At 44.7% G+C, this 576,716-nt stretch overlaps 1 protein-coding gene across 2 annotated transcripts; it reads left to right on the top strand.

Annotated features, from left to right (window-relative positions):
• Nucleotides 1-202,154: 202,154 nt before the first annotated feature.
• On the top strand, nt 202,155-480,981 carry VIPR2 (vasoactive intestinal peptide receptor 2). 2 transcript variants are annotated; one of them, XM_044295225.1, is made up of 14 exons: nt 202,155-202,611; nt 228,483-228,530; nt 270,038-270,140; nt 294,978-295,085; nt 297,003-297,103; nt 413,838-413,935; nt 423,426-423,552; nt 426,151-426,301; nt 467,382-467,442; nt 467,694-467,763; nt 474,066-474,157; nt 475,396-475,525; nt 475,618-475,659; nt 479,825-480,981. In XM_044295225.1, the coding sequence occupies exons 1-14, from the start codon at nt 202,564-202,566 to the stop codon at nt 479,996-479,998; spliced, it is 1,353 nt and encodes a 450-aa protein (XP_044151160.1). In that variant the 5' UTR covers nt 202,155-202,563; the 3' UTR covers nt 479,999-480,981. The 2 variants fall into 2 exon arrangements, with proteins under 2 accessions (XP_044151160.1, XP_044151161.1); XM_044295226.1 differs by lacking the exon at nt 228,483-228,530.
• Nucleotides 480,982-576,716: the final 95,735 nt, after the last annotated feature.

Raw genomic sequence — 576,716 nt, 5'->3', positions numbered from 1 at the left:
TCAGGAACCAGCAGGGTAGTCAGACGAAGCCAGGATCAGGAACCAGCAGGGTAGTCAGACGAAGCCAGGATCAGGAACCAGAAGCAGCAGCAGTCTTAGAAGCATGTGAACACAGGAGGACCAAGCAAGGAACTGAAGCCACAGACCTCCTATATATATGAGCTAGGCATCCAGCTCCTCCCAGTGGGAAGGAGAAGCCGCAGGGTGGGAGGCTACAAGAAACCCAGAAACCAAGATGGCCGCCAGCACATGTCAAACGAAGGAGAACAGCAAGAAGGTAAGACCATGACAGTACCTCCCCCTCAAGGGCCCCTCCTCCGCGGAGTAAAGAACGGTTTCTGAGGGAAGCGTGCGTGGAAGGCTCGCAGCAAGGCAGGAGCATGGACATCTGCGGAGGGAACCCAGGAACGCTCCTCTGGACCATAACCACGCCAATGGACCAAAAACTGCACCCGACCGCGGACCAGGCGTGAGTCCAGGATATTGCTCACCTCATACTCCTCACGATTGCCCACTTGGACCGGACGAGGCCGAGGAACCGAGGAAGTGAAACGATTACACACCAGTGGCTTCAACAGGGAGACATGAAACACGTTGGAGATCCGCATGCCAGGAGGAAGCGCAAGGGCATAGGCTACCGGGTTTACCCTGCGAAGCACTCGGAAGGGACCAACAAAGCGAGGCGCCAGCTTGGGAGTGGGCACTCGAAGGTTGAGGTTGCGGGTGGACAACCATACGCGGTCTCCGACCTGGTAGGAAGGAGCGGGCGCTCGTCTGCGATCAGCCTGGAGTCTCTGGCGCTGCGCAGAGACCTCCAGGGACCTCTGGATCTGTACCCAAGAAGCTCGTAGGACGGAAAGGTGATCCTCCACAGCCGGAATATCCTGGGGAGAGAATACCTCCGGTAACACGGCAGGTTGGAACCCATAATTGGCCATGAAGGGAGACGTCCCAGAGGAAGAGTTCACCGCCGTGTTCCTGGCAAACTCAGCCCAAGGCAGGAGGTCAACCCAATTGTCTTGGTGATCGGAGACATAGCAACGAAGGTATTGCTCCAAGGCCTGATTGGATCGTTCTGCGGCCCCATTGGACTGAGGGTGGTAGGCCGAGGAGAAAGAGAGATGAATCCCCAACTGGGAGCAAAAGGCGCGCCAGAACCTGGACACAAACTGACTCCCCCGATCCGACACAATCTCCTTGGGCAAACCGTGCATCCGGAAGACCTCCCTGGCAAAAATCGAGGCCAACTCTTGTGCAGAGGGTAACTTCTTGAGAGGAACACAGTGGCACATTTTGGAAAACCGATCCACAATCATGAGAATGACCGTATGGCCTCGGGATGCAGGGAGGTCCACAATGAAATCCATCCCCAGGTGTGACCATGGACGCTCCCCGGTGGCTATGGGTTGCAAAAGGCCCAACGGAAGGTGCCGAGGGGACTTACTCTGGGCACAAACGGAGCATGCCGCTACATATGCGGCGATGTCGGAACGTAGAGAAGGCCACCAGAACAGACGTGAAACAGCCCAGGACAGCTGATTCTTTCCAGGATGCCCCGCGGCCTTGGAGTTATGGTAGGTTCGCAACAACCGAGTGCGCAACTCCTCAGGCACAAAACATCTGCCGTTGGGTCTCCCAGAGGGAGCACCAGATTGAGCCGCCAAAATCTGCTCACCCAGGGGAGAGGTCAGGCTGGTGCGAATGGCGGCCAGGATCTGATTTGGAGGTATGACCGAAGTCGGAATCGACTCCTCCCCGGACAGCTCGGAGTACTGCCGTGATAAGGCATCCGCTCTGATGTTCTTGGAACCGGGTAGGTAGGAGACCACGTAATTAAAACGTGACAAGAACAGAGCCCATCTGGCCTGACGTGGTGTCAATCTCTTGGCCTCAGAGAGGTAGGTCAGATTCTTGTGGTCCGTCAGGATGAGAACCGGAACCACCGAGCCCTCGAGCAAGTGCCTCCATTCTTTAAGGGCCTGCACGATGGCCAATAACTCCCTGTCACCAATCTGATAGTTGCACTCCGTGGAAGACAGTTTCCGGGAGTAAAACCCACAAGGAAGCAGAGGGCCCTCTGGTGTTCTACGCTGAGACAGAAGGGCGCCTACTCCCGTCTCAGACGCGTCCACCTCGAGGACAAAAGGCAACCCAGGGTTGGGATGCGACAGAATCGGAGCCGACACAAAGGCGGACTTTAGAGCCTCAAAAGCTCGGATGGCCTCGACCGGCCAGACCTGGGGATTACTGCCCTTCCTGGTCAGATCCGTGAGAGGCCTGGCTAGCATGGAAAAGTCCCTGATGAACTTCCGATAATAATTGGTGTGATGAATACCACCCCTCGTGTCCGCTGACGTCAACCACGTCGAGCTCACGAGACCTGGTATGATCACGGGGTTTACCAAAAACGTGAAGTTACGCCCTCCAGAGGAGCACGTAAGGTCAGGCTGGTATAGTTTACACACACACCTCCTGTCCACGCGGGCACAGAGAGGCAACAAGCTGGAAGGGCCTTTTCACTGCCGCAGTGAAAACAGCCCACACTCAGCCCGGGTAACTGCCACCAGTTTCTCGTTTGATATAAGCCCGGTCCGCTAACGGGATTATATAGGGTCAGAAACCAACCCGCGGTAGCTTATAACTAGGCCAAAACACGGACGTGGGGATTCGTGATCGAGATACAAGATAGCACAAGATTAAATTATAGATTTAATCGCTATAAGAGCACACTAGATATAACACACTATACACAGACAATATATATACAGTGGTCTGAGGTTACAGATTACAGGGTATATGGTTACAATAGGATTAAGCAGTGTGAAAGTAAGTTACCAAGTATGATGAGAGTTCCTTGGCGATGTCCTGAGCCGGAGGCCACCCGAGGGGCTGTGATCTCCTGCTATTTCCTGGGTCCCTCTAAACACATGTGTAGCATGTGACCCCTCTTCAAAAAAAGACGCCCCCTACTTGCTGGCACCAGGCTTTTAACCTGTAGCTGGTCCATCCCCTCCCTGCCTCAGGGAGGGGTCAACTCCCCCTCTTCTGGGCTGACGGTGAATGACCCACAAAACACTTTAGGGGTCATAGCTCCAGACCAGAGGGTCACAGGGAGATGGTTCTGGGACTAATGGACCTGCCTGGGTTCAGGCTACAATTAGAGCCCAAACCTGGTACCGGTAGGTGGCTTCTATGGGGAGATATGGGTATCTCCCTACCCCGACTGGGTACGAGTAAACAAAGACCATGGGACCGTACCTCGTGGCCACCGGGACACAAATATGTATCCGGTTTGCGTCTGCGGTGGCCAGGTGATTCATAATTCCTCATGAGAGGTAGGTGCCAATATGTCTAGGAAATCTCATTGAACCAGGCAAAAGCAGATACCCCCTGCTGGGGGGAGTTTCCTGCAAGATTCAGCTGGCTCCAAACTGGTGCATGGAGGTGTGAACTTTTCCTTGAAGCAGGGCCCTCCTGTGGAGTTCCTTACCTCTGCAATCTGTCAGCACATGGGGGGTGTAAACTTATTTTGCATGTACCCTGAGTCATGCCAAGAGATGCATAAAATTACAATCAGGGCTGGGGGGCTTTGAAGCAGGGAAATCCCTACCTCTGCTGTCTGTCAGCAAATGGGGGGTGTGAGGACATGGCTGACAGTAAATTTTAATCCATATTCCTCACAATTGGCGAAGCCCAAAAAGCGCTGCAGGGCACGAAGACCACTGGGCTGGGGCCACTGTAAGACAGCCGAAACCTTCTCAGGATCCATGGAGAACCCCTCAGCGGAAATGATGTAACCTAAGAAGGTTACCTGGGATCGGTGAAATTCGCATTTCTCAAGCTTACCGAACAGCTTGTTCTCTCGTAACCGTTGCAACACTCGTCTGACATCCAGAATGTGGGCCTCCATGGATTCAGAATATACCAAGATGTCATCCAAATAGACCACCACACATTGCTGCAACAGGTCACAGAAAACATCGTTGATGAATTCCTGGAAGACTGCGGGCGCATTGCACAACCCAAAGGGCATAACCAAGGATTCATAATGACCGGTCCTGGTGTTAAACGCGGTCTTCCACTCATCGCCCGCCTTGATCCTTACCAGGTTATATGCCGCCCTCAGGTCGAGTTTGGTAAAGACCGTGGCCCCTTTGAGGCGATCGAACAGCTCGGAAATCAAGGGTATCGGGTAAGCGTTCTTGATCGTGATGCGATTGAGACCCCTGTAATCGATGCAAGGCCTCAACTCACCGCCCTTCTTTTTCACAAAGAAAAATCCAGCCCCTGCCGGGGACGAGGATTTGCGAATGTGTCCGCGTGAAAGCGCCTCCCTCACGTACTCCTCCATGGCCTCATTCTCCGCTACCGACAGTGGATAGACTTTGCCACGAGGAGGAACGGCACCAGATTGTAACTCTATGGCACAATCGTATGGGCGGTGCGGAGGTAGGGCAACCGCACGCACCTTATCGAATACATCCCGGTACTCCTCGTATTCAGGAGGCAACAGAGAGTCCGAGGAAGTACACAGCAACTTGACAGGCCCATGGATGCAACTAGCCCCACACTGCGGTGACCACGAGAGGATCTCGGCCGATCTCCAATCGAAAGTCGGATTATGCTTCTGGAGCCAGGGGTACCCCAAGACCACCGAGTAGTGTGGAGACGAAATAACCTGGAGACAGACCGACTCTCTGTGAACGGCACCAATGGCCATCCCCACTGGAAGGGTCTCCTGAGTCACGTGTGGCGGCAGAAGGGGTCTGCCGTCTATCGCCTCAAGAGCCAGTGGGGAACCTCGAGGCTGCAGAGGAATGGAATTGGCGGCAGCGAACACACTATCAATGAACAAACCACCAGCACCAGAGTCCACCAACGCCTGGGTCGTCACCGAGCCCCCGACCCAGGAGAGGACAACAGTAATCAGTGGTTTGTCAACACGGGAAACCGGGGACGAGGAGACTCCACCCAAGATCTGCCCCCGACAGGATCTCAGGTGCGAGCGTTTCCCGGACGGTTCGGGCATGCCAACCGAAAATGCCCACCTGGTTAAGGAAACCTCGGCACTGAGTTGGCTCTCCCCCAAAGCGCTGTGGAAGGGGGGCAGAACCGGTCATACCCCGAAACACCGCAGGCGCAGCAACAGGTGTCGGGGTAGACTCTGGCGCAACAACCGGAGCGGCAGTAGGAGCGGGCCCAGGAGCGACAACCGACCCATCGGCAACGGAAGCTAAATGAGCCGTGCGTTCAAGCAGGGTTTGCAACGCCACAGCGAACCGACCCAACAGGTGATCCTGCTGATCAAGTCTGGCAACCAGCGTAGGTAGCGAGGATGGCCCTGTACCGTCAGAATTCATGGCTTGGTCCTAATGTCATGGAACCATGAACCAGACATACAACAAGAGATAAGTGGAAATAAGAAGGCTTTATTGAAAATCAAGCTGTAAGGCAAAAGTCCAAATGGATGGCTAAACCGAGGCAGGGTCTTGCGAAGCCAGAGGTCAGGAACCAGAAGGGTAGTCAGACGTAGCCTGGATCAGGAACCAGCAGGGTAGTCAGACGAAGCCTGGATCAGGAACCAGCAGGGTAGTCAGACGAAGCCAGGATCAGGAACCAGCAGGGTAGTCAGACGAAGCCAGGATCAGGAACCAGAAGCAGCAGCAGTCTTAGAAGCATGTGAACACAGGAGGACCAAGCAAGGAACTGAAGCCACAGACCTCCTATATATATGAGCTAGGCATCCAGCTCCTCCCAGTGGGAAGGAGAAGCCGCAGGGTGGGAGGCTACAAGAAACCCAGAAACCAAGATGGCCGCCAGCACATGTCAAACGAAGGAGAACAGCAAGAAGGTAAGACCATGACAGAATAGGAAAGAATCTTTAATCTGAAGTGCTTGTTAACTCAGTGATCTACCTAGATTTTGTTTTGTGGGTGCAGTGCACAATCTTTTTACCCTGCCCTGAGCCCAGTGACCCAGAAAAATAACTTTTATCTATCTGTTAGTTAGGTGGGCGGCGGCGGACATTTTATGCAAGTTCTGTGCACCAGCACAGTATATGTGCTTGTGTGACAATCAAATCCAAGCTTGAACTACTGCAATAATAATAATCTGGGTTTAAAAAAACACCCATTGTTGCCAATATCCTACATCTGGTGCCTTTGCAGCATTTGTCAGTGTGCAATTTAAGCTATAAATACAGCAATAATTTTCTGGGTTTTGAAAAACACCCTTTTTGGGCAAAAAACAGCACTTGCTGCATCTGTACGTGTGAAATTCAAGCGCTATATACTGCTGTCATATTCTGTTATTCAAAAAACACCAATTTTGGGCAAAATACTTAATATTGCACTATTTGCTGCATCTGTTATTGTTAAAACAAGCTTGAAATACTTCAATAATTTTCTGGGTTTTAAAAAACGCCCATTTTTGGCAATGCCTTCCATCTGGGGCCTCTGCCGCATTAGTCAGTGTGCAATTTAAGCTAGAAATACAGCTATAATTTTCTGGGTTTTAAAAAACACCCATTTGCGGCCTTGTCTGCATCTGTAAATGTGAGATACACGCTTTAGATACTGCTGTGCTGTTCTGGTATTTAAAAAAACACCCATTTAAGGCACAAATCTTGATTTTGCAGCCTTTGCTGCATCTGTTATTGTGAGATACACCCTTTACATACTGCTGTGCTATTCTGGTATTAAAAAAACAACAATTTTGGGCAAAAATCTTAATTTTGCAGCCTTTGCTGCATCTGTCATTGTGAGATACACGCTTTAGATACTGCTGTGCTATTTTGGTATTAAAAAAACACCCATTTAGGGCAAAAATCTTAATTTTGCAGCCTTTGCTGCATCTGTCATTGTGAGATACATGCGTTTTTCTATTCTGCTATTAAAAAACAACCATTTTGAGCAAGATCCTAAATTTGAGAATTATGAGGAGAGCGTCAAATAAGGGACATGGCCCAGGTCGTGGTGGTGCTGCTGGTGGAGCTCCTGTTGCAGGGAGAGGACGTGGTCGATCTGTGCCAGCTACACGCACAAGTGAAACACCTTCCTCAGGTGCGTGTAGACGACAGAACCTTCAGCGGTATTTGGTCTGGCCTAATGCGGCTCTATGAATGGTGAGGCCAGAACAACTACAGGCGATAGTAGATTGGGTTGCAGACAGTGCTTCCAGTTCCTTTACATTGTCTCCCACCTAGTCTCCTGCTGAAAAATCAGAGTTTGCACCTGCAGCCGATGTCCATCAGTCTTTCACCTCACTCCCTTGCAAATCATCCAAGCAGTCTGAGCCCCAAGTCATGCAGCAGTCTCTTCTGCTTTTTGATGACTCTGCTAGCAGGGTTTCCAAGGGCCATCCACCTAGCCCTGCCCAGAAGTGGAAGATGCCCAACCACTTATGTTTCAAGATGAGTACATGGGAGGACCACCGCAGTACGTCTCGGATGATGACTAAACACAGGGGCCAACTGCTGTTGCTTTCAAAAGTGTGCAGACCGACAAGGAGGGCAGGGGTGAAGACTGGGTGGAAGATGATGTGGAGGACGAGAGCCACCAGCACAGCAGAAGAGGGAGCAGGGTGCAAAAGTGGAGCGGCCGTCCCCTAGACAGTACACCTGCTACTGCCCACCACAGCAAGGGACCGAGCACACCAAAGCCAGCTCCAAAGAGTTCCCTGGCATGGCAGTTCTTCAGACAATGTGCTGACGACAAGACACGAGTGGTTTGCACGCTATGCAATCAGAGCCTGAAGCGAGGCATAAACTTTCTCAACCTGAGCACAACCTGCATGACCAGGCATCTAAGTGCAAAGCACGGGCTGCAGTGGAGTAGACACCTCAAAAACCAAGAAAGGTCTCTGGCTCCTCCTGCTTCCTCTTCTGCTGCAGTCTCGGCCTCTTCATCCACCTCTGGAGTGACAGTGGCACCTGCCACCCCGCAAACAGAGGATCTTCCAGCAACACCACCACCTGGGTCATCAAGCATCTCCACAATGTCCCACCGAAGCGTTCAGCTCTCCATCTCCCAAACACTGGAGTGAAAGAGGAAGTACCCCCCTACCCACCCGCGATCCCTGGCCCTGAATTCCAGCATTTCAAAATGACTGTCCTTTGAAATGCTGTCATTCCGTCTAGTGGAGACAGAGAGTTTTAAAAGCCTTAAGGCGGTGGCTGTCCCACAGTACATTGTGCCCAACCACCACTACTTTTTCAGGCGAGTCATCCCTTCCCTGCACAACCAAGTGTGGGACAAAATCAGGTGTACACAGCACAACGCCATCTGTGGCAAGGTCCACCTTACTACGGATACGTGGACCAGTAAGCACGGTCAGGGACATTATATTTCCATAACAGCACACTGGGTAAATGCAGTGGCGACTGGGCCTGAGGCGGATAGCAGTTTGGCGCATGTCCTTCCACCACCGAGGATTGCAGGGAGCTTCAAGTTTGGCTCCTGTTGCTTCCTCCGCCTTCTAAGCTTCCTCATCCTCTACCGGCTTCTCATCCGGTTAGCGTAACACCTTCACCACCAACTTCAGCACAGCCAGGCAGTTTTAAAACGTATCTGTTTGGGGGACAAACCCCACACCGTGCAGGAGCTGTGGACGGGCCTTGAACAACTGACCGATGAGTGGTTGGTGCCAGTGAGCCTCAAGCCCGGCCTGTGCGAATATGGGCGAAATCTCGTAGCAGCTCTGGGACTAGCTGGTTTGACGCGCATCCCTTGCCTGGCACATGTGCTGAATTTGGTGGTGCAGAGGTTCCTTAAAAATAACCCCGATATGTCAGAGCTGCTGCATAAAGTGCGGGCCCTCTGTGCGCTCTTTCAGCGTTCTCACCCTGCTGCTGCTGTCAGCGATGCAGAGTAACTTCAGCCTTCCCGCTCGCCGCCTCATATGCGACGTGATTACAAGGTGGAACAGACTTTGCGAGCAGCAGCAGGCGATAATGGAGTTTCAGCTTCAGCACGCGCAGGGGAGTCGCTCTGCAGAACAGCACCACTTCACCACCAATGACTTGGCCTCCATGCGAGACCTGTGTTCCTTGTTGAGCTGTTTTGAGTACTCCACCAACATGGCCGTTCTCAGCCTTACTATCCCAGTTCTATGCCTCTTTGAAAAAACGTGGATGTGGATGTGGCAAAAGAGGAGGAGGAGGAAGAGGGATCATTTCATAGGGTTTCCGGCCAGTCATTCACAAGTGGCTCCCAGGGTGGGTTCCTGCACCCACAAACTCCAGGTACATAATTGTCCAGCCAGGGCACAGTTCTGAAGGATGACGAGGTGGAAAATGAGGAGATGGAAGAGGAGGAACTGTGTTCACAGCAGGGTGGCACCCAAACCAGTTCATGGCCATCACTGGTGCGTGGCTGGGGGGATACAGAGGACAGAGGCGATACACCTCCCACAGAGGACAGCTTTTCGTTGCCTTTGGGCAGCCTGGCACACATGAACGATTACATGCTGCAGTGTCTCCGCAACGACCGCCGAGTTGCCCACTTTCTAGCTTGTGCAGATTATTGGTCGGCCACGCTGGATCCCCGTTATAAGGACAACATACCGTCCTTAATTCCGTCACTGGAGCGTGATCGTAAGATGCGCGAGTACAAGCGCACACTGGTAGACGCGCTGCTGGTGGCAATTACCACCTGACAGTGGAAGCACAAGGCAAAGGCAGAGGACGAGGAAGAGGTCGCCAACGCAGCTGGGGCACCATCAGCATCAGGGTTAGCATGGCCGAAATGTGGAAAAAGCTTTGTCAGCACGCCACAGCAACCAGCACCAGTTGATATGGAACGTCTTAGAAGGAGGCAGCCTTTAACCAACATGGTGGGGCAGTATGTGTGCACACGCCTACACGTACTGAATGACGGGTCTTTCCCCTTTATACTTCTGGGTCTCTAAATTAGGCACATGGCCTGAGCTTGCCCTTTACGCCTTGGAGGTGCTGGCCTGCTCTGCAGACAGTGTATTGTCTGAACATGTGTTTTGCACGGCAGGGGGCGTTATCACAGACAAGCGCAGCCGCCTGTCCACAGACAATGTGGACAAGCTCACGTTCATTAAAATTAACCAGGCATGGATCCTACAGGACTTGTCCGTACCTTGTGCAGAATAGACATGTATACCGGCCTTAACCAGCTATTGTTATACTACAGCGCAATTGCTCATTGTTGTATTTTAGATATTTCACACTCTTTTGTAGTGTACCCTAATAAAATAAAAAATTAAAACCAAAAAATAGTGTTGGCTACCTCGTCCTCCTCTACCGCCGCTTCCACCTACACCGCTACATCCACCGCCAATTTTTGGGTGTGACATACCACTGCTATACCTAGTAGACAGGTAAAAAAAAAAATTAAATTTTTCTGTTACATTCTTGGGTGACATTTTACAATTTGCCTTGAATAAACCCCTGCTCTGCATAGGTGACAGGGAATGAAATTTTTAAAAATGTATCTGTTCCATTGATGGGTGACATTAACCTATTTCTGGCGATGAAAAACCCCTGCTCCGCATAGGTGACAGGGAATTAAATTTGTAAAATTCGTCTTTAATTGGCCCTTTCATTCGATCCTTCTGCTTTAATAATTTGGTCACACATTTCAGCTCGATCACATTGCAGCCATTGACCTCCCTTGGATGTGCTCTCTCTTTCTCACGCTCCCTCTCCGGCGTGGAACCCTGATTCGCCAATAACATGGTAGGCGCAGAAAAGAACATCGAAAGTTGATAGAGCAGATATCCAATTGGATCGTGAACATCATGCGACATGGTGGGGCAGTATGTTTGCACACGTCTACACAAACTGACTGATGAGTCTGCCCCCTGCAACTTCTGGGTCTCCAAATTGGGCACATGGCCTGAGCTTGCCCTTTACGCCTTCAAGGTGCTGGCCTGCCCTGCAGCCAATGTATTGTCTGAACGTGTGTTTAGCACGACTGGAGGGGGTTATCACAGGTTATATTTCCCAATGTTTTGGGGTGTAACCTAATTTAAAAAAATAAAAAATAAATGTAAAACCAAAAAGCAGTGAAGGCTATCTCCTCCTCCTCCACCGCCACTTCCACCTACACCGCCACATCCACCACCTCCTCAACCTCCTACTCCATATGGACCTCGTTCTCCTAGATCAAGATTATAATTTTGGGGCCTCGTGCTGCATATGGGCCTGGTCAAGAAACCCAGTGTTAGGCTGTACTGGAGTGGGGACCTCCTATACCAGACCCCACTTTACAGTATTGCCATGACTCGCTCCCGGTTTGAGGCCATCCGGAAATGTCTGCATTATTCCGATAATGCAGCATGTCCCCCCGAGGTGATCCTGCCCATGACCATCTGTATATGATACGGCCTGTCATCAATCACTTTGGGGCCAAATTCATGGAGGCCTATGTACCTGGAAGGGAGGTCGCTGTTGATGAGTCTCTCATTGCGTTCAAGTTCATTTTCCGCCAGTATGTGCCCTCCAAGCGGGCGAAGTATGGCGTGAAGCTATACAAAATTTGTGAGAGTACCTCAGGGTACACTTACAAATTTCGCATATACGAGGGGCGAGATTCCCGGATTCAACCCCCAGAATGTCCCCCCACTCTGGGTGTTACCGGGAAACTTGTGTGGGACCTTATGTACCCACTGCTGGATAAGGGTTACCACCTGTACGTGGATAACTTTTATACCAGTATCCCCTTGTTCCAGTCCCTTGCCGCCAGATCCACGTTCGCTTGTGGGACCGTGCGGAAAAATCGATATATAATCGGTATATGGGAGGAGTTGATCTCTCTGATCAAGTCCTCAAGCCATATAACGCCATGCGCAAAACCCGGGCATGGTACAAAAAAGTTGCGGTCTACTTGGTGCAGGTTGCCATGTACAACTCTTTTGTACTATCCCGAAGCGCTGGCAGCACAGGGAAATTCCTCCAGTTCTATGAGGCAGTCCTCAAGGCCCTGATCTTTTCGGACCGGGAAAGAGCAGGCCGGAGTACCTCGGGAACTGTAGGCGCCCGGATCGTCCCTGGCCAACACTTTCCAGGTGTGGTCCCCCATACTGGAAAGAAGGGACGAACCCAAAAAAGGTGCAGAGTGTGTCACAGGAGGGGGATACGGAAGGACACCACTACTCAATGTGACACGTGCCCCGATCATCCGGGCCTCTGCATTATTGGTTGCTTCAGGGAGTATCACACTTCCATGGAGTACTAAATTTATATCCCAATTTAGCACTGACATCGGATAAAAAAACTGGTTCTCAGACTTGAGACACCCAAAAAAACTAAAATAATTTATTAAAAGTAGACTTATTAGGTATCGCCGCGTCCGTAAGACTCTCCTCTATAAAAATACCCCATGACCCAACCCCCCAGATTAACACAGTCCAAAAAAATAAAAAAGATTTTGTTTGTCACCAAACATAACAAAAAATTTTATAGCAAGCAATCAAAAAGTCATATTGCTCCCAAAATAGTGCCAATAAAACCGTCCGCTCGTCCCGCAAAAAAAGAGCCCCCACATAAGATAATCGGATAAAAAATAAATAAAAAAAATGACACTTAGACTTTAGAGATACAAAAAATTTATTTTTGTATCAAAAAGGATAATATAGGCAAAAACCTAAATAATTGTAAAAAAAAAAAGTAGACTTATTAGGTATCGCCGCGTCCGTAAGAATCTCCTCTATAAAAATATCCCATGACCTAACTCCCCAGATTAACACGGTTAAAAAAAACGGTGCCAAAAACGAAATTTTGGGCACTTTTCCATTTCAATCCGTTTTTTCCAGTAACAAAACAAGGGTTAACAACCAAACAAAAGTTTATATTTATTACCCTGATACTGTAGTTTGCAGAAATGCCACATTTGTGGTCATAAACTGCTGTATCAGTAAAAGGGAGGCTGCAAAAGGAAAGGACCGACATGGTTTCTGGAAGGCCGATTTTGATGGCCTTTTTTATGGACACCATGTCCCTTTTGAAGCCCCCCTGATGCCCCCCTAGAGTAAAAACTCCCTAAAAGTGACCCCATCTAAGAAACTACACCCCTCAAGGTATTCAAAACTGATTATACAAACTTTATTAACCCTGTAGGTGTTCCTCAACAGTTAATGGCAAATGGAGATGAAATTTCAGAATTTCAATTTTTGGTAACCTTGCCTCACAAAAATTTAATATAGAGCAACCAAAAATCATATGTACCCTAAAAATAGTCCCCCAAAAAATGCCACCTTATCCCGTAGTTTCCAAAATGGGGTCACATTTAAGGAGTTTCTACTCCAGGGGTGCATCAAGGGGGTTGAAACAGGACACGGTGTAAATAAACCGGTCCATAAAAATCAGCCCTCCAAAAACCAAACGGCGCACCTTTCACTCTACGCCCCGCTGTGTGGCCGTACAGTAGTTTAAGGCCACATATTGGGTGTTTCTGTAAACGGCAGAGTCAGGGCAATAAAGATACAGTCTTGTTTGGCTGTTAACCCTTGCTTTGTTAGTGGAAAAAATGGGTTAAAATGGAAAATAAGGAAAAAAAATGAAATTTAAAAATGTCATCCCCATTTGCCAATAACTCTTGAGCAACACCTAAAGGGTTAACGACGCATGTAAAATCAGTTTTGAATACCTTGAGGGGTGTACTTTCTTAGATGGGGTCACTTTTAGGGAGTTTCTCCTCCAGGGGTGCATCAGGGGGGTTAAAACAGGACACGGTGTAAATAAACCGGTCCATAAAAATCAGCCCTCCAAAAACCAAACGGCGCACATTTCACTCTATGCCCCGCTGTATGGCCGTACAGTAGTTTACGGCCACATATTGGGTGTTTCTGTAAGCGGCAGAGTCAGGGCAATAAAGATACAGTCTTGTTTGGCTGTTAACCCTTGCTTTGTTAGTGGAAAAAAATGGGTTAAAATGGAAAATTAGGCAAAAAAATTAAATTTTCTAATTTCATCCCCATTTGCCAATAACTCTTGAGCAACACCTAAAGGGTTAACGACGTATGTAAAATCAGTTTTGAATACCTTGAGGGGTGTACTTTCTTAGATGGGGTCACTTTTAAGGATTTTCTACTCCAGGGGTGCATCAGGGGGGTTGAAACAGGACACGGTGTAAATAAACCGGTCCATACAAATCAGCCCTCCAAAAACCAAACGGCGCACCTTTCACTCTACGCCCCGCTGTGTGGCCGTACAGTAGTTTACGTTCACATATTGGGTGTTTATGTAAACGGCAGAGTCAGGGCAATAAAGATACAGTCTTGTTTGGCTGTTAACCCTTGCTTTGTTTGTGGAAAAAATGGGTTAAAATGGAAAATTGGACAAAAAAATTAAATTCACAAATTTCATCCCCATTTGCCAATAACTCTTGTGCAACACCTAAGGGGTTAACAACGTATGTAAAATCAGTTTTGAATACCTTGAGGGGTGTAGTTTCTTATATGGGGTCATTTTTGGGTGGTTTCTATTATGTAAGCCTCGCAAAGTGACTTCAGACCTGAACTGGTCACTAAAAATAGGGTTTTTGTAAATTTCAGAAAAATTTCAAGATTTGCTTCTAAACTTCTAAGCCTTGTAACATCCCCAAAAAATAAAATATCATTCCCAAAATAATTCAAACATGAAGTAGACATATAAGGAATGTAAAGTGATCACAATTTTTGGGGGTATTACTATGTATTACAGAAGTAGAGAAACTGAAACTTTGAAATTTGCTAATTTTTCCAATATTTTGGTAAATTAGGTATTATTTTGTGCAAAAAAAATAATGTTTTTGACTTCATTTTACCAGTGTCATTAAGTACAATATGTGACGAAAAAACAATCTCAGAACGGCCTGGATAAGTCAAAGCGTTTAAAAGTTATCAGCACTTAAAGTGACAGTGGTCAGATTTGCAAAAAATGGCCTGGTCCTTAAGGTGAAATAAGGCTGTGTCCCTATGGGGTTAAAGTCATTTCCCTATCCACATTTGTTTGCAGAGCACTTGCCATGCTCTTAACCGAATTTTTATGCCATTTGCAACCCTTTAGCCCTTTCCATGACATTTTTACAGCCATTTTAGTGCTCAAAAGTTTGGGTCCCTATGGACTGTAATGGGGTTCGGGTCCTGAACTTTTTTGTGAAGTTCGGCCGAACCCGTCGAACCCGAACATCCAAGTGTCCGCTGAACTTTAACCGCAGATAATGTCAATGCTGTCATCAGCGGCTAATGAAAAATTACAGGGAATGTCACAGATATTTTAGATGTGGAAACGTCACAAAATACCACAGATAATGTCGCTGATGTCAGCAGCGGCTAATACAAAATTACAGGAAATGTCATAGGTATTTGGGATGTGGAAACGTTACACAGGAGATGTACCCCAGGTAATGTCACTGTCCGCTGCAGACACTGTCTACAGAAAAAGTACACTAGATGTCACTGATATTTTTTTAATGTGCACACGTTACACAGAAGATGTGGCGCATGCTAATGTCACTGTCCGCAGCAGACACCGTCTATGGCAAAATTACACTGGATGTATTTTTTGGATGGGCATACGTTACACAGGAGATGTAGCGCAGATAATGTTGCTGTCTGCAGCGGCCTAACTATTGCACGCTATTTAGTGCAGGATGCGCTAAAAATAGATATTGCTGCCACACAAAATAGTCCTTAAATGTACTTTTGGGTCTGTAAAGTTTTAGCAATTTAGCTCAGGTTGTGCTAAAAATATATATTGCTGCCGTCACACACAACAATAGTCCTTAAAAGGACTTTTGGATCTCTGACAAGTTTTTCAACTTAAAAAAAAAAAATCACTCCCTACACTACCTTTCCTTTCTTCAGCACAGCTCTCCCTGACTAACACTGAGCCGAACACGTGTCATCGGGTACTATATAGCACTTACCTGCACGTTTATTGGCTGCGTAGTAGCCAACAAACGTGCGGGGAGGAGACTCGAGCATTGTTCGGCTGAGCATGCTCGATCAACACTAACGTTGTCCCATTTTTGGCTAAAATAGGATTTTAGCTGCTTAAAAGTCTTCTTTGCCAGATTTTCCATTTAATGATGGGCAGACCAGTTCAGTACCCGAATTCTTCTTTTGCAAAGCACTGCTGATGTGATGGATACAGTATGTGGTTTAGCATATTCTTGCAGAAATATGCAAGGCCTTCCCTGAAAGAGACTGATGACTTCACCATGCACATCTAGTGCAATTACATGATGATGGCTCGCTGCAGGTGTTTTGGGGGGGGGGGGGGTTCTTCCTCTCTGCAAGCAAGTGAATGAGGTGTGTATATTTTTTTTATTTTAAGCCACCATTTTAGGAAAAATGTATTTGTTACTACGAAGTGCAAAGAAATTCAAATTTTTCCTGAAATTCATATTGAAGTCCACTCATTACCTACAGGTTTCTGTGGATGATATTCCACCCAGAGACTGAATTCTGTGAGCTGTGATATCTATATCCCTTATTTTTTTATCTGTAATCTACTGTCACTGTAATGTCTTTATTTTGGAGTTTTTGTATTCTCTGTGCTGCTGTAACACTGTGAATTTCCCCGTGGTGGGACTATTAAAGGATTATCTTATCTAATACTTACATCAGATTTATCACAGCGGCTCAAGCTGGATGATAGATCTAGTGCAGGGATAGACTCTTTTGTCTAGCTCTACGCCAACTCTTGGTTGGCTTACTAAGGCCGAATGCACACGGCCGTGTTCGCAGCCGTGAGCGGTCCGTGGTATGCCGGCCTGGATTCCTGCTAGGAGCGCACGGTGTCATTGGTTGCTATGACGCCATGCGCTTCATGACACCTCGGCACTACAGTAATACACTCGTATAGATCATACGAGTGTATTACTGTAGTGCAGCGGCAGCATGAAGCGCACGGCGTCATAGCAACTAATGACGCCGTGCGCTCGTGCTGTCAGCAGGAATCCAGGCCGGCATACCACGGACCGCTCACGTCTGCAGAACACGGCCGTGTGCATTCGGCCTAAGGCTGAGTTCACACTTCAGTCATTTGGTCAGTTACAGTATTTCGATCAGTTATTGTGAGCCAAACCCAGATGTGGGTCAAAAACATAGAACGGGTGCAGATGTTTAAATTCTACCTTATCTCTGTGTAGGCTTCACTACTGGTTTTGGCTCATAATACAGTAACTGATGCAAATAACTAACTAAATAACTGAAGTGTGTGCTAGGCCTAAGAGACAGAACCAATTTTGTCCCACAATGGTGTGTTATAGGCCATGCCCCTTGTAACTGCGGCTGCTGTGCACAGCTATTCTCCTGCTCAGCGGTGATCTGCTGCCTGTGCTTCCCCATTCAGAGCTGCAGTCCTGGGGTCTGTACTTGCAGGTACTTTTTGTTCTGGGATCCGCCCCACAGTTTCCTTTGAGCTATGGCCACATTATGCTTGCTGCTTCTTCCCTGCAGCACTTCCTTAAGGACCGACGCGTGTCACTTCCTGTGCTTTATGGGTTAGACCATGTGATCTCGCTGACCAATCCTAGCCCTCTAGCCACTAGGTTATTATTAAGAACTTTCAAGTTTGAAACATGTTAACCTGTGGTGGAGGGTGGTGAAGATTGAAGCATGTACTGTTATGCCGATCTACAATAAAGACGACCAATACTGACGGATGCTGGAGAATATTCCTTTATTTTTCCAATCCTAGCCCTCCTGCATGTATATAAGTGGCTCAGACCCCTTCCCAGATGCCTGAGAGTCAAGGTCCTTGTGTCTTGCAAAGGTTGCTTATATCTCTACTTATGTTCCTGTGTATCTGACCCATGCTTGTGTTTCTGGACTCCACTACCTGTTTGATCCCTGCCTGCTTGCCTGACCTGTACCTATTACTTGTTTGACTTCGCCTCTGCCTTATCCTTCGGTCCTGCACTGTTGCTCCTGATTACAACTCGGCCTGCTGACTACGTCTGCACCTCTGGTACCTTGCTCTGAACCAGCTGCCTTGTGTGCCAATCCTTCTCAAGAGGTAGCAACCTGGTGTTCCTCTTGGGAAAACATATCCCCACCATCAGTGGTACTGTGAAGAATGAGGGGTTTACTTAGACAACGCCCATAGATGAGGTAGGACGTGTGGCACAGTGGGTTCACACCCGCTTGTTTGTGATACCCCTTTCCCATAAGCCCCACAACATTTCGAGAAAATCTGAAAAAAATGTAGTTACGCAAAAGGAAATGTGAAAAAATGTAGATTCGCCAATTTGCTCAGCTATTTAGAAAGATTCTAGGCACAGACACGTTAGTAAAACTTGGCCAGTGATTACTAAATGTGGGCCATTTATTTCTTCTCCTTCATTTGTATTATTCACTATTAAATGAAGACTCACAAGTACTGTTTCCTTTTCCTGAGTCTGTTCTGGGTGGTCATAAATCAGATTACGTGTGTGAGCTGTCTTTGTTTCAGTAAAACAATTTGAAGTGTAATAAATATCTGGGGATTTCTATATACAGATTTCAAGCTGGTTTAGCTCTGTTTAGTTCTTTAGGGCGCACATTTTGGACTATGCTACTATTCAGATTGGGTAAATATTTACAGGTCTCCCTAGTTTAAAAGTGATGTGATGATAAATAAAGTAGGTCACTGGAAACAAAACTTTTATACACAGGGATGAAGGTTCTGGTGGCTCTTAAGAATTGTGTGATCTCTGGGTTATCGGCAGAAATGAGATTGATATAGTGGGGCAGTAAATTACATATTTTCATGAAATCATGCAAAGTGATACATTTGGCTACTGTTCTGTAATTACTAATTTTTAGGGCTCATTCAGGCGGCCGTATGCTGTCCGCAAAAATGCGGATCTGTTTTTTTTGTGGATTAAATGCAGACCCATTCACTTTTATTGCGTCCTTTTCATCCATTCTATGGCTCCGCAAAACAAATAAAACATCCTATACTTGTCAGTGAAAATCAGGACATGGTCCTATTGAAGTCTATGGGTCTGCAAGAATACGGAATGCAATCAGTTTTTTTTGGGGGGGGATATGCTGAACTGTCCGCAAAAAAACAGATCCGCATTTTTGCGGACAGCATATGGCCATCTGAATGAGCTCTTACCATGAGAATGTCACACAGCCCTTAGATCTTCCAGAGGCTACTTATATACAGTTTACACACTCTGGAAAGTTTCAGGAATATCAGGTCTGGAGATTTACTGCAGTTGCCCTTTCACACATGTAGCTATCAGCCTGGAGATGTTCCATGTCCAGTGTGTTCTCAATACAGAGGAAATGTTTCAGGTGCCTAGGCATGGGATGGGTACTTTAGGCATAGCTCACTGTGATTTAGAGGAACATTCACTGCTGTGTTCGCAAATGCGCTGACTTGGTTAAAACCCGGATTTAGTATCAGGGCACTAGCAAGAAAAAGCCTGGGTAAAAGTCTGAGACACATTTGGAGATGTTTGCCTTCACAAATACAGCTCTTCTTTGTAAAGTCCAGAACATACTGTAACTGGATTACCCTGCAGCCACAGATTGCTACCAGTTTCTGTTCACATTTACATTCAGAGCCTGTGATAGTGCTTCCATTGCCCTTTCCAGTATTTTTGACTGCAAGAATAGCACAGTCTGCATCACTATTCTTACTGTAAAATATTGGAACCCTGACAGAGCCCTGACAGATCCTATTAAAGTCAAAATGATTTATATGTATCCACTGGAAGATGAATCCAATAAAATTGTTATGAGTTTCTGATAAATGAAATCCATGACTGTGCACAGTGCACTCTTAGTTTTTACCCAGAGGAACTTACAGTGCCAATATGTTAGGGTAAAGGATGTGGTGGTTGGTGATAAAGGAAGCCACCTCCTCAACAGGGCCAAACACCACAATACAGCAAAAAGTATCTCCTCAGCAGCTCCAAAAACAATAGTGCAGCAAGAAATGTCATTCCAGCAGCCCAAAGTATCACAGTGCAGCACAAGATACTGCCCAAGAAGTACAAAATACCCAGTACAAAGTACCCCAAAACTGCCCCTCTATCATGGTTGCCATGTTCTGTCCTCCTTCCTCTCCTCCAGTTGCCATTCATGAGTATATGAAGGAGGGGGCTGAGGAGGTAAGGTGCGGGCCACAGCACCAAGCCAGCTCTACCTTAAGCATGTAGTCTGGTCTTTCATGGCTGTGCCAGCACTATCAGACCACACTTTATTAATTTGTGGTCTCCTCTGATTGTAAAAATTCTCATTCCTCATTTTCTCTATTTGGCCCAGATCATGATTGAATACTTCTTCCAGTCAAGTCTCATCTCTGCAGTCTTTGCCACACAAATATCTTAGGTTCCTCACTTTTCCATCATGCTTTCTAGTTTCTTAGCCCAAACTCCCCACCCTGGTGCCCCAACAGTGTCCTCTTTCTGCCACCAGAATACCGTGTATCTAAAATGCACCCCTATGGTGCCAAAATAATAAAAATGCCACCCATAGTGCCCCAGTAGATATTACATCCCTATAGTGTGCCCAGCATTAATAATGTCCCAATTGTGCCCTTAGTATTATTAATAATGCCCCCTATAATGTCCTATTAATATCTCTTGTAGTGCACCCATTATTATGCTCCAAGTCACTTAAGGAAAAAAAATCTAATAAACTCCTGCATTGTAGCACGGGCAATTGTAATGACGTCATTACCCCATCTTACCCCCATCTGTCGTCTGCTATGCTTCAGGCCTAGTTGAATTCAGGAGGGCAATCCAAGCCTTTCAGTCGGCACCCCTCAGTTTGAGAAGAACTGTTCTAAATAATACAGCCATGCATTTACCATGTTATAGCACTATACAGGGGTCCAATAATGCATCTACGTAGTATCCAAATAATACCACCATACTGTTGCCAGATATTACTCCCACACCACGACTTCTACATGGTGACTGAGTAATACCACCGTACTGAATAAAAACCACAATAAAAATTATTTTTTTTTACCACCATAGAGTGACTTTACAGTAGTAGATATAAGTTCTACACAAGAGTTCTGCCATATAATTAAATACAGTACAGTTAAATCCAGATGACCTCTTCTCTGAACAGAGTTACTTCCTTTTTCTTCTCTTTCTGGCCCAGACCTCCATGGCAAATTATCCTGGCCACAGCTCATCTCTGAAGAATTTTCTGCCCAGATATTTTTGGATTCTTGCTTTCCAGCTACCTCCTAAACTATTCTACACACTCCATAAAGACTTCCCATCCTTCTGGTCTTTTAACAGCACCTTACTACTGCTTCCAATATTTTGCCTGCTGTCCTAGGTGCTCCCATACTTTAACTATAGTTCCCCATCGAGTAATAGGGCCAAATGTCCCAAACAGTAATAGTGCCCCACACAATAAGTGTCCCCACTGTGCTCAAACATAGTAATTTTGCACAATTATTGGCGTCAATAGCATCAACCACTGTAATTGTGCCCCCTACACAGAAATTGTGGACCCTTTTCTCATAGTTATAATGCCCCCGTAGTTCTCCCAAACATTAAGCAATATGTCCTTCTTACTTGCCCTTGGTGACCTACTCACAAAAATAGTATCCTCTTAGTGTACCTACACACTGAAATGTCCTTGTTATTGCCCCTACACAGTAATATTGCCTCCTTAGTGCCCCTTGCACAATACAAATGGCCCCTTTAGTAGTCCCCACACAGTAATAGTGTCATCTTAGTGCCCTACTTGTTATAGTAGTGACCCTTTTTTTATACTAAACAGTGTCTCCTTAGAGCACCCACACTGAAAAAAGTTCCCTTAGTGCCCCAAAATCATTAAAATACCCACTTTTTTCCTCCACACTATAATAAATTTCATCTGTATCCACGTCTTGAGGATGTGAATACAGTTGAAATGGGTGCTCTCCTGAATTTTCTCCTGACTCAACATAACCTTCTAATTAAAATAATACTTTATTTAACTATGCTACTCTGTATTCTCTTCAAATTTTCTAATTCTATATTCAAAGTAAACCACCAAATTTCAAAAAATTTTGTCCAAAATGTGGAGCATTAAACCAAAGCATTGTGCAGTATATCGTTATGTGCCTATGTATTCTTTTGATACTGTTGTAACCAAAAGCTTAAATAAAAATAAAAAATTTAATAAATAATCCGAGGAATACTATGGTATATCTCCTCATAGAGAGCACCTAAGCAGAGTGAAGAGTCTTATAGGCCAGGCAACGTTGCTCTGAAATTCTGGGACAGTATGCAAATGAGCTCTAAACAAACTCTGATGCCACCAGATGTAAAGTAGTCGAAAAATGGTCCTGTTCTTAAAACATTACTTTTATTATTGTCTGTTAAAATAAATCTCACTATACAGTATATGATGAACAGTATCTCATAAAAAAATATATGTATCAAGACAAATGCTATACAAGTCGAAGGGACATTTTAGGATGCAATTCAAATATCACAGCTGCCACAATGTAGTTTGTAGTTCTGACTGCCCAGTATTATTGGTCACTACAGAGTCACACAGAGACATAATTTCAATCTTGGAGAGGAGGTCTTTAGAGGGAAATGGTGAACGAAAGTGTCTCATTTAGGCTCTGCGGATAAACTTTTTTGAGTCTAAAAATTCACTCAGTTTCCCTCTGGAGTATAATATTTAAGATTCAAATTATGGGGGTCATTGATTATTAGATATGCGGTAATTATTGACTTATATTTGTCTCAATATCTGTGACTTTTCCCTGCTCATGCCAGGTCTAAAAAAGGAGGTGTGGTGTGGCCGGGAAAGGGGGTGGGCCAGCCAGCCCATTTCATTTATCATTTTCTACACATGTTTTAGGTGTTAAAAATTATCGAAATCTACGCCAGCAAGGGAGCTGGAATAGATCTCGGCCGATGCCTCCACATAACTTAGGCAAGGAGCATTATTAACACTGGCATCTAAAATGGTCTTAATAATAGGTAAATGCATTGGGACACTGCTTGGGACATTAAAGGGTTTTTTCGGAAATAGAAAAAATTTTAATACTTAAATATTAATTTACTATAAATACATTCTGAAATACTTGCATTATTTATAATGGCTTGTTTTGTCTGGGGAGAGATCATCAAGGGAAACAAAATGGCCGCTGTCCCATTAGTTCACACAAAACCTGTCCTGACCATACAGCAGGACGAGTTACTTTACAACACTGAGGTAAAGAGCTGCATCATCCTCCTTTCTGCTCTACTTGTCAGAGATTATGATCCTGAATACAGATGATAAGAACTTTAGCTGAATCTCTGGGGAAATTAGTTCATGAGGAGACAAAGTACAAAGAGGACGGACAGGACAGGCTGTGGTAATGTGTTGCTGTGGTAATGGAGACTGTAAACAAGTGCTGCTGCTCATTAGCCACACCTCACCCTCCTCTCATGTCTCCTCATCATCTCCATTCCCACAGAGATTCACCTGTATTCAGGATCATGATTCCTGACAAGCAGAGAGGAGGATGAGGCAGCACTATGGCTCATTGTGGTAAAGTAACTTGTCCTCCTGTGTGATTAGGACAGGTTTTGTGTGTACTGATAGGATGGTGGCCATTTTATTTTTTTCCAATGATTGCTCCCTAGACAAAACAAGTCATTCTAAGTAATGAAAGGTATTTGTAAATATATTTATTATAAAATAATATTTAAGCACTTTCATTTTTTGTATTCCTTGAGAACCCCTTTAATTGCTAGGAAAGGACACTTATTGCAGAGTTAAGTGGGCCTGTGCCTTTTAGGCAGGGACTGTTAAAACGCCAGGGCGTTTTGAAAGGAGTCCCCTACAAAATTATGCCATTAGTGGATTCATTTCTAGCGTGCCACCACTGAAGATATCATACCTGAGAATCAACTGATCTCATTGCCCTTGAAATGAGAACCAGCATTACATGCGATGAGTGACCAATACTACTGGGCAGTCAGAACTACAACTCTCAACTTGCATAGCATTTGGCTTGATATATATATGTATATATATATATATATATATATATATATATATATATATACCTGTATATTTTGTGAGATATTGTTTGTCATATATAGTGGGATTTATTTTAATAGAATAATAAAAGTTATGGTTTAAGAGTAGGACCATTTTTGTGATATTCACTACTACTAGATTACATTTGGGATATTCAGTGATTTAGCAGATGTAAGGTAGCTATCCTTTAACCCCTTCCCGCATTTTCACGTACATGTACGTGGGGGAATGTGGTGCCTTACCGCATTCACATGTGCATCTACGTGATGTGATCTGGCGGGTGCAGGAGCTCCCGGGCCCCTGCTGCATCCACTATCATCATTGTATGGATAATATAAATGTGGCGCACAGGATCCCACACTGACCAAACAAAGGTGCACTCAGTAAAGTGGACTCACCCTGTCCACTCAAAATGAAACTGAGAAATGAAATAGATAAACTGGGCACTCTCAAGATATTGGAACCATACAGAAGTTTATGAATCTTTGAAACAACCTTAAAAACAACAATAAAAAGGATATAACCCACGTATTAAAATCACTATAAATATTCAACAGTAGGTAGCATAGAATATGGATGAATGGTGGTCTATAGGCTGGATAGTATACCAGTACTTAAAACTAGATGGCATATATAACAAATAAAATACAAATGCAAAGTACTTTAGATTGATGAATAAATAAATATTTGCATAAATGTTTGCATAAATATTCAAATCCGAAATAAATACTATTAGATCTTCGCTGGGAACGTATTAGCTATGATTTTCGTATAGCTCTCTGTCATGAATGACTCCCAGAATGAAATAATGCCGACAGTGTTCATAATGTCCTGAAAAATCCAGTACAAAAATGATTAAAGGCAACGTTGATTATTTCCTGTCCCACATCGGCAAGATGTAGCGACGTCCCGCTATATATTCAAACCAGCGGCGTCCCACTGGGATAATAACACTGCAGTTTTGATAAATATCCTACCGGTAAATGTTCGAAAGTGGTTCGAAGATAATCTTAACGTATATCTTTCCTCACCAAATCGCTACAAAATTGCTCTGCTGGTTCTTTCTTTATATATAGCAGCCAGTTGTATTCGAGCGATCGTAGTGTTCACTTCTCACGTTGGTAAATGTTTGAAACGTGCAGTCCGATCTTTGCTGTAGACTGTGGTCTTTCAAGGTTTCTTTCTCATTTACCCTTTCCGCTGTACTGAACAAAAATGCTGTGAGGATTCGGCAATATCTTTCAGTCTCCAATCTTTAGAGGTTCGGTGTCCTGTATAGGCTAGACGGGGTTCCTATGTTTTATGCATTTTCAATATTTTCCAGAGGTGTAGATGAAGAGGAGTTAGACAGAGTGGGAGCCCACTGCCAAGGACCAACCCACCTGATATAAAAACTAGGTTGGGTTGACCTTCAGCAGGGGACACCCACCCCTACTTTATAGAAAACCAAACAACTCAAATTCTGCATTTAATCCTCCTGGGAGTAGAGTGTTCAGTTCAAAAAGACGTTGTGTCTCCAACCTTGACATTTTGTTGATATGGTTGCCCCCCCTCGAATCCCTATTCACCTTGTCAATGGCCACAAATTTCAGACCTATTGGGTTTTTACTGTGTACTACTTTAAAGTGATTAGATAAAGATTGTGTATCCAATCCTTTTCTGATATTGGCCATATGTTCAGAAATCAGTTTTTTCAGTATTCTTTTCGTCCTCCGCACATACTGCTTTCCACACGGACATTCTATGATGTAAATTACGTCAGTGAAATTACGTGATAAAAACTCTTTTATTGGGTGTTTATGTTTATTAGTGGTGGAAATGATTTCATTGGTTCTACGTGGAAAATCTGTAACTTTACAGTTTCCACACTGCCCACATTTGAAGAAACCGTTGATATTAGCCCACCCTTGGACTGAACATACCTGATTGGTTTCTTGCTTGACCGTTGGAGCTACTTTATTACTAAGACAAGGGGCTTTTGTAAATGTGATTAGGGATTCGTAGGGTTAATGGGGTCTAGGGTTTTGTCCTTTTGTATTAGGTGCCACTATTTCCGTATTATTTTTTGTACCTTTTTGTAATCGCTATTGAAAGGTAAAACCATGCGTATTTCTCCTTCCTTCTGTTCTTTATCTCTTTTTTATTTTTCCTTAAAGAAGTCTTCCCTCTCCATATCCCTAACCTTACTAAGGGCTCCTTCCAAAAGTCCCACAGGGTAATTTTTCTCTAGGAACGCTTCTTTCATTCCTTTCGCTTCTATTTCAAAACGTTCATTTAGAGTACAGTTGCGTTTAACCTCTGGAATTGGCCCTGGGGTATATTGATGAGCCAACTTGGAAGGTGACAGCTACTGTATAAAATATAGCTGTTTCTAAAGGAAGGTTTTATATACGTACAACACCTCACCCTATTTTCTTTCACATAGATATTTAGATCCAAAAATTCCAATTTTTTAGGTGCATATGGCTCTAGAGAATTTAAGGTTAAAAGCATTAAAATTGATTTCTGCTAAAAAACTGTCCAACTTTTCCCTTCCAGATTTCCATATAAAAAATATGTCATCGATATATCTTTGCCAGAGGACCAGGTCCGTCCCCAGTCGGGTGCAATGACCTGTTTCAATTGGCCATAAACAAATTGGCATAACTGGGGGCAAACGTGGTGCCCATGGCAGTACCCTGTGTCTGTAAATAAAAGTCCCCATTAAAGTTAAAATAATTATGGGACAATATAAAATCAATGCCATTAATTAAAAATTCTATTTGATCTTGAGCCAGTCTACCTTCTTGTGCCAGTTGAGCTCTGACAGCTTCTTTCCCCTTTATATGGTTGATGACCGTATATAGAGATTGCACATCTAGAGTACCCATCAACCAATGTTCCTCAAAATACATATTCTCTATAGTTTTAATCATTTGAGTCGTGTCTTTCGTGTAGGAGGGCATTTTTTTCACTCTGGGTTGTAGCAGTACATCAATGTATTGGGACAGACTACAAGTCAAAGAGTCTATCCCTGATACAATGGGGCGCCCTGGTGGATTATTTTTATCCTTATGTATTTTAGGTATAGTATAAAATACTGGTATCCGTGGGAATCTGTTAAGTATAAAATTTAATTCTTGTTTTAAAATACCACTTGCCATCCCTTCTTCACTAAAATCCACCAATTCTTTGTAAAACTGTTGAGTCGGATCGCCTGGTAATTTTCTATAGGTCCCTACATCTGACAGTTGTCTTAAACACTCACTATTATACTTGTCTATGTCCTGTCTTATAATCGATCCACCCTTATTTGCAGGGCGGATCACCACATTGTTAACTTTTTGTAAATTTTTCAATGCTATGGTTTCTTTTCTGGTTAGATTTTGACGTGAATACCTTGTTTTATCCTTTATTTTGCGCAGATCGTTTTCTACACATTTTTTAAAAGTGATCATTTCTTCACTCATTTCATTTAAGGGTATTTCTTTGATGTTTTTTTTAAATTTGTATGAATGTACTGTTCCGGTTGTAGCGTAGGGTTGTTTTCTCTACTCATAGGGTTTTTTTTAAATATTTTTTTAAACATAAGAGTCGCATGAATTTTTCCACACCAATAAATGTTTCAAACTTATTAAGCTTAACTGTTGGGGAACATTTCAAACCTTTATTCAACAGTTTATGTTCAGTATCTGATAAAAGTGAAGGAACTCAAATTTATGATGGAGTCGTTTTTAACCTGAGATTCTATCTCCTCTGATAATATCTGTCTTTTCTTTCTTCCCCTCCTTGTCTTCCCCTTTCTTCTTCGTGATGTCTCCCCCTGGGTGAATACTTCTGAGTGTGTTTGTCGTGATATTGACTGTTCTGTCTCCCTATTGGTTGTGTCCTGTGTTCTTGCCTGGATATCTGTGGTCTGTTCCTTAGGTTGTAAGAGTGATCTATAGTTGTGTTCGACAGTATTAGTGGTGGTCTTCTCAATGGTGACCTGTGATGTGGTGGTGTCTGGTCTAAAAAATGTTCCCTTTCTTTCAAAACTTCAAATCTATTGTGAATCGGTACATTGGCATTGTGATAACTATGAGTATCTATTTCCTCAATGTGATTATCCCTTAAATCATTTGTACCCTGATTATGTGTAATTTCTCCTTTTCCCTCTGTTAGCCTTCCTTCTAAATTGTGGTCCCTCCTTTCGTTGTTATTCCCTCTATTAAATTTGAGTTTCTTCACCATTTTATCAATTATTTCCCTCTCCGCTTTATCCAAATTATTACACAATTGGGTGTGGTAATTCTTCAGTTCCTCATTTTTGGGGAATCTATCCACCACTATTTTCATATCCGCTATTTTCTTTGTAATCTCCTCCAGGATCTCCATACGTCTTTTGATAACTCATATAGCAGTCAATTCCATTCTTTTTCTAAATCTACGTTACAGAGATCCTGGGCTGGAGTTTTATTCAAAGTTAAACCCTTTGGGATCTACTTGACTTCAATACATCTTTTCAGAGTTTTCACTTCCCATCTCTGTCTCAATTGACAGATTAGGAGTGTTTCCAAATCTCTGAATGTGTGCCCCACTTAATAATCTTCATTAATCATATCACTATCATCTTCCTTAAAATAAAAATTTTCTACTTTTTGTCTTTTAGATTCTATGTGGTCCCATATATCCATGGTCATAGTGGATCCGTGCCGTCACAAGGGTGATTTAAATAATACAATGGATAGTGTAAATGTGGCGCACAGGATCCCACACTGACCAAACAGAGGTGCACTCAGTAAAGTGGACTCACCCTGTCCACTCAAAATGAAACCGAGATATTTATTTATTCATCGATCTAAAGTACTTTGCATTTGTATTTTATTTGTTATATATGCCATCTAGTTTTAAGTACTGGTATACTATCCAGCCTATAGACCACCATTCATCTATATTCTATGCTACGTACTGTTGAATATTTATAGTGATTTTAATGCGTGGGTTATATCCTTTTTATTGTTGTTTTTAAGGTTGTTTCAAAGATTAATAAACTTCTGTATGGTTCCAATATCTTGAGAGTCCCCAGTTTATCTATTTCATCATCATTGTATGTCAAGCGCTGATCGCGGCATTTGCAGGGTTTACAGAGGGAGGGGCTCCCTCTGATTCCATCGGCCCCCTGCGTTTCGCCCCAAAAATGCAAAAAAACTATGGCTATCAGAATATGGAGACACAAAAAATCTTATCCTGTAGTTTTCAAAATGAGGTCATTTTTGGGGAGTTTTAATTCTAGGGGTGCATCATGGCGTCTTCAAATGTGACATGGCAACTTAAAATGATCCCAGTGAAATCTGCCCTCCAAAAACCATATGGTGTTCCTTTCCTTCTGCACCCTGCCGTGTGCCCGTACAGCAGTTTATGACCACATATGGGGTGTTTCTGTAAACTACAGAATCAGGGCAATACAAATTGAGTTTAGTTTGGCTGTTAATCCTTGCTTTGTTACTGGAAAAAATGGATTAAAATGGAAAATCTGCCAAAAAGTGAAATTCTGAAATTTTATCTACATTTTCTTTTAATTCTTGTGGAACACCTAAAGGGTTACCAAAGTTTGTAAAATCAGTTTTGAATATCTTGAGGGGTATATTTTCCAAAATAGGGTTACTTTATTGGAGTCCTCAAATGTGACATTTCAACTTAAAATTATCCCAGTGAAATTTTGAAATTTCATTCCCATTTTCCATTAATTCTCGTGGGGCACCTAAAGGATTAACAATGTTTCTAAAATCAGTTTTGAATAGCTTGATGGGTGTAGTTTCTAAAATGGGGTGATTTATGGGTGGTTTCTAATATGTAAGCCCCAGAAATAGACTTCATAACTGAACTGGTCCTAAAAAAAAATTGGGTTTTGGAAATTTTCTTACAATTTTTAAGATTTGCTTATAAACTTCTACGCCTTCTAATGTCCCCCCAAAAAAAAAAAAAAATCATTTTCAAAATGTTCCAAACATGAAGTTAACATATGGGGAATGTAAAGTACTAACTATTTTTGAAGACATTACTATCTGTTATAAAAATAGAAAAATAGAAATTTGTAAATTTGCTATTTTTCCAAAATTTGGGGTAAATTTGGTATTTTTTTTATAAATAAAAATGAAATATTTTGACTCACTTTTACCACTTTTATGAACTGCATTATGTGACAAGAAAGCAATCTCAGAATGGCCTGGATAAGTGAAAGCCTTTTAAAGTTATTACCACATAAAGTGACACATGTCAGATTTGCAAAATTAGGCTGTGTCCTGAAGGGGTTAAGTAAATGTTCAACTTTTTGGACAAGCCTGTCTCAAAGGTCACACATTGACTTGTAGGATAGCTACCTTACCTCCGGTGGCATCAGAGGCAGAGCTTGTTAAGAGTTTATTTGCAGACCATCTTTACAGAATTCTAGAGGAGCGTTGCTTGGGCTATAAGTCTTTACTCTGCTAAGGCACTCTCCATAAGGAGATATAGTATTCCCTGAATCCTGACCTGTGCCTTTCACCCAGTTAGGCCAGTACTGTTCTGCACTGATGAGGGACAGTCACCCCAAAACAGCTGTTTTTAGATGAGATGCTAGTTTAATTATTATCAAAGTAATGTCTAAAAGGTCTGTCTTATAGGATAGCTACCTTTTTATCTGGTGGCATCAGAGGCAGAGCTTGATAAGAGCTCACTTGCAGACCCTCTAAGCAGAATTCCAGAGGAGCGTTGCCTGGCCTATTAGACTCCTCACTCCGCTTAAGCACTCTCCATAAGGAGATATAGTATTCCCCAAATCATGACCTGGGCCTCTCACCTAGTTAAGCCAATACTCTCTGCTCTGTACTTATGGGGGGGGGGCAATAACCCCAAAACAGCTGGCTAAATTATTATCCAAATCATGTCTTAAGGCCTGTCTAAAAGGTTGAACACTGAGTTATAGGATAGCTACCTTACATCTGGTGGCATCAGAGGTAGAGTTTGCGAAGAGTGCATTTGCATACCCTCTTCCCAGAATTCCAGAGGAGTGATGCCTGACTCTTCACACTGCTTAGAAGCTCTCCATAAAGAGATACAGTATTCCCAGAATCCTGACCTAGGCCTCTCACCCAGTTAAGCCAAAACTCTCTACTCTGCACTGATGAGTGGCAATCACCCAGAAACAGCTGTCTGCAGATGAGATACTAACTTACTTATTATCCAAGTCGCGTCTCAAGACCTGTCTTAAAAAAGTGGAAATACGGATGTAGCAGGGTTAGCACTCAAACTCTTTACAAGATTTAAGAAATTTGAGTTATCTTTAAACAAAAGCCATTGAAAAGCAATTGATGTTGTTTGCTTAGTTTAGATAACATATCTCAGAAAGCATGAGTGTTAACTACTGCATCGGTAGATACTTTGAGTAAGGGCAATAGTCCAATATACTGTTGAACTTCGAAGTATCTGAAGTGGACTTCAATCTGAATTTGAGGAAATATTTGATTCGCCACAAAGCCGAATTCCCTCTTGCTTCGTGGTAACAAATCAATTTTTCCTAAAATGGTGGCTGAAAAAAATAAAATAAAATTATACTCACCTCATCCACTTGCTCGCAGACAGGCCATCTGCTCCCATCTTGTTGACGAAAACCCGCCAAAGGACCTGCGGTGAGTGTGATGACCTCACCACATGCTCATGCCCAGCGTGGTCACGTGAGGATGTCATCACACTCACCACAGGTCCTTTGTTTTTATTCAACCAAGATGGCCTCTCCCTAAGCAAGTGGAGGCAATGGTTGGCAATGACTGGCTGTAACAGGGTTTACCACTCTGTCACACCTTTCCTGGTTGATGAGGCTGGTCCAACTTCCTGCCAGGAGGGGGAAGACTAGAGTAGTGTTTTCAGTCTAAGGGAGTATTAGGAGGAGAGGGGATGTGAGAGGCCCTATCCTGATAGTGGGAGAGCTGGGAAGTAGCTCGTAGAGCATCAGGTTCAGGATCCAAATTATTATCCCTCTCCTGCCAGAATGACAGCTGACTATGTCCTCAAGTAAAGTCTTGAGATTCCAGAATGGAGAGTGATCAGCGAGATACAGCTCTAAAGACACTGCTGCAAGGTGAGGGAATACAGCTAAGCCATACAACCATTAGGCCAGCATCACCTAAGTGCAGAACTGCAGCCCCTCACCCTGCCACAATGCCTTCTCAGCTGGTGCCAGAGAACAATTGCACTAAAGCCTGCTGCTGCTGTATGTATTTCAAGTTGTACTTTGCACTTAGTAAACAAGACTTTGTTATTTTCAAGTCTGGCCTCATACTTCAGTTTTAGGCTACACAATGACATGTCACGCGACGTCTTGTCGCGCAACATTTCTTATAATGATAGTCAATGTTGTCGTACTGCGACATGCTGCAACTGCGACAAGGCATTCACAAAAAATCCATCCAATTTGGATTTTTGTGCTACTTGTCACATGTCACATGTTGCAGTGGGAAACCATTGACTGCCATTACAAATAATGTTGCATGACATTGGTGTGACATAAATGTCGCGCGACAAGTAGCACTGTAGTTGTTCTCTTTTTGTCACACAACTTATTGTCGTGTGTCACGTGTCGGCGTGTAGCCCTAGCCTTACAACTTTCACTGCAATGGACCCATAGAGTGACAGCATGAGGTATGACACTGTAACACAACAGCATCACATCAGATCCACTACCACTCCCATACTCTACACTGGAAGGCTGTCAATCATTGAATAGGACCATTTACATGACTACTAAGCCCAGCAGTAGTCATGTGGCCTTAGTAGAGATTTAAATGAATAAAATGCAAGTTAGCCTACATTCACATGAACATAAGCTGTCCGTGCTCATGCTGCAGACCGCAAATAGGAGTCTGCAATGTATAGGCACTGACCGTGTGAAGTTTATATTGCGGTGTGGACATATTGACTTGAATGGGTCAACAATCTGCAAGATATGGCAAAAGATAGGAAATGTCCTATCTTTTGCGGTGCAAAGGCATGGACCCAAAAGCCCATGGAAGCACTTCCGAGTCGTGGTTGCGGTCTGCAATACGGTCATGGAGCCTTAGCCTACTTTCACACTAGCGTTTTTAATTCCGCTATTGAGATCCATCATAGGATCTCAATAGCGGATGAAAATGCTTCAGTTTTGTCCCCATTCATTGTCAATGGGGACAAAACTGAACTGAACGAAACGGAGCGCTCCAAAATGCATTCCGTTCTGTTCCGTCTGGTTGCGTCCCCATCCGTCATGGCTATATAAGACATAATACAACCGGATACGTTCATGAAGGATGCATGCGGTTGTATTAGGCCCCTTGCAGACGAGCGTGTCCGGATTAGGTCCAGATGCGTTGTAGATGAGTTCAGTGAAAACTGCGTGATTTTGCAAGCAAGTCCATTCAGTTGAATGCATTTTGCACGCGCGTGATAAAAAACTGAATGTTTACAAATAACATCTCATAGCAACCATGCATGAAAAAAGCATCACATCTGCACTTGTTTGCGGATGCGATGCGATTTTTATGCAGCCCCGTCCACTTCTATGAGGCCAGCATTGTGTGAAAATCACAGAATATAGAACATGCTGCGATTTTCACGCAACGCTCATGTACACAGACCCATTGAAATAAATGGGTCCAGATTCCATGCGGGCGCAATGTGCTTGCATCGCGCATTGCACCCACGCGGAATACTCGCTCGTGTGACAGAGGCCTTATTGTAACGGGAGCATTTTTGCAGATCCATGACTGATCTACAAAAAAACACTAGTGTGAAAGTAGCCTCACAGTCGTGTGAATGTAGCTTTTTCCCACAAAACTACAGGTATATAGCAATCTGCTCAGCCTCCTCTGCTCTATAATATGCTACCTGTAGATTAAACTCCATTTTCTTTGTGATAGCTCCTCTTTAGGTTGTAAATAGCTCATAGCAACTATTCGCTGAATTATCTTGCAAAACAGGGGTGCACAACGTTTCCTGGTTGGGGGCCACATTGCCAGACTGAACCAATGACGAGGGCCGAAATTAAAATTTAAAGGTAGTTATGGCATAATGAACATTATATACCATTAATGTCTAGTTACACTTCCAGGACTCCGATCTAATGGGAGAAATACATGAAAAATACATGTGAGCAGCCACAAGACATAGACATACTGTACATGTCTGTTACCAGATGGTTGTGGGCCAAACAGAATGGTATCAAGGGTGCGCATGTGGACCCCGGGCCGCAGGTTGTGCACCCCTGTTGTAAAACATCGAGAATCACATTTGTTTTATTATAGCAAAACTGCTCAGCATTAGTTTTAAGTTTAAATGCAAATTCCCAACATAAGTCACTTATATTATAATGTACTTATATACTTATATTATTTTCTGTTCAGTATTATGCTGTTAAGTAGTATACTCTAGTGTGATCTGGTCTAGAATCAAGTCCTTCTCGAAGTTAGCCAGATTTCAGAAGTGGTCCCTGAGGCAGACGAAAAGGATCCTGGAGAAGGTTTCGAAGGGGATTATCTGTATGTTTCAGTTTGATGTATCATAAGTGTTCATTGGAACTTGCCATCTGTGAAAGTTTTAGGAAAGCTCTTTATTATCAAAAACAATGGTTGTGTAATATTTGTGTTGCTGCGTTGTTTGTTTTATAGTTGTTTTCTTAGTTCTCTCTCGCTTATCATGAAGGCACTTAGACTCACATGTGCGGATGTAATGAGGCAGATGAGATGAATCAAATATTTAGATTTTCCCAGAAATGTTGTATTTCTCAACTGAAGAATCTGAAGCCAGGAACTAAACTTTGTGAATGGGAAGCATCAAAAAAATGTAGTGCCAACCCCTGATCTGGCTTTAATGCATACCGTACATCCAAGTGACAATGATAGGAATAAAATTACTCACAGTAATAAGTAACATACTGTAGAAACTGGTAAAATGACCCAAAAGGACAAGATAGATTGCCGAATGTTATACACATAAGTATCACAAGGTACCTCTCATAGAATGTATACGTAACATGGACAAATGTATGGCATATTAGTACTGTAACAGATAGTGGATGTGGACGCACTGTGCCACCTATCCAGTTTAACTTTGGGCTATATCTAACAGCATTGTTTTAGCGATCCCCTGATTTTCACCCAGCTGACCCATAGAGGTCAGGGGCCCTGGCCTCAAGCACCAAGGGATTAGGCAAAACTCAAAGTCAGAAACAGGTTACGGTCAGGGCAGACAGATTTTGTATGTATATGTGAAACAGGTCCAAGGTCAGGACAGGCAGCTGGGGTCAAAATGGTAAGCAGGTTTAAGTCAGGACAGTGTCACGGAATGTGTACAGGTAACAAGGCAAAGCAACATGTATAAACGACTCGCTGGATCCAAAAACTAAGGAACCAAGGGAGACCCCTGCAGAAGACCTGGCACTTTCCCTGGCTGCTCAGCCTATGCAAAGATCCGAATGGTGGAGGTTTGCATATCCACGAACCTTGACTATAAAGCCCTGAGCACCCTACAATAGTGAGGGGACACGACCACCGGCTCCCTACACAAGACACGGAGGGAGTCAGGGTCACCTGGGATCCAGCAAACAGATATTAACAGATAAAGGTACACTTAGCTTTGAAGCAAACAGGAGGACAGATCAGCGTGCACACACACTCCAGGAAGTAATATAAGCCGCCCAGAAAAGCATTCTGGGGAGGCATTTAAAGGGAAGCAATTAACACATGACAGCTGAGAGAGGCTGACGAGAGGAGGAGCTGAATACCACAACACAGAAATTCAAGGAGGAGGTTCTGAAAGGCCTCTGTCAGAGCTTCTCAGCTGTCTGGTTGTGACAGTACCCCTCCCTCTACGAGTGGACTCCGGACACTCAGAACCCACCTTCTCAGGATGGGACCTATGGAAAGCCCTGATGAGACGAGAGGCCTTAATGTCCGTCACTGGGACCCACATCCTCTCCTCAGGACCATACCCCTCCCACTGAACAAGGTACTGAAGAGAACCGCGGACAAGACGAGAATCCACAATCCTAGATACCTGAAATTCAAGATTCCCATCAACCATAATCGGAGGAGGAGGCAAAGGCGAGGGTACAATGGGTTGAACATAAGGTTTCAATAAGGACTTATGAAAAACATTATGGATCTTCCAAGTCTGAGGAAGATCAAGACGGTATGCAACAGGATTGATGACAGACAGGATTTTGTAAGGCCCAATAAACCTAGGACTAGGGATGAGCGAACTCGAACTGTATAGTTCGGGTTCGTACCGAATTTTGGGGTGTCCGTGACACGGACCCGAACCCGGACATTTTCGTAAAAGTCCGGGTTCGGGTTCGGTGTTCGTCGCTTTCTTCGCGCTTTTGTGACGCTTTCTTGGCGCTTTTTGAAAGGCTGCAAAGCAGTCAATCAACAAGCGTCATACTACTTGCCCCAAGAGGCCATCACAGCCATGCCTACTATTGGCATGGCTGTGATTGGCCAGAGCACCATGTGACCCAGCCTCTATTTAAGCTGGAGTCACATAGCGCCGCCCGTCACTCTGCTCTGATTAGCGTAGGGAGAGGTTGCGGCTGCGACAGTAGGGCGAGATTAGGCAGATTAACTCCTCCAAAGGACTTGATTAACTGATCGATCTGCAGCTGTGGATCATTGAGCTGCTGATCCTCAATTGCTCACTGTTTTTAGGCTGCACAGACCGTTTGTCAGTCACATTTTTCTGGGGTGATCGGCGGCCATTTTGTGTCTTGTGGTGCGCCAGCACAAGCTGCGACCAAGTGCATTTAACCCTCAATGGTGTGGTTGTTTTTTGGCTAAAGCCTACATCAGGGTGAAGCTGTCACACCAAGTGCATTTAACCAGCAATAGTCTGTTCATTTTTTGGCCATATACAAAATCAGGGGCAAGCTGCGCCTGTCACCAAGTGCATTTAACCCTCAATGGTGTGGTTGTTTTTTGGCTAAAGCCTACATCAGGGTGAAGCTGTCACACCAAGTGCATTTAACCAGCAATAGTCTGTTCATTTTTTGGCCATATACTAAATCAGGGGCAAGCTGCGCCTGTCACCAAGTGCATTTAACCCTCAATGGTGTGGTTGTTTTTTGGCTAAAGCCTACATCAGGGTGAAGCTGTCACACCAAGTGCATTTAACCAGCAATAGTCTGTTCATTTTTTGGCCATATACTAAATCAGGGGCAAGCTGCGCCTGTCACCAAGTGCATTTAACCCTCAATGGTGTGGTTGTTTTTTGGCTAAAGCCTACATCAGGGTGAAGCTGTCACACCAAGTGCATTTAACCAGCAATAGTCTGTTTATTTTTTGGCCATATCCCAGTCTAATTCTGTCACTAAATCCATACCGGTCACCCAGCGCCTAAATACTAGGCCTCAAATTTATATCCAGCTAAATCTGTCCCTAGTGCTGTAGCTGGGCGAGTTATTTAGTGTCCGTTCAAGCACATTTCTTGTTCTGGGTTGAAATACAATTCCCAATTTAGCAATTTCATAATTTAGTGGTTTCTGCTATATCAGAGCTATTTGAAATCTATCCCTAAAAGGGTATATAATATTCAAGGTGCACATTGGGTCATTCAGAATAACTTCACACACACCCGCTACTGTGTATTTCCAAGTCTAATTCTGTCACTAAACCCATACCTGTCACCCAGCGCCTAAATACTAGGCCTCAAATTTATATCCCGCTAAATCTGTCCCTAGTGCTGTAGCTGGGCGAGTTATTTAGTGTCCGTTCAAGCACATTTCTTGTTCTGGGTTGAAATACAATTCCCAATTTAGCAATTTCATAATTTAGTGGTTTCTGCTATATCAGAGCTATTTGAAATCTATCCCTAAAAGGGTATATAATATTCAAGGTGCACATTGGGTCATTCAGAATAACTTCACACACACCCGCTACTGTGTATTTCCAAGTCTAATTCTGGCACTAAACCCATACCTGTCACCCAGCGCCTAAATACTAGGCCTCAAATTTATATCCCGCTAAATCTGTCCCTAGTGCTGTAGCTGGGCGAGTTATTTAGTGTCCGTTCAAGCACATTTCTTGTTCTGGGTTGAAATACAATTCCCAATTTAGCAATTTCATAATTTAGTGGTTTCTGCTATATCAGAGCTATTTGAAATCTATCCCTAAAAGGGTATATAATATTCAAGGTGCACATTGGGTCATTCAGAATAACTTCACACACACCCGCTACTGTGTATTTCCAAGTCTAATTCTGTCACTAAACCCATACCTGTCACCCAGCGCCTAAATACTAGGCCTCAAATTTATATCCCGCTAAATCTGTCCCTAGTGCTGTAGCTGGGCGAGTTATTTAGTGTCCGTTCAAGCACATTTCTTGTTCTGGGTTGAAATACAATTCCCAATTTAGCAATTTCATAATTTAGTGGTTTCTGCTATATCAGAGCTATTTGAAATCTATCCCTAAAAGGGTATATAATATTCAAGGTGCACATTGGGTCATTCAGAATAACTTCACACACACCCGCTACTGTGTATTTCCAAGTCTAATTCTGTCACTAAACCCATACCTGTCACCCAGCGCCTAAATACTAGGCCTCAAATTTATATCCCGCTAAATCTGTCCCTAGTGCTGTAGCTGGGCGAGTTATTTAGTGTCCGTTCAAGCACATTTCTTGTTCTGGGTTGAAATACAATTCCCAATTTAGCAATTTCATAATTTAGTGGTTTCTGCTATATCAGAGCTATTTGAAATCTATCCCTAAAAGGGTATATAATATTCAAGGTGCACATTGGGTCATTCAGAATAACTTCACACACACCCGCTACTGTGTATTTCCAAGTCTAATTCTGGCACTAAACCCATACCTGTCACCCAGCGCCTAAATACTAGGCCTCAAATTTATATCCCGCTAAATCTGTCCCTAGTGCTGTAGCTGGGCGAGTTATTTAGTGTCCGTTCAAGCACATTTCTTGTTCTGGGTTGAAATACAATTCCCAATTTAGCAATTTCATAATTTAGTGGTTTCTGCTATATCAGAGCTATTTGAAATCTATCCCTAAAAGGGTATATAATATTCAAGGTGCACATTGGGTCATTCAGAATAACTTCACACACACCCGCTACTGTGTATTTCCAAGTCTAATTCTGGCACTAAACCCATACCTGTCACCCAGCGCCTAAATACTAGGCCTCAAATTTATATCCCGCTAAATCTGTCCCTAGTGCTGTAGCTGGGCGAGTTATTTAGTGTCCGTTCAAGCACATTTCTTGTTCTGGGTTGAAATACAATTCCCAATTTAGCAATTTCATAATTTAGTGGTTTCTGCTATATCAGAGCTATTTGAAATCTATCCCTAAAAGGGTATATAATATTCAAGGTGCACATAGGGTCATTCAGAATAACTTCACACACCCGCTACTGTGCATTTCCAAATCTAATTCTGTCACTAAACCCATACCTGTCACCCAGCGCCTAAATACTAGGCCTCAAATTTATATCCCGCTAAATCTCTCGTTACCGCTGTCCTGTTGTGGCTGGGAAAGTTATTTAGTGTCCGTCAAAGCACATTTTTTGTTCTGGGTTGAAATACAATTCCCAATTTAGCAATTTCATAATTTAGTCGTTTCTGCTATATCAGAGCTATTTGAAATCTATCCCTAAAAGGGTAGATCATATTGAAGGTGCACATAGGGTCATTCAGAATAACTTCACACACACGCTTCTGTGCATTTCCAAGTCTAATTCTGTCACTAAATCCATACCGGTCACCCAGCGCCTAAATACTAGGCCTCAAATTTATATCCCGCTGAATTTGAATACAATACATTGGGCCAAATAATATATTTGTTGTTGTGGTGAACCATAACAATGAGAAAAACATCTAGTAAGGGACGCGGACGTGGACATGGTCGTGGTGGTGTTAGTGGACCCTCTGGTGCTGGGAGAGGACGTGGCCGTTCTGCCACATCCACACGTCCTAGTGTACCAACTACCTCAGGTCCCAGTAGCCGCCAGAATTTACAGCGATATATGGTGGGGCCCAATGCCGTTCTAAGGATGGTAAGGCCTGAGCAGGTACAGGCATTAGTCAATTGGGTGGCCGACAGTGGATCCAGCACGTTCACATTATCTCCCACCCAGTCTTTTGCAGAAAGCGCACAGATGGCGCCTGAAAACCAACCCCATCAGTCTGTCACATCACCCCCATGCATACCAGGGAAACTGTCTCAGCCTCAAGTTATGCAGCAGTCTCTTATGCTGTTTGAAGACTCCGCTGGCAGGGTTTCCCAAGGGCATCCACCTAGCCCTTCCCCAGCGGTGAAAGACATAGAATGCACTGACGCACAACCACTTATGTTTCCTGATGATGAGGACATGGGAATACCACCTCAGCATGTCTCTGATGATGACGAAACACAGGTGCCAACTGCTGCGTCTTTCTGCAGTGTGCAGACTGAACAGGAGGTCAGGGATCAAGACTGGGTGGAAGACGATGCAGGGGACGATGAGGTCCTAGACCCCACATGGAATGAAGGTCGTGCCACTGACTTTCACAGTTCGGAGGAAGAGGCAGTGGTGAGACCGAGCCAACAGCGTAGCAAAAGAGGGAGCAGTGGGCAAAAGCAGAACACCCGCCGCCAAGAGACTCCGCCTGCTACTGACCGCCGCCATCTGGGACCGAGCACCCCAAAGGCAGCTTCAAGGAGTTCCCTGGCATGGCACTTCTTCAAACAATGTGCTGACGACAAGACCCGAGTGGTTTGCACGCTGTGCCATCAGAGCCTGAAGCGAGGCATTAACGTTCTGAACCTGAGCACAACCTGCATGACCAGGCACCTGCATGCAAAGCATGAACTGCAGTGGAGTAAACACCTTAAAACCAAGGAAGTCACTCAGGCTCCCCCTGCTACCTCTTCTGCTGCTGCCGCCTCGGCCTATTCTGCTGCTGCCGCCTCGGCCTCTTCCTCCGCCTCTGGAGGAACGTTGGCACCTGCCGCCCAGCAAACAGGGGATGTACCACCAACACCACCACCACCACCTCCGTCACCAAGCGTCTCAACCATGTCACACGCCAGCGTTCAGCTCTCCATCTCACAAACATTTGATAGAAAGCGTAAATTCCCACCTAGCCACCCTCGATCCCTGGCCCTGAATGCCAGCATTTCTAAACTACTGGCCTATGAAATGCTGTCATTTAGGCTGGTGGACACAGACAGCTTCAAACAGCTCATGTCGCTTGCTGTCCCACAGTATGTTGTTCCCAGCCGGCACTACTTCTCCAAGAGAGCCGTGCCTTCCCTGCACAACCAAGTATCCGATAAAATCAAGTGTGCACTGCGCAACGCCATCTGTGGCAAGGTCCACCTAACCACAGATACGTGGACCAGTAAGCACGGCCAGGGACGCTATATCTCCCTAACTGCACACTGGGTAAATGTAGTGGCAGCTGGGCCCCAGGCGGAGAGCTGTTTGGCGCACGTCCTTCCGCCGCCAAGGATCGCAGGGCAACATTCTTTGCCTCCTGTTGCCACCTCCTCCTTCTCGGCTTCCTCCTCCTCTTCTTCCACCTGCTCATCCAGTCAGCCACACACCTTCACCACCAACTTCAGCACAGCCCGGGGTAAACGTCAGCAGGCCATTCTGAAACTCATATGTTTGGGGGACAGGCCCCACACCGCACAGGAGTTGTGGCGGGGTATAGAACAACAGACCGATGAGTGGTTGCTGCCGGTGAGCCTCAAGCCCGGCCTGGTGGTGTGTGATAATGGGCGAAATCTCGTTGCAGCTCTGGGACTAGCCAATTTGACGCACATCCCTTGCTTGGCGCATGTGCTGAATTTGGTGGTGCAGAAGTTCATTCACAACTACCCCGACATGTCAGAGCTGCTGCATAAAGTGCGGGCCGTCTGTTCGCGCTTCCGGCGTTCACATCCTGCTGCTGCTCGCCTGTCTGCGCTACAGCGTAACTTCGGCCTTCCCGCTCACCGCCTCATATGCGACGTGCCCACCAGGTGGAACTCCACCTTGCACATGCTGGACAGACTGTGCGAGCAGCAGCAGGCCATAGTGGAGTTTCAGCTGCAGCACGCACGGGTCAGTCGCACTACAGAACAGCACCACTTCACCACCAATGACTGGGCCTCCATGCGAGACCTGTGTGCCCTGTTGCGCTGTTTCGAGTACTCCACCAACATGGCCAGTGGCGATGACACCGTTATCAGCGTTACAATACCACTTCTATGTCTCCTTGAGAAAACACTTAGGGCGATGATGGAAGAGGAGGTGGCCCAGGAGGAGGAGGAGGAGGAGGAGGAAGAGGGGTCATTTTTAGCACTTTCAGGCCAGTCTCTTCGAAGTGACTCAGAGGGAGGTTTTTGGCAACAGCAGAGGCCAGGTACAAATGTGGCCAGCCAGGGCCCACTACTGGAGGACGAGGAGGACGAGGATGAGGAGGAGGTGGAGGAGGATGAGGATGAAGCATGGTCACAGCGGGGTGGCACCCAACGCAGCTCGGGTCCATCACTGGTGCGTGGCTGGGGGGAAAGGCAGGACGATGACGATACGCCTCCCACAGAGGACAGCTTGTCCTTATCCCTGGGCAGCCTGGCACACATGAGCGACTACATGCTGCAGTGCCTGCGCAACGACAGCAGAGTTGCCCACATTTTAACCTGTGCGGACTACTGGGTTGCCACCCTGCTGGATCCACGCTACAAAGACAATGTGCCCACCTTACTTCCTGCACTGGAGCGTGATAGGAAGATGCGCGAGTACAAGCGCACGTTGGTAGACGCGCTACTGAGAGCATTCCCAAATGTCACAGGGGAACAAGTGGAAGCCCAAGGCCAAGGCAGAGGAGGAGCAAGAGGTCGCCAAGGCAGCTGTGTCACGGCCAGCTCCTCTGAGGGCAGGGTTAGCATGGCAGAGATGTGGAAAACTTTTGTCAACACGCCACAGCTAACTGCACCACCACCTGATACGCAACGTGTTAGCAGGAGGCAACATTTCACTAACATGGTGGAACAGTACGTGTGCACACCCCTCCACGTACTGACTGATGGTTCGGCCCCATTCAACTTCTGGGTCTCTAAATTGTCCACGTGGCCAGAGCTAGCCTTTTATGCCTTGGAGGTGCTGGCCTGCCCGGCAGCCAGCGTTTTGTCTGAACGTGTATTCAGCACGGCAGGGGGCGTCATTACAGACAAACGCAGCCGCCTGTCTACAGCCAATGTGGACAAGCTGACGTTCATAAAAATGAACCAGGCATGGATCCCACAGGACCTGTCCGTCCCTTGTCCAGATTAGACATTAACTACCTCCCCATAACCATATATTATTGGACTCCAGGGCACTTCCTCATTCAATCCTATTTTTATTTTCATTTTACCATTATATTGCGATGCTACCCAAAGTTGAATGAACCTCTCCTCTGCCTGTGTGCTAGGCCTAAATATATGCCAATGGACTGTTGCAGTGGTGGCTGACATGAAGCCTGATTCTCTGCTATGACATGCAGACTAATTCTCTGCTGACATGAAGCCAGATTGTCTGTTACGGGACCTCTCTCCTCTGCCTGGGTGCTGGGCCTAAATTTATGACAATGGACTGTTGCAGTGGTGGCTGACGTGAAGCCTGATTCTCTGCTATGACATGCAGACTGATTCTCTGCTGTCATGAAGCCAGATTGTCTGTTACGGGACCTCTCTGCTCTGCCTGTGTGCTAGGCCTAAATATATGCCAATGGACTGTTGCAGTGGTGGGTGACGTGAAGCCTGATTCTCTGCTATGATATGAAGACTGATTCTCTGCTGACATGAAGCCAGATTGTCTGTTACGGGACCTTTCTCCTCTGCCTGGGTTCTGGGCCTAAATTTATGAAAATTGACTCTTACAGTGGTGGGTGACGTGAAGCCTGATTCTCTGCTATGATATGAAGACTGATTCTCTGCTGACATGAAGCCAGATTGTCTGTTACGGGACCTTTCTCCTCTGCCTGGGTTCTGGGCCTAAATTTATGAAAATTGACTCTTACAGTGGTGGGTGACGTGAAGCCTGATTCTCTGCTATGATATGAAGACTGATTCTCTGCTGACATGAAGCCAGATTGTCTGTTACGGGACCTTTCTCCTCTGCCTGGGTTCTGGGCCTAAATTTATGAAAATTGACTCTTACAGTGGTGGGTGACGTGAAGCCTGATTCTCTGCTATGATATGAAGACTGATTCTCTGCTGACATGAAGCCAGATTGTCTGTTACGGGACCTTTCTCCTCTGCCTGGGTTCTGGGCCTAAATTTATGAAAATTGACTCTTACAGTGGTGGGTGACGTGAAGCCTGATTCTCTGCTATGATATGAAGACTGATTCTCTGCTGACATGAAGCCAGATTCTCTGTTACGGGACCTCTCTCCTCTGCCTGGGTGCTGGGCCTAAATTTATGACAATGGACTGTTGCAGTGGTGGCTGACGTGAAGCCTGATTCTCTGCTATGACATGCAGACTGATTCTCTGCTGACATGAAGCCAGATCCTCTGTTACGGGACCTCTCTCCTCTGCCTGTGTGTGTGCTGGGCCTAAATATATGCCAATGGACTGTTGCAGTGGTGGCTGACGTGAAGCCTCATTCTCTGCTATGACATGCAGACTAATTCTCTGCTGACATGAAGACAGATTCTCTGTTACGGGACCTCCCTCCTCTGCCTGGGTGCTGGGCCTAAATATATGCCAATGGACTGTTGCAGTGGTGGCTGACGTGAAGCCTCATTCTCTGCTATGACATGCAGACTGATTCTCTGCTGACATGAAGCCAGATCGTCTGTTACGGGACCTCTCTGCTCTGCCTGTGTGCTAGGCCTAAATATATGCCAATGGACTGTTGCAGTGGTGGGTGACGTGAAGCCTCATTCTCTGCTATGACATGCAGACTGATTCTCTGCTGTCATGAAGCCAGATTGTCTGTTACGGGACCTCTCTGCTCTGCCTGTGTGCTAGGCCTAAATATATGCCAATGGACTGTTGCAGTGGTGGGTGACGTGAAGCCTCATTCTCTGCTATGACATGCAGACTGATTCTCTGCTGACATGAAGCCAGATTGTCTGTTACGGGACCTCTCTCCTCTGCCTGTGTGCTAGGCCTAAATATATGCCAATGGACTGTTGCAGTGGTGGCTGACGTGAAGCCTGATTCTCTGCTATGACATGCAGACTGATTCTCTGCTGACATGAAGCCAGATCCTCTGTTACGGGACCTCTCTCCTCTGCCTGTGTGTGTGCTGGGCCTAAATATATGCCAATGGACTGTTGCAGTGGTGGCTGACGTGAAGCCTCATTCTCTGCTATGACATGCAGACTGATTCTCTGCTGACATGAAGCCAGATTCTCTGTTACGGGACCTCTCTCCTCTGCCTGTGTGTGTGCTGGGCCTAAATATATGCCAATGGACTGTTGCAGTGGTGGCTGACGTGAAGCCTCATTCTCTGCTATGACATGCAGACTAATTCTCTGCTGACATGAAGACAGATTCTCTGTTACGGGACCTCTCTCCTCTGCCTGTGTGTGTGCTGGGCCTAAATATATGCCAATGGACTGTTGCAGTGGTGGCTGACGTGAAGCCTAATTCTCTGCTATGACATGCAGACTAATTCTCTGCTGACATGAAGACAGATTCTCTGTTACGGGACCTCCCTCCTCTGCCTGGGTGCTGGGCCTAAATATATGCCAATGGACTGTTGCAGTGGTGGCTGACGTGAAGCCTCATTCTCTGCTATGACATGCAGACTAATTCTCTGCTGACATGAAGACAGATTCTCTGTTACGGGACCTCTCTCCTCTGCCTGGGTGCCGGGGCCTAAATATCTGAGAATGGACTGTTCCAGTGGTGGGTGACGGGAAGCCAGATTCTCTGCTATGGAACCTCTCTCCAATTGATTTTGGTTAATTTTTATTTATTTAATTTTTATTTTAATTCATTTCCCTATCCACATTTGTTTGCAGGGGATTTACCTACATGTTGCTGCCTTTTGCAGCCCTCTAGCTCTTTCCTGGGCTGTTTTACAGCCTTTTTAGTGCCGAAAAGTTCGGGTCCCCATTGACTTCAATGGGGTTCGGGTTCGGGACGAAGTTCGGATCGGGTTCGGATCCCGAACCCGAACATTTCCGGGATGTTCGGCCGAACTTCTCGAACCCGAACATCCAGGTGTTCGCTCAACTCTACCTAGGACCCAACTTCCAGGAGGGAACCTTCAATTTGATATTCTTGGTAGACAACCACACCAGATCACAAACATTCAGGTCCGGACCAAGCACACGTCTCTTATCAGCCACACGCTTATATCTCTCACTCATGCTCTTTAGATTATCTTGAATCTTTTGCCAAATAGATGACAAAGACGAGGAGAATCTGTCCTCATCAGGTAAACCAGAAGACCCCTCTCCCGAGAAAGTCCCAAACTGTGGATGAAACCCATATGCACCAAAAAATGGTGACTTATCAGAGGACTCCTGACGACGGTTATTTAAAGCAAACTCAGCAAGGGACAAAAAAGAACACCAATCCTCTTGATTCTCCGCCACAAAACAACGCAGATATGTCTCCAGATTCTGATTGACGCGCTCTGTCTGGCCATTCGACTGCGGGTGGAAAGCAGAAGAGAATGACAACCGAACCCCCAAGCGAGAACAGAAAGCCTTCCAGAATCTGGAAACAAACTGCGTGCCCCTATCAGAGACTATGTCTGAAGGAATACCGTGCAATTTGACAATATGATCAACAAATGCCTGCGCCAGCGTCTTAGCATTGGGCAAACCAGGAAAAGGGATGAAATGCACCATTTTGCTAAAACGGTCCACCACCACCAGAATCACAGTCTTCCCCGAGGAACGAGGCAGGTCCGTGATAAAGTCCATGGATAGATGTGTCCAAGGACGGGAAGGAATGGGTAAGGGAAGGAGAGGACCTGATGGCCGTGAATGAGGGACTTTGGCACGAGCGCAAGTCTCGCAGGCTGCCACAAAACCCTCAACCGACTTACGAAGCGCAGGCCACCAGAATCTCCGAGCGATGAGATCCAGTGTGGCTCTTACCCCCGGGTGCCCAGCAAGGACCGTATCGTGGTGTTCTTTAAAAATCTTGTGTCTTAAAGCGAGAGGCACAAACAACCTCCCAGGAGGACAAAGATCAGGAGCCTCTGACTGGGCTGCCTGCACCTCTGCCTCCAATTCAGGAAAAAGAGCAGAGACCACCACACCTTCAGCCAAAATGGGACCCGGGTCTTCAAAATTCCCGCCTCCCGGAAAACAACGTGACAGGGCATCTGCCTTCACATTCTTAACTCCAGGGCGGAACGTGACAACAAAATTAAACCTAGAAAAGAACAACGACCATCTGGCCTGTCTCGGGTTCAGACGCTTGGCTGACTCCAAGTAGGCCAGATTTTTATGGTCAGTAAATACGGTAATAGGGTGTCTGGCTCCCTCTAGCCAATGGCGCCATTCCTCAAAAGCCAACTTGATGGCCAACAATTCCCTATCTCCCACATCGTAATTTCTCTCTGCGGAGGAGAGTTTTTTCGAGAAAAAGGCACACGGTCGCCAATTGGCAGGAGAGGAACCCTGAGACAAGACCGCCCCCACACCCACCTCAGAAGCATCAACCTCAACTATGAAGGGTAACGAAACATCAGGTTGCACCAAGATGGGAGCGGAAGCAAAACTCTCCTTGATATCAGAAAAAGCCTTACGTGCCTCTACTGACCAAGAAGAAAAATCTACCCCCTTTCTGGTCATATCAGTGAGTGGTTTAACAATAGAAGAATAATTCAAAATGAACTTCCTGTAATAATTGGCAAAGCCCAAAAAACGCATCAGCGCCTTTTGATTCTCAGGAAGCTCCCACTCAAGCACAGCGCGGACCTTCTCGGGGTCCATGCGAAAACCAGAAGCGGAGAGAAGAAACCCCAGAAATTGAATTTCTGGAACCGCAAACACACATTTTTCCAGTTTCGCATATAATTTATTCTCCCGCAGAATGAGCAAGACCTGACGTAAATGTTCCTTATGAGTTTTGAAATCGGGAGAAAAAATCAAAATGTCATCCAAATACACCAATACAAATTTTCCCATCAAATGATAAAAAATGCTGTTCACGAAATGCTGAAAAACGGCTGGGGCATTCATCAAACCAAAAGGCATAACCAAATTCTCAAAATGGCCCTCAGGGGTATTGAAGGCCGTCTTCCATTCGTCCCCTTCTCTGACCCTGACCAGGTTGTATGCCCCTCTTAAATCTAATTTGGAAAAGACTTTAGCCCCAACAACCTGGTTAAATAGGTCCGGGATCAGCGGAAGCGGATAAGGGTCACGAATTGTGATATTGTTCAGCTCCCTGAAATCCAGACAAGGTCTTAAAGAACCATCTTTTTTCTTAACAAAGAAAAAACCAGCGGCAACAGGTGACTTTGAGGGTCGTATGTGTCCCTTTCTCAGACTCTCAGAGATATAAGTACGCATAGCGATCCTCTCAGGTTGGGAAAGATTGTATAAACGAGATTTAGGCAGCTTGGCGTCTGGGATGAGATTAATAGGGCAATCGTACTCCCTGTGCGGGGGCAAATCCTGAACTCCACTCTCAGAGAAGACATCCGAAAATTCAGAGAGAAAAGATGGTACAGTCTTAGTAGCAACCTCAGAAACAGATGTCGTGAGGCAATTCTCTCTGCAAAAGTCACTCCAACCATTTATTTGCCTTGCTTGCCAATCAATGGTGGGGTTATGTTTAGTGAGCCAGGGTAGTCCCAACACTAGAGGAGTCGGCAAACCGCTAAGGACGAAACATGACACATCCTCAACATGAGCATCACTCACAATTAAACGGATATTGTGAACTATGCCCTTTAATGACTTCTGAGAAAGTGGAGCGGAATCGATAGCAAACACAGGAATATCCTTTCTCAAAGCGCACACCTGGAAACCATGAGTTATCGCAAAGTGATTATCAATGAGATTGACCGCTGATCCACTATCCACAAAAATCTCACAAAAAATGTTCTTGCTCTCTAGCGCCACCCTAGCCGGCAGGACAAAACGGGAACTACAAGCAAACGGAAAATCTTCAATCTCCGCCTCAATCCTGCCAATAGTAACAGACGGAACATTTTTCAAAGATTTTTTCCTCTTTGTTTCTTTATTATACCCAGAGAACTGCCTGAATCTCCTAGAGGGACAAATATTTGCCAAATGATTAATACCTCCACAACAAAAACAAACCCTCCCATGCGGGCTGAATCTTCTATTGTCAGAAGCAATCAACCCCAGCTGCATGGACTCCTGCTCAGAAGGGGCTGACAGCGACTGAGACCCCTGCGCAGAGAATGGGACCGCTGCACAGTCCTGGGACCGAGTATGACAGGAAGGAGAGATCTCTCCTCTCTCTCTAAGACGCCTGTCAATACGAACGGCCTGAGACATAGCAGAGTCCAAAGAAATAGGCCTTTCATGAAAGGCAAATGCATCTTTCAATCCCTCTGAAAGACCATGGCAAAATTGACTTCGGAGTGCAGCATCATTCCAACCAGTATCAGCTGCCCAACTCCGAAATTCTGAGCAGTATATTTCTGCGGATTGTTTACCCTGGCATAGGAGACGTAGTCTAGACTCCGCCAGAGCAATACGATCCGGATCATCATATATCTGACCCAGGGCTAAAAAGAATTCATCCACTGAACGGAGGGGCCGTGCCCCCTCCGGCAGCGAAAAGGCCCAGGACTGAGAGTTACCCCTGAGCAGCGATATAATGATCCCCACCCTCCGTTCCTCATCACCAGAAGAATGGGGAAGAAGGCGAAAATGGAGTTTGCAAGCCTCTCTAAAACGCACAAAATTCTCACTACCCCCGGAGAACGTATCCGGGAGCGAGATCTTAGGCTCAGAACAAGCTCCATGAACGCAAGCTGAACCGGTCACTTGAAGCTGAGAAAAAGTCTTACGGAGGTCAGCTACCTCCAATGAAAGACCCTGGAAGCGTTCAGCCAAAAGTGAAACCGGATCCATGCTTAAGACGGTTTTGGCGGCTTATAATGTCACGGAATGTGTACAGGTAACAAGGCAAAGCAACATGTATAAACGACTCGCTGGATCCAAAAACTAAGGAACCAAGGGAGACCCCTGCAGAAGACCTGGCACTTTCCCTGGCTGCTCAGCCTATGCAAAGATCCGAATGGTGGAGGTTTGCATATCCACGAACCTTGACTATAAAGCCCTGAGCACCCTACAATAGTGAGGGGACACGACCACCGACTCCCTACACAAGACACGGAGGGAGTCAGGGTCACCTGGGATCCAGCAAACAGATATTAACAGATAAAGGTACACTTAGCTTTGAAGCAAACAGGAGGACAGATCAGCGTGCACACACACTCCAGGAAGTAATATAAGCCGCCCAGAAAAGCATTCTGGGGAGGCATTTAAAGGGAAGCAATTAACACATGACAGCTGAGAGAGGCTGACGAGAGGAGGAGCTGAATACCACAACACAGAAATTCAAGGAGGAGGTTCTGAAAGGCCTCTGTCAGAGCTTCTCAGCTGTCTGGTTGTGACAGACAGGCAGTGGATTATCAGATTAGTTTAACAGGCAAAGGTTCGGTACATGGGCAGACAGTCAGAATAGGACACCCTTACTGGTTAGACTACCAAGCTAGGAACCTAAAGCTCAGGCACCGTCTACATGCGGAAGGTGTCTTGAATACACATAAGTAGGCAGTCATTGGCTGAAGGCAACTAGGGTGCACATGCTGGCCTTTTAAGAGCCAAGAAGCTCTTGCACTTTAGTGGCAGATGAAGTGGCTGGCCCCGGCCTACAGGAAGCACAAGGGATGTTGGCAGCCTGGCCCGATGCCAGTGAATAGAAAAGTGTAATCCTGAGTCCTGGCTGCTGGGGCAAGTGGAGCAGGATAAGTAACATGCCATCCATGCCCACCTGGAGGATTTGGGAAGCGGCGGGCTCAGGCCACCGTTGTAACAACTACAATGGTAGAGCAAATTGATTCTAATGAATACATTTTGTCTCATCAGCAAAAGTTCTTCACTAGAGTTGAGCGAACACCTGGATGTTCGGGTTCTAGAAGTTCGGCCGAACATCCCGGAAATGTTCGGGTTCGGGATCCGAACCCGATCCGAACTTCGTCCCGAACCCGAACCCCATTGAAGTCAATGGGGACCCGAACTTTTCGGCACTAAAAAGGCTGTAAAACAGCCCAGGAAAGAGCTAGAGGGCTGCAAAAGGCAGCAACATGTAGGTAAATCCCCTGCAAACAAATGTGGATAGGGAAATGAATTAAAATAAAAATTAAATAAATAAAAATTAACCAAAATCAATTGGAGAGAGGTCCCATAGCAGAGAATCTGGCTTCACGTCACCCACCACTGTAAGAGTCCATTTTCATAAATTTAGGCCCAGCACCCAGGCAGAGGAGAGAGGTCCCGTATCAGAGAATCTGGCTTCATGTCAGCAGAGAATTAGTCTGCATGTCATAGCAGAGAATGAGGCTTCACGTCAGCCACCACTGCAACAGTCCATTGGCATATATTTAGGCCCAGCACCCAGGCAGAGGAGGGAGGTCCCGTAACAGAGAATCTGGCTTCATGTCAGCAGAGAATCAGTCTGCATGTCATAGCAGAGAATGAGGCTTCACGTCAGCCACCACTGCAACAGTCCATTGGCATATATTTAGGCTCAGCACCCAGGCAGAGGAGGGAGGTCCCGTAACAGAGAATCTGGCTTCATGTCAGCAGAGAATCAGTCTGCATGTCATAGCAGAGAATGAGGCTTCACGTCAGCCACCACTGCAACAGTCCATTGGCATATATTTAGGCCCAGCACCCAGGCAGAGGAGGGAGGTCCCGTAACAGAGAATCTGGCTTCATGTCAGCAGAGAATCAGTCTGCATGTCATAGCAGAGAATGAGGCTTCACGTCAGCCACCACTGCAACAGTCCATTGGCATATATTTAGGCCCAGCACCCAGGCAGAGGAGAGAGGTCCCGTAACAGAGAATCTGTCTTCATGTCAGCAGAGAATTAGTCTGCATGTCATAGCAGAGAATGAGGCTTCACGTCAGCCACCACTGCAACAGTCCATTGGCATATATTTAGGCCCAGCACACACACAGGCAGAGGAGAGAGGTCCCGTAACAGAGAATCTGGCTTCATGTCAGCAGAGAATCAGTCTGCATGTCATAGCAGAGAATGAGGCTTCACGTCAGCCACCACTGCAACAGTCCATTGGCATATATTTAGGCCCAGCACCCAGGCAGAGAGAGGAGGTCCCGTAACAGAGAATCTGTCTTCATGTCAGCAGAGAATTAGTCTGCATGTCATAGCAGAGAATGAGGCTTCACGTCAGCCACCACTGCAACAGTCCATTGGCATATATTTAGGCCCAGCACCCAGGCAGAGGAGAGAGGTCCCGTAACAGAGAATCTGGCTTCATGTCAGCAGAGAATCAGTCTGCATGTCATAGCAGAGAATGAGGCTTCACGTCAGCCACCACTGCAACAGTCCATTGGCATATATTTAGGCCCAGCACCCAGGCAGAGGAGGGAGGTCCCGTAACAGAGAATCTGGCTTCATGTCAGCAGAGAATCAGTCTGCATGTCATAGCAGAGAATGAGGCTTCACGTCAGCCACCACTGCAACAGTCCATTGGCATATATTTAGGCCCAGCACCCAGGCAGAGGAGGGAGGTCCCGTAACAGAGAATCTGGCTTCATGTCAGCAGAGAATTAGTCTGCATGTCATAGCAGAGAATGAGGCTTCACGTCAGCCACCACTGCAACAGTCCATTGGCATATATTTAGGCCCAGCACCCAGGCAGAGGAGGGAGGTCCCGTAACAGAGAATCTGTCTTCATGTCAGCAGAGAATTAGTCTGCATGTCATAGCAGAGAATGAGGCTTCACGTCAGCCACCACTGCAACAGTCCATTGGCATATATTTAGGCCCAGCACACACACAGGCACCCAGACACAGGAGAGGTTCATTCAACTTTGGGTAGCCTCGCAATATAATGGTAAAATGAAAATAAAAATAGGATTGAATGAGGAAGTGCCCTGGAGTCCAATAATATATGGTTAAGGGGAGGTAGTTAATGTCTAATCTGGACAAGGGACGGACAGATCCTGTGGGATCCATGCCTGGTTCATTTTTATGAACGTCAGCTTGTCCACATTGGCTGTAGACAGGCGGCTGCGTTTGTCTGTAATGACGCCCCCTGCCGTGCTGAATACACGTTCAGACAAAACGCTGGCCGCCGGGCAGGCCAGCACCTCCAAGGCATAAAAGGCTAGCTCTGGCCACGTGGACAATTTAGAGACCCAGAAGTTGAATGGGGCCGAACCATCAGTCAGTACGTGGAGGGGTGTGCACACGTACTGTTCCACCATGTTAGTGAAATGTTGCCTCCTGCTAACACGTTGCGTATCAGGTGGTGGTGCAGTTAGCTGTGGCGTGTTGACAAAAGTTTTCCACATCTCTGCCATGCTAACCCTGCCCTCAGAGGAGCTGGCATTGACACAGCTGCCTTGGCGACCTCTTGCTCCTCCTCTGCCTTGGCCTTGGGCTTCCACTTGTTCCCCTGTGACATTTGGGAATGCTCTCAGTAGCGCGTCTACCAACGTGCGCTTGTACTCGCGCATCTTCCTATCACGCTCCAGTGCAGGAAGTAAGGTGGGCACATTGTCTTTGTAGCGTGGATCCAGCAGGGTGGCAACCCAGTAGTCCGCACAGGTTAAAATGTGGGCAACTCTGCTGTCGTTGCGCAGGCACTGCAGCATGTAGTCGCTCATGTGTGCCAGGCTGCCCAGGGGTAAGGACAAGCTGTCCTCTGTGGGAGGCGTATCGTCATCGTCCTGCCTTTCCCCCCAGCCACGCACCAGTGATGGACCCGAGCTGCGTTGGGTGCCACCCCGCTGTGACCATGCTTCATCCTCATCCTCCTCCACCTCCTCCTCATCCTCGTCCTCCTCGTCCTCCAGTAGTGGGCCCTGTCTGGCCACATTTGTACCTGGCCTCTGCTGTTGCCAAAAACCTCCCTCTGAGTCACTTCGAAGAGACTGGCCTGAAAGTGCTAAAAATGACCCCTCTTCCTCCTCCTCCTCCTCCTCCTGGGCCACCTCCTCTTGCATCATCGCCCTAAGTGTTTTCTCAAGGAGACATAGAAGTGGTATTGTAACGCTGATAACGGCGTCATCGCCACTGGCCATGTTGGTGGAGTACTCGAAACAGCGCAACAGGGCACACAGGTCTCGCATGGAGGCCCAGTCATTGGTGGTGAAGTGGTGCTGTTCTGTAGTGCGACTGACCCGTGCGTGCTGCAGCTGAAACTCCACTATGGCCTGCTGCTGCTCGCACAGTCTGTCCAGCATGTGCAAGGTGGAGTTCCACCTGGTGGGCACGTCGCATATGAGGCGGTGAGCGGGAAGGCCGAAGTTACGCTGTAGCGCAGACAGGCGAGCAGCAGCAGGATGTGAACGCCGGAAGCGCGAACAGACGGCCCGCACTTTATGCAGCAGCTCTGACATGTCGGGGTAGTTGTGAATGAACTTCTGCACCACCAAATTCAGCACATGCGCCAAGCAAGGGATGTGCGTCAAATTGGCTAGTCCCAGAGCTGCAACGAGATTTCGCCCATTATCGCACACCACCAGGCCGGGCTTGAGGCTCACCGGCAGCAACCACTCGTCGGTCTGTTGTTCTATACCCCGCCACAACTCCTGTGCGGTGTGGGGCCTGTCCCCCAAACATATGAGTTTCAGAATGGCCTGCTGACGTTTACCCCGGGCTGTGCTGAAGTTGGTGGTGAAGGTGTGTGGCTGACTGGATGAGCAGGTGGAAGAAGAGGAGGAGGAAGCCGAGAAGGAGGAGGTGGCAACAGGAGGCAAAGAATGTTGCCCTGCGATCCTTGGCGGCGGAAGGACGTGCGCCAAACAGCTCTCCGCCTGGGGCCCAGCTGCCACTACATTTACCCAGTGTGCAGTTAGGGAGATATAGCGTCCCTGGCCGTGCTTACTGGTCCACGTATCTGTGGTTAGGTGGACCTTGCCACAGATGGCGTTGCGCAGTGCACACTTGATTTTATCGGATACTTGGTTGTGCAGGGAAGGCACGGCTCTCTTGGAGAAGTAGTGGCGGCTGGGAACAACATACTGTGGGACAGCAAGCGACATGAGCTGTTTGAAGCTGTCTGTGTCCACCAGCCTAAATGACAGCATTTCATAGGCCAGTAGTTTAGAAATGCTGGCATTCAGGGCCAGGGATCGAGGGTGGCTAGGTGGGAATTTACGCTTTCTCTCAAATGTTTGTGAGATGGAGAGCTGAACGCTGCGTGTGACATGGTTGAGACGCTTGGTGACGGAGGTGGTGGTGGTGGTGTTGGTGGTACATCCCCTGTTTGCTGGGCGGCAGGTGCCAACGTTCCTCCAGAGGCGGAGGAAGAGGCCGAGGCGGCAGCAGCAGAAGAGGCCGAGGCGGCAGCAGCAGAAGAGGTAGCAGGGGGAGCCTGAGTGACTTCCTTGGTTTTAAGGTGTTTACTCCACTGCAGTTCATGCTTTGCATGCAGGTGCCTGGTCATGCAGGTTGTGCTCAGGTTCAGAACGTTAATGCCTCGCTTAAGGCTCTGATGGCACAGCGTGCAAACCACTCGGGTCTTGTCGTCAGCACATTGTTTGAAGAAGTGCCATGCCAGGGAACTCCTTGAAGCTGCCTTTGGGGTGCTCGGTCCCAGATGGCGGCGGGCAGTAGCAGGCGGAGTCTCTTGGCGGCGGGTGTTCTGCTTTTGCCCACTGCTCCCTCTTTTGCTACGCTGTTGGCTCGGTCTCACCACTGCCTCTTCCTCCGAACTGTGAAAGTCAGTGGCACGACCTTCATTCCATGTGGGGTCTAGGACCTCATCATCCCCTGCATCGTCTTCCACCCAGTCTTGATCCCTGACCTCCTGTTCAGTCTGCACACTGCAGAAAGACGCAGCAGTTGGCACCTGTGTTTCGTCATCATCAGAGACATGCTGAGGTGGTATTCCCATGTCCTCATCATCAGGAAACATAAGTGGTTGTGCGTCAGTGCATTCTATATCTTTCACCGCTGGGGAAGGGCTAGGTGGATGCCCTTGGGAAACCCTGCCAGCGGAGTCTTCAAACAGCATAAGAGACTGCTGCATAACTTGAGGCTGAGACAGTTTCCCTGGTATGCATGGGGGTGATGTGACAGACTGATGGGGTTGGTTTTCAGGCGCCATCTGTGCGCTTTCTGCAGAAGACTGGGTGGGAGATAATGTGAACGTGCTGGATCCACTGTCGGCCACCCAATTGACTAATGCCTGTACCTGCTCAGGCCTTACCATCCTTAGAACGGCATTGGGCCCCACCATATATCGCTGTAAATTCTGGCGGCTACTGGGACCTGAGGTAGTTGGTACACTAGGACGTGTGGATGTGGCAGAACGGCCACGTCCTCTCCCAGCACCAGAGGGTCCACTAACACCACCACGACCATGTCCACGTCCGCGTCCCTTACTAGATGTTTTTCTCATTGTTATGGTTCACCACAACAACAAAAATATTATTTGGCCCAATGTATTGTATTCAAATTCAGCGGGATATAAATTTGAGGCCTAGTATTTAGGCGCTGGGTGACCGGTATGGATTTACTAACAGAATTAGACTTGGAAATGCACAGTAGCGTGTGTGTGAAGTTATTCTGAATGACCCTATGTGCACCTTGAATATTATATACCCTTTTAGGGATAGATTTCAAATAGCTCTGATATAGCAGAAACCACTAAATTATGAAATTGCTAAATTGGGAATTGTATTTCAACCCAGAACAAAAAATGTGCTTTGACGGACACTAAATAACTTTCCCAGCCACAACAGGACAGCGGTAACGAGAGATTTAGCGGGATATAAATTTGAGGCCTAGTATTTAGGCGCTGGGTGACCGGTATGGATTTAGCGACAGAATTAGACTTGGAAATGCACAGTAGCGTGTGTGTGAAGTTATTCTGAATGACCCTATGTGCACCTTGAATATTATATACCCTTTTAGGGATAGATTTCAAATAGCTCTGATATAGCAGGAACCACTAAATTATGAAATTGCTAAATTGGGAATTGTACTTCAACCCAGAATCAAAAAATGTGCTTTGACGGACACTAAATAACTTTCCCAGCCACAACAGGACAGCGGTAACGAGAGATTTAGCGGGATATAAATTTGAGGCCTAGTATTTAGGCGCTGGGTGACCGGTATGGATTTAGTGACAGAATTAGACTGGGATATGGCCAAAAAATAACCACACTATTGCTGGTTAAATGCACTTGGTGACGGGCGCAGCTTGCCCCTGATGTAGTATATGGCCAAAAAATGAACAGACTATTGCTGGTTAAATGCACTTGGTGTCACAGCTTGACGAACCACACTACTGAGGGTTAAATGCACTTGGTGACGGGCGCAGCTTGCCCCTGATGTAGTATATGGCCAAAAAATGAACAGACTATTGCTGGTTAAATGCACTTGGTGACGGGCGCAGCTTGCCCCTGATTTAGTATATGGCCAAAAAATGAACAGACTATTGCTGGTTAAATGCACTTGGTGTGATAGCTTGACCAACCACACTACTGAGGGTTAAATGCACTTGGTGACGGGCGCAGCTTGCCCCTGATGTAGTATATGGCCAAAAAATGAACAGACTATTGCTGGTTAAATGCACTTGATGACGGGCGCAGCTTGCCCCTGATTTAGTATATGGCCAAAAAATGAACAGACTATTGCTGGTTAAATGCACTTGGTGTGATAGCTTGACCAACCACACTACTGAGGGTTAAATGCACTTGGTGACGGGCGCAGCTTGCCCCTGATGTAGTATATGGCCAAAAAATGAACAGACTATTGCTGGTTAAATGCACTTGGTGTCACAGCTTGACGAACCACACTACTGAGGGTTAAATGCACTTGGTGACGGGCGCAGCTTGCCCCTGATGTAGTATATGGCCAAAAAATAAACAGACTATTGCTGGTTAAATGCACTTGGTGTGACAGCTTCACCCTGATGTAGGCTTTAGCCAAAAAACAACCACACCATTGAGGGTTAAATGCACTTGGTGACGGGCGCAGCTTGCCCCTGATTTAGTATATGGCCAAAAAATGAACAGACTATTGCTGGTTAAATGCACTTGGTGTGACAGCTTCACCCTGATGTAGGCTTTAGCCAAAAAACAACCACACCATTGAGGGTTAAATGCACTTGGTCGCAGCTTGGATGCACTTGGTCGCAGCACCGCACAAGACACAAAATGGCCGCCGATCACCCCAGAAAAAAGTGACTGACAAACGGTCTGGGCAGCCTAAAAACAGTGAGTGAGCATTTGAATTTCAGCAGCTCAATGATGCACAGCTGCAGATCGATCGATTAATCAAGTGAAGTCCTTTGGAGGAGTTAATCTGCCTAATCTCGCCCTACTGTCGCATCCGCAACCTCTCCCTACGCTAATCAGAGCAGAGTGACGGGCGGCGCTATGTGACTCCAGCTTAAATAGAGGCTGGGTCACATGGTGCTCTGGCCAATCACAGCCATGCCAATAGTAGTCATGGCTGTGACGGCCTCTTGGGGCAAGTAGTATGACGCTTGTTGATTGGCTGCTTTGCAGCCTTTCAAAAAGCGCCAAGAAAGCGTCACAAAAGCGCCAAGAAAGCGACAAACACCGAACCCGAACCCGGACTTTTACGAAAATGTCCGGGTTCGGGTCCGTGTCACGGACACCCCAAAATTCGGTACGAACCCGAACTATACAGTTCGAGTTCGCTCATCCCTATTCTTCACCTGTGAGGGATTGTTCCAGCAGGTGAAGAAACATCCACCTGCTTCATTGTTGATGGCACTGGACATCTCACCTGGTCCCAAGTAGTGGTGAAAGCACAGAAGCTCTGCTTCTGTTACTAGAGCAGCGAGTGCTCACACGTCGCTTCACTTCGGGGTTGTGGCTCATTAACAGTCGCTGCTCCAATAGCATATGCAGTGACACAGTCACAAAATTGGCATGGCTGGTCAAGATGTCTTGTCATTTCAAACAAGAGCCAGGTGGATGCTTCTCACTGGTGAAGAACTCGATTAGTTAGAATTAGGGATGAGCGAACCCGAACTGTATAGTTCGGGTTCGTACCGAATTTTGGGGTGTCCGTGACACGGACCCGAACCCGGACATTTTCGTAAAAGTCTGGGTTCGGGTTCGGTGTTCGTCGCTTTCTTGGCGCTTTTTGAAAGGCTGCAAAGCAGCCAATCAACAAGCGTCATGCTACTTGCCCCAAGAGGCCGTCACAGCCATGCCTACTATTGGCATGGCTGTGATTGGCCAGAGCACCATGTGACCCAGCCTCTATTTAAGCTGGAGTCACATAGCGCCGCCTGTCACTCTGCTCTGATCAGCATAGGGAGAGGTTGCAGCTGCGACGTTAGGGCGAGATTAGGCAGTGATTAACTCCTCCAAAAGACTTCATTCAGAGATCGATCTGCAGCTGTGGATAATTGAACTGCTGCTATTGAATTGCTCACTGTTTTTAGGCTGCCCAGTGCGTTTTTCAGTCACTTTTTTCTGGGGTGATCGGCGGCCATTTTGTGTCTTGTGGTGCGCCAGCACAAGCTGCCACCAAGTGCATTTAACCCTCAATGGTGTGGTTGTTTTTTGGCTAAATCCTACACCAGGGTCAAGCTGTCACACCAAGTGCATTTAACCAGCAATAGTGTGGTTATTTTTTGGCCATATACTACATCAGGGGCAAGCTGAGCCTGTCACCAAGTGCATTTAACCCTCAATGGTGTGGTTGTTTTTTGGCTAAATCCTACATCAGGGTCAAGCTGTCACACCAAGTGCATTTAACCAGCAATAGTGTGGTTATTTTTTGGCCATATACTAAATCAGGGGCAAGCTGAGCCTGTCACCAAGTGCATTTAACCCTCAATAGTGTGGTTGGTCAAGCTGTCACACCAAGTGCATTTAACCATCAATAGTGTGGTTATTTTTTGGCCATATCCCAGTCTAATTCTGTCAGTAAACGTATACCTGTCACCCAGCGCCTAAATAATAGGCCTCAAATTTATATCCAGCTAAATCTGTCGTTACTGCTGTGGCTGGTCAAGTTATTTAGTGTCCGTCAAAGCACAGTTTTTGTTCTGGGTTGAAATACAATTCCCAATTTAGCAATTTCCTAATTTAGTGGTTTCTGCTGTATCAGAGCTATTTTAAATCTATCCCTAAAAGGGTATATAAGATTCAAGGTGCACATAGGGTCATTCTGAACAACTTCACACACACGCTAGTGTGCATTTCCAAGTCTAATTCTGTCAGTAAACCTATACCTGTCACCCAGCGCCTAAATACTAGGCCTCAAATTTATATCCAGCTAAATCTGTCGTTACTGCTGTGGCTGGTCAAGTTATTTAGTGTCCGTCAAAGCACATTTTTTGTTCTGGGTTGAAATACAATTCCCAATTTAGCAATTTCCTAATTTAGTGGTTTCTGCTGTATCAGAGCTATTTTAAATCTATCCCTAAAAGGGTATATAAGATTCAAGGTGCACATAGGGTCATTCTGAATAACTTCACACACATGCTACTGTGTATTTCCAAGTCTAATTCTGTCAGTAAACCTATACCTGTCACCCAGCGCCTAAATACTAGGCCTCAAATTTATATCCAGCTAAATCTGTAGTTACTGCTGTACTGCTGTGGCTGGTCAAGTTATTTAGTGTCCGTCAAAGCACATTTTTTGTTCTGGGTTGAAATACAATTCCCAATTTAGCAATTTCCTAATTTAGTGGTTTCTGCTGTATCAGAGCTATTTTAAATCTATCCCTAAAAGGGTATATAAGATTCAAGCTGCACATTCAAGCTGCACATTCTGAATAACTTCACACACACGCTACTGTGCATTTCCAAGTCTAATTCTGTCAGTAAACCTATACCTGTCACCCAGCGCCTAAATAATAGGCCTCAAATTTATATCCAGCTAAATCTGTCGTTACTGCTGTGCCTGTATTAGTGTAATACGGTACCTAAATATATAGCCAGATAGTGTTAGGTGTCTGTAAAAAAAGGCCTGAATTTGAATTCAATACATTGGGCCAAATAATATTTTTCTTATTGTGGTGAATGGTAACAATGAGGAAAACATCTAGTAAGGGACGCGGACACGGACATGGTCGTGGTGGTGTTAGTGGACCCTCTGGTGCTGGGAGAGGACGTGGCCGTTCTGCCACAGCCACACGTCCTAGTGTACCAACTACCTCAGGTCCCAGTAGCCGCCATAATTTACAGCGATATTTGGTGGGGCCCAATGCCGTTCTAAGGATGGTAAGGCCTGAGCAGGTACAGGCATTAGTCAATTGGGTGGCCGACAGTGGATCCAGCACGTTCACATTATCTCCCACCCAGTCTTCTGCAGAAAGCGCACAGATGGCGCCTGAAAACCAAGCCCATCCGTCTGTCACATCACCCCCATGCATACCAGGGAAACTGTCTGAGCCGCAAGTTATGCAGCAGTCTCTTATGCTGTTTGAAGACTCCGCTGGCAGGGTTTCCCAAGGGCATCCACCTAGCCCTTCCCCAGCGGTGGAAGAATGCACTGACGCACAACCACTTATGTTTCCTGATGATGAGGACATGGGAATACCACCTCAGCATGTCTCTGATGATGACGAAACACAGGTGCCAACTGCTGCGTCTTTCTGCAGTGTGCAGACTGAAAAGGAGGTCAGGGATCAAGACTGGGTTGAAGACGATGCAGGGGGCGGTGAGGTCCTAGACCCCACATGGAATGAAGGTCGTGCCACTGACTTTCACAGTTCGGAGGAAGAGGCAGTGGTGAGACCGAGCCAACAGCGTAGCAAAAGAGGGAGCAGTGGGCAAAAGCAGAACACCCGCCGCCAAGAGACTCCGCCTGCTACTGCCCATCTGGGACCGAGCACCCCAAAGGCAGCTTCAAGGAGTTCCCTGGCATGGCACTTCTTCAAACAATGTGCTGACGACAAGACCCGAGTGGTTTGCACGCTGTGCCATTAGAGCCTAAAGCGAGGCATTAACGTTCTGAACCTTAGCACAACCTGCATGACCAGGCACCTGCATGCAAAGCATGAACTGCAGTGGAGTAAACACCTTAAAAACAAGGAAGTCACTCAGGCTCCCCCTGCTACCTCTTCTGCTGCTGCCGCCTCGGCCTCTTCTGCTGCTGCCGCCTCGGCCTCTTCTGCTGCTGCCGCCTCGGCCTCTTCCTCCGCCTCTGGAGGAACGTTGGCACCTGCCGCCCAGCAAACAGGGGATGTACCACCAACACCACCACCTCCGTCACCAAGCATCTCAACCATGTCACACGGCAGCGTTCAGCTCTCCATCTCACAAACATTTGAGAGAAAGCATAAATTCCCACCTAGCCACCCTCGATCCCTGGCCCTGAATGCCAGCATTTCTAAACTACTGGCCTATGAAATGCTGTCATTTAGGCTGGTGGACACAGACAGCTTCAAACAGCTCATGTCGCTTGCTGTCCCACAGTATGTTGTTCTTAGCCGGCACTACTTCTCCAAGAGAGCCGTGCCTTCCCTGCACAACCAAGTATCCGATAAAATCAAGTGTGCACTGCGCAACGCCATCTGTGGCAAGGTCCACCTAACCACAGATACGTGGACCAGTAAGCACGGCCAGGGACGCTATATCTCCCTAACTGCACACTGGGTAAATGTAGTGGCAGCTGGGCCCCAGGCGGAGAGCTGTTTGGCGCACGTCCTTCCGCCGCCAAGGATCGCAGGGCAACATTCTTTGCCTCCTGTTGCCACCTCCTCCTACTCAGCTTCCTCCTCCTCTTCTTTCACCTGCTCATCCAGTCAGCCACACACCTTCACCACCAACTTCAGCACAGCCCGGGGTAAACGTCAGCAGGCCATTCTGAAACTCATATGTTTGGGGGACAGGCCCCACACTGCACAGGAGTTGTGGCGGGGTATAGAACAACAGACCGACGAGTGGTTGCTGCCGGTGAGCCTCAAGCCCGGCCTGGTGGTGTGTGATAATGGGCGAAATCTCATTGCAGCTCTGGGACTAGCCGGTTTGACGCACATCCCTTGCTTGGCGCATGTGCTGAATTTGGTGGTGCAGAAGTTCATTCACAACTACCCCGACATGTCAGAGCTGCTGCATAAAGTGCGGGCCGTCTGTTCGCGCTTCCGGCGTTCACATCCTGCCGCTGCTCGCCTGTCTGCGCTACAGCGTAACTTCGGCCTTCCCGCTCACCGCCTCATATGCGACGTGCCCACCAGGTGGAACTCCACCTTGCACATGCTGGACAGACTGTGCGAGCATCAGCAGGCCATAGTGGAGTTTCAGCTGCAGCACGCACGGGTCAGTCGCACTACGGAACAGCACAACTTCACCACCAATGACTGGGCCTCCATGCGAGACCTGTGTGCCCTGTTGCGCTGTTTCGAGTACTCCACCATGGCCAGTGGCAATGACGCCGTTATCAGCGTTACAATACCACTTCTATGTCTCCTTGAGAAAACACTTAGGGCGATGAAGGAAGAGGAGGTGGCCCAGGAGGAGGAGGAGGAGGAAGAGGGGTCATTTTTAGCACTTTCAGGCCAGTCTCTTCGAAGTGACTCAGAGGGAGGTTTTTTGCAACAGCAGAGGCCAGGTACAAATGTGGCCAGCCAGGGCCCACTACTGGAGGACGAGGAGGACGAGGATGAGGAGGAGGTGGAGGAGGATGCGGATGAAGCATGGTCACAGCGGGGTGGCACCCAACGCAGCTCGGGCCCATCACTGGTGCGTGGCTGGGGGGAAAGGCAGGACAATGACGATACGCCTCCCACAGAGGACAGCTTGTCCTTACCCCTGGGCAGCCTGGCACACATGAGCGACTACAGCAGAGTTGCCCACATTTTAACGTGTGCGGACTACTGGGTTGCCACCCTGCTGGATCCACGGTACAAAGACAATGTGCCCACCTTACTTCCTGCACTGGAGCGTGATAGGAAGATGCGCGAGTACAAGCGCACGTTGGTAGACGCGCTACTGAGAGCATTCCCAAATGTCACAGGGGAACAAGTGGAAGCCCAAGGCCAAGGCAGAGAAGGAGCAAGAGGTTGCCAAGGCAGCTGTGTCACGGCCAGCTCCTCTGAGGGCAGGGTTAGCATGGCAGAGATGTGGAAAACTTTTGTCAACACGCCACAGCTAACTGCACCACCACCTGATACGCAACGTGTTAGCAGGAGGCAACATTTCACTAACATGGTGGAACAGTACGTGTGCACACCCCTCCACGTACTGACTGATGGTTCGGCCCCATTCAACTTCTGGGTCTCTAAATTGTCCACGTGGCCAGAGCTAGCCTTTTATGCCTTGGAGGTGCTGGCCTGCCCGACGGCCAGCGTTTTGTCTGAACGTGTATTCAGCACGGCAGGGGGCGTCATTACAGACAAACGCAGCCGCCTGTCTACAGCCAATGTGGACAAGCTGACGTTCATAAAAATGAACCAGGCATGGATCCCACAGGACCTGTTCATCCCTTGTGCAGATTAGACATTAACTACCTCCCCTTAACCATATATTATTGGACTCCAGGGCACTTCCTCATTCAATCCTATTTTTATTTTCATTTTACCATCATATTGCGAGGCTACCCAAAGTTGAATGAACCTCTCCTCTGTCTGGGTGCCGGGGCCTAAATATATGACAATGGACTGTTGCAGTGGTGGCTGACGTGAAGCCTGATTCTCTGCTATGACATGCAGACTGATTCTCTGCTGACATGAAGCCAGATTCTCTGTTACGGGACCTCTCTCCTCTGCCTGGGTGCTGGGCCTAAATATATGCCAATGGACTGTTGCAGTGGTGGCTGACGTGAAGCCTGATTCTCTGCTATGGGACCTCTCTCCAATTGATATTGGTTTGCAGGGGATTTACCTACATGTTGCTGCCTTTTGCAGCCCTCTAGCTCTTTCCTGGGCTGTTTTACAGCCTTTTTAGTGCCGAAACGTTCGGGTCCCCATTGACTTCAATGGGGTTCGGGTTCGGGACGAAGTTCGGATCGGGTTCGGATCCCAAACCCGAACATTTCCGGGAAGTTCGGCCGAACTTCTCGAACCCGAACATCCAGGTGTCCGCTCAACTCTAGTTAGAATCAATTCATCCCTAATTACTACTTGATGCATGCTTTAGTGAAGCTACATTATACTGAAAAAAGCTGTATTCAAGTTCTCTGACGGTAGTATCGATGGTCTATTTTCCAGCAAGTACCCTGCCCCCTTCATGATTTACCAGTCACAGCACCATACAGTACATCTCTTTGTGACTAAGCCTGGTACTGCTGCTCAGTCTTAATTAAATGGTAAACAATGAAGAGGGTGTGATGCTTGCTGGAGTGCCACAGCCCCATCATTTAACTGGACAGTAATGGGTGCCAGGAGTCAGATCCTACTGATTAGATATTGATGGTCACAAACTCCTTTTAATATCCCTTCATGCAGTAAAATGCAAGTCTCTCTCTCCTTTGACAGTATCCTGATCCTAATAAAAAGACAGACAAGTATGTTTCTGTTTAAACAAACTAATGGCTGTAATGCGTCTGCAATATCCCCCCCCCCCCCCCAACCACACACGGTTCTAATAAACCACTATGATGGTGATCTAAGTTTGGTTTGGTAGAATGAGGGTAGGCATGTGTATTGAGGTCGTAAGACATGATTTGTGGCCAAATTACAACATCTGGAAACAAATGTAAATATATTTTGGGGTTCTAGAAGATGGTCATGTGAGCAAGGGCTGTTTCACACTTGTGTTTGGCAGTTCCGTTTTGTCCCCATTCATTGTCAATGGGGACAAAACGATACAGATTGCAGTCTGTTCTGTAGCGTTTTTTGACTGGACACAAAACCGCTGCAAGCTGCAGTTTTGTGTCCGGTTTGCGAAACGAAACTACCCGGATCCTATTGACTGGAAATCCTATTGATCACCTATTGACGTACCATGATTTTAGTGCCGGATCTGGTTTGTTCCATTTCGATATAATACAACCACATCCTAATTTAATGGATGCATCCAAATGTGCTAACATCAAATGGAACCGTTTTGATCCGGTTTTGGGATGCTCTTCTAGATCTCAAAGCCAGAAACCAAAACACAAGTGTGAAACAGGCTTTAGGAGAAGGCAGTATTTTTGGTCCCCAATAATGGCTACTAGAGATGAGTGAATTTTTCAAAAATTTGGTTCGATCCGAATATATATTCACGGCGAATTACGTTAAAATATGGCTATTTTCTGCCTGCCGAGAGCCTTTGTAGAACACTGTGCCTTGTAGTAACACGCATAGGGAGTCTGCTGTGTTAATGAAATAATACTGTGAGTCCGTATGACATGCAGATGACAGGCGTCGTACTTAGAATCACTGCACACTTCACTTATTAGGGCAGTCACAGGGCCAAAACTGACCAAAAAACTCAAGTACGAACTCATACTTGTCAAGTAGAAGTGCACTCCTTTTACATAGTCACCAGCTGATTCCACCTAGATGTCTACAGAACCTGTTCTATTAAAACGCGTATACAAGTAGAGCCCCCGACAGAGTGGAGAGGGTGTCAGCAGTAAGTTTGTATTGACCTCATTGATTAATTTGCCCTTTCTCTGATCTGTCAGAACAATAACCCACAAAAAACGGATCCTGTCTGTGGAGCATCCGCCTTCACTCGGTCAGCATTTGCTCAATAATCCATCAGTATTGCTAATGCCAAAAAAACAGGAGTGGATGTAAAGCAGAGATGACATGTGAATTGAATATTTGCATGTCTTCTGTGTTTTGTACCCACTCCTGCTTTTGGCTACTAAATCATAAGCCAATTCTGATGGGACCATACAGGCCTTACAGCTGCTACACAAACAGGATCCGTTGGGCATCTCATTTTTCCTTCCTTCTGACAGATCAGAAGAAAGGTCAAATAAATCATGATGTCAGCCAGGCCAAAAGGCAAAATAGTGGCCCAGTCATGAAGTGGGGAGGGTGATAACAGCATGAGAAGTCCACAGAGTGGACCTAGGCAATATTGATGATGTGGAAGTAGCATCAGGATACCACAGAGTGGCAAGGTGACATAGTGTGGATATGGCAACAGCAGCAGGAGGATACCACAGAGTGGCAAGGTGACATATTGTGGAGATGGCACTAGCAGCAGCATTAGGATACCACAGAGTGGTAAGGTGACATAGTGTGCAGATGGCAGCAGCAGGAGGATACAACAGAGTGGCAAGGTGACATAGTGTGGAGATGAAAGCAGCAGCATCAGGATACCATAGGGTGGCAAGGTGACATAGTGTGGATATGGCAGCAGCATCAGGAGACCACAGAGTGGCAAGGTGACATAGTGTGGAGATGGCAGCAGCACCATGAGGATACCACAGAGTGGCAAGGTGACATAGTGTGGAGATGGCAGCAGCAGGAGGATACCACAGAGTGGCAATGTGACATAGTGTGGATATGGCAGCATCAGGATACCACAGAGTGGCAAGGTGACATAGTGTGGATATGGCAGCAGCAGGAGGATACCACAGAGTGGCAAGGTGACATAGTGTGGAGATGGCAGCAGCAGGAGGATACCACAGAGTGGCAAGATGACATTGTGTGGAGATGGCAGCAGCATCAGGATATCACAGAGTGGCAAGGTGACATAGTGTGGAGATGGCAGAAGCAGCAGGAGGATACCACAGAGTGGCAAGGTGTCATAGTGTGGAGATGGCAGTAGCAGCAGCAGCATCAGGATACCACAGAGTGGCAAGGTGACATAGCGTGAAGATGGTGGCAGCATCAGCATCAGGATACCACAGAGTGGTAAGATGACATAATTTAAAGATGGCATCAGCATCAGGATACCACAGAGTGGCAAGGTGACATAGTGTGGTTATGGCAGCAGCAGGAAGATACCAAAGAGTGGCAAGCTGACATTGTCTGGAGATGGCAGCAGCAACAGGATACCACAGAGTGGTAAGGTGACATAGTGTGGAGATAGCAGCAGGAGGATACCACAGAGTGGCAAGGTGATATAGTGTGGAGATGGCAGTAGCAGCAGCAGCAGCAGGATACCACAGAGTGGAAAGGTGACATAGTGTGGATATGGTGGCAGCAGCATCAGGATACCACAGAGTGGCAAGGTGACATAGTGTGCATATGGCAGCAGCTGGAGGATACCACAGAGTGGCAAGGTGACATAGTGTGGAGATGGCAGCAGGAGGATGAAATAGAGTGGCAAGGTGACATAGTGTGGAGATGGCAGCAGCAGCAGGAGGATACCACAGAGTGGCAAGGTGACATAGTGTGGAGATGGTAGCAGCAGCTGCATCAGGAGACCATAAAGTGACCCGGTGACCAAGTGGGGTGGTGGGTGGCAATACCAGTACCCGTTGATGAAGATGGATCAAAGAAGGAGTTCTTGGCAACAGATGTGTGGCATCAGGTGTGTTGCAGCAACAGAGTAGTAGCTGAGGCAGGTAGTCAGAAGAAACCGGTCTCTTTTAGTATCAAAGTGCTGGTGTGGCACCATGGATGATCTAGTCTGATGCATAAGGAATTGGTGTTTGGAAATCCTGGCTGATCCACGCCTGATTCATCTTGACAAAGGTCAGTCTCTCCACATTTTGGGGTAACTATGGCCCCTGCCGCACTAAACACCTGCTCTGATGCCATACTACTGGCTGGGCAGGACAGCTTTTCCAGGGCAAACTCTGCTAGTTGCGGCCACAAATGCAGTTTGGCTGCCCAGTAAGTCTAGTGGATCTTTAATGTGGGTTGGTAGGGTCCTGTCCAAATATGCCACCACCTGCTGGTTCAGGTCCTGTTCCAGGTCTGCCTGCTGCTGCTGGTGAGTAGTTTCTTCACTATGCAGGTGAAGAAAGCTACTCATCAGCAACTGTAGACTCAGGCTGCTGCTGATGGAGCTGGTACTGCTCCTGCCACCCCACCCCTCAGTAACAGCCATGGCAGTGGAAGCTCAGAGGCCCCCTCCAGTCAGAACTGCGAGAGGATGGACGATGGCGCAGATAGGCAGCGGCCAACTGACTACATAGAATGTCTATGTAGTAGTTCAGTTTGTCCTCCTCCTCAGTGGGTGTAAAAAAAAAGTCTTCATTCTGGACCGGTAGCGAGGGTCCAACAAGGTGGAGAGCCATCCCTCTGCCGACTGGTGACAATTCGACTGACACTACGAAAGCAAGTGAGCATGTATCAGGCCATTTGCGCAAGTGACTCAGAGGGACTTCCTGTCTCCATCTCTACTGCATACTGCCATGGTGTGTATGGGTCCTCTGTCTCGTCTTCCTTATCGCCCTGGAGCTCCTCTGGCTGCTTCTGCTCTTCCTCTCCTGTCACCTGAGTAGAAAAACCACCCATTTAGTTACACATTGCCTGTGCTCCAATGTCCTCTTCCCCCTCCTCTTCCAGTTCAGCCCCCACAGGGCTCATGTGGCTGTGAGATCTAGGCGCAACGTCTCCAGTCCCCTGACCAGCCATTGTTACCAGCATCTGTTACAGGACATAAAGCAGTGGAATTACGTTGTTCAGCCCGTAGTCCTGGCAACTGACAAATAAAATGGCGTCCTCAAAGGGACTGAGCAAACGACAGGTGTCACGCATGAGCTGCCACTGGCTGACATTGAAGTTAAACAGAGGAGTATTCCTATCCACTTGCATCATCAAGAAATCGTTGATGGCCTTTCTCTGTTCGTATAGTAGGTCCAACATACCGTATGTAGAGTGGAATTCCAACGGGTGGAAACGTCAAATATCAGCCTATGTTGGAGGATGCCGTTCTGCCGCTGCAGTTCAAGGAGGGTGTGCTTTTCGGTGTACGAGTGGCTGAAGTGCATGCAAAGTTTCCTGACCATTTTTAGGTTGTCTTGCAGATGGGTGGAAGACTTCAGGAATCGCTTGACAACCAGATTAGCACAAGTGCCATTCAAGTTCCACCTTCTGTTCTACATATTTGTGCAGGGCTTGTACTGCCTTTTTGGCAAAGAAATGACGGCTTGGGATTCTCCACCTCGGCTTGGCACAAGCCATCAGTTCTCTGTAAGGTGCAGAGTCCACCACTTGGAAAGAGAGGGACTGCAGCACCAGCAACTTGGACAGGAGCACATTCAGCTTCTGCGCCGTTGGATGAGTGCACCATATTGCTGTCTCTTGGCAATCGCTTCGGTGTTCGATTGCTGACAGAATGACTGACGAGGAGTAGGAGCAGGAGCATCTGGACCAGCAGAAGATGAGAATGACAGACAGTTCCCTTCGGCTGAGGCTGTGGAGCCTTGACTGGCTGAAACCGGGTGCGTGCCTCTGGGTGGACCACAACATCAGAGCCACGATTCTCCCAGGCAACTGCATGGTGATGCTGCACATGTTGACGCTGGGCTGTAGTGCCAACATTGTCACCCTGGCCACGCTTCACCTTCTGTCCACATTTTCTACATATGGCCATGTTAACCTCCTCCAGCAGTTTAATTTAAAAAAATGCCACACCTCCGAGTAGGTGATTTTCCCCCCAACAGTCCGCACTGACTGACTGCTACCGCCGCTGCCTCTGTGAACCCCTGCACCACTACTTCCCGGGCAGGTAGGCTGCTGCGAAGCAGGTGGTCTACAGCGGGCACATTTGGCTCCCGACCTTTTACTGCTGCCACCCTGCTGACTCCCAGCCACGCTACCACCTTGTTGGCTCGGCCGATGCCTCACGGGCAAGCTGTCACCCTCTTCTCCTGATGATTATGAAGCCCCTTCTGCACCCGGCTCCCAAGTGCGATCAGTTTCATCATCATCGAGTAGTGTCTGCACGTCACTGATGTCCTCCTCAACGGTCTCTCGGTCAGGATCCTGACCGCTCACAACTCGACCTCCCACGCCACTCTCCTCATCACTACTTGCCCGCCTAGCAGAGGAAGAGGCTGATGTCTCCTCCAGATCTTGGCTCGGCAGTAGCCGCTGACTGTCCTCTAGTAGCTTGTCCTAGCTATATAATGGAGCTGAGCCCACATCATACATAACTTCTCTGGCTGAGGGAACAGAAAAGGACAGAGGCAGGTTTAGGACAGGTGAGGGCACAGAGCCTCCTCCCGGGACATGCCAACTAAAGGTTGTGGCTGACGAACCCACCGACTGTTGGCTGGGGGTGTCTAATGTCACTTGGGATAAAATGGATGACCAAGTTAACCAATTAAGAATGGCTGGGTTGCTGGTCAAGATACGCTCGCTAGATGACACTGAGAGCTCAGGCCTCTCACTGCGATTCCTGCTGCCACGCCCCCTTACTCTTCTGCGACCTCTGCCTATGCCAGAAACATTTAGGCCTCTTCCCCTCCTCTGTGCATGGCCTGGCACTTCTCTGTCTGACATACTTTTAGCTAAACTAAATAAATTAAAAGCAAATTAAAACACCCCTAAAAGCGACAAATATATTTCTCTTTCTGTACTGAAATAGGCCACTAAACGCTTTCACCACAAATAACTGCAACAGTGAAGTGCGTATATATTTTTCTTTCTGTACTGAAATAGGTCAGTAAACACTTTCACCACATATAACTGCAGAAGTGAAATGCGTATATATTTTTCCTTTCTGTACTGAAATAGGACACTGAACCCTTTCACCAGATAAAACTACAGAAGTGAAATGCATGTATATTTTTCCTTTTTGTACTGAAATAGGCCACTAAACTCTTTCATAAATAAATGGAAAAGTGAAGTGCGTATATATTTTTCTTTTTCCACAGATATAAGCCCTTAAAGGCTTTTCAACATAGCACTTGCACGCCAATAGTAAGAACAAATTGCTAGAATGCCAGAGCTGTATAATGGCTATTTGAATCCCCAAATAATGCTTCCCTTTGTGATTCGTTACCACAAAGCGCGAGGAAATTCGCATTCATTGCAAAACAAAGTTTTCCTGAAATTCGGATTCGCTCATCTTTAATGGCTACCTCAACAGTTATGTAAATTGGGTTGTCTAAGCAGATAAGCTGGGGAATGTCACATTCAGATCTTTCTCCACTAATATCTATGCAAAAATCTATGTACAGAAGGAACCATAATGAATTCCTGCCATATATCAACTAAACAACATAAAAGCAAAACTGCCCTGCAATATAGCTTGTTCTGTTCTAGTTCCCTTCTGCACCATAAATTTACCAAGCAGAATCCCGTGCACCATGGCGTCACTAAATGTTTAACTGAACACTGTGCGCTTGGGTCTACTGCTTGTTTACTTTCATTAGGAAATTTGCTCCATGGTTATAATCTCCAATGACGATGTGCTTTAAACTGTTGTACTTATCTTAGTAAAAAAAAATATATATTGCAATGTATGATTTAGGCTACTTTCACATCTGTGTTTTGAATTCCGTTTGTGAGATCCGTTTCAGGGCTCTCACAAATGGTTCAAAATGGATCAGTTCAGCCCCAATGCATTCTGAATGAATAAGGATCCGTTCAGAATGCATCAGTTTGGCTGCGTTTGGTCTGACGATGCGGAGCCAAACTGATCCATCCAGACTCACAATGGAAGTCAACGGTGACGGATCCGTTTGTCCTGGCTCCGCTTTGACACGGATCCGTTTGAAAACGTTCACATCTCTGCGCATGCCCAGTAATTTCCTGTCCCTCCCCTCATCGTCGGCCATCTTGGATTATCGATTTGTTGAACACTGGTAAGTATATGAAGTTTTGTCTGTTTGTCTATCTTTTTTTTCTATCTATCTATCTATCTATCTATCTATCTATCTATCTATCTATCTATCTCTGGGGGGGGTCTGCTGGCACTTGGGAAGGGGTGTGTGTGTCTGGAACAGTGGGGGCTGCTGGCAATGGGGGTGGGGGTTGCCTTTATGGGGGCTACGGGCTCTGGGGGTGTCTGCTGGCACTGGGGTGGGGAGGCTGCTGGCACTGGTGGGGGGTGGCTGGAACTGTGGGGTCTGCTGGCACTGCAGTTTTTTTTTTTGGCTGGAACTGTGGGTGCTGCTGGCACTGCGGGTATGTGTGTGGCTGGAATTGGGGGGGCTGCTGGCACTGCGGGGGTGTTTGTGGCTGGAACTGTGGGGTCTTCTGGCACTGCGGGGGTGTGTGGCTGGAACTGGGGGGTCTGCTGGCACTGCAAGGGTATGTGTGGCTGGAACTGTGGGGGCTGCTGGCATTGGGGGGGCTGAGGGTAATGTGGGAATTAGTTGTTTGGAACTGGTGGCTGATGGCACCGTGGGGGGCTGATGGCACTATGGGGGGGCTGCAGGCACTATGCGGGGCTGCTGTCTCTGGGGGTGATTATGGCACTTGGGGGGATAATGGCTCCTGTCGGATTATTTTTTTAAATAATTTTATTATTAGGGTCGTACAAAAAAAATAAAAAGTTCTGAGGTGGGCAAGCACCAATATATCTTTTAAAAAGTAAGTATTAAAAAAAATATATATTTTGTTGATATATGTGGAAATAGTGCTGTAAACAAGTTCCTTTAAAGTTATCTTCATTTTGTCTGGTATTATGTTGCGTACAGATGTCAAAGAAACAAACCATAGATGGGAAAAAACCCACCAAAAGGCGCCGTCGTATTCAGTGGCCGGTAAGTATAAAATCAACGCTTGGAGTTGATTCGTTGCATTAATCAGTATGTGCTCTTATTATAGATTTCATCATCGGAGGGCTCTCCTGATGCTGTCGGCTCACCTGCCGGGGCCCGCTCACCTGTGGTGGAATCGCCAGCGTCCAGGGAAGGTGGACAAAGCCCGGATCGGGGCTGTCAAGAAGTATATATATATATATTTATATATATATGAGCGTTGCAGTCGTAGACGTGTAAGTCTTGATTAAGTAGTTTTAATTTGCATTTTGTATTAGGATTTACAGTTAATTTTGTATTTCCTTTTTTTCAGGGTTCCAGAGGCTCCACCAGGGAAGATGAGGAGTTCGGGGTCCCTACCATCGATAACCTACTCCTCATCCAACTGATGGAGGCACGTCCATCATTATAGGACCACTCCGACCGCCACCATGCTGATCATCATCTGACCCAGCGGCTCTGGAGGGACATCTGAGAACTGGGGGGATCTAAATGCGGCGGCTCAGGAGAAATATGGTAAGTACAACCATATGTATTTTAATACATTAATATTGTTCTTTTCCTTACATCATGCTAAATTTAATTTTTATGTTTTTTTTCTATTGTCAAACTGGTTACCACGCGTTGGCGATCTATCCGGGACCGCTTCAGGAGGGATTTTAACAAGGAGGTTCAGGCCCTGAGTGGCTTCGGAGGAACCTCAGGGACCACATACATCCATACGGCGGCCTTGGGGTTCCTACGATATGGCACCAAGAAGGTAAATATTTTTAAAAACTGTAAAAATATATATTTTTAAAGGGGCTGTCTGAGACAGCGGAGCGTTTGGCTTCCCTGTTTTGGCCAGCCCCCTACAGTCAGAGGAACAGTTATCTCCGTCTGAGTGTATGGGGCTGTCTGAGACAGCGGAGCATTTGGATCCCCTGTTTTGGCCAGCCCCCTATGGTATAAGGTAGACATAGCATAGAACATGGATGTTTTATTTAAAGTACAATTCTTTGCTTTCCTTTTTTTTTTCCCTACAGAAGTGCCTACAGCACACGGGAGCCTTAACAACCCCCTGAGGTGGAATTGGAACAGATCGCCAGCGCCAGCCCTCCTGTCCCTCATGCATCGACTCAGGACAATCCAGGTCCCCTACTGGATCCTACCGCTCAACAGAGGCTCTTTGGTTTTCGCCAAAATTTGAGAGCCCTGGTGAGCAGGCAGAGATCCGGTAGGCCAAATCAAACTGATTATGCGAACCTTGTAGAGGTCGCTTCCGACGCTCTAGAAGGTTTTGCCGAACATCAGAAGGAGTTTAGTGCTGACTTGATTTACCGCTGGGAGGGGATCATGCTAGAGAACGGGTCATGGCAAATTATGCACCGCCCCCTAACCCCCCTATCCCACACTTATCCCCCATCCCACACCTACCTCCTATCCCACACCAACCTCCTATCCCACACCAGTGGCCAGTACCGCCAACCTTTTCCTTCCCACCCTCCCGAGCATGTGTTCCCTTCTGTCTCTTATTCTTCTCCTCCCCAATATTTTCCTTCAACTTCTTTCCAAACTCCCTCCACCTCTACACATGCTCGGGTCCCCTACTCCTCAGACCCTTCCTTTCTCCACACCCCACAGTTACGCCCTGCTTCCTTTCCTGTGGCCCGTAGTTTAATCTCAGATAATCGACAGGACAGGGGGGCTACCATTTTCAGCCGCAGACCACCAACCCCACGACAGTCCACCTCCCCTCACCATTGTGAGCAGTTATAAAAGTTTTATATGTTTATATATTTTTTTTTTATTGTTTTAATTATTAAAAAAATTAAACAATTATAGTTTACTTCACTATGTCTGTGTTTTTATTGTCCTGTACAGGGTAACCTTGGCCACTACAGCTGCGTTGAAATTAAAACTACCCTAGTCTCACTACTGTGCGTTTCTTGTAACACCATTGGTAGTTTTTATTTCAAAACAGCATTAGTGTCAATTAGGGCTGTCGAATATAATCGATGCAGCGATGCATCGCGATTCGACCCCCGGCGATTCTGCATCGATGCGGTTGCTTTAAATAATCGATGCATGTTGATGACGTCAGCGTCGCGTCCGCCGTGCAGCCGAGTCGGAAAAAAGTTTTTGGGCGCCTTCTTTCCCGCCTCCCGCTGACGTGTCAGAGGGGGTGGCCACAACATTGAGTGAGCCGGGTCTGACTGAGTGAGGAGGAGCCGGAGGCGTGGTTTCCGCGCATCTCCGGCTCCCAGTCAGACACTCAGAAGCAGGCGGCAGTGCGGACGTGCGGTGGCTGGCGGCGAGGTGAGTTTTGTCACCTATGTAATATCTACCTCCAAAGCGCCTGCCACCTACACAGCATATACACCTACCGCCTGCCACCTACTCAGCTCATATTGCCGCTTCTCATACCTTTGCCGCCCGCGCCATGTTTCTTCTTTATTTTTCCGGTTGTGTATCTTCTTATTCTTCCCCTCCGTCTACAGTGGACGGAACTTTAGGTTCCGGGTCTATGAAAGGCGGTCAAACAGCGGCCCCTAGTGGCCAGTCTGGGAATGTCTACATTTATCTCACACTATTCAGGAGATTGCTCCCAGCAGGAGGTGATCCACACTGACAACTCTCAGCTAAGGGCAGGGATCTGAAACTGCTGGGGTGTCAGATTTACTGACAGTTACTGATCCTGCACCATCAGAGCCCCTTCACACGTGTATCAGTCCCTACTGAGAGGATGGTTATTGTGGATACAATGTGAATGTAGCATACACAGGATCTATCAACCTGAAACCTCCAGGACTAAGGCTACTTTCACACTAGCGCTTGATCGGATCCGTTCTGAACGGATCCGATCATATTAATGCAGACGGAGGCTCCGTTCAGTACGGATCCGTCTGCATTAATAACTTAGGAAATTTTCTAAGTGCGCAAGATGCCTGAGCGGATCCGTCCAGACTTTCAATGTAAAGTCAATGGGGGACGGATCCGCTTGAAGATTGAGCCATATGGTGACCTCTTCAAGCGGATCCGTTCCCATTGACTTACATTGTAAGTCTGGACGGATCCGCACGCCTCCGCACGGCCAGGCGGACAGCTGAACGCTGCAAGCAGCGTTCAGCTGTCCGCCTGTCCGTGCGGAGGCGAGCGGAGCGGAGGCTGAACGCCGCCAGACTGATGCAGTCTGAGCGGATCCGCTCCATTCAGACTGCATCAGGGCTGGACGGAGGTGTTCGGGTCCGCTCATGAGCCCCTTCAAACGGAGCTCACGAACGGACCGACGAACGCTAGTGTGAAACTAGCCTAATACTGATGGTCTCTCAGGTTCTTTCACACTTGCGTTTTTCTTTTCCGGCATAGAGTTCCGTCCTAGGAGCTCAATACCGGAAAAGAACTGACCAGTTTTATCCTAATGCATTCTGAATGGAGAGCAATCCGTTCAGGAGGCATCAGTTCAGTCCCTCTTACGTTTTTTGACCGGAGAGAATACCGCAGCATGCAGCAGTTTTCTCTCCGGCCAAAAATCCTGAACACTTGCCGGATCCAGCTTTAAACTTATATTGAAATGTATTAGTGCCAGATCCGGCATTAAAATTGCTGCATTGACGGATCCGTTCTTCCGATCTGCGCAGACCTTTAAATCTGTGAAAAAAATAAACACCGGATCCGTTTTTCCAGATGACACCGGAGAGACAGATCCGGTATTTCAATGCATTTGTCAGACGGATCCGCCTGACAATAGATACAAATAAATATTTTTGTGCAATTTCTGACTGATTGAATTAATTTTTTGATGTAAAATTGAAAAACAAGGGGACTTGGGTAATAATCTTGATGCATCGTGATGCATCGCCGAATCGAATCGAATCGAATCGTGGACTTGATAATCGTAATCGCATCGAATCGTGAGACGAGTGAAGATGCGCAGCCCTAGTGTCAATGTTGGAAGAACCATTAACATGACCATCAATAATCAGCTATCTTTTGGCTCTTTATTGATCGTAGACCCTATGATTGGACACATAAACAAGCAAATGCTTGTTCATTGTTCAATCTTGTGCCCTTTCATATGCGCCCTTGTGGGAGTCACGGTCCATCAGCATCATCAGGAATTCATGTGCCCAGAAAAACACACCTCCAGTCGGCGGACGTCACGAGCGGCACCAGAGGACGGCGGGCTGGGAACTGGCCCGCACCTACGCACTGCTCTGCCCATTATGGGCAGAGGAACATCCTTTCATATTGCGCATGCGCCGGCCGGCTGGAGGTGTGTTTTTCTGGGCACCTTCAGAAGATCATTTGCATAAGTTTAAAAAGTGTTATTTTCATTATCTGGACGAGGGACACAGAAGAGAAAGGTACGATTGTAATGAGGGTCAAAGAGTCTATAACCTGATCTGAGCGGTCTAAAACGCTCAGATTAGGTGAAAGACTCCCTTTAATAAATTGCAATTTTACAGTTTAATGATTTCTCGATGACGCTCTAACATAACTAGTGTGATTACCACAAGGGACACACAGTTGTTAAAGGGGTATTCACATTAGACAATGGGGGGATTTTGCTTGAATATGCCCCCATTGTCTGATAGGTGCGGGTTCCATTGGTGGGACCCGCACCTATATCGAGAACGGAACGGGGAGCACTGTTGCTGGAGGACCACAAATTTCCCATGGTACGTCCACCACCAAGCGCTAATCCCCGCCTCTCCCATAGAAATGAATGGAGGGCGGCTGCGCAGTGCGCCCTCATCCACTTTCTTAGCTCCGTTCTCAATATATGTGAGGGTACCAGCGGTGGGACCCGCACCTATAAGACAATGTGGGCATATCCTAGCATTGATCGTGCACATGAGAGTACACAGCATCATAGTGTACAATGATTCTGTGTAAGTCGAGCTGCCCGCTGGGATATTGTCTTGCACTAATAGATCATATGAGGGCGGGATAATAGCCCAGTGTGGGGTACAACATGGTCAGCATCATGATGCTCTGTACTCCCGTACGCACGATCAATGACGATCAGGGACAAATGGCCCGCTAACGAACACTATACATCTTTAAGTGCATGTAGTCGTGTACAAGAGTCCGAAAGGTGGGGTCCATGATCAAAGCTAAAACCGGACCAACTTTGAATTTCAACAAGATGGCCCTGGAGAAATTAGGAGCATGACAACCCTGGGGATCTGAATACATGAAGAGGGGGGAACCTTTGAGATGCTACTCATCCCAAAACGGATACGCTAAACGGATGCAAAAACGTAAACGAACGTGACAAATGGATCCGCAATACAGACGGATCCGTTTGTCTCCGTTTAGACATTTTATTGACGGATCCGTTTCAAATGCGTTTCAAACGGATCCGTGAAACGCCAGTGTGAAAGTAGCCTAACAAGTAATATAAAATAAAACTGAACATCACACAGGAAAAATATAGAGAATCCTTAATTAAAAAGCTATAAAAAGATGATAAAGTCTCACCAAAAGTGTATAATAATGACATTCCAGGTGGAGAAATCACAGTGGGGAATTCAGTCAATTATTCTCTTTACTGTCACCAGCTAAATTGCCTCTCCTGCACTGACTCTAGAATGGGATAAGATCTTTAATTAGCATTTTGTAGACAGCACCTGATCTCTGTAAGGAGCTTAGGCAGAAGAGACTTCCATATTGAGACTTAATCTAGAACAGTTTTAAAAAATAAACACAACAAATTTTTCAAACCGTTTCAGGTTAATTATTCAAGGTCTAAACATCAGAGAAAATGTTTCTATATCTGTTTATTTCTATGAACTATTTCAATTACATTTGGGTTACACGTGAGCTTAAAGGGGTTCTCCAATTTAGAATGTTTCCTATTCCCCATAAAATTAAATATATACCATAATTAATGAAGTTATTTTTTAAGTTTGTTTTTTATATTTTATTTCAATAAGTTTGAACAACCTGAATGATTTTTTTGATCAAAAACAATGCTACAAACTGATGATAGATTTCTAGAAGGTCACAAGACTCACAACTAAGTATAACCACCATAAGGCCACTTTCACATAGTCAGTGCTTGGTTGGTGTTTGATCAGTGATTTCCATCAGTCACTGTGAGACAAACTCAGGAGTGGAGGCTACACAGACATAAACTATAATGGACTGATATGCACCTGTTCTGTGTTTTTGGCATGTACCTGGTTTTGTCTCACAATCACTAATAGAAATCTATGATCATACACTGACCAAACACACTTTGTCATTCAAATGTCAGTGAATCACGGACGTATGCTGTTTTTGTTCTCCACAGACAGCACTTGGATCTATTGATTTTAATGTGCTCGTTCACACATCCGTCATCAGCGGGTCTCCACTAACTTTGGTTCAGATGAAAAATCATGGATGACATCATTGTTCAGTCTGTGGTTTTCACTGAACACTGGTAGGAAATGCCCTGGAAATCCCTTTTTCAGCCTAGCAATGAACGTGGAATACAGATGACACACAGTGGGCAAAAAACAGACACACAGACCAAACATGGACCAATTACAAACATCTTCAACACTGGCTATCACAAACCGGTCACAAACTTGAAACACTGGCTATCTTCTCACAGACCTCATCATGGGCACAGACATCTGAATAAGGCCTAAAGTTTAAAATGCCCCCTTTGCCACAAAGACTCACCTTGTTGCCATTCAACTAAACTGCAGTATTTTAGCCATATACGGTAATTAGGAACCAATGGACACACTGTAGTAATGCTATATAGCAAACCTTCTGAACTAGCATAGTATAACAGAAAGGCATCCCCATCTCAGCATCTGGTCATTCCCTCAGTCTGGCAGGGTCACCCATACTAAGCAGTGATCCCTATCTGCAGACACCTAAGGGCTCTGACTGCTCTCCTTATATACAAGTTACTAGCTAAAACTGCAACCTTCTAGTGGGAGGGATGGAGTGGAGAAGCACTGCCTAAATAGAAATAATGTTACAATTTTAGTCTGTCATGCACGTTTATAGGAACAACTAAGCAGTTTTTCCAGACATAAACAACAGAGCTAAACCTGTGAAAAGGTCACTGTGTCTGTTATTTTACCCTCCAAAACCTTGCAAAAGTGGAAAGTTATAAATATAAGAGTATTAGCTGGCTGTGTGCTAACCCTTTCCATAGTGAAGTGCAGCTATAGTATAATAGTGCAAATGAACAGGATATATTGAAATAAACATATAACATGAAGTTCAACAATAGAAAACAGTATAAGTGCACACAACAGCACAAATCACAGTGCAAGTTAACACTTTAAAGTGCAGTAAAGTAGGGAGTTGATGACTTTGCATAGTAGCAATAGGGAAAATGTCCACAAATGTCCATAATCCAAAGTAACCTTGCTCCAGGGCACTATACAATGAGTGCTAATTCTCCCATGAGATGGTCCATAGGAAATTACCTAATATTAACACCCCAAGATGTTAGTCTAACATGTTTCCTATTTTTCCGTCCTAAATACAATGGAATATGTGACTTTAAATAAAATGTAATAATTGATCTGGCTACATCCCAATGGATAAACAAAGGTGCAGTGAAAACACAGCTTTCTCTTAGTTACCCTGTTCTATATCGACGAAATAGGATTATCGCATGATATGCATTTGTTGAAAGGGCCTGCTAATCATTAATGTTTGAATCTCTGATTGTTGGCTGGCTGATGTTTGCAGAAGAAATTATTGTGTTGCCATGTGTTGCTTGTAAGTTTGATATTGCAGTTGCCACAATTGAAATGTTCCCCCTGTCTTTATGCTTTATTAGGGCATATCAACTTCATGGAGGGGTTAACTGCTCAGGACGCCTCTCTATGAGCCATAGTAAAGTGCTTTATAACAGCAGCTCTTACTATGGTGAAAATGAGGTGGGTAATTGAACCTACATGTATGTATAAAATTTTATCAACAGAAATCCCCATTTTCCTACAATTTTCCAATGGCATAAGTAGATTTTGCAGGTTTGTATGTAGATTGTGATAAAGAGCCTTCAGTCTCAGTTATTTCAGATTTGCATACATGTAAATTAGGACCAATATCATAGGAGGCCAAGGAGAAATTGCATAGTAGAGCCAATGTCTTAACGATCGCAGTTGCGGGTGGTGAGTCCAGGGGGGAAAGGAAACCACTGGTGGTCAGTACCACTTTCAACTGAATCGGTGTCTAAAGGACCCAGATCCAGCTGACTGCTATGGCAGAGAAGTGACATTGCCTCCCTTCACCGCTACTTACTTTTATAAGCCTCAGTAAGGCCTAAGCTATAGTCTGAAACGTTTTGACATGGTGATCAATGGGAAATGTTGTATGCACCATTATGTTTTAACTGGTCTTTAACTAATAAATTAGATCTTGTCTTTTATATGATTCGGATTGTGCTAGACCTCTTCCTACATGAATTTCTGCTGGGCATTAATACTTTGTGATGGCACAAAAGGTGGACATTAATGCTGTGAGGGGGCACAAAGTGGGGTAATACTGTTGGGTGGGGAAAAATAGTATTGCTGAGGAGGCGTAGTGGTCGGCATTACTATTGTGTGTGGACTCAGAGGGACATTACTGCTATCTGGTGTTACAAAGGGGAACATATCTGCTTTGTGAAACACAGACAGGCATTCTCCCTTTTAATTGGGAGCAGCAGGAGTACAGTGTGGATATGGAAGGAGTAGGGTAATAGTAATATTTGTCCGCAAAAGTGGCAGCATCAGTAGTGCAGCGGGCAGGTCCCGTGCTATTGTGCTCTCCTATGGTGTTATGAGAGTTTTTAGAGTTTTTTAGAGTTTGTTGTGACGCCAGTTGCATTTCAACGAGGGACTAGGTCCCACTATGTAGAAGGTAGTGGTGGACCCCAGGTGTAGGAATGCCAGAGTGGTGTAAGGGTTGCCTATAGTGTCCCTTTAGGTGCGACTTTTGCACTTGTCACAGTGGTCCTACCTGGATATCCAGGAACCCCAGGCGTGGATGTCTGCAGCAGTGATAATAGGGTTAACAGTTGAGGGATTTGAAGAAATGATTGGAGTCCAGACTTTATTGAAGTAGTTAACAGCTTTACTTGGCATAAACTTTCATCAGGGAACAATCTTCCAACTTTGTCTTGGTTATCAGCAGATTTTGGCATTAATTCCAGCAGGCAAACACATGCAGCCCTGCTACATCTGTACTCTTTCAGCTCTGCTATGCTGGCTGGATTATATAGGAACTTTTCCTTTCTGCTGTAGACTGCAGCTTAGCTTTCTGTAGTCTGACTCAGTCTTTATCTTTATCTGTATCTTTCTCTTTATCTCTGTCTATATTCAGGGAATATTTCTTCCTGACTTTGGAGGCACTCAGTTTAGGCCCAATAGAGCAGACAGGCTCCGCTAGCTGGAAGACAGCCTTTCCCCTTAGAGGGGGCGCACTGAGACTAACTTCTGCAGGCTCGTGCAGCAGGGACAAGGACCTGCTCCTCCCCCATACAGGGTCCACTCTAGACTTTCACTAGCATTGAACTCCTCCTTCTCTAGAGAGGGCTAGAATGGAAAGACAAGTTTCAGTCTATGTAAACTAGCTCTGCCAAGATTGCTGGTAAACCAGGCACATTAAATCAACATTACATTTGCAAACATAGGAAATACACAATATTGCAGGACATGGAAATTGGTGTATAAGATGACACAGGATCAACCATATGAGACAGTGGCTGGGCAAAAAAAAGTGGCAATGCCCCCTAGAGGGGCATTACATTTTCCCTTACTTAGGAGGCAAGCCATCCTTGGCTTGTGCTTTGGATACAAATATGCTCCAAGGGTACCAAATAAAAGTTTAGGTGCTGCATTAGAATACTGACATACTAACATTTAAGACGGCTACCTCTAGGTTCCTGCCAATATGAGTGGGGTGTCTATTCACAGTTTTTCCTTCTCAGTATTAACCAGTGAACCAAATAAGACTGCACAAAGCGCTCAAATACGCCTATGTGGATACCGAGCCATAGTACCACCGGAAGCGTGGGGGTGTCATGTACTGTAATCCCTCCACGATGCTATGAAACGCCCACAAATAGAAGGGTGGATTTATCCTGTAATCCCTTCCAACACAAAGGCCTTATAATGCTTTGCGCTTCGTCACCTTGATAACTGAACAGGTAGATACACACAAATTTTCCTTAAGGCTGCATGCTAGGCCTTAGAACATAGACAATTAGGAGAGGGAGGAACTGGACTTCTCCCAAAACTCCCAAGAGGGCCATACCCTCTAAACACACATATTAGCAACGGGTTACCCTTGGCGGTCTTAGATCTGCTTGTGATGTAACCACTTGGTTCCCCCTGTGTCGCACTAGACCTAGGGTTGCTAGCTAACACAAAGTAACATAAGAACCATTAGTTTTAAATGTCCTCAGAGGCAGTCCATAATTAGCAAGGCAATGTTAGAGCTGCTTGGAACGTTCCAGACGTCCTCAGAGGCAGTCCATAATACTAAGCAGTACAGTGCTAACTATCTGGTGACCTGAATAAAGTGCAAAAATCACAATCCATACAAAAAGTGCATATAATATCATATTGTGGCGCCTACAAGAGAATACACAATGGGCAATAGACTTGACCGTTACTGAACCTGTAAAAATTTTGTGCAAATCAATAAGACACATTTTTAATGCAATCAATGAGTGCAATAATGTCAAAAATCACATTAGAGTCCATATCTTCTTCTGTGCTTGAAGGTAAAGTGCACTGAACTGTAACTTTAAGTGCAACAACAGTAGTTTGTAATCCACGGGAATAGTAATATCATTAGTTGTAATCCAAATGAGGTAGCAAAGTAATTTGTAATCCACATAAGGAACAAAGTAATTTGTAATCCTCATGAGTATAAAAGTAGCAGCACAAGTCATGAGAACCATTAGCAAAGGGGCTCCCAAATAACCTGAAAAGGGAGGTGGGGAAGATTTTGGCACTGTCCAGTGCAACTGGAAGATAAATGATGCTGCTGGGGCAGCATGACCATCCAGGTGAGGGCAGAACCAGGGCAACAGAAAACATGCAAAACATGCGAACAGGCCCTCACCCTTCAGATATAGTCCATGGGTGGCTCCAGTAGTCCAAAGGATGGTTTTCTCACAGCATGGGGTCTCTCACAAGAGGGTCTGAAAGTCTTCCTCCTGGGTCTCATAGTTGAGGTCGCAAAAGTCCTTCTATAAGCTGTGTGATATCCTCATCGCTGTCACTGCTAACCCTGTTGCTCTCTGCAAATGTAACTCCAGCAGAAACTTCATCTGTGGTCTCCTGGTGGCATTCTGTGGCAGAACTTGGAATTGAAGGATTACCTTCTTTTGGAGGATCCTCTGTAAACCTTGGCTTTTTCCTTGTAGGTGACAGATTCTTCGGACAGCAATAAAGGATAGACCCTTGGTCTTTTATAGCAAGAATTTCCACATTCGGTGGTGGTTCCAGAGTGCATGGAGCAGTATCAGTGGACTCCTCACTGGTGGATAGGTCACTTTCAGTGATTGGAGGATCTGCTAGTGTCATACCCGGTGTGCTGTCTTAAGCAGGAGGTTGAGAGGAAGTCTTGGTGTTTTCGTAGACTTCATGCAATTACCTTTCTCTGAGCTTTTTTTCCTCCACTATTTCTTTATATGTTTTTATTAGTGATGATCGAGCACCAAAGTGCTTGAGTAGAACACCTCGGGATGCTCGGGTGCTCTACAGAGCACCCAAGCACAATGTAAGTCAATGGGAGAACCCGAGCATTAAACCAGGCACCCCCTGGTCTGAAGAGGGGAGGGTGTCCGGTTCACATGAAAAGGTCAGAAATTGATGGAAACACCACTGAAATGGTTCAGGAACAACATTGGGAGGATGTCTGGATGCATCTTGGACTCCCAGGTCGCTGCTGGTAACATTGTTGTCCGAGTAGTACGCCAATTTTACAGACTGACAATAATACGCAGAAAATCTAAGATAAAATGGATTGTAGAGGAAAAATTGTTAGGAAACATTCTTTCCTGTATATTTACTTGGATATAAAGTGAAAATGCTGCCAAACATTACATTCACATAAAGGAGGGCCTCATTCTCATTGTGGTACAATTGTTCAGGTAGTGGGACTCCTACAATCAAAGCCTATGCACTAAATGAAAGGGCTGCCAAAAATTACAATTAACTGGTACTCCAATACACCCTTTATTACACATAAAGGAGGGCATCATACACACCCTTGAAAAATTATGATTGATGGCCTGCTGGTGACCCTCAAAAACATTAGGGGTGAGGGCCTGCTGCTGATCTGACCATCTAAAAAATTAGGGGTGAGGGTCTGCTGCTGAACTGACCATCTAAAAAATTAGGGGTGAGGGCCTGCTGCTGAGCTGACCATTGAAAAAATTATGGTTGAGGGTCTGCTGGTGAGCTGACTCACTAAAACATTAGGGGCGAGGGCCTGCTGCTGATCTGACCATGGAAAAAATTATGGGCGAGGGCCTGCTGCTGAGCTGACCATCTAAAACATTATGGGCGAGGGCCTGCTGCTGAGCTGACCATCTAAAACATTATGGGCGAGGGCCTGCTGCCGAGCTGGCCATCGAAAACATTAGGGGTGAGAGTCTGCTGCTGAGCTGACCATCTAAAACATTATGGGTGAGGGCCTGCTGCTGATCTGACCATCTAAAACATTAAGGGTGACGGCCTGCTGCTGAGCTGACTCTCTAAAATATTAGGGGCGAGTGCCTGCTGCGGAGTTCACATTGATAAAATTATGGTTGAGGTCCTGCTGCTGAGCTGATCATTGAAAGAATTATGGTTGAGGGCCTGCTGCTGAGCTGACCATCGAAAAAATTATGGTTAATGGCCTGCTGCTGAGCTGACCCTCTAAAACATTAGGAGCGAGGGCAGCCAAATAAGCATGTTGATATGATGGAGGATGAGGACGAGAAAAGGAAGATTGAACCATATACCCTTTTTTGTGGTGGAAGGGGAGCATGGAAATACAGTGTATTCAACACACCATAAAAGCCACATTTAAAATGCCTTTATGTTCAGCCGCTTTCCTCTGGTGGAGTAGACAAGTCAGGGGCAATCCAGGCCTTGTTCATTTTGTTAAGAGTCAACCTGTCAGCATTTTCAGTTGACAGGTGGATATGCCCCCAGTTATTATGCCCCCAGCAGCACTAAATACCCGCCATGACAAAACGCTGGTGGCAGGGCAGGCCAGCACCTTCAAGGCGTAGAGTGCCAGTTCATGCCACGTGTCCAGCTTGAACACCCAATAGTTGTAAGGCACAAAGGGATCATTGAGGATGTCGACACGGTCTGCTACGTACTCCTTAACCATCTTCCAAAACTTTTCTCTCCTTGTGACACTACGCCATGCATCAGAGTGAGGTTGCTGGCGGGGTGTCATGAAACAGTCCCAGGCCTTGGAGAGTGTTGCCTTGCCTCTGTTGGAACTGCTGTGTGTTCCCCTTGTCTCCCCTCCTCGGTTGCTCAAGGAACTATGTACTCTGCTGCCAGCGTTGTCAGATGGAAATTTTTGGAGCAATTTTTCCACAAGGACCTTCTGGCATTGCACCATTTTGCTAGTCCTCTCCACCACAGGAATGAGAGAGGAGTTCTCTTTGTAGCGGGGGTCAAGAAGGGTGAACAACCAGTAATCGGTGTTGGCCAAAATGTGTATAACGCGAGGGTCACGGGAAAGTCAGCAATGTGTGCCAGAGTCCCAACAGACAAGACTTTGCTGTCCTCATCAGGAGGATGATTCTCAATCTCCTCATCCTATTCCTTCTCTTTGGCCCATCCACATTGAACAGATGGAATAAACCTGCTGTTGGTACTACCCTCTGTAGCGGAGGCAACTGTCTCCTGCTCCTCATCATCATCTTCCAATTTGAGCTGAGAATACGAGCGGAGGGTGGTCTGGCTATCACCTTGTGTACTGTCTTCCCCCATTTCCACCTCTTCCACATGCAAAGCGTCCGCCTTCATTGTAAGCAGCGAGCATTTCAGTAGACACAGAAGTGGGATGGTTATGTTGATAATAGCGGCATCGAAGCTCACCATCTGTGTTGATTTATCATAGTTGCGTAAAACCTCACAGAGGTCAGACATCCATGCCCACTCGTCGCTTGTGAATAGCGGAAGCTGACTGAAAAGGCAACGACCAAGTTGCAGCTGGTATTCCACTACTGCCCTCTGCTGCTCACAAAGCCTGGCCAACATGTGTAACGTGGAGTTCCAGCGCGTGCTCACGTCGCATAACAGTCGGTGAGCTGGCAATTGCAAGCGCTGCTGCAGCGTTGCCAGACCGGCGGCAGCTGTAGATAACTTTCAGGAATGGGCAAACACACGGCACACCTTCACCAGTAGCTCAAGCAAATTGGGGTAGGTTTTGAGAAACCGCTGAACCACTAGGTTGAACACGTGGGCTAGGCATGGTATGTGTGTGAGCTTGCCGAGCTCCAAAGCTGCCACCAAGTTACGGCCATTATCAGACACAACCGTGTCTGGTTCTAGGTTGAGTGGCGAGAACCACAGCTCAGTCTGATCCCTTATACCCTGCCACAGCTCTGTGGCGGTGTGCTATTTTTCACCTAAACATATTAGTTTAAGCAGGCTTATTGCCGCTTCCCCACCACAGTGCTACACTGCTTTTAGCTACTGACTGATGGCTGACTGGTGCTGCAAGATGGTAATTCAGAGGTGGAAGAGGAGGAGGAGAAGGGGGGGTTGCAGCCACTAATGTAGGTGGTGGCGGAAATACTGATGGAACTAGGGCCCGCAATCCTTGGCGTCGGTAGCACCTGTGCCATCCCAGGTACGACTCGCTCCCAGCCTCCACAAAGTTTACCCAGTGTGCCGTCAGGGAAATGTAGCGTCCCTGGCCACAAGCACTTATCCATGTGTCAGCTGTTAAGTGGACCTCCCCAATAACTGCGTTGGTCAGGGCACGGGTGATGTTACGGTACACATGCTGGTGTAAGGCAGGGACAGAACACCGTGAAAAATAGTGGCGGCTGGGGACTGAGTAACGAGGGACCGCCGCCGCCATCAGGCTGCGGAAAACCTCAGTGTCCACAAGCCTAAATGGCAACATTTCCAGGGCCAGCAATTTGGAAAGGTGCGCATTTAGTGCTATGGTCTGTGGGTGGCTGGGTATTTGTGCTTTTGTTCAAAGGCCTGGGGTATGGACATCTGTATGATGCGCTGGGACACAGAAGTGGATGTGCTAGCTGATGGTGCTTGCGAAGGTCCAGGTGCAGGGCGGGAGGCATTCGGACCTGCGTCTTGGACAGGGGATTGGCCAGCATATAACACAGGGGAAGTGGAGGCAGTGGTGTGACCCGCAGACACTGATTATGAGCCCAGGCGTTCGGCCCACCTATTACGGTGCTTTGATGCCATATGGCGGATCATGCTGGTGGTGGTGAGGTTGCTAGTGTTCACGCCCCTGCTCATTTTGATACGGCACAGGTTGCAAATGACAATTCTTTTATCGTCTGCACTTTCCTCAAAAAAGCGCCAGACTGCGGAACACCTAGCTCTTGGCAAGGGAGATTGCTGCAAGGGGGTGCTCTGAGGAACAGTTTTGGGCCTGTTTGGTGTGGCCCGACTTCTCCCTTTTCCCATCCCACTGCCTCCTTCAGCCTGTTGCGGTGCTGCAGATCCCTCCCCCTCTGTACTGCTGTCCTCGCTCGGCTTGCCATCTTCCCAGGTTGGGTCAGTGATTTCATCGTCCACCACCTCCTCTTCCACTTCCTAACTCTGGTCATTCTTCTGATTAATTGACCTAACAACAACCTCACTAATTGACAAATGGGTCTCATCCTCATCATCAACCTCTTAAGACTAATTGCGGTTGACTTATTGGCAACTGTGTATCATCATCATCATCATCCATCTCGTGAAACACTAATTGCCATTCCCCACCGTCATCTTCTTGTGACTGTGGATGCTCAAGAGTTTGGGCATCAGTGCACACGACCTTATGTCCCTCTTCAAGTGGGCTTGGCGAGAGGCCCAAATGAAGGAATGTAATGAAAAAATCTCCTTGGAATATCCGAGTGTGGGATCACTTGTTTGCCAAGACTCTCCATGGTGGGAGGAAGGAGGATCAGGGTGAGGATTCTGTTGACCAGACTCTTGGCTACTGAGACTGGACTTTGTGGAAGTGGTGGTGGTGGTGGTGCTTAACCGACTGGAAGCACTATCTGCTACAATCGAACGACTACCTGGTTGCACTGGTGTGACTTTAAAAGTGGTGTCCTGCGCCGCCATGCAAACTGAGAAATGAAGCTAGGTATCGTGGGTGACTGTGTTTCTTGTGCTCTGGCAGCAGGCATAGTTTCACCACGCCAACGGCCACTTCCCTGTCCCTTACTGCTCGCCTTCTGCATATTAAATGGTGTATATGCTTGCAAGTATGTCACACGTACAGTAGCACAGGTTTTGTAAGTGTATGCGCAAACAAATTAAAATGAATGTCAGATATTTAGGATGTGCAAACGTTATACAGGAGATGTAGCGCAGGTAATGTTGCTGCCACCAGCAGCGAAAAAATTTGAGTGAATGTCAATAATATTTAGGATGCGCAAATGTTATACAGGAGATGTAGCGCAGGTAATGTCGCTGTCACCAGCGGCGAAAAAATTCAACTGAATGTCACTGATATTTATGATGCGCAAACGTTTTACAGGAGATGTAGCGCAGGTAATGTTGCTGTCACCAGCAGCAAAATATTAAACTTAATGTCACTGATATTTAGGAATGCGCAAACGTTATACAGGAGATGTAGCGCAGGTAATGTTGCTGCCAACAGCAGCGTAAAAATTAGACTGAATGTCACTGATATTTAGGATGCGCAAACATTATACAGGAGATGTAGCGCAGGTAATGTCGCTGTCACCAGCGGCGAAAAAATTAAGCTGAATGTCACTGATATTTATGATGTGCAAACGTTATACAGGAGATGTAGCTCAGGTAATGTCACTGTCTGCAGCATCTACGGAAAAAGTACACTGCATGTTACAGATATTTTTAGAACGCGCAAACATTATACAGGAGATGTAGCGCAGGTAATGTCGCTGTCCACAGCTGCCAAACAATTGCAAGCTATTTAGCGCCGGTTGCACTAAAAATATATATTGCTTAAAAGGAATAAAATTCAATTCCCTATACTATCTGTCCCTTCTACAGCACAGATCTCCCTGGCCAAACTACGTGTCATCAGGTGCTTTATAGCACCCGATGACGCTTTCCTGCCAGCCAATCACTGTAATGCCAGTAACCAACATTGCTACAGCATTACAGTGAGTGGCAGTACTTAACTGTACATTTTTTGACAAATGTGCAGGGAGGAGACTCGAGCATGGCGCTCGAGCACACACGGTATTTGGCCGAACACCGCAATGTGCCGAGCATGCTCGATCATCACTAGTTTTTATCCTTTCTTCTTTCTGATAAGTCACTAAGCATCCTCCCTATCTTTTTCCTTTCTTCCTCTTTCTTTATCAAGTCCTGTAATACACTCCTGCATCGGGCAAGGTCATTCTGCCATTTGTCATCCTCCTCGCTATTGCTACCGCTGAACTCCATTAGAGTTTTTTCCTGCCTGTTGTAGTCCACTCTTTCAGCTGTGGTGGAGCACCACTGCCCTCCGGAGGTAAAAACTGGAAATGACCGGGTGGTCACTGGGCTACAATCTTTTGCTTCATAGGAGCGGTTGCTCCTGTCATCATACAAGGGTCTAGTACCTCTGGCTGTATGGGGGCTGGAAGGTCATTTACTTCACTGGGTGGCCTTATACACAGCTCTGGGTTGACTTCCTTCAGTAGGGCTGAATACAGGTGAGGTACTTGACGTACATCCCAGATGTTGGGTGGATGTTGGGAGTGCAGGTAGTCCGGGGACATGCTACTTGGGCGGCGGAGTGGGAACTCTGTCCGCCTCTGCCGCACCAGCTGGCACGGGGAACACTCGCGGTACATCTGGAGGGGGTCTCTGGACTTGCGAGAGGTATATCTCCTGTGGCATTGCCTTTGTTTCGGGATCCTCACTACCTCACTCCATTCCACCCCAGTCCGGTTGTCGCTGATGCGCCATCTTGCTGTCTTCAGTACTGGTTGGCACTGGAGGTGAAGGAGAAGCTTCCTGGGAGGGGTTTCCACTTCCTCTTTGCACACTGTAGCATCACTTCCTGTAGGCTGGGCTAGAGTTTCCCGCTTTAGAAAGGGGCACTCCTGCATTTTCCCACTCTAGCTGGGCAAGAAGCCATGCCATAGTCTGTAAAAATGGCGAATTAACTCTTCGGGCGCCGGCGCGCAGAATTTTGTGACAGTTGCTCTGCAGGAAACACGTCAAAGGCATTTTTAAAGATATATTTGTAAATCCAATAGGCTAGAAAGTTCATAGGCACACAGATTGGTACTGTCCAAATCCTGTTCGTGACACCAAAATAATGCAGTGGGCAGGTCCCGCGCTAGGGGTCTCTCCTACGGTGTTATGAGAGTTTTTAGAGTTTTTGTCATGACGCCAGTTGCATTTCAGCAACGAGGGACTAGGTCCCCCTATGTAGAATGTCAAAGTGGACCACAGGTGCAGGAATGCCAGAGTGGTGTAAGGGCTACCTATAGTGTCACTTTAGGTGCGGTTTTTGCACTTGTCACAGTGCTCCTACCTGGATTTCCGGGAACCCCAAGCATGTTCATCCGCAGCAGTGATAATAGGGTTAACAGTTGAGGGATTTGTAGAAATGATTGGAGTCCAGACTTTTATTGAGGTACTGTAGTAAACAGTTTTACTTGGCATAAACTTTCATCAGGGAACAATCTTCCAACTTTGTCTTGGTTATCAGCAGATTTTGGCATTAATTCCGGCAGGTAAACACATTCAGCACTGCTACATCTGTACTCTTTCAGCTCTGATGGCTGGATTAAATAAGAAACATAGAAACATAGAATGTGTCAGCAGATAAGAACCATTTGGCCCATCTAGTCTGCCCAATATACTGAATACTATGAATAGCCCCTGGCCCTATCTTATAAGGATGGCCTTATGCCTATCCCATGCATGCTTAAACTCCTTCACTGTATTTGCAGCTACCACTTCTGCAGGAAGGCTATTCCATGCATCCACTACTCTCTCAGTAAAGTAATACTTCCTTATATTACTTTTAAACCTTTGCCCCTCTAATTGAAAACTATGTCCTCTTGTAGCAGTTTTTCTTCTTTTAAATATTCTCTCCTCTTTTACCTTGTTGATTCCCTTTATGCATTTAAAAGTTTCTATCATATCCCCTCTGTCTCGTCTTTCTTCCTTTCTGCTGTAGACTGCAACTTAGCTTTCTGTAGTATGACTCAGTCTTTATCTTTATCTGTATCTTTCTTTTTATCTGTCTTTATTCAGGGAATCTTTGTTCCTGACTTTGGAGGCACTCAGTTTAGGCCTCTGGGCCCAACAGAGCAGACAGGCTCTGCTAGCTGGAAGACAGCCTTTCCCTCTAAAGGGGGTGCTCTGAGACTAACTTCTGCAGGTTCGTCCAGCAGGGACGAGGACCTGCTCCTTCCCCATACAGGGGCCACTCAAGACTGACTTTCAGTAACATTGAACTCCTCCCTCTCTAGAGAGGGCTAGAATGGAAAGACAAGTTCCACTCTATGTAAACTAGTTCTGCCTGGATTGCCGCCATCTGCTTGTAAACCAGGCACAATACATGAACATTACATTTGCAAACATAGGAAATACACATTATTACAGGACATAGAAATTGGTGTATAAGATGACACAGGATCAACCATATGAGATAGTGACGGGGCAAATAAAAGTAGTAATGCCCCCTAGCAGTGAGTCACAGTAGCACCATAGCTTGGAACAGACAATGCAATAGATCAGGTGTTTTGGGGTAGTAGTAGTAGTAGTATATAAAATAAATGGCGGTACCAGCTCTGGAATAAAGAAAGGGTATACAGCAAAGCTATTAGAAAGTACCTGTTCCGGTGAAATGATAGCTCGATGCTGGTGTGTTATATAGCGAATGTTCAATCCATCGATGTTGCAGGATAAATTGCAGTACTTCTTGCTCAACTTCAAAGCGCAAGCGCCGCCCCCAGCCAGTAGCTGGCGTGCGCGAAGGAGCCAGTTGGTATGGTACGGGCTTCTTCGTCAGGGATGGCTGCCATACCTGGTCCCCTGGAATAAATAGGCACCCGGTTTCCATGGCTACTGCTATAACCTTCATTGTCAGTATTTCCGCATACATTCCTAAATGGATTAGTGATAAAGTACGATAGTCTACAGGTTGAACAATCAGTTCAATCAGTCTTCAGATGCTTGATATTAAAAAGCAAACAGTTCCATTTCTTGATTTAAACCATTTGGTGCTAGGCTATTCAGTCTAAAAATCCATTTGTTTCGCACCGAGACATCTGTTGGATAAAGTCTCCACCTCTTGCATTTAATTTATCTTTTTCGATACCCCCAAAAACGGAACCAGAAAAAATGCCTCCATGTTGTTGGGCATAATGACTGGACAAAGGATGACCGTCATGTTTTTTCTTTATGTTATTTAAGTGTTCCCCCATTCTAATCTTCAGTTCCCATTTAGTTTGACCGACATATTTTGAGGCAGGGACATCTAATGAAGTATATTACTCCTCGAGTGTTACATGAGATATAGTGATTAATTTTATACAAATGATGGCTATCTTTTCTGTAATAGGGTATTTTATTATGCCATACTTAATTTTATTGCAATTCTTGCATAATTTGCATGGAAAAAAACTGAAGAGGCTTCTGATTACTGAAATGAGAGATTTATGGGAAATGGCATCATTGGAAAAATATCTAGAACATGATGATAGAATACCAAAAGGACTACAAATTCACAAAGCATTAACTAGTGACCTAGGTGCCCCGGAAATTGTAGAAGAATGGAATTCATTATTCCACGAATTCTCCAAAAAAAACAGTATTGTTTATCATAGAAAAGAGAAGAGAGGGACTAATTAAAATAAATCAAGAAATAATGGAACTTTTTGAAAATCTCAAACCCTACAAAAATTATGATGAAATAATTAAAATCTCTAGATCAATTAAAACACGGATAAGAACAAAGGAAAATGAAATTATAAATACAAAAACAAAGAAATTTGATAGGGATCTAATAGTACCAACAAGAACGATAGATAACATCATAGGAGATACGGAAATCAGTGGTACCGCCAATTACAACACAATAGACAATACCATATGTGAAGAACAGGATACGTGCTACAGTGATTTCTCAGTCCATGACAAGAGCTTTAATGATAATTTAAAAGATATTATGACAAAAAAGCCCACAAAAAAACCCGAACTGCAGCCCCTAGTACCAAGGGTGGTGATACAGACCTAGAACCAATGGATCAATACAGACCAACAATCGGTACGCAGTATTGGAATCACTAAGTGAAGATTCCAATTATAATAAACCTACTCATACTGAATATGTAACAGAAAGCATAGATAATCATGCTCAAATACATCATGAAGGCACAGTGAATTCCGGAATACACCACCAGATCCACAATAATACCACACCAATTATAATTGTAATAATTGTAACTAATAATAACAGGCGATTAAAAGAAAAACTTCCAAAAATGGATAGAATAACAAAAAGAAAGACAGTGAAAAGGTTTTTTTTTTCAGGCAAGACCTTCCCGAAAAAACTAAAAGAGGAAAAAGAGGGAAAGGACTAACCAAGAAGCTATTAACTAAACAGAAAAAAGGACAAGGCATATATAATCTTAGTAGCTATACTCTGAAAGACAATGAGTTAGCTTTACTAGAGAGGGGCTTGAAATTTGCCCCTACTTCCAAATTGTGCTCTTTCTATGCGTTTGTAGGTATAGAAAAGTTTCTAAGGAATCTGGCTTTAAAGAAATATTTTCTGAAAATGAAAGATACCCCATGTCCAAATTTTAATCAAAAAAACTAAATAAAAACTTTTATGGACTCAAGATAACCTACACCCAAATACCAAATTAACAGAAAATAAGAGATATGGCAAAAATTACATCGATTACAGATGACATTGCCCAATACAATGTCAATCATCTTTGCACTGTAACAGAAGCTCCCATACATACAGCACTGAAACCCAAGTCCCACTTCAACCCCTTGGGTGAATACCCAGACGCCTTTACAGGGTTTCAAACTTTGGTGTTGCGAGACCTACGCAGAATCAATCCCAATAATAAACAAATAGGTCCCCAGAATCTATCTCCTTGGGAAAAAAAGGCCATCTGGACATTACAAATTAATAACAAAATGTGATAAGGCCCGCAGATAAAGGCGGAGGAATAGTGATCCTAGATGAGGACTCTTACCACAGGGAGTCAACACGACTCCTTAGTGACAGGAAAACATATAAATAATTGGGTTTTGACCCGACGAATACATACAAACATCAACTAGATTCACTTATTAAAAATGGCAAAATGAAGGGCATACTAACTTCTGATGAATCATTATACATAAATAACCAATGTCCAAAGATTTCTATCTTTTATTACTTGCCCAAAATTCACAAAAGCCAAACCAACCCCCCCGGCCGCCCGATCATTTCGGGAATTGATAGTTTGACAGCCAATCTATCGAAATATGTTGATACCTTACTACAATGTCATGTACAGAAACTTCCAGCGTACCTTAAGGACACCAAACACATCCTACAAATCCTGGAAGATGTTAAATGGGAGGATGGCTGCATTTTGGGGACCCTGGATGTGACCTCCCTGTATACCGTCATTGAAAACACAAAAGGGAGGTCTGCAACGGAATATTTTCTGGAAAAGGATGGGAAAATGCCCAAAGAACAAATTGAGTTCATTGGAGATTGTATCATGTTCATTCTCACACACAATTATTTTAAATTTAATCATGAGTTTTACTTACAGACATGGGGTACAGCGATGGGGACCAGATTCGCACCGAGTTTCGCAAATCTATACATGGGCCGATGGGAGGATGCCACCATTTTTCCACATGGCATGCTCGGTGCGAATCTGGTTCTCTGGAAATGCTTTATCGATGATATTGTTTTTATCTGGAAGGGAGGAGAATCTGAATTAAACTATTTTTTAGATGATTTAAATAAAAATGAATTTTATTTACAGTTCACACCACATTATAGTAGACAGCAGGTGAATTTCCTGGACCTCACAATATTCATTGAGAAAGGGCAGATTCAGACCAAAACATATTGCAAGCCCACTGATTGTAATAGCTTTATCCCCTTTATCAGTTGCCATCTATCCACATGGCTGATAAATATTCCCGCAGCCAATATATTAGGATACGTAGGAACTGTACAGATATTACTCACTTTGAAGAAGAAATCATAGATCTAAATAATAAATTTACTGAAAAAGGATACAAAATAGAGGATTTAGAATCAACTATAAGACAGATTAGAGAGGTAGACCGTAACTCACTACTGCAAGACAAACCACAGAACTTGCTAAGAACTAATGAGAGTAAGTCAATCAGTGCCCCCATTAAAATTCCGATAATCACTACATATAGTGAAGGGGTATCCACCTTTAAAAGAATTGTCAGAAGACATTGGGAAATGCGACAACAGGATAAAATGATAGGAGATAGGATTCCTACATATCCTACCTTTATATTTAGGAAGGCTTCAAATTTGGCCACTATGGTAGCACCCACCCTGAAACCAGTTCAAAGAAATATGTCTAACCATATAGGACAGAAAGTTTTTTTTCCATGCAAATTATGCAAGAATTGCAATAAAATTAAGTATGGCATAATAAAATACCATATTACAGAAATAGGAGATAAAAAAGCAAAAACACAAATGCAATCGCACTCTGCAAACCACCACTCTGCCCTGCCTTTATGCTGGATGTTAAATAAGGCATTGGTGTACATTTTGGCCAAAGTGTAATAAGCCACTCACCGCGTCAAGGTCGCCTTCATGAGTGGTCCCTAACACTAGTTCCTACCTGTTATGGGCCATGACAGCCACGCAAAGTCCAGGGAGCGCAGGTACAGCATGCACGCCAAGTACACTCTGCTTTTAACCCCGTCCGGTGCCATTACAGCTTTCATCGGATCCAGGGATGCAAGTACCAACATGCATGCTGAGCCCACTATATACTTCTCCTGGAGCCAAATGGCTACTGGTAGGTGCTATATAAGCAGACTCAGTTTTATACTGACTTTAAACCCAGCCTCCAGGGCATACTAACTGGTCAGGTGTGCATGGCTGCTTGGAGATCGCCACGCCTCCAATATATACTACAAAGAAAAAATTATGGGGATTCAGCCCGCACAACCCTATGCAGGTGCACATTGCTATGGCAAAATACAGATACAAAATCAAAAACACAAATGCAATCGCACTCTGCAAACCAGCACTCCACCTCTGCAAACCAGGGCAGAGTGCTGGTTTGCAGAGTGCGATTGCATTTGTGTTTTTGCTTTTGTATCTGTATTTCGCCATAGCAATGTGCACCTGCAAAGGGTTGTGTAGGCTGAATCCCCCATAATTTTTTCTTAGAAATAGGAGATAGCCATCATTTGTATAAAATTAATCACTATATCTTATGTAACACTCAAGGAGTAATATACTTCATTAGATGTCCCTGCCTTAAAATATATGTGGGTCGAATTAAACGGGAACTGAAGATTAGAATTGGTGAACACTTAAATAACATAAAGAAAAAATATGACGGTCATCCTTTGTCCCGTCATTATGCCCAACAACATGGAGGCATTTTTTCTGGTTCCGTTTTTTGGGGGTATCGAAAAAGTTAAATTAAATGCAAGAGGTGGAGACTTTATCCAACAGATGTCACGGTGCGAAAGCAAATGGATTTTTAGACTGAATAGCCTAGCATCAAATGGTTTAAATCAAGAAATGGAACTGTTTGCTTTTTAATATCAAGCATCTGAAGACTGATTGGACTTAAAACCCTTTTGTTCAACCTATAGACTATCGTACTTCATCACTAATCCATTTAGGAATGTATGCGGAAATACTGACAATGAAGGTTATAGCAGTAGCCATGGGAACCGGGTACCTATTTATTCCAGGGGACCAAGTACGGCAGCTATCCCTGACGATGAAGCCCGTAGACTTCGAAACGCGTAGGATTGTTTTTGGTCTTGTCAAGGAACCATGAACCAGACGTACAACAAGAGATACGTGGAAATAAGAAGGCTTTATTGCAAATCAAGCTGTAAGCAAAAGTCCAAACGGATGGCTAAACCGGAGCAGGGTCTTGCGAAGCCAGAGGTCAGGAACCAGAAGGGTAGTCAGACGAAGCCAGGATCAGGAACCAGAAGGGTAGTCAGACGAAGCCAGGATCAGGAACCAGCGGGGTAGTCAGACGAGGCCAGGATCAGGAACCAGAAGCAGCAGCAGTCTTAGAAGCATGTGCACACAGGAGGACCAAGCAAGGAACTGAAGCCACAGACCTCCTATATATATGAGCTAGGCATCCAGCTCCTCCCAGTGGGAAGGAGAAGCCGCAGGGTGGGAGGCTACAAGAAACCCAGAAACCAAGATGGCCGCCAGCACATGTCAAACGAAGGAGACAGCAAGAAGGTAAGACCATGACAGGACCTCCCCCTCAAGGGCCCCTCCTCCGCGGAGTAAGGAACGGTTTCTGAGGGAAGCGTGCGTGGAAGGCTCGGAGCAAGGCAGGAGCATGGACATCTGCGGAGGGAACCCAGGAACGCTCCTCTGGACCATAACCACGCCAATGGACCAAAAACTGCAACCGACCGCGGACCAGGCGTGAGTCCAGGATATTGCTCACCTCATACTCCTCACGATTGCCCACTTGGACCGGACGAGGCCGAGGAACCGAGGAAGTGAAACGATTACACACCAATGGCTTCAACAGGGAGACATGAAACACATTGGAGATCCGCATGCCAGGAGGAAGCGCAAGGGCATAGGCTACCGGGTTTACCCTGCGAAGCACTCGGAAGGGACCAACAAAGCGAGGCGCCAGCTTGGGAGTGGGCACTCGAAGGTTGAGGTTGCGGGTGGACAACCATACACGGTCTCCGACCTGGTAGGAAGGAGCGGGCGCTCGTCTGCGATCAGCCTGGAGTCTCTGGCGCTGCGCAGAGACTTCAAGGGACCTCTGGATCTGTACCCAAGAAGCACGTAGGACGGAAAGGTGATCCTCCACAGCCGGAATATCCTGGGGAGAGAATACCTCCGGTAACACGGCAGGTTGGAACCCATAATTGGCCATGAAGGGAGACGTCCCAGAGGAAGAGTTCACCGCCGTGTTCCTGGCAAACTCAGCCCAAGGCAGGAGGTCAACCCAATTGTCTTGGTGATCGGAGACATAGCAACGAAGGAATTGCTCCAAGGCCTGATTGGATCGTTCTGCGGCCCCATTGGACTGAGGGTGGTAGGCCGAGGAGAAAGAGAGATGAATCCCCAACTGGGAGCAAAAGGCGCGCCAGAACCTGGACACAAACTGACTCCCCCGATCCGACACAATCTCCTTGGGCAAACCGTGCAACCGGAAGACCTCCCTGGCGAAAATCGTGGCCAACTCTTGTGCAGAGGGTAACTTCTTGAGAGGAACACAGTGGCACATTTTGGAAAACCGATCCACAATCATGAGAATGACCGTATGGCCTCGGGATGCAGGGAGGTCCACAATGAAATCCATCCCCAGGTGTGACCATGGGCGCTCCCCGGTGGCTATGGGTTGCAAAAGGCCCAACGGAAGGTGCCGAGGGGACTTACTCTGGGCACAAACGGAGCATGCCGCTACATATGCGGCGATGTCGGAACGTAGAGAAGGCCACCAGAACAGACGTGAAACAGCCCAGGACAGCTGATTCTTTCCAGGATGCCCCGCGGCCTTGGAGTTATGGTAGGTTCGCAACAACCGAGTGCGCAACTCCTCAGGCACAAAACATCTGCCGTTGGGTCTCCCAGAGGGAGCACCAGATTGAGCCGCCAAAATCTGCTCACCCAGGGGAGAGGTCAGGCTGGTGCGAATGGCGGCCAGGATCTGATTCGGAGGTATGACCGAAGTCGGAATCGACTCCTCCCCGGACAGCTCGGAGTACTGCCGTGATAAGGCATCCGCTCTGATGTTCTTGGAACCGGGTAGGTAGGAGACCACGTAATTAAAACGTGACAAGAACAGAGCCCATCTGGCCTGACGTGGTGTCAATCTCCTTGGCCTCAGAAAGGTAGGTCAGATTCTTGTGGTCCGTCAGGATGAGAACCGGAACCACCGAACCCTCGAGCAAGTGCCTCCATTCTTTAAGGGCCTGCACGATGGCCAATAACTCCCTGTCACCAATCTGATAGTTGCACTCCGCGGAAGACAGTTTCCGGGAGTAAAACCCACAAGGAAGCAGAGGACCCTCTGGTGTTCTACGCTGAGACAGAAGGGCGCCTACTCCCGTCTCAGACGCGTCCACCTCGAGGACAAAGGGCAACCCAGGGTTGGGATGCGACAGAATCGGAGCCGACACAAAGGCGGACTTTAGAGCCTCAAAAGCTCGGATGGCCTCGAGCGGCCAGACCTGGAAATTACTGCCCTTCCTGGTCAGATCCGTGAGAGGCTTGGCTAGCATAGAAAAGTCCCTGATGAACTTCCGATAATAATTGGCGAAGCCCAAAAAGCGCTGCAGGGCACGAAGACCACTGGGCTGGGGCCACTGTAAGACAGCCGAAACCTTCTCAGGATCCATGGAGAACCCCTCAGCGGAAATGATGTAACCTAAGAAGGTTACCTGGGATCGGTGAAATTCGCATTTCTCAAGCTTACCGAAAAGCCTGTTCTCTCGTAACCGTTGCAACACTCGTCTGACATCCATAATGTGGGCCTCCATGGATTCAGAATATACCAAGATGTCATCCAAATAGACCACCACACACTGCTGCAACAGGTCACGGAAAACATCGTTGATGAATTCCTGGAAGACTGCGGGCGCATTGCACAACCCAAAGGGCATAACCAAGGATTCATAATGACCGGTCCTGGTGTTAAACGCGGTCTTCCACTCATCGCCCGCCTTGATCCTTACCAGGTTATATGCCGCCCTCAGGTCGAGTTTGGTAAAGACCGTGGCCCCTTTGAGGCGATCGAACAGCTCGGAAATCAAGGGTATCGGGTAAGCGTTCTTGATCGTGATGCGATTGAGACCCCTGTAATCGATGCAAGGCCTCAACTCAGCCGCCCTTCTTTTTCACAAAGAAAAATCCAGCCCCTGCCGGGGACGAGGATTTGCGGATGTGTCCGCGTGAAAGCGCCTCCCTCACGTACTCCTCCATGGCCTCATTCTCCGCTACCGACAGTGGATAGACCTTGCCACGAGGAGGAACGGCACCAGATTGTAACTCTATGGCACAATCGTATGGGCGGTGCGGAGGTAGGGCAACCGCGCGCACCTTATCGAATACATCCCGGTACTCTTCGTATTCAGGAGGCAACAGAGAGTCCGAGGAAGTACACAGCAACTTGACAGGCCCATGGATGCAACTAGCCCCACACTGCGGTGACCACGAGAGGATCTCGGCCGATCTCCAATCGAAAGTCGGATTATGCTTCTGGAGCCAGGGGTACCCCAAGACCACCGAGTAGTGTGGAGACGAAATAACCTGGAGACAGACCGACTCTCTGTGAACGGCACCAATGGCTATCCCCACTGGAAGGGTCTCATGAGTCACGTGTGGCGGCAGAAGGGGTCTGCCGTCTATCGCCTCAAGAGCCAGTGGGGAACCTCGAGGCTGCAGAGGAATGGAATTGGCGGCAGCGAACACACTATCAATGAACAAACCACCAGCACCAGAGTCCACCAACGCCTGGGTCGTCACCGAGCCCCCGACCCAGGAGAGGACAACAGTGATCAGTGGTTTGTCAACACGGGAAACCGGGGACGAGGAGACTCCACCCAAGATCTGCCCCCGACAGGATCTCAGGTGCGAGCGTTTCCCGGACGGTTCGGACATGCCAACCGAAAATGCCCACCGAGACCACAGTACATGCATCGGCCCTCGCGTCTCCGGAGTACCCTCTCCCCCTCGGACAGGCGAGCAAACCCCAGCTGCATGGGTTCACCCCCAGACAAGTCATCCCCAGGAGGCGTGGGAGGAGAGGGAGGCACGGGTGGGACAGCAAACGTAGGCGCCAATCTGTTAGAAGACCTCCGCAGGCTCTCCTTAAAGGAAGGTCTCTCCCTGAGTCTGGTGTCAATCAAAATCAGGAAAGAAATAAGAGACTCGAGCTCCACTGGTAGGTCCTTAGCTGCAACCTCATCCTTCAAGGCATCCGAGAGACCATGAGAGAAAGCAGCGACCAGAGCCTCATTATTCCAGCCCACCTCTGCTGCCAGGGTACGAAACTCAATGGCGTATTCAGCTACGGATCGTGAACCCTGTCTGATGGACATAAGGAGCTTCGCAGCAGAGGCAGCACGAGCCGGCACATCGAATACCTTCCGAAGAGAAGCAACAAAACCGGAAAACTCGGCAACCACCGGATTGTTGTTCTCCCATAAAGGGCTGGCCCAGGCCAAGGCCTTGTCCGAGAGCAGCGAGATCAAGAAGCCCACCTTTGATCTCTCAGTAGGAAAGGCATGTGGCAGCAACTCGAAATAAATGCCCACCTGGTTAAGGAAACCTCGGCACTGAGTTGGCTCTCCCCCAAAGCGCTGTGGAAGGGGGGCAGAACCGGTCATACCCCGAGACACCGCAGGCGCAGCAACAGGTGTCGGGGTAGACTCTGGCGCAACAACCGGAGCGGCAGTAGGAGCGGGCCCAGGAGCGACAACCGACCCATCGGCAACGGAAGCGAAATGAGCCGTGCGTTCAAGCAGGGTTTGCAACGCCACAGCGAACCGACCCAACAGGTGATCCTGCTGATCAAGTCTGGCAACCAGCGTAGGTAGCGAGGATGGCCCTGTACCGTCAGAATTCATGGCTTGGTCCTAATGTCAAGGAACCATGAACCAGACGTACAACAAGAGATACGTGGAAATAAGAAGGCTTTATTGCAAATCAAGCTGTAAGCAAAAGTCCAAACGGATGGCTAAACCGGAGCAGGGTCTTGCGAAGCCAGAGGTCAGGAACCAGAAGGGTAGTCAGACGAAGCCAGGATCAGGAACCAGAAGGGTAGTCAGACGAAGCCAGGATCAGGAACCAGCGGGGTAGTCAGACGAGGCCAGGATCAGGAACCAGAAGCAGCAGCAGTCTTAGAAGCATGTGCACACAGGAGGACCAAGCAAGGAACTGAAGCCACAGACCTCCTATATATATGAGCTAGGCATCCAGCTCCTCCCAGTGGGAAGGAGAAGCCGCAGGGTGGGAGGCTACAAGAAACCCAGAAACCAAGATGGCCGCCAGCACATGTCAAACGAAGGAGACAGCAAGAAGGTAAGACCATGACAGGTCTCTAGAATTTACTGTAGGACCGCTGTGACGTCACACTCCACGCTCCGGAATCCCATACGAACTGGCTCCTTTGCGCGCGTGCACGCCAGCTACTGGCCGGGGCGGCGCTTGCGCTTTGTAGTTGAGCAAGAAGTGCTGCGATTTATCCTGCAACATCGATGGATTGAACATTCGCTATATAACACACCAGCATCGAGCTATCATTTCACCGGAACAGGTACTTTCTAATAGCTTTGCTGTATACCCTTTCTTTATTCCAGCGCTGGTACTGCCATTTATTTTATACATTTTTTGCATGTTTAATTGGATCGGGGCAGCCGACATCCTTTTAGGTACCCAGCAGCGGCTCTGTTGACTATTGGTTTATAGAGTTAACCACCCACTGACAGCGCAGGTACAACTATACTATACTTGGTGGCTGCTGTGTAGTGGCTGCTGTGTTGTGTCAATAGTGGTGGCAGTAGGATTAGCAGCAAAGAGTAGCAGCTGTAGCAGTGGCGGCGACAGCCATATGTTACAGAACATGTTGGCAGGCAGACAGCATCAGTGGCATGATGGCAGCAGTATGGTATGGAACATGATGGTAAGCAGATAGGCAGCAAAGCCAGATCTATTAATTGACCTCAGCCAGAGGAGTGTGAAAATCCTCCCTGATCCATGACTCCTTAATTTTGCCAAAAGTGATGTTTTGGACACTGGTGTTGGACAACTTGATCTGTTTCAGTGTCACCATGCCTGGTACAAAAAACACTCTCTGAGATTATACTAGAGGATGGGGAAGAAGGAACAGTGAAAGAGCATACTGGGCTGCTCCAGTCTGCCCATCCAGAAGTCCATGGGGTCAGAGGACACTGTATGCGCCAGTGAAAGGCCACAATCATTTAGAGAACAATAAAATAAAATAAAAAAAATTTTGATAAATAAAATGGACAGCTGGCCAGACTTAAATTTTAGTGAAGGCGAGGAAGTGTACGACATTTTCACATTGACGAGGCAAGTTTTAGAAAGTGGTCTGACAGTGGAACAAAACTGTTCCATCGTGTAAAAACCAGCAAATTCAAATGGCTGATGCGGCTTCTGCAACTAGTTGTAGCAGACACAGTTGGAAAGAGGTGACTACAATTGCCAAGAGTCCCACCACATTGCCCAGGCTAGAGCCCAGAAAAATTAAATATAGGCAAAGGTGTAGAAGTATATCATACTTGCGACCTGATGAGAGTCAAATTTTTTTGAATGCGGTGGTACTCTTGCTTGACCAAAAGTCCCACTACACCGCCCAGACCAGGAGGCCACAGAGTGGCAGAATGACAGAGTGTGGAGGTGGCAGCAGCATCAGGAGGCCGCAGAGTGGCAGAATGACAGAGTGTGGAGGTGGCAGCAGCATCAGGAGGCCACAGAGTGGCAAAGTGACATAGCTTGGAGGTGGGTGGCAATACCAGTGACATAGTGGTGAGGTGAAAGCAAGTAGAAATGAGGGGCAGTAACGTATTATAAAAAACTAAGGTTTATTAGAATTAATTAAGATCCCAAATGGGGAAGACAAGCCCCTACCAGACAAAACAAAACAGACAACAATGTGGGGCCCACGTGGGTGAGTCCCCGCAAGGTAGGTCACTCAGACAGAGCTGACCACCAGTTAAACACAAAAATGGGGTCTTTGGCGGGTGCCGTAGACCTAAAATAATGCCATAAGGCAAAGTAAGGGTAGATCTTACCAGGGATGCCAGTCAGGACAGATATACTCCAATGCACAGGAGGTGGAGGAGCTTCTTGTGTTCTAAGACACGTCCTCTTGTCCGTGGTACCAGGGTTCCAAGGGGCTACAGGGAAGAATCTATCCCTGTTAATGCCCTACTTGGCCTGTGAGTCCCTATGGTATTCTCCTAACACGGGGTCCTGTCCCCGCAAGGGGTGGCCACGTCCGGAACCTAGCCCTATTAAGTCGCCCTAGGTAGCCCTAAGGGGACAACGAAATGGTCCTGATGATGCTAAGGGCTGCCAGAGTGAGATAGGGGAAAAGGGTATGATATATATGTATAGAGTCCCGTTCCTCCCTACGCGTTTCGTTATTTCGGGAATATATCAAAGTATAAAGGGTACCTCCACTTTACTAAAAAAAGACACCTTAACTCTTCAGGGGACAGGGGTCAAAAAGTGGAGGAAAATATCCCCACTCCTGCCACCGTGCGATAGTATATCTAGATCAGAAAGAAAAAGAGGGCCTGTTGGTTAAAAAACCTGACTCGACCGGTGTGGTCCAAATCAGCCCAGGTACAGTTCTGATCATGAAGCATAAGGCATAAGAGACAGCGCTCTCAGCCCAAAGTGGTAAATATCTAGGTTGGAAGGAGGGGTAAACAGGGGTAGCCCTGTGAGTTGCGCAGACCTGATTGGACTGGTATACTCCATTGGACAGACACCAATACAGAAGCGGTCAGTCTACCTGCACTACCGCTTCACATGGCATTCGCCAAACGCGCTCCATGCTGAAAATCATATCTGGACTGTTCTGGACTATACCAGACCAATCAGGTCTGCGCAACTCACAGGGCTACCCCTGTTTACCCCTCCTTCCAACCTAGATATTTACCACTTTGGGCTGAGAGCGCTGTCTCTTATGCCTTATGCTTCATGATCAGAACTGTATCTGGGCTAATTTGGACGACACCGGTCGAGTCAGGTTTTTGAACCAACAGGCCCTCTTTTTCCTTCTGATCTAGATATACTATCGTACGGGTGGCAGGAGTGGGGATATTATCCTCCACTCTTTGACCCCTGTCCCCTGAAGAGTTAAGGTGTCTATTTTTAGTAAAGTGGAGGTACCCTTTATACTTTGATATATTCCCGAAATAGCGAAACGCGTAGGGAGGAACGGGACTCTATACATATATATCATACCCTTTTCCCCTATCTCACTCTGGCAGCCCTTAGCATCATCAGGACCATTTCGTTGTCCCCTTAGGGCTACCTAGGGCGACTTAATAGGGCTAGGTTCCGGACGTGGCCACCCCTTGCGGGGACAGGACCCCGTGTTAGGAGAATACCATAGGGACTCACAGGCCAAGTAGGGCATTAACAGGGATAGATTCTTCCCTGTAGCCCCTTGGAACCCTGGTACCACGGACAAGAGGACGTGTCTTAGAACACAAGAAGCTCCTCCACCTCCTGTGCATTGGAGTATATCTGTCCTGACTGGCATCCCTGGTAAGATCTACCCTTACTTTGCCTTATGGCATTATTTTAGGTCTACGGCACCCGCCAAAGACCCCATTTTTGTGTTTAACTGGTGGTCAGCTCTGTCTGAGTGACCTACCTTGCGGGGACTCACCCACGTGGGCCCCACATTGTTGTCTGTTTTGTTTTGTCTGGTAGGGGCTTGTCTTCCCCATTTGGGATCTTAATTAATTCTAATAAACCTTAGTTTTTTATAATACGTTACTGCCCCTCATTTCTACTCACTATCTCTGTTACAGAGCACTACATCCCGGGAGAGTGTTTCCGCACTATCTCCCCTTAGGGACCACCCTCAATTTTTCGTGAGGTGAAAGCAGCATGAAGAGACCACAGAGTGGCCCAATCACAGAGTCTGTAGGTGGCGGCAGCATCAGGAGACCACAGAATGGCACAATGACAGAATGTGGAGGTGACGACACCATCAGGAGGCCACAGAGTGGCAGAATGACAGAGTGTGGAGGTGGCGGCAGCATCAGGAGGCCGCAGAGTGGCCCAATCACAGAGTGTGGAGGTGGCGGCAGCATCAGGAGGCCACAAAGTGGCAAGGTGACATAGTTTGGAGGTGGGTGGCAATACCAGTACCCGCTGAAGATGGTGGGTGAAAGAAGGAGCACTTGGCAACAGATGAGTGGCATCAGGCGGGTGGCAGCATCAGAATAGTAGCTGAAGCAGGTAGTCAGAAGAAACTAGTCTCTTTTGTAAAAGTGTTGGTGTGGCACCATGGATGATCTAGTCTGATGCATCAGGAATTGGTGGGCAGAAATCCTGGCTGATCCACTCCTGATTCATCTTGACAAAGTTCAGCCTCTCAGGCGAGTTCTTCTTTCGTTGACTATGGCCCCCGCCGTACTAAACACCTGCTCTGATGCCACATTACTGGCCGGGCAGGACAGCTTTTCCAGGGCAAACTCGGCCAGTTGCGGCCACAAATTCAGTTTGGCTGCCCAGTAGTCCAGTGGCTGGCAGGGTGCACTCCAAGTATGCCAACACCTGCTGGTTCAGGTTCTGCTCTACGTCTAGCTGCTGTTGAGTCGTTTCTTCACTATGCGGGTAAAGAAAGCTGCTCATCAGTGACTGTAGACTCAGACTGCTACTGATGGACCTGGTACTGCTCCTGCCACCCCACCCCTCCCCAGCAGCCATGGCAGTGTAAAGTGAGCACAGAGGGCCCTCCCGGTCATACCTGCGAGAGGATGGACGATGGCGCAGATAGGCTGCGGCCAACTGACTACATAGGATGTCTCTATAGTAGTTCAGTTTGTCCTCCCTCTCAGTGGGTGTAAAAAAGGCCCCCATTTTGGACCAGTAGTGAGGGTCCAACAAGGTGGAGAGCCACAAGTCATCCATCTGGCGAATGGTGCTAATTCAGCTGTCACTATCCAAGCAAGTGAGCATGCAATGGGCCATTTGCGCAAGTGACTCGGAGGGACTCCCTGCAGCTCCTCTGTCTGATCGTGCTCCTCCTCTCCTGTCACCTGTGTAGCAAAACCCCCAATTTCGCTAGACATTGCTTGTGCTCCAATGTCCTCCTCCTCCAGTTCAGCCCCCACAGGGCTCATGTGGCCATAAGATCTAGACGCCACATCTCCAGTCCCCTGACCAGCCATATTTAGCAGCATCTGTTCCAGGACATGAAGCAGTGGAATGACATCGTTCATCCCGTAGTCCTGATGACTGACAAATAAAGTGGCCTCCTCAAAGGGCCTGAGCAAATGACAGGTGTCACGCATGAGATGCCACTGTCTGACATCGAAGTTACACAGGGGAGTACTCCTGTCCACTTGGATAATCAAGAAATCGTTTTTGGCCTTTCTCTGTTCGTACAGTCGGTCCAACATATGGAGGGTGGAATTCCAACGGGTGGAAACCTTGCATATCAGCCTATGTTAGGGGGATGCCGTTCTGCCGCTGCAGCTCAAGGAGGGTGTGCTTTGCGGTGTATGAGTGGCTGAAGTGCATGCAAAGTTTTCTGGCCATTTTTAGGATGTCTTGCAGATGGGTGGAAGACTTCAGGAAACGCTTGACAACCAGATTGAACACGTGTGCCATGCAGGGTGCATGGCTTAGCCCTCCTTGACGCAGTGCCGACATAATGTTCTTCCTGTTGTCGGTCACCATGGTTCCAATTTTCAGTTGTCACAGAGAAAGCCAGGATTCGATTTCTTGAAGGACATGGGGCAGTTCCTCCCCTGTGTGACTCCATTCACCCAGGCAAACAAGGTGTAGAACAGCGTGACTCTGCCGTGCCCTGCACATGTGGTATTCTGGAGGGGCACTGTGCATTGTCCTTGTAGTGGAGGCTGAGGACATGGTGGAGGCAGAGGCGGACATTGTCGCTGGACCAACGGCGTGGCAACGTGGAGGCGGAAGCAGCGTTACCTGGCCAAGTTGCTGGTGTGGCTGTGCAGGAACTACATTCACCCAATGGGCCGTAAAAGACATGTATTGTCCCTGACCATAGTTACAGCTCCACACGTCGGCGCTGCCGTGCACTTTGGCAGACACCGACAGGCTCAAGGACAGGCCCACCTTCTGTTATCCATGTGTGTGCAGGGCTGGTACTGCCTTTTTGGCAAAGAAATTACTGCTTGGGACTCTCCACCTCGGCTTGGCACAAGCCACCAGTTCTCTGAAAGGTGCAGAGTCCACCACTTGGAAAGACTTTAGTGGTAAATATATCATCTGTTGTGTTATCTAGTGATGAAATTTCATTGTTGGAAAAAGGGTTATCATTTTGTCCGGCAACAGCTTCAACAGCGTCACTGGGCATGCGCCGATCCCAGTGACGTGTTCGCTGTTTCCTCAGTCGTCTTATCATCGCGCAGACGCAGGCAATCGCCGGCACTGCGCCTGCGCGGGATTTCGGATGCGGGCGAGAGGAGGATCGGGGGTTTTTGCTGCAGAGCGCGGCGCTGGGGGGGGAAGCACTTAGCCTCGCCTCTGTGAGGCGACTTAGGCGATCTTGGAGGAGTTCTTAGTTTTCAAATTTAGGCGGGCACGGCACTTCAGAGGGGCATTCCTGGGCACCGTGGACAAAGAATAATGCCCCTCTGGGCTCCTTACAGCTTCGTTTGAATATCATAAAAAGCATTTTTTTTAAAGAAATTACAAGACACAGAATAAAAAGAACAAGACATATGGAAATAAGGTACTTTATTACACATGGATTCATGAAAAAAAATTTTTTGCTAATATGCTAGTGACAGATTACCTTTAAACATAACATCTCACAATTACGCTTCCGAGTTATAGATGGGGTTCAACCCCAAAGAAGAGGGGGTGACAGAGAAAAATTATTAAAAAGGAAGGCGTTGAGGTGGATCTACGAGTTACAAACACTCGAACCCATGGGCCTCAACAGGGAGTTTAAGATTGGTCCACTATACTGAGTTGTACGAAACCAAGTCTTCACCTCACTTGTTAATTCAATACTGTACTCTATTTAGGTATTGTGTTTTTTAATTAAGTTTGTACCCAACCTGACAGGCTGAGATTATATATATATAAGAATTTTTTTTAAAGGTTTTTTTCCTCACACTTTTTTCTCTCTTTCTCTGCAGAATACTGCGTATGCCGATGAGACCTGGGGATATGGATTGAGAAAAGACCGAACATAAGCAATAGAATGGTAGCCACCTTGATAAATTAATGGTTTGGGCCTTTTTTGTCCATTCGTCCCACAGGAGGAACAAATTTCTGGTCTGTTTATGTAATATTAGACTATTTAATATGGTTTCCATTGCTCGTCCTACAACAGGGTATTAGGAGTTGTATAGCTGTTACTGAGCATCCATATGGTCTAAATATACAGTACAAAGGGGGTTGTTTTGAATGAGGTGACCTGAGAATGTTGGGTTTAAGGAGGTACACCCGGGGACGGGTCTGCTTACCACCCAACAGACCAGGAATGAAGTGATTGGAAAAAGAAGGGCTTTACTCTTGATTGGAGGTTTAGCCTTTCTAGAGTTGAATGGGGTGATCCAGGGATGTGATTGTCGACCCCATAATATTATGGAAGGGGATGTGACCACTGTGACCACCATTGCTGCTTGGTAGGGGAGGGCACTGATCCATTCTGGAGCTGAGGTGGTTTCCACATCTTGGCTGGGCAGTAGCTGCTTACTGTCCTCTAGTAGCTCTTCCTCGCTGAAAAGTGGAGCAGAGACTACAGTATATAATACTTCTCGCGGTGAGAGAACAGAAAAGTACAGATGCAGGTTAAGGACAGATGAGGGCACAGGGCCTGCTCCCGGGCCATGCCAACTAAGGGTTGTGTCTGACAAACCCACTGACTTTTGGCTGGGAGTATCTGATGTAAGTTGCGACGAAGTTGGAGATCGAGTCAACCATTCAAAAACTGCTATCGAGTCAACCATTCAAAAAGTCCCTAGTGTTCTACACAATTATTTATATTATTTCCTTACACTGTCCCTGTTACACTAGAAGAGACAATTACTTGTACCTCTTTATACTGTATAAAATAGTCTTCTGTCAGACACTGCATAGACTCATCTACCCTCATTACCAGCGCAATACAGAATGATGCTCTGCACAGGCATCTCCCTGCCTGCTGCCACCCTAAAAGCCTATCAGGGCAAGTTCCACCCCCTACCCCAATTTGATTTGGAGTCCCGATGACACTAGCTACACCTTTGTGTAGAGAAAAGCAGAGCAGAAGTGACTAGTTGAACTGTAAATCTATCAATAGCATCCTGTAGTCTGTTTTAATTCACCATGATTTTGAAGCTTTATTATGCTAACCTATCAACTATGTCTGCTATAAGAAATACCTATATCATATAGATACAATTGCACAATATATTGAAAGTACAAGTATATTGCAAATGTAACTTTCTAACATTCCATAATTTGATGAACAGAATTTGGAGAAGGAAATACAAAACATTCACAAATGAGTATATCCTTGGCGCGGGTAGGTGGGCACAGATGTGTTTTGATCAAAATATATTGGCTAAGAGTCTCAGATTTTATTATACCAGAATGAGGTCCATATATAATGTTTGCATCTATTGTGTTAGTGCATTGATTTTTTTTCCTTATAAATGTTGCTATGTACATCCACACAAGAAGTTTTGTATCTTTTTTTGTGATTTTTGATAAATTTATGTTCTTGAAGGAGTAGCACCTTCAAATATGAATGCACTCCTATCACCTGGGGAGTAGCATTCTTGTGCACTTTTGCCCCACCTATATAATAGGTGACCTTGATTAGGTGGTACATATAGGTGTGCGTGCTTCTCCTCTAATTTGTTGCTTGATGCAGACAGAGGTAACTAGGAGAAGCACATTATACGTGTAGGGCCAGCTCTCCTGAAAGTAAATGTCCATACGGCATATGTAGGTTTAGCGTAGGACCTGCCAGACATGAGACCACCTTGGTGTGGGTAGGCGGGCACAGATGTGTTTAGATCAAAATATATTGGCTGAGAGTCTCATATTTTATCATATCAATGAGGGCTTACTCCTCTATTGTGTTATTTTGCATTATTTTCCGTGATTTTTTCCTTATACTTGGCTGGAGCACCAGGTTCTAGGAGGTTGACATTAAACCAGGGAAGCCAAACAAAGGGAAAGGATAATTATATGATCTTCAAAAGTTAAGATAAATCTGAAAACTTCTGCATCTCCGTTATGCTATAGAATCATATGTTTCAATGTTCATGGGTAATCAAAAGGACCACTAGCGCCAAGGTAAACGAAAAAGGATTGGCAGCTGTTTTCACATTTATGCAAATATTGGAGATTGAGAGCAGACATCTATCTGATGCCTAAAAAAGGTTTCTTAGACAGCTGCTATTATGAATACTCATCATCACAAGATTCAAAGGCAAAATGTATTTTACAAATAAAGACCACAGCAATGGAAGCTTGTTTTACTCCAAGCTAAGCCACATTACTCCTGGGGAATTCAAACTTCCTTTTTATCTGAAATTAACGAATACCCAGAATTATGTGTGTGGGTGTGCACAGAAGATTCTCAGTTATCCAGTTTGCTCAAGATAACCAGGACTCTCACTGTCTCTCCAGAGACACCATATGAGGCTTTTCTCTGCCTTTTAAGCAGAAATCCTGCTCTCAATCACATGAATCTATATATCACAGAGATCAGCTTTTCTCCCGATATCATACAAGTTTGCTATGAGTTTGTTGATACTAATAGCTATTTGAGATGCTGGAGTTTAAACTGTAAAATCATAAAAATATCCTATTCAGCAAATACATGAGTTCCACAAACTGAACTGACTATATTTAACAGGCTGAATTTTTGAAGGTGAGGTGTACAGTGATACAATATATAGGAAATAAAAAACACCCTTTGAGAACAAACATTTATAAAACACCAGTAAGTTTACCCCTGACACACAATAGATTGGCCAACTTTAAAGACAGGTTGTCCTTTTGCATCTTCAAATTACATTGTCTAAATCCAGATGGACTCAATGAATTAATCCTATTTAATAGATTGTTTATCTCTACAGCAATCTACCGCTACAGCTGTAAAAAATCCAGTTTCCTTGCAATTATACCAGCAAGACTCATAAAGTGCATTCATATTTCTTACAGTCCAAATAACACCATATTTTAATTGCTATTGCTATCTCCACGTGGCTCTTTCAGTGATCACAGCCAGGTACTGTAGTCCCCACCACACTGTGCACACTTTATCCCATCTTTTCAATTAATGTTTTCTGCTTTGTCTGTGTCTTAGTTTTTATAGTTTTTCCCACCTACATTCCCAGCAGCCTCTTTACCTGCTTAACCCTTTAACAATGCATTTTAGTCTGGGCCCTAAGGACACAGCAATTATTTATTTATTTTTATCACTGCATTCTGAAAGCCATAATTTTTTTTTCATAACATATCCTCATAAGGTCCTGTTTTTTGTGGGATGAGTTATATTTTTTAACAACAACATAAGGTACATACACTCTTCAACAATGAAATTGCAACATGAAGAAGAACAAGCCGTAAGGTTACCCAAATTGAGGAAGTAACAGGTGTCGCTAAGATCTGCAAGTGATCCAAATTTCAAGCAACTAGCTCCAATCTGTAGCATGTCGGAGGAGCATAAAAGCCAGATTGAAAGCTAAGTTTTTTAGCCACATCAAAACCTCAGAAATTGGATGAAGTCATATGGGGTGATTGTGTAATTCCTCCTGTTTGTCAACATGCCAGTTATCTTTTTTAAACTGATAGACCTTGGTTTATCATTCTGGCAGATCACTATGTGCCTAGGCCAAGATGTCAGCACTATTCAATGTTGTGTTTCCCTGTGGTTGGGAGAACAATGACAAACTGGAATGACAACAAGAAGTGCGCAGAGGCGAACCTCCGAACGTACGGATCTTCTGATTAGAAGAATAGTTTATAGAGATCCCTTCCTTACTGCAAGTGAAATTGGACACATGCCAAGCCTAGGGTGGCAAACAGTGTGTACACAAACCATCAGGAGGCGTTTGCATGACGAGCCAGATGTCCAGCTACAGGTTTTCTATTGACCTCATGCCATGAGACTATCATGGTGCACAGTAAGGGTCCATTCACATGTCAGTAAGTCTTTTGCAGTCCCCAAAATACGGACACCAGCCATGTGTGTTCCGCATTTTGCGAACCGCACATGGCCGGCACTTTAATACAAATGACTTTTTTTGTCCGTGTCTGTGGACAATAATAGGACATGTTCTATTTTTTTGCGGAGCGGAAGTGTGGGCGCAGAACGAAAGTGCAGATGTGGACAGCACACTGTGTGCTGTCCGCATCTTTTCGGGCCCCATTGAAAATGAATAGGTCCAGATCCATTCCGCAACGTTGCGGAACGGATCTGGATCCATTTTGAGGACGTGTGAATGGACCCTTAGACAGTAGTGGAGGGTAGAATGGAGGTCTATCCTCTTTAGTGATGAGTCACCTTTTTGTCTCGGACGTAAAAAAATAGGAAATTGTTCTGGAAACTGCATGGGCAATGTCATGAAGAGGCCTTCACAAGGGAAGGTCACATCTGTCCTACTCCTGGGATTATGGTGTGGGGTGGCATAACATTCAGTAGCCTGACCCCTCTAGTCTTCATTTCAGGTACACTAACAGCTTGGTGTTAAATTGAAATCATCCTAGAACCAGTGCTATGGAACAGGATAAAGCCAGGCTGCATATTGCCTGTGTGACCTAAACTTGATACCGCCGACTGCAGCCTAACCAGACACGTCTCCCATTGAGCACATCTGGGACAGCATTGGTTTGCAATTGCAAAGGGAACTGCCATCAGAGGATTTTGAGGTACATTCAGGGTGATAGAATATTCATCAGACAACTATTAATAACCTCATTGATAGCATGTCAAAGTGTGTATTTCTTATTCTCGATCCCGAATAAATTGAGTTGTTTTGAATATGTTGTTTCCTTTTTTATCAGATGCATATCATTAACATGTCCATCGATCCTGTGACTATGACTTTTCCTTCTTTGTATTGCAATTTCAATGTTGTGTAGTGTATAGTGTATTACAAAGTATTATATCAACTTTATTATAATAAAGTTATAAAATTTGTTTAGAAGGGGTAAAAATACAGATTTCTTTTTACAGCATATACTATCTGGTCTAAAAAATACATTTTTGGTTGCTACATTATGATGATATAAAATGTATACAGGTGTAGCTCAATAAATTAGCATATTAGAATTAAAATATCACCAAAAAGTTAATTCATTTCAGTAATTGAATTCAAAAAGTGAAACTCATATATTCTATAGATTCATTACACACAGAGTGATATATTTTAAGGGTTTCTTTCTTTTAATGTTGATAACTATGGCTAACGACTCATTGCAGCGGAACGGATTGCAGGGCCAGTATGTGAGTGCATGGTGGGCTGATGGGCGTAGTAGTTTTTTCAGCTCCCTGGGTCGTCGTGCAGTGATGAGGAAGACAGCATTAAATCCTCCGGGGCGCTGTCTATTGCAGGGAATACCAGCCAGATGTAAGTTGAGGTGGCCTTGATGGTACTGGGTATGCTTAGGGTTAGAGATAGCCTTTTGGTTCGCCAGGTGGTCGTTTCGAGGAGAACTTTGCTAGTTCGTGGTTCTCCGAACAGGCGAACATTTGGTGATGTCTGCCGGAGCCATATTCTTAGCATTGTGAAGAACTTTGACCCATGACACATCCATAAGGTGGGACAGGACAGCCAATTGAGACGTTTCAGCACATGGACACACCCCCTACCTTTTAAATAAACCTGATCTGGCCGCCACTTTACATTCTGTTTTTTGCCAGTGTAGGGAGAGGTTGCTGTGTGGAGCAGGGACAGACTGTTAGGGACACCAAATGCTAGCTAATAGGGCCACAAAAAGTCCTTTTAAGGACTGGTATAGGTGTGCTATCGATAGGTGTGACATACTGAGGGGTGTGATATACTTATAATATACTTTCTAACATAGAAAGTATATTATAGTGCATTTGTATTGTGCAGCAGTTGTGTGCATTTCTGCTGCGATACTGCAGCTTGATAGAGGGACAAACGCTATTGGAATAACTAATTGCGAATAGTGGGATATACCTGTTGCCCCCTTCCCCCCCCCCCCAAAAAAAATAAAACTGATTGAGGGGTGTGATATACCTATAATATACCTTCTAACATAGAAAGTATATTATAGTGCATTTGTATTGTGCAGCAGTTGTATGTGGTTCTGCAGAAATACCGCAGCTATATAGACGGACAAACGCCATTCGAATAACTAATTGCAACTGGTGTGATATACCTGTTGCCCCCCAAAAAACTGATTAAGGGGTGTGATATACCTGCTTCCACAAAATATTGATTGAGGGGTGTTATACACCGGCGTTCACCAAATATAAATTGAGGCCTGAGATACACCAGCTTCCACCAAATATTGATCAAGGGGTTTGATATACCAGCTTCCAGCAAATACTTGGGTTATATATACCTGTTTCTACAAAATACTGATACAGGGTATTGATACACTGGCTTTCACCAAATATTGATTGAGGCCTGCGATACACCAGCTTCCACCAAATATCGAATAAGGGGTTTGATTTGCCGGCTTCCAGCAAATACTCATTATTGGGTTCTATATACCTGTTTCCACAAAATACTGATACAGGGTATTGATACACCGGCTTCCACCAAATATTGATTGAGGCCTGCAATACACCAGCTTTAACCAAATATCGATTAAGGGGTTTGATTTGCCAGCTTTCACTAAATAATCATTATTGGGTTCTATATACCTGTTTCCACAAAATACTGATACAGGGTATTGATATACCGGCTTCCACCAAATATTGATTGAGGCCTGTGATACACCAGCTTCCACCAAATATTGATTAAGGGGTTTGATTTACCGGTTTCCAGCAAATACTCAATATTGGGTTCTACATACCTGTTTCCACAAAATACTCATAGAGTGGATTGATATATACCAGCTTCCACAAAATATTGATTGAGGCCTGCGATATACCTGCTTCCACAAATACTGCTCTTCTATAGGGACTTTGTCACAGGTTCATTTTGAAAATGACAGGCAGAGGAAGAGGCAGGCATTTCTGCAGAGGTGGTAGGGGTCAGGCAGGTGCACCAGGCCGGAGCCTAAGTGGGAAGTAGGAGAAGGTGCGTGCAATTACGTCAAAGGACGCACCAGATTTGGTTGAGTGGCTCACTCAGCCTTCTGCTTCTGCACCATCTTCATTCTCTGTATCAGCACCCTCCTCACTCTCTGCTATGTGCACCCCCCACCACCATAGCCCCTCCACTCGAGTCCGAGGAATTATTTCCCCATCCATTCCCAGACCTTAGCGTAGCCATTCTTGGCATTGGATCAGGAGGAGGCGGTAGCAATGGCAGCCACCCAGCGGTCTGACTACAGCACCCATATCAGCCCAAGGAGGGTGGTCCCTGCTGTTGCTGCCTACTCCGAGATCTCTAATGTCAGTGGTGGTGACAATGATGACGTACTGATGGACGTCACGTGGGTGCCCTCAAGAGAGGAAGAGGAGGGGAGTTCAGAGGAAGAGACAGAGCAGCAGATAGGGAGGAGAAGCAGGCAGAACTCGCAGTGCACAGGAGGCAAAAAGCAGACTGCAAATGTATCTGGAGCGAGTCATCCACCATGCACGGTCACATCTGGCGCTCCCAGGACGCCGGCACATGGCATGCAGTAAAATTGATATCCAATGACCGTCTAATATACCTCCAGCCACATAATCACTTGAAGTACGTTGAATGCATAATTTTTAGGGCCTGTAATCTAACTGGTCAACAGTAAAGTTGTTATACGGTGACCGCCTAATGTACCTCCATCCACATTATCTATTGTTCTTTTCTGTCCAGTGAATGCCTAATGTTTAGGGAATGTTTAAATTGTTATTTTCTGTACAGTGAATTAATCATTTTTAGGGATTGTAGTCCACTGGCCTGCAGTAAAATTGATATCCATCGACCGTCTAATATACCTCCAGCCACATAATCACTTGAAGATTTCTGTCCGGTGAATGCCTAATGTTTGGTGCCTGTACTCCCGTGGTCTGAAATAAAAAATTTCTAGGTTTCTAGCAGGGCACATTTTTGACAGTTTCCGCATAAAAATGGCCCCTGATTAAAATACATATTTTTGGGGGGAATTTTTGCCATTGATCCCCCTCTGGTATGTCACTGTCCACGTTGTGGGACGATTTGTGCACTTCTAGTAAGTATTTGGTGGCTGCAAATATGATCTAAAGGTTTTTCAGGTTCGCCTGCCATTAAAGTGAATGGGGCCCGCCTCGAACTTGCGGTTCGCGAACATTTTATCGCGTTCCCGAATTGCCCAGCCGATGTTCGTCCATCACTACTTAGGGTGCTTTGGTGGCTGGGCCCCTGTGTTCATGACGCCAGCACTGTAAGGTGCTATTAGCAGATAGAATAGAATGATGAGAGAGGCAGTAGTTGAAACAAACAGGAACTTTTCTTGTCTTGCAATAAGTATAGCAGCACTTTGTCATAAATACAGATGGTAAAGCTGTAAATCCCAATAACAGGCTCAGTGAAGTGGTTTATGTAGGTTCCAGCTCAACTGTATAGGAATGATGATCTTACTTGTACTTGGTCCCTGATCTTGCTCTGGTTACTCAGCCTTTCAATAATAGTTTGGATCCACTGTAAGTTCTATTCTTCACTTAGCAATTCATCAATATTCAGTGCTTCAGTAATTCAGCAACCCAAGGGCGGTCTCCCTCATGGCAGGCAAACTCTCTGCTCCATTCTTTGAAAAGGTTGCACAAGATACAGCAATTATTCTCTTAAACCCCAGAAGGGTCCTTGGAAGGGGTATTACAGTAAATGAGCAATAAGTCCTAATTTTGGACTACAAAAGGTTGAAGTAGCTTCACTCCCTGGGCTAGACCCAGGAGGACAGAGCCAAGTCTGGCTCCTCTCCTCATTCCTAATCTCTCTCTTTCTGTGCTGACCTATATAACTGGTGTTAAAGTGACAACTAGAGGTGGATATGTGTAGTGCATTGAACCAGCCTGAAATGGGAATTTAACAGCATTGACAAAGGAAAATACAATAAATAGTCCAAAATGACATAGGATGGCACAAACAATTTTGGAGTGTTCCCATCCACCTGGAGTGGGACGCTACATCATAAAAACCCAAAAGTCAGTATCACTGAAAATTTGAATATTATATAAGACAAATTAAAAAATGATTTTTAATACAGGAATGTTGGCCTACTGAAAAGTGTGTACAATATATGCACTCAATACTTGTTCGGGGCTCCTTTTGCATGAATTACTGCATCAATGTGGTGTGGTATGGAGAAAATCAGCCTGTGACACTGTTGAGGTGTTATGGAAGCCCAGGTTGCTTTGATAGTGGCCTTCAATTTGTCTGCATTGTTGGGTCTGGTGTTTATCATCTTCCTCATGATGATAGACACTAGATTCTCTATGGGGTTTAGGTCAGGTAAGTTTGATGGCCAATCAAGCACAGTAATACTGTGGTTATTAAACCAGGTATTGGTACTTTTGTGTGAGCAGGTGCCAAGTCCTGATGGAAAATGAAATCAGTATCTCTATAAAGCTTGTCAGTAGAAGGAAGCATGAAGTGCTCTAAAATTTCTTGGTAGACCGCTGTGCTGACTTTGGAATTAATATAACACAATAAACTAACACCAGCAGATGACATGGCTCCTTAAACCATCACTGACTGTGGAAACCTCACACTGGACCTCAAGCAATTTGGATTGTGTGCTTTATCACTCATCTTCCAGACCTTGGAACCTGGATTTCCAAATGAAATGCATAATTTACTTTCATCTGAAAACAGAACTTTGGACCACTGAGTAACAGTCCAGTCCTTTTTCTCCTTAGGAAAGACGTTTCTAACGTAGTTTATGGGTCATTACATGCTTGACACAAGGAATGCGACACTTGTAGCCTATGTCCTGGATACATCTGTGTGTAGTGGCTCTTGAAGCATTTTTTTTTTGTTGATTAGTTTATTAGAGTGTGACACCAGGAGTCTACAATATCGAACTTTTTCTGTAATACTGACTTTTCATTAGCTGTAAACCATAATTATCAGCATTAAATCTTTTGCTACTAGCACTGTACATGTATGGTGCTGGAGCGATATGTAAACACGGCACTCGCGTGTGCGTGCAGCTGGCGCCATGGCCGGCGGGTCTATGCTGTTTCAAACGGTCATTACAGACTTTACATGCTGTGATCAAGTGTGATCAAAGCATCAAAAGAGTAAAAAACCCAGATGCGCGCTTCCAGGTTAATATTCGCCACACGGGGAAGCCGGCAATTCATTCTAATAGGCTGGTTCTCTCTGAAGAAGGTAGCAGGCCAGCATAAGAAATCAGCAATTCACATATTATTATGCTGCTGTATGCAGTATGGTAATACTAAATAAAATAAAAAATTGTGAACGTGGTAGCCTCCTAGTCCAAAAAGTTTTAAAAAATGTAAAAAATATATACAAAAAATGTAGAAAATATATGCAAATTTAAATCAAAATAAAAAATAAATACATAAAAAATATAAACATCACGGGCATCACTGCGTCCAAAAACACCCGTACTATTAAAATATATATTTTTTTCCAATAATGGCAAATGGCGTAATGGAAAAAAGTATCAAAATGACAATTTGCCATTTTTTACATTGCATACAAATTTAATAAAATGTCATAAAAAAGTCACACACACTCCAAAATGGTATCAATAAAACTACAGATCATCTCGCAAAACATAGCTCAGTATACATAACTATAAAAAAGTTATGGGGGGCAGAATATGGTGATATAAAATGAAAAGTTTTTAATTTATTTTTACAGTATTTAGAAATATGAAACCTATACATATGTGGTATCATTGTAATTAGGGATGAGCGAATTGATTTCAGATGAAACATCTGAAGTCGATTCACATAAAAATTTGTTCTAATACTATACGTAATTCTGAGACAACATAGTTATGACTAGAGCTGTTCTTGGGATCAGAGTTATCACACAATGTAGACTTTTGACAGAGGATTCAGATGTGTCCTTCCGTAGCTATACTTTTGGCTGGACATGTTCTCATACTATGTTTGTTACGAGACAGACATAAAAAAAAAAAAATACATCACTTTCGGATTTTGTGTCACAAGTGTCAATCTGCGGCCACCCAGAGGTTTTGTGTTGTGAATTAGAGTCTGTCAGGAGTTTTGCTAGCATGTCACAATATTGTATTGAATTGGTTTTATGAGAAATGGAGCTCTGAACCAAATTAGAGCTAAGAATCTGGTGTAAATTGTAGCTCAAATCTGGTGCTGTCCGAAGTTGCGGAAAATGTATTAAAAGGAGTGAGCCAAATAAATTTGGTGCATCTTATTCCAAGATATTTTATACTGGATTACTAAGCCACTTGACAGTGATACAATTATTATACAAAGCCGCTTTATGTAAGACATAAAGCAATTACATCCAGACCTGTTTTTTGTCTATTTGTCACTCTGCCTCTGTGCCTATGCCATTTTTATTTATAGTACATCATTTTATCAGACCTTCACTCCTCTGATCATTATTGCAGCTGGCTACCAAGCTTAATGAACTTCGCTCCAGGCTTGAAATTGCAGAGCTCTAGTTGGTCCATGTAAAGTTCACACAGAATTGTCTGTCCGTGTTAGTGGCATGCAGATTACCTACTGTGCACAACAGATATAGCTTCCCAAAAGTGCTAATGATGCTTACGTTCAGTGAGCAGAGAGCACAGAACAACTATGGGTGGCCAATTTAATCTGCTCTGCATTACAGTAGACAAACTGGAGTCTGTGCACTTATGTGATGTCACCCATAACAGTTATTCAGAAGAAATTAGCGACACCACAGTTTAATTAATCAGCAATAAATAATTGCAGAATTCCAGTCATGTCCCTTCTTTGATATTCCAAAAAATAATGTACATGTTACTGTAACAGTAAAAGCAATGTACTCAACATTATATAACCCTGAAATAACCACTTTCTGATACAAGCTAAGGCAGTAACACAGGCAGGTTTCAGAGTATAATCCCATTGTAGACTATGTAAGAGAATACAGTTCTGATCAGATGGAGTCACAAATATAGAGTGTGGCAAGTTAATAAAACAAAAGTCACCTGGTGGCAGTTCTGCCTCAGAAAGTTCAAATACAGGCTTTAGGCGGACTGTTCCCCTGTCACACGGGTCTCTGCTCTCCAGCCCAGCACAGGCCTCAGATCCCTGCACACAGACCTCCTGAGCTCCACTGTCAGACGGAGGTAATCCTCTCCACCTGGCAGGGCTGGCTGGATTTTATGCCTGCCAAAGACAGGCCTGGAACGTGGGGAATAGTCACCCACCCAGCACTTTGACTACTCCCAGTAAGAGCCGTCAGCTATTACAGCCATGCTAAGTGCCAATTTGTCAAACAGCAACTGCTGCTGACACATAAAAAATGGCTCTTACTCCACTGAGGCCAGGAAACTCGGTGACACGTACCTATCATCCACGATGATTCCTTGTACCTTCTTACATGCCTTCCCCCTTTGTTCAACCCTGAGGGGGTGAACACATGCCATACAGTATACTCGGGACAGGGCATCCGCGTTTCCCTGCAACCGGCCTGCCCTGTGCTCTACGGAGAACTTACCTGGTGACTCGGGCATTTCTCTCTTTGGCCTGGCTCATACACTTGAGAGGGGAGTTGTCAGTCACCAGGCAGAATGTTCTTTCTAACAAATAGCAGAGAGACTCGGGTGCCCATTTAATAGCCAGGCACTCTCTCTCCAGTATACTATAACTGGTCTCGGCTGGGGTGAGCTTACGGCTGAGGAAGACAATGGGATGCTCCTCCCTGTTGACTTCCTGAGACAGTACAGCACCGAGGCCTACTTTGGAGGCATTAGTCTGTACTATAAACTCCCTTTTGAAGTTGGTCGTCACAAAAACCGGGGACCAGCACAAGGCCAACTTCAAGGCCCGATCATTCCATCAACATTCTAAGGTCTCCTAGGACTCATATTTTTTTCTCTCAAATAAAAGAACCATATAAGTCTTAAAAGATGACAGAGACCCATCTGTAATACTTCTCTAAATGAGGTGTTCAAGCCAGTTCTCCTTCCGAAAGGAGAACAGTACTTAATATCCCACTTTTCCACTTTTCTAAGTGAGATATGCAAGCCAGTTCTTCTTCCAAAAGGACAAGAAAATTGTCCTGGTTAGCTGAGTGTGCTCTTTCTCATTAGGGAGACCATCTAGTACACATGATGAGTATTGTAGTCCAGCCAGTGCTGCTTTGCGTTTTTTTAAGTACTGTTCTCAGACCTCAATATTATTCAGACCCAAAACCCTTAAAAGGACACTTCTATCAGAAAGGAGTATTTTTTTTGTAACTCAATATTCATAGAAAATAATAAATAATAAATTGGTTGTTTTTCTTCTTGATTTCGGCAGTAGCCCATTATTATGTTAATGCTGCTATGAGGGAAAGATGTTATCTTCTAGTATAATAGTAGATTAGTAGAATTGGTATAACAGTAGCAGTAGCAGTTCTAAAGTTCTCTTGATAGGCCTAGATAAAGATGAAGTGCAATGTGTGATGCTCTAATTGAGTCACTTTTTCCCCCTTCTTTTCTGGCTGCAGTGAATGGTCAGACTGAAAAAGTTGAGTGAAGCTGTTTACTATATTAAAAGTCCAAACAAAAGAGGATGTTAAAGGGAACCTGTCACCTCCAAAAGTGATATAAAACTGCCAGCATTACCTTATAGCAGCCCCCAGTCTGTAATTGATCATGTGTCACGATCCAAAGGAATGGCAAATATGTAAATCATAGTCAGGAGAGGACGGGTAAGAGGCGGGCATTGCTTCACTTGAAGTAAGGACGCCGCTGCCCCCTTGACTTCAAGCTCACTGCAAACAGAGCGCTCAGGGAGAATAAAAAAGGCTTTTTTACAAGTATGGATTGACGAATTTCTGGCTCACACACATGATCAATTACAGACTGGGGGCTGCTATAAGGTAATGCTGGCAGTTTTATATCACTTTTGGAGGTGACAGGTTCCCTTTAAAGAGCCAGGCCAAGAAGTAGAATACATGGATTGACTTAAAAAAATGTAACTCAGAAAACCATCCATCCATTTTTTTTTTAATTACATAAAATATTCTCATGTAGGCTACTAATATGTGATAAAAAAAAAAATGTCATGGCAGTTGTCCAGCTTTTTTGACTTTTTTAATTGTCAACTGCAGCCTGCTGTGCCTGTAGAAAAAAATCAAAGTCACCTGTTCCCCGCTATCCTGTTCAAACTCCCAGGCTCCCTTTATCAATCTTTTGGTCCAGCTCCTTTTAGTGGTCTGTAAACCTTCAAATGGGCGAGGTCATGTGCTGCTAATAACTGAGCCTGAGTGATGATGCATCCCCAAGCACATCACTGCTGGATCACGAGCCACTGCTGAGGCCAGGCATCTGATTGGTTGCTGTAAGCGACTACTCTTTATGCAGTGTTTTTTTTTTTTTGTATGAGCCTAAAGCAGGAATCAGCAACCTTCGGCATTCCAGCTGTGCTGAAACTACAATTCCCAGCATGCTCCATTCATTTCTATGTGAGTTCTTAGAAGAGGAGAGTAAGTATGCATGCTGGGAGTTGTAGTTTCACAACATCTGGAGTGCCGGAGGTTGCCTACCCCTGGCCGAAAGTGTTGAGAGTTGGGCTGGCAAATAGATTAAACTTTAGTTCAGGAAATACTGTATCCTCGGCAGATTTCACAGTTCTTCATTTTAGGAATGCTGACTGATTGCCATTGCAGTTGAATGTACTGAATAAATAAGGGTTTGTTTGTTTTTAAATTTTTACACAAATCCATCAATATTTATCTCGTTATAGTTTGCATTTCCATTTCTTCTCAACAATAAACAAGAATTTTCAATAATAACAGTAATATTTGGTGATTCTTTGACAACCTGACGGCTTTCTGGGTATATTTATAAACCTTTCAGTTACATTCTGGGCATGTTTATATGCAATCCCAATAAACTTATATACTACAGTATTTATAATAATAAAGTGTGAATTTATCTGTTTACTTTCAATCAAATTAATTGAATTTTGGCTTATGCAGAAAAAGGACAAAGAATTCAACCTCATACAGTATTCTGTTATGTATTATTACAATGTATGACTGTATCAAGTATGAAAGGTCCAAAGAAACAAGTTGTATGGTATAAACCAAGTACATCTTATCAAATCATACGGTGTCATTCTTTACTTGTCTGAAGCATTTATGGATGGCAAAATACTGTAGCATGAAAACATAGTAATCAGTTCATTAGTGTTTTGTTTTTCTCTCCCTGCCCTTCTGGGGCCATAACTTTTTTAGTTTTCGTTCGCCGTATGAGGACTTGCTTTTTGCGGGACAAGTTGTACTTTCTAATGGCACTATTTAATATTGCATACAATGTAGTGGGAATCTCGAAAAAAATTCCAAATGGGGTGGAATTGGAAAAAACGCAATTCTGCCACAGTTTTATGGGTATTGTTTTTACAGAGTTCCCTATGTGGTGAAACTGACTTGTTTCACCTTTATTCTACAGGTCAGTACAATTCTGGCTATACCATATTTGTATAGTTTTTCTTGCTGAAAAAATATAAATATTAAAAAAACAAACAAAAACAAACAAATTTTTTTTTTTTTCTTTTCATTGCCATATTATGATCTCTTTTTGTAATTACGTATATGGAGCTGTGTGGGGGCTTATTTTTGAGGGGAGATCTGTACTTTTTATTGATACCATTTTGGAGTGTGTATGACCTTTTTGATAACTTTTTATTACATTTTTTGTACAAAGTTAAGTGAGCAAAAAACGGTGATTCAGTCATTTTTATATTTTTTTTTTCCATTTCCCATATGGGATACATATTTCTATATTTTAATAGTACAGGTGTTTTCACACTTGAGGTCCATGTTGTTGATTATTATGTTTTTACTGTTTATTTATGTTTATTTTGTTTTTGGTGAAAGGGGCGGCAGCCTTGAATCATACAGGAGGACCAAGGCTGAAACACACAATCCCCACTGGGGGTGCGCATTCTCAGATACCATGGTCACATTTCACCGAGGCATCTGAGGGGTTAAATGTCTGCGTTCAACCTTATCGTCACTCACACACATTAGCTCTGGGTGTCTGCTGCTTAAAGGGAACCTGTCCCCTCCAAAACACATTTTAAACCGACATCATTACCTTACAGTAGCCTCCAGTGTGTTCCTAATCATGTTTTTCATTCCTCCACTGGTTGTTGTATACTTTATAAAAACGCTGTTTTGATCTGTGTTTTCGCTATCTTCAGAGTCAGCTTGATGTCAAGCTAAGCCTGCCCCTTACCCGTCCTCCCTTCACTGTGAATGTCATCCTGCTGTGAGGCTGGGATCGTGCAAGTCTCGCGCATTCACGGTGCGCTCCTTGTCACTGCGCGATCCCGTCTCCGGCTCCCGCACTGAGCCGCCCGCTCTCGTTTCTCTGTGCATGCGCCAGATGCGCGCCCACGATGGAAGAGCCCGGCGCATGCGCAGAGAGATGAAAGCAGCCGGCTGAGTGCGGGAGCTGGAGATGGGATCTCGCTGTGACAAGGAGCGCACCACGCATGCGCGAGACTTGCACGATCCCAGCTTCACAGCAGGATGTCAATTACAGTGAAGGGAGGATGGGTAAGGGACGGGCTTAGCGTGACTTAAAGCAAGGAGGCTGCTGCTTCTTTGACTTCAAGCTGACTCTGAGAATAGCGAAAACACAGATTAAAACAGCGTTTTTATAAAGTATACAACAACCAGTGGAGGAATGAACAACATGATTAGGAACACACTGGGGGCTACTGTAAGGTAATGATGTCGGTTTAAAATGTGTTTTGGAGGTGACAGGTTCCCTATAAAACAGCAGGCACCGGTGGCAGGCATCGGTGTTTATGGCACCCTCTATGTTCACAAATTAGCGCCACCTTCTCTTTTGATGTAGAGTTTATCATACATATGATCATCTTGTTCACGCAAACTTTTACTGCTAATAAAGAAGTGGTTTATCTCCAGTTTCTGGCAATATGTTTTGCCATCAGCAAAAACTGGAGTAGTTTGTAGAATGCATTGGTAACATCAGTGGATTTGTCCCATAAAAGCAATGTCCTGGGAAAAGCGCTATCTTTATCCCCAATACAACCCCTGCTAAATTAATTACACTTCACTGGTTGCCCATCCACCACAGAAGGGAATTTAAACTTCTCACCCTCATTGACAAAACTCTCCACAATGCTGCACCTCCGTACATCTCCTCCCCCATTTCCATCTACCACCCTACTCGTGCTCTCCGTTCTGGTATGGATCTAAGATTAAAATCCTCCATAATTCAGACCTCTCACTCCCGTCTTCAAGACTTTTCTCGAGCTGCACATACTCTCTGGAATCATCTGCCCCGGAATATTAGGTCAATTCCCAACTTCTCTAACTTCAAACGTGCCTCTTCCCCTAGTAACCCCCCCAATTCTTCAGTCCTGAAATCGATCTTCAGACAGTCCTACACCCAAAGCACTAGCACACGCAGATCAGCCTATGCCACTCCTTTCACTACCTCATATAACATCTACCTTTTGTGTCACCCTCACAGATTGTAAGCTCTTGCAAGAGGGCCCTCACTTAGTGTTCCAGTTGTAAATTAGCCAGTAACTTTGTGTCTGTGATGTCTTTTGTTTTGTACATGAACCTTCTGATTTGTAAAGTGCTGTGGAATATGGTGGCGCTGTATAAATAAAGATTATTATTATTATTATTACCAATTCAAGCCTTGGTCCTGACATCCTATTAATTCCAAAAAGTATTTTGAGGGACGTTTCAACCAGGGTGACGGCCCATACTGGTGGCATAATATATTTTTCCCATTTATCTGTTTCGAGCTCAAAACAAAAATCAGATTGTGCTAAAATCTATCTTCATGCAGAAAGAAAGTCCAATAAACGTGTCAGTAGCAAGGGATTACCTTGTAAATCCAAATGTAACCCTCCTCCACAACACAAGACAAAAATAAGTAAAAGGGCATATGTTTCTCATATTGACAGAGTTTTAAATATTGTGGTCGAAATCAAATATGGCCATTAGTGACTGCCAAAAACATTCTCAATATTGAGGACAGGGCATAAGTAGGGTATTAGCTGGGCAGGCAAAGCTGGTGATGTTTAAAAAAAAAGTGACATTGTCTAACTGTCTTAAATCCAACCTGGTCTTCATTGACCAGATTGGATGTGTTGCAACCTGGTCTAATCTGCAGAGAGTGCATATGATGGATAGTTAGTTTTTGCCTAAGTCTACAGGCCCATAGCTTGACTGGTTTATTAGCTAGTTAAAGGGCTTCTACCACCAGAAATACTGTTATGTAGCTCACTGATGCGCTAATGTCAGCACTACATAACAGTATGTTTCTAACATTAGTCCCTGCAGCCGTTTTTGTAAAAAAAGCATTTTATTATATGCTAATGAGCCTCTAGGTGCTATGTAGGGGTAAAATCAGAACCTAGAGGCTCCGTCCACTCACACTTTATCCCGCACAGGTCCCCTGTTCTGCCCGCCCAGCTCCTCTTGATTGATGCCACAGTCCACCGCATCGTTGACGAAATCCTGCGCCAGCGCCGTTCACTTCTGTCTTTGGCGCAGGCGCAGGGTGCAGAACTTTCTGTAGAGGAAGATGTTGAATCCTGGGTTGGATAGTATTCAAAGTAAAAATTTCTACACCAGATAGGTTTAGAATAACTCGACATTATAAATTGTTCACAAATAGAAAGGAAAAAAATTATCGAATTTACTATACAAAAGGTTATACTACTAATGGAACCCAGTAGAGTAAAAAATTGACCTCATGCATCAACAATACTTCTATAGATGGAGAAACTTCTTGTTGCAATGCATTTGGAGTTGAAGGCTCTTTGTTATTGAGTGTAAAATCCTCAGCAATATAAGATGTAGGGGGTGATTTGTAATTTATTGTAAATTGTTACACAATTGTATAAATATTACAACTAGAGATGAGACAAGATTAAAAAAAATTGATTTGGCAGCTTTGCTGAAGTTCGACAAGAAATTCAAATCTTTGCGAATTCATTTGTCACAAATCGCTATAAATCAGGTATAGCCAGGCCAATCTGCCTAAAAGTAACAGTGCGCTGTAATACTGATGCACTGTAATTCTACAGCTACGGCTGTAGTAGAGTTAACACTCATGCTTTATGAGACGTGTTATCTAAACTAAATGCGTTAAGCAAACACCTTCAATTGCTTTTCAATGGCTTTTGTCTCAAGAGAACGCGATGAGTTAAGAAATTTGAGTTAAGAGCTTGAGTGCTAACCCTGCTACTTCTGTAACTGAACAGATTAACTATAAATATTGGTGCACTCCAGACTAATGTACACGGCGATAAATTAGACCTGTCTGTAATACTGATGGCACAGTAACTCTATAGCCAACAGAATGGATTAACTATGACTCTTGGTGCACTGCACCGTTATGTACATGTCGATAAATTGTAGCAACAGTCTCCTATGCTCTCCCTACATTCTCCCTGGACTCTCCCTGCACTCTCCCTCTCCAATATTGTCCTACACTCTCTGTTAACAGTTTGCAGCAACGATGTCCCTAGTGCATGAGCGTCTTTTCATGTCTCTCCCTATGCTCAGCTCACAGGACAATGGCGGAGACTGCACTGGATCACGGTTTTGTAGAGCTCTGTCTAGCTGTCACATCACAGAGGGATGGCTATCTGCAGATTGGCTGGCTACATAGCATTATCGGTGATCTCGCATTGCCGGGCTTCTCTCCTCTACACTTACTTTCACTTTCTAACACATGCAGCCGCTGATTTAGGAAAACTGATTAGTTACCACAAAGCACAAGGAATTTCGGATTCGTTTAGAATTGACGTGGTTCCTAAATTTCAGACTAAATTCCACTTCGGGTGCTTTGTTTTGCTCAACACTAACATTTTGAAAACTGTGAAACGTTTCAAAGTGTGAAACTGATGGAAAAAACTTCCAGTGAACAGACATTTTACTGGGTGAATCAGATAAAAAAACAACAATGTTGCTCCCCTACTATACATACACACTTCTATAAACATGACCTCTTCAATCCCAAGCATGTCTTTCATCTGGTCACATTAATTCCATATGTTGCAAGAGAAAGACATCATCCAGCATGCTTTTCCTCTAACTGAAGTGTAGTCATACAATGTGTACATTCGAACCTCAAATATGTTTTTTTTTTTACCAGTTCTATTCCATATTCATTAAAAATTACAACATATGATTTTACTCACCTTAATTTTTCAATCATAATAAGAAAATGTCTTAAATGGAACATTAACCCCTTTAAGACCAAGCCTATTTTCACCATAAAGACCAAGCCACATTTTGCAAATCTGACATGTTTTACTTTATGTGGCAATAATGTTTTACTTTATGTGGAACGCTTTTACTTATATAAGCGATTCTAAAACTGTTTTCTCATGACATATTGTACTTAATGTTAGTGGTAAATTTGAGTCAATATGTTTCACCTTTATTTAGAAAAAATTCCAAAATTTACAGAAAATTTGGAAAAATTCACCAGAATGTCTCTGCTTTTAAAGCTACTTTTGAAAGACCAGTTCAGTTATGAAGTCACTTTGTGGGGCTTACATAGTAGAAACCACCCATAAATGACCCCATTTTAGAAACAACACCCTTCAAGTTATTCAAAACGGATTTTAAAAACTTTGTTAACTCTTTAGGTGTTCCACAAGAATGAAAGGAAAATTGAGGTGAAATTTAAAAATTTTCAATTTGAATCTATTTTAACCTGTAACACAGCAAGGTTTAACAGCCAAAGAAAACTTAATATTTATTACCCTGATTCTGCAGTTTACAGAAACACCCCACATGTGGTGGTAAACTATTGTAAGGGCACACAGCAGGAAGCAGAGGCAAAGGAGTGCCATATGGATGGAGGGCAGATTTCACTGGGATAATTTTAAGTTGCCATGTCACATTTGAAGACCCCCTTAGGCAACCCTAGCTGTACAAACTCCCAAAAAGTGACCCCGTTTTGTAAACCACGGGTTGAGGTGACAGTTTCATTGGTACTATTTTGGGGTACATTGATTGCACGATATTACACTTTTTGTAAGGCAAGGTAACCAAAAAATGGCTGTTGAGGTACAGTTTTTATTTATTGTTTTTTACAGCATTCTCCTGACAGGATAGATCATGTGTTGCTTTTATAGTGCAGGTTGATACGGACGCAACAATACCAAATATGTGTATTTTGTTTGTTTCAGTTTTACATAATAAAGCATTTTTTAAAACAAAATTATGTTTTTGAGTCTTCATTTTCTGAAAGCTACATTTCTTTTATTTTTCTGCCGATCGTCTTGTGCAGAGGCTCTTTTTTTGCAGGAAGAGCTGACATTTTTATTAGTACCATTTTTTGATCATTCAATATGACACTTTATTGAGGCAAGGTGACAAATAAAGATCATGTAATATTTTTGTAGAGCAGGTTTTTATTTTTTTATATTTTGGGCGATAATCTTATGTAGGGGCTCATTTTTTGCAAGAAGAGATTACGGTTTGATTGGTACTATTTTGGGTTGCATATGACTTTTTAATTGCTTGGTATTACACTTTTTGTGATGAAAGGTGTCAAAAAATTAATATTTGTTATAGAGCAAGTCATTACGGATGTGGAGATACCTAATATGTCTACTTTTTATTTATTTATTTCAGTTTTACACTATTAAAGCTTTTTTGAAGAAAAAAAAATCATGTTTTAGTGTCTCCATTTTCTGAAAGCCATATTCTTTTATCGTGGGCGATTGTCCTATGTAGGGGCTCATTTTTTGCAGGAAGAGATGATGATTTGATTGGTACTATATTGGGGTACATATGTCTTTTTGATTGCTTGGAATTACACTTTTTGTGATGTATGGTGACAAAAAATAGAATTTTTTGTAGTTTTTATTTAAACTTTTTTACAGTGTTCATCTGAGGGGTTAGGCTATGTGATATTTTTATAGAGATGGTTGTTACGGACATGGCAATACCTAATATGTCTACTTTTTAAAAATGTATTTCAGTTTTGCACTATAAAAGCATTTTTGAAGTAAAAAAAATCATGAATGAATTTTCTGAAAGCCATATTTTCTTATATTTTGGACAATTGCCTTAGTTAGCGTCTCATTTTTTGTGGGAAGAGATGACTGTTTGAATGGTACCATTTTGGGGTGTGTATGACTTTTTGATCACTTGGAATTACACTTTTTGTGGTGAAGGTGACAAAAAAATTGCATTTTTGGCACCATTTTTTTTTTATGGCGTTCACTTGAGGGGATAGATCATGTGATATTTTTATACAACAGATGATTACAGACGTGGTGATACCTAATATGTCTACTTTTTTTACATTTATTTCAGTTTTACACAATAAATAAAAATCTGAAAGCCAAATTTTTAATTTTTTGGGTGATTGTCTTAGTTAGAGTCTCATTTTTGCAGGAAGAGATTTTTTATTGGCACTACTTTGGGGTACATATGTCTTTTTGATCGCTTGGAATTCCACTTTTTGTGATGTAAGGTGACAAAATATGAAATTTTTTGGTCAGTCGTTACGAACGCGGCGATACATAATATTTCAGTTTTTTATTTATTTATTTTTTAAACACAAATTTATGGCAAGGGGGCTTTTTTTTCCCTTGAAATAATTTTTTTTTTATTATAAAAAAAACATTTTTTTCATTTCTTTTTTTTACTTTTTATATTTGTCCCACTGTGGAACTTCACCTTTTCAGGGTTTGATCCCTGTTTCAATTCAGTACAATACATTATACACAGTAAGATGCTGACAGTTGCCTAGGAGACCCAGCTTGCAGGCTGTATCTCCTGGGCTTCTGTAGTTGGCAGGCTCCGATGCCTGTGTAAGTCATCGGGCCTGCCAAGGCAACCATCGGTCCCCTGTCAGCGCAGCGCGGGGGGCCGATGGAGTCAGAGGGAGCCCTCTCCCTCTGCAAACCCCGCTGACCGCGGCATGTGAAAGGGTTAATCCGCCTGCATCACCGCATACAGTGATTCCGGCGGATGCTGCAGGGGCCCGGCTATCAGTAACAGACTGGCCTGTGATGCTGGTAGGGTGGGTGCAGCATCACAGGCCCGTCTGTTACTGATAGCCGGGCCCTAGAGGGGGATCAATGACAAAAATTAGCCGGGCCCTAGAGGGGGATCAATGACAAAAATTCCAACAAAAAATATTTGTCTTAATCAGGGGACATTTTTATGCGTCTTAAAGGGAAATTCTCTGAAATGTGCCCTGTCGGAGCCTAGAAAATTTTAGGCACGGGATTATGGGCCTTTAAAAATTAGGCATTCACCTAACATAAAAAAAATTCTGATTATGTGGCTTGAGTTACATTATGCGGTCAATGGATACAAATTTTACTGTAGGTCACTGGACTACAGGCCCCAAACATTAGGCATTCACCGGACAGAAAAGATCAAGTGATTATGTGGCCGGAGGTATATTACACGGTCAATGGATATCAATTTTACTGCAGGCCAGTACAAATACAGGTCAAATACATATGTTTAAAAAAACAAAAAATATAAAATTGGATAAAAAAAAAAAAAACTTAATGATAATAGTTGAATTCCTCCGAGGTCCCAACAATTATTCATTTACCGTACAGAAAAGAACAAGTTAGTATGTGGCTGGAGGTAGATTACATGGTCATTGGATATTAATTTTACAGCAGGCCAGTGGACTACAGGCCCCAAAAATTATGCATTCAGCATACATAAAAGAACAAGTAAGTATGTGGCTGGAGATAGATTACACGGTCATTGGATATCAATTTTACAGCAGGCCAGTGGACTTAAGGCCCCAAAAATTAAGCATTCAGCGTACATAAAAGAACAAGTAAGTATTTGGCTGGAGGTAGATTACACGGTCATTGGATATCAATTTTATTGCAGGCCAGTGTATTACAGGCCCCAAAAATTATGAATTCACCGTACAGAAAAGATCAAGTGATTATGTGGCTGGAGGTCTATTAGACGGTCAACAGATATCAATTTTACCGAAGGCCAGTACAAATACAGGTCATATGTTTAAAAGAACTAAAAATATAAAATTGGATTAAAAACATGGCTAACGAAATCCCTAATGATAATAGTTGAAACACGTGGTCGTCACAGATGTTGAATTCTTCTGAGGCCCAAAACATTAGGCATTCACCGGACAAAAAAAGGCCTTTTATGCTGCTGTATTTACCTAAAACAGGGACCATTATTTTCTCTGGGTGGTGACGGATATTTGCGGGCTGTCATGAGGAAATTCAATTAAACGTGGTCGACTCGTCACATGTGTTGAATTCCTCCGAGATCCATGCCTCATTCATTTTTAGTGAGCTAGGCGAGTGCGCTTATCGGTCACGATCACCCCTGCTGCGCTGAACGTCCTTTTGGAGAGGACACTGTACGAGCGGCTAGCCAAGAGTTCTATGGAAAATTGTGCCAGCTCTGGCCACAGGTCAAGCCTCCACACACAGTAGACCAGGGTTTCCTCGCTTCTCAGAGGGTCCACATCGGCCGTTAAACCGATGTAGTCAGATACCTGTCAGTCTAGGCGTTCCCTGAGGCTGGATCCGGAGGGTGGCTGTCGATGGGTTGGCTGCAAGAATGATCTCATAACCGAAGTGACCAACATATCTTCAAACTTCCCTCTTCTTGCATGCGCTGTTGGATTGGTACCCGCAACTGTTTCTCTGTGAGCACCCGCAAAAGCAGAAAGCAGCATTTATCGAAGCAAGGCCTGGAAGTGCTGCATTCTGACAGCCCTCTGTGATGCTGGTAACATGTCCGCCACTTTGTTTTTTGTACCAGGGGTCTAAGTACGTTGCCACCCAGTATTGGTCCTTGCCCTTTATGCTTTTTATACGGGGGTCTCTCTTCAAATACTGCAGCATGAAGGCCCCCATTTGCACTAAGCTGGAAGCAGTGGAGTGGCCTGGCTCCTGCCCATCGTCCCGGATAATGTCATCCTCGGTCTTCTCCCCCCAGCCATGGACAACACCAGGGATCCCAGAAAATTTTAAAGCATGCTCTTGTTGCTCCTCCTCTGCCCCGGCACCATCCTCCTCTGACTCCTCTTCAGACTCCTGTTGACTTGTCTCAGATAGAGTATCCCCCCTGGGAATTCATCCAGCATTGCGACTTCCCCATCTTCCTGCTCTTGCTCCTCGACAGCTTGATAAATGACACAACGCAATGCACGCTTCAGAAAGAAGGCGTAAGGTATGATGTCACTGATGGCGCCCTGGCTGTGACTGATTTGGTGATCTCATCAGATGGTCGCAGAAGTCTGCATGTGTCGTGCATGAGCAGCCACTGGCGCGGTGAAAAAAAAACAACCTGTCCTGCCGCAGAGTTCGTACAGGTAGTCGTTAACTGCACGTTTCTGCTGGAGCAGCGTATCAAGCATATACAAGGTGAAGTTCCAGCGCGTTGGGCAGTCACGAATCAGATGTCTGACGGGCAGGTGGTGTCGCCGCTGAACGTCAGCAAGGTGTGCCATGGCCATGCAAGATCTTCTAAAATGGCCAGAGATTTTCCTGGTCTGCCATAAGATGTCCTGGACCCCAGGGTATTTGGCAACAAATCGCTGCACGACTAAGTTCAGGATGTGTGCCATGCACGACACATGTCTCATTTTGCCCTGTTTCAACATGCTCAGCAGATTGGCCCCGTTGTCTCTCACCACTTTACTAACTGTCAAATAGAGAGGGGTTAGCGACTGATTGGCCTGTGACCAAAAAGCTGAAAGCAGTGCAGGACTGGTGTGGCTCTTGGCTTCCAGGCACAACAGCCGCAGCACAGCATGGCAACGTCTCACCTGGCACATCAATAGGTTCTGGGGAGCTTGGGGGGCACAGCGGAAGAGGTGGTAGCAGTGGAAAAGGAGGAGTCAGCCAAGGAGGAAACGGAGGATGGAGTAGGAGGAGGAATAGAAGAGGCAGGCCTGCATGCAATCCATGGCGGTAACGCCAAATCCACATGAGTGCCACGGGTTGCATGCTTGACGGCCATCAGAAGTTTCACCCAGTGGGCAGTAAAAGTTACGTACCTTTCCTGCCCATGTTTGCTAGACCACGTGTCTGTGGTCAGATGTATCTTGGCACCGACACTGTGTGCCAGAGATACATTCACTTACCACTGAACTTGGCCATATAGCTCCGTGTTGCCCTTCTGAGAGAAATATTTCCATCTGGGGACCTTCCATTGCGGTGTGCCAATGGCCACAAATTTTCTAAAGGCCTTCGAGTCCACCAGTTTATATGGCAGTAGTTGGCAGGCTAGCAGTTCCGACAAGCCAGCGGTCAGCCGTTGGGCAAGAGGGTTATCCGGCGTCATCATCTTTTTACGCTTGAACATTTGGGCCACGGAAGCCTGCCTTTTGCCAGATGAATGCGACGACGGCATGGTGGAAGGAGGAGTGGAGGACAAATTGGAGGAGAGAGGAGAAGGAGAAGAGGCAGGATGTGGAGTGCCGGTAGTGTGGCTTTGTGGGTTCTGACGGTGTTGCTCCCACTGGGCTCGGTGATGGGAAGCCAGGTGCCTTCTTAAGGCGGTCGTCCCTATTTGAGTGTTGGGCTTACTGCGACTTATGCGTTGACAGCACAGGTTGCAGATGATAACACTATTGTCAGCAATGGACACGTTAAAAAAAGCCCACACTGCGGAGCCATGTGCAGGCGTCTTGGGTGCGCCAGATGTGACCGTGTATGGTGGATGTCTAGTTTCAGATACATTAGCAGTCTGATTTTTGCCTCCTGTGCACTGTAAGTTTTGTCTGCTTCTCCTCCTTCTACTCCCAATCTGCTGCTCCGTCTCTCCATCTGAACTCCCCTCCTCTTCCTCTCTTGTGGGCACCCATAGACACGTCGATATCGTCCCCTTCACGGCCACTGACATTAGAGATCTCGGAGTAGGCAGCAACAGCGGGGACCACCCTCCTTGGGCTGATCTGGGTACTGTCGTCAGACTGCTGGGTGGCGACCGTTGATACCTCCTTTCCTGATCCGATGCCAAGAATGGCTGCGCATCGGAAAGGTCCTGTAATGGATGGGAAAATAATTCCTCAAGCGGAGTGGATATGGTGGTGGTGTCTTTGGGGGTGCACACAGCAGAGAGTGAAGAGGGTGCAGATAGAATGGATGAGGAGGGTGCAGAAACAGAAGGCTGAGTGAGCCACTCAACCAAGTCTGGTGCGTCCTTTGATCGCACGCAACTTCTGCAAATTCCCACTTAGGCCTGGTGCGTCTGCCTGACCCCTACCACCACTGCGGAATGGCCTTCCTCTGCCTGTCATTTTCAAAATGACCCTGTGACAAAAGTCCCTATAGAAGAGCAGTATTTGTGGAAGAAGGTATATTACACCCCTGCCTCAATCTGTTTTTTTGGGGGGCAACTGGTATATGACACCAGTAGAAATTATTTGTTCCTATGTCGTTTGTCACTCTCTGTAGCTGAGGTAACGCAGCTAAACTGCAAACCAATGCTGCACTACCTAAATGCACTATATAGCAAGTATATAATTGGTATATAACACCCCTGATTCAATCATTTTTTGGGGGGAGGCAACTGGTATATCACACTAGTAGAAATTATTTGTTCCAATAACGTTTGTCACTCTGTGTAGCTGCGGTAACGCAGCAAAACCGCATACAAATGCTGCATTACTTAAATGCACTATATAGAAAGTATATTATTTGTATATAACACCCCTGCTTCAATCACTTTTTTTTGGGGGGGGGCAACTGGTGTAGAAATTATTTGTTCCAATAGCGTTTGGCACTCGGTGTAGCTGCAGAACCGCACACAACTGCTGCACAATACAAATGTACTATAATATACTTTCTATGTTAGAAAGTATATTATAAGTCTATCACACCCCTCAGTAAGTCACACCTATCTATAGCACACCTATACCAGTCCTTAATAGGACTTTTGTGGCCCTATTATCTAGCATTTGTTGTCCCTAACAGTCTGTCCCTGCTCCACACAGCAACCTCTCCCTACACTGGCAAAAGACTGAATATAAAATGGCTGCCAGATCGGGTTTATTTATAAGGTAGGGGATATGTCCATGTGCTGAAACGTCTCAATTGGCTGTCCTGTCCCACCTGATGGATGTTTTATGGGTCAAAGTTCTTCACAATGAAAAAGAATATGGCGCCGGCGGACATCGCCATATGTTCGCCCGTTCGGCAAACAAGCAAAGTTCGCCGCAAAACAACCGCAAGGCGAACTGCAAGGTCATCTCTAATGATAAGACCTTTAGCTGAATCTCTGGGGAATTTAGTTCATGAGGAGACATGAAGTACAGAGAGGATGCACAGGACAGACTGTGGTAATGTGTTGCTGTGGTAATGGAAACAAGTGCTGCTGCTCATTAGCCACACCTCACCCTCCTCTCATGTCTCCTCATCATCTCCATTCCCACAGAGATTCACCTGTATTCAGGATCATGATTCCTGACAAGCAGAGCAGAGAGGAGGATGAGGCAGCAGTATGGCTCATTGTGGTAAAGTAACTTGTCCTCCTGTGTGATTAGGACAGGTTTTTTGTGTACTGATAGGATGGCAGCCATTTTATTTCTCCTAATGATTGCTCCCTAGACAAACAAGTGATTCTAAGTAATGAAAGGTATTTGTGAATATATTTATTATAAAATAATATTTAAGTATTTTCATATTTTTTATTCCTGGAGAACCCCTTTAAAGGGGTTCCCTGAGCTTTTAATATTGATGACCTATCCTCAGGATGAGCTGTATGAGGAAAAGGGGAGGAATATGCACGTGCCGTCTCCAGTCTCTCTTCCTGCTGCTGCTATGTCTATGTCAGAGCAGCAGCAAGAAGAGAGACGGGGGATGTCACGTACATGCTGTGTGCCCCCTCTCCTCATACAGCTGATCGGCTGGGGTGCTGGCCGTCGGACTGCTGCCGATCTGATATTGATGACCTATCCTTTAAAATGCAATTTTCTAACATGCTCTTCCTTACATTCAATTGGCACATAATACTGGTGGTAATAAATGCATAGGCCGATTACTGTGTTTTTATCCTGGTTTGTACCTGCCTGACAATGCCGCAATAAAGTGAAACTTCTGCTTTTAAGAAGGGAGTGTTGTAAATTTTTCTATGTATTGGATAATACTAGCATCAGAATATGACTGCAATGTAGCACGTACACACAGGAATAGTGTAGCCCTAAAACTCCCAACATCCACTATCCCTGCGTACTTGCACAGTCACCCTTACACGGTGACCCCACAACTGGTTGACGGCCCCTATTCTATGTGAGGGAGTGACACACATACAGTGAATAAATAAACAGGCACAATAAAAGTAGCGGTACAGTACCAGGGTCAAAAGCCAGTCAGTCACTGAAGTGCCAAGAACACCAGAGGCAAACGAGAGCCAGACATGCCAGAAGTAAAAAAACAGCAGAACAATACAAGACCAAATGGTCAGACGCCAGAAAACATAGTCACAATACCAGATCCAGAAGTCACAGCCAAAGTAGACGCAATACCACCAAGGAACAGCAGGGACAGCCAGAGGAACAGAAATTCACTTGCACCTGCATCCACAAAATTGCAAATTGCAGATCTGCAAAACACGGATACCGTGAAATGCACAAGGCCAGTGCCATATAGAAATGCCTATTCTTGTTAGTGGTTGCGGATGAAAATGGGACATGTTCTATATTATTTGTGGGGCCACGGAATGGAACTACGGATGCAGACACCAAACGGTGTGCTGCCCGCATTTGGGGCCCCATTGAAATGAATGGGTCCGCACCCGTTCCACAAAATTGCAGAATGGATGCGGATCTGTACATAGGGCTGTCTGAATCAGCCCTTATATAGAGAGCTGGGAATGATCTCCAGCTGGCTTCCCTACACGTCGGGCAAAGCTGTGAGCTGAATGAGCTGACGCTATAATGCTCTGACATGCTCCTTCATTGGCAACCAGATGCCGCTGCTGCAACAAGGCAGCGCCAGCCGGGGAGCCCTGACAACTAGAGATGAGAAGTTATTAAACCTTCAATTCAGCTGCTTTGCCGAATTTCACAAAGAAATTTGCATTGTGACTTTCTCCCAAGCACATTTTTTTGTAAGTAGCGGGTGCAATGACAGGGAACAGCAATTGCGCTGCCCTCCATAATTAAACCTCTTAGATGCTGCGTTCATCGCTGATCGCGGCATCTGATATAAAAATTAAGGCTTTCTAGGGGTTAAAAAATATATATTAATACTCACCTCAACCGTTTGAGTGAAAAGAGACTACGGCGACCATCTTGATAGAAGATCCCGCACCAAACACTAGTGACAACTAGTAATACTAGAATTTCTCTTCAGCTGATTCTTCATGCTTTCTAGTCAAAATGCAAGGAAAAGAGATGGCAGAGAGAGATCAGTGTGTTCAGAAAGATGTGCAGAGTGCTTCCAGGTGGGCAGGCAAAGCAGGAAATCCGTGTGGTGCAGCTTCAACCAAGAGCTGCAGAGCAGGAAATGATGTCATCAAAGGGGTGTCATCTATTTTTCCTGTACACCTCAGTTACATGCAACCATTTTGTTAACAACCTAAGCTTGTAGAGATTTCCTGTAAAAGAATAATATACAAGTTATAATGAACCTTTTCTGCAAAACTATATATCAGTCTACTCAGCTCCTCCTGCTCTATAACGTGCTGTGAAGTGCTGGGGCATTTCATACAATTGAAGTTTAAAGGGGTTGGACACTTTCTGGCTGCTGTTGATAAATGTGTTTGTAAAATGACTATATAAGCACTTACTAATATTGGTAAAGTTTTTTGTGCTGTCCACATAGAAGTTCTGTCCATAAAATGGACGCTGATGGAGGGTCATGTGACCAGGCAAATCACTCAGTATCCTCCACCAAAACACACAACACATGCACTAAACTCTCAACATTGCAAGGTGCAGATGGGAGATGTAGTGTATTTAAGTGTAGAAGGCTGAGCGACGTGTCTGGAGTTATTTTTGCCTTGTCACCTGACCCTCCATCAACGGCCATCTTATGGACAGGTCTTCTATGTGGACTGCACAGAAGATCTGCCCAGCAAGGAGACATAATTTATGAAATATAGCAAACGACACAGAAAATCAACAAAGGCTATATTAGTAAGTGTCATATAGTCATCTTATCGATACATTGGTCAAAAGTAGCCATAAAGTGGCCAACCCCTTTAAGGTAGAAATCCACAAGCTGTGAGCAGAGCACATTACACTTACCAATTCTGGAAGCAGACAGTACATCAGTGGAAGGTGTGAATCAGTGTGGGAGATTCCCTGTAAGGTTTCTTGCGAATTAGTTATTTTTAGGGAGGTACATTGCACTATTAATACACACAGTTGTGGTAGGTATGTCTGATGAGATGCAGTTTATGAGTCACAGAAGTACAACTCTTGAAAGGAAATGCTACTACGCCAAGTAAGCCAATATATACCACAGATAAAAATGTGGTTGAGCAAAATAAAAATTAGAAACCAAACTTTGCTAAACTAAGATGCTGCTTAGTTTTGCTTAAATTTGTCTTTTAGAGCAGATGTAATAGCAAATTACCTATTTTAAAAGGAGTCAGTCAGTAATTTAGCCCTTCAAAACTGCTGACAGCGCTAATATAGATTGTGCCAGTAGAGTATAGATATCCACGACATTAAACAGGCTCAGTAGCTTCTGTTTTATGAATATGAAGACAATGTCAAAGCTCACGTCCACTGCTGCTTTACTCAGTGGTCCTGGGTTTCTGTATCCAGGCTTGCTCTGTCCCTCCACATGGGCTACAGCCTGCTTGCCAGCAAGGCCCCACTTCCCCTGCCCATAGGGTGCCCATGCTCCATCTGTCTTAAAGAGCCAGCACGTGAACCCTAATTTTCACCAGACAATGGCGGGGGGAGCAATAGGTTTTCTAGTATGCTAGTGTCCTGCAAAGCTGTCTGTTCTGTTCTCTGCCCGTGTACTGACTTCTTGCCAATTTACTCAATTCTGATGCTTTGCTGACCAACCTGACCTGAGCCTGACCTCGACCATTTACCATATAGAAAGTATTGTGTCTGTTCCTGACTGCTATATTGCCTGACCACTCACTGCTCGGCACCAATGTCCCTGACACCCGTGGTTCAGCTGTCAATCATACAGAGACAACTACAGGACGTAGAAGCATGGTAGTTCCCCTGCAGCAAAGTCCAGATCCCTGCTAGGCCTCTTTCGCACGGCCGTAGTGCTTGCATACGGCGGTTCCACAATACACGGATCACCAGCCGTGTGCATTTCGCATCACAGATGTGGACCTATTCACTAAAATGGGTCCGCAAATCCGGAGATGCCGTGCGGAATGGAACGGAAGAACAGAACGGAACCCCACGGAAGCAGTACGGAGTGCTTCCGTGGTGTTCCGTTCCGTGCTTACGTTGCACAAAAATATAGAACTTGTTCTATCTTTTTGCGGAATGGACGGATCGCGGACCCCATTCAAGTGAATGGGTCCACAATCCGCATGCGGCTGCCCCATGGTCGGTGTCCGTGCATTGCAGACCGCAATTTGCGGTCCACAGCATGGGCCCAGCCAGCACACGGCCAGGTGAAAGAGGCCTTAAAGGGTAAAAACTAGGGGACTGCCATGATACTAACCTTAGGATTTGCTCAAAGCCAAATATGCTGGTTGACATAGTGGTTTCACACCCAGTATATGCAGATCTAGTCCAAATTACTTAGGCATAGAATAATGTTAGTACAGCCACCTAGAAAAAAAACAACCATTTCAGTCTCATCTGGACCTTTCTTAACAGTGTAGCCGTGGCTCTGTTGAATGGGTGTGAAGCTTGTCTGGATCCTTGACATAGAAAGCGGTGAAATCCATTGCAGATTTCCATAGCAGAAATTATACTGGTTGTCTCATTTAGCGATTATTAATGCTAGATGGGACTAAGTGCCCACCACCAGGTGGCCAGGAAACAATGTAGTGGCTAGCATTTCACTTTTCTAGTAACTCCAATTACAGTGCTTGTTTCTGAGTTAGGTAAACAGCATAATCTGCTGTTCTATGGTGTTTCCGTAGCTCCAATGCACTGCAGTAGGAGCTACTTAAAGAGGAGAGCGCCAGCCTGCTCCGCTGTTTCCCATTCACCTGCTGGTTAGTGCTTAATCCCATCTCACCTTAGTAAAGTCGAGATGGGACAACCCTGTAAACATGCTGGCCAATTTCTGTGTGGAAGTTTTTTATAGCATATGGACAGGCTCGGACTGGCCCACAGGGGTACAGGTGAATTCCCAGGTGGGTCTCTGAGCAAGGTGGGCCCCTAGTCTCCCTCCCCCTGCACAAGTGGCACAGTAGACTTACTGCAATACATACATATATTCAATGTACAGCACCTCAACCAGCCTGTGTTCATATAAAAAAAATTGATAGATTATTAATCCCTTGAGGACCTACACCGTACATGTACAGCAGAAGTCCGGTCTCTAAACATGGTGCTCACTTGCCATAGCCGCCAGGTTACTACTATTTTAAATAGCAGAGACCCACGGCACATGTATGTGCTCCGGTTCAGCGCTCGCCGGCTGAGATCGGGGAACCTGTTACACTGCTCTAATAGAACGAAGCCTCAAGCAGGCTTCAGAGTCTATTAGATGAATATACCAATACAGGACACTGTATTGTTATATTGAAAATTAAGTGTTCAATGATGGCTATATAAATAAACATCATGGGCATCGCCACGTGCGAAATTGCTCATACAATTTAAATATAACAATACTAATGGCATATGGAAAATGGCTTAACAGGAAAAAAATTAAAACAGCCGATTTGCCATTTTTGGTCACTTCAATTCCCCAATAACGTTTTTATAACAAGTGATCAAAAAGTCACATACACTTCAAATTGGTATCACTGAAGAGTACAGATCGCCCCACAAAAAAAGAAAAGAGCCCTTACATAGCCCCATACACATAACTACAAAAAAGTTATAGGGGTCAGAATATGGTGATACATTTTTTTCTCAAAGGTAAAAAAAAAAAAATCTGTATTAACACAAGGAAAATTATACAAGTGTGGTATCATTGTAACTGTACTGACCTGAAGAATGAAGATACCAGATCAATTTTACCGCATAGTGTAGTGTAAAATTTGTGTTTTTTCCCAATTCCCGCTACATGGTATGCAACCATAAATGGCGCCATTAGAAAATACAACTTGTCCCACAAAAAATAAGTCCTCATAAGGCTATGTTAACAGAAAAATAAAACAGGTCTACAGGAAGGCGGGGAGTGAAAAACGAAAAACGCAAAAATGAAAATCTCAGGGTCCTCTAAGGGTGAAAGAAAGTTCCCAGTTTATTATTATAGACACAATTAGAGCTGAGATGACTTCTAAGTATAGAAGAAAGCTAGCCAGTAGCCTCTTCTCCCCAGGTCCTAACTTCTCAAAGTTGCCCCCATATTCAATCATCTGGTAGCATCTTGCTGCTGTGTGAGCAGGTAATATTTGAATGTATTTGTAATAAATTTTACTTGTGGGCTCTAGGCACCCCAGTCTGACACTGCATATGGATGAGATTTGATGATATTATCCACTTTGCTGCTACTGTATTCCATCAAGGATTTTCTGTGTGCAAAGCCTGGCAGAAAATCCACTGCATTTTCCACTATGTGTGGATGTACTTTTAATCAAATGTAGACTTATCAAACTGGTATAAATTAGAACTGGCTTAGTTGCCCATAGCAACCAATAAGATTCCGCCTTTTATTTTTTGCAGCTCCTTTGGAAAATGAAAGTAGGATTCTGATTGGTTGCTATGGGCAACTAAGCCAGTTCTACTTTACATCAGTTTGATAAATGACCCCAAAATCTCTTGTGACTTCTTTCCAGCTTCCCACTACATTGTAGGGAATATTAAATGGTGCCATTAGAAAGTACAACTTTTTTTCCCCATACAACCTCCTAGGGTGGGTTCACATCAAATTTTATGCCTCCTTTGGATGTATACATTAGGGTACTTTCACACTAGAGTTTTTCTTTTCCGGCATAGGGTTCCGTCCTAGAGCCTTTATACCGGAAAAGAACTGATCAGTTTTATCCCCATGCATTGTGAATGGAGAGCAATCCGTTAAGGATGTCTTCAGTTCAGTTTTTTTCACTGATCAGGATGGAGATAATACTGCAGCATGCTACGGTTTTATCTCCGGCCAAAAAACTGAACAATTGCCTCAATGCCGGATCCGGCATTTTTTTCCATAGGAATGTATTAGTGATGGATCCGGAATTAAAAATACGTCCTTCCGGTCTGCACTGTGGCACTCCCTCAAAAGGAGGGAACTACCCCCCAGCCACCGTGTTTTCAGCAAGCATACGTACTTAGGGTGGGAAATTTGTGTGCTGCTGTTAGGACTAAGGGAAAACAAATTATCGTTAGAAATTAACGATTCCCTTACGTCCTACCAGCAGCACAGACGGGGAGATAACATGAAGAAACTCCTAGGGAGGGCCTTCCTGCCTGGCAGAATTAAGAATAGTCTGCCCAAAGGCCGAAAACTCCGCAAACTTAGCACCAACTCTGTAGTGTGAGATAAAGGTCGATTCGGAGCTCCAGGAAGCCGATTTACAAATTAACTCTAAGGGAAGATGATTTCTTTCTGCCACAGAGGTTGAAACGGCCCTAGTAGAATGGGACCTAACAAACTCCGGAGGGTCCAGAGATTGAGACAGAAAGGACTCTTTAATGGCTTCTCTGATCCAGCGATTAATGGAAACTTTAGACGCTTTGCGGCCTTTAGATTTACCGGCAAACAGGATGAAGAGATTCTCATCAATCATGAACTCCTTGGATCTATCCACATAGGTCTGGAGGCATCTCGATATGTCCAGAGGATGTCTGACAGGAACATCGGAGGAGGCGGAAGAAAATAAAACCGGTAAAGAAATTACCTGGTTAACATTCTGAAAGGATAAAACCTTAGGTCTGAAGTAAGGTAGGAATCTTAAGAGGACTCGGTCCTGCAAAAAGGTGATATATGGATGTAGAGCCGAGAAGGCTTGTAACTCCGAAACCCTCTTAGCTGAGGTCACAGCTAGCAAAAAGACAGTCTTTAAGGTGACAAACTTGAAACCGACCTCATCTGGCTCAAAGGGAGGAGATGCTAACCCATTGAGCACTACTGAAAGGTCCCACTGAGATATGGGTCTCAGTTGTGTAGGCTTCAATCTATCGGCTCCTTTAAGGAAGCGTTTGATGAGTGGATCCCGAGAATATGGCTTGTTTAGACAGGCCGAGATGGCAAAAACCTGAACCTTCAAAGGGGCCAGAGCAAGGCCCTTGTCTAGTCCATCCTGAAGGAAGTGTAGCATGGCGGAAAGGGGCGGAACTGCAGACGCCACCTGGTTGGAATCACACCAAGAGGTGAAGATTCTCATTACTCTGGAGTAGGCCTTCTTAGTGGACCCCGCTCTTGAATGTGATAACGTTCTCAGGAGGTTGAATCTGTGCAGATCTGGGCAGAGATATGTGTCCCACGACACCAGGGTCTGCTCCGGGGGGAGTCTCCAGTATTGTCCCCGACTCATCTGAATGAGCTGGGTAAACCAGGATCTCTTGGGCCAGAACGGAATGATGGCTATTACCGAGGCCCGATCCTGATGGATCTTTATCAATACCCTTGGTATCATGGAAAAGGGAGGGAAGATGTAAGCCAGCCCGAACCTCCACGGTATTGATTGCCAGGGGGTTGTCCTCCCTGTATAGAGAGCAGAACTTCTGCACCTTGGCGTTGAACCTGGTTGCCATGAGATCCACCTCCGGTAATCCCCTTCTGAGGACTATCTGCTTGAAGATCTCCGGATGCAGAGACCACTCCATCCGCGACTTAGACGATTTGCAATCATGTTGAGGGACCCTCGAATGTGGGTGGCAGATAGATGGGATAGGTTCAACTCTGCCCACCGTAGAATTACCCCGATCTCTGAAAGAAGGGGTAGGGATCTCGTACCCCCCTGTTTGTTTATGTAAAGAACTGCAGTCATATTGTCTGACTGTACTTTCACAGCTTTGCCCTGGATCTGAGGGGCAAAGTGAAGGAGGGCTAGCCGGATAGCTCGCATCTCGCGGAGATTGGAGGAGAGACGCCGCTCCATGAGAGACCAAGTTACCCGAACTGTGGAACCGTCTAGATGAGCGCCCCAGCCTACTAGGGACGCATCTGTAGTCAATATGAGCCAAGATGGTTGGGTCATAGACTTCCCTGCAGGGAGATGGAGCCACCATCTCAGGGAATTCCGAGTTTGGGAGGATAGAGAGTATAGGGAATCTAGCCCCGTAGGGCTGCCGTCCCACCTGTTCAAAACTTCTATTTGAAGAGGGCGGAGGTGCCATAATGCTCAAGGGACTGCGTCCGCAGCCGCTGACATAAGCCCCAGCATCTTCATGAGAGTCCGAATGGATACTCGTCATGGTACCGATAAGAACCTTGCTAGGTCTTGTAAGAAAAAAGGGCAATCGCAAAGCCCTAAGATAAGTAAATACAAGGGGAAAGATCTATTCCCCAAATCTATGCTCCCCGCTACGCGCCAGTCCACCTGTCCAAAGGACAGAAAAAAACACAGTGACTGGGGGGTAGTTCCCTCCTTTTGAGGGAGTGGGAACTTTATTATTGGTTCTTGGTCTCATTAAAAATTCCGCCGGTCCTACCAGACTACAGGGGGCAGTTAACCCCATCTGTGCTGCTGGTAGGACGTAAGGGAATTATGTGTTACTGTTACAGCAAACGTGTGTTAATCTTCTCAAAATACTTTTTGATTCAGTTACTCAAAGTTTTCAAAATCTCTGCTTGTAGCTACAGGGAGTGCAGAATTATTAGGCAAATGAGTATTTTGACCACATCATCCTCTTTATGCATGTTGTCTTACTCCAAGCTGTATAGGCTCGAAAGCCTACTACCAATTAAGCATATTAGGTGATGTGCATCTCTGTAATGAGAAGGGGTGTGGTCTAATGACATCAACACCCTATATCAGGTGTGCATAATTATTAGGCAACTTCCTTTCCTTTGGCAAAATGGGTCAAAAGAAGGACTTGACAGGCTCAGAAAAGTCAAAAATAGTGAGATATCTTGAAGAGGGATGCAGCACTCTTAAAATTGCAAAGCTTCTGAAGCGTGATCATCGAACAATCAAGCGTTTCATTCACAATAGTCAACAGGGTCGCAAGAAGCGTGTGGAAAAACCAAGGCGCAAAATAACTGCCCATGAACTGAGAAAAGTCAAGCGTGCAGCTGCCAAGATGCCACTTGCCACCAGTTTGGCCATATTTCAGAGCTGCAACATCACTGGAGTGCCCAAAAGCACAAGGTGTGCAATACTCAGAGACATGGCCAAGGTAAGAAAGGCTGAAAGACGACCACCACTGAACAAGACACACAAGCTGAAACGTCAAGACTGGGCCAAGAAATAGCTCAAGACTGATTTTTCTAAGGTTTTATGGACTGATGAAATGAGAGTGAGTCTTGATGGGCCAGATGGATGGGCCCATGGCTGGATTGGTAAAGGGCAGAGAGCTCCAGTCCGACTCAGATGCCAGCAAGGTGGAGGTGGAGTACTGGTTTGGGCTGGTATCATCAAAGATGAGCTTGTGGGGCCTTTTCGGATTGAGGATGGAGTCAAGCTCAACTCCCAGTCCTACTGCCAGTTTCTGGAAGACACCTTCTTCAAGCAGTGGTACAGGAAGAAGTCTGCATCCTTCAAGAAAAACATGATTTTCATGCAGGACAATGCTCCATTACATGCGTCCAAGTACTCCACAGCGTGGCTGGCAAGAAAGGGTATAAAAGAAGAAAATCTAATGACATGGTTCACCTGATCTGAACCCCATTGAGAACCTGTGGTCCATCATCAAATGTGAGATTTACAAGGAGGGAAAACAGTACACCTCTCTGAACAGTGTCTGGGAGGCTGTGGTTGCTGCTGCACGCATTGTTGATGGTGAACAGATCAAAACACTGACAGAATCCATGGATGGCAGGCTTTTGAGTGTCCTTGCAAAGAAAGGTGGCTATATTGGTCACTGATTTGTTTTTGTTTTTGAATGTCAGAAATGTATATTTGTGAATGTTGAGATGTTATATTGGTTTCACTGGTAAAAATAAATAATTGAAATGGGTATATATTTGTTTTTTGTTAAGTTGCCTAATAATTATGCACAGTAATAGTCACCTGCACACACAGATATCCCCCTAAAATAGCTAAAACTAAAAATAAACTAAAAACTACTTCCAAAAATATTTAGCTTTGATATTAATGACTTTTTTGGGTTCATTGAGAACATGGTTGTTGTTCAATAATAAAATTAATCCTCAAAAATACAACTTGCCTAATAATTTTGCACTCCCTGTATTTAGATGAAACCATCATTGTTTATTTCCAATGGGAAGGGCATTCCATTTTGCATTCCATCATAATAGAAGTATGTGGCCAAGCATAACGGATCAGTCTGGTTTCTGTTATGCAAAACTGAAAAAAAAGTCATGTCGACAGGACTTTGTTTTCCGTCTTGCACAACGGAAGCCAGGCGGATCTGTTATGATTGCCCATAGACTTCTATTATGACTGATCAAAACGGAATGCCTCTTAACCGCCTCCGGACAGCCTAACGCAGGATCGCGGTTTCGGAGGCGGTCGATTCATTCCTCGTAGACGCAGCAGTGCGTCATCTCGCGAGATGCGAGATTACGCACACAGCCGGCCCGCGCATACGCATTGCGGGCCAGCAAAAGTTAGAGGAGTATTTCGTCACCAGCCTGCCAGCCAATGATCATCGCTGGCAGGCTGTCAATTTTCAAAAAAAACGAATCAGAAGCCATTTAACACTTTATATTTATAAATATAAGGTGTTAAATGGCTGCTGTGCTCCTCTGCTGGTCCTTTTCGTCGGTTGGTCCCAGCAGAGGAGCACAGTTCACAGTGAGTACACACCAAACACTACACGTAGCCCCAGATCACCCCCATCACACCAATTAAACCCCTGAACACCCCTTGATCACCCCTGTCAATCACTAGTGAAAGGGAAAAAAGTGATCAGTGTAAACTGTCACTTTTTTTCACTAGTATTGACGGTTAGGTTTTAGGATAGTTTAGGCCCCTTTGTTAGGTAGTTAGCGTCGGTTAGCGCCCAGCCCATCAATGATTCGCGGATTAGCGTATCGCTAATCAGCATTGGTACTTTTATAGTATCTGTAAGTGATCAGAACTGATCACAGTCAGATCTATAATAGTATTAGTGTCACCTTAGTTCGCCCTCCACCCAAAACGCAGTGTTTGCCCGATCAGGCCTGATCGGTCACCCACACGTGCGTTCACCCACGCCCGCCCCGCCGCCGTGACAAGATTTTTTATTTTTTTTATCACTGCACAATCACTTTACAAGCGCTGCGGCGATAAAAAAAATCAGTTTTGATATTTTTTATCAATCGTAATTTTTTTTGGGGGGGGGGGGAAGTCTCAGGAAATACCCCCTAAATTTAATTGACCAAATGGCAAATAAGGGGTATTCTTCTGAAGAGGCCTACAGATTTCTGACCCAGTCGGATGAGGAATGGGAACCCTCATCTGAAGAATCCAGTGGCTCAGAATACGAACCTGTAGAAAGCAGTGGCAGTCTGACCCAAAGTTCGGACGATGAGGTTGAGGTCCCTGATACCACCAGGCGTACCCGGCCCCGTGTTGCTAGACCGTGTTGTGCAGGATCCGCTTCAAGGGCAGCACAGTGGGGCTGGGGCTGTCTACGTGGTGAGGCATACACCAGCAGCGCAGCCCATCCTGGACCTAGTACCAGCACTGCTGTACAACATGGTGAAGTGGCGAGCACCAGAAGGGCAGTTGAAGCTGGTATGGTGGCACGTGCAGTAGTTCCCCCGTCGCAGCCACTGCACAGACAGGCCCATAGAGCCCCTAGAGTCCCTGAGGTGCTGGCAAACCCTGATTGGCAGCCCCCAACTTCAGCCGCACCATTAGTTCCCCCTTTCACCGCCCAGTCTGGAGTTCGGGTTGAGACAGCTCAGATCGGATCGGCACTGGGGATTTTTGAGCTGTTCTTGACTGCGGAGCTCTTAGACTTAGTCATGGCAGAAACAAATCGGTATGCCACTCAATTTATAGCCGCCAACCTGAGAAGCTTTTATGCCCAGTCTTTCCGGTGGAAACCCGTCCAAGTTTCCGAAATTAAAACTTTTCTGGGCCTTCTCCTCAACATGGGCCTAACAAAAAAGCATGAATTGCGGTCATATTGGTCCATGAACCCAATTTATCACATGCCCATGTTCTCTGCTGCCATGTCCAGGACACGATTTGAGACCATCCTGCGTTTCCTGCACTTTAGTGACAACAGCACCTCTCGTCCCAGAGGCCACCCAGCTTTTGACCGGCTCCACAAAATTCGACCCCTCATAGACCACTTTAACACCAAATTTGCAGATTTGTATACCCCTGAGCAAAACATCTGCATAGACGAGTCCCTTATACATTTTACCGGGCACCTTGGCTTCAAACAATACATCCCAAGCAAGCGCACCCGGTATGGGGTCAAATTGTATAAGCTCTGTGAAAGGGCCACAGGCTAAACTGACAAATTTCGTGTCTATGAGGGTAAATATCAGACCCTGGAGCCGGTCGGTTGCCCTGACTACCTGGGGAGCAGTGGGAAGACAGTCTGAGATTTGATGTCACCCTTATTTGGCAAGGGGTGCCATCTTTATGTGGACAATTTTTACACAAGTGTGCCCCTCTTCAGGCATTTGTTTTTAGAACAGATTGGCTGCTGTGGCACCGCGCGACCTAGTCGCCGGGGCTTCCCCCAATGGCTCGTTACCACCCGTCTTGCAAGGGGGGAGAGGGCTGCCTTGTGTAACGAAGAACTGCTCGCGGTGAAATGGAGAGACAAGCGTGACATTTACATGCACTCCTCCATTCACGCAGACACGACAATACAAATTGAATGAGCAACCAGTGTCATTGAAAAGCCCCTCTGTGTCCACGACTATAATTTGCTCATGGGAGGGGTGGACTTCAATGACCAGATGTTGGCTCCCTATTTACTTTCCTGCAGAACCAGACGCTGGTTTAAGAAGGTGTCTGTACATTTGATTCAATTGGCTGTATATAATAGTTTTGTTCTCTACAGTTAGGCTGGGAGAACAAGATCCTTCCTCAAATTTCAGGAAGAGATCATCGAGAACCTCCTGTATACAGAAGGTTCCGTGGCCCCAACCACCAGTGTAGTGAGCCGTCTACACGAGCGACATTTCCCCAGTGTCGTTGCCCGTACCTCAAACCAACCGCCACCCCGAAAAAGATGTAGTGTCTGTAGCAGGAGTGGAATAAGGCGTGACACCCGCTATTTCTGTCCTGACTGCCCTGACCACCCTGCCCTATGCTTTGGGGAGTGTTTCCGGAAGTACCACACACAGGTACACTTTGCATAGGGATTGCATCTGACAGGACAGGCACACAGGGCTATTAGGGCCCATTCACACAGAGCTGCTGCAAACCTCTCCTTTCACCTGGGACAAAGTGCATAATGTAGTTCGCCACATCTCTGGGCGATTTGCGCTTTGCAACTTATCCCATGGGGAAGGAGAGGTTTGTCCTATAAAAAGGTAAAAAAAAAGCAAAACAAAAAAAAATCACCGGTAAGCAAAAAAGTTAATGTTTCTGTTTCAAAAGTTCAAAAAAGTTGTTAAAAGTTAATGTTCTGATCAAATGTTATTATAAAGTTCATGTTAATAAATGTATTGCGTTGCGGCCTTTTTTTTTTTTTTTTTCTTTTTACCTTCTAGGTGGACCAACCAATGAACCAGCTGCAGCACTGATGTGCATTCTGACAGAGGCATTGCGCTGCTGTCAGAGTACACAAAAGTTGGTGTATTCGGCGCTGCAAGACGAGATTTCTCCTCTGCAGTAAAAAAGATATGTTTGCCGAGGCTTATGAGCTGAGGGGCGGTGTTCATATGCTTTGGCAAACACTTTGTATATAAAAAAAAAAATACGGCAATGATTTATTCATCCACATCGATTGATGTTAATGGAGAAATCGGGTTTGCCAGGGCATACGAGCTGAGCGGGTATGGATGTTGGGCGGAGCTCCTATGTCCTGGCAGACGGCTTTCCCTTCCTTTTTTTTGTTTTTGGCAGAGATTTTTTTCATCCACATTGATTGATGCGAATGAAGAAATCTGTGCCGTTCATTTTTTCTTTCTGCCCAGAGGCTGAACGGAAAAAAAATATCTCATTGCCTGTATGCTCAATATAAGGAGTATAGCAGAAACTCCTCATGCTGGCCATACATGTAATGATTGCGGAGACCCTCAAATGCCAGGGCAGTACAAACACCCCACAAATTACCCCATTTTGGAAAGAAGACACCCTAAGGTATTCGCTGATGGGCATAGTGAGTTCATAGCAGTTTTTATTTTTTGTCACAAGTTAGCGGAAAATTATGTTTTTTTTTTGTTTGTTTGTTTTTCTTACAAAGTCTCATATTCCAACTTGTGACAAAAAATAAAAACTTCCATGAACTCACTATGCCCATCACGAAATACCTTAGGGTGTCTTCTTTCCAAAATGGGGTCACATGTGGGGTATTTCTACTGCCCTGGCATTTTAGGGGCCCTAAAGCGTGAGAAGAAGTCTGGAATCCAAATGTCTAAAAATGCCCTCCTAAAAGGAATTTTTTGCCCCTTTGTGCCCCTAGGCTGCAAAACAGTGTCACACATGTGGTATCGCCGTACTCAGAAGAAGTTGGGCAATGTGTTCTGGGGTGTCTTTTTACATATACCCATGCTGGGTGAGCGAAATATCTCTCTAAAATGACAACTTTGTATAAAAAAATGGGAAAAGTTGACTTTTAGAGAGATATTTCTCTCACCCAGCATGGGTATATGTAAAAATACATGCCAAAACACGTTGCCCTACTTCTTCTGAGTACGGCGATACCACATATGTGACACTTTTTTGCAGCCTAGGTGGGCAAAGGGGCACAAATTCTAAAGAGCACCTTTAGGATTTCACATGGCATTTTTTACACATTTGGATTTTAAACTACTTCTCACGCATTAGGGCCCCTAAAATGCCAAGGCAGTATAACTACCCCACAAGTGACCCCATTTTGGAAAGAAGACACCCCAAGGTATTTCGTGATGGGCATAGTCAGTTCATGGAAGTTTTTATTTTTTGTCACAATTTAGTGGAATATGAGACCTTGTAATAAAAAAAAAATCATCATTTTCCGCTAACTTGTGACAAAAAATAAAAAACTTCTATGAACTCACTATGCCCACCAGCGTCATTTGTGGGGTGTTTCTACTGTCTGGGCATTGTAGAACCTCAGGAAACATGACAGGTGCTCAGAAAGTCAGAGCTGCTTCAAAATGCGGAAATTCACATTTTTGTACCATAGTTTGTAAACGCTGTAAATTTTGCGCAAACCAATAAATATACACTTATTGCATTTTTTTAATCAAAGACATGTAGAACAATAAATTTAGAGAAAAATGTATATAGAAATGTAGTTTTATTTGAAAAATTTTACAACTGAAAGTGAAAAATGTAATTTTTTTGCAAAAAATCTGTAAATTTTGATTAATAACAAAGAAAGTAAAAAGTCAGCAGCAATTAAATACCACCAAATGAAAGCTCTATTAGTGAGAAGAAAAGGAGGTAAAATTAATTTGGGTGGTAAGTTGTATGACTGAGCAATAAACTGTGAAAGTAGTGTAGTACGGAATTGTAAAAAGTGGTCTGGTCATTAAGGGGGTTTAAGCTAGGGGAGCTGAGGTGGTTAAAGTCTTCAGTTTTGACTTCCATCTTATCGATTCCGTTATTTTCCATTATAGCCATGTTAAAACGAAAAACAAAAACAGGATCCATAAAGGTTATGTGAACTCACCCTAAGCTGTGCATGACGCACAGCTCAACAGAAAACATGTTAAAATCCCATTCACCCTAATAGCATCTTTATTAGGGTGAATGGGACAAGGGGTCAAAAGATCCCAGGTTAAAAAAATAAAACAATAAAAAAATAAACATATCAGGTATCTCTGCCTCTGGAAATGTCTGAACAAATGACCTGTGCAGTAAACATCATAAAAAATGAAAAACACACGATTCACAGTTTTTTTTTGTCACTTTTTCCTGACAAAAAATTGGATAACAGTGATCAAAAAGTTGTACATACCATAAAAGTGGTACCAATAAAAAGTTTGTCACACAAAAAGCCTACTGCTCTGTAGACGTAAATATAAAAAGTTATGGCTGTCACAAAATGGCAATGCAAAGAACATTTAAGTGTTTTTTTCCCCAATTATTATTATTTTTTTAAAGTAGTAAAACAAAATAAGCTATGCAAATGTGGTATTTTTGGTATTGAGCCACAGAATAAGGACGTTGTGTCATTATTAGCGGACAGTGAACGCCATAATGTCAAAACAAAAAAAAAGCTTGGCGAAATTGTGTGTTTAATTTTTTAAATTTAACCCGACAAATAATTACTTTTCCATTTTCCAATAACAGATATGGTAAATTAAATGGTGCCCTTTAAAATACAACTTATCCTGCAAAAAATAAGCCTTAATGTGACTATATGAATGGGAAATTAATACGTTATGGCTAGTAACATGGGGAGTTAAAAATGAAAATGCAAAACCAGAAATGGGCCCGGTACTAGACTACAGGTTAATAGACTCCTTATGAATGGACAGTGCATGCAAGCAAATTGAAAATATGAATTAGCTATGTTGTTATTATTATTCTGACTTTACAGTTATTGTGATTGTGAACTCCTCCTGAGGAAGCAAACGATACGCGAAACGCGCGTTGAGGAGTAACTTCACCTTGCCCGCAGCCCCTGCATTTGGTATGTAACATCGCTATGTAGTGCACCTTTTCGGCTTTTTTTAAAATCTGTAGATTAGAGCCGAATAAGTAAGGCATAGTTTTACATAGATAGCATGCGTGCAATTAAACTGTTTGCCTTGATCCAGATCCCCCCAGCATGATCCAATTTGCCGGGAGTTTTTCGGAGAGTACAAAGCAAGGGGGCTGGTCTCGGCATAATTAGTGCTATGGGTCTGTGGAATAGGTGATTCATATCTGTGATTAGTCCCCGTGTACACATATTTATGTACTTTGAATACATGTTTTTTTTACCATGTTATAAATAAAATATTGTTGTTTTAATCCCTGAAAATTGATGTGGTTGCACTCCTTTCTGTGTGTGTAAATTCATATTTTTGAGGAGTGTACCTCTTGAACTAGAGACCGTTGATGGTGTTAGTTATTGTGATTGTTTTCAGAAAACATACTTGAAGGTTAATTAGCTCCTACATAATGGTCCCTAATGCATATTGCTGAGATAGGATACACTTCAATAGCCCTAAAAGGGTTATCTAATTCCTGTTTCTGGTCATTTTATTTAAAACATAACATTTATTGTTTATTTTAAGAACAACAGCCCAAAAGAAAATTAAACATAAAAATGGTCATATGGTGCAATAGAGTTTTGTGTTTGTTATTCCACTAACTCAATATATATTATTCCCTTTCAATTTCACTGGTATTTTATTATGGGATATGGAAGTTCACTTAGGGATATTCACTTCATATCCCTTAAGTTGTTGTGCTATGGCAATCTGCAATCTTATTGTATCAAATTGTTGCTCTTGAAACTATATTATGTAACTATTGGGTATCCAGTTATCACCAGTAAATTGCCATGCACTCATGAACATAAATAACGATATACCTATTCAGAATATTCGTTAACTTTTCCTCTGGGATAATTATCCCTAGGTTGATGGTAATTCAACACTATTTTCTATCCCTTATCGTTATATCTCCCAAAATGCCTAATTCCTCTATTGCATACTGATGTATCGCGGTGCCTGCAGAACATTCATATCAGCACTAGTGATGTCCCGAACTATTTCCCAGCGAACATGGCTTGTTCGCGTTCGCCGCGGCGGGCGAACATATGCGATGTTTGGTCCGCCCCCTATACATCATCATTGAGCAAACTTTGACCCTGTACCTCACAGTCAGCAGACACATTCCAGCCAATCAGCAGCAGACCCTCCCTCCAGACACTCCCACCTCCTGGACAGAATCCATTTTAGATTCATTCGGAAGCTGCGTGAAGAGGAGGGACAGTGTAGTGAGAGGAGGGACAGTGTAGCTGCTGCTGATTTAATAGGGAAATCGATAGCTAGGGCAGTGTTCTGTGTCCACAGACTCATCTGCTGTCCACAGACAGCATCCTGACAGCACCCCAAAAAGCCCTTTTTAGGGCTGGTACATCAGTCTGCTTTTTATATATATATATATATATATATATATATATATACAGACCAAAAGTTTGGACACACCTCATTCAAAGAGTTTTCTTTATTTTCATGACTATGAAAATTATAGATTCACACTGAAGGCATCAAAACTATGAATTAACACATGTGGAATTATATGCATAACATAAAAGTGTGAAACAACTGAAAATATGTCATATTCTAGGTTCTTCAAAGTAGCCACCTTTTGCTTTGATTACTGCTTTGCACACTCTTGGCATTCTCTTGATGAGCTTCAAGAGGTAGTCACCTGAAATGGTTTTCACTTCACAGGTGTGCCCTGTCAGGTTTAATAAGTGGGATTTCTTGCCTTATAAATGGGGTTGGGACCATCAGTTGCGTTGTGGAGAAGTTAGGTGGATACACAGCTGATAGTCCTACTGAATAGACTGTTAGAATTTGTATTATGGCAAGAAAAAAGCAGCTAAGTAAAGAAAAACGAGTGGCCATCATTACTTTAAGAAATGAAGGTCAGTCAGTCCGAAAAATTGGGAAAACTTTGAAAGTGTCCACAAGTGCAGTGGGTTCAGAGGAGTCCACACCTTTTTTAGGATACAGAGGCAATCACCAGCACAAAAAAGAAGCCGCACCAGACGCGGTGGTCGTAGACATCGACGAACCACCAAAATTACGAAACAACAAAATTTGTGTACAAGGCAACAAAATACAGACACAAAAGAAGAAGTAACTGTCATTAACTTGTCATCTAAAATACTTACCCCCATACAAGTAAGTGTCCTGAATAAGGGTCTTACTTTTTGCCCGTCGACAAAATTGAATGTGTTTGATTTAGATGTGGATCTGGCTGCTTTTTTCCGCAGGATCAAGCTCAAAGCATGGTTCAGTGAGAGGATGCGAACCAACACTGCCCAGCATAGTGAGCTTACGCTGGGTAGTTTTGATTTACATCTCAAAAGCAATTTTACTCCTGTAATTGGCGAGTCTGCCGTTGATGCATACATAACAGCTGTGAAATCTGAAATATTACAATATAAACAATCATGTAATGTTAACGTGTTCAAGAACCCCAATCTCACTCGTTTGGAGATTGAGGCGATTGAACAATTGAGGGATGACCCCCTCCTTACAGTAAAACCTGCAGAAAAGGGGGGTGGTATAGTCGTCCTTGATACCGCTAAATACATTGCGGAGATCAGACGACAACTGAGCGATACTGAGGTATATCTAGTACTTCAATCCGATCCAAAGTTTGATATTGCCAGGATCATCCAAAAATGTTTAAACAATGCTGTTATGGCTGGCATCATTGACAGGGACGTCGCCGATTTTTGTACTGTGAGTCATCCGGTAACACCAGTACTTTATGTACTGCCTAAAGTACATAAATCTTTGGTCGACCCTCCTGGTCGTCCAATAGTGTCAGGTTCAGATTCCATATTCAGTAACATCTCCATCTTTCTAGATAAACTTTTAAATAGCTATGCTTGTGGGGCGAAATCCTACATTCAGGACACCACAGATTTTCTGTGTAAACTGAGAGAGGTGGAGTGTGAGGGGTATGACAATATTATATTGGCGTCGTTTGATGTGACATCGCTTTATACGTCAATTAACCATGATCTTGGGATCAGAGCGGTCAGACACATGTTAGAGATGTCATCCCTCACTATGGAAGCATGTGAATTCGTGATCGATCTCTTGAATGTTATCCTGAGGCAGAATTATTTTCTGTTTCAGGATACATTCTATAAACAAATCAGAGGCGTGGCGATGGGGTCCCATGTGGCCCCCACATACGCAAATATTTTCATGAGGTGCTTTGAGGAAGATGTCGTCCATGTATCCCACCACAGCAACAAAATCTTGAGGTGGTGGAGATACATTGACGACATCTTCCTCATATGGACTGGTGATTGTCTGGAACTATTGGAGTTTCAGGAATATTTGAACAGTGTCAATAAAGAGCTGCAATTTACTCTTGTGCACTCCAGCACTGAAATCCAATTTTTGGACACTACTGTTATATATGATGAAGGACGTCTAGCAACCAGGTTATTTACTAAACCTACGGATAAGAATACCCTTTTACATTACCAGAGTAGTCATCCACGAAATATGGTGAAATATCTTCCTTTTTCTCAGTTCCTCTCAGTTCCTCTGATGCATTAGAGAAATCATTGGAGACTATGGTTGATAAATTCAGACACAGGGGTTATCCCACGGAGCTACTATTATCCCAGGTAGAACGTGTCCAGGATCTGGATAGAGATGATACATTGGTGAGGAAGATAAGAAAGGGTCCTCATAATAGGATCCCTTTTATTACAAAATATACAGAACACAGTAGTATTATCAATCTTATCATCATCAAACACTGGGGCATTCTGGGGGGATGCCTCAGTCAAATACCTGAATTCAAATCCCCTCCATTGTTTTATTACAAAAGATCCAAAAATTTACGTGACCAATTAGTACATGCGGACATAGGTGCAGGACCTGGTCTAACACAGAGAACATTGACACAGCAGAGCACGGGATGTTTCCCATGTCTCTGCTGTGTGAACTGTAAATACATCTGTAAAGGAAAAACTTTCACACACCCGGAGACCAATGTGAGATACCCTATTCCTTTCTATCTCACTTGTAGCTCGAATTATGTGATCTATGTGTTGAGTTGCCCGTGCAAATTACTGTATATAGGTGAGACTTCCACCGATCTAAAAACCAGATTAAATAATCACCGCTCCACCATTAGAAAAAAACGTCGGGATCTACCTATCCCCAAACACTTTGTTGAGATGGATCATACAGAATACCAACTAAAATGCTGGATCATAGACCATATCCCTATGCCCAGACGGGGGGGTAATAGAAATCTATTATTAAAAAGGAGAGAACTACTGTGGATACACAGGTTAAATACCTTAAAGCCAAATGGCCTCAATGTAGATTTTAATTTAGGGGTATGTACTTGAAGAGGTGGTTTGCCCCCGGTATATCTTGTGTCATTTGTTACATGTCTTTCACTTGACTGTAGGTGTTGATTTTACACAAAGGTTATTATGAGATTTAACTTGAACTTGTTCTTTCTCAATTGAATATTATTAATCCTCATTATCATTATATTGCAGATGATTAATGAATATTAGAAAAAAGGAGCTATGAAGTCTGGGTGTCGTTTCTCCACATGGTAGTAAGCTGTATCTCACGTCCGACGGTATCCACATATTTGGTCATATCTGGATTGGATTGTGTGTTGGGGTCGGATCATGTTCCGACACACTGTACATACCTGTTTCTTTGAAGAATATGTATTATTAAGGAGAACCCTTATCGGGTTGCTATGGGTGGCAAGATGGGGGCGGCGCTTGGTATACGGCCGAAACTGGGGTGTCGATCGGGACCATAATGCATGCCCAACATAGGATTACCATGATCCCCTGACAGAGGATTATGGTTCTCTTACTTTTGCCTCCAGTTAGCCACCCCAAATATAGATTTAGGAACTATGGGCAACCCGTCCAGAACCAAATATGGCGTGTCTCCAGTTAAAACGCTTTGAGCATGCGCACTGGAGTGGAGTGAATGGCGTGTAGTTGATGACGCAAGGTATGATGCGGGCGCGCCGTATCAGGACGTAATGTGACGCGATTCTGTAGGGACGGATACTGGCGCCTGCGCACTCCATTCAGCTAGACGCCAAGTGTGGCCATTGTCGAGATGTGGATACATGCGGACTCTGTGGTACGTCACCCCTATTTCTCTGGCACCTCCTTGTTTTTATCATAGATTATTAAAGAAGATTTGAAACAGATGATTTATATTGGAGCCACTTATGTTTATATTATGAATTATGCTTCTTTATATGTATTTATCACGGATCACACACATAATTATGTATCATTTGATTCATCTTTGTATGTTGTTACTTCTTTTAAACACTGTTTATTGATGTATTTATTACTTTGATATTAATTGTGAACATCAATTAATTATAATGTTATAATTGTGTACACCTATTTATATGTGCACTCACCTTTGTGTTTTGATGCTTGAGAAAGGCTCTGGATTTTGAGCCGAAACATTGCTTCTGTACCACTGTGGCCCAATAAATTATAATTTTTGTACTACTTGGAGTTGCTGTCCGTTTTCGTCTATATATATATATATATATATATATATATAATATGAAAATCTACCGGCAGCACCACTAGTGAAACAAAAAGCGGGTGCAGAGTCCGAGTACGGTAACTGGAGCTTACCCACTAATAGACAATGGAAAAAAACGGACAGCACTCCAGACGGTTTCTTCAGTAAAGCAAGTGTCTTTAATCACCCATGTGGTGGCAGCAAAAAAGCAACGTTTCGGCTCTACATGAGCCTTTCTCAAGCCTTGGCTTGAGAAAGGCTCATGTAGAGCCGAAACGTTGCTTTTTTGCTGCCACCACATGGGTGATTAAAGACACTTGCTTTACTGAAGAAACCGTCTGGAGTGCTGTCCGTTTTTTTCCATTATATATATATATATATATATATATAAACAGACCAAAAGTTTGGACACACCTCATTCAAAGAGTTTTCTTTATTTTCATGACTATGAAAATTATAGATTCACACTGAAGGCATCAAAACTATGAATTAACACATGTGGAATTATATGCATAACATAAAAGTGTGAAACAACTGAAAATATGTCATATTCTAGGTTCTTCAAAGTAGCCACCTTTTGCTTTGATTACTGCTTTGCACACTCTTGGCATTCTCTTGATGAGCTTCAAGAGGTAGTCACCTGAAATGGTTTTCACTTCACAGGTGTGCCCTGTCAGGTTTAATAAGTCGGATTTCTTGCCTTATAAATGGGGTTGGGACCATCAGTTGCGTTGTGGAGAAGTTAGGTGGATACACAGCTGATAGTCCTACTGAATAGACTGTTAGAATTTGTATTATGGCAAGAAAAAAGCAGCTAAGTAAAGAAAAACGAGTGGCCATCATTACTTTAAGAAATGAAGGTCAGTCAGTCCGAAAAATTGGGAAAACTTTGAAAGTGTCCACAAGTGCAGTCACAAAAACCATCAAGCGCTACAAAGAAACTGTCTCACATGCGGAGCGCTGTGATTAGAGACCAGGTCAGATTAGTGACCAGGTCAATGCCACACAGAGTTCTAGCAGCAGACACATCTCTAGAACAACTGTTAAGAGGAGACTGTGTGAATCAGGCCTTCATGGTAGAATATCTGCTAGGAAACCACTGCTAAGGACAGGCAACAAGCAGAAGAGACTTGCTTGGGCTAAAGAACACAAGGAATGGACATTAGACCAGTGGAAATCTGTGCTTTGCTCTGATGAGTCTAAATTTGAGATCTTTGGTTCCAACCACCGTGTCTTTGTGCAACGCAGAAAAGGTGAACGGATGGACTCTACATGCCTGGTTCCCACGTGAAGCATGGAGGAGGAGGTGTGATGGTGTGGGGGTGCTTTGCTGGTGACACTGTTGGGGATTTATTCAAAATTGAAGGCTACCACAGCATCTTGCAGCGGCATGCTATTCCATCGGATTTGCGTTTAGTTGGACCATCATTTATTTTTCAACAGGACAATGACCCCAAACACACCTCCAAGCTGTGTAAGGGCTATTTGACCATGAAGGAGAGTGATGGTGTGCTGCACCAGATGACCTGGCCTCCACAGTCACCGGACCTGAACACAATCGAGATTGTTTTTGGTGAGCTGGACCGCAGAGTGAGGCAAAAGGGCCAACAAGTGCTAAGCATCTCTGGGAACTCCTTCAAAACTGTTGGAAGACCATTTCAGGTGACTACCTCTTGAAGATCATCAAGAGAATGCCAAGAGTGTGCAAAGCAGTAATCAAAGCAAAAGGTGGCTGTTACGCTGAGCGCTCCGGGTCCCCTGCTGGCCTCGGAGCGCTCACAGCGTATGCCCCCAGGCAGCACTCCAGTGTCTCGGCGTGTGCGTCCTCGCTCTCTAGGGCGCGCGCGCGCCGGGACTCTTAGATTCAAAGGGCCAGTGCACCAGTGATTGGTGCCTGGTCCAAAGGGGTTTATTAAGGGTTAAGGTTTGTGAGAGGCAGTGCTGACTTAATTAGGCTGCACCTGTGCACTGCCCATTTATACCTTCTCCTCCCACAGCTTTCTGCCAGATCTTTGTGCCTTGTGCCTCAGAGAAAGCGTTCCCTACTGTGATAGTTTGCCTTGCCTGTTGCCGAACACGTTGCTACCGTCTACTCACCTTTGAACCTTTGCCGCCTGCCCTGACCTCTGCTACGTCCGACTACGCTCTTGCCTTCTCCCTGTGTACCATGCCTTATCAGCTGCCAGAGAGGTCGAGTTGTTACTAGGGGACACGACATGGTAGTTACCGCCGCAGCAAATCCATCCCACTTTGCGGCGGGCTCTGGTGAAGACCAGTAACTGCTTAGAACCGGTCCTTTAGTACAACCCGCGCCATCGCCTCTCTGGTCCAGAGGATCCACTACCTGTCCTGCCGGTACGTGACAGTACGATCCGGCCATGGATCCCGCTGATGTTCCCCTGCCAAGCCTAACGGACCTCACCACTATTGTGGCCCAGCAGGGTCAACAGCTGGCCCAGTTGACCGCTATGTTGCAGCAGCTCCTGCCTTCTCAGCAACAGCCAGCTACTCCGTCTGCTCCTGCTGCATCACCTCCGCCTGCAGTTGCCACCGGATCCAGAATCCGTTTGTCCTTACCAGACAAATATGACGGAGATCCTAAGCAGTGCCGTGGGTTCTTGTCGCAGTGCTCTCTCCACCTCGAGCTTCTGTCCGACCAGTTTCCTTCTGAGCGAGCCAAGGTAGCCTTTATTCTCAGTTTACTGTCCGGGAAGGCCCTGGCCTGGGCTACACCACTATGGGACCGCGCAGATCCTGCCACCGCTTCCGTCCAGAGCTTGTGCCTAGAGTTCCGGAATGTTTTTGAGGAGCCTGCCCAGGTTACCTCCGCAGAGACTGCCTTACTAAATTTGACCCAAGGAGGTTCTTCCGTGGGTGACTATGCCATTCAGTTCCGCACCCTGGCCTCTGAGCTGAACTGGAACAATGAAGCCCTTTGCGTCACCTTCAAGAAAGGACTTAACAGTGAAGTAAAGGACGTTCTGGCTGCACGTGAGCTTCCTTCCACTCTTAGTGACCTCATCTTGCTGGCCACTAGGATAGACAAACGTTTCGCCGAAAGACAAGAGGAACTCCTCCTTGAAAAGGAAAAAGCTCGCCCTAGACGCTTTCCTCGTCTGGCTTCCGTTTTTCTGCGTCCACCTCAACCCGCTACTGGGTTTTCCGCGGTGGAAGCCATGCAGGTAGATCGGTCACGCCTGACTCCGCAAGAACAAGCCCGCCGCAGAAACGAGAACCTGTGTCTGTACTGTGCCAGTACCGAGCACTTCCTTAGAGATTGTCCTCTCCATCCACCGCGTTCGGGAAATGCTCGCACCTAGTAAACGTAGGAGAGGCGTTGCTAGGTCTGGATTCTTCCTCTCCACGTCTCATCATACCCGTGCAGTTGATCATCTCTTCCAAGTCCTCTTTCTCCGCAGCCGCCTTCTTGGATTCCGGTTCAGCTGGCAACTTCATTCAAGCCTCCTTGGTTGACAAGTACCGTATTCCAGTAATCCGTCTACCCAAGCCGTTTTTCATCTCTACTGTTAACGGTGAGAGACTCTCTGCCACCGTGCAGTTCCGTACCCAGCCTCTGGACATCGGAATATTTTATACCGAGACTTTAGAATTCTTTGGCCTTCCCTTCTGTTCCTCCGAACTCCTCCTGGGTCTGCCGTGGCTTCAACGTCATAGTCCTGTCCTAAATTGGTCCACCGGTGAGATCCTGCGTTGGGGTTCCTCCTGTTCGGACCGCTGTCTCAAGCCTGCTCTGGTCAAACAGAACCCGCAAGTTTCTCCGCCTTCTGGGCTGCCCAAGCCATACCATTCCTTCGCGGATGTCTTCTGCAAGAAACAAGCTGAGGTCCTTCCTCCTCACCGATCCTATGATTGCCCGATCAACCTGATACCCGGTTCTACTCCACCTCGGGGCAGAATCTATCCTCTCTCACCTCCTGAGACTCTTGCCATGTCCGACTATATACGTGAGAACCTACAGAGAGGATTCATAAGAAAATCTTCTTCTCCTGCTGGGGCCGGTTTTTTCTTCGTGACAAAAAAAGACGGCTCCCTCCGCCCCTGCATTAACTACAGAGGTCTTAATAAAATTACCATCAAGAACCGTTACCCTCTGCCTCTAATCTCTGAGCTATTTGATCGTCTCCGAGGGGCTAAGATCTTCACTAAATTGGACTTTCGAGGGGCCTATAATCTGATCCGTATCCGTGAGGGAGACGAATGGAAGACCGCCTTTAACACAAGGGACGGCCATTTTGAGTATTTGGTGATGCCCTTCGGCCTCTGCAACGCACCTGCTGTCTTCCAGGAATTCGTCAATGATATTTTCAGGGACTTACTTTACACCTGCGTGGTCGTATACCTGGATGACATCCTCATCTTTTCCTCCAATTTGGATCAACACAGGGTCCATGTGCAACAAGTTCTTACTCATCTTAGGAGCAATCGCCTGTACGCTAAACTTGAAAAATGTCTTTTTGAACGGACCTCCCTGCCTTTCCTGGGATACATTATCTCAGCCCAAGGACTTCAAATGGACCCAGCCAAGCTCTCGGCGGTTCTGGATTGGCCACGCCCCTCTGGTCTCCGAGCCATACAAAGATTTCTGGGCTTTGCGAATTACTATAGGCAATTGATCCCTCACTATTCCACTCTGGTAGCTCCTATCGTGGCCCTCACAAGAAAAGGAGCTAACCCCAAATCCTGGCCTTCCCAAGCCGAGGAAGCCTTCCAGTCCCTGAAATCTGCCTTTGCCTCTGCACCCGTTCTCTCTAGACCAGATTCCACCAAGCCTTTCTCTCTTGAAGTGGATGCCTCCTCGGTGGGAGTCGAGGCTGTCCTCACCCAGAAGTCTTCCCGGGGCAAGACTTCAACTTGTGGCTTCTTTTCAAAAACTAATAAGTAAAGTGAGGGGGCACACACACCAGAGAAACAATTTGGAAACAATTGATGGATGAATAATTAATATTTATTACTCTAAAAACACTCCCCTAAAAAGATATATATAAAACATACATAAAATAATAGCAACCTATAATTAATTGGCATGTAAGTCCACTGGTATGAGTAATAATGTCTATTGTTCAGCTGCAGTATTCTGGATAGTACTGTGGGTACAATAAAATAAAGTTCATCCAAATAGTGTCCCAATTCGTACGGTGCTGTAGCACAAACAAGTATGCAATATCCAGAAGATGACTCCAACAGGTGTATTCAATTTCAATGCAATGGAACAGTACTGCTGGCTATATATCAATGTCCAGTATTCAAAATAGCATGCGTGAATGTTTGCACAGATCCTCAGATTACTCACAGTGTCCAGCCGCTTGCAGTCTCCCGGTCTCACCCGGTCTCACCCCTCCTTATTGCACGGCTGTAGCGCTGATTTTCCAGGTAGCCGAACACGGCCGTCTGTGGCGTCCCACGTGACCTGATGCTCTGGGGTTCCGGGCGGACGCTTCGATGACGTCACTGCTATGCGGCGGTAATTTCAAATCTGATAGCGGATCTCTTGTGCTGGCAACTTGATATTTAATTTCTTTATCCTTTATTCTTTTGCTTTCCTTGAATCCACGCTCACTCCACAATGCCAGACGCGTTTCGGGGTCTTGCGCCCCTTCCTCAGTGGCCCCACTGAGGAAGGGGCGCAAGACCCCGAAACGCGTCTGGCATTGTGGAGGGCCACTGAGGAAGGGGCGCAAGACCCCGAAACGCGTCTGGCATTGTGGAGTGAGCGTGGATTCAAGGAAAGCAAAAGAATAAAGGATAAAGAAATTAAATATCAAGTTGCCAGCACAAGAGATCCGCTATCAGATTTGAAATTACCGCCGCATAGCAGTGACGTCATCGAAGCGTCCGCCCGGAACCCCAGAGCATCAGGTCACGTGGGACGCCACAGACGGCCGTGTTCGGCTACCTGGAAAATCAGCGCTACAGCCGTGCAATAAGGAGGGGTGAGACCGGGTGAGACCGGGAGACTGCAAGCGGCTGGACACTGTGAGTAATCTGAGGATCTGTGCAAACATTCACGCATGCTATTTTGAATACTGGACATTGATATATAGCCAGCAGTACTGTTCCATTGCATTGAAATTGAATACACCTGTTGGAGTCATCTTCTGGATATTGCATACTTGTTTGTGCTACAGCACCGTACGAATTGGGACATTATTTGGATGAACTTTATTTTATTGTACCCACAGTACTATCCAGAATACTGCAGCTGAACAATAGACATTATTACTCATACCAGTGGACTTACATGCCAATTAATTATAGGTTGCTATTATTTTATGTATGTTTTATATATATCTTTTTAGGGGAGTGTTTTTAGAGTAATAAATATTAATTATTCATCCATCAATTGTTTCCAAATTGTTTCTCTGGTGTGTGTGCCCCCTCACTTTACTTATTACCTTTTGAATCCTTTGGGGTCCTGAGGGTAGGACCAGAGGGTGAGCACCTATCCATACGTGATAGGGCTGAGCCGCTGTATTCGATTTACGGTTTTTTCAAAAACATTCTCCTCCGCAGAGAGAAATTACTCCATTGGGGACAGGGAACTGCTGGCTATTAAATTGGCACTGGAGGAATGGAGACATTTACTCGAGGGCGCCACACATCCTGTGTACATCTTCACAGACCACAAGAACCTGGCTTATCTCCAGTCTGCTGAGAGAATAAATCCCCATCAGGCTCGTTGGTCTCTGTTCTTCGCCCGCTTTAATTTTGAGATCCATTTCCGTCCGGCTTGTAAGAACATTAGGGCAGATGCTCTGTCTCGCTCCTCTGATGTGGTGGGCGACGAGTTAACACCTCGATATATTATCCCTCCAGAACGCCTTATTACAGTCGCTCCCGTGGACCTGCGCCTTCTTCCTCCTGGCAAATCCTACGTACCTCCACATCAGCGGCTGCGAATTCTCAAGTGGGGCCACGCCTCCCCTTTTGCCGGTCATCCAGGGGTGCTAAAGTCTCTCCAACTAATCTCCCAAAGGTACTGGTGGCCTTTTCTGGAGAAAGATGTCTCGGACTTCGTCCAGGCCTGTATGATTTGCGCCCGGGAAAAATCACCTCGCCAGAAACCAGCGGGTCTCCTCTTGCCTCTACCTGTTCCTGAAGTTCCCTGGTCTCACATCGCCATGGACTTTATTACAGATCTTCCCTCCTCCCATGGCAAGTCCGTTATTTGGGTCGTGGTGGATCGCTTCTCCAAGATGGCTCACTTTGTACCCCTGCCTGGTCTACCCTATGCACGCATGTTGGCCAAGCAATTTTTCCAACACATCTTCCGTCTCCATGGCCTTCCCAAACATATTGTCTCGGATTGTGGGGTACAATTAGTCTCCAAATTCTGGAGGGCTCTATGTGCTCAGCTTGGGATTAATCTTCTTCGTACCATCCTCAGTCTAACGGCCAAGTAGAACGGGTGAACCAAATTTTGGGTGACTATCTGCGTCACTTTGTATCCTCACGCCATGACGACTGGGCTGATCTACTTCCCTGGGCGGAGTTCTCCTACAACTACAAACAATCCTCTGCCTCTAACAAGTCTCCTTTCTTTGTAGTTTTTGGCCGTCATCCTCTTCCACCTCTGCCGCAGTCTCCCACTCCTTCTTCTGTACCTGCCGTTGACAGTCTTGTACAGGATTTTTCCTCCATCTGGCGAGAAACCCACGCTGCTCTCCTCAAGGCTTCCGCCCGTATGAAGGTTCAAGCTGACAAGAGATGCAGATCTCCTCCGGAATTTCGCCCGGGTGACAAGGTGTGGCTCTCCTCTAGGTACATCCGATTTAGGGTCCCAAGTTACAAGTTGGGCCCTCATTTCTTGGTACCCTATAAAATCAAGAGTCGTATCAATCAAGTTTCTTATCAGCTCCATCTTCCTCCCTCCCTCCGAATCCATAACTCCTTCCATGTCTCCCTTCTTAAACCTGCTGTCTTTAACCGTTTTTCTCCCAAGCTTGTTTCTCCCACCCCTGTCGCCGGTACCGCCAATATATTCTCTGTCAAGGAGATCTTGGTGACCAAGATTTCCCGGGGGAAAAGATTTTTTTGGGTCGACTGGGAGGGCTGCGGTCCTGAGGAGAGGTCATGGGAGCCGGAGGAGAACATCCTGGACCGCAGTCTCATCCGCAAGTTCTTCGGTACCAAAAAGGGAGGGAGACCAAAGGGGGGGTACTGTTACGCTGAGCGCTCCGGGTCCCCTGCTGGGACCTACCTCTACCTCGGTGGGAGGACCTGCCTGGTTGGTCTTGGTGGATGGGATGGACAGTATGAAGTGGTCCGCGTGCCAGGTGAGATGTCGCCTGAGCAGGGTCGCTCAATTGACCGCGCCGCAGGTGAACTCCCCGGGCCTAAGGAACCCATAGAACCCTAGGTACATGGCTGCCTTGGTGATGATGCTTGCCAATTGCCCAAAAGGGAGACCGTCTAGGGCTACGGACAATCTGCGGAAAAGCTCACCCGACACCGGTTGCCTGCGCACCTGGACCACCGTGCTAGCTTTCTGAATGCCCCTGAGGGTGGCTTTGATGGCCTGATTGGAAAAAATGGATTTGGCAGAGGGGTCGCCGAGCATCCGGTGGTGCTGAATGCCAGCCAAATACAGCCTGATGGTGTTGACTGACAGGTGCCGGTGCGTGTGGCAATAGGCTATGAAAGCCATGATGAACGTGACCTCGTCCACCTCCCCCCGGGGATGGGTGTCACTGAACTCCCTGAAAACTCTGAACCCGGCGTCACAGTTCCTGGCGGTGTTGGTGGCTAGTGAGCGCTGGACTAATGACTGTGCAGACGCTATCAGGGGCTCTAGTCCAACAGGAGGGAGTTGAATGGCGGAGCTGGAACACCGACGGGGTCTGCCTCTGGGTCTGCCTCCTGAAAGAAGACATCATAATTAAAACGAAACAGAGCGTCCGCTGCTACGTTCTGTGCCCCCTGAATATGGACCGTGACGATATGGAAATTGAAAGACAAGGACAGCCACACAAGTCTACGCAAAAGGGACATGATCCTGCGAGACTTTGCCCTCCCTTTGGATATGATCTCTACTAGGACCTGGCTGTCAGTCCTGAAGATAACCGACCTATTTTCCCAGAGAGAACCCCGCACCTGGGCCGCCGCCACAATTGGGTACAATTCTAACAGCAGGGAGGATTTCATGGCCTCAGTCTCAGATATGAGCTCCACCGGCCAACCGCCGACCAACCACTGTGGATGGAAGATGGCAGCGAACCCGCAGGAGGCCGCGGCATCGGTGAAGACCGTGGGGGACGCTGAATCCTGGGATGATACAAACAAAGAGATACCATTCCACCCTGCCAGGAAAGCCTGCCACATCTGGAGATCCGCCATGGCGTGTCCGTCTAGTTGGATGGTGGAGTCCTGATCCAGGGCTGTCGGGAGGAGACTGAGGAGCCAGGAAGTGAAGGCCCTGCCCTGGGGCATGATCTTGAAAGCACAGTTGAGGAATCCAAGCAGGGACTGGAGCTCCCGCTTGGAGAGGACCCTGGAGGAGGCCGCGGAGGAGACGGCGGACTGGATCTTGGCCAGCTTGGCTGCGGGGAGGCTGGCCTCCATGCGGACCGAATCCAGGGTGATGCCCAAGAAGGTGACCCTGGTGCCCGGACCCTCTGTTTTAGCCGATGCCACATGGACCTTGAGACTGGCGAATAGCTGAAGCAGGCTTGCCAACCCCGAGGGGGAACCCTGGGGCCTCTCCACGATCAGGAAGTCATCCAAATAATGGATGACCATGTCCAGACCCCCGTGGTGGACCAGGATCCAGTGCAGCGCACAGGCGAACCTGTCAAACAGCCACAGGCTGCTCTTGGACCCAAAGGTGAGCCGGTTGGCAAAATAGTACCCGTCCGCCCAACGCAACCCGTAATACTGCCACAACTGGGGAAGGATGGGGAGTAGTTTAAAGGCGTCCGCAAAGTCGGCCTTGGCCAGCCAAGCCCCTTCCCCGGCCAGCAGGACGTACTGGATGGCCTCATCAATGGACGCGTATGACATGGAGAACTCCTCTGACGGGATCAGGGAGTTGAGGCTGGGGATAGGTGACATGTGTGGAGCCGACAAGTCATAAATTAAGCGCTTTTTATTAGAGGCCTGCTTGGAGACCAAACCAATGGGGTTTATCCTCCAAGTGATGAAGGGAATGGCCTCGAACGGGCCCAGCAAAAAACCCTTCCGGACGTCGTCCTGCAAAAGGGTGGCCACCGCCGCCGGATCTTGACAAGCCGACTGCAGGTTCCTTCCCTCCCAGGAAATTTGGGGGAGGGCAATGAGGCCCATATGGAAACCCCTTTCGAAACCGGTGAGCAGGAACTGGACGGCTTGGTGGTCGGGGTGGTTTTGCAATAGGACGCCCAGGAGCTCGACGTTAACATCGGTCAGTCATAGGTTCTTCCGCTGTCTCTTGGGGCAGCTGGGGCGGGGATGGGCCCTGAAACAGAGGGAGCAGATGTGCAATGCGCGACAGCTATTGAAACTGCAACCCTCCGCGTTGAAATTATTGCAGACCTGACTGCCCCAGGTATGTGATGGGCCTACCCAGTTTATCGGTGGAGCCCTGGAACCACTGGGTGCCAGAGGGGCCTGGCAAGGAACCCTCCCGGGCCGGGGTGGGGAGGTTGGGACACCAGTCGGCGGTGTGCTGAATTTATTGGAGCCTGTAACCCCGCAAAATGGCGACAAAACAGCTCCATATCTAGATTGGCCCAGTCCGTGCGGAACTAAAATTGGGCGAGGGCTGCGGCTGCCTTGGCCGAGAAAGACCGGTGGTAATCGTAGAAGTTGGTCTTGCCGTACTTGTACCCCAAGTCGGTGACCTGGTACAAGTACGAGTCCATCTCTTCCCGCCTATGTGGCTGGACGCCACATATGGTGTCCCTATAGAGGCTAAAAGCCAGGACGAACTCCGGAATCGATAGTTTTCGGTTCAGTCGGGCGTCCTTGGCCCTGAGAACTACCGAGACCTCCCCGCAACTGATCACTTTGTTTTCTGACACGTCCTGGGACGCCATGAGAATGGACACCAGGTTGACGTCCCTCCCTGCCAGAATGTCCCTTTTCAGGTTTTTGGGGATGAAGTGCGAGGGGGCAATCTGGGGGCTGGCACGGGCCGTACCTGGAGCCACATCCTGAGACGTGGAAGGCAAGGCAGGAGGGGCTGGGGAAGGTGGTGCCGCCGGAGGCCGGGACTCCAATTCCCCCATCCTGGTCTGTATGTCTGCCACCGAACCTGCCAGGCTGCCAATGGTAGCCTGCAAATGCAGAATGGACAGCTGTATAGACGACAGAGAGGGCTGGTCGTTGGGGCCCTCCGGTTCTGTCATCAGGAGGCGGTACAGCTCCGCCTTCCTCACGGAAGCGGGATGACGGATTCCCCTCCTGTTGAGCTCTGCGACGAGCTTCGGGATGGTCCAGCTTCGCAGAGAGGGGTTGCTGGCGCGCCCTGACACGGAAGTCCCGGGTAAAGATAGGCTATCGTCCGTTTCTGGAGCCTGAGACATTTTTACGCTGCCTGAGGAGGTATGACAACGACAGATGAATACAATTTCCCCCCCCCCCCCACGGACAACAAGACGACACCCGTCAGAGGACGGGTTGGTACGAAATGAGTTTTAATCGATACTTACCCGAATGACTCACGCTACTATTTTCAGAGGTGAGCAGAAACCTACAAACGGAAGCTCGTGAGAAGGCATGCTTGACGCTGGGACAAGGTGCAACAGCAGCCTCTGGCTGAACCTACCTGCACAAGGAGGAGCCTGGCGACACGATAGAAGCTTGCTTGAAGCTCTGGAGGCCTGAGGCTCTGTTTACGTGGAGAAATAAGTTGTGTTGGAACGAGACCCGGCGATGAGTGTGAATGACCAGCCCCTATGGCGCGAAGGGAACCGCGAGACTCAGACTACCTACCTCGGGGGAGAAAACCTGTTTAATTTTTTATTTTATTTTTTTTGGGCGAAACAGGGAGCACCTGATACCTGAGTGAACCAGGAACACCACACCTGAGCGAATCAGGGTACACACCAGACCTGAGCGAATCAGGGTACACACCAGACCTGAGCGAATCAGGGAACACACCAGACCTGAGCGATTCAGGGAACACACCAGACCTGAGCGATTCAGGGAACACACCAGACCTGAGCGATTCAGGGAACACACCAGACCTGAGCGATTCAGGGAACACACCAGACCTGAGCGATTCAGGGAACGCACCAGACCTGAGCCATTCAGGGAACGCACCAGACCTGAGCCATTCAGGGAACGCACCAGACCTGAGCCATTCAGGGAACGCACCAGACCTGGAACGTTACCCCTAAGTGACTAAGGGGAGGCAGCCGCCAGAGTGATTCAGGGAACCTGAACCCTGAGCCACCTAGGGAAGACATGACACAAGCGACTCTTGGAAACATGACACCTGTGAATTGGAGAAAACATAAACCTGAGTGATTCAGGGGAAACATGACACCTGCCATTTGGAGATAAACATTACCCTCAGCGATTCAGGGGAGACATGACACATGCGATTTTGGGAACATGACCCCTATGAATGGAGAAACATAACCCTGAGCGATTCAGGGAATACATGACATCTGTGATTCCTGGGGACATGACACCTGTGGTTTGGAGAAAACATAACCTGAGCGATTCAGGGAAGACATGACACATGCGATTCTTGGGGACATGACACCTGCGATTTGGAGAAAACATAACCTGAGCGATTCAGGGAAGACATGGCATGACACCTGCGATTTGGAGAAAACATAACCTGAGCGATTCAGGGAAGACATGGCATGACACCTGCGATTTGGAGAAAACATAACCTGAGCGATTCAGGGAAGACATGACACATGCGATTTTTGGGAGCATGACACCTGCGATTTGGAGAAAACATAATCTGAGCGATTCAGGGAAGACATGACGCATGCGATTTGGGAACGTGAAACCTGAGATTCCGAGAAACATGACACCTGAGCGAAACAGGGAACAAAAACCTGAGCGATTCAGGGAAGCCAGAGCACCAGCGTGCTTCAAGAAATAAACCACAAAACAAAAACACAAGCGCCTGTGCGGTTCAGGGGACGTATGGCCCCTGACTGATTCCAGGAATTCGCATACTGAAAGAACCCTGGAATAAAAACACAAAACGTACCCTGCGCGATTTTGCGACCCCAGTGCCTTGGAGACACTGGGCACTTTCCCTTTTTTTTTTTTTGGGTTGAGGCCGCAGCAGGCCGGCAGAACCCACCCCCTGATCTGTGGGGGACAGTGGAGCGGCGCCCGCAGCGGGCCGGCTGGCAGAGGACTGTGACTCGCCGTGCCGCCTGCTAGCCACCCCAAGCTCCCCAGGAACAGCCTGCCCCCCCCCCATGCTGACCCTTAGTGACAGGGACAGCTGGGTGCTCGTTGGAGGACCAGGCATGGCTAGCAGGAGCGGGGCAAGCCCAGGAAGACAGGAGGTGACCGGGATCCCGCCGCCTGACTGGATAGTTAGGAGTCCATATCTGCAGGGAACCTGTCCCTCACCTGAGGACCGCGGCGTCGACTACTGCCCCAGTGCTGCCGTACCGACCCCCCCCGTGCCAGTGAAGCCCAGCACCCGACGGAGAAGGAGACGCCAACCGGACCTGCTCTAGACCGCAGGGAGAGAAGCGGTGGTGCATCTGCACTGACGATAGGGCTCAGCTACCCAGCCGGGACCACTTACCGGAGGCGCCGCGGTCTGGATTCCACGAGGACGCGAAAACCGGAAGTGACGTCACGGAAGGTATCGAAACCGGAAGTGGCGTCACGGACGGGCGGAACTGCAACGAACGGGCGCCCTCCTACTTGTAGCCGGGGGTTTAAATGCAGGAGGGCGCTCCGCCCACAATTACAGGCTGCAAGCAGCCTTAAATATATATATATATATATATATATATTGCAGTTGCCTGCCCATGTGTGAGAGGCTGCAGGACCACAGACTGTACTGTGTGCACACCATTCATACAGGGTGTCACAATACCTTGCAGATAAAAAAAAGTCAATTTATTTTTTCTCTGTGATATAATCGCAGTTGCAAGCCAGTGAGTGTCTGGCCCACAGACTGTACTGTGTGCACACCATTCATACAGGGTGTCACAATACCTTGCAGATAGAAAAAGTCAATTTATTTTTTCTCTATGATATAATCGCAGTTGCAAGCCAGTGTGTGTCAGGCCCACAGACTGTACTGTGGCCACTGGCCAGGCCACCACTCATACCATTACAGGGTGTCACAATACCTTGCAGATAAAAAAAGTAAATGTATTTTTTCTCTGTAATAAATATAATCGCAGTTGCAAGCCAGTGTGTGTCAGGCCCACAGACTGTACTGTGGCCACTGGCCAGGCCACCACTCATACCGTTACAGGGTGTCACAATACCTTGCAGATAAAAAATGTCAATTTATTTTTTCTCTGTGATATAATCGCAGTTGCATGCCAGTGAGTGTCTGGCCCACAGACTGTACTGTAGTCACTGGCCAGGCCACCACTCATACCATTACAGGGTGTCACAATACCTTGCAGATAAAAAAAGTCAATTTATTTTCTCTCTGTAATAAATATAATCGCAGTTGCAAGCCAGTGTGTGTCAGGCCCACAGACTGTACTGTGATCACTGGCCAGGCCACCACTCATACCGTTACAGGGTGTCACAATACCTTGCAGATAAAAAAAGTCAATTTATTTTTTCTCTGTAATAAATATAATAGCAGTTGCAAGCCAGTGTGTCCAGCCCACACAGACTGTACTGTGCCCACTGCCCACCACTTATATAGGGTGGCACAGTACCTTGCACGCATAGTACCCCTTATCTAAAAAGAAAATGACAGGCAGAGGCAGGCCACCCCGCAGGGGCCGTCATGGTGCTGTGATTTACACTGGCCCTGGAATAATGCCCAGAGTTCAGAGGCCACGTACCCTGAACCCAAAAAATTCTGAGGACATAGTTGACTGGCTTACACAGGACACCCGATCTTCAACAGCTTCTGCGTAAAACCTTGACGCACCATCCTCCTCCAGCTCAGCTTCGGTCACCTGCTCTCAAGTTACCAGTCTCCCGCCCGCCGCCACCACCACCACTACCACCACAGCCGCCATAGCTGCTTCACTTGATCTGTCAGAGGAGTTATTTACACATCAGTTGGATGAAATTAGTGATGCGCAACCATTATTGCCAGAGGATGTAGATAACAGGGATATGTCTCACTCAGGAAGGATTACACACATGGACGTACAGTGTGATGATGATGATGATGATGTTGTACCCGCTGCTGCTTCCTTTGTGAGGTGTCAGATACAAGTGAAGTGGTTGATGATGACGATGTGTCCGTGGATGCCACGTGGGTGCCTGCTTGAAGAGAAGAAGAAGAGGGGGAAAGTTCAGAAGGGGGGACAGAGAGAAGAAGGAGACGAGTTGGAAGCAGGGGGAGGTCATCACAAGGAGCTAGTGGCACAGTCAGACAGCATGTATCGGCACCCGGGGACAGCCAGACACCACGCCAATCAACGCATGCTGTTGCCACCACCAGAATGCCATCATTGCAAAGCTCAGCAGTGTGGCATTTTTTTGGTGTGTCTGCCTCTGATAACAGCAATGCCATTTGCAACCTGTGCCAAAAGAAACGGAGTTGTGGGAAGTCCAACACCCACCTCGGTACAACTGCTTTGCGAAGGCACATGATCTCACATCACAAGCGCCAATGGGATCAACACATGAGTACAAGCCACCATCCTCCTCCTGGTCCAGTATCTTCAGCCACTTCAACCACTGCTATCCTCCTTGCCCCCTCTCAACCACCCGCCACTCTGCCTCTCACCTTCAGCAGTTCCATCTCATCTGCCCACAGTCAGGTGTCTGTCAAGGAAATGTTTGAGCATAAGAAGCCAATGTCACAGAGTCACCCCCTTACCCGGTGTCTGACAGCTGGCTTGACGGAACTCTTAGCCCGCCAGCTTTTACCATACCAGCTGGTGGAGTCTGATGCCTTAAAAAAATGTGTCGCTATTGAGACACCACAGTGGAAGGTACCCGGACGATTTTTTTTTTTCTTTCAAAAAAGGCAATCCCAAAACTCTACTCTTTTATTGAAAAGGAAGTCATGGCATCTCTGGCAGTGTTGGGGCAAGGGTCCATCTGACCACTGATACCTGGTCTGCAAAGCACGGTCAGGGCAGGTATATCACGTACACTGCGCATTGGGTCACCCCAGCTCCCCAGGGGCTATTCCACATTCCGGATACGACAGTGTCACGCTGTCTTGGGGTTGACTTGCCTGAAAGCAGAGAGCCACACCGGACCAGCACTCCTGTCCGCCCTGAACACACAGGTGGATCAGTGGCTGACCCCACACCAACTGGAGATCGGCAAAGTGGTGTGTGACAATAGAAGTAATTTGTTGGCGGCATTGAATTTGGGCAAGTTGACACATGTGCCGTGCATGGCACATGTGTTGAATCTCATCGTACAACGCTTTGTGTCTAAGTACCCAGGCTTACAGGACGTCCTCAAGCAGGCCAGGAAGGTGTGTGGCCATTTAAGGCGTTCCTACATGGCCATGGTGCACTTTTCTGATATTCAGCAGCGAAACAACATGCCAGTGAGGCGCTTGATTTGCGACAGCCTGACACGTTGGAATTCAACACTCCTAATGTTCGACCGCCTGCTCCAACAAGAATAAACTGTCAAAGAGTATTTGTATGACCGGGGTGCTAGGACAGCCTCTGCAGAGCTGGGAACTTTTTTGCCACATTACTGGACGCTCATGCGCAATGCCTGTAGGCTCATGCGTCCTTTTGAGGAGGTGACAAACCTAGTCAGTCGCACCGAAGGCACCATCAGCGACCTCATCCCTGTTTTCTTCCTGGAGCGTGCCCTGCGAAGAGTGCCGGATCAGGCTGTAGATGAGTGTGAAGAGGAAGAGTTGTGTTCACCATCACCACCAGAAACAGCCTTGTTATCATCGCTTGCTGGATGAGGAAGAGGAGTCAGAGGAGGAATGTGGCTTTGAGGAGGAGGAAGACCAACCACAGCAGGCATCCCAGGGTGCTCGTTGTTGTCACCTATCTTGGACCCGTGGTGTTGTATGTGGCTGGGGGGAAGAACAGACTGTCAATGACCTCAGTGAGGACGAGGAACGGGACATGAGTAGCCCGGCATCCAACCTTGTGCAAATGGGGTCTTTCATGCTGTCATGTCTGTTGAGGGACCCTCGTACAAAAAGGATGAAGGAGAACGACCTGTACTGGGTGACCACACTACTATACCCCCGGTATAAGCAGAAAGTGGCAGAAATGTTACCAAATTACCGAAGGTCTGAAAGGATGCAGCAGTTAATAACCAAACTAAAAAATATGCTTTGCACAGCTTATAAGGGGGATGTCACAGCACAACGAGAATCTAACTGGGGAAGAGATGAAAGTAATCCTCCTCCTACCATGACCACGGCGGCAAGGAGAGGACGCTTTACAGATGTGTTGTTGATGGAGGACATGCAGAGCTTTTTCAGTCCTACACATCGCCACAGCCCTTCGGGATCCAGCCTTAGAGAACGACTCGACCGACAGGTAGCAGACTACCTCGCCTTAACTGCAGATATCGACACTCTGAGGAGCGATGAACCCCTTGACTACTGGGTGTGCAGGCTTGACCTGTGGCCTGAGCTATCCCAGTTTGCGATAGAACTTCTGGCCTGCCCCGCTTCAAGTGTCCTGTCAGAAAGGACCTTCAGTGCAGCAGGAGGCATTGTCACTGACAAGAGAAGTCGCCTCGGTCAAAAAAGTGTTGATTACCTCACATTTATTAAGATGAATGAGGCATGGATCCCGAAGGGACTGACAGTGGGGGATACGTTTGACTAACAATAGGCCTGATGACATGCCTTGGCCTCAAAATGGTCCCCACGCTGCTGTATTTAATGTCTGCATACCGGATGACTTTCGTGAATTCTCCGCCACCAACTAGGGTTCAAGCCGCAATGTTTTAGTCACCTTTCTGCCTGGAAAACATCAATTATTCCGTCCGCTGCTACAACAGCGGCTGCAACAACAGCGGCTGCAACAATACCATTATTTTTCAGGCATGTGTACATGCCTAATTTTTCTGTCCTCTGGTGCTGCACTGTGGATGCAAAAAAAAAAAAGCACATACAAGTGTCAATTCCCCTTTGAGATCATTACCTTGTTGTGGTGAAGGGGCATGCGTATCACAATGAAGCGATCATCAAAAAGAAAGCATATCATTCACTGAAACAGGAGGGGAGCACGGAAGCACTGAAAAACTATAAGGAAAAAAATAGAACATGTAAAAAACAAATAAAAGCGGCCAAACTAGAGACCGAGAGATTAATTGCCAAAGAGAGTAAAACTAACCCTAAAATGTTCTTCAATTATATAAATGTAAAAAGTATAAATCTGAAGGTGTCGGCCCTTTAAAGAGTAATGAGGGGGAAGTCGCAGAGAGCGATGAGGAGAAAGCAAAGCTGTTAAATATTTTTTTCTCCAATGTATTCACTGAGGAAAATAAATTGTCAGATGACATGCAGAATGCAAAAATAAATTCCCCATTAAAAGTGTCCTGTCTGACCCAGGAAGAAGTACATCAGCGACTTAAAAAGATTAAAATAGACAAATTGCCAGGAACGGATGACATACACCCCCGAATCCTAAAGGAATTAAGTAATGTCATAGCCAGACCCTTATTTCTGATATTTGCAGACTCTATACTGACAGGGAATGTCCCACAGGATTGGCGCATGGCATATGTGGTGCCAATATTCAAAAAGGGGCCAAAAACAGAGCCTGGAAACTATAGGCCGGTAAGTTTAACATCTGTTGTGGGTAAACTGTTTGAAGGTTTTCTGAGAGATGCTATATTAGAGCATCTCAACAGAAATAAGCAAATAACGCCATATCAGCATGGCTTCGTGAGGGATCGGTCATGTCAGACTAATTTAATCAGTTTCTATGAGGAGGTAAGTTCTAGACTTGACAGCGGCGAATCAATGGATGTCGTATATCTGGACTTCTCCAAAGCATTTGACACTGTACCACATAAAAGGTTAGTATATAAAATGAGAATGCTCGGACTGGGAGAAAACATCTGTATGTGGGTAAGTAACTGGCTCAGTGATAGAAAACAGAGGGTGGTTATTAACGGTACACACTCAGATTGGGTCACTGTCACTAGTGGGGTACCTCAGGGGTCAGTATTGGGCCCTATTCTCTTCAATATATTTATTAATGATCTTGTAGAAGGCTTGCATAGTAAAGTATCAATTTTCGCAGATGACACTAAACTGTGTAAAGTAATTTACACTGATGAGGACAGTATACTACTACAGAGGGATCTGGATAGATTGGAGGCTTGGGCAGATAAGTGGCAGATGGGGTTTAACACTGATAAATGTAAAGTTATGCACATGGGAAGGAAAAATGCAAGTCACCCGTACATACTAAATGGTAAAACACTCGGCAACACTGACATGGAAAAGGATCTAGGAATTTGAATAAACAGCAAACTAAGCTGCAAAAACCAGTGTCAGGCAGCTGCTGCCAAGGCCAACAAGATAATGGGTTGCATCAGAAGGGGCATAGATTCCCGTGATAAGAACATAGTCCTACCACTTTACAAATCGCTGGTCAGACCGCACATGGAGTACTGTGTACAGTTCTGGGCTCCTGTAAACAAGGCAGACATAGCAGAGCTGGAGAAGGTCCAGAGGAGGGCATCTAAAGTAATAACTGGAATGGGGCAACTACAGTACCCTGAAAGATTATCAAAATTAGGGTTATTCACTGGAGTCGGGAAGGAAGTTTATAGTCCCCTAAAGTGGAGAAAGTTGGCTTCTACCTCACAGGGTTTTTTTTTTTTGCCTTCCTCTGGATCAACTTGCGGGATAACAGGCCGAACTGGATGGACAAATGTCTTTTTTCGGCCTTATGTACTATGTTACTATGTTATCACCTCTATTTTGCCACAACCTCAATGCGATCATCACCTCAATGTTGCCACACCCCAGATGATAAGGCCGTCGCTTCATTATGATCAGACCAAAAGCGATCGGCTGGATAATTTTTCATAGAAAAAACATTATTTTTTTTTTTTTATTTTTTTTAAGTTGTATGGGTTTTTATTACATAAAATAAAAAAATCATAATAAAGTCTCTTAATAGTTTATTAGAAATAATGCAGACAATTTAAAAAATCCCCATCAATTCCAATACAAAGCAAGTACAGAGCTCAGAACACAATTATTTAAGGATGTCGTAATGGTTCGTTAATTCGACAATGGTTAATCAATTCGACACACGTCCCCGGATAGAGGACGTAACAGGGATTAAACTGATAGGAATAGTTAAGACACCACTCATATATGGTGTCACAGCACATTGCTCCGTGCACGCGCAGTGCCCCAACTTGGGAGTAAGAGGACCGACCAAGCTGCTTCTTCCATCTCCCTGTTCCTAAAATCAATTCAGTTTGGTGTATAAGAGTTTGGTCTGTCACTGTGAAGGCAGTAGAAGGTACCCGGCCTAAATTTTTTTTCACAAAAGGCAATCCCTGATATGGGACGTAACAGGGATTAAACTGATGAGAAGAGAACTACAGAAAATACCACTCATATCGGGTGTGACAGTAAATTGCACGGTGCAGACGCAGTGACCGTGGATTAAAACAAAGGGGAGGGAGCCAGCAGTTTTTTTTAACCATCTCCCTGTTCGAAAAATCTATTCAATAAATGGACCCCAGATTGGGGACGTAACAGAGATTAAACTGATGACAAGAGAACTACAGAAAATACCACTCATATCGGGTGTGACAGTAAATTGCACGGCGCAGACGCAGTGACCCTGGATTAAAACAAAGGGGAGGGAGCCAGCGTTTTTTTAACCATCTCCCCGTTCGAAAAATCAATTCAATTCACCTTTTGGGGACCCTTTGTGTTGTACGTGGCTGGGTGGAGGAAGAAACCTTCAATGACATCAACGGGACATGGCTAGCTTGGTATCCAACCTTTTGCAAATAGGGAGTTTGCGGTTGGGCAAATGGACTGTTTGCGGTGCATTAAAAGGGGAGTTTGGTCTGTCAATGTCTGTGAAGCAGGTGTAACCCTTTCACTACCTGATCGATACAACATCATACCTGATCGTATACACACACTGGATGTTTTAAACCACGTTGTTCAAAAAAAATTTGGATTGTTAGGTGATTTATGCCCTTTATGGATTAAAACCCAACTCTGCGTCAACTATGTATTTTCCATGGGAGTTTTGCCATGGATCCCCCTCCGGCATGCCACAGTCCAGGTGTTAGTCCCCTTGAAACAACTTTTCCATCACTACTGTGGCTAGAAAGAGTCCCTATGGGTTTTAAAATTCGCCTGCCTATTGAAGTCTATGGTGGTTCGCCCGGTTCGCCCGTTCGCGAACATTTGAGGAAATTTGCGTTCGCCGTTCGCGAACTGAAAATGTTATGTTCGCAACATCCCTAATCAGCACATGGCCATTTATTATAAAATCCTAATCTTAGCTCCCCTGGCATGTTTCACCACCTAAAGTGGCGTCTTCAGGGGTGATGGTGCTACTGCAAACACAAGCATTGTGGCTTGTTTCTCTTTAAAGGTAAAAGACGGGTTTATGCATCGATGTAGCCAATATCTCATGGCGGCTCATGTGGCAGGAATGTGGGAAGCCAATAAGCTCTTATATCTCACCTGAGTATGATGTAATAGGTGGAGGTCCGCTTGTCCCTATATGCTACTGCGCATGTATTGGGAAATAGATTCTCGTTCTCTGCTGTTTAATGCGCATGTCCTAGGACTTATTCTTTCAGATCCTAAATATCTACTGCGCTTGCGCTTGTACTTAGAGGATTTATTCATATCAATATATAATAGCATGGGGAAGGTAGATGTCTTAGATTTCATGAACTGGGATCATCAGGATTAAATATAAAAATTATCATTGTTGTAATAGTTACCTATATAGCTTTTGATCTTATAGACATTAAGAAGTTATTTAACTTCCAAAGACATTGTGAAATTATTTTTATCTATTCTAACCAGATATATATCTTTTATTATTTTTCTGTATTAATCTGTATTAGTCTTATTAGAAACAACCATGGTCTTAGCCTAAGTTTTATTCCCTCTGCACTACTCTTGCAGAAATAGATAAATTCATGTGTTATGTCAGACAATTGTACAATGCATTTTATTTTTTTGTTAGGCTGAGTTCACATCAGCATTTAGCATTTCCGTTCTCCTGCTCAGTTATAGGAGCAGGAGAATGGAAAGAAGGGATTCGGCACATAACTGGGCCGAACTGAGCCTACGGAGCCCATAGACTATTATGGGGTCTATTAGGTTTACGCTCAGAAGATGATTTTGGAGCGGAGACAAAAGTTATGTGCGCATGACTTTTGTCTCAGCTTCAAAAATCTCCCTTTGAGTCGAAACCAAACAGACCCCATTATAGTCTATGGGGTCCGTAGGCTTTGTTCGGCTGAGTTATGTGCCAAATCCGTCCTTTTCATTCTCCTGCTCCTATAACGGAGCAGGAGAACGGAAAGGCTGAACACTGATGTGAACTCAGCCTTAATTTGTTTTTCATCTCATCCTTGGTTTTTGTTCATTTTTATCCTCTCCCATCCCTATTTTAAAGCTGTTAGGATCCCAATGAAATCTGTTTTTTACTTCCTTCCCTGAAGGTACTAACATAATATTAGTAATAAAGTTATCTAAGCATAACTTAGTAGAGATATGGTTATCTCAGCATGGCTTGGTATAGGTTTAGTCCCCCTAATTGAACTGGTATTTTTATTAGCAAATTTGTATCCATATATTAGACAAGTAGATTGAGAGAATTATTTTGAAAGGGATTACCTAAGATATCCCTTTACCCCTTATTTCTAAATAAATGCTGGGAAGGAGAACCCTTCATTTAATCTAATCTGGCTCATGGTATTGAGCCTATGCATCCAGTGAGTTTCACTTTGCAAAAGTTTTTTGTCTAAGTTACCCTCTCTAGGTCCCAATTTTATCCTCTCCACTCCCCAGAAACGTAGATGACTCATATTTTTTCCATGGACATATTTCATATGTCTGGAGATGGACATGTCTTTATTTGTCTCAGTTCTTGTGTCGTCTTCCCGAGATATAACTTTGGGCATGGGCATGCTACAACATAAGCCACCCCCTGAGTTTTACAAGTGATAAGCTGTCTGATCTCATATTCCTTTTTATCACTTGGATCGGTAAATTGTTTAATTTGAGGGATATATCTGAAAAAGGAACAGTTGCCACAAGGTGCTGATCTCCGATATTTTTCTCTAATTTCTGTGTTCATAATTTTGGTCTCTTAGAGAAAGCTGTGGACCAAATGATCCCTCAGATTTGGACCTCTACAGTAGGTGATACTGGGGTTATGCGTGAGGACAAGTCTCAGCTCTCTAACTGTAAAATGTGCCAATGTTTTTTTTAAATATGGTATATCTCTTTGTTGTAACCAGGTACCAATACATCTGATGATATCATTATCTTTTTTCAGAAGTGTTTCCAATAGGTCCTCTCTCTTGATAATTCTAGCCCTATTAAAGGCTTTTTTAAGGGAGCGTGTTGGATAGCCCCTATTTCTAAATCTTTGAAACAACTCATCACTTTCTTTGATAAAGGACATCTTACTGGTACAATTTCATTGAGCTCTCACATCTGGCCAGTCGGAATTCCCCTTTCAAAGGAAGGGGGGTGCCAGCTTGTCCAATGTAAATAGATGTTTATGAAAGTCAGTTTTCGATATACTTCCGTATCAAGATGGCCATCTTCCGTTTTCTTAATTTTTAAGTCCAGGAAACAGATATCCCTCTCTTGGATCTCATAAGTGAACTTCATTCCAATATAATTGTTATTTAAAGTTTGGGCAAATTTGTCCTCCATCCCACAGGACGAGAATGTCATCTATATATCTACCTCAGAAAATAATATGGGGGATATATGATGTTATCTCGTCCGTGAATACCAGGTGATCCCCCCACCACGCTAAAAAAAGATATGCATAAGATGGGGCACAAGATGTCCCCATCACGGTCCCATTGATTTGCCTGTAAAAGTGTTCCTAAAACAAAAAATAATTGTGCTCCAAAATAATTTCTAACATGGACAAAACTAAACCATTGTGCTCTTGGAAATTAGTGATTTTTGTGCTCAGATATGATTTAACGCCCAATGGGCCTAAATGGTGCTGGATATTACTATATAGCGATTAGACATCCAAGCTTGCCAATATGGTATTTGATGTCAATGTGATGTAATTTATCTTGAGAAGGAGATCCTTAGTATCTTTGATTTAGGAAGGTAAGGAGGTAACAAAGGGCCTAAGGATTTGGTCCACATATTCACTAATCCCTTGTGTTAGGCTATCACTCCCAGACACTATAGGCCTCCCTGGAATCTGTGTTTTGTTTTTATGTAGGAAGGGCATAAAAGGTTGAAATAGTTGGATTTTTGTTAAAAAGATACAGGAATTCATCCTTTGTTATTAAGTTTCTCTGTTTGGCATCTCAGAGCAGTTGTTATAATTCTTCAAAGTAACTGTAGGGTTTGGTTTTCTTTGAGTATTTTATATGTTTTTCTATCCCTGAGTAGCCTAAGGACCATGTAGTCTTTTCTATTTTGGATAACTATGTTGCCTCCTTTGTCACTAGGTTTTATTATAATCTCTTCATTAGTTTTTGGTTCTTCTAGAGCTATCTGCTCTTCAGGGCTTAGATTAGAAGTGACATGGTCCTTTCTCATTTTTAGTGTTTTTATATCTTGTGTTGCCAGCTTTACAAAGGTATCTATTTCTTTAAATTGTGCAAAAGATGGAGTATTTTTAGATTTAGGTTTTAAAGATGTAAAGGGCGGGTCCAAATTGACCTCATATTTTTCATTTTCCTGCGTAGTTTGTGCCAATGTAGGGGTGGGAGTTTGACAGGCATTTATTGTTTGATGCAATCATTGGGCAAAAGAGAAGGGCTGTGCAGATAAGTAGGAAGTACTTGTGGAAGGATTTACATTTGTATTGATCATCATGGTTTTCTGATCTATAATTGTCTGTTTTGCCACATTTTTGGAACATGGTTTTGTTGTTTCCCACCTATTTTGTACAGGTCTTTTTGGAGCTTGATATCTCCTCTTTTTTGTTCTCTTTTTAGTGCCAACTCTCATGCCCTGTCCTTGGTATGCTTTGCACTGAGCTCTCCGTGCTGGAAGTCTCACTGTCAGAATTTTCTGTAAATCTTTGAGATATATTCCTGGTGTTATTTCTATTTTTCCAAATGTAAACTCGATCACTTTCAAAGTCCAAACTATCTCTGATATATCTTTGCTGTTTACGTTCTTTAATATCATTCTGTAATTGATCTATGTTTTTTTTTTTTTCAAGATTTATGAAATCTGGATGTTGATTAAATTCCGTATTTCCTCAATTTCCCTTTCTAGTTGTTGGTCAATTTTTGAAAATAAACTTTTTTCGTATTCTGATAAGTAATTCAATAATCCTAATGAACACTCTGTCAGGAGATGTTCCCAGCCTTTTACAAATTCCATATCCTCAAGGTGCGAATTAGGTCTTAGGGGAATACGAAGACCCCTATAATACTATTCCATGTTGAATGTATGTGTCCAAGCTGGCTATTTCCCACCAGGACCTTATATGTTGACAATATTTCTTATTTAAGTTCTTGAAGTCAATATTAATATCAGTCATGTTTAGAGGGATACTAGTGTTCGAAAAAACCTGACAGGCTTCTGCTGATAAACTATTCAGATTTAATTTCTGCTTCAGAAATCCTGTCATTTTCCAGTGATATAGATTACTGGAGTTCGTGTTGTTCTTCTTATCAGTGGGCAATGATGTCTAAGGTCATATTTGCTTCAAACAAAAAGGGAGGACTTAATCCCTATCTGACTTATACCTACTGTATAGTGCTATTGATATGGGGCAAGTGGGACAGGGAATATTTAGCTCACTGGTTAATTATTGAAAAGTAATTCCTTTTCTTTATTCACTGAGGAATTCTCTCTCTATGGGGTCAAAATTAACCTCTTCCGGACACATGACGTACTGATACGGCATGTTGTCCCGGTACTTAAGGACACATGACGTACCGGTACGTCATGTCTATTTCAGATCATCTGAAATCATTGAGGAGGCACCTTGGGTCAATGCGCGGGGGGTCCCGTGACCCGCCCGTGTCGGCGATCGCCGCAAACCACAGTTCAATTCAGACCTGCAGTTTGTAGCTTTTACATGGTGCGGCAGACGGCGGTGCCATCGGGTCCCCGTGGGGCTATAGGGGGGACCTGATGGCATGGAGGCAGCGCAATGCCTTCCTGAGGCATCGGCGCTGCTTTCCTGTGATGAACTTGTGAGATCCAGCCCCCTGGATCTCACAGGCTGTAAGCTGTATGAGTAATACTCACTGTATTACTCATACAGCCAATGCATTCCAATAAAGAAGTATTGGAATGCATTGTAAAGGATTAGACCCCCAAAGTGGGACAAAAAATAAAGGGAAAAACTTTTTGAAAAAACCATCATCTCATTCCACAAAAATCATACCCTACCCAAGATAATTGCCAAAAAACTGAAAAAACTATGGCTCTCAGACTATGGAAACACTAAAACATGATTTTTTTGTTTCAAAAATGAAATCATTGTGTAAAACTTACATAAATAAATAAAAAGTATACATATTAGGTTTTGAATACCTTGAGGGGTGTATTTTCTAGAATGCAGTCATTTTTGGGTGGTTTATATTATGTAAGCCTCACAAAGTGACTTCAGACCTGAACTGGTCCTTGAAAAGTGGGTTTTTGGAAATTTCTGTAAAATTTCAACATTTGCCTCTAAACTTCTAACCCTTGTAACATACCCAAAATATAAAATGTCATTCCCAAAATAATCCAAACATGAAGTAGACATATGGGGAATGTAAAGTAACTATTTTTTGTAGGTATTACTATGTATTATAGAAGTAGAGAAATTGAAACTTGGAAATTTGGGGATTTTTAAAAATGTTGGGCAAATTTGGCATTTTTTTATAAATAAAAATATTTTTTTTTACTCCATTTTACCAGTGTCATGAAGTACAACATGTGACGGAAAAAAAATCGCAGAATGGCCTGGATAAGTCAAAGTGTTTTAAAGTTATCACCACGAAAAGTGACACTGGTCAGATTTGCAAAAAATGGCCTGGTCCTTAAGGTGAAAATGAGCCCAATCCTTAAGGAGTTAAGGGAGGGATAACCTCCAATTTATTATCAAAGCTAGAAAAAAAAACACCCTGTATGGACCCAGGATTAGTTGCTGAGATAGGGAACCCAACATTTCTGCTTGGAATGTGATCCTCATTATTTGATTAATAATTACAATATTTAATTTGGGTGAACCTGATACAAGCATTTACCTACTGAAAAAAATGCTAAAAATAAATACAAATGTAGAATAGCTGAGTTTGTTATGGTGTCTACAAGTAAATATACTTATATTATAGGGGTTGTCTCACTTCAGCAAATCATGCAGACAAAGTTAATACAATGCACTTACTAATGTATTGTGATTGTCCATATTGCTTCCTTTGCTAGCTAGATTCATTTTTCCATCACATTATTCATTGCTTGTATCCAGGGTTTGTGACCACCCTGCGATCCGGCAGTGGAGGCAGTGCTTCCACACTACAGGAAAAAGTGCTGGACTGTGCACACTCCCACAGTGCCGCCACCAAACAGGAATGTGCTTGTTCCTATATTGTCCTAGTACGATCACTACTGCTGGATTACAGGGTGGTCTTAACCATGGAAACAAGCAGTATGTAATGTGATGGAAAAATTAATCCAGACAGCAAAGGAGACAATATGGACAATCACAATACATTAGTAAATGCCTTGTATTAACCTTCTCTACATGATAAATGTCATTTGCTGATGTGAGACAACACCTTTAAAGAGGACCTGTCACCTCTCCTGACATGTCAGTTTTAGTAACTACTTATAATCCCTGTGTAATATCTATTCTGGACCTATTAGTATGACTCTATGTTGTGCCATTCTTGTATTATTCCTGCTAGAAGTTTACAAATAAATTTCCAGCAGTCTGCAGTAAAGGTACTGCTGGGTGTTACCAGTAGTGGGTGTGTCTGACTGGTGCTACTGGTGTCAGACTGTGCAGGAACACCCCCCCCCCCCCAACTGGAAACACCCATCTGTACCTTGACTACAAGCTGCTGGCAATTAATTTATGAACTTCTAGCAGAAATAACAAAGGAATGGTACAACATAGAGTTCCAACAATAGAAGATCCAGAATTGTTATTACACTGGGAATGCAAGTAGTTACTAAAAAAGACATGTCAGGAGAGTTAACAGCTCCTCTTTAGGGGCTCATGCACAGGAACGTGTGTGGCCTGTGCCCATATTGCGGTCTATATTGTATGGATCTGCAAACCTTAAGATACAGAGTGGTGCGGAGCGGAGACACGGAGCAAAAGCCTAGGGAAGCACTATGGAGCGCTTTGTGGAATTTCAGTCCATGCTTCCGCACCGCAAAAAAATAGAATATGTTCTATATCTTTGCAGTGCAAACTGAATCTTGCGGATCATGGACCCATTCAAGTCTGAAGTTAAAGGAGTTCTGAGATTATCCTCAGTATAGGTTATCAGTATCTGATTGGTGGGGTCCGACACCCAGGACCCCCGCCGATCAGCTGTTTAAGTGAATGGGGCTGAGAGCGATACCAAGTACAGCTGCTATACAATGTACGACGCTGTGCTTGGTGAGCGGCGAGAAGACCGTGGTGCTCACAGGAGTACCAGTGCCTTCTCAAACAGCTGATCGTTGGGGGTCGGACCCCCACCGATCAGATACTGATGACCTATCCTGCGGATAGGTCATCGGTATCAAATTCTCAGAAAACCCGTTTAACACCACAGCTGCACAGTCCCAATGAGCATGGCATGTCCTTCACTGCAACACACACACACACTATTGAACACAGTCTGTCACAAACAGTTGCTTACAGCATACTTACCAAAATTTCAGTTGGTAAAATCGGGGTCCCTGGGAATGCCCGAGATCCGCCCAGCTCTCTCCCCCCCCCCAAATAAAAAAAAAAATAATTGTGGGTGGGGTTTTCATAAGCCCCATTTTTTACCTGGGACAGCTCAAATTTGCCGGGACTGTCTATGAAAATCAGGGACAGTCCCGGCAAATTCGGGACAGTTGGCAGCTATGTTACAGGTAGCAGGCTGGCTAGTCTTGATCACAGGCCTGACTATTATACAAGCCTTAGCTTCTTTTCTTGGGATCAGAGGGTCTCCCAGCAGTTGGGCTCCCACCAATCAGAGGATTACTGTGGATTGGAGATTACTTTTAAAATTGACACAATAAATTAATGTTACTTTTATTCTTGCATAGATTATTTTCTATTCATTTTCTTAATAACATTACAAAACCCTTCAGCTATTTTTCAGTGAGGACTGGTGTCATCACCCATGGATTTTAATAAAAATGGCTAATCCCTCGTTTGCTGATTATCTTCATACATATATGAAAGCATTTTTATTATCCTCTCTTGCTTCTTTTTCTCCTACATTCCCTCCCGAACACAGTTTGATTACGTTCTTTGTGGAATTTTCTTACTGCCGTCTGACTAATCTCCAGGTCTGACCTAAAAGAAACCTTGGCTTCTTCATGTACTTTTGCTGGTATTGCTTTACATTCCTGCCTGTACTCTTATCTCAGAAAAACCTGTTCTCTACATGCGATGTTACACAAAACAAGGTCCGATTACCCCTGGAAGAGAAAATATATTCAATAATAAAACTGAGCTATCATTGCTATTGTAACATTGTGATCTGAGGACTTTAGGACATAAACAAAAATTAATGCATTTGCTTTTCTTTAATTATTTTTTTGATTGAAAAAATATTTAGGCAGAGCAGGTATACAAATATATTATATATATATTTATAAATATGTCTATTGAGCTGAATGGCACTGTTCATGGTAGAAAGTGGCCATCTTGCCCACGAACGTAAGGGCTCTGTGCCTGTGCTGCAGGCCGCATATGGCGGTTCCGCAATACACGGGTAACCAGCCGTGTGCTTTCCACATCACAGATGCGAACCCATTCACTTGAATGGGTCCGCAAATCCTGGGTCCACAAATCCAGAGATACGGTGCGGAATGGAAGCACGGAACGGAACCCCATAGAAGCACAACAGAGTGCTTCTGTGGTGTTCCGTTCCACAAAAGATAGAACTTGTTCTGTCTTTTTGCGAAACAGACGGATTGTGGACCCCATTCAAGTGAATGGGCTTGCAATTTGCGGTCCGCAACACGGGCACGGAGCTCTTACGTTCGTGGGCAAGAGGCCTTAGATAACTTGTCCCATAGACTGCAGTGAAGTATCATTGTAGCCTATGGGAGATTCAGTGTGTTCCTATGGAGCCCTGCCACAGACAGGGCTCCATAAGAACATCACTGTCGCAGGCCTCGGAGACTCTAGCAGGCTCAAGGCTACCACAGCGAATAAACAGTTTCCCTGATCTCAGTGCGGGGGAGCCATTTGGCCCTGGTAGCCCTTCACTTCCCGGGAAAAGCTTCACAGATTCTCAATTGTGACCACAGCATCTAAGGACTTAAATGTTTGGGATATCACCTATCACAGGCGGCTACGGTGCCTGCTCAGATTCTGAGCTAGTGTGTCAACCAATGCCATCCAGTCTGCACCCCTGGGGGGGGGGGGGAGGTCTTAATGATGACCATCCTTATCTTTTGCTGCTACTTCTTCCAAACCATTTTTCTTGGTCTCCATGTCCTAGAAAAGTCAGCAAGATGCAGAGAGAAGAGGAACTGGATGTTCCTGATGACATATTCTCCTCCATATTGGATGATGTGGAAAAGGAGGAAAAGCAGATGGCAGAAGAAGCGCTCCACCTAAAAGGCAGGAGAGTGCTGGGGTTGGAGTCCCAGAGCTGATTAACCAGCTCAGCCCCCCCTAGCTCAAACCCCCTTAATGACCAGACCACTTTTTACAATTCTGCACTACACTACTTTCACGGTTTATTGCTCTGTCATACAACTTACCACCCCAATGAATTTTACCTCCTTTTCTTCTCACTAATAGAGCTTTCATTTGGTGGTATTTCATTGCTGCTGACATTTTTACTTTTTTTAAATTAATCGAAATTGACCGAAATTTTTGCAAAAAAACATCATTTTTCACTTTCGGTTGTAAAATGTTTCAATTAAAACTACATTTCTATATACATTTTTCTCTAAATTTATATTTCTACATGTCCTTGATAAAAAAAAAAATTCAATAAGTGTATTTTTATTGGTTTGGGTAAAAGTTATAGCGTTTACAAACTATGGTGCAAAAATGTGAATTTCCGCATTTTGAAGCAGCTCTGACTTTCTGAGCACCTGTCATGTTTCCTGAGGTTCTACAATGCCCAGACAGTAGAAACACCCCACAAATGACCCCATTTCGGAAAGTAGACACCCTAAGGTCTTCGCTGATGAGCATAGTGAGTTCATGGAAGTTTTTATTTTTTGTCACAAGTTAGCGGAAAATGATATTTTTTTTTTTTTTTTTTACAAAGTCTCATATTCCACTAACTTGTGACAAAAAATAAAATTTTACATGAACTAACCATACCCCTCACGGAATACCTTGGGGTGTCTTCTTTCCAAAATGGGGTCACATGTGGGGTAGTTTTACTGCCCTGGCATTTTAGGGACCCTAAAGCGCGAGAAGTAGTTTGGAATCCAAATTCGTAAAAATGCCCTGTGAAATCCTGAAAGTACTCATTGGAAATTGGGCCCCTTTGCGCATCTTGGCTGCAAAAAGGTGTCACACATGTGGTATCGCAATGTGTTTTGGGGTATATTTTTACATATACCCATGCTGGGTGAGAGAAATATCTCTCTAAAAGTCAACTTTTCCCATTTTTTTATACAAAGTTGTCATTATAGAGAGATATTTCTCTCATCCAGCATGGTTATATGTAAAAAAAAAACACCCCAAAACACATTGCCCTACTTCTCTTGAGTACGGCGATACCACGTGTGTGACATTTTTTTGCAGCCAAGATGCGCAAAGGGGCCCAATTTCCTTTTAGGAGGGCATTATTAGACATTTGGATTCCAGACTTCTTCTCACGCTTTAGGGCCCTTAAAATGCCAGGGCAGTATAAATACCCCACATGTGACCCCATTTTGGAAAGAAGACACCCCAAGGTATTCCGTGAGGGGCATAGCTGTCACGGCCACGGTTATGGTCGTGACTCCTTGGGAGCCGCATACAGTTGCCCGCGGTTTGGGTAGTTGTTTCAACCGCAGCTTGAGGCATGATGTTGTTTTCCTCAAGTGCGGTTGCCGCGGACAACAGCTATGTGTGCGGTTCCCTTGGAGTTGTGTGCGAGTTTGGATGCACGTTTGTATGTCTGGTGTGCACTTTGTGTTGTCTGGTGTGTACTTTGACACTTTCCTTTCACTGTGGCTGCCCGTGGCAACATTTGGTATGTTGTACATGTGGTGGCAGTGTCCCGGCCTTCGGGCTGTCTCCCAGGACGGCTGCCACCCATGTCGTTGCCTGCGGTAACAGCCACAGTGTGATTTGTTTGGACACTTCCCCTTTTAGTTGTGAGTTTCCCTTCTGTGGTGCTGGAAGGGTTAACTCCCTTCCCAGTGTGTGTGTGATGTCACTGGGTGTGTCCGACTGTGGGGTGTGGCTTCTTGGCCTATATAGCCTGAGTGTTTGGCATGGCTCAGTGGGTTGATTCAGCCATGCTTGCTGGAGCAGCCTTCTGTGACCTCCATCTTCCTTGCCAGTGAGAGCCACCCCTGTGGTCATAAAAATAATTGTCGTTATGCTGATGTCTTTATGTGTGTGATGTTGTATGTTGTTCTGTTGGGACCTTTCTATGTTTTGGTGCAGCTTACGGTTCTGGATTCCTGTCTGCTCAGGGATCCAGTCAGCAAGGCTGTGGCAGGTTGCTGGAACTTGGTGTTCGCCTGCCATTCCCGTAAGGCTGTTAATGTTCCCCTTTTCCCAACAGCTTGGCCATTGAGACTCCTGCTCCTCCATGCCTAGGAGGAGTAGGTAGTCTTACACAGCTCCTAGCTCAGGGACCTGCGGAGGGTAAGTCAGGGCTCCGAGGTTCCTGCGCATGGGTCCTCCTACCATCAAGGTCGGCCCATGCAGGTTAGGAGTTAGGGTCAGGTTAGGGATGCGTGAGGAGGTGACCTGCTCCCTATCCTGTTCTCATGGCAGAGTAGCCACTACAGCTTCTGGCATCGCACGGCTGAGGGTTTCCCCCATCCTCAGCCGTGACAATAGCGAGTTTATAGAAGTTTATTTTTTTTTTGGCACAAGTTAGTGGAATATGAGACTTTGTAAGAAAAAAAAAATATAAAAAAAAAACAAACATCATTTTCCGCTAACTTGTGACAAAAAATAAAAACTTCTATGAACTCACTATGCCCATCAGCGAAGACCTTAGGGTGTCTTCTTTCCAAAATGGTGTCATTTGTGGGGTGTTTGTACTGCCCTGGCATTTGAGGGTCTCCGCAATCATTACATGTATGGCCAGCATTAGGAGTTTCTGCCATTCTCCTTATATTGAGCATACAGGTAATGAGATTATTTTTTTCCGTTCAGCCTCTGGGCTGAAAGAAAAAATGAACGGCACAGATTTCTTCATTCGCATCGATCAATGTGGATAAAAAAATCTCTGCCCAAAAAAAAAAAAAGGAGGGGAAAGGCGTCTGCCAGGACATAGGAGCTCCGCCCAACATCCATACCCACTTAGCTCATATGCCCTGGCAAACCCGATTTCTCCATTCACATCAATCGATGTGGATGAATAAATCATTGGCGGTTTTTTTGTTTGTTTGTTTTTTATATACAAAGTGTTTGCCAAAGCATATGAACACCGCCGCCCCCTCAGCTCATAAGTCTTTTTTACTGCAGAGGAGAAATCTCGTCTTGCAGCGCCGCATACACCGACTTTTGTGTAATCTGACAGCAGCGCAATGCTTCTGTCAGAATGCACATCAGTGCTGCAGCTGGTCGATCGGTTGGTCCACCTAGAAGGTAAAAAATTTTTTTAAAAAATTTAAAAACCAGGCCGCAACGCATAAATTTATTAACATGAACTTTATAATAACATTTGAACAGAACATTAACTTTTATGAACTTTTGAAACAGAACATTAACTTTTTTGCTTACCGGTGATTATTTTTTTTTTCTACCTTTATAGGACAAACCTCTCCTTCCCCATGGGACAATGAGCAAAGCGCAAATCGCCCAGAGATGTGGCGAACTACATTATGCACTTTGTCCCAGGTGAAAGGAGAGGTTTGCAGCAGCTCTGTGTGAATGGGCCCTAATAGCCCTGTGTGCCTGTCCTGTGAGATGCAATCCCTATGCTAAGTGTACCTGTGTGTGGTACTTCCGGAAACACTCCCCTAAGCATAGGGCAGGGTGGTCATGGCAGTCAGGACAGAAATAGCGGGTGTCACGCCTTATTCCACTCCTGCTACAGACACGACATATTTTTCGGGGTGGCGGTTGGTTTGAGGTACGGGCAACGACACTGGGGAAATGTCGCTCGTGTAGACGGCTCACTACACTGGTGGTTGGGGCCACGGAACCTCCTGGATACAGGAGGTTCTCGATGATCTTTTCCTGAAATTTGAGGAAGGATCTTGTTCTCCCAGCCTAACTGTAGAGAACAAAACTATTATATACAGCCAATTGAATTAAATATACAGACACCTTCTTATACCAGCGTCTGGTTCTGCAGGAAAGTAAATAGGGAGGCAACATCTGGTCATTGAAGTCCACCCCTCCCATGAGCGAATTATAGTCGTGGACACAGAGGGGCTTTTCAATGACACTGGTTGCTCGTTCAATTTGGATTGTTGTGTCTGCGTGAATGGAGGAGAGCATGTAAACGTCACTCTTGTCTCTCCATTTCACCGTGAGCAGTTCTTCGTTACACAAGGCAGCCCTCTCCCCCCTTGCAAGACGGGTGGTAACGAGCCGTTGGGGGAAGCCCCAGCGACTAGGTCGCGTGGTGCCACAGCAGCCAATCTGTTCTAGGAACAAATGCCTGAAGAGGGGCACACTTGTGTAGAAATTGTCCACATAAAGATGGTACCCCATGCCAAATAAGGGTGACACCAAGTCCCAGACTGTCTTCCCACTGCTCCCCAGGTAGTCAGGGCAACCGACCGGCTCCAGGGTCTGATCTTTACCCTCATAGATCCGAAATTTGTGGGTATAGCCTGTGGCCCTTTCACAGAGCTTATACAATTTGACCCAATACCGGGCGCGCTTGCTTGGGATGTATTGTTTGAAGCCAATGTATAAGGGACTCATCTATGCAGATGTTTTGCTCAGGGGTATACAAATCTGCAAATTTGGTGTTAAAGTGGTCTATGAGGGGCCGAATTTTGTGGAGCCGATCAAAAGCTGGGTGGCCTCTGGGACGGGAGGTGTTGTCGCTAAAGTGCAGGAAACGCAGGATGGTCTCAAATCGTGTCCTGGACATGGCTGCAGAGAACATGGGCATGTGATGAATTGGGTTCGTGGACCAATATGACCGCAATTCATGCTTTTTTTTTAGGCCCATGTTGAGGAGAAGGCCCAGAAAAGTTTTAATTTTCGGAAACTTGGATGGGTTTCCACCGGAAAGACTGGGCATAAAAGCTTCCCGGGTTGGCGGCTATAAATTGAGTGGCATATCGATTTGTTTCTGCCACAACTAAGTCCAAGAGGTCCGCAGTCAAGAACAGCTAAAAAAAAAACAGTGCCGAACCGATCTGAGCTGTCTCAACCCGAACTCCAGACTGGGCGGTGAAAGGGGGAACTACTGGTGCGGCTGAAGTTGGGGGCTGCCAATCAGGGTTTGCCAACACCTCAGGGACTCTAGGGGCTCTACGGGCCTGTCTGTGCGGTGGCTGCGACGGGGGAACTACTGCACGTGCCACCGTACCAGCTTCAACTGCCCTTCTGGTGCTCGCCACTTCACCATGTTCTACGGCAGTGCTGGTACTAGGTCCAGGATGGGCTGCGCTGCTGGTTTATGCCTCACCACGTAATCCGACAGCGCCAGCCCCACTCTGCTGCCCTTGAAGCGGATCCTGCACAACCTGCGGTCTAGCAACACGGGGCCGGGTACGCCTGGTGGTATCAGGGACCTCAACCTCCTCGTCCGAACTTTGGGTCAGACTGCCACTGCTTTCTACAGGTTCATATTCTGACCAGCTGGATTCGTCAGATGAGGGTTCCCATTCCTCATCCGACTGGGTCAGAAGCCTGTAGGCCTCTTCAGAAGGATACCCCTTATTTGCCATTTGGACTACTGAATTTAGGGGGTATTCCCTGAGACTACCCAAGAAAAAAAGCAAGCCTGTCTTACAAATGGGAGGCTAGCGAAGTACCGGAGGACGCTGCAATTGATAAAAAATATCAAAACTGATTTTTTTTATCGCCGCAGCGCTTGTAAAGTGATTGCGCAGTGATCAAAAAATATATATTTTTTGTCACTGCGGCGGGGCAGGCGTGGGTGAACGCACGTGTGGGCGACCGATCAGGCCTGATCGGGCAAACACTGCGTTTTGGGTGGAGGGCGAGCTAAGGTGACACTAATACTATTATAGATCTGACTGTGATCAGTTCTGATCACTTACAGATACTATAACCGTACAAATGCTGATTAGCGATACGCTAATCAGCAAATAAGTGACTGCGGTGCGGTGGGCTGGGCGCTAACTGATCGCTAAACTACCTATCTAAGGGGCCTAAACTATTCTAAAACTATCAGTCAATACCAGTGGGAAAAAAAAGGGACAGTTTACACTGATCACTTTCTTCCCTTTCACTAGGGGTTAATCAAGGGGGTCAAGGGGTTAATTGGGGTGATGGGGGGTGATCTGGGGCTAAGTGTACTGTTGGTGTGTACTCACTGTGAACTGTGCTCCTCTGCTGGAACCAACCAACGAAAAGAACCAGCAGAGGAGCACAGCAGCCATTTAACACATATTAATAAATATAATGTGTTAGATGGCTTCTGATTCGATTTTTTGAAAATCATCAGCCTGCCAGCGACGATCATTGGCTGGCAGGCTGATGACGAAATTGTTCTTTAACTTTTGCCGGCCCGCGCATGCGCATGCGCGGGCCGGCTCTGATCGAAATCTTGCGCCTCGCGAGATGACGCGCGGGCGCTTCCAGGAGGAATTACAGGGCCGCCGCAAAGACACATCCGTGCGTGCGGCGGTCCTAAGGAGGTTAATAAGGGGTTAATAAGTGACAGGGGGGGGGGTGTAGTGTAGTGGTGTTTGGTGCTACTTACAGAGCTGCCTGTGTCCTCTGGTGGTCGATCCAAGCAAAAGGGACCACCAGAGGACCAGGTAGCAGGTATATTAGACGCTGTTATCAAAACAGCGTCTAATATACCTTTATGGGGTTGAAAAAAAATCGCATCTACAGCCTGCCAGCGAACGATCGCCGCTGGCAGGCTGTAGATGCACTCGTTTACCTGCCGATCCTGTGAACGCGCGCTCCTGTGTGCACGCGTTCACAGGAAATCTCGCGTCTCGCGAGAGGACGCCCCGATGCGTCCAGGAGGAATAACAGGGCCGCCGCCAGGACGTAATCCTGCGTGCGGCGGTCCTGTACTGGTAATAATATTGTCAAATACCCTGCAGAAGATTGCAGGTCAGAACAGCAATAATTTGTATATTGTCCCTCAACCTAGCCAGCCAAAACCCATACCAAGCAACAGCCCCTGTTTAAAGGTGCAGCGCGGCCATTAACAATGAAGAAGGACTATACAGTGAGGTCTTCATTGTCACATTAAAGGCAGCTGTGGGCTAATTTGCTGCGCAGTTCTTCCCCGCAGCATAGCCTTAACCCGCCCACAGCACAGCTGCTCAATGCAGCCATATATTAAGGCCTGGGTATAATTTATTTATAGCAATTTGTGACAAATTAATTTGGAACTAATGACATTTCTTATCTAACTTCGGCAAAGTTGCCAAATCTAAATTTTCAAAACTTCGCTCATCTCCAATTGTAGGTTTTCTTTCAAGTACTCCTGTTTTCTCACATCCTTATAAGTTTAATGGTGTCATTAAAAATATATGTGAGTCCGAGTGAGTGACTGATGTGATTACTCTGTGTACAAAGCTGTGGAAGCATATAATGTGCAATGTAAAATAAATATGTATTCCCACCATGGACATTTATGACATATCCACAGGACATGCCATAAATGTCTTATAGATGTAGGTTCTACCTCTGGGACTCACACTTAAGTGGAGAACGGGGGACCAATAGGTTAGTTGTCATAAGGAGTTCCCTCTGAGTATATACTTAAAGGGGTATAACCATCTGGGACATTGAGGGCATATAACTAAGACAGGTGTGGGTCCCACCTCTGGAACCTGCTCCTATCTCTAGAAAGGGATCCCCAAAGGGAAGGAGAGCACACCACGCTTGCACAGCCACCTCCCCATTCACTGCTATGAGATGGCCAGAAAAAGCTGAGCCAGTGCTGGGTTATTTTTGGAGCTACCATACTGGAGTACAGATGGTGGTCGCACATGCTCAGATGCTCTACCTGAACTTTCACCGATCCCATTCTGGAGAAAGGAGTAGGTCCCGCACCTATCTTACTATTATTCTAGTGATATGCCCTCAATGTCCCAGATGGGAATATCCCTTTAAGACCTTCCAAGATTTGTTAGAACACAGTGGCTGGGGAACTAGAAAAGTCTTAATTCTCTAAAGGGTATATTGATAATATGTCACCCACAGGCTTCACAGTGGTTTGATGCCTACTGACCAGTTATTGATGGAATTTTGGGTATATCATAAATAAATCCCTTTTAATCATAACTAATCATTTAGCTTTTCCAACATAGAGAGTTTGGGTTACCACCGTCTCTCTTCGTTCACTCAGTTCTAAGTTCTAACTCTCTATGGGCCCCAGTATAGCTCCAGAGACTGCTATATATTCCATATTACGTTACCATGCAATTTGGAGGTTTTTATGGAGCCATAATACATCTATATGGAACCATAAATATAATTGGCACTGGAATCACTGAGAAATAACCCATGGAAGTACATTAACAAAAGATCTGATCGTGTCAGTCTACCTGTATCAGTTTTAGTCCTCCTCAACATCAGCAAATTAGGCTGTCATGTAAAGTATACTAAGACATATCAAACCAGGATACAGGGTCACTAACTGTCCATCATTTCATGGACACTGAGTAAAAATAGGGGATTTTTTTTTCTACAGTCTTTAAGAAATATTTGACTTTTTTTTTGAAGCTGTAGGACCTTGTGCAGGTCACTGTGACTGTAATTATCATTTGACAGGTCATCCTGAATGCTTATCATTTATATGATTGATCGTGGTTTTCCTATTTGTCCATACAAAATGTTGGACTGCCCTTGATTTTTTTCTTGAGTTGTCCAGAGAAAAAAAATGAAGAAATACTGTAATCAGGTTGGCATCCCTGCCAGGAGAGAAAGCTCCAGTCTGTGCTCAGAGCTGATTTCTGCTGTAAGGTTGTGCTACTTTATACCAGACCATGAAAGCTATTTTGCCTCTGATCCTGTCCCTGCCCACTCACTTAGAATATGTAATGCATTAGAATATGAAATCCCCCTACTGCCTGTAAGGATTTATTTTTCATGTACAGAAGCTCCTGTAATACTTCAAGTTGAGTTACTAAATGCAATGAGAGAGCTCTGAATCAACAGCTCTGGTGGAGTAGAGAGGGGAGTTGGTTCTTCTTACATGTGCTGCCTCTATTCACTTAGTCTACAAAGGTGTCGGTGAAGCTTTTTATTCTGCGACGACTCGGGATCCGACCAGTGTTAAGCTTTGCTTCTAAGAAGACTTTTTAAAATCATATTTGATTCTTATTCTTTACCACAGAGGACATAACATCTAACTGTCTTCCTATATCCATAGTCATTGAGATATATATACTTTGGACCTCATGCTCTTGGATCTAATGTATTCCAACGACCACCCTGGAATCTTCCTAACTTGAGCTACTCTTTAAGATGAAGACTATATCAGTGCTCATTGTAACTTTTCCTCTTCTGCTTTTTGTGAGTATCTGGATTTTGTCTCTTGAAATGAACTGTGCACGAAATATTCTTAGGACTTGGTTGTAGATATTATGTTACAATTGAATCAAAGGGATTCTATTAACTGAGCTTTAAAATGAAAGAGGGTCTTGGGTTATTATAGTTAATATAGGTTCTTCACCGTACAATATGTTGAAACATTTCAATAGAATTTCATTTTTTACATATTTTTTTTTTGTTTTCTCCTTACTTTTAGCTGGTATTTTACTGTAATGTTTATGCCAGTACACTAAAGTATATGATTTTGAAACCACTTATTGCTATCATAATTTTTGCATTTGCAGTTGCATTTGTCATTTAACTGTTCTTTTCAGCTCCATGATAACTTAGTGAGTTAAGAAACTCAGTATTTTTGTTACCTGCAGTCCTATGGAAAGCCACAACATGGTGATCATGATGAGTTGTGCCAAGATACAAACTTTTTTCTGCTACTCTGTTAAAAGGCACCAGCCTATTCTACAGCTCTATACAAAGAGCCAATCCATTCCCATCAGCCTCAACAGAGCTGGCTTTCATTTAGTTAGGATAGATTCATAAATATCGATTTTGATGCAATTTTTGGTGTAGATTTTCAGCCGAAGCCATGAGTAAAAAGAATAATGGAAAGACTTGGACTGAGTTCACAAAAGTCAGATTTTTTGCAAAAAAAAAAATAATATTTAGTTTGCTGATTGGGGGTTGCAGAAAATCATGTGCTTGCTGCCCAAACAACCCCATGCAGAATGCAATTGATTTTCAACTTCTATAAGAAATCTGCCATGTTTGAAGTTTCCAAAGCTAGCAACAAAAAGCTGCATATGTGAATCTAGACAGACACCTGCACTCAAAAATGTAGTTTCAGTGAATAATAAAAGCAACATGATGAACATTCACATAAATTTATATAAAACATACTTTTCTGCTGCTATCTCTGTTAACCCCTTAATAAGAGACATCTTTCCTCTTTAGTGCCATAGTTTGTAAAAAGTTGTCTAGTTCTCGCAGTTACTCAAGATGACATGCAGAGGGCGCAATTGCACTTCACTGGAAGGAAAGCAAAGATGATTTGAGCAGCGTGTACCTTGCAATGTTTTTTTATTACAATTTTACTTTTTCATTGCAAGAATACTCTGCAATCACATTTCTGGTGCTTACAGGTGAAACTCGAAAAATTAGAATATTGGGCAAAGTTCATTTATTTCAGTAATGCAACTTAAAAGGTGAAACTAACATATGAGATAGACTCATTACATGCAAAGTGAGATATTTTGAGCCTTTATTTGTTATAATTTGGATGATTATGGCTTACAGTTTATGAAACCCCAACGTCACAATTTTGAGCTCCCCTTTTCTTAGGGGGTATGGATTAATTAGCTGACTAGAGTGTGACACTTTGAGCCTAGAATATTGAACCTTTTCACAAAATTCGAATTTTAAGCTGAATGCAATTCCTTTTAATTTGCATTGCTGAAATAAATGGGCTTTTGCACGATATTCAACTTTTTCGAGTTTCACCTGTATATAGCAAGAAGTTTAATGTCCGCCCCTGCCGTTCCTATTTGATTCCTCGTACATTAAATTTCCTTATAAAGTTCTTTTAACACATGTTACTTTTGTATACTACAGTAAAGTTTTCAGCGAGGTCATTAAAGTTTCATCCTTGTAGATGTTATCGAAAATATATTATTTACAAATATATCGACTTAGAATGTTAGCTCCTTGGCTAAGCGGGAGGCCTCCCTTCTGGGGGCATTACACGTGGATATAACCTCATGTATCATCTGGGTTTTATAGAGCCATGCCCTGAAATATACATTATGACATGTTTGCTAAACATACATTCAGAAACGGAAATATTTATGTTGGAAATATATTAGAGTCAGTGTATGTTCAGGTGACTGGGTCCTCACAGCCTCAACCAAAGGGATACCCCCCTCTTTACCCTGGATATATGGCACTAGAGAGGCAGTCTTCTTCCTTTTGAAAGAGTGATATAGCAAAACTGATTTTGTTAAATGTAGCAGAGCAGGGTTTGTTATCTGGTACAACTTCTGCTTTCAGGAATGAAGGCAGTTTGTATGTGACTCATTAGGATGTCACAATACAGTTTGTTACATACAGTAGAGCAGTGCTATTTGGTGCAATTTGTGATATCTCAATATATTTTTATTTTTTATTGATGTAGCAGTGCAGAGTTTGTTTTCTGGTAGAACAATGACACCAAAACACTGTTAGATGTAGTAGAGCAGAGTTTGTTATCTTGTACAACTCCTGCTATCAAAACCAATGCAGTTTGTAAGATTTTATCTGCTACATGATTCATTATGATGTCACAATCCAGTTTGCTACATATAATAGAGCAGTGCTATTGGGTACAACTCATGATATTACAATACTGTTTCAGATGTAGCAGTGCAGAGTTTGTTTTCTGGTACAAATCATTATATCACAAGATATCTCATTACTTTTAAATAGTTGGTAAAACCTACCAAACTACCTTAACTTGACAAGTACATACAGCCCACATAGACGTACAGTATATGACAAACTGAGCTCTGCTATATATATGCATGAAGTGGTGTGTGTATATAGAGAGAACTCTTGAAATACATGTAAAAGCTTCAATCGAATAACATAATTGTGGATGTTTGTATGAATTTCAGATGTATTATTTTTCTAGTGCTACTATATGTGTTAGGTCCCGTTCACACAACAGTGTCTTTTTTGCGGACCTCAAACTGTTGATCCACAAAACACGGACATCGGCATTGTGCACCCCTCATTGACTTCAATAGGTCCACGATCCGCAAGATGTGGCCAAAGATAGGACATGACCAATCATTTGTGGTGCAGTCGCACAGACCAGGAAGCACATGTGCTTCCAACTCCATGCAGCAGCAGCGCCACAAAAGAGTCCTAACTGTGGCTGCCTCTTGTGGATCGTGGACCCATTAAAGTCAATAGCTCCACAACGCGATGCGGAGTGCACGCGGACGGTGTTGTTGTTTTGCAGATCCGCGGTTTGTGGTCCACAAAACGTACATAGTCATGTGAATTGGGCTTAATTATGTATAGAAGTTATCCATAATAATAATAAAATGTATTTATATAGCGCCACCATATTCTGCAGCGCTTTACAAATTCATAGGGTTCATGTACAAAACAAAAGTAACTGGATAATATGCAACTGAAACACTAGGAGTGAGGGCCCTGCTCGCAAGAGCTTACAATCTATGAGGAATTGGGGGTGACACATAAGGTAGTTGATTGTGATGAGTAGGATTTGAGCCATTATTGAACTGACAGGAGTGGTGCCGGCCGATCTGCTTCGGGTTTGGGACTACTAGAGGATAGAGTTTAAGACAGAGGATTTGGTAGGGGAAGGTTTAGTCTGGGAAAAATCATTTTAGGTAGCTTGATAAGCCTGTCTGAAAAGATGTGTTTTTAAAGGGACACTGACAGGCCAAATCAGCCTATTTAGTTATATATATGACATTACAGGTCTTATACAGTCTATTAAAAGCATCTAAGTATCCCCCCTGTCCACCTTATAAATACCGAAAAATAAAGTGTTATAACCTGCCTGTCTCGTCACCAATCTGCCCAAGGGGCGGCGTTTCATCTCAAATTGCGCCCAGCAGGCTGCTCCCAACTGCCGTTCTGAAGCCCCGCCCAGCTCATCAATATTCACTTCGCTGGGCGGCGGCTACAACTCTCCCCAGTCAAGATCCTGCGCAGGCGCGATGTAACCACGGCCGGGCGCAAGCGCAGAAGATTAGATTGAATCCTCTGGGCATCGTCCTCGTCTAATCTTCTGCGCTTGCGCCCGGCCGTGGTTACATCGCGCCTGCGCAGGATCTTGACTGGGGAGAGTTGTAGCCGCTGCCCAGCGAAGTGAATATTGATGAGCTGGGCGGGGCTTCAGAACGGCAGTTGGGAGCGGCTGGCTGGGCGCAATTTGAGATTAAACGCCGCCCCTTGGGCAGATTGGTGATGAGACAGGCAGGTTATAAAACTTTATTTTTCGGTATTTATAAGGTGGACAGGGGGGATACTTAGATGCTTTTAATAGACTGTATAAGACCTGTAATGTCATATATATAACTAAATATGCTGATTTGGCCTGTCAGTGTCCCTTTAAGGCACGTTAGAAGTTGTGAATTGACCTAGTATTCCGGGGCAGAGTATTCCAGAGAGTAGCTGCAGCTTGAGAAAAGTCTTGAAGATGGGAGTGAGAGGTACGAATTATGGAGGATGTTAATCTTAGGTCGCTAATAGAACGGAGAGCACGAGTAGGGTGGTAGATGGAGATGAGGGAGGAGATGTATGGAGGTGCAGCACTGTGGAGAGCTTTGTGGGTGAGGGTGAGAAGTTTGAACTGTATTCTGTGGTGGATGGGCAACCAGTGAAGTGACTGGCATAGACTAGTGGCATCAGTGTAGCGGTTGGATGGATAGATGAGCCTGGCTGCAGCATTTAGAACAGACTGAAGGGGGGAGAGTTTAGTGAGAGGAAGACTGATTAGTAATGCGTTGCAGTAGTCAAGATGAGAATAAATCAAGGAACCAAGAGCTTTTTCCGTTTCCACCGTAAGAAAAGGGCGGATTCTGGAGATATTTTTGAGGTGCAGACGACAAGAGTCAAATGTGGCCCCAAGACAGCGGGCATGTTGCACAGGAGTTATAATAGTGCTGCAGACCGAAATTGAAATATCAAGTTTAGGTGAGTTAGTAGATGAGGGGGGGGGGGGAAAGACAAGAAGTTCAGTTTTTGAGAGGTTCAGTTTTAGATACAGAGAGGACATGATGACATGATGTTAGATACAGCTGCCAGACAATTACTGGTGTTTTGGAGTAAAGCAGGGGTGATGTCAGGGGATGAAGTGTATAGTTGGGTGTCGTCAGCATAGAGATGGTATCGAAAGCCAAATCTACTGATAGTCTGTCCGATGGGGGCTGTATAGAGGGAGAAGAGTAGAGGACCTGGTACTGAGCCCTGAGGAACATGAAGAGGAGAAGAGCCAGTGAATGATACACTGGCTATATAACAATACTACATATATATATATATATATACACACATACACATATACACAGTGCTGCCCATAATTATTCATACCCCTGGCAAATTTTGACTTAAAGTTACTTTTATTCAACCAGCAAGTAATCTTTTGACGGGAAATGACATCGGTGTCTCCCAAAAGATAATAAGACGATGTACAAGAGGCATTATTGTGGGAAAAAAACATTTCTCAGCTTTTATTTACATTTGAGCAAAAAATACAAGATGTTCCGCACTGTGGAAAATCTCAGAGGACGTGGTCGGAAGCCAAAAGTGACACCTGTGCTGGCCAGGAGGATAGTTAGAGAGGTGAAAAAGAATACAAGGATCACCACCAAGGCCATCCTGGTGAATCTGGGCTCTGCTGGTGGCAATGTCTCAAGGCAGACAATCCAACGGACACTGCACACTGCTGGGTTCCACTTCTCCAGATAAGGCATACAAAAGCTCGCTTGGCCTTTGTAAAAGCTCATCTGGACAAAGAAGAAGACTTCTGGTCTTCTGTGTTATGGTCAGATGAAACAAAAATTGAATTGTTTGGTCACAATGATGTCTCCTTCATTTGGCATAAAAAAGGAGAAGCCTTTAACCCAAAGAACACCATCCCCACTGTCAAACATGTTGGTGTTTTGGGGGTGTTTTTCAGCCAATGGACCAGGGAACCTAATCACAGTAAACACCACCATGAAAAAAGAGCAATACATGAGGATTCTCAACGACAACATCAGGCAGTCTGCAGAGAAACTTGGCCTTGAGCACCAGTGGACATTTTAGCATGACAATGACCCAAAACACACAGCAAAGGTGGTGAAGAAATGGTTAGCAGACAACAACATTAACGTTTTGGAGTGGCCCAGCCAGAGTCCAGACTTGAATCCAATTGAGAATCTGTGGAGGAAGCTAAAGATCAGGGTGATGGCAAGAAGACCCTCCAACCTGAAAGATTTGGAGCTCATTGCTAAAGATGAATGGGCAAAAATACCTGTGGAGACAAAAAGCTGGTCTGCAATTATAGGAAGCGTTTGATTGCTTTAATAGCCAATAAAGGCTCTTCTATTGATTATTGAGAAGGGTATGAATAATTTTGGACTGGACACTTTTTGCTCAAATGTAAATAAAAGCTGAAAAAAGTTTTTTATCCACAATAATGCCTCTTGTACATAGTCTTATTATCTTTTGGGAGACACCTATGTCATTTCCTTGAAAATGGTCCCAGCAAGTGGATCGAAATATTGCATGGGTGAATAAAAGGATCCCACTATTTTCACCTACTGGAAGAGCTGCGGTGTATTTATTTCTATTGATCATCACTTTGGTAAAGTGCAATACCGCTGGCACCTGCTGCTACAGGTTGTTTTGCAAGGTGTGCTGCCCTGAACTTCCTTATTTGCTATATGTATATATATATATATATATATATATATATATATATGTATACAGGTCCTTCTAAAAAAAATTAGCATATTGTGATAAAGTTCATTATTTTCTGTAATGTACTGATAAACATTAGACTTTCATATATTTTAGATTCATTACACACCAACTGAAGTAGTTCAAGCCTTTTATTGTTTTAATATTGATGATTTTGGCATACAGCTCATGAAAACCCAAATTTCCTATCTCTAAAAATTAGCATATTTCATCCGACCAATAAAAGAAAAGTGTTTTTAATACAAAAAAAGTCAACCTTCAAATAATTATGTTCAGTTATGCACTCAATACTTGGTCGGGAATCCTTTTGCAGAAATGACTGCTTCAATGCGGCGTGGCATGGAGGCAATCAGCCTGTGGCACTGCTGAGGTGTTATGGAGGTCCAGGATGCTTCGATAGCGGCCTTAAGCTCATCCAGAGTGTTGGGTCTTGCGTCTCAACTTTCTCTTCCCAATATCCCACAGATTCTCTATGGGGTTCAGGTCAGGAGAGTTGGCAGGCCAATTGAGCACAGTAATACCATGGTCAGTAAACCATTACCAGTGGTTTTGGCACTGTGAGCAGGTGCCAGGTCGTGCTGAAAAATGAAATCTTCATCTCCATAAAGCTTTTCAGCAGATGGAAGCATGAAGTGCTCCAAAATCTCCTGATAGCTAGCTGCATCAACCCTGCCCTTGATAAAACACAGTGGACCAACACCAGCAGCTGACATGGCACCCCAGACCATCACTGACTGTGGGTACTTGACACTGGACTTCAGGCATTTTGGTATTTCCCTCTCCCCAGTCTTCCTCCAGACTCTATAAGTTAAATCCACGGCACTCCAAAAGTTGATGCAAGATAAATAATCTCATTTAATTCTTAATAAACAGAATGCTGTTTAGTATACATCCAGTGCAAGTTCATTTACATATAGTATTTATGCCATATCAGATAGAAAAATATCCCGAACGTTTCGGTCTGTGCGACCTTCTTCAGCGGGGTCTGAAGGCAGAGAGAGTATAGGCGTGCGCTGGATGTCAGATTATTTATCTTGCATCAACTTTTGGAGTGCCGTGGATTTAACTTATACTGTCTAAACCACTCTCACAGGCACCCACACTGGATCCAAGGTGTGCAGAGTACATATTTATTCAATTCCTCCAGACTCTGGCACCTTGATTTCCGAATGACATGCAAAATTTGCTTTCATCCGAAAAAAGTACTTTGGACCACTGAGCAACAGTCCAGTGCTGCTTCTCTGTAGCCCAGGTCAGGCGCTTCTGCCGCTGTTTCTGGTTCAAAAGTGGCTTGACCTGGGGAATGCGGCACCTGTAGCCCATTTCCTGCACACGCCTGTACACGGTGGCTCTGGATGTTTCTACTCCAGACTCAGTCCACTGCTTCCGCAGGTCCCCCAAGGTCTGGAATCGGTCCTTCTCCACAATCTTCCTCAGGGTCCGGTCACCTCTTCTCGTTGTGCAGCGTTTTCTGCCACACTTTTTCCTTCCCACAGACTTCCCACTGAGGTGCCTTGATACAGCACTCTGGGAACAGCCTATTCATTCAGAAATTTCTTTCTGTGTCTTACCCTCTTGTTTGAGGGTGTCAATGATGGCCTTCTGGACAGCAGTCAGGTCGGCAGTCTTACCCATGATTGCGGTTTTGAGTAATGAACCAGGCTGGGAGTTTTTAAAAGCCTCAGGAATCTTTTGCAGGTGTTTAGAGTTAATTAGTTGATTCAGATGATAAGGTTAATAGCTCGTTTAGAGAACCTTTTCATGATATGCTAATTTTTTTAGATAGGAATTTGGGGTTTTCATGAGCTGTATGCCAAAATCCTCAATATTAAAACAATAAAAGGCTTGAACTACTTCAGTTGGTGTGTAATGAATCTAAAATATATGAAAGTCTAATGTTTATCAGTACATTACAGAAAATAATGAACTTTATCACAATATGCTAATTTTTTTAGAAGGACCTGTATATATATATATATATATATATAAATATATATATACATACACTATCCTAATTTTTTTCTCCCATTGGAATACACATTGAAATACAAAGTGGTTTGGATTGCAGCTCTGTATACCTGTGTATAAATTAAAGTAATTCTGATTCCCTCTTAGTATCTGGCATAGCACAACTGGTCAGAATCCAGCGATGAGTGAATGGCTTGATCTGATTTGGATTAAACCCTCCTCAAGCTTTTCAATTAATTTTTACTTGTTTGCATGAAGAACTGATAAAACAAATTATTCAACCAATCATTCTGGTACCTGTCATATTTGACAGCTCCACACAAGAGGTTTCATAAAAGTTCTGAACATCATTTTACATCTGGATATAATCTCTATATAGTGTGCGGTAACCGAGAAAACTGCATTTTGTACTGGTTACAGACTGTGAACAAACCCTGTGTAGTTTCATCCTGCAGTCATATTTCTTTCTGGGCCTCCTTCCTAAGGGTCAATTCACACTTCCGCAACTGTTTTGTGGTCCGCAAATTGCGGATCTGCAAAACACGGACACCGGCCATGTGCATTCCGCATTTTGCGGACCACACATGGCTGGCACTATAAAAGAAATGCCTTTTCTTGCCCGTGTGTCCACATCTTTTGCGGACCCGTTGAAAATTAATGGGTCCGCACCGGTTCTGCTAAATTGCGCAACGGATGCGGACCCATTTTTGCGGATGTGTGAAGGAGGGCTAATGTGCATATTGTAGGATCAGACCTTACACAGATCGGTTGCAAAAGTGTACACACACGCCTAAAGGGGTATTCCCATCTGAGGCAATGTGGGCATATCACTAGGATATGCCCGCATTGTGGGAAAAGTGGTGGCTGCAGGACCACAGGTTTCCCAGGGTCCAGCCACCACCAAGCACTCTCCCCATAGAAGTGAATGGGAGCGCACCGCGCAAGCACGACTACCGCTCCTATTCACGTCTATGGGCCTCCACCACTTTCAGGGCTCCTTTCTTGGTGTAGGTATAGCGATATGCCCCCATTATCTGAGATGGGAAAACCCCTTTAAAGGGATTGTTCATGTTAATTAAAAACTCAGTAGCAGCCATTATAATAAAAGAACAAATAGCCTATATTCACCTGTTACCCTCCCCAATCCCCCCACAGTTTCCAGCACCACAGCTCCAGTTCTCCTTGCCATAGTTGTATACTGTGTATACCGCACATGACCACTGCAGCCAATCACTGGCCTTGGCAGTTTTATGCCATATACCGTCAAGGACATGTGCGGTGTATGGACACATTATCGCTGCAGCCAAAATGTGACGCCATTGCTACAGAAGTGGGAAGCATCAGAGCAGCAGTGCTGGAAGATAATATTCATTATCTCATGACAATGGCAACCTGTCAACTGGTGGGATATCTTAAGCTGCAACTGAAAAGTCAACTATTGAAACTGACATGTCAGCGAAGCAGAAAATGGGCATAAGGATCTGCACTGAGGTAGCCAAGCACCGCGCACGGCTATCTTCTGCAATTTTATGCAGTTTGAATAGAGCGGCAGTGTGGATATTCGACTGCCACTCCTTTCAAATGGGGAACACAGGACCCCTGTTCTCCTGATTGGTCTGGGTCCTCTGAAGGTTCTCATTCATCCAGGTCGTGGTTTATCAGCAGTAATAAGTCAGTGCAACTGGGCTTGTTGTATTATTTATTTTTTCTTGAATAGAGGTGGAGGGCTGTGACATCTATTGTCTGCCACTTACAATGCTGTTCTAACACCTCTCCCCAAGGCAATTTAATATCACCTATTAAGTCACACAAAAGCAATCAACATCTTACCTCCATGACTGAAACACGAGTCACCAGTATTTAACACCGGAGAATTCACATACAAGCCAATCTAACTGAGAAAGCCAGTCGGATGACTAGCAGAACCTCTTCAAGAAAGAAAATACAAGACCATTTGCAGTGACGTATCCCTCCTGATTAGAGATGTATCCCCTATTCTGTGGGTAGATGATAAGTTGTCATTCTGGGAATACCCATTTACAGTAAAGCTCACAGGCTGCCCTATCTGAAAGCAGGACATTATATATATGATATAATTTTTATTTATTTTATTGCTCTGTGATTTGGAGCAGGGTTTTTGAGTAATCCTGGAAAGACTACTAAAATGGAAAGTTAGAGTCCTTCTTACCCTGCCCACACAGAAGTCGTGCTCTAAATCCTATAAACCTATATATAACAGAGCTCAGCTTCCATCACTCTTTTGTATCCAACTCTCAGAACAGAAGAATAATTTTAATGGATTTTCATTAAGACTTCCTGGAATAGTTGTAGATAGATAATGCAGTATGTGCCAGGCATTTCTGTCCACATTATGATCTTATAATTCCTTGCCTGAAAGTGGGGTTTTTGCCCCTAAAAATTGGCATCTCTATTTGTCTCTCTCTCTGAATATTGTGTTTTTCATTATTGAATAAAGGTATGTATTTTAACTCAAGACCTGCTGCTGTAGATTTGCAGTGAATTATACTATATTGTATACATTGCAGATCTACGTAACCTTTAGAACAATAGTCTAACTGGAATTTCCCAGCATGCTGCAGAGATCGCCGCAGAGATGTACACAGATCCCATAGCAAAACTTACTATGCCCCCCCCATGAGATTTCTACATTTATGATTTTTTTATTAGGCGGAAGAAGTCTTTAATAAATACAAAGTCGCCTGCCATCTGCCCCCCTAACTTCTATGCTTATAAACACATTGCTAATTAGAATACCATTTTTTTCAATGCATATACACCAGACAATGGGAATGCATACATACATTGATAAATCTCCCCCATACAGCTGTAAATCTCCTGCTTCCCTTCATTACATGATAAAACTAGCTGCCTACAGCCATCCCTAGAGGTAGCTAAATGCATACGAATTTATACAGTCAGTGACTATTGAAGTCAATCTCCGCTGTAAAATCTCTTTGCACTGAGCCCCGACTCTATTGCCATAACAGAAGAAGTTTAGCTAGGTCCCCTCTCAGTCTTGTAGTTTGCACCACTGGCTCATCACAATTTCAAAAATGATATTTTATTTTAACATTAATGTCAACATTTTTTGTAAATTGGCTTTTTAATGTTACACAGCTTACGTTATGTGTTGGGGTACTGTTCAGCTCTGATCCAGAGCTGTATTCAGAATTCTGACCTTAAGGTGGCCCTAATTCAGCCAAAAGCAATTCCTCCTGACTCTCACCCATAGATGCATGTATATGTTCTTAGTAGAGAGACAGAGGAATAACGCATTGCTATACTCCTAAAAATAAAAAATAAATAAAGGATCAGGTATGTTGAAATCTAAAATGCCCAACCTTTCTTTCCCCTGACATTTGCTATTGGGGGAGAGTCAGGACACTCAGTATAAATATAATTGTTGGAGAGTTTGGATGATGTTCATACTCCAGAAGATCCTGCTGATTCAGAGGATGAATAATGTTAAAATGTACTTCCCTTGAAGAATGACGACAGATGACTTTGCTTCTTTCTCAACAGTGGCACAAACACTTGATGGTTGTAAATCATGTTGGGTAGCACAATACGCCTGATGGTTGCAGAGCTTAAAGGGGTTCTGCAGCTTTTTCTTACTAATGATCTATCCTCTAGATAGATCATCAGCATCTGATGGGTGGGGGTCAGACACCTTCTCATTGTTTCACTGCTGATGGAAAACAGGTTAGACATCCATCACCTAGAACAACCACCAGGCCAGACAAACATCAGGCATGCCGTACTTTTAGTCTGGCCGCGTCTGGGCGTGTGCTGCCGTGCTGCCGCCGGAACTCCGCCCCATTATAGTCAATGGGGAAGGAGCGGCAGTCCGGGGGCACACGTGAACTAGCGGCAGGACGGAACTGACAGGCTGTTCACCTGCCGGAGTCCCCTACCACTAGTGTGAAACTAGCCTAAGGACATTGCTGCTTGTAAAATTGCACTTAAATCAACCATTGATCGGATCATCAAGAATTTGAAGAAGAGAGGTTCAATTACTGTGAAAAAGGCTTCAGCGTGCCTAAAAGTCTAAGACAGTCCAGCAAGTGCCAGGAGGGACCATCTCCTAAAGAGGATTCAGCTACAAGATTGGGTCACCACCAGTGCAGAATTTGCCCAGGAATGGCAGTGGGCAGGTTTTAGTGCATCTGAATGCACAGTGAGGCAAAGGCTTTTGGAGGATAGTCTGGTGTCAAGAAGGGCAGCAAAGAAGCCACTTCTCTCCAAGAAAAACATGAAGGACAGACTGACATTCTGCAGGAAGTACACGGATTGGACTGCAGAGGACTGGGATACTGGGACGGACTTAGAGGTGTGCGACCTGTAAGGCTGCACACAGTGCAATACTCTGTGCTCCTGTGGTTCTATATCTCTGAATGGGCGTTCCTGAACGTCCATTCAGAGATCGCAGTTGCACGCTAATTGTGAAGCTGGAGATTGGGTTGCCCACTGACATCAGGGCAACCCTTAGAGAAGGCAGGGACAGTGCCCAGGTGTCCCTGACTTCTAGATCGCTGTATACACAGCGCTCACCGAGCACTGTGTATACAGAGCAGGAAGCACTAAGCGGTCATGTGGCCACTGGGGCCAGGAGAGTGCAGGAGCTGTGAGGTCTTTCACAGACCTCGATCAGCCCTGCACTGAGGCTGTACAGCACAGTATAGTGATGTACAGCCTCTCTGGGGGGTGTATTTCCCCTGTAACTGGGGCTACTATGTCAGCCCCAGTTAAAGGATAAATCAAGTTAAATGTCCCCCAGAGGTCTTGTATGACCTTATGGGGGACGAAAAGTGTAAAAAAAAAGATATTATTATTATAAGTAAGGAATAAAAAGAAAAAAATAAAAATAGAAAAAATAAAATAGACATATTTGGTATTGCCGCGTCCGTGACGGTTGTCTCTATAAATATATTACATGATCCACCCAGTCCGATAAACACTGTAAAAAAAAAAAAATGTGTAAAAAAAATAAGCCATTTTTGTCACCTTACACCAAGTGATCAAAAAGGTGTATATTCCACAAAATGGTACCAATAAAACAGTCACCTCATTCCGCAAAAAATGAGCCCCTACATAAGAAAATCGCTCAAAAAATAAAAAAAACTATAGCTCTCAGAACATAGAGACACTAAAACATCATTTTTTTGTTTCAAAAATGCTATTATTGTGTTAAAGTGAAATAAATAAAAAAAAAGGTATACATACCGTATTCAGTATCACCACGTCCGTAACAACCAGCTCTATATTAATATCACATGACCTAAACCCTTGGGTAAACACCGTAAAAATTAAAATAAATGTCAAAATAAGCCATTTTTGTCACCTTACAAAACAAAAAGTGCAACACCAAGTGATCAAAAAGGCGTATGTCCCACAAAATGGTACCAATAAAACTGTCACCTCATCGCGCAAAAAATTAGCCCCTACATATGAAAATCATTTAAAAACTAAAAAAACTATAGCTCTCAGAACATGGACACATTAGAACATAATTTTTTTTGTTTAAGGAATGCAATTATTGTGTAAAACTTAAATAAATAAGAAAAAGTATACATATTAGGTATTGCCACGTCCGTAACAATCTTCTCTATAAAAATGTTCCTTGACTGAACCCCTCAGGTGAACGCTGTAAAAATAAATAAATAAAAACTGCTAAAACAACCAATTTTTTGGTCACCTTGCCCCATAAAGTGTTATAATGAATGATCAAAAAATCATATGTACCAAAAAAATAGTACCAATAAACCTGGCACCTTATCCCCTAGTTTCCAAAATTGTGTCATCTTTTGGGAGTTTCTACTGTAAGTGTGCATCAGGGGGGCTTCAAATGGGACATGGCATCTAAAAACCATGTGGCGCTGCTTTTCTTCTGCTCCCTGCCGGGTGCCCATACAGCAGTTCATGACCACATGTGGGGTGTTTCTGTAAACCGCAGTATCTGGGTAATAATTATTAAGTTTTGTTTGGCTGTTAACCCTTGATGTGTTAAAGAAAAAGTTATTACCACATAAAGTGAGATATGTCAGATTTGCAAAATTAGGCCTAGTCAGAAAGGGGGCAAATGGCCCAGATGTGAAGTGGTTAAAGGGGTTATCCAACCACTATAATGACCCCCCATGGCCGCCGCCATTTCTCCCTATCGCACGGATCAAAACATCTGGCAACGGAGGAGGTGAGGCAGGAGATGCAGGTGCGACCCAGGTAGCAGGGTAAATATAATCTATATGAGGTGCCCGGCATTGGGGGGTCATTATAGGGGTTGGATAACCCCTTTAAGGGGGCCCCAGCTGGTCCATCCTCCTGGGCACTCGGAAGGGCCGCCATCTGGTATCTGGTACCAGTACTACTGCAGTATGGGGCCCTGCCATTTCACAAAACGAAGGGGCCCCATGTTTAAAGTGTATTTAAACTGGTGTCTATTGAGAAAAGTAGAGAAAACAGAGAAAACTATTGGGGATGTTCTAGGAAGCGGAGCCACAGCGAGAACTAGCTGTCCTTGGCTCCTCACACCACATGCAGTATAGACTGCGCCTCCATTTATTGCTCTTCTGGCTGTGATGTGAGTACAGAACAGGGTTTTGAAAGGACTACAAACTGTAATCAATTTCTTCTTCCATAAGGCCCCTCACTGCCCCTGTCCTCTTTTTACATCTATCTCCTCATCACAGACTTGGGTTTATTCAGCTGCACTGACAAGTCGGGAAGTTTAACCCTTACCCTGCTTCTCTGCAGTAAAAGTGATTGTAAAAGTGAGGCAGGGTAAGGGTTAACGCTGCAGCCTTTGATAACTAGCTGTTCACTGGGGGCCTGCCTGCTGGGACACTCACTGATCCTGAAAACAGGGGTCCCGGTCCCATGTTCTGATGGAGCTGGAGGTCGTGCATGTGCATTGCCTCTTCATTCATTACCTATAGGAGTACCTAAGATACCGTAGAGGAGCGTTGTACTTGGCGATCTCCAGCGCTCTCATGTAAAATGAATAGAGTGGCAGTGCACATGCACAACCTGGCGCTCCATCAGAACGGGGGAACGGGACCCCTGTTCTCAGAATCAGTCCCAGTAGTCAGATCACCGCCCCACAAGCGATCACCTAGTTATCCACGTATACTGTGGATAGGGGATAACGTATACACTTGACGCAACCCCTATAATTAATGTTTCTGCCTCTTATGTAGTGTTTGTGAATATTACATGTAATAGACATTATGTGATGTCCACTTAGCAGGTATGCTGGGATAGCACCAGGGTATGCTGGGATAGCACCAGGGTATGCTGGGATAGCACCAGGCATACACATTATTCTATACCATGCAGTAGTATACAGTCAAACATAGGTCTAACATGGGCACCTCTGGGGAAAAGATGGCATCCATATTGGCCTCCATTAGGCCTCTTTCACACTACCGTTTTTTTTTTCCGTATACGGTCCGTATACGGAACCATTCATTTCAATGGTTCCGCAAAAAAAACGGAATGTGTTCCATATGCATTCCGTTTCTGTATTTCCGTTTTTCCGTTCCGTTGAAAGATAGAACATGTCCTATATTTGGCCGCAAATCACGGTCCGTGGCTCCATTCAAGTCAATGGGTCCGCAAAAAAAACGGAACACATACGGAAATACATCCGTATGTCTTCCGTATCCGTTCTGTTTTTTGCGGAACCATCTATTGAAAATGTTATGCCCAGCCCAATTTTTTCTATGTAATTACTGTATACTGTATATGCAATACGGAAAAACGGAACGGAAACGGAACCACAATGGAAGCAAAAAAACGAAACAACGGATCCGTGAAAAACGGACCGCAAAGCACTGAAATGGACATACTGTAGTGTGAAAGAGGCCTTAAACGTACCGGTTGGCAGCTTTACTTGGCGTATAAGTTAAGCAGATGTGAACACAACCTTAGTCCACATTCACATGGTCCATATTTGTCAGAAGTGGAACGTACAGAGGGAAAATATCATAGAAAGATTTGTGCTTCTTCAGTCTTTGGACCCGAACCTGGTTTATAAAAAAAAATACTGACCAAAGTGGACTATCAAAATTGACAGGAGCAGAAGAGGGGCCACAAATCCTTTGAAGGGGACTGTCAGTGATACCGAGGGATAGTTATATATGGAACAACTTCCGACCTCCCAATTATGACATTTTTCAGGCTGCATTGCATTAATATAATGAACCTTTATTACATCGTTTCCACATCAGAGCAAGCATTTTGAAGAGGGTGGCAAACGTAGAGAGCTTTTATGCTTTACTTATCGAAACCGTAAAATTGCTGCCACTTTATAATCCTTCAGGTTAAAAATAGTTGCTTTATATCTCAAGTACCACAAGGTACAGGCAGTGACATTCATCTGCATGTTCGTACAGGAGGATCTATGAATGGGCTGCCTTTATAGCCTTCACTATTAGGAGATGAGCCAAGTATTCAAAAATTCGATTTGGCTGCTTTGCCTAATTTTACAAAAAAATTAGCTTTGTGACAAATTACTTTATCACAAAGAGCATTTTATTTGTAAGTAGTGGGTGCAATGACAAGGAGCAGCGATTGCGCGGCTCCCCATCATTGCACCCCTCATAATCCCAGCAATAATCGGGTGTAAAACAAAAATAAAAATAATTGAAATCATACTTACCTCCTCGACTTGCTCCGACGGACCAGCTGCTACCATCTTGATTGAAGATCTAGTGCAGGGATGGCCAACCTGAGGCTCTCCAGCTGTTGCAAAACTACAACTCCCATCATGCCCAGACTGCCAACAGCTATCAGCTTACAGCAGGGCATTGTGGGAGTTGTAGTTTTACAACAGCTGGAGAGCCGCAGGTTGGCCAGCCCTGATCTAGTGTAAAATCTTGCGTGGCCCATGATGACATCATCACGTCTGCCGGAGTAGTGACGTCATACATCACTGCGCATGGGATTTCGTGCGAGATCTTCAATCAAGGCCCATCACAAGCAAATAAATGAGGCAAGTATAATTTTTTTTTTTTTTTTTTACACTATTTCAGGGAAAATTGATTCACTACCACGAAGCACAAGGAAATTCGGCTTTGCGGCAAATCAAATTTTTTCAACAATTCGCTTAACAATATTCACTATGTCTAGCTAGTGCAGTGATGCTGCTCTATGGACGTGTAGATGAAAGCCTTCTGTCCATGCATTTGAGGTACCTGAGATATAAAAAAAGGAAGTGATTTTAAAGTCACTGAGCATTGACAATTGAGTGCTGAGACCCTCACTAAAGTGGCGACTTGCTTCACCCCATTAAACCGAACATTCCAGTCCATGCCCTGGGTCTGCTAAGTCACACCCTCGACTCTGCTAAGCCATGCCCCTCGTTGCTGGCAAAAGAAAAATAAAACAAAACTGAAAACCGGACCTAAGACCCCAATCGATCAGAACTTTTAATATACTATGACATACCAAACGTTTTGTGAAAGGGTTTATTTTATTGAATACTAATACATGCATCAATAACCTTTTTAGCTGGCAAGTCTGCAAATGGGATGACATATACAGACTGCTAGTGACAGAAGGGGCACAAGGTGAGAGGCACTATATAAAGGAGGCACACAGCAAGAGTTGCTATATACTGGGTACAGAACCTGGCACTATATACAGAGGGCACAGAGCATGCGGCACTATATATAGGGGCACAGAGCATGCGGCACTATATATAGGAGCACAGAGCATGTGGTACTATAAACAGGGGGCACAGAGAATGTGGTACTATATATAGGGGCACAGAGCATGTGGTACTATAAACAGGGGGCACAGAGCATGTGGTACTATAAACAGGGGGCACAGAGCATGTGGTACTATATATAGGGCACAGAGCATGTGGTACTATAAACAGGGGGCACAGAGAATGTGGTACTATATATAGGGGCACAGAGCATGTGGTACTATAAACAGGGGGCACAGAGAATGTGGTACTACAGTCATGTGAAAAAATTAGGACACCCTTTGAAAGCATGTGGTTTTTTGTAACATTTTTAATAAAAGGTTATTTCATCTCCATTTCAACAATACAGAGAGATTAAAGTAATCCAACTAAACAAAGAAAACTGAAGAAAAGTCTTTTCAAGATCTTCTGTAAATGTCATTCTACAAAAATGCCTATTCTAACTGAGGAAAAAGATAGGACACCCTTGCCCCTAATAGCGAGCGTTACCTCCTTTGGCTGAAATAACTGCAGTGAGACGGGTCTTGTAGCCATCTACCAGTCTTCGACATCGGTCTGAGGAAATTTTACCCCACTCCTCAATGCAGAACTTTTTCAGCTGTGAGATGTTTGAGGGGTTTCTTGCATGTACAGCCCTTTTCAAGTCACCCCACAGCATCTCAATGGGATTCAAATCTGGACTTTGACTTGGCCATTCCAGGACTCTCCATTTCTTCTTTTTCAGCCAATCTTTGGTTGATTTACTAGTATGTTTTGGGTCATTGTCATGTTGCATGGTCCAGTTCCGCTTCAGCTTTAATTTTCTAACTGATGGTCTCACATGTTCTTCAAGCACCTTCTGATACACAGTAGAATTCATCGTGGATTCTATGATGGTGAGCTGACCAGGTCCTGCTGCAGCAAAGCAGCCCCAAACCATGACACTTCCACCTCCATGCTTCACAGTTGGTATGAGGTTCTTTTCTTGGAATGCTGTGTTTGGTTTACGCCAAACATGTCCTCTGCTGTTGTGTCCAAATAATTCAATTTTGGACTCATCTGTCCAAAGAACATTATTCCAGAAGTCCTGGTCTTTGTCAACTTTATCTCTGGCAAATGTCAGTCTGGCCTCGATGTTTCTCTTGGAAAGCAAAGGTTTCCTCCTTGCACACCTCCCATGCAAGTTAAACTTGTACAGTCTCTTTCTGATTGTAGAGGCATGTACTTCTACATCAACAGTAGCCAGAGCCTGCTGTAGTTCTCGAGATGACACTTTAGGGTTTTTGGAGACCTCTTTTAGCATCTTGCGGTCTGCTCTTGGGGTGAACTTGCTGGGGCGACCAGTCCTGGGCATGTTGGCAGTTGTTTTGAAAGCCCTCCACTTGTAGACTATCTTCCGGACAGTGGAATGGCTGATTTCAAAATCTTTTGAGATCTTTTTAAATCCCTTCCCAGACTCATAGGCTGCTACAATCTTTTTTCTGAAGTCCTCTGACAGCTCTTTTGCTCTCACCATGGTGCTCACTCTCACTTCAACAGTCAGGAGCACACCAAACTAAATGTCTGAGGTTTAAATAGGGCAAGCCTCATTCAACATGCAGAGTAACGATCTACTAATTATGTGCACCTGGTGTGATATACCTGTGTGAGATCTGAGCCAATTTAAGAGGGAATACATGTGAGGGTGTCCTATCTTTTTCCTCAGTTAGAATAGGCATTTTTGTAGAATGACATTTACAGAAGATCTTGAAAATACTTTTCTTCAGTTTTCTTTGTTTAGTTGGATTACTTTAATCTCTCTGTATTGTTGAAACGGAGATGAAATAACCTTTTATTAAAAATGTTACAAAAAACCACATGCTTTCAAAGGGTGTCCTAATTTTTTCACATGACTGTATATATAGGGGCACAGAGAATGTGGTACTATATATAGGGGCACAGAGCATGTGGTACTATAAACAGGGGGCACAGAGCATGTGGTACTATAAACAGGGGGCACAGAGCATGTCAAACTATCTATAGGGAGCACTACCATTAGGGGCATTGTGTGTAGGGCTTTATTTTCGGGGGGCATAGTATGAAACATGATTGTATTTACAGGCACAGTTTACATTCAAGGCACAGTATGTGGTATTGAGAGGAGTCTGTGTTAGTATATGGGGTGTGGATGTGTTGGTACATTGAGAAGATAAAAACATCTGGGATGCAAACTATTCAGAGACAAGTTGTGGCTGGGATACGTGATCATGGCGGTCTAAATCGGATGACAAAAAAAGTAAAGAGAATGGGCCAGATTTATCATTAGCTCAGGTCAGAATAATGGAGTGAAAAAGTCCCCAAAAAAGTCCCAAACGCTAAAACTGCGCACAAATTTGCGACTTTTTTCTGCTCTGCACTATGGTCGCCAGTTTTCTGAAAGTGGGCGTGTTTCTTATGTAAATGAATCTCTAGACAGATTTACTATTGGGACTATTTAAAAAGTCGCAAAAAAGTCTCAATTTCACTCCAGTGAGGACCATGCTTATCTTATTAGACTTTTTAATAGAACATGCAAATTTTTCATAAAAACGTGCGACTTTTTCGTAAAGATGTGCGAATTTTGTAAAGCCGCTTACTGACGGATAAACTGCTACCGTCAAACCACGTTTATCACAGTCTTAAAGGGCCGATCATAAATCTGACTTGGCTAAAACGGACTTTAGCCATATGTTAAAGTGGAGTGAGCTGTTAGAGTCGTGATAAATCTGGCCCAATAACTCCGGAAGAGATTTCAGATGGTATTTGTATTGAGTTGTTTTTCAGCTGGTGCTTTGTATATGTGCTGTGCTTGGTTCAGGTGCTGTATTTACGGTACGTACTGAACATAGTGCTAGTGCTTAATTTATAAATTGAGCTTGGTTCTGGTGCTGTATATATGTAATTACTTTGGTTCTGGTGCTGTATTTATGTAATTATCTTGATTCTGGTGCTATATTTATGTAATAGGCTTGGTTCTGGTGCTGTATTATGTAATAGACTTGGTTCTGGTGCTGTATTTATGTAATTACTTTGGTTCTGGTGCTGTATTTATGTAATTACTTTGGTTCTGGTGCTGTATTTATGTAATTACTTTGGTTCTGGTGCTGTATTTATGTAATTATCTTGGTTCTGGTGCTGTATTTATGTAATTACTTTGGTTCTGGTGCTGTATTTATGTAATTACTTTGGTTCTGGTGCTGTATTTATGTAATTACTTTGGTTCTGGTGCTGTATTTATGTAATTACTTTGGTTCTGGTGCTGTATTTATGTAATTATCTTGATTCTGGTGCTGTATTTATGTAATAAGCTTGGTTCAGGTGCTGTATTTATGTAATTAATTTGGTTCTGGTGCTGTATTTATGTAATTACTTTGGTTCTGGTGCTGTATTTATGTAATTACTTTGGTTCTGGTGCTGTATTTATGTAATTATCTTGATTCTGGTGTTGTATTTATGTAATAGGCTTGGTTCTGGTGCTGTATTTATGTAATTACTTTGGTTCTGGTGCTGTATTTATGTAATTATCTTGATTCTGGTGCTGTATTTATGTAATAGGCTTGGTTCAGGTGTTGTATTTATGTAATGAGCTTGATTCTGGTGCTGTATTTATATAATAGGCTTGGTTCTGGTGCTGTATTTATATAATAGGCTTGGTTCTGGTGCTGTATTTATGTAATTACCTTGGTTCTGGTGCTGTATTATGTAATAGACTTGGTTCTGGTGCTGTATTATGTAATGAGCTTGGTTCTGGTGCTGTATTTATGTAATTATCTTGGTTCTGGTGCTGTATTTATGTAATCAGCTTGGTTCTGGTGCTGTATTTATGTAATTACCTTGGTTCTGGTGATGTATTTATCTAATTACCTTGGTTCTGGTGCTGTATTTATATAATAGGCTTGGTTCTGGTGCAGTATTTATGAAATTATTGTAACAGCGTTCTCTGTGCGACGCTGTCCCCGTGCTTACCACCGCGGTTCCAGGCACCATGCTCATCTGTGATAATGGTCTGTGCTTCCCTGTCTCTGCTGCAGCTTTGGATTCTGCCTGTGTGGTTAGTATTACCTTTGAAGATTCCGCTCCACAACTTCCATTCAACCTGAACACTGCTTAAACTCGGCTTCAGTTGTGGCAGTACGCATCACTCCCTGGGCGGGGCCGAGTTGTGTCAGGTGATCTCGTTAACCTATCCTGGCTCTCCTGCAGGTACTTTAGTAGCTCAGCCCTCTAGCCAGACGCCTCAGTGTCAAGGTCCTAATCTTGTACTAAAGAGGTTGCTTACCACTGGTGTTCCTGACTTCGTTTATCTCCTATCTCAGCCTGCTTGTGCCGCCTTCCTTGACACTTTGCTCGTCCTGACTACGTCTCTGCATCATCCTCCGGTTCCTGTCTTGTTGCTCCTGGTCACGACCCTGCCTGGTTTACTATGTCTGTACTGTCGGTACCTTTGCAGATACCTCCTGGTCTGCCTGAACCAGCTGTCACTGACTGGTTTACACTCCCACGTAGCCCCTGGCAACTACCGACGGTCAAGCCTATCCTCACCATCAGAGGCTCTAGTGAAATCCGGGTAGTTGCTTAGTCACGCCCTCTGGAGGATTGCTAGTCAGTGGCACAGTGCGTTCACATCCGCTGTTCCGTGACAATTATCTTTGTTCTGGTGTAGTATTTATGTAATAGACTTGGTTCTGGTGTTGTATTTATGTTATAGACTTGGTTCTGGTGCTGTATTTATGTAATAGACTTGGTTCTGGTGCTGTATTTATGTAATGAGCTTGGTTCAGATATTGTACTTATGTAATAGACTTGGTTCTGGAGCTGTATTTATGTAATTATCTTGGTTCTGGTGATGTACTTATGTAATAAGCTTGGTTCAGGTGCTGTATTTATGTAATTACTTTGGTTCTGGTGCTGTATTTATGTAATTACTTTGGTTCTGGTGCTGTATTTATGTAATTACTTTGGTTCTGGTGCTGTATTTATGTAATTACTTTGGTTCTGGTGCTGTATTTATGTAATAGGCTTGGTTCTGGTGCTGTATTATGTAATAGACTTGGTTCTGGTGCTGTATTTATGTAATTACTTTGGTTCTGGTGCTGTATTTATGTAATTATCTTGGTTCTGGTGATCTATTTATGTAATAAGCTTGGTTCTGGTGCTGTATTTATGTAATGAGCTTGATTCTGGTGCTGTATTTATATAATAGACTTGGTTCTGGTGCTGTATTTATGTAATTACCTTGGTTCTGCTGCTGTATTATGTAATAGACTTGGTTCTGGTGCTGTATTATGTAATGAGCTTGGTTCTGGTGCTGTATTTATGTAATTATCTTGGTTCTGGTGATGTATTTATGTAATAAGCTTGGTTCTGGTGCTGTATTTATGTAATTACCTTGGTTCTGGTGATGTATTTATCTAATTACCTTGGTTCTGGTGCTGTATTTATATAATAGGCTTGGTTCTGGTGCAGTATTTATGAAATTATTGTAACAGCGTTCTCTGTGCGACGCTGTCCCCGTGCTTACCGCCGTGGTTCCAGGCACCGTGCTCATCTGTGATAATGGTCTGTGCTGCAGCTTTGGATTCTGCCTGTGTGGTTAGTATTACCTTTGAAGATTCCGCTCCACAACTTCCATTCAACCTGAACACTGCTTAAACTCGGCTTCAGTTGGGGCGTGGTCTGCTGGGCATGGAGTGAGGACGCATCCCTGTGGAGCTCCCCCTGTCATCCTGCTAATATCCTGGAATTGCCAGCGCATCTTGGGTTTTATCTGCCTCAGCCTGCTCGGTTATTCTTCCCTGGAGCACAGGAGCACCCCGGAGCACAGACTGCGCTTCCTGTGAAACGGGGAGTGTGACTTTCCCTACCTTTCTATCGGGGTAGCGGAGGACGGCCATCTTGGGGAGGTGAGGTGCGGTGTTCCCCGTCAGGACGCAGCAGCAGGGAGCCGGAACCCGGTGGTGTTTGGCACCGAAGTGAGACGTGGAGTCGCGGTAAACTACCGCTGAATATTTGCCTCGGGCCTCTCTGATTGGGAGCTTTGCTGGGCAGTGTGGAGTGTGGCGCCCGCCATCTTGCTGCAGCGAGAGGAGCGCACGTGCGCCAGCGGCTGCAGAAGGAGCTTGGCTGGAGAGAGTACTCCTGGTAGGTGGATTCCCTATAGCCCTCTCTCTTTAAGGGCAACACCGAAGCTGCTAATCCCATATGTTTATCTATCTATCTCCTGGTGGGCGGACTTTTTGTCAGTAAGTGACTCTGCTGTTTAAGCCAGTGTGTGAACTGTCTCCCTTGCCTGACACTCTATTACCATTAGGCTCTATTAAATTGATGGGCCGCAAAACCGCTTCTCTCGCTTGCTCTACATCTGCAAAAGAACTTGTGGACGGTACTAGTCAGACTGATATGGAGCTGGATGTCTCTGGGGCCTCTGAGTCCCCGGTGGATAAGATAATGGCGGCAATAACAAAGTGTCAGACGACATTGACTGCTAAAATTGATCATCTGCAAAGTGATGTTAATTGCCTTCGTCATGATATGGAAAAGATGAGAGAGCGGGCCAGTGAGGTGGAACGCCGCTTGGGAGAGGTGGAAGACTCTGCGAATGCGACTACCGCAACGACCAGAACCTTACAGCAACAAGTGAAAACCCTGCTTGCCAGGGTGGAAGATGCGGAAAATCGCAATAGGAGAAATAATGTGAGGATCCTGGGTCTACCTGAGAGAATAGAGGGTTCCTCTCCTGAAGGCTATGCTGAACAGCTGATCCGATCTGTTTTGTCTCCCATTGATTTGTCTACAAGCTTTGTGGTTGAGAGGGCGCACAGGATTCCGACCAGACCCTTGCCGCCGGGCGCCGCTCCTAGACCTTTTATAATACGACTCCTGAATTACAGGGATAGAGACGCTATATTAGCAGCAGCCAGACGCAAGGAAGATATTCAAGTGGACAACACCAGGATTTCCTTCTATCCTGACTTCACGGCGGAAGTCCAGAAGCAACGTCGCCAGTTTGCTGCAGTTCGAGCTCGCCTCCGTGTGTTGGGGCTGAAGTACGCCATGATATATCCGTCCAGACTGCGGATCCAGGAGGGCGACCGTGCCAAATTTTTCCAAACGCCAGAGGAGGCCATGGACTGGCTTGATCATACGCACCCGGGATGATGGCTGTGACGGAGAAGATGACATTGTTGGCGTTAAAAGTTTATTCTGCCTGAACTGGGGGTCATGTTTTCTAGTTAGCTCCTAGGCTGGGGTAGGCAGGCAGGAATATATGTTGCAATTTAATAGCTTACTACTATCAGGGGTGAGCTCCGTTCAGGGTGATGTATTTGTAGTGAACAATTACTATATTGCTTTTTTGCTATTGAGTTCTGAGTAGTCAAGATAGACCTACGTTAGGTTGTTAAGTTTAGGGCTCCAGGAGCTTAGACAGGTTGGGGGAGTCTAGGCAGGGTGGGGTAGGCATGGGTATGTTCATTGTTCAACTTGTCTTGTATGTGTGTGTGTGTGAGTGCGACAGTGACACGGATATTGATTGGTCCATGTATCTCCGGACAGGATGGCGGGATGTAAGATAATCTCCTGGAATGTGAGAGGTCTGAATGACAGGATCAAAAGAGCTTTGGTGTTTAATTATGTTAAAAAGTATAAGCCGGATATTCTTGTTTTTCAGGAAACTCATCTTCGGGGGCGAAGGGTGCTATCTATCAAGAGACCGTGGGTGGGTCCTGTGTATCACGCAACTTACTCCAACTATGCTAGGGGAGTTTCGGTACTGGTCAGTAAGTCTCTTCCCTTTCAGCTGATCTCCGTGCACATTGATCCGTCAGGGAAATATGTCCTATTGCAGGCCACTATCTGGGGTCATGGGGTTATACTGGTTGCTGTCTATGTACCACCGCCGTTTGCGAGGGAATTATTAGACCAAATTATGACTCGTGTAGCTGTTCTTCCGGTGGCTCCCCTTTTCATGCTAGGGGATTTTAACGCTACACTGGATGCCCAGCTGGACAGGCTTCGACCAACTGCTAGACATGTGCCGACGCTCCAACATTGGGCACAGGCCACAGGCGAATAACTTATACGAGATCTGGAGAGGGCTCCATCCTATGGCCAGACAGTATTCCTGTCATTCAGCCTCGATTCATTCTATGTCTCGCATTGATCTGGCCTTTGCGAACCAGGCTGGCATTCAGTGGGTGAGGGAGGCGGAATACTTGCCAAGGGGAATCTCTGATCATGCCCCCCTGCAGGTAGTGCTTAGGCTTCCGGTTGGCAGGCCACGCCCTGTCTGGAGACTTAATCCCAAATGGCTGGGGGTCCTTCCGGTGCGGGTAGCTTGTGTTGAGGGCACTTCGACATTTTGGGCAGAGAATGAGGGATCCTCTAACCCTTTGGTGGAATGGGACGCGTCTAAGGCGGTGTTGAGGGGGATTATAATAGCGGCAGTAGCAGCCCACAGACTAGAACTAACTGTCACTAGAGGACAGCTGGAGGAGAAACTAGCGATAGCTGAAAAAGAATATGTGGATGACCCCACGCCAATTCATCAGTCCGAATGGCTCTCCTTACAGAGGCAGTATGCCTTGCATTTAACTGAATATACGCAGAAACGTCTACTGTCCCTGAAACAGAACTGTTTCGCGGAAGGAGATAAGAGCGGGAAGGCATTAGCGTATCTTGCTAGAGCGGAAACGCCGCAAGCGGTAGTGGCGGGCATTCGGAGTGATGCAGGGGAGCTATGTACATCGCCGGAGGATATTAGTGCCCAATTTGTTACATATTACTCGGCCCTTTATGCCTCCAGAGCTGCCAAGTTACCTGAAGATAACTTGCGGTTTTTAGATGCCATTCCCTTGCCACGGCTGTCTCGTTCGGATCAGCAGATGTTGGATGCGCCCATAACACAGCAAGAGATCCAGAAGGCAATTTCATCTATGTCAGGGGGTAAGGCTCCTGGTCCGGATGGCTTTCCAGTGGAATGGTATGCTTTTCAAATTGAGGATGGGAGTTTGAGACTCTGTAATATGTTCGCGCATGCGTTTGAAATAGGGGAATTGCCGACATCATTTCGGGAAGCGACTATAGTAGTGATCCACAAACCTGGGAAGCCTCCGGACCAATGCAGCTCTTATAGGCCAATATCGTTAATCAACTCTGATGCTAAGATTTTAGCTAAGGTGTTGGCTACTCGATTGTCGGATGTTATACTCTCTATAGTTGGAGTGGATCAGTCGGGTTTTATGCCTGGGAAAACCACGGACATAAATCTTCGGCATCTTTTTTGAACTTACAGGTGAAGCATGATAACGCAGGTAATAGAGCGATAGCGTCACTGGATAATGAAAAGGCGTTTGATTCTGTCGAATGGCAGTTTATGTGGGCGGTCATGGAGAAACTAGGGATCCCCAAAAATTTTCTGCGGTGGGTTCATTTGTTGTACATGCATCCAACGGCCCGGGTAAGAGTGAACGGTTTCCTATCTCAGCCATTCCCGCTAGGGAGGGGTACTAGGCAGGGATGCCCGTTGTCCCCTCTTCTATTTGCGTTAGTTATGGAACCCCTTTCCGTCAGTATCAGTGGGAATGCTGGGATCAGGGGTTGGGAGGTAGCGGGCATCTCTGAGAAAATTTCATTATATGCTGATGACATGCTGATATATTTGGGGGATGTAGGCCCTTCCTTGGAGAATCTTTTGGATTTAGTCAACTCATACGGTTCCTATTCAGGTCTACGTGTGAATTGGGCTAAGTCGGCATTATACTTAGTAGATGATGTGTCTTCTCAGAATATATCCCCGTCTTCGTCCCTTCAGGTAGTGGATCATTTTACGTACCTAGGGATAGTTATTCACAAAGATGTGTCGTGCTTTGCTACCCTTAACCTGGGTCCGGTTGTGCAATATGTCCAGCGGAGGCTGAAGGCATGGGAGGCCTTACCATTATCCTTGATTGGCCGCATAAATGTTTTTAAGATGGTCCTGTTACCCAAATTATTATATATCTATAGGGCGGCCCCTGTTGTAATTCCTAAATCGCACTTTAAGAATATGGATGCTATGTTGACAACTTTTTTGTGGAACAAGGCGGTCCCGCGCATAGCTAGGGAAACTCTGAAGGCTCCGTGTAGCAGAGGAGGCTTAGCGCTCCCTGATTTGTATTTATATTATATAGCGGCGCAATTAAACTATGTTGCATGGTGGGTTCAGGCAGACCCTAGTAATCCTGCTGTAGTGTTAGAAGCCGCGCTGATGGGCTCTTATGAAGCCATGACTAATTTAGTGTACAGGGGCGGGCAGTATCCACTGCGGCACCGAACGTCGCTCATGACTAGTGTGTTGAAGGCATGGAACTCCTTTGCGGGGGTGAGAAATGAGGACGACGACCTGGGAGTCCTATGGTCTCCTGTCTTACCGTTATGGAGAAACCCTTTATTATCAGAATTAGTATCGCTGCCAGATTTTGAATTCTGGCCGCAGCGTGGTGTCAAATACCTTACTCAGTTGTATGAGGGGGGTTACTTTAAACCATTCTCGTCCCTACAGGCGGAGTGTGGGTTGCAGCGATCCTCCCTGTTTAAATTCTTTCAATTGAGGCACGCCTGTAACGCCCAATTTGGGCCTGGCCCACTGAGAATAGATTTTAGTCCTGTTGAGAAAATTGTTAGGCGAGTCCAGCAGACTAGAATGGTCTCTGAGTTGTATGGGTTCCTTATATCGGCTCGCCCCTCCCCGATTGCAAAAGCATTTGGCAAGTGGCGTGCGGATATTCCTAGTTTGGCATCTCATCATGAAAAAGAACTAGTTTCCTCCTGGAGGGGGACGGTGATCTGTGCACGGGATCAGCTGATTCAGGCAAAATGGTTGCATAGAGTGTATTATACTCTGGTACGGTTAATGCATATGCGGAAGCTCTCCTCTGACTTATGTACCCGATGTAACGCCGCTCAGGGTACACTCATGCACATGGTCTGGGAGTGTCCCATTATAGCTAAATTTTGGGCTAATGTACATGCCTTTTTTGACACCAAATTAGGATTCCCAGCGGTAGTAACCCCTGAGGTTTGCTTGCTGGGTTTGGTTAATGAGATCATTCCGACCAGATGCATGAGAATCCTTTACAGGTTACTATTATTTTATGCTAGGAAATCCATCCTGCTGAACTGGAAGCCTCCTAAACGACCAGCGATTTCTCATTGGGTTACCTTGATTAATAGCACTTTGTCTCTGTATAAGCTTACCTATGAGGCCAGGGGCGTTCCAGAGAAATTTGAGAAGATCTGGGGGGTATGGATTGACGCCAATACGGTTGAGTTGTGAAGCGGAGTGTTTAGTGGAAGTCCGTGTCACTGTCGGTGTGTATGAGTGTATGCGTGTATGCATGGAATCAGACGCTGTAAGTAATTCAACTTGACTATGGTCAATAGGGTACTCACTCACATGATCGTATATTTGGGAATTTATCGTGTCCATATTGGTCCCATAGCATTGTAACCCTTTGTGACATTGTCTGATGGGTTTGTATGTTCTTTGCTAACTCTTACCGGGTATGTCCCCGGTGGTTTTGTTTTTTGTCTATAACAACGATTTAAAATTTATAAATAAAGCCTTTTAAAAAAAAAAACTCGGCTTCAGTTGTGGCAGTACGCATCACTCCCTGGGCGGGGCCGAGTTTTGTCAGGTGATCTCGTTAACCTATCCTGGCTCTCCTGCAGGTACTTTAGTAGCTCAGCCCTCTAGCCAGACGCCTCAGTGTCAAGGTCCTAATCTTGTACTAAAGAGGTTGCTTACCACTGGTGTTCCTGACTTCGTTTATCTCCTATCTCAGCCTGCTTGTGCCGCCTTCCTTGACACTTTGCTCGTCCTGACTACGTCTCTGCATCATCCTCCGGTTCCTGTCTTGTTGCTCCTGGTCACAACCCTGCCTGGTTTACTATGTCTGTACTGTCGGTACCTTTGCAGATACCTCCTGGTCTGCCTGAACCAGCTGTCACTGACTGGTTTACACTCCCACGTAGCCCCTGGCAACTACCGACGGTCAAGCCTATCCTCACCATCAGAGGCTCTAGTGAAATCCGGGTAGTTGCTTAGTCACGCCCTCTGGAGGATTGCTAGTCACTGGCACAGTGCGTTCACATCCGCTGTTCCGTGACAATTATCTTTGTTCTGGTGTAGTATTTATGTAATAGACTTGGTTCTGGTGTTGTATTTATGTTATAGACTTGGTTCTGGTGCTGTATTTATGTAATAGACTTGGTTCTGGTGCTGTATTTATGTAATGAGCTTGGTTCAGATATTGTACTTATGTAATAGACTTGGTTCTGGAGCTGTATTTATGTAATTATCTTGGTTCTGGTGATGTACTTATGTAATGAGCTTGGCTTAGGTGCTGTATTTATGTAATAGACTTTGTTCTGGTGCTGTATTTATGTAATCAACTTGGTTCTAGTGCTGTATTTATGTAATTACTTTGGTTCTAGTGCTGTATTTATGTAATAAGCTTGGTTCTGTTGCTGTATTTATGTAATTACTTTGGTTCTGGTGCTGTATTTATGTAATTACTTTGGTTCTGGTGCTGTATTTATGTAATTACTTTGGTTCTGGTGCTGTATTTATGTAATTACTTTGGTTCTGTTGCTGTATTTATGTAATAGGCTTGGTACTGTTGCTGTATTCATGTAATAGGCTTGGTACTGGTGCTGTATTTATGCAATGAGCTTTATTTGGCACTGCTACTACAGTTTATGAGGTGGGAGCCACACCTATCAGACATTTATGGGGTATTCTATCAATATACCAAGGAAACAAGGAGACATACATTTAAAACAATCAATATTCTTCTATCTCAGCAATGTCACATCCATATACATCGTCCAATCCAACGAACAAAGTGCATTTTCAAATAAAGTGCAATGCCCAATATAAATATTTATCAATGCTGATGCATTAAGACCGTTCACACAAGAGGAAAATCACCATGTCCTCACACTCAGCAATGTTTCAGGAGTTGCCCTCCTTTTCGAGTATTTGTGGTACTGACCCTTTGAGTACTTAAATATTGGACTCCAAACGCATAGGTCATTAAAAATGTTACAAAACATCAATCATAGACATTTCAAGAGAACAATATCTGACCATTTGGAAGGTGCTTATAAAATAAATTAAATAATAAAATATTTCTGTTCATATAATCACAAAATATTATGATATTACTAGCTAACAAAGTTTAAGAGGCGGCAAGCACTAACTACTGCAAAGTGGCTAACGCAATAATGTAAAACATAGTTCTCATTATAAATACACACTAAAATTGTAGACTCAATTCAGCCTTTACAGGATCAAGCTGTCCAATGTTGTAATCTAATACACCCCCCTTTGTAAAAGTTTAATGTTCACATGTTGATCATCTTGACTAGAGTAAAGTTTTGAAACATTTGATTCAGCAGCTTTGCCGAAGTTCCACAAGAAATTTGATTAGCTACAAATTAATTTGTCATTAATTGCTATAAATCAGGTATACCCAGGCCATTCTGCCTTAGGGTACAGCCAGGGGTGGACTGGGCACAGACCTTACAGGGAAATTTCTCGGTGGGCCAGTGCCTCCTCATGGCCGCAAGTCAGGTACATAAAGATTTGATACTCTCAGCATTAATTAATGTAGAAGCATCAAACACTTATGCACCTGGCCAGAGGCCACATGTGCCCTCCTAAATTCAACTGTATTGTTGCCCTCAAGAAGATGATACAGAATTATACTGTGGCGGGGGCAGCAATCTTTTGTTCTGCACTGTGGTATTTGGTTCTGCTGGGGAGGTATTTTGTTCTGCACTACTGTATTGCTGGCCCCACCTAGTTCTGTTGTCCCACCCCCTGTCAGTTTGGATCCACCTACAACATGGGATCCCTTTTAGAATTTTTCCAGGGCCACTTTAAGTTCCCAGTCCGTCACTGGGTACTGTCAGATGGATCCGCCGTGCTGCGAATGGGTTGCGGTCATACTGTGGTGAAGAACTGTGCAGCCAATTAGCCCACTGCTGCCTTTTAATTAATAATGAAGACCACACTGTATAGTCAGTATTCTTTGTTACTGGCTGTGTGGCACCTTGACTGCACCTTTAAACAGGGGCTGTACCCATATCTCCGACCAAAGCGCTCTCCTGCCCTACAGGTGGAAGCCCTTCTGCCATCTGTTTTTCCTCCTTTTCCACATCATCAATGAGAATATGTCATCGGGAACATCCAGCTCCTCTTCTCTCTGCATATTGCTGACTTTTCTAGGACATGGAGATTTTGAAGGATCATTTGGAAGAAGTAAAGCCAGCAAAAGTTGAGGATGGTCATCATTAAGACCTGGTCCCCTAGGGGTGCATACTGGATGGTATTGATTGGCAAACGGGCACCGGTATAATAAGGCCTCCATCTTATTGGTATTGAATTACATATCTTAGTTTATGGCTGATATAGGAATAAGGAAATGTAGTTATAAATAAAACTGAAGCAGAAGAAGTCTCTCTGCAGTCTCTTTGCACTCTCCCTGCACTCTTCCTCTACAATAATCTTCTATTTATTGTTTTAAACAATACTCTCCCTAGAGCATGAGCGCTCCCTATGCTCAGTTCACAGGACAATGTTAGAGACCGCACAGGATGAAGGTTGTGACATCACAGGGGAAGGCTAGCTGCGGATAGGCTGGCTTTTGGGTGATTTTGCGTTCCTGCGCTTGTCTTCTCTACACTTAGTTTCACTTTGTAACATGTGCAGCCACCATTTTAGGAAAATCAGATTCGGTACAAGAAAACTCGAGAAAATTAGAATTAATTGTGAATAGACTGTGGACCGAATTCCGCTTTGAATGTTCACTTCGCTTAACACTAATCATGATGACCCTCAACTTCCTCCAAGATTAACCATCTAAGGCTACTTTCACACTAGCGTTCTGGCGGATCCGTTCTGAACGGATCCGCTCATAATAATGCAGACGGAGGCTCCGTTCAGAACGGATCCGTCTGCATTAAAATGGCAAAAAAAAAGCTAAGTGTGAAAATAGCCTCGGACGGATCCGTCCAGACTTTCAATGTAAAGTCAATGGGGGACGGATCCGCTTGAAGATTGAGCCACATTGTGGCATCTTCAAACGGATCCGTCCCCATTGACTTACATTGTAAGTCTGGACGGATCCGCACGCCTCCGCACGGCCAGGCGGACACCCGAACGCTGCAAGCAGCGTTCAGCTGTCCGCCTGTCCGTGCGGAGGCGAGCGGAGCGGAGGCTGAACGCCGCCAGACTGATGCAGTCTGAGCGGATCCGCATCCATTCAGACTGCATCAGGGCTGGACGGAGGCGTTCGGGTCCGCTCGTGAGCTCCTTCAAACGGAGCTCACGAGCGGACCAGCGAACGCTAGTGTGAAAGGAGCCTAAGATCTGACACATTGTGCTCCGTTTCTGCAAAGTGTCTGGCTGCACTTACTTGCGTCTGTTTTATAACAAACTCCTGAAATTTGTCAAATTGTAACTTATTCTTTTTATAAATGGACGATCTTATAGCGGATTGCTGTTCATTTAACCTAATCCTAACCATTGTAGTAGCTTGTCCTATATACGCTTTTCCTACAGGGGCACTTCAAAAGATATACAGCGTTTATTTGTGGTACAAGTAAAAAAACAAAACACTAACTTTATTTCAGTCCCTTTCATAGGAGGACAAACAGTATTACCTCTTATAGTCGAGGAGCAGTTCTGGTAAGACAGGCATGGAAACAATCCTTGTTTGGATGTTTGTTTTGCGGTCTTCTCAGAATCCAAATCAACCCGTAATAAATAAAAAAATATACTACTATGTTGCCCTTCTGATACACAAATCTAGGCATCGCTCTGAACAAATGCCCATATTTTTCATCTATAGACAACATACCCCAATATTTACAAATGGTGATTATATGTTGATTCTTTGTCAACCTTCTTGTTCATTGCATCCCTATAATAACCTATCTCAGGATAGGTGACCAACTGCATGGACCACCTTAGTAACCTCTCCCAGGGGATACCCCTGTTCAGAAAACCTTTCCACCATCTTTTTAGATCGTACATCGTACAGGATTTCTGTCCCACAAATCCTTTTAATGCTTGTGAACTGTCCTCTAGGGATTCCTTTAAACACCTGAGGTGCGTGATGTCTATCGCTTCTTAACAAATTCTTCTTATCTGTTGGTTTAGAAAATAGAGTGATTATAACAGTGGATGATTGGAAAGAAGATAATCTTACTTTGCATGCATCTAGCTTAATGGATATTTAAAGGTCCAGAGGATCCCAAGGGGATTAAGAAGTCCAGTTGGTCCAATATTACTTCTTGATGATCATGTATATCACAAAAAATGGCATGTGCTATACAACAGACATTCACTTGACCTGATGATACTCAGGAGTATAATTGTGTACGTGAAAAATTAAAACAAAATATCTAGAAACTACAGACATTATCGCTTGAAGGTAAAATCATTAAATATGAGAGAGAGAATAATGAATATCTATTTAACCAAAGACTAAAACAAGGATTAAAAAGAGAGAACAGAATGTGGAATAGGAATGATATTGATGTAGGGGAAACACAAGGCCATGACATTGTGTTAATTTAGTAAAAAGAAAGGCAAGTCACATTTTTTTAGGAGATCAAATCTGGAAGATCAGAACGGATACAGAGAATACAGCATCTTCAAGTGAAAGCAGTCCAAAAAAGTGGGACAAGGAGGAAGTTCAATGAAGACAAAAGAATGGAGCAAAAAGAAGAAGCAAATGACCTATCGTAATTTTTCATTGCATCCCTAGGGACCCTCAATTCATCTCAGGATAGGTGACCAACTCCATGGGCCGCTCCCCAGGGATACTCTTGTTCAACAAACATTTCAAGCATTTTTTAGATTGTACATTGTTCTCTATTTCTGTCCCACAAATCCTTTTAATGCGTGTGAACTGTCCTCTAGGAACGCCTTAAACACCTGAGGCACATGATGGCTAGCCCATTCCCTTCTTAACAAGTTATTCTCATATGTTGGTTTAGAAAACAGAGTGGGTATAACCTGACTAGTATTCCTCCTTCAACGTCAACATTAAGATGGTTGATAACTGCAGGATGCTTTTTGAGCATTAACCTAATCAAGGATGACGTCTATTAAGATAACTAACAAACAGATCAAATTGCTCCTCAGTTCCTTTCCAACGGACATCATTCACATATTCTTAACCAGTGAATGATGTATTCTGTAAACTCACAATTATGTACAAACTGCTCATCAAAAAGAGACATAAAAAGGTTAGCATAATGTGGTGCTACAGGCGAGCCCGTCGAAGAGCCCTGTAGCTGCAGAATAAATTCCTCTCTGAAACGAAAATAGTTTTTGGCTAAAATAACATTCAACAGCGACATTACAGGATTTTTTTCCTTACTATCAGAGGGTCTTCGCATAACTTCGTTCTTTAAAGGGACGTTCGTATACAAACTACTAATGTCTAATGTACACTAAAAGGACACTGTGCTTACAACATGTTCAATTCTATTTAGGGAAGCACCTGTATCCCTCAAACAATTCAGTAACCTTTTAACAATCTCCTGCCGATATCAATCAACATAGATGGCAAATGGATGGAGTCAGTACTAGACACAATGGGCCCGACCGGTGGTTCAAAAGGACTCATATATACGGCATACATATTAGGACATCGTCAGACATCATCCACAACTCCATCCTCCGTCAGGCAAAACTCAATCAGCCCTCAGACATCAGACAAAACTCCGTCCTCCGTCAGGCAAAACTCAATCAGCCCTCAGACATCAGACAAAACTCCGTCCTCCGTCAGGCAAAACTCCATCAGACATAAGACAAAACTCCGTCCTCCGTCACCCAAAACTCCATCAGACCTCAGACATCAGACAAAACTCCGTCCTCCATCAGGCAAAACTCCATCAGACCTCAGACATCAGACAAAACTCTGTCCTCCATCAGGCAAAACTCCATCAGACCTCAGACATCAGACAAAACTCCGTCCTCCGTCAGGCAAAACTCCATCAGACCTCAGACATCAGACAAAACTCCGTCCTCCATCAGGCAAAACTCCATCAGACCTCAGACATCAGCTAAAACTCTGTCCTCCCTCAGACATCAGACAAAACTCCGTCCTCCCTAACTCAAAATACGCCCTACTACACACACTCTTCACCTGACGGAGCTGCTAGCTGCTGGAGAAGCAAAGGACCTGTGATGACGTCATGACCATGTGACGAGTCACGTGTGTGGGAGGGGTCAGATGTGCACAGCAGCTGGTAGAGTGTACAGAACAGTAGCCATCAAATAGAGCTCTGTACTAGAGATGTGTGTGTAACCTGCATGTAGCAGAGCTGTGTACTGTGTTACAGAGATGTATGTGTAACCTGCATGTAGCAGAGCTGTGTACTGTGTTACAGAGATGTATGTGTAACCTGTAGGTAGCAGATCTGTATGTGTAACCTGCAGGTAGCAGAGCTGTGTACTGTGTAGCAGATCTGTATGTGTAACCTGCAGGTAGCAGAGCTGTGTACTGTGTTACAGAGATGTATGTGTAACCTGCATGTAGCAGAGCTGTGTACTGTGTTACAGAGATGTATGTGTAACCTGCAGGTAGCAGACCTGTATGTGTAACCTGCAGGTAGCAGAGCTGTGTACTGTGTAGCAGATCTGTATGTGTAACCTGCAGGTAGCAGAGCTGTGTACTGTGTAGTAGATCTGTATGTGAAACCTGCATGTAGCAGAGCTGTGTACTGTGTTACAGAGATGCATGTGTAACCTGCAGGTAGCAGAGCTGTGTACTGTGTAGCAGATCTGTATGTGTAACCTGCATGTAGCAGAGCTGTGTACTGTTTAGCAGATCTGTATGTGTAACCTGCAGGTAGCAGAGCTGTGTGCTGTGTAGCAGATCTGTATGTGTAACCTGCAGGTAGCAGAGCTGTGTACTGTGTTGCAGATCTGTATGTGTAACCTGCAGGTAGCAGAGCTGTGTACTGTGTAGCAGAGCTGTATGTGTAACCTGCATGTAGCAGAGCTGTGTACTGTGTAGCAGTACTGTATGTGTAACCTGCATGTAGCAGTGCTGTGTACTGTGTAGCAGAGCTGTATGTGTAACCTGCATGTAGCAGTGCTGTGTACTGTGTAGCAGAGCTGTATGTGTAACCTGCATGTAGCAGAGCTGTGTACTGTGTTACAGAGATGTATGTGTAACCTGCAGGTAGAAGAGCTGTGTACTGTGTAGCAGAGCTGTATGTGTAACCTGCATGTAGCAGAGCTGTGTACTGTGTAGCAGAGCTGTATGTGTAACCTGCATGTAGCAGAGCTGTGTACTGTGTAGCAGTGCTGTATGTGTAACCTGCATGTAGCAGAGCTGTGTACTGTGTAGTAGAGCTGTATGTGTAACCTGCATGTAGCAGAGCTGTGTACTGTGTAGCAGGGCTGTATGTGTAACCTGCATGTAGCAGTGCTGTGTACTGTGTAGCAGAGCTGTATTTGTAACCTGAATGTAGCAGAGCTGTGTACTGTGTAGCAGGGCTGTATGTGGAATCAGCGCAGGTTCCGATTCTGATTTGTATTCAAATCAGACCTCCCTAACTGTATGTATAATCTGCATGTATCAGAGCTGTGTGCTGTGTAGCGGAGCTGTATGTGTAACCTGCATGTAGCAGGCTGTGTACTGTGTTACAGGGATGTATGTGTAACCTGCATGTAGCAGTGCTGTGTACTGTGTTACAGAGATGTGTGTGTAACCGCATGTAGCAGAGCTTTTTACTGTGTAACAAAGATGTGTGTGTAACCTGGGAACTATAAAAAAGTGTAAAATAAAACATATAAATTCACATCATGGGTGTCGCAATGTGTAAAAACACCCATTGTATAAAAATATATTCCCCATACGGCAAACAGCAAAACAGAAGAAAAAAAAGAGTCCAAATGTCCGATTCGCCGTTTTTGGTCGCTTCATTTGCTACAAAAATGTAAATAAAAAGTGATCAAAAAGTCTTAAACACCCCAGAATGGTATCAGTAAAAAGTTTAGATTGCCCCGCAAAAAATGAGCCCCCATCCAGCTCTGTACGCATAATTCCCAAAAAGTTATAGAGCTCAAAATATGACGACAAAAAAAAAAATCTGATTCTGTAAATCTCCTGTCACTCCGAGTTACTCAGAATTGGTCGCCCTAATTAATAAATACATGCAACATGAATGCATATATGCCGCTTCACACAGATCACAAGTGTTAGGCCTCTTGCACATGAACGTTGTTGGTCCATTCCGTGCATTGGGGACAGCAATTTGCAGTCCCCAATGCACGGGCAACGTGCGTGCAGCGGCCGGGACAGATCCAGACCCATTCAACTTGAATAGGTCCGTGAATATGTTCTACTTTTTTGCTGTGCGGAGGCACTGGCCAGAAACACCACGGAAGCACTCTGTAGTGCTTCTGTGGGGATCCGATCCGTGTTTCTGTTCCGTTCAAGTGAATGGGTCGACATCACGGATGCGGGATGCACACGGCTGGTGCCCTGTGTATTGCGGAACCGCAGTATGTGGTCCACAATACGACCACAGTCACACAGCGGCCATGTGCAAGAGGCCTTACAAAGATGGGATTTATGGTGCACATCCTCTTGTGCTTCCCATATTCCACAGATTTATATCACACAGCTACTTACAGTTGTGCTGATAAGTTTACATACCCTTGCAGAATTTATGATTTCTTAAAGTGGTATTCTCATCTTCCCTTTTTCATACTTACCTTCCTTGAGCGTTCACTTCCTGTATTCTTCTCCCGGCCAGGCCGCGCTTGCGCAGAAGACTGAAGATTCTCTCCAGGCCGGGCCGTGCAATGTCCTGAACGCGCACAGCGCTGCGCATGTGCCATGGTGACTTATTCCTGGCCTACATAGTATGTATATAGTACAGAGTCGGCGTGCGCATTCGCGGCTCTGTACTATACTGGCCAGGAAGAAGTCATCATGGCGCATGCGTGACTGCATGCGCGTTCAGGACATTGCGCGGCCCAGCTGGGAGAGAATTTTCCGTCTTCTGCGCAAGCGTGGCCCGGCTGGATTCGACAGGAGAGGTGGCCGTGACCAGGGGAGACCAAAGACAACATCAGCTAAGAGGGGACTTATTTTCTAAAAAAGGATGGGAATTGGGTAATAAAATGTATTTAGAAAAATTATCACTGTCAAATCATTAACAGATGTAACAGTGATCATTAAGATGAGGATACCCCTTTAACCATTGTTCAGAGAATATGATTGATAACACGGACACTTTTCTCTCGCTCATGGTTAGTGGTCGGCTGAAGCCATTTATGTCAAACAACGGTGTTTACTCTTTATAAATCATAATCACAACACAAACTCCCCAAATGACCCTGATCAGAAGTTTACACACCCCAGTTATTAATAACATGTATTGCCCCCTTTAACATCAATGACAGCTTGAAGTCTTTTGTGGTAGTTGTGGATGAGGCTCTTTATTTTCTCAGATGGTAAAACTGCCCATTCTTCCTGTTGAAAAAAAAAAAAGCAATTCCACCACAGTTTTACGTGATTTTTATTTACGACATTCGATGTGCGATAAAACTGACTGGTTACTTTTATTCTACAGGTCAGATCGAATCCGGCAATACCTTATATGTATAGTTTTTCTTGCGTTTTAATAGTGATAAAAAATTTTAAATATCCGATTCTTTTTGTCGCCATATTTTGAGCCCCATAACTTTTTTGTAATTATGTGTACAGAGCTGGATGGGGGCTCGTTTTTTGCGGGGCAATCTAAACTTTTTACTGATACCATTATGGGGTGTTTAAGACTTTTTGATCACTTTTTATTTACATTTTTGTAGCAAATGAAGTGACCAAAAATGGCGAATCGGACATTTGGACTCTTTTTTTTTTTTTTCTGTTTTGCTGTTTGCCGTATGGGGAATATATTTTTATACAATGGGCGTTTTTACACATTGCGAAACCCATGATGTGTCTTTTATTTTAATTTTGGAAAAAGGGGGGTGATCTGAATATTTATGGGTTTTTTTTACACTTTTTTATAGTTCCCAGGTTACACACACATCTCTGTAACACAGTACACAGCTCTGCTACCTGCAGGTTGCACATACATCCCTGTAACACAGTACACAGCTCTGCTACATGCAGGTTACACATACAGCTCTGCTACACAGTACACAGCACTTCTACATGCAGGTTACACACACATCTCTGTAACACAGTACGCAGCTCTGCTACATGCTGTTACACACACTGCTCTATATACACAGTACACAGCTCTGCTACATGCAGGTTACGCACACATCTCTGTAACACAGTACACAGCACTGCTACCTGCAGGTTGCACATACATCCCTGTAACACAGTACACAGCTCTGCTACATGCAGGTTACACATACAGCTCTGCTACACAGTACACAGCACTGCTACATGCAGGTTTCACGTACAGCTCTGCTACACAGTACACAGCACTGCTACCTGCAGGTTGCACATACATCCCTGTAACACAGTACACAGCTCTGCTACATGCAGGTTACACATACAGCTCTGCTACACAGTTCACAGCTCTTCTACATGCAGGTTACACATACAGCTCTGCTACACAGTACACAGCTCTGCTACATGCAGGTTACACATACAGATCTGCTACACAGTACACAGCTCTGCTACCTGCAGGTTACACATACATCTCTGTAACACAGTACACAGCTCTGCTACCTGCAGGTTACACATACAGATCTGCTACACAGTACACAGCTCTGCTACCTGCAGGTTACACATACAGATCTGCTACCTGCAGGTTACACATACATCTCTGTAACACAGTACACAGCTCTGCTACATGCAGGTTACACATACATCTCTGTAACACAGTACACAGCTCTGCTACATGCAGGTTACACACACATCTCTAGTACAGAGCTCTATTTGATGGCTACTGTTCTGTACACTCTACCAGCTGCTGTGCACATCTGACCCCTCCCACACACGTGACTCGTCACATGGTCATGGCGTCAACACAGGTCCTTTGCCTCTCCAGCAGCTAGCAGCTCCGTCAGGTGAAGAGTGTGTGTAGTAGGGCGTATTTTGAGTTAGGGAGGACGGAGTTTTGGCTGATGTCTGAGGGAGGACAGAGTTTTAGCTGATGTCTGAGGTCTGATGGAGTTTTGCCTGACGGAGGACGGAGTTTTGTCTGATGTCTGAGGTCTGATGGAGTTTTGGTTGACGGAGGACGGAGTTTTGTCTGATGTCTGAGGTCTGATGGAGTTTTGCCTAATGGAGGACGGAGTTTTGTCTGATTTCTGAGGTCTGATGGAGTTTTGGGTGACGGAGGACGGAGTTTTGTCTGATGTCTGAGGTCTGATGGAGTTTTGGGTGACGGAGGACGGAGTTTTGTCTGATGTCTGAGGGCTGATGGAGTTTTGTCTGACGGAGGACGGAGTTTTGTCTGATGTCTGATGGAGTTTTGCCTGACGGAGGACGGAGTTTTGTCTGATGTCTGAGGGCTGATGGAGTTTTGCCTGACGGAGGATGGAGTTGTGGATGATGTCTGACGATGTCCTAATATGTATGCCGTACATATACTTTAAGTACAAAAATAAAAGATAGGTTCCCTGGTAGGATAATCATTGATTAAGACCTTGTACAACTCATTATCGATCACAATCCATCGCCACTCTCAATAGTCCATCTATTTCCATCTTAAACTGTAAAGTAGGATCTCCTTTTAAGAGTGCATTCACACAACCATATGTATTTTGCGGTCCGCAAAATGCAGATACGCAAAAAGAAAAAGGGTGATGTCTGTGTGACATCTGTGTTGCATCTGTTTTTTTTTGTTGTTTTTTTGCAGACCCATTGCAACAATGCCTATTCTTGTCTGTAAAACGTTCTATGGTTTTTGCGGGACTGCAGAATGGAAATATGGATGTGGACATCACACGGTGTGCTGTTTGCATTTTTTGTGGCCCCCATCAAAATGAATGGCTTCACCTCGAATCCGCAAAAAATGTGGATGGGATGGGGATGAAAAATGCAGTCATGTGAATGGGGCCTAACTTTTTATACACATTGAAATCCATTAATTGTTTTTCTGTTTCTCTACTATATTGATTTCTGTTCATCACAACAACTCCTACTCACTTATCTGCCTTTTAATAATGATAGACTCATCTCGTCTGAAATCATGTAATAATAACCCAAAATTGGATACAAAATGCCTATTACATAGATCCCACTTCTCTGACACCTCACTGATTACTAATTGCTGATTACTAAAAACTAGAAAAAATCTCTGACTTAATGTCGGGATAAAAATGACTCTTTTTACACAAAGCTGATGGTGTTAGCAAAAAACATCTTCAATGGTAAACTTCTGCATCACTTCTTAATCACTCTAGCCTAAGTTTCCATCAGCTGTCTAGAGCAGTGGTCCCCAATCCTTTTTGGCTTCACGCAAAATAATTTTCCCACGGTTCAGTGGATTGGGGGGTGGATTGGTAAATTCTGCACATAACAAAACACAGTAATTAATAATCCCGTTTAGGCCCCTACCCAGTGACTTACAGTGACTCTTGCTGGAGTCGTTCTCTTTCCTTTTTTCTCAGTCCTGCACAGATCACTCTGATGATCTCCTGACCACAACTTTTTTCTGCATAATTGAACACACCTATTTAGTATTAATGCCTCCTTTTATGCCGCTACTTAGTAATCTTCCCCATTTAGGTCCCAGTAATAATAATATTTATTTATATAGTGCCACCATATTCTGTAGTGCTTTGCAATTCAGAGTAGATATAATGTCCCCCTGTAGCGCCCTACATGCATATAACACCCCCAGTAGTGCCCACTTCATATATAATACCCCCATAATAGTGCCTTCTTCACATATAGTGCCCCCAGTAGTGCCCTCTTTGGATAAATTGCACCCCAATAGTGGTCTCTACAGAAAGAGTCCCCCAGTTGTATTCTCTTTAAACAGTGCCACCCTGTAGTGGTCTCTTTAAATATGCCCCCCTCTCCTAGTATTGCCTCTTTACATATAGTGCTCCCCAGTACATAATGCACCAACCCCTCCTCCTTAGTGCCCTCTGTAGTATCCACAACTAAAATTTTTTTTTTACAAAAAAGGAACAAAATACTGACCTCTCTGACAGTCTGTGATGCAAGCCTCTTCCAGCTCGCTGTCCTAGCTGCCTGTATTACGGTACAAGTGGTCTCTAACATGATTATGGCCTCCTGCACCAGCCCACAGCCTGGTTGTTGGAGAATGGGGACCGCTGAGGAAATATTGAAAATTTGGTGATATACTTCTTTTTGCTCCCTTCTTTCGCCTCCATTTAACTTTCTCCTTGTCCTACTTCTTTGGACTGCTTTCACTTGAAGACGTTGTAGCCTCTGTATCCGTGACTTGCCTTTATTTTTACCAAACGTACACGATGTCATGTCACGACTTTGTGTTTTTCCTACATCAATATCAGTGGATATTTCTCTTAATTCTGATTCCACATTCTGTTCTCTTTTCTTAGGCCCCATTCACATGAGCGTATTTTTGTTCCACATCCGAACCACATTTTCTGCCAATTGGATGTGGACCCATTCAGTTCAATGGGTCCGCAAAAAAAACTGACAGCATCTGTATGTCCATTCCGCAGCCCCGCAAAAAAGATAAAACATCCTATTCTTGTCGGTTTTGCGGACAAGCATAGGCATTCTCACAAAGGGTCCACACAAAAGAAAAACGGATGCAACATGGACGTCACATGGACGTCATTCCAAACATTTTGCACGCCTCAAAATACAGACCTTCGTGAGAATGCACCATAAAACATTGTTTTCATTCTTTGCTCCATCCATGTATAGATACGATTATCTCTCTCAAATTTACTGATTTTACGTCCAAGCAATGATGCCTGTAGTTTCTAGATATTTTGTTTTAATTCTTCAGGTACACGATTATACTCCTCTAGTTTAGATGATTGCTTGAAATCTACACCTAATTTCACAATGTCAGTTGCCAGCTGTAAATGTTGCACAGTGAAATTCATCAGGTCAAGTGAATGTCTGTTGTATAGCACATGCCATTTTTTGGGATATACACGATCATTAGGAAGTAATATTGGACCAACTGGACTTCTTAATCCCCTTGGGATCCTCTGGACCTTTAAATATCCATTAAGCTAGATGCATGCAAAGTAAGATTATCTTCTTTACAATCATCCACTGTTATAATCACTCTATTTTCTAAACCAACAGATAAGAAGAATTTGTTAAGAAGGGATAGACATCACGCACCTCAGGTGTTTAAAAGAATCCCTAGAGGACAGTTCACAAGCATTAAAAGGATTTGTGGGACAGAAATGCTGTACGATGTACGATCTAAAAAGAAATCTTTATGTCGACATATGATCACCATTTGTAAATATTGGGGCATGTTGCGTAGAGATGAAAAATATGGACATTTGTTCAGAGAGATGCCTAGATTTGTGTATCAGAAGGACAAGACAGTAGGAATTTTTTGATTAGGGCTGATTTGCATTTTAAGAGGACTACAAAGTAGACTTTTTTGCGTTTATCCAAAGAAGGATTGTTTCCATGCCTGTCTTGCCAGAACTGCCCCTCGACTATAAGAGGTAATACTGTTTGTCATAAGAAAGGGACTAAAATAAAGTTAAAACTGTACCACAAACAAAACACTGTATATACTATACGTTGACTTGCCCCTGTGGGAAAGCGTATATATAGTACAGACTACGTGAATGGTTAGGATTAGGTTAAACGAACACCAATCTGCTATTAGATCGTCAGTTTCTAAGAAGGATAAGTTAGGCTACTTTCACACTAGCGGTTCGGACCTCCGGCAGGCTGTTCCATCGGGTGAACAGCCGGTCGGATCCGTCCTGATGCTAGTGAACGTGTGCCCCCGGACTGCCGCTCCGTCCCCTTTGACTATAATGGTGGCAGGGGGCGAAAGCACGGCAGTGCACGGCGAGAGGCTACCGGAATAAATGTCGGACATGTCGTAGTTGTATTCCAGCAGCCTCTCGCCGTGCGCTGCCGTGCCTCTGCCGGAACTCCGCCCCCCTGCCCCATTATAGTCAATGGGGACGGAGCGGCAGTCCGGGGGCACACGGTAACTAGCGGCAGGACGGATCCGTCAGGCTGTTCACACGACGGAACAACCTGCCGGAGGTCCGTGCCGCTAGTGTGAAAGTAGCCTTACAATTTGACAAATCGCAGGAGGCCGTTGTAAAACAGATGCAAGTGACAAGTGCAGCCGGACACTTTGCAAAAACAGGGCACAATGTGTCAGATCTTAGGGTACTTTCACACTTGCGTTGCTTGATTCCGGCAGGAAGTTCCGGCAGGATTCTGATCAGTCTGAAAAATGCTTGATCCGTCACAAAAATGCATTGCAATACCGGATCAGTTTTTCCGGTGTCATCAGGCGAAACGAATCCGATATTTATTTTTTTCACATTTTTAAAGGTCTGCGCATGCGCAGACCGGAATGCCGGATATGGCACTAACACATTCCTATGGAAAAAATGCTGGACCGGCATTCAGGCAAGTCTTCAGTTTTTTGGGGATGGAGATAAAACCGTAGCATGCTGCTGTATTATTTCAGTTCTGAAAAGTCAAAAAGACTGAACTGAAGACGTCTTGATCGGATTGCTCTCCATTCAGAATGCACGGGAATAAAACTGATCAGTTATTTTCCGGTATAGAGCCCCGAGGACGGAACTCAGTGCCGGAAAAGAATAACGCTAGTGTGAGAGTATCCTAATAGATGGTTAATTTTGGAGGAATTTGAGGGTCATGATGATCAACATGTGAACATTAAACAGGGGGATGTATTGAATTACAATATTGGACAGCTTGTCCCCATAGGGGCAGAATGAAGCCTGCAATTGTAGCATGTGAACTATGTTTAACATTATTGTTACCCACTTTGCAGTGGTTAGTGCTTGGCGCCTCTTAAAGGGCATCTGTCAGCAGATTTGTACCTATGACACTGGCTTACTTTTTACATGTGCGCTTGGCAGCTGAAGACATCTGTGTTGGTCCCATGTTCATATGTTCCCGCATTACTGAGAACAATTTCTTAATATATGCAAATGAGCCTCTAGGAGCAACAAGGGCGTTGATATTACACCTAGAAGCTCTGCTCTCTCTGCAACTGCTGTGCCCTCTGTGCTTCTGCAAATAACAATTCTGGAGCATCTATTTTTATGACTTTATATTGTGCCATTCCTCTATTACTCCTACTAGAAGTTATGAATGAATTGCTAGCAGTGTGCATTGAAGATCCATCTGGGTATTACCAGTTGGGGGTGCGTCCCTCCACAGGCTGACATTGGCAGCACTAAATTGGATAGTGCTCCAGGATTGTTATTACATGGGGAATGTAAGTAGCTGCTGAAACAGACATGTCGGGAAAGACGTAAGGTCCTCCTGAACATTCTGGTAACCAGGTCAAATACAGATATTAAAGGGCTTCTGTCACCCCACTAAAGTCATTATTTTTTATTTTTTTTTGGGCTAGTTACATTCCTTATAGTGCGATATATGAGAATATAATGTTGTCACTTACTTTCATTCGGCCGTTTCTTATAAAAACGAAGTTTTATAATATGCAAATCAGGTCTCTACCAGCAAGTAGGGCGTCTACTTGCTGGTAGCCGCCGCAAAAAACCGCCCCCTCGTCGTGTTGATTGACTGCGCCGATGACATCACCGAAAGAGAAGACGTCATCGGCGCAGGCGCACTGAGGGAGTTCTGAGGAGACGAGCCTCCTCATCTCAGAGCGCCTGCGCCGAATGAACAGAGGCGCGCAATTTTTAAAATGCTGACAGGGCCGGCCGGAGGAGGAGATCGCGGCTGGCCCTGTCAATCAACACGACGAAGGGGCGTTTTTTGCGGCGGCTACCAGCAAGTAGACGCCCTACTTGCTGGTAGAGACCTGATTTGCATATTATAAAACTTTGTTTTTATAAGAAACGGCCAAATGAAAGTAAGTAACAACATTATATTCTCATATATCGCGCTATAAGGAATGTAACTAGCCCAAAAAACAAAAATGACTTTAGTGGGGTGACAGAAGCCCTTTAAGAAGCACTAGAGTAATGAAGCCCACTAACATGAAGACTATTTATTGTAAAACTTGCTACCGTTCAGAATATTGGGTGAAAAATCACGTCGAAGGATGATCAACACTGGATGATCAAACTCTGTATATCCAAGTGGGAAAAGCTGGCTGCGCTTACAAAGAGAAGTTTGTGTGCATAGCCAGGTTGCCATAAAAAATGCCAGATCATTCGCCAAGCAGAGCGCAAGTTTTCTGACATGGTTGGATTAAGGCCCCTTTCACACGAGCAAGTTTTCCGCGTGGGTGCAATGCGTGACGTGAACGCATTGCACCCGCACTGAATCCGGACGCATTCATTTCTATGGGGCTGTGCACACGAGCGGTGATTTTGACGCATCACTTGTGCGTTGCATGAAAATCGCAGCATGCTCTATATTGTGCATTTTTCACGAAGTGAATGGGGCTGCGTGAAAATCACAAGCATCCGCAAGCAAGTGCGGATGCGGTGCGATTTTCACGCACGATTGCTAGGAGACGATCGGGATGGAGACCCGCTCATTAATATTTTCCCTTATAACATGGTTATAAGGGAAAACATAGAATGCATAGTACAATAGGGCAATAGGGTTAGTAAAAAAATAAAAAATAATATAACTCACCTTAGTCCACTTGATCGCGCAGCCCGGCTTCTCTTCTGTCTTCTTCTTTGCTGTGAACAGGAAAAGGACCTTTGATGACGTCACTGCGCTCATCACATGGTCCGTCATATGATCCATCACCATGGTGATGGACCATGTGATGGACCATGTGAGGAGCGCAGTGACGTCATCAAAGGTCTTATTCCTCAAAGAAGATGACAGAAGAGATGCCGGCTGCGCGAACAAGTGGATTAACATAACATACATAGTAACGTAGTACATAAGGCCGAAAAAAGACATTTGTCCATCCAGTTCGGCCTGTCATCCTGCAAGTTGATCCAGAGGAAGGCAAAAAAAACCAAAACCCTGTGAGGTAGAAGCCAATTTTCCCCACTTTAGGGGAATTTAAAATTCCTTCCCGACTCCAATCAGGCAATCAGAATAACTCCCTGGATCAACGACCCCTCTCTAGTAGCTATAGCCTGTAATATTATTACGCTCCAGAAATACAGCCAGGCCCCTCTTGAATTCCTTTATTGTACTGACCATCACCACCTCCTCAGGCAGAGAGTTCCATAGTCTCACTGCTCTTACCGTAAAGAATCCTCTTCTATGTTTGTGTACAAACCTTCTTTCCTCCAGACACAGAGGATGTCCCCTCGTTACAGTCACCGTCCTGGGGATAAATAGATGACGGGATAGATCTCTGTACTGACCACTGATATATTTATACATATTAATTAGATCTCCCCTCAGTCGTCTTTTTTCTAAAGTGAATAGCCCATAAGGTGAGTTAAATTATTTTAGTGTTTTTTTTAACCCCTCCAGCCCTATTGTTCTATGCATTCTGTATTAAGAATGCTCTTATTTTCCCTTATAACCATGTTATAAGGGAAAATAATAAAATCTACAGAACACCTAACCCAAACCCAAACTTCTGTGAAGAAGTCCGGGTTCTGGTCTGGGTATCAAACATGCCGACTTTTATCACACGCGTGCAAAACGCATTACAATGTTTTGCACTTGTTTTAGTGTCAAAATCGCACCATTTTCCATGAACGCATCCGCCCCCAATCCGCAGCGCCCGTGTGAAACTAACGCTGGGTTCAGACCTGAGCGTTTGCGATGGAGCGCTCTGTATGCGCGATTGTACGGGTGTTTGCAATCGCGCATACAGAGACAAGCGAACGCCTATTGTCGCGCGTTCCCGCTAAAGTCTATGTACGGGAACGCACGACAAGACGCCCCAAAGAAGCTCATGTACTTCTTGGGGTGTCGGGCGTTTTACAGCGCGATCGTACGCGCTGTAAAACGCTCAGGTGAGAACCATTCCCATAGGGAATCATTGGTTCTTGCCTGTTGAGCGTTTTACAGCGCGTGGGAACGCGCTGTAAAACGCTCACGTCTGAACCCAGCCTTAGGGGCCTTATTTCTGCTGATGGTTCGGGTGTGACCACACTGCACGGTTGCAATGTGGCCATGCCATGGTTCAGTACCACATGGCTGTACAGATTGCAGCTGGCTATTGCTAAACTAATGAGAACACACTAATGAGAACTGCATTGTTAATGGCCATGCTCCACCTTTAATACATTGTTGCCATTAACAATGCAAAATGACTAAACAGTGCTCTCTTCACTTCCTATTTGTCTTTTCACCCTGACAACTGACTGCACCTTACCCCCGGCCTACATTATTCATATCCCTGCACTAACAATATTGTACAAGTCTCTCTTGATAGGGAGAAGAGGACGTCAGGGAATGTTTCATAGTGTGACTATCTTTATCAGCATGGCTGCAGCTTTAGGCAGGCTATCCTAGGGATGTAAAGGTGTCTGCATTATTTTGGCTGAATGGTTATTTGATGTACAGTATATGTTGTTTAGTGTTCTTTGTATTGTAGTAGGTAAGGTTTTATTGGTGGCTTCCTCTGTGCTTGCAGATACAAAGAGAACAGAATTTTCCCTTGGCAAGAAATTCAAGCTTGCTATACTCGCCTTCCTCCATACCTTGTAGATTGCAAGTCCTCACGGCAGGGCCCTCTTTCCCCTTCTGTAACAGTTTGTAACTCGTCTTATTCATGCTTAGTGCAATTGTCTGTATTATGTCCCTTTTCAAATGTACAGCGCCATGGAATGAATGGCTGTTTAATAATAAATAATAATATTAACCCTTTAAGGACCCATGACATAGCTGTACGTCATGGGTCCGATCCCTAGCTCGTGTCGCGGGCGCCTTAGACCCGCGGCACATGTATGCGATCAGCCATAAGGCTCATCGCATACATCTTACCCTTCAGATGCCGTGGTCAAATGTGACCATGGCCTCTGCGCAGATCGGAACCGGAATTTGCGCGCTTCTGGTCCGGTAACAGCTTTCCTCGGCTGAGATCGAGGAATCTGTTACCTTGCGCTAATTGACCGAAGCCTCAAGCAGGCTTCAGAGTCAATTGGATGTATATATCAATACAGGCCACTAGGTGGCAGCATTGTATTGGTATAGTGCAAATGAAGTCTTCAATGATGGCTATTTAGCCATCACTGAATACTATGGATAATCGAATGATTGCCAGTTATTGTCACCCAAGGTGAATTCAAAAAGGTAGAAAAAAATTGTAAAAAAAACCCAAAACCCAAAAAATAAAAAATTCAAATCACCACCCTTTCCTTAAAATAAAGATACTTAACCGATAAAAAAGAAAATAAACATCATGGGCATTGCCACGTGCAAAAATACCCATACTATTAAAATATAACAATATTAATGGCATACGGCAAATGGCGTATCGGGGGATAATGGTTATGCAAAGGTTTAAAAAAAAAAATCTGTTTTAAAACCCAAGAAAAATTATACAAGTGTGGTATCATTGGAACCGTACTGACCTGGAGAATTTTACCGCATAGTGTACAGTGTAAAAAAAAATAAAAATAAAAACCTTTATTAGAATTGCATTTTTTCCTAATTCTACCCCATTTGGAATTTCCGCTCCCTACTGGTATGCAACCGTAAATGGTGCCATTAGAAAGTAAAACTTGTCCCGCAAAAAATAAGCCCTCATAAGGTTATGTGAATGGAAAAATAAAAAAGTTAGGACTATGGGAAGGCAGGGAGTGAAAAATGAAAATGCAAAAATGGAAGATCCCAGGGTCCATAAGGGGTTAAAAATAATAATAATCTATATCTGACTGAGGATTTTCTGTATGAGAGAATATGTGACAACTCCTGTAAAGACATTATAAAAAGAAATGTAATTTAATAAACATTGACATTTCACATGCTGGTCTTAGGAATTCTTAGTAAAAACCTCACTGGTGAAAAATCTGATCAACTTTTTTTTTAAATAAACTTTTCTGCTTTCCATGTGCCAGAACAGAAATCCACTCCCGCCATCAGCTTAAGTGGATTTCTGGCTTACATGTTGTCTAATTTTGTCACAAAATGGCACTTATAAAAAAAAATAATTGCCATTTATTTTACTCCAAAAAACTGGTTCAGAACATTAGTACATGGCCCCCACAGTTTGGCAGGTTTATTCTTGCAGTGTATATGTTTATTGCCTACATCAAGTAACACAGTATTCTGTATTCTTTGATCTTTTAGAGGAGCGTTCCTCAATTTTGATTGTCTCGAAGCTATTAACACAATATACACAAGCTGTTACACAATATATAAATATTATTACAAATGCAATGTACATAGATACAGCTTCACAACATATGGCCTTCCGGTAGATTGTTTGGTGCAGAACGTCCACATTGACATGCCACCATCTGTCTTCGCTCAGGCACTTACTTGTGTCTGCTTTTTTCGGGTGGTTCTGGTGGTTCTTTTGTAATCTTCAGATTTAGATCTACAGTGTTCTTGTGCTTTTGTGTCTTACATCTCGTTTCTTTCCATCAACTCAAGACCTGTCTGAAATAACTAAGATGAAAGTAAGATACTGAGCTTTTTGAAAGCCTTGCAATGTTTCCACAACATTGTGGGTAGTGAATGTGCACATAGGGGGTCATTTATTAGATATACACAATTTTTTTACGTATATATTTCGCAAACTAGGTCGCAAAGGGGATTTGCGTCTGAATCTGCGACTTTTCCCCACTCATGCCAAGTCTAAAAAAGGGGACGTGGAGTGGGCGGGGAAGGGGGTTGGCTGGCAGGCCCATCTCATTTATCATTTTCTACGCCTGTTTTAGGCGTACAAAATGATCTAAATCTAAACCAGCAAGGAAGCCTCTACATAACTTAGGCGCATCATACGCCAGTGCAAGGAGTATTAAGACCGGCGGTCTAGATGCCGGTTTTAATAAATGACCCCAATAGTTTTAAACATTGACCAATAACTGTAGATCATTTTAAGGACATAGGATCTCCTAAGTCCAGAGACAAGTTGCAGGAACAAGTAATAAATGCACAGCAAACATCCACTTTATGCCATCATCTTAAAACATAGTCCAGCATGGTATACAATGTGCTAGAATAGCTAGCAACTAGCGGAAACACAATTGTATTTAAAAATGAGATCCTGAGGTGTGTTTTTTTACATGATTGCATTTATTCCTGCTCATATGTAGTTCTTATCTCTGACCTAATGACCCCATAAACACTTATTTAAGCCACATTCTTATCAATTTGATACAAATTGAGTTATAATGGGTGTTTTTGAGGTCAGGAGATCAAAGATAAGAACTACAAATGAGCCATCGGGTGACAGGATAAAAAAAAAAAACACAACGTGACGGCAAATAGACTTAACTCTTGTATCTCAGAAATGGCTTAAAATGTTTAATAAAGATCAACTGAAAAACAGATTTGTAGCCCAAAATATGTAAAATACAATCATAAGAAAAATGTCCCCAAAGGTGTACATGGGCTGTCTAGTTCCTAGGACAAAAATCCAGAAAGATTCCCTGATCAGAAGCTTCCTCCAGGGAATACTTCTGGATTTATGTCCTAGGATCTATATGCAACGTGCCCCCCCCCCCAGGGCCGATCGTGTCCAAGGTCTCAAGGAACGCTGAGTGGTGTGGTGCGTGTATAATATGAAGCACTTCAGCCACCTGTAGCAATTACATGTCCACACCTAGAGCTCTGCTTAACCCAGCACTGACAGTCTTTCAAACTTGCAGACTTGTGTATTCTCTTTACCTCATTGTGCCAATATGGTATGTGAGTGAGCATTAGAAGTCATACTCACGGGGGGCGGAGCTAACCGCAGAGCTGGCCAGAAGCTGCTTGCAGGAGCTCTGCAGGAAAAGTTGGCAAATACCGATTTATCTCGGCAAAACTAGGCTTCTCCTTGCCTGTTTCAGCAGATCCTGACCCAGGTCATCGCCTGGATCACGAAAATATCAATATTTCCTATATCGGAGAGGGCAGTGATTTGCGGCCTACAATCACTGGGTGAGCGCCGGACTTTATCAGTACGCTCCCCCAGGCCACTGAAGCCGTGCCCAGCGGCTTTTGTACCATCTACCGCCCGATTGATTAGAGGCTCTCAGCGGACAGGTAACCTGCCTTATACAGCTGATCACAGCACACAGACACCGCCGGACAAGCGGAGAACCGACAGCGGTCAGCGCCGCAAGAAGCCGGCGAGAGAAGGCCTGGGACCGGCGAAAGAAGTTCCGGCCGTTTACCGCGATTGGCCTGAAGAAAGGAGACCGGCAAAGACAACTCAGGACTTACCTTCTGGAGAGAACGCAGGAGTGGTGAGTGCCTTGAGCAACCTCTCCCAGGGGACAGCAGCATACTTCACCAACATCCCAGCTGCAAGCGATAACCATTTCTGCGGTACAGGACCTGCCAGCCGTATCACTGGAGGTATCACTCCGCCGGCCTCAAATGAAACGGGTATTTTAAAATATCAGTTGTACTGACAGTAATTACCGTGCCCAGCTACAATCGAGACAAGCTCCTGCAGCAAATAAAAGACACGGACCCCATGCAGGGGTGTCGCCACTTCCTAGATAAAGAATGCAATATTAATGCTCATTGAAGATTATAGTATAACTTACGCCGGCATATGATGGTCGCCTGTGTCTGAGCTCTGCACTATAAACCGTTACTGCACTAGCTATCTTAAGCATACCGCTTGAAATATGGTCAAGATCGGGAACCCTAAAGCCGGGGAGCACCCCAGTTCTAACAAAGGTCAAGTAGCAGGAGGGGATATGGATAAATTCTTGAAGAAAGCAGCCGCTTCATATGTGGCCCGTGATTCCAAATTGGCCTCCGCTCAATCCCAGAGGGTGAGATCGGAAGAGGAAAGCGATGGCGAGGAGCCGCAAGGTAGAGGAGCCCTCCCAATTACCAGACAGTACCTTAAGAATACACTGGGTAAAGCCCTTGAACCCCTCCTGAGCGAGTTCGCAGCCATGCGCCAGGATATGCGCCATATAGGGGACAGGGTGGAGACCCTGGAGAGTCAGCAGGTCCAGATGATGGACTACCAGAGAGCCACCTCAAATGCATTCCAGAGATGCGGGTCTTACTTGAACCAGATGCAAAACGCCCTTGAAGACCAAGAGAATAGAGGCCGCAGAAATAACTTGCGTATTAGAGGGATCCCTGAGACCGTGCTCCCTGGTGACGTTCCAGCTGCAGTCATCTCCCTCTGCTCCTCACTCTTGGGCCCTGAGTTTGCTCTGGAGATAGTGCTGGAAAGAGCACACAGGGCATTGCGTCCTAAACCCAAAGCAGAAGATCCCCCTAGAGATGTTATTTGTAAGTTCCTGAACTTTCAAGTGAAATCCGCAGTCCAGGATGCTGCTAGAAACAGACAAGATATGCTATTTGAAGGCTCACAGATCTCAATCTATCAGGATTTGGCTCCCTCCACCTTAAGGAAACGCAGATGCCTCAAGCCGCTGACAGAATGGCTAAGAGCGAACAGGATCCTTTATAAATGGAACTTTCCTTTTGGACTTTCCTTTCTTCAAGGAGGTCGTCGCATGAACGTCTCCACTTTTGCCGACCTTGAGGCGGTTTATGACCACCACAAATCCCGCCCCTGCAGATCGAGAACTGGGACTTATTCCAAGATCTGGGTGCTATGCCTGAAGTTCCGGTGGTGGAAGCCTTCGCCCTGCAACACACTCCAAAGAACCACAAAGCGGGGAAGAGAAGCCGCCAGCTGACACCGAAGAGACTGTCTCAGGATTGATCTCCAGTTGCATCCTAACACAGGTCTCCTATTCAGAGGCACGACGCCTCTTTTTTTTTTTCTTTTTTTCGCTGGACTCACTGTGATCTATCCAGATAAGTGGCTCTTTCCTTTCAGGGGACTTTTACTATTTTATGAGTAGCTAGTTTTAATTTCTGCTCGTAGATCCAGGAATGAGTTCAGCTTACTACTGTGTTGCCTCTGTAACTTATGTGTCATATCCCTAATGCCTTAATCCCTCTTCTCCCTCCTCCCTTAACCCTTTTGCTTTCCTAAGAGTTCAGGGCTAACTCCCCCTGTCTGTTGAATTCCCGATGGTAGCTTAGTGTAACATAGGATCTTTTTCAAGCTGCAATTTGATGTGCAGTACGGTTTGTTTAACCGGTCATTGACCAATTCTTTCCCCCATGCTTTATACTGGTGGGTCACCCCACACAACTGGTTCGTTTATGGTTTTATGTTTTGTTTCTCCCTTTTCCCCTTCCCCTTTGTTCAGTTCTAGGTACCTGGCACACAACTATCTGAATCCTCTGAGGGAAACTCCAGTACTGACAGATCCGGCTCCTCTTCCAGATGGGGTAGTTTCATCTAAAATCGTGAGTGTCCTCTCCTGGGGGACTAGCAAACTATGCGCCTTTCCGAAAACAATAAACTTAACTCATGGCTGACATTCATGTAGCTTCCTATAATGTGAAGGGTTTTAACTCACCCTCTAAGAGAAGCCAGATTTTTACTATCCTACGTAAAGAGGGCTCGGATGTGCTACTTCTCCAGGAGACGCATTTCAGGTTTAATCATTACCCCAATCTGGAATTCTCTCACTATCCACTCTGGTTCCATTGTGGGGGGTGTTCTGCTTCGTCTGGGGGAGTGAGTATAGGATTCAAGAGGAAAGTGCCTTTCAAATACATTAACCATATACAAGACCCTGAGGGCAGGTTTATTATGCTTAAAGGGAGTATTGGGATTCAGAAATATACCTTTATAAACTTATACGCCCCTAATACCAAACAGGCTAGTTGGTTGTCGTCCATATCCCCGATTATTAAGTCTTTCAAGGAAGGAATTGTGATACTGGGTGGGGATCTCAACATAGCTTTGAATCCCGAGATAGATTCATCAGCAAGGAAAACCTCCCACTCAAAAAGCTCCCTGAAGCTTATTAAAAACACTCTCTGGGATCTCCACTTAATAGACGTCTGGCGTACTCATAACCCTAACACCCTAGACTATACCTTCTATTCCCATGTCCATAATAATTATCATCGAATTGACTACCTTTTTATTTCAAAAGAGCACCTTCAGTTATGCCCAATGGCCAAAATAGGATCCATACATCTATCTGACCATGCCCCAATTTTTATGAAGCTCTCCTCCCCCACTCGCAAACCAAAGAACTTTAATTGGAGACTAAATGAATTCATCCTAGGGAACCCAGACTCCATAAAGAAAATTGCGTCTCTACTAGACGAATACTTTAAATTGAACTCTTTACCAGAAATCTCGCCCCAAACCGTCTGGGATGCCCATAAACCTTTCGTCAGAGGCGAACTTATTAGCTTAGGATCGCATCTAAAGAAAACCAGGGAGAGTAATATTAATAATCTTCTCTCTAAGGTTAACAAATTAGAATCCACCCACAAGATTACCCCTTCTGACTCCCATCTCCAAGAGCTCTCTAAGGCACGGGCCGAATTGAAAGCCCTGTTAAACAATAATTCAGCCAAATACTACCTCAACTCCCAGTATAAGTTTTTTGCTCACGAGGATAAGGCCACAAAATTTCTGATGAATAGAATTAAATCTAGAAGAGCAGACAATCATATTCACCAACTGTCCTCCCCTAAGGGTGACCCGGTATTTGACTATTTCAAGATTGCTAAACAATTTAGGGACTTCTATGAAGCCTTGTACAACCTTCCCACTACCGTTCTCCCAACATCTCACTCCACATTAGTGGAGGCTTATCTTAAGTCTACCACCTGCCCAGCGCTATCGGTAGATCAAAAGCAATCGCTGGAAGCTCCATTTACCATGGACGAGATCTCCCTTGCCCTATCCCAAATGCCCCAGGGGAAGAGTCCGGGCCCAGATGGCCTACCGGCGTTTTACTATAAAACTTTTAAAAAACAGCTTCTGCCACATCTCCTTACGGTCTGCAACCAATCTCTGCAGGGCGTCCCCTTGTCTAGGGATATGACGTCTGCTCATGTAGCCTTGATTCCAAAGGAGGGGAAGGACTCCAAGCAATGTGCAAACTATAGGCCAATTTCTCTCCTGAATATTGATCTTAAAATACTCGCGAAACTATTGGCCAACCGCCTTGCAGTCCTTCTCCCTCTGCTGGTGCATATGGATCAGGTGGGCTTTGTGCGCAACAGAGAAGGTAGAGATAACACAACTAGAGTCATCAACGCTCTCTGCTATGCCAGACATACCTCTACTCCCCTTTTACTTCTTAGCACTGACGCCGAAAAAGCGTTTGACCGCATAAATTGGAATTATCTGCGACACGTCCTAACCTTCTTTGGCCTACCTGATCCATATATCAAGGCTGTATTTGCTATGTACGACCAAGCTTCCGCCCGCGTGATGGTCAACGGTGACCTATCATCTCCCTTTCGGATCCAAAACGGAACTCGACAAGGTTGCCCACTGTCCCCTCTGTTATTCATCCTGGCCATGGAACCCCTTTTATCTAGACTCAGAATGGATACTGAGGTTAAAGGCCTGTCTCTAGGAGGTAGGACCCACAAGATCGCTGCATTTGCAGACGATGTCATGATTATGACATCAAACCCTGAGACTTCCCTCCCTCTAATCCAGGAACATTTAAAGAACTACAGCCTAGTTTCTAACTTTAAGATCAACGAAAACAAATCCACCGTAATTTCTACGGGCGTTTCGCCACGACTCAAACTCTCCTTAATGAAGGATTCTCACTTTAATTGGTCCTCCCCAACTATCACCTACCTAGGAGTGAAAATTAGCCCCAACATCTCAGACTGTTACGACCGCTATCCCAACAGCAGTCGTGTCGCACCAGACGGAGGGGAAGGGGGACCCTTATCTACGGATGGGAAATAGAACGGTCACCCCTGACTAACCCTAAGCTGGCACCTGTCTGCCCTGATACCCTAGACGGGGTGTGAACCCGTGCGGCGAGCAGGATGCCTAAACCCTCAGTCACCCTAACAAGACTAGACTGGGGAAAGGCAGATGGGAGCACTAGTCACCATCACTCACGTCTAGGAGAACAACAGGGGAAGACAGCAACAAACAAACAAACAATCAAACATAGATAGACTTATCCAGTCACGAGCAGAGAAGGTGATCCCAATAACGACAGTCCACACCAGACGAGAGCTCCACAGCAATACCATCAAACGATCTCCTTCAAAGGTCAGAATAGCACTGGAAATAAGGACTATATCTGGCAATGACTGCAAGTGAAACTGAAACTAATATAGTAGCTGGGAGTGGCAGACAGGACTCACCTGAGAAGGATGCCTACAAACTCCCAGTCAGGACAAAAAGGTTCACAAGGCAAAACCCTGATGACATACCCTGAACCACAGAGCAAACTCACAAGCTATCGCGAGTAGCAAGTCGCTGCGACCTTCTCCTCCCAGACCTGTCTGGATCAGTCACAGTCGTGACAGTACCCCCCTTTCTACGAGGGGCCACCGGACCCTCAAGACCCGGCCTCTCCGGATGGGACCTATGAAAAGCACGAATAAGTCTGTCCGCCTTTATCTCTGATGCTGGCACCCACATTCTCTCTTCGGGACCATAACCTCTCCAGTGCACCAGGTACTGAAGAGAGCGGCGAACATATCGTGAATCAACAATCTTTTCTACCTGAAACTCAAGACTGCCATCAACAACCACCGGTGGAGGCGGTAGTGGCAATGGTTCAGGAGGTTCTACATATCTCTTAAGCAGAGATCTGTGGAAGACATTATGGATCCTTAGAGTCTGAGGTAGCTCCAGACGAAAAGCCACCGGGTTAATGACCTTAATTACCCTATAAGGACCAATAAATCTCGGACCTAATTTCCACGAGGGAACCTTCAGCTTGATATTTCTGGTAGACAACCACACCAAGTCATTCACCCCAAGGTCCGGACCTTCAGAGCGCTTCTTATCAGCCGCACGTTTGTATCTACCACCAATTCTCTTCAAACTTTCTTGCACACTCTGCCACACTGATGAAAGTGAAGATGCAAATCGTTCCTCCTCGGGAATCCCAGACGGCCCCCCCTCACTAAACGTACAAAACTGAGGATGGAAACCATACGCACCAAAAAATGGTGACTTATCTGTGGATTCTTGACGACGATTATTAATGGCAAACTCGGCTAACGGTAAATAAGATGACCATTCCTCCTGATTTTCGGAAACAAAGCATCTCAAATATGTCTCTAGGTTTTGATTGGTACGTTCAGTCTGACCGTTGGACTGTGGATGGAAAGATGAAGAAAACGACAGATGAACCCCTAAACGAGAACAAAAAGCTTTCCAAAATTTAGAAACAAATTGGGTACCACGATCCGAAACAATATCGGAAGGGACCCCGTGAAGCTTCACGATGTGGTCAATAAAAACCTGAGCCAGTGTATTAGCATTAGGCAATGCGGTAAGAGCAATAAAGTGCACCATTTTACTGAATCTGTCAACAACTACAAGAATAACAGTCTTCCCAGCTGATACTGGTAGATCCGTAATGAAATCCATTGATAGGTGCGTCCAAGGCCTGTTGGGGATGGCCAGAGGTAAAAGACGCCCTGCTGGACGAGTATGATCTACCTTAGAACGAGCACAGGTAGCACATGCAGACACAAAATTAAACACCTCCTGGCGCCACTTAGGCCACCAGAACCGACGAGACACTAATTCAGAGGTTGCCTTACTACCCGGGTGTCCTGCCAGTGTGGAGTTATGGTGTTCTTTTAGTATCTCCAGGCGTAAATTTTCTGGCACAAACAGTTTACCCGAGGGGCAGGAGGCCGGGGCGTCCCCCTGAGCTTCCAACACCCTCCCCTCTAAACCTGAGTGTAATGCAGAGACCACCACCCCCTTTTGCAAAATAGGCTCTGGTACCTCAACATCACCCCCTCCAGGAAAACTTCGAGACAATGCATCCGCCTTAGTATTTTTTGCCCCCGGGCGATAGGTTATTACAAAATTAAACCTAGTAAAAAATAACGACCACCGAGCCTGTCTAGGGTTGAGACGTTTAGCAGACTCCAGATATAATAAGTTTTTGTGATCAGTAATCACTGTGACGGGATGAACCGCCCCCTCCAAAAAATGACGCCACTCCTCAAAGGCCAACTTAATAGCCAAAAGTTCCCTGTTGCCAATATCATAGTTCCTTTCTGCAGTAGACAATTTCTTCGAAAAGAAAGCACACGGACGCCATTCACCAGGGGACGGGCCCTGAGAAAGTACCGCTCCCACCCCCACCTCTGATGCATCAACCTCTACAATAAAAGGAAGCGAGACATCTGGCTGTACGAGAATAGGGGCCGAGGTGAATCTCTCCTTCAGAGATGTAAAGGCAGTTTTGGCTGCATGTGACCATTTGGAAAAATCGGATCCCTTTCGGGTCATGTCAGTCAGTGGTTTGACCACCAAGGAATAGTTCTTTATAAACTTTCTATAAAAATTGGCAAACCCCAGGAAACGTTGCAATGCCTTCAGGTTCTCAGGCAGATCCCAGTCCATAATCGCCCGGACTTTCTCTGGATCCATGCGGAAACCTGAATCTGACAACACATACCCCAGAAATTGCAGTTCTTTTACGGCGAACACACATTTCTCTAATTTAGCAAACAATTTGTTGGCCCTTAATATCTGCAGCACTTGTCTCACATGGATCTTATGTGTCTCCAAATCCGGAGAATAGACCAGGATGTCATCAAGATATATCACAACAAATCTCCCGATAAGGTGACTAAAAATATCGTTGACAAAATGTTGGAACACCGCAGGCGCATTAGTAAGACCAAATGGCATGACCAGATTTTCATAATGCCCTTCTGGAGTATTAAAAGCCGTCTTCCACTCATCCCCCTCTTTGATGCGAACCAGGTTATAGGCTCCTCTGAGATCCATTTTAGAGAACCATTTAGCACCAGCAACCTGATTAAAGAGGTCGGGAATGAGAGGAAGAGGATAGGGATCTCGGATAGTTATCCGGTTTAATTCCCGGAAATCCAGGCAAGGACGCAGGCCCCCATCTTTCTTTTTAACAAAAAAGAAACCTGCAGCCACGGGTGAAGAAGAGGGTCTGATGTGTCCCTTAGCCAAACTCTCCGAAATATAATCTTTCATAGCCTTCCTCTCCGGGCCGGAAAGATTGTATAACCGGGTTTTAGGTAGTTTTGCCCCAGGTACAAGATTAATCGGGCAATCATATGGACGATGAGGTGGTAACCCCTGACAACCCTTCTCAGAAAACACATCCATAAAATCTGACAGAAAGGCAGGTAGAGATGTTACAGAGAGTGTAGAGAACCTACTACTCAAGCAGTTGTCCTTACAATGTTCACTCCACTCCACAATCTCCCCGGCCTGCCAATCCACCACTGGATTGTGGGTCACCAGCCAGGGAAGCCCCAATACCATAGGAGCCGGAAGACCGTCCAGGACATAACAAGAGATATGTTCTTTATGGAGGTCCCCTACCTGCAGATGGATGTTATGGATGATCTGAGTTAACTCTCTCTGAGTAAGAGGGGAGGAGTCGATGGCAAAAACAGGAATAGTTCTGCGTACCGGTTCCGGAGTAAAACCCAGAGCCTGAGCAAACCGTGAATCCACCAAGTTGACCCCTGCCCCACTGTCCAAAAAGACGGAACAGATCTCAGTCTTATTGCCCGCCTCAACGGTAGCGGACAACAAAAACTGAGACATGCGTATGGAGGAAAGAAATACGCCCAGACTGTTATCCTCCGCACAATCTGGGGACTCTAGTTTTCCGCCGGCTCCCTTGTTTGTGGTCTCTTGGGTTCTGAGGGACATACCTTTACAAAATGACCCCTCCCCCCACAACGAAAACAAACCTCTGACCTACGGCGGACCTTAGAAGGATTTACCCGTCTAGTGGCGCCCCCAATTTGCATTGGTTCGACTGGATCATAACAAACCGATCCCTGCCCTATAGAGGCCTCTGTAGAATTTAATAGTCTCTCCCTGAGTCGTCTGTCGATTCTTATGGACAGAGACATAGCAGCCTCAAGAGACCCAGGGACCTCGTATACCGCCAGCGCGTCTTTTAATTTTTCAGACAACCCCTGGCAGAACTGACTCCTAAGGGCCGAGTCGTTCCATAAAGTATCAGTAGCCCACCTACGGAATTCGGAACAATATAGTTCAGCAGACCGGTTCTCTTGCCGAAGTCTACGTAGCTTAGACTCAGCCAGTGAGACCCTGTCCGGGTCATCATATACGAGACCCAGGGCTTTAAAAAACTCCTCCACTGATCGTAAGGCCGGAGAGTCTGATGGTAGGGAGAAAGCCCAAGCCTGCGGATCTCCTTGCAGGAGCGAAATTACAATGCCCACCCGTTGTTCCTCACCGCCGGAGGACCTAGGGCGTAACCTGAAGAACAATTTACAAGCTTCTCTGAAGGTTACAAATTGGTCTCTTCCTCCTGAGAACCTATCAGGTAAAACCACTTTTGGCTCAGGAGTACCTTGGTTTCCCGTAGCAACGGTGGAACCCAAGGATTGCTGCTGCTGCTGCACTGTTGCTTTTAATCCTGCCACTTCCAGGGATAACCCCTGTAATTGTTTTGCCAAAGCCGTAACCGGATCCATAGTGGAACAGAAAAATACAAAGCAAAACAGCAAGCAAAAAAAAAAAAAAGAAATGTCACTTTTTTTTTTTTTTTAAATGGCCAGATATACTGTCACGACCGCTATCCCAACAGCAGTCGTGTCGCACCAGACGGAGGGGAAGGGGGACCCTTATCTACGGATGGGAAATAGAACGGTCACCCCTGACTAACCCTAAGCTGGCACCTGTCTGCCCTGATACCCTAGACGGGGTGTGAACCCGTGCGGCGAGCAGGATGCCTAAACCCTCAGTCACCCTAACAAGACTAGACTGGGGAAAGGCAGATGGGAGCACTAGTCACCATCACTCACGTCTAGGAGAACAACAGGGGAAGACAGCAACAAACAAACAAACAATCAAACATAGATAGACTTATCCAGTCACGAGCAGAGAAGGTGATCCCAATAACGACAGTCCACACCAGACGAGAGCTCCACAGCAATACCATCAAACGATCTCCTTCAAAGGTCAGAATAGCACTGGAAATAAGGACTATATCTGGCAATGACTGCAAGTGAAACTGAAACTAATATAGTAGCTGGGAGTGGCAGACAGGACTCACCTGAGAAGGATGCCTACAAACTCCCAGTCAGGACAAAAAGGTTCACAAGGCAAAACCCTGATGACATACCCTGAACCACAGAGCAAACTCACAAGCTATCGCGAGTAGCAAGTCGCTGCGACCTTCTCCTCCCAGACCTGTCTGGATCAGTCACAGTCGTGACACAGACCTTTTCAAACTTAATTATGTCCCCTTGAAGGCTGCTCTATTCTTAGCTTTGGAAAAACTCACTAAATCAGCACCAACCCTTTCCTGGTTTGGAAGGAAAAATATCCTATCTGCTCTTATTATCCCTCGTCTCACATACCTCCAACAAGTACTCCCAATTCCCATCCCAAAGTCTTATTACTCGGCCCTGAAACAAAAGTTCAGAATGTTCGTATGGAATGGTAGGAGAGCGAGAATATCCTACTCATTTTTATCTAGGTCACGCTCTTCTGGTGGCATAGGACTGCCAGACCCTGAACTATATGGGAAGGCTATCCTTATGTCCCGAACCATTGACTGGTTGAGAAACTCTGACAGCAAGTCCTGGGTGGCTATGGAACGGAGCATTATGGGTCAACCTGCTCGAGCCCTATGTCTGGGTCATAGAGTACCCCCTCAAACTAACTTGCAACCTTTCCCGATTATTAGGGCCACAGTGGAAGCATGGAAATGGTGGAATCTCTCCCACTGCTCAATTCCCTTCCCGTCCCCACTGGTCACGATTAGTGATATATTAGGTTCATTCACGAGCGGGCCTAGAAGCTCCTCCTCTAAACTAGTTGGTTCTTCCTCCATGCCAATATCCCTTCTTCTAGAACCCCAGGGCCTGGCCCCAACAAATGATACCATTAATACTCTTCTCAACCCACAACCATGTGATTTTAACCTCATCCCACTTATCAATTCGTTTGTTAATAAGAACAACACGAACGGTGAACTCCTTCGCCCACTTACATGGTTTGAGGCTTTAATAACTAGCCCTAACCCTCCTAAAAAACCTATTTCTCTTATATATAACAAACTAAGATCTCCCCCCCTAATTGTTAAGCCAGCTTTCATTCGATCCTGGGAGCAGGAGACAGGAGTTAATCTCCCTCTTCAAATTTTGCCTACATTATTCGAGACTCCGCACAAATCCTCTAGATGTGTTAGAGCACAGGAGAATGGATACAAAATCCTCTCACAATGGTATATCACCCCGGTTAAATCCTCGCACTTCTCCAGAGCTACGTCTACAATGTGCTGGAGATGTCAAGAGGAGAAAGGTACTTTCTTACACATATGGTGGGCGTGCACGAGCATCAACAAATGGTGGGCGGAAATTTTCCGGATCGGTAATCTAATTTGCTCCTCAAAAATTGCCTTATCCCCCTATGGTGCTTTGCTCTCTCTTTTTAATGATGACAAATCGCCCCCTCCCACGTTCCTCTTCAAGGAACTTTTATTGGCAGCCCGTCTCTTGGTTCCTAAGCATTGGCTACAAGCTACCTTACCCTCGATGGAGCAATGGAGACATAAAGTAGACCAAATTTACCGCTTTGAGGAAATGGCCTCTTGGGAGTCACGGTCTCACCCAATGTTCCTGAGAAAGTGGGCCCCCTGGGCGGAGTACAGATTTCCTAAGCATTAGTCTACCCCATACCATCATATGGCCTCCTTTACGACCCGGTCCTATTAGCTACGCGAATGTGTCTATTTATTTAAATTCTGACCAGTTCTGCTTGGTAAATTACTGGTAGAGAGAGATGTACATCCCCTCCCGGCTGCGAGCCGATTAAGACCTATCCACATATAGGGCGGTATTGAGTTCACTAAGTTGTGTCAGACTACTTTGGGCTTTTCTCTCTCTCTCTAATTGCATTGACAATCCCTCTATGCAGCCATGCCTCGATACTGTTTTTTTTTTTTTTATGCACTAATCTATGGAATGCTAGCTGTGCTTATGGAGTAACTCTTGCCTTTTCTGTAAGGATCTTATCCTAAACCTGTTGTGTACAATATTGTGCCTCTATGATGATGTGTATGGTACCCTTTTACGCCTCTGTTGGCGTGCTGTTTCAATGTATGTTTTACCGAAAGTAAAATAAAACTTTAAAATAAAAAAAAAAAAAAAAAAGAAGTCATACTCACAAGTCGCTGGTACAAAACGTTTTGTTTCTTTTATTTCTTTACTTCATTCCAATATAAAAAAGTACATCATGAGGGACGCGGAGACAGACATCGTTCACACCTCCGCCCCTCCACGTGACGTTTCGGGAGAACACTCCCCCTTACTCATGCGTGCAGGTATAGAGGAAGGTGGGGTATTTATAGCACCAACAGCTGATACATATATACACACCATATCCTTTATACAAAATACATAGCCATAACTAACCCTAAAACATGAAACTGATCAATCATATAAATGCACTAAAGCTACAAATTTCATTTAACCCTTTAGGTATTAAAGACTGCAGTTTCACTATCCAAAGGTCTCCCTTTGTAACAATCTCCTACTGTTCTCCTCTTCATTGTCTCCATTTACTATCTCCAGAACCTGCCACCTGATGGTCCCGATCATAAAAATGTCAGGCAACTGTAGTTTTACCTTGTTTCTTCACCTCGCTTTTTCACCTCCACTGTGTGTGCGGTGCGTCCTTAACAGTCCCTTAACAGTGTGTGTCACGGTGCTCCTACATGGATACTGTCGCTCCCTAGGGCTTGGATCCGAAGCAATAAAAGGTAAGAGTAACGGTGGAGGTGGAGAATAAATCGAGTCCAGACCTTTATAAATTTCAACAGCTTTACTTGAATCAACTTGCATCCGTGCAAGAATTGGTGTTTCTCTTAGTTCCAGCAGGTTTTGGAATAAACTGGCAGTCAAACTTAAGTACTCTGCTTTCTCTCTCTGCTGTGCTAAACTTGGCTCTATTCTGAAAGCTGAACTCTGGGACTGTTCTGGTAGCTCTGGAGTGGGGTGCTTTTGACTATTGACCGCCTCGTGACACTCTATGCTCTATGAGCTGCTTCCCTCTGGAGAGACTCCTAGTGCAGGAGGGGGAACGTTCCCCTCACTGCTACATCATGGTACGTCTTTGCAGCTCCACTGTCTAGACTAGACTGGAATCAACTAGAACTGCACCTGCTCCCTTTGGTAGGAAAGGACAGGCCCACTTCTGCCCAAAAGGGGGAGAATGGAATAGTAAGTTCCATACTATCTAAAGCTCTCTCTGCCATGTATCCGAATCAGGCACATTACACATACAAAACAGTGTCATAACAAGATATGGAATCCACAATGTAGAAGGACCTGGAACACTGGAACAAATACATAGATGACATTATTGGTAGCCATCAAAGACAGTAGCAGCTTGAATAAATGGTAATGCAACTCTGGGGTATCACATTTACAGCTAGAAGAGTTAAACTGACCCCAGGATTTATTGCTACTAGTGGCAGACAGAATTTGTATAGCTTGCATCCTTCTGTTAGTGTGTGCTTGTCGTTATTTATAAACAGGTCATATTCGGTGTAACATTGTAACATTCCAACTGTATTCAATTGTTTTTCATCCTTATGGAATTTTGTAAAGTCCCATGCCATGACTAGTCAGGTGACCCAAAATGGTGGTTGTTGTGTTTGTGTTTCTGCTAGCTGGTAGCTACACTAAGGGCATATTAATCCGAAACATGTAAGCAATTCTAGCACACTGTATACCATGCTGGACTATGTATTACGCTGATGGAATGAAGTGGATGTTTTACCAGAACCCCCCCTAGTGGTGGATATGTTCATAACGAGTATTGTCTATAAATGTCGATGTGTATGTTATCATCTATGCACGGCAATGTACAATGTGTTCAGTTGTTGGTATTGCGTAACTTACATTTAGTTCTCTCTTTGTTCTTAAGGTTCATGGTTTTCACCCAGAATGTAAACTACATCTGGAAATTAAAGATGAACAAAGAAAATGTTTGGCTAAGTTGAGCATACAACCGCATCCCGAATTTAGAGGTATGTCCATGTAAAATATTAGGAAATATCTAAATGTAACATTTTGGAAAGCTACCAGTTTACATAGCCAACGGAAATCTATATTTAATGCATATAAATGGAGTAAGATGCAATGAATTTCTTCAAACCTTAAATGAGCTGAATGGGACAGTCACAATAGTTCCTGCAAAAAAGTTGCCAAATATGAACATATTCTAAAGGCTTTTTTTCATGGTCCACTGATCAGGAAGAAAATCAGTGCTCGTTCTCAACGTAATGTAAACTTAATGGGGGAGGAATGATCTTTAAACCAGCACTGATTGACTTATTATTATGGCCGTGCATTAGGGAATGTAGACCAATCTTAAGAGGAACAGTCAGCCTTTTCTAACATATTTTGACCTTTGTAAATCTTTTTATTCCTAATGAAATCGCAGTTTGGGAGCCCCTTTCCTTAGGATTCTGTGGTATGCTGTTCCTCATTTATTCCTGCTGGGTATTTATGAATAAATTTACAATTAGATGTTACCATTCCTCTTGTCACCGGAGCATGTCCTCACATTTACTGCATACAGTGACAAGATAGTATAATAATAATATTATAATCCACACTACCATAAAACATAAACCATATTCCACATTCCGCGTTTAATGTTACTGTTGCTAAGGATACAGCAGCGAAACATTTCTGTTGTGTTATTCTTATGGCTACATATCTCCTGAAATACAATTATATTATTATTTCTATTTGAATAATAGTGCCTGTTTACAGACAGAAGGCACCCTAATGGGGTCAAAATTCTCCCACTCCCTGTCAATTTTTTATAAGGCTTGGTGGGAGTAGAATTATACTGTATATAAAAATTTTATAATGTGCAATACTTTTTTGTGAAACTATGATTTGGTTCAGTCACTTTATAGTTAACTTGTGCAGGTTTCAAAACAAGGTAGCAACTCTGTTTTAACTTAACCCCTTCCGGACCCAGCCATTTTTCACCTTAAGCACCAGGCCATTTTTTGCAAATCTGACATGTGTCATTTTATGTGGTAATAACTTTAAAACGCTTTTACTTATCCAGGCCATTCTGAGATTGTTTTCTCGTCACTTATTGTACTTTATGACAGTGGTAAATTTGAGTCAAAATATGTCATTTTTATTTATAAAAAATACCAAATTTGCAATTTTCAAAATTTCTATTTCTCTTCTTTTAAAACAGATAGTGATACCTCCTAAAATAATTATTACTTTACATTTCTCATATGTCTACTTCATGTTTGGATCATTTTGTAAATTATATTTTTATTTTTTGGGACATTAGTAGTGTTGAGCGCGAATATTCGAATTGCGAATTTTTTTCTCGAATATCGCAATTTCGAGATTTCGCGAATATTTAGAATATCGTTCTATATATTCGCGAATTCGAATATTCGTTTTTTTTTATTTTATTATTATTATTTTTTTCTTTCCCACTTCTCTAAAGTTCTCCTTACCTGTCCTTTGGATTCCTGGCTTCCTGGCTGCTCCAGTCAGTGGCGTTTTCAACTTACTGCTATATTCCATATTAGCTAAATTACAATCTAATCTATATGTGTATTTTACGAAATTTCGCAAATTGCGATGCGAGTAATATAACACGAAATAATCGCATGAAGATTTCAATTTAGCACTGCTATATTCCATATTCTAGCCTAATATGGAATATAGCTGTGCTAAGTTAGCACTGCTATATTCCATACTAGGCTAGAATATGGAATATAGCAGTGCTAAGTTGAAATCTTCATGCGATTATTTCGTGTTATATTACTCGCATCGCAATTTCGACTTTTGCAAATGTTCTTAATATTGCTCTAACTTCGTCTTTTAGAATATTACGAATATTCTAAAAGACGAAGTTAGAGCAATATTACGATGTCCTGGCCAGATATGATGTACATGTACAGTACAGACCAAAAGTTTGGACACACCTTCTCATTCAAAGAGTTTTCTTTATTTTCATGACTATGAAAATTGTAGATTCACACTGAAGGGATCAAAACTATGAATTAACACATGTGGAATTATATACATAACAAAGAAGTGTGAAACAACTGAAAATATGTCATATTCTAGGTTCTTCAAAGTAGCCACCTTTTGCTTTGATTACTGCTTTGCACACTCTTGGCATTCTCTTGATGAGCTTTAAGAGGTAGTCACCTGAAATGGTTTTCACTTCACATGTGTGCCCTGTCAGGTTTAATAAGTGGGTTTTTCTTGCCTTATAAATGGGGTTGGGACCATCAGTTGCGTTGTGGAGAAGTGAGGTGGATACACAGCTGATAGTCCTACTGAATAGACTGTTAGAGTTTGTATTATGGCAAGAAAAAAGCAGCTAAGTAAAGAAAAACTAGTGGCCATCATTACTTTAAGAAATGAAGGTCAGTCAGTCCGAAAAATTGGGAAAACTTTGAAAGTGTCCCCAAGTGCAGTCACAAAAACCATCAAGCACTACAAAGAAACTGGCTCACATGCGGACCGCCCCAGGAAAGGAAGACCAAGAGTCACCTCTGCTGCAGAGGATAAGTTCATCCGAGTCACCAGCCTCAGAAATCGCAGGTTAACAGCAGCTCAGATTAGAGACCAAGTCAATGCCACACAGAGTTCTAGCAGCAGACACATCTCTAGAACAACTGTTAAGAGGAGACTGTGTGAATCAGGCCTTCATGGTAGAATATCTGCTAGGAAACCACTGCTAAGGACAGGCAACAAGCAGAAGAGACTTGTTTGGGCTAAAGAACACAAGGAATGGACATTAGACCAGTGGAAATCTGTGCTTTGGTCTGATGAGTCCAAATTTGAGATCTTTGGTTCCAACCACCGTGTCTTTGTGCGACGCAGAAAAGGTGAACGGGTGGACTCTACATGCCTGGTTCCCACCGTGAAGCATAGAGGAGGAGGTGTGATGGTGTGGGGGTGCTTTGCTGGTGACACTGTTGGGGATTTATTCAAAATTGAAGGCATACTGAACCAGCATGGCTACCACAGCATCTTGCAGCGGCTTACTATTCCATCTGGTTTGCGTTTAGTTGGACCATCATTTATTTTTCAACAGGACAATGACCCCAAACACACCTCTAGACTGTGTAAGGGCTATTTGACCATGAAGGAGAGTGATGGGGTGCTGCGCCAGATGACCTGGCCTCCACAGTCAGACCTGAACCCAATCGAGATGGTTTGGGGTGAGCTGGACTGCAGAGTGAAGGCAAAAGGGCCAACAAGTGTTAAGCATCTCTAGGAACTCCTTCAAGACTGTTGGAAGACCATTTCAGGTGACTACCTCTTGAAGCTCATCAAGAGAATGCCAAGAGTGTGCAAAGCAGTAATCAAAGCAAAAGGTGGCTACTTTGAAGAACCTAGAATATGACATATTTTCAGTTGTTTCACACTTTTTTGTTATGTATATAATTCCATGTGTTAATTCATAGTTTTGATGCAGTGTGAATCTACAATTTTCATAGTCATGAAAATAAAGAAAACTCTTTGAATGAGAAGGTGTGTCCAAACTTTTGGTCTGTACTGTACAATCATGGGTCCTTATGGGGTTAATTTTATTTGATCAATGATAACACCTTGATCTAAAATTCACAGGTACAGATACAGTTAATTTATTGAATCTTCCATTACTAGTGGATCAAATGACAAGTAGAGTTTTGTAACCCTACTTATTCTCTTCATACAGGTGTATTTATTGGATAAAAGTTTGTGCAGATAATGTGGTTTTTAAAGAGAAAAATTAACAGGTGACTAGAAGGTTGTAGAAATGTGGATATTCAAAAGAGTAGCCAGCTATATAACAGCATGTCTCAAGAATCCCTTTTGTTCAACTTGTTTAATAGATAGTAAGTCTAAGGCCTCTTGCACATGAATGTGTGTGCCCTGTGGCCATGCAGCGGCCCGCAAATTGCGGGCCGCAATATGTGAACACCCACCGTGGGGCAGCCGCAGTGGATCACGGACCCATTCACTTTAATGGGTCCGCGATCCGGCCGTTCCCGCAAAAAGATAGGACATGCTCTATCTTTTTGCGGAACGGAAGTACGGGACAAACCCCCACGGAAGCACTCCGTAATGCTTCCGTAGGGTTCCGTTCCGTGCTTCCATTATGCACCATTCCGCATGTCCGGATTTGCGGACCCATTGAAGTGAATGGGTCCGCATCCGTGATGTGGAATGCACACGGAACGGTGCCCGTGTATTGTGGGTCCGCAAATGAGGTCCGCAATACAGCCACAGAGCGGACACGTTCGTGTGCATTAAGCCTAACTCTAGAGTTTTTTTTCCACTAGATATCAACAATACCAATTGTAGGTAAAATGTTAATTTTCGCAGATAATACCAAACTATGTAAAGTAATTATTACAAAAGAAAACAGTATACAGGTACTGCTACAGATAAACCTGGATAGATTGCAGTCTTGGGCAGATAAGTGGCAGATGAGGTTTAACACTGACAAATGTAAGGTTATACACATGGGAAGGAAGAATGCAAGTCACCCGTACATACTAAATGGTAACACACTGGGTAACACTGACATGAAACAGGACTTAGGCATTTTAGTGGACTGAAGCTTAACTGTAGAAACCAGTGTCAGGAAGCTGCTGCCAAGGCCAAAAATGGGTTGCATCAAAAGGGGCATAGATGCCCATGATGAGAACATAGTCCTGCCACTTTACAAATCACTAGTCAGACCACACATGGAGTATCGTGTACGATTTTGGCTACTTGTGTACAAGAAAGACATACAGTGAATTCGGAAAGTCTAAAGACCCTCTCACTTTTTTTTCACATTTTGTTATGTTGTGGCCTTGTACTAAAATAAAACTGCAAGTTTTTCCCCATCAATCTGCACTCAATCTCCCATAATGAGAAAGTGAAAATGAAATGTTTGAACTCTTTGCTAATTTATTGAAAAGGAAAAGATAAACTATGTCATTGGCATAAATATTCAGACATTTGTCAGGACTTGAAGCCTCTTTGGCAGTGATTACAGCCTCCAGTCATCTTTGGTATGATGCCACAAGGTTTTCGCATCTATATTTGGGGATTGTATGCCATTCTTCTCTATAGATCCTCTCAAGTTCTGTCAGGTTGGATGGGGACCGTCGGACAGCCATTTTCAGGTCTCTCCAGAGACGTTTGATAACGTAGAAAAAGCTTGAGTGGCACTACGTAAATGTCATAACAGTCTAATACTGATAGTGTCACAAATGCAAACCAAAGCATATATAGTGAATCATCCGGTGGTGCTCTGCATTGACAGGCAAAATCTTCAAGAATCCAGTGAACAAGAAAAAGGAAATTGCGGCACTCACGAAGGTGAGTGCCGCAATTTCCTTTTTCTTGTGCACTGGATTCTCCAGAGACGTTTGACTGGGTTCAAGTCAGGGCTCTGGCTGGGTCACTCAGTGACATTCACAAAGCTGCACCTAAGCTACTCCTGTGTTGTCTTGGCTTTATGCTTAGGGTCATTGTATTTTTGGAAGATAAACCTTCTACTCCGTCTAAGGTCCAGAACACTCTGGACCAGGTTTCCATTAAGAATATCTGTACTTTAATCTCTCAACCCAGACCAGTCTCCCTGTCACAACCATTGAAAAACGCCCCCATAAGCATGACCCACCCACATAGCATGACACCACCATGCTCCACTTTAGGGAAGGCATTGGGCTGTGCCTGGTTTCCTCCAAACACAATGGTCCAAATTGAGACCAAAAAGTTCAATCTTGGTTTCATAAGACCAGAGAATATTGTTTCTCACAATATGAGAGTCCTTTAGGTGCTTTTTTGCTTTTGTGGTACACCAGCTTCCACCAAATATAGATTGAGGCCTGCGATACACCAGCTTCCACCAAATATCGATTAAGGGGTTTGATATACCAGCTTCCAGCAAATACTCATTATTAGGTTCTATATACCTGTTTCCACAAAATACTGATACATGGTATTGATATACCGGCTTCCACTAAATATTGATTGAGGCCTGCGATACACCAGCTTCCCACAAATATTGATTAAGGGGTTTGATTTACCGAATTCCAGCAAATACTCAATATTGGGTTCTATATACCTGTTTCCACAAAATACTCATAGAGGGTATTGATATACCGGCTTCCACCAAATAACTGTGATACACCAGCTTCCACCAAATATTGATTAAGGGGTTTGATTTACCAGCTTCCAGCAAATACTTATTATTGGTTCTATATACCTGTTTCCACAAAATACTGATAAAGGGGATTGATATACCGGCTTCCACAAAATATTGATTGAGGCCTGCGATATACCTGCTTCCACAAATACTGCTCTTCTATAGGGACTTTGTCACAGGGTCATTTTGAAAATGAAAGGCAGAGGAAGAAGCAGGCCATTCCGCAGGGGTGGTAGGGGTTGGGCAGGTGCACCAGGCCAAAGCCTAAGAGGGAAGTTGGAAAAGGTGTGTGCGATTACGTCAAAGGACGCACCAGAGTTAGTTTGAGTGGCTCACTGAGCCTTCTGCTTCTGCAGCCTCCTCATCCTCTGTATCCGCACCCTCCTCACTCTCTGCTGTGTGCACCCCCAAAGACACCACCACCAACATAGCCCCTCCACTTGAGTCACAGACATTACTGATGCGCAGCAATTCTTGACATCGGATGGGGAAGAAGAGGTAGCAACAGCCGCCACCCAGTGGTCTGACGACAGTACCCAGATCAGCCCAAGGAGGGAGGTCCCCGCTGTTGCTGCCTACTCCGAGATCTCTAATGTCAGTGGTGGTGAAGGTGACGATGATAACGTGTCAATGGACGTCACGTGGGTGCCCACAAGAGAGGAAGAGGAGGGGAGTTCAGAGGGACAGACGGAGCATCAGATAGGAAGGAGAAGGAGGAGAAGCAGGCAGAACTCGCAGTGCACAGGAGGCAAAAAGTAGACTGCAAATGTATCTGGAGCGAGCCATCCACCCTGCGCGGTCACATCTGGCGCTCCCAGGACGCCGGCACATGGTTCCGCAGTGTGGGCTTTTTTTAACGTGTCAGCTGCTGACAATAGTGTTGCCATCTGCAGCCTGTGCTGTCAACGCATAAGTCGCGGTAAGCCCAACAACACTCACCTAGGGACGACCGCCTTAAGAAGGCACCTGGCCTCCCATCACCTAGCCCAGTGGGAGCAACACCGTCAGAACCCACCAAGCCACACTCCCGCTGTTCCACGTTCTGCCTCTTCTTCTTCTCCTCTCTCCTTCCATTTGTCCTCCACTCCACCTTCCACCGTGCCGTCGTCCCGTTCATCTGGCAAAAGGCAGGCTTCCGTGGCCCAAATGTTCGAACGTAAAATGTTGATGAAGCTGGATAACCCTCTTGCCCAACGCTGACCGCCGGCTTGTCGGAACTGCTAGCCCGCCAACTACTGCCATATAAACTGGTGGACTCGGAGGCCTTTAGAAAATGTGTTGCCATTGGCACACCGCAATGGAAGGTCCCCGGAAGGAAATATTTCTCCCAGAAGGGCATCCCAGAGCTATATGGCCATGTTCAGCGGCAAGTGAATGTATCTCTGGCACACAGTGTCTGTGCCAAGATACATCTGACCACAGACACGTGGTCTAGCAAACACGGGCAGGGAAGGTACATAACTTTTACTGCCCACTGGGTGAACCTTTTGACAGCTGTCAAGCATGCAACCTGTGGCACCCGTGAGGATTTGGTGTTACCGCACAGATTGCATGCAGGCCTGCCTCTTCTTCTCCTCCTCCTACTCCATCCTCCGTCTCCTCCTTGGCTGACTCCTCCTTTTCCACTGCTACAGTCTCTTCTGCTGCACCGCCCCAGCTCCCCAGAACCCCAGCTCTGCGGTCACAAGCCGATCAGTGGCTAACCCCACTCAATTTGACAGTTGGTAAAGTGGGGCACGACAACGGTGTCAATCTGCTGAGCGCGCTGAAACAGGGCAAAATGACACACGTGCCTTGCATGGCAAACGTCCCGAATTTAGTCGTGCAGCAATTTGTTGCCAAATACCCCGGGGTCCAGGACGTCTTGCGGCAGGCCAGGAAAATCTCTGGCCATTTTAGAAGATCTTACACACCACTTGCCCATCAAACGTCTGATTTGTGACTGCCCGACGCACTGGAACTCCACAGCGGGACAGGTTCTGGGGAGCTTGTTTTTTTTTTCACAGCGCCAGTGGCTGCTCATGTGCGACGCATGCAGACTTCTGCGGCCATTTGATGAGATCACCAAACTAGTCAGTCGCAGCCAGGGCGCCATCAGTGACATTGTACCTTATGCCTTCTTTCTGGAGCATGCATTGCGTCGTGTCATTGATCAAGCCGTCGAGGAGCAGGAGCAGGAAGATGAGGAAGTCACAATGCTGAATGAATTCCCAGGGGGGCTACTCCATCTGAGACAAGTCAGCAGGAGTCTGAAGAGGAGTCAGAGGAGGATGGTGCCTGGGGGGGAGGGGGTGGAGGAGCAAGAAGAGCAGGTTTTAAACTTTTCTGAGATACCTGGTGTTGTCCAAGCATGGGGGGAGGAGACCGAGGATAACAGTCTCCTGGGAGATGAGCAGGAGCCAGGGCACTCCACTGCTTCCAATTTACTGCAAATTATGACCTTCATGCTCCAGTGTTTGAAGAGGGACCCCTGTATAAAAAGCATAAAGGGCAAGGACCAGTACTGGGTGGCAACGTATTTAGACCCCCGGTACAAACACAAAATGGTGGACATGTTACCAGCATCACAGAGGGCTGTCAGAATGCAGCATTTCCAGGCCTTGCTTCGAGAGATGCTGCATTCTGCTGTTGCGGGCGCTGGTAGAGGAATTTCCACCCACAAATAAACAGTTGTGGGTACAAATCCTACAGCACATGCAAGTAGAGGGCGTTTTGAAGATGTGTTGGTCATTTCAGATATGAGATCATTCTTGCAGCCAACCCATCGACAGCCGCCCTCCGGATCCAGCCTCAGGGAACTCCTAGACCGACAGGTGTCCGACTACATCTGGTTAACGGCCGATGTGGACACTCTGAGAAGCGAGGAACCCCTTGACTACTGGGTGTGCAGGCTTGACCAGAGCTGTCAAAATTTGCCATGGAACTCATGGCTTGCCCCTCGTCAAGTGTCCTGTCCGAAAGGACATTCAGCGCAGCAGGGGATATGGTGACCGATAAGCGCACTCGCCTAGCTCACGACAGTGTGGACTACCTCACATTTCTAAAAATGAATGAGGCATGGATCTTGGAGGAATTAAACATCTGTGAAGACCACATTTAATTGAATTTCCTCATGCCAGCCCACACATATCCGCCACCACCCAGAACAAATAATAGTCCCTGTCTTATGTAAACACAGCGGCATAAAAGGCCTTTTCTGTCTGGTGAATGCCTAATGTTTGGGGCCACGGAGGAATTCAACACTTGTGACGACCATGTGTTATCGAATTTCAACTTTTAGCATTTGGGGGGATTTCGTTAGCCATGTTTTTAATCCAATTTTATATTTTTAGTGAGAGGCAAATGCATTTGCCGTATTTGTGGGAGGGGAAGCTGGTTACCTTATATAAACTCCCCTCCCCCTGACAGCGTTCTCGGCGGCGAGTGCTAACCCACCCTCCCTCCCACTTTTTCGGATGGGCAGTATAAGAGAGGCCCTCTTTAGGTTTCTCTTCCTACAGCAGTTACGGCACAATTCTACTGCTTTAGAGATAGATAGGTATGGTCATCAGGTTCTCGATACGTTTCTGATAGCTGAGCCGAGCACAAGTTCTTTTAAACATATGTATTTGACATGTATTTATACTGACCTGCAGTAAAATTGATATTCAATGACCGTCTAATATACCTCCAGCCACATAAGCACTTGTTCTTTTCTGTACGTTGAATGAATACTTTTTTGGGCCTGTATTACACTGGCCTGCATTAAAATTATTATCCAATGACCATCTAATATACCTCCAGCCACATAATCACTTGATGTTTTTTGTACGTTGAATGAATAATTTTTGGGGCCTGTAGTCCACTGGCCTGCAGTAAAATTGATATCCATCGACCGCCTAATATACCTCCAGCCACATAATCACTTGATCTTTTCTGTACGGTGAATGCATAATTTTTGGGTCCCGTAATCTAACTGGCCAACAGTAAAATTGTTATATGGTGACCGCCTAATGTACCTTGAGCCACATTATCAATTGTTCTTTTCTGTCCGGTGAATGAATAATTTTTGGGGCCTGTAGTACACTGGCCTGCAGTAAAATTGATATCCAATGCCGTCTAATATACCTCCAGCCACATAATCACTTGATGTTTTCTGTCCGGTGAATGCATAATTTTTGGGGCCTGAAATCTTACTGGCCAACAGTAAAATTGTTATACGGTGACCGCCTAATGTACCTCCAACCACATTATCAATTGTTCTATTCTGTAAGGTGAATTAATAATTTTTGGGGCCTGTAGTCCACTGGCCTGCAGTAAAATTGATATCCATTGACCGTCTAACATACCTACAGCCACATAATCTCTTGTTCTTTTCTGTACGTTGAATTAATACTTTTTGGGGCCTGTACTACACTGGCCTTCATTAAAATTGTTATCCAATGACTGACTAATATACCTCCAGCCACATAATCACTTGATATTTTTTGTACGGTGAATGAATAATTTTTGGGGCCTGTAGTCCACTGGCCTGCAGTAAAATTGATATCCATCGACCGTCTAATATACCTCCAGCCACATAATCACTTGATCTTTTCTGTACGGTGAATGCATAATTTTTGGGGCCTGTAATCTAACTGGCCAACAGTAAAATTGTTATACGGTGACCGCCTAATGTACCTTGAGCCACATTATCAATTGTTCTTTTCTGGACGGTGAATGAATCATTTTTGAGGCCTGTAGTACACTGGCCTGCAGTAAAATTGATATCCATTGACCGTCTAACATACCTCCAGCCACATAATCATTTGTTCTTTTCTGTACGTTGAATGAATACTTTTTGGGGCCTGTATTACACTGACCTGCATTAAAATTGTTATCCAATGACCAACTAATATACCTCCAGCCACATAATCACTTGATGTTTTTTGTACGGTGAATGAATAATTTTTGGGGCCTGTAGTCCACTGGCCTGCAATAAAATAGATATATCTATTGACCGTCTAACATATCTCCAGCCACATAATCACTTGATGTCTTCTGTCCGATGAATGCCTAAAGTGAATGCCTGTACTCCCGTGGTCTAAAATAAAATTTTTCTAGGCTCCAGCAGGGCACATTTTTGACAGTTTCCCTTTAAGATGCATAAAAATGGCCCCTGATTAAAATACATATTTTTGGTGGGAATTTTTGCCATTGATCCCCACTGTCCATGTTGTGGGATGATTTGTACACTTCTAGTAAGTATTTGGTGTCTGCAAATATGACCTGAAGGTTTTTCAGGTCGCCTGCCATTAAAGTGAATGGAGCCCGCCGCGAACTGCGAACATTTGATTGCGTTCGCGAATCGTCCCGGCCAATGTTCGTCCATCACTGCTTGGTAGCCCCAGAAGGGTTGGTTAAAGGAAATGTGTGATCAGGAAATGACCTATTGTTTAAAACCCATTCTTATGTTTAACATATTTTTAAACAAATTTTTGGTGCTGTTATTTTAAATTTTCCATGTCAATATCTATATTTGTCAAAGCTTATCTATTCTTTCCTTGTACAATGACCTCTCCACAGGTCACAGAGCATGTCTAGAAAGGACTCCCAAGTCAATAGGGTCCCCTCCTGACCATTGTGTCTATGGACCATGGGGCTGCCGTAAAGCAATTTTCTTAATGCTGTCTAAATGCTGTTAAGAACAGCTAAGACAAGAGGGCTGCCCCCATATCATGTTTAGGAAATAGAATAAAAAAATCTGCAATCAGAAAATAAAAAGAGATTAGAAGAAAAGGAGATGTGTTGCTATCTGGTTTTAGGGCTCTTTCACACTTGCGTTCTTTTCTTCCGGCATAGAGTTCCGTCGTCGGGGCTCTATGCCGGAAGAATCCTGATCAGGATTATCCCAATGCATTCTGAATGGAGAGAAATCCGTTCAGGATGCATCAGGATGTCTTCAGTTCAGGACTGGAACGTTTTTTGGCCGGAGAAAATACTGCAGCATGCTGCGCTTTTTGCTCCGGCCAAAAATCCTGAACACTTGCCGCAAGGCTGGATCCGGAATGAATGCCCATTGAAAGGCATTGATCCGGATCCGGCCTTAAGCTAAACGTCGTTTCGGCGCATTGCCGGATCCGACGTTTAGCTTTTTCTGAATGGTTACCATGGCTGCCGGGACGCTAAAGCCCTGGCAGCCATGGTAAAGTGTAGTGGGGAGCGGCGGAGCAGTATACTTACCGTCCGTGCGGCTCCCGGGGTGCTCCAGAGTGACGTCAGGGCGCCCCATGCGCATGGATGACGTGATCGCATGGATCACATGATCCATGAGCATGGGGCGCTCTGACGTCATTCTGGAGCGCCCCGGGAGCCGCGCGGACTGTAAGTATACCGCTGCCCCGCTCCGCACTACTACTATGGCAACCAGGACTTTAATAGCGTCCTGGCTGCCATAGTAACACTAAACGCATTTTGAAGACGGATCCGTCTTCAAATGCTTTCAGTTCACTTGCGTTTTTCCGGAACCGGCGTGTAATTCCGGCAAGTGGAGTACACGCCGGATCCGGACAACGCAAGTGTGAAAGAGCCCTAAACTGGTAGAAAAAAAATTGGTGATACATTTCCTTTAAATTTGGAGGGGGAACATGTAATACAGAATGTTTGAATAGGCAGGCAATATACATATATGCAATATGAACTGGCCTTTTTGATACACTGCTGAGGCCGGTGATTGGCTGCAGTGGTCATGTTTTTGATGTGATGTCACTGCTGCAGCCGGGTAAACATAGCCTGGCCGGGAGAGTGGCAAAGAGGGATTTGTAAGTTAGGTAAGTAGTGCTCAGTTAATTTTTTTGCAGAAGGATCCCATGTGTTGTCCAGTTTCTTCCTAAAACTAAAACTCCACTTTAAGGTATAATATATTTGGCTTATTAATTTCTATGGCATATACAGTACAACATAATCAATGAGAAATGAATTCTCATAGAGTACAAACTCTAAAATGTGAAACTTGGACTGTGTAGAGACAGATGACAAAACATAAGATATTAGGCATGGATAACACCTGCTGTGATATCACATTTACAATGTTGAAGCGTCAATGTTCTCCTCAAATAAAGATCATTTAAATCCGAATGTATTTACTTCCATTAGACATACATGTCTTTTGGGTTCAATGCCAGCATATATAATGATAAATTTAAAGGGATTCGCCCATCTCACGCATTGGTGGCATATTGCTAGGATATGCCCCCAATGTCACATCTGGGACCCACACTTATCTCTGGAACAGTACCCCAAAAGTGAAGGAGAGCGCACCACACATATGGAGCATGCTCTCTATTCACTTATATGGGCGTTCCAAAATGAGCCGAGCAAGCACTCTTGGCTATTTCTGGAACTCCCATAAAAGTAAATAGAGAGCGCACTGCACAAATGTGGCCACGTCTCCGTTCACCTCTAATGGTGTTCCGGAAATAGCCAAGTGGGTACTCGGCTATTTTTGGCATTCCCATAGAAGTGAATAAAGGGTGGTCATGCTGGTCCTGTGCGCCCCTTTTTTTACTTTGAGGGCCCCGTTGTAGAGATAGGTGCAGGTCCCAGAGCTAAAAGTGTGAAATGGGCTAATCGTTTTAAAGGGGTTTTCCAAAAATAATAACTAACACCAACATTGAACCTTACTGCATTATATAAGGCAGATGATGAAGTTCTGAGGGCATTTTGACTCCTCCAGCATTATTGTGATCAGTGACCAGCGCCCTGTGTTTACATCTCAGCACAAGACGCACAGGGAGTGTCTGTAGTATCAGGTCTCTGCCTCTCCTTCCCCTCCCAGCTCAAACATTACAGATCCAAGCCTGCTTGAAGCCCTGCTGGAAAAACCCCGCCCTCAGACACAGCATCATTACTAACATCAAGTCTACAGGGGAAGGTCTAGGAGAATGAACAGAACACGGCCCTCAGAGGCAAGGTCGCTGATGAGGATGTGTGAGCAGGGCAAGGCGTGATGTCATCGGGACAGGGGACCAACACAGCAGAAAATGTCACTTGACTATGATGAAGTGGAGGAAAACAGGGCATTTTAGGTATTCAATCACTACTAGCAAGTGATAACATGTTGTCAACTATGCTGAAGATTGCAAAACCGGAATACACCTTTAATTTAGCAATTTTGTCTACACAGTGTTTTAAAGTAATTTCTCACCTGCTGAAGTAAATTGCAGGTTTATCAAGTGTTTTTCCTCTAGATAGATGGGAGGATGTAGAATGTCACCCAAGGGAAATATAAAGACAGTGATTTAGCCTATAAAATAAATTAAGCTGCTGTCAATAATGTCTGGGCGAGCAAAATAATAATTTTCCTTTCGCTTACCATGTTCTTAAAAACCTTGTGTAGTAATGTCCTTATATTTTCCTTCAGCACATTGCTGAATCCCTAAAATGTACTTGTAATTTCAGGTGGCTTTTAGTATAAGAGTTTGTGTATGTGTACGTGAGGGATAGCACTATAACTTATATGACTTGGAGCACCTTATACAGCAGTACTGAGCAGTGAAGTTGTGAATCCAGCTCTGGAGTGAGATAGAAAACTTACAAAAGAACAGCAGGTCTTAACTAGTGTTGAGCGAACCCAAACTGTAAAGTTTGGGTCCGTACCGAACTTTATGATTTTTGGTACACGGACCCGAACCCGAACTTTGCCGGAAAAGTTTGGGTTCGAGTTTGTTGTTCAGGCATTTAATAAAGCTTCTTGAAAGGCTGCAGGGCTGTCTTTAACGCTGGGCAAAAAGGGGTCCCAAGGCAGCTGCCTCTTGAGCCCCGCTGGCCAGTGGCGTAGTGTGGGAGGGGGCCATTGCCCCGGACGCAAAATTTAAGGGGGCGCTAGCAGAGGCGCACCGCCATTTAGGCAAAGTGAGGCGATGGCCCCAAGCGGCGCAGCCCTGGTGACAAGTGGGGGGCGGCGGCAGGGCACAGGGAGAAAGGTGCTTCCATTGTTGAAGTGCTCATCTCCATAGTCATCTGTATCGCCGTCCTCAGAACAGCGATACAGATAGATGTGCTACGGAGGGGCAGGGGAGGGAGAGGCATCTCACTTCCTCTTCCTCTCATAGGCTGCAGGTGCTAGGCATGCAGCCTATCAGAGGTCGGTGACGTCATCGCGCCGCCTGAGCCGTACAGCGTAGGACACATGCCGGAAGAGGCCTGCATCGCATCGCTGCAAGCCTGATGGAGGTAAGTATAAGTGTTTATTTTTTTATATGGTACTACTTACTGGCACGATGATTGGGGGCATCTATGGTGGCACTTGTTACTGGCACATGATTGGGGGGCATCTATGGGGGAACTTGTTACTGGCACATGATTGGAGGGAATCTATGGTGGCACCTGTTACTGGCACATGATTGGGGGGCATCTATGGGGGCACTTGTTACTAGCACATGATTGGGGGCATCTATGGGGGAACTTGTTACTGCCACATGATTGGGGGCATCTATGGGGGCACTTGTTACTGTCACATGATTTGAGGGCATCTAAGGGGGCAGGAACTGTGTTCACAGCAGGGTGGCACCCAAAGCAGCTCATGGGCATCACTGGAGCATGGCTGAGGGGATACAGAGGACACAGACGATATACATCCCACAGAGGACAGCTTTTTGTTGCCTCTGGGCAGCCTGGCACACATGAGCGACTACATCCTGCAGTGCCTGCGCAATGACCACCGAATTGCCCACATTCTAACCAATGCTGATTACTGGGTGGCCACCCTGCTGGATCCCCGCTACAAGGACAACGTACTGTTCTTAATTACGTCACTGGGGCGTGATCGTAAGATGCGCGAGTACAAGCGCACGCTGGTAGACACGCTGCTGATTGCATTCCCACCTGACACCGGGGGCTCAGTGGAAGCACAAGGCGAAGGCAGAGGAGGAGGAAGAAGTCGCCAATGCAGCTGGGGCACCGCTGGCACCTCAGAAGGCAGGGTTAGCATGGCCAAATGTGGAAAAGCATTGTCAGCACACCACAACAACCAGCACCATCAGCTGATAAGGAACTTCTTAGCAGGAGGCAGCATTTCAGCAACATGGTGGAACAGTACGTGTGCACACGCCTACACGTACTGACTGATGGGTCTGCCCCATTCAACTTCTGGGTCTCCAAATTGGGCACATGGCCTGAGCTTGCCCTTTACACCTTGGAGATGCTGGCCTGCCCTGCGGCCAGTGTATTGTCCGAATGTGTGTTCAGCACGGTAGGGGGGATGATCACAGACAAGCCTGTCGACAGCCCATGTGGAAAATCTCACGTTTATTAAAATAAACCAGACATGGATCCCCAGGACTTGTCCCTACCTTGTGCAGAATAGACAAGTATACCGGCCGCACCCAGCCATTGTTATACCCCAGAGCACTTTCTCTTTGTTTTCTTTTTTAAAAGAACCGCCTCTTCCACTTACACAGCCACGTCCACCGCCTCCTCAACCTCCTACTCCACTTTGACCTCCGCCTCCTAGTTCAAGATCATTATTTTTAACTTTTTTAAAAATTATATGTTATTTTAATTCATTTCCCTATCCACATTTGTTTGCAGGGCAATTGTCCTGCTCTTACCCCCATTTTGCTTCCTTTTGCAGCCCTCTAGCCCTTTTTTAACTTTTTAGAGCCATTTTAGTGCCCCTAAGTTCAGGTCCCCATTGACTTCAATGGGGTTCAGGTTCGGGGTCAAGTTCGGGTCCTGAACCCGAACTTTGCGCCGAAGTTCGACCGAACCCGAACTTCCAGGTGTCCACTCAACCCTCGTCTTAACTTTAAAGGGAATCTGTCAGCAGTTTTATCCTGCTATTTTCTAACAGCTCCAGCACATGTGCATGAGTCCTTATATTCATGAGTTTCTGGCTCTCTCCACCCCCTGCCTCTGATTGACAGATTTTTCCAACTGATTTGGCAGCAGGGGGCGGAGGAAGCCAAGAGCTCATGAATATTCAGCACCCATCGACATGTGGAGCTGTTCAATACAAGATTTTAGCAAAATGTCTGGGTCAATTAAAGAAAGTGACCCAGCATTTTGCTAAGGGGATCTGTCACTAGTTTATGTTGCCTTTTAATTAGGACACCATAAAACTGCTGACAGATTCCCTTTAACCTCCTAATAGTCACGTTAAAATTGGAAAAATGTCACTTTTTATTGTAGATTTTTAATGTGGGCCTGCAGTAAATCTTGTTGGTGCACAACTCAGGGGCCACTATTGCATTTTTAACCCCTTAGTAACATAATACATTTTAGCCTTAAAGGGGTATTCCCATCACAATGATCACTATTAAATCTCTTAAATGCAATGTCCTGAACGATCACTACGCTGCGTATGTGCCATGATGACTTCTTCCTGGCCAGTATAGTACAGAGCAAGTCACCATGGCGCATGCGCCGTGGCATGCGCGTTCAGGACATTGCGCGGCCAGGCCGGGAGAAAAACTTCAGTCTTCTGCGCAAGCAAAGCCTAGCCGGGAGAAAACATCAAGCACCGCCGAAGTGAACATCGTGCTGGACGAAGGTAAGTATGAAAACTGAAGATGGGAATACCCCTTTAAGGACCAATAATATTTTCCCCCTTTGTGTTCCAGCAGTGACAACTTTTTTATTTTTTCTTCTAGATTTTATTTTTATTTTGCGGGATTAGTTGTAGGTTTTTTAGGAAACATTTTGGGGTATATGTAGTGTACTAAATAACCTTTATTGTTTTATTTTGGGGGGGGGGGAATGAAGAAAAGAGCAATTTTTACATTATTTTGTGGAATTTATTTACGGTGTTCACTGTGTGATAATAAATAACATAATTTTATGCAAGAATTTCATCGATTCGGGTCTCTGAGTAATTTTAAGGTCAATATGAATAAAAGTGAAATGTTAAATATCTCACTGCTGGCCGCTGAAATGACACTTATTCAGTCCAATTTCACTTTTAAATGGCAGGCAACGAGCATTACGTACTTGGGATTGCAAATCCCGGCTCACCTCCACCTCCTATACCCGCTTAACTATTTGCCTCTCCAAGCTAAAATAATCTTGGATCTAGGAAATTGCTCTTTGAAATCCCTTTCGTGGTTCGGTAGGATAAACGTGATTAAAATGGATATCCTCCCAAAATTCTTGTACTTGTTCCAAACGGTCCCCATTTGCGTTCCAGGGAAGCTATTTATAACCATTAATAGAGCAATAACTAGATTTGTATGGGGCAAGGGTAAACCCAGATTGAATGCTGCTATACTGTCTAAACCCAAGAATAGGGGTGGCACGGATTTGCCAAATTTGAAACTATACCATTCGGCGGCTGTTCTCATGTGGATCCTTAATTGGTCCAAAGGCTCTAAGGCTAAATTGTGGGTCCAGATGGACTAGGATCTTGCTCCAATGGACTGTTTGGTAGCTCCATGGGTTCCGCAGGAGGATAGACCGCAATTGGAGGAGTGGCCCTTTTTAACACGTCACGCTTTCTCTAATTGGGACAGATGGACCCCAAAATTTGGGCTGTCTCAATACCCTGGCCCCATGACTCCTCTAATGGGTAATCCATCTTTCGCCCCTGGACATTATGCCTCCAGATTCCTACACTGGTCTCGCCGATCTTATCCTAGGGTCCGAGATGTCCTTAACGGGACTACGTTTGCTCCCATGGATACTTTAATTCCTTTGGATAGGAGACAGGGGCGACATTGGTTAGAGTATGCTCAGCTTAAATCATTTATTAGGGATCTCTTTCCACACCTCTCATGCCCGGAGATGAACGACTTTGACGACCTTTTCTTGAAACTAGACCTGCACTACAAAGTGCTTTCCCAGCTTTATATGAGTTTGACAAAACTTAGTAATTACGACCTAGCGTATTGCTTTGGGAAGTGGGAATTGGACCTTCATCGCACTTTCTCTTCAGCAGATGTTGATAAAATGTGTACACTTTCTCACGGTCTGTCAATTTCGACTCAGGCTCAGGAAAAGAACTTCAAAATACTGTTGTGGTGGTATTACTGCCCCTCCACGCTCCATAGAATGTTTCCTTCAACTACTGATATTTGTTGGAGATGCAATTTGGAGTTTGGTGCTATGCTTCACATTTGGTGGGGTTGCCCTAAGATCAAAAGATTTTGTTATCAAGTACTAGAGGTCTTTAGGCAGTTTTCGGGGGAAAGTGGTTACTAACTCACCTTATCATTGATACCCGGCTCTGTTTCCATGGTAAAGAAAAATGCTTTAAGATTTTTCCTCACAGCGGCCCGGATGACTATTCCGAGACACTGGAGGACGGATCGTGCTCCCTCTCTCTGTGAATAGGCTGGGGAATTGAGGTTTCTGGTTAGGATGGAGGAACTAATTGCTACCTCACATGATCGGGATGATAAGTTTACAAGATCTGGGGTCTTCAGTGTAATAGATTATAGTGTGGGGCTGGATTATGAGACCAGGGGTAACTGGTTCGTTGGATAGTGGGTACACCAGGGCATCGCACTCGGGGTGTCTCTCCCCTCCCCATTACCTTTCTCTCTCCCGTTTTCATTTCCTTTGTTTCTTTTTCTCTTTTTTTTTTTCTATTCTGTCTGTACTTCATTATTTTCTGCAGGTTCACTCAGATTGTGATTGTTTCATGGAGTCTTTTGTCACCTTATTGCTATTAGCAGTGGATCCTGTGAGATCCATTAAGGTCATGTACTGCTTAGACATTGCTGAACACTTTGTTTACCGCTTTGTAGCTATTGGCAGAGGATTCTTCGTGTTCTCTCAATGCCTGAATACTGATATGACATTCTTGTAAACCTTGAAAATGTTATTTTTTTTTTCTGCTTCTTGATTGTTATTGACTGAGGATCCTGCATCTTCCCTCAGTGTTTATATTCTGCTCTGACTTTTCTGAAAACATTAAAAAAATCAGAGTAAACATAAATAACATAATTTTATTATGTGGGTCCGTACAGTGATGATAATGTTACATTTCTATATATTATTTACTATTTTTTCTCTCCTCCTGCAGCTGTCAGCTCTGCAGCTGCTTCCTCATTCTCCTCCAGACTGAGGAGGGGGGGAGGGTCTGCTTTATCTGCTCATATCTCTTTTTTTTTTTTAATAGTTTATTTTATTTTCAAAAAGGGGTTAGAAAAACAGGAGATTACAGTATATCAAATCAGGTATCATATTACTAAATACATTACCATACAATACAAAGTATTTTCATTCTATATAGACTCCCCCTCTTACTTGATACCCACCCACCACTCCCTCCCCCCCACCCCTTTTTCTCCGCGGAGCTGCTGCTGTCCCACCTACTTTTATTTAATATTTTTATTATATAGTATTTTTTTTTTATTATTTTATTTCCACCTACCCCATATCTGCTGCCAGACTATTTTCTTTTTTTCCGTGTAGGCGAGACTGTCTTCATACAACTTTACCTTATCCATGTACTCTATCCACTCCTGGAAACCGGGGTATTTCATAGAGCCCCAGTATTTGACTATTATTATTTTGGCAAGGGCAATACCCCGGAGCCAAAGTAGTTGCTCAATTTTATTTTTCTTTGTCTCTGGGAAGGTACCCAAAATCGCCAAATCAATACCCTCTTCATATTTTAGAGGGGAGCTATTCTGTAATTTACAAAAGATTTTAGTCCAGTACTCTTTTATACCCGGGCATTCCCACAGCAGGTGTATGTATTCACCTCTATCCTTATTACATTTATAACAGTTCTGTTTCCTATAATTTGTAAATATTATGTAAAAAGGCTGGTGTGTAGTGAAAGCGATGTATAATTTTTAGAAGAGTCCATGCGTGGGCCTGTGAGACCGTAGACCTTTTAATATTTTTATAAACAGTATCCCATATAATGGGTTCCGCATTCTGCAAATCCCTTTCCCATTTACCTTCAGCTCTAAATGTGATCTGATTGGTGTATTCGTGTTTTAACTTAACATAAATGTGAGATACGGCAGAGGTGTTTAGCGTCATATCATAACAGAAATCTAAAAAAGAATTGTGTACAGTATCCAAATACTTCTTATTTTCCGTGTAATGTATAGCGTGTCGTAATTGTGCATATCGAAATTGATCAATAAGTGTTACTGAAATATCCGGAAGAATTTCATTTAGGGGCCTAAACTGTCCCTTATCAAAAACTTGTGAAATTAAATATATCCCCTGTTTCTCCCAATAACTAACGTCACCCATTTGCTTAATTTGTGGTAAATGTGCGTTCCCCCACAAGGGGGTATATTGAACTGCTTGGGAGACTCCGACCATCCGTCGAACTTGTTGCCAAATATACTCAAGCATTCTTCTAAAAGGGTTCATTGTTATTTTCTTCTCAGAGGGGCCTTTCTCAAGGATCGAGAAGACATCCTCCCAAGGTCTATAGTTCTCCCCAAAAACAAGCCGTGTACATTTATTCTTTCGATTCCTCACACACCATCTCAGCTGTGCGGCCATATAATATCCTTTTAAAAAGGGGGCGGAAATACCACCCTCTTCTTTGTAGAGATACTGTATTTTAATTCTAACTCGTTTCCGTCCCCATATTAATTCGTTAAAAAGGGTCTCCAATTTATTAAAAAACGTATCTTCTAATATTATGGGACTTGCGTTGACTACATATAATAACATTGGTAATAATGTCATTTTGATAAGCGCAATCCGCTTAATTTGTGACAGAGGTAACCTTAACCATGTTCTAATTTTTCCCTTAACCTTGTCTATTATTGGGAGTATATTCAATTTCTCATAGTGTTCCAACTTAGTCCCTATATGGATACCCAGATAAAGTAACGATTCTGCTGGAGTCAGGACATTCACCCGGAAATTATAACCCGGTGGAACAGGGCGTTTCAATGGGAGAAATTTAGGTTTGTCCCAATTTATCTCGTATCCAGAAAGGGAACCAAATTCATCTATGCTTCCCATAACCCTGGGTAGATTCCTATGCCCTTCCCCAAAAAATAATAGAGCGTCGTCCGCATAGAGACTTATTTTATCGACCTTTCCCTCACATCCGAAGCCCTGTATTTCCTTATCTGCTCTAATTTTGCATGCCATTGGCTCTAGGAACAGCGAAAAGAGCAAAGGGGAGAGGGGGCATCCCTGACGTGTTCCCCGGGTCAGTGAAAAGGGGGAGGAGTACTCCCCGTTAACTCGGACCCTAGAAACCGGATTTCGATAGAGAACCTGGACCCATCTAGAGAAGTATTCTCCCATCTTCACTCGTGACATCACTCCCCAAAGGAAGGGCCACTCCACCCTGTCAAAAGCCTTAGAGGCGTCAAGAGACAGGATGGAGCAGTCCTCCCCCGTCCCCATCTGAACGTTCAGGAAGGCCCTTCTTATGTGTTCCTGAATATTCCTTTTAGGAATAAACCCAGTTTGGTCCTCATGGACAACTTTATGGATAACGACCTTCAATCTATTGGCCAACAATTTTGCAAGAATTTTATAGTCTGTATTCAACAGAGCAATGGGGCGGTATGACTCAACTGACAACGGGTCCTTCCCTTTTTTTAAAATCAGTGTGATAGTCGCTTCCATCCATGAGGGGGGTAAAGAGCCCAATGTCCATGATTGATTTAATACCTCCAGCATTTGGGGAAGGATGATTCCCTCATGTTTCCGATATATTTCAAATGGGAAGCCGTCCGCCCCTGGGGACGTATTACCCTTGATAGTTTTTAACGTACTCTGTAACTCGCTCAGTTGTATAGGTCTATTCAGCCAATCTATATCTTCTTGGTCGAATTCAGGGATATTGATATTGTCTAGATATTCATCTATTTTTCCTCCCTGCTCTGTGGGTCCGGCCTGATATAACCTGGAGAAGTATCGAGTAAATTCCCCCAGGATATCGTCAAAGTCTCTAATTATGTTTCCGACCTCTGTCCTAATTCCATTGATATTATTACTGCTCCTTTGATTTTTTACTATTGTGGATAATACTCTACTTGGTTTACCGGATTTACTAAAGGTCCTTAGCCCCGAGAAGAACAATTTATTCTGAGCTTTTTTGTACAAATATTGCTTATAATCCTCCCGTGCTTTTTTTAATTGATATTGTTTTTCAGGGGTATTAATCTGAACAATCTCACCCATTATCCGATTGATCGTGTCTTCTATTTCTTTTTGAGTTTGTGCAAAAAGGCCCTTCTGTTTCCTAATTCGATATGAGTATAGACCGCGCAGGTATGCCTTTAGGGAGTCCCAAACCATATGTATATGTGTTGAGTTAATATTGTCGTTCCAAAAAAGTTTCATTTCCTCATTGATCTTGTCCACATCTTTTATCAATGTGATCCAGTGGGGATTAAGTTTAAAATTCTATTTTTACTAGGTTTATTATTACTGTCCAGTATTACGGTGACCGGGGAGTGGTCAGAAATACCATGACTTTCATAATTCATTTTTTTGACCCTATTGATCAGCCCAGGGCTGGCGAGGGCCAGATCAACTCGTGACATGGATCTATAGGTCTTGCTAAAGCATGAATATACCTTCTTATTACCATACAGGGATCACCATATATCAACCAGTGCCATTTCTTTACTCATTCTAAATAATATCGTGTTAGAACTAGTGTTTTGTTCATAGTTAATTGTGGTAGATGTCCTATCTATTTTAATGTTCATAACCGAGTTGATAATCTGCTCATATCTCTAGTTTGGTACCAGCTAGAGATATGGGCTTTGTATTGTTTGAAAGCTGGCATTCAAGAATGAGAGCAATATCTTCAGTACATGGGAAGATATCACTGTTAGAAATCAGAAGCAGCAAATGTAGCTGAAAGTGAAAGTAAAAGCAATTAATCCTGACTTGAATTCTAACAGTGATATCTCCTGTTTAGCTTGGACTTTAGCTGGAAAGTCAGCTTTCTAGCTGCTACCATTCATGAGATATCAGCAGTTAAAGCAGCCCTTCCCTTCCATGTCTGCCCGAGCTCAGCTAGGTTAGGTGGTTAGTGCATGGAAAAATGTAACTAATTATAGAATTGACTCTATACCACACGTATCTTGCTGTTGCTTCAGAAAAAAAATGCACTCTGGTGGGTTATATGTTTTTTTTATAATGTTCCATTGAGCATTATATTTGGGGTTGTCTCACGAAAAACATTCTTCAGTTTTCAAAACAGCACCTGGATCTGAATACTTTTGTAATTTCATGTAATAAAACATTAAGTATAGCCACTGAGTTATTCAATAAAATGTATCTGTATAGCTCCTGTAGCTGTATATTTCTTTGTCCGGCTCACTGAGATGACCGCACATGCTCAGTTTCATCCATCAACTGCCTCCTAAGTTGTGATAAGGAGAGAGCTCCATTAGAAAGGACACACACCCTGAGCTGTATCAGAAAGGACACTCCCCTTGAGCTGTCAGCCTGATATAAATCTAGCAGAGCAATGAATGTGGAGATCTCTGGATCCATGTGAGGTACAGGGCAGGTTCTGGCTTTGTTAGAATGAGATTGTCTTGTACTGTATGATGTCTTATTTTAATTTTTTACATTAGTCATGGGATAGCCCGTTTAAGTGTCAGCCAGGCAATTTTATGCAGTCAAGTTGGATTACATTGATTTACAAGTCCTCGAAATGCATGATATTACCTCAATGTTATTATACCTGTATGTCAGTCTATGGGAATGAAGACTGATGCATAATACATACTTAGCTCTGCTAATCTTTTTCTTTTGTTTATAGGATGTTTGGGAGTTTGGGATAATATTACATGTTGGGACCAAGCTAAATTTGGACAAACGGTCACTCAGAAATGCCCTTTAGTACTGAAACATTTCTTCAGCAAGGATGGTAAGTGATGTTTATAGAGATATAATATTAAAAGCCACATACCGACATGTCACATTTTGGCACTAAATGGCAATTTCACAAAATTTCCAACCAACTTGATACATTCTCCACAAGGTGTTTAAGATACAGTGCATGTGATTGGTTACTTGGGAAAGGGTAGGTGTTTAGTACTGTTATTGCACCACCAGGTTGACCTACAATTGCTGGTCAATAGATTACTACGACTGCCAGATATTGCCTTTAAAAATGACTCCACCTTAAAGCATACCTTTAATTTCAGATGACTTTTCAGAATATTGAGATAAGACTATTTCTGGCCATTATATGACTTGTATCTGAGGGATGTTCCCCTCTACGGGCTACTTCTCTAATTGTCAGTTGTCCCTGAGTTATTGGGTGGAGACGAGGGGCGAGCACAGATCTCATAGGGCCTAATAGCAAAACAAAGTATGGGCCCCCTGCAGTTTGTTTCCCAGTGTATATGCGTCAATCACTCCCAGGCAACACATGACATACGTAATACCCCAGAGTTCTGACACATTTATGTTGTTTTTTATCAAGTGGAAGAAATTTTAATTAAATACAAGTTGCAATTTTAAAAATATTTTTTTTTTAAATCACCCTCGGCCTTACTCCAATCCAATTTTTATGTCAGAAAAAGTGTAACATGTGCTTAAAAAAATGGCACTCATTCTGAGCACCGTATTTCTCAATATATTTACACCAAAAAACGGACAAACATACACTGATAAATCTCCATCTTCTCTTCTATTACAAAGCTAGCTGGCTACCTGCAGCCACCACTAGGGGGAGCCCAGTGAATAAGAATTAAAGAAGTTATGCAGTGGTTTTATATTGATGACCTATCCTAAGGATAAGTCATCAATATCTGATTGGCAGGGGTCCAACTCCTGTCATTCCCGCTGATCAGCTGTTTGACGAACAGACGGCACTTGATGAAAGCAAGAGTAATAATCTCTTTGCATTGATCTCCCCCTAGTGGCCGCTGTGTGAAAATGCATAGGGAAGAGAAGAACAAGTTCTGTGTGGGTGCCCCCCTCCCCCGAGCCCCATAGGAGTGGCATTGTCTGCCTTTATTGCAGGTATGCCACTGGTGGAGACTAGTTGTAATAAAGTCTACCCATAGAATACACATGGAGACAGCAGATTCTGCTCCCTAACTCTCTCTCACTAATGTGTAATCAATCAGAAGCACCAAATAGGACATTATAGAGAAATACTGAACAGTATAGAGGTGAATAAAGCACTCGGAGTGAGATATACTGTAACTCTTAGTATTAGCTGATCTATCTGCTCAATCATGTCTTTGTCTCTCTGTCTGCTTCTTTCTTTCTGCACTTACTCCTCCTCCCCTCATCATATACTTCTATGAAATCATGTAACCTGAACCTTAAGTAAGCCCCTCTTAGTGTCAACAGTTAGAATTAACAAGATGGATTCATCACAAAGTTCAGAGAGAAAGTCAGTTTTAGAAAAAGGGAGAGAAGGAAGAAAACGGCAGATAACTCAAGAACAAGACATTTGTCTCTAATAAGATGTATTAAAAAGTTTCTTATATTTGCCTTATTGATTTCTATGACAAATGCCAGTGACAACTTAGCTTTCAGCAGCTATGGGCTGGTCCTACATTGGAGCATGATGTGAGTGTATTGCATTGGAGTGAATGATTGAGAATGTATTATCTATTAGTAGTAGTTTAGTAGAATTTTTTGGGCATGGAAATTGTGTTGCTCTGAGTTGTAGGTTTATTTCTGATGGGTTGGAGACAAATAAGATTTTTCCTGTTCTAATATTACTATTCCGAGCACTATCACAAGTACTATTAGTACTAAAGCAAATAATAATAATAATGACCATCATTCCTAGTTGTAAAAATCTGAATATTTTTTCCTGCAGGAAATATTAGCAGAACCTGCACAGTGCATGGATGGACTGACACATATCCAGACATTTTTGATGCTTGTGGGCACAATGAAAATGTTACTCAAGTTAATAAGGTAGGTCCTGTCACATTAAAAATAAGTACAGAGTTTATACAATTAAACTTTTCCTTTTTCCATATGGCATTAAAGTGTAACTGTCATTCTTTTTTTGTAATATACTTTAATTACTGAAATCATACACTTCTATTAGAAAAATAGGTGGCCCATTTTGAGCCTTAGCAACGCTTCTCTCTCTGTTTACATAACTGTGGAGACGCGCTCAACACTGACTGTTATGTAAACAGAAGACAGAGGAGCGTTGCTAAGGCTCAAAATTGGCCACTTTTGAGCTACTTTCCTAATAGAAATGTACGGAAAAAAGAATGACGGTTACACTTTAAAGCATTCAGTATACGTATATGGGGTTTTCTTTAAGGTGCTATTACACTGCCCAATGTACAGGCAGTACGAGCGCCAGTGGCCATCAGCGTTTATTTGCACCGGCCTGATTACACTGGTCGATGCAAATTTAATGTGGAAGAAATTATTGGTATTGCTGTTGTTTCTCCCTCATTCAGTTGTACTGATTATCAGTAGCACATCCCTGATTATAGAGGGAGATGTGTTGCCAATGATGAAAGATGCCCATGAGACGATGAATGAGCTTGTTCTCTTGTTTATGGGCTGATTGGCAGCACAATTATATGAGTCAATTATCACGGACGAGTGTTCCTATGAACACTTGTCCCCTATAATTTGACGATAATTGTGCGCCCTTTAGGTCTGCAGTAAAATCTCATCTACACATGCAAATAGTAGCTAGTAATACAAATTCCTTTTAATGGGTATTTCATTCATTAAAGTTGAAATGTGACACATCGGCACCACTGCTGTACAGTTGCACCCAGTTCATTGATGAGTCAGGGATGTCCCTGGACATACAGAATGATTGGTGCAGAAACTCCCTCCCTGCAGCTGTATGATCATATTTTCTTCAGAAAACTACAATGTGGTAGTTGGTGTACTACACAGGAGCTGTGCTACCACTGGTGACCATGGTTCCTGCAAACAGCTGATAGGTGGGGGTGCCAGGAGTCAAAATGTATTGTTTCGAAGGTCAGGCAGTGGCAGCTGATCAGAGGAGCTTGCTGCGTACTCAGGCCCTTCGAAGAGGCTACCGCATTTGTCAGTAGGGACAACTGCAGCATTAACGATGTCATCCGCGTGATATTTATCTTAGAGCAGACATTCACACTGACGCAACCAGGGGTGGCAGAAGAAGCTTAGGCATCTGATGATTACTGGATAGCCATGCATTTACACCCTTACTATCAAAAGGAGGCCAAATTGCTTTATTACCAGGACACACTGTGTAGGCAGCTTACCAGTGAGCAGACACCTGCCATCCATGTGTCTGAGACCCCTCTGCATCCCCCGCAGAGTCATCCACCTTCCACCATCTATGCTACCACAAGCAGCAGAAGCTGCTACACCAGCAGCTAGTTCAGGCTCATGATCGAGAAATGTTTCCATGTGCTGCAAACAGAGTACTGGCTTAACACCCAGGTTCAGTCCTACATAGACTCTGGCCTTTTTCCGGTGCATACCATGTTCCCTTACCCCATGGACTTCTGGGCAGGCAGATTGGAATAGTGGTCCAAACTGGTCAGCATGATCTCTCTGTTCTGCCTTGTCCAGTATCCAGTGTCATCTTAGAGAGGGATTTCATGGCAAGAGGCGTTGTGAAACCCAAAAGTGCAAAGTCGTCCTCTGCCAATGTACAAAAGATCACTTTTTTCAAAATGAACGAGGTATGGATCCATGAAGATATTCACTGTCCTCCGGCTCAGGCCTATGAATAGGTTTGCCCTTGCTGATGGCACCCCATCATGACACTGCCGCTGTCTGCCTGCCTACCAACATGTTCCATACTGTATGACTGCAGCTGCTATCATGCCACTACCACTGTCTGAATGCTACCATCACATTCCAAACTATATGCCTGCTGCCATCAAGCCAATGCCTCTGTCTGCCTACCTACCATCATGTGTCGCACCATATCGCTGTTGCCATCATGTCATTGCCCCTTTCTGTCTGCCTACCATTATGGTCTGTACCATATGTATGCCAATGCTGCTGCCACCACCGCAGCATCTACTCACTGCTACTAAATCCCCTTCTGCCACTTCCATTACCCTTACTGCCACTACTTTTACTGCTACACAGCTGGCACTACTGTTACTATTACTACCCCTAAACAGCCACACACATATCTATTGCCTTGTCTGTTCCATGCTGTGCTGCTACTACTACTGCTACTATTGTGGCTGCATGCCACTATTACTCTATCCTTTCCACATCTACACAGTACTGCTGCTACCAATTAAAAGGAAGAATTTTTCCAGGCTTGTTCAGAACAAGCTACTCTTTCTTCTGACGATTAACACTTGTGCGTGTATAAATACAGGCACACATTTTGCCCCATTAACACATAATTTTTGGATGCTTGTGCAGAAAAAAGCTACTCTTTCTTCTGACATTAACATGTGTGTGTAACTATAAACAGGGGCCTCTGTTGAGGCATAATTTGTTATGCTTGGTTCCAGCAAGCCACAGTTTTTTCCCATAACACTGTGTGTTTAAATACCATCTGTCCCCATGAAAGGGACAATTTTTATAATCTTTCTAACATGAAAAAGCATAACACATGTGACATGCTGTTTGCTAACATCACCAATAGGGATTCGCATAAAACTTTGTTTCAATAACGTACGAAGCGAGCGCTCCGTACAGTATTAGAATGCATTGGCTGCGATGAGCCAAAGTTATTACTTCGCGAAGTCTCAGAGACTTCGCATAATAACTTCAGAAATGTATTTATACTGTAAAAAAACATTTCCCGAACTCAGGTTCAGTTTCAAGGTACCACTTTCGGGAAATGTTTTTTTACAGTATAAATCAACTTCTGAAGTTATTATGCGAAGTCTCGCGAGACTTCGCAAAGTAATAACTTCGACTCATCGGAGCCAATTCATTCCAATACTGTACGGAGCGCTCGCTTCGTACGTTATTGAAATTAAGTTTTATGCAAATCGACTTTGGATGTTTCATCCGAAGTCGATTCGTTCATCCCTAATCACCAACCATGCATTTACCCATAGCCATATATGTCAGTGTCACTCTGACATTATTTGCTATTGCTGTAATTGCATTCAAAAGAGTAAAAGAGTGGGGTGGGGTGTAGAGAAAGAGCAAACATTTATAAAAATTAACAAAAAGAGATAACATCCTTTTATAAAATAAGATCCTGGGAGACTAGAGAATGTTATGTACCAATTTTCAGGGCAGTTGTAGCAACTTCAATTCATGACAAATCAATTTGGGTATGAATCAAACTTTTTGAAAAATTCACAAATTCGGACACAAAGTGAATTTCAAGACGATGGATCATCTCTGATTTAATATTCTTAATTTGTGCTTCCCTTTTTTTTGAGAAGCTGGTTTCAGTTTAGTTTGATTATTAATTTGGCACATGTATGCATATAAATGTGGTGCATCAGAACAAGCCCTACTCTGTCCCAGAATGCTGTCATACATGGAAGCCTCAGTTTAGGCCAAATATTTTATATTTTATATTTTTATTTATATATTTATTTGCAGCAAACTAAATTAGCACTCTCCTAAATGTGTCTATTTGTAACACTTTGCTCAACCTTGCTTATTTTCTAAATGAAAACACCAAAGTGTTGAACGTCTGTTCTGTTCTTTTTGATGGAAATACTGTAAGTTGTAAAGCCATGCACTAAAAAATGAAGCATTGTACCAAAGTTTGTTGGGCCCACCTAAAGAAATTATTCTGAAGGCATGCGGGCGGGGCATGTGCATGTCCACTTACATATAAAGAACTTTTGTTTTGATGGCTCATACAGGACGTATCATCAGTAAGTTTTAATAGGATATCTGGTTTTAGGTGAATACAGACTACAAAGGACTCGAAACGTATGTGGAGCACTTTTATGAAGGAGCTGGTTTGTAGAGAGTGAGGCATTCATAATAGGGCGCGTTACTAGGAATACATTCAATGGTGTACCTGCAACAAGCCCAGGAGGAGAGGAGAGGAGGATGGAAGTGATTGTGGCAGTAGTTTACAGTGCCAATCCTCACACAGATGTTGTCCTAGGTTCATGCAGTGGTAGGAGGGTGCACTTTTTCTTCCCTCGGGGCAAACCATGATGTCAGGGCTCCTGCCAGATGGTTGTTGGGGTGTCCTTGGTGTTATATGTTTGGTATGGGTGCAAGACAGGAGATGTAGATGCTGTGACCATTGAATGGTGCTAGAGTCAGTAACCAGGCCGATTGTAGAAAATAAACAAGACTCTGTTTACTAAAATGCAAAATGGGAGTTGTAGTATATCCAACTGTATCAAACAGTTCAAAACAATTCACAGTGCAAATCTTCCCAGATAAGGATGTATGAATATAAGCAAGGTTAGGGGTTGTAGTCTCTATCTTTCCAAAGTCTTTTTCTCTCAACAGAATCTAGGGCTGGCAATAAAGTTCTTGCAAACTTGTCTGTAATTCCCAGCTGAAGAGTACAGGATTAAGATACAGCTGGCTAAACCATGTCAAAGTGTGGAAGGGTGTCTTGGCAACGTCCCTCTCACTGCAGTAAAGTCTTTATCAGCCTTAAACACTAAAAACCTTACCAACTGACTCCAGTGTTCGGCCTTGCAGATTATAGACCTTCTTCATTCTTCCTTCCTCTCTGGAGCGGTGGAGATAGTAACTCTCTGGGATGTAGACCTAGTCCTCTGAGGAGTGAGCACATGTATCTTCTCTCACTTCCTCATCTAAGACACTACTGCCTTAAATAGGGGTGGACCTAAGTATAACTCCTAGCTTCCTACATGGGCAGGATTGTTAACCCCAACTGATCTATACAGAGAGTTATACTAGGTATGCAATACATCAAATAGCATGAAATAACATTACATAATGAAACAACTTTGCAAGTACTCTGTTCTGGGCTACTGTATATCGACAACTCTTCATCTTGTACCCATAACAAGTATTACCATGACTTGTAGACATTAGGAAACATTGGTCTTTTCTTGGTAAGCTGGTGGTAGGCCCCTTTTCCTAATGCAGCTGCATATATGCCATATGCACCCCTAAGGTTAATAGTCCCAAAATCATCTGCAAACAAGATTGTCTTCTGCTAGACCTTTTGTGCCCTGTTGTTTTACTATGGGCCTATTATTAAGTGATTGGGCCCACCAAAGGATTTCTCTGGTGCTCTGATGTGTCAGTCTAAAAATAAAAAATAAAGCAACCAAAAATGCATAAAACTGGAAAACACTGGTGCAACTACAAACAAAATGTAAAAAACTATTTTCCATGCATACATTAATAATAGATAGGACTTAATAATCATACATAAATGACATCAGAGATTTGCTAATACCATTTTCTTTTTTCTTTGCATTTGACCTTGTGATTCAGTATAATATTTTAAATTGCAAATGTATCTTTATATTCAGAAATAGGATGTAGCCCGCAGTATGTAATGTAGAAACTGAATCACTTAATAGGAATAAATGATGTAGTGTATCAATCAAGCAATCACGTGTAATGAGAGACTCAATTTAGAAAACGAAATCTAATAATCTGGTTAAGGATGCAATATAAATATTCTGGAGGAGGAAGTTAACCAATGACTTCAGGAATAGAGTTGGAGGGGGAAGTTTGCATTTGTGAAGAAGCATATTGGTTCTGCATAATCAGATATACAGTATGTATTTAATCGGTTATGAGGTCAAGCTGCTTCACTGGATAATCCCACTGTGTATTTTTATCTTGAAGAAACTACATTGAGGTTAACGGATAGGTTGCTTCTCATAATTTACTGCCAGTTTATAAGGACATTTCAATAAACGAGATTCACTGGATAGTTATTATCAATTATTATTATTTATTTTTTATTTGCAACCCGGCTAATCCTCTGATTCTTCAGATTGTACTCACTTGGCAAATCCAGCCTTAAAGGGGTTGTCCACTTTCTGGCTACTGTTGAACAATGTATCTGTAAGATGATTATATGACACTTACTAATATAGCCCTTGTTAATTTTATGTGCCGTTCAGTGGCATGCCTAGGGTGTTTGGCACCCTGGGTGGGTCCTTTCTCTGCCCCCCCCCCCCCATACTTGACCACATACCTCTTACATCCAGGGACATCTCCTGTCATGTAGACCTTCTCTTTCCTTTTCTCCTCCGTTAGACCGCCATGGCAAATTCTTTCAGCCGCATCTCGTCTCTACAGAGTTTGTAATACAGACACGTTATATTTCTCAGTTTTTCCATCAACCTCCCCATCCTGGTGTCCCCACAGTGTCATCCTGCTGCCACCCCCAATACTGTGCCCGTTGTGCCCCCCAATGCCCCAGGTACTATACTGCTGAAAAAATAGTGACCCCAGTAGACATAATTGGGGTAATTTATCAAACTGGTGTAAAGTAGAACTGGATTTCCAAAAAAGCTGTCAAATATGAAAGGTGGAATCTGATTGGTTGCTATGGGCAACTAAGCCAGTTCTACTTTACACCAGTTTGATAAATTACCCCAAATGTCCTTACAGTGTCTACAGCAGCTCTAATGTCCACTAGAGTGCCCCCAGTAATAATAACACCCTATATTGTGCTCCAGGCAATAATCCCTGTATAGTGTCCCCAGAAATAATAGACTGGCCCCTACAGTGCCTCCCCAAGAGCACCCCGACGCTGCTCCATATAGTAATTTCCCACACACTGCCCACCATAGTAATCCCCCCATAGTAATTTGCCCCCCCCCACACAGTAATTTCCTCCACACTGCCCCATACAGTAATTTCCCCCACACTGCCCCCACACAGTAATTTTCCCCACACTACCCCCACACAGTAATTTTCCCCCACACTGCCCCCACACAGTAGTTTCCCCCCACACTGCCCCACACAATAGTTTCCCCCACACTGCCCCATACAGTAATTTCCCCCAAACTGCCCCATACAGTAATTCCCGCATACAGTAATTTCCCGCCCACTGTGCCCCGCACAGTTATTTCCCACACACTGCCCCCACAGAGCAGGCAGCTCACCCCACACTGCCCCCACACAGTAATTTCCCCCACACTACCCCACACAGTAATTTCCCCCACACAGTAGTTTCCCCCACATTGCCCCCACATAGTAGTTTCCCCCACACTGTCATTTCCCCCACACTGTCATTTACCCCACACTGCCCCCACACAGTAGCTTCCCCCACACTGCCCCCCCGCAGAAATTTTCCCCACACTGCCCCATATAGTAATTTTTCCCACACAGTAGTTTCCCCCACATTGCCCCATATAGTAATTTCCCCCCCACATAGTAATCTCTCATTATAATTTGCCCCCACATAGTAATTCCTCCCATAATAATTTGCCCCCACATAGTAATCCCTCCCATAATAATTTGCCCCCCATAGCAATCCCCCCCATAATAATTTGCCCCCACACAGAATCCGACCATAATATTTTTCCCCCACATGTCCTCCTGTGTGTCCCCCCCATGTTCCCCAAAGTTAGCACATAAAAAAACAAAAATAAAATAAAAGCTAAATACTCTGCTTGCTCGCAGAGGAAGGCGTGCACACTTCACTGTGCCGCTGCGTCCAGGCACAGGCGCGCGCAATGACGTCATCACGGATGCCTGCATCGGGATTTCACTACCGCCTGAAGCCTATGGCAGTGATCGGCGGCGGGGCAGGGTACTATGAGCTCCCTTGCCCCGCCGCTGTATGGGGGCGTCAGTGCTGAAGCAATGAGCGCTTCCATCTGTATTGATGGAAGCGCTCATTGCTTCTGGCACCCCCCTGAGACCTGGCACTCGGGGCAGACTGCACCCCCGCCCAATCCTCCCTCCCAAGGCACGCCACTGGTGCAGTTTACTATATTTCATAAGTCGTGTCCCCTAGGCAAAAATAACTAGACACATCACCCATCCTTTTCTACTTAGAGAGAGAATTGGAGAGCAGTGATGGCCAGTTCGAATTGTTCGCCCACGAACACATGCGGGCTGCCATCTTAATTAACAAGTCCGGAGAGGCACAGGTAAGCCCTTACCTGTGCCTGCGCCGCAAACCGGTCTGAAACAAATGTGGTCAGCGGGAGCAGGCAGTTCCGAGAACAGCCCGATGAAGGCCCCCGGCGGCTGTTCTCGGAACTGCCTGCTCCCGGTGACCGCATTTGTTTCAGACCGGCTCGCGGCGCAGGCACAGGTAAGGGCTTACCTGTTCCTCGCCGGACTTGTGAGTTAAGATGGCAGCCCACATGTGTTCGCGGGCGAACAATGCGAGCTGGCCATCACTGTTGGAGAGTTTAGTTCAGGTGTAATGTATTTTAATGGAGGAGACTAAGTGATTTGCCTGGTCAAATGACCCTCCATCAGTAGCCATTTTATAGACAGGACTGCTGTGTGAACAGCACAAAAACTTGGCCAACAAGAGAGAATACCTTATGAAATATAGAAAATGGTGCAGAATCAACAAAGACTATATTAGTAAGTGCCATATAATCATCTTAGAAATACATTGATCAACAGTAGCCGGAAAGTGGCCAACCCCTTTAAAGGAACTATACACAGAAATCTTCTGATGCATCAGTCAATAAACTGCTGTGTTGCCTCTATTGTCACCATGGTGGTTCGTGCTTGCCGCTGTCCTGCTATTCTGTGCAGGCACGGACGTCTCTGTAATCTCCCTGTGTGTATTGGGACTAGTGCTCAGTGAACTTCCTTTCAGCACTGTGAGAGTTAATCCCTTCCTATTTCTGACTATGCAGCTGCTGAATAAGGTGATCAGCCTTCCTATTTAGCAGAGCTGTGGTTTCACTTTCTTGCCTGAGCTTTGAGGTTTTCTAGCTAGCAAAGATGTAACCTCTCGTTTGACTACGTATGGACTGTAGCTTGCCTGTCTACCAATTCTGGTCCTTGCCGACTGCTCTGACCTTGGAACTGCTCCTTGTACTACACACATACTCAGCCTGCCCCTATAGTGGGACCCCATGGAAGCCGATGTAGAGGATAGGAGTGGCAGTGGCTCTGATATAGTGTTGTAGTGTCAGTGTCCTACCTCAGGCCAGGTAGAACTTGTGTAGTGTAGAACTTGGAAATGCATACATTAGCAGCAGGCTTTAGTGTAATTCTTCTCTGGCACCAGCCGATGATGTATTGTGGCTAGGGTTGCCACCCGTACGGGTATGACCCGGACAATCCGGGTTTGTAATCCTGTGCCTGGGTACAAGCCTTTCTCAGATCCGGGCACAGGATTCAAACTGCAGACTTGCACACCTGACAGCTGGCGGTGAGCGTCGTCGTTGGGTGTCAGTCAGCGGCGGCGGCCGATGAGGTGTCAGCAGCAGGGACGATCAGCTGTCACTGCGGGTGATTTTCTGCTTGGCCCGTTCCACTGTCCTCTCTCATATCCTGTCTGCTTGGCCCGTTCCTCAGTTACAGCTTGCGCTTCACAGCTGGACCCACTTCCGGCCTGTGGAACGCAACTTCCGGTCCCGATGCGTTCCATCCGTCTTCGGGATTGGCTTGAAGAAAAGGTGGCAACCCTAATTGTGGCTGGTTGGATGGCTGCAGTTCTGCACTTCTATGTTGCTGGCCTAGTGGTTGTTTGGTGATGAGGGTGTCCTTAGTTGTAATCCCTCACCTCACAGCAGTGTCTGTGAGAGCGTTGTTGCAGTTCGCTCTGCTGTCTGGGATCTCAAGGCTTTACCTGAGTCCTTCCTTCAGTTCTTGAAAGTGGGTGGTCAATGAACCACTTCTTGACTCTCCTCAGAGAGGAAACAATATGATTCTTGGGAGTTGGTGCTCTATGAGCTGCTTCTTCATTCCTCCACTATCTGGACAGGACCTTTCTTGTTCCCTCTCTGCCTAACTCTGACTATAGATTCATGAATTACACTAGACTTCCCCCTCCTGGTAGGAAGTTGGACCAGCCCACTCTACCAGGATATACCACATACATTTCTTAGAAATCAGAGGCGTTTTGATTTGCATTCCATGTTGCCTGGGAGTGTCTGACGCACACGTACTATTGAAACTGGGTGAGACGGGAGGGGGACCTATGAGATCTGTGTACGCCCCTTTTATTTCCCAATTCCTGTACCAAACAGGTGGGAATGTTCATGGGCTTCTGGCACTGGCAATGTACATCGTGCAGTAAACTGGAAAAAGTATAAGATAAATGATATAGTAAGGCCTCTTTCACACAGGTGTCGCGGATTTGCTCCGGATGCGTCGTGTGTGCATTGCGGGCAAACCGTGCGAGTAGGCATGCAATTGCAGTCAGTTTTGACTGCGATTGCGTTCCGATGTTCATTTTTTTCCGCGCGAGTGCAATGCATTTTGCAAGCGCGTGAGAAAAAACTGAATGTGGTACCTAGACCCGAACTCGGACTTCTTCACTTCTTCTTTCAGGACCTGCAAAAGGACCTTTGATGACGAAATCTTCTATCTTCATTCAGCAGGACCTGCGCTGACGTAATCACGCTCACCACGTGGTGAGCGCGATTACGTCATCAAAAGTCCTTTTGCAGGTCCTGAAAGAAGATGATGCCAGCTGCGCAAACAAGAGGATGAGGTGAGTTAATTTTTATTTAATTTTTTTAACCCCTCATGCCACATTTTTGTAAGAATTCTGTGTTAAGAATGCTATTATTTTCCTTTATAACCATGTTATAAGGGAAAATAATACAGTAAATTTACTTTTATCAATTTACTAACATCATCTCCTAGCAACCATGCGTGAAAATTGCATTGCATCCGCACTTGCTTGCAGATGCATGCGATTTTCAAGCATCCCCATTCATTTCTAGGGGGCCTGCGTTGCGTGAAAAACGGAGAATATAGAACATGCTGTGATTTTTACACAATGCACAAGTGATGCGTGAAAATCACCGCTCATCTGAACAGCCCCATTGAAGTGAATAGTTCTAGATTCAGTGCACCCGCGTGGAATTCTCCCCCGTGTGAAAGGGGCCTAAAGCTCAGGATCCTACACACAACAAATGGAATATATGAGATATTCAATACTAGTGAGAAGATCTTACTCAAAATTAATACTGTGTCACAGGTGTCCGCTGTGTGGGACAGCAGGAACCCGGCGGCTATGGCTTCTGCTTTCCTCCACAGCATGTGTAATCTTTAGGGTCCATTCACACGTCTGTAGTGTATTGCGGATCCGCAATACACCCGGCCGACACCCCCATAGAACTGCCTATTCTTGTCCGCAACTGAGGACAAGAATAGGACATGTTCTATTTTTTTCCAGAGCCGCGGACCAGAAGTTCAGGGCCGCACTCCGAAAATGCAGATGCTGTCCGCATCCATTCCTGCCCCATAGAGAATGAATGGGTCCGCACCTGTTCCGGATAATTGCGGAACGGGTGCGGACACCTTCTACGGACGTGTGAATGGACCCTTAAAGTGCAGACATCCACATTACATGTACAGTGGATGCTCTGAAGGGGTTATCCAAATTTGGTGCCTATATTTCTTGGGCATAAATAAAATATTTTCATTCAGCCATGAATAGAATGACAAATTAGTTTAAAAGCTCCACATATTTTACTGGATATCAGTATCATGATATGCTGCCAATGTCACCCCACCCTGGGCAATTAGAACATGAAGCATCATGATAGGGCTCCTCAAGCCCGGTGGTCCTTGGAGTCTGACCAGGTATGCCTAATAACTTCTCTTCATCTCTGGTAGTAATTTTAAGCACTGACAGACAATTGATAATACGAATAGGCCAGTAACGTATAGATGATGTGAAGCCAGTACAGGCAACTAATTACTTAGTTTACTTTCCAAATACCTTTCAAGACTGAACGTGAAAATGTATTTATGACTTGTTACTTCATTTTTCCCTAAACAATAATGTTACTGGAGTAACTGTGAATAACACAGCGCCTGGAGGAGTCCGCCAGCCGCAATCACGGAGAGGGAAGAATGGGAAAGGGTGACTCAGTCACTGCTATATTTGGAATGCAAGAAATTTTCGAATGGAAGACAAGTCACCGTTAAAATGGAACTACTATACAAAGCCTGTTTATAAATGAAAGGCACCACTTAACCTAAATACACAATTTACCGCGAGATGACAACAACCATTTCTTTCAACCCGCTAACCTCATACACTTGCTCATTAGAGACAGGAGAATAAACTACTGCCCGACACCTCTGGTAATGGCACATCTCCCTTAAAGGGGTTGTAGGAGTTAAAAAGAAAATTAAAATCAGGCAGCAACTGTGAATGTGATAAAATAACAACAGAAGCGATACTTACCACTTTTCTCTCCAGCTGCGTCCAGGGTTGCAATCCAGACCTCGCTGCCGATGTTTGTTTTCCTGGCTGCAGTGGTGAAGCTCCATGCACACCACTCCACAGCTGCAGCCAATCACTGGCTTCAGCAGTGACATCCCGTATACTCCTGGGGCCAGTGACTGGCTGCACGGTGACCTGTGTGTATGGAAGCAGGGACGTACACAGAATCTACAGGGCCCCATAACGAAACTTACTATGACCCCACCAGTACGTGTGCATACAACACTCCAAATTTCAGTTGAATTCACACTTTTTTATTGGAAGAAATTTTTCATGTAAAAAATCTCTCACTTTATCCAACTTCTACGGCTACTTTCACACTTGCGGTAGCAGGGTCCGGCATGCTGTTGCGGTGGGGGAACAGCCTGCCGGATCGGTGCTAACGCTAGCCCACTGGAAGTCTGTGCCTACTATAATGGGGGCGGGCCGCAAGTCCGTCCGCAGCACGGCAAACATGCCAAGACAAACTAGTGAATGGGGCTGAAGCAGAATTCTGGCGGCGCGGTGGGTTAGCGTTAGCACGGATCCGGCAGGCTGTTCCCCCACCAGAACAGCATGCCGGACCCTGCTACCGCAAGTGTGAAAGTAGCCTAAGTCAGAAAAAAAGATGGCGCCAGTTCTGTACACCATATTTCTCAATATATTTACACCAGACAGCTGCCATAAGTACATTAATAATTCTCCTGCTTTCCTTCATGCAGTGTATTAGAGAACGATCTGCTTGCAGCCACCTCTAGGGGGCTCAGTGCACAGGAATCCATACAGTTATCATTGACTTGAATGGAAGCTGTAAATAATCTCCTTGCAATGTTCTCCCCTAGTGTCAGGAACAGAAGAGGCAGTTTAGCACTAGACCCCTCTCCCCGCCCGTAGCGGTAGTGTGGTCTGCCTCTATGGCAATTATGAAACTAGCTGGAAGGTGACTTCATCGGTGCAGGGCCTGAGCATAATGCTGGAGGCGACAGGAGAGGAAAGTAGTAAGTATTGCTTCTTTTGTTTTTTTATCACATTTACAGCTGCTGCCCACGGCTTTCTTTATGTCAAACAACCCCTATAAAGAGGGCCTGCCACCTCTCCTGACATGGTTGTTTTAGTAACTACTTACATCCTCCAGGTAATAACTGGAGCATCTATACTTATTACTCTGTATTGCACCATTCCTCTATTATTCCTTCTAGATGTCTATGAATGTATTGCCAGTAGTCTGCAATGAAAGTCCAGGAGGGTATTACTAGTTGGGAGCGTGTCCCTGTACAGTCACTATCCAATCAGTACTGATAGTTTTAGACTGTGCAGTGACACCTCCCAAACTGGTAACATCCATCTGGACCTTTACTGCAAACTGCTAGCAATTCATTTATAACTTCTAGAAGGAATAATACATGAATGGTACAACATAGAGTCAGAATTTGAAGCTCCGGGGTCAGAGTCATATCTTAATATGGACAACATCTGCATGAAGTTTGTATGGACTCTTGTTTTCTCCCACGCTCCAAAGACATACTGTACTGATGGGGAACTTAGATTATGAGCTCCACAGGGATAATAAGTAATAACAATGTCTGTAGAATGCTGCGGAATATGTCAGTGCTATATAAGCAAGAGAAATAAATAAGAATAGATGCTCCAGAGTTGTTGTTTCATGGTCCGCTCCACTTTAAAGGGTTTGTGCCATAAACTACCTTTCACTGTAAAGTCTTGCTCCCATTCCTCCTCGGATTGCTTATTTTTTTCCAGTTTTACTTTACATTTGCAGTTTTCTCTTATCCCCCATGCTTGAATCCTACTTCCTGTCCCATCATGCCTTTGGATATTGAGGTGTGCCCTGACACTAGCACGGCATGTGACACCAACCAGTTCATTTTCTACCTCCATATATTCAAAATGCTCTGTGTAACTGGATTTATAACTGTGTAACCTTTGCGAATGTCCATCGTTTGTTAGAGCAAAATTTATCGTTATGTTTATCTGTCTATTATCTATCTTTTGAAAAAAAAAGAAGGCAGCACTCAAAAAATCGTGAAGAAAATGGTGATTTATTAACCCATGTGACAGCAACGTTTCAGCTCTCTCGATGGAGCCTTTGTCGAGCCATAGTGACATGTGCCAAATGCAGTGCCATTATAGCATACATAATTACATTTTGTGATTACATAATTATCTCTCAGTATAAAAAGTTGTGCCAAAATACATAAAAAATAATTCATTTAAGTGCCCATAAATACATTTCCAAATTCATACAAAATGGCATAAAAAGTGCCATTAATTCATAAAAATTAAATTTTATGCAATAAATATAATATATCAAACATGATTGAAATAAATCAAACACCAGGTGCAAATAATCCAGTGATTAAAAAGTATAAAAACAAATAACAAAATCTCACATGGAGCCAGAGACTGCAGGACCTAGTCGGCGTTGTGAGAGGCGCACTGCGCAGGCGCCAATTACTCATACTACCGCGAGAAGTGTAATTAGCATTACCAACATAGGAGACCACAACAAACATGGCCGAATAGTTTTTTTTTTTCTATCTATCTATCTATCTATCTATCTATCTCTATGTCTTTCTATCTATCTATCTATCTAATATCTATCTATCTATCTCTATGTCTATCTATCTATTTGTCTATCTGTCTATCTATCTATCTCTATTTATCTATCTATTGTCTATCTCTATCTATTTATCTATCTAGTTGTTGTAAAAAATCCAAGGCAGCACACAAATATCCGTAAAAAGCAGAAGGGTATTTTATTCACCCACGTGAAAACAGCAATGTTGCTGTTTTCACATGGGTGAATAAAATACCCTTCTGCTTTTTACGGATATTTGTGTGCTGCCTTGGATTTTTTACAACAACTATCAAATTTGGATCAAGTCCGTGGTCTGCTCCAAGGAATTGCACCTACTGAAAAATTGTGTGCTGCTCATCTATTTTTTGTTTCATATCTATCTAGCTCTCTATATCTATCTATTACTATATCTATTTATCTATCTATTGTCTATCTCTATCTATCTACCTATCTCTCTATTATCTATCTCTATTTATCTATCTATCTATCTATCTATCGTCTATCTGCCCGTTTGTCTATCCATCCTGACACTGTAACTGACCTGTAATTGACACTGCACATAGAGGAGGAAGCGATGCATGTGAGCATGTGCGTCCTGTATTACAAGGCTCCACTACAGGACATAACCAACAGCAACTGAAATCAAAACTGATTTGCCACAGGGCCCAATGGTAGGCTAATAACATTAGAATAAGGCAGATCTAAAAGAACCAAGTAAGTAAAAATCCAGCTGCCAGACCTTCTCTCCCCTGACATCTGCTGTCACATGAGATGGTTGGCCGGTACTGCAGACAATATGTGCTTGTCCGGTGATAAGCAACCCTTCCTGTTATCTCAGTAGCAATTTCCCCAGTTTGAGAAGATTTACAGTATCTTCCACTGATTTTCTAAGTTTTCTAATTATGGAACAGGGTGCGTAGGAAAGATCAGAACAGATCCTTATTATAGTCCTAACTTTTGCCTCCCAGTAAAGAAGAGCTTTGTGTATGTTAGCAACGGCAAATCCTTTCTCTGACCATTAGGTCAATTTCCTGTCCCTTTGCTTGCTAACAATGCAGATGTACTGATTCTTGCCACCCAGTATCAAAGGCGATGGACGCCCTCTCTCTAAGGCTACTTTCACATCTGCGTTTTCCTTTCCGGTTTTAAGATCCGGCAGATGATCTCAAAACCGGAGGAAAACACTTCAGTTTTGTCCCCATTCATTGTCAATGGAAACAAAACTGAACAGACAGGAGCAGAGTTCACCAGAATGCATTCTGTTCCGTTGCGTTCCCATATCGGACACAAAACCACTCCAAGCACAGTTTTTTTGTGTGCGGCATAGGAAACTGAACATGTCGGATCCGGCATCAAAAACCATCTAAGTCAGGGATCTCAAATTGCGGCCCTCCAGCTGTTGCAAAACTACAACTCCTAGCATGCCCGGACAGCCTACAGGTATCAGCCTACAGCAGGGCATTGTGGGAGTTGTAGTTTTGCAACAGCTGGAGGGCCGCAGTTTGAGATGCCTGATCTAAGTCAATAGTGCTAGATCAGTTTTTTTTCGGACATTAAAAAACCAGATCCAGTGCCCATTGACTTACAATGCAGCCGGTTGTATTATTCAAACAGAAGTGTTTTCATCTGGTTTTAAGATCCTCCACCGGATCCCACAGATGTGAAAGTAGCGTAAGAGGCCCGTAGCAGCCCCATAATATCTATGGACTTACTATGGATTGTACTGTATCTCTTCTGCCTAAAAGTCATAGAAAGTGGTCATTTGGCATTAAATAAAAAAACACAATACATTGCATAAATGTTATGTAAATGTTATAATAAAAGAGACAGAGCTGTCAACCGTCTGTAAAGTCAGGGACAATCTGCAAAAATAGGGGCTATTAATCCAATGTCCACAGCAATTAATAAACTATTCCATTACTTTTTTTTATTTTGCGCAGGTTATTGAGGTTGCAACGATCACTTTATAATGCACTGTAAATGCTGAGTTATAGGCATAAACCATTCTTTTTTCTCCATACTTCTGTAAAAATGTTGTCTGTGATTTTTTGGGATATGTTTTCCAGCAAAGTGACATAAAAATTTGGCAAGCTTAAAAAAGGAGGCAAGACTGAAATGCCTAGACATCTATAATGGTCTAAAACCCATTTCTTCCACATGAGCTATTATGGAATTCTGAATTATCAGAGGGCTTTTCCTGTTTAGGACCCTCATCTATCAACCAGAGTAGAAAGAAGCTACACGGACTGTCTCACAATCCGGAGGATCCAGCCCATCTATACATAGGACAGTCTCCTGATTTCAATAAGCTCGGTATAATGAATAATTTCCCATGTGGTAATTCTGTCCATCTATTCTTTACATTGTGGCTCCCTTAAAGGGGTTATCCAATCCTAAAGCCCCCCACGCTTAATATACTTACCCCGGGTCACGCTCCCTGTGCCGCTCCTGGTCCCCGCAGGCCGCACCGCCGCTACTGCTCGTCCCCATGCCGGATAAAAACATCCGGTGCCGGGAGAGGCAGCCAATGGCAGACGGGAACGAGCCTACCTAGCATCCAGGCACTGGGAGAAGCAGCGGCGGCGATGCGGAGACCAGGAGCGGCACAGGGAGCAGGGTCCCGGGTAAGTATATTCAGCATGGGGGGGGCTTTTTTTTAGGATTGGATAACCCCTTTAAGGGATGCTACTTACAAAATGCCAGTAGAGCGGAGACTGCTGGGTAGGAGTTGGTGGCCTAAGATCTGGGATTCAGATTTTGCTTCAAAAGTATGAAGTTATAGTAGTAGTAGAAGGCAAATCATTTCAGAAACATTCAGTATCATAAAACCCACTTTATCTACTTAGTTCTAAATTTTGGTAAAAAATCCCTGCTTACCAGGGACAGACTGGGAACTTAAAGTGGCCCTGGAAAAAAGTGGACCCATGTTGTAGGTGGGCCAACACTTGTAGGCAGAAACAACAGAAGTAGGCAGGGCCTGCAATACCATAGTGCAGCAAAAAATACCGCCCCAGCAGAATCAAACACCACAGGGCTGCACAAAATACTGTATCATCGTCCTCATCGTCCTGTACCTGAGCCTGATGCTCCTACATTATTAATGCTGAAAGAATCAGAACTTTAGGTATGTGGCTGGCGGCCATGAGTGGGCCTTGAATGACCCCGTGGGCATCGTCCTACCGGGAAATTTCCCTATAGGGTCTATGGCCAGTCCGCCGCCGCCGCTGCTTATCACAAAGCAAAAATTACACCTCTTTATACTGTAAATGTATATGGCACTGTTAGGCCTCATGCACATGACCGTTGTTTGGGTCCGCATCCGAGCCGCAGTTTTTGAGGCTCAGGTGCGGACCCATGCACTTCATCCGTGTGCTGTCCGCATCCGTTGCTCCGTTCCGTGGCCCCGCAAAAAAATATAACATGTCCTATTCTTGTCCATTTTGCGGTCAAGAATAGGCATGTCTACAATGGGCCGCCTGTTTTGTTACACAAATTGTGGAAGGCACACGGGCGGCTTCAGTTTTTTGTGGATCTGCAGTTTTCAGACCGCAAAAAACGGAACGGACATGTGCATGAGGTCTTATTCAGATATCTACATGTAGCATTTAAAGAGAGAACCTGTGAAAATGCAGTGCAGTGTGTTATAGAGCAGGAGGAGTTGAGCAGACTGTTATATAGTTTTATGGGAAAAGATTCAGTAAAACTTGTACTTTATACATTAAAATCTCTGCTCTTTCTGAGCTCAGTTTGCTGAAGTGGTCTGTCTTATCAGTGACTGACAATCTTCCCTGTATTGGTGTGTATATTTTATCAATAAATTGATTTACTTTTAAATCGGTAAGAAACATGGGTGTAACTACCAGGGTAGCAGGCATAGCTGCTGCTATGGGGCCCAAAAACTAAGGGGGCCATCTCCACTGAGACATAATGTGCAATTAGTGATAAAATGCATATCAGGTGCCATGGAAAATTGAAAAAGGGTTTTCCAAGACTTCACACTGATGATCTAGCCTCAGGATAGGTCATCAGTATCTGATGAGTGGGGTCCAACAACGAGACCCCCGCAGATCATCTTTTTGAGAAGGCACCTGCGCTCCTATGATCGTCACGGCCTTCTCGCAGCTTACCAAGCACAGTGCCGTACATTCTAAGTTTTACTATGATTATTCATGTAATGTAATATGACTTTACTGTGTACATTACCCCTGTGCTGTGACATCACTCTGTACATTACCCCTGTACTGTGATATCACTGTGTACATTACCCCTGTACTGTGACATCACTGTGTACATTATCCCTGTACTGTGACATCATTGTGTACATTACCCCTGTACTGTGACATCATTGTGTACATTATCCCTGTGCTGTGACATCACTCTGTACATTACCCCTGTACTGTGACATCACTGTGTACATTACCCCTGTACTGTGACATCACTGTGTACATTATCCCTGTACTGTGACATCACTCTGTACATTATCCCTGTACTGTGACATCACTGTGTACATTATCCCTGTACTGTGACATCACTGTGTACATTACCCCTGTACTGTGACATCACTGTGTACATTACCCCTGTACTGTGAAATCACTGTGTATATTATCCCTGTACTGTGACATCACTGTGTACATTACCCCTGTACTGTGACATCACTGTGTACATTATCCTTGTACTGTGACATCACTGTGTACAATATCCCTGTACTGTGACATCACTGTGTACATTATCCTTGTACTGTGACATCACTGTGTACATTATCCCTGTACTGTGACATCACTGTGTATATTATCCCTGTACTGTGACATCACTGTGTACATTACCCCTGTACTGTGACATCACTGTGTATATTATCCCTGTACTGTGACATCACTGTGTACATTAGCCCCTGTACTGTGACATCACTGTGTATATTATCCCTGTACTGTGACATCACTGTGTACATTCCCCTGTACTGTGACATCACTGTGTATATTATCCTGTACTGTGACATCACTGTGTACATTTCCCTGTACTGTGACATCACTGTGTATATTATCCCTGTACTGTGACATCACTGTGTACATTATCCCTGTACTGTGACATCACTGTGTACATTATCCCTGTACTGTGACATCACTGTGTACATTATCCCTGTACTGTGACATCACTGTGTACATTACCCTGTACTGTGACATCACTGTGTACATTATCCTTGTACTGTGACATCACTGTGTACAATATCCCTGTACTGTGACATTCCCTGTACTGTGACATCACTGTGTACATTATCCCTGTACTGTGACATCACTGTGTACATTATCCCCTGTACTGTGACATCACTGTGTACATTATCCCTGTACTGTGACATCACTGTGTACATATCCCTGTACTGTGACATCACTGTGTACATTATCCCCTGTACTGTGACATCACTGTGTATATTATCCTGTACTGTGACATCACTGTGTACATATCCCTGTACTGTGACATCACTGTGTACATTATCCCTGTACTGTGACATCACTGTGTATATTCCCTGTACTGTGACATCACTGTGTACATTACCCCTGTACTGTGACATCACTGTGTACATATATCCCTGTACTGTGACATCACTGTGTACATTACCCTGTACTGTGACATCACTGTGTATATTATCCCTGTACTGTGACATCACTGTGTACATTATCCCTGTACTGTGACATCACTGTGTACATTATCCCTGTACTGTGACATCACTGTGTACATTACCCCTGTACTGTGACATCACTGTGTACTATTATCCCTGTACTGTGACATCACTGTGTACAGTATCCCTTGTACTGTGACATCACTGTGTACATTATCCCTGTACTGTGACATCACTGGTGTACATTATCCCTGTACTGTGTAAATCACTGTGTATATTAATCCCTGTACTGTGACATCACTGTGTAACATTATCCCTGTACTGTGACATCACTGTGTACATTATCCCTGGTACTGTGACATCACTGTGTACATTACCCCGGTACTGTGACATCACTGTGTACATTATCCTTGTACTGTGACATCACCTGTGTACATATCCCTGTACTGTGACTCACTGTGTATAGTATCCTGTACTGTGACATCACTGTGGTACATTACCCCTGTACTGTGACATCACTGTGTATATTATCCCTGTACTGTGACATCACTGTGTACATTACCCCTGTACTGTGACATCACTGTGTATATTATCCCTGTACTTGACATCACTGGTGTACATTACCCCTGTACTGTGACATACACTGTGTAATTATCCCTGTACTGTGGACATCACTGTGTACATTATCCCTGTACTGTGACATCACTGTGTATATTATCCTGTACTGTGACATCACTGTGTACATTATCCCTGTACTGTGACATCACTGTGACATTATCCCTGTACTGTGACATCACTGATGTACTATTCCCTGTACTGTGTACATCACTGTGTATATTATCCCCTGTACTGTGACATCACTGTGTACATTATCCCTTGTACTGTGACATCACTGTGTACATTATCCCTGTACTGTGACATCACTGTGTACATTATCCCTTGTACTGTGACATCACTGTGTACATTATCCCGTGTACTGTGACATCACTGTGTACATTACCCTGTACCTGTGACATCACTGTGTACATTATCCCCTGTACTGTGACATCACTGTGTTAGATTACCCCTGTACTGGTGACATCACTGTGTAATTATCCCTGTACTGTGACATCACTGTGTACTATTATCCCTGTACTGTGACATCACTGTGTACATATCCCCTGTACTGTGACATCACTGTGTACATTATCCCTGTACTGTGACATCACTGTGTACTATTATCCCGGTACTGTGACATCACTGTGTACATTATCCCCTGTACTGTGACATCACTGTGTACTATTATCCCTGTACTGTGACATCACTGTGTACATTATCCCTGTACTGTGACATCACTGTGTACATTATCCCTGTACTGTGACATCACTGTGTACATTACCCCTGTACTGTGACATCACTGTGTACATTATCCTTGTACTGTGACATCACTGTGTACAATATCCCTGTACTGTGACATCACTGTGTACATTACCCCTGTACTGTGACATCACTGTGTATATTATCCCTGTACTGTGACATCACTGTGTACATTATCCCTGTACTGTGATATCACTGTGTATATTATCCCTGTACTGTGACATCACTGTGTACATTACCCCTGTACTGTGACATCACTGTGTACATTATCCTTGTACTGTGACATCACTGTGTACAATATCCCTGTACTGTGACATCACTGTGTACATTACCCCTGTACTGTGACATCACTGTGTATATTATCCCTGTACTGTGACATCACTGTGTACATTACCCCTGTACTGTGACATCACTGTGTATATTATCCCTGTACTGTGACATCACTGTGTACATTACCCCTGTACTGTGACATCACTGTGTATATTATCCCTGTACTGTGACATCACTGTGTACATTTTCCCTGTACTGTGACATCACTGTGTATATTATCCCTGTACTGTGACATCACTGTGTACATTACCCCTGTACTGTGAAATCACTGTGTACATTATCCCTGTACTGTGACATCACTGTGTACATTATCCCTGTACTGTGACATCACTGTGTACATTATCCTTGTACTGTGACATCACTGTGTACATTATCCCTGTACTGTGACATCACTGTGTACATTATCCCTGTACTGTGACATCACTGTGTACATTACCCCTGTACTGTGACATCACTGTGTATATTATCCCTGTACTGTGACATCACTGTGTACATTATCCCTGTACTGTGACATCACTGTGTATATTATCCCTGTACTGTGACATCCCAAGTTGTTATCAACGCTCAGTTCAGAAGCCTGCATCTCTGATGGTATGGGGTTGCATGAGTGCGTGTGGCATGGGCAGCTTGCATGTCTGGAAAGGCACCATCAATGCAGAAAAATATATTCAGGTTCTAGAACAACATATGCTCCCATCCAGACGTCATCTCTTTGAGGGAAGACCCTGCATTTTTCAACAAGATAATGCCAGACCACATTCTGCATCAATCACAACATCATGGCTGCGTAGGAGAAGGATCCGGGTACTGAAATGGCCAGTCTGCAGTCCAGATCTTTCACCTATAGAGAACATTTGGCGCATCATAAAGAGGAAGGTGCAACAAAGAAGGCCCAAGACGATTGAACAGTTAGAGGCCTGTATTAGACAAGAATGGGAGAGCATTCCTATTTCTAAACTTGAGAAACTGGTCTCCTCGGTCCCCAGACGTCTGTTGAGTGTTGTAAGAAGAAGGGGAGATGCCACACAGTGGTGAAAATGGCCTTGTCACAACTTTTTGGGGATTTGTTGACACCATGAAATTCTGATTCAACATATTTTTTCTTAAAATTGTAAATTTTCTCAGTTTAAACTTTTGTTCCGTGATTTATGTTGTATTCTGAATAAAATATTAGAAGTTGGCACCTCCACATCATTGCATTCAGTTTTTATTCACGATTTGTATAGTGTCCCAACTTTTTTGAAATCCGGTTTGTATACTGTGACATCACTGTGTACATTATTCCTGTACTGTGACATCACTGTGTACATTATCCCTGTATTGTGACATCACTGTGTACATTATCCCTGTACTGTGACATCACTGTGCACATTATTCCTGTACTGTGACATCACTGTGTTCATTATCCCTGTACTGTGACATCACTGTGTACATTATCCCTGTACTGTGACATCACTGTGTGCATTACCCCTGTACTGTGACATCACTGTGTTCATTATCCCTGTACTGTGACATCACTGTGTTCATTATCCCTGTACTGTGACATCACTGTGTGCATTACCCCTGTACTGTGACATCACTGTGTACATTATCCCTGTACTGTGACATCACTGTGTACATTACCCCTGTACTGTGACATCACTGTGTATATTATCCCTGTACTGTGACATCACTGTGTACATTACCCCTGTACTGTGACATCACTGTGTATATTATCCCTGTACTGTGACATCACTGTGTACATTTTCCCTGTACTGTGACATCACTGTGTATATTATCCCTGTACTGTGACATCACTGTGTACATTACCCCTGTACTGTGAAATCACTGTGTACATTATCCCTGTACTGTGACATCACTGTGTACATTATCCCTGTACTGTGACATCACTGTGTACATTATCCCTGTACTGTGACATCACTGTGTACATTACCCCTGTACTGTGACTTCACTGTGTACATTATCCCTGTACTGTGACATCACTGTGTACATTATCCCTGTACTGTGACATCACTGTGTACATTACCCCTGTACTGTGACATCACTGTGTATATTATCCCTGTACTGTGACATCACTGTGTACATTATCCCTGTACTGTGACATCACTGTGTATATTATCCCTGTACTGTGACATCACTGTGTACATTATCCCTGTACTGTGACATCACTGTGTATATTATCCCTGTACTGTGACATCCCAAGTTGTTATCAACGCTCAGTTCAGAAGCCTGCATCTCTGATGGTATGGGGTTGCATGAGTGCGTGTGGCATGGGCAGCTTGCATGTCTGGAAAGGCACCATCAATGCAGAAAAATATATTCAGGTTCTAGAACAACATCTGCTCCCATCCAGACGTCATCTCTTTCAGGGAAGACCCTGCATTTTTCAACAAGATAATGCCAGACCACATTCTGCATCAATCACAACATCATGGCTGCGTAGGAGAAGGATCCGGGTACTGAAATGGCCAGTCTGCAGTCCAGATCTTTCACCTATAGAGAACATTTGGCGCATCATAAAGAGGAAGGTGCAACAAAGAAGGCCCAAGACGATTGAACAGTTAGAGGCCTGTATTAGACAAGAATGGGAGAGCATTCCTATTTCTAAACTTGAGAAACTGGTCTCCTCGGTCCCCAGACGTCTGTTGAGTGTTGTAAGAAGAAGGGGAGATGCCACACAGTGGTGAAAATGGCCTTGTCACAACTTTTTGGGGATTTGTTGACACCATGAAATTCTGATTCAACATATTTTTTCTTAAAATTGTACATTTTCTCAGTTTAAACTTTTGTTCCGTGATTTATGTTGTATTCTGAATAAAATATTAGAAGTTGGCACCTCCACATCATTGCATTCAGTTTTTATTCACGATTTGTATAGTGTCCCAACTTTTTTGAAATCCGGTTTGTATACTGTGACATCACTGTGTACATTATTCCTGTACTGTGACATCACTGTGTACATTATCCCTGTATTGTGACATCACTGTGTACATTATCCCTGTACTGTGACATCACTGTGTACATTATTCCTGTACTGTGACATCACTGTGTTCATTATCCCTGTACTGTGACATCACTGTGTTCATTATCCCTGTACTGTGACATCACTGTGTGCATTACCCCTGTACTGTGACATCACTGTGTTCATTATCCCTGTACTGTGACATCACTGTGTATATTATCCCTGTACTGTGACATCACTGTGTACATTTTCCCTGTACTGTGACATCACTGTGTACATTATCCCTGTACTGTGACATCACTGTGTGCATCCACTGCACTGCACTATCACTATATGCATTAATCCTGTACTTTGACATTACTGTATGTGCTTTGCTCCTGTATTGTCATATAATTACAGTGCATTATTCCTTTGTTATGACATCACTGTGCCTATATCTCACTACAGTGACATCACTACTTGCATAGTTTATGAGCTGTAACCTTGCTGAGTGGATTATCCCTGTACTGTGACATCGCTGTGCCCACTGCCCTTGCGCCATGATATTACTGTGTGAATTATACCTGCACTGTGAAATTACTGTAACATCACTCTGTGCATTTTGACTGAATACGGGAGAGTGATAAATGGCACAGGTTATAGAAGAAAATAATCATAACCTTTTAATGTACTAAGCTCATATCCTTGAAGATGGTCATAGTGGATGAGAGACCGTTACTTGTTTTGCTGACGGTTTCCATAGCATGGCAATTAAAGGAGTTTTCCAGGTCCTGTATATGGGTGGGCTATCATCAGTAAAGGTCATCAATATTTGATCAGTGGGGGTCCAACTCCTGGCACCCCACTGATCAGGCTGCAGTGCTCCATGAGCGCTAACGCCTCTTGGCCTAGATGCATTCAAGTGAATGAAGCCGAGCTGCAATACTGAACACAGCCACTATCCAATGGAGGGTGCTGTGCTTGATAAACTGCAAGGAGGCTGCGGTGCTAGCCAGAGGCTTGTTGAAACAGTTGAATAGCAGGGGTGTTGGATCCCACAGATATCATATTAGTGACCTATCCTGATGATATAGGTTATCAATATTAAGCCCTCGGAAAACCCATTTAATGTTCTGGAATTCCTTTAACGAACCTTATGTTTAAATTAGAGAAGTCTGAAATAGCTTGTTGCTAAATATTTTCTGTGGATCTTTTATGTTAATGTGAATGAGACAACTCTCAGAAGGTCTTCTATGAGTCTTGCATTATGAACTGAAATGTAGAGTTATGGACTGCAAAGTTTCTGCTTGTTGGTTTATATTATAATCCTTCTCATCAGAGGCCACGTACTTTTATACAATGCCTTAAAGTGACAAGTGTAAATTCAGATCTGGGCTCTCAGCCAGGACATTTTTTAGTGTGTACTGATGTGTCGCTAATAAAGGAGAAAAGCGGTCACCTTCCTTTTTCAAAACACAGATAACAAGAAGCTTCATTTTTAAAGCATGCCTCCAGTAATGAGAGGCTTCATAGCAGAAATTATTATATTTTTATGCTTTTTCACATACATTTTTATTATTTTCAAGTAAATGATAAAAGAAAAGCATAATAAGTGAAGATTCGTATCTGTCATATTTTCAGGGGATTAAAAAATTTGGTTTCCACATATTCTGGTATATACACTACTCACAAAAAGTGGATATTTGGCTTTCAGGTGAAATCTATGGAAAACGGAAAAAGTTCATGGTACAGTGATATTATATCATGAAAGTCGGGTATTTAAGTAAAAGCACCACTGGTGTTTTCCTCAAACAATGTGTTGAAACAAAAGCCAACACCAGTGGTGGGTATACCCCCACAAAAATGTCAATGTCTCAATGACTTGTCATGTGAGCATCAATTACAGCTTGAAAACGACGTCTCCTGCTGTTCACAAGTCTTATTGTCTGCCGAGGCATGGCATCCCACTCTTCTTGAAGGGTGGCCCTCAGGTCATTGAGGTTATATGGTACAGAGATTACCAGCCTCTACATGGCAACTCAGCTGATTCTATAGGTTTTCAATGGGATTCAGGTCTGGAGAAAGTGCAGGCCACTCTATTTGAGGTACCCCAGTCTCCATCAGCCGTTCCCTAATTATGCAACCTCGATGTGCTGGTGCATTGTCATCCATGAAGCTGAAATTAGGCCTGTGTTGTTTATGCAGAGGCACAATGACTGGATTAATGTTATTCAAGTAGTATGGGCTTGTCACTGTACCATTCACAAAGTGTAGGGCAGTTCTGTATTGACTAAACACACCTGCCCACACTGTAACACCACCACCACCAAAGGCTTGTCTGGTGACAACAGTGGCTGATGCATAGCGCTCTCCTTGACGTCTCCAACATCGTTGGCCACCATCATTTCTGCTCAGTGTGAATCGACTTTCATCAATGAACAGCACTGAGGCCCACTGGTCTCTCGTCCAGTATAGATGCTCCCTAGCCCATGTAAGATGATGATACCTATGGTCAGGTATCCTTGCAGGTTGTCTAGCACGCAGACCATGCTGATGTAAACTGGTTCGAATGGTCTGACATGACACCTGGGTGCCTCTCACCTCCCTTAAATGTGCCTGGAGTTGTGTGGCATTCATCATCCGGTTCTGCAGGGCATTGTTCACAATCAAGCGGTCATCGGTGTGGGATGTGGCCAAAGCACGTCCACTGTTATGCCTTTCTGTGACTCTTCCAGTATCTCTGTATCTCTGTTGCAACCTGCTGATAACACTCTGTGACACTCTAAGCTCAGTAGCCACTTCCATCTGAGAACATACTGCTTGCAGCCTCGCAGTGGCTAGGTACTGTTGATCTATTGTTAGGTGTCGTCTTGGTCTCATGATGTCAAAATGTGAACAGCATGATGAGGAGGACTGTTTAAATACCAATTCTAATTGAACCAGGAAATTTATTGGGCGATTCATGGATCAAACACCTGTTGTGAATTTTGCCGTTAAGCTCCTTGTTAGAGAACAGCAAGTTGTGCAAAAAGTACTGAAACGAGGGGGCGTGGCCTGATACCGAGCAGGACAGCTGTGTGAGAATCTTCTCCACCACTAGCCTACTCTAAAAGCGACTCAAAGCATAGAGCGAAGATGGCTAACTTAGCTATTTGACTCCTACTCAGCTGGCTAAACATCCCAGGCCTGTAGAGGCGGTGAAAGGGAGACAGAACAAGGTAGGACCTACAAAGATGACATCCTTCTTTCAGCTGGCGAGCAACTCCCAAGATGGTGCCTGCACCACACAGAGAGAGGATGACGCAGCTACTGAAGAGAGTTTGCCACATGCCTCATTGCTTGCAAGCGCAGCGAATCCTGATTACAAGATGCCACAAGGCTCACCTAGATCTTGTGCACCATCAGGCTCTCCTTCAACCAGGTCAGTCTCATTCCCTAATACAACCACCAGAAGGGTTAACAACAGAATGCAGTTAGCAAATATTGATGCTGCCATTACTGAATCCAGCATGAGGGCTACAGTATGTTATAAGAGCTACGCAGCTCTATTTAATTGGACTTTCAAATAACAGTACAGAATATCTATAAAGAAATAATGGACTTAGAGGGTAAAATGGACAAATTCTTTAATGCACATAACTCACTAGAGGAGAATGAGTTGTATGATGACATGGGGGCAGTTAAGCTTAAACTTGCGGATCTTGAGTACAGATCCCACCGAAACAATATTAGATTTCTGGGGATTCCTGAAACAGTACAAACTGATCAATTAAGGGACTTCCTAATTGACTTTTTTTGTCACCCTGCTACCTGATTCTGACCAAAGAGACATGATCATAGATAGGGTACATAGAACCCCAAAACAGAAATAATTGCCTTCTTCTGCACCTAGAGATATATTGGCCAGGCTGCATTTTTACCACTTTAACGAAAAAATAATGGCTGCAGCTAGAAATGCTACTGATTTACCGGAAAAATATGCTAACATTTCTCTGTTTGTAGACCTGTTGATTGCCACTCTCAACAGAAGACAGGAATTCTCTGCAGTAACGAAAATTTTGGGAGAAAAAGGTATCTAATTCAGATGGGGTTACCCAGTCAAAGTGTAAGGCCGATTCATTGGCCTGTATTTGTGGGAGGGGCTTGGCTGCCTACATCAGCCGCCAGCGCCCTCCCACATGCGTATGACGTACGAAGTTCCAGTGTTCCCGAGCGTGAGTTGTACCTGACAGTCCTGCTGAGCAGTCCAGGTAAGTTGATGTCCGGTGGCGCGGTCGGCCCTGTTGGTAAGCGGGTCCCGCGCTCCGGACCAATTCACATGCCCCCGTTCCCGCTCACGTTCGTCCGGTGGAGGTGGTGGAGCCAAACAGGATACTATGCTCCCCTCCTCCGCCGTTTCAGCTCACCTCTTCAGGCGCTTCCATCATGTTTGCCGGTGCTGCCCCGCTCCCCCACGTGGTGGGCGTGCCCCTCAGCGGCGGGCCGGCCCCCCAGTTGGGGGGAGGCGCCCACGCCACTGCACTTGCCGGGGATCGGGGCGGCTCCATGCGACCGTCCTCGCCACAATCGGGGTGGGGCAAGGCCACACACGCCCCCCCTCCCCCCGTCTCTGTCCAAGCCAGGGGGCACCACCGTGTCCCCACGCGGTGGATTTGCCCAGCCGACGGTGGGTCGGCCCCTCCGAAATCGGGGGCACCACCGCACTGGGCACTCCACCAGGGAGCGGTGGGCCTCCCACGTGGCACGAGGTCAATGGGAACAGGGGGTAAGGCGGTGTTACGTCAAAGCTTCCCCCTGTCCCAAATTATGCCAGGGGGCTGCGCCGGTTTCCCACGCGGTGGAGGCGCTCAGCCGGCGGAGGGTCGTCCCACAGACGGCAGGAGGGCACCCTCGCACTGGGCACTCCACCAGGGACCGGTGAGGCCCCCCACGCGGCATTCCATCACCGGCAGGGATAGGCCCTCACCCTGGGGGTCCTCCCTGCGCCGGTTCATGCCTGAGGGCTGCGCAGCTCCCCACGCGGCAGGTGTGCTCAGCCGGCGGGTGGGCCAGCCCTCGAACGGAGGGGGCCCCCGCACTGCGCACCCTGCCAGGGACACGCGTCAACTCTCCACGTGGCACAAAATCGGGTTGCGTGAGGCGCGAGCCGTTGCTCATAAGTATCCCCCCGCTTGGTCCTCGAGTCAGGGAGCTCCGCGCTCCCCACGCGGCGCAGTGGAGCACGGTGGGGGATGCAATGGCCAGCGCCTCGCACACACTTAAAGTCTGGCACGGGCCGCCGTGCTGCTTAGGTAGGTAGGGGTTCACCACAAACGACAGACAGAGTCGGGGGGGTGGAAAACGTCAATCAATGCCACCCCCATCCGTTGATCAAATCCACAACTCACAGCTCGTGCTCCGTCAGTTGTACCTCGTGCATTGACTGGTTCTTTGTGCTGCTTGTTTCACAGGTCAGAGAAAAAAATATATATATATACACAAGAGAAGTCAGTCTAGGATTTCATCCGAGATCTCACGAACAAGGTAGTGGGGATTCACGTCAGTGGACGGGAGGTGTTGGTCGCTAGCAAGGGAGTGGTCTCATACACTGTTTCACGTCCAGGTTTCCTTTTCCGTTTAAAAACATCCGTGGGGTTCAGAACGCAGAGTTCCCCAGTTGGTAAGTAAGTCAGGTCTTGGCATGTACTTTCAGGTGGCGGTTCCTGGCCACTCTTTCACGGCTGTCTGGGGTTAGTGTGTGTGCTTCACAGCGACAGTGCACCTTTCTACAACGTTGTCAAACAGCTTCACGGACACGGGTGGTCGCCCAGGGTAGCCGGTCACCTTGCATTACTGTCTCCACAGCTGTGATGTCGCACGCGTCTGATATCATGGAAGCATCAGTGGATGAAAACGCTGCGGGGACGTCCAAAGGGGGCAGTACGTTATCCCTGCGTGCTTGGACTATCCCCAGGCTGATGGCGGAGCTGACGAGGCGGGGCGTTCCTTTCCCGGCATCTGCCAGAAAAGCGGAGCTATACCGGCTATGGAAAGACTCCCTGGTGCCCAGCAGCAGTGATCCCCCCGCAGCCACGATACAAACATCGCTGGCCCAATTACACCTCATGCTGAACAATTTGACTTCGGCTGTCACGTCCATACAGGCTAGACTCGAGTCAGTCGAAGCTCACAACTCGACAGTGTCGGTTTCTTCCCCCGAGCCTCCGGTCGCCTCCACCTCTGCTGCAGCAGACATTCGCACTGCCCAGCCAGTCCCCAACGTGACTCCGTCTCACTTTGTCCCCCTCAACATCAGAAAGGACATCCTAGAGGGTAGGGATGTCAATCTCGCTTCGCTACTAATAGCCTCCAGGGACATTTCCGACAACAAGGTCATAGCTTGCGGGGAAGTCTCGGTGGTGCTGAGGAGCCGCGACCACCGGCTCAATCGCAAATTGAACATTCCAGAGTTCGTCATGGCTTTCAGCCTTTTCAGGGACGTCATCTGTACTGCCAGGCCGGACAGGAGGGAGGAGCTAGACCTGTACCTCTTTCGGGTCACAGAGTTGGGTCATAGGTATGGTGGGAACGCGTTCTATGATTACCACTGTTCGTTCTCAGCTAAAGCAGCTGCAGCCCTGTCCCAGTTTCAACATGTCACAGACTGGTCTGTCTTGGACACAGAGTTGTTCTGCAGACACTTCGCAGGCCTGAAAGCTCCCTCCTGTTCGGCCTGTCAGTCTATCTTCCACTCAGTAGAGTGGTGCCATAAATCGGCAGTCAGCACCACATCATACCCCTCCGGCTCTTCAGCGGGACCACTCGACATCTTCAGGCCCCCCAATTTGGTAGACAAACTAGGACGACCCATTGTCCAGTTAGGTAGGGCCCAGATATGCAACAATTTTAATTACGCGTCTTGTAATTTCGGGCAATGCCGGTTGTTGCATATCTGTACCAACTGCTTCAGAGCCCACCCCCGAGTAGCTTGCTCATTAAAATCGGTGAAGAATTACATGAGCGTGGTCAATACTAGTCGTCTACAAGTGCTGTTGCAAGGTCATCACAATCCAGGGTTCGTGCAGTTCCTGGTGTCAGGGTTCCATGAAGGTTTCCATACGGGGTTAATCACGACCCCAGAGGTCACACATGAGTGTAGGAACCTTCAGTCAGCAGAGAGGAATCCTGGCTCAGTAGACACACTTATAGAGTCCGAGTTAGTCAAAGGGTTCTTAATTGGTCCTTTCGAAGTACCCCCATTTCAACGGTGGAGAGTCAGTCCCGTAGGGGTCGTCACAGGCAAGTTCAGTAAGAAGGAGAGACTCATCATTGACTTGTCTGCCCCACATGGCTCCCAGGTTCCCAGCCTCAACTCCCTCATTCCTTCGGGAGAAGTTGGTATGAGGTATTCTTCTATAGACCAGGCCATCGCCATCATCATGCAGACAGGTCCCGGGTCCGCATTGTCCAAAGCAGATATATCGGACGCCTTTAAATTGCTCCCCATTATGCCAGCGCTCTGGCAATGGCACGGTATCAGGTGGAGAGGCCTGTATTACTTTGCCACAAAACTCACCTTCGGTTCCAAGAGCAGCCCCTGGCTCTTCGATCAGCTGGCCCAAGCCCTCCACTGGGTTCTGGTACACAAGGTTCGCTGTGAATTCGTCATCCATTACCTAGACGACTTCCTACTGATTGAGAGGCCAGGGGCTGCTCCTCTGGGGCTGGGGAAGCTGCTAAGGTGTTTTTCCCAGTTGGGGGTACCAGTTTCTTCCAAGAAAGTAGAGGGCCCGTCCACCGTGATCACCTTTCTGGGCATCGAGTTGGACTCCCAACGCATGTTAGCCAGGTTACCCGAGGACAAGCTGGCGAGAGTCAGAGAAGTGATTCACAGGTTTTCAGTCACATCGGTGGTCACTAAGACTGATCTTCAGTCGCTACTGGGTATGTTAAATTTTGCCATGCGTATCATTCCGCAGGGCAGAACATTCATATCCCGCCTGCTGGCGCTCTTAAGCACCGCCCCAGAACAGGACAGCCCAGTGCGTCTGGACAGTCAGGCCTTAGCGGATCTCCGTATGTGGGACCATTTCCTGGATCAGTGGAACGGGGTGTCCCTATTCGTTCCTGAGCTGTCGTGCCAGTCCCCCTTAGTCTTTTCAGACGCGGCGGCCGGCACAGGGTTTGCCGCCATATTTGGCACTCACTGGGTCGCAGACAGATGGCCTGCCGAGGCGGTACTAATCCCAGGGTTCCTCCAAACCTCGGCACTCTTTGAGCTGTACCCCATTGTGGTAGCTGCTCACATATGGGGCAGTCTTTGGGCGAACCAGTCCATTCTGTTTGTGACGGACAACGCAGCCGTGGTAGATATCATTAACAGTGGGTCATCAAAGTCAAGTCACGTCATGTATTTCCTTAGGCGGTTAGTACAGCTCTCCCTACACCACCATTTCCACGTTCATAGCGCGCACGTACCAGGTGAGCGAAACTTGGCTGCCGACGCCTTATCCAGGGCTAACTTTTCCCGTTTCTTTCAGGTCATGCCAGAGGCGGATGCGACAGGCGCCACCGTTCCTCCTCACGAGTCCTTAATGTTAGCGTAACAGACCACCTTGAGATGGCTCACGCTCTGATTCGCAATTCCCTCTCGCCCAACACGACCCGAGCATACCACACCGGGTGGAAGATGTTCTGCAGGTTCCAAGGGGAATGTCCTCAGGGGGAATCCAGTTTTCCAGATCACATCCTGGCGTTCATTGGCTACTGCCACGCAGTGCACAAGCTCTCCCACAGTACGGTGAGGTCGTACCTGGCGGGCGTACAACATTTCCTATCCGTTAGTCATCCCGAACGACCATCAGTGTTCGCCATGCATGCTGTCAAGGCAGCACTCAAGGGCTTAAGCAAATGCGGACCTCAAGGCCAAGGGCGTAGGCTAGCGGTCACCGGGCCCCTTTTTCGCAATCTATCCAACGTCCTGGACAGTAATCCTTTCGGGGTTTTGCCCAGCTTGGTACTCAAATCTGCCATCTATTTAGCCTTTTACGGCTTTCTGAGGCCTGGGGAGTTCACTTGTTCTTCCGGCAGTAGCAAGTTCCTCACCGTCAGCCAGCTGGTCCAGAATACCGAGGGGTTCACGTTACTGCTCAGGACGTCTAAGACCTCCCAAGTGGGCCCCCCTGTCCCGGTGTCCTTCTATCCCACGTCACACCAATGGTGCCCCGTCACGGTGCTCTGTCAGCTACGGTCCGCCTTGTCGGGGTCTGGGCCTAACAGTCCACTGTTACCCTTCGGGGTGGTTCCACTCACCACCCATCAGTTCGTATCCCACGTCAGGTCACTGGTGGCCAGCCTGGGTGGTGATCCCTCCACTATTTCAGGACATTCGCTCCGCATAGGCGCTGCATCTGCAGCATCTAAGAATCAAGTACCAGCACACGTAATTCAGAAATTAGGGCGTTGGCACTCGGCATGTTTCACCCGTTACATACCTCACCCCGATACTGAAATGTCAACAGCTTTTCAGAACCTGGCTTTGTAATTACGTCGCAATAAAGTACTTTGCCTATCAGTATGTCTCTTGCCCTCTTTCAGGCGTCCCTCCACGACGCGGTTACGGCACAACTCTGACCGCCTAGGGTTAGGTTCCCCAGGTAGGGTCAGGTACGTACCTGGTGGCCACGACCACAACTGATAATTTACAGGAATGGATCATCTCATACTCTACACTCCCCTCAAGCAGCTTCCAAACTGGTTGCTACTTGGTTCCAAATTCCCTTAACGATGGAAAAGCCACCACTGCCAAGCAAGAAAACACCAACCCTAATGCAAGAGTGGACAGTGGACTGCTAGTTAAGTTGTTCAACACAGCTTTTGTTCTCTCTCTGCGCACCACATAATGTTTATTCTTCGCTCTCATTACCTGATTGAGTTAGGCCTATTGCACACGGCCGTTTTTTTTCCCGTTTACTGGCCGTTTTTTGCGTTCCGTATACGGTCCGTATACGGAACCATTCATTTCAATGGTTCCGCAAAAAAAACGGAATGTACTCCGTATGCATTCCGTTTCCGTATTTCCGTTTTTCCGTTCCGTTTTAACATAGAACATGTCCTATTATTGCCCGCAAATCACGGTCCGTGGCTCCATTCAAGTCAATGGATCCGCAAAAAAACGGAACACATACGGAAATGCATCCGTATGTCCTCCGTTTCCGTTCCGTTTTTTCCTGAACCATCTATTGAAAATGTTATGGCCAGCCCAATTTTATCTATGTAATTACTGTATACTGTATATGCCATACGGAAAAACGGAATGGAAAAACGGAACACAAGCGGAAACACAACGAAAACAAAAAACGGAACAACGGATCCATGAAAAACGGACCGCAAAACACTGAAAAAGCCATACGGTCGTGTGCAATAGGCCTTAGGCTAGATGGGATCCCTGGGTGGCAATACTCAGAGATGCTATCTAACGCCCCAATGTCACTACTAGACCAACTATGTGAGTCAGGGTGGCTTGAGAAAAACACATGTTTTTTTAGTTTTAAACAGGTCAATGGTTCAGGACCTATTTGCATATTGCGTTTGTTAGTTATTACTGGTCCAGCACACTTTTTGCTTTTCATTAGATCATATGGGAGATATGTAAGTTTATTCCTTAGCTTAGGAGATACACTAATGCCAGCCTTTGATATCATTAAACATGGTAATAAAGATAGTGTCATTAAATGTTAAGGGCCTGAATAGCCCAATTAAAAGGTCCTTCTTGTGGAAAGAGGCCAAATCACTTAAGTGTAATGTGATATGTGCACAAGAAACCCATGTGCACCAGAAGGACTCCCATAGGCTCAATAATAAAAATTTCCCGCGTATAGATACTACACCTAACTCAAGTAAAAAAAAGAGGAGTATTAATAGCTATAAGAGACTCAGTAGCATTCTCTATTGTCAATGTCAACTCTGATCAGAATGGACGTGACATTATTTTAAACTGCATAATTAATAATCTACCATATTGCATTGTTTTACTGTACGCACCAAATTAAAGGCAGAGTAAATTTTTCAGGCTTCTCTTGGGTATTCTCAGAAGAGAGGGAAAAGGAGCTTTGATTCTAATAGGAGACTTCAATAAGTTATTAATTCCCACATAAGATAAATTTCCATCTAAACTTAACGGGAAAAAAACACAGATTTATATAATATTCTCCATAAAGAAGATCTCTATGACACATGGAGAATCTTACATGCATCAGAAAGAGATTACGGTACTTATTTTTTTCTCACCCTCATAAGGTATACTCCTGAATCGTTAACAAGAGACTGTTGCAGAGAGTATCTAAATCTACTATAGGAAGCATTACCTGGTCGGATCATGCACCAATATCTACAGTATATCAATAGAGGAGCAAGTCAACTTCTCCCAAACTTCATGGAGAATGAACAACTCCTTATTATCTGATAGGGAATCATGCATGGGAATGGAAAAAGAGACTTCTGAGTTCTTTACCTTTTAACCATCATGAGGATACATCTATTCTTACTAACTGGTGCGCCTACAAAGCAGTGATAAGGGGCAAATGTATACAATTGGCAATAATGAAGAAAAAAGAAAAAGGAAAAAAATAGAGGAGCTTTTAAAAAGCATTAAAGCGCTTGAATTTAAAAATAAGACTCAGATGTCTTGTCAGCAGATAGGTGAACTCAAAGGCCTACGAACCCAGTTATACAGATTGCACCATGATCACTATGAATATTTGTATAGGAGGAACAGGGTGCACTTTTATGGACCGGGTAATAAAGCGGGACGCTTATTAGCTAGTAAATTTAAAAACAAAATGGCAAAAGCTAAAATCTCTCATCTCTACGATAAAAAAGGGAACAAATTACTTAATTTTCAGGGCATGACCAATGCCTTTGCAGAGTACTATTCAGATTTATATAATGTAAAGCATGATTCTCAGACCCCTCAACCAGTAGTGATGAGCGGCAGGGGCAATATTCGAATTCGCGATATTTCGCGAATATTTGGGCGAATATTCGCCATATATTCGAGAATTCGCGAATTCATGATCTCCAGGCATTATTTTCTTGATTGCGAAAATTTGCATAAAATTCGCATACAAATTTTCGCATAAAAATTCGCATGAACTGGTATTTTCACAAAAATCGAATATTCGCAATTACGAATATATTTTGCGAAATTCGAAATATTCGCGAATTCTCGAAGTGCCGATATTCGCGATTAAAATTCGCAATTCGAATATTCGTGATCAACACTATCAACCAGATGAAAAAGCTATACAAGCTTTTTTGAGTGCTTTGAGGTTACCATATCTCTCAATGAAAGAAAAAATGTACCTTAATGCTCCGATCTCAGCATTAGAAATCGGATAAGTTATTCAGAAACTTAAATAAAATAAATCTCCTGGTCCAGGTAGACTCTAAATGAGTTTTATTTAAAAAAATTAACCACCTCCTTATTCCTCATTTATTATTAGTGTTTAACAACATAATGGACATGGGCAACATACCAAGGGAAATGCTTCATGCTTTAATTGTCACTCTCCCCAAGCCAGGAAAAACACCAGATAAAGCAGAAAACTTCAGTCCAATATCCCTACTAAATGGAAATCTAAAGATCTACTCCAAAATATTGCCTGATTGGTTGCTTATAGAGTTAAGCGAACACCTGGATGTTCGGGTTCGAGAAGTTCGGCCGAACATCCCGGAAATGTTCGGGTTCGGGATCCGAACCCGACCCGAACTTCGTCCCGAACCCGAACCCCATTGAAGTCAATGGGGACCCGAACTTTTCGGCACTAAAAAGGCTGTAAAACAGCCCAGGAAAGAGCTAGAGGGCTGCAAAAGGCAGCAACATGTAGGTAAATCCCCTGCAAACAAATGTGGATAGGGAAATGAATTAAAATAAAAATTAAATAAATAAAAATTAACCAAAATCAATTGGAGAGAGGTCCCATAGCAGAGAATCTGGCTTCACGTCACCCACCACTGTAAGAGTCCATCTTCATAAATTTAGGCCCAGCACCCAGGCAGAGGAGAGAGGTCCCGTAACAGAGAATCTGGCTTCATGTCAGCAGAGAATTAGTCTGCATGTCATAGCAGAGAATGAGGCTTCACGTCAGCCACCACTGCAACAGTCCATTGGCATATATTTAGGCCCAGCACACACACAGGCAGAGGAGAGAGGTCCCGTAACAGAGAATCTGGCTTCATGTCAGCAGAGAATCAGTCTGCATGTCATAGCAGAGAATGAGGCTTCACGTCAGCCACCACTGCAACAGTCCATTGGCATATATTTAGGCCCAGCACACACCCAGGCAGAGGAGGGAGGTCCCGTAACAGAGAATCTGTCTTCATGTCAGCAGAGAATCAGTCTGCATGTCATAGCAGAGAATAAGGCTTCACGTCAGCCACCACTGCAACAGTCCATTGGAATATATTTAGGCCCAGCACACACACAGGCAGAGGAGGGAGGTCCCGTAACAGAGAATCTGGCTTCATGTCAGCAGAGAATCAGTCTGCATGTCATAGCAGAGAATGAGGCTTCACGTCAGCCACCACTGCAACAGTCCATTGGCATATATTTAGGCCCAGCACACACACAGGCAGAGGAGAGAGGTCCCGTAACAGAGAATCTGTCTTCATGTCAGCAGAGAATTAGTCTGCATGTCATAGCAGAGAATGAGGCTTCACGTCAGCCACCACTGCAACAGTCCATTGGCATATATTTAGGCCCAGCACACACACAGGCAGAGGAGAGAGGTCCCGTAACAGAGAATCTGGCTTCATGTCAGCAGAGAATCAGTCTGCATGTCATAGCAGAGAATGAGGCTTCACGTCAGCCACCACTGCAACAGTCCATTGGCATATATTTAGGCCCAGCACACACCCAGGCAGAGGAGAGAGGTCCCGTAACAGAGAATCTGGCTTCATGTCAGCAGAGAATCAGTCTGCATGTCATAGCAGAGAATGAGGCTTCACGTCAGCCACCACTGCAACAGTCCATTGGCATATATTTAGGCCCAGCACACACCCAGGCAGAGGAGAGAGGTCCCGTAACAGAGAATCTGGCTTCATGTCAGCAGAGAATCAGTCTGCATGTCATATCAGAGAATGAGGCTTCACGTCAGCCACCACTGCAACAGTCCATTGGCATATATTTAGGCCCAGCACCCAGGCAGAGGAGGGAGGTCCCGTAACAGAGAATCTGTCGTCATGTCAGCAGAGAATCAGTCTGCATGTCATAGCAGAGAATGAGGCTTCACGTCAGCCACCACTGCAACAGTCCATTGGCATATATTTAGGCCCAGCACACACACAGGCAGAGGAGGGAGGTCCCGTAACAGAGAATCTGGCTTCATGTCAGCAGAGAATCAGTCTGCATGTCATAGCAGAGAATGAGGCTTCACGTCAGCCACCACTGCAACAGTCCATTGGCATATATTTAGGCCCAGCACACACACAGGCAGAGGAGGGAGGTCCCGTAACAGAGAATCTGGCTTCATGTCAGCAGAGAATCAGTCTGCATGTCATAGCAGAGAATGAGGCTTCACGTCAGCCACCACTGCAACAGTCCATTGGCATATATTTAGGCCCAGCACACACACAGGCAGAGGAGAGAGGTCCCGTAACAGAGAATCTGGCTTCATGTCAGCAGAGAATCAGTCTGCATGTCATATCAGAGAATGAGGCTTCACGTCAGCCACCACTGCAACAGTCCATTGGCATATATTTAGGCCCAGCACACACCCAGGCAGAGGAGGGAGGTCCCGTAACAGAGAATCTGTCTTCATGTCAGCAGAGAATCAGTCTGCATGTCATAGCAGAGAATCAGGCTTCACGTCAGCCACCACTGCAACAGTCCATTGGCATATATTTAGGCCCAGCACACACACAGGCAGAGGAGAGAGGTCCCGTAACAGACAATCTGGCTTCATGTCAGCAGAGAATCAGTCTGCATGTCATAGCAGAGAATGAGGCTTCACGTCAGCCACCACTGCAACAGTCCATTGGCATATATTTAGGCCCAGCACACACCCAGGCAGAGGAGGGAGGTCCCGTAACAGAGAATCTGTCTTCATGTCACCAGAGAATCAGTCTGCATGTCATAGCAGAGAATCAGGCTTCACGTCAGCCACCACTGCAACAGTCCATTGGCATATATTTAGGCCCAGCACACACACAGGCAGAGGAGAGAGGTCCCGTAACAGACAATCTGGCTTCATGTCAGCAGAGAATCAGTCTGCATGTCATAGCAGAGAATGAGGCTTCACGTCAGCCACCACTGCAACAGTCCATTGGCATATATTTAGGCCCAGCACACACACAGGCAGAGGAGAGAGGTCCCGTAACAGAGAATCTGGCTTCATGTCAGCAGAGAATCAGTCTGCATGTCATAGCAAAGAATGAGGCTTCACGTCAGCCACCACTGCAACAGTCCATTGGCATATATTTAGGCCCAGCACCCAGGCAGAGGAGAGAGGTCCCGTAACAGAGAATCTGGCTTCATGTCAGCAGAGAATCAGTCTGCATGTCATAGCAGAGAATCAGGCTTCACGTCAGCCACCACTGCAACAGTCCATTGGCATATATTTAGGCCCAGCACCCAGGCAGAGGAGGGAAGTCCCGTAACAGAGAATCTGTCTTCATGTCAGCAGAGAATCAGTCTGCATGTCATAGCAAAGAATGAGGCTTCACGTCAGCCACCACTGCAACAGTCCATTGGCATATATTTAGGCCCAGCACCCAGGCAGAGGAGAGAGGTCCCGTAACAGAGAATCTGGCTTCATGTCAGCAGAGAATCAGTCTGCATGTCATAGCAGAGAATGAGGCTTCACGTCAGCCACCACTGCAACAGTCCATTGGCATATATTTAGGCCCAGCACCCAGGCAGAGGAGGGAGGTCCCGTAACAGAGAATCTGTCTTCATGTCAGCAGAGAATCAGTCTGCATGCCATAGCAGAGAATGAGGCTTCACGTCAGCCACCACTGCAACAGTCCATTGGCATATATTTAGGCCCAGCACCCAGGCAGAGGAGAGAGGTCCCTTAACAGAGAATCTGGCTTCATGTCAGCAGAGAATCAGTCTGCATGTCATAGCAGAGAATGAGGCTTCACGTCAGCCACCACTGCAACAGTCCATTGGCATATATTTAGGCCCAGCACCCAGGCAGAGGAGGGAGGTCCCGTAACAGAGAATCTGTCTTCATGTCAGCAGAGAATTAGTCTGCATGTCATAGCAGAGAATGAGGCTTCACGTCAGCCACCACTGCAACAGTCCATTGGCATATATTTAGGCCCAGCACACACACAGGCAGAGGAGCGAGGTCCCGTAACAGAGAATCTGGCTTCATGTCAGCAGAGAATCAGTCTGCATGTCATAGCAGAGAATGAGGCTTCACGTCAGCCACCACTGCAACAGTCCATTGGCATATATTTAGGCCCAGCACACACACAGGCAGAGGAGGGAGGTCCCGTAACAGAGAATCTGGCTTCATGTCAGCAGAGAATCAGTCTGCATGTCATAGCAGAGAATGAGGCTTCACGTCAGCCACCACTGCAACAGTCCATTGGCATATATTTAGGCCCAGCACACACACAGCCAGAGGAGAGAGGTCCCGTAACAGAGAATCTGGCTTCATGTCAGCAGAGAATCAGTCTGCATGTCATATCAGAGAATGAGGCTTCACGTCAGCCACCACTGCAACAGTCCATTGGCATATATTTAGGCCCAGCACACACCCAGGCAGAGGAGGGAGGTCCCGTAACAGAGAATCTGTCTTCATGTCAGCAGAGAATTAGTCTGCATGTCATAGCAGAGAATGAGGCTTCACGTCAGCCACCACTGCAACAGTCCATTGGCATATATTTAGGCCCAGCACACAGGCAGAGGAGAGAGGTCCCGTAACAGACAATCTGGCTTCATGTCAGCAGAGAATCATTCTGCATGTCATAGCAGAGAATCAGGCTTCACGTCACCCAACATTGGAACAGTCCATTGGCATATATTTAGGCCCCGGCACCCAGACACAGGAGAGGTTCATTCAACTTTGGGTAGCCTCGCAATATAATGGTAAAATGAAAATAAAAATAGGATTGAATGAGGAAGTGCCCTGGAGTCCAATAATATATGGTTAAGGGGAGGTAGTTAATGTCTAATCTGGACAAGGGACGGACAGATCCTGTGAGATCCATGCCTGGTTCATTTTTATGAACGTCAGCTTGTCCACATTGGCTGTAGACAGGCGGCTGCGTTTGTCTGTAATGACGCCCCCTGCCGTGCTGAATACACGTTCAGACAAAACGCTGGCCGCCGGGCAGGCCAGCACCTCCAAGGCATAAAAGGCTAGCTCTGGCCACGTGGACAATTTAGAGACCCAGAAGTTGAATGGGGCCGAACCATCAGTCAGTACGTGGAGGGGTGTGCACACGTACTGTTCCACCATGTTAGTGAAATGTTGCCTCCTGCTAACACGTTGCGTATCAGGTGGTGGTGCAGTTAGCTGTGGCGTGTTGACAAAAGTTTTCCACATCTCTGCCATGCTAGCCCTGCCCTCAAAGGAGCTGGCATTGACACAGCTGCCTTGGCGACCTCTTGCTCCTCCTCTGCCTTGGCCTTGGGCTTCCACTTGTTCCCCTGTGACATTTGGGAATGCTCTCAGTAGCGCGTCTACCAACGTGCGCTTGTACTCGCGCATCTTCCTATCACGCTCCAGTGCAGGAAGTAAGGTGGGCACATTGTCTTTGTAGCGTGGATCCAGCAGGGTGGCAACCCAGTAGTCCGCACAGGTTAAAATGTGGGCAACTCTGCTGTCGTTGCGCAGGCACTGCAGCATGTAGTCGCTCATGTGTGCCAGGCTGCCCAGGGGTAAGGACAAGCTGTCCTCTGTGGGAGGCGTATCGTCATCGTCCTGCCTTTCCCCCCAGCCACGCACCAGTGATGGACCCGAGCTGCGTTGGGTGCCACCCCGCTGTGACCATGCTTCATCCTCATCCTCCTCCACCTCCTCCTCATCCTCGTCCTCCTCGTCCTCCAGTAGTGGGCCCTGTCTGGCCACATTTGTACCTGGCCTCTGCTGTTGCCAAAAACCTCCCTCTGAGTCACTTCGAAGAGACTGGCCTGAAAGTGCTAAAAATGACCCCTCTTCCTCCTCCTCCTCCTCCTCCTCCTCCTGGGCCACCTCCTCTTGCATCATCGCCCTAAGTGTTTTCTCAAGGAGACATAGAAGTGGTATTGTAACGCTGATAACGGCGTCATCGCCACTGGCCATGTTGGTGGAGTACTCGAAACAGCGCAACAGGGCACACAGGTCTCGCATGGAGGCCCAGTCATTGGTGGTGAAGTGGTGCTGTTCTGTAGTGCGACTGACCCGTGCGTGCTGCAGCTGAAACTCCACTATGGCCTGCTGCTGCTCGCACAGTCTGTCCAGCATGTGCAAGGTGGAGTTCCACCTGGTGGGCACGTCGCATATGAGGCGGTGAGCGGGAAGGCCGAAGTTACGCTGTAGCGCAGACAGGCGAGCAGCAGCAGGATGTGAACGCCGGAAGCGCGAACAGACGGCCCGCACTTTATGCAGCAGCTCTGACATGTCGGGGTAGTTGTGAATGAACTTCTGCACCACCAAATTCAGCACATGCGCCAAGCAAGGGATGTGCGTCAAATTGGCTAGTCCCAGAGCTGCAACGAGATTTCGCCCATTATCGCACACCACCAGGCCGGGCTTGAGGCTCACCGGCAGCAACCACTCGTCGGTCTGTTGTTCTATACCCCGCCACAACTCCTGTGCGGTGTGGGGCCTGTCCCCCAAACATATGAGTTTCAGAATGGCCTGCTGACGTTTACCCCGGGCTGTGCTGAAGTTGGTGGTGAAGGTGTGTGGCTGACTGGATGAGCAGGTGGAAGAAGAGGAGGAGGAAGCCGAGAAGGAGGAGGTGGCAACAGGAGGCAAAGAATGTTGCCCTGCGATCCTTGGCGGCGGAAGGACGTGCGCCAAACAGCTCTCCGCCTGGGGCCCAGCTGCCACTACATTTACCCAGTGTGCAGTTAGGGAGATATAGCGTCCCTGGCCGTGCTTACTGGTCCACGTATCTGTGGTTAGGTGGACCTTGCCACAGATGGCGTTGCGCAGTGCACACTTGATTTTATCGGATACTTGGTTGTGCAGGGAAGGCACGGCTCTCTTGGAGAAGTAGTGGCGGCTGGGAACAACATACTGTGGGACAGCAAGCGACATGAGCTGTTTGAAGCTGTCTGTGTCCACCAGCCTAAATGACAGCATTTCATAGGCCAGTAGTTTAGAAATGCTGGCATTCAGGGCCAGGGATCGAGGGTGGCTAGGTGGGAATTTACGCTTTCTCTCAAATGTTTGTGAGATGGAGAGCTGAACGCTGCTGTGTGACATGGTTGAGACGCTTGGTGACGGAGGTGGTGGTGGTGGTGTTGGTGGTACATCCCCTGTTTGCTGGGCGGCAGGTGCCAACGTTCCTCCAGAGGCGGAGGAAGAGGCCGAGGCGGCAGCAGCAGAAGAGGCCGAGGCGGCAGCAGCAGAAGAGGTAGCAGGGGGAGCCTGAGTGACTTCCTTGGTTTTAAGGTGTTTACTCCACTGCAGTTCATGCTTTGCATGCAGGTGCCTGGTCATGCAGGTTGTGCTCAGGTTCAGAACGTTAATGCCTCGCTTAAGGCTCTGATGGCACAGCGTGCAAACCACTCGGGTCTTGTCGTCAGCACATTGTTTGAAGAAGTGCCATGCCAGGGAACTCCTTGAAGCTGCCTTTGGGGTGCTCGGTCCAAGATGGCGGTGGTCAGTAGCAGGCGGAGTCTCTTGGCGGCGGGTGTTCTGCTTTTGCCCACTGCTCCCTCTTTTGCTACGCTGTTGGCTCGGTCTCACCACTGCCTCTTCCTCCGAACTGTGAAAGTCAGTGGCACGACCTTCATTCCATGTGGGGTCTAGGACCTCATCGTCCCCTGCATCGTCTTCCACCCAGTCTTGATCCCTGACCTCCTGTTCAGTCTGCACACTGCAGAAAGACGCAGCAGTTGGCACCTGTGTTTCGTCATCATCAGAGACATGCTGAGGTGGTATTCCCATGTCCTCATCATCAGGAAACATAAGTGGTTGTGCGTCAGTGCATTCTATATCTTTCACAGCTGGGGAAGGGCTAGGTGGATGCCCTTGGGAAACCCTGCCAGCGGAGTCTTCAAACAGCATAAGAGACTGCTGCATAACTTGAGGCTGAGACAGTTTCCCTGGTATGCATGGGGGTGATGTGACAGACTGATGGGGTTGGTTTTCAGGCGCCATCTGTGCGCTTTCTGCAGAAGACTGGGTGGGAGATAATGTGAACGTGCTGGATCCACTGTCGGCCACCCAATTGACTAATGCCTGTACCTGCTCAGGCCTTACCATCCTTAGAACGGCATTGGGCCCCACCATATATCCCTGTAAATTCTGGCGGCTACTGGGACCTGAGGTAGTTGGTACACTAGGACGTGTGGATGTGGCAGATCGGCCACGTCCTCTCCCAGCACCAGAGGGTCCACTAACACCACCACGACCATGTCCACGTCCGCGTCCCTTACTAGATGTTTTTCTCATTGTTATGGTTCACCACAACAACAAAAATATTATTTGGCCCAATGTATTGTATTCAAATTCAGCGGGATATAAATTTGAGGCCTAGTATTTAGGTGCTGGGTGACCGGTATGGATTTACTAACAGAATTAGACTTGGCAATGCACAGTAGCGTGTGTGTGAAGTTATTCTGAATGACCCAATGTGCACCTTGAATATTATATACCCTTTTAGGGATAGATTTCAAATAGCTCTGATATAGCAGAAACCACTAAATTATGAAATTGCTAAATTGGGAATTGTACTTCAACCCAGAACAAAAAATGTGCTTTGACGGACACTAAATAACTTTCCCAGCCACAACAGGACAGCGGTAACGAGAGATTTAGCAGGATATAAATTTGAGGCCTAGTATTTAGGCGCTGGGTGACAGGTATGGGTTTAGTGACAGAATTAGACTTGGAAATACACAGTAGCGGGTGTGTGTGAAGTTATTCTGAATGACCCAATGTGCACCTTGAATATTATATACCCTTTTAGGGATAGATTTCAAATAGCTCTGATATAGCAGAAACCACTAAATTATGAAATTGCTAAATTGGGAATTGTATTTCAACCCAGAACAAAAAATGTGCTTTGACGGACACTAAATAACTTTCCCAGCCACAACAGGACAGCGGTAACGAGAGATTTAGCAGGATATAAATTTGAGGCCTAGTATTTAGGCGCTGGGTGACAGGTATGGGTTTAGTGACAGAATTAGACTTGGAAATACACAGTAGCGGGTGTGTGTGAAGTTATTCTGAATGACCCAATGTGCACCTTGAATATTATATACCCTTTTAGGGATAGATTTCAAATAGCTCTGATATAGCAGGAACCACTAAATTATGAAATTGCTAAATTGGGAATTGTACTTCAACCCAGAACAAAAAATGTGCTTTGACGGACACTAAATAACTTTCCCAGCCACAACAGGACAGCGGTAACGAGAGATTTAGCAGGATATAAATTTGAGGCCTAGTATTTAGGCGCTGGGTGACAGGTATGGGTTTAGTGACAGAATTAGACTTGGAAATACACAGTAGCGGGTGTGTGTGAAGTTATTCTGAATGACCCAATGTGCACCTTGAATATTATATACCCTTTTAGGGATAGATTTCAAATAGCTCTGATATAGCAGGAACCACTAAATTATGAAATTGCTAAATTGGGAATTGTACTTCAACCCAGAACAAAAAATGTGCTTTGACGGACACTAAATAACTTTCCCAGCCACAACAGGACAGCGGTAACGAGAGATTTAGCGGGATATAAATTTGAGGCCTAGTATTTAGGCGCTGGGTGACCGGTATGGATTTAGTGACAGAATTAGACTGGGATATGGCCAAAAAATAACCACACTATTGCTGGTTAAATGCACTTGGTGACGGGCGCAGCTTGCCCCTGATGTAGTATATGGCCAAAAAATGAACAGACTATTGCTGGTTAAATGCACTTGGTGTCACAGCTTGACGAACCACACTACTGAGGGTTAAATGCACTTGGTGACGGGCGCAGCTTGCCCCTGATGTAGTATATGGCCAAAAAATGAACAGACTATTGCTGGTTAAATGCACTTGGTGACGGGCGCAGCTTGCCCCTGATTTAGTATATGGCCAAAAAATGAACAGACTATTGCTGGTTAAATGCACTTGGTGTGATAGCTTGACCAACCACACTACTGAGGGTTAAATGCACTTGGTGACGGGCGCAGCTTGCCCCTGATGTAGTATATGGCCAAAAAATGAACAGACTATTGCTGGTTAAATGCACTTGGTGTCACAGCTTGACCAACCACACTACTGAGGGTTAAATGCACTTGGTGACGGGCGCAGCTTGCCCCTGATGTAGTATATGGCCAAAAAATAAACAGACTATTGCTGGTTAAATGCACTTGGTGTGACAGCTTCACCCTGATGTAGGCTTTAGCCAAAAAACAACCACACCATTGAGGGTTAAATGCACTTGGTGACAGGCGCAGCTTGCCCCTGATGTAGTATATGGCCAAAAAATGAACAGACTATTGCTGGTTAAATGCACTTGGTGTGACAGCTTCACCCTGATGTAGGCTTTAGCCAAAAAACAACCACACCATTGAGGGTTAAATGCACTTGGTCGCAGCTTGGATGCACTTGGTCGCAGCACCGCACAAGACACAAAATGGCCGCCGATCACCCCAGAAAAAAGTGACTGACAAACGGTCTGGGCAGCCTAAAAACAGTGAGTGAGCATTTGAATTTCAGCAGCTCAATGATGCACAGCTGCAGATCGATCGATTAATCAAGTGAAGTCCTTTGGAGGAGTTAATCTGCCTAATCTCGCCCTACTGTCGCATCCGCAACCTCTCCCTACGCTAATCAGAGCAGAGTGACGGGCGGTGCTATGTGACTCCAGCTTAAATAGAGGCTGGGTCACATGGTGCTCTGGCCAATCACAGCCATGCCAATAGTAGGCATGGCTGTGACGGCCTCTTGGGGCAAGTAGTATGACGCTTGTTGATTGGCTTCTTTGCAGCCTTTCAAAAAGCGCCAAGAAAGCGTCACAAAAGCGCCAAGAAAGCGACGAACACCGAACCCGAACCCGGACTTTTACGAAAATGTCCGGGTTCGGGTCCGTGTCACGGACACCCCAAAATTCGGTACGAACCCGAACTATACAGTTCGAGTTCGCTCATCCCTAGTTGCTTAATAACCTCCCAAAATTAATTAAAAAAAAATTAGGTGGGCTTTATAAAACATAGACAAACAATTGGTGGCACCAGAAGTTTTGTAGATCTAATTCACTATCTGGAGCGGACTGGAACCCCTTCTTTTTTTCTATCCTTGGACGCAGAGAAGGCATTCGACAGAGTCCACTAGAGTTATTTGAAAGAGGTGCTTTGTAAATTTGGAGTTAATGGCCTGTTTCTTTCTGCTGTGATGGCACTCTATTCCATCCCACTGCATCCGTTTTTTCATCAGGCTTTTTATCTCAAAGTTTCACAATTACAAACGGTACAAGACAGGGTTGCCTCTTATCCCCCCAAGATTTTTGCCCTTATGATTGAACCCTTAGCTGAAACAATAAGAACAGAACCCTTTATACATGGTATACAAGTAGGCCAAATTGAGCACCGTATAGGCTTGTTTGCGGATGATATTATTCTCATATTCAAAAACCCTGCAGAGTTGATCCCAACTATTATCCAGGTACTCACCAATTTTAGTAAGGTTTCTTACTATAAAGTAAAACAATCCAAATCATCTATCCTGAATATTGGTCTTCCATCTAAGACAGTATCACAACTAAAATCTGGGTACTCTTTTGAATGGGAAGCTTCCCTCTTTCATATTTAGGCATAAAACTCTGCTAAAAAATACCCTGTCTCTAAGCTATTTGAGACCAACTACTTACCCCTTCTTGGTGAAATTAAGAAGGAACTGACTAGTTTTAGAACTGGTGGAGTCTCTTGGTTTGGAAGGATAGCAGCTATCAAAATGTTAATAATTCACAAAATATTATATATGTTTAGAAATGTCCTGATTCGCTTATCTAACGTCTTTCTAACAAAGATCCAATCTTTATTAGTGAGATTTATTTACAACAAACTCCAAGGGTTTGAGCGGATATACTTTATAGGGAGGTTAAGATGGGGGGTATAGGATGTCCTTCTATTAGCTACTATTATCGAGCTGTCATATTAGATCAATTAAAACTAGGGATGAGCGAACTCGAACTGTATAGTTCGGGTTCGTACCGAATTTTGGGGTGTCCGTGACACGGACCCGAACCCGGACATTTTCGTAAAAGTCCGGGTTCGGGTTCGGTGTTCGTCGCTTTCTTCGCGCTTTTGTGACGCTTTCTTGGCGCTTTTTGAAAGGCTGCAAAGCAGCCAATCAACAAGCGTCATACTACTTGCCCCAAGAGGCCATCACAGCCATGCCTACTATTGGCATGGCTGTGATTGGCCAGAGCACCATGTGACCCAGCCTCTATTTAAGCTGGAGTCACATAGCGCCGCCCGTCACTCTGCTCTGATTAGCGTAGGGAGAGGTTGCGGCTGCGACAGTAGGGCGAGATTAGGCAGATTAACTCCTCCAAAGGACTTGATTAACTGATCGATCTGCAGCTGTGGATCATTGAGCTGCTGATCCTCAATTGCTCACTGTTTTTAGGCTGCACAGACCGTTTGTCAGTCACATTTTTCTGGGGTGATCGGCGGCCATTTTGTGTCTTGTGGTGCGCCAGCACAAGCTGCGACCAAGTGCATTTAACCCTCAATGGTGTGGTTGTTTTTTGGCTAAAGCCTACATCAGGGTGAAGCTGTCACACCAAGTGCATTTAACCAGCAATAGTCTGTTCATTTTTTGGCCATATACAAAATCAGGGGCAAGCTGCGCCTGTCACCAAGTGCATTTAACCCTCAATGGTGTGGTTGTTTTTTGGCTAAAGCCTACATCAGGGTGAAGCTGTCACACCAAGTGCATTTAACCAGCAATAGTCTGTTCATTTTTTGGCCATATACTAAATCAGGGGCAAGCTGCGCCTGTCACCAAGTGCATTTAACCCTCAATGGTGTGGTTGTTTTTTGGCTAAAGCCTACATCAGGGTGAAGCTGTCACACCAAGTGCATTTAACCAGCAATAGTCTGTTTATTTTTTGGCCATATCCCAGTCTAATTCTGTCACTAAATCCATACCGGTCACCCAGCGCCTAAATACTAGGCCTCAAATTTATATCCAGCTAAATCTGTCCCTAGTGCTGTAGCTGGGCGAGTTATTTAGTGTCCGTTCAAGCACATTTCTTGTTCTGGGTTGAAATACAATTCCCAATTTAGCAATTTCATAATTTAGTGGTTTCTGCTATATCAGAGCTATTTGAAATCTATCCCTAAAAGGGTATATAATATTCAAGGTGCACATAGGGTCATTCAGAATAACTTCACACACACGCTTCTGTGCATTTCCAAGTCTAATTCTGTCACTAAATCCATACCGGTCACCCAGCGCCTAAATACTAGGCCTCAAATTTATATCCCGCTGAATTTGAATACAATACATTGGGCCAAATAATATATTTGTTGTTGTGGTGAACCATAACAATGAGAAAAACATCTAGTAAGGGACGCGGACGTGGACATGGTCGTGGTGGTGTTAGTGGACCCTCTGGTGCTGGGAGAGGACGTGGCCGTTCTGCCACATCCACACGTCCTAGTGTACCAACTACCTCAGGTCCCAGTAGCCGCCAGAATTTACAGCGATATATGGTGGGGCCCAATGCCGTTCTAAGGATGGTAAGGCCTGAGCAGGTACAGGCATTAGTCAATTGGGTGGCCGACAGTGGATCCAGCACGTTCACATTATCTCCCACCCAGTCTTCTGCAGAAAGCGCACAGATGGCGCCTGAAAACCAACCCCATCAGTCTGTCACATCACCCCCATGCATACCAGGGAAACTGTCTCAGCCTCAAGTTATGCAGCAGTCTCTTATGCTGTTTGAAGACTCCGCTGGCAGGGTTTCCCAAGGGCATCCACCTAGCCCTTCCCCAGCGGTGAAAGACATAGAATGCACTGACGCACAACCACTTATGTTTCCTGATGATGAGGACATGGGAATACCACCTCAGCATGTCTCTGATGATGACGAAACACAGGTGCCAACTGCTGCGTCTTTCTGCAGTGTGCAGACTGAACAGGAGGTCAGGGATCAAGACTGGGTGGAAGACGATGCAGGGGACGATGAGGTCCTAGACCCCACATGGAATGAAGGTCGTGCCACTGACTTTCACAGTTCGGAGGAAGAGGCAGTGGTGAGACCGAGCCAACAGCGTAGCAAAAGAGGGAGCAGTGGGCAAAAGCAGAACACCCGCCGCCAAGAGACTCCGCCTGCTACTGACCGCCGCCATCTGGGACCGAGCACCCCAAAGGCAGCTTCAAGGAGTTCCCTGGCATGGCACTTCTTCAAACAATGTGCTGACGACAAGACCCGAGTGGTTTGCACGCTGTGCCATCAGAGCCTGAAGCGAGGCATTAACGTTCTGAACCTGAGCACAACCTGCATGACCAGGCACCTGCATGCAAAGCATGAACTGCAGTGGAGTAAACACCTTAAAACCAAGGAAGTCACTCAGGCTCCCCCTGCTACCTCTTCTGCTGCTGCCGCCTCGGCCTATTCTGCTGCTGCCGCCTCGGCCTCTTCCTCCGCCTCTGGAGGAACGTTGGCACCTGCCGCCCAGCAAACAGGGGATGTACCACCAACACCACCACCACCACCTCCGTCACCAAGCGTCTCAACCATGTCACACGCCAGCGTTCAGCTCTCCATCTCACAAACATTTGATAGAAAGCGTAAATTCCCACCTAGCCACCCTCGATCCCTGGCCCTGAATGCCAGCATTTCTAAACTACTGGCCTATGAAATGCTGTCATTTAGGCTGGTGGACACAGACAGCTTCAAACAGCTCATGTCGCTTGCTGTCCCACAGTATGTTGTTCCCAGCCGGCACTACTTCTCCAAGAGAGCCGTGCCTTCCCTGCACAACCAAGTATCCGATAAAATCAAGTGTGCACTGCGCAACGCCATCTGTGGCAAGGTCCACCTAACCACAGATACGTGGACCAGTAAGCACGGCCAGGGACGCTATATCTCCCTAACTGCACACTGGGTAAATGTAGTGGCAGCTGGGCCCCAGGCGGAGAGCTGTTTGGCGCACGTCCTTCCGCCGCCAAGGATCGCAGGGCAACATTCTTTGCCTCCTGTTGCCACCTCCTCCTTCTCGGCTTCCTCCTCCTCTTCTTCCACCTGCTCATCCAGTCAGCCACACACCTTCACCACCAACTTCAGCACAGCCCGGGGTAAACGTCAGCAGGCCATTCTGAAACTCATATGTTTGGGGGACAGGCCCCACACCGCACAGGAGTTGTGGCGGGGTATAGAACAACAGACCGACGAGTGGTTGCTGCCGGTGAGCCTCAAGCCCGGCCTGGTGGTGTGTGATAATGGGCGAAATCTCGTTGCAGCTCTGGGACTAGCCAATTTGACGCACATCCCTTGCTTGGCGCATGTGCTGAATTTGGTGGTGCAGAAGTTCATTCACAACTACCCCGACATGTCAGAGCTGCTGCATAAAGTGCGGGCCGTCTGTTCGCGCTTCCGGCGTTCACATCCTGCTGCTGCTCGCCTGTCTGCGCTACAGCGTAACTTCGGCCTTCCCGCTCACCGCCTCATATGCGACGTGCCCACCAGGTGGAACTCCACCTTGCACATGCTGGACAGACTGTGCGAGCAGCAGCAGGCCATAGTGGAGTTTCAGCTGCAGCACGCACGGGTCAGTCGCACTACAGAACAGCACCACTTCACCACCAATGACTGGGCCTCCATGCGAGACCTGTGTGCCCTGTTGCGCTGTTTCGAGTACTCCACCAACATGGCCAGTGGCGATGACACCGTTATCAGCGTTACAATACCACTTCTATGTCTCCTTGAGAAAACACTTAGGGCGATGATGGAAGAGGAGGTGGCCCAGGAGGAGGAGGAGGAGGAGGAGGAAGAGGGGTCATTTTTAGCACTTTCAGGCCAGTCTCTTCGAAGTGACTCAGAGGGAGGTTTTTGGCAACAGCAGAGGCCAGGTACAAATGTGGCCAGCCAGGGCCCACTACTGGAGGACGAGGAGGACGAGGATGAGGAGGAGGTGGAGGAGGATGAGGATGAAGCATGGTCACAGCGGGGTGGCACCCAACGCAGCTCGGGTCCATCACTGGTGCGTGGCTGGGGGGAAAGGCAGGACGATGACGATACGCCTCCCACAGAGGACAGCTTGTCCTTATCCCTGGGCAGCCTGGCACACATGAGCGACTACATGCTGCAGTGCCTGCGCAACGACAGCAGAGTTGCCCACATTTTAACCTGTGCGGACTACTGGGTTGCCACCCTGCTGGATCCACGCTACAAAGACAATGTGCCCACCTTACTTCCTGCACTGGAGCGTGATAGGAAGATGCGCGAGTACAAGCGCACGTTGGTAGACGCGCTACTGAGAGCATTCCCAAATGTCACAGGGGAACAAGTGGAAGCCCAAGGCCAAGGCAGAGGAGGAGCAAGAGGTCGCCAAGGCAGCTGTGTCACGGCCAGCTCCTCTGAGGGCAGGGTTAGCATGGCAGAGATGTGGAAAACTTTTGTCAACACGCCACAGCTAACTGCACCACCACCTGATACGCAACGTGTTAGCAGGAGGCAACATTTCACTAACATGGTGGAACAGTACGTGTGCACACCCCTCCACGTACTGACTGATGGTTCGGCCCCATTCAACTTCTGGGTCTCTAAATTGTCCACGTGGCCAGAGCTAGCCTTTTATGCCTTGGAGGTGCTGGCCTGCCCGGCAGCCAGCGTTTTGTCTGAACGTGTATTCAGCACGGCAGGGGGCGTCATTACAGACAAACGCAGCCGCCTGTCTACAGCCAATGTGGACAAGCTGACGTTCATAAAAATGAACCAGGCATGGATCCCACAGGACCTGTCCGTCCCTTGTCCAGATTAGACATTAACTACCTCCCCATAACCATATATTATTGGACTCCAGGGCACTTCCTCATTCAATCCTATTTTTATTTTCATTTTACCATTATATTGCGATGCTACCCAAAGTTGAATGAACCTCTCCTCTGCCTGTGTGCTAGGCCTAAATATATGCCAATGGACTGTTGCAGTGGTGGCTGACATGAAGCCTGATTCTCTGCTATGACATGCAGACTAATTCTCTGCTGACATGAAGCCAGATTGTCTGTTACGGGACCTCCCTCCTCTGCCTGGGTGCTGGGCCTAAATTTATGACAATGGACTGTTGCAGTGGTGGCTGACGTGAAGCCTCATTCTCTGCTATGACATGCAGACTGATTCTCTGCTGACATGAAGCCAGATTGTCTGTTACGGGACCTCTCTCCTCTGCCTGTGTGCTAGGCCTAAATATATGCCAATGGACTGTTGCAGTGGTGGCTGACGTGAAGCCTGATTCTCTGCTATGACATGCAGACTGATTCTCTGCTGACATGAAGCCAGATCCTCTGTTACGGGACCTCTCTCCTCTGCCTGTGTGTGTGCTGGGCCTAAATATATGCCAATGGACTGTTGCAGTGGTGGCTGACGTGAAGCCTCATTCTCTGCTATGACATGCAGACTGATTCTCTGCTGTCATGAAGCCAGATTGTCTGTTACGGGACCTCTCTGCTCTGCCTGTGTGCTAGGCCTAAATATATGCCAATGGACTGTTGCAGTGGTGGGTGACGTGAAGCCTCATTCTCTGCTATGACATGCAGACTAATTCTCTGCTGACATGAAGACAGATTCTCTGTTACGGGACCTCCCTCCTCTGCCTGGGTGCTGGGCCTAAATATATGCCAATGGACTGTTGCAGTGGTGGGTGACGTGAAGCCTCATTCTCTGCTATGACATGCAGACTAATTCTCTGCTGACATGAAGCCAGATTGTCTGTTACGGGACCTCTCTCCTCTGCCTGTGTGTGTGCTGGGCCTAAATATATGCCAATGGACTGTTGCAGTGGTGGCTGACGTGAAGCTTCATTCTCTGCTATGACATGCAGACTAATTCTCTGCTGACATGAAGACAGATTCTCTGTTACGGGACCTCCCTCCTCTGCCTGGGTGCTGGGCCTAAATATATGCCAATGGACTGTTGCAGTGGTGGGTGACGTGAAGCCTGATTCTCTGCTATGACATGCAGACTAATTCTCTGCTGACATGAAGACAGATTCTCTGTTACGGGACCTCTCTCCTCTGCCTGTGTGTGTGCTGGGCCTAAATATATGCCAATGGACTGTTGCAGTGGTGGCTGACGTGAAGCCTCATTCTCTGCTATGACATGCAGACTAATTCTCTGCTGACATGAAGACAGATTCTCTGTTACGGGACCTCCCTCCTCTGCCTGGGTGCTGGGCCTAAATATATGCCAATGGACTGTTGCAGTGGTGGCTGACGTGAAGCCTCATTCTCTGCTATGACATGCAGACTGATTCTCTGCTGACATGAAGCCAGATCGTCTGTTACGGGACCTCTCTGCTCTGCCTGTGTGCTAGGCCTAAATATATGCCAATGGACTGTTGCAGTGGTGGGTGACATGAAGCCTCATTCTCTGCTATGACATGCAGACTGATTCTCTGCTGTCATGAAGCCAGATTGTCTGTTACGGGACCTCTCTGCTCTGCCTGTGTGCTAGGCCTAAATATATGCCAATGGACTGTTGCAGTGGTGGGTGACGTGAAGCCTCATTCTCTGCTATGACATGCAGACTGATTCTCTGCTGACATGAAGCCAGATTGTCTGTTACGGGACCTCTCTCCTCTGCCTGTGTGCTAGGCCTAAATATATGCCAATGGACTGTTGCAGTGGTGGCTGACGTGAAGCCTCATTCTCTGCTATGACATGCAGACTAATTCTCTGCTGACATGAAGCCAGATTGTCTGTTACGGGACCTCTCTCCTCTGCCTGGGTGCTGGGCCTAAATTTATGACAATGGACTGTTGCAGTGGTGGCTGACGTGAAGCCTGATTCTCTGCTATGACATGCAGACTGATTCTCTGCTGACATGAAGCCAGATCCTCTGTTACGGGACCTCTCTCCTCTGCCTGTGTGTGTGCTGGGCCTAAATATATGCCAATGGACTGTTGCAGTGGTGGCTGACGTGAAGCCTCATTCTCTGCTATGACATGCAGACTGATTCTCTGCTGACATGAAGCCAGATTCTCTGTTACGGGACCTCTCTCCTCTGCCTGTGTGTGTGCTGGGCCTAAATATATGCCAATGGACTGTTGCAGTGGTGGCTGACGTGAAGCCTCATTCTCTGCTATGACATGCAGACTAATTCTCTGCTGACATGAAGACAGATTCTCTGTTACGGGACCTCCCTCCTCTGCCTGGGTGCTGGGCCTAAATATATGCCAATGGACTGTTGCAGTGGTGGCTGACGTGAAGCCTCATTCTCTGCTATATAATAATGGTGGTCAGAAATTAATCTGTTACCCTTTAACATATAACGGGCCTATGGATGGCATAGAAAAAATGAAAAAATGAAAGAATAAAATTTACTTTATTTGCATAAGTTCCAGACTGAGTGCCTCAATATTTAATTATCTGGATACGGCCTAATAAGCCCTTGATTGGCACCAGTATCAACATTCGAGAGTGCGGTTCCTCACTTCTCTACACACTCATTCTCTGCTATGACATGCAGACTAATTCTCTGCTGACATGAAGCCAGATTCTCTGTTACGGGACCTCTCTCCTCTGCCTGGGTGCCGGGGCCTAAATATCTGAGAATGGACTGTTCCAGTGGTGGGTGACGGGAAGCCAGATTCTCTGCTATGGAACCTCTCTCCAATTGATTTTGGTTAATTTTTATTTATTTAATTTTTAATTTAATTCATTTCCCTATCCACATTTGTTTGCAGGGGATTTACCTACATGTTGCTGCCTTTTGCAGCCCTCTAGCTCTTTCCTGGGCTGTTTTACAGCCTTTTTAGTGCCGAAAAGTTCGGGTCCCCATTGACTTCAATGGGGTTCGGGTTCGGGACGAAGTTCGGATCGGGTTCGGATCCCGAACCCGAACATTTCCGGGATGTTCGGCCGAACTTCTCGAACCCGAACATCCAGGTGTTCGCTCAACTCTAATTAAAACCTCTCTGGCTTTGAGATACATCTAAACACTGGTTTGAGATTGAATCATACAGTCTAGGCAGATTAGGTATATCTGAATAATTAGAGGCTGCCACGCTATACCATACACCACTTATTAGCTCTCATTCGACTATAGGAGCAATCATGGATTCCTGGTGGACAGTAGTTATTAAACGCAAACTATTTTCCATGAACTTTCTAGATGCAGGTATTGAATTGCCTGAATCTATTATACCGAACACCGATTTGTCTAATTAGAAAAAAAAGGGCATATGTTAATTATCAGATCTAATCTCAGATAACCGACCTACCAACTTTGAGAGTTTAAAGAACAAATTTTCACTATCATCCTCGGATACTTTTACATATTTACAAGTCAGACATGCTTTATCTAAGATAAACTGGCCTGCTGGAACTTCAAAATCTCCAATGGGCAGCTGGCTCACCTCTCTCTCAACTACAAATAAGGGAATATCTTACTGTTATAGGATGCTTATAAACTCAGGCCCTGATTCCCTTGTGAAATATAAAACATAATGGGAATATACCTTTAAAACTACTTTTTCAGAAAATGAATGGCAGGAAGCATACACTGTAATTCCCAAGATTTTCTAGATGTTCAAATCATATTGAAATATCTAGGAAATTGCTATATCAATGGTTTATGGTGCCTGCAAGGATGTCCTTGTTTAGCGACGTTCCCAGTACATGCTGGAGATGTCAGGGATCATGATCCTTTTTACATATATGGTGGGAATGCCCATGTATTTTGAGGTTCTGGAAAAGGATTGGGAGATTTTTATCATTTATATGTGGTTTTCCAATAATTCTTGAGGCCCCATTGGCATTACTGAACATCAATTCCGGCCAATTCTCTCTATTCCACAAAACTATTATTCTCCATGTGCTTACTGTAGTGAGAGAACAAATTGCTTGTAACTGAAGAACTCCAGCCATACCATCAATGGCTAGAGTAATACAAGGAGTGAATAATAATTGCAGGTATGAGTCCATGATTGCTACTTCGCTGGATAACATTGTGGCTTTCAAAAATAAATGGGATGTTTGGTTATCATGTAAATATAACTCAATCTAATTTTGAGGAGAATCAATACATACTCCAATTTATCATAGGAAGGTGTGATACCTATGGTTAGGCAGTTCTGTATTGCATTATCTCCTTTGCAACATTTAATTTGATTGCTTTGGATCAGCAAATGGCGATTCCTTACTTTATACCTTCAGGTAGTTAAAACTACCACTTTTTATTTTCTTTGACTTTTCTATTTTTTTCCTTTTTTTTTCTTTTGTTTATTCATTTTTATTACTACAAAATATTTCAAATGAGTGTCTTTGTATTTTGTAATTGTGACAATTATCTTCAATAAAAATCTAAGATAAAAAAAAAGTACTGAAACACTGAATATGTGGGACATGTGCATTCAAAAGTTTAGAGAAGGTCACATTAGGTTCCCTTGTAAAGGTTAGAGTGCATTTTAGGTTCATCTTGCTGATCACTGTGAATTCTGGAATCTCAAGGCTTTACTTGAGGATGTAGTCAAATGTTGCTCTGGCAGGAGAGGGATAATTTGGATCCTGTCCTTATATCTGATATGGTTCATGGGAGTGGGTGCTCTACGAGCTACTTCCCATCTCCACCACTATCATGTCCTCTCTTAACCTTGCACTCCTCTAGACTAACTAAACTACCCTATACTTCCCCCTCCTGGCAGAAATTCGGATCAGCCCACCAGGAGGGGTGGAACAGGGTATTTAACCCTTTTGCAACCAGCCATTACCAGCCAGTACCTCCACTGGTGGAGAAAATAACATGGTAGCTGTGAAATACTTACCATTACATAATATTGCATATAAAATATGTCAATGCAGCAATTATGGATACAATAGCAGTACTCCCAGGTCTGGGGTAGTACATATGATCCCTCACTGGCAGCGTTAATAGCTGCGCAGAAATGTATTGTCAGGACTGCCATGTATGCATAAATGAGTCCTCTGCACAGCATTGTCAGAGTACTGACAGCAGGGGAACGGAATGGACTCCTTATCTGCAATACTATTAATGCAAATAATAGTCCAGAACTGTGGTGACATAGTCCCTTTAAGCACATGTGGATCAGTGCGTATATCTAAATGGCAAGGGTTAACCAAATCTGTACCTTTCGGTTCATGAAGGGTGAATGTGTTCTATGTGTTACCTAGCTGCAGGTACTGTACATTGGAAAAGAATTGTGATGGCACACTCGCATTTGGATAGAATGGAAGGATTTTTATTGTTCTATAAAATACTTAGTAATATTATTTGAATTTCATAAAAGTTATAAAAATATAAGAGATCCTATATGTATATAAAGTATATTATATATTCTGATCAAAGTAACTGTTCTTGGTATTATTCAGTACGAAATATATATTTCATTGGGTATTGTTAAACAGGGATTCCCTAGAATTGAAAAATAATGTCCATAGATGTTTAAAAGAGTTCTTCAAGGAGGTCCTGAAATCAGCGAATTTACAATCCACAAGAAGGCTAAATAGTAATTGATGACTGTCTTTAGTTAAATAGTGATATTCTTAAAGAATGTGCAAGCTCGCATATAAGGTCCAATATATTATGAAAAAATAAGAAAAAATATATTTTAAGAAAAAAGTGCCGTGCAAAAAATTGAAAAAGTTGAAAAATGTGCTCAATGAGTAAAATACGTTGTGCACAACAAAGGTAATTTATAACATACAGTTATTCTTAAAAAATGTGTTGATAAAAACGTACACCATATAGATAATGTTCATATATTATGATGATGAGGAGTCGATGTTATTATGAATACACCAGTATTTGGTCCTGTATTCACCGGGTTTTCAAGTGTTGGTGTCCGCCTTTTAAAGAGAGAGCGACTCTCCTGGCAATTTTCCAATTCACTTGAAATTGGATGATAGTTATCCCGATATATTTCAGTGCTTTGCCGTTGTTGTGGGCAGAGTACATATGTTGTATTTATGGAGAAATAATACAAGAAGATGTAGTTTACTTTACCCCTATTCAGTTCGTTACAGCGTCTTCCGTCCTGCAAGGACCTTCGTGGCGTCCCACGTGATCACTTGCCTTACCACGTGATGCTGCACGTGATGATGATGTAGCCTGACGTCACGCGGTGGTTGTTCCTGATTGGCCAATCTTCCTCGCTGCGGGAAATTTGAAAGAATATCGCCGTGGCGAGTATTTTCTTCCGATGATTTTCAGTTTAGTATTGTTAATTTCCTTATGGTCCTCACTGCTTCCTCTGACCAGACGCGTTTCGGGACACTTTCTGGTCCCTTCTTCAGTGGTCACGTAGTGATGAGTCCGGAGCAAGTGAGGGTTTTTATGTGCGGTCTTCTTTAAGGGGTGTTGCCTTAATTCCATTGGGTTAATTGTAAATCCTGGACTGGATTTTTTTCCCGTGGCTAACTAAGTTTGTGTCGGCATAGTTTATTTTTGGGATATTTTGATATGCTGTTACAATATGGATGCTTTTTTGGTAAAAGTGTATAAATTATGTTTCTGTAAAAGAGGTCTATTTCTATAAGAACTTAGTAGTAATCATTCAGTTCCACTAGAACGCATTGTGTGCTACTTGCGGTTTTTTTGTGTGCGGTTTTAGTGCGGTTTTTTTAAAAGGTGCGGTTTCAATGCGTTTTTTATAAATGTTTTAATTTTGAGATAGGATCCTTTATAGATATGCTTCTATCATGTTAGTCCATACCACTGAACGCTAGCAAACGTTTATAATGGAATTAATAATAAAAATTAAAATTGATAATAAAAATTATATATTTCATATTTTATTATTTTTCTATGAATCTCTTATTTAGGTATGATCTAAGTTTTTTTGATAGTGTGTATAACTTGTGTTTTAGATAGTCTTTCACTATATGGGATTATTACTGATTATCTTGATGTAGATGGGAAGTGTATGTAGGGGAGGCGCCTAAATAGGAAAGGAGATAGAGGTGCTGGTAAAGTCTTTCACTATGTGAGATTATTTCTGATTTTCTTGATGTAGATGGGAATTGTGTATAGGGGGGAGGGGCCTAAATAGGAGAGGAGATAGAGGTGCTGGTAGAACAGCCTGACCTCTATTTCTCTTTCCCAAAGAGGCACATCCCCATTTATATGAAGCCAAAAATTTCTAATTCGGCGTTTAATCCTGCAGGCATTAGGGTGTCAAATTCATAAATTCTCTTGGATTCGGTTCTTGACATGTTGTTGATGTGATTTCCCCCTCTCCAGGATTTGTTGATTTTTTCAAAGGCTATGAATTTAAGGGATGATGGGTCACAATTGTGGTGAATTTTGTAATGTTTGGATAGCGTGTGTTGTTCGTATCCTTTTTTGATGTTTGCTATGTGTTCTGATATTCTTTTCTTCAGTTGTCTTTTTGTTCTCCCAATGTATTGTTTGTGACAAGGGCATTCCAGTATGTATATGACGTCTGTTGTGTTACATGTTAGGCACTCTTCTATTTGGACTTTGAATGAATTTTGTGTGGAGCAGACTTGTATAGTTTTTTTAGGAAATTTTGTCACTCTGCAATTGCTGCATCGCCCACATCGAAAGAAACCCTTTAGGGAGAGCCAGTTGTGTTGTGTGTTTGTTCTTTTTTGTTTTATTGTTGGAGCTACTTTTAATCCTAAATTTGGAGCTTTCGTGTATACTATAGATGGTGTAGTGTTTAGTAAGGGGCCTATTATTTTGTCTCTGAGTAAGTGATGCCAGTGTCTATTGATGATTTTAGCGATAGTTTTATATTGAGCATTGTAGGGTAGAATCAGTCTGGCTTCTTCTTTTTGGTGTGTGTCGCTCTTTTCTTTTTCTTTGAAAAATTCTGATCTATCCATTTTTATAACTTTATTTAGTGCATTATCTAATAATTTATCTGGATATTTTTTATATGTAAATTTTTCTTTCATTTGAATTGCCTCTTCTTCGAATTTTTTAAATGAAATTAATATAAACAATTTAAACTTAAGATTCACGTCCAACACAACAAAAACACAGCTAGAATTTCTTGACCTAAACATTCAAGTAGAAAATACAAAACTAATATGTAGCACATACCAAAAACCGGTAATGAAAAACAACCATATTCTTTTCTCCAGCTGTCATCTTCCACAATGGTTAACCAATATTCCAACAAATCAATTCAGAAGACTAAAAAGAAATTGTACCATCAACACTAAATTCGAAGAAGAGGCAATTCAAATGAAAGAAAAATTTACATATAAAAATATCCAGATAAATTATTAGATAATGCACTAAATAAAGTTATAAAAATGGATAGATCAGAATTTTTCAAAGAAAAAGAAAAGAGCGACACACACCAAAAAGAAGAAGCCAGACTGATTCTACCCTACATTGCTCAATATAAAACTATCGCTAAAATCATCAATAGACACTGGCATCACTTACTCAGAGACAAAATAATAGGCCCCTTACTAAACACTACACCATCTATAGTATACACGAAAGCTCCAAATTTAGGATTAAAAGTAGCTCCAACAATAAAACAAAAAAGAACAAACACACAACACAACTGGCTCTCCCTAAAGGGTTTCTTTCGATGTGGGCGATGCAGCAATTGCAGAGTGACAAAATTTCCTAAAAAAACTATACAAGTCTGCTCCACACAAAATTCATTCAAAGTCCAAATAGAAGAGTGCCTAACATGTAACACAACAGACGTCATATACATACTGGAATGCCCTTGTCACAAACAATACATTGGGAGAACAAAAAGACAACTGAAGAAAAGAATATCAGAACACATAGCAAACATCAAAAAAGGATACGAACAACACACACTATCCAAACATTACAAAATTCACCACAATTGTGACCCATCATCCCTTAAATTCATAGCCTTTGAAAAAATCAACAAATCCTGGAGAGGGGGAAATCACATCAACAACATGTCAAGAACCGAATCCAAGAGAATTTATGAATTTGACACCCTAATGCCTGCAGGATTAAACGCCGAATTAGAAATTTTTGGCTTCATATAAATGGGGATGTGCCTCTTTGGGAAAGAGAAATAGAGGTCAGGCTGTTCTACCAGCACCTCTATCTCCTCTCCTATTTAGGCCCCTCCCCCCTATACACAATTCCCATCTACATCAAGAAAATCAGAAATAATCTCACATAGTGAAAGACTTTACCAGCACCTCTATCTCCTTTCCTATTTAGGCGCCTCCCCTACATACACTTCCCATCTACATCAAGATAATCAGTAATAATCCCATATAGTGAAAGACTATCTAAAACACAAGTTATACACACTATCAAAAAAACTTAGATCATACCTAAATAAGAGATTCATAGAAAAATAATAAAATATGAAATATATAATTTTTATTATCAATTTTAATTTTTATTATTAATTCCATTATAAACGTTTGCTAGCGTTCAGTGGTATGGACTAACATGATAGAAGCATATCTATAAAGGATCCTATCTCAAAATTAAAACTTTTATAAAAAATGCATTGAAACCGCACCTTTTAAAAAAACCGCACTAAAACCGCACACAAAAAAACCGCAAGTAGCACACAATGCGTTCTAGTGGAACTGAATGATTACTACTAAGTTCTTATAGAAATAGACCTCTTTTACAGAAACATAATTTATACACTTTTACCAAAAAAGCATCCATATTGTAACAGCATATCAAAATATCCCAAAAATAAACTATGCCGACACAAACTTAGTTAGCCACGGGAAAAAAATCCAGTCCAGGATTTACAATTAACCCAATGGAATTAAGGCAACACCCCTTAAAGAAGACCGCACATAAAAACCCTCACTTGCTCCGGACTCATCACTACGTGACCACTGAAGAAGGGACCAGAAAGTGTCCCGAAACGCGTCTGGTCAGAGGAAGCAGTGAGGACCATAAGGAAATTAACAATACTAAACTGAAAATCATCGGAAGAAAATACTCGCCACGGCGATATTCTTTCAAATTTCCCGCAGCGAGGAAGATTGGCCAATCAGGAACAACCACCGCGTGACGTCAGGCTACATCATCATCACGTGCAGCATCACGTGGTAAGGCAAGTGATCACGTGGGACGCCACGAAGGTCCTTGCAGGACGGAAGACGCTGTAACGAACTGAATAGGGGTAAAGTAAACTACATCTTCTTGTATTATTTCTCCATAAATACAACATATGTACTCTGCCCACAACAACGGCAAAGCACTGAAATATATCGGGATAATTATCATCCAATTTCAAGTGAATTGGAAAATTGCCAGGAGAGTCGCTCTCTCTTTAAAAGGCGGACACCAACACTTGAAAACCCGGTGAATACAGGACCAAATACTGGTGTATTCATAATAACATCGACTCCTCATCATCATAATATATGAACATTATCTATATGGTGTACGTTTTTATCAACACATTTTTTAAGAATAACTGTATGTTATAAATTACCTTTGTTGTGCACAACGTATTTTACTCATTGAGCACATTTTTCAACTTTTTCAATTTTTTGCACGGCACTTTTTTCTTAAAATATATTTTTTCTTATTTTTTCATAATATATTGGACCTTATATGCGAGCTTGCACATTCTTTAAGAATATCACTATTTAACTAAAGACAGTCATCAATTACTATTTAGCCTTCTTGTGGATTGTAAATTCGCTGATTTCAGGACCTCCTTGAAGAACTCTTTTAAACATCTATGGACATTATTTTTCAATTCTAGGGAATCCCTGTTTAACAATACCCAATGAAATATATATTTCGTACTGAATAATACCAAGAACAGTTACTTTGATCAGAATATATAATATACTTTATATACATATAGGATCTCTTATATTTTTATAACTTTTATGAAATTCAAATAATATTACTAAGTATTTTATAGAACAATAAAAATCCTTCCATTCTATCCAAATGCGAGTGTGCCATCACAATTCTTTTCCATTTTAACACATCCTCACGGTTTTAGGTGTACCGGTGATTGAGCACCTCTATCCATACTGACCGTCTGGTGAGCCACAGAACCCCCTCTATTTTATAGGTACTGTACATTACTAACAGAGCATCAGTTGATAGCTCGGTGCTCATCATGTACATTTTCTCCCTCATGACTGTACCATTACTTGTACCAAGCACTTAGAACCTATTTTACCCTGTTAATGTAAATCGTAATTTAATAAAATGATTTATAATGGAGAAATATTATTTTATCAGAGTGAATTTTATGAGTTTATTCTAAGTAACAAGCTGATAAAAATGGCGTGGTGTTAAACAGGCAGGTAGTGCTCAAACCCATATGCAGTTGTGCATATATATACAGGGGAGCAAATCCTGCACTTGTGGCCCGTTGCTAATGGCGATCCCCAGCAAAAATGCATACAGTGGAGGATGCCCGCAGTGGACCACATGTACCACAATAAACATCCTACACAAGATAGCAATTATGTGGATATGATAACCAATATAATAATAGCAAAGACAGGTGCACTCTGCGGTCTTACTAAATCCTCAAACTGATGTTAAAATTAAGAGATTAGCCAACATATTCTACTGTGGAGGATATGTCTGAGCCCGAGCACCGCGCCAAGGTTTCTCAAGTAGCTCGGGTCCTAATACTCACCTACCTGAGCCGTATGGGCAATACCAGGGGCCAGTGGGCAAATTACAGGAGCGTGAGGTCCAACTCACAGGCAACTCACTATATTCTAAATATTCGCGAATTCTCAAAGTGGCAATATTCGCAATAAAAATTTGTGATTTGAATATTCGCGCTCAACACTAATCATAAATATCAGTGACATTCAGTTTAATTTTTTTGCCGCTGGTGACAGCGACATTACCTGTGCTACATCTCCTGTGTAACGTTTGAGCATCCTAAATATCTGACATTGAGTTTTATTTATTTGTGCATACACTTACAAAACCTGAGCTACTGTACATGTGACATACTAGCAAGCATATATACCAATTAATATGCTCAAGGCGAGCAGGAAGGGACAGGGGAAGTGGCCGTGCCGCTGATGGTGCACACAGAGGCCGCGGCCCTGGGCGCGGTGAAACTGTGCCTGCTCCCAGAGCAAAAGAAACACACTTATCCACAATACCTAGCTTCATGTCCCAGTTTGAAGGGCGGCGCAGGACACCACTCTCGAAGTCACACCAGTGCGACCAGGTGGTCGGTTGGATTGCAGCAATTAATGCTTCCAGTCGGTTAACCACCACCCTGTCTTCCACAAAGTCCAGTCTTATTAGCCAAGAGTCTGGTCAACAAAATCCTCACCCTGATCCTCCTTCCTCCCACCATGGAGACTCTTGGCAAACAAGTGATCCCACAATCGGATATTCCAAGGACCTCTTTTCATCGCCATTCCTTGATTTGGCCCTTTCGCCAAGCCCGCTTGAAAAGGGACATGAGGAGATCTTGTGCACTGATTCCCAAACTCTTGAGCATCCACAGTCAGAAAAAGATGACAGTGGGGTAAGGCAATTATTGTTTCATGAGGTGGATGATGATGATGAGACACAGTTGCCAATAAGTCAACTGCAATTAGTGTCTCATAAGGTTCATGATGAGGATGAGACACGGTTGTCAATAAATGAGGTTCTTGTTAGGTCAACAAGTCAGGAGGATAACCAGAGTGAGCAAGTGGAAGAGGAGGTGGTGGACGATGAAATCACTGACTCAACCTGGGAAGGTGGCAAGCTGAGCGAGGATAGCAGTACAGAGGGGGAGGGATCCGCAGCACCGCAACAGGCTGGAAGAGGCAGTGGGGTGGCAAAAGGGAGAAGGCGGGCCACACCAAACAGGCCCACAACTGTTCCCCGGAGCACCCTCTTGCGGCAATCTCCCTTGCTAATGGGTAGGTGTTCCGCAGTCTGGCGCTTTTTTGAGGACAGTTGTAACAATAAAAGAATTGTCATTTGCAACCTTACCACCACCAGCATGATCCGCCACATGGCATCAAAGCACCCTAATAGGTGAGCCGAACGCCTGGGTTCACAATCAGTGTCTGTGGGTTGCACCACTGCCTTTACTTCTCCTGTGTTACGTGCTGGCCAATCCCCTGTCCAAGACGCAGGCCCGCAAGTGTGTATTGGAGTGCCGGTTCCTTGTAATTTTTGACAGCCCTTTCACTTTATATACAGTAAAGTAAATATACAGGAAAGAATGTTTCCTAACAATTTTTCCTCTAAAAACAATTGTATCTTCAGTTTGGTGCGTATTATTGTCAGTCTGTAAAAGTGGAGTACTACTCGGACAACATCGTTCCCAGCAGCGACCTGGGAGTCCAAGATGCATCCAGACATCCTCCCCATGCTGTTCCTGAACCATTTCCGTGGTGTTTCCATCAATTTCTGACCTGTTCCTATGAACCAGACACCCTTCCCTCAGAACAGGGGGTGCCTGGTTTAATACTCAGGTTCTCCCATTGACTTCCATTGTGCTTGGGTGCTCTGTAGAGCACCTGAGCATCCCAAAGTGTTCTACTCGAGCACCCGAGCACTTTGGTGCTCGATCAACACTAGTCAGAGACTTTCTGACAGATTTCATACTCCTAAGAAAGAAAATGGCATTCATTTTAGCAAAATCTACGTCTGCTCATAACAGGGTTAGAAATTTATTTTCAATGCTTAGAAAACCTCAAGATTCAATACTGCTGAGCCTCACATTACTTTGCAGCCCCCTTTAACTCCTAGTGCTAGTGCAGCAATCCCACAAGGGGAGTGGTAGTAGTGGCACTGATAAGAGTAGTAGTTTTCATGGTGACTATCCTCCCTCCAAAACACCCTAGAGTTGTGGAGTGAATAGAGGACACACCTTTTCTTCCCTCAGGGTACACCCAGGACCTTTTTGGGGGCTGAAGATGTCAATAAATTTGTATACCTATCGGCTACCATAGCCACAGACTTCGACCTCCAAGTCCTTGTTCAGACTATACGCTAGTGCACTGGATGTTGCTGCTGTTTGATGAATAAAAAACACTTATTTTGTTACAAAAGGCTTGCATGATAAATAGATAGATAGATAGATAGATAGATAGAAAGAAAGTGGCTGGGAGGAACCAGAGCGGAGGATGGGAGTGGTAGTGGCCCTGGTTGTCACAGTCACTCATAGTGGCTTTACTCACACCATTGCTCCCTAGGGCCATGCAGTGAAAGGAGGGTGCACTCTTTCTTCCCCTAGGACACACCCTGATGTTGGGGCTCCTGCCTGATGGTTCTTTGGGTGCCTATGATGTTAAGTGTTTGTATGGGTGTAAGGCATGGTGTGTAGATGTAATGGCTAACGTATGGTGTAGGAGTCAGAAAACCAGGCCAGAGGGAAAAGAATAAATGTCTCTCTACTCAGTTGCAAAATGGAAGTTGTAGAATGTTCAATCGTAGCAAACACAGTTCCAACTGTACACAGTGCAATTCTCTCCCAGATAGCGATGTATGGATCTAAGCAAGGATGGAAGTTATGGCCTTGTGTGTACGCTATCTTGATAAAGTCTGACTCAATGGAATCTATGATGGGTAATAGTACTCTAGGACATGTCCAAATGTGAAAGGTGTCTTAATGGTGTCCCTAACAGTAGCAAATTTCGAATGGATGTAGTAGCAGGTTACCTTACTGATTCGTATGCTTGGCAATGCAGGTTCTAAGTTCTCTCCTTTGTATTTCTCTCCTTCTCTTTTTGTAGATCTTGCAGAGATCTGTTAGTCTCTAAAGATTTTTGGGCCTAAGGAGAGGGAGCATGAAGCAACAGTTTCCTCTCTCTCTGAAATCTCACTCTCAACTCCCAGGCTAAGGGTGGAGCCAGTCACCACCTAGCAACATGCAAGGGCTGAGCCAGGATTGTTAACCTTGCTTTGTTACCTGCGTTCACGGTACAGTGATATTATATCATGAAAGTAGGGCATTTAAGTATAAGCAGCAATGGTGATTTCTTCATCTCAAACAATTTATTGAAACAAAAGTCAACACCAGTGGTGGGTATACCCTTACAAAAATGTCAATGTCTCAATAACTTGTCATGTGAGCATCAATTACAGCTTGACAACAATGTTTCTTGCTGTTCAAAATTTGACATATTGTCTGCGGAGGCATGGCATCCCACTCTTCTTGAAGGGCGGCCCTGATGTCATTGAGGTTATATATAGGTTGTCAATGGGATTCGGGTCTGGAGAAAGCGCAGGCCACTCCATTTGAGGTACCACAGTCTCCAGCAGCTGTTCCCTAATGTTGCAACCTCAATGTGCTGGTGCATTGTCATCAATGAAAATGAAATTAGGCCTGTGTTGTTTATGCAGAGGCACAATGACTGGATTAATGTTATACAAGTAGTATGAGCTTGTTACTGTACCATTAACAAAGTATAGGGCAGTTCTGTATTGACTAGACACACCTGCCCACCAAAGGCTTGTCTGGTGACAACAGTGGCTGATGCATAGCGCTCTCCTTGACGTCTCCAACATTGTTAGTGGCCATCATTTCTGCTCAGTGTGAATCGAATTTAATCAATGAACAGCACTGAGGCCCACTGGTCCTTCGTCCAGTATAGATGCTCCCTGGCCCATGTAAGATGTTGATGCCTATGGTCAGGTACAAATGAACTTAAATATGGATTATTCACATATAATCACTCACATAAATCTTTGAAATCGTATTTTAGTGATCTGGATAAATTAAAACTTAGCTTTTATTATAGCTCTATAAGATGAATGGGATTTTGTTCCTCAAAGTAGAAAATAAGGAGGTAGGTAATCACAAATTGCTCGCAGTGTCCCACGGTCTAACGGGACTTGTACTGAGGGCAACACTAGAATGTCCACAATGGCAAGGAATGAAACAACTGATGTACTCCAAACGTGATGCTCCAAGGTCTAGGCAATCAGAGTGGTGCACATCAGTATTCAAACCGCAAGGTAGTCAAGGTTGGCACACATAGGCGCCAATATCTGACACATCAAGGTGGACATATGACAAGTATTATACAACAGAAAATATATGCACAACGACAAACACAACACAAAAAAAAAAATGACATGGATACATAGATATCCGTGTTACATATTGTACACTGATGCATCCACAGCATATAGGTGCACGGCGGCACCGCTTGAAAGAAAGACACACCACCAGGTGTCCTACCGTACAGATTTTGTGTACTCGGGGCACCTCTGTTCTTGAGTCTTTATCAGGCAGGGTGGTCCTTTTGCGGCAGTTGGAGGATACTTGAAGGGAATAGAAATAAAGATTTTCTTTCCTATCCCTGATTGGCCCTCGCAGCCCTAGAATAAGCCTCCAAAACTAGCCACGAGGTGTCCCACTATTTGGGCCCCCGTCCGGAACCTAGCCCTGGAATTGTGGTCCCTAAAAAGGCCCTACAAGGATCCCTACATGCACGTTTCTGGGGTAGGGGAATAAACCCCTCCCCTCATCAGGGGATATAATTTCTATGGGCCGGAAAATACAAAAAGAGGGTCACCAGAAATGGTGGCTCTCCTATAGAGTGAAGCGCACAGGTAGGTGCGCAACCGGCAGCGGGAATAAAGGAGAGGGGACAGGTGAAATAAAGTTCCCTCCCTTTTGACACTAAAGTGGAGCGCACGGATAGGTGCACGGCCGCAGTGAAGATAGAGAAGGAGGAGAGATATAAGCGCCCCTTGTCTTCTTGTAGTGCACAGGTTGGTGCCGCAGGCATATATGATACCTGATCTGGAGGTGTACGCGTCCTCTCTTTTGAAGGCTCGCGCCGGGATGTCGGCACGTCGCGCGCCATGATGACGTCAGCCCTCGCCTAGTACGGCGGCTGGCGGTGATGACGTTTTGCCCTTACTATGCGTATCATGCCCATACACCGAATGGGCGCTGAGCATGCGCAGTTGTACGCGCACATTGCATATTCCAATGTCAGCGCATCATGGCCTGAAATAATATGTCCAGGCCACAATGCGCAAGGATAATTGTTGGATTCCAGTATGCAGCCTCCATGGGTCAATATTTATATCTATATTGTACCAGCAAACCATCGTACTGGCAACTTCACTCCCATAATGGGGCTGCAATCAAAAAGATGCTGTTGTTTTGTTTGTATGTCGTTAATCAAATGCTGCTATTAACGACATACAAAGGAAGAAAAAAGATAGAATATACAGCGGGCGCCGAACAAAATAGTGTATGTTGTATAGGCGCACACTATAAACCTACAAATACAAAGATACGGACAAAGCATAAATATATATTTTGTCCGTATATACGGGCGTATTGATATATAAGCTCCGTATAAGGGTGCATCTGTGGGCAGCGGAACATATGTCCGACAGATTCACTCAAAAACCCTGATATGGGTATACAGCATGAATTATTTAGTGGTATTTTTTGCGGTCTTGTTAATTTCATTTCTCAACAGTAGTCAAAAAGGTGACACCAGGCAGTTAATGGGTATTGCATGCTATGTCTCCCATATAGCCGAGATTTGATAAGGCAGGGTGAGGCAATTTTAGGTATTTATTTAATTAAATCTGTATAAGAAACAGAAACCCTGAAGGGGTGTTCTTAAAGGAAGCAGCCAAAGTGGAGGGACTCATTCAAACCTTTGGGGGATACCGTGTCCAGTTGGAAGGTCCAACGTGCTTCTCGTTGAAGTAGGAGACGGTCCCAATCACCACCACGTATTGGTGGTGGGATTTTGTCAATTCCAATGGCTCGGATGCAGTTTGAGTCTCCACCGTGATGTTCATTAACATGTCGGGCCACTGGGGTGTCGCGTTCATTCGTGATATCGCCCAGATGTTCTCCCAGACGTCTACGCAACTCCCTCTTGGTTTTGCCGACGTATTCGAGTCCGCACACGCATGTGATCTTGTAGATGACACCGCGTGTGCGGCAATTGATAAAATCCTTAATGATGAAGGACTTATCTAAATTTGAGCTATAAAAGGTCTTACTGCTCTGTAGGATTTTGCAAGCTACACAGCCACTACACCTATAGCAGCCGTTGATCTTGCGATCCAGCCACGTCGCTGCTTGGGTTGCCGGGGTGTAGTGGCTGTGCACCAGCATGTCCTTTAGGCTGCTCCCTCTCCTGAAGGTAATTTGTGGGTAATTAAAGATGACTTTATGGTCAGGTACCCTTGCAGGTTGTCTAGCACGCAGACGATGCTGATGTAAATGGTTTTGAACGGTCTGACATGACACCTGGGTGCCTCTCACCTGCCTTGAATGTACCTGAAGTTGTGTGGCATTCATTATCCGGTTCCGCGAGGCATTGTTCACAATGAAACGGCCATCAGTGTGGGATGTGGCCAAAGCACGTACACTTCTATGCCTTTCTGTGACTCTTTCAGTCTCTCTGTATCTCTGTTGCAACCTGCTGATGACACTCTGTGACACTCTAAGCTCAGTAGCCACTTCCATATGAGAACATGCTGCTCGAAGCCTCGCAGTGGCGAGGTACTGTTAATCAAATGTTAGGTGTCGTCTTGGTCTCATGATGTCAAAATGTGAACAGCATGATGAGGAGGACTGTTTAAATGCCAATTCTAATTGAACCAGGAAATTTATTGGGCGATTCATGGATCAAACACCTGTTGTGAATTTTGCTGTTAAGCTTCTTGTTAGAGAATAGCAAGTTGTGCAAAAAGTACTGAAACACTGAACATGTTGGACATGTGCATTGAAAAGTTTAGAGAAGGTCACATTAAGTTCACCTTTAAAGGTTAGAGTGCATTTTAGGTTCATCTTGCTGATCACTCTGCAGTCTGGAATCTCAAGGCTTTATTTGAGGATGTAGTCAACTGTTGTTCTGGCAGGAGAGGGATAATTTGTATCCTGTCCTTATATCTGATATGGTTTATGGGAGTGTGTGCTCTACGAGCTACTTCCCACCTACTCCACTATCAGGACAGGACCCTCATGTCCTCTCTCCACTTTGCACTCCTCTAAACTAACTAAACTACATTAGATTTCCCCTCCTGGCAAAAATTCAGACCAGCCCACCAGGAGGGGTGGAACAGGGTGGTTAACCCTGTTACAACCAGCCATTACCAACCAGTACCTCCACTGGTTGAGAAAATGACATGGTAGCTGTGAAATACATATCATTACATAATATTGCATATAAAATATAAAAATGCAGCAATCATGGATACAATAGCAGTACTCCCAGGTTTGGGGTACAACATATGATCCCTCGCTGCGCAAAAATGTACTGTCAGGACTTCCATGTATGCACAAAAGAGTCCTCAGCACAGCATTGTCAGAGTACTGACAGCGGGGGAACGGGTGCAATAGTCATATGGACTCCTTATCTGCAATACTATTACTGCAAATAATAGTCCAGAACTTTGATGACAGATTCACTTAAACCACATGTGGATCAGTGCGTACATCTGAATGGCAAGGGTTAACCAAATCAGTTCATTTCTGTTCATGAAGGGTGAATGTGTTCTATGTGTTACCTAGCTGCAGGTACTGTACATTACTATAAGAGCATCATTTAATAGCTCGGTGCTCATCATGTACATTTTCTCCCTCATGACTGTACCATTACTTGTACCAAGCACTTAGAACCCATTTTACCCTGTTAATGTAAATCATAATTTAATAAAATGATTTATAATAGAGAAATATTATTTTAGCAGAGTGAATTTAATGAGTTTATTCTAAGTAACATTAATTATCTTGAGCAGTGAAGAACAGTGACAGTAAATCAGGCCGAGAAGTGCGACTTTCATACCTGTGGTGCGGTGCATAGCAAGAGACTCCAGATTACAAATTAGAAATCAAGTACAATTTTCTAATGTAAAATTAATTTTAAGGGGTATTCCAGTGGAATACCCGTAAAAATAAACCAAAAAGAAGGCCACAGCATCATTACACACAGAGTAAATCACGGATTCGCAAAATGCGAATGCGGTCCACATTGCATCTGTATTTTTTTGTGGACTCGTTGGCTTCAACCGGTCGACGGTCTGCATTTTACAGACAAGTATCTGACATGTTCTATATTTTTGCGGAATGGACATACGGATCGACCGTGTGCTTTCCGCTTCTGTATGTATGTTCTGCAAAAAGATAGACTATGTCCACAAGATGCGGGCCACAGATCCACTGAAAACAATGGGTCTGCAAATAAAATGCGGATGGCATGCCGACTACATCTGTATTTTGCGGATCTCTGATTTGTGGACCTCAAAATGTATACAGTCTCATTCATGGGGCCCAATTTCTATAGGGCAGCAGGATGTGCTGCCCAGATCCGGAATTGCGGATTCGCACTTCCGGGTCTGCAATTCTGATACCGAAAAAAATAGAACATGTCCTATTCTTGTCCGCAATTGCGGACAAGAATAGGCATATTCTATTAGTGCCGGCCATGTGCGGTCCGCAAAATGCGGAACGCACATTGCCGTGTCCGTGTTTTTCGGATCCGCAAAACACGTTGCGAACGTGTGAATGGAGCCTAACACTAACACTACATCTTACATTTTTATAATGACCTTTGTTGGTACTCTGTTTCAGCCTGTGGAGCAATTCATTAAGTAATTTGTGCTACTTTTGTGGCATTAAAAACTCGCATATTATGGCATACTCTATTTTTGCGGGAAAACTTTTATCTTCACATTGCTGGCCAGTTTTAAAACTTGGCTAGAAAATTGTGATTTCATGTGAGATTGGGTTTGGTCAGAGACTTTCTGACAGATTTAATACTCCTAAGGAAGAAAATGGCATGCATTTAGCAAAACCTACGTCTGCTCATAACAGAGTTAAAAAATTTTTTCAAGTCTTAGAAAACCTCAAGATACAATACGTATTGTATAAATAATAATAAAAAAGAAAAAAATTGTATAAATATAAATAATTGAGACTCACAGCTGTTAATACATTTTACTTAACTTGTTATGTACTTTTGTAAAAGTGTGTAACTCATTATTGTGCACTATGCATTTATTTTAACAGCAGACTACTGTTCTCATCATGCATTGCTGACGTCTATTCCAGGTTCTTCTCATCGCCCTATATTCCTGTGGCTTCCTAAGACCAAGGGGGTCATTTACTAAACGATATACATCAGGTTTCCTGGCGTATATCTGTCACAGAGTGCAGAGCAAAGGATATTTGCGCCGCAATCTGCAACTTCTTCCCGCTCGCGCCAGGTCTAACACAGAGGGCATGGCGTGGTCAGGGAAGGGGACAGGCCGGCAGGCCCATCTCATTTATTATTTCCTACCATTTAGGCATACAAAATGGTGTAAATTTAAGCCAACAAGGAAGCTGACTTCTATTTAGACCAGTGGTAGATGTGGCGAAGTCATGTAGAGGCCTGCCATAACTTCGGTTGATCCACCAGCGCAAGGGGTTATTAAGACTGGCGTCTAAAATGCCGGTCTTAATAAATGACCCCCCAAGTCTCTCCCTCTTGTGCATTTCATATTGTGCACTCTCAGTGCTGAGCCTCACATTAGTTTGCAGCCCCCTATAACTCCTAGTGCTAGTGCAGCAAGCCCACAAGGGGAGTATTAGTAATGGCACTGATAAGAGTAGTAGTTTTCATGGTGGCTATGCTTCCTCCAAAACACCCTAGGGTTGTGGCGTGAATAGAGGGCACACCTTTTCTTCCCTCAGGGCACACCCTGGACCTATTTAAGGGGTCCTGCCTGATGTTGGGTGTGGTACCCTTGATGTTAAGTAGATGGGTGTAAGACAGGAGGGTAGATGTAAGAGCCAGCGTATGGATGGTGAAGTCAATGACCAAGCCCATTGGTTATAATAAAGTCTCTCTTTACTAAATTGATGATGAGAGCAGTAGTAGTATAAATACAGTGTTTCTCTGAAAATAAGACACTGTCTTATATTTATTTTTCCACAAGAAGACACACTATGGCTTATTTTCAGGGGATGTCTTATTTTTATTAAGGCCTCTTTCACACTTGCGTTGTCCGGATCCGGCGTGTACTCCACTTGCCGGAATTACACGCAAATGTACTGAAAGCATTTGAAGACGGATCCGTCTTCAAAATGCTTTCAGTGTTACTATGGCAGCCAGGACGCTATTAAAGTCCTGGTTGCCATAGTAGGAACGGGGAGCGGGGGAGCGGTATACTTACAGTCCGTCCGGCATACTTACAGTCCATGCGATCACGTCATCCATGAGCTTGGGGCGCCTTGACGTCACTCTGGAGCGCCCCGGGAGCCGCACGGACGGTAAGTATGCTGCTCCCCCGCTCCCCCGCTCCCCACTACACTTTACCATGGCTGCCAGGACTTTAGCGTCCCGGTAGCCATGGTAACCACTCTAAAAAAGCTAAACATCGGATCCAGCAATGCGCCGAAACGACGTTTAGCTTAAGGCCGGATCCGGATCAATGGCTTTCATGCTGCGGTATTTTCTACGGCCAAAAAACGTTCCGGTCCGGAACTGAAGACATCCTGATGCATCCTGAACGGATTTCACTCCATTCAGAATGCATTAGGATAAAACTGATCAGGATTCTTCCGGCATAGAGCCCCGACGACGGAACTCTATGCCGGAAGAAAAGAACGCAGGTGTGAAAGAGCCCTAAGTGTGGTACAACAATCTCCCCTGGTGTTTGTGTGGGGTGAGAGAGATTGGGGAGCAGCAGCTTTACTGCTGTTTGTGGGGGGTGAGAGAGACCCACAGACTGTTGCTGGTTGGTGCTGGGCGAGAGAGACCCACAGTGCCAAGTAAAACGGCAGCCACAGCTTTATTCTTCGCCCTGATGACACACAATACCTAAAGCAGAATGAGAAGGGCTGTCCATCTTCTTTACCGCTCCGTGCTGCTATGCTTAGCCACTCCTGTCACTATGTCTTATTTTCGGGGTATGGCTTATATTGCACAAATACTTAGAAATCCTGCTACGGCTCATTTTATTGGTATTTCTTATTTTCGGGGAAACACGGTAGCAGCAATAGGTACAATTCCAAAGTACTGTATATTATAGTGTAGTCTATTCCTAATAACTGTGATAGAAATGGTAGTAGTACTCCCTGTCTCTCTCTCTAAGGCCTCCTGCACAGGAACGAGTGCGCCCCGTGGCTGTGATGCGGCCCGCAAATTGCGGGCCGCAATGCACGAACAACGACCGTGGGGCAGCCGCAGCGGATCGCGGACCCATTGACTTTAATGAGTCCGCAATCTGCCCGTTCCGCAAAAAGATAGGACATGTTCTAACTTTTTGCGGAACTGAAGTATGGGACGAAACCCCACGGAAGCACTTCGTAGTGCTTCCGTGGGTTTCCTTTCCGTGCTTCCATTCCGCACCATTCCGCATCTTCGGATTTGCGGACCCATCGAAGTGAATGGGTCCGTATCCGTGATGCGGAATGCCTACGGAACGGCGCCTGTGTATTGCGGATCCGCAAATGCGGTCCGCAATACAGCAACGGGCAGCACGCGTTCGAGTGCAGGGGGCCTAAGTACACTTTGCAGTCTCTCCAAATAACCACAGGCATGCAAATAAAAAAATATATATTATTTGGTGCAATTTGGACCTTAAAATGTCTATAATCAGGGGACATTTGTGTTGATATTTAAGGGGGTATTCCATTACAAGGAAAAAAAATGTCCCAGGGGCTGCACATGCTGTAAAAAAAATTTTTAAAAGAACTTACACCCACCCCACCGATCTCTCACCGCTGCACTTTTGACAGTGCCTGGTCCCTGTTGCATTCCACCATCTGCTACTGTCTCAACATGGCGTGAAATGGCTGACTGCAGCCATGACCTGCCGGAGCCAGTGCTTGGGTCTTTCACACGGTGAGGTGTAAGTGTCCCTCTTTGACAATCCCCCCAAAAAACCAATCACTGACTGCAGCCATGACCTGCCGGAGCCAGTGGTTGGGTCTTTCCCACGGTGAGGTGTAAGTGTCCCTCTTTGACAATCCCCCCCCAAAAAATATAAAAAGTTGGGTAGCATTGATTAACCTTTAGTAAGGATCTGCTGGGTCACTGTATTAGCAGTGCGCATGCTCGACAAGCTGAACTACTAGTTGTAATCCTAGGCAGCTAACTACACTGAGATCGTATTAAATGCCATTAAGTGGACAGTGATTATGTACCTTACAATGCATTCAGTCTTCAGACCCTTTCTCTTCTTTCACATTTGTTGTGGCCTTGTGCTAAATTTTTAAAAATAAAGTTCCTCTTCTTCCTGCATACAATACCCCATAATGAGAAAGTAAAAGCAAAATGTTAGAAATTTTTGCTTATTTATTGAAAAGGAAAAACTAAAATGTTGCATTGGCAGCGATTACAACCTTCAGTCTTCTTGGGTAAGATGCCACAAGGTTTGCACACCTGGATTTGGGGATTTTCTGCCATTGTTCTCTGCACATCTTCTCAAGCTCTGTCAAGTTGGAAGGAGATCGTCAGTAGACCTCATGTTCAGGTCTCTCCAGAGATGTTCAATTGGGTTCAATTCAGGGCTCTGGCTGGGCCACTCAAGGACATTCAAAGAGTGGTCCCTAAGCCACTTCTCTGTTGTACTGGCTGTGTGCTTAGGGTCATCTTGGAAGGTGAACTTTTGGGCCAGTCTGAGGTTCAGAGTACTCGGTAGCGGCACAGAAAGAAAAAGAAGATGTCAATAAGTTTGTATACCTATCGGGTACCATAGCCACAGACTTCCAAGACATCCAAGTCCTTGTTCAGACTATACGCTAGTGCACTGGATGTTGCTGCTGTTTGATGAATAAAGACCACTTATTGTGTTACAAAGAGGAGTGCTATGGCTTTTGTATGCATGATAAATAGATAGATAGATAGAAGTGGCTGGGAGGAGCCAGGGCGGAGGATGGGAGTGGTAGTGGCCCTGGCTATCACAGTCACTCATAGTGGCTTTCCTCACACCTAGGGCCAAGCAGTGAAAGGAGGGTGCACTCTTTCTTCCCCTAGGGCACACCTTGATGTTGGGGCTCCTTCCTGATGGTAGTTGGGGTGCCTGTGGTGTTAATTGTTTGTATGGGTGTAAGGCATGTTGTGTAGATTTAATGGCTAGGGTATGGTGTAGGAGTCTGAAAACCAGGCCAAAGTGAAAAGAATAAATGTCTCTCTACTCCGTTGCAAAATGGAAGTTGTATAATGTTCAATTATAGGAGACACAGTTCCAACTGTACACAGTGCAATTCTCTCCCAGATAGCGATGTATGGATCTAAGCAAGGATGGAAGTTATGGCCCTGTGTGTACGCTATCTTGCTAAAGTCTGACTCAATGGAATCTATGATGGGTAATAGTACTCTAGGACATGTCCAAATGTGAAGGGTGTCTTAATGGTGTCCCTAACAGTAGCAAAGTCTGAATGGATGTAGTAGCAGGTTACCTTACTGATTCATATGCTTGGCAATGTAGGTTCTAAGTTCTCCAGTTCTCTCCTTCTCTTTTTGTAGATCTTGCAGAGATCTGTTAGTCTCTAAAGCTTTCTGGGCCTAAGGAGAGGGAGAATGAAGCAACAGTTTCCTCTCTCTCTCTCAACTCTCACTCTCAACTCCCAGGCTGAGGGTGGAGCCAGTCACCACCTAGCAACATGCAAAAGGGCTGAGCCAGGATTGTTAACCTTGGTACAATACATTACAAGCTGTGTACAATACGTTACATAACACTATATGACAATACAACACATTAGATAGAAAATCATTTGCAGATACCCCCTGCTTTGGGGTACTGCATATACATTTAAAGATCTTTACTTTTTACAACTTTTTCATAATTTCTACTTTATTTTACAATTTTTTAAACTTATTTTTGTATAATTCTATTTTGTTTAGGTTTTTTTTTAAATATGTCCCCCACTGTGTTAAAAAAGACCCCTTTTGGTCATTCACTCTTTGTAATTTATTTTGCAGTTTTCCACAGTTACAGCCCCCAGTAGTAATACAGGTCAGTGGCAATGCGGCGGCGGTGGAATTACCTTTATTCGCTGCACTCAATGAGCACTGTATAAGATGCAATAAAACTCGAACTACTCTGTCAAACTACTTTAAACCCGCACCTTACATTTACAGTCACTCACGCTGTACAAGTACAGCACATAGGTTAAATTGGCAAGCTACAGCAGGTACATGTAATCTTGTCTGCTCAATCAGCCACACAAATTATTAAAAAAAAATCATGTCTAAGCAGGTCAACTAAATCCTCTCCGTGCCCCCAGACACACAGCATTGACTTCAAAAAGACAAAATGTTATAATTTAATTCTATGGATTTGCAGGTATTTGGAGCATTGTATTAGAAAATTGGAGCTCCCGCTGTTTTAAAGATATATTATTAAGCATATTTGCAGTGACCGGGCCGCAGAGGCGATATATGAGCTACGGTGGGCCGATGGGGGTAGTAGTAGTTTTACTCACAGTTTTGTAGTGCTCCCTGGGCCGGCGTGCACTGTAGGGAAGGTTAGCACCAGTTCCTTCGGGCACGCTCTGTTGTCCAGGGACTCCCGCCAGATAGTGGTTGAGGAGCCCTTGGTGGTGTGGTTTTTAAGGTGCTGTGGAGGCAGGGTCCCTGTTATTCGTGACACCAGCACCCTGAGGTGTAAAGAAAGGTGGTAGAAAGAATGAGGAGTCAAATGGTTGTAAACAACGGAACTTTTACTTAATCAATTGCCTTGAGGTAGTTAGTGCAGTACATTTACATGTCAAGGGTGACACTGACAACCCATATGATGCATACACGATTGGCTTAGCTGCAATCCAAGTGACCGGCTTGACAATAGGTGCTTTGAGATTTTCCCTTGGCTGGTATGAGAAAGTTCTTTTGTAACCGTCCTCACTATGTCCACACTCTAGCTGCCAGATACTGGATATAATAATGACTCTTACTTGTGTTTGGCAACCCACAGGGCGGACTCCCTAACTGCAGGCATGATCCATTGTTTGCACTGGTTGCTTTCTGATACACTGGTCCACACTGTGGTAAAGGACAACCTTGCGCCTAGTCGTCCAGCTGTGTCCAGGTGCTTTTAGGCTTCTCCCGGTCACTGGTGCTGTGGAGTCCATAAGCTAATGGTGCTTCTATCTCCACTAGACTTGCTCTATATCCGCAGTTTACTCTGGTCTGTGCTACGTAGCTGTAAGGATGTTCTCCACACTCCCTCAGCTTGACCAGGGTCAAGGGGCTAAAATGGCAGCTACATATTGGACTTTGCTTCTCCTGCTCCTCACACATCACTACTTCTCTCCTTACTCCTCAGCTAACTTCCTTCCTTCTACTCAAAACTGACACGCCATAAGATATATATATATGTGTGTGTGGTGCCAGCACCACCTAGGGGTGAATGGATGTAATGACATGCACCTCAAAAACAGCCTTTTATATCAGAGAAAATTGACATTATAATGACATGACATATACAAAGGTTTTAAGTGTCCACTTTTAGCACGGAGTGGGACACTGCATATGAGTTTAGAATTTTAGATCTAAAAGCAACCTAGCGTTAAAAGGTGGACACTGACTTTAAATAATTTTTAGTATACTCTTATGACAGTGACAACACACTTCATGTCCAGCCTCCTAATCTCCAGTCCCAGTAAGGGTGCTGCCACACGGTCTGGTTTTTTTATGCAGTTTTTGAAGGCAAAATCAGGAGTGGATCCTAAAAAGAGAGAGGGGTACAGTTATGAAAATTGTTGTGCCTGTTTTTAGTCTAACAAATGCTGTGTTAGACAGTCTTATTTTTTTCCTGACATTTACTACTGAAATTGTGCCTGCTTTTGAGGCTTTTGCACCTTGTATGCCTATTTAGATTTTTTAGACTAATCCAAAGTTTTCTAACTTTTGCAACTTTTTCCGACCTATTTATGTAGTGTGATGGATTGCTTCGCTTTCGGGGGTCACACTCACAGATATCTTCGCCAGACACCAAGTTTAAGGTCCAAACACTGTGCTTTATTGCTGCACATCTGCGCAAACATAAACAATTTTACAAAATAAACACCTGGCCCGTCTGGGCTCTACCTAAACAGAATAATATCCCTGATTCACCTACATAACGCAGTTCACACTTGGAATCAGATGCGGCTTTCTCAGCCAGTCGCTCAGCAGCCTCCATGCTGTAGCAAAACAGTATGTCTGGGGAACTAGGGCCCAGAAGTCCGCCTGACTCTGGCCGTGCAACCCTCTCACTGCAGGCGTGGTCCCCCAAAACTCCAGGCTATTCAAAGCCTTGTGGCCCCTCAGTCCTCCTTACTGAGACCACACACAGAGCCTCTGCTTCACAAAACACTCTCCCCCGACTGACAGGCTGGGCTCAGACTGATTGTGGCACCTGGTGCTGCCTCAGACCTGATGATTGCCGGGGAAGACATGGAAACTCCTGCCATAAATCTCCCCTAGCAGCCATGTGGCCTGTCACTGCCTCACAGTAGGTACACCTTTTTTACGCCTGAATTTGTTACATAAACAGTCTAATTTCTACACCAACCCCAGGACTGGCTTACTTCTCTTTGTCTGTTTTGAGTGGGGAAGTGCAACTTTTTTCTTTTCTTTTTTTACCTATGCAAATAAATTTAAGTGAATATGAACCTGTCGAACTGAAAAAAGAACCACCAGAGATACACCTAGACTAGTTCATTAACTGCAGTGTGACTTTGAATACTCGGCAAAAGAAAGACAGCCAAATAAAATATACCAGTCTAATTTTATGACCCTAAGCATGCGAGCTTAATAAATGTACTCCAGAAAATACTCCTGGTTTGGGCATCAAAAACGGCATCATAAAACCTGAACGTGTGCCATCGCCCTAAGGGAAAGAGACTTCACAACTGAGATAGTGACATAGTTACATATTTAAAGGGGTTGTCCACGTTTTTAATATTGATGATCCTTTGCATGTGTTAGCGCTACCTTCCCTTCATTGTTTCCTGCTCACCGTCACAACTGTAACAGTGAGCAGTATGCCAATTTTTTTTTCGTTTTATAAGACGCACTTTTTTTTTTAAAGAAAAAAATCTTGCCAAAATGTTCCTTATAAGCTGCAGTCAAGGAGATCCAGCATGGCCAAACCCCCTGACTGCTGTCTTAATGATCTGGCAGAGCACACATACAGAACTTTGCCCGATCACTGAGAGAGCTGTGCATCCACACTCACCTCTCTCTCCCTGCCGACATCGATCTGTGCAGGAGAGCAGATGGGGAGCAAGGTCCTGCAGCTGTACTGAAAGGAAATGGAAACTGCAAGTACAGCTTAAAGGTTGTGTACACCTTTGGGGGTGATCTGTGGGGGTCTGACACCCGGAACCGCTGCCAAACAGCTGTTCAACTGTTAGTGTCGCAGCATTCTCCCGCTTTTCCTAGGCTGTGTGATGTCACGTTCATCGGTCACACGGCGTAGGTGCAACTCAACCCTAATGAAGTGAATGGGGCTGAGGCGCGATACCAAGCACAGCCACTAAACAATGTACAGTGCTGTGCTTGGTGAGCTGAGAGAAGGCTGCAGCGCTATTGCGTGATCGGTGTGGGTCCCGGGTGTCTAGAGGATAGGTCATCAGTAAAATAACTCCCTTTAAAATATTTTAAGGGGGTCCACTTTGGATGATTTTTTTTGTTAAAAAGGTCCACTGACATTAATCTAATCACAGTAAAAAGTTTCATGCACACAACAAACAACGGATCCACAAAATACTGATACCTTCTGTGTGTTTTCTGTATTTTTCTCACTCCACTCAATAGAAAGGTCTATTCTCATCCATAATGCGGACAAGGATAGGACATGGTCTATCATTTGTGGAATGGCCATACGGATCTGCAAAAAACTTGAATGTGTGTATGGCCTCATAGAAATGAATGGGGTCAGCGTGCTATCGCTAAAAATGCAGTGTGCGTGAAACTTGTTGCTGGTAACTCCAGTGATCAGCTGTAATATATGGGAGAACCTGGCAGCTAGTGTTCACTATCTCAGCAGCGCCACCACAGGTTTGTCTGGTTTGTAAGTTTAATTTACCAGTGCCTGTTGCACCTTTTTTTGAGTTTTAAGACTAATTCCGAAGTTTTCAAACATTTGCGCCTATTTTCCGACCTATTTATGTAGGTGCGCCTTATTTTGTGCCTGATTTAGTAGTAAAAAACAGTCTAATTTACACTCCATTCCAAGGCAGTCGTAGCTTTTCTGCCTCTATTTTGAGTGGTGAGTTGCGCTGCATTTTGCTTACTTTCAGGGACGTAGCTATAGGGGAAGCACGGGAAGCAGCTGCTTTGGGGACTAAACTTAGAAGGGGCCCACCCAGGAGGAGGACTTAAAGATTTTATTTTCAGGGCCTCCTCAACAGTATTATAAATTGACATTATATACAGAAGAAAGGGATGCAGATGAGCTCTTAACAAGCTTCTCCTCTAATGCCACCAGATGTAAGGCAGCTATCCTATAAGTCAGACTGCGCAACAATGATTTTGCTACTGAGTGAAAAACATGTGATTTATACTAAAATGAGCTCGCTGATTCCAAATATGAACTCAGAATTTGCCTGACACGTCTAGATTGTAAGTTATACATGCAAAGCCTATTCAGTTATAACATTAACGCATTATACTGGAGATATTCCAATGGACGCGTCCAGACCTGTTCGGACGCACTCAGGCTGATGTCAGCAGTAAGTATATAAGGCAAACTGGACAGATTTTGATAAAGTGATCTGTTATAGTGCTATCAGTTTTGAAACTTAAGATGGTCCAGACAATTTCTGCTACATATGTGGCAAATACACTACTTATGATCAGCGCAAGAATCTGACAGAGAGCGTCTTGCAGCTTGGGATGCATTTGTGCTAGTAGTGCAGAAGTTCCTTGGGAACAGACGAGCTGCAAACTAGGCCGAATTAGTAGACAACATGCTTACAGCATATGAACAACTTGGCTGCCGAATGTCATTGAAAGAGCATTTTTTACATTCCCATCTTGACTTTTTCCCACCCATTTTGTAAGTAAGTGAAGAACATGGAGAGCGGTTCCATAAAGATATTTCTACAATGGTGAACAGGTATCAAGGGCCGCTGGAATCCCAACATGATGGGAAACTACTGCTGGTTTTTGCAACGGGAAAATATGACTGCTCACAAACGCAAAAGCTGATGCCTGAAGCACTCTTAACAGTACTGGGCCTTGCTCAAGTACTCCATTACATTTATTCCATTACATTTTCATACACTGTTTACTACGCAAACTTTGATGTAGATCAAGTAATTGTTGGAGTAAAACTCGTTATGTTCAAAACTATTCAATGCTTTCCAAGTGCTTAATTCATTTAGGCATACTTATGCATAGCAAAATTTTATGACGTGTTACAACATTTCTGTCTTCGGATTTGTAATCCGCACACTCGATTTAGTATAGGACAAATTGTTTTTGCCCAGTAGTAGACGAACATTTTTTTTTTTTTTTTTTTTGCGTGGTATCAGTGTTCGACCCTATAAATAGGCCCCTGTCTTACATCTGGTGGCATTAGAGGCGGAGCTTGTTAAGAGCTCATTTGCATAGCCTCTTCCCAGAATTCCAGAGGAGCATGTATGGCCTATAAGTCTCCTCATGCTGATTAAGGTGCTCTCTCCCTAAGGAGAGCTAGCCCCCTCCCCCCCTAAATTATATACAGAGACACTGTAGTAAACGCTCCGAGTGGCTGACGAGCCTTGTCTGACTAATCACAGAAATGGGGGTTGCACGAGAAAAGGGGGTTGTGAAGAAGTTGCTGGGGGGAAGGCCCCATTCAAAAATTTGCTGTGGGGCCTTGTCATTTTTAACTACTTTCACTGCCTACTTACATGGAGACGTGCACCTAATTTCAGCTCATTTGCGCCACATTTTCATGTGCATACTAATTAGACCTTAGTGAATATGAACCTTTTACTCCCCCAAAAAGGCGAGCCTGATTAATGTGCCCCACTATTTGCAGCTAATAGATAATGATTCCGAACTAGGGAATCTATCATTTTAGTACTGGATAGTCTATGGTTGTTTTTTATCAACTTGAAAAGAGGAAAATTTAAGATGCAGTTACAGGTGGACCTAAATCTCACCATCAATTAAGCCAATGAAGAGTAATTTTCTGTGTCATCTACAAAATAAATTTGACTGTTACTTATAAATAGCGTTGAGCGAATCGAACCTGACGAAGTAGAATTTGATGCGACTTTCAGGATAAATTCGATTCACCACAAAGCCAAATTTTCTTGTGCTTCTTGGTAGCGAATTGATTGTACCTGAAATAGTGTAAAAAATTTAATAAAATCATACTTACCTCCTCCATTTGCTTGCGACAGGCCATCTTGATTGAAGATCGTGCAGGAAATCCTGTGCGTGGTGACGCATGACGTCACCATGCCAGCCAGTGTGAGGATGTAATCTCGGGCTCTCGCGCCAAATCTTCCATCAAGAAGGCGGCGGCCGGCCCATCATGAGCAAATGGAGGAGATAAGAATGATTTAATATATTGTTCTGTTAGGGTGCATTCGCACGAACGTTGTTTGGTTCCGCATCTGAGCCGCATTTTTTATGGCTCGGATGCAGACCCACTCACTTCAATAGGGCTGTTTAAAGATGCGGACAGCATTCCATGTGATATCTGCATCCGTTGCTCCGTTCCGATCATGTCCTATTCTTGTCCATTTGGAGGACAAGAATAGGCATTTCTATAATGGGACGCCGGTTCCGTTCCTCAAATTTTGCATTGTGATCAAGTATGAACGTGGGATCTGAGGGTTACAATTACTGGGAGCGGCGCAATTGTCGTTTCCTGTCATTGCACCCCTACTTACAAAGAAATGTGTTTTATGACAAATGTGTTTTATGAAAAATCTAATTTTCCAATACGTCGCTCATCTCTACTTTTAAATATCTGTAAAGTATTCTAGATATATAGGCACAAGCCTCTTTCTGACTCCATAGATGCTGTCCCGGCATGAAGTAACTGTAAAAGGAAAGCTCCGATTTGTCATGGATTAATGAGAGGCTTTCTCCATAGAAGACAAATGCAGGGTCTGATGGAGCCTAATGAAACTTTAGAAACATCTGAGACGACAAGGCGCCGAGCTTGTTTAATTACCACACTAAGTAGTAATCACAAAAGCACTACATAAACGTGTAATAGTAATCTTCCCGCAATTATTCTCGATTTGCCCTGAGAATCCAGTGCCACAAATGCATTTCTGTCACTTGAGGTATGTCCTGAAATAAAAATGGAAATTCCGTTCTAATATTACCAGGACGGATTACGGTTCTCTTCAATCTGATAGCTGTAATCTTACCAGAAAGAAAACAGTTTCCTGGTCTATAAATAAAAGGATCAAGTATCCTATCAATTATGTCACAACATTTTCTCATACATTCCTCACGAAAGGAATATTTTACTATATTTTTAACATTTTAAGGGCATGTTCACACAATGGAAATTTCACCAAATTCGGCCTCATGCACACGAAAGTATTTTCTTTCCGTGTCCGTTCTGGGTTTTTTGGCGTACCGTATATGGAAGCATTCATTAAATTAGTCCGCAAAAAAACGGAAGTTACTCCATGTGCATTCCGTTTCCATATGTCCTATTATTTTCCGCATTACGGACAAAGATAAGACTGTTCTATTAGGGGCCAGCTGTTCCATTCCATAAAATACATAATGCACACAGATGTCATCCAGATTTTTAGCGTATCCGTTTTTTGGCGGACCACAAAATACATACGGTCGTGTGCATAAGGCCTTTAGCGGATATTTAACACAAAAATTTGCATGAAATCTGTGTTCCTTTCACTGTCATTCATAAGGTCGCAGAATTTTCCACCAAGGATTTGAAATCTACATCAGTGAGTGACACGAAACAGCAGTGGGCAGCCACACACTAGTTAGCCCCATTGAATAGGGCTAGTCCACATGTCAATCGGTCACATATCAAATCGTAATTCCAAAGTAGGGTCAGCCTTGGATTTCTACTACAGATTGTGCATCTGAATTTTCTACTCGACCATAGGGTCACTTGGACTTTCCTGTAGGGCTCATTCACTTTTGGATGTTTTCAGAAACAATTAAAGTATATGGGGTTATTTTTTAACAGCAAGTGAAGAGCAGCCGTCAAAAAATAAGACATGTTCCTGAAATCAATATTTTTATTTTTAATGGCCGTTAAGACAGGAGTGCCCCTGTCTAATGGGTGTTAAAAAAACAGGTAATCTACAGTATGTTAAAAAGGGCCTTTCAGAGGTTAAAAAAGAGTCACTTCATCTACTTACACACAAGGAAATCCTTGATCCTCAGTGGAGTATATTTTTAAAGGATCTGTTGGCACTACAGTGGGTGGGGGACTGAGAAGGGGCTATTATATATACTGGGAGGTATTATAGGGAGCATAATTTATGGGGGCGCACTATGGGGGCATTATTTATGGGAGGGGTGCTATGGGGGCATTATTTAACCTGGGTGCTGTATGGGGTGCATTATTTATGGGGGGCACTACGGCGGGCATTATTTATAGGGGGGCACTACGGGGGCATTACTTAACCTTGGGGCCCTATGGGGACATTATTTATACTGAGGAACACTATAGGGTGCATTATTTATATGGAAGGCATTATTATTTTTAAAGGGAGCACTAATGGGTGCATTATTTATACTGGGGGCCATTATTCATACTAGGGGCATTATGTGTACTGAGGGCACTGCAGGAGTTGAGATATAAAAAAAAGCCTATGAAATTCATCTGTTTTTAATGACAGCCAGAAAATGCATGCACACGCTAACAGTGTATCTGTAGTTAGTAGCTGTTTTTTGTTTTTTTTCACAGTCAAGCCTCGTTTTTCACCGTGTGCTGTGTTCATTTTCTGGTCTCAGGGGAGTTAGGCTGCCTCAAGAGGAGTCTGGCAGCAGCTTATTCCCCCATGAAAACACAGTTTGTGAATGTATTGTATAACGGGGACTCAGAGGGAAAAGCTAAACAAGCTTTTGGCCAACAACTATTGGCATTGTATGGCCAGTCCACCACCAAATGCAGAATAAAAGGCACCTATGCTTACTTGGAAAAAATAGACATGAAAACATTCCAATGAAAATAAATGGTTACCCTTGTCATTTCAGTTTCCCTCTATTTTCACATGTATGGTTTCTATTGTCTCTATTGTCACTTTCTGTCACTATTGCTAACTCTATCACTCATTGGGTCATGGTCGTTGACATGCTTGAATGGAGAGAAGGAGCATACGGTGTAATGGTCACAGCAGGCACGAATATTTTACTGCTGCAAATAAAGTCTGTTTAATGAGAAATGCAATCCATAACAATAGTATCTGCAATGTATCCAAATATTTCCCCTATATACAGTTGGAATTCACAGTTCAGACAAAAACCCATCTGTGGATATAGTATTGCAAAGGAAAATCAGTAGTCACAGATAACGTTGGGCGCGAATATTCGAATCGCGAATATTAATCGCGAATATCGGCACTTCAAGAATTTGTAAATATTTAGAATATAGTGCTATATATTTGTAATTTTGAATATTCTAGTTTTTTTTTTCATCAGTAACCTCCCTTCTTGCTTGTGGGCCAATGAGAAGGCTGCAATGTATTTGTCTGAGCTTAGCAACATCCCTAGCAACCAATAGGAAAGTTGCCTACCCCTTACTATATAAGAACCTCCCCAGCAGCCCTTGTGTGCAGTATTTTGCAGTTCTGAGAGACAGTAGTGTTATTGCTGTGCTCTCTGCCCTGTGTCATTACATTAGATAGTTAGTTAGTATATATATATATATATATATATATATTCCTCTTGGGGAAGCGCGGCAAAACGTATGTTGGGGGTTTTCTGCTCCCCCAGCTTTTGGTGTGTATGGTTTCCCACCTTAATGCCAATAACTCATTGTCATTTCTATAAATATTTTTGGGTGTTTTTAGGGAGATAGTCGGGACCCCTTTGGATTAAATGTGGGGATAGCCTGAATTGGTGATGTTCATTGATACGTGCAATGACATGTTAGCAGGGGCATAGCCACAGGGGGTGCAGAGGTAGCAGTCGCTACCGGGCCCAGGAGCCTGAGGGGGCCCAAAGATCATTTTGGTGCATAAGAACACACCAGCATTATAGAAAGTTCATGCTGGTCAAGTTACACCTCTGGCGGGGGCGGAGCTTGCGCCTGATGAAGATGGCCGCATAGCTCTGTGCTCTGTGAAGAGATTCGTCCCTGACGCCAGCTATAACTAGCACACAGAGGCAGAGATGGTAAAAATCGGGAACCCCAAGCACAGTGACACTGCTGCTCCCTCCAAGACACAGAATGCTGGAGGAGACATGGAGAAATTCCTGAAGAAAGCCGCCGCAACGGTAGCCGCCAGAGAGCCTAAGATGGCGCCGACTCCACAGGCTAAAGCACCGAAGCGAGCTCCTGCACAGTCAGAGGGGGAGAGCGATTCAGACGAGGTACAAGTCAGCTCTGACCTTCCGGTCACAAGAAAATACCTTGACCGTGCTCTCAGCAGGATTATGGAGCCGATCCTTGCAGAAATATCTGCATGCAGGAACGAGGTGAGGCATGTGGGGGACCGCGTGGAGAACTTAGAGCTGCGCCAAGCAGAGATACTGAACCACCAGCCCGCGGTGTCAGACTCTTTTCGCCGCTGCGCATTATACTTAAACGATCTCCACTGCTCACTAGAAGATCAAGAAAACAGGGGGCGCCGAAATAACCTGAGATTCCGAGGAGTGCCAGAGACAGTTTCCCCAGGTGAGATTTCAGCCTCCATCATGGAAATATGCGGGTCACTTCTGGGCCCTAACTTCTCACAAGATATAATCATAGAACGGGCGCATAGAGCCCTTAGACCCAAGCCTAAGCCGGCCGAACCACTCAGGGACATAATATGTAGGTTCCTGAATTTTCAAGTGAAAACTGCCATCCTGGAAGCCGCGCGCAACCATCCGGATCTCACGTACGAAGATTCCAAGATTGATATATACCAGGACTTAGCCCCTTCAACTCTGAAGAAGCGAAGATCCCTTAAACCTTTAACGGACTGGTTACGCTCCAAGAAAGTGCTGTATAGATGGTCCTATCCTTTCGGCTTATCCTTCTCGTACGCAGGCAAGAGAGTGAACATTTCTTCATTTACAGACCTCACGTCTGCCTTTGAGATCCTGAATGTGCCACCTATGCAGATTGAAAATTGGGAGCTCTTCCAAGATCTCAGTACCCTGCCAGATGTACCTAAGGTGGCTCCTTTCGAGGTACTACGTACACCAAAGTCATCTCGCTCCAAGAAGAGGGGTTTCCATCTTACGCCGAGAAGTCTCTCACAAGAACAATAGAAAGGCTTACTTACACTCAATATGGCAGTTCCAGGTTTAGCTGATATTTTGGATTTCTTCATATACTACTGCTTAGAGTGTGTAAATCCACTGTTTACATGACTTCTGATAGCCTTTTCATATGTTTTTATATGTTTCCCCCCAACCTCCTGCTCTGTTATTGGCCCTTCCATGGGCGTTATACGATCTCTTAAACGGTCTATTGACCAAATAACCCCCTCATGATTACGACATATTATAATATGTCAATGTTCGTATCCCTTGTTTGTTTAACATGTTATGTTCTATCCCCTTTACTCACCCCTAACTCAAGGTACCCGCCTATTGCTTTGAACTGGATTGTCTTCTACACTTGCGCTGCCCCATTGGGGATGGAGGACCTTGGTGGATCCGGTGCACATCCTGGAGGGAAGTCACAACAGCTACAAGGTAAACCCACACACCCCATAAATAATGGCTGACATACTAGTGGCCTCTTACAATGTCAAAGGCTTCCACTCCCCTTCTAAAAGGAGCCAAATCTTTGCCATTCTAAGAAAAGCCGGGGCTGGTGTGATTTTTCTCCAGGAGACACATTTCCGCTTCAACCACTACCCGGACATGCGGTTCTCTCACTTCTCCAATTGGTACCACTGTGGGAGCGACTCCTCGGCCTCCAGTGGGGTCAGCATAGGGCTTCAGAGGAAAATCCCCTTCAAATTCACCAGCCAGATCCTAGACCCAGCAGGCAGATATGTCCTACTCAAAGGCACCATAGGACCACAAACGTATACTTTTATTAATCTGTACGCTCCTAATTCCAATCAAGCCCATTGGTTTTCTGAAATCTTTCCCATTATAGACTCCTTTAAAGAGGGTATAGTAATCGCTGGGGGTGACTTAAATGTCGCTCTGTATCCGCAATTAGATGTTTCCTCCCATAAATCGTCTCATTCCAGAAAATTCCTAAAGCATATTAGAAATACCCTCTGGGATCTACATTTGGTGGATGTATGGCGTTCTCTCCACCCGAGCACACTAGACTTTACGTTCTATTCCCCAACACATAAAACTTACCACAGATTAGATTACCTCTTCATCTCCAAGGAACACATACATCTGTGCAGAGAGGCTAGCATTGGTGCCATACATGTGTCAGATCACTCCCCAATATATATTTCAGTCCTAGCCCCAAATGAAACGCCCTCGTGCTTTAACTGGCGCCTGAACGAAACTCTTCTGGGTTTTCAGGACTCGATCGACCGGATTTCTAAGCACATCATAGAATATTTCTCCCTAAATAAAAGCCCTGATATCACGGCCAACACCCTCTGGGATGCTCATAAACCTGTTGTGAGAGGACAATTCATTAGTATCGGCACACACCTCAAGAAAAAAAGAGAAAGGGAAGTAGATGATACCCTGAAAAACATTCAGATTTTAGAGTCCTACCATAAAGCCAACCCCACTGACACCCAATTTCAAAAGTTGTCAGAATACAGAGCTAAACTTAGATCTTTATTAGCCAATAGAGCAGCAAAATACCACATGAGCTCTCAACACAAATTCTTCGCACATGGGGATAAGGCCACCAAGTTTGTAATGAATAGGGTTAAAGGGAGGAGGTCAGCGAACTTTGTCCATCAGCTATCCTCACATGATGGGACCCCCATTTTTTCGGTTAACCAGATCGCAGCCCAATTTTGCTCATTTTATAATGAGCTATATAATCTCCCCTCAACAACTGAAACAGTAACTCGTGCTAATGTTATATCCTCCTTCCTGGAAGCAGCTAAACTTCCTACCATTGACCTAGACCAGAAGTCGAGTCTCACAGCCCCCTTTTCATTGACTGAGCTTAAAACAGCAATGAACCAAATGCCGACAGGCAAGAGCCCGGGCCCTGATGGCCTTCCGTTAGCATATTACAAAATGTTCCAGAATCTCCTTCTTCCCCATCTTTTAGAAGTTTGTAACCAGACCCTTGAGGGAGTCCCACTATCGAGAGATATGACGGCGGCCCACATTACTCTCATCCCCAAAGAAGGGAAAGACGCCAGTCTTTGCTCCAACTATAGACCCATATCCCTCCTAAACATAGACCTTAAGCTCCTGGCCAAGATGTTAGCCAACAGACTAGCTATTCTTCTCCCTCAACTTGTTCATGGAGATCAGGTAGGCTTTGTCCGTAACAGGGAAGGGAAGGACAATACTACAAGGGTGATTAATACCCTTTGTCATGCTAAACGAGTTTCCTCCCCCCTGCTTCTACTTAGCACAGACGCTGAAAAAGCATTTGATAGGGTCAATTGGTCATACCTACAACAAGTGCTTCCCGGATTTGGCCTACCCGACTCCTTTACTAAAGCAGTTTTCTCAATGTACGAACAAGCAACAGCTTCAGTTTTAGTAAATGGTACCATATCATCTCCCTTTCCTATTAGAAATGGGACTCGCCAGGGCTGCCCATTATCACCCCTCTTGTTCGTCCTGGCTTTAGAGCCGCTCCTAGCAAATATAAGATTGGACCAGGAGATAGGGGGTCTATGTTTGGGAGGCAGGGAACAGAAAATAGCCGCTTTTGCGGACGACGTACTCATAATGACGAATAATCCAAAAGCGTCCCTCCCCCGAATCCAGTCCCACTTGAAAACATATAGCATGATGTCAGACTTTAAAATTAATGCTAGTAAATCATTAGTCCTATGCTTCGGTGTTCCCCAGGCAACAAAACGCCTTCTAATGCAAAACTCCCCATTTAATTGGTCCTCCCCCAACATCACATATCTAGGGGTTAAAATTAGTCCAGAAATAACGGAACTATTTTCTCTTAACTATGTTCCCTTAAAAAATTTGATTATTAGTACTATTGACAACTTAGCTAGGTCCAACCCAACTCTCTCCTGGTTTGGTCGAAAAAACCTTCTATCTTCCCTAATACTCCCCAGACTCACATATTTGCAACAGGTTCTTCCCATTTCAGTCCCCAAACACTACTACATATCGATTATGAAAAAGTTCAGGTCCTTCATCTGGAACGGAAGGAAGGCGAGACTCTCCACTACACTTCTCACAAAGCCCAGACACGCTGGAGGAATAGGCTTACCAAACCCGGAGTTGTATGGGAAGGCCATCCTTATCTCACGAGCATTAGCTTGGCTGAGCATGCCTACATCTTCCACAGTGGTCCAGATGGAACTGGAAATTCTGAATAGACCAGCTAAAGCACTTCTTTTGGGCCAAGAGATGGTTTCTCTGGGTCACATGTCTCAATACCCAATTATCAGAGCCACACTAGAAGCATGGAAGTGGCTATCCTCCACACACTGTTCCATCCCATTCCCCTCGCCCACACTGACAGTAGAAGATGTAATGAATACAGCCCCCTCTGCTCTAAGGGAAGCTTCTTCAACAAAACTGATGTCTTCTACTGCTCATTTAATCTCCTTGGTGCTTCCTTCTGGAGTATGGATGGATCTAAATGACACAAACGCCCTGCTTAACCCTCATCCTCGAGATTTCATTGCAATCGCTTATCTCAGGGCCTTCCTAAAACTGCATATTAAAGTGGGGGATCTCCTTCGTCCCTTAGTTTGGATGGAGGCTCTGATTGCTTCACAATCTCTACCTAGAAAACTTACTTCACGAATATATAGCAAACTGCGGCTACCTCCCATGTTGGCCAAACCATCCTTTGTCACGCAATGGGAATCAGATTTAAAAATCACAGTTCCATTTGATTCTCTACCTAAATTTCTCGATACCCCCCACCGTGCCTCCCGCTGTGTCAGAATTCAGGAGAACAGTTACAAGATCCTTACAAGATGGTACAATACACCTGATAAGATAGCGAGATTTGCTAGAGTGGCTTCTGACACGTGCTGGAGGTGCCTTGGAGAGAGAGGAACCTTCCTCCATATCTGGTGGACGTGCCCTCTCATCCAGAGATGGTGGTGTGAAGTCTTTTCTATCGCAAACAGCGTTTGTGGCACAATGATCCAACCTTCTCCGCAAATCGCTCTCCTCTCATTCACGCAAGAAAAGGGGACTTCAAAATTACCATATGTATTCACGCAGATGTTATTGGCGGCTAGACTTCAACTCCCTAAGTTATGGCTTCAACCCACTGTCCCTACTTTGGAACATTGAACTCAAAAAATTGACCAGATCTACAGGTTTGAGGAACTATCATCCTGGGAATCTCGTACACACTTGTCTTTCCTCAAAAAGTGGTCACTGTGGGCTAAACATAGATCCCCTAAATCTTAGCTTTCTGCTTGATACCCAATTCAACAATTACACTTTGGTAACTATCAAACATCAATACTCACCACGCCATAATTGCCTCTAGGGCAACCTCACATCCCGATTAATAGATGAAAACACTTCTTGGTTTGGCCTTATGGCCTCTTCTAGGCAACCGTCTTTTCAACCTCTTGAATGTCGCACCTATTGGGAATTCTTTCCAGAGCGCCAGTGAATGTCGTGTACCTTTAAGTATGTTTGTGCATTGTGTTGGTATTCAATCCAAATTCATACCTAATCTGTACTTATTACTATAATGGCGAGGCCTGCGAGCCTTCACCTTGATACCTTGTTACTTCCTGTTACACTGTGAAATTTACAATAAAAATGTAAAAAAAAAAAAAAAAAAAAGTTACACCTCTGGCTCAAGGGGGTGCCGTTTCAATTTTTGCCTCAGGCAGCACGAAGGCTATGTGCTTCCTGCCCCTGGCCACAAAGCACTGAGGGAAGGGGGGCCCCAAGCTGAACTCTTGCACCAGGGCCCATGAGCCATTAGCTACGCCCCTGCATGTTAGACTATCTGCCTATATATGACAACAGCAGATACTGTTTGATTGAGCATTGACAATGGTGGGAGACGCTATTGATATATAAGTACTAGGGATGTAATATCTCATTGTAATAATATTTTGTTTACAAGTGGGTCACCAATGAGGACCTAATAGCCGGGGGGTTTCACTCTCTCAGTACCTTTCTGTATTGACTTTTTTTTATCATCCTTGTTATTTATTTGATGTATGTCTCCTGTTGTGACACAATAAAGATGCTTTTGTATTACATGTGTGGTGTTTGTAATTCAGTTCTGTAGAGCTAAAAAGTGGGCAAACAGCAAGATATGAAGAAACTAAATAGCAGTTATCATCCCCTATAGATATTAACTTGCCTTTCACTTTTGAGCTCCTGAGGAGTCACTTTAACATTGCTGCTGTGTAGCTGTGCTTCTACGTTTGATAGGGTTTTGCCGAAAATCATTCTTTGCGTATTCTCCCCTAGAAGCAATGCTTTTAAGCTAGAATAGCTCTGTAATGCGGCATCCGATGGAATACGTCTTGATTTTGTTTTCCATTGTAAATATAAAAAATAATTTAATAGAAAATCCTTCATTTGCTACTATATAAAATAAGAGGCATACTGAGGCACAATGAAACCCAGCCTATAAATGTCATGTTGTGACTCCACACAGCTCTGAGATTGTACAGAACAGTAATTCAGACATGAACATGAGGCCTGAACAGTGTGTGAACATGTAATTATTTTTTGGCTGCTGAAAAAAATGTAATAAAGGTTATATTTTTCATTTTTTATTGAAAATGTACTACATACAGTATCAAAATATATAAATACAGTCCTGATCAAAAGTTTAAAACCACTTGAAAAATGGCAGAAAATTAGGACCACATGCCTTTAAAAGGCCAAATCTGTGTAAAGATGTGGATTCATTGTCATTTTCTGTCAGGTAGTCACACGTTGTGATGGCAAAGGCAAGAAAACTCTCCCTTTTTCAACGCGGTCGGGTTTTTGAACTGCATAAGCAGGGTCTCTCACAGCGCGCCATCGCTGCTGAGGTGGGACACAGTAACAAAAAACATCTTCAAAGACCTCGTCTTCTTGAATGCCACAGAACTGCTCGTTTGGACTTTGCAAGAGAGCACCAAACATGGGACATTCAAAGGTGGAAGAAAGTTTTATTCTCCAACGTTACTGGCATGACAAGTAGATCCTACCTGAGATGTTTTCTACGCGCCACAGTGGAGGGGGAGCCATAATGGTCTGGGGTGCTTTTTCCTTCAGTGGAACAATGGAGCTTCAGGAAGTGCAGGGGCGTCAAACTGCTGCTGGCTATGTCTAGATATTGCAGAGAGCATTCCTCATGACTAGGGATGAGCGAACCCGAACTGTATAGTTCGGGTTCGTACCGAATTTTGGGGTGTCCGTGACACGGACCCGAACCCGGACATTTTCGTAAAAGTCCGGGTTCGGGTTCGGTGTTCGTCGCTTTCTTGGCGCTTTTTGAAAGGCTGCAAAGCAGCCAATCAACAAGCGTCATACTACTTGCCCCAAGAGGCCATCACAGCCATGCCTACTATTGGCATGGCTGTGATTGGCCAGAGCACCATGTGACCCAGCCTCTATTTAAGCTGGAGTCACATAGCGCCGCCCGTCACTCTGCTCTGATCAGCATAGGGAGAGGTTGCGGCTGCGACAGTAGGGCGAGATTAGGCAGATTAACTCCTCCAAAGGACTTGATTAATTGATCGATCTGCAGCTGTGGATCATTGAGCTGCTGATACTCAATTGCTCACTGTTTTTAGGCTGCCCAGACCGTTTGTCAGTCACTTTTTTCTGGGGTGATCGGCGGCCATTTTGTGTCTTGTGGTGCGCCAGCACAAGCTGCGACCAAGTGCATTTAACCCTCAATGGTGTGGTTGTTTTTTGGCTAAAGCCTACATCAGGGTGAAGCTGTCACACCAAGTGCATTTAACCAGCAATAGTCTGGTTATTTTTTGGCCATGTACTACATCAGGGGCAAGCTGCGCCTGTCACCAAGTGCATTTAACCCTCAATGGTGTGGTTGTTTTTTGGCTAAAGCCTAGATCAGGGTGAAGCTGTCACACCAAGTGCATTTAACCAGCAATAGTCTGTTTATTTTTTGGCCATATACTACATCAGGGGCAAGCTGCGCCTGTCACCAAGTGCATTTAACCCTCAATGGTGTGGTTGTTTTTTGGCTAAAGCCTACATCAGGGTGAAGCTGTCACACCAAGTGCATTTAACCAGCAATAGTCTGTTTATTTTTTGGCCATATACTACATCAGGGGCAAGCTGCGCCTGTCACCAAGTGCATTTAACCCTCAATGGTGTGGTTGTTTTTTGGCTAAAGCCTACATCAGGGTGAAGCTGTCACACCAAGTGCATTTAACCAGCAATAGTCTGTTTATTTTATGGCCATATACTACATCAGGGGCAAGCTGCGCCTGTCACCAAGTGCATTTGACCCTCAATGGTGTGGTTGTTTTTTGGCTAAATCCTACATCAGGGTGAAGCTGTCACACCAAGTGCATTTAACCAGCAATAGTCTGTTTATTTTTTGGCCATATACTACATCAGGGGCAAGCTGCGCCTGTCACCAAGTGCATTTAACCCTCAGTAGTGTGGTTGGTCAAGCTGTCACACCAAGTGCATTTAACCAGCAATAGTCTGTTTATTTTTTGGCCATATACTACATCAGGGGCAAGCTGCGCCTGTCACCAAGTGCATTTAACCCTCAGTAGTGTGGTTGGTCAAGCTGTCACACCAAGTGCATTTAACCATCAATAGTGTGGTTATTTTTTGGCCATATCCCAGTCTAATTCTGTCAGTAAACGTATACCTGTCACCCAGCGCCTAAATACTAGGCCTCAAGTTTATATCCAGCTAAATCTGTCGTTACTGGTGTGGCTGGTCAAGTTATTTAGTGTCCGTCAAAGCACATTTTTTGTTCTGGGTTGATATACAATTCCCAATTTAGCAATTTCATAATTTAGTGGTTTCTGCTGTATCAGAGCTATTTGAAATCTATCCCTAAAAGGGTATATCATATTCAAGGTGCACATAGGGTCATTCTGAATAACTTCACACACACGCTACTGTGCATTTACAAGTCTAATTCTGTCAGTAAACCTATACCTGTCACCCAGCGCCTAAATACCAGGCCTCAAATTTATATCCAGCTAAATCTGTCGTTACTGCTGTAGCTGGGCAAGTTATTTAGTGTCCGTCAAAGCACAGTTTTTGTTCTGGGTTGAAATACAATTCCCAATTTAGCAATTTCATAATTTAGTGGTTTCTGCTGTATCAGAGCTATTTGAAATCTATCCCTAAAAGGGTATATCATATTTAAGGTGCACATAGGGTCATTCAGAATAACTTCACACACCCGCTACTGTGCATTTCCAAGTCTAATTCTGTCAGTAAACCTATACCTGTCACCCAGCGCCTAAATACTAGGCCTCAAATTTATATCCAGCTAAATCTGTCGTTACTGCTGTACTGTTGTGGCTGGGCAAGTTATTTAGTGTCCGTCCAAGCACAGTTTTTGTTCTGGGTTGAAATACAATTCCCAATTTAGCAATTTCCTAATTTAGTGGTTTCTGCTGTATCAGAGCTATTTAAAATCTATCCCTAAAAGGGTATATAATATTCAAGGTGCACATAGGGTCATTCTGAATAACTTCACACACACGCTACAGTACATTTCCAAGTCTAATTCTGTCAGTAAACGTATACCTGTCACCCAGCGCCTAAATACTAGGCCTCAAATTTATATCCTGCTAAATCTGTCGTTACTGCTGTACTGTTGTGGCTGGGCAAGTTATTTAGTGTCCGTCAAAGCACATTTTTTGTTCTGGGTTGAAATACAATTCCCAATTTAGCAATTTCCTGATTTAGTGGTTTCTGCTGTATCAGGCCTACTTTAAATACATCCCTAAAAGGGTATATCAGAATCAAGGTGCTGATAGGGTCATTCTGAATAACTTCACACACACGCTACTGTGCATATCCCAGTCTAATTCTGTCAGTAAACCTATACCTGTCACCCAGCGCCTAAATACTAGGCCTCAAATTTATATCCTGCTAAATCTGTCGTTACTGCTGTACTGTTGTGGCTGGGGAAGTTATTTAGTGTCCGTCAAAGCACAGTTTTTGTTCTGGGTTGAAATACAATTCCCAATTTAGCAATTTCCTAATTTAGTGGTTTCTGCTGTATCAGAGCTATTTGACATCTATCCCTAAAAGGGTATATAATATTCAAGGTGCACATAGGGTCATTCTGAATAACTTCACACACACGCTACAGTGCATTTCCAAGTCTAATTCTGTCAGTAAACCTATACCTGTCACCCAGCGCCTAAATACTAGGCCTCAAATTTATATCCAGCTAAATCTGTCGTTACTGCTGTACTGTTGTGGCTGGGCAAGTTATTTAGTGTCCGTCAAAGCACAGTTTTTGTTCTGGGTTGAAATACAATTCCCAATTTAGCAATTTCCTAATTTAGTGGTTTCTGCTGTATCAGGCCTACTTTAAATACATCCCTAAAAGGGTATATCAGAATCAAGGTGCTGATAGGGTCATTCTGAATAACTTCACACACACGCTACTGTGCATATCCCAGTCTAATTCTGTCAGTAAACCTACACCTGTCACCCAGCGCCTAAATACTAGGCCTCAAATTTATATCCTGCTAAATCTGTCGTTACTGCTGTACTGTTGTGGCTGGGCAAGTTATTTAGTGTCCGTCCAAGCACAGTTTTTGTTCTGGGTTGAAATACAATTCCCAATTTAGCAATTTCCTAATTTAGTGGTTTCTGCTGTATCAGAGCTATTTGAAATCTATCCCTAAAAAGGTATATAATATTCAAGGTGCACATAGGGTCATTCTGAATAACTTCACACACACGCTACTGTGCATTTCCAAGTCTAATTCTGTCAGTAAACGTATACCTGTCACCCAGCGCCTAAATACTAGGCCTCAAATCTATATCCTGCTAAATCTGTCGTTACTGCTGTACTGTTGTGGCTGGGCAAGTTATTTAGTGTCCGTCAAAGCACAGTTTTTGTTCTGGGTTGAAATACAATTCCCAATTTAGCAATTTCCTAATTTAGTGGTTTCTGCTGTATCAGGCCTACTTTAAATACATCCCTAAAAGGGTATATAATATTCAAGGTGCTGATAGGGTCATTCTGAATAACTTCACACACACGCTACTGTGCATTTCCAAGTCTAATTCTGTCAGTAAACCTATACCTGTCACCCAGCGCCTAAATACTAGGCCTCAAATTTATATCCAGTTAAATCTGTCGTTACTGCTGTACTGTTGTGGCTGGGCAAGTTATTTAGTGTCCGTCAAAGCACATTTTTTGTTCAGGGTTGAAATACAATTCCCAATTTAGCAATTTCTTAATTTAGTGGTTTCTGCTGTATCAGAGCTATTTGAAATCTATCCCTAAAAGGGTATATAATATTCAAGGTGCACATAGGGTCATTCTGAATAACTTCACACACACGCTACAGTGCATTTCCAAGTCTAATTCTGTCAGTAAATCTATACCTGTCACCCAGCGCCTAAATACTAGGCCTCAAATTTATATTCAGCTAAATCTGTCGTTACTGCTGTACTGTTGTGGCTGGGCAAGTTATTTAGTGTCCGTCAAAGCACATTTTTTGTTCTGGGTTGAAATACAATTCCCAATTTAGCAATTTCCTAATTTAGTGGTTTCTGCTGTATCAGAGCTATTTGAAATCTATCCCTAAAAGGGTATATAATATTCAAGGTGCACATAGGGTCATTCTGAATAACTTCACACACACGCTACTGTGCATTTCCAAGTCTAATTCTGTCAGTAAATCTATACCTGTCACCCAGCGCCTAAATACTAGGCCTCAAATTTATATTCAGCTAAATCTGTCGTTACTGCTGTACTGTTGTGGCTGGGCAAGTTATTTAGTGTCCGTCAAAGCACATTTTTTGTTCTGGGTTGAAATACAATTCCCAATTTAGCAATTTCCTCATTTAGTAGTTTCTGCTGTATCAGAGCTATTTTAAATCTATCCCTAAAAGGGTATTTAATATTCAAGGTGCACATAGGGTCATTCTGAATAACTTCACACACACGCTACTGTGCATTTCCAAGTCTAATTCTGTCAGTAAACCTATACCTGTCACCCAGCGCCTAAATACTAGGCCTCAAATTTATATTCAGCTAAATCTGTCGATACTGCTGTACTGTTGTGGCTGGGCAAGTTATTTAGTGTCCGTCAAAGCACATTTTTTGTTCTGGGTTGAAATACAATTCCCAATTTAGCAATTTCCTCATTTAGTGGTTTCTGCTGTATCAGAGCTATTTTAAATCTATCCCTAAAAGGGTATATAATATTCAAGGTGCACATAGGGTCATTCTGAATAACTTCACACACACGCTACTGTGCATTTCCAAGTCTAATTCTGTCAGTAAACCTAAACCTGTCACCCAGCGCCTAAATAATAGGCCTCAAATTTATAGTCAGCTAAATCTGTGGTTACTGCTGTGCCTGTATTAGTGTAATAAGGTACCTAAATAGATAGCCAGATAGTGTTAGTTGTCTTTAAAAAAAGGCCTTAATTTGAATTTAATACATTGGGTCAAATAATATTTTTGTTGTTGTGGTGAACGATAACAATGAGGAAAACATCTAGTAAAGGACGCGGACATGGTCGTGGTGGTGTTAGTGGACCCTCTGGTGCTGGGAGAGGACGTGGCCGTTCTGCCACAGCCACACGTCCTAGTGTACCAACTACCTCAGGTCCCAGTAGCCGCCTTAATTTACAGCGATATTTGGTGGGGCCCAATGCCGTTCTAAGGATGGTAAGGCCTGAGCAGGTACAGGCATTAGTCAATTGGGTGGCCGACAGTGGATCCAGCACGTTCACATTATCTCCCACCCAGTCTTCTGCAGAAAGCGCACAGATGGCGCCTGAAAACCAAGCCCATCAGTCTGTCACATCACCCCCATGCATACCAGGGAAACTGTCTCAGCCTCAAGTTATGCAGCAGTCTCTTATGCTGTTTGAAGACTCCGCTGGCAGGGTTTCCCAAGGGCATCCACCCAGCCCTTCCCCAGCGGTGGAAGACATAGAATGCACTGACGCACAACCACTTATGTTTCCTGATTATGAGAACATGGGAATACCACCTCAGCATGTCTCTGATGATGACGAAACACAGGTGCCAACTGCTGCGTCTTTCTGCAGTGTGCAGACTGAACAGGAGGTCAGGGATCAAGACTGGGTGGAAGACGATGCAGGGGACGATGAGGTCCTAGACCCCACATGGAATGAAGGTCGTGCCACTGACTTTCACAGTTCGGAGGAAGAGGCAGTGGTGAGACCGAGCCAACAGCGTAGCAAAAGAGGGAGCAGTGGGCAAAAGCAGAACACCCGCCGCCAAGAGACTCCGCCTGCTACTGCCCGCCGCCATCTGGGACCGAGCACCCCAAAGGCAGCTTCAAGGAGTTCCCTGGCATGGCACTTCTTCAAACAATGTGCTGACGACAAGACCCGAGTGGTTTGCACGCTGTGCCATCAGAGCCTGAAGCGAGGCATTAATGTTCTGAACCTTAGCACAACCTGCATGACCAGGCACCTGCATGCAAAGCATGAACTGCAGTGGAGTAAACACCTTAAAAACAAGGAAGTCATTCAGGCTCCCCCTGCTACCTCTTCTGCTGCTGCCGCCTCGGCCTCTTCTGCTGCTGCCGCCGCCTCGGCCTCTTCCTCCGCCTCTGGAGGAACGTTGGCACCTGCCGCCCAGCAAACAGGGGATGTACCACCAACACCACCACCACCTCCGTCACCAAGCATCTCAACCATGTCACACGGCAGCGTTCAGCTCTCCATCTCACAAACATTTGAGAGAAAGCGTAAATTCCCACCTAGCCACCCTCGATCCCTGGCCCTGAATGCCAGCATTTCTAAACTACTGGCCTATGAAATGCTGTCATTTAGGCTGGTGGACACAGACAGCTTCAAACAGCTCATGTCGCTTGCTGTCCCACAGTATGTTGTTCCTAGCCGGCACTACTTCTCCAAGAGAGCCGTGCCTTCCCTGCACAACCAAGTATCCGATAAAATCAAGTGTGCACTGCGCAACGCCATCTGTGGCAAGGTCCACCTAACCACAGATACGTGGACCAGTAAGCACGGCCAGGGACGCTATATCTCACTAACTGCACACTGGGTCAATGTAGTGGCAGCTGGGCCCCAGGCGGAGAGCTGTTTGGCGCACGTCCTTCCGCCGCCAAGGATCGCAGGGCAACATTCTTTGCCTCCTGTTGCCACCTCCTCCTTCTCAGCTTCCTCCTCCTCTTCTTCCACCTGCTCATCCAGTCAGCCACACACCTTCACCACCAACTTCAGCACAGTCCAGGGTAAACGTCAGCAGGCCATTCTGAAACTCATATGTTTGGGGGACAGGCCCCACACCGCACAGGAGTTGTGGCGGGGTATAGAACAACAGACCGACGAGTGGTTGCTGCCGGTGAGCCTCAAGCCTGGCCTGGTGGTGTGTGATAATGGGCGAAATCTCTTTGCAGCTCTGGGACTAGCCGGTTTGACACACATCCCTTGCTTGGCGCATGTGCTGCATTTGGTGGTGCAGAAGTTCATTCACAACTACCCCGACATGTCAGAGCTGCTGCATAAAGTGCGGGCCGTCTGTTCGCGCTTCCGGCGTTCACATCCTGCCGCTGCTCGCCTGTCTGCGCTACAGCGTAACTTCGGCCTTCCCGCTCACCGCCTCATATGCGACGTGCCCACCAGGTGGAACTCCACCTTGCACATGCTGGACAGACTGTGCGAGCAGCAGCAGGCCATAGTGGAGTTTCAGCTGCAGCACGCACGGGTCAGTCGCACTACGGAACAGCACCACTTCACCACCAATGACTGGGCCTCCATGCGAGACCTGTGTGCCCTGTTGCGCTGTTTCGAGTACTCCACCAACATGGCCAGTAACGATGACACCGTTATCAGCGTTACAATACCACTTCTATGTCTCCTTGAGAAAACACTTAGGGCGATGATGCAAGAGGAGGTGGCCCAGGAGGAGGAGGAGGAAGAGGGGTAATTTTTAGCACTTTCAGGCCAGTCTCTTCGAAGTGACTCAGAGGGAGGTTTTTTGCAACAGCAGAGGCCAGGTACAAATGTGGCCAGCCAGGGCCCACTACTGGAGGACGAAGAGGACGAGGATGAGGAGGAGGTGGAGGAGGATGAGGATGAAGCATGGTCACAGCGGGGTGGCACCCAACGCAGCTCGGGCCCATCACTGGAGCGTGGCTGGGGGGAAAGGCAGGACGATGACGATACGCCTCCCACAAAGGACAGCTTGTCCTTACCCCTGGGCAGCCTGGCACACATGAGCGACTACATGCTGCAGTGCCTGCGCAACGACAGCAGAGTTGCCCACATTTTAACGTGTGCGGACTACTGGGTTGCCACCCTGCTGGATCCACGCTACAAAGACAATGTGCCCACCTTACTTCCTGCACTGGAGCGGATAGGAAGATGCGCGAGTACAAGCGCACGTTGGTAGACGCGCTACTGAGAGCATTCCCAAATGTCACAGGGGAACAAGTGGAAGCCCAAGGCCAAGGCAGAGGAGGAGAAAGAGGCCGCCAAGGCCAATGTGGAAAAGTTTTGTCAACACGCCACAGCTAACTGCACCACCACCTGATACGCAACGTGTTAGCAGGAGGCAACATTTCACTAACATGGTGGAACAGTACGTGTGCACACCCCTCCACGTACTGACTGATGGTTCGGCCCCATTCAACTTCTGGGTCTCTAAATTGTCCACGTGGCCAGAGCTAGCCTTTTATGCCTTGGAGGTGCTGGCCTGCCCGGCGGCCAGCGTTTTGTCTGAACGTGTATTAAGCACGGCAGGGGGCGTCATTACAGACAAACGCAGCCGCCTGTCTACAGCCAATGTGGACAAGCTGACGTTCATAAAAATGAACCAGGCATGGATCCCACAGGACCTGTCCATCCCTTGTGCAGATTAGACATTAACTACCTCCCCTTAACCATATATTATTGTACTCCAGGGCACTTCCTCATTCAATCCTATTTTTATTTTCATTTTACCATTATATTGCGAGGCTACCCAAAGTTGAATGAACCTCTCCTCTGCCTGGGTGCCAGGGCCTAAATATATGCCAATGGACTGTTCCAATGTTGGGTGATGTGAAGCCTGATTCTCTGCTATGACATGCAGACTAATTCTCTGCTGACATGAAGCCAGATTCTCTGTTACGGGACCTCTCTCCTCTGCCTGTGTGCTGGGCCTAAATATATGCCAATGGACTGTTGCAGTGGTGGCTGACGTGAAGCCTGATTCTCTGCTATGACATGCAGACTGATTCTCTGCTGACATGAAGCCAGAGTCTCTGTTACGGGACCTCTCTCCTCTGCCTGGGTGCTGGGCCTAAATATATGACAATGGACTGTTGCACTGGTGGCTGACATGAAGCCTGATTCTCTGCTATGACATGCAGACTGATTCTCTGCTGACATGAAGCCAGATCCTCTGTTACGGGACCTCTCTCCTCTGCCTGGGTGCTGGGCCTAAATATCTGCCAATGGACTGTTGCAGTGGTGGCTGACGTGAAGCCTGATTCTCTGCTATGACATGCAGACTGATTCTTTGCTGACATGAAGCCAGATCCTCTGTTACGGGACCTCTCTCCTCTGCCTGTGTGCTGGGCCTAAATATATGCCAGTGGACTGTTGCACTGGTGGCTGACGTGAAGCCTGATTCTCTGCTATGACATGCAGACTGATTCTCTGCTGACATGAAGCCAGAGTCTCTGTTACGGGACCTCTCTCCTCTGCCTGGGTGCTGGGCCTAAATATATGACAATGGACTGTTGCACTGGTGGCTGACGTGAAGCCTGATTCTCTGCTATGACATGCAGACTGATTCTCTGCTGACATGAAGACAGATTCTCTGTTACGGGACCTCTCTCCTCTGCCTGTGTGCTGGGCCTAAATATATGCCAATGGACTGTTGCAGTGGTGGCTGACGTGAAGCCTGATTCTCTGCTATGACATGCAGACTGATTCTCTGCTGACATGAAGCCAGATCCTCTGTTACGGGACCTCTCTCCTCTGCCTGGGTGCTGGGCCTAAATATCTGACAATGGACTGTTGCAGTGGTGGCTGACGTGAAGCCTGATTCTCTGCTATGACATGCAGACTAATTCTCTGCTGACATGAAGACAGATTCTCTGTTACGGGACCTCTCTCCTCTGCCTGTGTGCTGGGCCTAAATATATGCCAATGGACTGTTGCAGTGGTGGCTGACGTGAAGCCTGATTCTCTGCTATGACATGCAGACTAATTCTCTGCTGACATGAAGACAGATTCTCTGTTACGGGACCTCTCTCCTCTGCCTGTGTGCTGGGCCTAAATATATGCCAATGGACTGTTATAGTGGTGGCTGACGTGAAGCCTGATTCTCTGCTATGACATGCAGACTGATTCTCTGCTGACATGAAGCCAGATTCTCTGTTACGGGACCTCTCTCCTCTGCCTGGGTGCTGGGCCTAAATATCTGACAATGGACTGTTGCAGTGGTGGCTGACGTGAAGCCTGATTCTCTGCTATGACATGCAGACTAATTCTCTGCTGACATGAAGACAGATTCTCTGTTACGGGACCTCTCTCCTCGTCCTGTGTGCTGGGCCTAAATATATGCCAATGGACTGTTGCAGTGGTGGCTGACGTGAAGCCTGATTCTCTGCTATGACATGCAGACTAATTCTCTGCTGACATGAAGACAGATTCTCTGTTACGGGACCTCTCTCCTCTGCCTGTGTGCTGGGCCTAAATATATGCCAATGGACTGTTGCAGTGGTGGCTGACGTGAAGCCTGATTCTCTGCTATGACATGCAGACTGATTCTCTGCTGACATGAAGCCAGATTCTCTGTTACGGGACCTCTCTCCTCTGCCTGGGTGCTGGGCCTAAATATCTGACAATGGACTGTTGCACTGGTGGGTGACGTGAAGCCTCATTCTCTGCTATGACATGCAGACTAATTCTCTGCTGACATGAAGACAGATTCTCTGTTACGGGACCTCTCTCCTCTGCCTGGGTGCCGGGGCCTGAATATCTGACAATGGACTGTTGCAGTGGTGGCTGACGTGAAGCCAGATTCTCTGCTATGGGACCTCTCTCCAATTGATATTGGTTAATTTTTATTTATTTTATTTTTATTTTTATTCATTTCCCTATCCACATTTGTTTGCAGGGGATTTACCTACATGTTGCTGCCTTTTGCAGCCCTCTAGCCCTTTCCTGGGCTGTTTTACAGCCTTTTTAGTGCCGAAAAGTTCGGGTCCCCATTGACTTCAATGGGGTTCGGGTACGGGACGAAGTTCGGATCGGGTTCGGATCCCGAACCCGAACATTTCCGGGAAGTTCGGCCGAACTTCTCGAACCCGAACATCCAGGTGTCCGCTCAACTCTACTCATGACTGAGGGCTCTCGTCTGTGTGGTAACAACTGAGTTTTTCAATAGGACAACGCTACAGTACACAATGCCCGCAGGACAAGGGACTTCTTCCAGGAGAATAACATCACTCTTTTGGCCCATCCTGCGTGTTCCCCTGATCTAAATCCAATTGAGAACCTTTGGGGATGGATGGCAAGGGAAGTTTACAAAAATGGACAACAGTTCCAGACGGTAGATGGCCTTCGTGCGGCCGTCTTCACCACTTGGAGAAATGTTCGCACTCACCTCATGGAAACGCTTGTATCTAATTTTTGAAGTGATAAACAATAACAGCGGAGCTACTCATTACTGAGTTGGAAGTTGGATTTCTGGTTTGGGGTGGTTTATTTTTTTTTTTTTGGAGCCTGTTTAATTTTTTTCGTTGTTTTCATTAAATTGAATGCTCAAAAAATGTTTTGTCTCACTCCCATTTCTTTTTGTTGCATGTTGAAGCTCTACTTGGAACCTTGTTAAGATCCAGCCATGCTAAATATGATTTTTTGCCATTTTTCAAGTGGTCTTAAACTTTTGATCAGGACTGTATCATTCTATCCCACTACCCACTGTACTCGAACTGGATAGAGAGGGGAAAAAAAGAAAAAATCTTTTAATTTTCAAAAACCCAAAAACTCTTTGGACAAAAAGGAACGTAGTTCATTTTGTATAACATTGTTGTTAACCTGTTTTTCTGTTGGTTAAAGGGGTTGCCAATGGGATAAAAGTCATACTTACCCCGCTCCCCGACACCCACGTCGCTTCTGATGCCCGCACAGCAGCTGCTGAATCTCCCTGTCATGTGGATCAAAACATCTGGCAAGGGGGGGGGGTCAGCCAATCACAGGCCGCGACAGGGACGAGCCTTCCTAGCATCAGAAGCGATGCAGGTGTCGGGCATCAGAAGTGAGATAATGAAATAAAAGAAGCCATACTGACCCTCATCGACCTCTCGCTGCTCACTGTCTGACACTTACCGGGTAAGTGTCCCACCCCGACAGAATTGTGCCTGTCATATCACAAGCAGGGACCTGGTAAAGAGAGCAAATAGTGGGGGATGGTTCAGGGCGATTATGGCTTCCTTCAATTTTTTTAAATTCCACTTTAAGTCCATCTACCAATAACTTTTACCCCCAGAGAACCCTTGTAAAGGGCTCAGTCAGCAGGATAAAACCTACTAAACCAGCCATAATGCCTGGTAGGGATGACCCTGTTGATGAAAAACATAAAAAACATAACTTTTGTTCCCTCCAACCCATTGCTGTATTTAAGAGAAATATCAAATTTTTTAATATATGTATATTAGAGTGTAATTGCACTGAGGGCACGCTATAGCAACTCTATGCACCCCAGCTCCTCCGCTCTGCTTCCCTGAACATATCCCCCCCTCTACCTGGATGCTTGGCCCTCTTAATCTAGTGAAGGGATGAGTGCACAGAGTTGCTAAGGCCCACCCTGGTGCGCTTGCATATTTTTAAAAACACTTAAATATAGCAATGGATTAGAGGAAGAAAAGTATGTTTTAAATCAATTCAGAGTCGTCAACCCTCTCAGGCTTTATGGCTGGCTTCTTCTCACAGTGGTAAACTATTTGAAAGAATGTTTTACATTGCATTTTATTTTTAGATGGAGAAATCACCTCAGGCTAGATGTAGTTATTGTTAGTTATTTTTTTTAACGGTGTGATTACATTTTTATTTCCTGTGGCTTCGATAATGCCACCATGTTGTGTGGATACAGTGCATTCGGAAAGTCTTCAGACCCTTTCACATTTGGTTATGCTGCGGTCTTGTGCTAAAATAAAATAAATTACGTTTTCCCCCATCAATCTGCACTCAATCCACCATCACTGCATCTGAAAGCAGAAAACCCAGAAGTGTTGTGTCTCCATGGCTGGAATGAAACTCCCCAGCGGCGATCGGGGGAGCTGTTTATTCCCTGCAGCAGTCTCAGTCCCCCTGAAGGATCTGAGACAGGCCCTACCTGTGTCAGGCTCCATAGGAACACAGCAAACTTTTCATAGACCAATACTAATGCATTGACACCTACGAGAGAAGTGATCTCATGATCACTTGTTCATGCTCCCTAAAGGAATTTTTAAAAAGTGCAAAAAAAATAAATGTTTTTAAACATATAAAACAAAAAATTTACAAAAATATAAAAATGTAATCACCAGTTTCTCACTACATCTTATACAATATTAAATGGTGCCATTAGACAGCACAACTTGTGAATGAAAAAATATTGCCCGCAAAAACCGTGAGTAAAAAAAACAAACAATGTGAATGAAAAAATATGGCCCGGGAAAACCGAGTAAAAAAAAAATACGGAAGCGCAAAAACGGAAAATCACTATATCCTCAGTGTGGGAAGAAATGTTCAATATGATATTAATGTTACTATTATGCTTTAGTTATTTAATGCTAATACTTTGTAATTCAGGGAAGTATCAGGCATATGATATCAAAGTCACAAAATAGAGACATACAGTAAAATGAGAGGACCCTGCTTAAAAGAAGTTTTGATACTTATTGTCATCCAGCAATCAGATCGTTTACTCTGTTACTATTTACACATTTTAGAAGCGGGATATTCATGATATATAGAGTATTTGTGCTCTTGCCAGATTAATAGCATACAAAAGCTTCAATATAAAATAAATAATAGACATAAAATAAAAATGTGAAAAAAGCTAAAGGGGTCTTCTCCCAAAAAGTATTACTATACAATGAGTAGAGCATTTCAAATGAAATATTATTGCAATATACATGCAATCAAAATATTGTAAGGTGTTAAATGTACATTACATATTTCTCTCCCCTTGATGTTTGTCCTGTGGCCAAAATTATGGTTCGCATTCTTCTGCTCAGTATCTTCCTTCCCTGCTCCCTTCCCTTCAGTTTTGGCATAGTGAAGCAGTCCTGACACTTTTCATTCATTGATCCATACTTCTAACTTCATAGAAGTACTTGTCACTTTATAAGACACACTTTTTGTTTCTCAAAAGCAAATACTAATGAGCGCTTCATTATAGAAGTGCTCATTAGTATACAAGAGGCGCAGGGATTGGAGAGCATAGTGCTGCTTGTGCTTGCTGTACTCATCGCTCCCTGGTCTTCTTCAGGGTGCCATGCTGAACTGTGTCCTGACTGCATATAGCATCAAGACGTAATGCACGTAGGTGTGCACAATGACCTGATGCTGTGCTGTCCGGCTGAAGAGCAGGGAGCGGTGAGTGCAGGAAGAGCGCGCTATCCGGAGCTTGTGAGGTAAGTTCATTTATTTATTTTATGTCTGATCTGATGCCTCATAAAGACTAGGGGTCTGATTGGGGTCTAACCTGAGGTCTGATAAAGTTTGGTGGTCTGATTGGGGGGGTCTGATACAGATTAGGGTTCTTATCTGAGGTGTAATAAAGATTGAGGGATCTTACCTGATGTCTGATAAAGTTTATGGATCTGTTTGGGGATCTGATAAAGATTGGTCCTTGAACTGAAGTGTGATGAAAATTGGGGGTCTGATATGGGGGTGTGATACAGTGTCATGACCCTTGGCCATGGTCGTGACTTCTTGGGAGCCGCATGCAGTTGCCCGCAGTTTGGTGTTGTGTCAACCGCAGTTGGGGGCACTTAGTTGTTTGCCTCAAGTGCGGTTGCCGCGGACAACAGGTATGCGTGCGGTTGCCCTTGGCAACGTGTGTTTGTGAGCACTTCCCTTATCTGGTGTGCACGGGGGTTATTGTGTGCACTTCCCCTTTAAGTTGATGTTTTCCCTTCCCTGGTGTTGGAAGGGTTAACTTCCTTCCTAGTGTGTGTGTGCACTGGGTGTGTCTGACTGTTGGGTGTGGCTTCTTGGCCCTATAAAGCCTCAGTGGAAGGCAGTAGTCAGAGAGGGTGCTTCAGCCATGCTTGCTGGAGACATCCTCCTGGTTATTTACCAACTGCCAGTGGGGGCCACCCTTCTGGTCATAAATTGTTACCTTGTCTGATGTGATGTTTATGTGTATGCGGTTGCTTGTTTATTGCACCTTATGGTTTCCTGGTTTCCCGTGTGATGTATGGTGTGTGCTGTTGTCTTTTGTGTTGGTTGTGGATAGCAGCACTTGCACATGGGTTCCAGGCTGTGTGTGTCACGACTGTGACTGATCCAGACAGGTCTGGGAGGAGAAGGTCGCAGCGACTTGCTACTCGCGATAGCTTGTGAGTTTGGTCCGTGGTTCAGGGTATGTCATCCGGGTTTTGCCTTGTGAACCTTTTTGTCCTGACTGGGAGTTTGTAGGCATCCTTCTCAGGTGAGTCCTGTCTGCCACTCCCAGCTACTATATTAGTTTCAGTTTCACTTGCAGTCATTGCCAGATATAGTCTTTACTTCCAGTGCTATTCTGACCTTTGGAGGAGATCGTTTGACGGTATTGCTGTGGAGCTCTGGTCGGGCGTGGACTGTCGTTGTTGGGATCACCTTCTCTGCTCGTGACTGGATAAGTCTATGTTATAGATTGTTTGTTTGTTTGTTGCTGTCTTCCCCTGTTGTTCTCCTAGACGTGAGTGATGGTGACTAGTGCTCCCATCTGCCTTTCCCCAGTCTAGTCTTGTTAGGGTGACTGAGGGTTTAGGCATCCTGCTCGCCGCACGGGTTCACACCCCATCTAGGGTATCAGGACAGACAGGTGCCAGCTTAGGGTTAGTCAGGGGTGACCATTCTATTTCCCATCCGTAGATAAGGGTCCCCCTTCCTCTCCGTCTGGTGCGACACGACTGCTGCTGGGATAGCGGTCGTGACAGTGTGTCTGTGGCAGGTAGGTGAGGTTGTAGTTTCCACGTACCTGCCACTGCCATAAGTTGTATTGGTTTCCCCTTATTTACAGCTTGGCCATTCTAGGCTCCTGTTCCTCTACAGGTCCTTCTAAAAAAAATTCTCATATTGTGATAAAGTTCATTATTTTCTGTAATGTACTGATAAACATTAGACTTTCATATATTTTAGATTCATTACACACCAACTGAAGTAGTTCAAGCCTTTTATTGTTTTAATATTGATGATTTTGGCATACAGCTCATGAAAACCCAAATTTCCTATCTAAAAAAATTAGCATATTTCATCCGACCAATAAAAGAAAAGTGTTTTTAATACAAAGAAAGTCAACCTTCAAATAATTATGTTCAGTTATGCACTCAATACTTAGTCGGGAATCCTTTTGCAGAAATGACTGCTTCAATGCGGCGTGGCATGGAGGCAATCAGCCTGTGGCACTGCTGAGGTGTTATGGAGGCCCAGGATGCTTCGATAGCGGCCTTAAGCTCATCCAGAGTGTTGGGTCTTGCGTCTCTCAACTTTCTCTTCCCAATATCCCACAGATTCTCTATGGGGTTCAGGTCAGGAGAGTTAACAGGCCAATTGAGCACAGTAATACCATGGTCAGTAAACCATTTACCAGTGGTTTTGGCACTGTGAGCAGGTGCCAGGTCGTGCTGAAAAATGAAATCTTCATCTCCATAAAGCTTTTCAACAGATGGAAGCATGATAGCTAGCTGCATTGACCCTGCCCTTGATAAAACACAGTGGACCAACACCAGCAGCTGACATGGCACCCCAGACCATCACTGACTGTGGGTACTTGACACTGGACTTCAGGCATTTTGGCATTTCCCTCTCCCCAGTCTTCCTCCAGACTCTGGCACCTTGATTTCCGAATGACATGCAAAATTTGCTTTCATCCGAAAAAAGTACTTTGGACCACTGAGCAACAGTCCAGTGCTGCTTCTCTGTAGCCCAGGTCAGGCGCTTCTGCCGCTGTTTCTGGTTCAAAAGTGGCTTGACCTGGGGAATGCGGCACCTGTAGCCCATTTCCTGCACACGCCTGTACACGGTGGCTCTGGATGTTTCTACTCCAGACTCAGTCCACTGCTTCCGCAGGTCCCCCAAGGTCTGGAATCGGTCCTTCTCCACAATCTTCCTCAGGGTCCGGTCACCTCTTCTCGTTGTGCAGCGTTTTCTGCCACACTTTTTCCTTCCCACAGACTTCCCACTGAGGTGCCTTGATACAGCACTCTGGGAACAGCCTATTCGTTACGAAATTTCTTTCTGTGTCTTACCCTCTTGCTTGAGGGTGTCAATGATGGCCTTCTGGACAGCAGTCAGGTCGGCAGTCTTACCCATGATTGCGGTTTTGAGTAATGAACCAGGCTGGGAGTTTTTAAAAGCCTCAGGAATCTTTTGCAGGTGTTTAGAGTTAATTAGTTGATTCAGATGATTAGGGTAATAGCTCGTTTAGAGAACCTTTTCATGATATGCAATTTTTTTTAGATAGGAATTTTGGGTTTTCTTGAGCTGTATGCCAAAATCATCAATATTAAAACAATAAAAGGCTTGAACTACTTCAGTTGGTGTGTAATGAATCTAAAATATATGAAAGTCTAATGTTTATCAGTACATTACAGAAAATAATGAACTTTATCACAATATGCTAATTTTTTTAGAAGGACCTGTATGTCCAGGAGGAACAGGTAGTCTACCCAGCTCCTAGCTTAGGGACCTGCGGAGGGTTAGTAGGGACCCGAGGTTCCAGAGCATGAGTCCTCCTACCTTTAAGGTCGGCTCATGCCGCTAGGAGTTAGGGTCAGATTAGGGAGGCTTTAGGAGGTGACCTGCTCCCTGATCCTGTGGTCCTGGCCAAGCAGCAACCAAACATCTACGGGTACCGCACGGCTGAGGGTTTCCCCCATCTCCAGCTGTGACATACAGATTGGGGATCTGATTGGGTGCTCTGATCTGAGGTCTGATAACGTTTGGGGGTCTGAGCTGAAGTCTGAAGATTGGGGTACTATCTGCGGTCTGATGAAAAATATTTTTTTTCTTATTTTCCTCCCATAAAACCTAAGTGCATCTTATAATCAGGTGCATAGTATAAAACAAAAAATACGGTATCTCTTTCTATACAGGGGTGAAGGAAATTGTGAGGACATTATATAACTTACATCTCTCAGGGGCTATATATGAGAGATTATTTTCTATGCAGTGGGAGGATGGGGTTAACAAGAGCTGATTGCAGTGCATCTTGGGAAATGCAGGCACATGACTTATGTGACAAGCTGTTGCCCACCCACAGATTGAGAAGACAAAAGTCCTCCAGATAGTGAGTAAAAACAGGAAAAAGGTGAAAATTACACTGGACAGCAGTGTTTTGTTTTGTTTTTAACAGTGTGCATTACTCCAGATATTTTTATTCTTTCATCAAATGTGTTGGATAACCCCTTTAATAAATAGAAAATCTTTACAGTCCAGAGAAAAACCCAGTTGAACATGCCATGTGATCAAATAATTTTGAATTAATAAAAAGCTAAAAAATGTATTCTCTTCCTTTATGTATAAAAAGTTCTGTGCTGAAAAAATAAAGTGAAGTTACTGCAAAAATATCATTGGGCAGAAAAAGGGCCTAGTAGCAAAAGGGGTTACACTATTTCCAATATAGATTGATCTTGATATTGCCCTTTACATATCTGTATTTTTTTCTCCAGAATGGCCGATGCTAGGTTTGGCTCTTTATGCACGCTATACTACCATTGCTATTTTATATCTAAGTTTTGACTAAACTGTTCATTCAATTGCTCTGCCATAACTAAATCTATTTTCTATTCTACAGCTTTCGTTCTATGTAGTAGTGAAGGCAATCTACACACTTGGACACAGTGCCTCTCTAATAGCTCTCACAATTGGAAGTGCTATTCTTTGTTTATTTCGGTAAGTACCCAAAATCATAATTTGAAGTGGAATCAGGGTCGGACTGGCCACAGACCTTACAGAGAAATTTCCCGGAGGGCTGATGCCCAGGGAGCCGCACTGACCAAGTACATAACAATCTGATGCTTTCTGTGTTAATTAACACTGGGAGCATCAAGTAATTATGTACCTGGCCGGTGGCCGCAGGCTCCCTCCTCAATTTACTTGTTCAATTAAATACTGTAGCAGGTAACCAGAGCCCATGACTCTCTGCCCCACCATTCCCATTCATAGGACACAGGCCACTACCTGAGTGTACAAATGGTGCAGGGACATGGGAGTGCACCGCAGATGGTGGCTTGGAATGGGACATTTTTTTTTCCGCTTTCCATGGCAATGTGGGGGCACTATAGGGATCATTACTAGTAGAAGTCTAGACATAAAGCTGAAGGTAGGGTTGGGTTGTCTCTGTGGACCACATCTCACCTCCTAGGCCTCCTGCTTTGTATCTTAATTGGAGACAGCTGGAGGAGGAAGCTGGTGTAGGCCACCACAGAAAGGCAGCTTCTGGGGCAGTATATTGTTCTATACTGTGATATTTGGTTCTGCTGTGGTGGTATTTTGTGCTGGTATTAATCACTCCGCCTACTTGTGTTGCCCCACCGTCTATCGGTATGGACCTACCTACAACATGTGGGCCGCTTTTAGATTTTCCAGGGCCACTTTAAGTTGCCAGTCCGCCCCTGAGTGAAATTGATGTGGTTTGCTTTTAAGAGGTTGCCCTACCAGTAAATATTATTGGGGTCATTTATCAAACTGATGTAAATTAGAACTTGCTTAGTTGCCCACAGCAACCAATCAGATTCCACCTTTTATTTTTGACAGCTCCGTTGGAAAATGAAAGGTGGAATCAGATTGGTTGCTATGGGCAACTAAGCCAGTTCTACTTTACACCAGTTTGATAAATGACCCCATATATTCTTTTATACAGATAATGAAAATGAACAACACTTGCCATTTCCATGCTTTAATAAATGATTCATTTTGTATAGACAAGCCAGGGCTGCCATCAGGAATGTCAAAGCCCCATAAAACCATGTGGACCTTCTCACATTCCTAGCTAGAACAGCCATAACTTTTTTTTTTTTTTTTCACAAGGCCATTTTGCTATACACCTCAATAAGATTTTCATTTCTATAAATTTTTCCTGGGTTTCATAAAGGAAAAAAAAAGGGCCATTTTTATTTACAGGGTTCACAATCACCATAAATAAAGCCTCATTCCGTGTCCATGCTCAAATCCATGAGCAGGTGGTCAGTGATGTATCCGTGAAGCTGTCCGTGAAGGATCTGTGTTGGGTCTGTGTCTCTGTTTTTTGCTGTCCGTGTTGCATCCGTGTTTCACTGACACTGAACAGCTGAAAAATAGTTTTCAAAGCATCTCTTCTTAATGATCTGTGAAAGAATGATCCGTGGAGAACACGTACAGCACATGTCCGTGAAACACTGACGTGTAAATGAGGCTTAACATGTTCAAAATATTGTATTATGATTACAGGGATACCAGCATAGAGTGTGCACGGTGGAGACTGTGCCACATGGAAGGGTGTAGATAGCCATCTTCATCAGTGCCAGCTTGAGGAAAATCCAGCTAGTGTCCATTGGAAGTTCTGTGAATTGCAAACCGAGGGAGAAAATACTGTATGCTGCTGTCAATCAAAGAGGGAGTGCTATTATTACACCTGTGCCCTTTTTGAAAGACTAACTACATGATCATTGATCTTTAAGAAGCTGTAATCACTAAGCCTGCTGCATGCGCAAACTGGTTGCTTCTCATGAGACTGGCAAATATTCCTGCTATAAGCTCCAACTGCAACCATCTCAGAGTGGGGAGCCTTGCATACCCCTTAAGGGCCAAAAACATCATTTCTGTAAGATCTGATCCCTTTACAGACTGGTAGGTAATCAGACTGGGGTCATATGACACAGCTGCCCATAATGAAATGTTTCATATTGTGTGGATGCAACTAAGTTGGGATGAACTAGTGAGTTAGGCCCCTTTCTCATGGGCGAGTTTTCCGCGCGGGTGCAACGCGTGAGGTGAGCGCATTGCACCCGCACTGAATCCGGACCCATTCATTTCTATGGGGCTGTGCACTTGAGCGGTGATTTTCACGCATCACTTGTGCGTTGCGTGAAAATTGCAACATGCTCTATATTGTGCGTTTTTCAGGCAAGGCAGGCGCCATAGAAGTGAATGGTGCTGCGTGAAAATCGCAAGCATCCGCAAGCAAGTGCGGATGCGGTGCGATTTTCACGCCTGGTTGCTAAGATGAATGTCTATTCACTGTATTATTTTCCCTTATAACATGGTTGGTTATAAGGGAAAATAATAGCATTCTTTAATACAGAATGCTTAGTAGAAGGTCAATTGAGGGTTAAAAAAATAAAAAAATATAAACTCGCCTCCTCCTCTTGATCGCGTAGCTGCCGATCTCTTCTTACTTCTTTAATCATGAGCTGCCGGCTAAAGGACCTGTGATGACGTCACATCACATGGTCCAATCACATGGTCCATCGCCGTGGTGATGGACCATGTGATTGGACCATGTGATGAGCTCAGTGACGTCACCACGGGTCCTTTGACAGGTCCTGAAGAAAGAACAGGAGACCGGCAGCTACGCGATCAATTGGAGGAGGTGAGTTTATTTTTTTTATTTTTTTTTAACCCTCAATTGACCTTGTACTAAGCATTCAGTATTAAAGAATGCTATTATTTTCCCTTATAACCATGTTATAAGGGAAAATAGTTACATCTACACAACACCAATCCCAAACCTGAACTTCAGTGAAGAAGTTCGGGTCTGGGTACCACATTCAGTTTTTTATCACGCGCGTGCAAAACGCATTGCACCCGCGCGATAAAAACTGAACAACGGAACGCAATCGCAGTCAAAACTGACTGCAATTGCGTGCCTACTCTAGCGGCTTTACCACAATGCACTGGGACGCATCCGGACCTAATTTATCATGACTGGAATTTTCTACAATAGTTTTGATAACTCCCCCATTCCTGCCAGAGGATGCGCATGCCTCATAATATAAGTACATCCTCTGGCAGTCCGTGTGCCTAGAATGAGATCCATGCCAGTTTGTAGCTGGTGTAGATTTCAGTCATCATTTAAACCAGAAAACTGGTATAAATGATGATAAATCTGACGCGACTGACACCATACCCACCCCACTTTTTCAGGAAGTGGTGAGGGTGGCATTAAAACGCCATTTGTACCCCAAAAAAAGTCACATGATAAAAAATGCTGGACCTCTTCTTAAAGGGATAGGATAGGTCAACAAGATCAGACTGGCCGTGTCCAACTCCTTGGCACCCCCACCGATCAGCTGTTTGAGGAGATGGCGCACGCAGTGCACACGTGCCGTCTCGCTTCTCTCTTCCTGTCCGCTGCTGCTGTCCCATACACATATAGCGAAGAGCAGGAAGAGAGATGGAAGACGGCACGTGCGCACTGCGCCATCTCCTCAAACAGCTGATCGGCTGGGGTGCTGGGTGTCGGACCCTGCCGATCCTATATTGATGACCCATCCTGAGGATAGGTCATCAATGTTAAAAGCCTGGACAACCTCTTTAATATATAAATAAAAATAAATGCATTTACAAAATAATATATTCTGCTTATTTAAAGGGGTATTCCGGTAAAGTAACTAAATTTTTTAAAACTGCATTAAGGCTGCAAGCTGTGACCCAACCAGAACCCATACCTATACATATAACCAGAGCTTCAATTTACCTTGCAATCCATTTGTCTAGCTCCTGTGTGAGCCTGCAACACACTGAGAGCATAATGGCGCCTGATCTTCCCTTAACAAAACTGCAAAGACTACAATCCCCACAATCCCTAGCTTTCCTGCTGTGCGTGTTGATGTTTACTGATTGACTGCCTGGTCACGCCCCCTCTACTCAGTGATCACCAGCACACTGACACGCCCTCTGTTTCACAAGACATTTAGCTAGAGAACACTGAGCATGCTCGACCTAACAAAGGCTCAGAACTACAGGTCGATGCCATGGTCATTTATGAGGAAACACAGCGGGTAGCAGAGGAAGAAAACTACTTTTATAATTACTGAAGGGTAAATATGTGAAATTTACATTATATTAGGTAATTATTGATGAAGAATTAGTCTAAAACATAAGTTATATTTATGGTAACCGAAATACCCCTTTAAACCTATTTACGGTAAGTGCACTGTAAAGTAACAGTTTAAACCAAAACAATTATTTGGATACATTGTATAGAAACGCAGGCGCTCTGGATCACTTTAGTCTATTGCATGTGCTATTATGGACATGCTGGTAGCTGTTATGCAATCACTACACTTGTGTGGAAAATATTAGTATGTTTTGAATTATCTTTTATGTCCTTCAAGGTTGAAAAGAGACAGACACGCTGAGAGGTAATAACCTCAGGCGAGTTAACAATTAAATATTTTACACTTTCTGAACAACAGTGGCTGAGCTTAGAAGCTTTTCATTTTGTCTTCCAAAGTCCCAATTTATTTTCATAAATTATAAAAAGCCAAAATAATTGATTGCAATAAATTTTGCCTGATTCTTGTATTACTGAATATGTTTTACTTTTCATTTCTACGTTTATTCACATATAAGTTATTTCAGTAGAATACGTCATATATGGGTTACTGATTTTATTTTAAAGGAACACTTCAGGATAGACTGATACAATGTTTTATATTGTAGGGACAATACTGCACATGCCTTTTGTCTTTAATGTTCTTTAAAGGGGTTGTCTCCCTTCAGCAAGTGGTCTCTATCATATAGAGAAGGTTAATACAAGGCACTTACTAATGTATTGTGATTGTCCATATTGCTTCCTTTGCTGGCTGGATTCATTTTTCCATCACGTCATGGTGATGACCACCCTGTAAATCTTCAGTAGTGGTCGTGCTTGCACAATATAGGAAAAAATTCCTTTTTTCCTATAGCGTGCAAGCATGACCACAGCTGCTGGATTACAGAGTGGTCATAACCATGGAAACGGGCAGTGTATAATGTGATGGAAAAATGAAATCAGCAAAGGAGGCAATATGGACAATAACAATACATTAGTAAGTGCCTTGTATTAAAGGGGTCCTGCAGTTCTTTTAAAAGTCACCAAACTTTTAACATAGTGCGGACACAGTATTGTTGATATGTTTGGGGGGATATTTAGTATCTCATCTTATTGATGTTGTGAGTATGGTCGAATAGTTATATTAAGCCTTGGCTTGGACCTGAATGCGATTCTCAGTTAATTTATTTATCCCAGAGGGCGAAGCCCTTAGTGAAAGACCAGGGCACTGCAGGCAACGCAGGTCCTGTATAATCTAGATCTACTGAGCAAAACAAAGTGGCCAGCGCAAATTGTCATAGTAACCATATATCCAAAATCGGTTATGGTGCTTAATGGACCCGTGTGCTAGGTATACAGGAATAACCAAATACATAACCAAAATAATCGCACCTAGCGACAGACAAGGAGATCTAAGGAGCCATAAGGACACACATCATAAGTGTATGTATTGACACCTGGGTGTACATCAAAGGGGTGAAAACACTTATAGATAGATGTGGCAATTACCCTGAACGTTATCAGGGAGGTTGGGAGAAGAAGAAACCATAGTATGAGGATGACATAAAAAAAGTGACAGAGAGGCAGAAGGGGTGAAAAGAGGTCCCCGACCAGGTTCCTCTAGGGTCCATGATAAGAAGTAATCTCCATTATGTAGAATAGACTCTAAGGAGCTTGAAATCATGTATTATAGCCAGAGAGTCCATATGTTATATAAAGGGTTTGAAAGAGAGAACTTTATTGAGACCACATGCGGTAACACTTTCCATCCTAAAAATCCATTGTGATTCCGCCCTTAGGATGACATTATCCCAGTCACCGCTACGTGGGTTCCCAATGAAGCGGATACATCCCGGATTGCCATCATGTATCTGGCTATGGATGTACATATGTCATTGTAGTGGTCCCTAATTCTTCTTCTAAATTCTCTCTTTGTATTGCCAATGTAGTCAAGGGGGCACCTACACTTGGCAAGATAGAGAACTCTGCTTCTCTGGCAGTTAATGAAATCACATATTACAAATACTTTGTGTCGGCAGATCTGAAGCTTTTTGTGACTAGGGACTTGATCACATGCAACGCAGTTTCCACATCGAAACATTCCTTTCGGGCGACGTGATAGTCAGTTGTCAGTTTGTGATGGCTATTAACTAGTCTATCCCTAAGTCTACACCCCTTCTTATATGTGATTTTTAGATAGGGTCCAATAACTTCCTGTAGATCTGGATCATCACACAAGATTCCCCAATATTTTGTAATGATCCATCTCACCTCCACATGGGCGCTATCAAACATGCCGATGATGCGTATGGGCTGTCTAGCTTGATTATCTTGTTTTTTGGGGGGTTAATAGTGCCTCCCTTTTGGAGGCGCATGCATGTTAAAATTCTGTCCTCAGAACGTTGTCTGGATAGCCCTTTTCATGAAATCTACTATGCAAATCATCGGCCTGCTGTCTGTTTTACCCTGCGAAACGCATTGGAGGAATTAGGGCTTATACTCTATAAGGCCTCTTTCACACTACCGTTGCTCCGTTTTTTCGTTTCCGTTGTGTTTCCGTTTCCATTCCGTTTTTCCGTATGGCATATACAGTATACAGTAATTACATAGAAACAATTGGGCTGGACTCATTGACTTGAATGGAGCCACGGAGCGTAATTTGCGGGCAATAATAGGACATGTTCTATCTTTCAACGGAACGGAAAAACGGAAATACGGAAATGGAATGCATGCGGAGTACATTCCGTTTTTTTTGCAGAACCATTGAAATGAATGGTTCCGTATATGGACTGTATATGGAACGCAAAAAACGGCCCGCAAAACAGAAAAAAAAAACGGTAGTGTGAAAGAGGCCTAAGGCTCCATTCACACGTCAAGCTGCGGACAAGAATAGGACATGTTCTATCTTTTGCGGAGCTGCGGACCCAAAGATCCGCAATTGCGGCCGCAGACAGCACACTGTCCGCATCAATTCCGTCCCCACAGAGAATTAATGTGTCCGCACCCGTGCCGCAAAATTGCGGAACTGATGCGGAACCATTCTGCGGACGTGTGAATGGAGCCTAAGGGTTTTCTAAACAGGTCAGAGGTTCCAGCTGGCTGAGGGTCGCTCTTCTCGGGGCGGGTGCTCCGACTACAGCCAATTTGAGATGCTCCCCTTTACTAGACTAGGGCTTAATAGGGAAAGCACAAGTAGGCTAACATACCAATAGCACTGCCTTTGTTATGATGAACCACCACTAAAACTATATTGACCCTGACCAGCTGATGTTATCTGTATTGAGACCTGACACTTAACCCTTCACTACCAGCACAAAATATGACTCTATTTGAAGATTTTAATAGTAAAATTTAAGTTTTACAACACTTTAGAAGGATGTCCTAGTTGTTGTCTACAATATCCCCTACTCCCTCGGCTATTCACTGACATTCGAGCACTTTATTAGTCAGTTATGTTTTGTATTATTAGGCCTCGTGGCCAGTGTTAAAACTGCAGAAGTATATACATTTTTAGATAGTGACTTGGAAATATTTTTAAAAAATCTGCAAAAATTGTAAAAAAAATAATAATATGTCGCATAAAATTGTGATTTAAACAGCAAGTCATTTTCTGTTGACACCTTCCCTTTAAAAGCAGTAGTTGAAATACATTCAAGCATGTGAATACATTCTACTTGCTGAAATCTTGGCATGCTGTTTTGGATCCTGCATCGGATGTTTTATCCTTAATAGCTTCAGAAGCATACATGTGTCAGCCTCTGTTGCAGTACGTGGAGGGTGTGTTCTGTTGCAGTACGTGGAGGGTGGTTTGATATTCATGTAGGAGTTCTGAATATACAGTATTCACCCTTTTATATAAACCACACCCTGCAACCCATTGCTCGAGTATCACCCTGTGAAGGGCTCCCCAAGGTTGACAACTCTGCGTATCAGAAATGCCCCTCCCGCTTTCATTTTTGTATTTTCACTATATGGCCAGGGGCGTAGCTATAGGGGAAGCCAGGTTCCTGGCTTCGGTGAAGTAAGAGCTGGTATCTTCATGTGTCAGCGGCAGCTAATGCTGATTGACACTTTGCTATTTAGTAAGGCTGTAAATAGCTCATCCGGGACGGCTCTTACTGGGAGTAGTCAAAGTGCTGGGTGGGTGACTACTCCCCACGTTCCAGGCCAGGTCGTGGCAGGCATATAAAAAGTCGTGGCAGTCTTATAAAAAACAGCCAGTGTGGATTACCTCCCTCTGACAGTGGAGCTCTGGGGATCTCTGTGCTGAGGTCTGAAGACTGTGTGTCAGGCAATTAGGCTGCCTTAAAGCCTGCAAGTGGACTTTCTGAGGCTGGGTGTGAACCGACACCCAGGATACCAGGTAAACTTGATTTTGTTGTTCTGCTTTGAACAAGCACCAAGCCTGAAACCTGCCTACCAGAGCGAATCCCTACAGGCCCGAACTCAGCAGAGGCCCACCCAGGAGGAGGACTAAAAGATTTTATTGTCAGGCTCCTCTCAACAGTATTATAATATAACATTATATACAGAGACACTGTAGAAAACGGACGGAGCAGCTGCCGGGCCTGGTCTGAGAGAGCGATCTTTACTAGCCACAAGAGTGGCGGTTGCAAAGGAGGGGGTTTGCAAAGAAATTACTGGGGGAAGGGGGCCCCATTCAAAAATTTGCTGAGGCCCCAGTCATTTCTAGTTACGCCACTGTTTTAGATATTAACTTTTGAATTAAACTGTAAGCTGCCAACTTTAGATTTAGTGCTGCTTTGAGGTGATACCAAAAATTTTTAAACTGTAAGTTTTTTTGCTATGTTTTTTATTATTATTCAATTTATTATTTTTTGGCAAAAGATTGCCTTTTAGCAGATTAGCTACTCTGAACCTAATGGTAAAACTGACACTTTATTATTCATAGAAAATTCCAATAGAATGAATGCTGGTATTCAGTTTCTGAGAAATTAATTCATTTGTAGCAACCACTATAACTGAACTCTTCTTATTGTCCATTTGCCACAACAAAAAATATATTCTGGGGGGTCATTTACTAACTGACATATGCCAGTTTTCTGGTATATACATGTTTGGGGTGTGAAAAGGAGTGGCTTAGCGGGAAAGGGGACATAGCTCAAGATGCGTCAACAGAAAATGGTGAAACGTTTGGTCTCAAAGTCAACCAATAGGTGGTGTAAAGTTAGACAAAGGTGTCTAAAGATGCACCAAATTTATCATCCAGCCTAAGCTAGTTTGATAAAACTGGTATAATTGTTAGACTATCTAGTGTAAATATAAGATGGAATAAATACATCTGCACCATAATTGTCAAACATTGATAATCTTTATAACTTCTCTTTTTCTCTCTTTTCAATCTAGAAAACTTCATTGCACAAGAAATTACATCCATCTGAACTTGTTCCTCTCTTTCATTTTGAAAGCTATCTCAGTATTAATGAAGGACGATTTCCTCTATTCCGATTATTATCCTTGTCCAGATTCTCTGGTAATTACATTTCCTTCTGATCTACATGATGTGTACATGTTGCTTCCAACAATCAATCTACTGCAATATACTGAATCAAAGTCATAAAGGGTCATTTACAGATGAATGGAAATGCTTTATGTTTGCTTTACAGAAATGTATCAAACATTTAGGTCCTACACACAGGACACACAATGCCATAGTTTATCACAAATGATCCTTCAGTACTGTTCTGTGGCCTCAATGACCCACCAAATATGTGGTATGGGCTCCACAGTTTACAGGGCTCTTGGTCATTATGTGTATGCAAAGTGGTATAATAGTTATATGAGAAAATTATTATGTTGTCACCCTAGCTGTTTACCAAAAGTACGGTACATGCAGTACACCAGACCTGAAGGTATCTGCAAATGTTTTATTATGTAACATTATATAAAGTTTTATGTTCTGCTGTGCATTCCAACAAGAGGAGGTGCGGTTGGCAATGATTGGCAGGAACAGGGCTAACCACCCTGTTCCTCCCCTCTTGGTAGGAGTGGACTGGTACTACTTCCTGCCAGAAGGGGGCGTTCCAGAGTAGAGGGTATGGCCCATGCTTGAGCTTCTACTCCACGAGCCTGATACGATTCTCTTGTAAGACCCGTACTTCAGGAAGATTACCAGCATCAAGATACAACTTTCCCAAAAACTACAGCGAATAAAGTCGGCAGAGTGACCAGCAAGATTCAGCTTCACAGACCCTGCTGTTGGTGAGAGAAAACAGGTCAGACACCCATCACCTAGAATAATCACCAGGCTCTACTAACTTCAACATCCAAACCAAAATGTTCCTATACTAGACACTATAACAATATTATCTACTAACTACTATGTACCAACTTCAAGCCTGTATTGCACAGTGGACAACAATATCCATAAGTGTCTGCAAGTGCAATTACATTGCCATCCATTCCAGCCACCATGCCTCCTCATCTGGTGCCAGAAACTGCACTTTGTACTTAATACAGCTGTATGTGCCACAAGTTATATTTTTGTGTAAAAAGCATACAAAATGACACCCCACTCAACCACAGGACACTGCAGGTACATGGACACCTGAAGCCAGGAAATACATAATGGAAAAAGGTGAAGTCCAGCGCAGGGGCTCACTGCATACCCAATGGGGTCCCAAATGAAGGATGGGAGCCCAATGATCCTGCCAATTTGTCTGTGTGGAACCCAGCCCAGATACATCTGATGATGGTCTTTGGTGGACTCATGTTTGAGTACTTTACTGTGCCTACAGCCTGTTGATAAGTTTTTTTTCTGGTATACCTAAAACCTTGTAACCTCTGACTAACCTAAGACTCATTTTCCCCCAAAAAAAAACATTTCCCATAATCTCAAAAAAGACAAAATAACATGTATCGGTCAATGTGAGGATGTGGGATGGCCAGACTAGATATAACTAGATAAAACCAATCTGCCCTAAAATTACCTATTTAACAATGCTAACATAGGGGTAAATTTAGCATTCCTTTGATGCCTTTTTTAGCATTAAAATTGCAAAACTCCAGTTGTGTGACTTTTTAAAATGGTGTTGCAACTTTTTCTCTCCCAAGTGGCATTTTTATATTGCCCTTGCCAGTTTCAGAAAAGTGGTGTGGCAAGAGCGGGGTTCACTGTTATTTACGCTGGAAAATGATTGCAATCTACGGCAGCTCCGAACCATAGATTTCATTCTGGAGCACGGACTGCTGGAGAAGGCATGTAATTTATGATGACGCCTGCGTCTCATCATAAATCATATGCTTCCTCCGGCAGCGCAAGCCCTATCAAGATGGGCGTAGCACACGCCGGTCTTGATAAATCAGGGCCACAGTTCTTAACTTAAGCCACCTGTGGAGCTAAGACACTTCATGTAGTCACTGACAAGCCACATTTGTTTTGAGAGCAAGTCACAATCCACCATGTAATGTCATTGTGTAAGGCAAGAAAAACACAGCAGAAAAAAAAAAATGAACTAAGAACTCAACAATAACTACAGTATAAGCAACAAAATGATAAAACCCAAAAGAGCTAAAGTGAAATAGAGGGTGTGGACTTCTAACTGTTTGGAAGAAGTGTTTTAGCTTCTGCCCAACGATAAGAAGTCTCCAGACCACCTTCTTGCCTTTAGTTCTTTTGAGGTTTATCATGATGGTATACACATTTACCCTGAGACACTAATCCACAGAAGGGAATGTAGTGCGCAGGCGCTAGAAAACTGGGAGTGGTCGTCCGTACGAGATTTGTAAGTGCTGTACAGAGACGTCAATGGAGAGGGGAGGTGCTGAAATCTGTTAGAGGCAAACTTGGGCACTTACGAAAGGAAAGCCCACTCAGCTGGGCACTTTGAGCTGGATTTCATATCAATAAAAGTTCTTTTTCCAGGCAAAGACTTCATACCCTGGTGATATACAGGTATGTTGGCAATGGTGCTCAAATGTTCTGTTGGGCATTGCAGGTAGTATAAATTGGGAAAAGTAGTTGACAGACTCCCTTTAAACATGAAGTAATCTTATATCCTTGGTAAAGTACAAATTATAAATTCTAGTCAAATGTTATTAACCATGTGGCCCTCTTTGTTTTCTGTTGCAGATAGGCTGTAAGATCATACTAGCGTTTGTGCATTACTGTATAACTGCAAATTTCTGCTGGCTCTTGGTTGAGGGAGTTTATCTGCACACTCTGCTCGTGGTTATATTCTCTCCGAACAGACATTTTATAATATATCTCTTCATGGGATGGGGTAAGCTTCTGTTTTCTCGTTCTGTCCAATAATTGAAATGTGCCCTGATTTTTCTCCCTACCGCTTTCTTCTAACAAGTTCATAGCATAACTTATATTAAGTCTCTATAGAAACAAGCATTGGAAAGTTTTTATTCCTGGTTCTCTTGAAAGACATGCTGTGAAGTACTGACAGAAATGGCTAGGAAATAACAGTTTGGTCATATCCAAGTAGGAAAATAAAAGTAGAACACTTAATCACATAGTCAAGAACAGACATGTATTCACTCTTACAGTCAGAACAGGTGTACAAACCATTAATATAACCAATACTGATGTCAGTTCTTTACTGCAGACTATACAAGACAATACAGCATTGAGTGGGTAAAGTTGCCACAGAATGAGCAATTACATCTAATGACTCAAAGTAGATGTCCTCTGATTGTACATGTTACTTTTCCTGTTGTTTTTCCTTTTTTTTCTTACTGGCCCAGACCACTTTGACAGCGTATCCTGGCTGCAGAGTTTGCTGCCCATACATCTTTAGCCCCTTACTTCTACAGCTCATCTCCACCCTCTGTAGCAACAATAATAAATTCACACACCAAACTAGGCCCATAAATTAATTCAGACTGTAGACCAGACCCCAAAGTTTACACATCAGGCCAGCACAAAATTATATTCAAACCTCAGACTAGACATCTTCATTCACTTACTTACTGGGGTCTTCTTCAACTTGAGGTGCCACCGCACATAGAGTTATGAAGCTAGCACTGTCAGCATCTATTAACTGAGCAGCGCTATGTCATATGGTCCTGAAAATATCACACATACAGTACATATGTTTAAAGGGAACCCGTCACCGGGATTTTGGGTATAGAGTTGAGGACATGGGTTGCTAGATGGCCGCTAGCACATCCGAATACCCAGTCCCTATAGCTCTGTGTGCTTTTATTGTGTATAAAAACCGATTTGATACATATGTAAATTAACCTGAGATGAGTCAGAGCTTGAAAATATGACTCTTCTCTGGTTACACAAGTAAGATATGACTCTTTTATGTTAATTTGCATAAAAGGCGGGAAGTACAAAAATGCATAATACTTATTGAAGTATTATGAAATTAAAAGTGTAATAATTTATATGTTTAGGGTAACACAATGAACATTTAGAAACGCTCAGTGAGGGTATCATAGTAGAGGTGATAGGTTCCCTTTAACCCCTTAAGGACCGAGGACGTACCGGTACGCCCTATTTCCCGAGTCCTTAAGGACCGAGGACGTACCGGTACGTCCTGACTTAAAATCTGCATTCCGGCGCCGCGGGGGTTAATCGGAACGGGACGCCGGCTGAAATCATTCAGCCGGCATCCCGTAACAATGCAGGGGGGGGTTCATTTGACCCCCCCGTGTCGGCGATCGCAGCAAACCGCAGGTCAATTCAGACCTGCGGTTTGCTGCGCTTTTTGCAGTTTCTGATCCCCGCGGTCCCTGACCGCGGGGATCAGAAACTTCAGAGTGCCTAAAATCAATATTGCGCACCCCCCCCTGCACCCCTGCATGATTTGATGGCGGCGGGTGGTGCAGGGGGGGTGTCGCAGGCAGTGGGGGCGTTGCGGGAGGCGGGCGGTGCGGCAGGCGGGATCGCGATCCCCCGCCCGCCTCCCATTGCATAATCGTTGGCGTCTAGTGGGTTATACCAGGGTGCCAGCACATTGCTGGCACCCTGGTATAAACGGCTGACATCGGTGATGCGATGTCAGCCGTTTAACCCTTTCCATGCAGCGGTCCGTACGGACCGCTGTATGGAAAAGGTTAACAGCGCAAGGAGCTCCCTCCCTCTCCGATCGGGGGGCTGCTGTGCCTTTGCAGCCCCCCGATGGGAGAGGGAGAGAGCCCCCAGAGAGCCCCCCGAAGCCCCGTCCTCACCCTTCCCCGTCTGCGAAGTTGTGACAGACGGGGAAGGTTCCCATGGCAACAGGACGCCTGCTCAGGCGTCCTGCTGTCCATGGTGCTGAACAGATCTGTGCTGAAAGCATAGATCTGTTCAGTGTAAGTAAAATACAGTGCAGAAACCTATATAGGTTCTGTACTGTATTTTACAGACATCAGACCCACTGGATCTTCAAGAACCAAGTGGGTCTGGGTCCAATTTTTTTTTAAAAAAGTGAAAAAAGTTAAGATAAAATAAAAAAACATTTATCACTGAATAAAAATAAAAATAAAAAAATACACTACACATATTAGGTATCGCCGCGTCCGTAACGACCTGATCTATAAAACGGTCATGTTACTTTCCCCGCACGGTGAACGCCATAAAAATAAAAAAATAAAAACTATGAGAAAATTGAAATTTTGCCCACCTTACTTCCCAAAAAAGGTAATAAAAGTGATCAAAAAAGTCGCATGTACGCCAAAATAGTACCAATAAAACCGTCATCTCATCCCGCAAAAAATGAGACCCTACTCAAGATAATCGCCCAAAAACTGAAAAAACTATGGCTCTTAGACTATGGAAACACTAAAACATGATTTTTTTTGTTTCAAAAATAAAATAATTGTGTAAAACTTTTATAAATAAAAATAAAGTATACATATTAGGTATCGCCGCGTCCGTATCGACCGGCTCTATAAAATTATCACATGACCTAACCCCTCAGGTGAGCACCGTAAAAAAAAAAAGTGTAAAAAAAGCAATTTTTTGCCATCTTACGTCACAAAAAGTGTAATAGCAAGCGATCAAAAAGTCATATGCACCCCAAAATAGTGCCAATCAAACAGTCATCTCATCCCGCAAAAAATTAGACCCTACTCAAGATAATCGCCAAAAACTGTAAAAACTATGGCTCTTAGACTATGGAGACACTAAACAATTTTTTGGTTTTAAAAATGAAGTTATTGTATAAAACTTACATAAATAAAAAAAATTGTATACATATTAGGTATCGCCGCGTCCGTGACAACCTGCTCTATAAAATTACCACATGATCTAACCTGTCAGATGAATGTTGTAAATAACAAAAAAAAAAACGTGCCAAAAAAGCTATTTCTTGTTACCTTGCCGCACAAAAAGTGTAATATAGAGCAACCAAAAATCATATGTACCCTAAACTAGTACCAACAATACTGCCACCCTATTCCGTACTTTCTAAAATGGGGTCACTTTTTTGGAGTTTCTACTCTAGGGGTGCATCAGGGGGGCTTCAAATGGGACATGGTGTCAAAAAAACTGTCCAGCAAAATCTGCCTTCCAAAAACCGTATGGCATTCCTTTCCTTCTGCGCCCTGCCGTGTGCCCGTACAGCAGTTTACGACCACATATGGGGTGTTTCTGTAAACTACAGAATCAGGGCCATAAATAATGAGTTTTGTTTGGCTGTTAACCCTTGCTTTGTAACTGGAAAAAAAATATTAAAATGGAAAATCTGCCAAAAAAGTGAAATTTTGAAATTGTATCTCTATTTTCCATTAAATCTTGTGCAACACCTAAAGGGTTGACAAAGTTTGTAAAATCAGTTTTGAATACCTTGAGGGGTGTAGTTTCTTAGATGGGGTCACTTTTTTGGAGTTTCTACTCTAGGGGTGCATCAGGGGGGCTTCAAATGGGACATGGTGTCAAAAAAACTGTCCAGCAAAATCTGCCTTCCAAAAACCGTATGGCATTCCTTTCCTTCTGCGCCCTACTGTGTGCCCGTACAGCAGTTTACAACCACATATGGGGTGTTTCTGTAAACTACAGAATCAGGGCCATAAATAATGAGTTTTGTTTGGCTGTTAACCCTTGCTTTGTAACTGGAAAAAAAATATTAAAATGGAAAATCTGCCAAAAAAGTGAAATTTTGAAATTGTATCTCTATTTTCCATTAAATCTTGTGCAACACCTAAAGGGTTGACAAAGTTTGTAAAATCAGTTTTGAATACCTTGAGGGGTGTAGTTTCTTAGATGGGGTCACTTTTTTGGAGTTTCTACTCTAGGGGTGCATCAGGGGGGCTTCAAATGGGACATGGTGTCAAAAAAACTGTCCAGCAAAATCTGGCTTCCAAAAACCATACGGCGCACCTTTCACTCTACGCCCCGCTGTGTGGCCGTACAGTAGTTTACGGCCACATTTGGGGTGTTTCTGTAAACAGCAGAGTCAGGGCAATAAAGATACAGTCTTGTTTGGCTGTTAACCCTTGCTTTGTTAGTGGAAAAAATGGGTTAAAATGGAAAATTAGGCAAAAAAATGAAATTCTCAAATTTCATCCCAATTTGCCAATAACTCTTGTGCAACACCTAAAGGGTTAACGGAGTTTGTAAAATCAGTTTTGAATACCTTGAGGGGTGTAGTTTATAGAATGGGGTCATTTTTGGGCGGTTTCTATTATGTAAGCCTCGCAAAGTGACTTCAGAGCTGTAGTGGTCCCTAAAAATTGGGTTTTTGTAAATTTCAGAAAAATTTCAAGATTTGCTTCTAAACTTCTAAGCCTTGTAACATCCCCAAAAAATAAAATATCATTCCCAAAATAATTCAAACATGAAGTAGACATATGGGGAATGTTAAGTCATCACAATTTTTGGGGGTATTACTATGTATTACAGAAGTAGAGAAACTGAAACTTTGAAATTTGCTAATTTTTCCAAATTTTTGGTAAATTAGGTATTTTATTATGCAACAAAATTAATTTTTTGGACTTTATTTTACCAGTGTCATGAAGTACAATATGTGACGAAAAAACAATCTCAGAATGGCCTGGATAAGTCAAAGTGTTTTAAAGTTATCAGCACTTAAAGTGACACTGGTCAGATTTGCAAAAAATGGCCTGGTCCTTAAGGTGAAAATGAGCCCGGTCCTTAAGGGGTTAAAGGACATCTGTCAGCAGATTTGTACCTATGAAACTGGCTGACCTTTTACATGTGCACTTGGCAGCTGAAGGCATCTGTGTTGGTCCCATGTCATATGTGCTCACAATTGTGAAAAAAATAATCAGTTTTAACATATACGAATGAGCTTCTAGGAACAATGTGGGTGTTGCCATCAGTTATGAGCGAAGTGAGCTTCAGATCCCAGATCCAAAAGTCGCTTCACTCAAAACTTTGAATACTGTACAGGAATTCGTCTTCGTACAGTATTCAACTGCTGCGTCCTCTGCACTTTGATTGACTCAAGGCCAAGCGGGATGATGTCTACGCTGCCTGGCTCCTTCCATCAAAGTGCAAAGGTCACAGCAGTTGCAGAGAGCTGAGCCTCTGGCAGTGTCGGACTGGGGTGCCTAGGGCCCACCAGTGGAATTGATTCTGGGGGCCCACCGTACAGCTACACAATACAGTGGGGAAAACAGAATTATATTGTGTGCTATTACACTATATCAAAGTTTTTTCATGAAGCAACGAACACATGGCTTTTAGTTTATAACTTGTTGGTTTTGTACAGTCAGCAGCTTGGATGGTACTAAATAAACCACCCAGTCCCTCAGCCAAGCTAAACAACATCCAAAGTGAAGAAAAAGTTTGCTAGCAACTGAAAAAGTTTATTGGCGTGAATATATCATAAGGCTAGGGCTACATGGTGACACTGGCCGCACAGCAGCGGTCGCACAGCGCTAAGTAGCGGTGATCCTAAAGAAATAAATGGGATCTCCATGACAGTCATAAGAAATCCAACAAATAAACATTATTTATGTAACGAGCAAAAAAAACTATGGCTGTCAAAAATGTATGTACTATAAATTTAAAAAAATTAAGAATAAAAAAAAAAGGAAAATTTGCCTGGTCATGAAAAGCTCAGGAAGAGGACCAGTCTAACATTTATTTTTACTTTTTGTAAAGGAATGGGAAAGAAAGGAAATCTGCTTTTTTATGGCATGCACTGTAATTTGATTTTTATTACATTTTTTTGTGGAATAAAAAAAAAACATTTTTGATCTTTCTGTTTTACTTTATACACTGTCACCATGTATTGAAAATGCTATATAATATATATTACTAAGAGGTGCCATGGTCGTAAGGACGCTTTTACACCTAATGGCTGCCGCATGGCCAAACACCAGAAGTCGGCACAGTCTGCAAAACTACTTTGCGGCTCGGGTGCGGACCCATTCACTTCAATAGGGCCGCAAAAGATGCGGACAGCACTCCGTGTGCTGTCGCATCCGTTGCTCGGTTCCGTGGCGCCTCCAAAAAAATATAACATGTCCTATTCTTGTCCGTTTTGCTGACAAGAATAGACATTTCTACAATGGACCGCCTGCTCCGTTCCGCAAATTGCGATTTGCGGACCGCAAAAAAACGCAACGGTCGTGTGCATGAGGCCTAAGTGTGATTCTAGGCAATCTCTTAATTTATTTGTATACCGTACAGACTTTTGTTTTTTGCTACATGGGATGACACCACTGTTCAGAATGTTGGCTGTGTAGAACTGCTGGCAACAGCAAATGATGGTTTGGATGCAACATCGGTGACCATAATTATTGCAATGTAACGGTGCAGATTTTGTTGCAGAATATTTTGCGACTGAAAATCAGTTCCATTCATTTAAAAGGGGCACCAAGCACATGGATTTCTGCAAACTCCATTAGGGGAATGGAACTGATTTTCAGTCCTGCAACAAAGTCACTGCCACGTGTGAAGGCCCATGATGCAGATTATGTGCCGTTTTTCTGTGTGTATTTTTGTGTAGAAAAAAAAAGCTGTGTAATACAGTACCAGTATTAGGCCTCTTTCACATAAACGATACGGATTAGGTCCGGATGCATTCAGAGTGCGTTCAGGAAAACTCAGGAATAGCAAAAAACGTCCAGAGTTCAGGAAAACTCGCACCACTTTGCAAGCAAGTTCAGTTGTTCATTTTTTTCCGCGCGAGTACAATGCGTTTTGATGCGTTTTTCACGCGCGTGATAAAAAACTGAAGGTTTACAAACAACATCTCTTAGCAACCATCAGTGAAAAACGCATCGCACCCGCACTTGCTTGCGGATGCAATACATTTTTCACGCAGCCCCATTCACTTCTATGGGGCCAGGGCTGCGTGAAAAGTAGAGTCCTGGCCCCACGCAGAATATAGAACATGCTGCATTTTTCACGCAACGCACAAGTGATGCGTGAAAAACAACACTCATGTATAGAGTTGAGCGAACACCTGGATGTTCGGGTTCGAGAAGTTCGGCCGAACATCCCGGAAATGTTCGGGTTCGGGATCCGAACCCGATCCGAACTTCGTCCCGAACCCGAACCCCATTGAAGTCAATGGGGACCCAAACTTTTCGGCACTAAAAAGGCTGTAAAACAGCCCAGGAAAGAGCTAGAGGGCTGCAAAAGGCAGCAACATGTAGGTAAATCCCCTGCAAACAAATGTGGATAGGGAAATGAATTAAAATAAAAATTAAATAAATAAAAATTAACCAAAATCAATTGGAGAGAGGTCCCATAGCAGAGAATCTGGCTTCACGTCACCCACCACTGTAAGAGTCCATTTTCATAAATTTAGGCCCAGCACCCAGGCAGAGGAGAGAGGTCCCGTAACAGAGAATCTGGCTTCATGTCAGCAGAGAATTAGTCTGCATGTCATAGCAGAGAATCAGGCTTCACGTCAGCCACCACTGCAACAGTCCATTGGCATATATTTAGGCCCAGCACCCAGGCAGAGGAGGGAGGTCCCGTAACAGAGAATCTGTCTTCATGTCAGCAGAGAATCAGTCTGCATGTCATAGCAGAGAATGAGGCTTCACGTCAGCCACCACTGCAACAGTCCATTGGCATATATTTAGGCCCAGCACCCAGGCAGAGGAGGGAGGTCCCGTAACAGAGAATCTGTCTTCATGTCAGCAGAGAATCAGTCTGCATGTCATAGCAGAGAATGAGGCTTCACGTCAGCCACCACTGCAACAGTCCATTGGCATATATTTAGGCCCAGCACACACACAGGCAGAGGAGAGAGGTCCCGTAACAGAGAATCTGTCTTCATGTCAGCAGAGAATCAGTCTGCATGTCATAGCAGAGAATGAGGCTTCACGTCAGCCACCACTGCAACAGTCCATTGGCATATATTTAGGCCCAGCACCCAGGCAGAGGAGGGAGGTCCCGTAACAGAGAATCTGGCTTCATGTCAGCAGAGAATCAGTCTGCATGTCATAGCAGAGAATGAGGCTTCACGTCAGCCACCACTGCAACAGTCCATTGGCATATATTTAGGCCCAGCACACACACAGGCAGAGGAGAGAGGTCCCGTAACAGAGAATCTGTCTTCATGTCAGCAGAGAATTAGTCTGCATGTCATAGCAGAGAATGAGGCTTCACGTCAGCCACCACTGCAACAGTCCATTGGCATATATTTAGGCCCAGCACCCAGGCAGAGGAGGGAGGTCCCGTAACAGAGAATCTGTCTTCATGTCAGCAGAGAATCAGTCTGCATGTCATAGCAGAGAATGAGGCTTCACGTCAGCCACCACTGCAACAGTCCATTGGCATATATTTAGGCCCAGCACACACACAGGCAGAGGAGAGAGGTCCCGTAACAGAGAATCTGTCTTCATGTCAGCAGAGAATTAGTCTGCATGTCATAACAGAGAATGAGGCTTCACGTCAGCCACCACTGCAACAGTCCATTGGCATATATTTAGGCCCAGCACCCAGGCAGAGGAGGGAGGTCCCGTAACAGAGAATCTGGCTTCATGTCAGCAGAGAATCAGTCTGCATGTCATAGCAGAGAATGAGGCTTCACGTCAGCCACCACTGCAACAGTCCATTGGCATATATTTAGGCCCAGCACCCAGGCAGAGGAGGGAGGTCCCGTAACAGAGAATCTGGCTTCATGTCAGCAGAGAATCAGTCTGCATGTCATAGCAGAGAATGAGGCTTCACGTCAGCCACCACTGCAACAGTCCATTGGCATATATTTAGGCCCAGCACCCAGGCAGAGGAGGAGAGGTCCCTGTAACAGAGAATCTGGCTTCATGTCAGCAGAGAATCAGTCTGCATGTCATAGCAGAGAATCAGGCTTCACGTCAGCCACCACTGCAACAGTCCATTGGCATATATTTAGGACCAGCACCCAGGCAGAGGAGAGAGGTCCCGTAACAGAGAATCTGTCTTCATGTCAGCAGAGAATTAGTCTGCATGTCATAGCAGAGAATGAGGCTTCACGTCAGCCACCACTGCAACAGTCCATTGGCATATATTTAGGCCCAGCACACACAGGCAGAGGAGAGAGGTCCCGTAACAGAGAATCTGTCTTCATGTCAGCAGAGAATTAGTCTGCATGTCATAGCAGAGAATGAGGCTTCACGTCAGCCACCACTGCAACAGTCCATTGGCATATATTTAGGCCCAGCACCCAGGCAGAGGAGGGAGGTCCCGTAACAGAGAATCTGGCTTCATGTCAGCAGAGAATCAGTCTGCATGTCATAGCAGAGAATGAGGCTTCACGTCAGCCACCACTGCAACAGTCCATTGGCATATATTTAGGCCCAGCACACACACAGGCCAGAGGAGAGAGGTCCCGTAACAGAGAATCTGTCTTCATGTCAGCAGAGAATTAGTCTGCATGTCATAGCAGAGAATGAGGCTTCACGTCAGCCACCACTGCAACAGTCCATTGGCATATATTTAGGCCCAGCACACACACAGGCAGAGGAGAGAGGTCCCGTAACAGAGAATCTGGCTTCATGTCAGCAGAGAATCAGTCTGCATGTCATAGCAGAGAATGAGGCTTCACGTCAGCCACCACTGCAACAGTCCATTGGCATATATTTAGGCCCAGCACCCAGGCAGAGGAGGGAGGTCCCGTAACAGAGAATCTGGCTTCATGTCAGCAGAGAATCAGTCTGCATGTCATAGCAGAGAATGAGGCTTCACGTCAGCCACCACTGCAACAGTCCATTGGCATATATTTAGGCCCAGCACCCAGGCAGAGGAGGGAGGTCCCGTAACAGAGAATCTGGCTTCATGTCAGCAGAGAATCAGTCTGCATGTCATAGCAGAGAATCAGGCTTCACGTTAGCCACCACTGCAACAGTCCATTGGCATATATTTAGGCCCAGCACCCAGGCAGAGGAGGGAGGTCTCGTAACAGAGAATCTGGCTTCATGTCAGCAGAGAATCAGTCTGCATGTCATAGCAGAGAATGAGGCTTCACGTCAGCCACCACTGCAACAGTCCATTGGCATATATTTAGGCCCAGCACACACACAGGCAAAGGAGAGAGGTCCCGTAACAGACAATCTGGCTTCATGTCAGCAGAGAATCATTCTGCATGTCATAGCAGAGAATCAGGCTTCACGTCACCCAACATTGGAACAGTCCATTGGCATATATTTAGGCCCCGGCACCCAGACACAGGAGAGGTTCATTCAACTTTGGGTAGCCTCGCAATATAATGGTAAAATGAAAATAAAAATAGGATTGAATGAGGAAGTGCCCTGGAGTCCAATAATATATGGTTAAGGGGAGGTAGTTAATGTCTAATCTGGACAAGGGACGGACAGATCCTGTGGGATCCATGCCTGGTTCATTTTTATGAACGTCAGCTTGTCCACATTGGCTGTAGACAGGCGGCTGCGTTTGTCTGTAATGACGCCCCCTGCCGTGCTGAATACACGTTCAGACAAAACGCTGGCCGCCGGGCAGGCCAGCACCTCCAAGGCATAAAAGGCTAGCTCTGGCCACGTGGACAATTTAGAGACCCAGAAGTTGAATGGGGCCGAACCATCAGTCAGTACGTGGAGGGGTGTGCACACGTACTGTTCCACCATGTTAGTGAAATGTTGCCTCCTGCTAACACGTTGCGTATCAGGTGGTGGTGCAGTTAGCTGTGGCGTGTTGACAAAAGTTTTCCACATCTCTGCCATGCTAACCCTGCCCTCAAAGGAGCTGGCATTGACACAGCTGCCTTGACGACCTCTTGCTCCTCCTCTGCCTTGGCCTTGGGCTTCCACTTGTTCCCCTGTGACATTTGGGAATGCTCTCAGTAGCGCGTCTACCAACGTGCGCTTGTACTCGCGCATCTTCCTATCACGCTCCAGTGCAGGAAGTAAGGTGGGCACATTGTCTTTGTAGCGTGGATCCAGCAGGGTGGCAACCCAGTAGTCCGCACAGGTTAAAATGTGGGCAACTCTGCTGTCGTTGCGCAGGCACTGCAGCATGTAGTCGCTCATGTGTGCCAGGCTGCCCAGGGGTAAGGACAAGCTGTCCTCTGTGGGAGGCGTATCGTCATCGTCCTGCCTTTCCCCCCAGCCACGCACCAGTGATGGACCCGAGCTGCGTTGGGTGCCACCCCGCTGTGACCATGCTTCATCCTCATCCTCCTCCACCTCCTCCTCATCCTCGTCCTCCTCGTCCTCCAGTAGTGGGCCCTGGCTGGCCACATTTGTACCTGGCCTCTGCTGTTGCCAAAAAACCTCCCTCTGAGTCACTTCGAAGAGACTGGCCTGAAAGTGCTAAAAATGACCCCTCTTCCTCCTCCTCCTCCTCCTCCTCCTGGGCCACCTCCTCTTGCATCATCGCCCTAAGTGTTTTCTCAAGGAGACATAGAAGTGGTATTGTAACGCTGATAACGGCGTCATCGCCACTGGCCATGTTGGTGGAGTACTCGAAACAGCGCAACAGGGCACACAGGTCTCGCATGGAGGCCCAGTCATTGGTGGTGAAGTGGTGCTGTTCTGTAGTGCGACTGACCCGTGCGTGCTGCAGCTGAAACTCCACTATGGCCTGCTGCTGCTCGCACAGTCTGTCCAGCATGTGCAAGGTGGAGTTCCACCTGGTGGGCACGTCGCATATGAGGCGGTGAGCGGGAAGGCCGAAGTTACGCTGTAGCGCAGACAGGCGAGCAGCAGCAGGATGTGAACGCCGGAAGCGCGAACAGACGGCCCGCACTTTATGCAGCAGCTCTGACATGTCGGGTAGTTGTGAATGAACTTCTGCACCACCAAATTCAGCACATGCGCCAAGCAAGGGATGTGCGTCAAACTTGGCTAGTCCCAGAGCTGCAACGAGATTTCGCCCATTATCGCACACCACCAGGCCGGGCTTGAGGCTCACCGGCAGCAACCACTCGTCGGTCTGTTGTTCTATACCCCGCCACAACTCCTGTGCGGTGTGGGGCCTGTCCCCCAAACATATGAGTTTCAGAATGGCCTGCTGACGTTTACCCCGGGCTGTGCTGAAGTTGGTGGTGAAGGTGTGTGGCTGACTGGATGAGCAGGTGGAAGAAGAGGAGGAGGAAGCCGAGAAGGAGGAGGTGGCAACAGGAGGCAAAGAATGTTGCCCTGCGATCCTTGGCGGCGGAAGGACGTGCGCCAAACAGCTCTCCGCCTGGGGCCCAGCTGCCACTACATTTACCCAGTGTGCAGTTAGGGAGATATAGCGTCCCTGGCCGTGCTTACTGGTCCACGTATCTGTGGTTAGGTGGACCTTGCTACAGATGGCGTTGCGCAGTGCACACTTGATTTTATCGGATACTTGGTTGTGCAGGGAAGGCACGGCTCTCTTGGAGAAGTAGTGGCGGCTGGGAACAACATACTGTGGGACAGCAAGCGACATGAGCTGTTTGAAGCTGTCTGTGTCCACCAGCCTAAATGACAGCATTTCATAGGCCAGTAGTTTAGAAATGCTGGCATTCAGGGCCAGGGATCGAGGGTGGCTAGGTGGGAATTTACGCTTTCTCTCAAATGTTTGTGAGATGGAGAGCTGAACGCTGCCGTGTGACATGGTTGAGACGCTTGGTGACGGAGGTGGTGGTGTTGGTGGTACATCCCCTGTTTGCTGGGCGGCAGGTGCCAACGTTCCTCCAGAGGCGGAGGAAGAGGCCGAGGCGGCAGCAGCAGAAGAGGCCGAGGCGGCAACAGCAGAAGAGGCCGAGGCGGCAGCAGCAGAAGAGGTAGCAGGGGGAGCCTGAGTGACTTCCTTGGTTTTAAGGTGTTTACTCCACTGCAGTTCATGCTTTGCATGCAGGTGCCTGGTCATGCAGGTTGTGCTCAGGTTCAGAACGTTAATGCCTCGCTTAAGGCTCTGATGGCACAGCGTGCAAACCACTCGGGTCTTGTCGTCAGCACATTGTTTGAAGAAGTGCCATGCCAGGGAACTCCTTGAAGCTGCCTTTGGGGTGCTCGGTCCCAGATGGCGGCGGGCAGTAGCAGGCGGAGTCTCTTGGCGGCGGGTGTTCTGCTTTTGCCCACTGCTCCCTCTTTTGCTACGCTGTTGGCTCGGTCTCACCACTGCCTCTTCCTCCGAACTGTGAAAGTCAGTGGCACGACCTTCATTCCATGTGGGGTCTAGGACCTCATCATCCCCTGCATCGTCTTCCACCCAGTCTTGATCCCTGACCTCCTGTTCAGTCTGCACACTGCAGAAAGACGCAGCAGTTGGCACCTGTGTTTCGTCATCATCAGAGACATGCTGAGGTGGTATTCCCATGTCCTCATCATCAGCAAACATAAGTGGTTGTGCGTCAGTGCATTCTATATCTTTCACCGCTGGGGAAGGGCTAGGTGGATGCCCTTGGGAAACCCTGCCAGCGGAGTCTTCAAACAGCATAAGAGACTGCTGCATAACTTGAGGCTGAGACAGTTTCCCTGGTATGCATGGGGGTGATGTGACAGACTGATGGGGTTGGTTTTCAGGCTCCATCTGTGCGCTTTCTGCAGAAGACTGGGTGGGAGATAATGTGAACGTGCTGGATCCACTGTCGGCCACCCAATTGACTAATGCCTGTACCTGCTCAGGCCTTACCATCCTTAGAACGGCATTGGGCCCCACCATATATCGCTGTAAATTCTGGCGGCTACTGGGACCTGAGGTAGTTGGTACACTAGGACGTGTGGATGTGGCAGAACGGCCACGTCCTCTCCCAGCACCAGAGGGTCCACTAACACCACCACGACCATGTCCACGTCCGCGTCCCTTACTAGATGTTTTTCTCATTGTTATGGTTCACCACAACAACAAAAATATTATTTGGCCCAATGTATTGTATTCAAATTCAGCGGGATATAAATTTGAGGCCTAGTATTTAGGCGCTGGGTGACCGGTATGGATTTACTAACAGAATTAGACTTGGAAATGCACAGTAGCGTGTGTGTGAAGTTATTCTGAATGACCCTATGTGCACCTTGAATATTATATACCCTTTTAGGGATAGATTTCAAATAGCTCTGATATAGCAGAAACCACTAAATTATGAAATTGCTAAATTGGGAATTGTATTTCAACCCAGAACAAAAAATGTGCTTTGACGGACACTAAATAACTTTCCCAGCCACAACAGGACAGCGGTAACGAGAGATTTAGCGGGATATAAATTTGAGGCCTAGTATTTAGGCGCTGGGTGACCGGTATGGATTTAGTGACAGAATTAGACTTGGAAATGCACAGTAGCGTGTGTGTGAAGTTATTCTGAATGACCCTATGTGCACCTTGAATATTATATACCCTTTTAGGGATAGATTTCAAATAGCTCTGATATAGCAGGAACCACTAAATTATGAAATTGCTAAATTGGGAATTGTACTTCAACCCAGAACAAAAAATGTGCTTTGACGGACACTAAATAACTTTCCCAGCCACAACAGTACAGCGGTAACGAGAGATTTAGCGGGATATAAATTTGAGGCCTAGTATTTAGGCGCTGGGTGACCGGTATGGATTTAGCGACAGAATTAGACTTGGAAATGCACAGTAGCGTGTGTGTGAAGTTATTCTGAATGACCCTATGTGCACCTTGAATATTATATACCCTTTTAGGGATAGATTTCAAATAGCTCTGATATAGCAGGAACCACTAAATTATGAAATTGCTAAATTGGGAATTGTACTTCAACCCAGAACAAAAAATGTGCTTTGACGGACACTAAATAACTTTCCCAGCCACAACAGTACAGCGGTAACGAGAGATTTAGCGGGATATAAATTTGAGGCCTAGTATTTAGGCGCTGGGTGACCGGTATGGATTTAGCGACAGAATTAGACTTGGAAATGCACAGTAGCGTGTGTGTGAAGTTATTCTGAATGACCCTATGTGCACCTTGAATATTATATACCCTTTTAGGGATAGATTTCAAATAGCTCTGATATAGCAGGAACCACTAAATTATGAAATTGCTAAATTGGGAATTGTACTTCAACCCAGAACAAAAAATGTGCTTTGACGGACACTAAATAACTTTCCCAGCCACAACAGGACAGCGGTAACGAGAGATTTAGCGGGATATAAATTTGAGGCCTAGTATTTAGGCGCTGGGTGACCGGTATGGATTTAGCGACAGAATTAGACTTGGAAATGCACAGTAGCGTGTGTGTGAAGTAATTCTGAATGACCCTATGTGCACCTTGAATATTATATACCCTTTTAGGGATAGATTTCAAATAGCTCTGATATAGCAGGAACCACTAAATTATGAAATTGCTAAATTGGGAATTGTACTTCAACCCAGAACAAAAAATGTGCTTTGACGGACACTAAATAACTTTCCCAGCCACAACAGTACAGCGGTGGGTAACGAGAGATTTAGCGGGATATAAATTTGAGGCCTAGTATTTAGGCGCTGGGTGACCGGTATGGATTTAGTGACAGAATTAGACTGGGATATGGCCAAAAAATAACCACACTATTGCTGGTTAAATGCACTTGGTGACGGGCGCAGCTTGCCCCTGATGTAGTATATGGCCAAAAAATGAACAGACTATTGCTGGTTAAATGCACTTGGTGTCACAGCTTGACGAACCACACTACTGAGGGTTAAATGCACTTGGTGACGGGCGCAGCTTGCCCCTGATGTAGTATATGGCCAAAAAATGAACAGACTATTGCTGGTTAAATGCACTTGGTGACGGGCGCAGCTTGCCCCTGATTTAGTATATGGCCAAAAAATGAACAGACTATTGCTGGTTAAATGCACTTGGTGTGATAGCTTGACCAACCACACTACTGAGGGTTAAATGCACTTGGTGACGGGCGCAGCTTGCCCCTGATGTAGTGTTCCGCCTATTTTGCATTATAATGTATGCAATGTGTTGTAAAGGTTATATTTAAATGTTATGTTTGACGTTGCTGCCATCTAGTGGTCAAAGTTAGTTTCTACTTCGCCAGAACTTTACAGGAAGTGTATTGTCAGAGGCAGTAACCTTTAACCTGGAACTGTATTTCCTCCATTTCATCACTGCTCCTGGATCTTGCAGGCTGCATGCAGAGGAGCTCTTGATTTATTCCTGGACTAATGGTGGAATTGTCTGTGAGTACTCTCACTGATGAAGTGAGGCTGCTGTATTATATGTAATGTACTGATACATATGTTTTGTTTATGTTTATATTGTAGTTTTACAAAGTTATTCAGAAAAGAGAATACAAACAGATCTGATGTCTCACGTTTCTTGACTTCTGAATTATTGTTAAGCTGTCTGACTAGCGTTATACAACAGTCAATAGCGCGAAGCAGAACAGTAAAAAGACAACCCACGTGGCGGTCTGGAATAAACTGAGACGCCATTACTGCAGCATGAGTCTAAGATCAGGAACAAAGTACCAGGCTGATGTCACGCTACCGCAGACACAGCAAGGCAGGGAGAACATTCCCAGTGCCCAGCAAGACGATGCAAAGTCGCATGTGTCCAGAACTTCACGGGCTAGCAAGATGTCCTCAGCAAGTTCCTCAGCAGTTAGAGCTCGTGCCAAGGCAGAAGCTGCCCGCGTCCAGCTACAGTACGCAGAAAAAGAAGCCATGATGATGCAGGAGTTAGCAGCAAAGAAAGCTGCTGTAGCACAAGAGACAGCAGCTAGGGAAGCTGCCCTGGCACAAGAAAGAGCAGCTAGGGAAGCTGCAATAGCATAAGAAGAAGCGGTTTTAGAATCAAAATTGCTCATCCTGCAGCGACAGACTGCAGCTGCTGCTGCTGAAGCAGAGGCCGCTGCCTACATGGGAACAAGTCGGTTAGGAAGTGAAAGATCATATAAAGACTCAGAGGTTCCAGAAAAACCTCTATTCTCTGCAGATCGTACAAATGAGTACCTCCAGAACCTTACTGATGCGCATACAAAGGAACAGTCTCTTAAACCTGAAGCAAAGGAATTCAGGCCGAGATCAACATACCCCCTGAGCAGGCCCAATCAACCTCATGAGGTCAGCGACTGCCAGCAAACCAAGAAGGAAGCACCAGAAACCCCTAAGAACAAAAAACAAGTGTTCCCATCACCTCAACCTACAGATTACATGCGCGAACAACAATGTGCAGCGGATGTCACCAAATATCTCATCCGCAAAGAAATGGTTAGCTCAGGCTTTCTCCAATTTGATGACTGTCCTGAAAACTATTGGGCATGGAAATCTTCCTTTCTGAATGCCACTGAAGGTCTGAACTTATCACCAGCAGAAATGCTTAATTTAATGATAAAATGGCTTGGCACCGAGTCAGCAGAGCATGCTAAGAGGATGAGAAGAGCAAACCTGTTTAACCCTGCAGCAGGACTCAACATGACCTGGAGAAGACTAGAAGAAACGTATGGATCCCCAGAGGTAATAGAAGGAGCACTGTTGAATAAACTTGAAGTCTTTCCCAAGGTGGGCTACAGAGACAACGTGCGGCTACAAGAACTAAGTGATCTTCTACTAGAGATAGAATATGCCAAAGAGGATGGCTACTTGCAAGGACTTTCGTATCTAGATACAGCTAGAGGCACTAATCCCATAGTAGAGAAGCTACCTTCAAATCTGCAAGACAAGTGGATGTCTGTGGGAGGTAAATTCAAAGAAGATTATGGAGTCTCTTTTCCCCCTTTCTCTGTGTTTTCTAGGTTTGTCCGACAGCAAGCGAAAATCCGAAGTGATCCCAGTTTCGCCTTCACCACCAGCGGCAATCAATCACACAGACCAGAGAGACCTCACAGACCTCACGGTAGGACCTATGTATCCACACACAAAACAGCTGTACCTTCAGGAAGTCACAGACTACCAAAGCACCCACAAGGTACACACCATAGAAAACCCTGAGAGACATTGTCCAATACACAAAAAACCACATCCACTAAAGAAATGCAAAGGCTTTAGAAGCAAACCCATCGCAGAGCGGATGTCCTTCCTTAAACAAAACGGCATCTGTTTCAAGTGCTGCGGATCTACTTATCACATTGCCAAAGACTGCAAAATACCAGTAGAATGTACAGAATGTGGCAGTGAGAGACATATTGCAGCTTTGCACCCCGGCCCTGCTCCTGCCCCACTAGAGACTGTAGAACCCAGGAAAGATCAGGGCAGGGAGCAACAAGAGACCTCACTCTCCTCTGTAATGTCCAATTGCACCGAAGTATGTGGACAAGGCAAGAGTGCACGATCATGCTCTAAAATCTGTCTAGTGACTGTGTATCCCACTGGCAAGAGAGAAAGGGCAGGTGAAAATGTATGCAGTGCTAGATGAACAGAGTAACAGATCCCTTGCAAAGTCAGATTTCTTTGATATCTTTAACCTTAAGGCAAGTGCAGTTCCATACACTCTAAGGACATGTGCAGGGACAATTGAAACCACAGGGAGAAGAGCTACTGACTTTACCATTGAATCCTTCAATAAGAAAGTGCAGTTCCCACTTCCTACCCTAATAGAGTGTGGCATGATACCTGATGACAAAACTGAGATTCCATCTCCAGAAGTAGCTCATCACCACCCCCACCTCCGCTCAATTGCTCACCTAATCCCAGCTGTTGAGCCAGATGTTTCTATCCTTCTACTTCTTGGAAGAGATATCCTTCAGGTACACAAGGTACGCCAGCAAATCAATGGACCTTATAATGCCCCTTATGCACAGAGACTGGACCTGGGGTGGGTCATTGTAGGAGAAGTTTGCCTGGGGACAGTGCACCAGCCTGACAACGTTAGCACTTTGAAGACGTCTGTGTTAACAAATGGACGCACATCCCTTCTCAGTCCCTGTCACAACAACTTCATTGTCAAGGAAAGCTTTGGCAGGTCAACACAACACTGTGACTTTTCTACACTATATGGTAAAGAAGAAGTCAACTCCAACATTGAGACAGACAATCTAGGGATAACAGTATTTCAGAAAACTAAAGATGATGATAAACAGGCCCTCTCTATAGAAGACCAGATCTTCTTGCAGATTATGGATAAAGAGGCCTACCAAGATGACAATCACAGTTGGGTGGCTCCTCTCCCCTTTCGCACACCCAGACGTGTTTTGCCTAGTAACAGGGAGCAAGCCATGAAGCGTTTGCATTCACTCAGCAAAACACTGCAGAGAAAGCCAGAAGTGAAAAGAGATTTCACTGAATTCATTAAGGGGATGCTAGACAATGATCACGCTGAAGTTGCAGGACCACTTGAGACAGACAGAGAACACTGGTATCTACCAATGTTTGGTGTTTACCATCCTCACAAACCTAACCAAATCAGAATAGTTTTTGATTCCAGCGCAGAGTATAAAGGAGTCTCTTTAAATGACGTACTGTTGAGTGGCCCTGACCTAAACAATACCTTGCTAGGTGTCCTCATGCGCTTCAGAAAAGAGCCTGTTGCTTTCACAGCAGATGTGCAACAAATGTTTTATTGCTTTCTTGTCAGAGAAGACCATAGAGACTTTCTACGTTTTCTCTGGTACAAAGACAATGACATAGACAAAGAAATTGTCGAGTACAGAATGAAAGTGCATGTATTTGGCAATAGCCCCTCTCCTGCCGTCGCTATATACTGCATGCAAAAGGCTGCCCAGAAAAATGCGGAGTGCTATGGACAAGAAGCCAAACACTTTGTATTGAGACATTTCTATGTAGATGATGGACTCGCTTCTGCTAGCACACCTGAAGATGCAATCTCCATCCTCAGTAAAGCAAAGCAAATGCTGGCAGAATCCAATCTGCGTCTTCATAAAATCGCTTCCAACAGCCAAAAAGTAATGGAAGCCTTCCCTGTAGCAGACAGAGCTAAGGACCTTAAAGATCTTTGCCTAGGTACAGACGCCCTTCCCTTGCAGAAAAGCCTAGGCCTGAGTTGGGATCTAGAAAATGATAGTTTTGTTTTCAGAGTTTCTTCAGAGGAAAAGCCTTTTACACGTAGAGGCATTCTATCCACCGTAAACAGCCTCTATGATCCCCTAGGGTTTGTATCACCTGTGACAATAAGAGGTAAGGCCTTAGTTCGTGAACTGTCATCTGGGAAAAATGAATGGGATGCATTGCTTCCACAAGAGAGACTAAGTGAGTGGGTTCAATGGACAGAATCCTTGCAAGCGTTAGAGCACCTAAAGATAGACAGATGCTATGTGCCCATATCTCTATCATCAGCTTGCAGGAAAGAACTATGCATCTTCTCAGATGCATCCACTACAGCTATAGGTGCAGTAGCGTACTTGAAAGTAATTGATGCAGAAAATGTGTGTCGTGTTGGATTTGTCATGGGAAAGTCCAAATTAAGCCCAAAACCAGCCCACACTATTCCTCGTTTAGAGTTGTGTGCTGCTGTACTTGCAGTCGAAATGTCTGAGCTAATCACAGATCAACTAGACACTGATTTTGATGCTGTGAAATTCTTCACTGATAGCAAGACTGTCCTAGGGTACATTTGCAACACCACTAGGAGGTTCTATCTGTATGTCTCCAACAGAGTGAATAGAATCAGGCAGTCTACACATCCAGATCAGTGGTCCTATGTATCTACAGATCAAAACCCTGCAGATTATGCCACTAGGCCTACTCAAGCAGCATGCCTTCAGAACTCTATTTGGTTCTCAGGCCCAACCTTTCTGTACCAACCATACTGTGAGGATATAGACACTGCTAATGCTTTTCCACTCATAGAGCCTGAAGCTGACCCTGAAATCAGATTTGAGATTACAAGCTTCAGCACCAGAGCTTCTGAAGCCACACTTCACTCACATTGCTTTGATAGATTTTCTTGCTGGAAGATATTAGTTAAGACCCTAGCCAGACTCATCCATGTCGCTAAAACCTTCCAGAGGGAAACCAGCAGCAATCAGGTCAGAAGGTGGGAAAGTTTCCATGAACAAGTCAATCTAGAAGAACTTGCTCAGGCAAAGTCTGTTATAATTTCTTCTGTTCAAAACAAACATTTCCAGAAGGAAATTGACTGCATCAAAAAACAAAAGACATTCCCGAAACAAAGCCGTCTTAGGAAGCTTAGCCCCTTTTTAGACAAAAATGGGTTGTTGAGAGTAGGTGGACGTTTGTCTCTTGCAGAACTTTCAGAGGAAGAGAAACAGCCTGTCATTATACCTTATAATCACCACATTGCAACACTGCTTGTTAGGTACTATCATGAACAAGTAGTTCACCAAGGGCGACACATCACAGAAGGTGCAATTAGAACCGCAGGTTTCTGGATTCTTGGTGGCAAACGCTTGGTATCAGCTGTTATACACAAATGTGTCATCTGCCGCAAGCTGCGAGGAAGGTTACAAAGTCAAAAGATGGCAGAGCTACCAGAGGACAGAGTAATTGCTCAACCACCTTTCACCAATGTGGGCTTAGATGTATTTGGTCCGTGGTCTGTCTTAACCCGCCGCACTAGGGGAGGCAGCGCAGACAGTAAACGATGGGCAGTCCTTTTCACTTGTTTGTCCACCCGAGCTGTACACATAGAGCTACTTGAAACCATGTCAACATCAAGCTTTATTAATGCTTTGAGGAGATTCTTCTCAATTCGTGGCCCAGCAAAACTGCTCCGTTCCGACAGAGGAACAAACTTTGTAGGAGCCTGCAAGGAACTTAACATTTGTGCCAGCGAATCACAATTGCAAGACTTTCTCCAAGACAAAGGATGTACATGGGTCTTTAATCCTCCACACTCTTCACACATGGGTGGTGTCTGGGAGAGACTTATAGGTATTGCCAGGCGAATCTTGGACGCTATGTTGCTCCAAACTAAAACTGCTCACTTGACCCATGAGACTTTAAGCACCTTTATGGCAGAGGTTACAGCTATTATGAATGCCAGGCCTATAGTTCCTGTGTCCTCAGACCCAGATAGACCTATGGTCCTTACCCCAGCAATGTTGTTGACTCAAAAGGTGAACTCTTTGTCTGCTCCATCCGGAACCATAAGTACAACACAAGTTCATGCTAAACAATGGAAGCAAGTACAATGCTTGGCAGACACCTTTTGGAAAAGATGGAAGAGGGAGTATCTGTCGAATCTACAACGCCGTAGGAAATGGACTGAGGGATCGCCCAAATGTAAAAGTGGGTGACTGTTGTTCTGTTGAAGGACAGCCAAGAGAGCAGGAATGAGTGGCCTGTAGGACTTATTGTCAATGCTCTACCAAGCAGGGATGGCAATGTTAGGAAGGTAGAGGTCAAGATTGCGAAGAATGGGACTTCCAAAATGTATCTTAGACCTATAACTGATGTCATAGTTTTAGTTTCAGATTAGCTAGGATTCCATTTCCTGTTTATATGTTTTTTCTGCATAGCAGTAGTTATTTAGGTAGTGACATAATAATTATTATGCCAGACAGGGAGTGTTCCGCCTATTTGTGCATTATAATGTATGCAATGTGTTGTAAAGGTTATATTTAAATGTTATGTTTGACGTTGCTGCCATCTAGTGGTCAAAGTTAGTTTCTACTTCGCCAGAACTTTACAGGAAGTGTATTGTCAGAGGCAGTAACCTTTAACCTGGAACTGTATTTCCTCCATTTCATCACTGCTCCTGGATCTTGCAGGGTTGTGTCTAAACTCCAGACACCAAACGGACCTGGTCGTTTTGCAGTATGGGAAATAGCCAGCTCTCTATGAGCTGTCTAAACTCCAGACACGGTACGGACCTTTTTGCCCCCTAGTGGACGGGTCCGGAACAGAGCTAGTGTTTAGCCAGCTCACATTGAGCTGTCTAAACTCCATACACGGTGCGGACCTCTCAGCCCCCTGGTGGTCAGGTACAGAACTATGATGGGATTTAGCTGATTCACAGTGAATTGGCTAAACTCCATACTCTGTAAGGACCTTCTTAACCCTTTGTGGTATGTGATCCATTACAATAATTTTGCCAAATAAAGTTGAACAGATGAGTGGTAGAAAATCTCATTTTTATTTTTAATCCTAATTATAAGGCCTCCTGCAGAAGACCGGATGGTTTTGAAGTCCGTTTTAAAAGGATACGTTTTTTAATTTTTTTTGTTTCAGTACTGTCTCAGTTTCCGTTCCGTTTTTCTGTTTGGTTTGCGTTTTTTGAGGAACGGAAACAAGGCATATACAGTAATTACATTCTAAAATTCCGCTGGGCATAAAATTTTCAATAGACGGTTTATCAAAAAATGGAACAAATACGGAAAACATACGGATGCATTCTGTATCCGTTCATTTTACAGCCCCATTGACTTGAATGGAGCCCCGGGACATGATTTGCGGGCAATAATATGACCTGTTCTATCTTTGAACTGAAAAACGGAAACTGAATGCATACGGAGTACATTCCGTTTTTTTCCATATATGGGATTTAAAAAGCCTTTTGCTAAACGGAAACAAAAAACTTTTGTGTGCAGGAGGCCTAACTGTTTAATATCACTATAAAACGTGAATCCATATCATGGACGCCCTTCACCCCGAGTCCTGTTAGAACAAGGTGTGACCTCAGATGATGCTGCAGAGGAGCCTCTAATCACTGAGAAATGTCCGTCTTCCAGTGTCCGAGAAAACGAAAGTATCGGCTCAAATTTTCTATTCATCAAGTGTTATCTGTGAAATGTTACCATCAAATTATACATCCAGATTGCAATACTCTGGCGGTAACCTGTGATTTCACCATCATCATGGTCAAAGGAAAGCTCAGCATGAGCCCCATCAGATCTGCTGCTTGTTAGGTCCTCTTCAGACATGGAGTTTAGCCTGCTCACAGTGAACTGTCTATTTCCCATACACCAGACGGACCTTTTCTATGTGTTATATACAGAGAGGTTCTCCTGCTGGTGAGGTCCTCTTCAGACATGGGGTTTAGCCTGCTCACAGTGTAATGTCTATTTCCCATACACCAGACGGACCTTTTCTATGTGTTATATACAGAGAGGTTCTCCTGCTGGTGAGGTCCTCTTCAGGCATGGGGTTTAGCCTGCTCACAGTGACTGTCTATTTCCCATACACCAGACGGACCTTTTCTATGTGTTATATACAGAGAGGTTCTCCTGCTGGTGAGGTCCTCTTCAGACATGGAGTTTAGCCTGCTCACAGTGAACTGTCTATTTCCCATACACCTGACGGACCTTTTCTATGTGTTATATACAGAGAGGTTCTCCTGCTGGTGAGGTCCTCTTCAGGCATGGGGTTTAGCCTGCTCACAGTGAACTGTCTATTTCCCATACACCTGACGGACCTTTTCTATGTGTTATATACAGAGAGGTTCTCCTGCTGGTGAGGTCCTCTTCAGGCATGGGGTTTAGTCTGCTCACAGTGAACTGTCTATTTCCCATACACCAGGCGGACCTTTTCTATGTGTTATATACAGAGAGGTTCTCCTGCTGGTGAGGTCCTCTTCAGACATGGAGTTTAGCCTGCTCACAGTGAACTGTCTATTTCCCATACACCAGACGGACCTTTTCTATGTGTTATATACAGAGAGGTTCTCCTGCTGGTGAGGTCCTCTTCAGACATGGGGTTTAGCCTGCTCACAGTGTAATGTCTATTTCCCATACACCAGACGGACCTTTTCTATGTGTTATATACAGAGAGGTTCTCCTGCTGGTGAGGTCCTCTTCAGACATGGGGTTTAGCCTGCTCACAGTGACTGTCTATTTCCCATACACCAGACGGACCTTTTCTATGTGTTATATACAGAGAGGTTCTCCTGCTGGTGAGGTCCTCTTCAGACATGGAGTTTAGCCTGCTCACAGTGAACTGTCTATTTCCCATACACCAGACGGACCTTTTCTATGTGTTATATACAGAGAGGTTCTCCTGCTGGTGAGGTCCTCTTCAGACATGGAGTTTAGCCTGCTCACAGTGAACTGTCTATTTCCCATACACCAGACGGACCTTTTCTATGTGTTATATACAGAGAGGTTCTCCTGCTGGTGAGGTCCTCTTCAGACATGGGGTTTAGCCTGCTCACAGTGAACTGTCTATTTCCCATACACCAGACGGACCTTTTCTATGTGTTATATACAGAGAGGTTCTCCTGATGGTGAGGTCCTCTTCAGACATGGAGTTTAGCCTGCTCACAGTGAACTGTCTATTTCCCATACACCAGACGGACCTTTTCTATGTGTTATATACAGAGAGGTTCTCCTGCTGGTGAGGTCCTCTTCAGACATGGAGTTTAGCCTGCTCACAGTGAACTGTCTATTTCCCATACACCAGACGGACCTTTTCTATGTGTTATATACAGAGAGGTTCTCCTGCTGGTGAGGTCCTCTTCAGGTATGGAGTTTAGCCTGCTCACAGTGAACTGTCTATTTCCCATACACCAGACGGACCTTTTCTATGTGTTATACACAGAGAGGTTCTCCTGCTGGTGAGGTCCTCTTCAGGTATGGAGTTTAGCCTGCTCACAGTGTAATGTCTATTTCCCATACCCCAGACGGACCTTTTCTATGTGTTATATACAGAGAGGTTCTCCTGCTGGTGAGGTCCTCTTCAGACATGGAGTTTAGCCTGCTCACAGTGAACTGTCTATTTCCCATACACCAGACGGACCTTTTCTATGTGTTATATACAGAGAGGTTCTCCTGCTGGTGAGGTCCTCTTCAGACATGGGGTTTAGCCTGCTCACAGTGAACTGTCTATTTCCCATACACCAGACGGACCTTTTCTATGTGTTATATACAGAGAGGTTCTCCTGCTGGTGAGGTCCTCTTCAGACATGGGGTTTAGCCTGCTCACAGTGTAATGTCTATTTCCCATACACCAGACGGACCTTTTCTATGTGTTATATACAGAGAGGTTCTCCTGCTGGTGAGGTCCTCTTCAGACATGGCGTTTAGCCTGCTCACAGAGAACTGTCTATTTCCCATACACCAGATAGACCTTTTCTATGTGTTACCTACAGAGACATGGGTTTTAGCTGCCATTCAAACCGCTTCGGGTTCATGGTCTGACTGAAAATTGGAGTCTGGTAGAAAATGTCAGAATTCCAATATTGTCTAACATTTGGCTTCTTTACTACGCCCATATGCAGCACGAGTCCCCAAAACTTCATCATCTCTGCTGCATCTACTGGGGTCCAACCTAGGGGTCTAGCGTATGGAGAACTCGGGTTCTGAGCAATGAATTGTTGTGCGTCTAAATTGGTTTCGGTCACCATTAGATTTACAAAATTTTCAGAGAAGATTTTGAAAAAATCTAGCTCAGCGAAGTCCGCACAATCTATCAGAATTCCTGAGTGGCCCACGAACTCCGGAATTTGGGGCTGATAATGGTCAGGGGGTGGGGTCCATGTGGGCTCACTCTGGGGGGCTGCCTCCGCTGCTACCCTGGGGCACCTTCTAAAGCAGGCATGCTCAACCTGCGGCCCTCCAGCTGTTGCAAAACTACAACTCCCAGCATGCCCAAACAGCCTACGTCAGGGCATTGTGGGAGTTGTAGTTTTACAACAGCTGGAGGGCCGCAGGTTGAGCATGCCTGGTCTAAAGGGTCCCTCATCAGCGGATGAGGATGAGGGGGTAGAGGAAAGTGGCATCCTCTTCTTCCTCACTGGCAGACTCTGTATCGGAGGCAAGCATGGCGTATGCCCCTTCAGCTGAATATAGTCGTTGGGATGAATGGGACATTTTTATTTTATTGAGGTGTGAAACGTGTAAACCTTTATTTAGTGTGGGGAGTGTATGTAGTGTTTTCACACTTGAAGGGGCTTGTAATAAATTTGAAATTTAAATTTAGAAGAAAAGTTCTAAAAAAATAAAAACATTTTCAGCAAAAAAAAATAAAAAATTACTTGCAGCGCAAACTGAGCAGACGCGATCAGTAATGGACACTACTGATCGGTGCTCAGTGGTTGCAAAATGCACGTACACAGATGGTGCGTTCGTGCTGAAATCTAAACTGACTAACTGAAATTGAGAGAGATATCTATGTATCTATCTAACTAACTAACTTAAACTAACTACCACTAACTGCAGTTATTTTTTCACACACAAATGTGAAAAAGAAAAAAACCCTCAAATGTGCAAATGCTACTGAGCACACGACTGATTGTGCGCGCTGCAGAGCACCAAAGATCGTATAAAACGTTACTACATTGGCTAAAATTTTTACTTATATCTATATAGAAATATATAACTCTATATATATTTATATAAAGCCCTAACTACCAGTTCTTTTTTAACCCCCAAAAATTTTATATGAAAAAAATTTGCCAAAAAATCTGCACAAATAGTCCGCAGGTGCTGATCAGGCAGGTACGCACTGAAAAGCATTGGCGGTCACAGGTTGCAAACAGAAAAAGTGATGCAGAGCTGGAAAATGGTTAAAAAAATAAATAAATGCACGGACCAAATGGTGTCCTTAAAAAAAGGATGGGGGGGGGACTGCAAAAATTGTGCAGCTATTCCAGATGTTGTTGTTCTTTCTTCTTTTCAGCAGCAAAGGCGTTAAATTCGTAGTGGTGGTACAGCACAAGTCCCAGAGGCACAGAACCTATCTGCAAGCAGTCACTAGCTAGAATGGCTGCATGCAGGGACGTTCTGCCTCTTCCTGTGCAGCTATAGCGCTGCCATTGGCTGGAGCGTTGTTTCAGCCAATCGCAGCGCTGGCAGGGGACCCAAAACACTGGCTCACCTCGGAGGTGACCGGTGCTGACCAGTTCAGCACCGGCCACTGTCCTCTGACCTCCTCCCAGCAGCTGCTAACAGCTTCCTGTGCTGCGATGTGACGACACATTGATCATCCAATCGCAGCGCTTGGAGCTGCAGGGGATAGCTGCCTGCCGGTAAGAGCAGCCATGGTGCAGCGATTCCACCCCGATCTTCCCCCAGACCTCATGAAGTACATGTACGTCATGGGTCCTTAAGGGGTTAAAACAGCACCCAGCAGCTATGGTGCTCGCGAGCGGCCACCATATTTAAATACCCACCCACCGAGGTACAATCCTGATCAAAAGTTTAAGACCACTTGAAAAATGGCAAAAAATCATATTTTACATTGTTGGATCTTAACAAGGTTCCAAGTAGAGCTTCAATGTGCAACAAGAAGAAATGGGAGTGTGACAAAACATTTTTTGAGCATTCAATTAATTAAAAATAACGATTAAACTGAAACAGGCTGTTTTTCAGCTGATCCAAATTTTCGGACCACATGCCTTTAGGCCTCTTTCACATGGGCGTTGCGGGAACATGCGTGATTTTTCCACGCGAGTGCAAAACATTGTAATGCGTTTTGCACGCGCGTGAGAAAAATCTGCATGTTTGGTACCCAAACCCGAACTTCTTCACAGAAGTTCGGGTTTGGGATCGGTGTTCGGTAGATTGTATTATTTTCCCTTATAACATGGTTATAAGGGAAAATAATAGCATTCTTAATACAGAATGTATAGTACAATAGTGCTGGAGGGGTTAAAAAAATAATAATTTTTAACTCACCTTAATCCACTTGATCGCGTAGCCCGGCTTCTCTTCCGTCTTCTTTTTTGCTCTGTGCAGGAAAAGGACCTGTGGTGACGTCACTCTGGTCATCACATGGTCCGTCACATGATCTTTTACCATGGTGATGGATCATCTGATGACCGGAGTGAAGTCACCACAGGTCCTTTTCCTGCACACAGCAAAGAAGAAGACAGAAGAGAAGCCGGCTGCGCGATCAAGTGGATTAAGGTGAGTTAAATTATTATTATTTTTAACCCCTCCAGCCCTATTATACTATGCATTCTGTATTCAGAATACTATTATTTTCCCTTATAACCATGGTATAAGGGAAAATAATAATGATCGGGTCTCCATCCCAATCGTCTCCTAGCAACCGTGCGTGAAAATCGCACCGCATCCGCACTTGCTTGCGATTTTCACGCAGCCCCATTCACTTCTATGGGGAATGCGTTGCGTGGAAAACACACAATATAGAGCATGCTGCGATTTTCACGCAACACACAAGTGATGCGTGAAAATCACTGTTCGTGTGCACAGCCCCATAGAAATGAATGGGTCAGGATTCAGTGAGTGAGGTGAACGTATTGCACCCGGGCGGAAATCTCACCCGTGTGAAAGGGGCCTTAAAAGGCCAAATCTGTGGATTTATTGTCATTCTCTGTCAGGTAGTCACACGTTGTGATGACAAAGGCAAAAAAACTCTCCCTTTTTGAACGTGGTCGGGTTGCTGAACTGCATAAGCTGGGGGGGACACAGGTGGGACGCAGTAAGACAGTCATTTGGAATTATCATTTTTTATGATCCTGAGGGTTATGGAACAAAAAAAAGTCAAGTGTTAGACCCAAAAGCATTTCATCAGCACTGTGCCGGAGGATCCAATTGGCTGTCCGTCAAGACACTGGACGATCCTCGACCCAAATTAAGGCCCTTACTGGTGCTGACTGCAGCCCCATAACCATCAGACGGCATCTGAGACTGAAGGGCTTCAAAGACCTCGTCTCCTTGAACGCCACAGAACTGCTCGTTTGGACTTTGCAAGAGAGCACCAAACATGGGACATTCAAAGGTGGAAGAAAGTTTTATTCTCTGATGAGAAAAAATTTAACCTTGATGATTTCCAACGTTACTGGCATGACGAGCAGATCCCACCTGAGATGTTTTCTACGTGCCACAGTGGAGGGGGCGCCATAATGGTCTGGGGTGCTTTTTCCTTCAGTGGAACAATGATGCTTCAGGAAGTGCAGGGGAGTCAAATGCAGGGCTGAGGAGTCGGAGGCAATTTTGGGTACCTGGAGTCGGAGTTGGCAAAAAATGAACCGACTCCAATCCCTACTAGATTTAAATTGGAATAAAAATTAAAAAAAAAGCAAGTTTAAATGTCCCAATTCACAAAAAGTTATAATTAATTACCATATTTTTCACCCTATAAGACACACCTAGGTTTTTGAGGAGGAAAATAAGAAAAAAAATATTTTTAACCAAAAGGTGTGCTTTTGAACTAATGGTGGTCTGTGGGTGGCACTGTTATGGGGGCACTGTTATGGGGGATCATTGTGGGGGCATCTGTGGATGACACATATATAGCATCTTATGTGTCATCCACAGATCCCCCCCATAACAGTGTCCCTGTTTAGTGAATGGGGGCCGGAATCTGTTTCTGTAATAACAGCGGGGCCTGGTGCCTGCTTCATTCATAAAGTGGGCAGAGCAGGCACGTGACGTAGTGAGCTACGCTACGAGCGCCCGCCCGGCCCCCTGACTGCCAAGAAGTTTTTAAGATGATTGGAATACTTTAACAATACCCACAAGTTAGATATGATTACCGTATACTACAGTGAGCGTGGCCCGGTGTAGGAGAATACAGTGACTGCCCCGGGCCCCGCTGCCATTACAGAAACAGATGCCGGCCCCCAGCCCCTCCTCCCTCTCAGCCTATTCACCGGACGGTCGTAGCATTCGCCCCATAAGACGCACTGCTATTTCCCCCCCACTTTTGTGATAAATACGGTACTTCTCTACTGTAAGAATAAAGGCCAATGCATGCAGTGCGTCACGTTACCGCAAAACAAACACGTTAAGTGACCATGAAGAAGCATGCTTTTCATATGCTTCACTATATGGCACGCAACGCACAGTTAAGGAGCGGCAATACTTATACTTTCCATTGTGTTGTGTTCCGCTGTTACAGGGAACGCAACGCCCATGGTTAACCTAGCCTCTCACTGATAACTGATTAAGTAAATATGTTTTTTGCAGGACTAGAGACACTTGTATAAGGGAATTGATGGTCAATAGCTCAAGACTGAAGCTGTAAACCATCAGAAAAACTGCTGCCATTCAGCTAAGGCTATAAAAACCTGTAAACTCGATTGTTAGCTTAAACATGACTATGGGATTCTACTGGGGAAATCATGTTTTACAATAAATGCCCCGTCCTGGATCCTCGCACTGCCTGATCTTCAGCAGAAGATCAGCACACAGCGGAGAAGGCAGCGGCTTCCTGGCCAGTAGTTCTGTGGTAATGACATTCGCATATTAAATACAAAGGAGTAGGAGTCGGAAGTACCAAAAACGGAGGAGTCGGACCATTTATCTACCGACTCCACAGCCCTGGTCAAACGGCCGCTGGCTATGTCCAGATGTTGCAGAGAGCATTCCTCATGACTGAGGGCCCTCGTCTGTGTGGTAACGACTGGGTTTTTCAACAGGGCAACACTACAGTACACAATGCCCGCAGGACAAGGGACTTCTTCCAGGAGAATAACATCACTCTTTTGGCCCATCCTGCGTGTTCCCCTGATGTAAATCCAATTGAGAACCTTTGGGGATGGATGGCAAAGGGAAGTTTACAAAAATGGAGAACAGCTCCAGACAGTAGATGGCCTTCGTGCGGCCGGCTTCACCACTTGGAGAAATGTTCCCACTCACCTCATGGAAACGCTTGCATCAAGCATGCCGAAACAATAACGGTGGAGCTACTCATTACTGAGTTCATGTTTGGAAGTTGGATTTCTTTTTTTTTTTTTGGGGGGGGGGGGGGGGGGGTTTAGTTCTTTTTTGGAGGTGTGGTCCTAAACTTTTGATCAGCTGAAAAACAGCCGGTTTCAGATTATTCGTTGTTTTCATTAAATTGAATGCTCAAAAAATGTTTGGTCTCGCTCTCATTTCTTCTTGTTGCATGCTGAAGCTCTACTTGGAACCTTGTTAAGATCCAGCCATGCTAAAAAGGATTTTTTGCCATTTTTCAAGTGGTCTCAAACTTTTGATCAGGACTGTATATTTACGTTGGGTGGTCAGAAAGGGGTTAAAGCATTGTACAGGGAGTCCCCCTTGTAGCAGTAAATGCTGTTCCTCACAGATCAGCAGGGCGGTGTAATGTGAGCGTCCGTTAGGCCATTGTCAGTGTCAAGCGCAGTGAGCGTTGGAGGCTTCATCCGAAGGCACTTTGTTTAAAACTTCGGATTAATACTGTACACTACAGTGATTAGACTACGTACAGTCTTAGAATGTATGGGCTCCGAGGAGCCGAAGTCAGTTATTCATGAAGTTGCACGAGACTCCATTGAATAACTCAGGTAGTTGATTTTTTAAGTGGAAAAGCACTTGAAACCGAACTCTGCTTCGGTCCCGTCTAGAACCTCTGAACCGAAGCAGAGTTCTGTTTAAAGTTTTACGCTGGGTTCACACCTGAGCGTTTTACAGCGCGTTCAAACGCGCTGTAAAACGCTCAACACATGAAAACCAATGCTTCCCTATGGCCCTGGTTCACACTTGAGCGTTTTACAGCGCGTTTGAACGCGCTGTAAAACTCCCTACGCTCAAAAAAGTTCTTGAGCTTCTTTGGGGCGTTTTGTCGCGCGTTCCTGTACATAGACTTTCGGGAACGCGCGACAATGGGCGTTCGCTTGTCTCTGTATGCGCGATTGCAAACGCCGGTACAATCGCGCATACAGAGCGCTCCTTTCAGAACGCTCAGGTGTGAACCCAGGGTCAAAGTGTTTTTCCACTTTAAAAATCCACTACTCGAGTTATTCAATGGGGTCTCGCGCAACTTTGTTAATAACTGACTTTGGCTCTTCGGAGCCCATACATTCTAAGACTGTACAGAGACGAATCACTGTACAGTATTACTCACAAGTTTTGAATGAAGCATCTGAAGCTTAACTCAACACTGACCATTACAGACGTATGCACAGCTACAAGCGCCGAGAATACAGCAGGACTGCAATAAAAAATAATAAAAATAGAGAAATGAACATAAATATATAGAATACCTTTTTTGGGGTTCAACAATTAGTTTTTATTAAACAGTAAAACCTGCAGCTTTCACTTCGACTTGTACAGTAGAAAATATATAAGAATAAATATCAGGTGCGGAGAAGATGGAAACCTGTTCTATTCAGTAACACATGTGACATACAACGTGGCCCCCCAGATAGCAGCCCGCAAACAAAATCACACAGCGCCCCCCCCCCCCCCGCATCCAATATTATACGGGGCCCTACCCCCCCCCCCCCCCCGCATCCAATATTATACGCCCCCCCCCGCGCATACAATCCCGCACCGCAGCCCCCCCCATCATACAATCCCGCACGCCCCCATCATACAATCCCGCACCGCCCCCCCCCCCATCATACAATCCCGCACCGCCCCCCCCCCCATCATACAATCCCGCACCGCCCCACCCCATCATACAATCCCGCACCGCCCCCCCCATCATACAATCCCGCACCGCCCCCCCCCCCCCATCATCATACAATCCCATCCCGCACCGCCCCCCCCCCCCATCATACAATCCCGCACCGCCCCCCCCATCATCATACAATCCCATCCCGCACCGCCCCCCCCCATCATCATACAATCCCGCACGGCCCCCCCCATCATACAATCCCATCCCGCACCGCCCCCCCCCCATCATACAATCCCGCCCCCATCATCATACAATCCCGCACCGCCCCCCCCCCATCATACAATCCCGCACCGCCCCCCCCCCCCCCATCATACAATCCCGCACCGCCCCCCCCCCCATCATACAATCCCGCACCGCCCCCACCCCCATCATACAATCCCGCACCGCCCCCCCCATCATACAATCCCGCACCGCCCCCCCCATCATACAATCCCGCACCGCCCCCCCATCATACAATCCCGCACCGCAGCGCCCCCATCATACAATCCCGCACCGCAGCGCCCCCATCATACAATCCCGCACCGCAGCGCCCCCATCATACAATCCCGCACCGCAGCGCCCCCATCATACAATCCCGCACCGCAGCGCCCCCATCATACAATCCCGCACCGCAGCGCCCCCATCATACAATCCCGCACCGCAGCGCCCCCATCATACAATCCCGCAGAGCGCCCCCCCATCATACAATCCCGCACCGCAGCGCCCCCCCCATCATACAATCCCGCAGCGCCCCCCCATCATACAATCCCGCAGCGCCCCCCCCCATCATACAATCCCGCAGCGCCCCCCCCATCATACAATCCCGCCCCCCCCCATCATACAATCCCGCACCGCCCCCCCCATCATACAATCCCGCACCGCCCCCCCCCCATCATACAATCCCGCACCGCCCCCCCCCCATCATACAATCCCGCCCCCCCCCCCCATCATACAATCCCGCCCCCATCATACAATCCCGCACCGCCCCCCCCATCATACAATCCCGCAGCGCCCCCCCCCCCCCATCATACAATCCCGCAGCGCCCCCCATCATACAATCCCGCCCCGCCCCCCCATCATACAATCCCGCCCCGCCCCCCCATCATACAATCCCGCACCGCCCCCCCCCCCCATCATACAATCCCGCACCGCCCCCCCCCCCCATCATACAATCCCGCACCGCCCCCCCCCCCATCATACAATCCCGCACCGCCCCCCCATCATACATCCCCCCCCCCCCATCATACAATCCCGCCCCCCCATCATACAATCCCGCCCCCCCCATCATACAATCCCGCCCCCCCATCATACAATCCCGCCCCCCCCATCATACAATCCCGCCCCCCCCATCATACAATCCCGCAGCGCCCCCCCATCATACAATCCCGCCCGCCCCCCATCATACAATCCCGCCCCGCCCCCCATCATACAATCCCGCCCCGCATCATACAATCCCGCACCGCCCCCCCCATCATACAATCCCGCACCGCCCCCCCCATCATACAATCCCGCACCGCCCCCCCCCATCATACAATCCCGCCCCCCCCCCCATCATACAATCCCGCACCGCCCCCCCCCATCATACAATCCCGCACCGCCCCCCCCCCATCATACAATCCCGCACCGCCCCCCCCCCCATCATACAATCCCGCACCGCCCCCCCCCCATCATACAATCCCGCCCCGCCCCCCCCCATCATACAATCCCGCACCGCCCCCCCCCATCATACAATCCCGCACCGCCCCCCCCCCCATCATACAATCCCGCACCGCCCCCCCCATCATACAATCCCGCACCGCAGCGCCCCCATCATACAATCCCGCACCGCAGCGCCCCATCATACAATCCCGCACCGCAGCGCCCCCATCATACAATCCCGCACCGCAGCGCCCCCATCATACAATCCCGCACCGCAGCGCCCCCATCATACAATCCCGCACCGCAGCGCCCCCATCATACAATCCCGCACCGCAGCGCCCCCATCATACAATCCCGCACCGCAGCGCCCCCATCATACAATCCCGCACCGCAGCGCCCCCATCATACAATCCCGCACCGCAGCGCCCCCATCATACAATCCCGCACCGCAGCGCCCCCATCATACAATCCCGCACCATAGTCCCGCCCCCATCATACAATCCCGCACCATAGTCCCCCCCCCATCATACAATCCCGCACCATAGTCCCCCCCCCATCATACAATCCCGCACCATAGTCCCCCCCCCCATCATACAATCCCGCACCATAGTCCCCCCCCCATCATACAATCCCGCACCATAGTCCCCCCCCATCATACAATCCCGCACCATAGTCCCCCCATCATACAATCCCGCACCATAGTCCCCCCCATCATACAATCCCGCACCATAGTCCCCCCCATCATACAATCCCGCACCATAGTCCCCCCCCATCATACAATCCCGCACCATAGTCCCCCCCATCATACAATCCCACACCATAGTCCCCCCCATCATACAATCCCGCACCATAGTCCCCCCCATCATGCAATCCCACACCATAGTCCCCCCCATCATGCAATCCCACACCATAGTCCCCCCATCATACAATCCCACACCATAGTACCCCCCATCATACAATCCCACACCATAGTCCCCCCCATCATGCAATCCCACACCATAGTACCCCCCATCCTACAATCCCACACCATAGTACCCCCCATCCCACATGGCAGCCCCTCCTCACACCTCCTAGAATTGTCAGGCCCCCTCCACAGGCTTCACATGTACCTCTCAGGCAGACACTCTCCCCTGTCAGTGCTAAAGACGCTGGTGCGCAGAGCGAGAGCAGCCATGCCTGACCAAGTTCCTGCTGTAATATAACTTCTGAAGCGCGCGCTGGCTGCCGACCCACGTGACCTAGAAATGTCACGTGATAGTGTGACGTCAGAAGGTCCGTTTGGTGTCTGGAGTTTAGACACTACCGATCTTGCAGGCTGCATGCAGAGGAGCTCTTGATTTATTCCTGGACTAATGGTGGAATTGTCTGTGAGTACTCTCACTGATGAAGTGAGGCTGCTGTATTATATGTAATGTACTGATACATATGTTTTGTTTATGTTTATATTGTAGTTTTACAAAGTTATTCAGAAAAGAGAATACAAACAGATCTGATGTCTCACGTTTCTTGACTTCTGAATTATTGTTAAGCTGTCTGACTAGCGTTATACAACAGTCAATAGCGCGAAGCAGAACATGTAGTATATGGCCAAAAAATGAACAGACTATTGCTGGTTAAATGCACTTGGTGACGGGCGCAGCTTGCCCCTGATTTAGTATATGGCCAAAAAATGAACAGACTATTGCTGGTTAAATGCACTTGGTGTGATAGCTTGACCAACCACACTACTGAGGGTTAAATGCACTTGGTGACGGGCGCAGCTTGCCCCTGATGTAGTATATGGCCAAAAAATGAACAGACTATTGCTGGTTAAATGCACTTGGTGTCACAGCTTGACCAACCACACTACTGAGGGTTAAATGCACTTGGTGACGGGCGCAGCTTGCCCCTGATGTAGTATATGGCCAAAAAATAAACAGACTATTGCTGGTTAAATGCACTTGGTGTGACAGCTTCACCCTGATGTAGGCTTTAGCCAAAAAACAACCACACCATTGAGGGTTAAATGCACTTGGTCGCAGCTTGGATGCACTTGGTCGCAGCACCGCACAAGACACAAAATTGCCGCCGATCACCCCAGAAAAAAGTGACTGACAAACGGTCTGGGCAGCCTAAAAACAGTGAGTGAGCATTTGAATTTCAGCAGCTCAATGATGCACAGCTGCAGATCGATCGATTAATCAAGTGAAGTCCTTTGGAGGAGTTAATCTGCCTAATCTCGCCCTACTGTCGCATCCGCAACCTCTCCCTACGCTAATCAGAGCAGAGTGACGGGCGGCGCTATGTGACTCCAGCTTAAATAGAGGCTGGGTCACATGGTGCTCTGGCCAATCACAGCCATGCCAATAGTAGGCATGGCTGTGACGGCCTCTTGGGGCAAGTAGTATGACGCTTGTTGATTGGCTGCTTTGCAGCCTTTCAAAAAGCGCCAAGAAAGCGTCACAAAAGCGCCAAGAAAGCGACGAACACCGAACCCGAACCCGGACTTTTACGAAAATGTCAGGGTTCGGGTCCGTGTCACGGACACCCCAAAATTCGGTACGAACCCGAACTATACAGTTCGAGTTCGCTCATCCCTACTCATGTACACAAACCCATTGAAATTAATAGGTCAGGATTCAGTGCGGGTGCATTGCGTTCACGTCACAGACATCTGAATGAACCCTTAGGCCACTTTCACACGCGCGGAAAACTCGCTCGTGTGAAAGGGGCCTAAGGGTCCATTCAGACGTCTGTAGTTCTGGGTTTGCATCCGTTCCACAATTTTTCGTAACGGGTGCGGACCCATTCATTCCGTTTCGCGACCCCGCAAAAAAGATAGTGCATGTCCCATTCTTGCCCACAATCGCAGACAAAAATAGGCATTTCTATCACAGGGCCGGCCATGTGCAGCCCGCAAAATGCGGAGCCGGTGTCCATGTTTTGCGGACCGCAAAACACTTATGGATGTCTGAATGGACCCTAAATGTGCAGCATTTTGCAGTGTGGAAAACTACAACTTCCAGCAGGTCCTGAAGGTCTGCATTTGACAGGACATGCTGGGAGTTGCAATTTCCAGTTGGAAACGGCTCCCCGGTGGGCCAGTCCGACCCTGGCCTCAAGGACTAATGGTAACGCCCCCGTTAGTAACATAGTTTATAAGGGTGAAAAAAGACATTTGTCCATCCAGTTACGCCTGTTATCCTGCAAGTGGATCCTGAGGAAAAAAAATAAAAACAGTAAGGTAGAAGCCAATTTTCCCCACTTTAGGGGAAAAATATTCCTTCCTGACTCCAACCCATCTCTAGTACCTATAGCCGGTAATAATAATATTACACTCCAGAAATACATCCAGGCCCCTCTTGAATTCCTTTATTGTACTCACCTTCACCACCTCCTCAGGCAGAGAGTTCCATAGTCTCACTGCTCTTACCGTAAAGAATCCTCTTCTATGTTTGTGTACAAACCTTCTTTCCTCCAGACGCAGAGGATGTCCCCTCGTCACAGTCACAGTCCTGGGGATAAATTAATGATGGGAGAGATCTCTGCACTGACCCCCGATATATTGCTCCTAGAGGCTCATTTGTACATATTAAAACATAATTTTTCTCAGCAATGCAGGCACATATGAACATGGGACCAACACAGATGTCTTCAGCTGCCAAGTGCACATGTAACAGGTCCAAATCTGCTGACAGATTTCCTTTAAATAAAACTATTTATTATTATATTATTTCTTGTTTGGGCAAAGCGGATTCTTTTTAATCTTTTGAAATCCTTTAGTTCCCATTCATTGCCTGTGGGATCTGTGTAAAAATGTAAGAAAACCTGCTAGTCATTGTCAACATTAGGCCTCATGCACACGGGGTTCCGTTGGTCCGTGATCCGTGACCGTTTTTTCATCCGTGGGTCTTCCTTGATTTTTGGAGGATCCACGCCTGGCCGTGCGGAGCCAAACGGATCCGTCCTGAATTACAATGCAAGTCAATGGGGACGGATCCGTTTGACGTTGACACAATATGGTGCAATTGCAAATGGATCCGTCCCCATTGACTTTCAATGTAAAGTCTGGAGTCCCTTTATACCATCTGATCTGAGTTTTCTCCAATCCGATGGTATATTTTAACTTGAAGCGTCCCCATCACCATGGGAGCGCCTCTATGTTAGAATATACTGTCGGATATGAGTTACATCGTGAAAACTCATATCCGACAGTATATTCTAACACAAAGGCGTTCCCATGGTGATGGGGACGCTTCTAGTTAGAATATACTACAAACTGTGTACATGACTGCCCCCTGCTGCCTGGCAGCACCCGATCTCTTACAGGGGGCCGTGATCAGCACAATTAACCTCTCAGGTGCCGCTCCTGAAGGGGTTACCTGTGTGTATCATAGCCCCCTGTAAGAGATCCGGGGTTGCCAGGCAGCAGGGGGCAGACCCTACCCTCCCCAGTTTGAATATCATTGGTGGCCAGTGCGGCCCCCCTCCCTTCCTCTATTGTAATAATAGCATTGGTGGCCAGTGTGCGCCCCCCGCCCCCCCCCTCCCTCTATTGTAATAATAGCATTGGTGGCAGTGTGCCCCCCCCTCCCTCTATTGCATTAAAATTGGTGGCAGTGTGCGCCCCCCCTTCCTCCTTCTATTGTTTTAATACATTGGTGGCAGTGTGCGGCCTCCCCTCTTCCCCCCTCCATCATTGGTGGCAGCAGAGTAGAAGCATCATACTTACCTGGCTGCTGGCTGTTGCGATGTCTGTGTCCGGCCAGGAGCTCCTCCTACTGGTAAGTGACAGGTCTGTGCGGCGCATTGCTGTCACTTACCAGTAGGAGGAGCTCCCGGCCGGACACAGACATCGCAGCAGCCAGCAGGTAAGTATGATGCTTCTACTATTGCTAAGGCTAAGTAACCATGGCAACCAGGACTGCAGTAGCATCCTCGTTGCCATGGTTACCGATCGGAGCCCCAGCGATTAAACTGGGACTCCGATCGGAACTCCGCTGCCACCAATTACAATAGAGGGAGGGGGGGGGGGCGCACTGGGCCACCAATGGAATTTAAACTGGGGAGGGAGGGGGGTCTGCCCCCTGCTGCCTGGCAGCCCCGGATCTCTTACAGGGGGCTATGATACGCACAATTAACCCCTTCAGGTGCAGCACCTGAGGGGTTAATTGTACGGATCACAGCCCCCTGTAAGAGATCGGGTGCTGCCAGGCAGCAGGGGGCAGTCATGTACACAGTTCGTTGAATATTCTAACTAGAAGCGTCCCCATCACCATGGGAACGCCTCTGTGTTAGAATATACTGTCGGATCTGAGTTTTCACGAAGTGAAAACACAGCACTGAAAAAGCTTTTATGCAGACGGATCTTCGAAGATCCGTCTGTATGAAAGTAACCTACGGCCGCGGATCACGGACGCGGATGACAATCTTGTGTGCATCCGTGTTCTTTCACGGACCCATTGACTTGAATGGGTCCGTGAACCGTTGTCCGTCAAAAAAATAGGACAGGTCATATTTTTTTGACGGACAGGATACACGGATCACGGTCTCGGCTGCAAAACGGTGCATTTTCCGATTTTTCCACGGGCCCATTGAAAGTCAATGGGTTCGCGAAAAAAAAATGGAAAACGGCACAACGGCCACGGATGCACACAACGGTCGTGTGCATGAGGCCTTAAGCTAATAGCAGTGCAGAGTAGGAGTGTGAAGCAAAGACACCTAAATTGATGTGGACCAAGGTCTAAGTGGAAAGAAAACAACTTTAAAACGTCTTGCACATGCACAGTAGTATTACGGAATGGCACATGAACTGCACTATGCATCCTGTGTCCATTAGCTACAGTAATCTACAGCATATGTATGCAGCACATGAGCAGGGCATCGCTGAAACTGATGGACACAGGCTGGAGAGTTCTGCCAATGCACCATCCTGTAATCCCACTGTGCATACGTGACCTTTTAGTACTGCCGAGAATGTCTTGCTTACCAGCCCCTCTGCTGTGCAATATCAATGGTGAGGCACAGGACTTGCATTGATCGGGGCCACCCATGAAGCACTAAGTGACTGCTTTGCATATTGGGTAAAAGTTGGCTTTCTCTCTACTTAGGCCTCGATCCACATGTGTTTTACACCCCTATCCAGTGCTATAATCAGTTTAATGCTGCCTCTAACAGCCGCCTTTTATGACATCTCTTTAGTCAACACAGTAAATAAAAAATGGGGAGGAGATGCTGCAGCACCTCTCCTTCAGTGCGTCTGTGAGATTGCCAGGGGTACTTTAACACTGATCAGCTAATACTTTATATTCTTTTCTTCACCAGGTATTCCTACCATATGTATTATTGTATGGATTTTAACAAGAATTTATTTGGAAGATACCGGGTATGTACAATTACAACACAACACTATGAGGGATGTGTTTTATATACGTTTTAGTGTATACCTATATATTTTTTCTTTTTTTAATGTTATCATTCTTATTTATTTCCAAAAAGATTTATATAAAATATGTATTATAAATATTATATAACAGGAGCTCCCCCCCCAGGAAAAAAACAAAGTAAAAAAGAGAAGAAAAAGAGTTGTTTTTGTTGTTTTTTTATATATATTTCTTGCTATTTTTCGTGTTGCAGATGCTGGGATACCAATGATCAAAGCATTCCTTGGTGGGTTATAAGAATACCAATTATTATTTCCATTATTGTGAGTATACATTTACTTAGCTTTATATTGAAAAATTCCCCAGTGGACTGTCACAATCTACTGTACAGGTTTTCTTATCACTTAAGTTTATATATGGCTGATTGCAAATCAGGAGACATGTGGAAGCAGCAAACTCCCCCTTCTCCTCCGTATGTACCGTGCAGATATCTGTTGTAAAGGTATAAGAAGACAGCTAAGTGCTTCCGTGTGTTATCTCTGCACTAGCCAACGTAGGAACCAAATAAAAAAATGTAACAATACTGTCTTTGTGAACCCTATTTAGGGTATCCTCCATTTCTTATCCAACAGACGTGTATACTACTCATAGTAGATTTTCTGTTTAGTCTGCACATAAGGCTACTTTCACACTAGCATTTTTGCTGGATCCGGCACGGTCCAGCAAAAACGTTTCCGTTACTGATAATACAACCATCTGCATCTGTTATGAACGGATCCAGTTGTATTATCTTTAAACATTCGGATCCGTTTTCTATTGTGGCAGATTGTGGCAGAGAAAACGGATCCGTCCATATTGACTTGAATTGGGGGTAATGCTGGATCCGTCTTTCTCCGCATTCCAGGACGGAAAGCAAAATACAACATGTTGTGGTTTGCTCTTTGGTGTGGGAACGCAACTAAATGGAACGGGATGCATTTTGGAGCATTTTGTTCAGTTCAGTTCAGTTTGGTCCCCATTAGCAATGAATGGGGACAAAACTGAGGCGTTTTTTTTCCCGGTATTGAGCCCCTATGACGGAACTCAATAGCGGAAAACTTAAATGCTAGTGTGAAAGTAGCCTAAGGAAGGATGCAGCTGGAAAGAATCATTAACCTTAATCATCCTCCATTATTCTGTACATTGATAAAGCTTATTCCTATATTGTGGAATATATAGGGTCTATTCAGGATATAATGATACTGTAAACCATACCTCCCCATTTTTAAAACAGCTATTTACACTAATCCTCGCCTCTAACTCCACCCAGTACCTCTCTATACACTCCCAATCCCATGCAGGCGCCCTTAGTGCCCCCACACATTACTGATGACCCCGTACTGTCCCCACACTGTAGAATACTCCCTTAGTGTCCACACACACTAGTTATGTCCTCAGCATCTCTCACAACAAGAATGCCCTGTTAATGCCTCCAGTTATGCCCACCTTAGTGTCCCAACACAGTAGTTATTGCCCCTTTGATGCCACCACACAGTAAGAATGCTCTGTTAGTGCCCCCACAGTTATGCCCCCAGCATGGCCCCCACACAGTAGTTATTGTCCCTTTGATGCCCCATCACAGTAAAAAATGCCCTGTGAGTGCCCCCATAGTTATGCCCCTTATGCCAGTAACAGGAGAAGTGACATCACTGCATTGCGCCTGCTGCTGGGCAGAGCCCTTCAGGGGAATGGTGGAGCAGGAAGCTGACGGGTCATTGCTTCACCATTGTATGTAACTGTATCTGTGTCATCACGATGCAGATACAATTGAAATTAGGACATACCCCAGGGATCTCGGGACTGCGGGACAGCCTCCGAAATCTGAAACTGTCTTACCAGATCTCAAATGGTTGGGATGTATGGTGTAAGCCAGAAATGCCCAACCTGCGGACCTCCAGCTGTTGCAAAACTACAACTCCCAGCATGCCTGGACAGCCTACAGCTATTACGGCATGCTGGGAGTTGTAGTTTTGCAACAGCTGAGGGCTGCAGGTTGAGCATCCCTGGACTGTAATCCATACCAATATATGTGATATCAGTGACAACATCTCGTGCTTCCAAACAACGTATATGTACTTTCAAGTCAGTCAATTGCACGGTCAAAGTCTATTAATTACTAAAGGGTATATACATCTTTAGTCCTTGATTTTTGATTATCCAAGACTTCTAAAATAATAAATGAAGCAGCTTTATTAGGCTGTGTTCACATCACATGTGAGCTTTCCATTAATACTCCAGATGTACAGCACACCACTGTATAAACATACAATACTTCACCCATTGACTTCCATTGTTAAAAACACACCACTAGGTATAGGCTTTTCATGGTGTGACTGTATAGAAAAGGGCTTTTCTTAACAGCAAAAAACGGCATTCCCATATATTGGTAATTATACGGTCCTTGGAGTCAGAAACATGTAAGTGGAGCTTATAACTTTTCCATTTGTATAATAATCGGCATCATGTTTTATTACGTGTTTAATAAAGAAAAAGGCTTTAAAGCCACTAGAGTCACGGCCTAGCGTTCTCTGAATGATTATTAGGCAGCAAGAGATTACTTATGGCTACGGCTACTATACCAACCTGATGAAGGCCAAAATAGCAAGTTTTGGCCTCTATAGATATGTTTCATGTATACTATACATGAACCATATATATAACCCAGTACAAAAAATTTGATATGGCAAATTATGTCTCAAACATGAAGTCAATTGTAATTCAATTGCAATTGACCACTGATGTTCTCCTACTTTGCCAAATATATTTGCGGCGAATCGTGTTAAAAACCTGCTATTTCCTGGCTCCAGAGAGCCTTTATAGTGGTGTAGAACACTGTGCCTTGCAGTAACACGCACAGGGAGTCTGCTGTGGTGGTGAAACAGTACTGTGAGTCCGTATGACATGCAGATGACAGGCGTCGCTCTTAGAATCACTGCGCACTTCACTTATTTGGGCAGTCACGGGGCCAAAACTGATCAAATAACTCAAGTTAAGTATGAACTCAGCCTTACAGGTCGATGTTAGCGCCAGGAAGAAGTGCACTCCTTTTACACTGTCATGAGTGGATTCCACATAGATGTCTACAGAACCTGTTCTATTAAACACTTATACAAGTAGAGCCCCCCGAAAGAGTGGAGAGGGTGTCAGCAGCAGTTTGTGTTGACGTCACTGATTATTTTGCACCCCCCTCTGATCCATCAGAATAACCCACAAAAAATGTATCCTGTCTGTTCAGCATCCACCTTTACTCGGTCAGCATTTGGTCAGTAATCCATCAGTATTGCTAATGCAAAAAAAAAACAGGAGTGGATCCAAAACAGAGATGATACGTGAATGGAATATTTGCATGCCTTCTGTGTTTTGTACCCACTCCTGCTTTTGTCTACCAAATCATAAGCCAATTCTGATGCAAAATAGGGAACATGTCATGCAGGCCTTACAGCTGTTACATAGGCAGGATCCATTGTGTGTCTCATTTTTCCTTCTTTCTGACAGATCAGAAGAAGGGTCAAATAAATGATGATGTCAGCCAGGTCGAAAGACAAAATAGTAGCCCAGTCATGAAGTGGGGAAGGTGGGAACAGCATAAGAATTGGCCCTATGACATAGTGGTGAAGTGGAAGCAGCATGATGAGGCCACAGAGTGACACTGACAGTGTGGAGGTGGCAGCAGCATCATCAGGAGGCCACAGAGTGGCACAATGACAGTGTGGAGGTGGTGGCAGTATCAGGATGCCACAGAGTGTCAAGGTGACATAGTATGGAGATGGCAGCAGCATGAGGAGACCACAGAGTGGCACTATGACAGAGTCTGGAGGTCGCGGCAGCATCAGGGGACTGCAGAGTGGCACAATTACAGAGTGTGGAGGTGGCAGTCGCATAAGGAGACCACAGAGTGGCACGACAACAAAGTGTGGAGGTGGCAGGAGCATGAGGAGGCCAGAGTAGCACAAAGATGAGAGACTGTGGAGGTGTCAGCAGCATGAGGAGGCCACAGAGTAGCACAATGATGAGAGATTGTGGAGGTGTCAGCAGCATGAGGAGGCCACAGAGTGACATGATGACGAGAGATTGTGGAGGTGGCAGCAGCATGAGGAGGCCACAGAGTAGCATGATGACGAGAGATTGTGGAGGTGGCAGCAGCATGAGGAGGCCACAGAGTAGCATGACGACAAGAGATTGTAGAGGTGGCAGCAGCATGAGGAGGCCACAGAGTCAAGATTGATGCAAGTGCGGTATCGGCTGCTCATCGAGCCAGATACTTCTGGGGGAACCTACCTGGCATGAACAGGCCTCTATTAGCTACAGACAATGAAAAGACAAAGCTTCAAGATTGCTTGGAGCCCGGAAGAGTCGCAACGTTTATCACGATTCAAACTACCAGCCCCTGGTCTCTGCTTCAGGGAAAACATCACAAGTTCCCAGTCATCATAGAAAAAGCTTAGAATCAACGTTGAAAAATATATGGCATCAGAGGTGTGTGAGCAAGCCAGCACGATAGGACGGGTACGCCATCCAGGGCAGTATATGTGGGCGACATACAGAATATAACCAGGAAACAGATTGAAGAATGGGGACAATTCGATCTGATAATTGGCGGCAGTCCTTGTAATGAATTATCTGTGGTTAAACCGCACCAGAAAGGCCTTTATGGGGGCAGTGGACAACAGTTTTTTGTCTTTCAACAATTACTCAATAAAGTGTTGCCTAAGACCGGAGAGAATTGGCCAGTCTTCTGGTTATTCGAGAACGAGGTGACTAATCCTGGAGACGAATCCTGTCAAGATTGATGCAAGTGCAGTATCGGCTGCTCATCGAGCCAGATACTTCTGGGGGAACCCAGAATATATTTTTATTTTTGTACTGAAATAGGCCACTATATGCTTTCACCACAAATAATTGCAACAGCGAAGTGCGTATATATTTTTCTTGTTGTACTGAAATAGGCCACTAAACGCCTTCACCACAAATAACTGCAGAAGTGAACTGAGAATATATTTTTCTTTTAGTAGTGAAATTACGTCACTAAACGCTTTTACCGCAAATAACTGCAACAGTGAACTACGTATATATTTTTCTTTTTGTACTGAGATACGCCACTAAACGCTTTCAACACATATAACTGCAGAAATTAACTGAGAATATATTTATATTTTTGTACTGAAATAGGCCACTATACGCTTTCACCACAAATAACTGCAGAAGTGAACTGAGAATATATTTTAATTTTTGTACTGAAATAGGCCACTAAATGCTTTCAACATATATAACTGCAGAAGTAAACTGAGAATATATTTTTATTTTTGCACTGAAATAGGCCACTAAATGCTTTTACCGCAAATAACATCAACAGTGAAGTGCATATATATTATTATTTTTGTACTGAAATACGCCACTAAACGCTTTCACCATATATAACTGCAGAAGTGAACTGCACATATATTTTTCTTTTTTTTCTAAAATAGGCCACTAAACGCATTCACCACATATAGCTGCAGAAGTAAACTGCGTATATATTTTTCTGTTTGTACCGACATACGCCACTAAACACTTTCACAACATATAACTGCAGAAGTGAACTGAGAATATATTTTTCTTTTTCCACAGATATAAGCCACTAAAGGCTTTTCAACATAGCACTTGCACCCCAAGAACTAATTTCTGGAATGACAGAGCTGTGTAATGGCTATTTGGATCCCCAAATAAGCTTTCCCTGCACTTGTAAATTGCTTTTCTAGCACTGTCCCTAATGTCTTCTGACGTCTCTCCCTGCACTAAAATGCTGTGCAACAATTCCTCCCTATACTTTCCCTGCACTTATAAATCGTTTTGTCAGGTTTTCTTTTCACAATCAGGTTTTTCCTATTGCTGTCCCTAGCGCCTTCTCACATCTGTCCCTGCACTCAGAACATTGGAAAATGTCCGAATCCAAGATGGCTGCCGTATTTATAGGGCTGCACAGAGCTGGCTGGCTGCTGATCGGCTGCATGCAGGCATGTCAATCTGGGTGATCTCTTCTTCGCAGAGTTCCTTGCCCCATGTTTTCACACGTGCAGCAGCCATTTTAGGAAAAATGCAATTCGTTACCACGAAGCGCTAGGAAATTAGCATTCGTTGCGAATCAAATTTTTCCAGGAATTTGGATTTAATTCCTCTTCCTCAGCTTCGATTCGCTCATCTCTAGTTATAATGATCCTTCTGTTTTGTGTTCACAGCTCCTTTGCAGACCTTGTCTCCAAAGTAACAGACTACAGACAAGCCCTGTGTAGTCTGATCCTGCAATCTGTGTGTCCCCTCATTTTATTAAACTATACATTGTATAATAAGAAGTAGGGAGCACATGGAAGGAAATACGTCTGTAGGATCAAGCTCAGGTTTGGTTTGTTTGTGTTCTGTTACCATAGAGACAAGTAGTTCTAAAAAGAATAGTTTACTATTTTGTGTCTACAGCTCCTATGCACACTGATGTGCCTCTATGGCTACATACTGCAAACAAAGCAAGATTAGCAGGATGCAGGGATCTATTGTATTAAACTGACTAAGTGCTCTGTAATAATGCAACAACATTTGTGTGCCTTTTTTGCAGGTCAACTTCTTTCTGTTTATTAATATCATCCGAATTCTGCTGCAAAAGCTAAGGTCTCCAGATGTGGGCGGCAATGACCAGTCACAATTCAAGTATGTATTACTATGAGTTTCACATGTTAAAGGCTTATTCACTTAAAGGGGTTGTCCAAGTGTTTAAAGGGGTTTCCTGGGAGGTTTATACTAATGACCTATCCTCTGGAGGTGTCCAACACTCGGGATCCCCGCCGATCAGCTGTTTGAGAAGGCACCGGCACTCGCAGTAACACCACCGCCTTCTTTCAGCAAACTAAGCACAGCGCCATACATTGCATAGTGGCTCTGCTTGGTATCACAGCACAGCCCCATTAATTTCTATGGGGCTGAGCTGTACTTAGGCCATGTGACCGATTAACGCGATGTCACATGGCCTAGGGAAAGCTGCGGAAAAGGGCACAATATTCCAGAGGATAATTCATCAGCATAAAACTCCAGGATAAAACTATGATATATTGATATATAAAATGCTGTTTGATAGCACAGGTATACTTTAAAGGGAATGTGTCATCAGAAAATGACCTGCTGTTTATATATTTTTTTATGTTTAATATATTTTTTTATCATTTTTGATATTTTAAATTTTCAATGTCAATATTCGTATTTAAACTAAAACAAAAAATCCAGCATTTTTTGCACTGGCCACTAGGTCTAATAATTGGCGCCATTTCACATTAACGCTGTTACCTGCTTATCTGTCATTCTAATCCTCCCTGTAATTATATCACCTCTGTGTATAGATAAGACACAATCCTCTATTTACAATAGGTGATTGTCAGAGCTTATCTATTCTTTCTTTGTACAATAACCTCTGCACAGGTCACAGAGCATGTCTAGAAAACTCTCCCATAGAAGTCAATGAGGTCCCCTCCTGTACATTGTGTATATGGTCCATGGGGCGGCCATAACACAATTTTTTTTAATGCTTTCTAAATGCTGAACAGCTCAGCTAAGATGGCTTCCCCCATAATCATGTTCAGCAAATAGAAGAAACAAATCTGCAATCTGAAAATAAAAACAGATTAGAAAAAAAAAATATGTGTTGGTATCTGGTTTTAACTGGCAGATAAAATCTTTGGTGACACATTTCCTTTAAGACTTGCTATAATTCAGAATCAGTGCAAGATAAGTAAAGTAATATTTCTGCAATTTTATGTGTAAACTGATGTTCAAATGTAAAACCACACTTTAACAATATGACATTATTTGCTATATATAAAATATAATAAACCTACATTTGCAAACAGATAAAAGATAATCTGAGAACAATATGTTGTGTCTTTGCTTTATTGCAGGCGACTCACTAAATCTACCCTTTTGCTTATTCCACTCTTTGGAGCTCATTATATGGTGTTTGCTGTTTTTCCAATATCAAGTTTAAGTGATTGTCAGATATGGTTTGAACTTTGCATTGGATCATTTCAGGTAAATAAAATATTCAAAAGTAATAAAAATGTGTATGTCAATTCTCTTACTTTATCAGCATTTACTTAGTCTGGGAATTCTTTATGTTATAGGGATTGGTGGTGGCAATTCTTTACTGTTTCTTGAATACAGAGGTAAGTATAATTTGTGTTGTTGATAGTTATATACAATAATGATAAAGTGTATCTGCCATTATAGTCTGGGCTAAGCTATGGTGAGGGTACAACCCGTGTATACAAACTATGAGCATTACTTGTTATTACTAAAGCTGGTTCGCGCACCTACATAATTAAAGGCTATGTACACCTTTGGAGGCAATTTTATTATGATTGCATTTAGCTAATTTATGGCTACAAATCATATTTTCAATTGGTCTTTATTAAAAATATTGAGCTGCTCTGTTACAAAGGGCTTACTGTTTTTCTAGCTGTGTGACTGATACTTTCACTTTGTGAAGGTCATCTAATAAACCTTATCTCTAAACTATTGAGAGGTCATAAGAACTGAGCTACACTGAGTGTTTATAAGGTCAGAGAGCAGACATAAGGGGCTGGTCCGCTCCCCAGATGACGGCAAAAGACAAAAAATCCACAGGCAGCTAGTACAGCATGTCACCTCTGTAAACAAAAATGGATTCCAAAATGTTAATAAAGACCAATTTAAAAAAATTATTTTAGCCTCAAAATACTGTAAGTACAATGCAATAATAATAAAAAAAATACCCCCAAATGTGTACAATGCCAAAATATATACAATAGAATGCAGCTTCATTCCATAGTTTATTCATTTGGCAGTACTACTTAAGCAACAGTCTGGCCCTGTTCTGTGGGCACCATATTTATTATTTGGGCACTTTACGGTACACCATATGGAGGGGGCTTCAACAGAATGTACTACACAAGATATCATCTGACCTTAAGCCAGCCCTGGTCATAGATCACATCATGAAGTGCAATTTGAAATATTGTATAGGTTTATTTTATCATATACCCAACTCAAACCTACATCTTAATACATACATAATATGAAACATAATTAGGCAGTAAGATCCAGAGGTAGTGAGATCCAGAGTATACAAAATCTTGTAGATGATTGTGTGAGGAGCAGACAAGAGGAGAGCAAAGAAGGAGGTCTTGTGAGGATCTGATATTAAAGGGAACCTGTCACCAGTTTATGGTGTCCTAACTAAGGGCAACATAAATAAGTGACTGATTATCTTCAAAATGCTGGGTCACTTTCTTTAATTGACCCAGTCAATCTACCAACATCTTGTATTGAAAAGCTCCAGCTGATAATGATGAGTCATGAATATTCATGAGCTCCTGACTCTCCCCGCCCACCTGCTGCTGAATGACAGTTATTTTCCATATGAATCAGCAGCAGGTGGGCAGGGGATATATATATATATCTGTAGCTGTTATATATATCTATAGCTGTTAATTAAATAAACGCTGGACTCAATGACATCACGCTGGACTCCAATCAGCTCATTAGCATGCAGCATGCGGCATCTTTGTGTGTATATTATGAGGTAACCATCTGTCACACCAGTAAGTGAATACATCTAAGGCACTTTTTAGTAGTTAATGATTGTATATAATTAGTTAGATTATAATCAAATATCCACATGACAGGTTCCCTTTAGGTGTGGGTATGTATCGGAAAAGTAGGTCAGGAGGAGGTAAGAAGAGGACAGATGATGGCCTTGTATGCTATTGTTATTTTGAACTAAATTTGCTGAAAAATGGTGAGCCAGTGAAGGAATTGGCAGAGGGGAGAGGAGAAATGAGGAAAGAGGTGGAGTACCGGGCAGTAGTGTTAAGGGTGGAATGGAAAGGCGCAAGAGTGTTAGATGGGCAGCCACAGAGGAAGATGTTGCAGTGGTCCAAGTGGGAGAGGGCATGTCTTAGCATTTTAGTTGACTCAAGGTTGAGGAAGGTGTGAATATGAGAAATGTTTTTGAGTTACAGGTAACAGGAAGTGGTAAGGGCTTTGATGTGTGGCTTGAAAGTCAGTTCCATTCATCTGAATGGGACGTGCAGAAATCCATTTATTTCCCTCCAAAACAACCCAATTCAGATGAACGGAATTGATTTTTAGTCGCAGAGATTTTCTGTAACAAAACTTGCCAGGGAAGTGATCTGGGCCTGAGCGACAGTTATACAACTGACCTGGTTGTCCCTCTGGGATTCCTGTAGGTGGTTCTGCACAGGATGAAATAGATGCACTTTGTGTTAAGATATTTACATCTACTGACAACAATATTGAAATTGTATTTGTAAAGTCTATTAGATTAACTATCACTTGATGACATACAGTGGTAATATGATTTCTCCTTGTAAATAAAGCACATTGTCTAATCAATGCTAGTTACCGGCACAAAATTTACCAATGTAAATGGTTCCTTACCCATACTGAGGCTGCATTCTCACGACAGTGAAGAATGACAGTCACACAGCTGTTTTTAGCCCCAGTTGCAGTCAATAGGGCTAGTCACCTGGCCATTTTTTAATTGCCAATTAATGGCAGGCATAAAAAAATAGGATGCCCTATTGAAATCAATGGGACCGTTTGTAACAGTCGTTTAGATAGGAGTGCACCGCCTAACGGCCATTAATGTTGGGTACACCAAAAGCCATTCAGTGGTTAAAAAAAAATTAAAAAAATACTCACCTCATCCACTTGTACAAGGACCCTCGCTCAACACTGCAGACTTTAGGACCTGATGTCACATGATTCTGCTGCCTCCAGTAAGGAGCGAGTGTTCCATCATGTGCAAGGGGATGAGGTGAGTATTTTTCTTTTAATTGATCTGTTGACACTTCCAGAGCTGGGGGGGGGGGGGGCTCTTTATATAACGGGTCATCATTTATACAGAGGGGACACTCTGTGGGCAAGTATTCTTACTGGGAGGCACTTAGGGGATATTATTTATACTGGGAGGCACTATGGGGCTATTATTCATACTGTGGGCACTATGGGGGCCATTTGATGTCCAGGGGGCACTGTGAGAGGGTATAAAATATACTGAGGGCACTGCAGGTGTTAGGATGTAAAAAACTACTGGCTGTTAAAATCTGATACAAAATGGTTGCAAAACAACCATTAAGAACGGATACATGAACAGAAAATGGATGCACACACTGATGCAAAATGGCCATGAAAAACTGCCAGTGTGTTGTGTGAATGTATCCTTAGACTTCCCTCTGCAGGTATTGTATGGGCTGAGTCTTATATTGCAACCAAGCTCTATTCAAATGGAAGGGACTGAGCTGCAATACCAGAGGAAGTCCATGCACAAGAGAAGTCTACTTCAAATCAGACCCTTTATTTTAGTCTCAGAAAACCCCTTTTAAACATTTGGCCATGACAATTCTTAAATGCAGAATCCAGCTTTCAAACAGAAAGGCAAGTTAATTAAAGGGGTTGTTCGGGTTCAGAGCGGAACCCGGACATTCCTCCATTTTCACCCAGGCAGCCCCCCTGACAGGATCATCGGAGCGTGATTTAGCGCAGGGCAAAGGAGCGCATCGGAGCATGAGATGCTCCGATGCTAGCCTCAGGGGGGCTGCCTGGGTGAAAATAAGGGTATGTCCGGGGTCAGCTCTCAACCCGGACAACCCCTTTAACATACACTTCAATGGCGGGGTGTCCCATACATCAGATGCCGCGATCAGTGATGAACACGGCATCTAAGGGGTTCATTGACCGGGGACGACGCAATCGCCGTTGCCCGATATTGCGCCCGCTACTTGCAAATAAATGCGCTTCGTGATCATAGTTGGAGTGAATTCCATATTATGAGTCTATTTTTTATTTTATTTTTTTGCATTTAATGCAGCATTTTGGAATTGGAGAATAAAATATGTTCATGATGCCACATGGTCCCTTACTTACACACACTAAGGCCTCGTTCACATTTCCGTGTCAGTGTCACATTCGTTAAAAAAGCGTACGTATTTCATCCGTGAAGCTGTCCGTGTGTCCGTTTTTACCATCCCTGTGTCATCCATAATTCACTGACGTTGCTCATCTAAAAGTCTTCAGTGATTTTCACAGACCCATAGACTTCTATGGGGGTGCTTGGTCGGCATCACGGATAAAATTAGTGCATGTCCCTTTACGGTCGGTAAAAAAAAATATTGAAATGTGGACAGACACATTTAAACCAATGGGCACGTGTGCTGGCCGCAGAAAATGCATTCAGCACACGTCAGTGAAAAACAGAAACGTGAACGAGGACTAACATGCTGCTTTCTTGTTACCACTGAGAAATGCTTTTCTTTGCTTTTCTACTAGGTTCAAGGAGAGTTAAAAAGAAAATGGGGGAGTTTTTATCTGAACAGATACTTAAACCGAGACTACCGTCTTCACAGTCTGTCTATTTCACGTAATGGCTCTGAATGTGCATCTCAGTTTAAACGAAACTCAAGGGCGCTGTCCATTATGCAAACTGAAACGTCAGTCATTTAACACAACAGTGCCAAGGACTGAAGGCAGCACCCAGTGGGAGATGGTGGGAATGTATTCCGGTTGTACAGTGAGTAAGGGCTACTGAAGCCTAGACGACCAATCAACTTCTATAGGAACTCTAGGACTTCGTTATAGCACTTTCTGCCCTTTAGGCTTTTCCTACCATCCATTTACTTTAACCTAATTTATTATAACAATGTACCTTTTTATGTTTTGTGGATGTATTCAGTTGATTTGAGCATTCAACTTTGTATGTGATTGGACTGGTGAAAGCTGGTAAAGAATTGTGTATTTTTGTACATTTCTGTAAAATGTATGAAATGTATGGAAAAATATCTAACATACTAATTTTGTCACTTATTTGACGTGTAAAACAAAGGATCAATTAACATAATTATTGTAAAGTATGAGAAAATATTGCTTTTGTGGACAGATTGTGAATGCCTTGAATATGCTATATTCGTATTTGATATTCCTTCGCCTTTAAGGAGGACCTGTCCCCTTTCTGTGTTTTATTTTTTTTCTTGCACAATTTGAAATTCTGTTATATGTGGTATTTAAAAATGTCAAGAATAAAGTTTTGTATTTTTGCTTAAAAACAATGGCTCACCCAGATTCAAGGGATCTGGCCAGCTACTTCACTCCCCTCCTTAAACATTCCACTGGGGGTCCCCGCAGGGAAAACCTGTCATCATCTTATTATCAAGGAACCCCTATAACTAAATAGGACAATCTCTTTAAAGATTGCCAGTCAGCAGGATCGACCCTATTATATCCAGCACACTGCCTGGTAGGATCGTTACTGCTGATTAAAATGATACTCGTCTCATGACAGATGCAGCATTTTCTTCAGGAATGATGCAACATATTTTCACAACAGAGGTATCATTTTAATCAGTAGCATCAACCATACCAACTGTTGGTATAATAGGGTTGATCCTGCTGATAGTTATTCTTTAAAGGGAACCCGTTATCAACTTTATGCTGACCGTACTAAGAGCAGTATAAAATAGTGAACAGAAATGCTGATCTCAGCGGTGTGTCACACATCAGCTAAAAGTAAGTGATTGCCGAGAACCAGCATCATAATCATTGCAGCCCAGGCCTTGAGAAGAGTCAAATCTACCTGAGAAGAGTCCTGGTTATTCCTAATCTCCTGCTCTCCCCGACCATCTGCTGATGACTGACAGTTCTCTACTAGAGAGAAAGCGAGAAAACTAGGTAGAAGACTGTCAGTCATCAGCAGGTGGACAGGAGAGCAGGAATTCATGAATACCCAGGACTCTAAGGCCTCTTCCACATGACCGTATGGATTTTTCAGTATTTTGCTGTCCACAAAAAAAGGATCCGCAAAAAATACAGATGACGTCCGTGTGCATTCCGGAACACCTGGCCCCTAATAGAACAGTCCTATCCTTGTCCGTTATGCGGACAATAATAGGAAATGTTCTATCTTTGAACGGAAATACGGAAATGGAAGGCATACAGAATACCTCCCGTTTTTTTTTCGAATCTATTGAAATGAATGGTTCCGTATACGGAACACAAAAAACGGAACGTAAACGTGTGCCAGAGGCCTAATAAGGTAGATTTGACTCTTTTCAAGGCCTGGGCTGCAATGATTATGATGCTGGTTCTCAGCAACCACTTACTTTTAGCTCATGAGGGACACACCGCTGACATCAGCATTTCTGTCAGTACCTTATACTGCCATCAGTACGGTCAGCACAAAGTTGATGACAGGTTCCCTTTAAGCCACAATATATAAGCAAACAAAAAGCTGGGCAGGTTCTCTTTAATTATTGTGACCTGAAGTTTAGTAACTGTGACTTTGTGCCTGTTCTGACTTTAAGTGATTGTCATACATCTTCTTAGATGTGCTGTATATAATCAATAATATGTAGAGGATCCTGGAGACACCAGTAGTGCAGTGTCACACTGCACTACTGATACACTGATCTGTAGCTCATTTCTTCACTTTGTACAGTTGCTGCACTTACCTTTCCCTGTTCCTTGTAATTATATTGTTAATACAAATATTCTTTGTTTATGAAGAAATGGCAAATATGTAGTTAAATTCTGTGTTATCTGTTTGGCTTAATGTGCATGCAAATTAGAGAAAATATCTGCTTTACTCCAGCATCATGTGGGCATTTTAAAGGGGATGTCCTATCTAGACAGCCCACTTTTACGCCGATCAGCTGATCCCACATGTCCATCATCATCATCATAGTGGAGATGTAGTATTACATGATCGTCATTCAAATAATTGAGGAACTATAAAATACTTGGATAAGACGGGTCAGCCAGTGCAAGGAATGCTCTTTATTAGCAGTTTTCTTTTCTAGCTAATGGAGTTGAGTCCTGAGCGAGTGGTCCCCAAATCACATCCATATGCTCTGAAATGGCACATGAAATGGAATTGTTTATATAAGACCTCTCTTTTAGAGACTCGGGACACCTTTGGGACATTTTTATTATTGTATTTTATTTATTTTGATCTAAAAATCATGTTTTGATTTTATTCAAATTTTTCAACAGTTTTTCCTGCCTTCAATTTCACTGCATCTACAGACTGTTGCTTCTCCTTCTCAGGGACTCTGTTATACAGTAGAGCTGATCTGATGGCTCAATCTGTAGATCTCCTTATCTCTAGCCCCCTGATAGCTCCTAAACATTATGGGGGGTCATTTATGAAGCTGATTGCGTATTTCAGGCGCACATTGTGGTGCATTGGCTCACGCCAGGTCTAAGAAAGTAGGCGTGGCACGGGAAGGGAAGAGGACCAGCCGGCAGGCCCGTCTCATTTACTATTTTCTACAACTGTTTCAGGCATAGAAAAAGGTCTAAATGTGAGACAGCTAGGAAGATCTCTTACATTTAGATGTGGGGGAGGATCTGCTGAACTTATGAAGAGGCCGGCGGATCTAAATGTGCAATGGGCGCCTCCCCCTAGGGCCCTCCATATAACGCATCCCAAGTGAAGGAAATGCTGAGTGGTGTAGAGCCCCTGCACACCCTTCCCTTAGCAGGGGGTAAACTAGACTGACTCTAACTGGAAACTTCTGCCCCACCCTTCCTGCAGGAAGTAGGACTAGCCCACTACTCTCCAGAGGGGGATTAAAATGGAATGGTAAGTTCCATTCTATCCAAGTATGGCTCTGCCATGTTTGCTGCCACCTGCTAATAGTGACATTAGCAGGGTGAAGAAGTGGTAACACCACTCTGGGGTGTTAAATTCCCCCTTACTTAAAACCAAGCCGTCCTTGGCTTTTGCTTAGAAGGTGCTCTAAGGTACCCAAGGAAAAGTTAAAGTGCTGCATAAGAACATACATAGACTGACATAGAGACCGCTTCTACTAGGTTCCTGCCCACATGAATAGGGTGTCTATTCACAGTTTGCCCACTCGGTATAACCAGTGAACCACAAAATACTGCACTAAGCACTCAAATACTCCACTCAGGACTGAGCCAGAGTCGTATATGGAGCGTGGGGGTGTCATATACTGGAATGCTTCCACGATACTATGAGATACCCGCAAATAGAAGGGTGGCTTCATCTTGTAATCCCTTCCTAGCACCAAGGCCTTATAATGCTTTACGCTTTGTCACCTTGATGACTGAACAGGTAGCTTAACATACATAGCCATAAGGCTGCACACTAAGCCTTAGCACACACCAAAGTAGGAGGAGGAGCCGGTTCTCTTTCAGAACTTCCACGAGGGTTAATCTCTCTACACACACATTTTTAGCAGCGGGGCTACCATTGACGGTGTTAGATCTTCTTGTGACTTACCACTTGGTCACCCTTGTGTAGCAACAATACAACACAATGCCTAGGCTTTTTAAACTAACACAAGGTAGCATAAGTATTGACGTCCTCAGAGGCAGTCCATATGAGCATTAGAGTAAGGTGCTAACTATCTAGCTAACAATATAAAGTCCAGAGTCCATTTGAAGTGCATATGATCACATTGCTGTACCTGTAAAAGAGTACATACAATGGGTCAAATACTTAAACGTTGAAGAACCTGTAAAAACGCTAGTGTAAATATATAAAGCAATAGCATAGTGCAATTAAATTCACATTAAAGTCTTTTCCTTTAGTGCTGGCGGATCAAGTGCACCAAACGGGAACCATGTAGTGCAAAATTCCTTTGTAATCCACATGAGATAATGTCAATATTTGTAATCCATGGGTATAATCGAAAATAGCAACTAATAATAATGAGAACCCGTAAGGCAGGTGGGTTTCCACTTAACCTGAGAATAGGGGAAAAAGGAATTGGGCGCAGACGTGCGCAACTTAGAATGTTTCTGCAGAAGGGGGGAGTCCTGACAAACATGTCCATCTGGATGAGGAACAAACAGGGGGCAACAAAACATAAAACGGGCCAACAGGTCCTCACCCGTCAAGAGTAGTCCAAGCTGTGGCCCTCATTAGTCTATGATTTATTTTCTTTTCAGGGTACATAAAGTCCTCCTCGCTGCTGCTGCTGCTACTAAAAGACATGAGAGGGCGCTGCTGCCTCTTGTAAGCTAGGCTGGCTGCCACAGTGGTGCTTTGATGACTTCTGGTGGATGACTTTGGTAGTGACTGGGTGGTCACACTAGCCATAGCAGCAAGCAACCTTCCGTTGCACAGCACTGGAACCTCCTGCCGGGACAGATGGACTGCGAATCTCCGGCTGTAGGGGCTGTGGTAAAATTATCCTCAAGGGGTGATGATGAAGCTCGAGAAGATCTCGCTGCAGTAGACACCATCTTCCACGGGAGTTGGTAATTTAACACCATTGGACTGTAGGAAAACATAGTGGTGGACATAGATTCCAGCTGAACAGTTGGTGGGGGCAGAAAAAAATTTTAGGTATCGCCACGTCTGTATCGACAGGCTCTTTAAAAATATCACATGACCTAACCCCTCAGATGAACACCCTCAAAAAAATTAATAAAAACTTTGCTAAAAAAAACTTGTTTTTGTCACCTTAAATCAATAAAAGTGCTGGACCAAGCAATCAAAAAGGCATAAGCCCCCCAAAATAGAACCAATCTAACCGTAACCTTATCCCGCCAAAAATTTGCCCCTACCTAAGACAATCGCCAAAAAAATAATAATAATATGGCTCTCAGACTATGGAGACACTAAAACATGATTTGCTTTGTTTCAAAAATGCATTTATTTGTGTTAAATGTAAAAAAATAAAAAAGTAGACATATTAGGTATCGCCGCATTCGTAACAACCTGCTCTATAAAAATACCACATGACCTAACTCCTTGGGTGAACACCGTAAAAAAAAAAACGGTGTAAAAAAAGACACAAAAAGTGTAATAGCAAGCGATCAAAAAGTCATATACACCCCAAAATAGTGCCAATAAAACCATCATCTCATCCCGCAAAAATGATCACCTACCTAAGACAATCGTCCAAAAACTGAAACTATGGCTCTCAGACTATGGAGACACTAAAAAAATTTTTTTGTATGAAAAAATTATATCATTGTGTGAAACTTACATAAATAGAAAAGTATACATATTAGGTATTGCCACATCTGTAACGACCTTCTCTATAAAAATATCACATGACCTAACCCCTCAGGTGAACATCTTAACATCGCACGGCCACAGGGCGCACACGTTCGTGTGCAGGAGGCCTAAAACTTACATAAATAAAAAACAAGTATACATATTAGGTATTTCCACGTCCGTAACGACCTTCTCTATAAAAATATCACATGATCTAACCCCTCAGGTGAACATTGTAAAAAAATTAAATAAAAACGGGGTAAAAAAAAGCTATTTTTTGTCACCTTACATCACAAAAAGTGTAATAGCAAGCGATCAAAAAGTCATACTCACCCTAAAATAGTACCAATCAAACCGTCATCTCATACCGAAAAAAATTAGCCCCTACATAAGACAGTCGCCCCAAAAAATAAAATAAACTATGGCTATGGAGACACCAAAAAATATATATTTTTTTAAATGCTTTATAATGTAAAACTGAAACAAACCACCAAAAAAGTAATCATATTCATTATTGTTGCGTCCGTAACAACTTGCTCTATAATATAAAAATACCACATGATCTAACCTGTCAGATGAACATTGTAAAAAAACTCACAAAAGGTGTAATATAAACAAAAATCATATGTACCCTAAAATAGTACCAACAAAACTGCCACCTTATCCCGTAGTTTCCTAAATAGGGTTATTTTGGGGGAGTATCTACTCTAGGGGTGCATCAGGAAGTCTTCAACTGTGACATGGCAGCTTAAAATTATCCCAGTTAAATCAGCTTTTCAAAAACCATATAGCGTTCCTTTCCTTCTGCGCAATGCTGTGTGCCCATACAGCAGTTTACACACCACATATGGGGTGTTTCTGTAAACTACAGAATCAGGGCAATAAATATTGAGCTTTGTAGAAATAATGTAGAGCAGAACAAAAGCAGCGGCACTCACCCGTGTGTAGTCAAAAAATCTGCAGCTTTATTAATCCGAAATTACATCAGGCAGGGGGCGGACAGTTCAGAGGCACGCATTGAACAGCAGCGGCCGTTTCGCACTACATGCGCTTCTTCTGGCTGTGCGTCAATGCGTGCTTGCGCATCACTCCTTTTAAATGCTGACAGCAGGCCGTTGTCATGGAAATTGACAAGCCGGATTGCGTCTGTATAAAGGAGATGACTGAAACGGGATACATATAAAAACAATATAAGTGTGATGGCCAAGGAATATGTACAAACTGAGCAATGAAATTCTATATACTATGGCATTACAAAAAGGGGCTAGATCATTCCTGTCATTGAGTCCAAGTTCCCCTAAGGCTTGTGTGCGCAATATCCACTTAGCTTCTCTCTGCAGGAGGAGGCGATGTCTGTCTCCCCCTGCAGAGGAGTGGACACGGTTTCCAAGCCAGAGAAGGAAATACAACTGGTGTCACCATCGTGGACACTTCTAATGTGTTCTATGAACCTGGGACAACCTTTCCCTGTCTTGATGGAATTAAAATGTTCCCTCACACGTTCAAAGAGACATCTAATAGTTTTACCGATGTAAAAACGTCCACATGTGCACAATAATAAATATACTAAATAAGTACTCCGACAGTTAATGAAGGTATTGACTGTGTGTTGAATACCAGCAAATTCAATACTCTTTTTCTGGGAATTATTAGTGCACAGTGAACAGTTTCCACACCTGTAGTTGCCTTTTGGAAGGTTACTTTTGAGCCAATTCTTGCTCTTATCTGTTTGAAATCTGCTCCTAACGAGTTTGTCTTTGACAGTGTGGCTCCTTCTAAAGGAGATCAGGGGTCTCTGTCCTGTCAGCTCATTTAGAGTTGCGTCCCTCCTCAAAACATCCCAATTCTTAAATATGACTGATCGAATACGATCAGCCATGGGACTGTATTTGAAGGAGAACGCAAATCTAGCACCCTTGATCTGGTCAACATTCCTATCTTTTTTCTGATTACCACTCTTCAAAAGACTGTCCTGTGAGAAATTTTCCTCTACTCTTTCCATATCTCTGCTTAGTGCTTCTTCGGGGTAACCCCTTTTTACTAAGCGCTGTTTAAGATCATCAGCCTGTCTGTGGTAACCACTGTCTTTGCTGTTAATGCGTCTCAGTCTAATGAACTGTCCGTATGGTACGGCTTTTTTGACGCTCCGTGGATGGAAGCTGTCGTGGTGGAGCAAGGAGTTGGTCGCCGTGGGCTTACGAAAGCCCTCCGTGACCAACTCGTCGCCTTCCACCAGGACAGCCACATCCAGGAATTCTAACCTATTACCTCCGAAATTCAGAGTAAAGGTCATACCCATGTCGTTTTTATTCAAATAGTCAACGAATTCGTTGCACTCTTTTTCTGTACCTTCCCAGACTATAAACACATCATCTACGAAACGTAGGTACGTTTTTAATTTAGAGAGGAATGGATTGTTGACAGAGTACACATATCTGTCCTCTAGTCTGGCAAGGTACATATTAGCAAAAGTGCAGGAGACGGGGGTCCCCATAGCCGTACCCAGCTTTTGCCTGAACCACTCGTTACCGAACTGGAATACGTTGTTCGTCAAAATGAACTTCAGCGCCTCCCCAATAAATTCACAGTATACAGGGCTTTTACCCAGGTTCACCACGATGTCCAGGATCGCCTCCACACCGGCATCATGAGGGATGCGGGTGTAGAGGCTCTCCACATCGAGGGATACCAATTGGTAATCCTTCTGCCAATAGATTTCTTTCAGGGCCAACAAAAAATCATTGGTATCCCTGAGATAGGCAGGGGCACTGCTGAGTACTGGTCTCAGAAGCCAATCCACATACTTGGATAAAGGCTCAGTCACTGAGCCAATCCCCGCGACGATGGGACGCCCCGGGGGGTGGCTCAGTGACTTATGGACCTTTGGGAGAAAATACCAAGATGGCTTGGCCGGAGATAACGGGACAAGTTTGTCCAACATATTTCTGGGTAAGAAACCCACCTCCACGTATCTTCTGACGAGGGATTGCAACAACTGCTGGGTACTAGGCAGGGGATCCCCCCGTATCCTTTCATAGACGCAGGTGTCACCCAATTGTCTAAAGGCTTCGTTAACATAAAATTCTCTGGACATGAGAACAACGTTGCCCCCCTTGTCCGCCGGTTTCACTATTATGTCTTCCTGGGAACGAAGCCACTGTAAGGCTTTATGTTCCTCTATAATGATGTTTGGTTGGGCAGTGGAATATATCACCGCTTTAATATCCCTCATAACTTGATATTGGAAGATATCAATGCTACTCCCGGCGGGCATGGGGGGACAGAAGGTGGATCTAACTCCACCAATGAATTGATCCATGGAGACATCAGTTAAAGATCTCTCGGTGACATCCATTCCAGTGAGAAACTTAAGACAGGCTCGTTCATCCTCATTGAATTTGTTGGATACTTGGAAAGCCACAGGATCCGACTGGAGTGGCAACTCTCCTTGAGTGGTGGGTAATTTCTGTGGGGTGTCTCTAAATAGCTTATGTAGGTACAGTTTGCGGGTGGCTTTAAATAGATCAACTTCAAAGGTTACTGGATCGAATTTTTCAGTTAAACTATAACCAAGTCCTTTATTAAGAACCTTTATACATCCAGGTGGTAACAGGCGGCCAGTTAGGTTAATCACCAAGCTCTTGTCAGGGAGTGGGAGGATGTCTACTTCCTCCAAGAGACTTGTTTCCTCTCCCTTCCTGACTTTCTGACCCCTGTTGCTTTTGTTGGTCTTCCTCCCTCCTCTTCTGATCCTTTTCCCAAAGGGTCGCATGACTCTCTTACAGGATCAGCTGATGCGTGACCAGGATCATCCGAAACACTGGAATCGGAATCCGTTGTCCAGTAATCATTGTTCTGGCGTCGATAGTTTTTTTTTCTTTTGTTGCTTCTTATTGAATCTTTTGCCGGTATTCCAATTAAAAATTGTGCCGGATTCATAATCCTGTTTGTCTCTTACAAATTTATCTCTTTTTCTTTCCTTGACCTCAGCTTGCGTGACAGTTAACTTTTTATTTAGCTTTTTATCAAAAGCGTCCAGAAGATTTTCGGATAATCTGGATTCCAACTCTGTCCGTGCTTTATCAAGTTCGCTTTTGAAGAGTGGAAATCAGAAAAAAGATAGGAATGTTGACCAGATCAAGGGTGCCAGATTTGCGTTCTCCTTCAAATACAGTCCCATGGCTGATCGTATTCGATCAGTCATATTTAAGAATTGGGATGTTTTGAGGAGGGACGCAACTCTAAATGAGCTGACAGGACAGAGACCCCTGATCTCCTTTAGAAGGAGCCACACTGTCAAAGAGAAACTCGTTAGGAGCAGATTTCAAACAGATAAGAGCAAGAATTGGCTCAAAAGTAACCTTCCAAAAGGCAACTACAGGTGTGGAAACTGTTCACTGTTCACTGTGCACTAATAATTCCCAGAAAAAGAGTGTCTCTTTGAACGTGTGAGGGAACATTTTAATTCCATCAAGACAGGTAAAGGGTGTCCCAGGTTCATAGAACACATTAGAAGTGTCCACGATGGTGACACCAGTTGTATTTCCTTCTCTGGCCTGGAAACCGTGTCCACTCCTCTGCAGGGGGGAGACAGACACCGGCTCCTCCTGCAGAGAGAAGCTAAGTGGATATTGCGTACACAAGCCTTAGGGGAACTTGGACTCAATGACAGGAATGATCTAAGCCCTTTTTTGTAATGCCTTAGTATATAGAATTTCATTGCTCAGTTTGTGCATATTCCTTGGCCACCACACTTATATTGTTTTTATATGTATCCCGTTTCAGTCATCTCCTTTATGCAAACGCAATCCGGCTTGTCAATTTCCATGACAACGGCCTGCGTCAGCATTTAAAAGGAGCGATGCGCAAGCACGCATTGACGCACAGCCAGAAGAAGCGCATGTAGCGCGAAACGGCCGCCGCTGTTCAATGCGTGCTTCTGAATTGTTCGCCCCCTGCCTGATGTAATTTCGGATTAATAAAGCTGCTGATTTTTTGACTACACACGGGTGAGTGCCGCTGCTTTTGTTCTGCTCTACATTATTTCTATATCGTATCTTACCTGTACAGCTGAGCACCACCGATCGTGTGTGTCCTCTCCAGCCACGCATAGCATTTGATTTATGTGCGTTCAGCCGGAGTAGTGGTGCCGCCCCCCACCTCACTTGTTACAAATATTGAGCTTTGTTTGGCTGTTAAATCTTGCTTTGTTAGTGGGGAAAAAATGTATTAAAATTGAAAATCCGCCCAAAAAGTTAAATTCTGAAATTTATTCTTCATTTTCCATTAACCTAAAGGGTTATCAAAGTTTTTAAAATCAGCTTTGAATACCTTGAGGGGTTTTGTTTCTAAAATAGTGTCATTTATGGGTGGTTTTTATTATGTAAGCCTCACAAAGTGACTTCAGACCTGAACTGGTCCTTAACCCCTTCCCGACCGCAATCTGTATATATACGTGATAGCTGCACATACCCCGTGCAGCTACCACGTATATAAACGTTCTGGCAGCTCTTTAATCCAAGCGCTGCAAAACGCTTGGATTAAAGCTTCTGCCCCTGCACTGTATGCTGTCACGGACAGCATACAGTGCAGTAATGCCAGCAAGGGACCGATCAGAGTGGCCCCTTGCCGGCAATCGATCCGATTGGTTAGTCTGTGCAGACTAACCAATCGGATCGCGGCAGTGTTAAAATGCCGGTTTCAGGCTCTGATCTGCGCTCTGCAGATCAGAGCCTGAAAGCAGTGTCTTTGCAGCCCCCCCCATCTGTGCAGCGCCCCCCCCCCCCCCGCCCCCGATCTGTGCGTGCAGACACCAAATCCCCCACCCCCGATCTGTGCGTGCACTTACCCCCCTGCCCGATCTGTGCTTGCCTATCTGTGCCCCGTCCGTCTGTTCCTAGTGCTGCGGCGCTGCCCCCTCCTTGAGTCCGCCCCCTGCTGCCGTGACATACCTCCCTCCCCCCCCCCCCCTTCCAGCGCTGACACCCGTCTGCCCCCCTGCTGTTTGATGGCGGCGGCTCCATTCCTGAGCCGCCGCCATCATCAGAGTGTCAGCTCTATGCTGACACTCTGCTGTAAATTCTGCAACCCTATAGATGCCGCGACAGCGGCATCCATGGGGTTAATAGAGGGAAGGGGCTCCCTCTCTCCACCATCGGGGCTGCTGCGCTGCGATGGCAGCCCCGATGGTTGCCCTGGCAACCGGACGCTTTGCAAAAGCGTCCGCTGTTGCCACCTACAGGGCATCTGAATGTATTACACTTTGCAATGCAAGAGCATTGCAAAGTATAGTACAGCCATCAGCCCCACTGGATCTTCATGATCCAAGAGGGACTTGATAAAAAAAAAAAAAAAAATGTGAAAAATAATAAAAGTAAAAATAGATAAATAAAAATGTAAAATTAAAAAAATTGCCTTTTCCTATAAAAAATTTAAAAACTACACATATTAGGTATCACCGCGTCCGTAACGACAGTCTCTATAAAGATATCACATGATAGACCCTGTCCGATAAACACCATAAAAAAATTAAATAAAAACTGTGTAAAAAAAAAGCCATTTTTGTCACCTTACATCACAAAAAGTGCAACAGCAAGCGATCAAAAAGGCATATGACCCCCAAAATAGTACCAATCAAACTGTCACCTCGTCCCGCAAAAAATGATACCCTATTTAAGACAATCGCCAAAAAATAAAAAAGCTATGGCTCTCAGACTATAAAACATCATTTTTTTTTCAGAAATTCTATTATTGTGTAAAACTTAAATAAATAATAAAAAGTATACATATTAGGTATTGCCACGTCCGTAACGATCTTCTCTATAAAACTATCACATGACCTAACTCCTCAGATGAACGCTGTAAAAATAAATAAATGAAAACTGTTCCAAAACAGCCAATTTTTGGGTCACCTTGCCCCATAAAGTGTAATAATGAATGGTCAAAAAATCCTATGTACCCAAAAATGGTACCAATATAAACCTCCACACTTTCTGCAAAAAACGAGCCCCTGCACAAGACGATCGGCAGAAAAATAAAAAACATATGGCGTTCAGAAAACCAATCCAGCACAATCTGCCTTCCAAAAACCGTATGGCATTCCTTTCATTCTGCGCCCTGCCGTGTGCCCGTACAGCAGTTTACGACCACATGTGGGGTGTTTCTGTAAACCGCGGAATCAGGGTAATAAATATTGAGTTTTGTTTGGCTGTTAACCCTTAATGTGTTAAAGAAAAAAAAATTGGAAAATGGAAAATCTGCCGAAAATGTGAAATTTAGAAATTTCATCTCCATTTTCCTTTAATTCTTGTGGAACGCCTAAAGGGTTAACAAAGTTTGTAAAATCAGTTTTGAGTAACTTGAGGGGTGTAGTTTCTACAATGGGGTCATTTATGGGGGGTTTCCACTATGTAAGCCCCACAAAGTGACTTCAGACCTGAACTGGTCCTTAAAAAGTGGGTTTTGGAAATTTTCTTAAAAATTGTAAGAATTGCTTCTAAACTTCTAAGCCTTCTAACGTCCTAAAATAATAAAATGACATTTCAAAAATTATGCCAACATAAAGTAGACATATGGGGAATGTTAAGTAATAAATATTTTATTAGGTATGACTTTCTGTTTTAGAAACAGAGAAATTGAAATTTGGGATTTTTTCATAAATAAAGGTGAAATATATTGACTCAAATATATGACTATCATGAAGTACAATGTGTCACGAGAAAACAATCTCAGAATGGCGTGGATAAGTAAAAGTGTTTCAAAGCTATTACCACATAAAGTGACGCATGTCAGATTTGTAAATTTTGACCTGGACATTGGGGCATCAATGACCCTTGGTCATGAAAGGGTTAAAAAGTGGGTTTTGGAAATTTTCTGAAAAATTTCAAGATTTGCTTCTAAACTTCTAAGCCTTGTAACGTCCACAAAAAATAAAATAGCATTCACAAAATTATCCAAACATGAAGTAGACATATGAGGAATGTAAAGTAGTAACTATTTTTGGAGTTCTTACTATCTATTATAAAAGTAGAGAAATTGAAATTTGGAAATGTTTCCAAATTTTTTGTAAATTTGGTATTTTTTCTAAATATTTTTTTTTTTTTACTCAATTTTACCACTGTCATGAAGTACAATATGTGACAAGAAAACGGTCTCAGAATGGCCTGGATAAGTAAAAGCTTTTTCAAGTTATTACCACATAAAGTGACACGTCAGATTTGCTAAAAATGGCCTGAGTAGAAATGCGAAAAAGGTCTTGGGCCTGAAAGGGTTAAGGTACAGATTTGTAAATAAAAGCATAGTGCAAAACAATGAAGCATTAAATAGTTCAAAAAATCCCTTAGTTTGAAATGTTAGGCTTTGAATGGGTGCACAAAAAACTTTCTGGTGAAGTGTATCAAAGGCTGTATGCAAAACTTGCCTGTACTCTGTTGTGGAAGAGGCATTTTTGGCAAATATTTATTATCTTTTTCCATTTTTACTCAGGGATTTGCGGGACTAATGTGACCTCAGTGGCCCGACATATTTACAATAATTTATGACAGAAACTGGTATAGATTATAGCTTAGCTGTATGCCAACTCAAAAAACAGACTTCCAAAAGATGCAGCAAGTTTATTAAGAGGCTAATACCTCTAAATACATTTGTAGCATCTTACTCCAGAGTGCTTTCTTTAAGGGCTCATGTACACGAATGTATTTTTCTTCCGTGTCCGTTTTTTGCGGGGCGTATGCGGAACCATTTACTTTAAAGGGTCTGCAAAAAAACTTGAATGACTCAGTAGGAATTCAGTTTTTGTATGTCCACATGGCCGCAAAAAGAATAGTGAGCATGTCCTATTCTTGTCCGCTTTGCAGACAAGGATATACATTGTTACAATAGATCCGCAAAAAAAAACACGACTTCGGGTGAGAAGAACTTTGGCTCTGCAGAACCAATACATTTTAATGCTGTATGGAAACAGCATTAAAATGTAAGTATTTGAATGAATTGACTTCGGATCTATAATCTGAAGGTCGATTCGATCAAGCCTAGCTGTGATATCATGGTAAGACATGACATCACATTCAAGTCTAGAACTGCTACATCTGTATGTTAATAAAAAAAAAAAAAAAGTTAAAAAAACATTCGTTTTCCCTCACAGTAAACACAGGCACATAAACACATATATAAGAACACATATACAGACACAGGCACATAAACACATATACAGACACAGGCACATATGAGATATATATGTATATATAGTAGTGTTTGCAGGTCGGCACTGCTGCTGAGATCGCGGTGCACGTGTCTATGGGATGGCGTTCCCAATAAAATACTGAAGAAAAGATCGGCACTCACTGTAGATGATTATTCTTCTCCTTTATTGTCACATATACAGTAAGTATATTACTGTATATGTGACAATAAAGCAGACGAATAATCATCTACAGCGAGTGACAGTCTTTTCTTCAGTATATATATATAGTCCCAAAGTCTCTTAGCATTAGCTGGTTGTGCATTAACCCATTTCACAGTGCAGTACAAATACCAATACAGGGCAGTAACAGTGCGAATTAACAGGATATTTTAAAATAAACATATAAAATGCACTTCAACTATATAATACAGTATACAGCACGTGGAAACAATGGCATATATCATAGTGCAGGTTAAGGGTACTTTCACACTAGCGTTTTTCTTTTCCGGCATTGAGTTCCATCACAGGGGGTCAAAACCGGAAAAAAACAGATCAGTTTTATCCTAATGCATTTTGAATGGAGAGAAATCCGTTCAGTATGCATCAGTTCAGTCCCTCTTCCATTTTATAGCTGGAGAAAATACCTCAGCATGCTGCAGTTTTCTCTCCGGCCAAAAATCCTGAACACTTACCAGAATGCCATATTCGGCATTAATTTCCTTTGAAATGCATTAACGCCGGATCAAAGTGTTCCGGCAAAACGGATGCGCATGCGCAGACCTATAAAAATGCAAAATAAAATAAATACCATATCCGTTTTTCAGGATGACACCAGAGAGACAGATTCGTTATTTCAATGCATTTGTCAGACGGATCCGCATCCGGATCTATGCCCCTTCTGATGCAACCCATTATCTTATTGGCCTTGGCAGAAGCTGCCTGACACTGTTTTTTGCAGCTTAGTTTGCTGTTTATTAAAATTCCTAGATTCTTTTCCATGTCAGTGTTACCCAGTGTTTTACCATTTAGTATGTACGGGTGACTTGCATTATTCCTTCCCATGTGCATAACTTTACATTTGTCAGTGTTAAACCTCATCTGCCACTTATCTGCCCAAGCCTCCAATCTATCCAGATCGCTCTGTAGTAGTATACTGTCCTCATCAGTGTAAATTACTTTACACAGTTTAGTGTCATCACACAGTTTAGTGTCTCAATGCTATTGGATTCTTGGTATTATGCATATTTTTATATTTCTTCTCTACAAGGAGTACTCTACCTTGAAGATAAGGGACCCAACTCATTTGGAAAAGGGGAAACAAACATCAGTCCCTTCTGTCCAGGGTGGAAATCCTGCCACTTAGGCCTCATGCACATGACCGTTGTGTGCACCCGCGTCCGTTCCGTCATTTTTCACAGTTTAGCTAAAGGTCCCATTCATTTCTATGGAGCTGTGAAAAAAACTGATAGTCCTCCCTTTTTTCTCTGCGTCCGTGATCCATGATTCCAGTCCGTCAAAAAAATATAACCTGTCCTATTCTTGTCAGTGGAAAACAGAGGACGGACCCATTCAAGTCAATGAGTCCGTCAAAAAAAACGGATGCACAACTGGTATGTCATCCGTGTCCGCGACCTTGGTGCAATAAAATTACACTTTTCATTAACCTTCCTTTTTTTTCCCCCGTCAGACAAAAAAAAAAGGAAGACACAAGGAAACACAACTGAAGCAAAATCGGACACGGACCACTGAAGCCAAATCACTGACAGTGAAAAAACTGTCGTGTGCATGAGGCCTTAGTGAAAAAAACTGAGTGGACTGAGCTCTCATAGCTTGGTGAATGGAAGTTATGGAAGAAGCCTAGCATTCACTCGCAGGGGAGCTACAACAACAGCAGAGCCCTCTCTTGACTGTTTCCAACCTATGGCCATCATGTCCAGCCAGGTGGTAGTCAGGCCCATTTTGAGATGAAAAAACCCCTTCAATATATAAATAAATGGTGGTCACTTTTATTAGGTTAGAAGCTTTTTCAGGGTCACAGTTGGAAAATCAAGTGTAGTCCCCTGGAATAGGTGTTAGAAGATAGGAGAAGTGCTCCTGAGTACATAGCTGCAATGTTGTCGTATGGGCCCGGGTGTCTACAGTCCCAAATTTGCAGGAACTGTCCATAATTTTCAAAGACCGCCCTGGCAAATGTGGGCTGTGGTCATAAATAGGTGGTCACTAGGTTAGGCGTGTGTCCAAGACGGGTTTACATGGCCAGAATTTACCAACTAACCTGATGATAACCCTGGTTTACATGTAAATAACATTAGTCATAATTGTATGTGTCTTCAACAGGAGAGATGAAAAAGATTTGTGGTCTTCACAAAAAGTTCCTTTTAGCAACCAATCAAAGCTGAGCTTTTATTTGTTAAACTGTTCTGCAAAAGGAGAGCTGCCCTACGATTGGTTGCTATATGCAACCAGGCCTGTTTTCTGCTATCCAGTTTTGATACATGAGGCCGATACCATTTTGTAAATATGTACATTATTATTATTATTATTTTTGTCTGAAAGGAATTTATAAGTTCAGTAAGTAGATGAAAACTCAACATCTTGCTCGTTACTTAAAATGAATAATAAATTCCTTCAATTGTTTCTGAAAGAGTGGGGATGCTCTGTTTTAATAAATTGATTCCCAAAAAATATTATTTGTTCTGTTCTTTACCACCACAGTCCTAGAAACAAAATGTTGTACTCGGCACAGGCAGACGATCAGCTATGTTTCTCTCCAGCATGACGGGGGAAGGGGCACAAAAAAAGTTTGCACCCCCCTGCTGTAGTTCATCATTGCAGGAGAATAAATTTACCTAGATAGATGCTGCAAAACAGGGGGTTATTCAGGGGTTAAAACAACAAAATACATACTCACCTCATCTACCTGATCTCGGAGAGGCCGTCGCGGCCATCTTGATTGAAGAAAATGCACCAATTCTTGCATGCGCTGACGTGATGACATCATAACGCTGGGCAGGCGTGGTGACTGCCTAGCATGATGATGTGGTGACATCACAAGTCAGCACGCAAGAGGATTGGCACGTTTTCTTTAAAGAAGATGGCTGAAATGGCCTCTCCGAGGTGAGTATATATTTTTTACCACTATTTGAATCAAATTCCACTTTATTAACTTCAATTCGCTCAACACTAGTTATAAGTAATCATAATTCTATATAGAAAAAATAGTAGGGCACACCTACAGTTGGGTACACATAGGAGATTTATTATACATTTATTCATACAACAGTATATAATAATATCACATAAAAAATAAATTAAACAAATATTAGCATGCGGTTACTGCATAGATGAAAAAATAAAATCGCTTAAAATATATACAAAATGTCACTGGACAGAGTAATCCTAAATAGAGGAGTCTTTTCACTAAGTATTTCTCCAAGTTGTAATATTAATATCGCAAGTCTAGTTCCTCAGTCCGCATAAAGTAAAAGTTCCCAGAGCAGTTTCAATGTAATAGAAGGGTAATTTTATTACTTATATTTCTTTTACTTGAATCACTTTCTGTGTGTATATCGATTCGACATTTATTTGTCTACTCACACTTATGCTGGCTGTGTTGCGGTTTACCGTGGCGTCCCACGTATGGTCCGCTTGCAGTCAGCGGTATCATTTCCTGAGTGTGGATCCAGGGATCTTCGGTAGTGAATTGCAGGGGTGCCGTAGATAAAGATTTATATGTGAAATCACTGCCAGGTGCTTGAATCAAGCTGCAGGTTTGTTCTTACTCCGGCAATCAGAGTTTGCTTTCTCCTGCCAATTCTTTTTAATACCGATCCCTCTCCTTGTGGTTAGTTTGAAGCGCTTCAATGTTCCAGCTGCATATCCAGTCTTATGGGATCCTCTCTCACCAAACGCGTTTCGGAGTTGGCTACGACTCCTTCATCAGTGGCTGATACACAGAAAGTGATTCAAGTAAAAGAAATATAAGTAATAAAATTACCCTTCTATTACATTGAAACTGCTCTGGGAACTTTTACTTTATGCGGACTGAGGAACTAGACTTGCGATATTAATATTACAACTTGGAGAAATACTTAGTGAAAAGACTCCTCTGTGTACCCAACTGTAGGTGTGCCCTACTATTTTTTCTATATTGTTACCATTTTTGAAGATTGGGTGAAATCTTTTCTGTAGGTGCACCCATCCTACCCATTGTTCAGGGAGTGAGCCACCTCTATACAAAACTCTGAATCATAATTCTATATCTATAAATTATGAAGAAAATGAAGTCAGCTATTGTGAGATTGTTATGGACCCGGTAAAAAAAAATGCACATAACCTGCAGCATGGCACTTTTATTTTATCTTCTTATGGTTTACAGTGGAGGGAGGGACGTCATCACACATATTATTGTCAATAATAATTTATTTTCTTTTTTTCAGTTAGCTACTTCCAAAAGTATTTTGATATTTGATATCAACCATAATACGCAGGCTGCAGGGTTACATGTCCTTGGCTTTAGCTGAACATACAAAGTAGCCAGGATTTGGTCTGGCAGGTTTTAGCTCTATTATCACATGTTCACAGTCTGAAGGTCTCCTTTATTTATTAATTTACTTAATATTTATAGAAATTTAAAGAGGACCTGTCACCTTAAAGTGCAATGCAATCTGCAGGCAGCAATTTATAGAGCAGGAGGAGCTAAGCAGACTGATATAAAAAAATTTGGGAAAGATTCAGTAATTATGGTAGTTTATACATTTAAAACTGCTTTTTCTAATTTAAAGGGGTTATCCCACAATCATACATCGTATAGTACATGAGAATCTCTTTCTAACAAAGCTAGAACCAGACCTGTACCTCACATGGATCCAGAGATCTCCCCATTCATTGCTCTGCTAGATTTACATCAAACGGACAGCTCAAGGGGAGTGTCTTTTCTGTGCAGCTCAGGGGGCGTGTCTCAGCGCTCCCTATCACAGCTCAGGGGGCGTGTCCATGCTCTGCCTATCACAGCTCAGGGGGAGTGTCCATGCTCTCGCTATCACAGATCAGGAGGCAGTTGAAGGATAAAACTGAGCATGTGCAGACTTCTCAGTGAGCAGGACAAAGAAATCTGAAAAACAAACAGCAGGTGGCGCTGTACAGGTATATTTTATTGAATAACAGTGGCTATACAAAATTTTTTGTTATATGCAATAACAAAAGTATTCAAATCCAGGTGCTGGTTTAAAAATTGTAAAATATTTTTCGAGGGACAACCCCTTTAAGACCATCCCCGTGAACAGCTCTCAGTACACGGGGAGGTCTTATTAGTGACTGACAGCTATCTATGTCTATACACTTATACAGAGAATACTATCAATCACTGAAAACACCTCCACTCTGTAATGGGAGCTGTTCACAGGGGTAGTCTTAAAGGGGTTATTTGACCTAGGTGGGGAAGTCGTAAAAGGGGTTAAAGGACCTAGGTGCAGCTCAGCCCTATTCACTTGAATAGGGCTGGTTGTGAGATCACTGGTCTGTGGTAAGCAGCAAGAAGACTGCAGCCTTAGGATAGGTCATCAGTTACAAATAGTCAGATAAGCCCTTTAAAGTGGCTGAGGAGTAATGGGGTGGGTGGCACCCCCCCCCCCCCACACACACACACACACACGCACACTTGGGCAGACCTGTAAATAAAGGAATGATGATTTACCTTCTTCCTGCAGCCAACTCCCCGCTCCTTCTCCTCCAGGCCCAAGCTTGGACTGGCCCACAGGGGTACAGGTGAATCCCCCGGTGGGCCCCTGAGCTAGGTGGGCCCCTAGTCTCCCACCCATACAGTAGACTTACTGCACTACATACATATATTCAGTTTACAGCACCTCAACCAGCCTATGTTCATATAAAAACGTGATAGATCATTAAGGAAACTCCCCAGTTTATTATTATAGACAAGATCAGAGCTGAGAACTTCTAGGTGTAGAGGAAAGCTACAAGTGTCCTCTTTTCTCCATGACCTACCTTCTCAAAGTTGCTGCAGGGACCCCTATATTCAATCATCTGGCAGCATCTTGCTGCTGTGTGAGCAGGTAATAATTGAATGTATCTGTACGGTGGGCCCCCAAATTAAATTTTACTGGTGGGCCCTAGGCACTCCAGTCCGACACTGTCCAGGCCTGTGATGCTCCGCTGGGCTCCCTCAATATCAACATCAGGTTTGATGCCGCCTGCAGCCAATTAACAATGACGCAGGGGGATACGGTCTCTGCTGCAGCCAAATCTTGACATCAAGGGAGCCCAGCAGAGCATCACAGACCTGGAGGAGAAGGAGCAGGGATCCTGGAAGCAGGTAAGTCATGTTTCCTTTGCAGGCTGGCCAAGTGGGAGAGCTTGCCCCCCCAAAAAATCAGGGGTACTGAAATACACTTACATTAGGCGTATTTCAGGTGCAGATGACTCTGCAACAGTTAGTTGCGCTGCTATCTGAAACTTTTCCCCGCTTTTGTGGGCGTAGGCTGGGACAGAGGTAGAAAACAGTCTAAAGAAAACAGTCTAAATGTAAAACAGGTCGGAAGCTGTCTTACATTTAGAGCTGCCCTGGATGTGCCTCTTCATAACTTCAGCGGATCCTCCGCCAGACCGTCTTAATAAATGTGCCCCTTCATTCTTGCTCAACCCTTTTAATAAAAATAAAAAACCCAGATATAAATGTATAATTACAATTTTTGCTGAATTTTTTCCCACAAGAATATATATATATATATATATATATATATATACTGTGTAGAGCCGACAGCAGGAGGAAGAAGATCGCGGGCGGTGAAGAGCGACAGCGTCCAGGAGCAGGAGAGGTAAGTGGGTTTTTTATTTTATAAAACATGAGGCAATATGAGGCAGTATGGGGCTGCTGGGGGGGGGGTAATCTGGGGCAATATGGGGCTGCTGGGGGGGGGTGATCTGGGGCAATATGGGGCAATATGGGGCTGCTGGGGGCTGATCTAAGGCAATAGGGGCTAATATGAGAGGCAATGGGGTCTGCTGGGGGCTAATATGAGAGGCAATGGGGGCTGCTGAGGGCTAATATGAGAGACAATGGGGGCTGCTGAGGGCTAATATGAGAGGCAATGGGGGCTGCTGGGGGCTGATATGAGACTGCTGGGGGCTGGTGAGAGGCATAGGGCTCTTATCTGAGGTCTGATTGGGGTCATTCACATTGGGGTCTGAGCTGAGGTTTGATTTGAGGTCTTGTTGGGGTCTTATTAACGTTGGAGGTCTGATTGGGGCTCTTAGCTGAGGTCTGATTAACATTAGGGGTCTGACTGGTGGTCTGACCTGAGGTCTAATTAAAAATATTTTTTCTTATTGTCCTCCTCTAAAACCTAGGTCCGTCTTATGGTCTGGTGCGTCTTATAGTGCGAAAAATACGGGGTGTATATATATATATATATATATATCATTCTGCTCAGCTTCTCCTGCACTATAACATGCTGCCTGCAGATTGCACTGCATTTTCTGGTGGCAGGTCCTCTTTAAACACAAGGCTATTTCTGGTAAGTGGCAGTAAACACACTGATGTCACTGGCATAGTTCATCCTTTCAACCTCTGTCTCTCTCAACCTGAGGGTATGAATACAGTCATAGTTTATATTTCTATGATTATACAAAGGTTGACAATCTTTGCTATGAACATCCTGAATTGTCTAAAGATGTTGACTTTTAAATGATGACTTGCAAGGTCATACCAGGGAACACAAAAGTGTCATACTGAGAAGTGTCCTCAAAAAATGCCTAGAACTGAAGTGTCTATTACCTACACCCAAAACCATGAAATGCTGCAATAACGAAAATGGGTAAAACATGAAGGGCAATGTAACTAATAATATGAAATGAAAAGTGTAAGTATCAATAACTTACTGGCTATAACTAATCACCAGCGATGGACTATGTATTTTACTGCCCTTCTGCTCTTAATCTAAGGGTACCGCCACATGGGCAGCCTGTGCTGGGACAAGCCACAGCAGAAGCCTTTTTAATAAATGATTTACATCTCTGGCCTCCGTGCATCAGAATCTCAAGTCTATGCCTGCCAGCAGATTATGTCATCTTAAAGGGCATCTGTCAGCAGCTTTGTACCTATGAAACTGGCTGACCTGTTACATGTGCACTTGGCAGCTGAAGGCATCTGTGTTGGGGCCATGTTCATATTTGCCGGCATTTCTACGAAAAATAATGTTTTATTATATGCAAATGAGCCTCTATGAGCAAAGGGGGCACTGCCATTACACCTAGATGTTCTGCTCTCTCTGCAACTGCCTCACCCTCTGCACTTTAATTGCCAGGGTCAGCAGTGTAAACATACGGTAATCACACCTGGAGCTGACTTCTCCTAAAGTCAGTGAAAGTGCATTTGCAGAGAGAGCTGAGCCTCTAAGGGTAATTGCAATGCCCCCGTGCATATATTGAAACATCATTTTTCTCAGCAATGTGAGCACATATGAACATGGGACCAACACAGCTGCCAAGCACACATGTAACAGGTCAGCCAGTTTCATAGGTACAAAGCTGCTGTCAGATGCCCTTTAAGCTATAACTTATGCCAGTTTCTGGGGTAAGTTATAGCAAATCTGGTGGGCTGCACAAAATCCCCTCCAACCAAGCTCTACCCCTTTTCTAAAGAATTCAGAAAAATGGCGAGAAGCTTTAAAAGTTACAGATTATGGAGCAAATATGGATCGCGCCATTATTTGCAACTTATTTATGACAAAATTATGGTGTTAGGCTACTTCACACTAGCGGCAACCCTCTTCGTCTGGCTGTCCCAGCGGGTGAACAGCCTGCCGGATCCGTGCTGCCGCTAGTGCACAAGTGCTGCTGGAGGTCCGCTCCGGCCCTATTGTCTATAATGGGGGAAGGCTGGAGTTCGAGGCGGCCGGAATAAAACTATGCCGGAATAAAACTATGACATAGTGTGGAGGTGGCAGCAGAATGAGGAGACCACAGTGTGGCAAGGTGACATAGTGTGGAGGTGGCAGCAGCATGAGGAGGCCACAGAGTGGCAAGGTGACATAGTGTGGAGGTGGCGGAAGCATCAGGAGGCCACAGAGTGGCAAGGTGACATAGTGTGGAGGTAGCAGAAGGATGAGGAGGCCACAGAGTGGCAAGGTGACATGTGTGGAGGTGGCAGCAGCATGAGGAGACCACAGAGTGGCAAGGTGACATAGTGTGGAGGTGGCAGCAGCATGAGGAGACCACAGAGTGGCAAGGTGACAAAGTGTGGAGGTGGCAGCATCAGAATAGTAGCTGAGGCAGGTAGCCAAAAGAAACCGATCTCTTTTGTCAAAGTGTTGGTGTGGCACCATGGATGATCTAGTCTGATGCATCAGGCATTGGTGAGTGGAAATCCTGGCTGATCCATGCCTGATTCATCTTGACAAATATTTTGGGTGGACAGGCGAGTTCTTCTTGGGGTAACTATGGCCCCCGCACTAAACACCGCTCTGATGCCTCACTACTGGTCGGGCAGGACAGCTTTTCCAGGGCAAACTCGGCCAGTTGCGGCCAAAAATCCAGTTTGGCTGCCTATTAGTCCAGCGGATCTTCAATGTGCTGTCCAAGTATGCCAACACCTGCTGGTTCAGGTCCTGCTCCAGATCTATATGCTACTGCTGGTGAGTAGTTTCTTCATTAGGCAGGTGAAGAAAGCTGCTCATCAGCGACTCTAGACTAAAGTTGCTGCTGATGGAGCTGGAACTGCTCCTACCCCCCCCCCCCCCCGACCCTGCTACAGCAGCCATGGCAGACGAACGTGAGCGCAGAGGGCCCCCCGGTCAGACCTGCGAGAGGATGGACGATGGCGCAGATAGGCAGCGGCCAACTGACTACATAGAATGTCTCTATAGTAGTTCAGTTTGTCCTCCCTCTCAGCAGGTGTAAAAAAAAGTCCCCCATTTTGGACCGGTAGCGAGGGTCCAACAAGGTGGAGAGCCAGAAGTCCTCCCTCTGCCGAATGGTGACAATTCAGCTGTCCCTACGCAAGCAAGAGAGCATGCATCGGGCTATTTGAGCAAGTGACTCGGAGGGACTCCCTGCATCCATCTCCACTGCATACTGCCATGGTGTGTCTGGGTCCTCTGCCTCATCTTCTTCATCGCCCTGTAGCTCCTCTGGCTGCTCCTACTCCTCCTCTTCCGTCATCTGTGTAGAAAAACCACCCATTTTGCTACACATTGCTTTTGCTCCAATGTCCTCCTCCTCCTCCAGTTCAGCCCCTACAGGGCTCATGTGGCCGTGAGATGTAGGTGCCACATCTCCAATCCCCTGACCAGCCAGATTTACCAGCATCTGTTCCAGGACATGAAGCAGTGGAATGACCTGGCGTAGTCCTGGCAACTGACAAATAATGTGGCCTCCTCAAAGGACCTGAGCAAACGGCAGGTGTCACGCATGAGCTGCCACTGGCTGACATCGAAGTTACACAGGGGAGTATGCCTGTCCGCTTGGATCATCAAGAAATCGTTTATGGCCTTTCTCTGTTCATACAGTCGGTCCAACATATGGAGGGTGGAATTCCAATGGGTGGAAACGTTACATATCAGCCTATGTTGGGGGATGCCATTCTGCAGCTGCAGCTGAAGGAGGGTGTGCTTTGCAGTGTACGAGTAGCTGAAGTGCATGCAAAGTTTCCTAGACATTTTTAGGATATCTTGAAGATAGGTGGAAGACTTCAGGAACCGCTTGACAACCAGATTGAACACGTGCGACATGCAGGGTGCATGGCTCAGCCCTCCTTGATGCAACACTGACACCATGTTTTTCCCGTTGTCGGTCACCATGGTTCCAATTTTAGTTGTTGAGGAGAAAGCCAGGATTCGATTTCTTGATGGACACATAGAAGTTCCTCCCCGCATGACTCAGTTTGCCCAGACAAACGAGGTGCAGAACAGCATGACACCACCATGCCCTGTACATGTGGTATGCTGGAGGGGCACTGAGAATTGTCCCTGCAGTGGAGGCTGAGGACACGGTGGAGGATGAGGAGGCAGAGGCGGACATTGTCGAAGGACCAACGGCGTGACAACGTGGAGGCGGAAGTGGTGTCACCTATCCAAGTTGCTGGTGTGGCTGTGTAGGAGCCACATTTACCCAGTGGGCTGTAAAGGACATGCATTGTCCCTGGCCGTAGTTATAGCTCCATATGTCGGCGCTGCTAAGTCCTTTGGCAGACACCGACAGGCTCAGGGACTGGCCCACCTTCTGTTCTACATGCGTGTGCAGGGCTGGTACTGACTTTTTGGCAAAGAAATGACTGTTTGGGATTCTCCACCTCGACTCGGCACAAGCCATCAGTTCTCTGAAAGGTGCAGAGTCCACCACTTTGAAAGGGAGAGACTGCAGCACCAACAACTTGACCAGGAGCACGTTCAGCTTCTGCACCGTTGGAGGAGTGCACGCATACTGTTGTCTCTTGGAAATTGCTTTGGTGATCCAGTGCTGGCGGAATGACTGACGAGGAGTAGGAGGAGGAGCAAGAGCATCAGGACCAGCAGATGATGGGAAGGACAGACAGCTCCTTTCGGCTGAGGTGGTGGAGCCTTGACTACCTGAAACCGGGTGCATGCCACTGGGTGATGCAGCGGTTGCTGCGGCAGGCGGGACCACCACATCGGAGCCACAGTTCTCCCAGGCCACTTTATGGTGACGCTGCATATGTTGACACAGGGCCGTGGTGCCAACATTGGCACCCTGGCCACGCTTCACCTTCTGCCGACAGATTCTGCATATGGCCATATTCACCTCCTCCGGCGGCTTAGCAATAAACTGCCACACTGCTGAGTAGGTGATATTACTCCCAATACTACACACTGACTAACTGCTACCGCCGCTCCCTCCATGAACCCGTGCACTGCTACTTCCCAGGCAGGTAGGCTCCTGCGAAGCAGGTGGTCTACCCCGGGCACATTTAGCTCCCGACCGCCCACTGCTGCCACCCTGCTGAGTCCCAGCCACGCTAGCGACTTGCTGGCTCCGCTGCTGCCTCACGAGCAAGCTGCCACCCTCTTCTCCTGATGATAAACCCCCATCATCACCCGGCTTCCAACTGCGATCAGATACATCATCATCATCGAGTACTGTCTGCACGTCACTGATGTCCTCCTCAACCGTCTCTGGGTCAGGAGCCTCACCGCTCGCAACACCAGCTCCCACGCCACTCTCCTCATCACTACTTGCCCGCCTAGCGGAGAAAGCGTCAGATGTCTCCTCCACATCTTGGCTGGCCAGTAGCTGCTGACTGTCCTCTAGTAGCTCATACTCGCTGTATAGTGGGGCTGAGCCCACAGCATATAATACTTCTCTGGCTGATGGAAGATAAAAGGAAAGAGGCAGGTTGAGGACAGGTGAGGGCACAGGGCCTGCTCCCGGGCCATGCCAACTAAGGGTTGTGTCTGGCGAACCCACAGACTCTTGGCTGGGGGTCTCTGATGTCACTTGCGACGAAGTCGAAGATCAAGTTAACCATTCAAGAACCGCTGGGTTGCTGGTCAATACACCACCGCTAGCTGACACTGGGAGCTCAGGCCTCTCGAATTGACCCCTGCCTGCCACGGCCCCTTACTCTGCTGCGACCTGTGCCTGCGCCAGAAATATTTAGGCCTCTGCCACTCCTCTGTGTAGTGACTACCACTTCTCTGTCTGATATACTGTTAGATCAAATGAATAAATTAAAAGAAAATTAAAACACCCTAAAAAAGTCAGTAATTTTCTCACTTCACCACACAACAGCTAATTAGCCCTTTTTTTCCAAACTAATACACTCAAAAATGGCTTTACAACATATAACTGTTCCGCTGAACGGCAAAGATATTTTACTTTTGCCACTAATACACGGCAAAAAGAGCTTTAGAACATATAACTGCACCACTAAGTGGCTGTCATGGAACCATGAACCAGACGTACAACAAGAGATAAGTGGAAAATAAGAAGGTTTTATTGAAGAGCAAGCCGTAAGCAAAGTCCGAACGGATGGCTAAACCGAAGCAGGGTCTTGCGGAGACAGAGGTCAGGAACCAGAAGGGTAGTCAGACGAAGCCAGGAACAGGAACCAACGGGGTAGTCAGACGAAGCCGGAATCAGGAACCAACGGGGTAGTCAGACGAAGCCGGAATCAGGAACCAACGGGGTAGTCAGACGAGGCCAGGATCAGGAACCAGAAGCAGCAGCAGTCTTGGAAGCATGTGAACACAGGAGGACCAAGCAAGGAACTGAAGCCACAGACCTCCTATATATGAGCTAGGCATCCAGCTCCTCCCAGTGGGAAGGAGGAGCCGCAGGGTGGGAGGCTACAAGAAAACCCAGAAACCAAGATGGCCGCCAGCACATGTCAAACGAAGGGAACAGCAAGGAGGTAAGACCATGACAGTACCTCCCCCTCAAGGGCCCCTCCTCCGCGGAGTAAGGAACGGTTTCTGAGGGAAGCGTGCGTGGAAGGCTCGGAGCAAGACAGGAGCATGGACATCTGCGGAGGGAACCCAGGAACGCTCCTCTGGACCATAACCACGCCAATGGACCAAAAACTGCACCCGGCCGCGGACCAGGCGTGAGTCCAGGATATTGCTCACCTCATACTCCTCACGATTGCCCACTTGGACCGGACGAGGCCGAGGAATCGAGGAAGTGAAACGATTACACACCAGTGGCTTCAACAGGGAGACATGAAACACGTTGGAGATCCGCATGCCAGGAGGAAGCGCAAGGGCATAGGCTACCGGGTTTACCCTGCGAAGCACTCGGAAGGGACCAACAAAGCGAGGCGCCAGCTTGGGAGTGGGCACTCGAAGGTTGAGGTTGCGGGTGGACAACCATACGCGGTCTCCGACCTGGTAGGAAGGAGCGGGCGCTCGTCTGCGATCAGCCTGGAGTTTCTGGCGCTGCGCAGAGACCTCAAGGGACCTCTGGATCTGTACCCAAGAAGCACGTAGGACGGAAAGGTGATCCTCCACAGCCGGAATATCCTGGGGAGAGAATACCTCCGGTAACACGGCAGGTTGGAACCCATAATTGGCCATGAAGGGAGACGTCCCAGAGGAAGAGTTCACCGCCGTGTTCCTGGCAAACTCAGCCCAAGGCAGGAGGTCAACCCAATTGTCTTGGTGATCGGAGACATAGCAACGAAGGAATTGCTCCAAGGCCTGATTGGATCGTTCTGCGGCCCCATTGGACTGAGGGTGGTAGGCCGAGGAGAAAGAGAGATGAATCCCCAACTGGGAGCAAAAGGCGCGCCAGAACCTGGACACAAACTGACTCCCCCGATCCGACACAATCTCCTTGGGCAAACCGTGCAACCGGAAGACCTCCCTGGCAAAAATCGAGGCCAACTCTTGTGCAGAGGGTAACTTCTTGAGAGGAACACAGTGGCACATTTTGGAAAACCGATCCACAATCATGAGAATGACCGTATGGCCTCGGGATGCAGGGAGGTCCACAATGAAATCCATCCCCAGGTGTGACCATGGACGCTCCCCGGTGGCTATGGGTTGCAAAAGGCCCAACGGAAGGTGCCGAGGGGACTTACTCTGGGCACAAACGGAGCATGCCGCTACATATGCGGCGATGTCGGAACGTAGAGAAGGCCACCAGAACAGACGTGAAACAGCCCAGGACAGCTGATTCTTTCCAGGGTGCCCCGCGGCCTTGGAGTTATGGTAGGTTCGCAACAACCGAGTGCGCAACTCCTCAGGCACAAAACATCTGCCGTTGGGTCTCCCAGAGGGAGCACCAGATTGAGCCGCCAAAATCTGCTCACCCAGAGGAGAAGTCAGGCTGGTGCGAATAGCGGCCAGGATCTGATTCGGGGGTATGACCGTAGTCGGAATCGACTCCTCCCCGGACAGCTCGGAGTACTGCCGTGATAAGGCATCCGCTCTGATGTTCTTGGAGCCGGGTAGGTAGGAGACCACGTAATTAAAACGTGACAAGAACAGAGCCCATCTGGCCTGACGTGGTGTCAATCTCTTGGCCTCAGAGAGGTAGGTCAGATTCTTGTGGTCCGTCAGGATGAGAACCGGAACCACCGAGCCCTCGAGCAAGTGCCTCCATTCTTTAAGGGCCTGCACGATGGCCAATAACTCCCTGTCACCAATCTGATAGTTGCACTCCGCGGAAGACAGTTTCCGGGAGTAAAACCCACAAGGAAGCAGAGGGCCCTCTGGTGTTCTACGCTGAGACAGGAGGGCGCCTACTCCCGTCTCAGACGCGTCCACCTCGAGGACAAAAGGCAACCCAGGGTTGGGATGCGACAGAATCGGAGCCGACACAAAGGCGGACTTTAGAGCCTCAAAAGCTCGGATGGCCTCGAGCGGCCAGACCTGAGAATTACTGCCCTTCCTGGTCAGATCCGTAAGAGGCTTGGCTAGCATGGAAAAGTCCCTGATGAACTTCCGATAATAATTGGCGAAGCCCAAAAAGCGCTGCAGGGCACGAAGCCCACTGGGCTGGGGCCACTGTAAGACAGCCGAAACCTTCTCAGGATCCATGGAGAACCCCTCAGCGGAAATGATGTAACCTAAGAAGGTTACCTGGGATCGGTGAAATTCGCATTTCTCAAGCTTACCGAACAGCTTGTTCTCTCGTAAGCGTTGCAACACTCGTCTGACATCCAGAATGTGGGCCTCCATGGATGCAGAATATACCAAGATGTCATCCAAATAGACCACCACACACTGCTGCAACAGGTCACGGAAAACATCGTTGATGAATTCCTGGAAGACTGCGGGCGCATTGCACAACCCAAAGGGCATAACCAAGGATTCATAATGACCGGTCCTGGTGTTAAACGCGGTCTTCCACTCATCGCCCGCCTTGATCCTTACCAGGTTATATGCCGCCCTCAGGTCGAGTTTGGTAAAGACCGTGGCCCCTTTGAGGCGATCGAACAGCTCGGAAATCAAGGGTATCGGGTAAGCGTTCTTGATCGTGATGCGATTGAGACCCCTGTAATCGATGCAAGGCCTCAACTCGCCGCCCTTCTTTTTCACAAAGAAAAATCCAGCCCCTGCCGGGGACGAGGATTTGCGAATGTGTCCGCGTGAAAGCGCCTCCCTCACGTACTCCTCCATGGCCTCATTCTCCGCTACCGACAGTGGATAGACTTTGCCACGAGGAGGAACGGCACCGGATTGTAACTCTATGGCACAATCGTATGGGCGGTGCGGAGGTAGGGCAACCGCGCGCACCTTATCGAATACATCCCGGTACTCTTCGTATTCAGGAGGCAACAGAGAGTCCGAGGAAGTACACAGCAACTTGACAGGCCCATGGATGCAACTAGCCCCACACTGCGGTGACCACGAGAGGATCTCGACCGATCTCCAATCGAAAGTCGGATTATGCTTCTGGAGCCAGGGGTACCCCAAGACCACCGAGTAGTGTGGAGACGAAATAACCTGGAGACAGACCGACTCTCTGTGAACGGCACCAATGGCTATCCCCACTGGAAGGGTCTCATGAGTCACGTGTGGCGGCAGAAGGGGTCTGCCGTCTATCGCCTCAAGAGCCAGTGGGGAACCTCGAGGCTGCAGAGGAATGGAATTGGCGGCAACGAACACTCTATCAATGAACAAACCACCAGCACCAGAGTCCACCAACGCCTGGGTCGTCACCGAGCCCCCGACCCAGGAGAGGACAACCGTGATCAGTGGTTTGTCAACACGGGAAACCGGGGACGAGGAGACTCCACCCAAGATCTGCCCCCGACAGGACCTCAGGTGCGAGCGTTCTCCCGGACGGTTCGGACATGCCAACCGAAAATGCCCACCGAGACCACAGTACATGCATCGGCCCTCGCGTCTCCGGAGTACCCTCTCCCCCTCAGACAGGCGAGCAAACCCCCGCTGCATGGGTTCACCCCCAGACAAGTCATCCCCAGGAGGCGTGGGAGGAGAGGGAGGCACGGGTGGGACAGCAAACGTAGGCGCCAATCTGTTAGGAGACCTCCGCAGGCTCTCCTTAAAGGAAGGTCTCTCCCTGAGTCTGGTGTCAATCAAAATCAGGAAAGAAATAAGAGACTCGAGCTCCACTGGTAGGTCCTTAGCTGCAACCTCATCCTTCAAGGCATCCGAGAGACCATGAGAGAAAGCAGCGACCAGAGCCTCATTATTCCAGCCCACCTCTGCTGCCAGGGTACGAAACTCAATGGCGTATTCAGCTACGGATCGTGAACCCTGTCTGATGGACATAAGGAGCTTCGCAGCAGAGGCAGCACGAGCCGGCACATCGAATACCTTCCGGAGAGAAGCAACAAAACCGGAAAACTCGGCAACCACCGGATTGTTGTTCTCCCATAAAGGGCTGGCCCAGGCCAAGGCCTTGTCCGAGAGCAGCGAGATCAAGAAGCCCACCCTTGATCTCTCAGTAGGAAAGGCATGTGGCAGCAACTCGAAGTAAATGCCCACCTGGTTAAGGAAACCTCGGCACTGAGTTGGCTCTCCCCCAAAGCGCTGTGGAAGGGGGGCAGAACCGGTCATACCCTGAAACACCACAGGCGCAGCAACAGGTGTCAGGGTAGACTCTGGCGCAACAACCGGAGCGGCAGTAGGAGCGGGCCCAGGAGCGACAACCGACCCATCGGCAACGGAAGCTAAATGAGCCGTGCGTTCAAGCAGGGTTTGCAACGCCACAGCGAACCGACCCAACAGGTGATCCTGCTGATCAAGTCTGGCAACCAGCGTAGGTAGCGAGGGTGGCCCTGTACCGTCAGAATTCATGGCTTGGTCCTAATGTCATGGAACCATGAACCAGACGTACAACAAGAGATAAGTGGAAAATAAGAAGGTTTTATTGAAGAGCAAGCCGTAAGCAAAGTCCGAACGGATGGCTAAACCGAAGCAGGGTCTTGCGGAGACAGAGGTCAGGAACCAGAAGGGTAGTCAGACGAAGCCAGGAACAGGAACCAACGGGGTAGTCAGACGAAGCCGGAATCAGGAACCAACGGGGTAGTCAGACGAAGCCGGAATCAGGAACCAACGGGGTAGTCAGACGAGGCCAGGATCAGGAACCAGAAGCAGCAGCAGTCTTGGAAGCATGTGAACACAGGAGGACCAAGCAAGGAACTGAAGCCACAGACCTCCTATATATATGAGCTAGGCATCCAGCTCCTCCCAGTGGGAAGGAGGAGCCGCAGGGTGGGAGGCTACAAGAAAACCCAGAAACCAAGATGGCCGCCAGCACATGTCAAACGAAGGGAACAGCAAGGAGGTAAGACCATGACAGTGGCAAATAGACCCTTATTTTCTTCCACTTATACACGCCACACAAGGCTTTAGAACATATAACTGCAACGCTGAACGGCAAATATATTTTTATTTTGCCACTATTGCATACCAAAAAATGGCTTTAGAACATAGAACTGCACAACTGAACGGCAAATAGGCCCTTATTTTTTCCACTTATACACGCCATAGAAGGCTTTAGAACATATAACTGCACCGCTGAACAGCAAATATATATTACTTTTGCCACTAATGCACGACAAAAAAGGGCTTTAAAACATATAACTGCACCGCTGAATGGCAAATAGGCCCTTATTTTTTTCCACTTATACACCCCACAGAAGGCTTAGAACATATAACTGCACCGCTGAACGGCAAATATATTTGACTTTATCCACTAATACACCACAAAAAGGGCTTTAGAACATATAACTGCACTGCTGAACGGCAAATAGGCCCTTATTTTTTTCCACTTATACACGCCACAGAAGGTTTTAGAACATATAACTGCACCGCTGAATGGCAAATATATTTTACTTTTGCCACTATTACACGCCAAAAAAGGGCTTTAAAACATATAACTGCACTGCTGAATGGCAAATAGGCCCTTATTTTTTTCCACTTATACACGCCACAGAAGGCTTTAGAAAATATAACTGCTGTCACAACCAGACAGCTGAGAAGCTCTGACAGAAGCCTTTCAGAACCTCCTCCTTGAGTTTTCTTTGTTTTTGGTTTTCAGTTCCTCATCTCGTTAGCCTCTCTCAGATGTCATGTAGTTGGACTGATTGCATCCCTTTAAATTCCTCCCCATAATGCATTAGTGTGCGGTTTACACAACTTCCTGGAGTGTGTGTGCATGCTGATCCTATCTTCCAGCCTTCTACAAGATAAGTGCTGTACTTTTATTTGTGATTTTCTGTTTGCTGGATCCCAGGTGACCCTGACTCCCTCCGTGTCTAGTGTAGGGAGCCGGTGGTCGTGTCCCCTCACTATTGTAGGGTGTTCAGGTGGTATATAGTCGAGGTACGTGGATATGCGATCATCCACCATTGGAATCTTCGCATAGGCTGAGCAGACAGGGAGAGAGCCAGGTCTGATGCAGGGGTCTCCCTTTTGTTCCTTAGTTTTGGATCCAGTGAGTCATATATTCATTTTGCATGGTCTTGTTTCCTGTACACCTTCCGTGACAACTGCACCGCTGAACGGCAAATATATTTTACTTTAGCTACTAATACACGGCAAAAAGGGCTTTAGAACATATAACTGCACCGCTGAACGGCAAATATATTTTTCTTTTGCCACTAATGCATGGCAAAAAGGGCTGTAATTTTCGTGGTTTGCTGGAATTACAGAACTGTATAATGGCAAATTGGGTCCCCAGTCAGTGCTATTACCCAGGCTATAACGTTAACTACTGAACCCTGTTCAACATAAATGCTGTGGAATGATTCCTCCCTATCCTTTCCCTACTGCTTGAATAATCTTTCCCTGCACTTTTAAATAATTTTTTTTGCACAATGCAGTTTTTCCTAGCACTGCTCTTAGCGCCTGCTGACGTCTCTCCCTGCACTAAGTACACTGGAAAATGGCAAAATCCAAGATGGCTGAGGCTATTTATAGGTCTGTGATCACAGGGCTGACTGGCTGCTCATTGGCTGCATGCATGGCATTATGGGTGATCCTGCCTTCCCAGAGTTCCTTGCTCCATATCCTCATGTAGCAGCCATTTTAGGAAAAAATGTGATTCGTTTACCACGAAGCGCGAGGAAATGTGTTAGAATATACTGTCGGATCTGAGTTTTCACGAAGTGAAAACTCAGCTCTGAAAAAGCTTTTATGCAGACGGATCTTCGGATCCGTCTGTATGAAAGTAACCTACGGCCAGTGGCGTACCGCCCATAGAGGCAGACCACGCCACTGCTATGGGGCCCGCGGCACTGGGGAGCCCGTAGCGAAGATAAGGCCCCGCCCACACTATTTGGCCCCGCCCACTCATGACCTGCAGCCGGCTATGCGGCTGCTTTTCTCCCCAGGGCCCAGCCCCAACATCAATTAACTCATCGTCCGCAATCGCCGCGCCGCCATACCCCCCTCCATGTTTAGCTGAATCGCCTCCCAGAGGCGCGGCTAAGTCCTCAACACCCGCCCCCCTCCTCAGCGCCGCGCTCTGCAAACACCCGATCCTCCTCTCGTCGGCGTCCCAAATCCCGCGCAGGCGCAGTGCCGGCGATTGCCTGCGCTCTGATAATACGGCTGAGGGCAACAGCTTCAACATCGTCACTGGGCATGCGCCGAACCCAGTGACGATGTTGAAGCTGTTGCCCTCAGCCGTATTATCAGAGCGCAGGCGCAGGCAATCGCCGGCACTGCGCCTGCGCGGGATTTGGGACGCCGACGAGAGGAGGATCGGGTGTTTGCAGAGCGCGGCGCTGAGGAGGGGGGCGGGTGTTGAGGACTTAGCCGCGCCTCTGGGAGGCGATTCAGCTAAACATGGAGGCGTTAGTAGTTTTCATATTTAGGCGGGCACGGCAGTTCAGAGGGGCCCCTCTGGGCTCCTTACAGCGTCATTTGCATATCCTAAGAATCAATTTTAGAAGAAAGGACAAGACTGACATGGAAAAGAAGAACACAGATGGAAAAAAGGTACTTTAGTAAACATGGATCCATGAATTATTTTTTTTTCAACATTGCTAGTGACAGATTCCCTTTAAGTGAAGTACTGTTCGTTGGTCCCTGCTGTGTCACTGCCTGCTGCAATCCCTGCAGCAGTGCCTGGCCCGGCCGACTACTCCAAATTCCGAATATATTATAGCACAAGCCACAATGTACAGAGATACTTACAAGTTACCACTCATGGAACCCCAGAAATAGTGCCCCAACCATCATGGGCTGATGTCCCATGTGACAGGTCCCAAAAATCTAGCAGATGTCCCGATTAAAGGGAATCTGACTGTCACTAGCAATTTACCAATTTTTTTTTTTTTCATGAATCCATGTTTAACAGAGTACCTTTTTTCCATCTGTCTTGTTATTTTGATTGTGAGTCTTGTCATTTCTTCAAAAAATCGATTCTTATGATATGTAAATGACGCTGTAAGGAGCCCAGAGGGGCGTTATTCTTTCTCCACGGTGCCCAGGAACGCCCCTCTGAAGTGCCGTGCCCGGCTAAATTTGAAAACTAATAACGCCTCCAAGTTCATCTAAATCGCCTCCCAAATCCGATCCTCCTCTCGCCGGCATCCCAAATCCCACGCAGGCGCAGTGCCGGCGATTGCCTGCGCTATGATAAGATGACTGACGGCACTGCGCCTGCGTGGGATTTGGGATGCCGGCGAGAGGAGGATCGGGGTGTTTGCCGCAGAGCGCGGCGCTGAGGAGGGGGGGTGTTGAGCACTTAGCCGCGCCTCTGGGAGGCGATTTAGATGAACTTGGAGGCGTTATTAGTTTTCAAATTTAGCCGGGCACGGCACTTCAGAGGGGCGTTCCTGGGCACAGTGGAGAAAGAATAACGCCCCTCTGGGCTCCTTACAGCGTCATTTGCATATCATAAGAATCGATTTTTTTAAAGAAATGACAAGACTCACAATCAAAAGAACAAGACAGATGGAAAACAGGTACTCTGTTAAACATGGATTCATGAAAAAAAAATTGGGGGTAAATTGCTAGTGACTGATTCCCTTTAACATGGCACCCCAAATAAGGAGACCTGCAGGCTGCAGCAGATATCCCATGTGACAGGTCACCCCCAGGAAACCCCTAACAGTTTCTGTAGGTCATGTATAAATTTATTTAATGGGGGTGTGGCATGGGAGGAGCAAGGATATGAAGTGGGAGGGGCCATGGTGGGTAGTGGGCGGGGTTAAGGGGCCCAATTCAGATTTTTGCTATGGGGCCCAGTGATTCCTATGTACGCCTCTGCCTACGGTCACAGATTTACGGACACGGATGCCAATCTTGTGTGCATCCGTGTTTTTTCACGGACCCATTGACTTGAATGGGTCCGTGAACTGTTGTCCATCAAAAAAAATAGGATAGGTCATATTTTTGGGACGGACAGGATACACGGATCACGGAGGCAGATGACAAACGGTGCATTTTCAGTGTTTTCAACGGACCCATTGAAAGTCAATGGGTCCGCAGAAAATCACGGAAAATGGAACAATGGCCACGGGTGCACACAACGGTCGTGTGCATGAGGCCTAACACAAATGATTTGGAAGTGATCCGTGCCCATGTCATGTAGACAAAAACATAGAATGATGTGTACATCTAAATTAACAATGGGGGAGAGTTAAAGGCTATGTACACCTTTGAAGCAACGCTTTTTATTATTATTGCTTTATACTCATTTAGAGCTAAAAATTATTTTTTCAATTCATCTTTATTAAAAACTTGGAGCTCTTTTCTCTGTACAGAGCTGAGTTTTTCTAGAAGCAGGATCTGAATTTTCACTCTGTTCTGTCAGACAGTTCAGGTGACAGCTCCTTATCTCTGATCTCTGACCATATAAAGACTCTTTATAGCTCAATTTTTAAGTGTTCATGAACTTTTAGTAATTTAGAGATTAAGGTTTATTAGATAACAAGCACAGAGTGAAAGTGGATATTTTGAATAAAGAAAGATTAATTGAAAATATTATTTTAGCTAAAAATGAGTACAATGCAATGATAAAAAAATTGCCCATGAAGGTACACATAACCCTTAAATGCTATCAACCCCTGGTGTCATATTGGGAGCAATTTTTAGCATTGCATTCTACCTGTTTTGGGCTAACAATGTTTTTATTATTTGTTTTTTATTATATATTTTCAGTTTTTCCTTTACAGCTTTCCCTTTCACTGCATCTGCCAAGTGTTGCTGTCTGCTTCACAAAAACTCTCTTTAGTCTTGGATAGAACTGCTGTCATGTGATGAAACCATGTGATCTGGTCTCCTAGGAGTGCAGTGGCTGGGTTTGGGGTGGCCCCAATGCTACGCTGGGTCCCCCGGACACCGTCTAGGTGTCACCACGTGTTGCTGCTCTCCAGAAGGGATGGTGAAGCATGGTGCACCCCAATGGGAAATAAGTCCAGAGAGTCAGGGTCTTCAGTAAACCAGGGTGCTTCTTTACTGGAAGAATTCCAAGGCTGGTGATCCAGGGTCGGTGGCAGTGTATCCCTGTATCAGTGTCTTCTTCTGGTCACTAAGTAGTCTGGCAGTGTCTCCTCTTCCAAGCACTGTTCCCTAACTGCAGCATACTAGGGGCTCTTACTGTTCCCCTTATATACAGTTTTTGCTAGACTAGAACCTTCTAGTGGGAGGGGTGGAGTGGAGAAACTCAGCATAAACAGATACATTGTTTCATCTCCCGTCTAGTATAGATTTACATTAGAGCTTCAATGATACTCAATGGTAATGACACAGCAGGTTTTCCAGACAAAAACAAGTTTCCACACATTACAACATAGCTAAAACCAGACATTTAAATGGTCAGGCTGTCTGCTTTTGATGGTAAACAAGTCTGGGTTTTTCTCTCTAAAACATGGTCTTCTTTAAAACCTATGGCAGCTGTGGAAAATTGCCAGCTTCTCAATCAAAGCCCTAACAGTCTCTCAGTGTTCATTTACCCTTTCCACAGGGCCATGTAAATACAGTGATAATGAACAGGATAAATATCACAACATATATATATATATATATATATATATATATAATGCAGTTACACAGTATTAAACAGTGCCAGTTAACCCTTTTAGGTGAAATAAAGTAAGAAGTTTTAACTTTGCATAGGGGAAATAGGCAAATGTCCAAAAATGTCCAAATTTCTAAGCTCCAGGGCACTACAGGAGGCAAACAACTTTCCTTAAATTTTTTAGAATATTGCTCTCATGTGATTATTCTCCAAGATTGAAGGGAGTTTCTTTGTCCCCTTGTCCTCAACTTTAATCCTCAGGGCTCACCTCCCGGTCATGTTTTCAGAATTTCCTTAGTATTGAGCAGGTGATATAAATAGTGTCAATGCATCAGGATTTACTATAGGTATTCATTCTTTGGGATATTCTTAAATCATGACTGGCAGGTAGGCCCTGGGGACTGAGTTTAGGAACACTGCTCTAGGAGACCAAATCACATGGTTACATGACATGACTTACAATGTACAACCTTCATCCCTATTGAAAAGCCCTCTCCTTTTTATAAGTGGACTCAGATAAGTGGGGTTATACCTGTAAGATGGCACTTTATTATCCGCAGTGGTTCTAGCCACAATATTTCTAATGATCACACTATAGTATATACAGTCATGTGAAAAAATTAGGACACCCTTTGAAAGCATGTGGTTTTTTGTAACATTTTTAATAAAAGGTTATTTCATCTCCGTTTCAACAATACAGAGAGATTAAAGTAATCCGACTAAACAAAGAAAACTGAAGAAAAGTCTTTTCAAGATCTTCTGTAAATGTCATTCTACAAAAATGCCTATTCTAACTGAGGAAAAAGATAGGACACCCTTGCCCCTAATAGCGAGTGTTACCTCCTTTGGCTGAAATAACTGCAGTGAGACGGTTCTTGTAGCCATCTACCAGTCTTCGACATCGGTCTGAGGAAATTTTACCCCACTCCTCAATGCAGAACTTTTTCAGCTGTGAGATGTTTGAGGGGTTTCTTGCACGTACAGCCCTTTTCAAGTCACCCCACAGCATCTCAATGGGATTCAAATCTGGACTTTGACTTGGCCATTCCAGGACTCTCCATTTCTTCTTTTTCAGCCAATCTTTGGTTGATTTACTAGTATGTTTTGGGTCATTGTCATGTTGCATGGTCCAGTTCCGCTTCAGCTTTAATTTTCTAACTGATGGTCTCACATGTTCTTCAAGCACCTTCTGATACACAGTAGAATTCATCGTGGATTCTATGATGGTGAGCTGACCAGGTCCTGCTGCAGCAAAGCAGCCCCAAACCATGACACTTCCACCTCCATGCTTCACAGTTGGTATGAGGTTCTTTTCTTGGAATGCTGTGTTTGGTTTACGCCAAACATGTCCTCTGCTGTTGTGTCCAAATAATTCAATTTTGGACTCATCTGTCCAAAGAACATTATTCCAGAAGTCCTGGTCTTTGTCAACTTTATCTCTGGCAAATGTCAGTCTGGCCTCGATGTTTCTCTTGGAAAGCAAAGGTTTCCTCCTTGCACACCTCCCATGCAAGTTAAACTTGTACAGTCTCTTTCTGATTGTAGAGGCATGTACTTCTACATCAACAGTAGCCAGAGCCTGCTGTAGTTCTCGAGATGACACTTTAGGGTTTTTGGAGACCTCTTTTAGCATCTTGCGGTCTGCTCTTGGGGTGAACTTGCTGGGGCGACCAGTCCTGGGCATGTTGGCAGTTGTTTTGAAAGCCATCCACTTGTAGACTATCTTCCGGACAGTGGAATGGCTGATTTCAAAATCTTTTGAGATCTTTTTAAATCCCTTCCCAGACTCATAGGCTGCTACAATCTTTTTTCTGAAGTCCTCTGACAGCTCTTTTGCTCTCACCATGGTGCTCACTCTCACTTCAACAGTCAGGAGCACACCAAACTAAATATCTGAGGTTTAAATAGGGCAAGCCTCATTCAACATGCAGAGTAACGATCTACTAATTATGTGCACCTGGTGTGATATACCTGTGTGAGATCTGAGCCAATTTAAGAGGGAATACATGTGAGGGTGTCCTATCTTTTTCCTCAGTTAGAATAGGCATTTTTGTAGAATGACATTTACAGAAGATCTTGAAAATACTTTTCTTCAGTTTTCTTTGTTTAGTTGGATTACTTTAATCTCTCTGTATTGTTGAAACGGAGATGAAATAACCTTTTATTAAAAATGTTACAAAAAACCACATGCTTTCAAAGGGTGTCCTAATTTTTTCACATGACTGTAGGTCCCTTGCATGTCACCAGGTGGAATTAGTATCCATTAGTTACCATTAGGGCAGGGGTGCACAACCTGCGGCCCGCCGCATGCGGCCCCCAGAGCCATGGTTTGCGGCCCCCGCCCTGCTGGGCAGAAACACAGCTGATCCTACAATCAGCTGTGTTTCTGCCCAGAGCGCCGCACAGCAGATGGATCACGGGTTTTGCTCCTGCACTGTAGCAGGAGCAGAAAGGGTCCCCGGCTATTAGCGAGAGCGGGGAAGCTGAGGAGAAGACAGAAGCGCTTTATTAGCACTTCTGCCTTCTCCTCTATGAGCGCTCTGCAGTGTAGACCCAGCAATCACGTGATCGCTGGGTGTCTCGGGAACAGAGGAGCGCTGCCCTGGTACAAAGCCTCCGCAGCAGGCTGGTTTCCCTGTAACTGGGGCTCCTTTGGATGCTCCAGTTACAGTGGTAATAGTACAAAAAAAAAGTCACTTATTGTCTCTCAAAGGTCTTTCAGTGACCTCTTGGGGACAAATTATGTGGTAAAAATATATAAAAAAAAGTTTAAAAATTATTTTAAAAAAATGTGAAAACTAAATAATTTAAAAAATTAAATAAAAAGGAAAAAGTGCTTAATAAAAGAGTGTTCACTGTCCCACCACAGTCTTTTTATGAAAAAGTGCAGCATTTAAAAAAAAGTGACAGTGTGCCCCAAAGTCTTTTTATGACCTCTTGGGGGACATATTATGTAGCAGAAATAATATTCAGTTAAAAAAAAAAAAGAAAAAAAAAAGATACATAAAAGAAAAAACACCCACACCAATCAAAACCGTCACCATTACTGCCCCATTCACGTGAAACTTTTCAGATTATATAGCAAAACGGCCTACACAAAATAGAGAACTAATTATAATAATTTATTTTGGTGTCAGTTTGCATATTTAAAGAATAAGGAGCTATAGTTTGAAAAAAATATACTTTTTAAAAACATTTTGCACAGTTTCCCCCAAATAAAAGTTGTTGCAAAAACTATTTTGGTAGTCCAACAAATAAGATAGTTACAACCATTTGAACCACCATGCGCACTAAATCACAAAAAAGTGTTTTCGGGCCTGGTCATTCAAGCGTTAACCATTAGGCGCCTTCCCCACTAGCAAGGTAATGTGCTTACTGGTTACTGCAGGGCGCCTATAACTGGATTGGCAGGAGATGGTAGTAACCAGTGAGCTCCGTCCTCTGCAGTGAAGGAAAACGCTGATTTATAAATAGGAGGCAGGATGGAAGGAAATGTCGCCACTTTTCTGGTAAAAAATGATTTTTAACAAGTTTCTGCAGCATGGCCTCTGAAATCAAAAATTCATAATTAGGCTACTTTCACACTAGCGTTGTTTGAATCCAGCGTTCAATTCCGACACCGGAACTGCCCGCCGGATCCGGAAAAATGTGTGAAAACTGATTACATTTGAATCCTGATCAGGCTTTCGATCACAATGGAAAAATTCATTGGAAAAAACGGATCCGCCATTTATGGACTTTAACTTTTTTTTCCTATTTTTCGGGTTTAACATGCAAAAGCCGGATCCGTTTTGACTGAACACACGGCGCCGGATCTGGCGTTAATGCAAGTCAATGGGAAAAAAGCCTGATCAGGCGTTCAGTCAAAGTGTTCAGGATTTTTGGCCGGAGGTAAAAATACTGCATGCTACGTTTTTCTGAAAAGCCTGATCAGTCAAAAAGACTCAACAGAAGACATCCTGATGCATCCTGAAGGACTGACTCTCCATTCAGAATGCATTAGGATAAAACTGATCAGTTCTTTTCCGGATTTGAGCCCCTAGGACGGAACTCAGCGCCGGAAAAGAAAAACGCTAGTGTGAAAGTAGCCTCACCTGCTCCACTCCGCTCTGGTCCTCTGCACTGCCCCAGCTGCCTCCATCTTCTGGTTCCTGCTCTGTTTACACCTGTCAGTGCATGGCCATGGTCACTTGCACGGCTCCAGTCAATGACTGGCTACAGCATTGACACGCTGCTTGTGGCCACATGACCGCCTAAGCCAGTCATTGGCTGGAGTGGTGTATGACCATGTCCATGCACTGCCAGTTATAAACAGCGGTGGCAATTCGAACAACCAGAGAGGCGGGGAGCAAGTAAGTATAACTCTTCGGGTTTCAGGGGTTATGCTGCAGCACTATATTTGGGACAATTACTGGGAACATGTGTTCATAGGAGCGCTCATATCTTATATCTGGCCGGTATAATCGTGCAGCTGATTAGTCGATAAACAAGGAATTGCTCATTTGTCGGCTGATTTGCATATTTTATCAGGACGAAAGATGTCCGATTATCTGCAGCACGACTGTGGCAGCGATCACTTCTCCCCAATCACTTTGCACTGGCTTGTGTAATAGGCAGATGAGCGCCGATCAACATTTTATTATTTGCGGCCCCTTGAAATAGAGCGATGTGACAATGCGGCCCCCAGACCAATAAAGGTTGTGCACCCCTGCACTAGGGGCATTGAGACACAGAGCCCCGACTATCTATCAGGGGCTCTGTATAACACTGGGTTGATACCACTATATGCCTATATGGTTTAATTCAGAACAGATAGCACATGTTTTTAGTCTTTACCAATAAATAATATTTTTAGTGTTTACGTTTTCAGGCACTTACATCTAAACTGATCTAGACCATATCTTCTCAGGCATTCAACTTTATTGACAAACCAAAAAGACAGGGTGGCATTAGCAGGAGGTGCACAACCCCACATGCAGTCGTGCATATATACAGGGGAGCAAATCCTGCACTTGTGGCCCGTTGCTAATGGCGATCCCCAGCAAAATGCATACGGTGGAGGATGCCCGCGGCGAACCACAAGTACCACAATACACATCTCACACAAGGTAACAAATGCGGATGTCATAATCAATATAACAATATAACAAAACAATAACAAATACAGGTGCACTCTGCGGTCTCACTAAACCCTCAAACTGATTTTAAAATTGAGAGATTAGTCAACATGTCCTATGGTATAGAACATGTCTAAGCCCGGGCACCACGTCAAGGTTTCTCAAGTAGCCCGGGACCTAACACTCTCCTACCTGAGCCGTATGGGCAAATACCAGGAGCCAGTGGGCAAATTACAGGAGCATGAGGCCGACTCACAAACAGCTCACCAGTTACCTCCAGCATGTAGCCATGCCAGCAATGGGAGGAGGGAGGAGTCTGCGAGTCCCACTCAAGACTGACTGATATGGCCCAGGCCTCACAGGTGCACCTAAATGTGGCCTGTAGATGGAAAACAGGCACATTTAAATTGGAATAAAGTGGAATGGGCACTCATATATCTAGATCACAAGGTAGGCAAAGCGACTCAAATAATATATTAATTTATTGGTAGCGATAAATTGAACAAATTTATATGAGCAATACACAGTAATGTTATACCCTAAACAGAACTACGTTCCCTAAATCGACATAAATTGATAAAACTTATATAAAATTAATAAAATGAACATGCAACTGTCCACTGTTATAGGTGATAAAAGATCAAGGTGTCCAATCCAGTGTTAATAGGTCCAGTCTAACATTAGCAGATGTAACACAGTACTTTTGTCTTCTATTATCTACAACAGTGGTTGACAGCAAATATACCTCCAGAAAAAAGATAAATAAATCAGTGAATGGATAAATAGATAAATAATAAGTGCACAGTGACTAATGGTGACCAATGGATAAAATGCAGCATAAAATGTTACATAAAATCCACTGGATCAACAATATATAATTGAAAAACAATTGGTGAGATAATGTGTATAAATAAGTAAATAAATATATAAGTATATAAATTATATATATTTCTGAAGAGTCAATAAAGTGGCTGTATCCCACTGGTGCTGCAGTCTTTCTTTAATGGTAGAACATGTGACCTAGATCCTGGCTTGGTCCGTACAATTGTCCACAAATATATTCAATTTAAGTAGATATCTGCCTGAATAGGCTATATATTTGAACAACCGCAATGGACGCGGCAGGATACTTGAGCAATGGTATAAATATGTCCAGCAATATTACGCAATATTCAATCAGAGAAACAAGATGTTTGAGCAGCAATATACATATATCAAGCAGTATTATGGAGCTGAATGGCTCTTACTCACATATCGTCCTATTCCCACCGTGGCGTCCCACGTGGTGTAGATACAAACAGGACTTTGGATAACACAGCTGAATTAGCTGCTAACGATGCTGTATCCACCCGGCTGTGAGCAAAAATGCTGGCTGTGTCACGCTGCAGATCCACGTCCAATTTCTTTGCTTGAGGTAGATAGATATTCTGCCTCTTTGGATCGATAATAGTAGTTCTTTTAGAAAGCGCTTTCAATCCAATGTAGTAGAAGGTTGTTGCCGATGTATTGTCAGATCCAATTGCTCCTTGCCAGACGCGTTTCAAAGGCTACCTGCCTTCTTCCTCAGTGGCTAGTTTGGGTCTGACTAACTTGCCGGCTTTTTATCCTCCAAAGGGCTCTTTAATAAACCTGAAATGGACCCAAAGGATCTGGATCCAATTTCCTTATATTGCGATAATCCTGCGAAAAATCTGCGGTTTTTTTGCGCACATGCGATTTTTTATGTGCGATAATCCTGCGATAAATCTGCGGTTTTTATGCACACATGCGTTTTTCTGTTTTGTGTGTTCCTAAACCAACCAGAGTCATTATACATAACAAATTTTACATATCAAATTATACAATAGCTAATTACAGTTGGGACCAATGTAGATAATAATATTATAGACACATTCTTCTAAAATACAATGAATATAAAACTTATAAACCTTTATTGGTCTTGTATTAAAAAACATATTAAATAATAGGGAGCTTCTATATAGGGTCTAAAATATAAAAAAAAAAAAAAAAAAATATCTAAAAAATTTTTAAAACATTTTATAAACGATTATCAGGTATTATATTCTGTAGGAAACTCATATATGTTTTCTTGTTGGATATAATGCAATAAACAATGTTCCATGGGGCTCATTCCCTGAAATGGTTCGGGCGGAGTACATGGGATGGTGGTATATGTGGAGCGATCCCAGCAAAATGCATACGGTGGAGGATGCCCGCGGCGAACCACAAGTACCACAATAGACATCTCACACAAGGTAACAAGTGCGGATGTCATAATCAATATAACAATATAACAAAACAATAACAAATACAGGTGCACTCTGCGGTCTCACTAAACCCTCAAACTGATTTTAAAATTGAGAGATTAGTCAACATGTCCTACGGTGTAGAACATGTCTAAGCCCGGGCACCACGTCAAGGTTTCTCAAGTAGCCTTTATTGCCTCTGGAGACTAACAGATCCCAGTGGGTCCTCCACTACTATCACAGAGAGGGAAGATTTTAGAGAATTTTCATGGTTACAGAGAAAGAGAGAGACAGCAAGGCAACCAGCGTAAATCATTACAGACTTTGCTGCTGCAAAGGGGAAACAATTTAAGACATCCTATTCACCCCAGAATAGCAGACACTACAGCCACAGTTGCCAGAACACAGCTATTAGCTAGAGATCCCTGTAGCGGATGTTTTAGCCAGCATAATCTAAGGGCCAAGGCCATACTTATCTGCTTAGCTCATGCTTGGACTTCTGGGAGGACTTTGCACTGTGGAAAGGGATTTGCTGTATGTATTTCAACTTATATTCTGCACACATTAAAGAGAGACTTTTGTGAAGTTCAAGTAAAGGTTAGAGTGTAGAAGCAGCACCTTGTGGTCTCAGGATAGTGCGTTGGTTAATGCAGCAGCCTAGCCGTAGGCCCTTGATCCATCAGGCCTTGGAATACATGTGTAGAAAGGAAGATGGCTTCGGCAGCATATTGCAGTATCAAAATATTCTTTTATTCGTACCTCCAGACACAATTGGCAACGTTTCGACTGTCCACCAGTCTTTATCAAGCCTAATGACACCAATGCTGGTAGGCATATATATACCCACCACATTAAAATACACACCCCTCATTACATCATCATGGCCAATCAATACATAATGGGACGCATCTGTACATCTTGCTACTTACTGCGACTAACATGACCGCCATCTCCATAATGTGCGCCTCGGCGTGCTATCATTTCCACCGCGCAGTCGCGGACTTTGCATACCAGAAGTATCATCCGTTGCCATGACTCCGAACGGCACTGACGTCTCCAACCAATGAACTGCTGAAAGCAGTCATTGTCGTCATCGCCTGCGCGACTATCACGTGACACCTAGTACGGTGCGCACAACCGTGCGTCAATCTCGTGGGTCACATGGATAGCACAACCAATGGAGACACAGTGCAGGTATCGGAGTCATGGCAACGGCGACGCCGTAGTTAGCGCAACTTGTTAATAGGGATGTGCATAATCCATATAGAGAAAAGGATGAAAAGGTGCATAATCCATATAAAAAAATGGGTGGATCGGCATAATACAGCATCAGATCACGGATCACAACAGTGATCACTACACCCTCACAAAGCAATCAGAGTATGCATATGCACATATCTACGGAGATGGAGACAATGTATAGCGCAGCATAAAGCAATCATGTAGGATCATGATATACAAAATGCATTATCCATAATATCGGACATCAAAAACCATACAATGCATTTTAACATATACATTTAAGAACCCTTGTAGTCGGGATGTGTAATACATATTAAAAATCAATATGATGTCCCTATACTTAAAGGGCAATACAGCGACCAATGTCAATCGATGGATGAGATGTTAAACTCTAAATTTAAACCATAAGGTTGAAGGGATCTAAGGGTATGGATCCACTTAAGCTCCTTTTTCCTAAGTATTCCCTTCCTGTCCCCTCCCCTTCTTAGATACCCAACGCTATCGATTAACTCGAAATCTAAGTTGATTGATGGAATGTTTGCAATCAATGAAGTGTTTTGCAACCGGTTTGTCAATGGCTCCTGTTCTTATAGTGCTTTTATGTTTGTTGATTCTTTCCCTCAGTTCCATTGTGGTCTCTCCCACATATATTAAGCTACATGGACATTGTATCATGTAAACCACATCTGTTTGCCACTATAAGGATGAGTAAAACCATCACCCTTCATGATGCAACTGCAGTTGCAGCAGGAAAGGCAAGGGAAATTACCATTCTTAAGTGGTGCTAGTCTTTTCTGTTTATCAATATCCTTACCCCCCAAATCCGCTTTAACCAATCTATCCCGTAGGTTGGGGGTCCGTTTGTATGCCATCATTGGGGGGACAGAGAATTCTTTAACTGCTGGTAATCCTTTCTGAAGGATCTGCCAATCCTGTTGTAGGATGGTGGCAATGTTGCTACTGTCACACCCAAAGATGGATACAAATGGGATTCGGGCGGTCTCTTGTTTCTGTGGTTTCCTAACCAACGTAGACCCACGTTTCATGGATGCAATCCTATGTTTGGTACGGTTAATTAATTTGTTGGGGTAGCCTCTCTTGGAAAATTTCATACACATCTCATCCATCCTATATCCAAACTGGGTGTCATCGGATACAATACGACGTACCCTGAGTAGTTGACTCCATGGGAGAGAACTCACCATGGTCTGAGGGTGATTACTATCATACATTAGCAGGGTATTCCTGTCTGTAGGTTTCTGGAACAGATCAGTGCTGATCCTTCCATTGTGCACCTGAATTCGGACATCGAGGAACTGCAGCTCACGGGCAGAATGCATCACGGTGAACCGCAGGTCCCAGACCCCAGAATTCAGGTGCACATGAAAGTCATCCAGCTCAGGTATAGTGCCTGTCCATATCAGAAAAATGTCGTCGATGTAGCGCCACCAACACAGAACCCTCTCAAAAAACGTGGAGCGATACACCAGCCGATCCTCGACCTCCGCCATAAAGATGTTTGCGTAGGTGGGGGCCACATTGGACCCCATCGCCACACCACGCTTTTGTTGGTAGAAGGTGTCCCTGAAGAGAAAATAATTTCTCCTCAGGACCACCTCCAGGAGGGCGAGGATCAGCCGACGCGCTCCCAGAGAGAGTTCTGTGCCGGCCAGGGCCACATCGACGACATTTAAACCATAAGAGTGATCGATGGATGTATACAACGATACAACATCAAAACTTACAAGTAAAAACTGCGCTGGCAAAACAAGTGAATTCAACTTAGTCAAGAAATGGCCAGTATCTCTGACGTAGGAGGGGGCCGTGGTCGCATGGATCCGCAATACCTTATCCAAAAAGATGGATATCGGATTGAAGATGGAACCTCTGCCCGACACTATAGGTCGGCCAGGGGGATCCACCAAACTCTTGTGGATCTTTGGTAGAACATATATTACAGGGGTAATCGGATGGCTCACATGTAAAAAACTATATAGTTCATCATCGATGACTCCCTGGCCGAGGGCCTCATCCAATAATACCCCTATAACACATGCTATATCAAACTTAGGATCTTTGCTCAACATCTCATAGACATTAGCATCCCCTACCTGTCTTATGATCTCATCAATATATTTACAGGTATCCATAACGACCACGGCACCCCCCTTGTCGGCTGGCTTAATCGTCAATTGTTTGTTATGTTCCAGTTCAGACAAAGCCCGCCTCTCATCTTGGGACAGATTATGTCTGAACTGGTCGGTACTATCTTCCCTCAATTGATCAATTCTTTTCCTGACGAAGCCGATATATGTTTCAACCACATGATTGTTTTGCGGTGGAGAAAAATGACTTTTGTTACGTAGCTCAAAATTTTTACACATAAGCATATCGGTGGGTACAATTGGTTGACAACTAGGTGTATCCGTATTACTCGTTGAGAAAAAGGCTTTCAATCTCAGGCGTCTGAAGAACTTTTGTAAGTCGAGCTCAAACTCGAACCAGTCCCGTGAGGTTGTGGGGCAAAATGTCAGGCCCCGGCTTAATACACTGGTTTGTATTTTATCAAGTTGAGAAGATGAAATGTTCACAACTAAGTTCATCATTTCCGCTGCCCGCGTCTCGTTATTCTCCCCCGAACATGGGAAGAGATCTCCATTGGTATTGGAGGAAGGGCTCTTACTGGATCGATGGTGTCTCCTACCGCCCCTTCTGTATCGCCCTCGCCTCTTTTCCTGCCTTGGCCTAAAAAATTAGACGCACCTGACTCGTCAGCGGAATCAGACTCACCAGTGCTGAAGCCAAATTTGCCTTGATCAAAGCGTTTCCCACGTCTACGCCTGTTGAGCCTTTGTGGTTGAGATGACTGGCAATTGTATACTTTACCAGATTGGTAATCATCTAAGTCTCTATGCCACTTATCTCTTTTGATGTGTTCCACTTCCGACTTATGCCGTGAAACATGTTGAGACGTCTTTTCTTTGTAAGTTGTAAACTCCTCGGCACTCACAAGTTCCCGAATCTGGATTTCCAAATCGGTTGTGGTTTTCTTCAGGTTATCAACCTCTTTCTGCAAAAAGTCTATATTTAATAGCATCAGCTCAAAAGAGTATTGATTATTAATTGCTTCAAAGGCTTTGCAGAAATCGCCATTGGTAGGAAATAAATTCGGGCGAAGATTGGACCTAAGGCCCCTTGGTATTCTTTGTTGTTTATAATACTCTCTTAGAGTGATTAAATGTAACTCCATAGTATTCAACCTTTTGAGATCTTGTTCAGCTTTACATTTCAGGATATCAGCCGAGGGGGAACTTAAAAAGGTCACATCACCTCCATCAACATTAATAAGTCGCTGTATGTCCTCGTCAGTATATACATACATGTGTCTTAGCGAGGTATCCATATTCTTACTTGGACCTGGGGGACCTTCCATGGTGTATATAACACCACTGTGTTCAACTCCCTGGTGCACGCCTCCCGGATCAGGTATAAGTAGAGGTTAGAGTGTAGAAGCAGCACCTTGTGGTCTCAGGATAGTGCGTTGGTTAATGCAGCAGCCTAGCCGTAGGCCCTTGATCCATCAGGCCTTGGAATACATGTGTAGAAAGGAAGATGGCTTCGGCAGCATATTGCAGTATCAAAATATTCTTTTATTCGTACCTCCAGACACAATTGGCAACGTTTCGACTGTCCACCAGTCTTTATCAAGCCTAATGACACCAATGCTGGTAGGCATATATATACCCCCCCACATTAAAATACACACCCCTCATTACATCATCATGGCCAATCAATACATAATGGGACGCATCTGTACATCTTGCTACTTACTGCGACTAACATGACCGCCATCTCCATAATGTGCGCCTCGGCGTGCTATCATTTCCACCGCGCAGTCGCGGACTTTGCATACCAGAAATATCATCCGTTGCCATGACTCCGAACGGCACTGACGTCTCCAACCAATGAACTGCTGAAAGCAGTCATTGTCGTCATCGCCTGCGCGACTATCACGTGACACCTAGTACGGTGCGCACAACCGTGCGTCAATCTCGTGGGTCACATGGATAGCACAACCAATGGAGACACAGTGCAGGTATCGGAGTCATGGCAACGGCGACGCCGTAGTTAGCGCAACTTGTTTAATAGGGATGTGCATAATCCATATAGAGAAAAGGATGAAAAGGTGCATAATCCATATAAAAAAATGGGTGGATCGGCATAATACAGCATCAGATCACGGATCACAACAGTGATCACTACACCCTCACAAAGCAATCAGAGTATGCATATGCACATATCTACGGAGATGGAGACAATGTATAGCGCAGCATAAAGCAATCATGTAGGATCATGATATACAAAAATGCATTATCCATAATATCGGACATCAAAAACCATACAATGCATTTTAACATATACATTTAAGAACCCTTGTAGTCGGGATGTGTAATACATATTAAAAATCAATATGATGTCCCTATACTTAAAGGGCAATACAGCGACCAATGTCAATCGATGGATGAGATGTTAAACTCTAAATTTAAACCATAAGGTTGAAGGGATCTAAGGGTATGGATCCACTTAAGCTCCTTTTTCCTAAGTATTCCCTTCCTGTCCCCTCCCCTTCTTAGATACCCAACGCTATCGATTACTCGAAATCTAAGTTGATTAATGGAATGTTTGCAATCAATGAAGTGTTTTGCAACCGGTTTGTCAATGGCTCCTGTTCTTATAGTGCTTTTATGTTTGTTAATTCTTTCCCTCAGTTCCATTGTGGTCTCTCCCACATATATTAAACTACATGGACATTGTATCATGTAAACCACATCTGTGGATTTACATGTGTAATGTCCCTTGATCTTAAATCGTTTGGGGTATATATATGCCTACCAGCATTGGTGTCATTAGGCTTGATAAAGACTGGTGGACAGTCAAAACGTTGCCAATTGTGTCTGGAGGTACGAATAAAATAATATTTTGATACTGCAATATGCTGCCGAAGCCATCTTCCTTTCTACTTTTGTGAAGTTCAGTCTGGCCTGCTCTATGACTCTTTTAACACCACACTCTGATGATTGCCTTTCCATCAAGTACCCTGCCTAGCACCCACATGAACATTACCACCATCCACTGAACTTCTATCAGGCCCACATGCACCAAGGGAAACAAGGGTGCCCCTCCTTCACTGCACCAAACCCAGGGAGCAACAACTTGAGGGTGTACACTGTGACACAACATTATCAGGTCCTCTACCACTCCCATTCTCTGCTCTGGCTATTCATGGGCTTGTTGCATAGGATTAGCAGCATCTATTAAATTCCTTAAGGTAACAACTCCCTTCCCAACTAACCTTTGTCCTCCTTCCTCATATTGTGCCTGTGGAATCAGTTTTTTTTTTCTGATGTGTGGCAAATTCACAAATAAAATGCTTTACAGTATTTAGGAGGCTTCACATAAACGCTATGACCACCACCAGTTCGGAGAACGAAAAGTACATAAATATAGGTGGGAAACAGCATATAATTTACAGTAGGCATACTATCTGCAATTACATAGCAGTAAAAAGAACAGACCTCCAAAAATGATGCAATATTATTTTATTACCATCTTCAAAGATAGAGGGTGTCTGAAAAGATTGCTGTGCAGAGCATACAATATCATGAAAGGGTTTTAAAGAGAAAATCATTGAAGAGCACCTATCAATGTTCCTGCTTTAGTAAATACTAGCATTCCCTGTAAAATTATGCTGCCACATCCTTTCTTAGAGTCCTGTGTCCTCTGTTATTCCTCCTGGGAATATGACGTTAAATTGAAAACTGGGTATTAGCCTTCCCCTTTGTCAAAGGGTTGAGTAGTTAGAAAGTGACATGGGGAATACAAGTGCTTATTAAACAGACATGAAAGAAGAGATGAAAGGTCCTCTTTAATGAGCACTGGAAGACCAATACAATGAAAGCTTTTCATATACTGAACCCATTTGTTCCGATTAGTCGTCATGGTGGAATGAGTCCCATTCCTTGTTTCTCTAAAGGGTCATATACTTGTTAGGGCTCATTCAGACTGCCGTCTGTGTTTAGTGATAACCCGGTTACCGGCCCTTGTACTTTCTGCAATTTGCGGACCACACATCGCTGCCACTCTCATAGAAAATGCCTATTCTTGTGCGGACAAGAATAGGATATGCTCTAGATTTTTTGCGGGGCTGCGGAACAGAACTACGGATGCACCCACCATTGAAATAAATGGGTCCGCACCCATTCCTACGGCCATGTGAATAAGCCCTAAAGGGATTTTCCAGGCCTGTACATAAAATGCCTCTTTCAGCTAACCTGTGGAGAGAATACACTTTCAGCAGTACTTAACCTTCTGTCACAACTGAACAGAAAGATACAAGAGCACATCCGGTCAGGAAATCGTTGGCAGAACCTGCAGACAGTTGGGTGGTCACATAATCCCAGCTAGGATCGTGAAATGGGAGGAGCTGCTAAATATGTATTCTTACCACAGGTTAGCAGAAAGAGCCATTTAAAGAATTCCTTTAAGCCCCTGTTAAAAAGGTTTCCTGGGATGAAAATGTAGTCTTTTATAATAGACTTACTTTTCCAATGCTTTGCAGCCAATCACTGTTGGCTGTGGCAATATTTTGTCCATAGTGATGTTCAGGTGCCTAATCCTCCAAATGCAGCAAGCTCCAGAGAAGTCAGTAAAATTTTCTGACACCATAAAGGAATATGGAGGCAGGTTGGGTGGCTGCAATGTAGCACTTGTTAGTGTAGATGTCCACTATCAGATCCAGACGTTAGATTTAACCGGCCTATTCGTGGTTTGGGTGATAGGTGTCTTAGCTGTAGTCTATCACCTTCCAGCGGTGTCTTTAATGCAGGTGTTAGCTGTTCGCCCTGCTTTCTGACTTCTTAAAGATTAACTTGAGAACAAATTTTGATGTTCTCTATGGAGAATCCTTTGCAGGAGCTCTGAAGTGTGCCTCCTCTACTCTCTAAGGTTACACAGGAACTCTCCCTCCTTGCAGGAAGCAGGACCAGTCTACTTCTACCAGGAAGGGCGGAACAGGATGGTTAGCCCTATTTCTTACCAACCCTTTGCCATTCAAATCTTACTGGAAGAAATGGCCAAAACATACAAAAATACAATTTATAACTATTAACGAGGTTACAGTTATTAGAATGTGATATTTTCATAGCAAGAGTTTGGTGGTTCAAGGGTGAGTAGTAGAATGGTCACTAAAAGCAACTGTGGTCCATGCTGTACAAAGTACTCTTGTAAGGAGGAGAAAAGTAAAATTTCAGTCAACAACATTTAGCTCTCATATCTTGAGCTACGAAGGTTGGTGATATGATTTTCATTGTTTTAGAGAAGCCAATCTACTTCTAAAATGTGCTGTGCTCAATAGCAATAGGGTAAGTTAGTGTACTCTGTGTCTATTTACAGCTTGCACTGTTCACATACATACAGACTCTTTTGTGTTCAGCCAGCTGGCTGCCCAATTAATATTAAAAAAAATCTACTGGCTTATGATATTTTAAGCATTATAGTTGGAAAATTGTGAAATTGTGCCTTTTTCCAAATTTTCTATAGTTAATAAGTGTACAAATAAACATAAAATGAAAATGAAGATCAAATCCATAAATCGATCATTAAAAAGATGTTGATATATCAATGTATGAATAGATAATTGCACTCCTATTTCGACCCCACTGTTGCTATTGTATACACAAACATACTAGTTTATAAACAGACCATAGATAATTCCTTCATCTAGACTATACAAGAGAGGATTTTAGCATTTTTTTTATATAAAACGCAACTTACAAAAAATACTGCATTGGAACCGCATGAAATTTAGTCGTCTGAAATCTAATTGTGTGATATCGACTATATATATGCCGTTAGATCATTACGATCCTCTAACCGGCTAAGATATAATGATATAATTTCGAAAGAAAAAACAAAAGGCCTATTAATCGAAACTATATATAATAAAGGAGAACTACCTCATCGATTATATAGTGGATTGACTACATAATCAAAAGCCCTGAATAGTAAGAGGATTGATTTGTATCAATGAACTAAGCAATTATCTATACTAGGGTGGAGCAATTCTTATATGCATCGTATTTATACAATAATGTATTTCATTATTTATTTCATACCTTACTTATCATTTTAACTGCATTTACAGATTGTTGTTTTATTATTGTGATTTAAATTGTGTGTGCTGCATGTACTCTAGATGTCCGAGTGCCTATCTAAGAAATATTGTTTATGTAGTTACTAGTGACTGAGAGGGCAAATAGTCACGATACGAGCACCGGTACCATTCACTTGGAGGTAGAGCCACCCTAAGATTACATTTTTTGAATGATTTAGAATTTTTAATTGCTTAGCAAACTTGGTGTTGTATTAAAAACAAAGAAAGAAATATAAGAGAGTCAAGAAGACAAGAGAGAAAAAGAAAGTCTTAGGAGACCTTAGAGTGTCATGCACAAATTTTCATGCCAATTAGAGTACTTTTGATTGAGGTTAAATTTATTTGTATCTTAATCTACTCATTTGACCGCTTTGTTAGAATCAGGAATTTATTCATCTCTAATAGGAAGAATAAGACTTTACTTTAGGATTCATCTGTGACCTTCTTTTAGGATCCTTGCTGCTATATGTGTGACATCATTACACATCTAAACGGTTATCCAGAGCTTTAGCATAAAGTTTTAAGTCTGTATTTATTAAAGAGATAGGCCTAAAGTTTTGTGGGGAGTCAGGAGGTTTTCCTTGTTTCGGGATGGTCACTATGACTGCGGAGAGCATTTCTGCTGGGAAGCTACCTACTTCAAATCCCATCTAGAGGGCATCACGTAGGTAGAAAAGGAGGGTTTTATGGAAGGATTTGTAGTAACAGTTTGATAAACCATCAGGTCCCTTTTTGCAAGGGAAGGGAATTTATAACCTTTTGAAGTTCAGTTTCAGTGAGTGGAGTCCCCAATAATTCTGCTTGTTCTGCGGATACTGTCGGGAGGTGGAGACTATTAAGAAAGGAATTGACATCAACCAAGGGGCTTTAAATTGGGATTCGTGGGCGGGCTCAGATTGTAGAGGGAGGAGTATTATTCCATGAAACTATCAGCTATGCCTTGTGGATCCATGACTTTAGAGCCATCTAAAGGTGACTTTAAACAAACCGGATTCCCAAAAAGTTGGGACACTATACAAATCGTGAATAAAAACTTAATGCAATGATGTGGAGGTGCCAATTTCTAATATTTTATTCAGAATAGAACATAAATCACGGAACAAAAGTTTAAACTGAGAAAATGTATCGTTTTAAGGGACAAATATGTTGAATCAGAATTTCATGGTGTCAACAAATCCCAAAATAGTTGGGACAAGGTCATTTTCACCACTGTGTGGCATCTCCCCTTCTTCTAACAACACTCAACAGACGTCTGGGGGCTGAGGAGACCAGTTTCTCATGTATAGAAATAGGAATGCTCTCCCATTCTTGTCTAATACAGGCCTCTAACTGTTCAATCGTCTTGGGCCTTCTTTGTTGCACCTTCCTCTTTATGATGCGCCAAATGTTCTCTATAGGTGAAAGGTCTGGACCGCAGACTGGCCATTTCAATACCCGGATCCTTCTCCTACGCAGCCATGATGTTGTGATTGATGCAGAATGTGGTCTGGCATTATCTTGTTGAAAAATGCAGGGTCTTCCCTGAAAGAGATGACGTCTGGATGGGAGCATATGTTATTCTAGAACCTAAATATATTTTTCTGCATTGATGGTGCCTTTCCAGACATGCAAGCTGCCCATGCCACACGCACTCATGCAACCCCATACCATCAGAGATGCAGGCTTCTGAACTGAGCGTTGAGAACAACTTGGGTTGTCCTTGTCCTCTTTTGGTCCCAGATTTCCAAAAATAACTTCGAATCGTGACTCGTCTGACCACAGAACAGTCTTCCATTTTGCCACTCTATTTTAAATGATCCCTGGCCCAGTGAAAACGCCTGAGCTTGTGGATCTTGCTTAGAAATGGCTTCTTCTTTGCACTGTAGAGTTTCAGCTGGCAACGGCGGATGGCACGGTGGATTGTTTTCACTGACAATGGAAGTATTCCTGAGCCCATTCTGTGATTTCCTTTACAGTAGCATTCCTGTTTGTGGTGTGGTGTCGTTTAAGGGCCCGGAGATCACGGGCATCCAGTATGGTTTTACGGCCTTGACCCTTACGCACAGAGATTGTTCCAGATTCTCTGAATCTTCGGATGATGTTATGCACAGTTGATGATAATAGATGCAAAGTCTTTGCAATTTTTCGCTGGGTAACACCTTTCTAATATTGCTCCACTATCTTTAAGCGCAACATTGTGGGAATTGGTGATCCTCTACCCACTGCCACTCTGAGAAGCTCTTTTTATACCCAATCATGTTGCCAATTGACCTAATTAGTGTTAATTGGTCTTCCAGCTCTTCGTTATGCTCAAATTTACTTTTTCCAGCCCCTTATTGCTACTTGTCCCAACTTTTTTGGGATTTGTTGACACCGTGAAAATTTGAATCAACGTATTTTTCCTTTAAAATTATACATTTACTCGGATTAAACGTTTGATCTGTCATCTACGTTCTATTACAAATAAAATATTGACATTTGCCATCTCCACATCATTGCATTCAGTTTTTATTCACAATTTGTTTAGTGTCCCAACTTTTTTAGGATCCGGTTTGTATATGGGATCCTAGATTTGATTCTTTGGGATTTTACTTGTTGAGCCAGCGGCTAGCCAGCCTTGTTGTTTTGCAAGTAATATCTAGCTTTAACTTTTTGTAAGTTCCGCTCATATCTATATAGAAGGCAATCTTTAAGCTGGAGCCTGAAGTCTCTCAGGTTGTCTGAGTATAGGGGGGTAATCTTATTTCTGCTCTTCAGGTCTTTTATTTTGGTCAACAGCTCAGAGATCTTTTTATCTATGGTTTTTTTAGCCGCAGAACCCAATTTAATAAAAATTCCTCTAATAAATGCCTTATGATCTGACCAAAGCGAAAAAGGGGATGACACTGACCTAACATTGCGTCGAAAATATTCCTGCAAAGCAGATTTTAACTCTGCCCTATATAATGAGTGTGCCATTAGAAAGGTGTTGTTATGCCAGAGAGTGTGGTGGGTGGGAGAATAAGTCTCTTGCAGTGATAGAGTAATTGCTGCATGATCTGACCTTTTCATCACTCCTATGGAGGTTTCTAAGACTCTCTGAAGTAGTGACCTGGAGAGCAGAAACAAATCTGTGCGGGAGTAGGTTTGGTGGGCGGCAGAGAAGAAGGTGTAGTCCCTCTCTTGTGGGTGGTGTATACGCCAAATGTCAATTAAATCCTCTGAAGAGATCCATTGTTGGAGGGACAAAGTTTTATGTCTGGAGGGGTGAGGAGTCTAGGTCGGGATTGGGAGTTAAATTAAAATCTCCACAGAGAAGTAATTGACCCTGTTTTACTTTATCAATTTTCCTGAGGAGCTTTTTCAGAAAGCTAATTTGGTGAGAATTAGGGGCATATAACACCACCACAGTGTAATGGACATTATTAATGGAACATACCTGTATGATGTATCTGCCCGCCTCATCTACAATTTTCGAGATATGCAAGTGTATCTCTAAAAGCTAAGAGAACACCCCTCTGTTTTTTTGTAAAGTGTTATTGAATAATTACTGGAAATTTGGGGTGGAGAATTCTGTAGCTATCTTGCACTACTATATGGTTTTACTGGGCACAAAGTATGTCACATTTGAGGTCCAGGGCATCCTTCCATAGAAAGGATCTCTTCCGAAAGCTGTTAAGGCTTTTTACATTTAGTGATACAATCTTAATAGCCATTGTACATACAAGAGAAGCTACACATTACATTGTCCCGATTGTCCAAGGTAGGTGACATGGAACTAGTGATGTCAGGAGTCACTCTTTGGCATCTCTGGAGATCATCCAGCAGCTGAGAAAAAGTGGCGGAAAACTGAAAAACATAAAAAAGCAGTATTAAAAACTGCCACATTTTCTTAGGGTAAAGTCAACTCTGTGCAGTCAGGAGCAACAAACTTCTCGACTTCTGGATGTGTCAGCCATAGACACCCAAGTAGAAAGGATATGCATGCAGGCTTCAATGTTTGGTGCCTCTCCCAGACTCCAACAGGCACCATTCTTCGTAAAGATGGTGGGAATCTGGAGGTTTCTCTTTCCGGTAGTCATCAACGTCAATGTTTCAAGAATATAGGAGAGATCTGCCAGCGTCCACCGAACTGATGGTATGCCAGGGGCCACCCTTGTTTATTAGAAACTTGACTGGAAATCCCCAGCGACATGCGATTTTATGATCTCTTAACGCCAGCGTGGCAGGGGCCAGTTGGCGACGTTGCTTCAATGTGGCTGCCGAAAGATCGGCAAACGGCTTGATGATGTGATAAGGGGCCGGCAGGGTACCCTTTTTTCTAGACACCTCTAGAAGCTGCTCATTTACGTGGAAGTAATGAATCCTCACTAACACGTCTCTCGGGATAGACGCTGGGAGATGGCTGGGTCTTGGAAACCTTTGAGCCCTGTCACTAATCAGATCCTGAGCTATAAGAGTTGGTATGAGGGCCTGAAATATTAAGAAAAGATATTGTTTGAGGTCTCCATTGGGGATATCTTCAGGGATACCTCTAAACTTTATGTTGTTTCTGCAGGATCTGTCCTCCAAATCATTGAGCTTAGCCTTTATTTTCTCCAGCTCTTCTGACATTTCTGAATGTGCGTCCACTAGATTGTTATGAGAGGACGCAAAGTCTCCCATTTTGTTTTCAATATGTGACATCCTGGGAAGAAGACCCTGGATGGTGGACTGAATAGGGGAGATCAAAGATTGCAGGTCAGCATGTAGGGATTTGCTGGCTTCAATTAACATCTCTTTAAGCAAAGTTCCCGAGGCGGGTTGACTTAAAATTTTAAATTGGGCCAAGTTAGGAGCCACCGAAGAGAGGAGCCACCCGGTCAAAATAGAATTCTAATTTGCCCTGATGCTGCCGGGTTCTCTTCCCCCTGGTCATCATGCGGGAGTATGAATGGTTCCACTGCCTTGGTTGTGCAGATGAAACCTGTAGCTGGGTTTTTCCGTCCCTGGGTGCAGGAGCTCTGAATTCAAGCGGCCATTAGCCCCGTCTGCCGAGCCACGCCCCATCATGTGCTATTTTTATAAGGCCTCTTTCACACGACAGTATGTCCATTTCAGTGTTTTGCGGTCCGTTTTTCACGGATCCGTTGTTCCGTGTTTTGCTTCCGTTGTGGTTCCGTTTCCGTTCCGTTGTTCCGTTCCGTTTTTCCGTATGGCAAATACAGTATACAGTAATTTCATATTAAAAATTGGGCTGGGCATAACTTTTTCAATAGATGGTTCCGCAAAAAACGGAACGGATACGGAAGACATACGGATGCATTTCCGTATGCATTCCGTTTTTTTGCGGACCCATAGACTTTAATGGAGCCACGGAACGTGATTTGCGGCCAAATATAGGACATGTTCTATCTTTAAACGGAACGGAAAAACGGAAATACGGAAACGGAATGCACACGGAGTACATTCCGTTTTTTTTGCGGAACCATTGAAATGAATGGTTCCGTATACGGACCGTATACGGACCGCAAAAAACGGCCCGCAAAACGGAAAAAAAAAACGGTCGTGTGAAAGAGGCCTAAAGCAGGTTGTTACGGATGCAACATTGCCAAATATAACAAATTTTTGGTTGTTTCAGTTTTACATAATAAAGCATTTGGGCGACTCTCCTATGTAGGGGCTATTTTTTCGTTATGAGATGATGGTGTGATTGGTACTATTTTAAGGTGCATATGACTTTTTGATCGCTTGGTATTACACTTTTTGTGATGTTATAATTTTTTTTTTATGCTATTCACCTGAGGGGTTAGTTATGTGATAATTTTATACAACAGGTTGTTACGAATGTGGCTATACCTAACATGTATACGTTTTTTAAGTTTTACACAATAAAAGCATTTTTGAAACAAAAAAAATCATGTTTCAGTTTCTCCATATTCTGAGAGCCATATTTTTTTTATTTTTTGGGCGATTGTCTTAGGTAGGGTCTCATTTTTTGCAGGATGAGATGACAGTTTGATTGGTACTATATTAAGGTGTGTATGACTTTTTGATTGCTTGGCATTTCACTTTTTGTGATGCAAGGTGACAAAAAAAATATTGTTTTCGCACAGTTTTTATTTTATTTTTTTCTACGGCGTTCAGGTGAGGGCGTGGATCATGTGATATTTTTGTAGAGCCGGTCGTTACAGACGTGGAAATACCCAATAGGTCTGGATTTCTTTTTTGCAATTTTATGTGTTTTATTTTGGGAAATGTTTTACTTTTTTTTTTACTTTTTTTTTTTGTCCCACTCTAGGACTTTAACTTCTGGGGTCTGATCCCCTCTGCAATGCATTACAATACAACCTGTTTTGTAATGCATTGGCTGTCAGCCTAAGGGCTGGATCTCACAGGCTTCCATAGAAGGCAAGCTCCGATGCCAATGGAAGGCATCGGGCTTGGCTTCTCTGCCATCGGGTCCCTGCCACTGCAGTGCAGGGACCCGATGGGGAAGCGGAGGACACCCGTACCCTCTGTGAGCCCTCTGCATGCAAGGGGTAAACACTCCGATGCCGGCGTATGCAGCAGGGGTCCGTGCCGCTGATCAGGCAGGCGCAGCTCCTGCACCCACCCGATCAGCCCGCCATACACGTACGGCGATGTTCCTTAAGTCACGTCCGCCAGCGCTATACATGAACGGCGTGGGTCCTTAAGGGGTTAAATCTTAAAAGCTGTAAATCATAACTATTACAGACTTTAAGTGTGGAAAAGGGAAAACCATTATATTTGCTAAATATTTACAGAAAACTAAATCCTGGGTGTAATTGATGACAATTTTATGAATGCTGCCAAACGCAATCAAGGAAAGTTCAATGTTCTGGGTTTTTGGTTTGTAATAATTTATTCATTGTTTACTATAACATTTCTACACAGCCCCCCCCCCCCCCCCCCCCCCCCCACCAATGTGATTAACCTGGCAGTGACACCACACGCTGCTCTTTGGCTGACACCAGGATTAGCAGTTTATTTTAGTGAATGGAGATGCAGGCGTAATGTTCCCAAACTTTGCTTAATTTGCTATGTTAATAGTGGATAAGCAAACATTGTGCCATTTTTAGTTAATCAAAGTGCGTGTCTAGCTGTAAAGTAATTTTGGTAATTAGGTTCTGGCTGCCTTGGGATGTCAGCTCTTTCATTATCAGTTTTTGGTTGGGAGTGAACATTAGAGGGTACTTTATTTTTGTCTACATTAATGGAATGCATTGGAATAAGAGTGGCAGACTTGGCAGCAGAACAGCATAATATATTCATATGATTTGTTATATTCATGACCATAATGAAATGCACTGGTCTCATTAGTCATCCCTTCAAGGGGGTTAATTGAGCATTTCTTTTTCTTTTTTTTCCCCATAACTACATGCAAGTTACAATGTGAAAATATGCCAAGCTGAAAGCAAAGTGTACACATTCTTCAAAGTTCTACTGGCATCATTTATATTTCTTGTAGTTGGGTTAACAGCAAAGAATATATCAAGAACATTTTGTTAAGAGCAAACAAAAACACAATGTCCTTGTGCTACCTACAATCCAAGCAGGGGTGCTAAACAGGATAGAAAGGAAAACTCCGCTATTTTCAACCGCATCCGTAGTAAAATAAAACCCGTAGCAGCTACTCTACTCCAGATAGTGAACAGATGCAGTTTAGTATTACTCTGTATTCATATGTGAAGAATAATGTAGCGTGGGGTTTGCATTTAGCTTTACATTATATTGCTTGGACTGGCTACTCCCCAGACTGCAACACGAAGAATGGCAACTTAGAAGTAAGTTAGTAAAAAGTCACTCCTAGACAGGGCTTGCCTTAGGTGTTCAGGCGCCCTGTGCGAGCTAATCTCGTGGCGCCCCCCCGGTTCACCTAAACATACACAAAGAGGAAAACAATCTTTGTAACAAACAGTTTTCTTTAATTACAGATAATTTAAATGCAAGTGCAAACAAGTACAATCATACCTAGTGTCACCCATAGCCAGTCTCCTGCCCCCCTTAATCATACCCTGTCACCTTTGCCCAGTCCCCTGCCCCCCTTAATCATACCCTGTCACCTTTACCCAGTCCCCTGCCCTTCTTAATCATACCCAGTGTCACCCTTACCCAGTCCCCTGCCCCCTTAATTAGACCCTGCCCCCCTTAAATTAAGGGTGACAGACACTGGGTATGATAAAGGGGCAGGGGACTGGCTTTAGTTGACACTGGGTATGATTAAGGGGGCAGGGGACTGGGTAAAGGTGACGGGGTATGATTAAGGGGGGCAGGGGACTGGCTATGGGTGACAATGGGTATGATTAAGGGGGGTAGGGTCTAATTGAGGGGGCAGGAGACTGGGTAAAGGTGACAGGGTATGATTAAGGGGGGCAGGGGACTGGCTATGGGTGACACTGGGTTTGATTAAGGGCCTTAATCATACCCAGTGTCACCCATAGCCAGTCCCCGGCCCCCCTTAATCATACCCTGTCACCTTTACACAGTCCCCTGCCCTTCTTAATCATACCCAGTGTCACCCTTACCCAGTCCGCTGCCCCCCTTAATCATACCCAGTGACTGTCACGGTGTCACCCACCTTATCCAGTCCCCTGACCCCTTAATCATACCCAGTGTCTGTCACCCTTATCCTTATCCAGTCCCCTGCCCCCAGGCCCCATTTAAAGAAAGATATTTGGTTAAAAAAAAAAAAAAGAGTACCGCACATACCTGTTACATCCAGTGACGTCTCCAGTGATAGTAGACTTTCCTCAGCATCTTCATTCGGAGATAGGACCGTCATGATAACTTCTTTCAGCCGCGTCTCGTCTCTGCAGAGTTTCACAGAAATTTATGGGGATTTCTCACTTTACTATCATCCTCAGATAACAGACCTCCCCCGTAGTGCCCATAACTATAATGCCCTCTGTATAATTATAATATATACTGGTCCCTTTATATTATTATTATTATTATTATTATTTCCTCCTCTGTATTATTATTATTAATATTATAATGGCCCCCTCTGTAGTATTATAGTAATAATTATGCCCCCACTTCAGCCCCTCCAGCATACAGTCCCATGTAAGATACAACCTTCCCCCTGCCTTCAGCCCCTCCAGCATACAGTCCCATGTAAGACACATTACTTCCCTGCCTTCAGCCCCTCAAGCATACAGTCCCATGTAAGGTAGATCACTCTCCTGCCTTCAGCCCCTCCAGCATACAGTCCCAAGTAAGGTACATCACTCTCCTGCCTTCAGCCCCTCCAGCATACAGTCTTGTGTAAAATACATCATTCTCCGCCTTCAGCCCCTCCAACATACAGTCCTATGTAAATAATATCACACTCCCTCTCTTTGCCGTCTGCCTTCAGCCCCTCCAGCATACAGTCCCATGTAAGATACATCACACTCCTGCCTTCCAGTCCTTCTTGCACAGTCCCATGTAAAATGCATCACTCATCCTGCCTTCAGCCCCTCCAGCATACAGTCCAATGTAAAATATATCACTCCCCCTGCCTTCAGCTCCTCCAGCATACAGTCCCATGCAAGATACAACGCCCCTCCAGCATACAGTCCCATGTAAGACACATCACTTCCCTGCCTTAGCCCCTCCAGCATACAGCCCTATGTAAAATAATATCACTTCCCTGCCTTCAGCCTCTTCAGCATACAGTCCCATGTAAATAATATCACCCCAACTTCCCTCTCTTCAGACCCCTCTAACATACAGTCTCCAGTACAAAGATGATTCCTTCTCCCTTCAGCCCCTGCAAAAAGCCCCCCTAGTAAAAATAACAGTCACTATTCTCCTCCACATACTTACCTTCACACTCTGCTCCTGCTCTGTAGAATCTCCTGCACATCTTTAGGCCACGCCCCCTGGATGACGAGACTCCGCCTCTTCCCCTGACATCATACCTCCTAGGATCAACTACATTCTACACACTACGCTCGCTCTACTGCCTCATAGGCTTCATGCCACTAGCCTGAAGCCTATGAGGAAGAACAGAGGGGACGGGAGCCATAGGCTCCCATGATCCTCATTTTAGTGTTTGCTGCCTGGCGCCCCCTGCAATTTTGCACCTAATCTCGGCTCAGGTCGGGCCGGCCGGCTGCTGTAGCCTGTAGAGACCGACTGCAAGCTGTGTCGGCCGCCGGGCGCCCCTGTTGCCATGGCGCCCTGTGCGGCCGCACAGCTCGCACACCCCAAAGGCCGGCCCTGCTCCTAGATCATGCAGCCACTACGTGTAGAGGATTTTCTCAGAAGCCATACCATCCAATTACTCACAGTGTTAGGCCCCATGCACATGACTGTATCCATTTTGTGGTCTGCAAATTGCAGCTCCGCAAAACACAGACACCACCCGCGTGCATTCCAGAATGGATCTACATTTGATTCACAAAAATACGGATTGGATGTGGGCCAATCCGTTTCTAACTGTTATAGGAACACATAGTGCAGGCCTACTCACATAGGGTTAAAAGAACATGTCACATCAAATAAAAGCATCTCGTACTGACTCTTCCCAACCTAGGTTTCTCCACAACCTTTTTCCAGGGCATAAGCAGCACGTACAAACAGGTCTAATATAAACCCACTCACACCAATACCTTTTTTTTTAACCCTATGCAAGTATAAGAAAACCTGCGATCTATCAGGGTTTATTGACTACAGTATCCCAAAAATGGTTCCATTATAGAAACAAAGATCATGGAAAGGGTAAAAAATTAGAACAAAAGATATACACATATTGAACAGTCACACTAGGACACCCTTAAATACTGGCATTGCTACAGCTCTTCAGTTCAGATGTTGAAGCTTAGATGGGATTATAAATCATATGAATGTACCATAAGATTACTTACACATCTTCAACTCTATAAATAAGTAATAAAACACGTGGACACAAATATTTTTTGGTGGAATAAATTAGGCCACGGCCGGCTTTATTAAAGATTAACTTAATCCAAAATTAAACTGTATCAATATATACCAATAACTTCATAAACAATAATTAGACCAGCCATAAGCTCGGCCTAAACTTCAGACTTAACTCGTCCGCTCACCATTTCAGTGAGCGACTTTACACCCACCGGACCATGCCGGCTAACCAGGCGGCGTGGGCCCCACCCTACCCAGAACTATCTCAATTATAGCTTGCATGTCCAAATTGAAAATGTCCAAACCAATCTCTGACAAATGAATCTTGTCCGAAAAATAAAGGCCGGGCAAACCACCTTCAAGGTCCACGTGTCGAAACGAAAACCCCCAGATTAATGGCATAAAACGAGCCATAATTCTATTCAAACGTATCCTAATCTTATCCAAATATTTAAAATTAGAACAGGATAACCAAAGTAAACGTGGAATCATCTCCGAAAACCTAAACGTGCATCAGGGAACAATCGCCTTGCCCTTACCATAGTACGTTTCATACAGAAAGCCAACTCAATGGTACCAAATTTGCCCACATCATTGGCCCCCGCATGAAAAATTATTATATCAGGATCAGGGTATAAATCACACATTTCTAACAGTACATCCATCAAACCTTCCCAACGAAGACCCCTGACCCCATTCCAGTATATTCGAACCGTATCTGTGGACCAAGAGAGGTTGTCACCGTACGATCTTTCTACAGCTCTGCGATGGGCCCAATATACGAAAGAATGGGCGATAATCCATACGGTGAGACCTGTGAAAACTATAATATAAAGAAACATCAGATCACAGAAACATCAGGACGAAGATACATTTTAAAACGATTAGACGACCATCTTCCAATCCGTTTAATCACCGACGCACTCAAACCCGACCGAGCCGCCGCAGTGGCGGCTCCAATCCGGAAAGAATGCTACGTAATCCGGACACCATCTAAACCCAATTCCTTTAAACATTTTCTTAGCACGGACCTAAATTGATATTGTGTTAAAGAAGAAGCATTCGCATGCACAAAGAAAGCATTACCACCCCCTGGTCTGCGAAGCCAATACTGAGAAATCATACTCACCGGACAAATACCACCCGACCCAACTCTGTTCACTCGGATCCAGGTACCCTTACCTGATTGATCCATCTTTGACGTCGGAAGGAAGAACAAGACATAATTAACATGAACATGGACATGCTTCAAGGCCAAACCCAAACCTGCCTCACAATTTCTTGGAAACAACTCACTAATTCTAAAAGCACCAAAAAACATGCAACAAAACGCAGTGGAAAACAGCAACTCTTCAAAACTATCAAAACAAACTAAAGAAGTAGCTTGACATAATGATAATAACAGCGTGGGAGAAATAGGACATCTATTGTCAGGGGAACAATTACCACGTTTGTAACCTTTTAACATCTGCTTAATCAAGAAATAATCTAATAAAGAAGGAGAACCTAAAACCCGAAGAAAAAAGGAAACACCTGACAAAATCCTTAAAACAGTAGAGTAAGCCAGTCCCTCCCTAAACAATGCCACACAAAATGCTAATGCAGCAACCTCGCCACTACCATGAGAAGACCAACCTCTATCAGCTGTAAAACTGCACCACCTAAGCCATGAACGGCTATAATCCGACCATGTCGCCGGAGCCACAGAAGACTGTAAGTAAGACATACCTAGGACCAAATCAGATTCCACAGGTACGCAGGGCACGATTCCCCTTTCAGATCGGCCCCTTCCGCCAACTGCCGGAATGTCTGAAACTGAAAACGGGAAAGCGAATCAGCAATTGAATTATCTATCCCAGGGATATGGCGGGCTTTCAACCATATATTTAATTTTAAACAGAGAAGCACCAGATGACGTAACAATTTAACTACTAACGGACATTTTGATGATAAACAGCAAATAAAACACCCTTATTGTCAGTATGCAAAATAATTCTCCTATTGGAAAAACAACTCCCCCATAAAACTAGCGAAACCACCACAGGGAACAGCTCTAACAAAACAATATTCTTAGTCACCCCATTCAAAATCCAAGCAGGATGCCATTCTGATGCACACCAATGTCTGTTCCAATATGCACCAAAACCGCAATAACCAGCAGCATCCGTAAACAAATCCATAGAAGAAGCTAAAACAAAATCTTCCTGCCAATACGACCTGCCATTATATAGCTGAAAGAATTCCAACCAAATCATAAAATCTTCTTTAACCTCCCTAGATAGACTAACATGAAAACCAGGGTTCCTCACACCAGAAATCTTTGCAGACAATTGCCGACAAAACACCCGGCCCATTGGCATAATCCTACTGGCAAAAGCTAACATACCCAAAACCGACAGAATCTCTTTCACCTTAGCTGTACGCTTACTTAGCAATGAAGATAAAGCCATACAGATTTTTGACACTTTTTGTGGCGGAAGACAAAATTCGCCTTTCACAGAATCTATGACAATCCCCAAATATTCCAAACAATTAGTAGGGTACACCGTCTTATCCTCAGCTAACGGAACACCAAACTCAGAACAAACTGCAAAAAAGGATTCCAAACTTTCTAAGCATGCTGAAGACTGCGCTGGACCAATGAACAGGAAATCGTCCAAATAGTGCGTCACTGCACCCCGCATACACCTGACTGCTACTACCCATTCAATAAACGAGGAAAAAACTTCAAAATAGAAACAAGACAAAGAACAACCCATTGGAATACATTTATCAAAATAAAATAAACCCTGAAAATGAAAACCAAGTGAGTTAAAACAAGAAGGATGTACAGGTAACAGGCGAAAAGCGGACTGAACGTCCGCCTTTCCCATCAAAGCACCATTACCAAAACTACGTATCAGGTCTATTGCTGAATCAAATGTGGCATACTTGACCGAACACAATGCTTTATCAATTTCATCATTCAAGGATGCACCATAAGGAAAGGATAAATGATGAATTAAACGAAAACCATTGGGTTCTTTCTTTGGAACAACTCCCAATGGAGAAAGACGAAAATTAGCGAAAGGCGGAGAGGAAAAAGGACCAACAATCCTGCCTAACTCCAGTTCCTTTGCCAATTTATCCCTCACAACCACAGGAAATTGATCAACCGAAGACAAATTATTAACCCATTCACAACCAACATCAGTAAACGATGGCAACTGAAAACCCAAAGCAAAACCGTCAAGTAGCAGATCCGCCATCTTGCAATTTGGGTAACGCTCTAACCAGGGACGCATGGTCACCAGCTTTACAGGCGTCCATGCTTTTTGCAATAAACTCTTTTGTGGATGGCATGGTAGGCATGTTAGCTCTTTTATAACAGCGAACCATCGGGTGACTGCCCCCGCAAAAGGGACATTCATGGCGATATTTACATGACGCAGGCCACCTACACTGTGCTTCATTAAACGCAAAGCAGGTGCCCTTTTTTAACAATTGAGACTGCGGTGCTGCAGAGGCTGGCTGCTGTTTAGGGGCAGAATAAGATGAACGCTGTGGCAACAATAAATTAAGCCACAGCCCAACATCCTTTGTGCCCCACCGCATGCTAGGATATACGGACAGCCTCTGTCTGAAATTTTCATCATACACAAACCAACCTATCCCTCCAAAATTCTTATACGCCTCTAAAACATTATCTAAATGTTGAAAAAGCCCTGAACATTTTGCAGGGAATTTCTCACCCATCACGCTGCAAAAGATACAATATGCCTGCAACCAATTATTAAAAGTACGAGGGATCGGGCGCCTCCTATCTTCTTCAGACTTATCCTCCCTTTTATCTAATTTAGCAACAAAATCTTTAGAAGCAGGCAACAGCGACAAAATGTCCACAAATTAATTTCTCCATATCTTTTCTTTAACCGACATGGAGAGATGAAAGCCTAAAGGCGAAATATCACAAGGTAACATTTCTTTATAACATGACTCCGACACTCCTCCACGTTTAGCCACCGCTGGAAGAGGGAGAGAGTCATCACTATCATAATCCCCTCCCGTCCCCCGACCGCTAAAACGCCAAGCATCAGAAAAATCGCCTGCCGTACCAGCCGATTCAGAAGCAGGGGGGGAAGAGGAGCAAAACTCTGTAAAGAAGAAAGTACAGAAGACAAGGACGCAATAACGGTGCCCAGATCCCTGGGGAACTCACCACCCGCTGGAGTAGCACTTTGGACACCAGAAGAAGATGCGGATGCCTCTTGTCTCTGCGTCACGCTTTCCAAGCACACACCGTCCCGCTGCTCAACAGCGGAGCGGCAGAGACTGGTGCTGCACAGGCTGTGGCTCAATTCTGCGTCGTCTACGTCCATGTTGCCGCGAAGGATGTACAGGGGCCTCAAGCGATGCTCTTCTCACAGCAGGAACTTCCTGGGAACCAAAATGCTGCAGGGCAGAAGTGGAACCAAAAAGCTGCTCCAAGTTTCCTGGGGACGCAGATTCAGGACGGACTTCAGCCTGTGATGTCATCCCCAGACGGCCACTTCCGGTTTCTTCCACCGCAGCACTCCGCCTCTCCGATCTTCTCCTCTCCGGAACAGACCTACAGGGGGAAGGAGAGAAACGGGTGCGCTGCCTCTTCTCTCTTCTTGAAGAGCGCAGCGCAGGCACCACAGGGAGACCTTCAGATAAGTCAGCCGCAGACACCGCCGGGACATCGCCAGGATCGCACACTACTGCCGGAACAGCCACCGATGAAGACCAGTCAGCTAAGCAGGATTCCAGCCAGGACGCCGTCTCTCCATCTCCCGCACGCCTCCGCAGCTCAGCAACGAACTCCTCCATCAGGTATGCAGACAGGCAGCACCTCCTCCAGATGCTGTTGAGATGACAGCCTAACACTGCCCGCTACAGCTACTATATAGCCCTAACTAGGAAGGGGGCCTTGAAACTGTCCCACCAATGACCTATCTGTTGCTGGGCATCTCAGGGTACTCTGCCCAGCAACACTACCCCATAGGTCACTTAATGACCCAATGACTGACCTCTGCCCCAGACCCCCAGTAACCAACTATTCTTAGCTCACCTAAACACACTTTTAGGTGGGAAATTTTCCCGCCACAAACTAAGTAAAAGCTAATGGGATGATTATAATCCCATGCGGATCCCTCTATATAATTTCGGGATCCATACAATCTCTCCCCATTCTGCTTAGAGCACCCGGCCACAATGATGGGGAATGGTGATTCCGACAAACCCCGTCATTTAACTCCTCAGATGCCGCGATCAACACCGATCGCAACATCTGTGAGGTAAAGCAGAAAGATGCGACTCCCTTTGTCTGCCGATTGGAGCCCCCGCAGTGAAATCGTAGAGCTCGGATTTGTTAACATGGAAGCCTGGGCGCTTTTGAAGCTTCCCATGTCTGCGATCGTAACCTCCCTGCATAAAGGGGCCACATAGGGCTTAATAGTTGACCACTATATAGATTTTACCTAATAATTAAAGTTATACTTACCTTTAACTCTTACATCCTGTAACTACCTTGTGGTGCAGCAGGTGACCAGCAGTTGGATCCAACAAACTGTTAAAACAGGAGAAAAAAAAACGGCCATGGGGCATTCCAGGAGGGACAGAAGAAGAAAGTTGCAAACCCACTTATCCAACCACAACCGCTCTTCTGCCCTACAGGTATAAGACCCTTCTTCTGCCATCTGCTTTTCCAGCTCTTCCTCTCTCTGCATCTTGCTGACTTTTCTCAGATATGGAGACTGCAAAGAATGATTTGGAAGAAGTAAAGCTAGCAAAAGAATGGTCATCATTGAGACCTGTCCCCCTCCCCAAGGGGTCCATAAAAAAAGATTGGTTTCCATATTCTACTACATACTACTACATGAAAAGGGAGGGACTTTAGTACCAGCAACGTGACCAGGTGCATGTTCAGCTTCTGCGCCGTTGGATGAGTGCACGCATACTGTTTATTGATTGCTTTCGAAACAAGTGACGAGGAGAAGGAGGAGGAAGAGCATCAGGAGAAATAGACATTGAAGTTGATGGGAAGGAACGCCAGCTTCCTTCTGCTAACATTGATGAGCTCTGACTGCTGGAGAGAGGGTGCGGGCCATTGGAAGATGCAGCAGTTAATGCATCAGGCTATAACACTTGAGTGGCACAGTTTTCCCATGCCATTTTATGGTGACGCTCCATGTGTTGACGGAGGGCCATCATGCAAACATTAGCACCCTAGCCATGCCTCACCTTCTGCCCATTCTGCATACTGCGCCACTAATGTCCCACAGCGACTTGGTGAAAAATTCCCACGCTGGTGAGCATGGCATTTTCCCTCCACCACTGCGTGATGCCTGCGTGCCGCTGCTTTTATGAACCTGTGCACTGCTTGTCTGTTCCTCACAGGTAATCTGCAGAGTAGCAGATGGTGTACCCCTCCCGCATGTGGCTGAAGATCCACTGCTTTCACCCTGCTGTCTCACAGGCACACTTCCATCCTGCTGTCTCAATGGCACTCTGCCACCCTCGCCCCCTAATGATGACAATGCCTCCTCTTCACCTGGCTCCCACATGCGATCATCTACATCTGTTTGGTTGTCACTTGTGTCACTGTCACCTGTCTCTCATCCGACTGTCATCATTGGTAGTTGCACACCTAGAGGAGTCTGCATCGGACCTCTCCTCCAAGTCTGGGCTGGCCTGTAAAAATACATACGGTCATGTGAAAGAGGCCTAATACATCACAAAATCATACAACTTTATTTTGTTAAGTTTTGATGGAAGTGATAGCACATATAAGCGATGCTACACAGGAGTTTCTCTGTCTTTGCCATACTTTGGTTTAGGCTTTTTGAACACAACTGTATTTTTGGTCTGAGTCTGGTCTGCATTTGTTGCAGTTCAGACACAGAACTATTCAATTCTGTGAAGGAACTGGTGTTTTTTGGCTTCCCTAAAGTCTCTTTCAGCCCTATTATTCCCAGTACCACTTTTCCCCCACACTGCCCTAACAGTAGAAATTGTCCCCCACACTACCCCCACAGTACTAATTGTCCCCCACACTTCCCCCACATTAGTCATTTTCCCCCACAGTACCAATTGTCCCCCACACTGCCCCCACAGTACCAATTGTCCCCCACACTGCCCCCACAATAGTAATTGTTCCCCAACTGCCCTCACAGTAGTAATTGTCCCCCACACTGTCCCCACAGTAGCAATTGTCCCCCACACTGTCCCCACAGTAGCAATTGTCCCCCACACTGCCCCCACAGTACCAATTGTCCCACACACTGCCCCCACAGTACCAATTGTCCCCCACACTGCCCTCACAGTAGTAATTGTCCCCCACACTGCCCCCACAGTATTAATTTCCCCCACACTGCCCCCACAGTAGCAATTGTCCTCCACACTGCCCCCACAGTACCAATTGTCCCCCACACTGCCCTCACAGTAGTAATTTTCCCCCACACTGCCCCCACAGTATTAACTGTCTCCCACACTGCCCCCACAGTATTAATTGTCCCCCACACTGCCCCCACAGTAGTCATTTTTCCCTCACACTGCCCACACAGTAGTAATTGTCCTCCACACTGCTCCCACAGTATTAATTTCCCCCACACTGCCCCCATGTAGTAGTTTGCTCCCCATGTAGCAATTTTCTCCCCATTGTCCTTTCAGTAATATGTATCCTCGCCTCCTGTGCCCCCTAGTAATGTCCCCCAAAGTTGGCTTGGCACACAAAAAAATAAAATACAAGTCAATACTTCCCTTTGTCCTAGACTCCTGGCTCTCACTCGTAGATAGGCAGTCGTGCTGAGCACATCACTGTGCTGCGTCCCGGCACAAGCGCGTGATTACATTATCACGCCCGCCTGCGCCGGGAATCCTATAGGTAATATCGCGAGACGCGACTAGCTGCGCCAGCCGCCGGGCCCGGGCCCCGATAGCCAGGCCCGGGTGAATAACTTTGCAGTCCGTGCACATTATGTTATGTGCACGGCTGCAGCAGGCCCCCATCCCGGCCGGGATCTCGGACCACGTCCGAAGTGCCCAACCGGTCAGTCCGCCCCTGTCCCTTACTTCCCACTATGTTTGTTTTCTTCTATGGAAGTCAGAAATCTGATAAAGAGGAATAAATCAGACTTACAGAAAAGCAGGAGGCTCTGGTGATGTTTAGAAGCAATTGTTTTATCACGCTCTGGATCTCAGCTAGCTCTGACACGACCCCACTTCCTCTCAACCATCTTGAGTGTTTGTTACCAAGGACGGATTTTGCCTGACAACAGGCAGTTGTGGAAGTGAGACCCTCTAGTGGCCTTGACAGATTTATTCAGGTGGATGCATATTTTTTAAATGAAGTGATTAAGAAATCCGCTAGAGTTCATTCTCTATTAAATGAAATGAGATTGTCCAGTACATACAGATTGTGAGAATGTACAGCGACTCTTTTAGGGCTGTTAGCTCAAAGTCTATGAGAAATTTGCAACAGAGGACACAGAAGTGTTTTTTTGCTACTGGCGCTTTTGTCCATTTGGTGGCATTTTTTTGTCTTCCTTTTTAAAAATGCATCATGCTTGCGCTCTGGCATTTTTTTCAGGTGTTTTTACACCTCTTTCTATATAGAGAAAAAAGACCCAGAAAAAAACACAGTTCACATAGCTATTTAGAAAAAAAAAGGTCACTAAAAGGCAACAAAAAACAGAAAGAAACTAAAACAAAGGTGCCTGAAAAAACACACTAGGATATTCAGTTTTTTTTGTTGTTGTTGTTGGTAAAAAGTCCCTATGTAGAAAATAAACTCACTCCATAAAGGGTTTATTTACCAATGAGGGCCTTTTCTACAGACCCCACAACATGGCTAGACCTGCATTGATATTCATACTTACCTGATCCTCGGGGTCATGCTCCATCTTTGCCTCACAAGCTCTGCAGGTAGAGGCTCTACCCACGTCAACATCTGATTTGATACTAATGCGTCATGTGACTGGGTTATGTGATACATAGGTAACACGTGACTGCTGCAGCCAGTCATTGGTGACCCAGTGTGAAACCGGATGTTGATGTGTAGAGACCCTGGACCTGCAGAGCCAGTGAGGCTGCGATGAAGCTGAAACCCACCATGGGTCTGGACCATCTGACCACACTGTGGAGTCTATAGAAAAGGTCCCTAGGAGTGAACAACCCCTTTAAGAGTATTGACACACTTGTGAGCCACTGTTTGGTTCATATACAAACTTTGTTTCTCTCATAACATTTTCTCCGCTTTTAAAAAACACCATGAAAGTCATGTGTTTTTAACAAGCATTTTTTTGTGCGCTGTTTTTTTAGGGTGCATTCACTCGACCGTAGTGTTTGCAGATCCAAAAAACATCGACACTGGCCCCTTTGCATTCCACAATTTGCAGACTGCACAACTATAATAGAAAATGCCTATTCTTGCACTATCATCTTTTTTGCGGGGTTGCAGAATGGAACCACAACATGCTCTAGGATTGGTGGGTTTTCAGACTTTTTCCAAAAGCCTGAAAAAAAACAAAAACATTTGACTCAGGGCTCATTCAGACGGGTGGGGACCCATTAATTTCAATGGAGCCGCAAAAGATGTGGACAGCACACCGCATGCTGCGATATTTTCTCCGGTCAAATACCGTAAAAGGGACTGAACTGAAGACATCCTGATGCATACTGAACGGATTGCTTGCCATTCAGAATGCATTGGGACAAAACTGAAGCTTTTTTCCCGTTATTGAGCCCCTATGACGGAACTCAATACCAGAAAACTTTAACGCTTGTGTGAAAGTACCCTAATAGAGACAGGTACTATGAAACTACCCTAATGGTAAGTTCAATCAAAAACAAATCTATAACAAAACCTGTGTGTGTTATGATCCCTTTACCTATTATCCAATTACTGGAAACGAACATAGTGAACGGTTGTTGCAACCAGAGCCACTACCACTCCCATCCTCCACTCTCCTACTTCTGGGCATGCGGTAAATGCACTATTAGATGGTGATTTTGCAGATTTCACTATGGATCTTGCACAGTTTTCACCCTCAGCATTGTTTTGAAAATTCACAGCATGCTCTCAAATACACAACAGATTATACTTCCACTAAGTTTCAATAAAGTTTTGACAATCCCATTCATTAAAATTGTATTATAATTTGTACCAGATTTTTAGTGCGGAAATTACATAAAACTCCATCTGCCACATCTGAATGTCTTGTGGATATCTTGATTCCAGTTGTCAGACAGACCTTGTGCCTCTCACCCCCTCCATGGTTTGACAAGCCATTATGAATTTATTATATACAATCCACACAAGCCTCATATTATTTTTTACTTGGACTAATGCTCAGATTTTTTGATTTTAGAGGAAACATGACTTAAAGGGGTTTTCTGAGATTTTTATACTGATGACCTATCCTCTGGAATGGTGCTCCTGTGAGCACCGCGGTCTTCTCTCTGCTTTTCCTAGGACGAGTGACGACACGTTCATGTGTCACGTGGCCTAGGAGCAGCTTGGCCCCATTTAATTGAATGGGGCTGAGCATGATACCAAGCACAGCCTCTCTCCAATGGACAGCACTGTGCTTGGTGAGCTTCGAGAAGGCAGCTGCACTCACAGGAGAACCAGTGCCTTCTCAAAACATCTGATGGATGGGGGTCACAGGTGTCAGATACTGGATATCCTCTGGATAGGTCATCAGTATAAAAATCTCTGAAAACCCTTTTAATGGCACGCCTGACAATCACTTTAATACCGTCAAGCAGGAGCAGACTTTACAACCAAGAAAACCAAGCACATGCTTGGGGTCCCAGAGATCAAGGAAACAAAATGGACTAATCGAGGAGTGGATAACTGTGTGCGCCCCCCCGGTTCAGCTGCACAGAGGTCTAGTGGGGGAGAGGATCCTTACCAGCTGAAGAGAAAAGGCAGAAGTGTCCAGGCTGCACTGCTAAGCTGAGAGTGGGGCAGCAAAATGGGACAGAGCTTAGTGGTCTCCCTAACATAACTTTACTTGGGTCCCAAGAAAATCCAAATTCACCCCTGTTTCCAGTACCAACTTGGGGAGAAGTGTCCAATGGGCCCCTTCTGGCTTTCCCATCTGGCTAATTATTATTGAGAGATCTATCCCTTTTCTTGTGTAGGCAGCGACAGACTGGCCATAGACCCTAGAAGGAAATTTCCTAGTAGGCCAATGCCCAGGGGGCCACCCACGCTCTCCTCATGGCCAACAGCTGGGTACTTGATGCTGTGGTATTTAGTTCTCGTGGGGTGGTATATTGTGCTGCACTACAGTACTTGTGTTGGCCCCACCTCCTTATGTTGCCTGCCTTCATAGGGCCACTTGTATTTTTTTTTCCCAGGGCCATTTTAGGTTCCTAGTCTGCTCCTGTCTATGGGGAGGGAACTGTCAATCATAATGAGGCCATCATCTAACACTTGCCACAATGCAGTGTTAAAGCTATGTTTAAAAAAAAAAAGAAAAAAAATGCCTAATTGACTTCTTACTATGGGCTCATGCACACAGACATAGCCATTTTTGCGGTCATTAAGTTGCAAATCCGCAAAACACGGATACCAGCCGAAAGCCTGCAGCCATGTTTTTTCACTCCTTCCTATGATCCTTGTCCACAAAACGGACAAGAATAGGACATGTTCTATTCTATTTTAGGGAACAGACATACGGATGTGGACAGTAGTGTGCTGTCTACATGTTTGGCAGTCCCATTGAAGCAAATGGGTCCGCATCTGGTCCACAAAAATTGCGGAATGGATGCAACAAAAACCATGGTCGTTTGCATGAGGCCTAAGGCAAAGGCACACTGTACACAATTAGACCAGCATGATATAAAAAGTTCAGTTTAGGTTCTCCGGTTACACAGTTTCCATAATATTAATCATATTCACTGCAACTTTTTTTTAACAGGACTTAAAGGGGCTATGCACCTTTATGAAGTTTTTTACAGACCCCACAGTGTAGCCGGACCTTAACCCTGCTGCTGGATGCTGGCTCTATCGCTGCCATGCTAGCTCTGAAGGTCCAGAGTATCCCAGTGTCAACATCTGGTTTGACGCAAAGCATGTGACTGCTGCAGCCAAGCACTGACTGGAGCAGTAACATGTCACCCATGTGGCACATTACTGGGTCGCATGCCGCAAGGGTGACAAGTGAATGCTGCAGCTAGTCATGTGCCCCTTGAGAAACCGGATGTTGACACAGGGAGACCTGAGACTTTCAGAGCCGGTGGAGCAAAGATGGACCCAGAACCCAGCGGCAGGGTCAGGAAGGTATATTCACCACCATGGGTCCAGTCACGCTGTTCTGTAAAAAAAAGGTGCACAACCTTTTTAATAAAACCACTGGAATTGATTCACATTAAATTGGTTCTTCACACTATAATGAAAATAGATGCCAAGACTCCAGGACATGAGGAACAAAGAGAAGAGAAGCTATTTCTGAGGTCTTTGGCTCAAATCCAATAAAGCCATGGAGGATACATTCGAATGAGAAGTATCAGTCACAGACGTTCTCACAACAGGTGGCAGGAGATCTGTGAGACTGGCAACCCGTGGTTTTATCTGACATGTTTTCCGTTTAAATCAAATGACGTCTGTGTTGTTTTTGGTGCTTCACACACCTTCTTTCCCCAGGTATGGCTATTAGGGTTAATTTAACCTTCTCTATTTATAGTTGCTTCTCCCACAATGCTGTGCGGTTTATAGCTTTTGTTTAGATCTTTGGATAGACTGTTGTTGGATCGCAGCTAAGTTCCTGGTGCTTTTATTGCTCCTTTCAAATTAAGTCTTTCCTTTCCCTTTTTGTATTTTGTTTGGGTTCTGTGTGTTGCATTTCCCTATTGTTTGGATTAGGCCTGAAGGAGACTCCTGTTCGTCCTTCCTTTCGGAGGAACAGGTAGTATTGTCCCTGCCATTAGTACCAGGGTCCTATAGGGCTAGATAGGACTCTAGGTATTCTTGCGTATGAACTCACCTACCTTTGGGGTCTGTTCATACTGGTAGTCAGTCAAGATTTTGGTTAGGGTTTTCACTAGGAGGTGTCCATTTTACTTCCCTAGTTCTCAGGCCTGATTCCCTGTTTCCCCCTTCCCTCCTATGCTCGGTGTGGTGTTTCCCTCCCACACCGAAGCATGACAATATGTCACGATCAATGTGGGGGGGGGGGACTCCACATTGAACACAGGAGGGAAGGGGAACAGTAACTGGGCCTGGAACCGAGGGAAGAAACATGTCATCTCCTAGACAACCCTAATCCGGGCCTAACTATTTATCAATATCAATAGACCCTGAAGGTAGGAATATTCATATGCTGTATACCTAGGCCTGTATATCCCTATAAGTCCCTGGAAAAGGTTAGGACCAGAGACAACCCATTCCTCCCCAGATGGACGAATGGAAGTCTCTGACTCAGACCCAGATACAAACAACAGGGAATATAACAAACACAAACAAATGACACACTTAACTTCTGTAGAGACGGACAAACTCACATCAGCTCAGCCAAACCCAAATTAAGCTATCTACCGCAAAAGAAGGGTGAGGTCAGACTATAAAGGGTAGAAGTGATGACCACTGAGCAACAGCTGAGAAAAGGGAAGTGGTCATTAACCCTATCAACACTGAATCAAGAGAAATACAGGAGGTTGTTAGATTCCTCCAAGCTCAGCCAATCTCCTTGATTTCCTGACATCAGTCACCTGAGGGACCGTGACACAGTATCTTATTCCAGAGTGTACATAGAACCAATCCAGCACCCTCAAGGCAGCTGGCACCACCACTTATCTTTCTGTCTTGATCACTCTTTCTCTATGGGGTTTGAGATTATCCCATGAAGGGGGTTACAGTGACTTTTAACAGCTATGTTCATATAGTTGTTTACTTCTTGCTCATCTTACCCTTGCATTTTCTTTTCAATTTCTCTCCTAACTTATTTTCACCATGTAATCTAATCACTCTGTTTTTGTTCTATCCTGTATGAAGGACTTCCTGTATTTGTATCTAACCAATCCCATGATGCACTTCTCCTTTTTCTGCCACAGCTCCAGCACCTTACCTAACAACATCTAGCTAGTTACAGCTTTATCTATTCAGCTAGTTACATATACAGCACAGTTGGCCGCAGGGGGAGCCACGAAGGCAGTGGAGAGCAGAGAATATGGGAGTGGTGGCGGTGGTGATGAGTGTGGTGGTAGTCCTCACAGTAGCTAACCCTGCTTCAGTGCTCTCCCAGGTCGAACGCACAGTGCTTGGAATGGCACAAGCCTTCTTCCGCTCAGGGTACACCTTGGACTTTGGGGTCTTCTGTCTGGTGGTGGCTGGGGTGCCCTTAATGTTAAAAGGGTAGTTGGATGCAAGGCAGAAAAGCAAGAGGCTGGATCAGATGTGCAATCCAATGACCAGGCTATCTTGATTATAGTAAAACAAATTCTCTCTTTTATTGAATAGATAATTGGTGTCACAGTGCAAATACACGCAGCAGACACAGTTCTCAAGTATTTCACAGAGTAAGCTTTTTCCAAAGGCTTTGTACCATATAGGGAATGGCTACCATGCAGGTAGTCCTCCTTGGCTCTCTTTTTATAGGTATATGCAATCTTCCCAAATGACCAAAGGCATTCAATCACCCTTAATAATCTTCAGCAATGCCCAACTGTGGGAGCACTCCTAGATCGGATGTCTAATACGTCTCAGTGGTGTGGTGGGCACCTGTAGCAATTAGCCCTAACCATGTTCAGTAAAGACCAAATCTCTATCTTATCTTTACTGTCTGTCCTAAGCACTGGTCATCAACCATCTTCAAAAATTCAGTGCTCCTTTGCCTCACAGGTTGTTTTATAGTAAAGATACTTTTCTGGCAGCTTTCGTTCACACAGGGATGTTTGGTACCCTAAAGAAGGATTATTTTCTATTGCATTAGCTTGTCCGGCTTATACACCAAGAACAGTATGCATATCTTTCCTTTTGGCTGTCTTGCTAGGAACCGCGCATAGACACTCCCCTATCACTGCACCTGTTGCTACTTTGACATGCCTATGGACATGGCATCACAAGAACTAAGAAAAAACTGCATGGACATGGTCATGGCCACAGCCCAAAAGCAAAGATAGGAGCAATAAAGGTAAAATAAATACATTACAAAATCACAACTACCTTCATAAATGATAATTTTAAAGAAGGTTGATGCAAACCAGAAAACCTCTTTTAAAGTACTTTAATGTAGACAGCTGGTGGGACAATGGGAACGCCCATGCTCTTGTTTTCTAGCTTACAAACTTTCTAACCATGAAGATGTTTGCTCTCTGATTAGTTTATTAGAGAACCAGAAAGATGGCATGAAAGGGATTCCACGTAATTTTCTGCTTATAATTTATGAGCCAGATCCTTGCTGCTCCCCATCACATCTGCATTCCTGCTCATATAGGTCTATGTATGTCAGCACTGTTGTCTTTCATTTACCACTTGTTTATTATCATGTTATGACATACTGTCCTCAGAGCTGTTTTTCTTGGACCTAATTTTATAAAACATTGATTTAAAATGAGAAAAAGGGTCAAGGACTACGAAAATAAATTAAAACATGCCCTCCAAAGTAAATACTTTAGTTAATAAACATACCGCTATTTTAACATCTTTATATATAGTTGTAAAAATAAATATTAACCCTTAAAGAGGACTGGTCTGTTCTAGTAAATGCTTTTCATTCTAAATTCAAGGAATATTCAGATTTGGGACATTGATGGCACATCACTAGGATATGGTCATCAATATCAGATAGGTGTGGGTCTTACGTCTGGGACCCATTTTTATCTCCAGAATGGTCCCCCAATGTTAACAGAGAGTGCAGCGAGCCCCTGGAGAGCCGGTGCAGAGGATGGAAGTGTTAGTGGCCCTGATGAGACAATGTAAGATGATGTGTCACGGTTTACTCAATCAGGCCATCACTCCCTGGGGATCAGTCCAGTGAAAAGTTGCTATGAGGAATCAGGAGAGAAGCAAAATATTAATTGTAGTACATCCAGAAGTAGTTTGCACAAAGTGCAATTTCACTCCACAGATGATGAGGTATGGTGGCAGACAGGCAGACGTTGGCACTCTGAGTATACTAGACAGCAAAAGTTTCTCTCTCCTGATTCTCCTGCTAAGAGCTGGCACTTGTGGCTATAGGTGTCTAAAAGTGAAACACAGGCTTGTGAGGGTGCGTGTCCTGAACTGTGGTGATTGGTGTCTCAACTCATTTTCCCTCACCTGCAATAGAGTCTGTTTAGTTGTAGTGCTGGTCACTCTGCTGACTGCTTGAAGAACTTCTGTAGCCTGTGACCCTGCAGTCCTCCTGGAGTAGTGGTCCTCATAGATCTCTAGTCACTTAGGCCCTTGGAGCTGGAGCAGATGGATGTGCTTCCTCACGCCAGACTTGTTAAGCTAACTCTCCCTGCTGACATGAAGTCAGACTGGCCCATTCCTATCAATAGGGGGGAGGAAATGGATTGGTTAGCTTCATTCCCAGTGCCATCCATACACCACCTGCTAGTGTAACAGTGCATAGCATATAAAAAACATAACAAATATTATGTTAGAAACCCAAACTTTGCAGGTACCCACAGGTTCACTGCTATGGGAGTTATAAAAATAGCCAAGCTAGCACAGCTATTTCCAGCAGCCCCATAACGTTGAATGGTGGTCGTGTTTTGATGATCAATTCACTGCTATGGGATTTTGAAAAACAGCAGAGCATGCTCGCCTGGCTGTTTTCTGAAGTCCCATAGCAGTGAATGAAGAACATTCAGTGCATGTGTGGCGTGCTCCTGTTGGGGGCATTATACTTACCTGGACACTATAGGGGGCATTATAACTACTAGCGGCACTATGGGACATTATTTACTACTGAGGGGTCTGTGGGACCATTATTATTATTGGGCACATTATAGAGGGCACTATAAATAACAGGGTCACTCTTAAAGACCATTATCAATGTAGGGGCCATTATTAGTAATGAGGGCACTTTGGGAGAGAATTATTACTATTGGTGGGACTTTTGGGAGTACTTTGGGACTATTTGCATTTTATCTGTTATTTCTTCAGTTCAGTATTTTGGGACACTGGGGAGAACACCAGGCACAGTATTTGAGGGAGCACAAGATAAGATCTCATACACACAAACATATCCGTTTTGCAGTCTGCAAACTGTAGATCTGTAAAATGCTGATACTTTCCATGGGCAACTCGCCTTTTTCTCAGTCCCATTAATCGAAGTGGCTATTCTTGTCTGCAAAACAGTCAAGAATAGGATATGTTCTATCATTTGTGGAATGAACATACATACAGTTTGTGTGTAGTAAACTCTGCAGAAAGGAGATGCAACTGAAAGAAGTCATTATGTGTTGACAGGGCTGAATGGAGGGAAAAAAAGTCTTCATCAGAGGAGGATGTCATAGGTATGTGGTGCTGTATTCTCCTGTATGCGTGATATTGCAGATTGTAATGTTCATTCAAATATGCCTTTAGCACTAGGGCTGGGTGTTGGATTGAGAATTTGACACTAATACATTGGGGTAGTTGGGTTTAGAATCTTTTGATACCCTAACAACGCCCCTGCTGTTTCCCTACATAGTCTGACACTGACAGCACTGATAGGTATATACAGGTCCTTCTCTAAAAATTAGCATATTGTGATAAAGTTCATTATTTTCTGTAATGTACTGATAAACATTAGACTTTCATATATTTTAGATTCATTTCACACAACTGAAGTAGTTCAAGCCTTTTATTGTTTTAATATTGATGATTTTGGCATACAGCTCATGAAAACCCCAAATTCCTATCTAAAAAGATTTGCATATTTCATCCGACCAATAAAAGAAAAGTGTTTTTAATACAAAAAAAGTCAACCTTCAAATAATTATGTTCAGTTATGCACTCAATACTTGGTCGGGAATCCTTTTGCAGAAATGACTGCTTCAATGCGGCGTGGCATGGAGGCAATCGGCCTGTGGCACTGCTGAGGTGTTATGGAGGCCCAGGATGCTTCGATAGCGGCCTTAAGCTCATCCAGAGTGTTGGGTCTTGCGTCTCTCAACTTTCTCTTCCCAATATCCCACAGATTCTCTATGGGGTTCAGGTCAGGAGAGTTGGCAGGCCAATTGAGCACAGTAATACCATGGTCAGTAAACCATTTACCAGTGGTTTTGGCACTGTGAGCAGGTGCCAGGTCGTGCTGAAAAACGACATCTTCATCTCCATAAAGCTTTTCAGCAGATGGAAGCATGAAGTGCTCCAAAATCTCCTGATAGCTAGCTGCATTGACCCTGCCCTTGATAAAACACAGTGGACCAACACCAGCAGCTGACATGGCACCCCAGACCATCACTGACTGTGGGTACTTGACACTGGACTTCAGGCATTTTGGAATTTCCCTCTCCCCAGTCTTCCTCCAGACTTTGGCACCTTGATTTCCGAATGACATGCAAAATTTGCTTTCATCCGAAAAAAGTACTTTGGACCACTGAGCAACAGTCCAGTGCTGCTTCTCTGTAGCCCAGGTCAGGCGCTTCTGCCGCTGTTTCTGGTTCAAAAGTGTCTTGACCTGGGGAATGCGGCACCTGTAGCCCATTTCCTGCACACGCCTGTACACGGTGGCTCTGGATGTTTCTACTCCAGACTCAGTCCACTGCTTCCGCAGGTCCCCCAAGGTCTGGAATCGGTCCTTCTCCACAATCTTCCTCAGGGTCCGGTCTTCTCGTTGTGCAGCGTTTTCTGCCACAATTTTTTCTTCCCACAAACTTCCCACTTTGGTGCAATGATACAGCACTCTGGGAACAGCCTATTCGTTCAGAAATTTCTTTCTGTGTCTTACCCTCTTGCTTGAGGGTGTCAATGATGGCCTTCTGGACAGCAGTCAGGTCGGCAGTCTTACCCATGATTGCGGTTTGGAGTAATGAACCAGGCTGGGAGTTTTTAAAAGCCTCAGGAATCTTTTGCAGGTGTTTAGAGTTAATTAGTTGATTCAGATGATTAGGTTAATAGCTCGTTTAGAGAACCTTTTCATGATATGCTAATTTTTAGAGATAGGAATTTTGGGTTTTCATGAGCTGTATGCCAAAATCATCAATATTAAAACATAAAAAGGCTTGAACTACTTCAGTTGCGTGTAATGAATCTAAAATATATGAAAGTCTAATGTTTATCAGTACATTACAGAAAATAATGAACTTTATCACAATATGCAAATTTTTTTAGAAGGACCTGTACAGTATAACATTTTAGGAATAATTGGAAGTAAAGGGATGGCACTCAAAACATAGGTGATGTATGGAGGATAGGTAGATTCAAAGATTATTTATTAAATAATGGCTGGATGTGCCTAAAAAACAATGGCTGGGTATGCCTGAATAAAAATAGTATCATAAAATGTGTCGTCAAATAGATGTGAACAATTTCATAAGGCAGATCGCTAGTAAATACATATATATATATATATATATATATATATATATATATATATGTAGGTATCAACACTTGTATACAGTATAAGATATAAAATAACCAACTGGTAAAATGGTAATTTGATTGTCAATTCATAAAAAAAAAAAAATCCTGTTGGAGAAAAATTCTATGGGAATTGAATCCCAATGTTCAAGGAGAGGTATTTGACACCTGTTGAAGAAAAGCCTGTGGAGGGAAAGTCCAATCTTATGATGCAATACCCATTAGAGGGGATGAATGTACAAATCCTGTAGATACTGGACAATGTCCTGAAATGTCAATTGCATTCAAATCCTGTTGGAGGAAAAAGACATCTGGTGGACTAATAAGGTAAGTGTCTCCTTGTGAGCAGAGTTTCTTTACAGGTCCGATGTCATGAGCTGTATATGAAAAAAACTACTGCTGTGTAAGCAGTACCCTCCTGTTGGTCGCTGATGGGATAGTAAGCGGCTCCTTCCTGCAGAGCGGCGAGCACGTGTCAGTTACCCGCCCGCTGAGTATTCCGGCCGTGCGGTCTTCACTTCCGGTGACGTCACATGCGTTTGAAGTGGAGTTTCCCGCTCAAATTGGTGTCGGCTTGCCACGTGGGAGTGGGTGGCGGGAAAATGCTGCAGTTTGAACAGGAGGGGAAGAAAAATAGCTCCGGAGCTTTTGTTAGGTTATAGGATCCTTTTCCTTAGTGCTAGCTAGTTTGAATAGGCTGACTCAATATCCCATACGCGTTTCGGAGCGATCTGCCTTATGAAATTGTTCACATCTATTTGACGACACATTTTATAATACTATTTTTATTCAGGCATACCCAGCCATTGTTTTTAGGCACATCCAGCCATTATTTAATAAATAATCTTTGAATCTACCTATCCTCCATACATCACCTATGTTTTGAGTGCCATCCCTTTACTTCCATTTACTCCTCCTCCATTACAAGCGTTGGGTACGCTTTGTTTGGATTGAGCACCATATTCCACCCCTTGGAGTTATAGTGAGCCGCCTCTTACCTATATTTTAGGAATAATAACAGAGAAAAAAAGTAATAAAAAAAGAATGCAGTAATTACAAAATAGCCATGTCAGCAGAGTCGACAGGTCCTCTTTACTTATAGGTACAGTATGTCATGTATTTTGGAAAGATCAGATAATGCAGGGCAGGCATTAGGTTGTAATCAGGAAAGAATGATTCTTTATGACTGATGGGACCTGTGGTCTATGAATGGAGCAACCTTAGGGACTGTCATGAGTGTGGCCTACATATACTCGTATTCTCAGGTCTGTTTAAAATAAAAAATAATATATATATATTAGTTGCTCATTTGCAATTTATGAAAAACAGAAAACAAATAGAGAAACAGACTATTTTCCCTTTATTTATATTTTCCTGAGTATAAAAAAAAATAAATTGTAAAATAAAACTGACAAAAAATAAAGCTCCAAAGATGTAAGAGATATTTACATAACCGAGCAGAAAAAAAAATTGTTTTCAAAGAGGGATACTACAAAAACGTCAAATGCATCTGCTCAGGAAGGGGTGCAAATGGTCAAGTCTTGAACTGGTTAAGAAACAGTACCACTCTTTTCCACAGGCTAAGGGCTCATTCAGACGGCAGTATGATGTCCGCAAAAATGCGGATCCATTTTTTGTGGACAGTCCAGCATGTCAGAAAAATACGGATTGCATTCTGTTTTTTTGCGGATTCATAGACTTCAATGTGGCCATGTCCTGATTTTCACTGACAAGTACTGGGCATGTTTCATTTATTTTGCTGAGCCATGGAATGGAACAAAAGGGCCCCATTGAATTGAATGGGTCAGCATCTAATTCGCAAAAAAAAACAGGATCCGCATTTTTGCGGACAGCATACGGCCGTCTGAATAAACCCTAGGAATATTATTGCAGCAAAGACCCAATAACTGGAAATAATCATGATAAGATGGATTTATAAATGTTCACAAGAAAAATTCCAATATCTGGATCCAACACAATCAGCATTATGACAAGTTAAAGTACATGTCTGACTCTTCAAGAAACATGTCAACAAAATCTCTTAGCAAGCTAAATACCACCAAACTGTGAATTGCAAAACACTGGGAGATTTCACATAGAGGAACAAACAAGCCATGGATGTCTGATGTATACAGTCTGATCATGCACTAGTATAAATTGCTCTTAAAGGGTCATTCCAGAAAAAACATAAAAATTAAAGGGGTTCTCCGGGCTATTAATATTGATGCCCTATCCTCAGGATAGGGCATCAATATCAGATCGGCAGCGGTCCAACACCCAGCACCCCCAGCCAATCAGCTGTATGAGGAGACGGCACGCGCACGTGCTGTCTCCCTTCTCTCTTCCTGCTCACCACTGCTTTGCCAAGCCGTCTCCTGATACAGCTGATTGGCAGGGGTGCCGGGTGCCCTGAGGATAGGTTATCAATATAGGAGAGCCCGGAAAACCCCTTTAAGTCTAAGGATGCCGAAGTTTTTTGTTTTTTCATTTTTTTTCCCTATCTTCCTTGAGCCATAACTTTTTTTAATTTTTCCATTCACATAGCTATGTGAGGGCTTATTTTTTGTGGAACAAGTTGTTGTTTCTAATGCCACCATTTAATATTGCATACAATGTAGTGGGAAGCAGGAAATAAATTCCAAATGGGGTGGAATTGGAAAAAAACGCAATTCTTCCACCATTTTACAAGTTTAGCTCTCATGGTGTTCCATTTTTTTTATAGTTATATCTACTAAGTGGGGGCTCATTTTTTGCGGGACAATCTGTAGTTTTTATTGATACCATATTGAAGTGTGTGTGACTTTATGATAACATTTTATTACATTTTGCTGGGTAAGAGACGCTATGAAAAAATGGCAAATTGGGCATTTTGATCCTTTTTTCCATTACATCATTCGCCTTTTGGAAAAATATGCTTTAATCGTACAGGCGTTTTCGGTGGGGGGTGATGCCCATGATGTTTATATTTTTTGCTATTTCTGTATTTATTTTTTTATTCTACGGAAAGTGGGGTGATTTAAACTTTTCGATTTTTTTTATTATTTATATATTTAAATTTTTTTTTTGTTATGATTTTGAAGCTTGTATTTGAGCCTACAAAACCCTTTTTTCTTTTTTTTTTTAACCTCTCATGGGTCTTTCGGGCCTATGATGTGAGGAGGATTGCTAAATTCTTATGTTGGCCTGCTGGTCAAAGTAAGAAATGCAGCTTCAATACCCTGTGCCTTTTCAGAAAGACCCAGCATATTGAAACCAATTACCGGCATCCTCATTGACTACAGAGGATACCGGTAAGAAGCTCGGAAGCGCGCTTTCGGATTTTTCACCCTTTAGATACCATGCTCACACTTGATCACAGCATCTAAAGGCTTTAATGACGGCAATCAGCATTATTGCCGGTCGAGGTCATTAGCAGGGGTCTCTGCTGTTTGCACTTCGCTCCAGCACTGTACATTTACACTGGACTGGTAGCAAACGGGTTAATTCTTTGTCCAAAGTCATAGAACTATAGACATTCCGAAGGTTTTATTCATTTTAATAGTGGCATTACAGAGATCTACTGCTGTGCCCTACTAGGCCGCAGCTGAAGCCTGCGCTAACATAACAAGTGAGCGATTACAGAGTCAGTAAAAGAAATATGCAAGTGCCGATGTCACTGTATTCTGTGTACTGTTTCCCCCATTGGCTTCATATGGATAGAGCAGGAGGTTCCTAGCTAATTATTCATTTATTGTTTCCTTAAAGGGGTTCTCCAGGAATTAACAAAATGAAAATACGTAAATATTACTTTATTCTAAATATATTCCCAAACACCTTTCATTAGTTTTAATGGCTTGTTTTTGTCTAGAGAGCTATCATCATCAGGAGAAATAAAGTGGCTGACATCCTATTGTTACACACAAAACCTGTCCTAATCACACAAAGAACAAGTTACTTCAGAACACTGAGCTAAAGAGCTGCCTCATCCTTCTCTCTGCTCTACTTGTCAGATATTATGATAATGAATACAGTTTAATATGATCTTCAGCTGGATCTCTGTAGGAATGGAGTTCATGAGTTGACATAAAGTACAGAGAGGATGGACAGGACTGACTGTGGTAATGGAGACTGCATACAAGTGCTGCTGCTCATTATCCACATCCCCAACTCTCTGTACTCTAGCAGTTTCCTCATGAACTCCATTACTACAGAGATTCAGCTGAAGATCTTATCAGCTCTATTCAGGATCATAATTCCTGACAAGTAGAGCAGAGAGGAGGATGAGGCAGCTCTTTAGCTCAGTTTTGAGGACGAAACAGGTCTCAGAGCTTCAGTCAGTGTCAGAGCATGGAGGCTGTTTGACCGTGAGGCTGTGTGAAGACTGATCCCCTGACACTTTGACCTGTAGGTGAGATAGAGATATTCTGTGTACTAGTTAGAGATGGGGAGGTATTTATTTGGACGTTTTTTGTTTCATGAGCCATGGCTTTAGCCCTGTTATGTGCTGAGTGGAAAATAAAGCACTGTTTGACTTTTAACCCCCAGAGTCTGAGAGTCTGTCATTGCCGACCCCACTGCGAGTACACAATCCCTTACACCGTGTATTTAGAAGAAGAGGGGCATTTAATTGTTCCTCTGTCTTTAAATTACAGGGGGGAAAAACTCAATTTTGCTAGTACCATTTAATAATCTGTAAAATATCTGTGGAAACCCATGACTTTTCATTTATAGGCCTCATAATAAAACGTCTAGAAAACAAAAGACCCATGCCTCATCACCCGAGAGTCAGAATGTGGGAAGTAGCAGCACCAGCTAGCCGGTAGTAGTAGAAGGCTATAGTTCTCCCTGGCTTCTAATAGGTGCCACATTATTGAGGACAAACAGAATGAGATTGTAGATTAGATGGCTCACTCCTCCTTTTAGTCACAGCAGAATGATAAGGGTGTCACTTCTGAGTCGGACAGAATGATAAGGGTGTCACTTCTGAGTCTTGGAGCCAAGGGTCACAGCATTCCTTCTGCTCATCCTCCTTGCAACTCCAGAGAAGCCTTTCAGTTGCTTCCTCTTTGTTGTTACTGTGCCCTCCTGGTGTGGTGCCTTGTTTTTTCCTAAGAAGAGGTAACAAAACCTCACCACATGCAATGAAAGATATTCAAAAACGTCTCCCTGTTGATAACTTGTGTGAGAAGCATCAGCTTCAGTGTTTGGACCGCCATGGGGGTAGTTCAGGCTGGGGCAAGGGAACCCATGTGTAGCTGTTTTGCTGGTGGTGGTAGTTGTAGTAGTGGCACTTGTAGCCATGGTGGTGGCGGTAGGGAAATTACAGAGAGGGAATCAGGATACAGGCCAAGAAGCCCATAGTGACATATCACAGTCTGATAAAAGTAGAAGGGAAGGTGAGCACTATAGCACTCACAAGGACCTGTGAGACAGATCTCGTGTTGGAAGGAGCAGGTGACATCAGAGAAGGAGAGCAGTGGCCGTGGTGGCAATAAAGAGCAAAGGCAATGTATGCCAAAATCTCTCAAAAAATTGCTATGGCCATCTGCTTCAATTGTGGTCAGCTTGGTAACTAGTGATAATGCTGATAATGTGCAAGCAACTCCCGCTTTATGTTTTTTCTCCATAAGGCCAACACACAAAACCATTGCGAAGTGCAAAATCTGCAGGATGAAACTAGGCAGTGTGCGCTGAAACACAAAGATAGGTACCAGGGCTGTATTGTAGGACATGAGACTGCATCACTGGATCCTGTGGAAAGATAGTTTGTTCTCCTTCTCCCGATCTTCTTTGTGGCAGCCAGACCCCATCCCCAAGCAGTACAGTGTCCTTATCATCATCAGCTGCGTCTTCTCCTTCTCAGACTTCTGCTTGTACTCCTCTCCATTATGAGACATCCATAATGGAATGAGTGGCCATAAAAAAAATATTTGTGGCCAGCAATCAGTTTGTGGGATTAACTCCCACCTCGCTAAGATGCTGGAGGTGCAGTCACGTAGCAGTGAATGTGGGCCACTCCTTGCAATTCTTACTGTGTGGCAAGGTTCATGTCCCCAGGGACACCTGGAGCAGTTGTTACAGGCAAGGACAGTACTTGTATTTCACGGCTTACTGGGTCAGTGTTTTTTGCGTGGCAGCTTCAGCACCGCAGCAACAAAGCCTGGGCTAACTGATAGCTCCATTGTCTCAGTTTGTATCCCACACTTGGTGCTTATCCACCTTCTCCACGTCCTTCTCCATGGACTCTTTACATCCTCAACAGAGCAGGGCAGAGTCTCACTCCCAATCCCCCTCCCTATGTATAAAGTGAGGCATTGCCATGCTGTGTTACAGCTGATCGGTCTGGGTGAGAGTAGCCACACAGCTGATCAGTTGCTAAAGTGCATCAAGCAGTAAAAATACCTCTGGCTGTCTCTCCACCAACTCCAACTAGACAAAGTGGTCAGCGATAATGGCAGGAACATCGTGGCCACGCTGAATTTGGGGGAAATAGCATATACAGAAGATGCTGGCCATGCCTAGGAAACTGTCCTCGCATTTCAGTCATTCTCGTAGCAAGGACAGCTTTACTGAACTTGAACCAACAGAATGATCCACTAATGCGCTGCTTTATCCACGATGATTTAACTCACTGGAATTCCACCTTGCATATGCTAGGGCATCTGTATGAGCAGCGTAAAGCAGTGAATTATTTCATCATGCACCAGACCACCTTAGCAGAGAGCATACAGTATGTGTTTTTTGAGGCAAGGCAGTGGCAGCTTATTACAGATGCCAGTCACATAGTCCAGCCCTTCGAAGAGGCTATCAGGCTTGTCAGCAGGGACAACTGTGGCATAAACTATGTCATCCCCTTGATATTTATCTTAGAGCAGACGCTCACACTGATGCGACAAGGGACCGCTGGCGGGACGGTAGCTTGCTGTCTGGCAGAGCCTGATGAATAGATCTGGCCTTGCCTATAGTGCCCCATCAGGCCACTGCCGGTGTCTGCCTGTCTAACATCATGTTCCATACCATATGGCTGCTGCTGCCATTATAGAGCCACTGCCTCTGTCTTCCTGGATACCATCATGTTATGTACTGTATGACATATGCCTGCCTACCATCATGTTCTGCACCATATGGCTGCTGCCGCCATCATACCACTGTCTGTTTGCCTACTATTATAGTGGCCCAATGACAGAGTCTAGAGGTGGCGGCAGTAGCAGGAGGAGGCCACAGAGTGGCACAATGACAGTGAGGAGGTGGCGGCAGCATCAAGAGGCCACAGAGCGGCACAATGACAGAGTGTGGAGGTGGAGGTGGCGGCAGCAGCATCAGGAGTCCACATAGTGGCACAATGACAGTGTGGAGGTGGCAGCAGCAGAATCAGGAGACTACAGAGTGGCAAGATGATATAGTGTGAAGGTGATGGCAGCATCAGGAGACCACAGAGTGGCCAGCTAACAAAGTGTGGAGGTGGCAGCAGCATCAGGAGACCACAGAGTGACCCGGTGATAGAGTGGGGAGGTGGTAATAGCATCAGGAGAACACAGATTGGCAAGGTGACATACTGTAGAGGTGACAGCAGCATCAAGAGACCCAAGAGTGGCAAGGTGACATAGTGTGGAGGTGGCAGCAGCATCAGGAGACCACAGAATGACCCGGTGACAGAGTGAGGAGATGGGTGGCAATACCAGTACCAGCTGAAGATGGTGGGTGAAAGAAGGAGCACTTGGCATCAGATGTGTGGCATCAGACAGGTGGCAGCATCAGAATAGTACCTGAGGCAGGTAGCCAGAAAAAACCGGTCTCTTTTGTCAAAAGTGTTGGTGTGGCTGGATGATCTAGTCTGATGCATCAGGCATTGGTGGGTGGAAATCCTGGCTGATCCATGCCTGATTCATCTTTTTATCTTGACAAAGGTCAGTTTCTCCACATTTTGAGTGGACAGGCGAGTTCTTGTTGGGGTAACTATAGCCCCACCACACTAAACATCCGCTCTGATGCCACACTACTGGCCAGGCAGGACAGCTTTTCCAGGGCATACTCTGCTAGTTGCAGCCAAAAATTTAGTTTGGTTGCCCAGTAGTCCAGTGGATCTTCAATGTGGGGTGGCAGGGTGCTGTCCAAGTATGCCACCACCTGCTGGTTCAGGTCCTGCTCCAGGTCTAGCTGATGCTGCTGGTGAGTAGATTCTTCACTAGGCGGGTGAAGAAAGCTGCTCATTAGCGACTCTAGACTCAAGTTGCTGCTGATGGCGCTGGAACTGCTCCTACCCCCCCACCCCCACCCTGCCACAGCAGCCATGCCGGAGGAACGTGAGCGAAGAGGGCCCCCCTCCCCGGTCAGACCTGCGAGAGGATGGAAAATGGTGCAGATAGGCAACGGCCAGCTGACTATATAGGATGTCTCTATAGTAGTTCAGTTTGTCCTCCTTCTCAGTGGGTGTAATTTTGGACCGGTAGCGAGGGTCCAACAAGGTGTAGAGCCAGAAGTCAACCCTCTGCCGAATGGTGACAATTCAACTGTCACTACGCAAGCAAGTTAGCATGCATCAGGCCATTTTTGCAAGTGATTTGGAGGGACTCCCTGCCTCCTTTTCCACTGCATACTGTCATGGTGTGTCTGGCTCCTCTGCGTCATCTTCCTCATTGCCCTGTAACTCCTCTGGCTGCTCCTGCTTCTCCTCTCCTGTCCCCTGTGTGTAAAAACCACCCATTTTGCTACACATTGCTTATTCTCCAATGTCCTCCTCCTCTTCCAGTTCAGATCTAGGTGCCAGGACATGAAGCAGTGGAATGACGTTGTTCATGCCATAGTTTTGGCAACTGAGAAAAACGTGGCCTCCTCAAAGCGTCTGAGCCAACGGCAGGAGTCATGCATGAGCTGCCACTTGCTGACATCGAAGTTACACAGGGGAGTACTCCTGTCCGCTTGGATCATCAAGATATCATTTATGGCCTTTCTCTGTTCGTATAGTCAGTCCAATATATGGAGGGTGGAATTCCAACAGGTGAAAACGTTGCATATCAGCCTATTCTGGGGGATGCCGTTCTGTCGCTGCAACTTAAGGAGGATGTGCTTTGCGGTGTACGAGTGCCTGAAGTGCATGCAAAGTTTCCTCACCATTTTTAGGATTTCTTCAAGATGAATGGAAGACTTGAGGAACCGCTTGACATTTAGATTGAACACATGTGCCATGCAGGGCGCATAGCTCAGCTCTTCTTGATGCAGCGCCGACACCATGTCCTTCCCGTTGTCGGTCACCATGGTTCAGATTTTGAGTTGTCGCAGAGAAAGCCAGGATTCGATTTCTTGATGAAAGACACAGAGCAGTTCCTTTCCTGTGTGACTGAGTTCGCCCAGGCAAACGAGGTGCAGAACAGCGTGACACCTTCATGCCCTGCACATGTGGTATGCTGGAGGGGCACTGTGAATTGTCCCTGCAGTGGAGGCTGAGGACACGGTGGAGGATGAGGATGCAGAGGTGGACATTGTTGTAGTACCAACGGCATGACAATGTGGAGGCGGAAGTGGCGTCTCCTGTCCAAGTTGCTGGTGTGGCTGTGAGTAGGGATGAGCGAACTCGAACTGTATAGTTCGGGTTCGTACCGAATTTTGGGGTGTCCGTGACATGGACCCGAACCCGGACATTTTTCGTAAAAGTCCGGGTTCGGGTTCGGTGTTCGTCGCTTTCTTGGCGCTTTTGTGACGCTTTCTTGGCGCTTTTTGAAAGGCTGCAAAGCAGCCAATCAACAAGCGTCATACTACTTGCCCCAAGAGGCCATCACAGCCATGCCTACTATTGGCATGGCTGTGATTGGCCAGAGCACAATGTGACCCAGCCTCTATTTAAGCTGGAGTCACATAGCGCCGCCCGTCACTCTGCTCTGATTAGCGTAGGGAGAGGTTGCGGCTGCGACAGTAGGGCGAGATTAGGCAGATTAACTCCTCCAAAGGACTTGATTATTGATCGATCTGCAGCTGTGGGTCATTGAGCTGCTGATACTCAATTGCTCACTGTTTTTAGGCTGCCCAGACCGTTTGTCAGTCACATTTTTCTGGGGTGATCGGCGGCAATTTTGTGTCTTGTGGTGCGCCAGCACAAGCTGCGACCAAGTGCATTTAACCCTCAATGGTGTGGTTGTTTTTTGGCTAAAGCCTACATCAGGGTGAAGCTGTCACACCAAGTGCATTTAACCAGCAATAGTCTGTTTATTTTTTGGCCATATACTACATCAGGGGCAAGCTGCGCCCGTCACCAAGTGCATTTAACCCTCAATGGTGTGGTTGTTTTTTGGCTAAAGCCTACATCAGGGTGAAGCTGTCACACCAAGTGCATTTAACCAGCAATAGTCTGTTTATTTTTTGGCCATATACTACATCAGGGGCAAGCTGCGCCCGTCACCAAGTGCATTTAACCCTCAGTAGTGTGGTTGGTCAAGCTGTCACACCAAGTGCATTTAACCAGCAATAGTCTGTTCATTTTTTGGCCATATACTAAATCAGGGGCAAGCTGCGCCTGTCACCAAGTGCATTTAACCAGCAATAGTCTGTTCATTTTTTGGCCATATACTACATCAGGGGCAAGCTGCGCCCGTCACCAAGTGCATTTAACCCTCAGTAGTGTGGTTGGTCAAGCTGTGACACCAAGTGCATTTAACCAGCAATAGTCTGTTCATTTTTTGGCCATATACTACATCAGGGGCAAGCTGCGCCCGTCACCAAGTGCATTTAACCCTCAGTAGTGTGATTGGTCAAGCTATCACACCAAGTGCATTTAACCAGCAATAGTCTGTTCATTTTTTGGCCATATACTAAATCAGGGGCAAGCTGCGCCTGTCACCAAGTGCATTTAACCAGCAATAGTCTGTTCATTTTTTGGCCATATACTACATCAGGGGCAAGCTGCGCCCGTCACCAAGTGCATTTAACCCTCAGTAGTGTGGTTGGTCAAGCTGTGACACCAAGTGCATTTAACC

This window comes from Bufo gargarizans, chromosome 5 (assembly GCF_014858855.1).
Source record: "Bufo gargarizans isolate SCDJY-AF-19 chromosome 5, ASM1485885v1, whole genome shotgun sequence".
Classification (NCBI taxonomy): Eukaryota; Metazoa; Chordata; class Amphibia; order Anura; family Bufonidae; genus Bufo; species Bufo gargarizans.
Note: the sequence above shows the minus strand (reverse complement) of the source record. Positions and strands in the feature narration are given on the sequence as shown.

Excerpts from the sequence above, each read along its gene's own strand:
- VIPR2 (XM_044295225.1), top strand. The coding sequence starts at position 202,564 with ATGAAGACTATATCAGTGCTCATTGTAACTTTTCCTCTTCTGCTTTTT. Across the intron at positions 202,612-228,482 it reads CTTTTCCTCTTCTGCTTTTT|GAAACTCATCTTCGGGGGCG; the intron begins GTGAGTATCTGG and ends CTTGTTTTTCAG. Across the intron at positions 467,443-467,693 it reads ATTTATTTGGAAGATACCGG|ATGCTGGGATACCAATGATC; the intron begins GTATGTACAATT and ends TTCGTGTTGCAG.